We start from the raw sequence: 576,716 nt of genomic DNA, 5'->3' as shown, positions 1-576,716 counted from the left end.
TTCAATTCTGTTAGACTCAGGAACACTTATGAATGAAACAAGGTTTGTTGAGGTCTTCCTACAAAGTTGTGAATAGAGGCCAGAGTGAGGCATTATAATGTAAATGAGCCACTTCACGGAGGCATCTGTCTACTCGCAACTTTGTAGAAAAGACCTCAACAAATCTTGTTTCAGTCATAATTGTTTTTGTCCTATCTTTTCTTCTGTTTTGTTTTTATTTAACTACATTTTCATGTCATTAAAATGCTTATGTGGTGATTTCCACATTGAAAGTTTCAGAATTTCTATGCAATTTGATTTCTTTATTATGAAGGTAGTTTATGAGCCAATGTCTCCATTGCATTTTCCTCATCACTAACCAATACCAAAAGAATGGTACCAACCTTAAAATATACTGTACCAGGTTTTTCACAAACATCACTGCTAACAAAATTCTCATTGGTAAAAGTGAAAATAAAATAAAATGTACTAAATCTGAAAGCTTTAGATAAGAAACAGCCAGATAAAGAGGTAAACAAATGCATTGGAGACATTTCATCCATAACAATATGTCCTGAGGTTTACCCTCTTCTGAGTCCAATGGCCTCACCGATTTTAGCAGAGAAAAACTTTAAAGACAAACAGTTCCCCAAAACAAGAACTACTCACCAAAACCCTAAGTCATTACTCCTAAGCAATTATTCTTAGAGCATCCAATACAGTTTTCAGTTACCTTTAGCTACCAAAACAAAACCAATAGAGATTATTTCAAAAGTCCAGTAAATTCAGATCAACGCTTAAAAGCAAATTTTTGATCACCTACTACGTGTTTGACCCCCTGGCTTCTGTAAATACAAAAATGGATATGGCATTTGCACACTGATAGTAGAGCAGGAATTCTTAACCTTTTTTGTTCCACAGACCCCTTTGCCAGTCAGGTGAAAATCATGGCCCCCTTACTAAGTCCACACTATACAGTGTATTATTTAATAAATATATCACACTGCACCTTCACGACCCCACAAGAATGTTTTTTTTTGAATTTCACTGCAAGCCCATGGACCCCTTGTTACAAATCCCTACACTAGAGTAAGCACATTTAATCATATTCTGATGCCAAGTCTAAATAAATTGTTATCTAAAGAATATTCCCAAAGAGATCCATTAACATTACGATTCAGTAAAATGTGCTTAAGTAATAATTAACAATCATTTGTTAAGCTCCCATAGCACTCTAGACACTGAAATCAACCTAAATACATAAAATTCTGACTTGATCCCAGGGTGTTTTTAGGAACAAAGAGCCTATTGTACTAGGGTCTCTCATCCCTAATTACTCCTTTATCTGTAATAAAGCACCATGCACATTGAAATGCTTTATTTCATTATATTAAGTGGATAGTTTATGCATGGAGACTGCACAGTACTCTGTACATATGCTACATTATTTGTCCTTAAGTCTGGGGATTTCCTTTACTTGGCATGAATTATAGGAGAGGTACCTAACACCCAGACTGAGTGAGTTATTCTAGCTTATGATGGTGTTGGAGAGAAAAGCACATAAACCAGAGGATGTCATTAGACCAGTGACAATGGAGGAGAAAATATCCAGTGCTGACAGCCTCGCTCACTTGCAAGCTGATTGGTGTCAACGTGCAGAGCAGTACAGACAGAATGGCTTAGGAAAGGGTTTGCTGCAGCTGGCGAGAAAGGAAGTGTAACAGCAAAAAAAAGAACAAAATATTGTATGTCTGTGTTTGCTCCACCTAGGAAAAGCAGACACAATGAATCTACAGTATGTATAGAGAAGGGACTAACCACATGTATTAATGCAGTCTTTGTACCTCAGCTGTAAAACAGGTTCTGGGCTTGTAGTTAAAGTGACTGCACAGATGGGGCCTTTTCCCCTTTCTCTGAAATATTCCATATTCTAATTATGACTTGCACTATTGCTGGCACAAAAGCAACACCACTGATGTGGCCCCAAGAGCAGGCATGATAAAAAGCTGGGCCCAGGAACTCCTGTGGCTGCTCTTATCCACTACTCTTCTCCATCCTCAGCTAATTCAGCCTGAGGGGTTTTGATGGTTTATTTTATTTTTATTTTTATTTTTTTTTACTGCATTTGGAATTCTTCAAGCTGTCTGGTTGCTTTTTACTCAATGAAAGAAAGAAGATCAGGCCTTCAGAAGAAGCTCTGTAGTTACTGGCAAGAGAGGCAGCACAGACTAATGAACAATACAGTACAAAAACACTGCAAGTATATACGGTCAAGCCCTAATAACTTATTAGTTTTTTTTAAAAAGATAGTATAAGAGCTAGAGGATTGTCTAGGATTTTATGTGAATTCAAAGATCAAAATCTACATATTCAGGCACAGGTCTCTCCACCTCAAATGATACCTCATTTTGGTTCTAATGTTAGATTATTCATTGTAGTCCATAAAGGAATAGCACCATAAAATGAATGAAAATCACAAAAAAATATATTCTAAATCATCTTGTTATGTTTGTGTTATTGCTAATGGAGCCTTCTTTTGAAGAATAAAAGTCCTTCACAATAACTGATTCTCGTGTAAGCTGTGGCAGTTTGATATTATTTATGAATTCCAAAAACATATTGAATTATGTTTGTAAACTGGTCTGTTCCTCTGGGCATATTAGATTGTATTAGATTCAGAGGTTCTACTTTTACTTGATTAAATTAAGATTGGGCCTTGATTTGGTCATGTCAATAGGATGTTGAATCCCCACCCCGTTGGAGGGCAGACACTCACACAGAGGTAAATGCATGGGGAAGGAGAACACAGAAGAGAGACAGCTCCTTAGACAGTATCTTGTGGCCTGGAAAGGGAAATGAGCCTGATAGTCTACAGCTGACCTTCTGAAGAGAGCAGAGCAGTTGAGCTAGGAAAGAAACAAACCCTAGGGAGAAAGACAAGCCTTACGCCAGCCTACAGCTGAGATTGGAAGAAGCTGGGACCATGGAGCCTTAAGAGCAAGGAGGAAGGCTGAACCTCTTACAGACATGGCCCACCATCTTGCATCAACACATGGCAACAGACTTTGGGTGAGAAAGTACCTCTTATGGTACCTTGAGTTGGACTCTTTAGGGCCTTGTGAGTATAAGCTTCTACCCCAAATAAATACCCTTTATAAAAGCTAACAGAGTTCTGGTACTTTGCATCAGCACCCCTTCAGCTGACTAATACATAAGCTACATATCTGTAAATCTAGAAAAGAATCTTATAAAATTGTACATGTATTTTAGTACTAAGAATATACTAATTTTTTTTTTATTTAAAGGGAATTTTTCTCTGTCTCTTTCTTTCTTGTAGTCTTTTTTTCCCATGAGATCTCAGTAATAGCTTTGGCCATTTGATAATCAGGAAACTTGTTAAATTCATCTATTCATTCATTTCTCATTTAAGAAATGTTTATTTAATCACACTTATGTTCCAGGCATTATTCTAGGCAGTGCAGAATGAAGCACATATTCTTCCAAAAGGAAATAAGTAATTGATCAAATAAAAATACAATATATAGTAAACTAAATATTGATAGGTTTTATGGAGAAAAATAAAGAGTAAAAGAAAATGGAATTTTAAATATGTGGCCAGAAAATGCTTCACTCAGGAGAATACATAAATACATCTATAAAGAAAGGCATGAAGCCAGTCCTATGGATTTATGGTGGAAAATGTTCTGTAGAGGAAACAACAAGTACAGAAGCTTTGAAGGCAGATTGTGTGTAGATTGTGAGAGGAACTGCACAGTGGCCAATATAAGCAGAATGGAGTGACAAGTGGGAGATGACCACAGAGACCTAACCAGGACCAGATTATGTAAGCCAATCTAGGACTTGAGCACTTACCCTGAGTGATATAAGAAGTAATTGGAGGGTTTATGTAGAAGAGTGATTGATGTGTATGAAATAAAGCTTTACAAGTCTGCTCTATCAATAGTACATGGTTAAGGCAGCAAGAACAGAAATAGGGATACTAGTTAGAAGGTTAGAACAATTATTCAGGGAGAAAATGATAATGGACTGAATTAATGGCAGTAAAAGGAGTTTAGGTTGGTTGGATTTTAGGCAGATGTTAAAGGCAGAGCGAGAAGTACTTGTCGACAGATTGGAAGTAGAGTTGTGAGAGAAGGAGAGAGATTACACATTGACCCCAGAGATTTGGGCCCAAGAAAATACAAATGTAGAGTTGCCATTACTGATATGTGGTTGACTGTGCAAGAAACAGGTTGGAGAGAATAGCAGGGGTGTGACTTTGGACTTGCTAAATTTGAGATGCCAATTAGATATCTTAGTGAAAAAGTCTGAAGTTGAAAGGAGATGTCTGACATGGAGATCTCCAAGTGGGAGTTGCCAGCTTAGAAATAGTTTTTGAAGCCATGAAATAGAAGAGATCACCAAAATACGTAGAGTAAGCAGGAAAGAGAAGAGTTGAGGACCAGGTCCTGGGGCACACCAGTGATTTGTGGTCAGAGAGATTAGGAAAACACTCAAAGGAAATCAAGAAGGAGCAGCCAGATGAAGAACAACCTGGAAAGTGTGGTGTCTTGGAAGCCTCATGAGGAAATTTTCAAGTAGGATGGAGCAATCAATTTTATCAAATGCTGATGATGAGTCAAGTAAGATCATAAACAAGAAGAGACCTTTGGATTTTGTGATATGGGGGTCTCTGACAATTTTGATAAGGGCGATTTCATTAATGTGTTGGTTTCAAAAGCTTGACTGGAGAAGATTTAAGAGAAAAAGGTAGGAAAATAATTAGAGACAGTAAATTTAGAAAGGTTTTTCATTTGCTAAAAGGGAACGAGAAATTTTATGGTAGCTGAATGGAAGAATGGGGTCAATAAAATTCTTTTATTCAGATGGGAGAAGTAAGAGCATGCTTGTAAGTTGATACAAATGATCCAGTAGAAAGTTGAGGAAAAAAGCACAGGAAAGAGAATAATGTATTAAGAAGGAGAAAAAGCAAACAGTATCATGACTTCTGATAGGAATACAGATAAGTCATCCCTTGTCAAATGTGCAAATGCAAGTCGGTGGTTAGTTATTACGGTAGGAGCTTTTTCTATTCTGATTGTTTCTGTTTTCTCTGCAAGCGAGGTCATCAGCTGGGAGTCAGGAAGCATCAGAAGTTTGAGGAGAGAGGAAAAAGTAGGAAATATTTTTCAGGGAGAGTGGGAGAATGAATGGACTAAGGAAATATAATATGATTACCAGGCAGCATTAAGAGCCCACTTGAGATTAGAGGCCATAAATTTAAGGAAGACAATCATTATGACTGTGTTTTTCTGCTGCCATGTTTAGCTGTACAGGAGCAGATGTGGAGTAGGCAGAAAGATGGATTTAAACCATGGATTAACCATTAATGAAATTATGCTAGATATAAAGAAATGAGGAAGAATTATTATAATGATGGGCCAGGAAATGTTAGGTGGGCAAATAAAAAATGGAGTTCATACAGGTGGAATTTCTTTTTAAGTGTGATAAAAGTGTGATGAAGGTGTGTGGCTGAAAGGATTTATAAAAGAAGTGGGGATTGCCTAGAAGTGTCAGTGAGGCGCAAGCCCATCCGCTCTGTCTCCAGGCTCAAGGGTAGGAGAGTGTGGGAAGGAAAAAAGAGCCACTAATTAAGAAACAATGTCCTCACTGAAGAACCAGTTTTGGTTAGAAAAGTGGTTCCCAACCTTGAAGGCTCATCTCAGCCAGCTAGCTAGCTAGCTAGCCAAAAGTAGATCAATAGATCCACAGGTAAGTCAATAAAGAGATTTTTAAAAATGTATTTTAAGTTTTCCACAAATTTCTCAAATTCTCACAGAAGACCTGCCATAAGCTTTAAACTACACAATTTCCCAGTCAACTGAATTACCAGAGTGACATTATTTATATCCTCCGTTACAAAGTGATAGAACTATCCAGTCATTCACATAATCAGTTTATATTACCCCAGAAGAATTAATGAAACATATTAGGCAGGAAATAATCTTAAATGTTCTTTTGGTACTATGGAAGAATTCTCCAACAATGTTAAAGATCAGTCCTTCTCCATATGTTACAAACAGAACCTGTGGAATCTATTGTGCCAGTGAGTACAATCCTGAGATGGCCAGTGATAAACTGCAGGTAGGCCATGCAGCCATGTGGAACAAAATGCTTATGCTGCATCCATGATCTCAGGCTTACAGGCAGACGCTATTCCCAAGACCTAAAAGAACATTGTTAGTAGTCTACAGTGTTAGTGAGGAATGCAGCATTTGTTTTTTGTTTTTGTTCTTGTTTTCTTACAAGGAGTTGTGGTATATGGTTAATTGTGAATAAATGCACTAAAAGGGGCCAGAGAAAAAGCTCAAGTATGTTACTATAAGAGATCAAAGAGACACTCCAAAACTGTTTTTTAAGGCAGAATATTCTTATGAAGAATATGTTTTATTCTGCAGAGAAGGCAAGTTATAGTTATGTGTCCGTATCAACATAAGGAGCAGGAATTGTCATTTGAATATATCCTCCTAAAATTATTTCCTTGTGAAAACTGAAGATACATAGGGGTTTTACAAAATTGGGAATGAGGAATCACTAACTCAAAGAAAACCAGTTTCTAAGTAAATCTCTTGTGATTTGGTAAATTAAAAATAAATGTTTGTCACCTCTGACATGTGCAATAGGCAGTTAAAATCAACTCACATGTCTTGTTTTTTAATATGAATACTAAGAACACAGATGCGATTAAATAAGAACAAGAGAGACTTGAGGGTTAAAAAAAAAAAATGCATTTGTCCATAATTCCTCTGAGAGGGAGAGCCAAGACAAAATAAAGCTGTGTTGCAGAAAGAAATGAAAATCCCCAAAGCACCCAGCAGAGGAAGAAGAGGTTCTCTTAAAGTATAAATGGGTCTTTGTTGAATTTTAACAAGCCCTCAAAGGACAGATTCCTGGAGATGTCTGAAGTTCTTCATTTAATGTGAAAATACTTTACACTTTCCCTTAAACAAAGAAATCCCCTGACTGGCCAGGAGCCAGAACTTGCACATTTTTGAGGCACCACAGGAAAAGAGAAAAGAAGAGAGAGGCCAAGCGTTTCCACGTTCGTTCTTGGGCAAGAATGTGGTGCCCCACTTCAAGGAGTCCTCATCAGTGGCAGTTCTGGATTCTGATTAATGAGTCCTCGGATGTTCCTGGCCTTGCTGCCCCCACTGCTGTTCTATAGTTTCAATTTTCACCCCAAATGTGAAAGTGCTTCCTCAGTGAAGAAAGCTGTGGGATGATGTGGAGGGAATAAAGGGGAAATGCAGATATTAGTGCTACCTGACCAGCAGGAAATTTGAACTGTATCAACTGAGATGGCCCAAAGAGCTGTTGAAATGTAAGATAAAGTTCAGAACGGGATTACTATGTCATGATGTGATGGGAAGGGGGGTGGAAGGAGTTGGAGAGAATCAGGGGGAAGGGAGGAGATTTGCAGAGTTTGAGTTTAAAGTTTATGAGTCAATGTGGCATGCCATCACTTTTTCATTGTGCCTTGTCCTCCTGGACTGGGACTTTTCTGAGTCACAGCTGCAGTGATACTGTTTATTTAATCTCCTGGAAAGGGTCTTGCCTGCCATTTAGGTGGCTGAACTTAGAAACATGTAATAACAAAACCAACATTAATACATGCATACAATTATATGCTATCTGCGAGGAATAATTGTAAGTATCAACTCATTAATCTTCTACAACACGGGTATATGGTACAGAAACTGAAGCCAAGGAAAGGTATGGGATTCACCCATGGTTGCACAGCTTGAAATTGGTGGTCCTGGTATATGAGGAGTGATTTAGACTTTGTGCTCTCAACCACTAAATCATGTGCCTTTTCTTTGGAATGGAAATCCTATGTGGGCACTGATAATTTTTAAATACACACGTATCCTCCTTTTAAGTGAAAATAAGGTTTTATAAAAGTAGAAAGGAAAGAGTATCTACTAAAGCAACATAGAATAATGCTTAGGTGGGAGAACCAAAATTAGATCCCAAGACTTCTGCCTGTTTCCACACTGTCTGGAATTAGCAACCTCTTTAAGATTCAGTTTTCTCATCTGTAGAACTGGAATAATAATAGATTTACTGTAAAGAATAAATGAGACAATGCATATCATATAACACACACCTAGCATGAAAAAATTATATGCTAGCACTAACAAATCTTTCAGATACATTGTTCCTCCAACAATCTTATTAATAATTAATTCAAGCCAACAAAACCTAAACTTTCCATTTATTTTATTCTCAGAATATTTATTAAAATATTGTTTTATGCAGACCACCAAAGGTTTGAAAATGGAAGAAATATTTCTGGCTATAAGAAGGAAATATGAAAATTGCTTTTAGTACATTCAAAGTTCTGGCAACAAGTTGATAATATGAAGGAAATAATTAAATTGAGAAGAAACTGGAAAGTGGCTAAGACAAATCAGAACAAGAAATGCCTCTTTCTTAGTTTGCTCCCAAACATGTCCCTCAGTCTTAGGTTTCTTCTGGACCATTAAGTTTGCAGTCACTGAAGCCCTGGAGGGGCAGTTGCTTATAGCTCAGCATTGTGGCTTCTAGCACCAAAGGAAGCTCTGTGACCAGATCATCCTAAGTCACTCTGATGTTTCAAATTTCCAAAGAGTTTGTGGTTAAGAAGAATTGTGGAAGGCTTCTATAATTTAAGACCAGGGATTTTTTTTCCCCCACTGGAATGATTCAATGTGCATTGTGTGTGCACATGTGTTCCAATACAGATGGAGACTCAAATGACTATCAGACTCTTTGGTGTGAGTTCAAATTTCCTGAAGGTGTTGGAATGTCTGTAAAACATCAGATGCCCTTTTGCTTGCATTTTCAAAAATTAATATAGTTTAATTCTCTGTCGATTTGACATTTTGCTTTATTTAGGGAAAGAATCGATAGGGTCTTTGAAAAAATTGTTAATGAAAAGAAATTTCTTGAGTGTCTGGCAGGTAATTGTATTAAACTATATCTGATCTGTCTATTATCAAAGACCAGTTATGCTTGTGTGTGTTCCCTCCCAAAAGAAATCTAAAATCTTTATTCTTGTTCCAATACTTTAAGTCATTTTTTACAGAATTATTGGTGAACCACTGTCATCACCCTTACAATGCATTTTGCCTTTTTAAACTTCAGAAAGTTTTTCAGTAACTATTAGGGCATGTTATTAATATAAGTGCTAGGATTTTATTTCTAAGTGTTTTAATAATTGCAAAGTAGTTTCCTCTGACATTCATTTTATACTAAATGCATCTGTCACAGTGAGAGGAAAGAAGCCCTTCTCCAGTCATGTGCTGTTAAGTAGTGGGTGCTGTATTCAATGGCTCCCATCAACTGCTGAGTTTTCAGGTGGAGTCTGAGAATCAAAATTCTAGAAAATGTTTTGAGAAGAAGGTTGGGGAAAGGTAAAAGCTTTATTTGGCATTCTGTATTTTCATTCTCAATCAAAAACCAAAAACGGAAAAATACCCATCAGCAGCAGAAACGACACTGTAGGTTGGTTGAATCCATAGTTGTTTATTTAACATACTTTGAGGAGCATATAAGGTTTCTATGTGTCCACTTATTCCCCAGGATAGGGACTCCTTCTCCCTTTACCATGGCAGAAATTCCACCATGAGAGTCACTACCATGGATTCCAAATGAAAGATTAAAGCCATATCTCTAGAAATCCACATTGACAATGTATGTGACCGTATCAGTCAGGATCGGTAACAGCCTCCAAGTCGCAGTGACTTAAAACAACAAAAGCCTTTGCTCATTATTTTGGTTTTTTTTCCTTGCCTATATCACATGTCTGTCACTGCATGGGGGGCTTATGTTCATCCCAGTCACTCAGGTACTTTCCTCCGCATTATTCCAGAAGGAAAAAAAGAAAAAAGACTCCTGAGAGGGTCTTGTAGTATAATGATGTGCTCAGACTCCCAGAATGACACCCTTCACTGCTGCTCACAAAACATTGACCAGCACTAGTCACATGGCTCATAATCACAAAGGGGCTGGTGAGCGCATCACATATGTGCCTGAAGTGGAGGCACCTGAAAGCATTTAACAAAAGTGCCAATGACTATGAATAGTTACCTCAAGGATGAGTTCTGATTTTGGAGAGAGATTTTGCTCTCTTGTCCAAGAAATTCTGAAGGGCATGTGCCGGGGTGAGCAGAGGGAAAGTAAAGCAAATCTCATTAGGTTGAGAGGTTTCGTGGGGTGGAAACCAGAGGGAGAGGGTCTTGTTTGTTGAAAGCAAAGAGTGGATGTTAAAAAGTCAAAAATAAAAAGGAGGAAAAAAAAAACAGAGGGAAATTATATAACTTTATTCATCGCCATTTTGCTTAAAACTATATTGTTGAAATAATGATATTTTTCTTGAATGTTAAAAGGACATACTTTAAAATCACCCAAAATAATCAATACCGTGATGAGATTATCATCATAAACATCATATAGAATTACATTCATGGGACACTATAAAAAATGAAGCTTAGTCAATTGTCATTTGCCATTTGTCATTTGCTTAGCATCCAAAGAAAATAGCTGAAATTTGAAATGTACATAAAGTTTATGTGTACAAGTTCCTAAGTTTGTTTAGGCAGGGGTATTATAAGAGATATTCTCAGGATTCCTAATATGGATAACTTGCCATAACGTCAAGTTTTTCCTTTCATAGCTATATTTAGTTTGGTTGCTTCATGTTTAGATGTCAGTCTCTTAAAAACTAATTGCACTTTTATTTGTGGCCACTGCATCTGACAATGAAGCCATCCATGAATTCTAGATTACTCAATTGCATCTCAATAGTTCACTCTTCCGTATTGCTGAAAAGTGCTAAATAATATCTATACACTCCAATTGATTATCCATTCAGCTGTTGGTGGACATTTGGGTTGTTTTGAGATTTTGGCTACTACAAATAAAGATCCTTTGAATGTTTAGGCAAATGTCATTACATGGGCATACAGATGTTTCAAGAAACTCATCTAAAATGAGGCTAAAAATATTTAAAAATAGAAAATAGAAAAATAGTAAAAGCAGATATCAGAAGAAAAAAAAAGTAGTATTAATATCTAAGTAAGTGAGCTGATTTAATGGACCCCAGAAAATTATGCTCTTAAGCTAACCCATTTCTGTGTGTGTAAGCTTATTGTTTGTAGGACCTTTTGGTGAGATTCAGTTAAGAGGCCTTTTGATTGCTTAGATCACTTTTGATTATAGTGCTTTAGTTATGTTCTACTGATGAGATTTCAGGACCTTGGGTGGGTCTTAATCCACTTACTGGAGTCCTTTATAAAGGGAGGAGTAAAAGCAGCAGATACACAGAAGGAAGCAACAGAGAATTTTTGTGTTTTATGTTTTGTTTTGTTTGTTTTTCGTTTTTCTCAAAAATCTTTATTTTATTAACTTTGAAGAAGAGAGAAGAACAGCCACTTTAGAAACTAGTGACACTCAAACAGTGATCTATTCATTAGTTTTTACACAGCTGAAGAACTTTAAATCAAATGCTTTAGTGGACAAAAAATAATACAAAAAACCTATATACAGAAAGCTAGAGAGAAATCCATCTCCTGGAATATTCCTTTCTCCCACCCACTCAAGCTGGAAACAGGGCAAATGAACTCATTTGACCTCACTGAATATAGGAGAGTCAACAGGAAGCAAATGAAGCCATGAGCTAGGGCACGAAGGTAAGAACTAGTCTCTATGTAGCCAAAAGAAAGTTCTTTTTCCTCCTTCTCCCTGAAGCTGGAATCAACAGAACACAGAGGCTGAGAGGAATCCACTTTACCCCAAAGCTTGAAGAGATGAGGTAGGGAGGAGGAGGGAGAGATGAGCCATGTGCCTGATTATCCACAGTTGAGTTCAGGGTGAAAGTGAGCCTGGAGAAAGCAGAGACAGGCTGCCACTCTGCCTTGCCACATGTCAGGAGTCCCGAACTTCTGTGACCACTTCTATCCTTATCAGTGGCACTGGGAATCTGTTTCTTTTCGTTGCATCATCTTGTTGTGTCAGCTCTCCGTGTGTGCGGCACCATTCCTGGGCAGGCTGCACTTTCTTTTGCGCTGGGCGGCTCTCCTTACGGGGTGCACTCCTTGCACGTGGGGCTCCCCTAAGCAGGAGACACCCCTGCATGGTGTGGCACTTCTTGCGTGCATTAGCACTACACATGGGCCAGCTGCACACAGGTCAAGGAGGCCTGGGGTTTGAACTGCAGACCTCCCATATGGTAGACGGACACCCTATCCGTTGGGACAAATCTGCTTCCTGAACTGTAAGCTTTTAACCTAATAAATTCCCATTGTAAAAGCCAACCTATTTCTGGTATATTGCTCCCAGCAACTTTTACCAAACTGAGACAGACAGTAAAGCAAAAAGCACACTACCTTTACTGAAAAATAGTTTTAAATTTCTAACAGTAATTTAAATCTACACACACCCCAGGGCCAGTTAAGGCATGTTCATGGATTGGGAAATTCAATATTGGCAAGTTATCATTTCTCTTCAAATTGATTTATAGATTCAGTGCAATCCCAATAAAATTCCAACAGTTCTGTCTTTTCTGGAATGCTTCAGATTGATTCTAAAATTTATATAGAATAGCCATGATAAACTTGAAGAACATGGTAGACAAATTCATCCTATCAAATATTAAGATTTACTATAATGCAAAGATATTGACAGCAGTGTGCAACTAGCTCAAAGACAGACTGTTAGACCCATGAAACTCAATGAAGAGTCTGAAACTTACATATTCAAATATGAATAATTAATTCACAGTATGGTAACCCTGAGGAATAGTTTGAAAACATAATCTTTTCAATGACTCATGTTAGGTCAATTGACTATTCATGTAAAAAATAAGGAAGAAGAAAGAAAGAATTATCTTTCCTATCTCACACTATACTCAAAATTTATTCCAGGTGGAATGTTAATCTAATGTAAAGGATACAATACTCAATTTTTTAAAATAAAATATAGGAAAATACCTTCATAACCTCAGGCTAAGGAAAGTTTTTTAAAAAGAGTGCACATGCATGCAAACCCAAACACACACATGAGAAAAATATTGAGAAATTGGACTTAATTAAAATGAAGAACTTTAAGACATTATTCAAAGAATTATAAAGGCAAACCATTCAGTAAGAGAAGATATGCCACTCATAAATGGGAGAAGGGTCTACAAAAAGAAATATGTAAATAAATCCTGCAATTCAGTTTCAAAGAAAACCACCAAATAAGCTAATGAGCAAAAAGTACAAGATTTTTCACAATAGCGTTTTTTTATAAACTAACATCTGGAAATATATTGAATACCCAACAGAGTAGAATGGATAAATAAAATGCATAATATATAAAATATAAAATATACATTTTATAAACATATTAAAGAAATAATAAGTATTCATAGTTTTATAACATATAAATAATACAATAAATAATGAAATATAAAATGATATAAACATAAAAACAGCAATAAAAATAAACTATAGCTACATGGAAAAATATGTCAATTGCACAAACATAATGTTGACTGAAATATGTATATTTTATGATTCCATTAATATACATTTCAAAAATACATAAAATTAATACCTGTTAGAATTATTAATAAGATCTTTGATGAAAGATGCAGAGAGTTGTGAAAGGTTGTGAAGAGGATTTTTTTTAAAAGACATTTGCAGTGCACATAGTTGGCAAAGTATTATTATTTATCATATAGAAATTTCTCCTACAAATTGATTTTTGGATACATGAACAAATAGTTCAATAGAAACTGGAAAGGGAATATGAAAAGGCAATTCTCAGAAAATGTAAATGACCAATAATTTTATGAAAATATACTCAGCTATATTTCCAATCAGAGAAATGAAAATTTAAAATTTTAATACCATTCTATTCATACCTTTCAGAGTAATAAAAATTTAAAATTCTCTTTGTACTATGATTTGGCAATGATACAAGGAAACAGGACTGCTAGAGGGAGTATAATTTGTAATTTAAACACTTACTAAAGCTGAAGATCCCTAAAACCATCTTAACCAAGATTTCTATTCCTAAATTAGGGAAGAACACTTGATGAAAATTCTTGCATATGTGCATAAGGAGATATGTACATGTTTCTGACAGTCATGTTTTAATAGCAAAACTTGGAAACTTAAATATCTTTCAATAGCAGAAAGGATAAAAATGGCATATTCTTGTAATTCATTTAAAATAAATGAATTATTTACATATATCAGGGAATCTTGAAAATAGGAAGAAAAGAAAAAACAAATAGATCTATGAATAATGATACAGTTTTGCATAATATATGAAAGTATACATCACCATGCTAAATATCATTTACAGATATATGAATAAGTAGCAAAGTATCAAAACATAGACAAAGTAAGAATAAAAAAATGTCAAGATAGGGGTTAACTTTGGATAGGCAAAGCAATATGATGGACAGAGGAGTAAAAGAAATCTCAATTTTAAACTATTTGCTTCTGTTTAATCATCAAAAGCAAATATGGTTAAATAGTAACATTTGTCAAATAGGGATCATGAATGATCATTATATTCTTTTGTTTAGGTTTTAAAAAATTTTATTGTAGTGAAATATGTACAACAAAAAATTTCCCATTTTAACTCCTTCAAATATAGAACTTAGTGTGTTATTTACATGCACCAGCAAATATCACTGTTTCATTACCATTATTATTATTCATATATTTCTTTACATATGAAGAATAACCACTGTTTTTTAAAAAATCACCACCATCAATACCAAGATCATGTCACCCAGAGGGTACCCAGAGAAGCAGAATGCTACAATAATTAAAAGTCAGTGAAGGGTACTTCCAGGAAAATGGCATCAATGTAGGTAAGCATTGCTTAATTCTTTCACAAAAAATGACAGAGAAAGGGCAAATACTTACCAGAGGGAGCTGCATTGGTGATCTACAGAACAGGACACTATTGAGCATCACCCGGGATGGGGCAGGGCAAAGAGACAAAGAGGGCAAGGGATAACCATGAGTTACTCACCCCTGTGGCTGGAGACAGCAGGCACATAAGCCCCACCCTCAAGGCAAATAGCCTCCATGGAGGCCCTGGTTCTCTCCAGCCAACTGAGTGGTAGGGAGCATTTCCTAGGAAGAAGAGTGTTCTGATTGAGGATGGAGAGTGATTTCATTTTGGAGGGTTTGGCCACCTGAGTCCCCTTTGAATCTCAGGGAAGACCCCAGCCAGCACTGAGGTGGCTCCAGGTAGGAGGGAGAGGGGTGATCTGCTCAAGCAGGCTGTCATACCCAGTTGTCCTTGGAGAGAGAAACTAGGTCAGGGAAGGGGTGGAGACAGACAACTAGCCTAGTCCCTGAGGGAATGGGGGCAGGAAGAGCCAGATTAGCTTTCAGAAGCCTATTTAACCCAAAGAGCCATTTTAGCCAAGTGTAGTTAAGTGGGGGAACACATGCCTTGCATGGAGAAGGTTCCTGATTTGAGTCTTGGTACTTCCTAAGAGAAAGGATCCAGGGAGTGATCCACTGAGTTATCAGGCACACAGTTAGCACCTTATGATAGGGAACATATAGACTGAGGTTCTGTTTTTAGTTTTATGTTTTTTTGGATTTGTTATTCTTTGTTTTTATTGGTACTTTAAAAAAATTTTATTTGCTAAAATTGGATATATCACCTGGGTAGGGCAGGCTGCATGGTGTAATTGATGAGCACCAGAAGCCTGAGAAGGTCCCTAGGGGCCTGACAGGGAAGGCTGTTTTTCCTGGATTGTTTCTTTGTTACTGTTTTGTTTCTTGTTTGTTGCCTTTTTGCTTTGCTTCCTTTTTTTTTTTTTTACATATTTTTTCAATCTACTTTATTTCTTTTCTTTCCTTCATTTTTCTACATGCTGACTTCTTTTGCTTTTCTATAATTGCATCTCTTCTTGTATGGCCTTCATTTTTTCTTACTCTTGCTTTCTCATTTTATTTCCCTGTTTATTTTATTCTCTTCTCATCTCTCTGAGCTTTTAATTCATTCTATTTTTTTTCTTGTTTTAGATTTTTTAATTCCACCTCGACTTTATTTTTATTCCTTTGTATTTTTATGAATTTTTACTCATATTACCTAGTTTCCTAGTTATTGTATGGTTCTTCCTCTTGTTTTATTATTACTACTCATCTTTTTCTTTTCTTCTCACTTTCCTTTTCTCTGATCCTAAATATTTATTTTCAAGGGAACACAGACAACTGCAAGGATATAGAATAAGAGAAACCAAGTATCAAATGTAACCTTACCACACACAAAGAAACAACAAAATAAAGCCCTAGAGTAGAAAGAGAAGCTAAGCAACCAATTAGGCCCATCAAGATAAACAGATGCCTCGACATGGACAAAAAATTACAAGCAAAAGAAACAGGAAGACATGGCCCACTCCAATAAATAAACTAAGAAACAGGAAAAGATGAAGAATGTGGAACAACTAATCAGGGATGTTCAAACAAATATCATGAATCACCCTGATGAAGTGAAGGAAGAGATAAAAGGTATTAAGAAGACACAGGGAGAATATACTGAAGAAACTGTAAACATACACAAAAAGATAATGGACCTCATGTTGATGAATGGCACAATGCAAGAAATAAAAAATATACTGGAAGCACATAACAGCAGAATTGAACAAGAAGAGGAAAGAATCAATGATGTTGAAGACAGTACATCTGAAATTAGACATAGTAGAACAGATAGATAAAAATATTTTTTAAATTTCAGCAAGGACTTAGGGATTTGAATGACAACACAAAATGCACAAACACACATATATAGGCATTGCTGAGAGAGAAGACAAGGGAAAGGGGGCAAAAGGAGTGTTAAAGAAAATAATGGCTGAAAATTTCCCAATTCTTTTGAGGGGACATAGTGTACCTGTACAGGAAGTACAGCATACCCCAAACAGTATATATCCTAACAGGCCTACTCTGAGACATATACTTATCAAATTTCCAATGCTTAAGACAAAAAGAAAATACCGAAATGAGCTAGAGAAAGGAGACCCATCACATACAAGGGAATCTCAATAAAATGAAATGCTGATTTTTTATCTGAAACCATGGAGGCAAGAAGGCAGTGGTACAACATAGTTAAGGTGCTAAAAGAAAAAAACTGTCAGCCAAGAATTCTGTATCCATCAAAGTGCCAGCTTTCAAAAATGAAGGAAAGGTCAAAATATTCACAGATAAACAGAAATTAAGAGAGTTTATCAACAAGACACCTTTCAACAACACATCAAATGAATTATACATCATGACCAAGTGTGTTTCGTCCCTAGTGTGCAAGGATGTTTCAACATAAGAAAAGCAATCAACGTAATACATCAAATTAACAGAACACAAGAAAAAAAAATCTCATGATTATCTCTATTGATGCAGAAAAAGCATTCAGCAAAATATAGGACACTTCCCTTATAAAAACACTTCAAAAGGTAGGAATAGAAGGAAACTTCCTCACATGATAGAGGATATATATGAAAAACCCACAGCTAACATCATTTTCAATGGTGAAGTGCTAAAAGCTTTCCCTCTAAAATCTGAAAAAAAGACAGGATGCCCACTGTCACTGCTCTTATTTAACATTGTATTAGAAGTTCTTGCTCAAGCACTTAGGCATAAAAAATATATGAAATGCATCCAAAATTGAAAAGGAAGAAGTAAAAATTTCACTATTTTCAGATGACATGGTTCTCTACATAGAAAGTCCTGAGAAATCTACAACAAAGCTTCTAAAGCTGGTAAATGTGTTCAGTTTAGTGGCAGGATATAAGATCAGCATGCAAAAATCAGTACTTTTACCCCAATAATGAGGAATCTGAGGAGGAAATTTTTAAAAATTTTCCATTTACAATAGCAACCTAAAGAATCAAATACCAAGTAATAAACTTAACTAAAGATGTAAAGGTGTTGTATGCAAAAGCTACACAACATTCTTAAAGGAAATCAAAGAAGACCTAAATAAATGGAGAATATTCCCTGTTCATGGATTGGAAGACTAAACATCATTAAGATGTCTGTCTTACCCAAATTGATTTACAGATTTAACACAATCCCAATACAAATTACAACAGTATTTTTTACTCAATTGGAAAAGCTAACTATGAAATTTCTTTGGAAGGGCAAGGGGCCCTAAGATCAAAAGGCATATTGAAAATAATAAATGAAATTAGAGGAAACATACTACCTGACTTTAAAAGATACTACAAATTTACAGTGGTCAAAACTGCATGGTATTAGCACAAGGATAGATATATTGTCCAATGGAACCAAACTGAGAGTACTGATATAGATTTTTTTTAAGATTTTTTTTTTTAATTTCTCTCCCCTTCCCCACCCCCCATGTCTGCTCTCTGTGTCCATTCACTGTGAGTTCTTCTGTGACTGCTTCTATTCTTACAGGTGGCACCAGGAATCTGTGTTTTCTTTTTGTTGCGTCATCTTGCTGTGTCAGCTCTCTGTCTGTGCAGCACCATTCTTGGATAGGCTGCACTTTCTTTTGTGCTGGGCGGTTCTCCTTATGGACGCACTCCTTGTGTGGGGGGCTCCCCTACGTGGGGTATACCCCTGCATGTCATGGCACTCCTTGCATGCATCAGCACTGAGCATGGGCCAGCTCCACATGGGCCAAGGAGACCTGGGGTTTGAACCACGGACCTCCCATGTGGTAGGTGGATGCCCTATCCATTGGGCCAACTCTGCTTCCCTGATATATATCCTTGCATATACAGTCAACTGATATTTGACAATACCACCAACCCCACTCAATTGGGAGAGAAAGTCCTCGCCAACAACTGGTGCTTGTAGAACTGGATGTCCATATCCCAAAGACAGAGAGGAGCACCATCTCACTCCTTATACAGAAATTAACTCAAGATGGATCAAAGATCTAAATATTAAAGCCAAGACCATAAGGATCTTGGAAAATAAGGTGTGGAAGCACCTACAGGATCTTGTATTAGGAAATGGTTTCATGAACTTTACATCCAAAGCAGGAGCAACAAAAGAAAGAATAGATAAATGGGACCTGCTTAAAATTAAAAACTTTTGCACCTACAAGGAATTTGTCAAGAAAGTGAAAAGGCAGCCTACTCAATGGGAGAAAGTATTTGGTAGCCAGATATCTGATCGGGGCTAATATCCAGCATATATAAAGAAATCCTACACCTCAAAAATTAAAAGACAAACAACCCATTTAAAAAATGGACAAGAGATTTGAATAGGCACTTCTCCAAAGAAGAAATATAAATGACTTAAAAAACACATGAGAAGATATTCAACATCACTAGCTATTAGGGAAATGCAAATCAGAACTACAATGAGATACCGTCTTACACTTATTTGGCTGGCAGCTATTAAAAAAGCAGAGGATGACAAGTTTTGGAGAGGATGCGGAGGAAAGGGAACACTTATCCAGTCCTGGTGGGAATGTAGAACAGTACAGCCATTGTGGAGAATGGTTTGGCAGTTCTTCAAGAAGCTAAACTATAGAACTGCCATATGATCCAGCAATGATTGCTGGGCATTTACCCAGAAGAAAGCAGGAACAAAAACAGATACATGCACACCAATGTTCATAGTGGCATTATTCATTATTGCCAAAAGTTGAAAGCAACCGAAATGTCCATCAACAGATGAATGGATAAGCAGACTGTGTTATATACATATAATGGGATATTACTCAGCTGTAAGATGGAATGCAATATTAACACATGGGATAAACCATGTATGAATCTTGAAGACCTTATGTTTAGTGAAATAAGCCAGAAACTGAAGGACAAATATTACATGGCCTCACTGATATGAATGAAGCAAATTGAGCATACTCACAGAGCTAGTTTCTAGAAGATAGGTTTACAAGAGACAGAAAGGGAGGAGAGGGTGGTGAACCAATGCTCAAAAGGCCAAAATGTATGATAAGGTGGAACAGTGTGGTTGGGCAGTGGGTGGGCATGACAGTGGTAAAGTGGCATGATTGGGTTTGGCAGTGCTGGTCTGTGAGGGGGAGTATGGTGTGGGGTTGGGTCGGACTATCCATGGAACTAGGGGAGGGTCGGGGCAAAGAGCAGATGAATTCCAGGGATTTGTAGGTCTGTGGTTAAATCTATAATGTTGGAAATGTTCTTTTGGTAAATATAGCAGAGGAGGGTTACTGGTGTAGGGTGTTGCTGTAGGGGCTAATCAGGATAGGGTGCACCCAGGGAAGACTTCTATGGCATATCTAAGTGTTCATCTTGTCATAGTGTGTTATGTCAGTGGGTGGAAACACACTATAAACAAGAAAACATTAAACTCCCATCCTGGAGAATCCTGCTGTGTTCTCAATTAGAGGGACAAGAATCCCTCGAGAATATAGGCAGTGCCTAATAAAAGAAAACAGACCAATATGTCAAGCCCTCAATATTATTGCAATTAGCTATGAATCTTATTCTTCAAAATTGAGACATATTGATTATTTTAAGTTCCAAGGAGAGGGGGCGAGAAGAATAGAATAGATGGAACATAGGTTTATAGGTTTGTCAAAACCTATAAAAGTGTATGATCCAAAATGTAAACTATAATATAAACTATTGATCATGGTTAGTAGCAATGCTTCATCTATTGTAACAAATGTGCCATCTGAATGTAAAATGTTATTTAAAAGGAAGAGGCGTAAAGAGAGAGGGCATTGGGTATATGGGAATCACCTGTATTCTCTATGTGACTTTTCTGTATCCTAAAGCTTCTTTGAAGATAAAATGAAAAAAAAAAAAAAAAGACAGTGGGGGAATATATGGAAGAAAATGTTACCATACATACGAGACAACAGATCTTACAGCACTGTGAGACACAATGTCTAAATTTAAAAAAATTTTAACTTCAAATCATTTTAATTTTTAATGTATTTTATTGGTTATTTTTAATTATTATTTCATTTTCTTATTAATTTTATTAGGTTACTTTATGGCTTCATTTTTGGAGAGGTTTTGGATCACAGAAGGGTCACAGCAGAGGAGGATCACTGGTATGGGTTATCAGTGATGTGGGGATGCATAGAAAAGGGTTCACCTGGAGCATGCCTCTAAGACATATGAGTATGTTCAAGTGTTCATGGGACATTGTCTCTGTGGGTGGAGATTCACACAATAACTGAAAGAATACTAAAATCCTATCATGGGGAGTTCTGCTACATTCTCTAATTGGACAGTAAGAATCCCCTTAGTGCAAGGGCAATGTCTAGTGAAGGAATACAGAGAATATAGACCATTTTGCCAGGCCCTTGACATTGATGATTGTACTTACGAAACTTTTCTTGTGAAATTGAAACTTAGCCTGGTATTATATACTGCCTGAAAGTTACCTCCTGAAAGTCTCCTTGGTGCTCAAATGTGGCCTGTTTCTAAGCCAAACTCAGCATATAAATGTACTACCTCCCCCGCCTTGCCCTGGAATGAGACATGACTCCCACAGATGAGCCTCCCTGGCACTGAGGGATTATTACCAAGAACCAACTAGCAATGTTCTGGACCAAAAGGGAGAACTGATAAATACAAATGAGTTTTTCTGGCTGAGTGATTTCAAAAGTGAGTCAGGAGGTCATTCCAGAGGTTACATTTATGCAAGTCTCAGCAGGATCTCACTGACTGCCATGGTAAACAGTGCCTCAATAGTGGGGCTCCTAAAGGTTCCAGAGATATCCAGAAACTACAAGTAGGGCAGACAGCTAAGGAATTCAGCACCCTGTCAGTGATCCTTACTTTTGGAATTTATGCTCCCCAATGTAACAGAGTTAGACTCATTTATAGGTTCTCTACATTTGGTTCCTCTGCCCCTTTTATTTGAACCCATAATTAGCACTATACTTGATAAATATATGTCCACGAGACTTAAATCTTTGGTCTGTTCATGTGTGGCAGTTGAACCCTGAATTTCAGCAAAGTTGCAATACCTACTCTCCAGTTCATTGGACTCACCCAGGACAACTAACAAGGAAATGATGACAGACAACCCCCATCCCAAGGAACAGAGTGTCTGCAATCAAAAGCAAGATAGCTCCATCCATCTGCTGCAGTGGATCTAAGTCCCCTCTCAGTTAAAAGCAGAGTAGGCATCATCATCCCCAAATCCTCAAGAATGAGGAATGAACAATGTAATAAAGTAGACTTATTATTATTCTAATAGACTTCTTATTATTCTAGCAATGAAAGAACTCTTATCATTGATGTAAAGGCAGTGGCCACCAGAGGTTCTAAGGCATGGGAGAGGGAAGACTAGGTGTAATATTGGGGCATTTTCAGGACATTGGATTTGTCCTGCATGACATTGCAATGACAGATACAGGCCGTTATACATTTTGTCATAACTTTCAAAATTATGTGGGACAAAGTATAAACTATAATGCAAACTATAGTCTATGGTTAGTAGCAATGCTTCAATATGGATTCATCAGTTGTAACAGATGTACCACACTAATGAAAGATATTGTTAATGGGAGCAAGTGTGGGAGGGGAAGGAAGTGGGGCATATGGGAATCCCTTATGTTTCTTATGTAACATTTATGTAATCTAAAACTTTAAAAATAAAAAAATTATTTAAAAATGTCAGTGAGGACTATCATCACAATAAACCATTACACAGTTATTACATACTGGAAAGTTGAAGGCAGGAACTGCCTGGATATCCCTGCATATGAAGAACCTGCCATATGCTGGCACTTAATGTTTGCTTACATATGAAGAGTACTTAAAGAAATAGAAATTATAAAGCTACCTGAAGAATAAACTCTATAAACCCATGTTCTGAAATTCCATAGTAAAGAAAACTATGACTACAACAAAAAAATATTTATTGTCATATAACAAATTTTCCCACTTTGGATGTTTATAAAAGTAGCATGGACCTTATGGTCTAAGAAAGACCGTTTCCTAAAATATCCTCTTTCCCCAAATTAACCAATTCTGGCCTCTATGACTTTGGTTAAACCCTTTCCTTTACTCTCGCCCTTTTTTTTAAATCTTTTTTCAATTTATTTTTTTAAAGAAGGTTTAGAATGTTCAAAAATATAGGGAATTCCTGTATGCCCCAACCCCTTCCCCTCCCACACTTTCCCACATTTACAACATCTTTCATTAGTGTGGTACATTTGTTACAATTGATGAACACACACTGAAGCATTGCTAGACTAACCATGGACTATGACTTACATTATAGTTTACTCTTTGCCCCACACAATTTTATAAGTTTTGACAAAATGTATAATAGACTGTATCTGTCATTGCAATGTCATACAGAACAATTCCAGTGTCCCTGAACTGCCCATGTTACACCTATTCTTTCCTCTCCTGAACCCTCTTTTGAAGGCCCGTCTCATAATCCAAGATCTGGATTCTACCACACTAAACAGGGCCATATGATTGCTTCCTTCTTTGCCCTCTTTTGAGCTATAAGTCCCAAAGAGGTAATTACTTCTATTTTGTATCAGTCCGAAGAAATGTACTTGAACTTCTGCAGGACAGAACACATGACACAAAGCTCATGTGTTTGATCAGCTGTCATTGTATGGAACCTCATTGAGATCATGGGCCTGAATAGAATTTCTAGGAATGAAGGTATCAGGATAAACCTAAAAAAGGAAGTGTAGCTCCAAGTAAGAATTTTATATACTGTACTTTCGAGTATTTTTTTTTCAAACATCATCTGTATTTATACATTCACTAACTTTCTAAACGTGTTAATTCAAATTGGTCTCCTAAGTATTCCCTCCTGTTGGTAGCTTTTGGCTTTATAGTAAAATGAGCAGCTGCCCTAGAGCATTTGCTAAAACTTCTTTCCTCAAAAGGAGATTTGTACAAATTTAAGTTTATGTTAATCCCCACCTGAGGCGTGATGGTCACTGTTGGTCTTTGGTGAATTCAGATAATTGCTATGAAAATAGTTTGTTCTTAATAATACAGATTATAGCAACAATATTTGCACTGTACTATTAACCTGTTTTGCAATAATGTTGTTTACTTATGGCCTTGTACATATGGTATCTATTAAGCAACATCTCCAAGAATGGAAGCTTACTTACTAATAAAATGGAAACCAAAATATCACAGATAAACTGGGGAAGAGTAAGTAATAGCAAATGTTGACAGTCATGAGGCTTGCTAAAGTTATAAAAAATAAGATTACTTAGACATTAATACAAATAAATAATAATAACAGTGTTTCAGGCTTGACTTGGGTTATTTAGGGCAAGATTTCAAATCATTTCACACATGACACATTCCAATTTTCTCAATGTATTTAAAACTTTCAATTATAATGCAATACAAATTTTATTAATTATTTAGCAATGCTATAGAGTTTTTAAAAAGCAGTGAAAGATATACAAAACAGGGACATAGATTCTATGAGGCTTTCTTGAATTTAACATGAAAATATTAATAAAAACATTTATTTTTCATATAGGAAAAATTACCACCTTTTATGGTATTATTTTTATTGATATTGAGTAGATAACATATTTAAACTCTCTTTTAAAAAGAATTGAGAGGGCCTAGCATAAACACAATGCAAAACACATTGATAACATTTTTTAAAAAATACAAATGATTAGGAACCATTTGGAAGAGGAAGTGAGAATATTGAGCACTTGTTCTATGTTAAAAGTGGTATCTCTCCCAGTGCTTTCTTCTCAGAAAGAGTATTGCTGTTGCCTGGAATCTCATGGGAATTGAGCAACAGAAACATTCATCTGTTCTTCTCAAAGACAAATTTTTTGGAAAAATTTCCTATAGAAATGGTCCTGCATAGTTCAAATGTCTCATTCATAGATGGGATAATGATGGGACCTGACACATTATCAAAAAAGTGTTGGACCAGTTCATACTCACAATGATAGTGATTATTTTAAAATGGAAAATAACAAGTATTGAAAAGGATGCAGAGAAATTAGAGGTCTAGTTCACCATTAGTGGGAATATAAAATGGTTCAGCCACTATGACAAGCAATTTGGTTGCTCCCCAAAAAAGTTAAATATAGAATTAACATGTGACCTGGCACTTCCACTTCTCAGAATATACCTAGATAGAGTGAAAACAGGGTCTCAAAGAGATATTTGTACAGCAATGTTTAAAGTAACATTATTGACCATAGTCAAATGTGAAAACAATGCAAGTTTCAATCAACAAATGATTGGATAAACAAAATGTGGTACATACACACAATGGAGTATTATTTAGTCATAAGAAAGAATGAAGTTATGAGACATGTTATAACATGGAAAAACCTTGAAACATTATGCTCAGTGAAATAAGCAAGGCATATAAGGACAGAATTGTATGATATCATTTATAAGAAATGATTAGAGGTGATAAGGTAGTGGAATAGGAAGCTCCAGGCATGTCTCTCCATCAGAATAACTGTCACCAATTTCCCACTTTCTTAGCAGATGGCAGTGGGGTCCATTCCCTGGCATAGTTTGCTGTGCCAGAAAGGGACATAAAAATCTAACTTAACAAGTTTGAAGGCAAGGGGCATGGTCCAGCTGCCAATTATTGCTTTTTATTAGCTACTTCAGATTGCTGAGGGCCCAGCTCTGAGGGTTGTCATTGTTTCAACCCATCCTGAACAAAGGTGGTGAAGGATACTTTAAAGACTCACTCAAAGTTGTGGAGGACATTGAAGGGCTGCATTTGTTGGGCAAGTGCTGAGTCAAAGAAGCACAACTTTGGGGAGCCATGGGAGAAATTTCTGCCACCCTTCCTGGCCCCTCACTCATCCTCTCCCCTGGGCAGTTTGGAGCCAAATGGCTCTCCCTTTGTGGATCTCAGGCTTTGTTCCAGCTGGGAAAGACTGGCTTGGGAAATGCCTCCTTGGCATGTCCCCCTCTCAGAATTTGCCCTTGAGGCAAAAGCAGCTTGAGATAACCAAAGCACTGTAAGAAATAATTGAGGCAGATGACCTTGGGTAAAGGCTTATCTACTTTAAATGCTGCAGTGGATCACCTGGGAGAGGGAGAAGTTCTGTTTCCTCAGAGGTAGAGGGGGCATTCAAACTCCTGTAAACAGGAGAACTCCTAAGGCCATTGGCAAACACAAGCACTGGACAAGACACAGGCCCAGAAAAGGAAGGGAGGACCCTGCACTTTGCTTTCATCTTTGGTTGAACTTCCTGATAGGAAAACTGAACTCTAATGAAGAGCAACAGCCAAGACAAAGCCAATTTGAAAGGACAGTGAATGGTGTTTTTGTTTGGTTTTGGGAGCTCTGGACACTCAGGAAAATTTCTGTTATATTACTAGCTGAATACAAACTCAAGAAATAGTGATTCAATGATTTGCATTTCCTACAATGAGATATCATTAGAATGACTACTGTTAGAAAAGGAAAATTACAAGTGTTGGAGAGGAGACAGGGACATAGGAACACCCTTTTATTGCTGTCAAGAATGTGAAGTGGTGCAATTACTATGGAAGACAGTTTGGCAGTTCCTCAGAAATTTAAGCACACCAATGTTCATAGCAGCATTATTCACAATTGCCAAAAGATGGAAGCAACCCAAGTATACATCAACAGATGAACGAATAAACAAAATGTGACATATACATAATATATGGCCATCAAAAGGAATGACATTCTGATAAATGTGACAACCAGATTGAATCTTAAGACATCATGTCAAGTGAAATGAGGCAGATACATGGAGACTAATTTTATATGATCTCTCTCACAGATATAAATAATTAGAATAAGAAAATCATAGTCAGTGTTAGAGGATTCTCCCTTACAAGGTTTATGATGATTAATTGATCACAAAGTTTACAATGGTTAACAGCGACTTGCAATCCCGTGACACAGAACAGCCCCCATCCAGAGCCTACATGCACAGATACAGCTCATTTCCTCACAAGAATAGACAAAGGAGCCACATGGCACCACCAACCCCTCCCACATGCCAAGAATGCATCACTTTCTAGCCCATGACCTCAGTAAATACACAAGGGAAAGAATTTGTTTTTTCAACTCCTCATTGGCCCCAGGCTATACTCAGTCCTTAACCCCCTCCCCACAAACTAAAGATTTCCCTACCTTTTGGAATACTGTATAAATTCCTAGCCACCCCTTCTAAGGGCAGACTGAAGTCTCTTCATACCCCTGCCATGCCAATGGAAGGGCTGAAGTCTATTCTTCAGACCCTTCCATTGGGAGAGCTTCACAATAAACTTTCTGCCTGCAGTCATCAATCTCCATGTCCCAGTGAGTGCCGTTTTTCTCCTACGGTCAGAATCTAGAATAAAGCTTACCAGGGGATGGTGTGAGGATAGGGAATAGAGAGTTAATGCTTAAAATGCACAGAGTTTTTTGGGGGGACAACGGAAATGTTTGGTAATGGATGGTGATGATGGTAGCAAAACATTGTGAATGCAATTAATAGCACTGAATTATATATTTGAATGTGGTTAAAGGGGAAATTTTAGGTTATATCTATGTTACTAGAAAAAAAATTTTTAATCAGTGGAAGTGTATACACACACACACAACACAAAGACGTAAATAGAAATAGCAAATTTTCAGAGATAGAAAACGGATTAGAGGTGACCAGGGCATCAAGAGGAGTGGGAAAGTGGTAGTGTTTATTTGTAAAAACAAAGCAAAACAAAAACAATACTTAATTGCACCCAAAAAGAATTTGGTACCATTTGTAAGTAAATACTTTCAAACTATACTACCACTTGGTCCTTAATTTAGCAGAGCATTGTAACACTAATTCCAAGCATGAGAGAAATTTGGAGAAGTCTGCTACATCTAGCTATGGATGGGTAGGGGAAAAAACTGATAAAAAATAAAAAAGCTAAAACTTTGCATCTTTAATTCCCCAACTCACCAGTTTTCACTGATAAATCATAGTACAATTTTGTGCAAGAAATATTGTACTTATTTTTTTGTTTACATAAACTAATTTCAATAATGAGTGTGGATATGGAACCCTTTGATTAGATCACTTCAGTTGAGGACCTTTGATTGTATTGTGGGACACAGGTGGGTCTTGGGCCACTTGCTGGAGTCTTTTATAAATGGATGACTGAAAGCAGAGACACAGAGAAAAGCAGCAGAGACAGAGAAATCCCTAGAGGCTGGAATCAGAAGAACACAGGGGCATGGAAAAAGGCCCTGGAGAGGCTAAAAGACAGGAGGCCTAAAGAGGAAAGAGGTAAGCCTTATGCCTGATCACCCACAGCTAACCTCAGGGAGAAAGTGAGCCTGGAGGGGAAGGCAGAGATCTTGGCAAAGACAAGCCACCATTGTGCCTTGCCATGTGTCAGAAGTTGAGGATCACCAGCAGCCAAACTTTGGTGAGACAGCATCTCTGATGATGCCTTGAACATTTTCACAGCCTCAGAACTGTAAGCTTTTAATATAATAAATTCCTATTATAAAAACCAACCCAACCCATTTCTGGTGTTTTTGCATTGGCAGACTTAGGCAAACTAAAACATTAAGGATCTTCAGAAAAACAGGAAATCCAGAAGCCAACTTCCCAGCCAAGTTCCAGAGGCTTTTGTGATGTATGAGTCCTTGTTCTTTCTTGGATCACAGAAAAATCTCTATAATTTTCTGCTTTTCAAAAGCACAACCCTCTCCTCTGCCCACACAGGACCCCGACATTGTCCCTTGGCTCATTGTAAAAAGAGTCTACATCATGCAACTTCTATTTTATGCCTTCAAAACCCCCCAAGGAAAGGAACAACAAAGCTCAGCTTAGAAAGAAGAGAAGGGTAAATATGTAGGAAGTACAAATACTCTTTAATATTGAAACAAAATTTTGGCACAAAACTGAGTAAAATCTGATGAAAAGTTTGCCAGGATATCAATCTATTTTAACAGTATCTGAACTGAAATGTGTAAGAAGATACTTTGTCCAATGCCATCAATGCAACAAGTCATAGAACACATGATATGATTTTTTTCTCAGCTATTTTTATGCAATTTGCTTTAAACTCAAATTAAAATGAACTTTATCATTCACTAGATCTCCCTCCCCAACCAACCCCCATCCCATAATTTCTTATCTTTCATCTTTTCTGCATTGGCGATTGCATTGCCAAGTCTAAGTCCTGAAAACTTGTACATCTTGTAATTATTGGCTCCAATGCTTTAGAAATATTTGTAGATGTAAGCTGGATTCTTTCATTGGCACATTTCTTGACCAGTCAACTGATCATGTTTCCTTTCCTATAGACTCAGATATCAATTCTTACTGATTCTCCATTTGTTCACTAGCTACTTTGTACTGGCATTTATAGTTTTCTGTTTGTCCCACAGCATTTCACCTTTCTCTTGAGTAATTTGCCTACTTACATACACTTCTCTTCATTTCATTCTGCAAAACATTGTGTAAATCTTTCAAAAATACTGTTTCAACTTTGTGTGTCCTGTCCAACAGCTTTCATTCTTTCCCCTTGCCAGGACTATAAAATACATGTTTTTTGGCTTTGTACTTCCAGTGTACTAAAATCTGAACTCTACTTTCTTTTCCTACCCTTATTTTCTTCTAACATCATAAAAATAAAAATATACAATTTCAGGGACTTCTTGAAAGATGGTGTCAGAGTAGTTAGGCAGGCTCAATTCTCTCACATCACAATGGAGAAAAATAGCTTTTAGTCTCTTAACCCAAACTCCTGGGAGAAATCTGTACCCCATTAGTGAGTCCTGGACTGATTTTGATAACTGAAGCTGAACAATTTTAAAGACTATAATAAGTTGAGTCAAACATCACAGAAGAGCTGAGGGAAAAAATAAAAACAATAACAAGAGAGAGAAATTGACCATCAGAATAAATCCAGATGTCTAGACATCAGAAAAAAAATTACAAGACATACTAGAAAACTGGAAGGGATGGCCCAGTCAAAGGAACAAACCAAATACCCTGAAGAGATACAGGATTTAAGGCAACTAATCAATAATAAGCACACAACTCTCCTAAATCAATTCAAAGAATTGAAAGAAAATATGACTAAAGAGATGAACACTATTAAGACACCATATGAGCATAAAGAACAATTTGAAAGCCTGCAAAGAAAAATAACAGACCTTATGGGAATGAAAGACATGATGGATGAGATAAAAAATACATTAGAGGGACATAGGAGCCAATTTGAGTTACTTAAAACAGAACTAGTGATTGTGAAGCCAGAACATGTGAAATGGAAAAACCAGGAGAAAAGAAGGAGAAATGGAAGAAATGGAACAGGGTCTCAGGGAACGGAATGACAACATAAAATGCACAAACACAGACATTATCAGTGTCCAAGAAGATGATAATGGGAAAAGGACAGAAAGAATAATTGAAGATATAATGACAGGAAAATTCTCAACCCTTATAAAAGACATAAATACCAGTATCTAAGAAGGACAACATACCACAAAACAGTATAAATCTGAATAGACTTACCCTGAGACACATACTGTTCAGAATAACAAATATTAGCGATAAAGAGAGGATTTTGAAAGCAGCAAGAGAAAAGGAAAGCATCACACACAAGAGAATCTTGAAAAGATTAAGTGCTGACCTCTTACCAGAAACCATGAAGGCAAGAAGAAAGTGGTATGATGTATTTAAAGTACTGAAAGAGGAAAACTGCCAGACAAGAATTCTATATCTGGCAAAACTGTCCTTAAAAAATGAGGGTGCTGAGTTCAATCCCTGGTATAAAAACAAATATACAAACAAACAAACAAATGAAAAAAAAACAACTCCTATTGGGGATCAGATTTAACTCAGTGGTTAAGGATCTGTTTCCCATGTACAAAGTCTTGGGTTCAATCCTCAGTACCTCCTTAAAAAAAAATGGGGGTGAGTTCAAAATCCTCATAGACAAACAAAAACCGATGGAATATGTTACCAAAAGACCAGAATTACAAGAGACACTACAGGGAATACTGGAGTTGAAATGAAAATCAAGGATGAGAGAATTGGAGAAAAGTGTAAAAATGAAGGTTAAGAAAGGCAAATTAAAGGGTAAAAAGACAGACAATAGTAAGATATGACAACAGAAAACCAAAGGATAAAATGGATGAGGTAAGTAATGCCTTCATAGTAATATTATAACATTGAATGTTAATGGCTTGAATTCCCCCAAAAAAAGACATGCTCTGAGAATGGTTTGGAAAAATAAGGGCCATATATGTACTGTCTACAAGAAACTCACCTCAGACACAAGGACACAACAAGGTTAAAAGTGAAAGGTTGGAAAAGATATTCCATGCAAATAGTAACCGAAAAATGGTGGATAAGCGATACCACTATTAGACAAAACAGATTTTAAATGCAAAAGTGTTATAAAGAATGAATAACGCCATTATATATTTCAAAAGGAGGCAATTCACCAAGAAGAAATAAGTATACTAAATTTTTATGTATCTAACCTGAGTGCCCCAAGACACATGATGCACAAACTGGCAAAACTGACAGGAGAAAGAGATGTCTCTACAATAATAGATGGAGACTTCAATACACCACTCTCTGTACTGGATAGAACATCTGGACTGAGGGTAAATAAAGAAACAGAGAGGTTGAAAAATATGATAAATGAACTAGACATAAAAGACATCTATAGAGCATTGCATCCAAAAACAGCAAGATACATATTCTTTTCAAGCACTCATGGATCCTTCTCCAGGATAGACCATATACTGAATCATGAAATAAGACTCAATAAATTTAAAAAGATTGAAATTATGCAAAACACTTTCTCTGACCATATGGAATGAAGCTGGAAATGATTAATGGATGGAAAAAGGGAAAATTCATAAATATATGGACATTAAACAACACACTCTTAAATAATCAGATGGTCAAAGAAGAAATTGCAAGAGAATTCAGCAAATATCTTGATTTGAATGAAAATGAGAACACAACAAAGCAAAATCTATTGGACACTGCATAGGCAATGCTGAGAGGGGAATATATAACCTTCAATGATGCAATTAAAAAAGATTAAAGTGCTAAAATTGAAGATCTAACTGCACATGAACCAAAAAACCCACAGCAAACTAATCCCAAACCAAGTTGAAGAAAAGAAATAGCAAAGCTTAGAGCAAAAATAAATGAAATTGAGAACAAAAAGAATAGAAAGAATCAGCAAAACCAAAATTGGTTCTTTGAGAAGATCAGTAAAATGGACAAACCCTTAGCTAGACTAACAAAGAAAAAAAGAGAGAAGATGCAATAAAATCAGAAATGAGAGAGGGGACTAACTACTGACCCCATAGAAAAAAGAGAGAGTATAAGAGGATACTATGAGCAATTATATGCCAAAAAACAGACAATGTAGACGAGATAGACAAATTCCTAGGAACACACTGACCACCTACACTGACTCTAGAAGAAATGGAAGACCTCAACAAACCAATCACAAGTGAACAGATTGAAACAGTCCTCAAAAATCTCCCAAAGATGAAAAGGCCAGGACCAAATGGCTTCACAGATGAATTCTACCAATTATTTAAAGTGCATCTAATACCAATCTTGCTCAATCTCTTCTAAAAAATTGAACAGGAAAGAAACACTACCAAGCTCATTCTATGAAGCCAACATCACCCTAACATCAAAACAAGATAAAGATACCATGAAAAAAGGAAATTATAGACCAATATTCTTAATGAATATAGATACAAAAATCCCCAACAAAATATTTGCTAATTGAATCCAAAAGCATATTGAAAGAATTGTACACCAAGATCACGTGGGTTTTATTCCAGGTATGCAGGGGTGGTTCAACACAAGAAAATCAATTAGTATAAAAAACCACATTGATAAATTGAAGAAGAAAAATCACTTGATCCTTTTGATTGATGGAGAAAAGGCATTTGACAAAATACAGCACCCTTTCTTCATAAAAACACTCCAAAATATAAGAATAGAAGGAAACTTTCTCAATATGATAAAGTGCATATATGAAAAACATACATACAGCTAGCATTATATTCAATGGTGAAAGACTGAAAGCTTTCCCACCAAAATCAGGAGCAAGAAAGGATGTCCACTGACACCAGTGTTTTACAGTATTGTGCTAGAAGTTCTAGCTAGAGCAATTAGGCTAGATAAAAAAAAAAAAATCACCCAAATAGGTAAGAAAGAAGAAAAACTTTCACTGTTCACTGATGAAATGATCTTATATCTAGAAAATCCTAAAAAAACTACAACAAAGTTGATAGACAAGTTCATCAAGGTGTGCAGATATATAATTAATACACAAAATTCAATAGCATTTCTATATACTAGTGATGTACAATCCAAGAAGGAAATTAGAAAAAAATTCAGCCTATCATAGTGACTACAAAACCAAATATTTAGGAATAAGCTTAACCAAGGACATAAAGAACCTGTATTAAGGTAACTATAAAACGTTGCTAAAAGAAACTGAAAAAAAAAATTTTAATAAATGGAAGGATATTCTGGGGTCATGAATTGGAAGATTAATATCATTAAAATGTCATTTCTACCCAAACTGATTTGCAGATTCAATGCAATCCCAACAAAATTCCTGACAACTTTTTTCCAGAAATGAAAAAGTCAATTATCAAATTTATTTGGAAAGGTAAGGAAACTTTAGTAGCCAAAAATGACTTTAAAAAAATAAAAAGAAGGAAGCTCTTCCTGAAGTGCTTCTTGACTTTAAAGCATATTACTTAGCTACAGTAGTAAAAACAGCAATGGAACCAAATTGAGGACTCAGAAATAGGTCCTCATATCTACAATCAAGTGATTTTTGACAAGGTCGTAAAGGCCTCACAGGTGAGCCAAACAGTCTATTCAACAAATGGTACTGGGAGGACTGGATAGTCATATCCAAAGGAAAAAAAGAGGACCCCTATCTCACACCTTATACAAAAATTAACTCAGAATGGATCAAGGACCTAAATATAAACGTGACAACCATAAACTCATAGAAGAAAATGTGAGAAAACATATTCAGGATGTTGTGGTAAGTGGTAGTTACTTAAACCTTATAAGCAAGGCACAAGAAAGAAAAGAAAGAAAAAAAAGATAAATGGGACCTTCTCAAAAGTAAACAGTTATTGCACCTCAAAGGACTTTGTCAAAAGGGTAAAAGGCAGCTAACTCAATAGGAAAAAGTATTTGGCAATCATATATCTGGTAAGGATTTAATAGTCATGATATGTAAAGACATCATATAACTCAACAATTAAAAGGCAAACTATCCGATCAAAAAATGGACAAAAGACTTGAAAAGACAGTTGTCCAAAGAAGAAATACAAATGGTGAAGAAACATGAAAAAAAAAATGTTCAACATAACTAACAATTAGGGAAATGCAAATCAAAACTACAATGAGATATTATTTCATACCTATTAGACTGGCCACTATTAAAATGCCGGAAAACTGCAAATGTTGAAGAGGATGTGGAGGAATAGGAATGCTTATTCACTGTTGGTAGGAATGTAGAATGGTACAGCCACTGTGAAGGACTGTTTTGGCAGCTTCCAAAGAAGTTGAATATAGACTTGCCATGGACCCGGCAATACCATTACTAGGTATATACCAAGAAGAACTGAAAGCAGTGACACAAATAGACATCTGCACTCCAATGTTCACTGCAGTATTATTCACAATTGCCAAAAGTTGGAAACAACCCAGGTGTCCATCAACTGAAGAATGGATAAAAAATTGTGGTGTATTCCCATGATGGAATATTTTGCAGTGTTAAGAAGAAATGAAGTTGTAAAGCATAATCCATGTTGTCATATGCTTTATGTTGAGTGAAGCGAACCAGACACAAAAGAGCAAATACTGAATGACTGCACTATTATGAACTACATATATTATGTAAACTCATGGAATTAATAATAAAATACAGGTCACCAGAAAACAGAATGAGGGTAGAGAATGGAAAGCTGAGGGTTAATCTGTGCAGAACTGGTGAAAAGGTGATTTGTAAGACTTTCTAAATGAGTAGAAAGGGTGAAAGCACACCATAGTGTTTGTAACTAACAGAGCTGTTCTATGGGAATGACACTGTTTGCAAAGGTAAGTCTAAGGTCATATGTATTACTAGAAGGAAAGCTAAAAAATGCAACATGGGACTGTGTAACATAGTGAAACCTTGTGTAAAATACAAATATGGGTGATATTATATACATAAGACTATTTTTACAAAATATAAATACAAATATAGAGAAGGAAACAGAAAAGAAGCTATGTACAGTGGGAAACAGACATTGTGAGGTGATGAGTTTTGGTGTTTGTTATTGTTTTGTATTACTATTGGAATAATGAAAATGCTCAAAAAATATTTGAAGTGATTGCACAATTATGTTTTTATACCGATTATCACTGATTGTACACTTTTGATGGATGTATGCTTTATTAATATGTATCAATAGAATTGATTTGTTAAAAAAATAAAAACAAAACCAGAACAAAAAAGAAACTCCAGTAAACTAGGCAAACTATTATGGTGTGTTCTATATAAACTACAGATCCTCACTTCTCTGTCTTTGTGGAAATTAATTTTAAATGTAGCCCTCTCCTTCTATATCTAGGGAAATCCCCAAACTTCTCTAAGTCCAGACCAAGGCCTGCCTTCTCCAAAAAAAAGTCCCCCAACTCTTTTTTTTAAAAGACAGTGGCTATTCTTTGTAAAACTCTCTGCTTTGTTTTTCTGTAACCATTCATTGTTCCCTTGAGTATATACTTGTTTGAGGCTTCTCTTGTAATTACTTTTCTTGTATTTTTTAATTATCATATTATTAATGAAGTTTTACCTTTTGTCTGTCTATATCCTCAACTAGACTGAGAGCTTTGAGTGTGAGGCTACGATTCTTCTGTGCAGGCCTCCAAACAGAGCTCTGTACAGCTCGAGAAACACTCATTCTGCCATTAAGATGACTGTAATGAAAGAAGAGCCATGCCTGACATTGGAGTTTATGACAGAATTTAGAAGAGAAATGTTTTCAGTGTAAATTAACATCATAGAATAAATTGGATCACTGTCTAAAGATAGCCATTTCAGGAAGAGATGAGAGGTGGAGGCGTCTTTGGGACATGGAGCTGCCCTGGATGGTGCTTCAGAGGTAATCACCGGACATTGTAAATCCTCACAGGGCCCACTGGATGGAATGGAGGAGAGTATGGGCCATGATGTGGACCATTGTCTATGAGGTGCAGAGGTGCCCAAAGATGTACTTACCAAATCCAATGGATGTGTCATGATGATGGGAACGAGTGTTGTTGGGGGGGGGAGAGGGGGGGAGGGGGGGGAGGGGGGGAGGGGTTGAATGGGACCTCACATATATATTTTTAATGTAATATTATTACAAAGTCAATAAAAAAAAATAAAGATAGCCATTTGATTTCTTTATATATATAAGTAGCTTCTAATATACATATATTCTAATATATATAGTATAGTATATATATAAGTAGCTTCTAATATATATAGTATAGTATATATATAAGTAGCTTCTAATATATATAGTATATTATACAGTAGCTTCTGCTTTCTGATAAAGTTGGAGAGAGGGATCCCACAGTCATCTGCAGGAAAGAAAAAGGGAATCTAACTAGTGTAGGATATGTTCTTCCTCCAAGAAAAAGGAAAAACTTACCCCCTGTGACTGAAATTCAATCCAACCTTTAAAAAGTATTTTGTATGCATGTAATATAGATTTGCATTATCCATTCATCAAAACATTAAAACTCAAAAAATATTTCTATTCTACAGAATGGCACCGTTGCACATTTCTGCTTCAGAAATAATGCATGTGGCTGTATCTGGCAGCTAAACATAAAAGTGTGGGTGTTGAGTGGCTGGCAGCTGGTCCAGCATTTAACCTTGCTGTTTTAGAATGTCATAAAATAAGCATAATTTAATATTTTCAAATCATTAGGATCATTAGATGTGATTTCTATAGAAAATAAATTCAAAAAGACAAGCATTTTTGTTGATGCTTGGTTAAGCAGCCTGGAGCACCAGGCTAAATTCCCTGACAGCAGAGACATACTCAAGTTGATATAATTTAGAGTTAATGCCATCTGATAAAAGGCCATAATGTATATATAGATACTGCTTGTTACAATATATCAAGGCAGAGGTTTTGATATGCGGAACACAAATCAGTGTGTAAAATGGTGCTGTTTACTTCTGACCTGGAAGAAAACATTTCTTTTATGTTCCTTACAAACAAACTGGGCTATTCACCACTGCCCATGAGTTCATGTTACCTCGACCTATTTCTTTCCACACAAAGAGGATGCCGAGAATATCACCCTAACCTCTGTCTATTGAGAGGGTTTTAATTCACCACTGCTTTTCAGAGAAGCTCCTTGTATTAGGCAGGGTTCTACTAATCTGAAATATAATTGACAGTATATATACATACACGTAGAGAGAGATTTATTATAGGAATTGGCTCACATGACCACAAAGGTTGGCAAGTCCAAATCCTGTAGAGCAGGATGCAAGTTGAATTCCCTAGGAGAACCTGGCTAGCTGAAGTAGAAATGGAAATTCTTTCTGACTGCTGAAATCCTCAGTTCTCCCTTTAAGGACTCCAACTGACTGGATGAGGAGACTCTTCTCATTGCTGAAGGCAATCTCCTTTGTTGATTGTAGATGTTATTAGCCACAGATGCAATCAACTGACTAATGATCTAAATCAATCTACAGGGAAGCAGCTGTGGCTCAAGCAATTGCACTCCTATTTGCCATATGGAGGAACCTGGTTCGATCCCTGGGACCTCCTGGTAAAAAAAAGAAAAAATGGCATCCTAGACCTGCAAGGAGAGGCACTGGCCCACATGGCACAGAGAGGCACAGGCACCCATGCAGCAAAGCGATGCACCAAAAAGATGATGACACAATCAGATAGAAAAAAAATTAATCTACAAAATACCCTTACAGTAATAATTTGACCACTTGACCAAACAACTGGACACTATAACCTAGCCCAGTTGGCATGTGAAATTAACCATCACACCCCTGATCAGGGCTGTAGCAAAGCATCATTATTTTTAATTCACATCAACATCCCATGCCAACCCATTAATGCATCCATTAGTAAGGGGCATTCTTCTCCAGCAGCAGGTTATTAAGGACCCCAATACTATCAAAGGCGTGATTTTGAACATAGGTGCTGGTATAATAGTGGTAGATAGCCTGGAGATAGAGGTACCCTGCTTGTGCAGTATATGTTTTCCCTCTGTCCTTGCTCATGCCTAATTCTGGATGGACCACTTCCAATTTATGATGAATTACTGCTAGATCCACCTACATATAATGTAAGGGGTCTTAGAGGACTCAGTTCAATTCATGAAGGGCAGTTCTGGCTGCAAAGTCACTTGATATTACAGGGTCAGAAGCTCTACCCCTAACAGATCAATAGCACACCAGGAGCCTGATTTTCAGTAGATGTGTACTTTGAAACAAATGGCATGGATGGCTTTGCTTCAGAGCTGGTAATTCTGTCGGTTACCTCTGACCTCATAGTATGAGAATGGTTCGATTCTCCTATCACAGGTGCTTCTGGTACTATAGTACAATATGGTTCAAGCAGCAGGGTTGCTTGCACCACATACTCGACTTGCTGTAGAGCCCATTCCTGCTTTGAGACCCACTAAAAACTGGCAGCCTTCTGAGTTACCCAGTAAATGGGTTGGAATATTATTCCTAAGTGCTAAAGATAATGGCTATGGGATCTAAAAAGGTCTACTGTGTTTCGTGCTTCTTTCTTAGTTTTTTCCTATCCACTGTTTTCTTCCCTTCAGTTCATAGACACGTTCAAGTCTCCAGAATGCACAAACTTTGCCCTGGGCCAAGTACAATATGAACTTGGATAGGAAAAGTTTTACCTCTTTATCTAGCATTTTCTTCATTTATGTTCCACAGTCATATTAGCAATACCTGTGACTTTGTCACCACTTGCAATCATGGATATTTTCATATCACATTACAGTTATTACATATATCGTGAAATATTGTTTTCACACATCATTACTCAATATTATGAGTTATTAGAACCACCTGGTAGCTCTTGATTTTTAATAATTTAATAAAAAAGCACATATATTACTTTGTCACAAATGCATGTGGTATTTATTTTACATATTTTGATAAAGTACTTCAATATAATTGATTTACTATGTATTTTCTATTATGATTTCACAAACATTTTTCTGAGATGTGGTCCATAGGCTTCTACAGAATGCCACAGAGGTCCAGTTTATGGCATAAAAACATTCAGGACCCCTGCCTAGACGATTCTTCTCTCTCTTGCTCCTTTGTGACATCAAGCTTCAGCTTAAATGGCAAATCCTCAGAAGCCTTCCCTGACCACCCACTCTAAAGCAGTTGCTGGGCACTTTCTACCACAACACTTTGTTTTTCTTTTGTCATAGTATTTAAAAATCCCTTTTATTTCCATATTTAGATGTCTGCTTATTGGCATTATCTATCCCACTTGGTCTGGTTGACATCTCCTTTTTAAATGCCTTACTCAAATATGTCAGGCTCGGTCCTCTGGCTGTCCTTCAATGGATACATTTCCTCTGCCTCTCTTGTAAATGTTTCTTTTCCTTATTTATTGTTCACTGACTCTTCTTTCTGCTCTAATTCCTTGTCCTCTTTGAACAATATCATGCAATCCCCACTAGTCCAAACATCATCAAACGATATTACTCCCCAGGGTATACAGGTCCACAATTTGTCCGTCTGAAATCCAAACATGTTTCTTTATTTCTGTGTAAATGATTGGCAGTAAAACCTCACCTGAAATGACAAAACAGCTTTTATTTATCTCATGTCATGTGAACATATACACTTCACCACAGAAATCATATTTGGATTTATTAAAGGTTATTGCCCCAGTTCCGGCTAAGAATACTATCTTTTCTAGAGTGTGAGTAGCATGTTACATTTTAAAGTCTGATAAACTATGAAATCAGAAGTATACCTAGCCCAGGGGTTCTGGGTAAGAGAGCCTATGCTTATTTCTAGCTCTGGTCTAGAGAAGGATCCATGCGTCTTCCAAGCATTCCACAACGCAACTCGATTTTCTAGCTTCTCCTGTTTACCAGCCTCATGTCCACTCACTTCCCCAAGGACATCCAGTGTGTGGCCATGCTCCATGCCTCTGCAACTAAAGGATAAGGCTTCACATGCTGTTTCTATAATGCCTCCTCGTCTCTGAGAATTCTTCCCTGGACTAACAAAGCAGAATAAAGGAATGCCAGCTTCTGGATCCAATAATTGCTGTTGAAAACCCTAACCACCCTGAATTACAAAAATGTGCCTTCCTGTCTCTCAGCTGCTCTCACTGATTGGAGGAGCCATGTCATATTCCTAAACCCAACGTGGGGCCTGGCTCTGTTCTCAACAAATATTTGCCAAATAAGTGGCTTCATGATCTTTTCCAAGCCCACTGCTCTTATTGCATTCACTCTTTTGTTCATTGCATTATGGGGTATCCACTCAAAAAGAGTTCCTTCATCCTCTTTTCTCAACTTTCTCTTTAATCTTCAAGACATTCAGTTATTCATCCCTTCTGATAGAGCCCACATGACTTTTGAGTCCATCCTCTCTTTAGCTTCTGTGTCACTGCTAGCACCCTCATCTCTCACCCAAACCTTTGAAACACCTTCCTAATTCTCCACCTGTAAACTCATTTCCATGTGGTCTGCTGTTATTTTAAATGAATTATTTAATTGTGTTACATTCAAATAAAAAAAATAAGTTCTGAATGACTTTATACTGCCTGTATATGTTCACAACTGTTAACATGGCAGAAATGTCCATCAGGACTTGGCCCCAGCCTGATATTCCAGCATTACATTGTGTTATCCAATCCCAAAGTTGTTTTACTTCCCAGCAATTTTTCAAAAATACTCTTTTATACCTTTATGACTTTGAATCCCTTTGCTCTTTCTGAATTATAAGCCTCCACCTTGGCCTCATGGTAAGCTCTTACTCATCTTAAATATCAGTATAAATATCCAACTTAAAGAAAATAGTCTCCAGAAAGAGTTAGTTTCTCTCACATTCACGCTATGCTTGATATTAATACTTATTACATGTTGATATGTAATAGAATATGATCTACAATGGGTTAAGAATTGTAAATGTCACTTTGAGTTAATAAGTGACCAGGGATCTGGATCCTAAGAACAATTTACGCTTACAACTCTTCGCTGAATATTAACACAGGGACACCTCGACATGAATCCCTGCTCTGTAGTTTCTGCTTGTTCAAGGAGTCATAGCAACTGTCTAAGATGATGAATATTGATATTGGAAATATGTGTTCCTATAGCTTTGAGTTGCCGATCCATGTACAGAGCACTTTGGGGCATGATGTCCCTCCTTGGGGGAACTGGAGATGGGCATTGTTTTTCCAGAGGGAGCTGACAAATCATAGGTTGCATGACCACCCTGAGATCATAGATTTGGTGTCTTATAAATGGGGTTCCCTTTTGGCTGCTGGTTGAAGTCTCACCCAGGAGGGGACCCTCTGCTTGGGATCGTTTATCCATTTGGGACTCTGGCCGCCAAAGGGACTTCCCAGTCTTGTAAAAGATCAGATGTTGTGTTTTCCCCCAATTTGGTGAGTGTTTATATATACTTTCATTTTTCCTATATCTCTGGTTAATTATTTTCTACTGTGATTACCCAATTATTACAATTGTTTGATATAACCTAAAATGCATTTAATTGAATAAAACTGTTTTTATATAGCATTTAGAGTTTCTGCCTTTTCCTTAGCAAAACCCATGTACATTGTACATTCCCTGAAGATAAACACCTGACTTATTATATAGCTACAAACACAGTCTAGAGTTTGCTATACAGATTTCACTTGATAAATATCTTTTTTTTTTAGATTGTGAGCAATGTAAAGGTCCAGCAATATGAAGTTAATAGGAGACATAAGTTATAATACAATCAAGTAATAGTACCATTAATTCAATAAATTGATAAGGGAAACAACAATTTAAAGACACAGGAAAATATTAATGACATATTGTTAAGTAAAGAATAAATCAGATCGTAAAACAATATTTAGGCAGCGGACTTGGCCCAGTGGTTAGAGCGTCCGTCTACCACATGGGAGGTCCGCGGTTCAAACCCCGGGCCTCCTTGACCCGTGTGGAGCTGGCCCATGCGCAGTGCTGATGCGCTCAAGGAGTGCCCTGCCACGCAGGGGTGTGTGTCCCCGCGTAGAGGAGCCCCACGCGCAAGGAGTGCACCACTAAGGAGAGCCGCCCAGCGTGAAAGAAAGTTCAGCCTGCCCAGGAATGGCACCACCCACACGGAGAGCTGACACAAAGATGACGCAACAAAAAGAAACACAGATTCCCATGCCACTGACAACAACAGAAGCAAAAAAAGAACACACAGCAAAATAGACACAGAGAACAGACAACCAGGGTGGGGGGAATGGGAGAAAAATAAATAAATAAATAAATAAATAAAATCTAAAAAAAAAGAAGAAGAAATTTAAAAAAAACAATTATCAGATAAAACCAAATTTGTGACATAAATTATGTCAGAAATGTTAGCATAGGTTATACTTAGGTAGCTGGATAATCAATAACTTAAATATTTTCTTCGTGGTGTTATATATGTTGCAAATTTATATTCACTATTGAAAATGATTTTGCTAAAATAAAGTGTTTTAAATGATATTTTTAGAAAGAATTGTTGCAAAGATATTTTATATAAATCAAGGATGATCATGTTTTCCAAATTGCTTAATTAAATGTTTTTTCCTTGGCATGAGCAAGAGTTAAGGTTATAATATTTGACAAGAACAAACATGTTGAAATTGTTTCTTGCAGGCAATGGGACCAACACTTCTACATTTTTCCTTCAAAATTCAAATCAAGAAGAGAGAAATGTCTTTTAGCTGAGTAACAATGTATCTACCTAAAAGTAGCTTTGTTTACAAAAGATGAATATTGAGAGGCACCTAGAAAAACAAGAATGAAAATAAATCTATTAGCATTTAATTAAAATAATTTTAAAGGACTTTTGAAATAAACCTAAGGAAATATTTGATACTAAAAAAGTAGAGTTATAATAGAAAATAGAATTGAACGCAAAAAAAATCTGGTTCTTTTGGGATACAGGACACAATAAAATAGGTAAAACACTAACTTAATAAAAGAATCAAGGAAAAGAGTGAAATACAATAACACAGAAGTAAAACTAAAGAGGAGAAAATATTCACAGACACAGAAGAAATTTTTTTTAAATTCTAATAGAAAATTTGGTGTAACAAAAATTATTTTGAAACCCGGTATCAGTGGATTTTTACAGAAAATATAAATTACTAAGATGATGGAAGAAGGAGAGAATCAAATGAGATAATAACTATAAAAAATTGAAAAGTTTATTAAAGAACTAATTAACAAGAAGGCCAGGAACAATTTCATTGGTAAATTTGTGGAAATTTTTGCAAACAGCAACAAAAAAATTTTTGCCACGTAAATGTTTCAGATCACAAAAGCAGATTTCATTGTGATTTTTAAAAAATAGCATACAAAAATAAAATTATATTCTAATTTAACTTACAATATGAAAATACTAACTAGTCTAATGCACATAAGACCAACAGTATATTAAAATATCTTGAGAGCTATTTTAGAGGCAAGAACTTTGCTAATATAATTCAATATATTAATCAACTAAAAGATGAAAATTTCACTCCATTTCTATGTAAATGGATAATCACCTAATAAAATGTAATATCCATTACTAAGTCAGAAATATATGATTAATTTTTAACAATTTTTAAAACTTGTTACAAATAATAAATATACCATAGGTTAAAACATTGAGTGCAATTAGCAATAAAGTTAAGAATAAGATGAGGGCATCAGTTATCACAACTATTTTTAAATCATTTTATAAGTAGTATACCATCCATTAAATGCATAAGAAAAAGTAACAAGAAAAGAATGAAGTGAAAAAGCAATTTTATGTAAATTATATGATAATTTCCATAGAAAAAGTTACTTTTAGGTATATTACTAGAAATCATAAAATTTCAGTAAGATTGCCACTTGCAAAATAAATAATCTTCTTCTGTCAATAGTAATCACAAATAAAATACACATTCCATTTAAATAAGAGCATATAATGCCTATAAATAAAACTTAAAAGAAGTATGTAATACCCCCCTGAGTATTATTATTAAACTCTACAGAAAGACATTAAAAAGATCTTGAATGAAGACATATATTATATTTCCAGATTATAAACTTTAATATTTAGAAATAGCACATCTTCCTAATTTAATGTGAAAAATCAATGCATTTTCAAGTGAAAATAAGATATTTGTTTCTGTTGTCTCAAACCAAACATGAGTAAAGGTAAGAACATTATCTGAAATATGAGCAATGGGAGATCTAGCCCTACATACTACTAAGTGTATTATAAAGTTAAAGTGATTGTGAAGTTTGGTATTGATTCAGACAAACATATCAATACTACAAAAAAAAAAGCATACCTTGAAAATAATGAATGTAAAAGTTGGCATTTCTAAATAGCACAGATCATTCATAAAATTGTTTTGGGCCAACTGGCTTACAATTTGGAAAAATTAATAAACCTGGAAAATAAACATAGGCATCTACTTCAATTCTCCCACCAAAATAAATCCCAGATGGGTTTGAAATATACATGTAAGAAACAATAAACATCCTATACGATATTATGTATAACTATACTTCATCTCTAAGGTAGGGAAATTCAGAACATGAAAATGAAAAGAATGAATACATTTTGAAACATAAAAACTTGAAACACACAAGCAAGCGAAAACCTCTTTAGGTTAAAAGACAAAAATGTGACAGCCAAATGGCTAATAATTATAACAGAGAAAAAAGGTCCTATAAATGATAATATAAGCAATAACAATACAAAATAAATTTTAGCATATTGTTTGAATTGGAAAGTCAAAGTCAAAGTTATCAGATGACCTAAAAAACATATGATCATATTTTTCACATCAACAATACAAAAACTTATGAGTAGAAATAATCAAATACTGTAACTATAAGGTAAAGGTAAGCAAGTGTATTAAATGATTAATAAGGCAATTTGGCAATATTTATCAAACTTTCAGTTGTGCATATGCTTAGGCACCAATTCCAGTTTTAAAATTCTATTCTTCAGGACGTACATAGGTGACACAGATTTCTGTGTGGAGTTAAGTAATTTCTGTAGTAGTGAAAACCTGAAAATAGCCTAAATATTATTCAAGAGGGGAAAGATTAAATCACTTGACATACTACATTGTAATATGCAGGCATTAAAAAATAACACAGAAAGATATACATGATATATTTGCAAAGGAAGAAAAGGATGTTCCAGAACAAAATAAGAATAAGAATCCATTTATGACTAAAAAGTAATAATTACACCACATTATCAAAACATTATATCATCATCAAATGCCCAAAGAGAACTTTTTGTAAATGCTCAGCAGTAATAGTGTTAGGAGGAGTAAGATCAGTAGGGGGCAAGAAATATGAAAATTGACCTTTAAATTTTATTATATATACATAGTGTTACATAGTTTAATTTTCATTATTAGAGTTATATATTTTATTATATAGTTCTGTATTTTTAGAAAATTTGCATGTGTAGTCTACTACATGCACTATTTTAAAAATATAAATCAAAGAATTTTTATTTTTAAGGTAAATTATGATAATACTCATGTTTATAAAGGAGTAATTAAGCATCTGGCAATTTTCTTGATAATGTAAATTGCTACAGTTCGCAAAGCATTCAGCAGCATCTTGATAATTGAATAACATGCATACACACTGAGCCAATATTTGCAAAAATTTATACCTTAGCTATGTAAGGTGAAGTAATGAAAACTGAAGTAATGAAAAATTGTTCCTAATATTTAAAAGTTGAAACTTTATAAATATTTTATCAATAAAAACTGTTTAAATAATTATTTTTTTTTTTAATTAAGGAAACCCAGTGCAGTTTTATAAATACTGGAGAATAGCAGATGAAGTGGCCCCATGAATTATTAAGTACAAATAAGGAATTGCAGGGCAGGACCTAAGACTTCATTGAATTTTTGTAAAATAATAAACATTTTTATTTATATAATAATATGAAATATATTATATATGAAATATATAATAATTATATAATATGTTATATTATATATAATTATATAATTATATAATATGTTATAATAATTATATAATATGTTATATATATATTACATAATAATTATATAATATGTTATATATATTATATAATAATTATATAATATGTTATAATAATTATATAATATGAAGTATTATATAATATATAATACATAGTATACATACTATATATAATATATGCTATATATACCAATGCATAGGAAAAATTGGAAATAATGTGTATATGAATTTTTTAAATGTATTTTTACTTTTTTTAAAAGATACATAGATTACATAAAATGTTACATAAAAAAATATAGGAGATCCCTATATGCCCTGCTCCCCATACCTTGCCCTTTTCCCACATTAAAAACTTCTTTCATGAGTGTGGTACATTCACTGCAATTGGTGAACACATTTTAGAGCATTGCCAATAGCATGGATTATAGTTTACATGGTAGTTTACACTCTCTCCCACTCCTTTAGGTTATGGCAGAATATATAATGTCCTGTATCCGTCTTTGCAATGTCATTTGGGACAATTCTAAGTCCCAAAAATGCCCCCATATTACATGTCTTTTTCTCCTCTCCCTGCCTTCAGGAACTCCAGTGGCCATTGGCTCCACATCAGTGATATAATTTCTTCCATTACTAGAATCACAATAAGTCTATAGGAGAATACCAGTAAGTCCACTCTACTTCATATTTTATTCCCCATTCCTGAGGATTCTGGCATGGTGATGCCCACTCCACCTCTAACTGAGAGGGCGCTTTGCTCCCATTGGCTGTTGGATAAAAGCCCTTGCTTGCAGTTGTAGACCCTCTCAGTTCCTTGGTGTAGTGGTTTTCCATCCTCACCTCCTTGTTAGTTGTACTGGTGAGTCCAATGAACTGGAGAGTAGGTGCTGAAACATCACTGAGGCTCAGGGCCCACCTGGCACATGGCTAGCCCAGAGATACAAGTCTCTTGGACATACACCTACCAACTCCAGCACCAACTATAGGTTCAATAAAAGGGACAGAAGAGGTATATGTAGAGAAGTCACATCTGAGTCTAACTCTGTCACACTCAGAAGCACAAACTCCAAAGTAGGGCCCACTGGCAAGGCACCAAATTCTTGTGCTATCTGCCATGACTGTAGGACCTGGGTGTCTCCAAAGCCTTCAGAAACCCCACTATTTAGGGGTAGTATCTGCTCTGGTGGTCTAGGAGATCCTGTTGAGATATACATAAGTGTTACCTCCCTGATGACCTCCCAACTCATTTGAAGTCTCTTAGCCATATAAACTCACCTTTGAAAGGTGAGATTAAGGGATTTCCTAAATTTTTACCCTCAGTTGGTAAATACTTTCTAATGAGCATTTATTACTCTTAAAATTACTGTTATTATTGATAATTCAAAACTCCCTAATTTTAGCTTAATTGTCTGCAAAAATCTTATTATTTCATTATCAATATAAAGGATATCTTGGTTGGTGAAATAAAATATGTTGCCCCCTTCGCAAAATAGCAAATAAAGTTAATCTAATATAGGTGAATGTCTACTAACTTGCTGACATTCTTGTTAAAATGTAAACATCCAAGAACTCAGGTAGTGTCTATTTGTATACATCACAGCACTCACACACTCAGGTGATGTGAAAGAGTTGGGGCACCCCTAAAATTATTTTCAGAGAAGTGAGTTTAACTCTCTGTAGCCCTATGCTCTATAAACATAGTTTCATCAATGTCCATGTTTTAAAATTGGTTTGTTTTCACATTTAATAATATAAAATAGTTCTCAGTGATCAGGTTTATCAACCTCAGTTTCCATGGAATATGGCTGAGAATTTTCACTTTCACAGAATTCCAAATGTGGAAATGGATGTGTCACATGATTTTCAACCAACTTGGCTTATACCATTGTGTTATTTGTACATTGTTGACTACAATTACAGCTTGCAAGAAACTTTATTCCTATAAGATATTATGACATCAAATATTGTAATTCTTTTTTTAAAGGATTTATTTAATTATGAATATTGTAATTCTTGATGATAATACTGAAAAAGAGAATTACATTTCCAGAAGATTTTATTTTCTTTCAGACTTAGGTCATAATTAAAATCTCTAATCACTTTTAATTAAAGTGATTTAAAGAAAAAATTAAACATGAAAATTCTTAGTTTGTTAAGGTACATCTTAAATTTAAAAATCAGAATAAAATTATGAACAGAACCTAATTTAGATTGAATTGAAAATGTGCACTAAAAGCATGATTAACATGATCTCTTTGAAAATGGATTCAGTAAAATGAATACCTGTATGATAATAATCCACTTTTTATGGTTTAAATTGGAGTTCGTTCTGGAAATTTTAGGTTTCCTAGACACAGTATTTGTTCATCTTACATAAAGTCACAGGAAGGCAAAAGCTCTAAAAATTCAAATCTCTCAAATCCACGTTGGTAATGAAAATAAATACTAGAATATACTTGCGCATAATTTGGAGGCTCTGTGTTACAAAGTCAAAGGTTACAAACTAAGATGTATGGATTATCATGCTTTTTGTATTTATTATTTAATAATATATGTCATTTATATTATAGACATATGTATACACATACATACCACAATTCTACATATATGCATAAACATATACGTGTTCACACACACACCCCCAATACTGTATTTCCCAGTCTCCAGAACTATAGTCACCCTCACTTAATGGTTTAAAGTCAAGGTCACTCTATCCTTTGTTGAGGCTGCTTTTTAATTTTGAATCATTTCCTCTAGAATACCATGGCAAAGTACATTTTAAAATATATTATATGAAAATACTGAATGGCCTTATTAGCTGCAAGCTATAAATGCCACAAAACAGATTTGGAAATTGGAATATACCCAACATAAATGGTTACCAATGGTGAATAGGACAGCATACGAAGCAGGGCAGTAAAGCCACCACACAATAAGAGGAAAATCATTAAACGATCTGGAAAAGCATCAAGATGGCTGGCCTCTTTGTAGTTCCAGCACAAAGACTGAGCCTTATTTCTAAATATTTTCCCTGGTGGGGAATAACAGCTTGAAAATAATCCCAGATGTATTCGTTTGTGCAACCATTTGCTTCTTGTAGCATATAGGCATGGAAAAATTATTGAAGGCTTCAGTTCTGGACGTGTATTTTTTAAATGTCAGGCTTTTGAAAAATAGGACCATTTTTCTTTAAAACTGTTCATTTACCCGGAATGTTGGCCAGCAGGCCTATAATAAGGACTTGGTTTGGTAAGACTGAAAAAAATGCCCAATGGCAAAAGAGGAATGGGCAATTTCAGTGGATAAAACTAAATGTGAACCAAAACTCAGCTGAGCAAATGTCCTAGCAGCGTATAAAACAGTGTTTTTACAAGTCTAAGCTGTCTGAGGAATTCTAGATCCTATTATAGAACAGAATTACATAAAAGAAAGTAATCTAGAGATTTTCTTTAAAGATACTGCTTGGTTATTTAAAATAAAGTTCAAGGCAGTAACCAACACTAAACTCAGGCATTTTTCTTTCTTGAACACATTCACTAATTTTGAGATGTCTCTAGATATTGAAATGAGTTCCAAAAGCTAAAAATCATTTTTAAATTCAATTTTAAAACATATAAATGGATTAACTATTTTGTTGTTCTGTATCAGTTGTTAACAGATTCATTTAAACTTAACTTTTGAAAAGTTCTAAGTGATCACATCATTTTAAATTCAAAACAATTGTTCTTAAACATAAATAAACTTAAAATGTGGCCAGAGTTCTGCAGATGATCTGTTCAGCATTAATTCTAATTTCTACATTTTATTATACATTACATTTTTAAAGCCAAGTCTCTATGATGTGTGTGCATACAGAGAAAGCAACAGAGAGATAAGATATGCCTAGAGATTATAGTATCTTCTTTTCTTCACTTGATCAGATTTCTTATTGCAGTCTTTTAAAGGATACTAGGAAATTAAATAAATGAGTTTCAGTGCTGGTAATGGAAACCTCGGCACATTATTTCTCAGTAATACTTCTTCAGAAAAACAATTAGACTCATATTGCTGATTATCTTAGAAAGTCAACCTGAGACAAGAAATAATTAGGAAAGTGATTTTCATTTATTGAACTCTAGATATTTTATAACATTACATCAATCCCCACAAAATTTATGTAAATGATTTGTCACCTGCATATGTATAACTGATATCCCACACCTTAAGGAAAAAAATTTGAAAACAGATCTCTTGACTCCAAGGTTCTCCTACTCTGAGACATACAATTAGCCATATGACAATGACACCAGGAGGAATGAATTGGATTAATCTCAAGCAAAACCAAGGAACTGGATCTAAACTATGTAAAGTTCCCCTCACTCTGATTTATTGCTTTCTTCAGACCATTGAAGCTGAAAATAAAATTTATGAGTGAAGAACAATAAATTAAGTTTGAATAAAGGAATAATTTTAGTCCTCGAGTTGCTTGTACAGTTAGATTTTAACACATAAAATCGGGAGCATAATACTAACAAGTTAATAAAATCAGCCGAGTGCTGACATGTAAAAACATTTTTTTAACAATTGGTTGGCCCGATCTGTTAGCCTTGTTGACAACTTAAAATTTTGAAAATCTACCTTACTTTATTCACTGAACATTAAACATGTAGAAAAGTTCATAAATGCATGTAACAGAAGTTCATTGGTCTTGGAATATAGTGAGGGGGGTGAGGAAGTTATCTTTAAAGTTAAAACTGTAAAATTACCACATAATAAAAGCCTGTGCTTTGAACACTAATTGCCCATTTATTTAAAAAAAAAAGAAAAAACTCCTTTCCCATTTTCCTGCAGTTATGAAGGTGCGATGTATAAACTTTCTTTGGTTTTACTGAGACATGTTTTATGTATTTTTGGTTCTACTGCTCTTCCACATTTATTCTTTTACTTATAAATGACTTTTTTTTTTTACTAATATGCATCAAGGCATTATGTCTACAAAGATTCCTACAGTGTTTTAATTGAGAGTAAATTGCTTTCAATAAATTGGGCCTCCTACTGGCCTAGAAGGCGGGCCCACCCTAGTGGCTGGGCACAAATGTGGTTTTAAGAGTTAAACCTAGGCACGATAGCCCACTTTGTCAGCTGCCTAGAGGGAAGTCGTCAAGTCTGGGACCCTGCTGCTTTATTCCTATAACTGTGTTTTAGAAACACCTCACAAGTGGAATTGTGGTTGCCTCATCCAGAAAATGTGGAAAGGATTAATGTGGCATGTAAAACAAATCACTCCTGAGCTCAGCTGAGAAAGTGGGTATTAAAAGCACTCCAGTCAAAAGAGCTTTAGTGAGAGGGTCACAGTGATATACAGTCAGCACATGTTGGGCTGGTAATGCTGCAGGGTGTTTGGAAATGGTAATGGTCCATGGGTGTAAAGTCTTTCAAGACCTCTTAAAGGCACATGTGTTTCTTGAGCGTGTTCTCCAAACAAGGACCTGTTATGGGTTAGATTCACTGAAGCTTTTAAACTTTATTGATTGGTTTGTGGGATTCCAGGTTCACTTACTGCTTAAAAAAAAATACTGATAAACACAGGCAAGAATCCCACTTTAATCTTAACCTTATGAATCAATAAACAATGTGGGATGTTGCCTCCTCATCGATTATAGTATACACTATTTTTATTATGGAAGTGTTTGCTAGTTTTCAGAGTTAATGGCCAATATATCTATGTTATTCTTCCAAATCCAGGTGCTTTGTAGATTTATTCTGAGGGAGAAGAGAAGGGAGAGACCTGAAGATTTCTTGCTATTTGAAATATGAACCATAGCCCTAATAAAAACTTGTGGGTTCCGAGTTGAGAGAGAACAAATAAACCTGCTAAGTGTAATTTCATAAACTGAAACGATTTTCCTTGGTATTTCCACTTCAGGAAGGAATTCATTCAACTCTCACATTATAATGCAAATATATAATTATAGCCAGAGTTGAATGAACTCTAAAAGAAAAGAAATATGATGCATTAGTTTTGCGCATATAAACGGTTTCTGCCTATTTTCCTTCGTTTGGTTTATATTTGCACTTTTTAATGAGATGACTGTATTTTTTTCCTGAAAAGCTATACCTCATCAATTCATTCATTTTTCTAAATAACCTTCACTAAAGGATATCACAATATCTTTGGAAAGATGAAAGCAAAGGCAAAGTATGCAATAAATAAGGAGTAATACATTAAAGTAGATGTCAGCACATGTCCTCAAAGTAAGTATGTGTTTTTAGGTAATACCCAAATAAAATATCATAACAGGTTAGCAGGAAGTACCAGTTAACTAGCCAAAAAATATCATCAGTAAAACCAAACAAATATATATATATATTATGTGAGCCTGGAAAAAGTCAGGGTTCTTTTGGGTTTGAGTTCAGTGCTTCCGAGTTTGGCCCAACTTACAACCACGACTGCAAATATTTTTTTGCCAACTTCAAACATGACATTATTTGTTACCTTTGCTTTACTGCAGACCTGGTAAAAGTCAAGATCAATAATTTCTCAGGAACAATTCCACCCTACAGTGAAATTACAACCAGCCTGAGGACAGAGCAGATATAAAATTTCCTGCTATCTCTGTAAAACTCATAAAGCATCACCACTGCCTTGTTTTTAAATTGAACTTCCTGTCTTAGGCTCCTTCACTTCACTGCTCTATGTTTAACACATTTGCCTGGGAGGAAAGAGTATCTTTAAGTGCTTTTTGTCACTGTATTGAATATGAAATAGTTATGTATAGAAAGAGGATGAAAATGTTACAATAAAATAGCAAGATGGTGAGGAAGTGAAGCTGTCAATATTGTTTTATTTTACTAGGCAAGTATGTAATATTATGGCTGTGTGTTCTGCATATTCATAAATGCAACAGATACTGCTGCTTTCCAGGTGCCCAATTGTGGCTGAAAAGGACACACAGAATTTTCTGTGCAAAATACTCTGTATATATGTGTCACTATTCTTGGATAGATTTTTTTTTCCTTTTGTCCTTCAAATGCACTTATTTCACATGGATAGATTTCATCATACACAAACATGCATGAGTCACAACTATATCTGCCATTTCATTTGTAATTGCTCTTCTGGAAATTCCATCACAATAAAGCATTTCTGAATTATATATAAATGGGTACAACTTTATGCTAGCTATTAGAAACCAGCTCTAAAAAACTTGTCATACAATTAAAATTTTCTATTATAGATTTCTAATTTTTCAAATAATTTCCTGAATATGTTAAACACTCATAAGGTCAAAGTGCAGTTTTGTCTGATCTTATATTATGGATGGCAGTATTTTCTTTTTATGCTGGAATGATGACAGAAAATAGAGAATTTTGACAACAGTATTTATTTTAACGCTAGGTATGTGTGAAATCTATGCGTGTGTGAAACTTTTTTGCCACTTTTTAGACAGAAAATTATTCTGGGATAGATTCTGGGGTATCTGATCTGTACTGAGTTAGATTCTAATAACCAGAAATCACTGACCACTTGATACCTGTGCTCAGCGCTACTCACTTTGAATGCTTCTCCAAACACACTAATTGGGGACCTGGAATATGTTGACTTTTGTAGGTTTCCACATCTCCCAGACAAACAGCACAAGAGGGCAGACTAAAACACCAAGATGTGCTGCACACCTGTACAACAGATGACCAATTTTAAATGTGTAAAGTAAAACCTCCACAAAATAATAGGATGTTTCTTTCACATGGCGTACATACAATTCCGACAGCTAAGGGGCTAAATCATGCCATTTAGCTGTAAGTTTACATTGCTCAAGACATTTTATAGGGCTTAAATTTTATATAGTCCAGTATCAAACAGTACTCTTAATTGCATAACTTCAAAGTAGACATGTGATCACTACTTTCATATTATTTTAGTGGCAGGCAATCGCTGCCCTTCCAATTGTTCCTATGAGGTCCTATATTAACATTATTATTGGGGTTTTATTTAACTTAAATTTTAGTGAAAATTGAACTTCCTTCTTTGAATGGGAGTTTGAACACTGAGATTAAATTGATAGAGAATATCAAGTCTGTATTGGTTTATAGCCCAGAGGTACATTGTGAATCCCATAAAGCATTGTTTCAGGAACCTGGTTAGTGTTCTGTACACCTGCTTAATGTTTTTTTCATCATCACAAATGTCAAAGTGCTCAGTAAGTCACTGGGGTTTGAATGACAGCCATGCGCTAGGTGAGCAGTTATGTTTTTTCACTACCAAATTGGACCATAAATGATGAAAAAGAGGTCAAAAAGGAAGTATGGAACCATACAAATTTGAAAGGGGAAACTGCTAATAGCCATAAACCCAGTGCAATCAAAGGCTTGGCAAGTCATTGCAAATTACCTTCTCTGTGAATTACTGATCACACTGCATTATGATATAGAACTTTCTAACTCCTTTCATCTGTAGTAACAGGGCTTCTAATAGCTCACAGATCAAAAGCAAAACTCTGCCAGTGGAACTTTGATACAAATGTACCAAGGTTGCACAAGCACAATGCATGTGAACAAAATACTAATATATATCTAATGTTTCTTTTGGTCAACTGATTGTTTAATATGGTGTATGTTTTTTACAGTTCAAATTTGCCAATATACTATTTATAGAAAGGGAAGATTGGCAAGGCATGCATGTCTAATTTAAAAGTAAGAGTACAGTGTTGCATGACACTTTAATTCTGCTTTCACGTAGATTGGTATATTTTAAACAAGAGCTTGGAAATCTTTCAGATGTAGGATGCCTAGTTGCTAAATCCTTTACTTCTAGTTCGAGGTTCAGATGTGTAGGAGCCAGGGGTTCTCAAAAATATTCCTCCTAATATTTTTCCAATTAGAGAAAATATATAGATTAATGAATTTCTCTTGAAAAATGCAAAATGCCCATGGAAGAGTTGTCTTTTGGTCATTCTTCTATCACTTTAATCAGATTGCTTTCCTCTGTCCCTTTCCTAGGGAATATGTGTCATAATAGAATGGACATTTTTATTCTAGGTAAAGGAGACCTGGGGTAAGGAACACTGGAGCTTGAGACATTTTATAGCAAAGATTTGGCTGACTTGCTGACAAACTAGATTTTGCCTCAACACTAAAATAGCCCCTGGTTCCTGGGATGTTAAGAAGAGAAGCAAATGAGGTAGTTTCCAAAGACAAATTTTCTGGTATATTAGAATACTTTATACTTGAAAATAACTGATATGCTTGAATTGAAAATCATTTCCTGATTGGTTCTTGGATCTAGGTTCTTATGTAATCCTCTGTAAATCTTTTCTAAGAATAATTCACTTTTCTTTTGAAAGAATTATTTATTAATTAATGTTACTCATTGCTCTGATGTTGCAAATATAGTGCAGACATGAGAGACATAACTTCACTATTTTTATGGGAGAACACACATAAATACACACATGCACACAAGAAAGTAAGTAAGTAAGTAAATAAATATTGCAATAAGTGCCATAAAGAACATGAAATAATACTGAGAGGGATTTGGGGTAGGTATGCTATTTGCAGTAGGATGGTCTGGAAAGGCTTTCAGGTGAGGTGATATTTGAGCTGGAATGCAATCAATATATAAAAGCCAGACTTGCAAAGATCTGGGAGATGATCTGATAACTGGAAAGCATAACAAGTACAAAGGTCCTAGTCTGTGAGGAGCTAAGAGTGATGGAGGAGTAGCAAGAAGCACAATGTGGCTGGACCATAGTGAACAGAAAGGGGAATAGAAGGTGAGGAGGGAAGATAAGGTAATACTCTGGGAGAAGAGTAGTGTGATGTAACTGATGGAGAGCAGATACATTTAACTGTACATTGACCCCGCCCCTGAGATCCCCACCACCCACCACCACCACCAAACCCACCTTCTCCTGAGTTAAAGACCACAGCACCCACATAGCTCAAGACTGCCATTCAGTGTCATCGTTAATGGATTTCTTGGAAAGCTGAGTGGAGTCCAGGTGGATGGGCTGAGTGACACTGGGCCCTTATGGATGCTTTTAATCAGCTCTGGTTCTCATTCACAATCCCACTCAATCTCATCAAGCCAGGGATAAAATTGAGCCACATTCTCTATCCCTTCCCTGGAAGTCGGCCTCTATCTCCTCAATTGCTAGTGAGGCTCTCTCAGCCTCTGCTCAGCTGATAATAGTGAAGATGGAGAGAAATGAAGACAGTCTGCTGCACCTATCAAGATCCCAGAGAAATTCTGAAAGGCCATCAGCCCTCCAGACCTTCTGATAGTGGCCCAAACTTCTGGTTAAAGGGTTCCAACGAAAGACACTCTATAATAAGAAAATGTGTTTCTCCTTCCAGTATTCCCTTGAAATTGGTGAAGCATAGCAGTTGCTGTTGCTGTTGCTTTGTAAATCTACTTGAACTAGATGTAGAACTGAGTGAAGATAAGCATGAATTCATCCTTTGATGTTTATTTCAGGAGTTGTTTCAAACTCCTTTGCTGCACAAGAGCATTATATATTCATTTGTTCATAAACTGCAGTTGATAAAATTTGAGCAGTTGAAGTGAAAGTCTATTATCAGTGAGATAAGAGAAGGGGAAGGAAGGGGGAAGGGGAGGGGAGGAAAGGTTCCTTGGAGCAAGTGGATTTTATAAAAAGGGACTCTGAATTCCCTTCTACACATTCTCCTTGCTTACTTTTACAAATTGCATGCATTCATGGACACTGCATTTGTATAAATTAATATATCTATTTTTAAGTTCTTTTAAAGCATTTGAGTGTCTGAAGACTTTCTTCAAGCAGTACTTGATTAAAAACGGAAGGCACAACATGAGTTCAGAGGTTGTTGAAGGACTATCTGTAACACTGGCAGGAAAGCCAGTGTATATGCTCCAGGCTGCTTCTAGCTTCAGAGTTCTGTGAGGAGTGGTTGGTGGATAATATCAGATAGTGCACCTGTATAGCACTTATAATTGCTGTTAATATGAAACTACTTTATGAATCTCATATAGTTCATTATAGAGTGCAGAATCAATATCTACCAACTTCTTTGTTATATTTATAACTTTCCGTGGTGGGAGAAAGCATTCATTCATCAGTAGAGGAGGTCTATATGTTATCAGTAGCTAATATTTAAAAAAGAAAGGCAAGTAACCAATGAAACTTGCAGAAGAACTTTCTCATGCTTTTTTTGTCATGGCATACAGAGAAAATGATAATATTTGTATTGCTCACTGGAGAAACAGGGAGGGATTTAGGGGAGGCTATAAAGGTCATTGTAGAAAAAAGCATTACACTTTCTTAACATTATATAATTGTGAAGAAACAAAGAATTAGGGATAATATTGGAAGTTGAATTTATATTACACTTCCAAATAAATTTGTCTCAAGTTTTTAGTGGAAAAACTTGAGTTGGCTTTCATGTGCAAACTACTTATACCAGGTTTTAAGCTTGAAGAGCTCTTCCCTATCTTCATCGAAAAATGTTATGATGGAATTTCTGAGGGCAAAATAATTTTTAGTGCAATTGAACTTTTTCATATGAGGTATTTCAAACTAGGATCAAGATATGCATACATTATTACAGCAATCAACAGGAAACAAGCTGAAATATCACTAAAAGTGCATAAATATCGAAAACAGGCATGTGTCCTGCATGTATGAAGACAGATAGGGGCTGGCACTCATGTTAGGACCTCTAGGAGTCCTTGCAAAGCTCTCCTGCCCCACAAAACTTGTGCCATGATCTTTAGGTCTCTGGGAACTGAACTCCTCTACAATCTTCTAGGGTCCTACTACCAACCTATTACCAGCACATTCTAGACCTGACACCTGAATAGGTGTCCATAAATAAAGCCGTTTGTTAGCCATGGAGAAAGACCTCCGATTGCTAGATGACTCTAGGGATCATGGGCCTTCTCTCAGACCAGGTGCTTTGGGACCATCATCAGTGGAGCATCTGACTGTTGTTTATAGCCAGAGGATACTGACTCAGGATGTCACCCCCAGGTCCCACCTGGCCCCTCCAGAACTAAGAGACTATCTTGCTCTAAATCTGCAACCCATTGCTGAGGTACACTGTTGGAAAGTTCTACTTTATAGAATGGTGGTTGAACCAGGGCCTATGCCTCCTTCAAAACATATGATTCATCTGCACTAAACATTTGGTAACTAGGTTTTCCACTCTAAGTTTTACTACAGTAAAATGCCAAAAAAAAAAAAATATTTCCATTTTCACATTACACTTTCCCTTAAAGAGGGACTTTGAGAGCCAGATAGATTAAAAGGGGTATGTGGAATATTCTCTTTTATATAATCATGCATAGTATAGAGGGCTGCATGTAAACCCTGACTTCTGAGTGTTAGCTTTAAAGATTAAAATTTTCAGGTGTGATTGATAGGGTGAAAAGAAAAATGACCAAGCTAACCTTTAAGGCAATACTGTCTAATACCAATATAATGTATGCATATATATATATATATATATATATATATATATATATATATATATATATAAAATTTTAAATTTTCTAATAGGCATATGAAAAAAGTAAAAAGGTGAATTTAATATTAAGAAAACATTTTATTTAACCCAACACATCAAAAATATCATTTTAATATGTAGGCAATATTTTTTAAAATTAATGAAAGATTTTACATTTTTTTCATACGAAGTATTTGAAATCTCAATCTACAGGACATGTCTAATCACATTTTAAGTGGTCTCTCAGCTAGTGGCTACTGCAGGCATAGTGCAACTCAAGGAAGAACCCAAGCAAAAGTCCACCAAAACTATTAGCTTCCTGATGAAGAACATCACCTCGACCAGATTGCCATTGAATTTCCAAGACATGCGTCCAGGCCAGAGGTGAAGTACAGGACAATAATGATAACCAGCTGCCTCATTACATGCACAACTGACTTCAGACCTTATTAGATTCAGTCAGATTCCAAAGGAGGGGTAAGTTGGAAATCCTTATGCCCAATAGGCCAGAGGGAATGAGGGAAATGTGGATGCAAGGAGAAAGGCTGCATGAATGGTTTTCCCTAAGGAATGAATTTTCTCCCCATTAGCATTTATTTCTGGGCTAATCTTTAATTATTAAATCTGCTCACCTCTTTCTAAAGTATACAAAAATACCCCCAAATTCTTTATTTCTTTTCCATCCTGCACTGGTGGGGAAAAAAAAGAGAAAAAAGATTACAGACACTGTAGGTTTGTTGTCTGCCTCAAGAGATAGTAGGAAATGTACAGTGGTGGAGAGGTGGGAATATGAATTGAAGTGATGAGGAAAGGAAAATTAATGGTCACTTCTCAGTTTTAACCTCACCATTTGAAATATTTATCTTCAAAACACTGGTAGCTGATCTGCCTCAGATAGTCAATTTGCATATTTTAAAATATTCTTGAATCATTATATTATGGTTGGGTTTCTTTTTGTTTTTGTTTTCTTTGTTTGTTTTTTCAGAAGGTACCAGGAATTGATTGCAGGACCTCGTATATGCGAAGCAGGTGCACAGCCACTGAGCTACACCCATTCCCCTCCTGTTTGAGTTTCAATATTGAGTTTGAATTTTGGACTCACTGATCATCAGTCCTTTGTCTGCCAAGAGTGCTCATTGCTCAACTTCTTGTTTCATATTGGTAAAATTTATTTAATGTTTCCCTTAACATAAGCCCCATACATATACAGAGTTATCACTAAAAGTAATGTATCAAAGCCCAGAGTATATTTTTGCATATATATATATATGTGGTGCACTATTTTTGAACCACAATCTCTATATTTCCAGTGTTTGCTCACAATCTATGTTTTCCTCTGAAAAAGAGAATTTGAAAAGAATTGCCAAATCTGCCTTAGAACTTCCAGTTTAAATTCAAAACAGACCCCCAAATGTCTACTGGGATATATCTCTAGCATGACTCAAAATGTGCACCTGTGATTACCTAAACCAGCCAAAGAATGGCACCATTGCTTCATATAAATGCAGTCACAGATATTTTTTATTTGGTTATAGAATTTTATCATAAATCCCATGGCTCAGTGTAGAATTCTATCTGTCCTACAGGTCCACTTTTCTGCCTTTAGATAACGTTTTACAGTAGAAGTCTGAAGTATTGCTTCTGTCACCCTTTAACCACTAAAGGAACTTAGAACAGCACAGTGGGTGAATAAGAAGGAGACAAAGAGAATTCGCTGTCATCCTGCCTGAGTCCATGCATATGGTCATAATTTTCCAACTTTATGATAAGAATGGAAATGTATTTATCACTCCTCTGCTCCTTCTTAAGTTTATACTCAAATGTTAAGTCCAGCAGTTGGCCATAGATATTATAAAGTTGTTATATAATATGGAGGGTAATGACTGAGTTAATTTCATAAGGAAATAATGAATGGTTGAGAAAGAGTGGCAGGTTTGAAGGACAGGTTCAAAGAAGCATTAACCAAATCAGTCATCTTAAGATTTCTGAGAGGTAAACTGAAAATTAAGCATGCCTTGACAGATCCCAGGCTAATTTTTACTGTCCTGTGCTGCTCCAGATGGAGCAGATGTATATCAGCCCTGGAGTAATTGTAAGAAATATCACATATTTTTTCTTCTTTACAATTGTAGGCCACACTTAATAGTGCTTTGGCCTGCTTTATCTATCATTGCCAGTACAATATAGATAGTTTTCTTTTTTATTTTATTTATTTTTAGAAGCTTTAGATTACATAAATGTTGCATCAAAAATATAGGGGATTCAGGGAAGTGGATGTGGCTCAACTGATAAGAGTGTCTGCCTACCGTATAGGAGGTCCAGGGTTAGAACCCAAGGCCTCCTGGACCATGTGGTGAGCTGGCCCACATGCAGTCCTGCCACATGCAAAGAGTGCCATGCCATGCAGGGATGTCCCCTATTAGGGGAGCCGTACGTGCTAGGAGTGCACCCCACAAGGAGAGCAACCCAAAGCGAAAAAGTGCAGCTTGCCCAGAAGTGGCACCGCACACATGGAGAGCTGATGGAGCAAGATGAGCCAACAAAAAAAAAGAGATACAGATTCCTGGTGCCGCCAGGAATGCACACAGAGAGCAGACAAGGGGGGGAGAGGGGGGAGAAATAAATAAATCTTAATAAAATATATAAATAAATAAATAAATAATATATATATATATATATGGAATTCCAATATACCCTACTACCTCCCCCATCCCACATTGTTTTCATTAACAACATCTTTTATTATTGTGGTACATTTGTTACCATTGATGAACACATATCAAAGCATTGATACTAACCATCGTCCATAGTTTACTTTATGATTGCACCACACAATTTTATATGTTTTGACAAAATGTATAATGGCCTGTATCTGTCATTGCAATGTCATGCAGAACAATTTCAGCATCTTAAAATGGTCCATGTTACACCTATTTTTTTCCTTTTCCTCCCCTCAAAACCTCTGGTGACCACTGCCTTTATATAAATAACATGAGTTGTTCCATTGCTAGAATAATAATAAGTCCACTTTAGTCCACAGTCACATTCCACCACTACTATGTTTGTTCATTTCTCAATCTTGAGGATTTGAGGATGGTGATGCCCATAGTTTCTCCCTGAGAGGGGGCTTAGATCCCATGGGCAGATAGATGGAACTGTCTTGCTTGCAGTTGTAGATAATGTTTTTTGAGATGGGCATTTCCATCACCATCCTTTTGTTAGTTGTCCTGGGTGAGTCTGATGAACCAGAGATAGGTGTGTGCTGTAACTCTACTGAGATTCAGGACTCAACTGGCATATGAGCAGACCAAATATTTAAGTCTCTGGGACATACATTTAATGAATATAGTATTAATTATAAATTCAAATAAAATGGTTCAAAGAGCCTTGAGTAGGGAAATTATAAATCAGTCTAACCCTGTTACATTGGGACAAGGTAAGGCCCACTGACAGGTTGCCAAGTTCCTGAGATTGTCTGCCCTGCCTATGGGTGTCTAGATGTCTCTAGAGTCCTCAGGAGCACCCATGCTTGAGGCACTGTTTACTGTGGCAGTCGGTAAGATCTTCCTGAGACGTGCATAAGCATCCTCTGGAATGACATGCTGACTCATTTTTTTGAAATCTCTTAGCCAGAAAAACTCACTTGTAGTTAATATTCCCCCTTTCGGTCAAGATCTTTTTCCAAATACATCACTATTTGGTGCTTAGTAATAATCCCTGGGAGCATGTCCCATGCTGGACAGGAGGTAATGCATTTATATGCTGAGTTTGGCTTAAAAAGAGGCAACATCTGAGCAACAAGGAGGTTTTCAGGAGGAACTCTTAGGCAATATATAATAGTAGTAGGCTATGTTTCAATTTCTTAAGGACAAGGTTCATAGGTACAGCCATCAATGTCAAGGGCCTGGCATATTGATCTGTCCTCCTTCTCTAGGCACTGCTCATGTACTCTAGGTATTATTGCCACTCTATTGGGGAATGTAGCAGGATTTCCCAGGATGGCACTTCAATAGTCCATCGATTATTGTGTGCTTCTCCACCCACCAAGACAACATTCCATGACCACTCGAATACATTCATATTCCATAGAGGCATGCCCCAGGTGCATGATTTCATTTGAATTCAACATTTCTCAGTTTTAAAAATCAGACAAGGAAAAAGAAAAGCAACCCAAATTTTAAAAAATGGGCAAAATATTTGAACCAATATTATAAAGAAAGAAATTCTAGTAGCCAATAAGCATATGAAAGGAGTTTGATGTCATTTGTCACCAGGAAATATAATGAAATGTAAATTAAAACCACAGTAGACACCATTACACAGTCACCAGAAAAACTAAAACTAAAGGGCAGAAGATACCAAATGTAGATTGTGAAGCTACCAAAATGTTCATACATTGTTGAGGAAAGTCTAAAAGGGTACAACACCTTTGGAAAAGATCTTACGGTTCCTTTGTTAAAATAAGTAAACACCTACTCTATGACACATGAATTTAATTCTTAGGTATTTACTCAAGAGAAATGAAAACATATATACATGGAAAAGACTTGTACAAGAATATTCATAGCATCTCTATTGTTAAAAAGCCATAAATTGAAAATTCACCCAAGTTTTCATCCATAGAAGAATGGATAGACAAATTATGGTATGTTTATAAATAGGATGTTACTCAGAAATAAAAAGGAACAAACCACTAATACACAGTAACATAGATAAAATCTCAAAAAATATTTTGCTGAGTGAAATAAACCTCGCACAAATGAATGCATAATGTGTGATTCTGTTGAATCATCATGAAGTTCTAAAATAGGCAAAATTAATCTATGGTGAAAAGCTGAAATAGCAATTGACTTTGTGGGTGAGTGGAGAGAGGTAGGAATAAAATGGGATTTGGCATGGCAAATTTCTGTTCCTTAAAAAAGGTTAACTTATACAGATGTATAGTATATACTTATCATGAATTACCAAAAGTATACAAGATTTGTGCATTTCACCTTATGCAAATTTTACCTAAAAAATATTGGCCTCTAATTGATGATATGCATACTATTTATAGGTAAAGAGTGTTGATATCTGCAACTTATTTGAAATGTATCAGAAAAATAAGATCTATTGATGAATAGAAGGATAAGTTGATGGATTGATAGATGAAAAATTAAAATTAGCAAAATTATAGAATCTAGGTGGTGGGTCTATTAGTATTCCCTATAAAAATATTTTCAATTTTCAATGTTTGGGAATTCCTATAATATGTTGGAAAATATCAGATAACTGGACTTCTTTGGATTGCTTCTAAAAAAATAAAAGTAAAAACAAAAAAAGCGAGGTAAATATTGAATATAGGTATCTAATTTAAATAGAAGGCTTAGATGTTCTGCTTGCTATTCTGTTTAAATTCGCTTCTTCAGGATTATTTAATGCCAAAGTAAACAATTTCCTTATCCAGAAAGACTCTGCCACCATAGTGAAGGGCATAGAAACTCATACATAAAGTGGGTTTATCAGGGAAGGCATGATGCTCCTGGTATGTAGAATGCCTGTTCACAGACCTACAAGGAGCCAACAAACAAGGAGAGAAAGTTTTCCTCTATAGGTAGGGGGCAGGAAGACACAGTGCTTACCAAAAGACTTTGGCATCGGGGAGGGGCACCTCAGTTTGAATTCGGGCTCTGTCTTTGTTATAGCTGTTTCCCTATAAACATTACTGAAACTTTCTGAGTCTTGGTTTCCTAGTATACCAAATGGACAAATTAATGGCATCCAAGAGAACAAAAGACATAAAGGTAGAAAGATAGGAAGACAGAAAGAAAAAAAAGAAAAAAAAGAAAGAAAAACAAAGACAAAAGGAAGGAAAGAAAGAAGAAAGAGAGGAAGGGAGGAAGGGAGGAAGGAAGATTCAGAGAAGAGAAAATAGAAAAGAAAGTAGGCTTGAAGGAAATTTAAATTTTGGGGGCAAATGATATAATGATAAAGTAAGGAACTGGAAAGAGAAAAAAAGATCCAAGTATGGAACTCCTGGTTTTTACTTTATTACTATTTTTTTTTCTCTTGCCCTATGTGGGTTGCAAAAGTAAGTTTAAGTGGTTACAACAATGATAATTCCTAAGCGGGTCTGAATGAAAATCCACCCTATGGAATATTTCACTTTCCCTGCAAATCTTCTCACAATCTTTTCATAAATAAATGGGGCTAGAGTCAAGGAAACTGGGCTAAATCCCTCCCTTACCGTTTGGACTGTTCCCAAACCATTCATCACATACCCAGGAGGATAAGAGCTTCTCTTTAGCATATATCTTAGGGAGGTCTGGCTGAGTTAAGGAAAAGAGACAAAGGAGTCTATGCTCAAGTATTGAGGGTACATTTGCCAATCTACTATTTTTAAAAATGCATGCAGAGCATATTTTGCCAATAAATCTTCTATGTGCTTACATTGTACATGCTGAAAAACATTTGGTTAGTTCAGAATTGTATCTGAGGGACTTTTTGCAGAATAGTCCTTTGAGGAGTGAAGATGAGAATTTCTATCTCCAGACCCTAAAGTTGGTGATTTCTGAGAATTGACAATGGTTCTCATTGAACCAGAATGCACTATATCTTCAAATCTGAGGGTTGTCTATTTCAATTATACCATTATTCCTGGGCAAGGAGAATGATCTTGTGCATGGGGACTGGGTCAATTTAAGAGCAAAAATATCCTGGTCCCAGGGAAATTATGCTTGGTGTGTAAGTGTAAAATGCATGATAGATTACTCTGTACAATTGCTCTTAAGTTTTCCCAGGATTCCATGTCCTACTTTTCCATCTTTGAAATGAAATTTCATGCCATAAGTTTCTCAATGACAGGAAAATGTAAAGGAAAAACAAAGAAGAAAGCTAAAGCAAGACCAAAATACTTTATGGTTTGAATACCTCTTCAAATTATTTTCCTTTCAGTCAAAGAAAAAGTAGTTGTTGTTTTTTAAAAAAATTTAGAACTATTTTATTTGGGGAATTCAAAACTATTTATGGGGTTAGAGAATAGAAGGCCACTGTGCCTTATCTTCTTTTATTTTTTGGCTTCTATGTTTGAAAAAATTTATCTAATTGTGGTTGTGACAGGAACATTTTAAGTGAAAAAGTACATTTTATAATTTAAATATTAAAATATGATCAAAAGTACCCTTATAAAATTTGAATGAGCATTTTCCTAGTCATACATTACAGTCTGTATTCTTATGACATGGCCGTTGGCTCAATGTCTCCTGTTCCCTGTGTGCAAATAGTTTCTTCTACAATGGACAACCAAAATTTTCCATTCTTTGAAACCTAGTGTTTTACTAGACACAGATGAAACACACCTGTTTCTGATATGCAACCACTTTCAATTCTTGTTAAATGTGAAATATTCATGAAATGGAAAGAGCTATGTTCCCCATTCTAATTTTAAATATAATTTGGAGCTTCACATTGTTGACTAAAAGGGAAAAAAGTGAGCACATACTGTGTGCACGGAAGGCATTGTAAAATTAAAAATACCTGAAAATGTTTATTGATGCCCCAATCTGGGCTAGGCCCTCTTGCAGGCACTAAAATATAGGCTCTAAAAAAAATAGATATAACAAGCAAGTAAGGAAGGGGACTAGAGAGAGCTGGGGGTAGGTTGATTTTAAAATATGATATTCAGGGAACATTTGTAGAAATTGGATAAGCGGAAATCAGAGCAAAGGTGGAAGGAGTTGAGGAAGCAGGCAGTGTAGGTCTTTCAAGGGGGAAATCTTCCCTAACAGAGCAGAAAGTGCAAAGGCCTTAGGTGGGGGTGTGATGGGAAGTTTGGAAGAAAAGAAAAGAGGCCAGTGGAGCTGTAAGTGAACAAGTGCGGTGGGAAGTAATAAAAGATAGGTCTGAAGAGGTAACAGTGACCGTTATGAGGGCTTTGGCTTTGACTATGAGTAAGATGGGAGCTATTAGAGGGGTTGAACAAGACAGTATCTGACTTATGTTTTAATATAATGATTAGATCACCATTGTTGCTCTGTTGAATGTAGACTGGAAGGTGTGAATGTGGAAGCAGGCTATTAAGTAATCCAGGTAAGAGGATTATGGCTTGTACCATGGTCATAGAAGTGGAATCATGAGAAGTGTTAAGATCCCAAATATATTTTGAAGATAGAACCAGCAGAAATTGCAGATAAATAGGATGTGAGATATGACAGAAAGAAAGGAATCAAGATATTTGATGCCATTTACTAAGAAAGGGAACAATGGAAGTAAAGTAGATTTGATGGGAATAAATTGGGAGTTCTCTGGACATGTTTCATTTGAGATGCCTTAAAGATTCAAGTAAAGATGTTTTGGCAGGCAAGTGGAGATAAGTATCTGCAGTTGAGCAGAGAGGTTCAGGCTGGACATATATATTTAGAGTCATCAGTTTATAGATAGTATTTAAAAGCCATCAAATTTGATGAGATCATGAAGGGACTGACTACTGATTGAGCAAGTCCAAGACCTAATCTTCCCTCTAAAGGTAAGAGATTGAGTAGGTAAGCCAACATCGGAAAAAGAGACCAAGAAAAAGTGCCCATTGAGGGAAGAGGAAAATCAAGAAAGCATGATGGCCTAGAAGCCATGTGAATAAAGTAAAATAAATAAGATGCAGATTATACTTTGAGATATTATTCCAAGTGTAGAAGATAATACAATATAAGATATTCCAAATTTAGTATAGTAAGTGTTAAGTGCAACTAAAGATCTGCACTCTCAAGTGCTGAACGAGGCACAGTTCAGCATTATGACTTGCTGCCACCTGGTTCCTGAGAGTTTTGCATGGAATAGGTAGTATTTAAGCCTGATGTTGAGAGATGGGTGGAATTATGCCTGGTAGAGGGAGAGAAAGAAAAGACAGCTATATTTCAAGAAGTTCAGAGAAGGTAAAGCACAAGATATATTTGAAGAGCAGTGAGTAATATAAGCTAGCCTAGATTTTTGGCATGTATAGCCTGCTGTCTGTACACCTCTGAGGCAGGATTCCTGAGTTGAAAGATGTTCAGATTTTGTCATGGTGGGGGTGGGGGTGGGTTTTGGTTTTGGTTTTTAACTAAATTTCCAGCAGCCATGGGAATAAGAAGTTTTAACACAATGTTGAAGCTTGCTTTTTTTCCCAAATACTTTCTCCCCAATCTAACTCTCACCACCAAATCTTGTATTTTCAGCTGTAGGTATAGTAATAGCCCTGAAAAACATCTATCTCTATCCATTTAGCATCTATTGGGTTCTTATTCTAAGTAAATTATTGTGGGAAGAATAATTAACATAAATATGGTGAAATATTTATTGTGATACAAGCACCTATTGTGTGCCAATTTTGGAGTGGGGGGAGAAGGTGGAGAGAGGAAAATATGAGTAACACAAGGCTCACTCTATGAACAGTTGCACAAGTTTGTTAGGACAATCCACCTTAATAGTTAGAAAATAGAAATCCCTTACAAAATATTTGAAGTTTGGTACAGCATAATTTGATGTACGTTCAGTTCTGTGGAGATAGTGCTATATTGCCTACAATCACATATAAAATTCCTTAATAATAAAAGTCATCTCTGGAGTCTGATCAACTCATGACATTAAAGAACAAAAGAGCTCAAAAGAAATACAATGAATCACAAGAGATGTTTATATTTTTCAGTAATAGGAAATATCTTAATAGTTTCCATTTCACAAAATAGCAAATTTTCATACAGATTTTTTTAATGTGAATTTTAATTTTAGCCCAAATTTCACTGGTTAGTTTTCCATCTTGGTAGTGCTGATGGCATAGTGCAATGAACTGAGAGTCAGAGGACCTGTTACCAATCCAGTCTTGGCCAACAATTTGGCCCCTTAGCCTGTTCAGTTTTCATGGCCTCTCAATTGTAAAATTAAGAGAGAAGAATCTTGATATGAAACAGAGGGGAAGACACCCACCACTTTGGAGTTTTACAGATTTTGTGACTATATGGTGTTCCCCAGCTACCAAAACTTTCTGAATTTCAGTTCGTAAATTGTGAATTAGAGAGGGTAACAGCTCTTACAATGTGTTGTTAGCAGGATTAAAAGACATCATGTATGGAAAATTTCTAGCACATAGTAGACAATAAATGTTCATTTCCTTCCTTCTTTTATTTAAGCTTTTCAATTCCAATAGTACATCAAGCCTCTGGCTCCTTAATTTTGGTAAGAACCACTTAAGAAATATATTACAGAGAATTTTATCAGCACTGGATGTTTTGCAACATTTTCTTTAATTGCCATTCAGTCTGTTTCAGGGTATAAGACTGCCTCTATCTTTAGGCTAAAAATAAAGAACTGACAGAGAACATGTACCACATGAAACAGTAAAGAGAAAACTGGTGCTTCCCTTGAGAGCAATTTTGAAATTATTTTTAAGAATATAGAGGAAGGGAGGAAGTAAGTTGATAAATGAATATAAAGACCATAAATTAAAAAGGATCCAAATAGGAGTGAGGTATTTGCTATGATTCCTTCCCATTAAGGTATTTAGTCATACAGTTGGCATGTCACAGTCATCTCTCTCCCAAATCGGAAAAAGACAAACAAAACCCTTCATGAAGGTTAAGAGAGTTTCTGGTAGGAATTTCAGCTCAGTGAATGATTCTATCCTCTATGTAAGAGGAAATCTATACTAGTTTGACCCTTTGATTTTTTTTTTCACATTTTGCCTCGCTACACATTGCAACAATTTCTTTAAGTCTGCAATTGAAGTCTAATTTGCTGCTTTCTTTATAAAATCAAAGCTTCACTCCTATAAGTGAAAATTTTAAAGCCCTCTTTTTAGCTGTAGTTTCATCCAATTCGGTATTTGAAACATATAAAATGCCCCAAATATGAGGAAAATACAATAAACAGTCATCCATCCGTAAGCACCATCCATTTACCAATGTTTCGATTCGTCACACAGCATAAAACATAAATGAAGAAAAAAAGGATGGGAGAGGTAGCAGTAATTTATGCCTGTCTAGAAAGTTTGGACTGCAGCTCTAAGTATAGGGAGCCATTTACAGGGGACGAAACGTAACCAGAGACTATGTAAGTATGGAAGATGAGATCATCTACCAGCAGCAATCTTTCAATTCATAGACACTTCTGGATTCATGAGGTGAGAATGAGCTGCACAGAGGACTGTAAAATTCATTTGTAGTATTTGAATTTGTTAACACGCATTCTAAAGCTGTCTTTGTCATGAGATAGTGCTCCACAATCAAAGTGAAAAAAATCAGTGTGGAAGATACCCCTTCAATTGAAATAAAGATGGTCTTAAATATCAGAGACAAAGGGTAATATGGAACCCTAAAGTGTTATTTAAAGGAGAAAAAAAATTGTAAATTTAGGAGAACCTTAGAATCATCATTCATTCTCTACTATTTACCTAATTATTCATTGTATTAAATAATGTTTCAATTTATTTGAATTTACTGTGGTCAAAATTTGTTTTTAAGTGGTTTTTTTTTTACTTTTTCTTCAAGATATAATTAAATTCTTTCTTTTCATAAAAAGAAAAATATTTTATAGAACCATGAAATGATCCATACTTCTCCTATATTTCTGCAGGAAAAACCAGCATAGATATTATTTCAACTTCAAAATCAGGAGAGGGAAACAGGAAATATGTCTTGGTACTTTTTTCAGAAATAGGCATATCAGAATCAGGGAATCAGATGATGGAAGTAGTAAAGTGTTTATGGGTGGGGAGGGAAGGAGGAGGTAATATGAGCCTTGTCTAATTGGGGCCTACTTTATAACATAAAACATAAAAATAACATGTATCAGTAAAGTATCACTTATTCTGAAGGACCTGTAGAGCCAGATATTTAAAAGGGAAATATTTGTAACGACTGGAATGTACATGATATCATGATAGGCATGACAGACATGATTAAAATTAGGGGGGATAATAAGAGAGCCTGCAATGATATGTAAAGGCCTTAGTTGTGTAGACCAGAGCTTTTCAGGTTTTAAAGTGTACACAAATTACCTGGGATCTTATTAAAAGGCAGATTCTAGCACAGTAGATCTTGGGTGGGATCATTTCTAATAAGCTCCCAGGGAATGTCCATGCTGGTGATTCACCAAGCACACACTAAGCAGCAAAGCTCAAGATCATAACAAAGGTAAAATTAGGTTTACGCTAGAAATCACATCTAGAAAAATCTGAATATTGAATGTTCTTTCTCACCCCCAACCCCTGCCATTCTTTTATTTTCACTGGGATCAACTCTAGAAAACAAAAATAAAAGTGGCTAACATTTTCTAATCACAATGTGACAGACTAAGATGAATAAATGAATTATCTAATTTAATCCTCAAAGCAGCCCGTGAAGTAAATAATTGTACTATCCCCACTTTACAGAAAAAGAAACTGAGGCTTAGAGAGGTAAACAAATCAAGACTCATACACACGTTTTAGAGACAGGATTCTGAAACTGGCTATCAGTCTCTAGAGGCTAAACATTTCAGACAATGCTACCACAATTATCAAGACAGCTCTATTGCATTCTTAGTTATATTGCAAACAAAAAAACACATGCAAAAGATACTTTAAGGGATATATTTATATTAAAGAGCATTGGGCATATCATCTTCATTGTTAGCTTCCAGAACGGGAGTATCTTGACATTCAAGATTCTAACTGCATTAGGAGAATTAGGAGCCTCAAGGCACTAATAATGTCCCAAGAGAAAGGATAATTTAAAGATGAAAAAATCTCATACTTACTGAACCAGCTCCCTAGACTAAAGAAGGGACTCACAGATTGTAGATAAAGACGTACTGGATGCTCCATAGCCTTGAACATATGGGATATAACCTTTAAAACTTCACGTCTGAAAAAAAAAAAAGCCCTTAAACTTTAGAATCCCTGAAGGACTTTTACTATTGAATGGCACACTATTAAATATTTTATGCATTCTGTTACTTTTAAAAGGTGTAATCCCTCCTAGGGTGTGTTGGGCCCAGGGCCTTTGAACCAATCTAGACCTGAATTAGCTAGGAGTCATCATTTTCATTATAAACATGGTATAATTATGTTTGCTTCTTTCACACTGTTTAATATACTCCCTCCTGTTAAACTGCATCACAAGGCTTTCAGCACCTGTTGCTTATTTCTGCCAGACTGAAAAGATCCCTTTTTTCTTTATTATTCATGTGCAAGGATTAGATGAACTCGCCAAAAGTTGTCATTCTTGAATGTACCTGTCAGATACTTTAATAGTTGAAATGCTTATAGCATATCTGTGGTTGTTTTAGCTACCAACTTCCAGCACCCAGTATTTCACAAGGGATTGAATATATAAATGGTGACAAAGTCATCCTATGATATGTGCATATGCAACAATTTGCCCATGGATATAAACCATGTTTCTATAATACATCCCCAGGCTAACTGTGACTGAGAATAGATAGTAATTTACGACCTTATACCTTCAACTTCTTATAAAAAGAAGAAAAAAATTCTTATATTGTACTTACTGATTTGTTGGCTATTGCTTACATAAATGATGGCATCAAGCTGTGTACTAAATAAAATCAAATTTGGATTGTGGCTTCAAGATAGAACCTGGCTTCCTCCCTTTTTGATGAATTCTTCACTTTACCTTTATGAGGATGCCTAACACTTTTTCTACTTATCTGTTAGATCTTTAATTCGGAAAAAAAAGTGATGAAGTCTAAGCTACAGTACTTAGATTTGAGCTAAACTCATATAAACAGCAAGAGTGAAATTTCTCAACTGCTGGGTCTTAGCCAGTTGACTCGAAGACCTTGAAAACCAATTTCCCATTCTCATGCAAGGGACCAGAGCCAACATCCTAAAGAAAGGCTTTCTCCTAGACATAGAGGAATACTGCAGCCAATAAAGAGGTGTTTGTTTTTGAATGCTAGGCTAGGTACCCAGCAGGTTAAAGCTAGGAAAGGAATACATGTCACCAATCTACCCCACCCATTTCATCAGTTATTATCAGTAGAGTGAAGTGGAGGAAAAGAAAAATAGAGAAGATTTTCTCTAACGCTGGCATGTGCTAATGGCAAGACAGGCTTATGAGTGAGGGAGATCCGTTTCTGCTTTCATTGCTTTATCACATTTCCAGGACAAATGAAGCCTCCCCAGTTTTTTCAGTTCCTGGGCAGCCCACACAATTCAGTATGCTTTCCTTTCCCATGAGTGTTTAAATAGTCGGCAGAACATTGATGCCTTTCCTTGACAAATATCAAAAATCTAAATAGACAGTCTGCCTGAAGGAGCCTGCACCAAATCTCGGTGTGTATTTCCATCTTTCTCTTCCATTTCTCAGCAAGTGCTGTTCTTTCCCCCCATTTCCCAATAAGTTCTTCTACTGGCCTAACTAAAAAAAAAAAAAACCCAGATAAAGCTCTATTGCAATCCAGTGAAACTGACCGCTGTAGCACTTTTACTTCAGAATGCCCTTCCTTAAGCAACCTCAGCTGGATGACAATTTCCCCCTTTTGGAAGGGTGCTGAAAGACATTCTCTGTCTCTCTCTCTCTCTCTCTCTCTCTCTTTCACACACACACACACACACACACACACGCCAATTAACATCTCAGCTGCTTGATCATTGAATGAATTTCATGTTTTTGCTATTAGAAGGTACATAATTCAGTAATTCATTAACAGCAAGATTTCATAAGTCAAGTGGTCACCAGAATGGATCCAGGGGAATTTTGTCAGAAGAATATCCAATGATTTTTTTGAAAAATAAATAAGTTCAGTAAACTCTACTTTGGCAATTCATTACAGTTCCTGGGCTGAGAGGTCTTATTGTGGGGTCATGATCAAAGTGGATTTTCCTCATCCTGACTGACTGACTGTGTCTTGGTAACTAAACCTCTTGGATGTGATTCATTTGCAAGTAAGATTTTCTCAGAGGTTCTTGGCATACCTAATTTCTCACTGATGTCACTGATGACAAGAAACCAAGATTGGGATAAACTTGAAGACATACAGCATCTTCAAATATATTCAGATGAGCCCATTTTGCCCAACAAAGGAACAGAACATCTGAGAATAAATACTCTCTGCTCCTATGGGCTCAAGTGTACTGCCTAACTGATATCATTATGGATAATTAGCAAAGAAAACAATACTAGGCAAGGATCAGAGCGGATGGCTTTCAGCAGATTCTGAAAAACACATAGGGGCCAGAGTTGGAACTCTTTCCTTAGGGCCTAGGGCACTAATCAGAGAATTCCAAAGAGAATACTGTGCACAGTCATCACTAAAAATTAAAAGATTAGAGAACTATTTCCAACTAGAATAATCTGAAAGCTCTGACATGCACCATTATATTGTTTGATGAACATTTATGGAAGAATGAGATGTCTGTTTTGACCTTGGCAGTGTGAGAAACACATGTCGAAAAGGGGGACGGTAGGCTTATTTTTTTACAGATAGCAGAAAGCTGTTCTTCTTAAGAGAGTATGGCAGACTGCTTTTGTCTTTCTTTTTCCTTTGTAATTTGAAAGTCCTCCCAGATAAACCTTTGTGGTATACAACTTGGTTTTGACAACCTGGCTATATGTCTCTAACTGTTTATAAGTCATGCGAGGAAGTCATCTATCTTGACCAATATGGCTCAGACATATTTTCCATGTTAATTACACATGTTTGGACTGACATTGCAGTGATACTATTTCATTTGTTTAAAACAACAAAATGGATGGCTCTTTAATGCAAAAAAAATGTAGGTAAAAACTCTTCCCAGACTAAATGTAGCAAGTCTGGAAATTATAAAGGCACAGGCACTGGTGGCTGAAGCCCCAGAGACGAAGAGGCTGATATTCTGCTAGGATCACTTATTTAGATTAAAAGCATGCTGGAAAAGTACGACATAATTATCCAAAAAGTTATAATTATAATAATCGATGTGTTAGACACTCCAACAAGATTGGCCACCTAAAAATAATCATCAGTTTAAAAGGAAGCAGAGGTAGTTTTTACTTTGACCCAATGGAAATGTTCAAATTTTGGCTGTGTTTTTGAGCAGGACCTCAGCAGTTTTTTACACTTACCAGAACACCAGCAGTTAACCCCATAATGGCCAACTGTTAGTTATTAGCCTACATTTGGCTCACAGCTGCATGACTTTGCTCACTTTATTGTCGTTTCAGCCTTCAACCCACGAGCTGCCTGGTGCCGCTTGCATGCAGAGGGGCCTTTGGTTAACTAAATCCCCATCAGGATCACAGCTGTTGTAAAATATGCAGCGACAAAAATATCCATGTGCAGTGCATTGTAGATAAATCTATAAACCAATTTAAGCCAACTGGAAAAGCAAATGAAAGGACTAGTTGAATTCAATATTCTAGACTACATTTTCTTCATTTTTAGGAATATTCTGTACAATTCCAGGGTTCCCCTCCTCTTGAATTGGATGATTGGGGCTAAATTTAAAAGTGATGGGCTCAATTCACCAAAAAAAAAAAGTTTTTTCCAGCTTCCTTCACTCATTAGTAATGAATGCATGTCATGTTCAATAAATTCAAATGAATTCCTGATTTGGTCATGACATTAAACTCAACATGGGATATTTATTCAACAATATCTGCTTCAACTTAAATACCGAACCATTGTCTCAATTTCTCCTAGTCAGGAGGTTTAGCTCAATGATTATATATATGTAAACTTATCACACAACAACTGTTTACAGCAGTTTAAAAGGAAGCAGAGGCAGTTTTCACTTTGACCATCTGACAAAGTACCCTATAAATAATTATGGTTGTATGGATTTTGTTTCTTTTTGCTATCTGACAACATTTAAAAACAGGAAGAAGCGCAAGAAACAATTTCCTAAACTAGAAAGATGGGATGGAGAGGTTATACCACTGAATGCCACTTTGTCATGATCCAGAATCAAGTGATGAGCTTGATCTGAAACTCCCTTAGATCCACCTAAATTTAAATTCACTAAGGGGGAGTTCTAACTAATCTAAACATTTGGTGTGTGCTGCCTGTGTTGGCTGATTAGGATCCCTACTACCAAGAGATTCTGTTCTGTTCATTACATTGTGAAGGGTGCTCATTAGGCCATGATTGAAATTTTGAAACCACTCATAAATTCATTCAAAAAAGCCTTAAACACCTACTGTCAGGTATTGAGGGTAAAATATCAATATGTCACAGTTTCTGCATGTAAGGAATCTACAGTTTAGAAGTACCTAATCTACAATGTGTAAGATAGTAAAGATTCCACTTTTTCCTCCCATTCATCCCCCAGCCCTAAAACACCAAAAATTAGGCAAAATGAAAGAAACAGTACCAATAATTCTTGGTAGCTATTTTCCATGCTTGGTGAAGACAGGAGGAGACTCCTGAGTTCTATATATTAACTGTGCAGTGATGGTATATTAATAGGCTTCTCAGTAAATGTTCATTGAGAAAAAAATTAAAATTATCAGGGAAGCGGATGTGGCTTAAGTGATAGGGCTTTTGCCGGCCATGTGGGAGGACCCGGGTTCGATCCATAGGGCCTCTTGGTGAAAAAGAAGAAGACAGAGCATACCTGTGTGACGAGCCAGTGACTGCATGGTGAGCTGAGTGCCTGCACAGTGAGCCAAGTGCCCAAGCAAGGGCCCACATGGTGAGCTGGGGGTCCACGTGGCAAGCCAACTGTCCACACAAGTGCCCAGGTGATGAGCCAGTGCCCATGTGGCAAGTCCAGTGCCCACACAGTGAGCCAGTGCTCGTGCAAGTGAGTCACGCAGCAAGATGATGATGCAACAAAATAGAGATGAAGGGGAGAATCAAGGTGAAGCGCAGAAGAAACCAGGAACTGAGGGGGTGCTGCTGACAGGGATACTCTCTACACATCAGAGGACCCCAGGATTGAATCCCAGTGAATTCTAAAGGAGAAAAAAATGAGATGAGAAGACAAAAAGAGAAATAGATACAGAAGATCAAACAGCAAATGGACACAGACACAAAAACAGCAGGGTGGGAGGAGGCAGGAAGAGGCAGGGGGAGGCAAGGGGTGGCAGGGGGCAGGGCAAGGCAGGGGGAGGGAGAGGGGAAAATTAAAATAATCAGACAGGTACTTGGAGCATTGCAGTTTATAAGTGAGTGTACAATAACTGACATGGAAAATAATTATGAGTTTTATATATATATGAAAGCTCTTTGGGCTAGAAATGTCAAGGAAGTTTTCATTAATTTAGATTTCTATCATCTCACAACATATTTCTCTACTGCATGATAGTTTTTATGTAGAATCCCTCCATCCACAATATAAAGTACAAGAAGGCTGTGTGGAATTTAGGGGTAGAGAAAGCATAACTCCACTGCTAAATGGAGCCAGTAAAATTACCTAATATTTTATTTAGAACAGTAAATTCTAAAGTCTTCTTTTGCCTCTCTGTTTCCCTTTTGGGTTTCTTATTTTTCTCCCCACATTTTAGGTCCTTCTTTTTTCTCCTCTTTTCTATTGTTTAATGTTGTGCCCCTATTTCAAGGCAGTTTGTGGTTCATAAAATAGGGGTTTACTATAAAATTAATGAAGATTCAGACCAAAAAAAAGGACTTTCTGGATTTGAATGTGAACTATCTGACCATGGAGAGTTATAAAATATATTCCTTTACACTGAAAATATGAACTTATAGCTAAGGATTGGAAGTTCTTCCCTTCATTGTAATGCTAAAGTAAAAATGTAAAAATTTCTTTTCATTTAAAATCTATTTAAAATTACTGCCGTTACTTCTTGTATTTCTTACAATAGATGAGATGTGAATATGTGGTATCAGTTCATATCAAAAATCATTTTTTGGGCACCAAAAATTTTGTTAGGTGGTCTGTGAGATGTACATACAAAAATAATAACACATGATCTCCTACATCAAATTACTTCCAATTACTGGAGAAATAAAAAAAAATGAGCCAATAACTTCGTCATGATATAGATAGGTTGCAATAAGAAGGAAACATATGATTAAGAAAGAAAAAAAAAAAGATATGATGGGCACCTGGTCTGGATCAAAAAGTCTTCAAGAAGAAGCTAAACTAATCCTTAAAAGAGAAGCAAAATTAAGGCAATCAAGGAAAGAAGAATGACTTTTACACCCGAGGAAATTCCTTGTGAAAAACATACAGATATAACACATGTGAATTTTAGAAACTACAAGTAACTCTGAATATAAAATTCAAGAGATAGAGTGATGGAAGGAGAAATTAGGAGATCAAGATGGACAAATCTAGATGACTTTATATACCAGATTATAGAATTTAGAATTTATTATAGATATGGAGATTTATTAACATTTTTATGATAAGGAATATCATGATGGCATAATAGGATCTATAGCAGAGCACTGGTCACCAAGAATAGGAAAAAAAAACCACATTGAATATATTGAGGAAACAAGAGCAATAGGATTTCATGTGGGAAAGTGGAGGAAAAGATGGTGTCAAATAAGATTCCTACCACTTTATCTTGTGTGATTAGGAGGTTGTTGGTTTTATCATCTGAGGTAAGAAACAAAGAAGAAAGTACAAATTTTGAAGGGAGATAATCTTGGTTTTGCATATGTTAATTAGGTTTAATAACATCCACAAGATATCCATAAGTACAGGGGGAAGCATAAAAGTGTGAGTGGGTATGATTGTACTGTGAAGTCTTCTCCCATCCTAAAATGGCTAAATAACTCTTCTCAGATAAACAGTCCTGCAGATAACTATAAACTCTGCACAAAATATTAAAAACAAAACGATAGAAGGCAGTAGGCAGTGACTAAAAGCAATAAGATACTAGATATGGGTAAACACTAGAAAAGGAGACATGCATTTGAATGAGTTTCCCACTGCTTGCAGTTTATAGTATAAGGGTCGGCTCCCAGTCTATCCCATAATAGGTAGCTAAAATAAGATAGAAAACCCACAGATTTACTGACTTGAAGAGAAAAGGTTTTAGGGCAACCACAGTAACTGGAAAATGAAAGGGCGAATCCCACAAAGGAAAAAGCCAGAGAGGAGAAGGCCTAAATTTTGTGAATGATTTCTACCCAAATCTCTTACTGACCACTGCCTCATGCATAAACAGGGAACCTTCCAAGCAACCCCACTAACTTTAAAAGATCTTAATTGAGATTTCAAGATGCCCTCCACCACAGGAGAAGCAGTTTAATTTCAGCCAAGTTATCTCCATCTTAAACAAAAAACAATTAATATTCTTCAGAGGAGCATAACTGAACCAAACCATTTATATATTGGCATTCATGATGTCTAGATAAAATCTAAAATTACTGAAACTTTCAAAAAAAATTAAGGAAAATAAAAGAAAATGCTCTCTCATACTCGAGAAAGCAATCATTGGAGACTGTAAGATGACCCAGATGTTAAGATTAGCAGTCAAGGCTTTTAAAGCAGCCATTATAACAATGCTTTAAAGTGTAAAGGAAAATATGCTCACAATGAATTTTAAAATTAACTAATCTCAGGGAAGAAATAGAAACTATAAGAAAGAACCAAGTAGAAATTCTAGAACTAAAACTTCAATACCTTATATTAAAAAAAAAATTCACTGGATAGATATAACAACAGTTTAGACTGGATGGAAGAGCCAGTGATGTTGAAGATAAATTGATAAAAATGATCCAATCTGAAGAACTGAGAGAAAAATATACTTAAAATATAAAAAGAGTCTCAGAGTCCTGTGGGGTACTATAAAAAGTTTGAACTATGTGCAATTGGAGTACAGAAAGAGATGAGATAGAAAAAAGAGTGTTTAAATATTTGAAGAAATAGTGGACACAATTTTCCCAAATTTGATGAAAGACTTAAATTTAGAGATTTAGATTTCTCAAAAAGCCCAATAGAATAAGTACAAAGAAGGCATATCATTATCAAACTGTTAAAATACAAATATAAAGAGAAATCTTGAAAATGGATAGGAAAAAAAATAAGATATTGCATACAAAGGAACAATTATTAAACTTCCACTGACTTCTCATCAGAAGTAATTGAGCCCAGAAGACAATGGAACAAGATCTTTAAAGTGCTAGAAGAAGAAAAAGGAGAAGCAGCAGTGGCAGCAAAAAGGAAGAGGAAAAATAATAAAAATAAAAGATTGCATTGGGAGAGTAGGCAGAGTGAGAACTAAATGCCAAAAGTAGAATTCAGACAACAGCAAATTTGAAGCAAAGAAAAAATTGTCATAAAGGGCCTACAAAGAAACAGAGAGGTCTACGGAGATACAGAAAAGTGTGTCTCAAAGAAGACAAGTAGGATATAGAGTTATTTGAAAAATGGAATAGTAATCAAGAGTTAAAGCAGCAGGGTGGTCAGGTAAGACAAGGACTGAAAACAACTCATTAAATTTTTATAAGGTGGTGACCTGTTCTGGAGCAATTTAAGTAGAATGTGAGGTGAAGAATCTAGACTATGATGGATTGAACTGATTAGGTGAGGAGTAAAAAGACCAGAAGCTTGTACGCAAAGAAAAGGTGAGAAAGAAATAATACTTCAGAGAAGGTGGCAGATGCCTGATCAAGACTAATTTCATTGAAGATGGGAAGGGTTTGATTATTTTCATATGCTAAACACAAAAAACCACTCAGTAGGAGAGACAAAGAAATAGGACAAAACTAAGAATCTAAGGGGCTCAAGAACGTAAGGGGAAACTTAAGCCTTAAACTGATGGTAGGGGATTTCACTCTCTGAAACTACAGAGGAAATAAAAAGTAAAATTTTAAATAAATTCACCCAATGTTCAATTTTCTTGGAATAGCAATTTAGAATCTGCTAGGCATTGTCTATCTAAAAGAAAGATACCCCCAAAAAAGATTAAATTAGAGTACACTCAAAAGTCAACACACCTAAATGAAAGAATCCATATTCTGAGAATCCATATGAAAGAGTGAAAGCTAAAAACAATATTTCCTGACTTCAGAAAAAACATTCACAATTAATTCTAAAAAGTTTTTTTAAAAAAGATCTATATTTTTTAGTTTGAGAAAATGTCATATTTGTACCATTACCTGAAACAGATTTTTCCTATAACATTTAGTGAAAATTATGTCCTATAAATCTTATAAAATAAATATTGTAAAACATATTTTATGAGGTATTATCTAATTTTTAATAAGAAGAAAATTTATCGGCAATTCACGATTTAGGTAGATAGCTGATATCTACCTAAACATCCATGAGCATTTAATTTATATTGCAAATTAAAATAATTGATATTACTATTTTTGCCTATCAGATTGGCCAAGTTGAAATGGTGAGAAAACAGAGAAAAAAGCATTTTTAAATAGTGCCATGGATGTAAAGAGAATAAAGATTTGAAACTTTTAAATTTTGCACACTATCATAAAACACTTTACTTAGTAATAAATTATAGGTGTATTCACAGATTGGGCTTCAAATATGTTCATTCCCTTGTTGTTTAAGTAATACCAAGTGAAGTGGTAGTTCGTATTACTGTGTTTTGAATTTCAAAGAAAACATCAACCCAATATATAGAAAGCACAAAAATATTTTAAAGTTTTACTGATATTTCTAAAAAAGACATTTGAATAGGTAAGTCTAGTCAAAACATGCAACAGAACTTCTAAAAATCCTCTTTACCCATTTATCTTCAATAAATTCCTACTCATTATACCTAGCAGCTGCTACAAATATCTCTGATTCTCCACTAAACCTCTCCAAACATCTCCTAAAATTGTGCTCTGGATTTTTTTTTTTCCTCTTGTCTCTTTTCTCTGTCTTTTCAGTTCAATCCTTTTTTTCCCTTATATTTCTCTTGCTCACATGAATTAATATAGCCTCTCCAATTTATACAGTCCTCTACTTCATCAAAATGGATCAACATGGCAAAAGTCTATGCTTGGAACCTACCCAACCAATAAAATAGCCTTCCTTTTTGGAAGGAAGAAGATGAGAGAAGGCTGAGACTACTTATTGTTATTTTATTTTTAATGTCTCTGTCAAGGCCACCAAACCCATTCAACTGGGACTGAATGGCCATTTCAAAAAAAAAAAATGGTGCTGGGGGAATGGGGTATCCATATCCAAAAGATAAAAGAGCGTCACCATTTCATGTCCTATCCAAAAATTAACTCAAGATGGATCAAAGACCTAAATATCAGAACTAAGACCATAAAACTCCTAGAAGATAATGTAGGAAGCATCTAAGAGCTCTTGTAGTAGCAAATGGTTTCATAAAATTTACACCCAAAACATGAGCAACGAAAGAAAAAATATATAAATGGGATCTATCCAAAATTAAAAACTTTTATGCTTCAAAAGAGTTTGTCAAGAAAGTGAAAATGCAGATTAATCAATGGAAGAAAATATTTGGGAAGTACTTATCTGATAAGGGTCTAATATTCAGCGTATAAAAGAATCCCACATCTTGAAAATAAAAAGACAAACCATTTAAAAAATGGGTAAGAGATTTGAATAGACACTTTTCCAAAGAAGAAATACAAATAACTAAAAAGCACAAGAAAAGATTATTGACATCACTAGCTATTAGGGAAATTAAAATCAAAACTACAATGACATATCATCTTATACATACTAGACTGGCAGCTATCAAAAAAGAAAAACAAAACTATGTGTGTTGGAGAGGATGTGGAGGAAAGTGAACACTTATCCACTGTTGATGAGAATGTAGAATGGTGCAGCCATTGGGCAGGACAGTTTGGTGATTCCTCAGGAAGCTAACTATAGAATTACCATATGATCCAGCAATCGCAGTACTAGCTGTATACTCAGAAGAAATGAAAGTGGGGACACAAACAAATGTATGCACATAAATGTTCATAGAGGCATTCTTCACTAAGGCCAAAAGTTGGAAGCAACCCAAGTGTCCATCAACAGAAGAATGGATAAGCAAAATGTGTATAGACATAAAAAGGAATATTACTCAATTGTAGGAAGGAATGAAGTCTTGACACATGTGACAACATGAATGAATCTTATGTTGAGTGAAGTAAGCCATTCACTAAAGGACAAATATTGCATGACCTCACTAATATGACCTAAGCAAATTGAGCAGATTCACGGAGCTAGAGTCTGGAAGATAGGTTATCAGGAGACAGAAGGGCAGCGGACTGTGGTGAGCTGATGCTCAATATGGGCAAAACCCATGGTAAGGTGGAAAAGGCCAGTTTGGTGGTGTATGGGGGTGATGGTGGTGTGGGGATATGAGTGAGGTCAATGGTGTGGGTAAGTGAGGATGAGTTGGGTGGGTTGGACTATTCATGGAAACAAGGGGAAGGATGGAGGAAGGAACAGGTGAACTCTGGGGATTTGTAGGTCTATGGCTAAAACTACACTGCTGAGAATGTTCTTTTGGCAGATATGGCAGGGGAGGGTCACTGGTGCAGAGCATCAGTGGTGGGGGGATATGTGGGAAAGGGTGCACATGGAGCATGCCTCTTTGGAATATGACTGTGTTCATCTTGTCATAGGGTGTCATCTCAGTGGAGGGAGAACTACCCAATTGATGTACTGTAAGAAAATTATTAAGAATTGTGAATTCATAAGCTTTCTAATCAATAGTGTCTTCAGTTTTAACCTAGAAGTGTGAATAATTAACTTGTCCATTGTCCTTTGGAATGTGTAATGCTGCTATGCAGGCAACCCCCTCACCTAGTAACAAAAAACAAATTGCACATGGCATTTGCACAATCTGTTTGTATCCCCTGTAAAACTAAAGGCTAAAACCTTCATGTTCCTGTGCAGCATACCATGTATAGAATAGAACAGTTTGGAGCATGTTGTCCCTTCTTGGGGGAACTGGCCATTCCCCTGGAGATGGGCATTGTTGTTCCAGAGGGAGCTGACAAATCGTGAGTTGCATGACCACCTTGAGATCATAGATTTAGTCTCTTATAAAAGGGATCCCTTTTTGGCTACTAGCTGAAGGCTCACCCAGGAGGGGACTCTCTACCTGGGACCATTTTTCCAATTGAGACTCTGATTAGCTACCAAAGGGACTTCCTGACCACATAAAACTTCAGATGTTGTGTTTCCCCACAATTTGGTGAGTGTTTGTATATACTTTCATTCTTTCTTATATCTCAAATTATTTTCTACTATAATTACCCAATTATTATAGTCACTTGATATAACCTAAAATGCATTTAATTAAATAAAGCTGCTTTTATACAGCATTTAGAGTTTCTGCCTTTTCCTTAGCAAAACATCAATCAACAAAAAAATATTAAACTCCCATCTTGGGAAGTCCTGCTGTGTTCTCAAACAGTGGGCAAGAATCTCTTGAGTACATAGACAGTGTCTAATAAAAGGAAACAAACAAGTATGCCAAGCTGTCAATATTAATGCATGTAACTATGAACTTTATTCTTGAAAAATTAAAACTTAGTGGTTACCATATTATTTTAAAATATAAATATAAGTAAGGAATGGGTTAAGAATTTTGAACCAAAAGTAAAGACTATGCAGTTGCCAGGACTCTGCTTCCCACAGACACCAAGGAATGTTACCTGGGGTTCTTCTTGGTGGGAGGATGTACTTGAAGACTGTGCCTGCAGGCACACAGACAGCTATGTCAAAATTTCCCTTGCACAAGCTGCAAGATGGGCAAGAGTTCTGAGATTCGGAATCCTTTAAAAGGGCAGCCCCAAAACTGCCAGTGAAAGTCTCACTTAGAAGAGGATGCTCTGCCTGGTGTTATGTTTTACCCAGGTTGGTGTTGTATTGTGCTCTGGGAGGGGCTGTTGCTAGTATGCGCTACCCAGGTATTGTTCCAATTGGGCTGTTGAATGGGACTTCCCAGCCTCGTGAAAAACCAGATGTCGGTTTGCCCCCCAGTTTGATGAGTTTGTACAGACAAATGTCATTACTTACTTTCTTATTAACTATCTGGTGGCTTGTGAATTTCCACAACAGTTGGTCTCATTTGTTGCTTGCAGACCACGCATTTTATTAGTTACTAAGAAGCAGCTATTTCTATGTACTATTTTGACTTAAATATCTATTAATTGTTTTAGTGAGTGACTGCACATACACTTTTATTTTTCCTTTATGTTATCTAATTGATGTGTTTTGTTTAGCTAAATAAAGCTCTCTTTTAGTTAGTATCCTGAGTTTCTGCCTCTTCTTTAGCAGAACACTCTAGGTTACAAGGGGAGAGGGAGGAAAGAACAGGTGCAACATAGGGCATTTTTGAGGCATGGGACTTGTTCTACAAGATTTTGCACTGACAGATACAGGACATTATGCATTTTTTTCAGAGCCTATGTAAGTGTACAGTACAAAATATAAATAATAATGTAAAACATTGACCAGAGTTAGTAGCAATGCATTGATATTTGTTCATCAATTGTAACAAATGTACCATACTCTTGTAGGATGTTAATGGTAGGAGAGGATGTCAGGGGGTAGGTGGTGGCATATGGGAATCTATGATAGTATATGGAATTTCTATGTGACTTTCTATAACCTAAAGCTTCTTGGCAATTAAAACAAAAAAAATTACACTGGGGAACATATGAAAGAAATTGTCAATATATGTAAAGGATAACAGATCTTACAGTGATGAAAGGCACAATACAAAAAATTTTGTTATTAATTTTATTTTTTATTTTATTTTATTATTGTTATTGGGGAGGTTTTGGATTACAGAAGGGTTGCAACTGTGGCGGGGGAGGATTACTGGTGTGGAGTGTCCATGGTGGGGGGATGTGTGGGGAGGAGTGCACCTGGGCCATGCCTCTGTGGAATATGAATGCATTCATGTGGTCATGAGATGTTGTCTCCATGGGTGGAGATCCATACAATAACCAAAATAATAATGAATTCCCATCCTGAGTAGTCCTGCTACATTCTCTATGTGTCAAGAAACCCTAGAGTACATGAGAAAAGACTAGCAAAGGAGGGTAGATCAATATGCCAGGCCCTTCATAATGATGACTGTATTTATGAGCCTTGCTCTTGTGAAATTGAAACCTATCCTAGTAATACACACTGCCTAAGAGTTACTTCCTGAAAGCCTCCTTGATGTTCAAATGTGGCCTTTCTCTAAGCCAAACTCAGCATATAAACTCACTATATTCCATCCTGGCATGGGACATGACTCCCAGGGATGAGTATCCCTGGCACTAAGAGATTATTACCAAGTGCCAACTAGTTATGCATCTGGAAAAAGACCCAAACCAAAAGGAGAAACATTAAATACAAATGAGTTTTTAAGGCTAAGAGATTTCAAAGTGAGTTGGGAGGTTATTCCAGAGGTGATGATTATACACATCCCAGGAGGATCTCACTGACTGCCACAGTAAACAGATGTCTCAAACAGTGGGACTCCTGAGGGCTCTAGAGACATCTAGACACTATGGGCCGGGCAGACAACCCCAGGAAATTGGCACCCCATTGGTGGGCCTTACCTCAGAGTATATGATAACATATCTCCCCAATGTATCATAGTTAGACTCATTTATAATTTTCCTACACATGGTTCTTCTGCCTGTTTTATTTGAATCTATAATTAGCACTATACCCATATGTCCCAGAGACTTAAATCTTCCAACTATTCACATGCCAGTTGAGCCCTGAATCTCAGCAGGATTGCAGCCAGCACCTACTCTCCAGTTCATTGGACTTGCCCAGGACAACTAACAAAAGGATGATGATGGACAACGCCCATCTCAAAAAACAGAAATTATCTACAACTGCAAGGAAGACAGTTCTATCCATCTGCCCCACAGGATCTAAGTCCCCCCTCAATCAGAAACAGAGTGGGCATCACCATCCCCAAATCCTCAAGACTGAGGAATGAACAAACATAAGGTGGGAATGCAACTGTGGACTAAAGTAGACATTATTATGATAGTATTGGAAGAACTTGTAACACTGATATAAAGTCAGCGGTCATCAGAGGTTCTGGGGGGTGAGAGAGGGAAGAATAGGTGTGGCATAGGGCATTTTGGGGACATTGGAATTGTTCTGCATGATATTGCAGTGATGGATACAAACTATTACACATTTTGTAAAAACCTATAAAATTGTGCGCTTCAAATGCAAACCATAATGTAAACCATAGGCCATGGTTAATAGTAATGCTTCATTATGTGTCCATCAATTGTAACAAATTACCACACTAATGAAAGATGTTGTTAATGGGAGGAAATGTGGGAGGGGAAGTGGGTGGGGTTTATGGGGAAAAACCAAAAAAGTAAATAAACAGCAGGAGCAATTGCTTTTCAAAAACAAAAAGTCTCTGTCCAATTTATAATAGAGAATAATAGAGAACATTTGAAAACCCAATTATCCAACAATAGTGGATTGGTTAAATTATTTATGCTAAATTCATGCAAAGAAGTCTGTGCCATAATTTTAACAATATTGTGTATATATATATATATATACACACACATACATTAAGTATATTTAGTAATATAGAAAGATATTTTCCATATATTAAATTTAAAAGTCCAATATACAGAATAGTGTGTACACTGTACAGTGGAGCTATTTTTTTCAATTGGTATATTGAAATATTCTCAGTAATGATCTTTACATAGCAGGATAAGAAATTATGTTTTACTTTTTCTTCTTGTCTTCCCATGATTTCCAAATGTTTTGTAATGAAAATTTGTGATAAGATTAAAACTGAAAGTTATTTTTAAAAAGTGAAAATCTTTACTGTTTTAATAAATTTAATTTCATTCATACTGAATTTTTTTAAATTTCTAGTTTCTAGTTGACATTCATATAAATTCATATAACTTTGTATTTCTAAAAACAGATGGATAATTGAGTTATTTTTCACAGTGACATTCTAAAGGATAGAACTATTTTCCAACTAAAACAATGAAAGCCTTTATATCATTTAAATTCCTTAAGGTAGATATCAAAATAGTGACAGAAAGATACATGTCATATAGTAGTACTGTTATGTATTTTATAATATTCTAATTCTTGGAAAACTTGGCTATCTACATAATAACTTTATTACTGAAGAAGTACAACTAATTAAAGACTCCTTTTTCCATTAATACTGGATAATGGAAAGAGAATGAATGCTTTTCCTTCATTCTTAATCTAGCTGTGCCATTCTAGAGTGCTATATAAGCAATTGTGCTAAAAGATACGTTTACTGGGACCATGTAACTGTAAAAGAAATAGCAAAGTCCAGGGAATGCTTCAAATAATTAGGAGCCCTAACAAATGTTTCACATCAATGCAAAGAGTTGATGGAGGGGTGATGTATGAGACCCCTGTGTGACGTTATGTATGTTTATTTTGTAAGTTCACAATCTTTACTATACACTTTTTGTTTATGTGTGTTCATGTATGAATGATATATTTCAATATAAATAAATAAATAAATAATTAGGAGCCCTATTTCATACTTATTGTTTGTTTTCTACTTTGTATTACATTTCATTGACTAAAGTCCCATTCATAATTAATCCATTAAAACAAAAGCCGAGCTTAGAAAGAGAATATAAATCAATTCATATTTCAAAAAGTATCTAGATTACATAGACTAAGACATCCTACAACTAGCTATCTTTTTTAAAGCGTGGGTAATCAGTTAGTCTGAAATTAATTGCATCTTTTCTACACCTCCCCTTGTAAACAGCAGTGTGAAATTATCTGTAGACAAAGAGTAAATCTGAGATTCAGTCATAAATAAAAGAACCAGCAATTATTCAGCATTCACAGCATGATAGGCTCATTGATACTCTACATATGTTCTTATATACAGTCCAAAGCAAACCAAAGTGCTAATAACTGAGATCAAAAATTTTTCCAGAGACATGGATACATTTTTCAATATGTGAAAATTCAGTTACATATGAGGACTTTTCTTATTCTTTTTGTGGCATCTCCACAAATAATGATTTCATTAACCCAATTATGTTCCTTAAACTTTCAACAAATTTTTTACTCCAGTTATTTCTGATTATAACACTTAAAAATTAGAGGTTCTAGGAAATAAATAACCCCATGAATAAATTGGAGATAACATGTCATCATACTCTACAAAACTGGGGTAATTCTTGTGAGCAGAGTTTGTTAACTCTAAGTAGGCATATAAACCTAAAGGGGGAAGTGAGGAAGAGCTGATGGCATGTTGTTCACACGTATCCTCACCTTCTTGAGCACTAAGGAGCACAGGAGGAGCACACAGCGGACAGCCAGGATAGGTGCCCTGAGCTGCTGCCAGGATAGGTGCCCTGAGGCCTGTATATTCTAGCTCAGTATTCAAAACTGTACCTTCAGCTGACTGTTGTTTTTCCTCTAGGGGCTTAATCAAGACTAACCATATTGTACCTCACATCCCTATTTATTTTGGTCAATGCTGAATTCTCACAAAGTATCTATTATCTGAAGGACCACTGAGAGGCAACATAGCCTGGTAGTTAGGAGTATAGATTCTAGAAGCATGTTACTACTTACTGTCACCTAGGGAAAGTCACTTAAATTTTTCATGACTTTCCCAAGGTGTAAAATCGGGAAATAATAGGCACCTCTTAGGGAAGTTAGGAGGATTAATGATAACATTTGTGAAACAATTAGAACAACATCTGGCACATAGTAGCTCCATGTAAGTATGTAATAAATGAAGAAATAAATATAAATAAAAGAGAAATGGATAAACAAATAAATACATGGACAGATGCAGTCTAAAAACCCAATCTTGTTTTCATTTGCCAGACTGCCTAAATGCTATATACCAGAAATTGGTTGGTTTTTACAATGGGTATTTATTTGCTTGCAGGTTTACAGTTCTACGGTGGTGAAAATATCTATATCAAGTCATCATCGGATCATGCTCTCCCTGAAGGCTGCTGGTAATCCTGGACTCCTCTGTCACAAGGCAAGGCACATGGTGACATAGCTCCTGGTCTCTTCCTTCTCTTCTAGATTGCTTTCAAATTCTGGCTCTCTCTCTCTCTCTCTCTCTCTCTCTCTCTCTCTCTCTCTCTCTCTCTCTCTCTCTCTCTCTCTCTCTCTCTCTCTCAGCTTCTTGGTTTCTTTCTCTGTATTCATCCTATTTATAAAGGACTCCAGTAAGATGATTAAGACCCACCCTGGACCAGGCCTTACTGAAGTAATCTAATCAAAAGCACCCACCCTCACAGGTTTACATCCAGGAGTAGATTAACTGAAAGAGCATATTTTCAGTCCATCCAGCTTCAAACTGTAACACTGGTCCACTCTCCCAAATCTTTCTTCGCAGGCCGATGAAACGCCAGGCTAGATAGGGCCAGCCTCATGGGCATGTCATGTAGGACCCCACACTTGATTTAATGCTCTGCTGTTGACATCTTGAAATTTTTGTTCAATCAAAGGAGTAAGCTGTAGTATTGTGTCCTGCATAGAGAGTAATAGTGTCTTCTTAGACATAGTCCCTCAGTGTGGTTTGGACATTGTCTCTTCCAAATTTCTTTCCTACAACATCCAACTAATCAGATGTTATTTAATTCTCAACCAAAAACCCTGTCTTAGTTTGTGAGGACTTCTATAACAAATATGTAGACTGGATGGCTTGAACAGCAGGAATTTATTGTCATAGTTTTGGATGTTAGAGGTCTAAAATCTAGGTATCGATAGGATCAGGCTTTCTCTGAAGTCTGCAGTGTTCTGGTAGTGGGTTGCTAGCAACCCATAACTCAGTCCTGGGCTCTGTCACATGCCCAGCGTCTCCTTCAGTTTCCTATTGCTAACTGTGTCCAAATTTCCTTTGCTCATAAGGAGGCACATCACATTGATTTAAGGCCACCCTGATTCAGTTTGGCCTTACCTTCACTGTTAACATCTTCAAAGATCCTAATTACAAATGGTTTCACATCCACAGACGTGAGTGGTTAGGACTTGAGCATGTCTTTGTGGGGGCATGATTCAATCTGTAACAGACCCTACCTCATTAGGTATCTATGTGCTTACATAAGTTATGATTTTTATCAAACAGATCTTTTTTATCTCTTCTGCATTTCTGGTATTGGTTAAGAAGTTCCCCCTCAAAGTTTAAAGTGTTCATTTGTTGTTCTTCTAAGTTTTTATATTTAAAAATTTTAAATTAAAAATATATGCATATCCAAAAGAATAGTCTGCAATAATAGAAATATTCTATAATTTGCACTGCCGATACAGAAGCCACTAGCCATATTTGTCTATTAAGCGCTTAAAATGTACCTAATGCAACCGAGGAACAGAATTTTTGTTTATTTAATTTTAATTTTAATGGCACTTGTGGCTAGTGTCTACTATGTTGGCCATGCAGGCATAGCAAAATTGGGTCTGACTTTGTTTTCTTCTGGATGAATATCTAGTTGTTAGCATTTTAGTTTCCTACCTACTAAAACAAATACCACACAATCGGTTGAATTAACAACAGGGAGTTATTGTCTCAGGGTTTCAAGACTAAAATGCTTGCTTCCTCCCGTGATTGGTGTCTTCTGGCTGGCCAGAAATTTTTGAGGTTCCTTGATTTTTACATCACATGACAATCCATATGGTGATGTCTTCTCCTTTCTCCTCCAGGTTCTGTTGACTTCTGGCTTCTGGCTGCTTCCTTTGCCATCTTACTCTGATTTTTCATTCTGTCTATAAAGGACTCTAAAAATCCAGATTAAGGTCCGACATGATTCAATTAACTGAAGAAACATCTTGAAGAGATCTTATTTACAATGTATCCACACCCACCAGAATGGGGACCAAGACCAAGAACATGTCCAAACTGGGGCACACATTTCATCTACCACAATTAGCCCAATTTAATGTCATTCCTTTCTGTTGAATTAAAATTCTAATGTCATATATTACATTTTAATATATACAGACATAAATTTCTAGATTCTCTACTTGTTTCATGGATCCATATGATTAAAACCATATTGATTTGATTATGGTATCTTTATAGTCTGCACAATAATGTGTAAAGCAAGTTCCCAGTTTCTCATTTCCTTCATCAAACTGTTCTCAGCTATTCGCAGACATTTTTTCTTCCAAGTGACCTTTAATACTGCAACCAACTCCAAAATCAACATGTGATGAAGTTGTATTTAGAAGTGGTTCAAATTTACAAAATAATTTTGAAGAATTGGAATTTTTACTTTATTGATTCTTTCCATCTAAGATCATAGTGTTTTTTCATAGTTCAGATATTGTTTAATGTCCCTCAATAAGCTTTCATAGGTATTTTTAAAACAGATTCTGTGTTTGTTTTCTTTTTAAAATCAAAAGACTATTATGGTTTTATTAAAAAAATAATTTTCCAATTTCATAATTTCATTGCCTTTTTCTTACAGATAATATAGACAATAGCTGTTGGTTTTTAAGTATTTATCTTGTTTCTTTCTTAACAAATATTCTTGTTAAAGTTTTATTTATTTTTTGGTTGTTTTGTGGTGTTTCTTGGCATACACTGTTATCACAGGGAAAAAAACAGTATTTCAGTTTTTAAACTGAGCTTAATATTTCTTTATTATTACATTCATGAGAATCATCATAACAATGATGGCAGTAGAAATTTCCACCTAATTTTTCATATTAATTGAAATGAGAGTTTTGTAATTTAGAATGACAGTTTTGGTTTGGGGGAAATCACTTCTGTCATATTGGGTAGTTTACTTTTATTCCTACATAATATAGAGTTTTTGTTTAAAATGTTCATTAAATTTCATGGAACACTCATCAGAATTTATTGATATTACCATCTGATTTTGTTTCTTATGGATAGATGTAAATAATTACATTGACAGATTCTGATTAAACATCTCTTGTATTTTACAAAGTTTTTTGCATCATATTTACATATGAATTTGGGATACATTTTGTTTTTTATACTAAATTTATAAGGTTTTATATTAAAGATTTTGTCCAATGAAGTTTAGTAGCTTTAGTAACATGGAAATTACCTATTTTTTTTTTAAGGTTGGACAAAATGCAGCTGTGAAAATATATGGTCATAGTGACTTTCACTATATCTTTAATCCAATAAACCACTTTTATGGTTATTGCTTTATTTAAGTATTTTATCTTCACTTGGGATAATTTTAAAAATTTAAATTTTGTTAGAAAAGCATCTATTTCATCTAGGTTTTCAGATCTGTTGCTATTTGTTATCTGTAGAAATTCCTTATTACTGTAATCTCATAAGTAACGTCTCCTCTGTCACTCCCATTATTGAATATTTTACTTCTTTCTTTTTCCTTAAAAGGAATTTTTTCTTGCTTCTCAAATCTCAACTCTGACTTTATGTATGATCCCTGAAGTCCAAATAGATAAGATTTGTATGAAAATCTTTTTATAAGATATTTTTAACTTAATTAGGTTATTATTTAGCATTTGGCTTTTAAATTCTCCATACTTTTTTAACTTATTAAAGTTTTTGTGGCCAAGCATACAAGCAACTTTTGTAAATAAAATATATTTCTTTTTACTTTTACAAGTCCAAATTCAGATCAAGAGTCTAAAATAATCCATTGCATCTTTAGAGTTATAAATTATGAATTTCCAGTAGATTTTACTTTTTTTAGACATCTATGTGTATTTGATGTATACAGGTGCAGTCAGTATATTATAGAAGCAGAGTTTATGTAGTTTGATCATAAAGCAAATTTATTTTGATGCTCAGTTCCCCTCCACATTTATTCAGTAAGGGAAGTGCTTCCTCTGTCCTGGACAAAAGTTCTGGCAGTCTTATGACTTTTCTAGACATTTATGAGTAATAAAAATCTTGTTGCTATGTTGAGTCTCCAAATATAGAGTCTGCTTCCATTCAGTGATCAAAATCCTAAATTTGATTTAAAGTTTAATCTTCTTCTTTCCCCAGTTAAAGCCTACTATAGGAAGGAATGGGGCAGGGGGTAGAAACTGTACTTAGTAAAGCAGATGTGGTCAACTCTTCGTTCTTCTCTCCCTCAATTTTTTATAACTTCTTTCAGACCCCTGCAAGGTTTGGTGGGGGTGGTTGGGAGTGGAAAGAAGCAAAGATAGCACGAAAAGTTTTGACTGGCACTGCTGTGAGCTGGCATCATAATCTGAGTCTTGCAGATAATTGAAGTCAACTCTTCTTTCTTAGATTATTTTTTCTTGTAGATTATTTCTTCACCTCTAGGGAAACAGCTCTAATTTGGCTGTCAATCATTCCTTCCATATTCATTGAAAATCCTTCAGGATCTTGGTCTCTTCAGCTTCTCTCTATTGAGAGCCCATCTCCCCTTCAGGCAGAAAATGAAATGGTCCCATGCAGGCTCTCTCTCCTACTTGGCCCATACATTGTGCCCTTTGCTTTGACAATCTCTGAGGACAAGAGCTATTCTCACCCTCCCCATTCCTTTGGCCCATCCATTGGCTGCCCTCCAGCCACTGGTCTTGCCCTCTGTATTTAACATATATTTAACACATTGAAGTCAGATACTAGATTACTGCATCTTCCCCAAATCTGCCCAGGACTCACATTAACTTATCAATAGTCTCTTTAAAGCCTTTCACTTAACATCTGAAGTGAAGAAGGAAGCAATCCTTCCCTCTGCCTTTACAGTATGGACTAACAGCACAAACGTTTCCAAAGAATTCCGTTCCCCAATTATAACAGTGGCTCAGTCTCTGCCACAATTAGGATGCTTCAATCACCACTCTGTACCAAGTTCTATTGTAGTTCTTGTGAATAAAACAGTGAACAAAACAAAGAAAAAATTATTTCAGTAATGAAGCTTTATTTTGGGGGGTCAGGTGGAGATAGGGAGACAATAAGCACAGTAAATGCATAAATATAACATATTTTATTTATTTACTTATTTTTTGTTGCTATTAGTTGCTGGTTATTGCTAAGGAGGCACATAAGGAAGGAAGGTTTACAATTTTAAATGGGTTAAAGGAGGAAAGGAATCAAGCATGGTAATATCTGGGGGTAGGAAGAAAAATAACTGGCATGTTTAAGAAACTAGGAAACTAGGAAAATGGGAAGGAAACTTGGCCCAATTGATAGGGCATCCGTCTATCACATGGGAGGTCCGCGGTTCAACCCCAGGGCCTCCTTGACCCGTGTGGAGCTGACCCATGCGCAGTGCTGATGCGTGCAAGGAGTGCCCTGCCATGCAGGGTGTCCTCCGCATAGGGGAGCCCCACGCGCAAGGAATGCACCCCGTAAGGACAGCCGCCCAGTGCGAAAGAAAGGGCAGCCTGCCCAGGAATGGTGCCGCACACACGGTGAGCTGACACACAAGATGACGCAACAAAAAGAAACACAGATTCCCAAGCCGCTGACAACAACAGAAGCGAACAAAGAACATGCGGCAAACAGACACAGAGAACAGACAACTGGGGTGGGGAGGGGGGAGAGAAAATAAATAAATAAATCTTTAAAAAATAAAAAAGGAACCAGGAAGTTGATGGTGTTAAAGCAAAGTGAGCAAAGAATTGAGTCATGGTAAAGTGCAGATAAGAGGTGATGGGTGAGGGTGAGGCTGAGGGTGAGGCTGAGGGTGAGGACAGGCAGCAGGGACAGATCGTATGAGGCTTCATGGGCCACAGTAAGGACTCTGGTTTTTACTCTGAGTGGGATGGTGAGCCATGGAGGGATTTATACAATGTACTTATATAATCCAACTTATTCTTTAACACAATTTCTCTATTGAAAAGAAGCGATAAAATCAGGGAGACTTTTGGGAGACTACTGAAATTCTCTGAATAAGAAATGAAGGTTATTTGGATCAGAATGTCAGTAGTTGGCAGCACATCAGTTTCAGAATAGGTATATTCAGCTGACATAATTTTTTGATAAATCAGACATAGAATGTGAGAAAAAGAGGAATCAAGGATAACATCAATATTTGATTTGAGAAACTTGAAGGATGAAACTTCCATTAGACAAGATGTGGAAGGATGGGAAAGCAGATTTGAGCAGGAAATATTAGAAGCTCAATTTTGGACTTATGTTTAAAATACCTGTTACACATCTAAGCTGAGATGTTAAATAAGAATTAGATGCATAAATCTGGAATTTTATGGACAGGTCAAATGCAGACTCTCTAATAGGATATGAAAACAAGGTGCCATCTCGGTTCCTAGGAAAATCTACTCCTTCACTACCTCCCCACTTTCCATCAAGTATTCTATTTTTTCTCATATTTTTATTTTCTCACATTTTCATCTATTCATATTTTTGTTCTGGGCTTTCTTCAACCTGACTTTCCATATCTTAACAAGGATCATCCTTGCTTTCCTTCATTTACAAATTTTACGTTTAAAATCATATTTGTAATACCAGGAAAAAGTGTATGTGTATATGAGCACGCATTGTATTTGAATCTCTTGAAATGCTAGTACTACTATTATTATTATTATTATTACTATTACCATCTTAATTTAAGCAGTACCTGCCCCCCAGATGTTCTGTCTTACAGGGTCTGTTCTGAGTGCTAGGCTTTACCTTCCTTTTTTGCCTACTGGCCTGTCTGTTCCCAGGTCTCTCTGTGGTTCAGGATCCTAAGGACTCAGCCTATCTCTCTAACTCCTCCTTCTCTCCTTGTCAACTGTAAAAAACAAGATCCTTCACTGGGGCCTCTAAGGACTGTTGCCCCAAGAGATACAGGGGGCACCAGGATCTTCCATTTCCTGATCCTCACCCTGGGCTTCTGTGATGTGGATTCCATGCCAAGAGCAGAAAGCCTGAATTTGATCCTTCCTAATATGGAATTAAAGATCAAAAGAATTGTCAGCATGGCTCACAGCCACACATCATCTTCTCAGAATTTTGGTACAAGGAGAAGCCCCAGGTAGCTCTGGGAGACCTTCAAGTAAGAAATGGAGAAATTTATTTAGCTGGCATTTATTTAGCACTGAGAATGTGCCAAGAACTTTGTTAAGCACTTTACATTTTATCTAATCCTTATAACCATCATTCAAGGTAGATAACATTCACCTCATTTAAGTGTGAAGAACACAGTTCAGGAAGAAGGTAAGAAAATACACATGATCATTCAGTGTCAGCCCAAGCCTATCTGACCTAAATTCCATGGTTTTGCCACTGAATTCTGTTTTCAATGCTTGGAATTTTACTTTTCCCAGTACACTGACACATATAAATATGTCTGAACATTTTTTTTAATATCTCTTGATATATTTTGTCTGTACCACCCCTTGGGATGAGTTCCATATTTTTTCCCACAGTGGAATGTCATGCATCTTCTTGCTTTGCCTATAATTATCTAACTTAAATTTCAAAGAATTCATCCTAACTCAACTACGTCATGATATAGTGGTTACATCTGCATTTATATTATATATTTTATAACTGATTTATAGATTTCAAACATGGTTCCTTTCAAACTTTTATATTAAAAGTATGTACCTCTTCCAGAAAAAGAGCAAGATGAAATGGGACATAAAAGCTAACATTTTATGAGAGTCTACAATTTGTCAAACATTGACCTAAGTTGGCCCTTAACAATAAAATAGTATAGATATAGATAAGAGTTAAAGCAAGTTGCTCCACTTCTCTCAGCAATTCTCTCTGACAGTAAATGGTGGAGTAGGAATTAGAACTCACAATTGCTTATCTCCAAAGCACAAGCTCTTTCCTTGACACTACATTATTTTTTGTAATAAAATACAATTTTTATGTTGGCCACAGCACAGTTCCCTTTTATTAATATATGTATTCTTAAAGGTTGACATTATTTAAAGAATCAACTGGACTTAAATAAATTAAAGCAAATTTGCATATTCATAGCCATAAGACAATTTCCTGGAAAGATCTGACCTCCTGACTTAAGAGAGCTCAGTTAGAACTCATCTGGCAACATGGTACCTTGAGTTAGGCCTTGGAAATGGTAACCAAGATCAGCAGCATTGAGTCAGTCTCGTGTGTTTGGCATGACCTGCACATCCTCCCTGAACTACCGTAGTTTTTTTCAGTTTAATCTAATGAGATGCTCAGGAGGAATCACTCTTAATAGTTGGACTCTTATCCAAGCCAAGATTCCTAGACACTCTGAATCTCCTATGATAGCCTCAGACCAAAACATTAATAACAGCTAAAGACCACCCAGGAGTACCCTTAAACTAGATTTAGGCATATATTTATTCCCAGGACTGCTTCAGGCTAAACTGTGTCACTCAGGACCACCCAGCAACAGGAAAGGAGATCTGATGGAGTTTGGTTTGGAATCAATTTCCAGAGAAAGTAAGATATCTTCTCCAGCATTGAGAAGAAACCAAGCCAGTAAGGCCAGGGCCTATACACTTATGGAAACAGCTTGGATGCAATATAGCATCCCAATTTCAGTGATGTGTAAGCATCAGCTGTCTTTATCTGAGAAACACAGACTATGAATTCTAAACTTTTAACTTTCCAGGAATATTGCAAAAGCCATCTTTGCAATCTAGCCTACCCAATAGATTGATTCTCTATCTACTAAGGTCTACATCTTTAATTTTGTTTATTCTTAATTTTATTTGTCTAATTCTTGATAAGTTCAGAATGTTTTACTTTGGATTGTATGTAAAACATTAACTATGTAGTGCAATGATATTTTTAATAAATTGTGTTATGTATATGGAAATACCAGCATTGTTTGTCATTCAGTTCACTCCTTACCATGAATTTTGAGAACAAAACAATCAGAAACACATGTAACAAAAAGATTATGTCAGAGTGAATCCCGTAAATTGGTAATGGTAGGTTGGAATTAGGTACATTTTTATATGGTCTGATAGGGTGCGTACAGTTGTTTAACTTACAGTTTAGTTGCATGCCTTTGTTTTACACTAATGAGAGTGCAATGTTATGAACAATACATTAAGCCACGTGCTGAGCTGAGAAATTCTGACCTTCTGAATATATATATCATTGCCACATTCCAAGCCTTTCTATTAAATCCCTTGAGCAACCCCAGATTGATTTTGTTACTTAAAAGAAATTTTTCTTGTGTAAAGATGTAAAAAGATACAAGTATAGTTATACTGCAAATCACCATAAAATCTGACCTAAGCATAAGCATACTTCTGAAAAACCCAGGATGCTGCTTTGCCTCCAATCATCTATCAACCCAGTGGCACAGAATGTAGAAAAATTCCATTTATAATATTCTGCCTTTCCCCAAACTAAGAACAGAAGATTTCATCAGTTTGTGAGATATTTAATATTTCATCTCAAATAGAAAAATTGATGTCCAGGTGATAGGTCTAGTGATAAAAGAGAAAATTTTGCCAGGTTTGTCTATATTTTTTAATAGAAGTAGGGGTTAACCTAAAAGTCATTTGTCAACAACCATGTGGAATCACTTATGACAGGCTGAATCATGAGTTAAATTAGGAAGTGTCACCCTTATATTTTATAGATAATGGGAAAAAACCTTATTCAAATGATAAAGAGAAACAGCAAGATTGTACCTAGTTGATCCAATCCCTTGAGTTCCTCCAATTCTATTACTGTAAATTATCTTTCATCACCTTCTGGATTTTCACTTCCACTTGCACTGCAATACCAGCATCCAATTACACATCCACACCACTGGTTAGCAGACAGATTAAGATATCTCTCCAGTTTAGTCATGTGTGTCAACAAGCGGGAAGCTCTACTTCTCTCATTACTAGAAAACTTACTTTTGCAGCATTGGACTGATGGTCAGACATTTACAAGTCATTTTCTTTGGCTGACAATTTTGTGTTTAAACTCTTAATGGAGCATCTGCAACTACTGCTTTATTGAACAAATTTCAAATGCAGTCATGTTTCCAGTAATATGACAGTTTTAAAAGTTTGAGGAAACCAGGAGTTGGAGACAACATATAGCAGATGTGTTTCATTGAGATTTGTTAGCATTTTGCTAACTATATTATAGAGATCTTTTAGGAGCCAAACATCAGGTCAAGCAATGAAAACTCCTCTTTAAAAATACATAATTCCATGTCAAGTAATGCAATAAGAAGAAAACACAAGCCATCAAGCTCCTACCCCAATACAAAAACTATATGCCACAGAAGTCTATAAAATATAATGTGGGTGATTAAAAAGTAAGTTCTGAAAATGCCACTGATTTCAAGGAGTTTACACCTTGAAGGGTTGGGGGGGGACAGACAAAAATGATAATAAGTAAGTTGCAAAGCATATAGTAAGGTGATAAATTAAATGAAAAGATGAACATATGTGGCAGGGGAAAGGAATTCTAAAGTGCTGAGGTCGGGAAGGGTAAAAAGCCACAATATTAGAATAGTATATTGGTTGACAAGGTGAGATTTGACCAAAAACTTGAAGGAGGTGAAGGAGTTAGCAATTTTAAATTAAATATGCAGGTCTAAAATATTGACTTGATAAATTACATATTAATCTAATACACAAGCTAAAATTAATCCCTAAAAGTATCACAGAATAAGAGTGATAACAAAAGTATATTTTCCTTTTCAAGTTCATTTTATTTTGCTCTGAGTCCCAACTGCTTCATTTCCACAGCTCCTTTCTCCCTTATTTCCTGCTTTGTGTTTTAGTTCTTTCCTTGGCCAAATTCACCTGCTTCTTTTCCCTCTATACAGGTATTTTTTCTTTATATGAATAGTTAGAAGTACTTCCAATAATGCATTATTTTCACAGGAAACTAACACACACACTTACCTTATCTCATGCTAGAAACCCTTGTTTCCTTTACTCATGCTGTGACTAAGACAATCATAGTAAAGTCTATGTATCACTTAATGATTTTAATTTTGTTCCTGAATCACTTTCTCTGAAATAAAAAAGCATGAATTTTAAAAAGCAAAATAAAATTCATTCATTTAAAATGGAAATTATGATGCAAATTATCTCAATTTAAAATATCCAATTTTCATAGACTGGAAAATATATCAGATGAAAGATAGCAGGTTTTTATAAGTGATAAGCAATAACATGAAAGTAAAATAGTTTGAACATAAAACATAACATAATGAAATTTATTATATTTACCAATAAAAGAAGAGCTTGGCTAACAAGTGGTTATTGATGCCTCTTTTTCAAAAGTGCATTGATATCAGATTCAGGTATTCTGGATAAAAATTTTCTTTTCTTTGAGATTATGACAAAATAAAGGTTCAAGGTGAGAGAGAGTAGTTCAAAACATGCAGAAAACCCATGTGCAAAATAGACTCAAGACTCAGAAGATGCCACCTCTTCATTCCTCTTTCCTAGCATACCAAGACAGAGCAAAAAAAGTTTCATCTATGCATGATGCTCAATGCAAGTTTATTTCACATGATATTCTTTGATTACAAACAATTGAGCTCGCATGTGGATAAGTGTATCTTTTCCTGAAACTATATTGCTGAAATACTATTTATTTAGTGTATTATATTCAGTGTATTTTGGGGGAAGAGTTGTAATTTTTAGAAAAGTGAGCTGTTATGGTGAAAAGTGACTAAATGAATAGTCACAATGTGAGGTAATTCTATAAACAGGGCAATCCAAGCATTATCCAGGGAAGGAGGGGAGGGACAGAGGGAGGGAGGGAAGGAGGAAGAAGAGGGAGGGAGGGATGACCTAATACCTGAAAGTAACTTATTTGTTCCCTGTTGTTAGGATACAAAGAAAATAATTATATGTAAATAAGATAGTAATGAAATGCAACCTCTCTTCATGCCAAACTCTGTTTCTTTTGATCAAGAATATCCTGTTGAAGTAATCAAGTGTGAGAACCAGCTTCAACCCATTGGCTGGGTCTGCACAGAAGAAGCCTCTGGCTGTCCTCACTTCAGCCTGCTTAATTAACATAGTAAAATCCCCGCCCCTGGGTGGAGTTACCTGTCCCTTTTTCGATCATGCAGTGTCTGTGCAAGCACGATTTCCTAACCATTCTAATCTTACAATTACATGACTAGCTACATATGTTCATCCATATGCATAAAAGCTAATGCTTAATCAAAGCAGATGCTAAATTGAAACTTAGGCATTTAAGCAAGAGTGAAACTGCAGCTCAGGGATTCAGGTCTGTGTCACCTTAGACTGACCTCGGCTCCTTGCCTCTGTAGCTGTAATAAATGTAAGTTCTGCTTAACTCTCATGTTAAAGGTTTTTTCTCTACATCTCTGGTTATTCTCTAAGGCCCAGCTTTGGGCCTAACAGGAGGAGAAAGGAAGAAAGAAAGGAAAAGGAAAAGAGAAGGGGAGGGGACGGGAGGGGAGGGAAAGGGAGGGAAAGGGAGGGGAGAAGAGAGAAAAATAAACAAAAGGAAAATACAAAGCAGGCCCTGGATGATAAACAAGTCTCCAACCTCTCCTCCCCACATCAACAGATGCAGAGACACAAAGTATATACATCACCTGTATTGCTAACACATAGCCATTTTCACTTTGTTATTAAGGGAGAGATAATTATTATTTGAGGAAGGAGTCTAGAGAAAGGAGGTTGAAGATGAAGTATGGAATAGAATTGACTTTATTCCCTATAGAACCCCCTTTAACCCTTAGGGATAAAAAGGGGAGGGGAAGCCAGTAGCTAATAGATTACTTCATGAGAAAATTTGTTAGATGTTAGCTGACAACCTCAGGCACAGATTTGGGGAGGAGGCTATGCTTCAGAACCTCACCCCAGCCTGGAAGTCTAAAGGTACTTTCGGGCCCTTTGCCTGGGCTGCAATGGTTATTCACTGATTCACTGAGACCTCTCCAAGTTCTACACTGGAGTGGAAAATGTGGGAGTTGTATAAAGGAAGAATTTGAGGGAGACTCTGTAATTTGTCCTTTTCTTAATAGTCACTTCTTTGGAGCCCAAAGAAATGTCCAGGGCGAGGTTGTATGAAGGGGCAAGGTGGGAAATACTCTATATGATACATACTACAGAACCTCTTACCTGGTGGGCTGCCAGACAACTTTCTTTTACTTTCTAGTGCTATGTATTAGATAATAAATGAAGTCATTACTTACTTTTAACAATTCCCATTTCCTTTCTTCAATCAAAGAAAAAGGAAAGGAAATAGAACTCATAAATCTAGGCAACATTGCTTAAGATTAAGTTTCCATGACAATTAAGATCATAAAGTTTAAAAACACATTTTCAAGATGGTTTTTAAACAAGTAAACTTTTAAGAGATATTTCTCTTGCTTTGCAAAGTTAACAGAGCTTATTAAAAAACCGTACATTTTCCCAGCAATTTCCTTCTGCCAATTACATTATTTCATTTAAGAACTATTAGCTCAATTCAATTTCTTGAATTATTTGGCACTGTTTCTTTGAAGGTGTTATCCTCCATGTGAAAAATCAAGTTGCCCATGATGAACATGGGATGTTTCTGCTACTTCTTGGCTCAGAAAACCTGTGTCAGTCATGGGTACAAAGAGAAATATTTTAAATTGGCTGCTTTTTTAGTTTCCTGGCCGCTAAAATAAATACCAAACAATGGGTTGGCTTAAAGAACAGGAATTTATTGGCTCAATACTTTTAGGCTAGTAGTCCAAAATCAAGGCATCCACAAGGCTGTTCTTTCTCCCTGAAGATTCTGGTACTCTGGAGTTGTCTGCTGGTAATCCTTGGTCCTTGACTTTTTGTCACATGGCAATGCACATTGCACATATTCTTTCTCTTTCAGGTTTCACTGACTTCTGGCTTCATGCTTCCCACCTGAGGCTTTCTCTCTGTGTGTCCAATTTTCCTTGCTTATCATGACTTGAGTCACATTGGATTAAGGCACCCTTATTCAGTTTGGGCTCACCTTAACTAATAAATCTTCAAAGGTTCTATAGTGGAGTAGAACAATGTACCCCAGAAAAACATATTCTTAAAATTAATCCATTCTTGTGGATGTGAACCTATTATAATTAAGACCTTTTGATGAGGTTACTTCAGCTATGATGTGGTCCAATTCAACTAGGATGGGTCTTAACACTATAAATGGAATGGAATTCAAGAAGATAGAGAGGAGAGATGTGGGAAGCAAGAAATTGATGGTCAGTGGAACCCAGAAGAAAAGGGAGAGCCCAGGAGACACCACCGTGTACACTATGTGACAGAGGAGCCAAGGGCCAAAGCTCACCAGCAGCCAGCCCAATAACATCAGTCCCTGGGATGAAAGCATTGCCTTCATGAGACCTTGATGTGAACTTCTCCTAGACTCAAAACTATGAGCCAATAAATTACCAATGTTTAAGCCAAACACTTGCATGGTATTTGCTTGAGCAGCCAGAGAAATTAAAACACATCCTATTTACAAATGGGTTCACACTGGCAGGACCAGGGGTTGGAATGCCTTTTTTGGGGGACATGATTCATTCCCCAACAGTTACCATCCCAGAAAAATCAGCCAAAACATTTTAGTGATAGGTCTCCTCAGGCCTATAAGTCACTTATTGACAATACTAAGCAACAACAGATTTTTTTGAAGAAATATACCACACTCCTTGGTGAAAAGAACAAATGTCCTAAGTGGTTCTAGCATTTTCATCCTTCTTTCTTCTTAGCTGCAGATTTTTAGTTTGGGGATTTGGATTCTACTACTGTCTAAGCAACTACATTTTCCTTTTCATCTACCATTCTCTTTTATTTTCATAGCGATTATCTTTCCAAATCCTGTTTCTAAATGCCAGTATTCTGGAGTTTTTTGACAATTACTTTGAACATAAATGTAATATCCCAAATGTGTATGGTATTTTAAAATATAATGAGATTTCACATTCATTATTTTTTTTAACCAGGTAAGTATGTAGGAGGTATCACAATGTAGCAATTAAGAAGATTGAGGATCAGAACAATCATTTATACCTCACCCAAGAAAAGCCATTCTTAAAAATTTAACAACTGGCAGATCTTTCCAAGGATATCATTTATCTGAATTATATGTTTACCTTGGGGAATTTTATGATGCTAGATATAGACTGTCATAACAATTTCAGCTTGAATCAGAGGACTTTCCTCTTAGATTTATAAGATACTTGGCTTGTACTCTTCCCCTAATCTCAACAGTTATTTATAAGGAGACCTATATTTCCAGTGTTGGAAAACAGTCTGAAGGGTTAGTGAATGGAGATTGGTGGCAAAAATCCAGCTCTTCTCTTTTGTTCTTCCAACTCCCACCTACTTTTAGCTCCATCCATTGCCATGAGAATCAGCCTAACACAACCATGAAAATAAGATTGAGTAAGCACACCCAAAGCCTAAAGAAATAAAAGAAAACTTCATAGGGTAAGGGGTGCAAATAGCTGTAAGCGTAAAGAAAAAATCAAGTATGCCTATTTTTCTCTCTTCATTATTTTAGCCTGTTTTCTTTAGTTATGTCTGTGGGAGAGAAGTAATATACATTCAGAGCATATACATTCAGAGCAGCAATGTTAGGCCTTCTCTTCCAATCAAAAAATATTTTTCTCATTCAGTTATCTATGCAATAAATATTTATTAAAGCTTATTCTGAGACAGACACTGAAAAGTACTGGGGGTAAACAAGTATGAAGTTGCAGTCTGATGAGAGATGTATAAAATAACATATATCTACAAATAGTGTATATAACATATGTTTTACATTCATATATATATAATATAGTAAGTGCTACAATGGTTAGAATGTAGAATTCTATGAGAAAATTTAGGGCAAAATATTCCTGTGGGCATACTGAAGATTAAACATCATTCCTTGTATATTAGGCTTAACTCAAACTTTTTTCTTTCTTCCTTAAGGAAGCTTTAAGATGAGGATCAGATGTAGTTCAAGTGACTGAGTGCCTGGTTCCCATGTATAAGGTACTGGGTTCAATCTCTGGAACCTGCTAAAAAAACAAAAATAAAAACCTTTAAGGAATAAAAGTTAATAAGAATAGTTTTATTATAAGGAAACTATTGACCTGCTATAATGTACAGAAAAACATAAATTATTCTTAAATTGTAGTACATTACAGAATTTTTATAATGTACTTATTATAATGTGGTTTGTTGCAAAATTATGTTTGTGATATCATCTTTCTAAACCAGAAGATATTTTTTTTGAACATTATTTCAGACTAAAATTTTTAAACATATTCTTTTTCGCTAATCTAAGTTTTGTAGTAGAGGAACTCTACCTTCCTTGGCTTATGTCTTAAATAGTAAGGGTGTAAGGGTGTAACTCCATGAGGAAATCAAACCAAACACAGCCCATTAACATGATGGTAATGGCAGCTAATGTCCAATTATATAAAAAATTATGAAGAAATTATATTATTCTATGAGATGCTAGGTGCTTTATCTTGGTCATACAACAGTGTATTTTCAAATTACTTACCTAAATTCATGCTAAGAAACTATAATGATAGCCTGATATTGACTCTATTCATCAAAAATAATAATGAAATAGAGTAATTATAAGCTACTTTCCATAACTCACCAAATATTCAGTTTTACTAAGAGACATGACCAAGAAACTCTTGAAAAGATTCTATATTGTCATTTCAAGGAAATACATACAGAATACATTTCTGTACTTTTATCAGTTGGTTTATGAATTTTTTCCACGGCGACTTTATTAAAGTCATTATGACAACAAACAATCGGTATAGATGATTACAGATGCCCAAATCAATCAACTGTATTTGAAAGGGTTTTCATAATTTGAAATGCCATTCATTTTTAATAGTAAGGGTCAAGTCTACTGAAGTTAAGTCTCAAGTCACACCAGAGTTATTTTGGTACTAATTTAGAAAAAAGAAAAATATTTTGTGGAAGACATCTCTTGTTTGTCTTTCTTTTAGTGCTAAATAGTATATGTTCCCTTAATCATCAATTAAAATCTAACTGAAGTGACCTATGAAACTGACAGTCTCCAGAACTATAGAATTTGAGAAAATGTTTGCCAAACTCAGAATGACATTAGTTCATAAGAAATAACCCCTAGTATCTTCCTCTAGTCTTATCTCTTAAAGGTCTACCATCTCTGGCAGCTGCCCTCACTACAGCTATAGCCAAGACCATTCTAAAGTAGAAAATGCCAAAAACACTTTTTCTGATGTTCAAAATTCCCAAGAGAGTAGTTGTCAACTGGCCAGAGAATGTGTCTATGAGGGCCAAACCACAAAGAATTATTCTTATCTAATGTGTATTTATTTTACTATTTGGCATATCATAAGTATAGTGAAATATTTCCCTTTTTTCATGACATTTTCATGCATGTGTTCTGATCAGGGGCAGAAAATCTCTTCTATATCAAATCCTTTAAAAGAATAGCAGTGCAACTCATATGAGAATGCCTGCACTCCTGCCTGAGTGTGGACCTTTGCTTTACATTAAATCCTCTTGCTACTAAAAAAAAAAGAATAGGAAAACAAAGTATTGCATATCATATCTAGACATTTTGATGAAACACGTTTTTAAAAATCTACATTTGTTACTAGCCTCATATAAGCTTTAAAATATAATATTCAAAAGTAGATGAACATTCTTATTTTTAAGTATATTTCAAAGGAAAATATTCCAATTCTTGAGTTATTTTTTTGTGTGAACATTTTTATCTGAGATATGTCATTTAATATATGCTCAAAACTAATGTTCAATTTATTGAAAGGATAAATTAGGTATATAATTATATTAAAGCATCTAATCACATTAACATAATGTCAACTGAGATTAACTAAATGTTCACATATCCAGTCCAGTTTAAAATCATTTTTTCACTAACCCATTTATAGCCTTTCAAAGAATGAATAATAAATAATATTACATATTTATGTTTTAGATCTGTTAGTGTCTTATATTCTGGAAATTAAATTTTTAGTTACTGAAATATGATTCTGTAGGATTGGTATCTTAAGGAATTTGCCTGAATCCACACATTGGCCTTCCTTTCCTCCAGCAACCCATTTAAAAGGACAGTACCAGTGACAAAAAAGAAAATAAATAAATAAATAAATTCATAGCATTGAAAAGAAAGGAAAGAGAGTCAGTAAAAGACCAGAAAATGTCACAACAAAAGTTCTTTTCTAGTTGTTTGGCACTCTGACTGGCCCTGAACCTGAAAATAGCTAAAACTGCTACATGTAATGTAGATAGTATTAATTAAATTTGTGGATCTGTTTTAAAAGGGTAATGCTTATTGGAGTTCAGAAACTGAGTGAAAAAAAGAAAGCAATAAGGTTGCTTTCACCTTGAAAATATTTGCCAAACCCGGGTAATCTTGAGCTTTGGTTTTTGTAGTTTCACAGTTCACAGGGCTGTGAGACAAACCATAGAGGTGATCCAACATAGAAAGCCTTATAGATGATGCCATAAACCAGAGAAGACACAGTGGCATCTTATTCATTAGTAGAAACGTGAACTTGGTCCTTACAACCCCCAACTTCCCACCCTCAACCCACTCCCACTCCTCCACCACACTTTTACCAACCACTCCTATTCTTCCTAACAAGAAAAATTTATGTTTTAAATTTTGGTACAGGTAGAGGACATTTATCTCTCTCTCTCTCTCTCTTTCTCTCTCTCTCTCTCTCTCTATATATATATATCCAGAGCATGTATAACTACAAATAGGTTCTCACCTATTAAGTTTCACAAACCAATGGTATATTACTTGGAATAGCTGAAGAATTTTAAGCCATAAATTTATTTTGGAGTGGTACTAGCTTATTAATAACTATAGGCACCTGGCAGAAACAACTTATCCTTTCTAAGGGGGCATAACTTAAATTAAGGCCTTAAAAAATGAAACAGATCAACTTTTAAGAAATATGAACTCCTACTCAGAAGTCACAAAATGTAGGAAATCAAGCATCACGAGGGATAATTACCATAAATAACAAACAGAAGACTCAGACCCTGAATAGGTAAATAGGGAATATAAAATAAATATATTTTATTTAACTAAAATAAAATAAAAGGATTGAGTATATAAGCAAAGGGCAAAGGACTCTAAAAGCAAAGCAGATTGGAAGTCAACTTCAACTTCTTTAATAAAAATTAAAAACTCAATACCTGACTTTTGATAATGGTATATTAGAGTATCAGGAACCAGCTTTATCATCCCACCGTAAACAAAGAGAAAACTAACAAAATACATCAAATCGTAGTTTTTAGACATAATACAATAGGAGGTCCAGATCTCCTGAAGAGAAAGGGAACTAACAGAGGAGTTGACTGCCCTTTCCAGACAACAGCAGGGGGAGGGAACCCAGGGCCCACTGACATCACTGCATTGAAGAGGCGCAGGCTGGAATTTGGGGAGGCTGATGAAGCCAACATTTTGGGGGGAGAACACTGAAAAGGAGGTTGCTGCACAAAGAGAAAGCCTCTGAAAGCAAGTATTTTGCTGAGTGCTGGTCTAATTAGGCTGAGAGCAGAAATAACAATTGGAAACTATGAAGCCAGTTAATTCCTGGAGCTTACAAAGCCTGGGAATAGCATTCCAGGCAGTCAGAGCAAAAAGACCTCTTACACATGGGGCATAGGAAAGAGCCCCTGAAAAGCCATCCTCTAAAGAGTGAGGATAAATTTGTCCTGAACTGAAGTCTGCCCTGGACTTGGCCCAAGAAAGCTTAAAAGCAAGACTCAAAAGGATTAAGTGAACATGGTAAATTAACCATGTACCACAACCAAGTCTGGATCAAAGTTCTCCAGAGAAACAGAACCAATAGGAGATGATGATGATGATGATGACAGATAGATAGATAGGTAGATAGATAGATAGATAGATAGATAGATAGATAGATAGATAGATGATATAAATAAATAGTAGATACAGGTAAAGATATGTATCAATGCATATGTACGTGTATAGATATAAAAGCATGTGGATATTTGTGTGTATATGTATGTATGTATATTTGGAAATTTATTTTTAAGGAATTATCTCTGCAAGTCTGAACTATAATATCCAGGATATGTCGGCAGATGGGAAACTCAAGCAGGAATTGATGTTGCAGTATTGAGGTAGAATTTCTTCTCTGGGAAACCCCAGCTTTTCCTCTCAAGGTCTTCAACTGACCAGATGAGGGCCATCCACATTTTCAAGGGTAATCTTTTCCTTAAAGTCAACTGATTGTAGATTTTAGCCATATCTACAAAACACCATTACAACAACACCTAGATTAGTATTTGATTAAATAATTGGTTGCTATAGCCTATTCATGTTGACACATCAACCTAAATATCACAGTCCAACACTTATAAACTTTGCACCCTATGCATTTCCTTAAACCATACTTAATTTTCAAATAAAGTAAATAACAAAGACATAATTGTGCTTAAGATAACACAACTAACCCGTGTACACCCAAAGACCTTTTCCCCAGAAAAAGATGCAATGGGTGATATCCACTCTTCATCTGGATATCCTGTAACTTAAATACTGTGATGTGAAGTTAATTATTATTAATACACCATATGTTATAAGATTATAAGCAAGGGAAGAAAACAAAGATATTTGCTACATATGTTTGTGTGCATATATATAAATACATACATTTGCACACATACATACTCATAACAAAATAAGGCAGAAGCATTCATAACAATTATAGTCCTCATTGTGCAACTGGTCACATGGTCATAGCTTATATATACAATTATCTTTTCCCATTATCTATTCCTTAGGCCTCAGCAAGCACCACAGCTTGTCATGGTTCCTTTGCCCGGTGGGGTGACCTAAACCCTAATTCCTGAAGAGTCTAGACCATTGATAGTCCTGTATGGATTAAGTAGTTGTAGTTTTCCATCAACTTTATTCTCAGGCATTGTAGTACTAAGAGACACCCTAAGAAAACCCTTGTATTGGTTTAATTTGTGACTTTTTTTTGGTAAGAAATTTTTTCTGCTATATTCTTTACCTCCACTATTTGGAGCAGTCCAATTTCCCTTTGGTAATCAGGATAAATCACACCAGCCAGTACAGACTCTCTATTCTTTGTCTGTTGAATGAGAGGCATGAGGAGCCCAAAGTGGCCAGGTAACAGTTTTCAATTCCAGTTCAATGAGATCATTTTTGTGTCTCCTGGCAGAAGCATTCTCCTTCCCCCAGTAGAGCATAAGCAGTGAAGAAGGGAAGCAAAATTTTGCTAGTGTACTAGTGAGTGTAAATGTAATAGTGAGTGATGCCACTTCCACTTCCATCCATTGACTCCTGAACCCACAAATCCTGACTATGTGAGAAACAATCACCATATAATTGATACCTAGTTAGAGTTTATACAGCCTCCTGAAGAATATTGCCTATGGGAAACGGATTTGGCCCAGTGGTTAGGGCATCCATCTACCACATGGGAGGTCTGTGGTTCAAACTCTGGGCCTCCTTGACCCGTGTGGAGCTGGCCCATGCGCAGTAGTGACGCGCGCAAGGAGTGCCGTGCCACACAGGGTGTCCCTCGCATAGGGGAGCCCCACTCGCAAGGAGTGCACCGGTAAGGAGAGCCGCCCAGCGCGAAAGAAAGTGCAGCGTGCCCTGGAATGGCACCGCCCACACTTCCGCGCTGATGACGACAACAGAAGCGGACAAAGAAACAAGACACAGCAAAAAGACACAGAGAACAGACAACCAGGGGAGGGGGGGAATTAAATAAATAAATAAAATCTTTAAAAAAAAAAAAGAATATCGCCTAGTCTCTCAAGGTAATGCCAACCAGCAGGTGCTCTAACTGAGTCTTCAAGAAGCCACTCCACCATTCTATCAAGCCAACTGCTTCAGGGGATGATAAGGAAAATGGTAAGGCCAGTGAATCCATGAACATGACTTCCTTGCCACACCTCATTTACTCCTGAGAGATTCTCAATCAGAAACAATGCTATGTGGAATACCATGGTGGTGGATAATGCATTCCCTAAATCCACTGATGGTATTTTAGCAGACATATTGCATGCAGGGAAAGCAAATTCATATTCATCTTACTGTATTCCAGTAAGAAAAAAATTGCTGATCTACCATAAAGGAATTGGACCAATGTAATCAACCTGCCACCAGGTAGTCATATCTGCGACTGACTGTTGATGTCTGCTACTGGCTGTTGCAAGATCAGCATTAGTGATATACAAATGTACCTCATCCATGTCTCCTTCAGAGCAAAATGAACAGCTAGGTGCACTGCTTGAAGTTCTACCCACTAGGAGAATTTCCATTCAGAACTGTCTTTCAGGATGTCCCACTAAAGGACAAAAGTGTTGTAGCTGTCCTCCTAAGCACAAAACAATCTGTAAATCAGGTCCCCTGTTTTCTTTTCCTGGGTCAACTGATTGTCAGAAACTCCCGTGAGGAATGGGGTGGGAGAGAGAAGGCAATGTAGCAGGAATAGGAGCCCTGGGTGTTTGGGCCTCTTCCTTTGTAACTTACTTGTGCCTTAGGCCTGCCCAAGCCTGATCTCATATTTAGCAATTCTCTTTGATGATGGAGTGTTATTGTGCATAATCAACTTTATGGCTTGGAGGGTCAGACAACACCCAGTTCAAGTTACATGCTAAAGTTTTGGCCCATGCTTAAGTGTTTAATTTCTATTTAGGCCCAGGAACAAGCTGAAAGTTGTTTGTCAAAAGGTGATTACTTATCTGCAGAGGATGTCAGAGCTTTGCTCCAAAATCCTAAAGCTCTGTTTTGTGACTCAGTATAGAGATCCGCCAAAGGATCTAAACAACATCACTATCTACTACTGACATTTCAAGCACCAATTGAATTTGCTAGTCAAATAGCCCAAACGGCAGGACAGCTTGCATGACAATCTGGGCCTGTTGCAGAGCATTCTTTTTCTGGGCCCCATTCAAAACTGGCAACTTTTCGGTCACTTGGTAAATGGATCAGAGTATCACACCCAAATGAAGACTATGTTGTCTGCAAAATACAAAGAAACTTACTAGGTGTTTTGTTTCTATTTTGGTTGCAGGACTGACCAGATGCAACAACTTATCCTTCACCTTAGAAGGGATTTATTGACATTTCCCAAAGCACTGGACATCTAGAAATTTCACTGAGGTGGAAAGACTCTGAATTTTCATTGCATTCATTTCCCACTCTTTGACATGTAAATGCCTTACTAATAAGTCTAGATTAGTTGTTTTTTCTTGCTTACTAGATCGAATTGTCATGCTGTCATCAATGCTATGGACTACTATGATGTCATATGAAAGGGAAAGATGATCAGGATTCCTGCAAACTAAATTGTGCTTAGGGCTGGAGAGTTGATATACCCCTGAGGTAGGACAGTGAAAGTGTATTGCTAGCACCCCAGCAGCTGACAGCAAACTCCTCCTGCTGGACTTTACTAATAATATCAAGAGAAAAAAAAAACAAACATTTGTCATATCAATGACAAATGAATTGTTAACTTGCTCAGGCAATAGAATTACTTCTGGATTAGCAACTGCAATTGGAGAAACTGCCTAGTTAAATTTATGATAATCCAAAGTCATTATCCAAGACCCATCTATTTTATGCACAGGCCAATATGAGAATTGAATGGGGATGTGGTGGGAATCATCCGTTCTATATCTTTCAAGTCCTTGATTGTGGCATTAATCTCTGCAGTTCCTCCAGGAATGTGTTATTGTTTTCTGTTTACTATTTTCCTAGTTAGAGCAGTTCTAGTGGTTTTCACTGGGACTTTCCTACCCTAATAGCCCTCATTTCACAGTTAGAAGGGAACCGATATAGGAATTTTGCCCATTTATAAGTATGTCTATTCCAAATATGTTGCTTAGACAAAAATGTATAGCATTAAATGTTTATACTAGAAAAGAAGAAAGATCTCAAATTAATAATCTACACCAGAGGCTAGCAAATTTTCTTTGTAAAAGGCCAGGTAATAAAAGTTTGAGGCTTTGCAGGACAATGTTCTCTATCATTACTTCCTAACCCAGGTATTGTAATGCAAATAAGTCATAGACAATACATAAATCAGTGGGGTTGTGTTCCAGTAAAAGTTTATTTACAAAACCAGGCAATAGTACAGATTTGGTTTAAGTGACTCAGACTGCCAAACTCTGATTTACACATCTACATTAAGAACTAGATTAGAGAGCAAATTGACACTGAAGTAACCAGAAAGGAGGGAATAAGAATAGTAGAAATCAATTAAATATAAAACCTAAGAAAAATAGAAAAGACCAACAAAACTAAGAGCTGGGCTTTGAAGAGATGAGTAAAATTAATATACTGCTAGGTAGATTCATTAGGGGAGAGAGAGAGAAGACCCAAAATACCGATGTCATGAATAATGAGACAACACTACAAATGCTACATACATTAAAAGAAAATATTATTAACAAATATATACTAATTATTTTGACAATTTATATGCTGAGACAAATTCTCTATAAGACACAAGATATCAAAGCTCATTCAGATGATCTAAATAGTCCTATGCATATTAAGAAATTGAATGTGTAGTCAAAATCCTTCTCACAGAAGAAACTTGAAGCCCAGATGGCTTCATGGATGAATTCTACCAAACACTTAAGGAAACAAAATTCTAACTTAATGCAAACTTTTGTAGAAAATGAAAGAGGACAAAAATGCCCCAAATGATTTCACGAGGCCAGCATTGTTTGTAGTGCTGTACATTGATACGTAATTCAAATAAAGACATTACAAGAAAAGAAAGTTACAGACGAATATCCATCACAAGCAAAGAAGCAAAACTCCTAAATAAATTTAAACTAATAAAATCCAGCAGAAGAATACACCATGACAAATAACATTTATCATAAGAATCAAAGATTAGGTGAACATCCAAAACTGAAATAATCACCCACAAATATTATATAAAATGAAACATAGGATCATCTTAATTGATGATGCAACATAAATTAATGAGGCAAAGTATTTAACAAATGCAACACCTACTAATGGTAAAAACTCTCTGCTAACTAGAAACAGAGGAGAACTTCCTGACCCTGATAGAAAGCATCTAAAGCAAAACCTCTACCTAACATCATACTTAATAATAAATGACTGAGTACCTTCCCACTAAGGCTGAGAAAAAGATAAAATATACTTTTAGACAAGTTTATTTAACATTTTACTGGCAGTTCTAGCCAGTGCAATAAGGCAAAAGTTAATAAGTAGATGATGGTGATAGATGATAGATAGATAGATAGATAGATAGATAGATAGATAGATAGATAGATAGATAGAGAATTAGGAAGGTAGATATGAAGGTATGAAGGTAGAAAGGACAGAAGGGAGGGAAGGAGGGAAGGAGGGATGGAGGGAGGGAGATGCACATTAAAAATTCACTAAAACTGTCTTTATTTACAGGTCATATTGTTATTTATGTAGAAAATACTAAGGAACCTACCAAAAAAATATCCTACAAGAAATAATATGTATGACAGAAAGATTGTAGAATACAATATCAATATATAATATAAATATCTATTGCATTTATATATCTTAGCAACAAGCAATTGGATATTGAAATTTAAAATAATACCATTTATAATACAATCAAGTAAAATGAAATAGTTAGGAATACAATTAACAACATATGTGCACAACTTATACATTGAAAACTATAAAATATTGCATTAAAAAATAAAGTCCTAGATGCATTGAAAGCACTAATACCCCAAAAGACTCAATATTGTAAAGACATGAGTCCTCTATATTTGATATACAAATTCAACTCAACCAAAATAAATTCTAGTCTTTTTAATAAAAATTAACAAGCTGGTTCTAAATTTTAATGGAAATGCAAAGGTCTTATACTAATCAATTTTTAAAAATGAAGAACAAAGTTTGAGGATTTATTCTACCTGCTTTCAGGACTTACTCTAAAGCTACAATAATCAAGGCAGTGTAGTATTAGTATAAGATCAATGGAAGAGAAGAATCCAAAAATGAACCCATACATATGCGGTTAATAGATTTTTGGCAAAATGCCAAAATAATTTAATAAAGAAAGGGTTGTTTTTTTAACAAAATATACTAGGACAATTGAATATACAAATGGAACTTAACTCTAACCTAACTTAATGCCATACACAAATTTTAATCTGAAATGCAAGGTAGAAATAAAAGTTAAAATTTTTAAAATCTGGGTAACAGACATGTTGGTGATAGTAGCACGATATTGTGAATGTAATTAATATCCCTAAATTTTACACTTGTAAGTAGTTAAAATAGGAAATTTTGAGTTGCATATATGTTACTAAGATAAAAAGTTAATAAAACAAATAACTTGAAATATAACATATTTTGAAATATTATAAAAGGAACTACTGATACATGAAACAATGTGGTTGAAACTTTTTTTTCCAGATTCAAAATTTATTGTACACATTGAGTATCATGACAAATTGACATTAGGTTCCTGCAGGCATCATATTTGGTACTTGGAAGAGGTGCAGTTTAGAATCTATGCTGTTTTCACTGCTGGAGTTTTTTAGACTTTAACTTGAAGTATAGGACAAGCAAAGCAATGCCCCCATATTTGGCTAGTACACAATTCATTCTACCTGTAAGAGTATAAGAGTTGAAATGTTTTTTAATACCAGTGAGTTGGAATTGGACATCAGCTTCTGGACCTGCCATGCTTTCAATCTTGCCAAAGCCACAAATTCCAGAGTCGGCATCCTTCAACGCACACAACCACCCCTCTGCTCCTGCCAGAAGCAGCCCTGAATCTTAAAAGCATTACGATAAGAGAAAGAAGCCGATACAAAAGACGGCAGACTTTTGATTCCATTTAAATGAAATTTAAGCATAGATAAAAGTACAGTGACAGAAAACAGGTCAACAGATGGCCAGGGGTTGAAACGAGAAAGGAGTTGACAAGGAAGAAACAGGAAACAAGGAAGTTTCAGAGTGATAGAAATTGTCTGTATCTTACTGTGCTAACAGTTATATGAATCTATACCTGTTTCAAAACTCACCATTTTGTGCTCTTAAAGTTGACAAAAGTTACTCTTACACACTTACTTCAATAAAGTCAATTTTTAAAAAGCACTGGATGGAGAGGTTTTGTATTGCAGAAGCATCACAATAGTGGCAGGGGAGGATCACTAGTGCACGGGGTCAGTGGTGGGAGGATGTGTGGGGAGGGGTGCAAGTGTTTCTATAGACCATGGTTAGCAGCAATATTCCAATACGAGTTCATGAATTGAAAAAATGTACCACATAAGTGAAAGATTTCCTGAATGAGAAAAAGTGGGGGAGGGTATATGAGAATTTCCTATATTTTTTCTGCAATATTTATGTAATCTAAAGCTTCTTTTTTTATATACTTTAAAAAATTTTTTAAAGATACTTAGATTATATAAATGTTACATCAAAAATATAGGGGATTCCCATATGCCACACTCCTTACCTCTTCCACATTTTCCTATATTAACGACATCTTTCACTACAGTGGGGCATTTGTTACAATTGATGAACACATTTTGGAGCATTGCCACTGAGCTTGGATTATAGTTTACATAGTAGTTTATACTCTCTTCCACACAATTTTGTAAGTTATGACATAATACATAATGGCCTGTATCTATCATTGCAATGTCACTCAGGACAATTCCCAAGTACTGAAGATGCCCCAATACTATACCTGTTTTTCCCTCCCCCTTCTCTCAGAACCTCTAGTGGCCACTGCCTTCACATCAATGATAAAAGTTCTTCCATTGCTAGAATCACAATAAGTCTATAGTAGAATATCAGTAAGTCTACTCTACAGTATCACTCATTCCCCAATCCTGAGGATTCTGGAATCTGTCACACTGGGAAACATAAATTCCAAAGTATGGCCTACTGGCAGGGCACCACACTCCTGAGCTGTCTGCCTTGCCTATAGTGTCTGGATATCCCCAGAGCCCTCAGGAGCCCCACTATTTGAGGCAAATTTTACTTTGGCAGTCAATGAGATCCTGCTGAGACATGTATAAACATAACCTCTGGAATGACATCCCAAGTCACTTTGAAGTCTCTTAACCATATAAACTTACTTGGCTTTATTCTTTACCCCGTTTGGTCAAGGTCTTTTTTCCAGCTGTATTTCAAGTTGGTGCTTGGTAGTAATCCCTTGGTTCCAGGGAGATTCATCCACAGAAGTCATATCTTATGCTGGGAGAAAGGTAATGCATTTATATGCTGAATTTGGCTTAAAAAGAAGCCACATTTGAGCAAAAAGGAGGTACCTCTTAGGCACCATAGAATACTAGGCTAAGTTTTAATTTCAAAAGCAGCAGTTCGTAAGTGCAATCATCTACATCAGGGGCCCATCAATGGTCCATTCTCTTTCACTACTCACTGCCACTGTACTTAGGGAATTCTTGCTGTCCCATTAGAGAATGTGCAGAGCTCCCCAGGATAGGAATTCAATATTCTTTTGGCTATTGTGTGGGTCTCCACCCACCATGACAATGTCACATGAACTCTTGAACACATTCATATGCCCTGAAGGTATGCCCCAGGTGAACCTCCTCCCATGCATCCCCATCACTGATACACCACACCAACGATCCTCCTCTGCCACAGTTGTAACCCTTCTGTGATCCAAAACTTCTTCAAAAATGAAGTCAACAAAATAACCAAATACAATTAATAAGAAAATGAAATAATAATGATAGTTTTAAAAATAAATAAAATGTAAATGTTTTTATATTTTTTAAAAGAATAAAAAAGAATACAAAATTAAAATGTTTTTGACATTATGTCTTTCATCACTGTAAGATGTTGTCCTGTACACACAGTGACATTTTCATACATTTATTTCCCCCACTGTCTTATTTTTTTCATATTGTCTTCAAGGAAGCATTAGGTTACAAAAAAGTGATATAGAGAATATAGGAGATTCCCATATAACCAACATATTCCCCCTTTTCCCTATTAATAACATTTTACATGTGGATGGTACATTTATTACAATTGATGTACAAATATTGAAACATTGCTACTAACCATGGTCAGTGATTAATAAATGGTTTACATTTTGGACCCAAAAATGCAAACCATTTTTAATTTTATTTTAAAATTTAAATTTAAAAGAAAATTTAAATTTAAAATTTGGTTTTAAATTTTAATTTTTAAAAAATGGTTTACATTTTGGACCACATGCTTTTATAAATTTTGATGAAATTTAACAAAGCTAATATCCGTCATTGCAAGATAATGTAGAACAATTCCATTGCCCCCAAAATGCCCCCATGTTCCATCTATACTTTTCCACCCTCCCCCTACCCTTGGGACCTGGGGCAACCACCAAGCTTCATTCCTTGAAGAACAGGATTCAAAATTACTTGCAACACTGAGGGCTTGACATACTGGCCTATCCTCCCCTATTGGGCTTTACCTTTGCTCTCAAGAGAGTCCTTTATTAGAGAACATAACAGGGCACACCAGATGGAAGTCCAAGAACTTCTGCTCATTATGTGGGTCTCTACCCACAGATATAGCACACTATGACAAGATGAACACTCACACACTCCCTAGAAGGGTACCCCAGGTGTGCCCTGTCACACTTGTCCCCCCAATCAAGCACCCGAAACCAGTAATCCTCCCTACCATATTTGCCAAAAGAACATTTCCAACATTGTAGTTTCAACTGCATACCCACAAATCCACAGAGTTCACCTGTTCCCTCCCTCAACCCTCACCAGTTCCATGGACAGTCCAACCCACTGTCCCCACCCTACCCCCCTCACAAACCAGCACCACCCAAGCCAATACCATCAGTGCATCACTGTCATGCCAATCCCCTGTACAACTACACCCTTGCACCTTGTCATAGATTTTGCCCATATGAGCATTGGCTCACAACTTTCTTCTCCTTTTATGTCTCCTGCAAACTTATCTTCCAGTCTCTAGCTCAGTGAGTCTGCTCAATTTGCTTCATTCATATTAGTGAGGTCATGTAATATTTGTCCTTCAATGCCTGGCATGCTTCACTCAACATAAGGTCTTCAAGATTCATCCATGTTATCCTCTATGTTAATACGTTTTCCTTCTCACAGCTGAGTAATATTTCATTGTACGTAGATATAATTTGTTTATCCATTCATCTGTTGATGGACATTTGGATTGTTTCCAACTTTTGTCAATAGTGAATATTGCTGCTATGAACATTGGTGTGCATATATCTCTTCATGTCCCAGCTTTCAATTCTTCTGGGTATATACCCAGCAGTGGAATTGCTGGTCATATGGCAGTTCTATAGTTAGCTTCCTGAGCAATCACCAAACTGTCCTCCACAATGGGTGCACCTTTCTACATTCCCACCAGCAGTGCATCGGAGTTCCCATTCCTCCAAATCCTCTCCAACACTTGTAGTCCTCTGTTTTTTAAATAGCCACCAGTCTAATGGGTATAAGATGCTACCTCATTGTAGTTTGGATTTGCAATTCCCCAATAGCTAGTATCTTTTCATGCACTTTTTAGCTATTTGTATTTCTTCTTTGGAGAAGTGTCTATTCAAATCACTTGTCCATTTTTGAGGTGTAGGATTTCTTTATATATGCTGGACATTAGGCCCATATAAGATATATGGCTACCAAATATTTTCTCTCATGGAGTATGCTCCCTTTTCACTTTCTTGACAAACTGTTTTAAGGTGCAAATGTTTTTAATTTTGAGGAGGTCCCATTTATCTATTCTTTCTTTTGTTGCTCCTGCTTTGGATGTAAAGTTTATGAAACCATTTCCTAACACAGGATCCTCTGGATGTTTGCCTACATTATTTTCCAAGATCTTTATGGTCTTGTCTCCAATATTTACATCTTTAACCATCTTGAGTTAATTTTTGTATAGGATGTGAGACAGTGTTCCTCTCTCAGTCTTTTGGATATGGATATCCAGTTCTCCAAGCACCAATTGTTGAAGAGGCCATTCTCTCCCAGTTGAGTGGAGTTGGTGGCTTTGTTGAATATCAGGTGACTGTATATGCTAGGATCTATGTCAGAACTCTCAGTTGAGTTCCATTGGTCGGTATGTCTATCCTTGTGCCAATACCATGCAGTTTTGACCACTGTAAATTTGTAGTGTCTTTTAAAGTCAGGTAGTATAATTCCTCCAATTTCATTTTCTTTTACAATGTGACTTTGGCTATTCAGGGCCCCTTGCCCTTGCAAATAAATTTCATAGTTTGCTTTTCCAATGCAGTAAAATATGCTGTGGTAATTTTTACTGGGATTGCATAAAGTCTGTAAATCAGTTTGGGCAAGATAGACATCTTGATGATGTTCAGTCTTCCTAACCATAAACAGGGACATTTCTTCCATTTATTTAGGTCTTCTTTGATTTCCTTTAACAATGTTGTATAGTTTTCTGAGTACAAGTCATTTACATCTTTAGTGAAATTTATTCCTAAATATTTAATTATTTTAGTTGCTATTGTAAATGGAATTTTTTTCTTGATTTCCTCCTCAGCTTGCTTGTTACTGGTGTACAGATTTTTGCACATTGATCTTATAACCTGCCACTTTACTCAACTCATTTATGAGTTCCAGAAGCTTTGGTGTAGGTTTCTCAGGGCTTTCTATGTATAGGATTTTGTCATCTGCAAATAGTGAAATTTTTACTTCTTCCTTTCCCATTTAAATGTCTTTTATATCTTTTTCTTGCCTAAGTGCTCAAGCAAGTGTTTCTAACACAATGTTAAATAAGAATGGTGAAAGTAGGCATCCTTGCCTTGTTTCAGATGTTAGAGAGAAAGCTTTTAGCATTTGAATATGATGTTATCTTGAGTTTTTCATATATACCCTCTATCATGTTGAGGAATTTTCCTTCTATTCCTATCTTTTGAAGTATTTTTATCAGTAAAGTGTGCAGTATTTTGTTTAATGATATTTCTGCATCTATAGAGATAATCATGTCATTTTATTTCTTTTGATCTGTTCATGTAGTGTATTATGTTGATTGATTTTCTAATGTTGAACCATCCTTGCACACTAGGGATGAAACCCACATGGTCATGGTGTATAATTGCTTTGATGTATTGTTGTACATGATTAGCAAATATTTTGTGAGGATTTTAGCATCTAGGTTTATTAGAGAGATTGGTCTATGGTTTTCCTTTCTTGTTGCGTCTTTGTTTGGTTTTGGTATTAGGGTAATCTTGGCATCATAGAATGAGTTAGGCAATATTCCCTGCACTTCTATTTTTTGGAAAAGTTTAAGCAGGATTGATGTTAGTTCTTTCCAGAATGGTTGGTAGAATTCATCTGTGAAGCCATCTGTTCCTGGGCTCTTATTTGTAGGGAGATTTTTGATGACTAATTCTATCTCGTTACTTTTGCTGGTTTGTTGAGTTTATTGATTTCTTCTTTTGTCAACGTAGGCTGCTTGTCTGTTTCCAGGATTTGTCCATTTCCTCTCAATTATCCATCTTGTTGGCATGCAGTTTTTCAAAGTATCCTCTTATGATACTCTTTATTTCTGTGGGGTCAGTGGTGATATCCTCCACCTTATTTCTGATTTTATGTATTTCCATCTTCTCTCTTTTCTTCTTTGTTAGTTTAGCTAAGATTTGTCAATTTTTTAAATCTTTACAATGAACCAGCTTTTGGTTTTTGTTTTTTTTTTCCTAGTGCTTTCTTATTTTCAATTTCCTTTAGCTCTGCCCCAATCTTTATTATTTCCTTCTTTCTACTTGTTTTGGGGTTAGTTTGTTGTGCTTTTTCTAATTCCTCCAGGTATGCAGTTAGGTCTTTGATTTTAGCTCTTTCTTATTTTTTAATGTAGGCATTTATAGCTGTGAATTTCCTTCTCAGCATTGCTTTTGCTACATCCCATAGGTTTTAATACATTGTGTTGTCATTTTCATTCGTTTCAAAGAAGGTACTGGTTTTTTTTGCAATTTCCTCCTTGATCCACTGATTTTCTTAGAGTGTGTTGTTTAACTCTCATATCTTTGTGCCTAATCTGCTTCATTGCCCCTTACTGCTTTCCAGCTTCATTACATTGTGGTCAGAGAAATTACTTTGTGTAATTTCAATCTTTTTGAATTTATTGAGTGTTGTCCTGTGGCCTAGCATGTGGTCTATCCTGAAGAATGATTCATGTGCACTTGAAAATAATGTATATCCCTTTGTATTGGGGGTAATGTTCTGTATATATCTATTAGGTCCAGATACTTTATGTGTTATTCAAGGTCTCTGTTTCTTTATTGACCCTCTGTGGAGATGTTCTGTCTAATGGTGAAAATGGTGTATTAAAGTCCCCCACTATAATTGTAGAGGCATCTATTTTTCCACTTAGTTTTTCCAATGTTTGCCTAATGTATTTTGAGGTGCCCTGGTTAGGTGCATAAATGTTTATAATTGTTCTTTCTTCTTGATAAATTAGCCCTTTTATTAATATACACTGTCATTTTTTGTCTTTACAATAGTTTTGCATTTAAAGTCTATTTTGTCCAATATTAGCATAGCTACCCACCCTCTCTTAGTTATTGTTTGTATGTAAAATTGTCTTCCAACCTTTCAGCCTCCTTGCATCCATGGGTGTATAGTGAATTTCTCGTAGACAGCATATAGATGGGTCATATATCCTTATACATTCTGTGAATCTGTGTCTCTTGATTGGAGAGTTTAATCCATTAACATTCTATATCCTTGCAGTTGTCTGTGTTCCTTTGAAAAAAAAATTAGAACCAGAGAAAAGGAAATAGATAAGAAAAGAAAAAGAATAATAACAACACAAAAAGGTAGACAAAGAACCATAAAAGAACTAGGAAACTATGTAATATGATTTTTTAAAAATCATAAAAAACACAAAAATGATCCAAAAAATCATAAAACAAAATAATAGAAACTCAGTCAATAAGTTCCCTGTCATAAGGTGCTAGCTATGTGCCTAACCTGAATCCCCTCTCTTGGGAGGTACAGGGACTCAAACCAGGGACCAAGGCAGTAATTTCTCCCACTGTGCTACAACAGCTCTATAGACTAAATGGGCTTTTGAAAGCTTATCTGGCTCTTTCTAACAGTTTTCAGGGACCAGGCTAGTTACATGTCTATCTCTGCCCCCTCCCTGACCAAGGTCTTGTCTCTCAGGATGTGGTAGCCTGCCTGAGAGCAGAATCCCCCTTCCCCTGTTCCTGGGGCCACCTCAGTGATGGCTGGTATCCTCCTGAAATTCAAAGGGGGTTCAGGTGGTCAAACTCAGGGAAAGGAAGTCACTGTCCACCCTTTGCCAGACCTCTCTTCCTCCAAGGAATGCTTCCTCCCCTCAGAAGGCCCATGAGAGTCAGGGGTTCAACAGTGGCTATTTGACTTGAGAGTGAGGGTTACTCACCTGCAGTTTCAAGCCTCAGGGGCAAGCAACTCATGATTTTCCCTGGGGCTCTTTATCTCTCTGTCCAGCTTTCTCCTGAATGATACTCTACAGCCTCCTGCTCTATGGACTCCAAAAACAGTTCACTTAGATAGATGTTTGCCCCTTCTTTACTTTTACAAAAGAGCTGAACAGTGTTCACCTACACCAATGCCATTTTCCAGCTTTATGTGTTTTGAGGCTATATTCTAAAATTTTATTAAAAAGAAAAGAAAAGGGGAGTTGTGGGAATCACAATTCTGTGTGGATCAGAATAGGCAGGCCAGACTCAACTCTTTCACAAAAACTATGGAGAAAATGTCAAAAGCTGTCCAATGCACCTGCTTTAGGGATAAGCAGACCAGGACAGTGCTACACAACTGCCAGGACAGTGAGGGACAGAGAGATGGAGAACCTGAAACAACAAACATGAGTGACCAAACCCCCACAGTGGCTGGGAAGGAATCCCCTCCTCCACCTCCAAGATATTAAGCTGGGGTAAAACCCCTGGCTCACTATCATTGAATGAAAGGGGAACAGACATCTTCCTCCCTGTCAGCTGTTACAAGGGAAGTGGTAGGGAGTGTGTGTGTGTATGTGTGTGCGTGGGGGGGGGGGTTTCTTTCAGTGAATTCAGCCAGCAAAGCCTGCTTTGAATCTCAGTTCTGGTGAGACCAAAACATTGCAAAGCAGAGATGGATACACCTCCATGGAAAAGTGCTCATGAAAGAATCACCTGCTGGTCAGTCTGGAAATTGCATGGTCAAAAACTGTTTTTGGTTGTTTCTGTACCCTAATTCCTGAGAGAAAATCTACACCCCATTAGTGAGTCCTTTGCCCAATTTTGATAACTCAAACTGGGCAATTTTAAAAATTTAGAATGAGTTGAACTAAATATCAAAGAGCTCTGGAAAAAAAAAAAAGAGGCAACAGAGAGAAACTGGCCATTAGAGTAAATTCACCACATATTCAGATGCCTGGACATAAGCAAAAAAAATTACACACCATACTAGGAAACAGAAAGAGATGGCTCAGTCAAAGGAATGTATCTCCTGAAGAGATACAGGATTTAAGACAATTAACCAATGATAATACACAACTCTCTTAAGTCAATTCAAAGAAGGAAAAGAAAATATGACTAAAGAGATAAAAAATATTAAGAAGACACTTTGTGAGCATAAAGAACAATTTGAAAGCCTGCAAAGAAAAGTAACAAACCTTATGGGAATGAAAGACATGATAAATGAGATTAAAAATACATTAACGGTACATAAGGAAAGATGTGAATTGCTCAAAGACAGAATTATTGTTTTGAAGACAAAACATCTGAACTGGAAAAGCCAAGAGAACAGAAAGAGAAGAGAATGGATAAAATGGAACAGGGTTTCAGGGAATGGAATGCCAATGCAAAATGCACAAACATTTATATTTACATTATCAGGGTCCCAGAATAAGAGAATGGAAAAGGGGCAGCAAGAATATTTAAGGAAATACTGACTGAAAATGCGCCAACCCTTATGGAAGACATAAAAAACAATATCCAAGAAGGACATAAAAAACAATATCCAAACAGAATAAATCCAAATAGACCTACCCCAAGACAGTTACTATTCAATATGACAAATATCAGAGATAATGAAAGGATTCTGAAAGCAGCAAGAGTAAAGCAGGTTGTTCCTGCAGGACCTGCTGCTGGGGAGGCACCGCCATGCCTCTGGACCAAGTTGGCATGCAAGGATGTGAACTTAGCCAGCCATAAGAAAATAGAGTAAGAAGAACAAAGTGACAAAGAGAAGACATAACACTTATGCACAAACAACAACTAATTAATCCCCAAGAATAGACAAAGAAGCTAAGGAATTGATTATACCTGTCAAGATAAAATGATGACCAGATAGCAACAAAAAACTACAAACCAAATCAATAATCAGGAAAACATGGCCGAATCCAATGAACAAACTGAAAACCGGGAAGAGAAGCAGAACACAGGACAAGTAATTAAAGATCTCAAAACATATGAGACCAACTTAATGAAGTAAAGGAAGAGATTAAAAATATGAAGAAAACACTTGGAGAGGAAACTGCAAACATATGCAAAAAGATAACAGATATGATGGTGATGAACACCACAGTTCAAGAAATCAAAAATACCCCTCAGCAAATAGCAGCAGATTGGAAGAGGCAGAGGAGAGAATTAGCAACATGGAAGACAGTACATCTGAAATCAAACAGATAGTAGAACTGATCAATAAAAAGAGAGAAAAAATCCAGCTGGGACTTAGGGACCTGAATGACAATGCAAAATGCACAAACATATGTGTTATAGGCATCCCAGAAGAAGATGAGGGAAAGGGGACAGAAGGGGTGTTGGAGGAAATAATGGCTGAAAACTTCCCAAATCTACTGAGAGAGATGGATGTACATGTCCAGGAAGCACAACACACCCCAAACACCATAAATCCCAACAGGCCCACCCCAAGACATATACTTATCAAATTATCCAATGCTCAAGACAAAGAGAAAATTCTAAAAGCAGCAAGAGAAAAGAGAACCATCACATACAAGGGAGGCTCCATAAGATTAAGTGCTGATTTCTCATCTGAAACCATGGAGGCAAGAAGACAGTGGTATGACATAGTCAAGGTACTAAAAGAAAAAAATTTCCAACCAAGAATACTCTATCCAGCTAAACTAGGATTCAAAAATGATGGAGAGTTCAAAATATTCAGAGATAAACAGAAATTGAAAGAGTATGCCAACAAGAACCCTGCCCTTCAAGAAATACTAAAGGGAGTTCTGCAGGAAGAAAGAAAAAAAAAACAGGAGAGGCAGAGTTGGAAGAGAGTGTAAGAGCAACAAAAAAAGACAAAAAGGAAAGGAAAAAACAAACAAACAAAATATGACAAACACAAGTCCAAACAAAATATGGCTAACATAAATAATTCCTTGAAAATAATAACACTGAATGTCAATGGATTAAACTCACCTGTCAAAAGATCCAGACTGGAAAATTAGATAAGGAAATATGACCCATTTATATGCTGTCTACAAGAAACACATCTTAGATCCAGGGATTCATGAAGGTTGAAAGTGAATGGCTGAAAAACAATCATACAAGCAAACAATAACCAAAAAAAGGCAGAAGTAGCTATATTAATATCAGACAAAATAGACTTTAAATGTGAAACAATTGTGAGAGACAAACATAGATACTACATATTAGCGAAAGGGATAATCTTTCAAGAAGAACGAACAATCATAAATATTTATGCTCCTAATAAGGGTGCCTCCAAATATATGAGGCAAACACTGGAAAAACTAAGTGAAAGAATAGATGCCTCTACAAATAAAGTGGGAGATTTTAATACACCACTATCAACTTTGGACAGAACATCTCAAAAGAGAATCAATAAAGAAACAATAACTTTGAACAGTATAGTAGAGGAGCTGGATCTAATAGACATGTACAGATCATTACACTCAAATACAGCAGGATATACATTTTTCTCAAGTGCACATGGATCATTCTCCAAGATAGACCATATGCTAGGCCACAAAGAAAGGCTCAATGAATTCAGAAAGATCGAAATCATACAAAATAATATCTCTGACCACAGTAGAGTGAAGCTGGAAATCTGCAAGGGCCAGTGGCCCAGATTTCACACCAAGATATGGAAATTAAACAGCACACTCTTAGAAAAACAGTGGGTCAAAGAGGAAATCTCAAAAGAAATTAATAACTACCTTGAAACTAATGAAAATGATAACACAACTTACCAAAATTTATGGGATGAGGCAAAAGCAGTACTGACAGGGAAATTTATAACCATAAATTCATACATCAAAAAAGAAGAAAGAGAAGAAAGAGCAAAAATTGAAGAACTAGCTGCACATTTGGAGGAATTAGTGAAAAAAGAACAAAGTAACCCCACAGGAAGAAGAAAGAAATAACAAAGATAAGAGCAGAACTAAATGAAATAGAAAATAAGAAAGTACTTGAAAAGATGTACTTGAAAAGATGTACTTGAAGAGCTGGTTCTTTGAGAAGATCAATAAAATTGACAAACCCTTAGGTAGACTAACAAATAAAAAAAGAGAGAAGATGCAAATACACAAAATAAGAAATGAGATAAAATGAGAAAGGAGATATCACCACCGACCCCACAGAAATAAAGACTATCATAAGAGGATACTTTGAAAAACTGTATTCCAACAAAAATGACAATTCAGAGGAAATGGAAAAATTCCTAGAAACACATAAGCAGCCAATATTGATGAAAGAAGAAACTGATGATCTCAACAAACCAATCACAAGTAAAGAGATAGAATCAGTCTTTAAAAACTTCCCAACTAAGAAGGGCCCAGGGCCAGATGGCTTCACAGGTGAATTCTACAAAACATTCTGGAAAGAACTAACACCAATCCTAATCCCGCTGAAATTCTTCCAAAAAATCAAAACAGAAGGAACATTACCTAACTCATTCTATGATGCCAACATTACTCTAGTACCAAAGCCAAACAAAGACACCACAAGAAAGGAAAATTATAGACCAATTTCTCAAATGAACCTAGATGCAAAAATCCTCAACAAAATACTTCCTAACCATATCCAACAACACATTAAAAGAATTATACACCATGACCAAGTGGGATTCATTCCGGGTAAGCAAGGATGGTTCAACATAAGAAAATCAACCAGTGTAATACACCATATAAACAGATTGAAGGGAAAAAATCACATGATTATATCTATAGCTGCAGAGAAAGCATTTGACAAAATACAGCACCCTTTCTTGATAAAAAACACTAAAAGATCGTAATACAAGGAAATTTTCTGAATATGATATACAGTATATATGAAAAACCCACAGCCAACATTGTTTACAATGGTGAAATCATAAAATCTTTCCCTCTAAGATCAGGAAAAAGACAAGGATGTCCACTATCACCTCTTCTATTTAACATTGTCTTAGAAGTACTTGCTCGAGCACTGAAGCAAGAACCAGATATAAAAGGCATTCATATTGGAAAGGAAGAAGTCAAAATTTCATTATTTGCAGATGACATGATACCATACATAGAAAACCCTGAGAGGTCTACAACAAAGCTTCTAGAATTCATAAATGAGTTTAGTAAAGTCACAGGTTATAAGATCAATGTGCAAAAATCAGTAGCATTCTGTACACCAATAATGAGCAAGCTCAGGAGGAAATCAAGAAACAAATGCCATTTACAATAGTCAATAAAAAAATCAAATGCCTAGGAATAAATTTAACTAAAGATGTAAAAAACTTATACACAGAGAACTACACAACACTGTTCAAGGAAATCAAAAAAGACTAAATAAATGGAAGAATATTCCCTGTTCATGGATAAGAATGCGGCTGGGGCGGCTTGCACCCTGATGCTGACGGGGGGGTTTGGAGGGGTCAGACTAGACTGCAGTGGCGTCTGATGCTACGGCAGAGAGCATCAGAGGGGCTCTCAGGAGTGGAGGACGCACGGCAAGGGGAGGAAGAAAGCTGCGGAGACCAGGTCTGTGCGCAAGTCCGGTTTATTGCGGAAGGGGACTTTATAGGGTTAGGGACTGCGTAGAGGGATTTGATAGGTGCGGGCAGGTACTGCTTCCAGATAGGTGATTGTAAGCGGTTGCTAGGCAGAGGGCTGGCTGAGAGGTTTGGAATAGGGGAGGGGAAAGGGGGAGTGAGAGCTGGCCGGATGTTGGGCTAGGCGGGAGATAAAAAGGGGGAGGGCAGCACCGGCCAGCTGTTAGCAGCAAAGGCCTAGTCAGGCGTGGTTACCTTATCTAGGCCCAGTGGGCAGAGGCGGTATCACTTCTTGCCGCACCGTTTGCTACTGTGGCAAGCCGGGCGCCCTTCCTCCCACATAGGAAGACTAAATATTATCAAGATGTCTATCCTACCAAAACTGATCTACAGATTCAATGCAATCCCAATAAAAATCAACACAGCATTCTTTGAGGAACCAAAAAACTAGCTATGAAATTTATTTGGAAAGGAAAGAGGCCCTGAATAGCCAAAGACATATTGAAAAAGGAAAACAAAATTGGAGGAATCACACTGACTTCAAAACATACTGCAAAGCTACAGTTGTGAATACAGCTTGGTACTGGCACAAGGAGAGACACACAGACCAATGGAACCAAACTGAGAGTTCTGATGTAGATCCTCATATATATAGTCATATAATATTCGATAAAGCCACCAAACCCTCTCAACTGGGAGAGAATGGCCTATTCAACAAATGGTGTCTGGAGAACTGGATATCCATATGTAAAAGAATGAAAGAGGTTTACCATCTCACACCTTATACAAAAATCAACTCAAGATGGATCAAAGACCTAAATATAAGAGCCAAGACCATAGACTTTGGAAAGCAGTGTAGGGAAGCATATACAAGACCTTGTAATAGGAAATGGCTTCATGAACTTCACACCAAAAGCACGAGCAGCAAAAGAGCAAATAGATAAATGGAACTTCCTCAAAATTAAAGCCTTCCTCACCTCAAAGGAGTTTCTCAAGAAAGTGAAAAGAGAGCCTACACAATGGAAGAAAATATTTGGTAACCATATATCTGATAGGAGACTTATAACCTGCATATATAAATAACTCCTATATCTTAAAAATAAAAAGACAAACATCCCATTTAAAAAAATGGGAAAAAGATTTAAACAGACACTTCTCCAAAGAAGAAATACAAATGGCTAAAAAGCACATGAAAAAAATGCTCCAAATCTCTAGCTATCAGGGAAATGCAAATCAAAACTACAATGAGATACCATCTTACTCCCATAAAATTGGCAGCTATGAAAAAAAGAGAAGAGTACAAATGCTGGAGAGGGTGTGGAGGAATGGGAACACTCATCCACTGCTGGTGGGAATGTAGAAGGATCCAGCCATTCTGGAGGACAGTTTGGCGGTTTCTCAAAAAACTAGCTATAGATTTGCCATATGACCCAGCAATTCCACTGCTGGGTATATACCCAGTAGAACTGAAAACAAGGACACAAACCAATATATGCACACCAACGTTCATAGCAGCATTGTTCACTATTGCCAAAAGTTGGAATCAACCCAAATGCCCATCAACAGATGAATGGATAAATAAAATGTGGTATATACATAAAATGGAATACTACTCAGCTTTAAGAATGAATACACTACAAACACTCGTGATAACATGGCTGAATCTTGAGAAACTTATGTTGAGTGAAGCAATCCAGGCATTGAAGGACAAATACTACATGACCTCAATGATATGAAATAAGTAAACCAAGCTGTCTCAGAGAGCTAGAGACTGGATGATAGGCTTAAAGGAAAATGGGGGGTAGAGGAAGGATGTGAGTTGACACCTACATGGGTGAAATCTATGATAAGCTGGAGGTAAGTATTTGTACAAGGAAGGGATAAAATAAGGGACTAGGGTTACCTTTGGGTGGAGCTTTGCGGGTTTGAGGGGGCTAGGGATGGGAGGATGGGTAATATTGCCCAAGAAATTGGGGAGAGGGTGGGGCAAAATACGAACATAGGAGATTGTCAGGTATTTGGTTGAGAGTATAATGCTGAGAAAACTTTTTCAAAAATATAATAAAGAAGGTTACCTGTTTAAGATGCTTAAAGTGGATAATCCAACACAGGACAGGCTCCTAGGGAGTATGTGAATGCTCATTTTGCCATAGTGGGTTATATCATTGGATAAAGACCCATATAATGAGAGTGAAGGTATACCCACATTCTGGGGAGGACGGATGTTCTCAATAGAGGGAATTGTATCTCTTGAGAGAAATGGTGGCTCCCAGTGCATTAGGGCAGTGGAGCATGTCAAGCCCTCAACACTGTTGCAAGTATCTCTGAACATGGCCCTTCAAGCAATGATGACTGACTGTCACTGTGGACCTTAAGGGGAGGGGGAAAGAGGTATTGAATAGATGGAACCAATGTAACTGTGTGGGCAATAGACGTGTTCCACAAGATTACACAAGGATGGATATAAGACATGTTAAATTACACCAAAAATATATAGGGGCTGATAGGCTAAAATGTAAATCATAATGTAAAACATAAGATAACAAAAATTTAGAAAATTGTATAGTCTAAAATAGAAACCACAATGTAAACACAAATGTTACCTTATTTGAAAGCTATTGTCTCAATATCTGTACATCAGTTTCAGTAAATATAGTATGAATATGTAAAATGATTATTGCTGTGAAAGGGAAAAGGGTTTTATGTTGAATATGTGGGAGTACTGTATATTGTATATATGAATTACTGTGGTCTAAAACTTTTGTGAAGATAAGCTTAATAATTAGGGGGGAAAAAGGAAAAAGCTAGGACATAGACACTGAGGAAAAGATGGAAGTAGTTGCCTTGCCAATTTGCATATAGGGCAACACTTATGCAGTGGTGGAAGGCAAAATATCAAAAATAAAGCTTTTGCATTTTTAAATTTTTTGATACCCCAATTTATTTTTACCTTAATTTTTCTAAATTAATATGTATTCTATATCTAAACTTTAAACTCATCACTATATTCCATTTTACTATTAATGGAACCTGGCAACATATTGGGCTTCACTTTTGAAGAAGTTTTGGATCACAGAGAGGTTCAACAATAGCAGGGGAGGAATAATGGTGTGGGATGTTATTGACAGGGGACACACGGTTGGCAGGGAGTTTTACAGGGCATATATCCAGGATACACAAAAATATTTGGATATTTTCATAGTGGTTACAATTAAAAATAACAACTGAGGGAGTGCTGAGTTCCTAGCCAGGGGAGCTCTATTACAGTCCCTAAAGGAACAGCAATAATCCTCCAAGTGCAATGGCAAAGACCATAAAAGAAGGAAGGTCCAACAATGAGTCCTTAGTACTAATGACTATGCTTGTGAGCCTGTGCACCTGAAATAAGAAGAAGGCCTAGAGCTGCAGGGTGCCTAAGAGTTACCTCCTGAGAACCTCCATGTTGCTCAAATGTGGCCAGTCTCGAAGCCAAACTCAGCATGTAAATGTATTGCCTTCCCCCAGAGTGGGACAAGACTTCCAGGGATGAGCCTCCCTGGTGCCGAGGAATTACTACCAAGTACCAGCTGATGATGTAACTAGAAAGTGACCTTGAATAAAAGGGTCAACTCTGACCAGCAGAATATCTCAATCTACATATAATACCAGCAGTTAAAAATGCTTTTCGACCTGAAGAAAAGGGGGAAATGGAAAGAACAAATGAGTTTATATGACTATGAGTCTCCAAAAAGAGCCAGGAGGTTATCAGAAGGGTTGCCCTTATGTACACCTGAGCAGAGTCCCAGAGACAGGTAAAGTAGATACAACCCCAGGTATTGGTTCTTCTAAGGTCTACAGAGACCCACAGGTCCTATGGTGATGGCAGATGGAGTTCAGTGCCATGTCAGTTGGCCCTACTTTGGAGTTTGTGTTTCTGTGTGATGGAGCTGGACTCGGTTGTGATCTTTGTTCACAAGCCTCTCCTGTTACTTTTACCTCATCTGTAGTTGGTGCTGGGGTGTAGTGTATACCCAGGGGACCTGACTCTCTGGACTGACCATGTGATAGCCAGGCCCTGAGCCTCAACAGACTTGCAACTCCTACACTCTGGGTTATTGGACTTACCCCACTCAGCTCACATGGAGGTAAAGAAGGTCAACCACCACACCAGGGAGCCAAGAGTGCCTACAACTGAAAGCAGGAGAATTGCATCCAGCATCCATGTGAAATCTAAGCCCCCTCTTGATATAGATGTGGAGTGGAAACAACCATTCTAAGGTCCACAGGATGGAGGAATAAAGTATGGATTAGAGTGGACTTACTGATATTATATTCATGAACTATTGTGATTAGTAATTGAAGAATATGTGGCATTGGTGTGGAGAAAGTGGGCATGGTGGCTGCTGGGGGTAGGGAGTGGGAGGAGGAGATGTGAAGTGGGGGCTTTTACTGGACTTGGAGTTGTCCTGGGTGGTGCTGCAGGGACAGTTACCAGACATTGTATGTCCTCCCATGGCCCACTGGGTGGACTGTGGGAGAGTGTGGGCCATGATGTGGACCATTGACCATGAGGTGCAGCAGTGCTCAAAGATGTATTCACCAAATGCAATGAATGCCTCATGATGTTTGAGGTGGTTGTTGTTATGGGGGGAGGAGTGATGTGAGGAGGGTGGGGGGTATATGGGGACCTCATATTTTTTTAATGTAACATTAAAAAAAAAGACAAAAAAAAAAGAGAAAAGCAAAGCATCACATACAAGGAAAACATGACAAAATTAAATTCCAACTTCTCATCAGAAACCATGGAGGAAAGAAGAAAATGCAATGATGTATGTAAGTTACTGAAAGACAAAAACTACCAGCCAAGAAGTCTATATCCTGAAAAACTGTTCATCAGAAATGAACATGAGTTGGAAGTCTTCACAGACAAAAAAGGAAACAAAAACTGATAGATTATGTTACCAAAGGATCAGAACTACAAGAGTTACTAAGGGGAGAGCTATAGCCTGAAAGGAAAAAAACAAGGGTGAGAGACTTGAAAAAGAATATAGAAATGAAGATTATTAGGATGGATAAGTAATGCCTTTACAGTAATAACATTGATTGTTAATGGCTTAAACTCCCCAATCAAAAGACATAGACTGATAGAATAGATTAAAAATTATGAGTCATATATATACTGTCTATAAGAGACTCACCTCAGGTGTAAGGACACAACCAGGTTAAAAGTGAAAGGTTGGGAAAAGATATTCCATGCAAATAGTCAACAAAAAAGAGCTTGAGTAGCAATAATAATATTGGACAAAAAAGACTTTAAATGCAAAATGTTATAAGTGATGAAAAAGTTCATTATATATTAATAAAGCAGACAATTCTCCAAGAAGAAATAACTATAAAAAATATTTATGGATGTAACATGAGTGCTCCAAGTCACATGAGGGACACACTGGCAAAACTGAAGGAAGGAATGGGTATTTCTGCTATAATAGTTTCTTAGCTAGATTGACAAAGAAAAAAAGAGAGAAGACACAAATAAATAAAATCAGAAATGAGAGAGGGAGACATTGTCACTGACCCCACAGAAATAAGAGAGAAATAAGGGGATACTTTGAACAACTATATGCCAAAAAACTAGAAAATGTATATGAGATGGACAAATTCCTGGAAACACATGGACCACCTACACTGACCCTAGAAGTAATAGAAGACCTCAACAAATCAATCACAAGTCAACAGATTGAAACAGTCCTCAAAAACCTTCCAAAAATGAAAAGCACAGGACCAGATGGACAATCTAATACCAGGCTTGCTCAAGCTCTTCCAAAAAACTGAACAGGAAAGAACACTGCTGAATGCATTCTATAAAGCCAACATCACTCTAATACCAAAATAAGGTAAAGAGAATATGAAAAAAGAAAATTACAGACCAATATCTCTAATGAATATAGGTGCAAAAATCCTCAACAAAATACTTGCAAACTAAATCCAAAAGCACATTAAAGAATTATACACCATGATCAAGTAGTTTTTATCCCAGGCATGCAAGGGTGGTTCAACACAAGAAAACCAATTAGTGTTATAAACCACATTGATAAATTGAGAGAGGTGATACGAATAGACATCTGCACACCAATGTTCATAGTGGCATTATTCAAGATTGCCAAAAGGTGGAAACAACCCAGGTGTCTATCAACTGACAAACGGATAAACACATTGTGGTGTATACATACCATGGAATATTTTGCAGCAGTAGGAAGAAATGAAGTCGTGAAGCATGTGATAACATGGATGAACCTGGAAGACATTTTGTTGAGTGAAGTAAGCCAGACACAAAAGGACAAATATTGTATGACTAAATTATAATGAACTAAATATATTATGTAAACTCATGAAATTAATAATTAGAAAATAAGTCACCAGAAAACAGAATGAGGGGGAAGCAGATGTGGCTCAAGCAATTGGGCTTCCGTCTACCATATAGGAGGTCCAGGGTTCAATACCCAGGGCCTCCCGGTGAAAGTAACCTAGCCTGTGTGGTGAGTTGGCCCATGTGGAGTGCTGCCCTGTGCAAGGAGTGCTGCCCCATGCAGGAGTGCTGCCCTGCGCAGGAGTGCTAGCCCACACAGAGAGCTGATGCAGTAAGATGATGTGAAAAAAAGAAACACAGATTCCCAGTGCTGCTGATAAGAATAGAAGTGGTCATGGAAGAATACACAGCGAACAGACACAGAAAGCAGACAATGGGGGGCGGGCAGGTTGGAGGGGAAAGGGGAGAGAAATAAATTTAAAAATTAAAAAAAAAAGAAACACAGAGGAGAGGCAATAAGAGATACAGCAGACCAGGGAGCTGAGGTGGCACAAGATAATGATCACCTCTCTCCCACTCCAGAAGCTCCAGGATCTGTTCCTGGAGCTGCCTAGTGAGAATACAGGTAGGCAGAGAAGAACACACAGCAAATGGGATACAGTTTGCAGACAATGGAAGGAGGGGGGAGAAATAAATTAAAATATAAATAAGTTAATCTTTTTTTAAAAAAGAGAATAACAGTAGAGAATGGAAAGCTGAGGATTAATCTGTGCAGAATGGGTAAAAAGATTGTAAATCTTTGGAAATGAATGGAAATGGTTAAGAGTACATCAGCAGAGCTATTATAGGGTATGACAGTGGTTGAAAGGGAAAGTCTAAGGACATGTACATTATTAAAGGAAAGCTAAAAATTGTGACATGGGACTGTATAATAGTGAAACCTCACATAAAATATGAATATGGACGATATTGCACATATAAGACATTTTACAAAATAAATATAAACTAGAGAGAAAGAAAAAGAATAGCATCTATGTATGGCAAGGGAAGCATAGAGAGATTTAGAGGTGATGAGCTTTGTTTGGTGTTTGTTTACATTATTATTACTGGAATAATGAAAATCCTCTAAAAATGATTGAAGTGATGAATGCACAACTATGTGATTATACCAAATACCACTGATTGCACACTCTGGATGGGTTTATGCTTTATTAATATGTAGCAATAAATCTGATTTGTTAAAAAATAGAAAATTAAATTAAAACTTTTAAAAAAGCACTAGAAAACATAATCAGACAAATGCAAACCAAACCCTCTCTATGATCCCATTTCGAACCCATTCAAATGAAGAAAATTAAATCATTTAATACAAAGCATTAGAGAAGATATGGTTCACTGTAATCTTTTGTACATTAGAAGTATTTTTTCTACCACACTTTAAGCCATTTTTGCATTATCATTTGAAGTTGAATAATCACATATCCTATAGCCTAGCAATCTCAACATAAGTATATTCAAAGTAACTCATATGTTTGAGCCATGAAACATGTACAAGAATATTAATTTAAACACTTTTTGTAATAGAAAAATGATGTAACTATTAAATGTATATCATCAGGATTACAAATTATAGTATATTCAGACAACGGAGAATTACAATGTAGTAAAAATAAGTTAACCAAAGCCACATGTGCCAAGATAGAAGGAAGCTTAGGAACGTAATATTAAGAAAAAGAGTAAGTCTCAAAAGATTGCTTACAGTATGATACACTGTTTATAAAGCTCAATGACAGATAAAACTTAACCTTCTAATTCTTGAGTTTCATTATGGGGGTTCATTATAGTGTAAATAAATAAATAAATAAATACCTATGGTGACAGAGTATCATAAACCAAGAATTATGATTAATCCATTTCTGTGTTCCTAGAAACTGTTTAAAATATACATAGTAAATACCTGGAAAGAAAAATGAACAAGCAGTTGAAAGATGCTAATAATATGGCATAAAATATCTTTTGTCTCTCAATAGAAAAAAGAAATATTAGTTGAATCTTCATTGAGAATAAAAAATTATACAGAAAAATAATGAACTCACTAAAATGGAGCATTGTTATGAGCTAAAATTAAAGAAAAGATAATCCTTTTAATACTATTTGAGAGATGTTTTCCTTTGAAGTACCATAGTGGTGTGGTATTTGACCCTTTTAGAATTAAATGAAAGAATACAGCCCTAGCATAAATTTTGGCTTTGCATAACTGTTATTTATATAATCAAATATACAATTATTTCAACTTTCAGAATTATGCTATCAGTCATGCCCAAGAGACAAAATGATGGTTCTACCACAGGAAGTAAATGTTATAAACCTTGAAAATGTATAAGTAAAGGTCTAAACTTTGGAGAATTTGGGGATGGTGATGCCCACTCTGCTTCTGTTTGAGAGGGGGCTTAGACAGGTGGAACTGTCTTGCTGGCAGTTGTAGATACTTTCTGTTTCTGGACCTTTACTTGTACATTTTCAAGGGCAAAGGTAGGAGATGGAAGGAGGGAAATGCAGGAGAGAGAAAGTTTTCAGCAATAACATTCTCATTTTTTATAATTCAAGTGACCAAATAATGACTGCATTTGATGAAACTAGAAAAGCTGGTTCAAGTGTATTATTTTAACCACTAATATAGCAACGTAAAGAGAGAAAAATAATACCATATTGTCCAAGTTGAGTGCAGGAGGGGAGAGAGATGTTCATGGCTGTGTGAGAGAGCTACAGCACCATCCATCAGATTGGAAACACTATGGCTAATGTCTGAATATGATAAAACGAAAATGGAGTTAAGAGAAGAACAAGTAACAGAACAAAATATGAAAAATTAGAAGTGTTGGTCTCTTGGGAACAAGACTATGAGTGAGAAGATGAAAGATAAGTCGGCCAGAGATGTGTTGTTTTAATTTTAAATCCTCCTATACTAGGTACTCTTTTCCTTATGTGAATGAATGACTTTCATCTAAATAAGTGAATTAATAAATAATGAAATAAAATAAAGCCAATATGTGTATGACAGAGCTTTTATCACTTGAACCAATAATGACTGCCCACAGCCTTCTCTTACATCCTCCTCTCAATATTTCTGTACTTACTACTCTGCATTCAATATCATGAAGCATAATGATACTTATCTTCATTGTTTTGCATGAAGACAGCCCCCAGAGATGAATTGCAGGAAATTTTTTCAATGGCTTGTAAAATATTTTATATTTTATAAGTGAGCTGAGTTGTCAGTGTCAATAATGGAGGAGGAACAGAAAAGGGCAACAGAGTCCCTGAAATCTTTCAAGCTAATTTATAGCCAAAGCACAGTTGGAATTTAGAGGTCTCTCAGGGCTGCACAGATTGCTGCTTGGTCCTCTGAATAACATTGCCCCTTAATCGGAACACACCCAAGGAGACACAATGATGCTACAGGCCTAAGGTTCACCCAATGAACCTTGTGAGGACACATGACAAGCTGGCAGGGAATCTGACTCACCTCATGAATCAGTCCCATTCATCCCTAGTTAACCTCACACAAAATTCACTTGGTTTGTCTTCTTTTTTTCAGACTTAAAAACTGAAGAACATCTTAGTAGGCAAAAGACTGTCTTTTCCTGCCTCCACAAAGGAACGGAAGTGACAAGATGCTAACCTGTCTCTTGGGGGACGGGGGTGTGGCTGATACACACTCGTTCACTGAGTGGTTTGCTACCTATGCTGTCAAAAGAACACAGCTCTCCAGACATTGTGTTGTCAAAGAGAGTGCATAACCTTGTCAAGGGGCCAAAATGTGTTCTCTTCCTCCTAAAATTAGAGGAAAATAGGAGATGAGCGTTCTAATCTTATCTTCCTGTTGCTAGTTTTAATTCAGCCCTTCCTCCAACTTTCTATTCAGGATATTTCACCCAACACCTTGCCTCCCAGGAACATGGAAACCAAATATCAGACCTTTATAAAACTATCCCATGTTGGCAAACAAGGCAAAATGTTTTGGGGAATTGTGATAAAGAGGTGATGAATATCCAAATTGTCATTTCCTGTATCTTGCTTACTGACTCATCACTTATCCCTATGATCTGTCTTTGCTATGCATTTTCTACAGCTTTACTTTATCAGAGCTGAATAAATCTTGTGCATGGTATCACCTCCAAAGCTATGTAAAGAGGCATGAGGAAATAATTTAACAGACCGCACTTACCAAAAAAGAAAGGATCAATAAGAAATCATTGCAACATTATGATAAGATTTGTTCATAGGTAATATACAAACACTAGCATAATATAATCACTTCAGTGATTGATAAAATAACCACAAACACATCCGTCCATGCTATCACCTGACAGTGGCTGACTTAGACCAGTGACTTCAGAATCATCTTTCCAATTTGTCAAAAGTTGCCATTCTTATGCAAGTAACAGATTTTCAAATCCTGAATTGTGAATTGTATCCCTTCATGTTCAGTGACATTTTGAGGCGACTGTATGGACAGGGTGAGGTGTGCTTGCTCATATATGTGTGCACGTGATGTTAATATACCCACAGACATACTTGCTACTGACTCACGCTGGCTTTCATGCTGTCCTCATACACCTTACCTACCCCCCATGGCTCTTTTACTTACTGTTCCTCTGCCTGAATTGCTCTCCTGAAGACAGCAATGTGGTTCACTCCTCTCATAACAGTAAACTTTGTTCAAATGTCATCTTAGGAAGGTGTCACCAGATTACCAAATTAAAAATGATAATTTCTCCATCCCTGCTCTCTGGATCCCCTTCCTTGTATAAATTCCTGCATAGCACTTAACACCCTCTACTACATTGTATCACTTTCTTCTTTCTTTGGTTGCTTGAGGTCCAGGAGGGTGGGGATTTTATCTTTATTCACTCACAACTCCCTAACACCAAACAATATGTGTGGCACATCAAAATACTTACTGAGCATTTTCTGAATGAATTAAATTAAATATCATGAAAATTATGCCAGCATGGATATGACTGGATATGACTTTTTCAAAGTGTCAACATTCTGATATAAACATGCATTTTCTTTCACATGTCAATAACTCTAAATGCTCTGCCTCCAATATCCAATCGCTGTTACCCCACCCCTCCAGGGACTCCTCACCATCCCCCACTTCCATTTGCTAATATCCCACTGTCCTTCTAGGCTGTCTTCACCAAGTGTTTATTTGTCATTTCCTAGTTCACTTAGGACTAACTCCACAAAGAGGGATTTTCCAAGCAGAAAAATTCCCAAAAAGAATAAAAAATCAACCCTGCTACAGGGAAGCAGATAATTTGTTGCAAGAGATCTAGTAGGCAAAGCAAAAAATATCTGGGAAGTATAGGCAGTGATCTACTCGGAGGGAGAAAGAAGTTGTGTTGCCCAAGGAATCCCTTATTCCCCTTCCTCAGATGAGAAGTCTCTGGCAGGGGTCCCATCTACCCCTACTCAAGGGGCAATAATTTTCCAGAAGAACCATTTGGACACATGATTACTTTCAGGTCATTTGAGAAGTTCTTCAGCAAGTGTGTACCGAGAAGATGTCTATAGTCTAGGTATGATTTCAGAAGATGGAGCTGCCTGAATGATTTCTTGCTTGGACTTGGCTGGGACTTTTTCCATCTACACTTATTTTTTTCAGTCTAGATTTTTATGAGTATTGAATAATAAGAGTATTTAGATGGCTCTAGTAGCTGAGATGGAATCTCAGACAAAAGACCTCTAAGACTGAAATATAAATAGAGAAGAGTTCAGGATGACATCATGTTGTATGCACACCAGAAGTGACCACAAATAACCTACAATAACCTTTAAAATTAGTTTTTTCCTGACTTCATAAAACAATATTTTATTTGGCAGGCATGTATTGGCAAGCTCTTTCAAAAGCTCTATTTGTTTTCTGTATCCAGGAAGACACAACCAGTGTTTTCACATAGGTTTCCTTCTATGCTGTGGTTTTGCCATTTTCTGCTTCTTTATGAGTGGCTGCTGCAGAATATTTTTCTTTGAGATGTTTATTAAGAGCAAGAAGGATATGAATGAAAAACCATCCTTATAACAATACTGGGTGGGTTTCTTCTTCCATATGTAATGCTGACCAAATCCAAAGGACGGAGGCAGAATATATGAACAGCGGTATGGTTGCTTTATTCTGAGGTTATATAATAAACTGCAACTAGATAAAAATATATTATTATAGGACATTGAAGAAAATCAGCCCATGTGTCTTTTGAGTCATTAATGAAATCCAAGATTAGAAAGAGAATGTAACTTAATGCAGCTTAAAAAATGTATCAAATTATTCAAGCCAAATTGAAATATAGCAGAGGGCAGGAAAACATAATTTCAAAGTTATCATTTAATAGGTTAGCCCATTGTTCTTGCTTTAAAAATTTTCTCCCATCATAAAATAAAAGTGAGATATTTTTCCTAAAGACTTTAACATATAAAATCTTTTCTGAATCCAGTTAATTTCACATTGCTTGGGTTTTCAAACTGTTCTTATACTGTTTCCTGGAGGACAAAGATGAATAAGAGTACAATCTTTTCACAAGTAATAAAAGCAAAATAAATATTTACCAAATAAATAACACTCCTAGAATAAGTCTATATTTCATTTTCTTCTTGTGGTTCCTGTTAATCTTGTACTCTCACACAAGCACATAGGAAGGTTCCAATAATTAACCTTGTGCTGTTGACCTAACCAAAATTAACTGGCTATGCAACAATTTAGTTGTCCATATAAAAACAGGAAGAGAGATTTCCCCAAGTAACCCTTACTCGCCATGAGAAAAACAGCTGGTGCTCTCTCTTTCCATGTAAGGTTGGGGCATGGATGAAAGGATGTATACTTCTGATATCCTCTCTTGTAAATGCGTGGTTTTTTCAGTGGAAGTGTGCCAGCACTCAGTTCCTCAGAGGCAGGGGCCCAAAAAAGTCTGGTCAAAATATTGAGAAGTCATATCTTTATAAGATGAGGTCTGTTAAAATGAACAAAGCTTCCTCACCAGTGTAACATGACTTATCGCTGCAAAATAATAAAGAAAGCCCATGCCTTTCCTCCTAAGAAAGGAGGGAAAGATTAATAAGAAACATTGCCTTTGCAACAACAAAAATCAAAGTTTTAGTACCAGAGTTCTTTGTGTCCCTGTTTTCCAGTAGTTCTGCTACATTTCCCACAGTACACTGCTGGGATTTTTTATTTTTTATTTCGCTATGCATGCTCACACATCTGTTGCACATGTGTGATCAACCGACTAGATTTTCGAGCCAAATGTCCTGTTAAATGGACAGAGTGGGCAGAGCATTCCTTTGAGAGTTAGATTCTGCCTCTGGTGGATTGCCGCCAAATGCAATGGTGTAATAAAGAAAAGAAATCTGCTCATTTGAATTGCATTGAAATGAACTGTGTTCTCTCCTAAAATACCATATGGTAATGATCCCTGGAGGTATGGTGCATAACACCTAGGTCTGGCAGATTCCATTGGAAGGCTGTAAATGTCCCTGTGTAGTCAGACTGTGAAAGGCAAGATAGTTGACAAGAAGCATGAAGGCTGAAACAAGAATCCTATCTGATGTCCCTCAATCAACTCGAATGAAAGAAAATAGATTGAACAAAGAAATCCTAGCAAGTCATCTTGGAGAAATCCTTCTTCTCCCATTAAAAAGCAGTTCTTGGATCTCACCTCCAGTAAAATGAAACCGTATGGAAACAAAGCTGTTTCACCTGAGCAGTAGCCAGAATTTCTTTGCAGCAAATTATCTCAATAAGACTCAAGTGTATGTCTGCAGAGCAAAATGCAGTCTTCATAATCAAACCTCCACCAGAGCTGAGAGCAGATGGACCAAGTAACCGGACCCACTAACAATCCTGCCTCTGCTTTGGCTCGCACTCTCCGTGAACCTGATCCTACTGCAGGTAGTAGCTAGTGATCTCCATGTCATTCTGTGAAGTCTCTGAAGGGAAACACGTGCTCCCGCGTGCGCGCATATAGACACCCGTCTTTTTAGCAGGGAAAATTTCAGGTAATTAGAGAATTGGTGGTGAGACACTGAAATATCTGTATGCCAAAAGTAGAAAAGAATGACACATTTTTCCCCCGACACACATCCCTCTCCCTAACACCACATGTTACTGCTATAGAAATTTAGAGTATGGGGTTTAACCACAAAACACAAACAAAACCTAACAGTCATTTGTAGTTATAAATTTTTTTACATTTATATCAACAGTGCAAATTTGATCAAGTCTTTCATCTTTCCTGAAAAGGTACAAATTTTTTTTACTAATTTAGTCCAAAATTAAAATACATTTTAAGATAGAAATAATATGTGGATTCATCTCTAGAAAAGAATTTCTTCTTGTCTATATTGTTTCTATTTTGATAATTTGATCAAAATGGCAAATCTGTTTATGGGGTGCAAGAATTCCTAAACCTATAGTTGCTTAACCTAACTTTTCTTTTACCAGAAGCTTAGATAACTAAAGAAAAGTCCAAATAACTGACTGTAAAATACTGAATTTACACCATGATTGTTCTTAACTTTCCTGGAAATTGAAAGGGTTTTTTTTTTTTTCATGTCAAATGTGATTTGGTGTTTTGATTCCTATAGTACCTTTATGATAACTGAAGGACACCTAATTACAAAAACATAGATATTGCACGAAGGAATAATAATAGCCAATATGTATCAGAGAGATTTATCTAATATTGGACTAATAGTAATTCATTTCATCTTCACCATTAGCCAATATTATTATTCCAAAAATTTATTGGTGAAAAACCAGATTGATCGGTATTTTGTGCTTGGTCCAAGGTCAAAAGTGAAGTATATGTGAAGTGTAAACCTCTACCTTCTTTTTCCAGAGCCTATGCTCTAAATAGTCTATTAAAACAAGGTTCTAAAATGACATTATTTCTCTTACTAGAACAATTGTAGATTTACAAAAAAATGGAGAAAGTATAGCACTCCACAAACCAGCCCCTATTTTTAACACTCCATATTACTGTGGTCCCTTTGTTAAAGTTGATGAAAGAATATTATAATTATATTATTTACTATAGGCCATAGAATACATTAGAATCCACTGTTAGTATTGTACATACCTATGTTCCTTTTTTTTTTTTAATTTTATTATTGACTTTGTAATAATATTACATTAAAAATATATATGTGAGGTCCCATTCATCCCCACCCCCCCTCTCTCTCCCCCCCCAACAACACTCGTTCCCATCATCATGACATATCCATCGGATTTGGTAAGTACATCTTTGGGCACCTCTGCACCTCATAGACAATGGTCCACATCATGGTCCATCCTATGTTCCTTTTTAACTTTTACTTGAATAACTTATATATGACAAAATTTCCCCATTTAATCACATTCAAATATGTAATTCCATGCTATTAATTACTTTCACAGTGTTGTGCTACCATCACTGCCATCAATTACCAAACTTTTCTATCACCCTAAATGGAAAATTTGCACCAATTAAACCTTAACTCCCCATTCCCTACTCACATCCCAGGCCCTGGAAACCTGTATTTCAGTTTCAGATTATTATTTTGCTTATTCTAATTATTTTATCAGTGAGATCATATTAGTCCTTTTGTGTCTGGCTTATTTCATTTACTATGGTATCGTCAAGGTTAATCCATGTTGTTGCATGTACCAGAACTTCATTCCTTTTTATGACTGAATAATATTCCATGCATACACACACACACACACACACCACATTTTGTTTATCCTATTATTGGTTGGTGGACATGGGTTGCTTCCATCTTTTGGCACTTATGAATGATGCCAGTATGAACCTTGGTGTGCAAATATTTGTTTGAGTCCTTACTTTTAACACTTTTGGGTATATACATACCCAAAAAGATTGGCAGGTCATATGGTAATTCTATACTTAACTCTCTGAGAAACCATCAAACTGTTTTCCACAGCAGCTGTACCATCCTACATTCCTACCAAAATAGGCAAGTGTTCCCTTATCTCCAACACTTGTTATTTTTCATTTCTCGATTAGTAGCCATTCCAGTGGGTATAAAATGGTATTCAAGGTGGTTCTGATTTGCATTTCTCTACTAGCAAATAATGTTGAGCATCTTTTCTTTTGCTTAGTGGCCCTTTGTATATCTTCTTTGGAGAAACCTCTATTCAAGTCTTTCACCCATTTTTAAATTAGGTTGTTTATCTTTTTGTTGTTGAGTTATAGGATTTCTTCCTATATTCTGGATACTAAACTTTCATTGGATATGTGGTTACAAATATTTTTTCCATTCCACATGTTGTTATTTATTTTCATGATGAAGTCCTTTGATGTGCAAGTTTTAAATTTTGATTAAGTCTCAAATGTCTATTTTTTCTTTGGTAGCTTATAGTTTTGGTGTAAAATCTGAGAAAACTTTGCCTTACACAAAGTCCTGAAGATGCTACCCTATGCTTCCTTCTAGGAGTTTTATAGTTTTGGTTCTTATATTTAGGGTTTTTAAAAAGATTTTATTTATTTACTTAATTATAATCCTCCACCCCCACCCTGAGATGGCTCTGTCGGCTTATTGGCTGCTCACTGTGTCTGCTCGTCTTCTCTAGGAGGCACTGGAAACTGAACCCAGGACCTCCCACATGGGAGGCAAGTGCCCAACCTCCTGAATCACATCTGCTCCCTGCTGGCTGCATTGTCTTCTAGCTGCATCATAGGCTGGTTGTGTCATTTGCTCTTTGCAGTGTCTGCTTGTTGCAGCAATTGCAGCATCTGCAGGTTGCAGTATCTGCTGGTTGCAGCAGTTGCAGTGGTTGCAGTGTCTGCTGGTTGCAGCATCTGCTGGTTGTAGCATCTGTTCACCTTCTTTAGGAGGCACTAAGAAACAAACCCAGGACATCAAGGTGGGAGGTAGGTACCCAACTGCTTGAGCCACATCAACTACTATATTTAGGTTTTGTATTGTTTTTAAAGATTTATTTAGTTATTTCTCCCCCCTCCCTCCATTGTCTGCTCTCTGTGTCCATTCACAGTGTGTTCTTTTGTGTTTGTTTGTATTCTCATTAGGTGGCTCCAGGAGCCAATCCTGGACCTTCCAGAGTGGAAGAGAGGTGACCATTCTCTTGCACCACCTCAACTCCCTAATATGCTGCATCTCTTATTATCTCTCCTCTGTGTCTCCTTTTGTTATATCATCTTGCTGCACCAGCTCTCCACATAGGTCAGCACTCCTGCCTGGGGCAGCACTCTGCATGGGCCAGCTTGCCACACGGGCCAGCTTGCCTTCACCAGGAGGGCCTGGGTATCAAACCCTGGACCTCCCATATGGCAGATGGGAGCCCAATTACTTGAGCCACATCTGCTTCCCTATATTTAGGTTTTGATCCATTTTGTACTGACATTTGTATATGGTGTGAGGTAAGGATCCCATTCACTAATTCTGCATACAGATATCCAGTTTTCCCAGCACCATTTGTTGAAGAGAATATTATTTCCTCATTCAGCTACCTTGGTACCCTTGTCAAAAATCAATTGGCTGTAGATGCGAAAGTTTGCTTCTGAACGCTCAATTCAAATCCATTGGTCTATGTGTCTGTCTCTGTGCCAGTATCATGCTGTTTTGAATGCTATAGCTTTGGAATATGTTTTAAAATCAGGATGCGTGTATCTTTCAATGCCATTCTTCCTTTTCAGATGGCCATTTAGGGCCCCTTACCCTTCCATATGTATTTGATGTATTTCAGTTTCTAAAAAGAAGGCTGTTGGAACTTTGATTGAGATTGCATTGAATTGCTTTGCATGGAATTGACATCTTAACCATATTTTAATCTTCTAGTAAATGAACATGGAATATCTGTTTATCTATTTATGTTTTATTTTATTTCTTTCAGTAATGTGCTATAGTTTTCCATGTATAAATTCTTTACATCCTTGGTTAAATTTATTTCTAGATATTTGAGCCTCTTAGTTGCTATTATAAATGGATTTTTTTCTTGAATTCCTCTTAAGATTGGTCATCACTAATATATAGAATATGGATTTTTCATGTTGATTTGTACCCAGACATTTTATTTAGTTTGGTTATTAACTTTAGTAGGTTTTTTGTGGATTTTCTCAGGATTTTCTATATGTAGGATCATGTCATCTGCATATATGGAAAGTTTTACTTCTTCCTCTCCAATTTCATTGGATTTTATCTCTTTCTCTTGCTTAATTGCTCTGGCTAGAATTTCCAGTACATTGTTGAATAGCAGTGGTGACAGTAGACATCCTTGTCTTGTTCCCAGTCTTAGCTGGAAAGCTTAGGATGCTAGCTGTGGGGTGTTTTGTTTTGTTTTTCACACATATGCCTTTTATCATGCTGAGGAAGTTTCCTTCTATTCCTCTTTTTCAAAATGTTTTTATTAAGAAGAGGTGTTGGATTTTGTCAAATGCCTTTTCTGCATCAATTTGGAAGATCATGTGTGTATGTTTTCCCTTCATTCTATTAGTGTATTAAATTATTTACCTTTTTTGTTGAACTACCCTTGCATACCTTGGATGAATTCCAACTTGATCACAGTGTGTAATTCTCTTAATGTGCTGTTGGATTTGGCTTGCTATTATTTTGGTGAGGATTTTGTACCTATTTTCACCAGGGATAATGGTATATAATTTTCTTTACTTCTGGTATCTGTATCATGGTTTTCATATTAGTGTGATGTTGGCCTCATAAATTGAATTAGGGAGTATCCCCTTCTTTTCAATTTTTTGCAAGAGTTTGAACAGAACTGGTATTAATTCTTCTTGTAATGTTTGGTAAAATTCACCAGAAATGTCATCTGGTCCTGGACTTTTCTTTGTTGGTAAGTTTTTGATTACTGATTCATTCTCTTTGCTTGTAATCGGTCTGCTGAGATCTTCTGTTTCTTCTTGAGTCAATATAGATAGTTTATGTGTTTTTAGGAATGTGTACATTTTAGATAAGTTATCTAATTAGTTGTTTTATAGCTGTTCATGCTTATCTTCTTATAGCCTTTTTTTCTGTGGGGTAGGTAGTAATGACCCCCAATTCATTTCATATTTTAGTTAATTATGGCTGCTCTCTTTTTTTTGTCTACCTAACTAAAGATTTGTTGATTTTATTGATCTTCCTAAACCACCTTTTAGGTTGCCTCTATTGTTTTAGTCTCTATTGCATTTATTTCTTCTTTAATCTTTTTTTCATTTCCTTCCTTCTACTTCCTTTGGGTTTAGTTTACTCTTCTTATAGATCCTTCAGTTGTGAAGTTGTTCTTGATGAGTTTTTTCATTTTAATATAAGCATTTAGAGCTATAAATTTTCTTCTCAATACTGTCTTTGCTGCCTTCCATAACTTTTGGTATTTTGTGTTTTTGTTTTCATTTGCCTTAAAATATTTCCTAATTTTCCTTGTGAATTTTTCTTTGACCTATTAAGATTGCATTGTTTTATTGCCACATATTTGTGAATTTTGCAGTTCTCTCTCTGTTCCGATTTCTAGTGTCTTTCCACTGTAGTATGAGAAGATACTTTGTATGATTTCAATATTTTTTAATTTATTGAGACTTTTTTTTTTGATCTAACACATGATCTATCCTGGAGAATGATCCATGTGCACTAGAGAAGAATGTGTATTTGCTGCCATTGGATGAAGTGTTCTATATATGTGTTAGGTCTAGTTGGTTTATAGTACTACTCAACTCCTTTATTTCCCTTTTTATTCTTCTGTCTGTACATTTTGTCTATTATTGAAAGTGGTGAATTGAAGTCTCCTACTATTAATATAGGACCATAATTCCCCCCTTCATATCTAACCATTTTTGCTTCATATATTTTGGGGACTGTCAGTAAGTACATATAATTTATAAATGTTACGTCTTCTTGTTGAATTGATCCCTTTATCAGTATATAGTGACTATCTTTTGTCTCTCATAGCAGTTTTTCACTTAATATCTATTTTATCTGATATCAGTATAGCTACTCCAGCTCTCATTCAGTTATTATTTGCACGGTATATTCTTTTCCATTCTTTCACTTTCAACCTATCTGTATCTTTCCATTTAAGGTAAATCTCTTGTATACAGCATATAGTTAGGTTGTGCTTTTTATCCATTCACCAGTCTTTGCCTTTTGAATGGAGAGTTTAATCTACTTATATTTTTTTAAAGTTTGCTACTGATTATGCAGGCCTTTCTTCTACCATTTTGCTATTTGATCTTTGTAATTCTTATACCTCTTCTGACTAATCCTCAATTTCACTGGTAATACCTTTCAAATTTATTTGATGTTTTCTATTGTACCATTTTGAGTCCCTTCTCATTTCTTCTTGTATATAATTTTCGTATATTTTTTTTGTGGTTACCATAGGACTTGAATTTAACAACCTAAACCCATAATATTCACATTAGATTTGAAACCAACTTACTTTCAGTAACATGCACATATACTCTTCCTCTACCTCCAGCCCTCAACCTTTTTGTTGTTACTTGTCACAGATTATATCTTTTTTTTTTAAAGATTTATTTATTTATTTATTTCTCTCCCCCCCCATCAACCCCGGTTCTCTGTTCTCTGTGTCTATTTGCTGCGTCTTGTTTCTTTGTCCGCTTCTGTTGTTGTCAGTGACACGGGAATCTGTGTTTCTTTTTGTTGCATCATCTTGTTGTGTCAGCTCTCCGTGTGTGCGGCACCATTCCTGGGCAGGCTGCACTTTCTTTCGTGCTGGGCAGCTCTCCTTATGGGGCTCTCTCCTTGCGCATGGGGCTCCCCTATGTGGGGGACACCCCTGAGTGGCACAGCATTCCTTGCATGCATCAGCACTGTGCATGGGCCAGCTCCACATGGGTCAAGGAGGCCTGGGGTTTGAACCACAGACCTCCCATGTGGTAGACGGATGCCCTAACCACCGGGCCAAGTCTGTTTCCCCAGATTATATTTTAATATATTGTATATCACAAACCATAGGCTTATCATTGCTTCTTATGCATTTGCCTTTTAGAACCTGTAAGAAGTAAAAAGTGGAGTGATGTACCAAAAATACAGTGCCATTGCACTGGTATTTATGATTATCGGTATGGTTACTTTTACCAAAGGCTTTTATTTATGCCACTTCTATCCCCTCTTTAGTATCTTTTACTCTCAGCCTGAAGAATTCCTTTAGCATTGCTTATAGGGTAGGACTAATGGTGACAAATTCCCTCAGCTTTTGTTTCTCTGGGAATGTCTGAATCTCTCCCTCATATTCGAAAGGCAATCTTGCCAGATATAAAATTCTTCATTGGCGATTGCTTTTTATCAACACATTAAATACTTTGTCCCACTGCCCTCTTAACCTTAATGGTTTCTGATGAAATCAGTGCTTAATCTTATTGGGACTCCCTTATACCTAACACATTGCTTTTGTCTTGCAGCTTTCAGAACTCTCTGCTCATCATTGCCTTGGTATAGTTTGGCTAATTTATATCTAGGTGTGGTTCTCTTCAAGTTTATCCTGTTCGGGGTTCATTGGATTTCTTCAGTGTGCATTTTCATTTCTTTCATTAAATTTGGGAAGATTTCTGCTATTTTATATTTGAACATTCCTTCTGCCTCTTTTTTTCATCTCCTTCTGGAATTCCCATAATGCATATATTGGTACACTTGATTATCTCCCACAGGTCTCGGGCTCTGTTTATCTTTTTCATTCTTTTTCCTTTCTGCTCCACAGTCTGAATCATTTCATTTGTCTAGTTTAATGTTCACTGATTGTTTCTTCTGCCACCAGCTCCAATCTGCTGTTGAAAGCTTCCAAGCAATTTTTCATTTCAGCTATTATGTATTTTTATATTCAGTTATTATATAGTCTCTGACTCCAGTATTTCTACTTAGTCCTTTATAAGATTTCTTCTCCTTTCTGAGTTTCTCAAATTGTGTAGTCATTGTTTTCCTGATATCCTTCAGTCCTTTCTCCATGTTTTCCTTTATTTCCGTGAGCATATTGAGGATCTTTTTTTTAAAGTCTTTATCCAGTATGTCCCAAGTTTTATCTTTTTTGAAGGTTTCTGGATTATTATCTTGTCCTTTGAATGTGCCATAATTTCATGTTTCTCTGTCTTGTAATCTTTTGTTACACATTGTACATTTTAATATTTTCAAGCACTAACTCTGGAATTTAGTTCCTGAGCTGTCTGTTCCTTAAGTTTGTATCCAAATAGTGATAGGACTGAGATCCCCTTAAGAACCTGGAGTTAACAAAAGCCAAGGACCAAGGTAAACATACAAACAAAACACCTTTCACACCTTTAGAGTTTAACCCTCCTGTAAAGAAGAACAGCTTGAGGTGAAAATGAAGTGGAAGGTCCTCTCCATCTTTTCTGAGGCTATATTTTGTTCTGAACTTGTGCTTGCTCATGGCCTAAGGAATTTCCCCATTTACAGAAATTTGAATGCCCTCCTTTCTCCATATGAAATAGACTTCCTCCTTCTCCTGGTTGTTGGATAGTATGACTTAAAGAAGGTCATCTATTGTGTAATGCTGCTTTGTTTCTTATACTGCTTTAGTTATCTATGAGCTGCTTCTGCCTGCAGGAAAAGTTCTGGAAGGACAAGCCAGAGGTATATTTCCCAATTCAGTCTTTCAGGCTATCACCCAAAAGACTGGCGCTGACATACAGTCACCACAATATGCACATAGAGGTTACTCTGCTCCCTCCAGAACAGAGTCAGGGACCCACGATGGGAGTGCAGGCTGGCTCCACACCATGCTGGGCAGGAGCTAGCAATAGTGCCATGAGCTTCTTCTACCATATTTTAAATTTGTGTTTTCTTGACTTGTAACTTTCCCAGTTACTGCAACCCTTTATCTTTTTTCTAGAGTTCTTAGGAAGATGGATCTGCCAGTTTTTGCTAGTTATGCAAAGATTCTATGGGGGGAATGGCACCCTAGATCATCCTACACTGCCATCTCCATCAACTGGAAGCCAGGCTAGGGTCAGATTTCTTTTAATCCTATCACAGAAGTCATCATTTTTTTCCCCCAAGGCAATGTATTTTGCCAAAAGTATAGTCCTATGAATAAAAATGGTATAAATAAATGGATTTTGTTTTTAAAAGAAATTTTTTATTTTGAAAGAAATTTTCTTAATTGCTGCCTATTCATATTTATAAGTTCTCTTCTACTTCTTTTTTAAGAATCATTTTTACTTGAGGGTTTCTGTGAATATTGGGAGTAAAAAATGGTTATCAGAAATCAAGTAGCAGGCAGCAGACATTGCCTCTAGTATCCATATTCCAGAATAATCCTTATAATATCAACACAGATGTTTCTTTTTCCCATGATCTATAATATCTTCAAATTTAAAAACTGAAGCGCCAAATAAATTCAGCCCCTTTTTGTTGTTGATAAAAAGAACATTGGGTTCTGAAGCCATCTTCAAACTCATATATTAAAATCCTGTTTATTATTTCAACAGATGAGCTCTGAGTGCAAAGTGTGTGGGAAGAATTTATCTTATTTTTACAGATTAGAAAGCTGATGCATAGAGATTACATTATATATATGAGGTCAATGAAGATATCAACAGAACTGTGATGAGCCAAAAGTGCATTCCACAAAAAGTCTAAAAATAAATTAGATTTCCAAATGATATGTAACTAGCATTTTAAAACATCTTGTAAAATTAATATATTCATATAATCATGTCTTTCATTTCAGCTATAATTTAGGCTATCATCATTTTACCAGATTCACAGGAAATTCCCAGCACAGTTTGCCAGTTAATCTTAGAACAAAAAGTCCAAAGAAGTCACATAGACACGCATATGTATTTTTTTAATTTGAAGAGCTTATATCTATAAAATACAAAATATCATCTGTGGTAAGTCAACCTAAAAGAACTAAAGTTGCTCTTAGATGGGGACAAGACTGCAAAAATAAAAATATTCACACATTTCAGCTTAGTTCTGACAGATATTTGTTGGCAATTTCAAGGTTGCTGCTAATTGTCCTGAGTGGAAAATCTAGGTTAAGCTATTTTGAATATTTGGTGTCTTTCTTTTAATCATTAAGATCCAAAATTTTTCCAATAGTGGCTTGATTTGTTCTTTGGAGCACCCATATCAACCATTCCTATCTTTTGCTGAATTTTAGTAAAATTCTTAAATATGTTTTAGTGAAAGTGAAAAGCAACCTCTACCATTGGCATCTCCAAGGCTTTGAGAAACAGCCTCCTCATCATCAAATTCTAACCTGAAAATTCACCTTTAGATTATAATTAAGAAATTAACGTCTATAGCAACATACTTCTGTGTGAATGTGTGTGTGTGTATGTGTGTGTGTTAGAGAGAGAGAGAAAGCGAGAGGGATAGAGAGAGAGGAAGGGAGGGAGGGAGATAGGGAGAGAAACTTGCAAATAAACCAAGCAAAAGGGGAAAATAAGGATTTTGCAGAACAGCTTCACATGGAAGCCGGAGAGACTTTTTAGACCAACTGGCTTTTCTTCAGCTTGCATGCTATGTGCTGTGTGTGAAAACACTCACATATAAACAGGAATTTGAGCTCAGCAACACTTCTGCTTGCTTTCTCTTCCTCTCCCTTCGCCTCCACAGGTCCCTTTACTTCCTAATCTGCCAAATCAAATGCAAAAGCAGGAGCAATGGCCTACAATTAGCTTTTTCAATTAAAGTGTAGAGTTCAAAGTTGACTCCAGAGTGAGTAATTGTTTTTGAAAACCACAACCTGCAAGCAGCTGCCAGATTATTATAACGGTTTATTTAACCTCCAAACATCTGATCAATTTTATTATCTAGGCAGAAGGGAGATGAACTGTAGAGCAAGATTTAAAATATACTACTCATCCTAGACGTCTGAAAGAACATGAAAATTCTTCAGCACCATAAATATCCTTTTGCCATCACCTTGCTGAGAAAACAAGTTCAAAATCACACATCTTATTGGAAAGTCAGCAGAAACAAAGAAACTGAATGCAAAACCATCCAGACATTCAGGTGGGATAGGGGTGTGGGGAAGGGGTCAGGAGTAATTTACAAAATTACAGGGTTTAAAAACATTCAAATATCCAGTTTAGGATGTCTGGGGTTTGTATTCATCCAGAAAGGGGATAGAGAGGGCTGCCAACCTCACCAAAACAAAGAATATCACATTTCAAGAATCATGATTTGGCTGCCTCCACACTGCCAACTTTAATATTCTGTTATCTGCATCGAAGCCTTTGTATTATATAAATGGGCGGAATTCATCCATCTCCTTCCTGATCTTACCATCACCATCTTGCCAGACCTTCCCTGCAGCTTCTCTCCCTTGCTGCCTTTGCAAATTAAAAGGATTTGTTGATTATCTCTCTACCCATTCAAGAAGGCAATAATAGGTAAGAATATAGACTCTGTAGCCAGTGTTTCTGGATTTCCTTCTCAGTTCCACTATTTACCATGACCACGGGAAAATTGCTTCATTTCTCTGTGGCTGTTTCCTTACCCATAACTCACAGCTTGGTTGTGAAGACTGAACTGTGATCATACATAAGGCACTTAGAACTGTACCTGGTACATAGTAAGTGCTATGTGAGTTGTAGCTGTTTATCATGTTTATCATTCACTCTGGATGCAATTTTTAGTTCCCCTTGGCTCTGTCTTCTGCCTGTTAGACAATTCTACCCACTCTGTGGTTCAGCTCCAGTTCTTGGAACATCTTTCAAGGTTGCTGGGAATGAGGGTTCAAAACAGCCAGCTCCTTGTGCTGTTTTTCTGCCCTTGCTTTGAGGTGGTGTTATTAGAAGAATACAGGTAATTCCCAACTATAGTGGTCTCCAAAATTTACCAATCACTCATAGTCACAGAGGGGAAGACAGCTACTAATTTTCATCACTGCTTCTGAGGAATTGGTATTGAATCTTTTCTGTCCATTCCAGCAATGTTGATTTGAAAGAATAAAAATTATAGAAAGAAAAAGACAATTTATAATGTGAAATAGGAAATGAACCATTCATTTCTACAAAAAGGACACTTTATTACAGCAAAAATAACACCATCTAAATTCTGATTTTTTTACTTTTATTTTCTGCTGATTCTTTTCTATCTATTCTCCAATCCCATTTCACTTTCCCCTATACAACTATGCTAATATATATGATATCTTTGAATTCCCATGAATCTTTCATAATATATATTGCTTTTATATATCTTTTAAATGCAAAATTGATTTATTTTTAACCTAATAATCAATAAAGTTTACTGATTTATAAAGATTTTGATTCACTGTGTTTATATTTTTAAATATTCTGCAAAGAATATTTAAGATACATTAACATTATTTTGTTAATGTATTTCTTTGCTTCTAATTACTGCCGAATATTCCAAAGTACGTGTCTAATACATTTTCACCTGAACACTCAAGGCTTGCCACTTTATTAACAACATATTAACATCTAATGATTTACCTCATATTTGAACAATCATAATGAGTCTGGTAATTAACTGGAAATTTTTTTTTCCCATCCAATCTTATACATAAGATTTTTCCACCTAAATTATTGAGACAGTTGATTCTCTCTTTCACTTTCTAGTAAACATTCACTCAGAGAAACTAACATTTTGTTTTGAAATCTAATAGCTAGAAACTAACATGTTTTGTGGCTAAAAGTATCTTTCAGACATACTAAACAACATAAAACATAGCCATTTTAGAATCGTCATGGAAATAGGCCATGAACAAAGAGTACATAATAACAAGCTAACCATGTTTTCAGCATCTGTAACATTTTAATTATAAAGATGCAGGACATGCACAAACACTGAAATAACTTAGATGTCTATCAATAGGAGACTGGGATCTAAATCAATATGGAATTTATGTAACCATATAAAATGAAGTAATTCTGTAAGTACTGACACAGAAATAGCTTCAAAATACAGTGTTAATGGGAAAGGCAAGTCACGGAAGAGTATTTGTCATATGATTCCAGTTTTGCTAAAAAAGCAAAGGACATATGCATGTATAATAGTGTATATCCAGAACTGTATGTGCTAGCAAATATGAGGGCAGATTCAGATTGCAGAGAGGGACAGCATTGCCTAGGGAAGAGGACAAAATTTTACCTTTTAATTTTTGTCCGTCATTACCATTTACATTTTTTGGATTGTGTACAAGTGTGTATTGATTTCATAATTAATTTTCCTGTACATAAATAAAACAAAAATATAGCAAATAATCCTGGCCTGTGAGGTAGGTGGGAGTCATAGTTTTATTTACAAATGGAGAAATGGTAGAGCTTATCTAATCACAGCATCATTCAGGCCAGCAGAGGCAGCAGTAAGAAAGAAACAAAAGAGCAGATCAAGAATATCCCCCTACCCCAAATCACAGGCAATGTAACATCAAAGTAACTGAACCATTTCACGTTTTGACCATCACTTGCAAACTTATGCTTTCGGTTTTTTGTCTGTTTGCTTGTTTGTTTGTAAATTGCAGTGGAAAAGAAATTTAAGATATTCCCATTTAAATAGAGTAACCATTTTCAGTGAACTGGAGGAATTGGAGGAATTAGAGAAAACTGTTTTGTAGCCATTGATGCTGACAGTAAAGTAACTGAAAATATTTTTCAAGTATTTAAGATGTTAAGAAATTAAATTTTGTCATAAAGTATATTTGAAATAACCACACATGCTTCTATATCCTTCATGAAAATTATGCATTTTAAAAATATATTTTAGAATATATTTACCATATAAATATCTAAAATCAAATTTTCACGAAGATTTTACTTTTGGATGTTTAAAAATCGCTGTTTCTGCTCAATGTTTCATTCATTATTTTTAGTTTTTCTTCAAAAACTGAAACATAAAAAGTTCAGGCCAAAATAGAACTTGGGACTTAAGTAAGAATTTGTCCATGTTTCTAAATTATATAGAGAATCTAGGGAAAACAGGAGACTTTTTAAATGGAAATATGAAAAAGTTTAAAAGCACAGAACTAGCCATCCTATTGTAAAAAGTGCTCTTACCTTTAAGAAATACTCATTTTTATTTTTCCTCAGGCAGGTAACAATTTTAAAAAAATTGCAAATTAAGCATTTGATTTTGCTACTATATAACCAAACCCATTGTCCAGTGAAATAATTTATCTTAAATGTCTATAACAGAAAGTTGCAGACTAACTACCAGCTAAATACATGACTTTTCTTCATGGCAAATAAAACATACTAACAATAGATCTAACAATTTTGTGACCCATACTCAAGTTCCCAGATGCTTTACATTGTTAGCCACAAAATATATAACTGATCTGGATTCTATTTTCACACAATGCTTTTTTGCCTTATTCTGAACTTTTCACATGTAAAAATAAAAACATTAATGTTATATACACTATATATATATTGTATACTATATACTACACTAATTTTTCTTAGCACAATTTTCCTTTGCTTATCAAAATATTTAATAATATTTGAATTAGAATAATAGTAAGAATATCAAACGAATTCTAGGTTTTTGCAATTGAATCTTACTTTCCAGCTATCTTACCAGAAGCAAGGCAACAAATGAAATATTTATGATATTATACTTCCCCTAGTGGGCATTTTAAGAACGGACTGTTCTGCCACCTATTTGCACACTCCGACGCATTCAGAGTTTCAAGATTCTTAAGATCCTGAATGGGAAGGGCCTTTGACTGTTGTCTAGTTAACAGTTTCTGTGATGTAATCAGCTAGCCAGCTCATGCTTCACCTAGGTCTCACTCCTTCAAGAAAGCTATGTTTCTGTCTCGAGGTGCCTAATTATACTTTAAGAAGACATGTTTCTTAATTCCAAAAACCTCTTCTTGTAACATTCATTTCTTGGACCTCCTTCTTGAAGAAGCTGGGAAGAATTTAATCTCAATTTCATTTTTCCCATTATTAAAGTATATTTAGAAAATATCTCCACATAAGACTTTTACTGTTAAGCAAGTGAAAAACAATAGCATTGAAAAGCCATTAAAAAAAAAATTCTCTTTCAAGCAAGGGTAACAAAATAAGAATGTGGTATTAATAATCCATTATATTACAAACATAAAATGATTACTCTCTTTGCCTTCCTATAATGTCATTGGCCATTACATCTAAGTAAAATTATCCAATAGTAAAATTGGCCATTACATCTAAGTAAAATTATCCAATAGTAAAATTTATTCAGATAAATATGATCAACAAATACTTGTTAATTTTATCTAGTTTTTCTTTCACTCTGTAGGAAACTACAGAAATAATTTCTATTGTATGGAGGACCTAGTGAAACGGAATGCTTCCCTCCCCCACAGTGGTAGGGGAGCCCTATGCGGAACCTAAAAGACCTCAAGTTACAGCCCAACAGATGAAGCAAAAATATGTCTCCCAACTAGCAGAGCTCAGTCACAGGGAACCAAGGGCTACCAGATACTCAAAATTCCTTTTCCCAATTCGCAGGCTTCTTACTGAAGCCCCCTGCCCGCATCATGCTCTACTTCCCTTGAGGGAAGGAAAAGCCTCCTGCTCCTTTGCCCTACAAGCTAGCACAGAATCTAAACTAAGCAGATGTGTAAACTAGGTGTATTGTTGATGAAGATGAAGTCGCAGATCCTAACGCTTGGCTTTACCACCATTTATTAATCATTTATACCCTATCAGGGGATAATTTGCCTTTCTGTGAGAATCTGCTGCCGATAGCTGTGTTTTGGTGGGGAAAGGGAGTGAGGAAAGAGGTAGCCATCAGGGAGACTTAGGACAGGTCTTTGGGTTTGTGACTGTGGAAAAACCATGGCAGCAAGAATGGGAGAGAAGACATCTGAGAGAAAGAGAGGCCAGTCAAAGGCATGTTCCACAGACTTGTCTAGGACTACCCAGATTGCTGTACCACAGAAAAGAAAGTTCAGCCTTTCTCAAAAGCAAAGGCCTCCAGAAATATGGATTCAGACCCACCCACATTCCGCTGGGCCACACCTTAGTAAACCAACAACACCTTCCAGAGGTCCTGTGTACAATGCATTCACACCCTCAGGAATGTACACCCACAGGAATGTGGGCAGAGATGAAGACCTCTAAATTAGGGTACATAATTCCATCTACCACAAATTGGTATCCCTAGTCTTCTCCCTATAAACCTGGCCTGTGATTCTTAGAAGTCTACTATGAGGTCTGCTTACATGAATATCTGGGTCTGGGGGTTGGTTCTCTTCTGTGTAGCATCGTCATTGTCCCACATATCCCTGACAGCCAATGTTCCCATTAATGATACCGCATAAGCTGCAAAAGGATCTTACTGTGCCATAACCTCATGGAAAAAAGTTTTTAAGCATCAGTTTCTTAGTGTGTTGCAGAGTGGTTCATCAGATTTCTGGTTCAAAAGCAACAGAAAAAAAAACAATCTAACAAACAGCATGCATGTCAGAGAAGAAATAGCAAGAGGGTGAATCAAGTATCATAATTAAAACAGACTGCATTCTCAAGAAAATCAACTGCAGGCGCATGAAAGGGCTTCATGAATTCATGCTTTTATTTACTAAGCACTATGTCAATGATAAAGTATTGATGAAGATATCTTTTTGTCATCACAAGAGCATTTTCAAATTGGAGATTTAATTACATTAAAAAAACTACTTGACATCTACTTAGATTCAGTTATATTTATAAATTTTCAATAGTTTGATATCTAAGTTTTTCACATCTAAGTCTTAATTGCCCACCGCAGATGGACTATGTCTTCACACTTTCCACTTACTTCATTCTCAAATATGTACTATGAACCTGAACAAAGGCATCCTTAAGTCTATAATACAATGGTTGTGGCCTGTGAATAAAGTCAACTTTATTATTTGTCCAATTATCATTTGTCCATATTTAATGTGTCCAAATGTGATTTTTAGTCTAAATATTCCATGCAGAGACTATGGGAATCTTGGAAAAAAAAGTTTATCTCTTGGTGCCTCTTACCATTATTAGCTCCTTTTACCATATGCCTCCAAACCCCAACTCCTAACTCCCCGCATTGTCCCACTGCTGGGACATGGTTTCTTAACCATGACCTTCTCTCTGTGCTACACAGGAGTAGGAATGGGTTAGAGTAGTAATTCTCCAGGGAAGGGAGAGAATAGGCAAAGGGAGAAGTAAGAAGCTTGCATCACCCTAAAAAGTTTGTTTAGTAATGTATTTTATATCTTAAAAAATATTGTTTCTATAACAAAAACTTCACAGAGCAAATTTAAGCTAAAACTTCTTTGCTTGCATGTTTAATTGCTGTTGTAACAGATTACCATAAATTTGTGACTTAAAACAATAGAAATTTATTATCTTATAGTACTGCAGGATGGAATTCTGACACAGATCTCAAAGGGTTGGCAGGGCTGAATTCTTTTTGTGGAGGTTCTAGGGGCAAAGTTCTTTCTTTCCTCTTTACAGCTTCTCCAGACTGCCCACCACGTCCGTGGTGCACGCCCCCGTCCTCCATTTTCAAAGCCATTGATGTTGCGTCTCTCTGCGCCTTTCTTCCATAGTCACACTCCCCACTTTGACCTTCCTCTTCCACCCTTGAGGATTTTGTGACTACAGGATAATCCAGGATAATCCCCTTTATTTTAAGGTCAGGGGATTAACAACTTTAATTCCTTCTTCAACCTTAATTCTCTTCTGCAGTGTAAGGTAGTGTGTTCACAGGTTGTAGGGATTCAGGCGTGGTTATCTTTGGAGGATTATCATTCTGCCTACCACAGTTGGTGAGGAGACTCATAATATGGTAATTATTAATCATGGACTGGATGCCCCCTTAAAGGGAGATAAAAATGCAAATTTTAAACAGTAAGGGAGAATGAAAAGGAAGAAGCATTATCATAAGGGAGAGTGGGTTAGGAAACTTGAGCAACATTAGTTCGGTGATAAAATTAATTCAGGAGGTGGTTTGATAGGGTGAAGAAGGCAAATGCATTTATGTGGGAGTCTACATTTTTTTAGCTTTAACTCTTAAACTGATGAACTTTGTGACCTTGTTCAAGTCACTCTGTCTGGAGTCCAGTTTCCTCTGTGAAATAAGCTGTTGGACTTGAGAATGCAACTAAAATGATCTCAAGGTGAAAAGAAATAATATGACTTCAGATGTTTCCTGGCCCAGAGGTCTGTATTTTAAAGGAAACCAAACCTTTAAAATCTGCATCAGCCTGTAGTTAGGAAAGATATCCCTTAGGTATCTTACCACATTGAAGAACATCTATTTCACTACTGGTGCAATGTGCAAAATTATAGAGAAAGCAATTCTGTACCTTTTGTTTGGGATTTTCCTTTATACTTTCGATGATTAATGACAAGTCTCATCAAACTCTTCCTCTACTGAGTTATGAATTTCTCAGAGAAAGGCACCACAAATTAACAACAAAGGTCGTAAATGCTAATGCCTACCAACACCAGGCAGTAAATAAAGGCGGCAGAGAGTGGTACGTTAGGGAATAGTGGGACCTAGAGAAAACTAGAGTGTGTGCCCATTTAAAAAGAAATAGCTACTTCTTAGGTTGAAATCACTTGTACTGTAAGCAAAGGGCCCCATATTGCTGACAACTATATTTTATAATGAAAATTCTAAATTTTCAAATGCAGGCAACTATTTTATATTTTTAACACAAATATGAAAGAAAATACCTGGGGCTAAATGCAGCTGCAGGGTCTTCTGGTTTGTAAACTCTGGCTAGTTGTCTAGACTTTATAAAGCTAAATGTCACCGAATGTCACTCAACATATGGGGTATACATAACAATGCTGTCACATGTTTATGCAAAAGAAAGAACATACTTGTATATTGAGTAAAAGAATGGACTAGAGAGTATTAGACCATGAGTTGATATTTTAAAATGTTTCTTCATTCTGTTTATTGATTTTATAGTACATTAAGGAAACCCCTAAATAAACTTCCTTTACTATCAAAGCATACATTAAGTCCTTTCAGAAAACAATCTTTACATTAGTTGAGGGTGGGAGATTTGGTTTGTCGTTATCACAATAAGATGATTCTGGTCATCACTAAGAGCTTGAACAACAGGAAACATTTGTAATATTTAGATCTTGAATGTTGTGTTTTAAATGTCAATGTCAGTAAAATAAATCACATATTCCCCAACTTTTATGAAAGACAAAACCCTGCAAAACTCACAGACATACATGTGCAATGTATACTTTTGTGTGTGCACATTGATAGATGATAGAGATTTTATTTTCTTTCTGAATGAATCTTAATGCCTATGTGGAAGTCCAAACAAGAAAATCAAATCCTACCACCAGGTGGAGCTTAGCTTCCATTAAAGCAGCAGATAATTTTCAAAGCTTTTAAGTGCTTGTTTGAATTCTTTGTATACCTCAGGAAAGGACTGAAGAAAAAAGGTAAATTTCAAAGTAGATTGAAAGTATTTTAAAAGCCTGTTATAAATTCCAGTTACCACAGAACTTTAAGTATTCATGAGTATTCATTTGATCAGGTGCTAAGTGGCCATTCCTAAATGATTTGACAATGGACTTCCTTCCTTTCTGTTATTTTCCCTTTCCTTGTATGAGAATGTAGTTAAATTCCTATATATTCAAGCACCCAACTTTAAATAAAAACCACAGGTCATCACTAGAACAGGACCTAAGAAGTAAAATTATCAAAACAACTAGTTCACTTTACAGAAAGATTGAACACCTTATATTACACACCAGAGCATGCATTCTCAAATAGATGAAATGAAACACAGTGTGTAAAGCACCTAGCACAGTGCCTGAAGTAGAGTCAGCTGGTAGTAAAAGTTACTTCCACCATATTCTCCAAGGAGACAACCCTCTAATTATTAGTACCTACCAAATCAATGTTCCACTTGTCTAAAAAATCCTCATTGTGTGTTCAAAGTAGTGCTAGTCTTGGAGGGCATACGATTTTAAACCAAGAAGTGATGCTTGTCCTTAAGTTAGGCAGAAAAGATGAAATACAAATTAGTGTACCTGTCAACTGGGCGTCAAGCTAAGCTATCAAGTAGTGATTTTATGGTCTGTAAGTAAAATAAGAATCAAGAGAGATCAAGGAAGGTATACCAATAGAGCAGAAACAGGAATGAGTACTCCAGAAAGAGTGGGGATTGAATAAATAGAGGGCAGGTGAAGTGTTGGTAAACAAGAACAAAAGTCAAAGCACAGCTCTAGGAAGGGGGTGAGTAGGTTTGTGGTCAAAAAACAACATGTCTGATTCCACTGTTGGTGTGTTTTGGCCTAAAGGATGAAACTAGACTGCAAATAGCAAGATGGACTAAGATGATGGAGGGTGGTAAGGGGCAAATGGTGAGCTTACTTGCTAGTGAAGAAAGTAGAGAGTTATAGAAGACTGTGGGTCAGGAATGTAGAATGAAGAGAGCATTATTCACATGGCATATAAAGGGAGAGAAGATGGACTCAGAATGGTCATTTGGGAGGCTCGGTCAGTCATGAGCCAGCCTGCCTACCTGCTGTCTTTCCTTCCAGTCAAGAGCATTTATTATTTTGGATTCTAAGGACATAAAGATGTATAAAACATGCCCTCTGCTCTTACGTTGCCTACTGATAAAATACTGTATGTTTTATAATAGAGGCACAGCACTGCATACATACAGATGAAGAAGAAACAAATTAAATGTGCGGGAAAAGATACAAAGGCAGATCTGGCAGCAGCAAGCCTGGCAAAGGAATAAGGTAAGATAGAATATTGTGATCAGGAAATGGTAAGTGATTTACTTGAATGTGTAGCAGGTAGGGCAGGAGTGACTTCACTGATGTGGGAATAAACTTACGTGGTGGCAGGAGAAATTAAGAAGAAAGCTGAGATTTAATGACTAGGTCAAGGAAAAATAGTCTGGTTGCATAGAGAGGAGGGAAAAAGAAAAGGATTCAAGATTCCAAAGGAGAGAGAGCAGTAAGTAGTGGTAACATTGTCAATGGCCTGAATGTGGGGAACAAATCAAGCTTGGGGAGAAAATATGAGCTCAGATTTCTATTAATGTACAGTTACAGAAAAATTTTGTTAAGTAGACAATTGGAGATCCGTGACTGAAGTTTCATGTGATATTCATTGGGAGGTGGAGAGAAGGCACGGAGAGACAAGAAAACGGCACTGAAAATAGTGGCACTGATTATCTGCTTTACTCCTTTAAAACTTAATATACATAAGGCAGGACTACTTGCGTTGTTTGTGTTTTGTTCTCTGGGATCTTTCCATTCCTTATATTTAAAGCTAGTAGCCTGGCTTTATGGTTCCTTGCCTCATGGGTTTTGGCAGGGAGGACAGCAGGAAAAGCCCGAAGATACAGGCACTGCTGGGTCTGGTGTAAAAATCTATTTTGTACTAACAGTCCCTGGATAAGAGAGGAAGGGTCTTTGAGGCGAGAGAGAACTGGAGATCTGGAAGACGTTGATGCACCCCAAGAATACAGGGGCCAGGTGGGCAGGTTGCCCCTGAGCACTGGACCTGCAAAGGTAGTCAGTGGTCAACAGTGCGGCTGCCTGGCTGCGACGGGAGGGCCAGTGCTGATGCTCTATTGCTCCCCAACATCCAGGGACTTCACAGATCCCTGATGCGAGGGGAGTCTGAGGATGATAGTCTTCCAACCCCACAGGATCAGAGATTAAAATCAGAGCTAAGATGATTTAAAGAAAAGAATAGTAGATATTTTTGGACACGAATTTATGAACTAAATACTCCATATGCTTAAATTGAATCTTAGCTATCACTTGATTTACAGAGTCTGTCTCCCTTGCTAGTCAAGGCTGTAAGGGCTTATATCCCAAAAGATAAAGGCTCAATAAAAGATTATTTATAGTGCTGCTAGACTGAAATTTGATGTTATGCCTGAAGGGACTTTAATGGACTACTGTTAAGTTTAATGAAAGATGGAGTTAACCAGATAGGTAAAACATAACGCTTAGGCTCAACGAGATTACACCTTAGAAGGGACAGATATGTAGAGAGAATACTTCACTATAATATGTAATCTGTAAGCAAAGTTATCCATTGGTGCTATGTGAATACTGGAGCAGAAGAGTGTGCTGTCCTTTGGAACATTTAGGGAAAGCGTCCAGTAGGAGTCCACGCCAAATCCTGAAGACTCAGGCAATAACTAGACACAGTATTCTCCGTACTTCAAGTGCCAAGCAGCTTTCTCCTCTGAACTCCTATCACTACCTAGCAACGCCATTCACATCACTGATACCATCTAACACTTCTTTGTCATAATTTTCATTTTTTCTCACCTCCACAAAAAGTGTCCGGGAGAACAGGAATCCTGCCTTTTATCTCCTTTTAGAATTTCTACAGGATCAACAGGTCTTTATCATAAGCCTAAAACAATCTTAATTAGGGAACAGGATTTTGTCTACTACACAATCTTGATTTAATAAACAGGAGACACATAACTGCTGCTAATGACTAACTCTGCAAGTTGGCCTGAATCTCATAGAAGAATGGGGATAAAAACGAAAAACTGGAAGACAATTGAAAAAGTAGACTATTTTTTAAATCACTCATTGTTAAATCAAATAGACTATTTTTTAAATCACTCATTTCTCATTTTTATTTATGTTCACATTTAGGTCTTAGTTGATGAGAAACAGTGTGAGGGAATACAAAGAACATGTGGTTGGGTACTGGCTCTATCACTTAACAAGCTGTGGGATCACTGCAAGCCTCACTTGCCTGTATGAGTCTTAGGCTTTTCTGTAAAATAAGGATAATTGTGAGCTCCCTAGAGAGTTAAATCATATATGTGAAAATTACTTGAGAGGGAGTAAAACACAATTTAAAAGGTTATTATTAGATAATTAGTTTTTCTCCAAGATACTCATTACTCTAATGAAGATCACTAAGACTTAAATATAGAAAAAGGCAGAGTCTCTATTTTATATACTTTGCACACACTTGTATTATTTTATAAGATGGTATTCTTTATTCAGGCCTCATAAAATAGTTTTCCCAATTATTAACACATTGAGATATTTTAGTAAAAAATTATCTTTGTCTTTTTTTTACTAGTCTTACAAGTTGACTGTGGTTAAGACCATAAAATCTAGACTTTGGGAAATGTATCAATATCATGCCATTTTGTGTTTAACTTGCTGGACACATGAGCATAATATTCTTGAAGGGGATGGGTAAGAGTGCTATTATGCATTCTGGGGCGTGTTTAATCTTGATTGAGGGAATAAGGCAAGTCCTTGGGAGGGGGCTAGAGCTGGGAGGAGGCACTGCGTAGTCTCCCTAGTCTAGGGGTAGTTGGACCCAAATATCCAGGTATCTAAAGTGGTTCTGATAATGAGCCAAGTGGAGACAGGCCTGACGTGAAAAAGCAAATCTGTGTTTGCTTTTCTCTGGCTGCAACACCTATCTTTATAGCAGTAGAGATTATTTCAGTTTCAGGGAGAGTCTAACCTATAAATCCTTCAACTGTATGTGTCTGAGATCAAGTTCTCTGAGTGAGTTGGGAGAGCACCCCCGATTGATGATATCCAGGATGCAAGAACAGTCCCTCTTCTGGGGATGGTGTGGGGCATGTCAGGGACATTTAAGCTTGGAGATGGAGGTGCCCAGCAGAGTGCTTATGAGGGTCATCAGCAACAGTGGTGGCAGCAAGGTGGCAATATAAAAAAGGAAAGTATGAGAAACTGAGAGACTTATGCTAGACATGCATGAAATTACTGAGAAGGGTACTGTGAGAAGGGTTGGATTCTGGAAGAAATCATGCAGATTCATTTTATAAGAATTATACAAACTTGGGTTTAAAAAAAAAAGAGGAAGTGTAATCTCAATTTTATATCACAGACTAGAGAAGCCACCAATGTAAGAGCTATACAATCACTTAAAAAATAAATAACACCTAACCAATATTCAAAAGGAACTGACCTAGAAACAGATTAACTTCAAGTGTTGAATCTGCATTGCCAATGAATATTGGTATGTATGAACATGTATCAGAAATATTTATTTTCTCTATTTTCCCATTTATTTTCAGGATAAACTTTGATACCTAATTTCTACATGTTCTTCTTGTAACGTAGCCCAAAGTCAAAATATATTTGCCTTAGAACTCTTTTAAGAAAATGTTCACATGAAAAAACACACATCATTTTTCTCTACTTCTACACATTCACTCCCTCCCTCTCCACATACATGTTCACACAGCTTTCTTAGAAATATGAAATTTTGGGAGATTCAGAATTGTTAACTTTGGGGTTGTCTTTCTTAAGAGGGAATTTTAAGTCTAGGTCAAAGGTAACCAAACGAATGTAGAATGCCACATTACTTATTTCTTCCAATATGATTTTCAGTTCATATACTGATATTACAGTTGTAGAAAGAAAATGGGCATTGCAAAAGCTCTAGGTGAAAAGTCTCCGATCTATAAAATTGTCCTTTAGTGTAGTCACTGATTTAGGCAGTTATGTAAAAAGAATCATTAAATCTTTATTAATCATAAAGATGTAGTAATTTACAGGTTATATTTAGTGTTAAGAGAATATCCAAGTGTTTTAAGAGTTGAAGGGTAAGCTGATATTAAGCAACAATTAAAATTAACAAAGTAAACAACTTACATAGGTTTGGGAAGGAGTAATGTTACATGTCGCTCCATGATTAACCCAAATCCTTTAATAACATTAAAATTCCCAAATCAGAGCCAAGAATATTTGTTCTATAGTTGCTTCTCCCTGCTAAATTATTATAGCATATTTTTCTTAAATTTCTGATTTATGTTATAATTTATGGATAGTCCCACTGGGATCCTTGAAGCTCTTAATTTGTTTACATATTTTGGCTCCTTTCCAAATTTATGTGAATAGTAACTGATCCAAGAAAACAAACAAGAGGAAATGTGTTTGAATAGCATTCTTTTATTATCAGGTCATACATAGCTCCATTCAGTAAAACAGGCAACTGAATTCTTGAACTGAGCAGTTTAAGAATACAGTTTTTGAAATTCAGGTGGGATTAAGGAGAACGATTTTCTATTCAAACTAGAAAAAGGAACTATGAACTTAACAGGGCCTTAAAATCATGCAGGATGGGAAAAATTCCTCTAAACTGTTGAAAAAAAAAAACAGCAACAGATTTTATCATCTATTTCCTCCTCCTCAAAGGGATGTTTTGTTATCCACTTAGACGGAAGAGCTTGCTTTCAACCAAATTAAGGCCTCTGATATAAAGGATTGGAAAGGGGGTTTAAAAACCCTCACATACCAATAAACCAAACAATTTCAATAGCCCATTTTATAATGAGGTAGAACAAAGAACATAATGCGTAGCTCCAAAATGGCAAAGCTCCAAAAGCCTCATTCAGTTAATCTACTGGATGCTTTGCCAAACCTTATCCAAATAACCCAATTATTACAGTCTACAGAGTAGTGGAAATTCTTACAAAATTGGCTTCTATGTGGAATTGCAAATCATGTCTCTATTCGGGTCACAACAATCACCAGGATTGCCTTGTTGAAGCTTTGCCTCTGGGCTCAACTGCAATTGTGCAAAATGAAAAATAAGGGGACGCATCCAGGTAAAATTCTGGAGATAGATTTAAACCAGATTTTTTGAAACCTGAAGTAAGAATAGTCCCTCCTATTTGTGATCCAATTCTCTGAAAAACTGTTAAGTTTTAGAGTAGAGGTAAGGAATTCTGGATTCCAAAATGAGTTTAGCTTCCAGTATGCTGGATGATCATGAGCCTTTAATCTTTGCATCAGTTTTTTGCAACTGTCATATCAGGAGATTGTAGAGACCTACCTCAGAGAGACCCTGCAAGGATTAATTAAGGTTAAACTGGAAGAAAAAAATTGCATTTGACAAGCCAGACTTCATCTATGTTGCTACATAGACCCAGATGTTTTAACAACTGTTCAGATTATTTGGTAGCATCCTTACTAAGTAGAGAATTAATTTGTATAATGCATTTAAGCTGCAAAGACTTATTTAAAAGAAATAAAGTATTAAAATGTTTCAGATGGGAAGGGAAAAATAATGTAGTTCCTCTAAGGTCTAGCTTGTCATTCTGGGCACCATTCGCCCATGAATTTTCCTACAGAGAAAATGTCAGTGGACATATGTGCATAGCAGAGTCTCAAGATGAGGAAAGACTTTGTATTTCCTCATGACTGGGCATTAATCTAGACCCTCCATTCTCTTGTAAAGAATGGTGAATGGATTTCAACTTCTCTTTATGTCTTGCTATGGTGCCGGGGCACATATGGTTATCTGCAACTCTGGTTCAAGAACTCTGCTTCTACTTTTCGATCTTCCATTCTCTGTATCCATGTGTGCCTAATCATTCATTGACTGAGGAAATCCCAACAACTTTGAAGCTCACAGGAATGGTATTTGCTTTAGTCTGCTAGGCTGCCAAAAGCAATATACCAGAAATGGGTTGGCTTTTACAGTAGGGATTTATTAGCTTACAAGTTTACAGTTCCGAGGCTGCAAAAAAGTTCAAATCAAGGCATCATCAATGCTTTTTCTCTGAAGACTGGCTGCTGGCAATTTCAGACTGTTCTGTCATATGACAGAGCACATGGTGGCATCTGCTGGTCTCTCCCTTCTCTTCTGGGTTTTGCTTTCCGCTTCTTGCTTCTGTGGTTTCTTCTTTTCTCTGACTTATATTCTCTTAAAAAGGACTCCAGCAAAAGGATTTAAGACCCACTCTGGGTCATGCCTTAACTGAAGTAACCTAATCAAAACCCCTACTTTTAATAGATTTATGCCCACAGTAATGGATTTGTTTCCAGAACTTATTTTCTGGGGTCCATACAGCTTCAAACCATCACAGTATTGTTAATTACCATAAATCAGGGATCAGTTGATTTCACTGGCACATGCAGATTCAAGGATGCTACAAAATACGTTAGAGTTGGGAGGGGTAAAGGAAGCACAGATAAACACTGAAAAGTAATAGACTTATCCATTTTCCTTCTATTGCTATTCAAGAAAAAATATTTGAGATTCCCATTTTTGAGAGTCATTCTTTAGGGAATCTTAAGATACTGGTTTGTGATATTATATAGCATAATGGTTAGGAATATAGGCTTTGGAGTTAGATGCCTAATTTGAATCCCAATTCTCCCACTTACTGCTTCAGAGACTCTGAACAAGTTATTGTAAACATCTGTGCCTTGGTTTCCTCATCAGTTAAATGGTGACAGGTATACTACCTATCACACTAGGTTACTGTTAAGAATAAGAAGAATTAAGTACATGCAAAGCACTAAGAACAGTATCTGGTACTTAGTGAGCATGCAATAGATGTTCAGCTACTTTAATTACATATTTTTTTAAATACCCATACTTTAACTAAATATCACTTCATACTCAAGAAAGCTTCACCTTTTTTGAAAACTTTTCTAAATATTTTTCTCCTTTAGTAACTACTGAATAGGGAACAAGTCATTCTCAAAATATTTGAGTGCCCTTGGGATCACTGCTCTGACCAACAATTCTCCTTAAAAGTTTTCTGCTCAGCAAGATTTGTGTCTCCAGACACATTTTAGACTTGTGAGGACAGATAAGTGACACACTGCCACAGATCATCTTTCCTTGGTTGACAACTGGTGTGTAGTACAAACCACCAAAACTCACTGCAAAAAATGATGTACATTTATTTAGCCAACTTGTCTGCTGAAGATCAGCTGCACTGGGCTTGCTGTCTCTTTTGATTGCAACTGTGTTTGTTCATGTGCTTGTGGTTAGCTAGTGATAAACTAATCTAGTCTCTTGACTTCCTTCTGGAGGCAGGAGACAAGTCTAAGCACAGTCTTCTCATGGCAGTGGCAGAAGCAGAAGAGAGCAAGCGGTAATATGCAAGAGCTCTTAAGGCTTAATCTTAGACCTAGCGCACGCCATTTCTGACTCACCCTATTGGTCAGAGCAGGTCACAAGATGAATCCCAAAGTCAAGGGTAGACATATCTTCCTCCCATGGAAGCAAGGAGATGGGAAAGAATATTCCTGAACAAAAATACAACACACCATACCAGCACAGACATTAAGTGATGATCACAAGAATCTTTTCCACTGTGCCTGATTATAGCTCTTTAATTCTACAATGCCTCTATAGTTGCCTGGAAACCTACTAAACATGAAGGGGAAAAAGAAAAACATGAGACTTCTGGTTCTGCAAATTTTTAATATTGTTTATAGAATATAAAGGTCTGGACCTTGAATTTTATTTTTCTATAATAGAAAACATCACATTGTTATTTTTTGGAATGAACTTATATTTAGCTATTCAATTGTAACTGAGTTAGTTGAAATAAACTAACTGAAGACAAGCTGGGCCTTGCATTTAAACATTTACATATATGTCTCAAACATTAACTCATATATGTACATATACATTAAATATCAAATGAAAATCGACAAATTTTCAAATACCAATAATTTATCCATTATTTATATTATGCTTTATAAATAGAACATAGACTATAATAGTTTGTTACTTTTCACTTAAAAGCATCTACATATTTAATCTTTCAGTTTTGAAACTAAAAATGGACAAGGGCACATATATAAATATGATGATATTCTACTAGCCACGTGTAGTCCACTTACTTGAAATTATACTAACAAAACCTAAACATGATTTATCTTTTTTCATCCTGTTTTTTGAAATTAAAAAGTTAAAATAACTTCAGTCTTTCCTCTTCCAAATGGTTTTCTTCAAACGACTTTAACAATATTATAATTTATTAAAATGAGTGAGATTTGGAGAATTTAACATAAAACATTTTATTGCAATTTGATTTTTATAAAATATCACTGCATGCATATAGAGAAAAAAAATTATAGTTATACCTATAATATGCTAATATGAAGAAAGAGCTTTCATGTGAAACTGATGCAACATTATTGAAGTTACCACACTGAGTGGAATAAAGTGACCTGATTCTTAACTGTAGATGAGTTCATTTGCAACAATTCATCTTTCACATTTTTATGAAAAATATACATCTTAAGCTATTGATCACAATGAGTCAATTCCTAAAAGTTTAAATTGTTTTTATTTAAATGACATAAAATTAAAACTAAAACTTAGTGTTCTCATAGGTAGAAAGCAATTTCAGCAACTCTGAGGCAAAAGTGCTATTATTTTTGAAGGAACTTTGAAAATAAAGTGAGAATGGACAGTTCTCACTATAGAAATTAAATTTACAAGAATAGCGATAAAAATGTAAGTGTAAAATTGCCTCAGGTTCTCTTAACAGTGAAAGTTAGTTTTATTTGGTCATTGGGTCTGATCTGTCCCTCCTGCCCTGTCCATCCCTTCACTGCTAACTCAAAGCCTCTGGTTTATTCCCCACAGCCTCTTTGTGTGGATCCCTAGACACGAGCCATTGTTATACGGGGAGATACTGTTATGATTGTGCTATTTGTACTAAACATGCTTTGTAAATTCAGAGAGTTACTAATCAGAAGATAGGTCACGAGAAAGCAGGAGGAGGGTAAGAATGGAAAGCTGAGGGTTAATCTCTGCAGAACTGGTAAAGGTAATGAATAGAAATGGTGAAAGTAAACAATGGTGTTTGTAACTAGTAGAGCTATTAAATGGGTATGAAGAGTTGAAAAGGAAACTCCTAGGTCATGTATATTACTAGAAGGAAACCTAAAAATTTTACCATGACATTGTTTAAGATAGTAAAACCTCATGTAAAACACGATTATGGGTGATATTGCACATATAAGACCTTCTTTGCAAAATATAAATACAAATACACTAGAGAAAAGGAAAACGAATAGCAGCTATGTATGGAAAGGAGAGCATACAGAGAGGTGATGAGTTTTGTTTTTTCTTTGTTATTATTATTGGAATAATGAAGGTGCTCTAAGAATGACTGAAGTGATGAATGCACAAATATGTGATTACACCAAATACCACTGATTATACATTTTGGGAGGATTTATGCTTTATTAATAAGTATAAATAAAATTGATTTGTTTAAAAAAACAAAAACACCTTATTGTCAGTATTCCTAAGTTCCCTGCTTCCTAGTTAGAGACACTCATCCTCTCTTTAAAGACATAAGATTTCTTCTTCTGCCTTTATAAGTACCTTTATAGTCCTAAAATAAAGTCACCTAAAGACTTGAGCAGAAATGTCATATGGACTTTACTTTTTTACTACACGGATGACTATCTTTAACAGGGACATATATTTCCCATATGTGTTCACCTTCAAGAATTTGAATTAACTGGTTTATTGTGTATTTCTTAATATTGAGAAAGAGAGGAAGTGGTTAAGTACAGAAATTTAGATTCAAGCTTACATCCAATCAATGCATTTCATTTAGGAGAATAAATTGCAATAATTATTTCATGCCCATTTTATTCTATTCACTATTAGCTAAATATAAAATATAAAATGTCCTACTATAATAAAATAGATGCTTGAGAAAATTGGGGAAAATCACCCAACATGCTAAAAAGAAATCCCACCAAGGTAGATTTTTCAAAATCTATCTGTAGTAGTTTGATATTATTGATGAATTCCAAAAAGAAATATTGGATTATGTTTGTAAACTGGTCTTTTCCTCTGGGCATATGAGATTATATTGGATTGATTACTTAATCAGGTAAACGTCTTGTGTCAGTAGGCCAATGGTGTGGGGACTCGCAGATAAAAGACATGGCAAAAGACAGAGTTGGAGGGTTTTTGATGTTGGAGTTTTGATGTTGGAGTTTGACACTGAAGCCTTAAGCTGGAGCCCCAGGAAGTAAGCTCACAGAGGAGAGAGAAGCAAGACCCTAGGAGGAACCAGGAAGCCTGAACCCTTGCAGATATCGGCAGCCATCTTGCTCTAACACATGGAAATAGACTTTGGTGAGGGAAGTAACTTACGCTTTATGGCCTGGTATCTGTAAACTCCTACTCCAAATAAATACCCTTTATAAAAAACAACCAATTCTGGTATTTTGCATCAGCACTCCTTTGGCTGACTAATACACTATCTTTAACTGAAAACATTTCATGCAACTTTCACAGTTTCCAAGAGCAGCCTTAGCCCTAGGCCAATCTGATCCAAATTTTTTTTTATAAAATGCAATACATAAAACGAGTAAAAGCATTGTTAATGTCTGGATGCACATCACTGCAAAATTAAATATAAGGGAAAATCATTAATAACAAGGATACATGTACCACTGGAAATTTGAAACAAGACCTTGATTTTTAAAGGCAGCGATTTCTGTATCTAAAGAATAATTCATTTAACTTGATGTTGAATGGACACTCTACCTTTTAGAAGTCTAACATGGGCTTGAACAAAATAACTTAATTTTTATGAATAGCTTTCCAATCTTCTTTCATATTTATTTAGAAAAATAAGAGACCCTTTTAAATTATATCAAAGTTAAATTTCACCAACCTAGGAAATCATACAATTTAGAAACAATGTAAAAGCAGGAGATTAAATCTTCCTTAGGGATTTAGTGTAATGTGAAGCCAATGGTGGAGAAATTTGTGCCAAAGAATTCCATTTCTTATAATCAATTTTTAAAGGTATAGACAAAATATGTAACCTTTAAAATGTTACAAGACAAAATATGACACAGTGAGAGGACAAATTTGGAATTAAGAATAATTCTCAATCTTATTCATTGGCTTTATTTTGGTGTGATTTATTAACTAACAGATTATAGCTGAAGATTTCAAAATTCTCATTTCTTAGGAGAAACAGCTCACTCATTAGTATTCTACTTGACTTTTCATGCCTTTATGTGAAAGCTATTATTTTTTAGTTATCTATTCTTTTCTGGTTCAGGCATTTATATTTGATAGACACAAAAGGTAAATCTTTATTTCAGATATAAATATTGGTCTACTTTTATAATTTAAATTTCACATTCTATAAATTATAAGACATAAAAGACAATCTTAATATTTTACCACATACAATGGGGGGAAGGGAAGCACAATAGAGCTACTGAGGAAAATGTTTTTAAAAAACTCAAAAATACAGTAGTTAAAAAAAAAATAAAAACAGTAGTTAATTTTCTCTGTGTTCTTTATGCTACCAGCAGCTGACCAACAAGTCCAGGCTTTCGCTCTTTTATTAAGGTGGCAATAATGGTGGCACCTTGCCTTAAACTCTCCTGTAGTTTCACCTCATCCTGAAAAGTTGAAACAATAATTATTTTAGAAAGAAAATATATCACAAATTAAATGTGACTAGGAGCCACTTTTTTTCTATTTTTTTTTTAATGTAACATTCAAAAAATATAAGAGTTCTCCATATACTCCCCACCCCAGGAGCCACTTTTATAATCCATTGCTCTGGGTTGAGCATTCTATGGAACTTAGACCACAGACAGTGGAATGGACTCAGTCTGCAAAATAAAGGGGAAAATGGTTCTCCAAGCATTTTTTTTTTTTTTTACAGACAAGAAATATCTGCTGAAGATGCAAAGAAAAAGACATACAATTGAAATGCTAACAATATGAAAGAAAACTTTTTCCATTCATCCAATTTCTGGCTAGCTCTGGCTCTTCACTGAAGTGTGAATATTTCATCGATGACGCTATATTTTCAGCTTGTTTCTGAATATTTTCTTATACTAGGATTTGTTATGGACTGTTTATGACCATGCAGGAAAAACCCTGCTTGTTGTTTGTGAAGCAAGGATGAGGCAAATTTGTGAAGCTATCTCAAAAGTTGCTAAAATGTACCTTTTCCTTTGAAATCATATTGCCTATGAAAATCTGTTCTAATTATTTTTGCTTATTGATGGTATGAGGAGATAACTGTATGAAGGAAAGGAAAAGTAGAAACAGTGTTAGTAACTTTAAGGTCATTGGGTTATGAACTGTGCTATGTTTAAAAGAAGGATATAGTGACCAATCTACAAATTTTGGAATCATCCTTAATGCATTAACTCAATAGCCAATATATCAACAGGACTTTCTTTTTCTACCTTCTTACTGTTTCTTGAACACACGCAGTTACCGGCAGCATAACAACTCTCCTGAGTTACTGAAACAATCTCATAGCTTCTCTAAATTCAAGTCTTGCCCAGAAAGGGGTGAATGGTGGCTATTCTGCATCTTATGAGTGGGTTATATATGACATTTCAATATTGGGTTTCAAATGCTATACTGGTTTGCAGAATATCACAAGACCTAAATCAAACATAAACAAATCATTCTAAAGCCAAATATGTGTGGACTTAAGATGTGATTCACTTATATAGAGTAGATATCATCAATGCCACATCAATCATAAACATAGAAATAACTGAAACTGAGCAAAATCCAAACCATCTACTGATATGCATTTGTCATTCTTAATGATCAGTTCATTAAATTGTTGCCAGGTCTATAATTTATGTCTACTCCCAAGCCTAATTTATTAAACTGAGACATAGCACAGATGATAATTAAGGCTTTCCTCTTCAAAAATAAACAGAAAAAGGCTGTCAGTGAAACCAGCTTGTACTTGTAATAATGAAGGGAGCATAGTGACATATATCTTTATTTTTTACAGGTTTGCACTTTCACTAATGTGTATTAAAATTTGTATTTTATTTGTTTACATGTTCACTTGTGTTAGAGAAAACAAGAAAATAAATGGACCTAACCTTGGAAATAAGTGGGTGGAGTTTCTTAGAATTTATGATTTGGAAACTTTCTAGGAAAGAAAGTAAGAACTGGCAGAGAAATAATAAAATGAAAGGAAAAAAACTGTTAAATATTTTAGGTCAAGGAAAGTCACATTTCTATATTTTAGAATAAATCTTTTCTGCTAATATTTGATAGCTCCGTGTGTGTGTGTGTGTTTTACATAATAAGGAATTTAAGCAAGACTTTCTTTTAAGGATTAAATGACTATTTTAATCCTTAAAAAATTAAAATTCAGTGAGAAAAAACTATATTATTCTATTACACATTTGTTTTCCCTCTATGCCTGAGGTAACTTAATCATTTCTCCTCTGAAAAAGATGGAAATTTTTAAAAATGCTTAAACAAGAATGTGACTCACATACATACTCAGAAAAGTCTAGTATGTACAAAGATCAGGTTTTCAAACAATTTATGGATATAAAACTCACTTCAAAATTTCATACACCTACAAAAGTATTGATAACAAAGGTAACAAAATGCAAACTCCACTAGATTTTTAAAGGCTATCCTTGCTGCCAGTGGCTATGCAAAACAAAATATGACAAAACAAAAAACCCCACAAAACAGTTTTTAATCCTTTAGGGGGTGAGCAGCAGAGACAAAGTATAGGTAGTGATGTTATCATTCACATATATATGTAAATGTATAGAAATATATGCATGTATGAGTATATGTGTGTATACATGACATCTACTACTTTGTGTGGTACTATAATAAATCTTTTTAATATAAAAAGGTCGACATGAAAGGTGATAAATCATGTTGATAGTGTGTACACTTGGTATGATGTGATGAAAGTGGCATTTCATCTACGTGGTTTTCTTTCTTAAAACCCATAGCTCTAGTCTAGTTACAGGAAAAAGATCAAACAAATTCCATCAGAGGGACATCCTACAAAATACCTGACCAGTACTCCTCAAACTGCCAAGGTTATCAAAAATATTTTTAGCAATCTTAGATTTTTCTTTGTTTTGATTTACATTTATAAGAATAGTGTAATAAAGGAATTTGAACAAGGAAAAAACAAAATAAACAAAATAAGGAAAGTCTTAGAAACTGCCATAGCTATGAGAAGCCTAAAGGAAACATGACAACTAAATGTAATGTTGTGTGCTGGGTGGAATTCTGGAATTAAAAAAAGACAGAAAAAAATAAGGAAATTTTGAATAAACTCTGAACTTGGGTTAAGTATATCAATATTATTTCATTAATTATAACAAATGTACCATACTAAAAGAAGATGATAATGTTACTAATAGAGGAAACTGGTAGAGGAATACAGGAACACTTTTTCAATCTTTCTGTAAATCTAAAACTGTTTGAAAAAATAAAACCTATTATTTTAAAAAAGTAAGCATGTCTTGAGATACAAAGGTACTTTATTTGTGTGCATATATTCCTATAATAAATTATAGTTTTCCTTTAACAAATTATGCAATTAATTAAAGCACAGGCTCTAGAGTCAGATTGCTGGGATTCAAATCCTGGCTCTGACAATTTTCAAGTGATCTTTGGGCAAATTAATGATGTTTTATGGACCTTTGTTTTCTCATCTGAAAATGGGGTAACAGAATTACCTACCTCACAGATTGTTTGGGGGACTAAATCACATAAGACATGTAAAACACTGATACCTAGTAAATTTTCAATAATAAAAAGCTGTTAGAATTATTCTTTATATGGTGTGTATCATTTTCAGCCTTAAAAGAGCACTTGATATCACCTTCTTGCCATAAATAGCCATGAAGTCTGGAAACCTATGTGATAAACAATTGTTTGCTGGCTATGGACAATGACTAAAACATGTCAAAAATCCTTAAAAGGAGAGCCTATTAGCCTAAATTCACTCCAGTTTTCTTGTTTGAAGAGTTTTTCAAAATTGCAAAGAGAAGCAGTTCCCAAGCAGAAAATGGCAGTCTTTTGGGATAGAAAAGACACAGATCACAAATTTATAGCTGTTAAGGTGGATCAGATTGTGGGGGCAAGGTCCCTGAGAGAGAAAAAAGGTAGAGAAATCCCAAAACTCTGCTAAATATCCCCCTTGGGTCCTTGAACAACTTCTAAGCTGTGGATGTGAAGGCAGTGACTCAATAAGGTCTAGCAGAGAATAATTGCTGGGAAGCTTGAGAGTTGAGGCAGAGATTTCAGAGGTCGCACTGTACAAGGAAGTTAGATTTGAGTCCAGCTAGAATGATGAGACCTCGGTGAATACCCCTGGCTTTCAGTTGAGATAGCAGAAAGGTCAAGCCCATAGCCTGAAAATAAAGTCAAAGTGAACTAGAGCTGCCCCATTATAAACATGCGAGCTCTAGGAGATCAAGTTGATCTACCAGCAAAACAACTGCTTGTCAGAACAAATCTTAATATTCTTTGGAGGAAGATAAAATAATCTAGAGATTTTATAATATTTTATAGCTTAAGTATGGCATACAATAAAAATATTACTGCACAAAGAAGCAGAAAAGAAACCCCATAATCCATAAAAAGTTACATAAGCAGACCCTGAAATTATTCATATATTAGAATTAACGAACAGTGATTTCAAAATGACTACTATATTAAAGAAAATAGAGGAAGAGATGGAGACATTGAAAAAAAGATGGAGAATTTCATCATAGAATTGGAATCTATAATAAAGAAAATATTTCAGAATTTAAATCATAACATTTGAAATTAAGAATTCATTGGATGGGCTTATTAAGAGCTGGACAGAAGAGAAGACAGGATTAATGATCTTGAAGACAGGTTAAAAACAAACTGAAGCATAGAGAGGGGGGAAAAAAAGAATTATACTGAGACCATCTCAATTTATGATATTACCACACCATTTTCCTTTCCTTCCTTATCCATTGCCACCACCACCAAGAAATCTGTTTGGGGCATTTAGAAAATAATATATGGTTTATCCCAGCAACACAGCACATGGGAATATCTATGCCATGAAGCATAAAAAAAAAAAAATGTCAACCCCATTCCCAGAAAGGTAATATAATATACATAAACATGTATAAGACAAGACAGTAAGTAATATTGCTGTATCTTAGCATAAAAGGACAGGGGAATTCAGAAGATGGGGGAAGTGAACGTGGCTCAACTGACAGAGCATCCATCTACCATATGGAGTGTCCAGGGTTCGATCGCCAGGGCCTCCTGACCTGTGTGGTAAGCTGGCCCAAGCACGGTGCTGCTGCGCGCAAGGAATACTGTGCCACGCAGGGGCAACCCCTCATAGGGGTGCCCTACGCGCAAGGTGTGCACCTGCAAAGAGAGCTGCCCCGCATGAAAAAAGCGCAGCCCACCCAGGAGTAGTGCCATGCAAATGGAGAGCTGACACAGCAAGATGATGCAACAAAAGAGAGATGCAGTTTCCCAGTGCTGCCTGATAATGCAAGCAGATGCAGAAGAACACACAGCAAATGGACACAGCAGACAACAGGGGTGGGGAGGGGGCAGGGGAAGGGGAGAGAAATAAATAAAATAAATCTTAAAAAAACAAAAAGATGGTAAGATCACATAATGCTGGAATGGTTCATGAAGAAGGTGAAACCAAAGGATAAGAGAAAGAGGAGGCAAAAGAAGATATATTTCAGGAAAAGTGAGAGATGATTGATTCCTTTAGTAGTATGTATAATAATGTGGTCAATTGAAACTGGCAAAAGGTATTGGAAGAAAAGTAGATGCCCAAATTTCCACAGTAAAAAGTAAAGAAAAAGTTACTGATATTAGAGCTATCAGCAGTTAATTTACTATCTGTAACTCTAGCAACACAAATTCTGAGACTTAAGTTTAACTTTGATTTCAACTCAACAGCTATAAAGCATAAATTGTAAACACATGTTTACATACTCCCACATAAAAATCAAAAGTGTAGTATTTTCTGAATTCAAAGAAAAACAGGGAAATATTTATTGATATAAAATATATTAACATTTTCATTTAAGTTAAAATCATTGTCATAACTACCATCACTTGTTTTACCTTATCTTCCTGTTCACACAATAATGTAAAATTTTACATTTTAGAAAAAAATTTTTAATTGCAAACTCTGTGAATATAAAATAAAAAAGGTGTAACTTCTACTGAAAAATACAGCACGCCTTCTTCTTCATGGTTACCCCTATATTATGGTAATAGAAACCAGCCAGAGGGAAAAGGAATATTTAAAGTAGCCAGGTTTGTTAAAATACTGGGAGGGAAAATATCAAACTGTTAACAAAAGTTATTTTTGGATGAGGATATATGGCAATATTTTTCTTCTTTGGGCTTTGCTATATTTTCAAAATTTCCATGATGAACACATTTCATTCTTTTGAGAAGAAAAACAAGTTACTTTTAAATTTAGTTTCAAGACAATTCAAATGTAGGGAACTACATTTAATTTATCAAATAAAAGTCTATGTGCATTGATAATATAGAACATAGCCCAAATTTCTAAAGAAGATTCTTCTCAATAAAAAAATCTTCAAAATGTGTACAAGGAAAACACTTTTGACTGAATATTCTAGTCTTCAATAAGAGGTCCAAAAAAGAATCCTATTAATAATTCACAAAGTCAGCTTTCTACTGACTTAGAGGTTAAGAAAAATATATTGGAAGTCAAACTAAAAATAACAACAAAAATTTTGTACTAACTTAATTTTATCCAGCATGAGAGATCTGGAGGGGTTATAGCAGCTGAATTTTAAGAATATTAGGAAGAATATAGAACAAAATAATAACATTTAATAGCTGTTTTTAACTTTCTAAATCCTCAAACAATTATTCAGGATTAGAATTCATATGAATTTTATCTAGAAAGTTTTCATATTTGGCTATTTTCCTATTACCTTCCATTTCAAGATTTGAATGAAATGTACTATGTTTAGATAAAAGACCTCTCAACGAAAGCTTTAATTACCATTATCTTTTTTGTTGTTATTGTTATATTCAAAACAAAGGACTTTATTTTCATTTACCATAATCTTTTTTTAACATACAGTTATTTTTTTTTTAAAGATACTTAGATTACATAAAATTTTACATTAAAAAAATACATAAGGGATTCCCATGTGCTTCACTCCCCACACCTCTCACTTTTCCTCACATTACAACTTCTTTCATTAGTGTGGTACATTCATTGAAATTGATGAATACATTTTGGAGCATTGCCACTAAACATGGATTATAGTTAACATTGTAGTTTATACTCTCTCCTACTCAATTCTGTAGGTTATGGCAGGACATATAATGGCTGTCGTTGCAATGTCAGGACAATTCCAAGTCCCGAAAATGCCCTCATATTTCACCTCTTTTTCCCTCTCCTTGCCTTTAGCACCTCCAGTGGCCACTGTCTCCACATGAATGATATAATTTCTTCCATTGCTAGAATCACAGTAAGTCTATACTAGAATATCAGTAAGTCCACTCTAGTCCATATTTTATTCCCTAATCCGAGGATTCTGGGATGGTGATGCCTACTCTACCTCTAATTGAGAAGTGGCCTCGATCCCATATGGCTGATGGATGGGACTCTCTTGCATGCAATTGTAGACTCACTTGGCTCCTTGGTATGGTGCTTGTCCATCCTCACCTCCTTGTTAGTAGTACTGGGTGAGTCCAATGACTGGTGAGTATTTACTATACTCTTTTGATCATACAAGGCAGTCCTAAATTTATTACACAGTAATTAGTCTTGCCAAAGGAATCCTATACTTTAGCCATTTTTTGTGTATCTTATTTTAAGGGAGAAAGGATGATTGTTCCTTATGACAGTCATATCTACTGTCTTTAGTAGAGTAATGAAGTCACAATGCAAAAGTTCTTTTGGAACATCTAAGTTCTTGGCAAGCTTATGGGAAAATAGGAAAAAAATAGGAGAATTTTTTTATTTTCACAGAAGATCAGAGATGACAATGGCACTTCCATAATTCATAATTCAGAGCAGCTCTTCTTTTCATTTCCTCCTATTCCCACCTCAGAATTTGGACACCAGGTAAAACTTGCCATGCCAGATATAAATTACTAATAAGTAGCACCTTGAATGCATACAATTGGTTTATTTTCTATAATGCCTCATATCTTCAAAATTTCTTACTTACTATCCCTTTCAATTTTCTCAATGGACAACTTTTGGAGAAACTACTCACAGTGTAAACAGTGTACTACCAGCCCTCAGTTTGGGAATGAAATGTAAACAAATTTATGTAAACTCTTAGAATCAAGTTTATGTGAATTTTGTAGAATACTGTTTCAAAGAATAGCAGGAAAAGCTACAACATCATTGTTTTCCAAATCTTTATAGTCAACCTGAAAGGAAATCTTTTAAAGATATTCATCCTCCATACAGACTGTGCCTAAAGAACACAATGTACTCTGTTAAAAAAAAGAACTATAAAATGAAAACATATATATATTTAGGCTTTAGATGTCTCAGGAGATTACACAGCCCTTCTTAAAGTATAAACATTACATTGTCTCAGCAAATTCCATAACCAAAGCCTAATTCAACTTCTATAAGTCATATAAAAGTCCTGAAATTCAAGATGCATATAGTTGAGGCTAATCATATATCACCATCTACTAGATGTTCTTTATTGTCCTGCCAGCCCTTTGCCATCCTTGTTTTAGTAAACTAACACAAAATATTTTCTAAATGATACAAAATTTCAGACATCCTAAATATGTAAAAATTGCAAAGTAACACATACACACACATATACATATATCTCCATACCCTATACATCATTCATAACATATGATTTATAAGTTGTAAACTGTAGAAATATGTTAATAGGCTTCTTACATTTATAAGACAGTTAATACCATTATTAATTTCAAATTAAAATAATTTGAGGTTAACTTTTCTTTCTGGAAATTTGCTGATGGGGAAGAAAAAGTTAATGATGACATACTGTCCCCTAGTGGAGATGAAAATAAATTATTTGTTTTCAAAATTGCCTGTAGGGAAAAGTAGTCACTTATTGATAGGGTTTGAGAAAAACGAAAAGGACCTCTCCAAATGAAAAGCATTTCCTTCCTGTTCCTTTGATTGAAATGACTATCTCTAGAAAACCTAGATAATAAAATTCTGTATCAACATTATCATCGCACAATGGTTTTATCCTTTAGTCTCTGTGCCTGGAATAGGGCCTTGAACACTATCATTGCTGAATAATTATTTATAGAATGAGGTAACTGAGAAAAAAGAATTTGTCAGAAAGACCCTGGAAGGAAGCACTATTACTTTGCTAAGTAGGAACAGAGAGTAGAGATGGGAAAGACTCAAACTATGCAGTGCTCAGAGCCAGACTGTGGTAGAGTAAAATGTGGGCAGCCAAAAGGCACCAGACGTCTGGCCTGAGGAACAAGCAGTTCATTATTGTGTCATGTATTTCTAGATCTGGGTCTTATCACTCTGTCATACTTTCATTTCTTAGGATATCATTCACAATGCTGATTCTACAACTTAATAAAGTTGCAAAAATGGTCTTATACACAATGCCCCTTTTAATTAGCAGAACTTTTTTCATCCCATACAACTCACCCCAAAGTTGCCAAGTCCCATTATTCTACTGTGGCATGACTTAACCACATGCTTTAACTGAACAAATGAATTTAACCAACATACCCAAGTTGGTGGATAAGGACAGAGGATGAAGCAGGCATTCTCTTAGATAGAGTAGATGCAATAAGCAGAAAAGCACACACTAGATATTGCTGGATGGTGGGTACTGTTTCCAGAACACGTGGTAAATGTTATGAGGGACAGAAAAGCTTATTCAGAGGAGTTTCTTCTTGAGTGGATGGCCCAGGTGTAGTAGGTTACTTTAATATTGAAGACTCATTTGGAATACAAAGATTAAATTTTTTCCATAAAATTTAATTTCAAACTTTTAATAACAAAATTACTGTCAGAAAAGAGAACCATTTCAAAGATTATTTCTTCATAGGAAAATTGCAGAGTGGAGTGGGAGAGGATGTGAGGAAGGAGAGAAAGGAGAAAATTATTGTTAGAATATTTTAGAACAGTTAGAAAATAGAACAAGACACCTGAATGAGGACTATTATACTCTTGATGTTAGTTAAATGGGTGGTTGGTTAGTATCCAAATTCCTAATCTCAAAGATTTATGGAAAAATTGTTTTGCATTTTATTAGAAATTCTATGTTCTTCCAAGAAGGAGGCTATGAACTGCAATCTGCAAAAGAATTCTCTCCTGACAAGACTAGTGTCAGTTTTCCTTTATCAGTCTTAGCTAATAAATACCTAGCCTGGCAAAGCTTCTTCCAGAATGCAGAAGAGAAACAGTCCCTTCTCATGGAGAGGGCTATGATACTAGAATAACTGCCTTACAGAATTTCTTCCCAATAAGGGGGCAGAGAAAAATCAGCAAATAGGTAAAACAACTCTAGAGGTCAGAAAAAACTTCCTGAAATCATCAGATTTAAACAGCTCTCTCTAAAATAAAAAAGAGCATCAGAGCAACATAGATATTTTCTGATTTTTAGTCTCAGGAAGATTGAAGAAGATGTTTCAACCATAGAAGTAGGCACAAAATAGGAACAGTCAGAAGAGATTTCATATATATGTTAAATAAATGTGTGTTGAATTAAAAAGCTCAAGGGTAGTGTACAACCTTCTTTTTTACTATAGAAAATTGAATTTAAAAAAATAGAGGACAGACTTGAAAAATGTCTAGAACTCAGAGGAAAAGAATGAAGAGGTAAAGATAATGAGAGAAAAGTTAAGTAAAGAACTAAATTACATAAGGGAAACCTGGGGGCAAAACACAAAAACTATTGCAGAAGAAAAAAAAAATTAAGTTGTATATAAAAATTCCCTGGTCTGGACAAAGATCAGGGTCTGCAGATAGACGGGTCATTTAGCATACGGCAATATTAGTGAAAGAAGACCAAAAAGTAGCCATATTCAGATGGTCTTTTCAAATTTCAGGATAAAAATTAAACAGCCTCAAGCACAATACAGATTAGTTTCAATAGATGAGAATGGCTGATGTGAACTTCTCTCCCTGGAACTCTAAGTACCACAAACAATGAGAGATCTGAGGAAAAGATTGTTATTTAAGAATCCTGGCTAACCATCAGGAGAACAAAAAAAGGAGTCTGTGGGATATGCAACAGCTGTGAAATTATACCAATTTATACAGCCTTCTTTAAAAAAAGAGGAATATTAAAAAACTGACATTGTCCAATGTTAAGATAAGTGAAATGGTGAAAAAAGAATGGGAACTCCTTTATTCATTTAATGAATATATTTTAGGGACCTATCTGGTGCCAAGTACTAATCTATGTATTTAGATATTAATAGAATAGAGTTGGGCATGTCAGATAAATACATAAACACATATATGTGTTCATATTACAAGTTATGAGTGAAATAACAACCCAATTTAGAATCAAAGGGAAATCAGCATTATGATTTTCAGGCACAAATTATAAGAAAACTATGTAAACATGTTTAAATAAATTAATAATCACAAAAATTATGAGACAAGGTTTTCAGATTGCAGATTTTAAAAAGATATAACTTTAAAAATTAGAAAATTAAAAAAAAATTAAATAAAAACCTCAAGGGGTAGGTCAAATAACTGATTAGGTAAAGCTGAAGAGAGAATTATTGAAATTGATACCAGAGCTGCAGAAATTACCCAGAAAGCACTTCAGAGAAGACAAGGCAATGGGAAATGAGAAAGAAGGTAAAGACATTTATCAGATATGACAGGAATGTCCAATATGTACTTAATAATCAAGACTCCCAGACAGGGAGACAAGAGATAATAAGAAAAAATAATAAAGAAATTATGGCTGAAAAATTTCTATAAGTTATGGAAGAAATGAGTTCACTCATAAAAGAAACTCAAGTTAGATTTTAAAAAGTCTACAATAAGAGAAATTGTAGGGAAACTACAGATACTGAATACAAAGAGATATTAAAAACAGCTATAGGAAGCAGATGTGGCTCAGTGGTTAAACACTGGCTTCCCACATAGGAGGTCCTGGGCTTGCTTGTACCACAACAAACAAATAAAACTATAGAGAACAGACCAACAGAAGACCAACAATTAGACAGATAGCAGTCTTTCTCACAGCAACAATGATTGCAAGAACACAGTGATACAGTATTTTCAAAGGGCTGAAACCAAAACGCAAAATACAAAGAAACAAACAAAAAATCCATACTAAAATATCAATCTAGAATGTTTATATCCACAAACAAACTACTTTTCAAGAATGAAGATCAAAAAAGATCTAAATTGAGAGGAATTTTATAATAATTAAGGGTAGTATTTATTAAAAGCATCAAGGTCATGAAGGACAAAAACTGAGGATGTGTCCCAGATTGAAGCAGATTCAGAAGACATGACCAACAAAACAAAACATGAACAACAACAAAAAACATCCTTGTTTTCCTGGACTGGATCATGGACCAGTAAAAGGACATAAGTGAGACAAGTGGCAAATGTGAATACGATTTGTAGGTTAGATAGTAGTATTAATGTTAATTTTCTGATTTTGATAGTATGATAATGTAAGATATTATTTGAAAACTTGTGGTCAAATGTATACAGGAGTGAGTTATTTTACTATTTTTGAAACTTTTTGTAAGTCTGAAGTTAGTTCAAGATGAAGAATTAAAAATAATAAAAATAGTCACCAAAAAACAAAATTTAAAAAGAACTTCATTAAATGTTTAAAGAAAAAAAAAAAACCACACACACACACAAAAGAGAAAGTAAAAAAATAAGGTGGCAGAAACAAGTTCAAATATTTTTCTAATTTCAATAAATATAAATGGACTGAGCTCACTGGAGATGTCAGATGGATTAAAAACTAAATGCAGTGATTACAACTGAAAGTGGGAGGATTGCATCCAGCATCCATGTGGAATCTGAGCCTCCTCTTGACATAGAGGTGCAATGGACACAACCAATCCAATGTCCACATAGAAGAGGTGGCATTGGATTGGGAAAAGTGGACATGGTGGCTGATGGGTATGGGGTAAGGCAGGAAGAGATGAGAGGTGGAGGCGTCTTTGGGACATGGAGCTGCCCTGGATGGTGCTTCAGAGGCAATCACCGGACATTGTAAATCCTCACAGGGCCCACTGGATGGAATGGAGGAGGGTATGGGCCATGATGTGGGCCATTGACTATGAGGTGCAGAGGTGCCCAAAGATGTACTTACCAAATCCAATGGATGTGTCATGATGATGGGAACGAGTGTTGTTGGGGGGGGGGAGAGGTGGAGTGGGGGGGTGGGGTTGAATGGGACCTCACATATATATTTTTAATGTAATATTATCACAAAGTCAATAAAAAAAAAAAAAACTAAATGCAGCAATATGACCTTTGTAATAGCCACACCTAAAACACAAGGACACAAAAGGTTGAACGTTCAGGGATTAAAAATGATATACAAATTCTGACCTAAAGAAAGCTTGGTTCACTTCATTCCTAGCAGAAAAATACAGACTTCTTTTTTTAAAAAAGCACTAATACAGATAGAGAGAGTCACTCAAAGTTAAATTAAATATGCATATAAAACTCAAAAATAATCATCAGTAGTGTGAAATAGGATATTTTATAAAATCACTAATAAAAATTGAAGAAAATATTACAAATATAATTTCATTACTTAGAAACTTAAACCAAAGGAGGTTGAACAACTTGTCCAAAGTCACATAGATAAGGGCTGAAAATCCCAAAATCAACCCAGAATCAGAATTTATAGACACTAGGCACTTAACAACTATGTTAAGGATATTCTTACCCAAGAAAGTATGATTTTAATGCCTGCTTAAGGTTTAGTGCCCCCCCCCCTTTTTTTGGTTCAGCTTAATATCAAATTTTTAAAAATTCCTTTTGAGATTTTTAAAAGACTCAGTAGTAGCATTTAAATGAAATTTTGCGATATGGTGTAACACATTCACACCTTCATGCATCTTACCTCCTCAACTGCAAAAAAACATTACCAAGTTACTTTATGTTTTATGATGTGAATACAAACTGATGAGAAAATTAAATCTCTTGTGTCAATACTAGCATATTGGGATACTATTTCTAGAATTTATAGAATCCAGACAAAAGGTAGGAGCAAGCATTTTCCAGTGATTATAGCTAAAAGGGACAAAAAAGGAGGTTGTAAAACAGATGTAGTAGACATAAAGCAAATACTTATTAAATCAAAATGTAGAGTTTATATCACCATATATACACATTGCAAAAGTAGGAAGGGGGCCTTGTCAATTTCATGAACTATTCTGCTATAAAATGATAAACCATAGGGAACCACAAATACTAGGGTCAAGTTGCTAAAGCAAAGGCAAAAATAAAAATTTTAAACCAAAACATGCATTGATTTCACTGTCATGGTTGGATGGGTTTGGCATGATCCCTGGCAGGATCTGTTTTATATTGAGAAATTATGAACATTTGCTTTCTCTGCTGACATGTTTTCAGTGAGGTGCAGGGCACAGGAAAGGCTGAGCAACATTTAATTATTGCTCCAACATTATAATAAACTGAAAGAGATCTGGAGAGAACGCAAATAAGCAGCACATTAAAAATCTCCTGTGGCACCCTGGAAACCCTACAAAGGAAATGTTAACATGTTTTCCATTCACTCAGCCTAAAGCATAATTTTCCAGTTTCCTGGATATACTAATTTCATAAAGAACAATTTAAGTGTTATATAGAACACACACAATCAAAAGGAAAAGAAAAGCTACAAAACCTTTCTTCCTTTTAATTGTTTATTCATTCTGATTGGGATTGGACGGCCTTTAAAAGACAAATAAATGTCTGAGGGCTATAAATAATTAAAATACTACCAAAGAACAATAATAATTACAAGAAAGAAAATGTCCCTCTTGATTATATACATTTCTAATGAAAAAAGCAAGACACTACTGAATATTGAACACTAAATTATAATACAAAAATGATAGAAAATCTTTATAGTAATATATTAAAAGAGAACGAAAAGTAAATACCAGTTTAAAGATAAGTTCTTATTAGTATTTATATACATAATAAAATATTACATATGTAAATATAATAAAAAATATATTCTCACAGAATGAAATATTTCTCTGACTCGAAAAATGGAAAGGAAATCTGCACTGAGAAACACAGCCTGCTCAGATGTGTTTTGCTTTGATTCAAGCACTGTTTTGGAAATTAGTTTTCATTATAACAGGGACAAAAAAAAATACATTCACACACATTACCTATGAAAATTGTAGCTTACAATGACATTGTTCTAGTTATTACATTGCTCATTTTAAAAATAAGCCTTGGAAAGTTTAGGAAATGAAGGGTGAGGTAGGTTTGTCTAACTATTATGGAAGAAGGTATTCTCAATAATCAATGCTGGAGGAACATCCTGATTTACAATAATTATTTTCATTGTGTGGTGATAGTTTTGTTGTACATCCTTTTATAGTTTCTACCTTTATGCCATTAATTATTTGGTATATAGAAGGAATAAAGTGGTCTCCTAAAAGGAGAAACAAAATAGATTTATTTAAAAGAATAAAAAATTCCTTGTTTTTGATGAGGCACATTTAACTAATATAATTTTAAGACAACACAAGACAGTGCAAAGAGTGTTCAATATTTTATAACATTATTTAATTGCTTATAATTTTATTAATCAAAAAGAGGAGTGCAGGATATGGGACAATAGTATTATAATCAATAAATGCTACGCATTAATGTGCTTGACATTTAAATGTCCTAAGAAGTGACATTAAGTGACATTCAAAACAAAAGAGTGAAACATTTCCTGCAGCCTAATAAGTTGCTGATTTCTAGGATGTATAAAATGGCAGGAAATCAGCTTAAGTTTAGAAGAGGAATATCAAATATAGATGAGCCATAAGGGACTCAAATTTCAGATAAGACCAAAGGCACGCTATGCTAGACTCTGAAGAACTTGCCTTGTTTGTCAAGAAACAAGATTCAGGGAAATGGATGTGGCTTAACCAATTGGGCTCCTGTCTACCACATAGGCGGTCCAGAATTCGATGCCCAGGGCCTCCTGGTCAGGGCAAGCTGACCCAAGTGGTGAGTTGGACCATGCGTAGTGCCAGCCCACTCTGAAATGCCACCCATGCAGGAGTGTCTCCTGCATAGGAATGTTATCCAGTGCATGAAAGCCACCCCACACAGGAGTGCTGGCTGTGCTGAGAGCTGGCACAGCAAGATGACTCAACGAGAGACACAGAGGAGAGAAAATAAGAAGACATAGCAGAACTGGGAGCTGAGGTGGCACAAGAGAGTAAACGCCTCTCACCCACTTCGGAAGGTCCCAGAATTGGTTTCCGGAGCCGCCTAATGAGAATACAAGCAGACACAGAAGAACACACAGCAATGGACACAGAGAATGGACAATGAGAGGGAAAGGGCGGGGGGAGGGTGAGAGATAAATAAATCTTAAAAAAAAAAAAAAGAAACAAGATACAAGCACCCCAGTTTCTCAGAGCTCTATCCAGCAGCATCCACCTCCATTATCAAGCACAGAGGCTATTAACTGTTGTACAGCTTTTAGCAAAAAACATCCAATATGCTAGCCAATCCAATAAATAGCATACTTGTGATAGCAAACTCTAAAACATGGATATGTCAAGCTGTAAGGTGCTTCAGAGGCACAGAAGGCATCACCGAGTCACAGTAAAATCTATGGAAATCCACGGCCTGGGGATTTAAAAAAGATCCTTAATTTAGGGATCCTGCTTTTCCTTACAATTCTATACTTTTGAGAAAAATATCCTAGCAAATTAAGAGACAAATATGTAAAGATTTTGTGCAGGATCAAAAAATTTACAAAGTGAGATTTTAATTAAATAAGAATAAACAAAACAAAAATGTGAATTAAATTTGACTTCAACAATAAACAATCATCCAGCTTTTAACTGCTAATCACTTCTTTTCAAAAGCCACTCAGAAACTGAATACCTGAAAAGATACTTAAAACATAATCTCTTATTCTCATGAGGGAGGAGAAAACCATAAAAGCAAGAGTAGTTCTTTTTTTGAACCTAAAACTAAAATATGATACTTTATACTGTGAATAAATATAAAACAGAACTTTTGTTGCTCTAAATTTAGTGACTAGTCAATTATTTTTCTCACTTCTACAAAACAGTACCAAGCACAAACTTCACTATTTATTCAGAGGTCATGTATATAATATACAATATATCTAAAAATCGTTCATTTCTTTCATGCAGCCCAGTGGAATAATTTAGAAACTCAATAAAAATAAACACAGTACATCAATACAGAGAGTAATCAACCACAGATTTGAAGATACTGTGACAAAGGTAATAACCAAGACAGGATGAGTTTTAAATGACTGGACTACAAGTATTGAGAATTTTAAAACTAGATTCCTTGGCAAGAAAAGTGTTATACATTCTAAATGCACCTTAAAGAAGAAATCAATCAATTTGTTTCCAAATTTATATAGCAAGTTGTCTAACAAGTGGTAAAATATGAATATAAGGACAAAATTTAATTATCTTAAAGATTGCTTATTTTAAGAAATCATGGAGAAGCTGATAATAACGGTAGCCCAAGGACACATGCCTTCCTCAAGTTAAATCCTTACAAATGTGCATGTATTGGGGGGGAGGGAGCAGGTAGTTGCATTATGAAACTAAATATACACACACACTCACACAAATGTGCTAGCACTCAGAAAAGGGAATGTTATCATATGAGTAGGAAATTTGGAGAATTTCTGAGAAAAAGATAGGATTAGAAAACAAAAACACAGACAAAAACATAGACATGGAAGGGCTCTGCAAAAGACAGTTATGGCTTGATTAAAACTCAGGGATGAATTCTAAGAGCAGAAGATGATCCTGAACCAATCAACAGGGTGGTTATTTATAGAACTATATTCTAAGCAGCTACAGGTTGGCCCATCTCTCATCCCCAACCTGCACTGAAATATTGGCAATGAAGATATTTACCCACAGCCTAAAGCAGAAAATGTGGGTATTTGGTCCAGAGAAATAACACTGTCTTAGTTTGTCAGAGAACCCCAATATATATAGGGAAAACAAGCTATTAGTAGGCCCAGCCTAAAATCCTCTCATATTCTTCTGCCTCATAATTACTAAAGTGGATTTTGGTTAAACTCGAAGATGAACAATAATCAAATGTTTGAGGAAGACCAAAATCATTAAAGTCACCAAACTTAATAAACAGAAGAACTAACACTTAAAGATATAAAGTTAATGGTACAAAGAAAAGAAGAATGTTTCTGATAGATGGCTGATATCCTCATAAGGATTAAAAATTTGTAATGCCTTAAATATCAAGAATTGCATATGGAGACAGGAAAACTAAAAATACGATCCTTGAAGTAAAATTTCAATAGACTATATAGCAGAACGAATACAGATAAGGATTAAATCAATGAGATGGACAATCAAGCATAAGAATTCTTCCAAATAAAAACAAAAAATTAATGGGATGTTATATGATTCAACAATAAATGATATTTATATAATAATAATGATGTGAGCACATGAATATTTTGGTAAATAAAAATTGTGACGATATTCAGACAATGTTCTCTGACCTTAAAACATTGTGAAAATGAAGAGATTATGTTAGGATTTCGAGTCTGAGTCAACAGTTAAAATATCAATCATTGTTTTTGAATACAGTAAGAAATTAAAGAAACACAAAAGGAACTGTTAACTGATGCCCAAAAGCATTTGATACTATCCAACACCCTTCCCTAATTAAGAAAACAAAAAAGAAACAAAAGGGAGGAGAAGAATCACTGCTTCTTTAATTCAAGATTTTCTCTAAGTTAGAGAAAGCACAAGGATAACTGGCATCACTATTAAAATATACCATCGTGTATGGGTTCATTGTATATGTAACAAGACAAGAGAAACAAAGAGGTTACATATTGGAAACACATAAATCTCCCTTATTTTTTAAATATAAAAAGGGAATTGGTTGCAAATATGATAGAGTTCAGTAAATAGTCCAATTCAAGATAACCTATAAAAAGTATTAGTTTTCCTATATTCTAACAATAACCAATTATACAATTTAAAAATTGTTAAAGGTTCTAATACCAAATTTGGCAGCTTTCTAAACACTACCAATTATCAATTATGAAATATAATAAAACAAGCACAGTCACAATAGCAAAACAAAAAGAAAACATACAGAAACCCAAAATTAAATATGGAAAGGTAAGTAAATAATATATTAAAAATAAGATATATACTTTTTTTTTTTAATTTTTTTATTTTTTATTGACTTTGTAATAATATTACATTAAAAATATATATGTGAGGTCCCATTCAACCCCACCCCCCCACCCCCCCTCTCCGCCCCCCCAACAACACTCGTTCCCATCATCATGACACATCCATTGGATTTGGTAAGTACATCTTTGGGCACCTCTGCACCTCATATACATTGGTTCACATCATGGCCCATACTCTCCTCTATTCCATCATGTAGGCCCTGTGAGGATTTACAATGTCCGGTGATTACCTCTGAAGCACCATCCAGGGCAAGGATATATACTTTTTAGTTCAGCACATATGAAGCTTGAAGAACTGCGAAGATGTACAATATTCTTAGATGGAAAGACTAAAAAATGTGTGCATGACAATTTCCCCTCCAATTTAATGTAAAATAATTGTGCAATATCAATCAAAATCCCAACAGAATTTTATGGAACGTAAGATAATTTTCAAGGCCATGTTGGAGAGAAATGTAGAAGAATTAGCCAAGAAATTTTTTAAAAACTATTGTAATGGAGAAAATGACCTATTATACTATGAAGCCATAACAATAAAAATAATGTAACTTTAATAAAAAAGGAAAAACAGACCAATAGAATATCATTAAAAAAAAAACCCAAAACCATCTCCATATCTGGAAATTTGTTTTATAAAAATAATTGGAAAAAGGATGAACTAATGGTGACTTGAAGAAAAACGTCTATCCATTCTTTTTGATGACTTCCTGTTGACATAATTCTTATATCAGTTGGAAGTTACGTCAAGAACTGATTAGCAATAATTTCCAACAAAAGTACTTTCTACTATTCTTATAAAGAGTGGAAGACAGAATGATTTAATCCAATTTGTGCTTACATCCTCTTAATTTGTCTTTAGATAGAACAGATTCTAGCTGAATAAAACTCTCATATATGACTTTGAAGTATACACTGCTTATGCTTTTCTCATATCATACAAAGTGGATTAACAGAGCAGACTTGCCTTACCTGATGATTATAAGTAAATGCTGTAAAGTAAGAATTAATAGCTAAAAGCAGTCACTATGCAAAAATTCTTCAGTTAAAGCCCTGACACGTTCAGATTAAAATACACAATCGACAATAGAAAATCAGTAGTTGAAACTCCAAACAAGTAATTTGACACTGCATTTGCAGGATTGTTTCAAATAATAGTCACCATCTTCTTACTCATCTAGTGGTTTTATAGTTAATTTTATTAATATTCTTAATTTTCCTGACTGATGAAATAGATATGTTCATTTGCATAAAAATTTCCAGAAGAAATGCATTTATGCAATTTTTGAGGCTGCCATATTTTTAACTACAGCTACAAAGGAGTTAGTTTCGTTGTTCTGAGGTATTATGTAGCAAAAAGAGGATTATTGGTAGAAGTTTATTAAAATTCAATCTCCTCCAACAATAGCCGTTAACCAAGAATGTGATCTTCTCTTCTTTGTCCAAAATGATATATAGAACTCTAAAAAGCAAGTCTAAGGTTAGAAGATAGGCAGGTTTACATTTCAAATCTAAAATCTTGTGTTAGAACATAAACATAGGCGGGAAACTTGCGAAAACAAAGGATTTTTAATTTAAAGAAGAGAAGCCAGAAGTCAACACAAAGTCAAAGGAATAACTTGTCAAGAAAAATGCATTTTGGCCAGACTATAGGAATTGATAGTTCTTAGTGACAGAAAAAGATATCAGTAAAAGAAAAGGTGAATTTATACCAGGTTCTGAGTTTTAGGTTAGAAGGAAAAATTAGGCCCAAATGACACAATACCTTAGGATTCTTAAATGGACAAAATTAAGAAATGAAACACAAAAATTTATGCATTTATAAAATAATATGATACTTATAGACATAAAAGCAAGCTTCTATGATTGAGAATAAGATAAAGAGAAGCAAAAAGAGTATATGAACAGTAGCAAGTAATTCAGACAACAGAAAATATTTTTACTTCATGATTGAATGTATACTATTCCAATTATTTTCAATCTTACAGAACAGTGTTAAACAAGAAGCAATAGCATATATTTATTTAATTATTACGGCAAAAACATAAGAGTAAAAGCATAAAAGGGAAAGAGGCAAAGTTTTAGTAATAAATCCAATTTTAATCTGTATGACTAAAAACATTAATTTTTGTCTTTTTTCAAATGTTACATTAAAAAAATATGAGGTCCCCATATACCCTCCACCCCCCTCACCCCACTCCTCCCCCATAACAACAACCTCCTCCATCATCATGAGACATTCATTGCACTTGGTGACTACATCTCTGAGCACCACTGCACCTCATGGTCAATGGTCCACACCACAGCCCACACTCTCCCACAGCCCACACTCTCCCACGGCCCACCCAGTGGACCATAGGAGGACATACAATGTCTGGTAACTGTCCCCGCAGCACCACCCAGGACAACTCCAAGTCCAGAAAAAGCCCCCACTTCACATCTCTTCCTCCCACTCCCTACCCCCAGCAGCCACCATGCCCACTTTCTCCACACCAATGCTACATTTTCTTCGATGACTAATCACAATAGTTCATGAGCAGAATATCAGTAAGTCCACTCTAATCCATACTCTATTCCTCCATCCTGTGGACCCTGGAATGGTTGTGTCCACTCCACATCTATATCAAGAGGGGGCTTAGATTCCACATGGATGCTGGATGCAATTCTCCTGCTTTCAGTTGTAGGCACTCTTGGCTCCTTGGTGTGGTGGTTGACCTTCACCTCCATGTTAGCTGAGTGGGGTAAGTCCAATAAACCAGAGTGTAGAAGTTGCAAATCTGTTGAGGCTCAGGGCCTGGCTATCACATGGTCAGTCCAGAGATTCAGGTCCCCTGGGTATACGTTAAACCCCAGCACCAAACTACAGTTCCGGTAAAAGTAACAGGAGAGACGTGTGGACAAAGATCACATCTGAGTCCAGCTTTATCACACAGAAACACAGACTCCAAAGTAGGGCCAACTGAGATGGCACTGAACTCCATCTGCCATGAACATAGAACCTGTAGGTCTCTGTAGCCCTTAGAAGAACCATTATTTTTTAGTGAAACATGACATCGATCCCTCTGACCTTACCACACGTTACACTTCCTCTTTCTCTCTCTAATCTAACATTATTAACCTCTTTTCAGCTCTTTGAATTTGTCAAGTTCCCTAATTTTTCAAGGGCTTCAAAAAAAGCTATTCCTTCTCTCTAGAAATGTTCTTTCTACTCTCTTAACTATTCTTTTTCAGATCTCCGCTTGGATGGAAAATTTTCCTTTTCATTTTCATCTCCCTTCCTCAAGAAAGTCTTTCCTGACCTTCTTCACTAGGTTGAATCCACCCCCTTCGTAGGTTCTCACTGTACTTCTTTCTCCTTTTTAGCTCTTATTCATTCATGCATGCATGCATTATAAAGAATTGGCTCATGAGACCGTGGGAGCTAGCAAGTTTGAACTCAGTATGGCTGGCTAAAAGCTGGAAACATAAAGAAGTTGAAGTCTTTAGTCTGGAAATTCTGGCAAAAGCCAATGCTTCAGTTGAGGCAGAAACTACTCTTTCCTCCAAAAACCTCAGTTCTGACCTTTAAGACCTTCAAATGATTAGATGAGGAGACCCCCTCCTCCATATTTCTGAGAGCAACCTCCTTTCCTTATTATGAATGCAATCAACTGATATTGATGAAATACCCTCAACAAGTAACAGTACAGTGCTTGACCAAACAACTAGACACCATAACTTAGTCAAATTTACACATGAAATAAACCATCACAGAGTGATTCTCTTCTGTCCAGAAGTTTCTTGCTATTATTCCATGTAACAGCATCTCTTTGTGCTCAGCATTGATTCCTGACTGTCTGTCATAAACCAAAGTAAATGTTCACTGCATCTTTAGAATGAATGTGTGAGGAATGAAATTCAGGGTTCTAATACAACTTGTTGCTGAATCTCTCGAATTCTTCTAGGATGTAACGTTATCTCGTTCCCTATTCTAAGTTTATATTTTATCTCACCTCTCCCCTTCCCATTACTTACTGATCTAAATTGGGGAAATGATTTTCAAAGGCAAGTCACGTCTTCCCAACACTGACCCATCATGCCAAGTTGCAGTAATTGGGAGGCTCTCTAGAACCTTCTTCCTCCTTTAACTGAGATCACATTTAATTATGGAAGATAAGTAATTAATCTCTGTATTTTAAAAATTAGATCCAAACTGCATAAAGGAGTTTGGGCTTTAAATTGAGGATTTTCTTATTTCCAGGACAGGAAGCTGTTGTCTCTGTTTTTAGTTCTTTCATTTCATTAAGTGAGATTTTAGAGAAAGGACATATTTCACTTAGGTATTCAGCCATTTTATACTATAGACCTTCTGCCGAGAGTAAGATTCTGTCTTCTGTTTACTTTGTTTCTGTAAAACTTTTTATGACTTAGCCATGTTACTCCACTCACACAGTTACTAAAAATCTATTGTGTGTGTGCACGTGTATATACACACACAATAGTGTATATATATGTATACACACACACAATAGATAGTGCACACACACAATAGATAGTGTATATATATGTATACACACAATATATAGTGCTATGTAGAGAAACTCTGAAGGGCACAAAAGTATTAACAGGTAGTTTTCATCCTAAAGAGATAATTTCTAAGGATTTTTATGGCAAAAATATAACCCAAATTTAAAGAATAATACAAGTGTTAACAGTCTCATGTTCTCTGACAATGCCTTAAAGACTACTTTTGGACACAAGCAAAAAGGCAAGGAAACTGATGCTGCTCATTCAACTTTTCAAGCTGTTTTATATAATAGAGAATCCACTCCAGTATATTGTGTGTGTATATGTATTGTGCACCCAAAGGGGTGCTGATGCAAGTACCAGAAATCTGTTGGCTTCTATAAAGGGTATTTATTTGGGGTAGAAGCTTACAGTCACAAGGTCCTAAAGAATCGAACACACGATTACTTAAGAGGTACTTTCTCATCTGAAGTCTGTTACCACATGTTGACAGAAGATGGCGGGCGATGTCTGTGAGGGTCTACTTCCTTCCTCTTAAGGCTTCATAGTCCCAGTTTCTGATCTCAGCTGTAGGCTGGCATAAGGCTTGGCACTCTGCTTGAGGCTCATTTCTTTCTGGGCTCAGCTGCTCTGGTGTCTCCACTAGGTCAGCTGTAGACCATCAGGCCCATGTCTCTTCCTGGGTCGTGTCTATAGAGCACTCTCTCTTCCTGTGATTCTGCTTCTATGTTCTCATTCTCTGCATATTCACTCCCCTGTTTTTGATTGAACATCCATTTATACAGACCACAGCTGTAGGCTAGCTGTAGGTGTGGATGCAAACTGAGTCACCCTAATGACATGGTCAAATAAAAGCCCTAATCTTGATTTAATAATATAAAAATGAAACCTCTAATACAATCTAATATGCCCAGAGGAATAGATCAGTTTACAAACACAATTAGTATTTCTTTTTGGAATCCATCAATAATATCAAACTGCCACAACTCCATACTAAATATTTTTGCAAACTGGGCTTCATTGCTAAAAATAATTAGAGAACAAACAAGGCAACAGAATGAGAAAAATCTATTTGTCTATAGATTACAGATGATGACAAATTCATGGAAGAATATTATCTTACAATGGACAACTGAAACTTCTGGGACTTGAGGAAGGACTTCAGAATGAAAAGGAACAGGATACCCTGGATCCACAGAAGGGGGATACAGTAAATGCACTGGGCTCTAAAATAAGTGCCACATTCCAATGACTGCATACAACACCCTGAATAACAAAGGTTGCAGAAGACCTGGCTGCAACAGTGTTGAGTTATATTAGTTGTGCAAGTTCAGAAAACCAGACAAGGAACTTAGATTATATTTTTAAGATAATGCCCCTGAAGATGCCCTGTAGATTATTTAAACAGCAAAATAGTATTCTGAAAAGAATAATCTGGGGGAGAAATGGTTCAAGAGAGATTAAAGCAGGGGTTCTCAATCTCAGGATTAGCATCACTTTGGGGTGGATAATTCTTTGACATAGGGGCTGTCCTTTGCATTGTGTGGTATTTATCATCTCTGGCCTCTACTCCCTAGATGTCAGCAGCACCTCCTCTCTAGTTGTGAAAACTCAAAATGTCTCCAGATATTACTAAATGATCCCTGGGGGCAAAATATTCTCTAGATGAGAACCAATGGGTTAGAGGTAGAAAGAGAAATTATTTTTAGAGGTAAAGTGAGGGGGACCTTGACTAGAATGATGAGAACAGGTCTGAAGCAGATTAATCTTACAAACATAATAATGAAAGCTTGAGGGAGAAGACTTAAGAATGACAAGTCTCTGGTCTTAGAAGGGGAAAAATACTAATTTTAAAAAGGAAATTATAGAAGGGAGTATATGTTTTAATGATATTAGGGGAAGGGTGAAAAATGTTGAGTAGGTGATTTTTTCAAAGACCCTAAGTCTATGAAGATAATTACTTCAAGAACCCTTACTGAAGTTTTAATAGATTGATAAAAACAAAAATATAAATAAACAATATAAAAATAGTCTGAGAATATATGGAATCTTGATATTTCTAAGACTTGCTTTTTAAATTATAATAGCATTACAGCCAGATTGTATGCAAATATACCTCTTACCAAATATTAGAAATGTTCCTAAAATGTTGCACACAATTAAATTTATCGTAAAGAAAAGGTATTATGACAAGCTTCATGTTTAAGTGATACTGTTTAAATGAACACTGTATCAAAATTTTTTGAAACATGAAGAATAGTTTAATAGTATGATCACTCACTAAGATACCTGATTTCAAGTCTGGGTGTTTATATTAGAGTTCCATAAAGTGGAATACCCTAAAGATAAAATAGCATTGAGTGCCCTTGACCAAGATTTCAAAATCATATTATTTCAATACACCTAAGCAAGTACTGGGCAAAGATGGAAGATTTTTTTACCTTTTGGATTATCATGTTTTTATCATTTTTGTTATGAACTCTGATTTGCATACAACAAAACAGAAAAACCTGCAAAAAGTTTTTAAGCAGGCATAATTTCAAATGCACAACAGAAGGTTTTAATAAATCTAAACAAGTATGGTGTCAAGCAAAAAGTTAATGTATACCTCTGTGAAGACCTCAGTTTGACTGGCCCTAGAATGTTTTGTGGTTAGGTAAGACTTTATTTTATAAACTATACATTGTAATTATGGTGTTATTTGTGAAAATTCCTTCAACGTATTTGGAATTTTACTTCCTTAGCTGGCAGCAATTACAGACTCAAAGACCATCAGAAATAATTCTTAAGCCCCTTTTGGGAGCTTGTTTGAACACTTAAGCAAGCATACAGGAACATTACACTTGGATAATAAACAAGGCCAATGGAAAGGTTATTCTTTTCCATTAAAAAAAATCTTGCCTCATAAATGATTCAAAAGCCAAAAGAGAAATGATAATTCTACCAACATATGCAGCTTTATCTGAAATCAGAACCACCCTTTTCAGATTTTGAACTTTGAAAGTAACAGCTTACACAAATTACTAACTACTTCTTGCCCAGTCAGTACATTCATCTAACAAAGCAATTTCCATATGAGCAACCACAAACATTTCTGGCTTCAGTTGTTAATCTCCCATGAAAAACTATTTCCATACTATTTTTAACTTATATATGGTAATGATTATCTCTTTATCTCCAAAACATGAAAACTCGTACAGTGTTTATTATAAAATACATTATATACATTATATTTTATTATTTATGTACATTTTCCCTTCTATGTCCTTAGCAGATGGAAGCACTCACATCTTCCCAGGAACAACAGTTGAGAAGCATATTGCTTTCTTTCCAATTCGCTCCTTTTCTGTCTCCCAAATTCTCACACTATTTGGCTTACTTCTGAATAGCTTTTCAAAATTACCTTCATAGATAAAATAGCAACTGTGTAATACTTGAAACCAATTAATGTGGAAGATTAAATGACAAATGAAATTCATAATGCACCTTGTGCACACAGTATAAATTAAGTATTAAATCTTTTATTATAAATTAGATATTGATACTAGAAAAGTATAAGAATTCATTCAAGATATTTAGATATAGATCTGAACTAAGGTTTCTTGCACAACTTTGTAACGTGCTTTAAATGGATACATTTAATATACTTAATAACCATGTTGTGAATATTAATTTAGTTTTACATAGAGGAAAATAAGACTTTAGAAAGATTAAGTGTCTATCCAAGTTTACAGAGCAAATAGGTGATGGCCCTGAGTACTAAATCACATTCCACTGAATTTTAAAATAATCTTCTTTCTGCAACTCTTTGCTCTGTCCTTTCTGAAGTAAAAAAAGACCCAATTACCAGCTTGTCTGACTTCAAATACGTAGATCCTGAAACAGGGTTACAAATTAATACAAATGATTGCTAAGCAACAAATGGGTTTTATTCTTAAGGAACTCATATTTAGTGTTGAAGACAAATCTTTTTATTTCTCTGGTCTCTTTTAGAGCTGTGACCATTGTATTAAATACATGGAATATCCACCTTTCACAGATTCAGTTTCATGGAGGAAAGAAGCTATCCAATGTGTGTTGGGGTGGAGTGAGTAGAAGGTAACGGAATTTTGGGCGCGGGGGGGGGAATAAATATATATATATACACACACACATAACATACATGTGTATACATATTGGAAAAAAATTTGGTGTTGTTCAAACCTAAAAATGAAATTATCATGCAGGAAACTTTACTAATCAGCACACCAATGCCTTACTAGTTAGCACTTTTTGTATTTCATGAGGAGTGATAAGAACTGAACAGTGGGCATATTGGGGATGTTTTATAACAAATAAGAACAGATAGGGCGCCTTCTGGGGAGTACTGTGTTCCTCCCTGGGAAGCTGACCACTCCTCAGGAATTGACTCAGTATTCCCAAGTTGGCATCCATAGTATCAAGTTCATTGATTATGAGCTCAAAAAAAGGGACAGTCTCTGGTCAGGCCAGTTAAAGTCCCACATGGGAGAGGGTGCTCTGGGCAGGTGTTGTTTTCAAGCAAGGCTTTGGTATCGGCTGCTGATTCAGGGCTTCCCAGCCATAAGCTAGATGTTGGTGAGTTTTTATGTAAAACTGTATTTTTTTTTCTATTATTTTGGGTCTCCAATTGATATTGATTTAATCTTTTCACTGGTTATGTTATTCTTGTTTCTCACTCTAATTGTCAGGACAGACTTATTAAATGAGATATACATATATATCGGGACTCTGGCTGGAGGTGGGCCAAGTATGTCAGTGTGTCCCTGGTTTGGTGAGGTTGTGAATGTATGTATGCATATCGTGAGGGATTGGGATATAGCAATTGGACCCCGTTTATATATAATCCTTCATTTATTTTGTATTCTATCAATTAACAAAGGTTCACTAATACATATATATATATAGCTTGCATCCAATTGGGACTCTGGCTGGAGGTGGGCCAGGTATGTCGGTGTGTCTGATGGTTTGCTGAGCTTATATCTATAGTATATATATCATAAAGGATTATGATGCAGCAGTTGGGCCCCTATTTGTAGAAAATCCTTTGCTTATTTTATATTCTCCCAATTATTAACAGAAGGTTAATAAAATAAATATGTCTGTGTATTGCTTTCTTATGCTTGAGTTAGTTGAGTTATATCAATCTCTTTCTCTCTATATATATATAGCAAAGCATTAGCAAAGAATTTTATCTAGCAGAACAGTATATATGCACATTCATGTATACATGAATCAGATATACACACACATACATATATATTATTTTAAAATTTATGTATAGATTATGATTGTAAAAAGTATTCCCTATATCTAAGAACTCTATTCTTTAGAATATGGGCAGAGTTTGAATGCCCTAAGATAATTTCTTGAAACACTGTATGAAGATAACAAGATCAGGATACAGCTTCAGAAAGGAGAATTGAGATCCTCAACTCTAGTGATCTGAATTTCATCTATGGTGATAGATTAACCATTGGGAAAGGAAAGGAATGAGCAAGTGAAAGTGGAATTTTACTCTCTATCAGTATACTTATGTATTCTTAAAATACTTTAGAAAAACAGGATTCATGTATTAGGTTTGTTTTTTATATGGCAATAATGCTGAAAACAATAGCATTCGAAAGTAAACACCCAAAGGGGGACTGAATTTCAGAGATAGCTACACTAAATCTCCCTTTATTAACATATGATTAAGGATACTATATAATATCCAACAAGACCTTTAATTTTCCTTTCCAACTAGACTGACCACATACCTGAGTTTTTCATTAGAATAGCCACTGCTTTGGTGGCTCTACTTTTCTTTCTATGAGCATTTCATACAGAAAAGTATCTTGAAAATAAGCCTGAAAAGTAATTCTGAGCCAGATTTAAAGACAGCCATGACCTTTGCTTTTTCATTACTGTATTTTCTGCAGTTTATGAGCAACTCATGATGAATTATATACTGACTGCTTGCATAACAAACTTGTATAAAATATGAGCATTGAGTGCAGATTAATCTAGTAATATTTTATTAATAGCTTAGGAAAATACCGGTAGGAAAAAATATTTTTATAACAAACTTTATTCATTTTTGAAGTGACAAAATACAGATACATAAATATTAAGACAACAATAAAACCAGCATGCTGGGAAAATCAGCAAAGTGAATAAAAATAAACTATGCTAATCATTCATATATACTTGTCATATTTCTCTAACTAAACCCTTTATAGCTGAAGATATTTATGTGAAAATAAGATCATGATTTCTAGAGAATGTCTTGCTGTTTATTTACAATTTTCATAATAATCTTTCAGATAGAACAGTTATTTATGATTTAAATTTCTAGAATGTCTCCAAAAAGGGATTTGACTATGACAAGGCAGATCTGGCAAAGGTAACCCATGTTGGAGTAGAGGCGAGAAGTTGAAACTCCCTTAGAATACAGTCTGAGAAATACAGGAAATAAGTTGGAAGTCCCTTTAAAATCCCATCTATCAGCCCTCTGGGATCTAAGCTCCCTCTCAATTTAGAGGTGGAGTGGACATCGCCATCCCAGGGTCCTCAGGATGGAGGAATAAAATATGAATTAGAGTGGACTTACTGGTATTCTACTATAGAATTATTGTGACTCTAGGAATGGAAGAAACTATCACTGATGTGGAGACAGTGGCCATGGGAGTTGCTGAGGGCAGGAAGAGGGAAAAGAGGTATAACATGGGGGCATTTTCGGGACTTGGAGTTGTCCTGAATGATATTGCAGGGACAGATGCTGGACATTATATATCCTGCCATAACCCACTGAATGGACTGGGAGAGGGTGTAAACTACAATGTAAACTATAATCCATGCTGTGTAGCAGTGTTCCAAATGTATTCATCAAATGTAATGAATGTGCTACACTGATGAAAGAGGTTGTTGATATGGGAGGAGTGGGGGGAGGTGGAGAGTGGGTGTATATGGGGACCTCTTATATATTTTAATGTAACATTTTGTGTGATCTATGTATCTTAAAAAAAAAGATAACAAAAAAAGAGAAAGAAAAAAAGAAAAAAATAAGAAACAGGAAAGATTGGAGAAGATAAACGTTAATAGAAAATAGAAAAATAGAGAGAATCAATGAAACCAAAGGTTGGTTCATTTCAAAGTTCAACAAAATTAACAAACAAATACTTCCAATGGGCAAGATATAAAGAGGGAAGGCACAAATTACTAAAATGATGAATGGAAGAGGGGATGTTACTACTGATCTTTCATAAATAAAAAAGAGTATAAGTTAAAAAAAGATAACTACGAACTTTTTTAGTCATTCGAGTGCTTTTAAATAAATATCATAAGAGTATCCAAATTATACTCAAACCTGTATTTATCTGCATTAACCTATGCTCCCTGTTTTATCTACCACCAGTGAAATGTATGCTTATTGTGACTAAAATCCTACAGAAACTCCAAAACATGAACATGAGGAAAAATAGAAGTCTACTAAACTATTTTAGTTACATAAAAATGTCCACATATTATGCAACTATTAGAAAAAATAAATAGTACACTACTTTTAGAAATTATCTTGTACTTTGACCAAAGGACAAAGAATCATTAAAGTATCTATTAACCATTTTAAAGGGCCTATTTACGCTCATGATGCGTAGCTCACTTCACATGAAAGAGCCATGATGTCACCAACTGAGGAAAAGGCAGTGTAGAGCGCAGGAAAGTATGCAAGGATGAGAAAATGGGCATTCCATTCCAGTTGGCGGTCTGCTACTTAAGAACATTACGCTCTTGGGTAACTCATTTAGCTTCTACAGTTCTAATTTTCTTTTTTTCACCTGAGAAATAGAAACAACAAGATCTGACCTGTCTACTCCTGAACCTGCCTGGTCCACACTAGAATTTTTCTGAAGTTTAATGAGAAGTCTGAGAAATTCCTGATAAAAAGTAACATTTTATGAAGTCAATTACATACTTTTTATCACTGATTTTACTTTATACTACTTCACATTACTGGGGAAAAAGTTAAATTAAAACCCTCTATATAATGATGTTTTTCCGTAAGTAGTATTAATATTAAATATTTAAAGTAAAATGTTGATATGGAAGTTAAATATTAATCAGATTTTTTTTTTGTTATTGCAACTAGACTATATTTTTCTTCAGATCCCTGGTGCCTGGCATACAAGAGGAACTCAGTAAAAACAGATCAATAATATAGGCAGGAAGGAATGGGAAATCATCTCTTTTGTTATATAGACTGGGCATCTGACCTATGGTTTAAAGAGTAAACATAACTTAAAATATTCCTAACTTAGACACGTGGCATGATTTTCTCTTTTGGCTTTTCAAGGTTGACCATCTAGAGTTTTATTGCTTTTCCAGGGCAGATAACTTGCTACAAATGCAGAGCAGGGCTATCGTTAACAGTCTCATGGTGCAGGCAGTAATGATTCCCACAAATATAACTGAGTTTAGGAGTCCTATAATTTTGCCATTATTATAATTATTTATTAAAATAAAGGGAAATATAAATGTTTTGCTAAAGTATGCTCCAAGATTACTATACAGGCTAGAATTAAAAAATGAAAAATGTATCATGTATATGTTATTCATCAATTTACTATTACATTATTGATTTTTTTAAACAAGTTTCTTTTCATATACTTTATTCAGTTAACTTACTAAGCCAATATATAAAAATAAACCAGATAGTTGAATTGTCTCAGTTAAGGAACCAGGGTACAGGGGCAGCAGTAAAACTTTCTCTCTGGTTCATTGTCCATCCACAGAAACCCCAAAGGCAATCTGTCAAATTTTCCTGTAGAGCATAGTTTGAAAACCACATCTTCCATGTATTTATTTCAAGCTTATATAGAACACTCTTTCTAAGTCACTATGAAACTTTTAAGAGCTTTGAATCCTTTGGAAATGGCAAGTTCAATGGGTATCAAAATTTCCCTGCTTCTTCTATATATTTGTTTCAAAAATCCAAAATAATTTATCAATACAATTCTGCCTCTTTTTATAAACAAAATGGGTCTTAAAATTTGGGAGGTCATGAACTGCTGAGAAATCATTAATTTACTTTTTAAACAGATACTGCTTAAATACCTCCTATGTCCCAGGCACAAAGGGGAGGTGAAGATCCTTTCCCAAGAAAAATGAACCAATAAACATCATTTTACACATGAATGTCTACAACTGGCACATGAGATTAAGAACCTTTCCTTAGCTGGTCCTCCCTACTTCTCCAAAAAGCATCCCATTTTTTGCATTTCCCCTGTTATCCTAGACCAAAGATTGGCAAACTACAGTCCTCAGACTAAATCCAAGCTGCCTCCAGTTTTTGTAATAAATAATCATTGGAAATAAAGCCTATTCAATTACAGTTTGACTATGGCTACTTTTTGTTACAACAGCAGAGGGCCTATAAAACCTTTTTATCTTCCTTCACCCTTACAAGAAAACCAATTTACAATAACATAAACAAATAAAACATTTTTATTCCTAGACCTTAGTGATACTTTTAAAAAATATTTAAAAAGTACTGGATACCTGATTGTTATACAAAATAGTAAGAACTAACTTTTTCATATTTTTCTTTTCTAATTTATATAAATGAGTTAATAAATTAGACCCTGTATTAGTCCGCTAAAGGGGTGCTGAGGTAAAGTACCAGAACTCTGTTGGCTTTTATAAAGGGTATTTATTTGGGGTAGAAGCTTACAGTCACAAGGTCATAAAGCATAAGTTACTTCCCTCACCAAAGTCTGTTGCCATGTGTTGGAGCAAGATGGCTGCTGATCGCTATGAGGGTTCAGTCTTCCTCCTCCTCCTAAGGCTCTGTGGTCCCAGCTTTTTTGATCTCAGCTGTAGGCTGGCATAAGGCTTTGTATCTCTCCCCAAGGCTTGATTCTTTCCAGACTCAGTTGCTCTGTCAGCAATAGACTATTAGGTTCCCTCTCTTCCCCAGGCCTCTGCTGTGTCTAATGAGCAGTCTCTCTGCCTCTGTGTATTTATTTCCCAGGGCTCCAGCATGGAAACTCAAACTCTTTCGTCTTCGCTGTCATTTTCACTGTGAAACTCACCCACCAAAGGGTGGGCCTCTAGTGATATGGTCAAATCAAAGCCCTGATCATAATTTTAAAAAATTTTTTTTCCATTTTTTTAAAAAGATATATAAATCACACAAAATGTTACATTAAAAAATATAAGAGGCTCCCAAATACCCCACTCCCCACAACCCCCACTCCTCCCATATCAACAACTTCTTTCATTTGTGTGGTACATTCATTGCATTTGATGAATAAATTTGGAATGCTATAACACAGCATGGATTATAGTTCATGTAATTTACACTCTTTCCCAGTCTATTCAGTGAGTTACAGCAGGATAAATAATGTCCTGCATCTGTCCCTGCAATATCATTCAGGACAACTCCAAGTCCCAAAAATTCCCCCATTTCACACCTTTTTTTACCTCTCCCTGCCCTCAGCAACTCCCATGGCCACTGTCTCCACATCAATGATATAATTTCTTCCATTCTAGAGTCACAATAATTCTATAGTAGAATACCAGAAAGTCCACTCTAATTCATATTTTATTCCTCCATTCTGAGGACCCTGGGATGGCAACGCCCACTTCACCTCTAAATTGAGAGAGGGCTTAGATCCCACATGGCTGATGGATGTGATTCTCCTGCTTGCAGTTGTAGGCACTCTCAGTTCCTTGGTGTGGTGGTTGACTATCCTCATCTCCTTGTTAGTTGACCTGGGTAAGTCCAACAAACTGTAGAGCAGGTGTCGCAACTCTGCTGAGGTTCATGGCCCCACTGGCACATGGACAGTCCAGAGATTAAAGTCTCCTGGACATACACCAATGCCAGTGCCAACCACAGGTTTACTAAAAGTGACAGAAGAGGCATGTGTAGAGAAGTTACACCTGAGTCCAACTCCATCAAACTCAGGAGCACAAATTCCAAAGTAGGGCCCACTGACAAGGCACTGAAATCCAGAGCAATCTGCCATGGCTGTAGGACCTGGGTGTTGCCATAGCCCTCAGGAACACGACTACCCAGGGTTGTATCTACTTTGGCTGTCTCTGAGATCCTGCTGAGATATGCATATGTGTAACCCCTCTGATAACTTGCCTAATCATTTTGAAGTCTCTTAGCCATATAAACTCATTTGTCTTTACCATTTCCCCCTTTTATTCAAGGTCTTTTTCTAGGTGCATCACCAGCTTGTCCTTGGTAGTAATCTCTTGGTGCCAGGGAGGCTCATCCCTGGGAGTCATGTCACACACTGGGGGGAAGGTAATGCGTTTATATGCTGAGTTTGGCTTAGAGAGTGGCCACATTTGAGCAACATGGAGGATCTCAGAAGATAAGTCTTAGGTATCCTGCAGCTCTAGGCCAAGTTGAAATTTCAAGCACACAGGCTCATAAGCATAGTCACCCTGATCATAATTTAGCCAAGTCAAACTGAAACCTCTGAACTTAATACAATCTAATATGTCCAAGGAACAGACCAGTTTACAAATACAATCCAATATCTATTTTTGGAATTCATAAACAATACGAAACTGCTACAGACCCTAATAGTTGCATAAAACTTTTGATTTAGTTTTCTACAGAGACTAGCCAATCTGAACTATTAAACAAAAGAGATTTAAGTGAGCTATGTAAATATAAATATTAAAACATTTCCTTATAAGGGGCATACCAAAATGACTATATATATGCTACCATTAAGTATAATTATTAGCCTTTTCAGGCTGGTAATTATTAGAGAATTACGAAGATTATTTAACTAAATTTGAAATAGCATGATAAGAAAAGTGCCAGTGACACATTTGTATGAGTGATTTTAGGTAAATCTGGATTGCTACTGAGTACAAAATCTACATGTACTAATCTACTAAATTTGAATACCAACTTGAACATGAATTTCAATGTGTAAAGATTTCTAACTTCAAGAATAAAATCATATACATTAAAGAGATTGTACAGTGATTTAAAATGTAAAATTCAATGTAAAATTCTGATAAAACATCTGTATTTTGAACAAAACAGTCTCTTTATTTCTTGAAGAAGAGAAAGATATGATACAAGTTTTCCTAGGTTTGAATTTACGCACTAATATTTTCAATTTCTTTGGCTACCTTCTCAGCCTATGTATAATGCAACACTTACATTTTAAGTTTAGATTTGTATAAACCTTCTCAACAATTATAATTAAAAATTCTATCCTGTGTTAAATTCTAATAAGGTTTTAAGCACTTCTAGATTTTTAGCACATTAATGCATCAGAAAATTACCAGAAAATAATGAATCTCAACCTAGCTCACGTATACCTTGGTTTACTTGTGTACAAATAAGAATTTGTTAATACAATTTCATCATGGTGATTTAAGGATAAATGCCTGAAGTATATCAAGAAAAAACAATTATAGTAAATATCTGTAACCAGGTAAGCTTGGCAGTTTTACACTATATTTGAAGTTCACAGTTGGGAAATAATTTTGGGAAAAGGAAAAGATACTCTACGTTTTATAATTTGCTGAGTTAACATGTATAAAGCACTAAGAATAGTGCCTGGCACATGGAAAACAGTACATATCATGATCATTACCATCACCACCACCACCACCACCATTATCATCATCCCCAAACAACAAACAAACAAACAACTCACTGCAGATGATTTTCCTCTCTGGGAGTGATGTACTTTAAAGTAAAGAAGACTGAAATGTATGCTTCCAGGTATTTAGAAGATGAAAATTTCTGTCATTCAGTAAAGATTCTATCATAATACACTGAGGGAACTAAACACTTGCATTTCACAGCAATCTCAAGACTAGAGTCTGTAGAAATACGGGCCAGAAAAGTATGGTAGAAAAAAAATCCTATAGATTATGAGAGCCATTTAACCTAGTTATAAGTGTTTGTCCACAGAAACCAGGTCATAATTACCTGAAGAGAGGCAACAACAAGATCACTGTATGTGCAACTGCTGCTTAATCCCAAAGGAATCCTCTAATGCTGGTCACTTATCTGACTGAAATAATATTAAGAGTCTATTTTTCCCCAATGGTGGCATGGTTAGCTATGGCTTGCATAACCATGTGTAAAGCACCACAAGTATCTAGCATCATTCTCTCTTCGTGTTAGCACAACCTGGTGGCAATGTCAGGGCAACAGAATCATGAAATTTGGTATGATATTTTAGCTGTGGGATCTAGGACTCTGCAGAAAAGACACTGCTGCAGGGACCACCTAGGAAACTACCCCAGTTATTCTGCCAAGAGGCAGGCAGCACCTGAACTATGGTACTTACAACAGGAACAAAGAAAGGAAGTGAGAAATGCCAGAAAAATAGAGCTAGAATTAAGAACATTTAGTTACTGGTTGCACACAAGAGGGAATTATCAGGGATGTTTTTGGAGGGACCTAAGTAGCCAGGAGAACAGTGGTTCCCCTACCAAATAGAGGAGTCTGGAGAAGCTAGTACATCAGGTTCCTTATCTATTAAACTGGAATAACTCCCATATGCATTTATTATGGGGATCAAGTGAGATTAAGCCTGAAGACTAAGCACTGTACCAAGCAAAAGTGGGCCTTCAATGTGCTGACCTCTAATGTCCAAATGGAATTGATGGTTCCTGGGAACGTCATTGTGGTACTATTTGGTACAATGGAAACTGATCAATTAATTAATTGATAATTAATCATGTATGGTAGACATTAAAGAACTGAATTAAATTAAAATATATATAATTGTGTGAACTTTTGAACCTCATCTGAACTATATTATGATTTTGAACTTAAATATGGCTCTGTAAAATTTTTAGGATGCATTCCTAAAATTAGCGATCTCAGGCATTCTTTTCACTAGAGTTAACACATTTTGAAAATAGGTTTGCCAAAATCTAATAGTATATAATGGTAAATAAGAAAGAAAAAGGAAACTATGCAAGTAAAGATACAAAGAATTGTCTCTTAAATCTCAGAATATCATAAAAATTTTACTATATCTCTGTGGTTCTTTGCCTATGAAATGTGAAAAAAGAAATAAAGGAATTGAGATTTTGTTGAGTATAAAAGTACAGGGACCTTCTTTCCTATCTCCACAGCACAGACTCTCCAAGCTTCAGTTTCCTCATATAAATTTCAGAATGAGAGCATTTTCCAAATAATGCTACATGAGATGTATTGGATGTTCTGTGATAAAAAGGCTTCGTGGTCAATCAGGTGTTGGGTTAAACAGGTTTCTTTCTTGCCTGACTTCCCAAAGTCTTTAATAAGCCAATATAAATTGTAATTCTCCAACAATGAGATACAGTATACATCATTTTGCAAATAAATGCCACCACGCATTTGCTTCTTGGGGAAAAAAGAATACTTTGGGAATCTATGCCTTAGGTTATTTCATGTGAGTTTTCAAAATATTTTCTAATTTGAGCCTCACAACAACCAGGGAGGGAGGGAGAATAAGTAAGGATCCATTTAGTGGTAAGGAAATTTAAATTTATAGAGACAATACAAGCAGCAAACAGTAAATTTAATTTCAAAATTTCAAAATCCCAATCTAGCAATATTTAGCAAATAAGGCACAACTCTGATCCCAAGGAAAATATCACCTACAAGTGGGCAAAATCAATGTCTTTCCCAAATATCACATCCTATTCTACTCTATAAAATAGCTACAATAAAGTTTGTTTTCTACAGTATTAAAGTTAACTGGTTTGACCTATAGAGAACTACATATCATAGGTTAAGTCTAAATGTGTGGCATTCAGTGTCATCAAAGCATGTGCCTAGTAAAGAGTAAAGAGTTGATGGACACCCTAATAATTTAGTGTCATACATAGATTCCAGATCGAGAGCCGATTTGATGGCTAGAAGGCAAAGGAAGACAAAGCCTTTCAAAATAAGTAAACTTTCGAGGTTTTTATATATAACTATATATATTTCTACTACAAAGAGCAACAAAATAGTAATTTTAAATTGAAATTAAATTCTAATAATTTTCACATTCTGTTCTACGGAATTACTGTTCTAGAAGTCCCTGTTTAATACACAGTATTTGTTTCAAATACCTTCTAACAAGAACCTATAATGACCCTTACCACCATTGTATGTTTACTCTTTGCTGCTGTAACAAACTACTACAAAGTCAGGGGTCGAAAATAGCACAAAGTTATTATTTTAAAGTTCTGTAGGTCAGCAATCTTCTGCCTCCTTCTTCCACTTTTCAAGGATGCTTGTGATTACAGTGGACCCACCCATATAATCTATGATGATCTCCCAATCTTAGAGTCAACTAATTAGCAACCTTAGTTCCATCTAAAACCCTAATTCCCCTTTGCCATGTAAGGGGACATATTCACAGCTTCCAGGGAATAAGATGTGGTCATCTTTGGGTCTCTATTTTGTCTACTACAGTTGGCCACATGCTTACTGTATATGTTGTCATCAGTATCTCTGTTTATCACCAAAGGCATTTCTACTGAGAAATGTTTCATAGTAAGGCCTTGAAATAACAGCTAAAATAGTTAATGGTTTGTTTATAGGAAACTGAGGGAAAAAGTCTTATAAATCTTAGAATTATAAAATCTTTTAGCATAACTTACTATTATAGAAATTTTAATAGAACTCAGTGAAGTTTATCATCATCATATTTGAAATCATAAAACTCAGATGACCACACAAGCCTCATTTCCTCCCTACCTTTCAAGGAGGCAAAGCCCCTGGGTCCAGAAAAGCATTTCCCACAACATGCTGCATGCCTTACCTCTGTGACTTTTTATAAACACCCAACAATTCGTCTTTTCAAAGAAACCTTCCATCAGCCTGATATTAATTTGTACTTAACAACTTGTACATATTCTTCTATGCATGGCCTTCATGGTATCAGTGCCATCTATTCAGTAGTTTCTCAAAAGTCTGTGTTCAAGAATCAGTTAAGGGAAGCGGACTTGGCCCAGTGGTTAGGGTGTCCGCCTATCACACGGGAGGTCCGCGGTTCAAACCCTGGGCCTCCTGGACCCGTGTGCAGCTGGACCATGCACAGCGCTGATGCATGCAAAGAGTGCTGTGCCAACCAGGGGTGTCCCCCGTGTAGGGGAGCCCCACGCACAAGGAGTGCACCCCGTAAGGAGAGACACCCAGCGCGAAAGTGCAGCCTGCCCAGGAATGGTGCCGCACACACAGAGAGTGACACAACAAGATGATGCAACAAAAAGAAACACAGATTCCCGTGCCGCTGACAACAACAGAAGCAGACAAAGAAGAAGACACAGCAAATAGACACAGAGAACAGACAACTAGGGTGGGGGGGGGCGGGGGGAGGAGGGGAGAGAAATAAATAAATAAATAAATCTTTAAAAAAGAAAAGAATCAGTTAAATAACAGAAATTCCCTCTTGAGAAAAAGAAAATATGGATTTTTCATACCTAGAATAAGTTGTACTCTAAGCTCTTTGAGAGTAGAAACATACCTGCCTTATTCCCAGTGCCTTCACAGGTCCTAGTACATAGTACAGATTGTTTTGTTACATGCCTAACAAAATCTCCTACTACTCTCATTAAATAAATTTTGCTTTAGATAAAATTCAGCATTCCATCATATTTCACAAATATTTATCAAGTGCTGATTATCTGTCAGCCTCTTTATAATCTTGAACAGTAATATAAAGATGACTTAGTTCCTGCCCTCATTCATATAATTTGTGCTCTCTCAGATTTTCAATCTTCATGCATTTGAATCTATTATCAAGTGCATGGAGTTTATTCAATCATCCCAAGCACAAATAATCTATATCTCTCCTAGTTCTCAATCTTGTCAGCTCCACTCACTTTTTATGCATTGTCTCACAGAGCAATTATTTATATAAACAACTCATCTGACCAAAATAAATTTCTTATATAATACCTTTTAAGTTATGATATGTATTTCATACTTTCAATATATTTAGACATAAAATGTTTTTTTCTCCTTAAAATAAGATCTCTACTAACACAAAGAATCTATTTTCTACTCTGAAACTATAATTTTCATTTTCATTGAACTTAATTCTTTTCTACCGACAGTGCAATATTTATAAATATTGGTCATTGGAAAATATTTTGACTGTGATTAAAAAGTAAAAGTAGCATATTATGGGTAAATATATAGTAATTATTATTCTGTTGATAATGTTCATTTCAATCACTCCTGCATCTCAAAAAAGTTAAAATGCACATGGCTTTCCTTCAAAGACAAACCATTACAAACTGTCTTAGCTGTGACTGACATTTGCAGCAATCATTAAAATACCAATGGATTAAATTCCCATCACAAGGGACGTGAGCCAACAACAGGACAAGACAGAGTAATAAGGAGAGGGAAAATCTTATATGCAAATCTGTAAGTTTCTTTGTAAAACATACAGAGGTTTTTTTCCTGTAATATTTTACGGTGTTAATACAAAAGGAGCACAAAAATTTTTTATGTGCATGGTAGTGATGGGTGGCCCTTAGAATAACAGTATGTTTGAGTCTAGAAAAACTTAAATCCCATGATAATAGATTTGTGACCCACGTTAAGCAGATTACACCCAAGAGAAAGAGAGTGGTAAGCAACCAACCTAGGACTTGTCTGGAACTAGTTGCCAACTCTTATTTCTAAATTTTTCTAACATGTATCATGTGGCCTAGGAGAGGGTACTCTGATGCAGACCTGTGGAGTAAGAAGTGATTTTCTTCTTGTCAACTAATATTTTTTAAACGCCCTTCAAGATTCTCTTAAATAAACAATACTGCCAACTACAATAAAAAACTAGTTGATACGCTACACAGTCAAGTCAGTAAGTGATAAACTATTCATGAGGTCTAGGGCAAAATGTTTCATTTCATGGACAGAGGAAACAAGATAAAGTAGTAAACAACTACATAATTATTTCAGTTAAGTGAAACAACTTCATGCACCCTCTAGGCTGAAACAACTTACATCCAGAAAAATGAATATTGTATATTAAGGATTGGTGTGGTCTAAAATTTAGTTTTAAAGTAACTCTTCACAAGTTTTAAATATTTCCCTCCATTTTACTTCATTTCTACTTAATCTTCAGGAAGGATGAAAACTCTTAACCTCCACAAAGCCTCTTTATTGTTACAAGTGGCATTTTTTAAGGGTCATTGCAATTGTAAAGTAAGCTAACATAGGGAAATTAATAGTAGACTCAAATGCTAATGACACATTTTTATAATGAAAACAGATTCTGGAAGAACAAACATGGAATTTTAATATTTAGGATTACATATGGTTTGTTTCATAAGTCACTAAGAACCAAGTCTCTGATGCTCCAGAAAGAACTGAGTTGACTCAGATTCACCTGGAATGAAACTTGGGAAGCTATCTAGCTATCTAGTTGTCTGTCTGTCTATCTATCTATTTTTTACTGTTTAATTTTATTATTTTAAAAATAGTTTCTATTAGAGAAGTTGTTAGCTTACAAGACAATTATGCAGACCATGCAGAATTCCCACATGTCACACCTCCACCAACACCTTGCATTTTGTGGAACATTTGTTACAAATTATGAAAGAACACATATTTTTAAATGTTTTCTAAAGAAACTATGAGTAAGCAGACTGAGCACATTTGGTCAAGGACATACATAGGATTTTAATACAAAAGATTTTAATAGTGAAAAAATTGTAATATTTGTACTCTACTCTGACACAGCATGAAAAGACAGACCAAGTCTATTACAGTATTATGGAATACAATATCTAGAGGAGTATTCTGCAAGGAATGCACAGGAAACACGCATTTCATAATATCTCATTAGGGTCTGTAGTAGATTGAATTGTGTCCCCCAAAAAGATGTTCCAGTCCTAATCCCTGGTATCTGTGAATGGCACCTTATTTGGAAATAGGGTCTTTGTAGACAGAATCAAGGTACCATAATGTCATACTGGATTAGGGTTGGTCCTAAATCCAATGCCTGGTGTTTATAAAAGAAAGGAGAGGGAGATTTGGACACAGAGACACAGAGGCATACAGAAGGAAGATATTCCATATTACAACGGAAGCAGAGAAGGCAGTGATGCAGCTGCAAGCAAGCAGAGGAACTCGAAAGGATGTCCGGCAATCACCAGAAGCTAGCGGAGAGGCAAGGGATGATTCTTCTCTATAACCTTCACGGGAAACATGCTCCTGCCTCTTAATTTTGGACTTCTAGCCTCCAGATATGTGAGAGAATAAATTTCTGTTTCAAGCCACTAAATTAGTGGTGCTTTTGTTGCAGCAATCCTAGGAAACTAATACAGGGCCTTAGAAACTCTGATAAAGACTATTGCATAACTACGTGCAAAAGTAGCATGTTCAGTATTGAGCCCTTATCTCATATTCTCCACTTCTTCAAAGTTTAAAAAAGCCTGTTGGTTACATTCAAGCAAAACACTTTCTTTATATAGATGATATATAGCATCTATAAACTGAAACAGTTCCCTGAGTAATCAACAAAATGAATCCATAAAAACCACATTTAAGTTCTAACTACATTTATATAATCCCTAGAAACTATAATTTAGTTTCTTATATATAGAAACATCAAGTAGTACTAGAAGCTCATTTTATCTCAATTGACATTCTACATACAATAAAACTGGTGCTTTCTATTTGAAATATAGTGTTTTTGAACCACAATTACTTAAAATCTTTTATTTTATATTTGAACAAAGATTTTAAAGAGCAAAATTATTTTTTTAATGACAGAGATTTATCAAAATCTCTGTACCACACAATTTCAACTGAATATTTAGGAACTGGGATTTATTTAATAGTTTTATTTCCCTTCAATTTAGGAGTAATCAGCAACTACCTTTTTTCTTTAGAATTTTCAAAATCTATTTTAACTATTAAAACAACCCTCCATCCCTCCTACCTCTAATCTTACTCTCTTATTAAAAAGAATCATAACTTAAAAGGTAATATATAAGAAATTTATTTCGGTCAGATGAGATATTTATATAAATAATTGTATTAATCCTACAGATTAATAAGATGGCTGTTCAGTGGATGGTGTTAAAGTGATTTCAGTCACAAATTACCATTGTTACAGATGCTAAATGTTGGAATTGAATCTGAATAAATATCAAGACCTACTTGTAAAGTATGAATCATGACTTAAAAAAATTTTATTAGAGAATTCATAAGCTTACAAAATAATTGTCCATAATGTGCAGAATTCCCATACATTACCCCTCCACTAACACCTTGTGCTGTTGTGGAACGTGTGTTACAGACTATGAAAGAACATCATCAAAATATTACTGCTAACAATGGTCCTTAGCTTACATTTGCTACACTTTTTTCCATAACCCCCCATTATTAACAAATGTATTACAACTGTATATTTGCTATAATTCATGAAAGAACACTGTTGTATTGTACTGTTAACCACAGTTCATCATCTACCACATTGAGCCATGACTCCCCCCCGTGCCATGGCTCCATCATCTGTTTTGCTCATTGTTTTTGCTCATTGTTTGTTTTCTGTCTATCTCTTTTTTCCTTTGGGAGTCATGAGGAACTGAACCCAGGACCTCCCATGTGGGAGCAGGCATGCCACTGCTTGAGCCACATCTGCTCCCTGCTCATTTGTGGTTTTTGTGCTCACTGTCTGCTCATTGTTTACTTGTTGCCTTGCTCACTGTTTTTTCTCAGGGTCTACTCATAGACTGCTCATTGTTTGTCTTCTCTAGGAGGCATTGGGAACAGAACCTGGGACCTCCCATATGGGAGGCAGGCACTCAACTGCTTGAACCACACCTGCTTTCTGAATCATGACTTTTTTTAAAATTTATTTTTTAATTGTCTTTTTTTAAAGATACATAGATCACAAAAAAATATTACATTAAAAAATATAAGAGGTTCCCATATACATCCCACCCCACCCCCACTCTTCCCACATCAACAACCTCTTTCATCATTGTAGCACATTCATCACATTTGGTGACTAGGTTTTGGAGCACTGCCGCACCTTATGGATTATAGTTTACACTGTAGTTTACACTCCCCCAGTCCATTCAGTGGGTTATGGCAGGATATATAATGTTCATCATCTAACCCTGCAAATTTAGGACAACTCCAAGTCCAGAAAATGCCCGCACATTACATCTCTTCTTCCCCCTCCCTGCCTTAAGCAACTATGGTGGCCATATCTCTACATCAATGATACAATTTTCTTCCATTGCTAGAGTTACAATAGTTCTATAGTAGAATACTAAGTGTACCTAATCCATATTTTATTCCTCAATCCTGTGGACCCCAGGATGATGATGTCCACTTAGACTCTAAATCAAGAAGAGGCTTAGATCCCACATGGCTGATGGATGTGATTCTCCTGTTTGCAGTTGTAGGCACTCTCGGTTCCCTGGTGTGGTGGTTGATCTTCACCTCCCTGTTAGCTGATCTGGGTAAGTCTAACGAACCGGAGAGTAAGATTTGCAACTCTGCTGAGGCTCAGGGCCCAGCTGGCACATGAACAGTCCAGAGATTCACGTTTCCTGAGTATACACCAACCCCAGCACCAACCACAGGTTTGGTAAAAGTGACAGAAAAGACAATGTGTAGAAAGGTCACATCTGAGTCCAACTTAGTCACACTCAGGAGCACAAATTCCAAAGCAGAGCCCACTGACAAGGCACTGAACTCCAGAGCCATCTGCCATGACTGTAGAACCTATAGTGTCTCCGTAGCCCTCAGGAGTACCAGCACCTGGGGTTGTATCTAACTTTGGTTGTCTCTGGGATCCTGCTGAGACACATGTAACTGTGACCCCTCTGAAGACTTCCCGACTCATTTTGACTTCTCTTAGCCATACAAACTCATTTGTCTTTACCATTTCCCCCTTTTGTTCAAGGTCTTTTTCTAGTTGCATCACCAGCTGGTGATGTAAACCATGACTTTTTAATGACTCTTTTCAACTCACATTAAAAACCTGGTATAGAAAAGGAAGCATATTCTACTTTGTTGATTTCAGAATTAAAAGAATAATAACACAAAAGAAAAATATATGAATGAGTTAAGGCAGTCAGTAATCAACATTTACTACATGAGCACTATATTCCATGAGGAGATACTAAGGATGCTTGTTATCCATATACTAATTTTTAAAAATTGAAAAATAGTTGCCTTCTTAGAATTCTGTTAAAATACCCAGGATGGTTCACTGGTAGGACAGTGCAAATGGGACAATGGAAGTGAGAACGGTGTTGTGATTTAATGCCAGACCAAGCCAAAGACAGTAAAGTCAAATATTTGTTAACTTTCTGCCTCTACCAAGACAGGTAACATTTTGGTTAACAACAAATATTAAAAGGAGCTTCATAAAACTAGAAATCATTGCCTAAAACCACCAGGTTACCAAAAGCATTTGGTTAAACTGAGAAAGGAATCCTCCTTGAAAAAGACTGGCTTTCTATTAGTCTTAGGTTCAATAATATTTAAATAATCATGGAAATTTGGTCTAGGATGAGATGTTAACTGAAGCAGCAGTAAATCTGAAAACAAAGGCACATTGTTCATAAAGGAGCAGAAATATATTATCTTGGCTATTCTATGTTATATTCAGTGGATAATGTTTTACTATTTTAATTATACACAGTAATATAATCGTAAATATTTTTCTGATTTAAAAAAAATATGAATTTATGACAGGCAGCAGATGTGGCTCAAGCAGTTGGGCATCCACCTACCACATGGGAGGTCCTAGGTTCAGTTCCTGGCACCTCCTAAAGAAGATAAGCAAGACAGTGAGCTGATATGACAGGCTGCCGCGGCGAGCTGACACAACTAGATGATGCAACTAGGTGACGCACCTAGACACAACAAGCAGGGAGCAGATGTGGCTCAATCAAGTGGGTGTCTCCTCCCACATGTGAGGTCCTGGGTTCAGTTCCCGGTGCCTCTTAAAAGAAGACGAGCAGACACAGAGAGCATACAGTGAACAGAGAGGAAACAACAAGGGTGGAGGAGAAATAAATAAAATAAATCTTTAAAAATAATATATGTGTTTATGATAGAAAGCTAGGAAAATGTTTTAAAGGTATTAAAACACAAAATAATCAATAAAATCTCTTATTTCCTTGCCAAGACATTTTGAAGTATGTTTGTCCCATTAGTTGTCTATTTATAAATTCATATGCATATACATACAATCTTTACAAATTGGAAGAACTATTGTATATATTTTATTATCACGTCTTTCCCTTAATAATATATTGTGATTGCTTTATGACTAATAAAAAAACTTCATTTTATCAGTGACATAAGAGACAAAACATTTTTCAACGTAACCTTTTTCTACACAAATGAGAGTAAAGAATATTGTGGAGAATTGTCACATATATTCTATGACATCTTTAAAAGTGGGTTAAAAGTATGTTTAACATATAGCTCATATTACATTACTCTTGACAGGAAAACATTATCATATAATAATAAATGGAAATATTTTGTTTCATGCTTATCATGAATTAAAAGTGGCATTACCATAGTTACAAGGCTTGTGTTAATTATTTTTAAACGCATTCAATATATATTTATAAAATGAATTGGCATTATTAGGATTGAAACGCAGTGACACTAGGATTAGAACACAACAGAAAGTACTTTAGCAGTTATTTTTCTTTCCATTTTCCAAGTAAAGTAATTACCAATTCATATCATTGATTCTGTCCTCAGTATATCAAATGAAAGACATGGTCATGGTTTACAGTTATAACTTTGATTTTAATATGGTCTCTGAAGTTTTTAGGTAGTATACAATTTAAGATGATTTTCTACATATTGATTTAAAATCTACATGAAATATTTGTAGACCATTAAGAAAAGAAGAAGACTAACCTCTCCTGAATCAGGTTAAATATACACACCATAGTGGAAGCCCAGGATAATTAATCACAATTTTAGCGTCCATGTGTTATTTATGTTTGTGCAGCCTCAATACTACAAACTCAATAAAAATCTTACTACAGAATTTTCTTTCAAACAGCTGCAGAAATATGGGCAAGGTTCATCTTTTATTTTAAATGAGTTTTCAGTTTTAAACTAATATCTGCTTCCTAGGAAATCTGATACATTTTTTTCAGAAACACCACCAACTTTCTTTAGCCTAAATTCTGAACATAAATTCTGTATATATTATGTTATGTTTAATTGGAATTCCATTATAAAAAATAACTTTGTATTTTATACATTCAGAATGTTAAGTAACTTTAGAGTAGAGGAGCATCTTGCTGGTAGTTGCTTGAGTTTGATTTATACTTAGCTTTAAGTAAATTTGACAACGCATTTTGGTTTTTCTAATAGATTAAACATTAAAGATCTATCAGAAAGATTCTTCCATAATTTGTTTTCATCATTTCATTATATATACAACCTGAGCTATTTAAACTATTATTTTCTATAGTAATATAAGTCAAGAGTCAGCAAACTATGATCTGAGGGCCAAATCTTCCCTTTTGACCAGTTTTTATACAGTTTGTGAACTAAGAATGGTTTTTATATTTTTTAAGCATTGGAAAAAGAAAAAGTAAATGTGACAGAGACTGTATGTGGCCTTGAAGTCTACACTACTTATGATCTGTACCTGTAGGAAAAAAAGTTTTCTAATTCCTGTTATATAGTATTTACTATATTTGTAATTCAGAAACTTCATTTAGACAACTTTAAGAATTATCAATTGCTTAAGCAAAGCAAACTGGAGGTAAACAGAATGCACAGACATAAATATCTACCAAGTCATACTCCCAAACCTTTTCTCATTCAAAGGAACCTAGTTTGTTCAACAAATTATAGGTAGCAGGAAGGTAATATGCAAGATTAACCTAACCTCACAATAACTTATTGTATCCTCAAGTAGTCTCTTGCTTTTGAAATTTTAATGCCCATTTTATAGAGGAAGAACCTCTGAGAGATTTTCTTTAGAAAACTAAATGGTATTTACTATATAGTAATGATTATTTTTATTCTAAGTAACATTATCATCCCCTAATAATGAACTTTCCAACTTCCACCATCACACTAAATTTTAGGCAGAATAAGGAGGAACCACTAGAATTACACATAAAGCAAAAATGTGAATACTTCAAGAGTTGTACATTTTAACATTTTATTAAAATAATGCCAATTTTTTAAATTTGTGTTTTATGCAGCACAGAATAGATGCTTAGTCACTCAAACAAAGATTATAATTATAGACTCTTATTTAAAACCATTACATCTGGAAATCCTTTCATTAAGTAAATTATTTGAAATTTAATGGATTGTTGCTTCTAGGTCATTTAGTATTTTTAAGTAGGCTAGCAATAAACAAGGTGATGTTAGGAGGGGCAATGGACTGCCTCCCACTACTGGCAATGGGGTGAACCACAACCAAACAATAGAAGAATACAGGTTTTTATTTCAAGAATTTTTTATATAAATGAATTTATGGAACAAGTTTTATGGGTTTGATTTCCTACATAACTTATATGATGAATGTGAAGGAATGCTTACAAAGAGTGTATCATGACTAAATACTTAATAGTAACAAAATTAAACCTTTGGTACAAAACTAAAGAATAAAAATGCATGCCTGGTTATTAAATACATAAGTAATCACTTATAAATTAATTTCTTCTTAGACATTCCCCAAATTAAAACTGGAGATTATGTTGGTTATTTTCTTATTATTGAGAATGTATGATAAAATATGTCTTCATATTGTTCTCCTTGAATAGTGCTTTTTATATATTATTAGTGAATATTTTACCAGTGATTCTTATTTTTAAAATGTCATATATAATGACACTATCCATAATGAGTCTTTATTACACTTGCATATTAATGTCCTGCTGCTTTTTGGGTCTAATTCTATTGATCTCTTTAACCAAAGCGATGAGCCAGCTATCATCATCATATGTATTCTAATGATGAAATTTCTGCAAATGATGTTGCTGTAATATCGAAGTGTTAAGTCGATTCACTTCACTAAACAGGCAATAGATCAGTTCAGATGTTTTTAAAATCATATGGTGAGCACATGTACAAGCTGCTTACTAGGCATGCACTTTAGAAGCCACTGACAGATTGAGGGAATGACAAAACAAAACAAACAAAAATGTGTGCATGTATCTTTTAACCCCAGTTAGCCTGAAAAACAATGTTTTCTAGGACATAGTGGGGAACAGGAGAAGTGGAGGAGGAAAGGGCAGCAAAAATGAATGTGATAAAGGCCTACAGAAATACTGAATATATTCCTTAAGGACTAAACAATTTTTTAAAAATTAACAAGGCAAACACAAATGAAGCTGATCCTGAATATTCTTACTGAGTTACTGAAAAGCAAAAAGTAATTATTATATAATTATGCTATCTAAAAGTTTAAAAAGAAGTGATTTGGATTAGTTTATTATAGCATTGGCCAAGTTTCAGACTTGAAAGTAGCTCTTGAGTCAACACTCATTCTCATTTTATCTCACTTGCTTTATCTAAGTATCTGTCATTGTTTCTATCTGAATGAGACAAGATTTTGGCCAGTTTTGTCTACACTTGTACTTTGCAGCCAATTTTTGTGTCTAGTACAGACATTGGCAGCTTTTTCAAGGGGCTGTGCCAAGGGTTTAATCTCCTTTCTTGAGGCTAGCATGAGTGAGGGAAAGAGAAGCTAAATATGCTCCTAGTCTTGAGAGTCAGGTGGCAGAAGTTTTGACCACACACAACCGTCATTAGTGACCCTTGAAACAAACTTGATTTTCCCCACTCCACCCTCTCCCTCAGAAACCAAATGCTGGGATTTTATCGATGACATCTTATCAGGTCATAGAGACACAAAAAGACATGGCATGATTTATGTACAAATTCATAAAAAAGATAGGTCTATGTCTAAGAAAACCCCATTTAATGTCATGTTGCATAGTTTCATCCCCATCAAAATATGGAAGCTTATGACCAGAAATCCCGTTCTCATGCCAAATGATATGCCAGTGTTTCTTTAAACGAACAAATAAACAAACTTGTTTTGGGTCTCAGAGCTCTGAGAATTTGGTAAAAGCCATTGATCTTGTACAAAAGCACATGCATAGTTAGATGCAAAATTTTCCATAAAATTTTAGGAAGCTCATGGATTACCCGAAATCAGGCCAGTAATCCCAATTTAAGAAACTCTGATCTCATCTGATCCTTTAATTTTACAAAACAGGGAGAGGCAGCTTTAGTGTGGCGATATCTTTTGCCTAATGCAGCACAGTAAGTCAGGAGGAAAAATGTACAATTTTTTACACTCCAACCTAGTGTCCTGAAGATACTCAAATGAATTCCTTTGTTAACAAATGCTTCAAAGTGTTAGTGGAATGCTCTGTGTTCTGGGCTTCTAGGTTCTTGACTACGGTGCACAAAAGAATTTAAGGACATACCATAGGGTGGGCAAGGGAGTAGAGTTTTTTTTCCTAAAGAGCCAAGAAGTTAAATTAATTCATAAACTTATTCTTGTTATTCTGACTTGGAGAGATCAAAATGAAGAAGATAAGCAACTAGAGTTAAAGTACCTGAAAGGACATATGTGAGTTGGGAGAAGAGTCTCACAGGCAATAATACGATTCTGTGACAAATCTGTATTTATTAGGAAAAATCAAGACATTCTGAACATTATTGTAATTATACTACTAAAGTCATGATATTAAATAAATTTCCAAAACAAAACATGTTTCAGTTCTCCTTTTTAACTGCTTCCTGTCTTCTAGTTAATGCCATCACCACTGACCCTGACAGCATGTCTGAAATCTGAATCATACTACACTCTTCCCTCTCCTTTGGCCTCTCACTCTCTAAGACCTGTCAATTCTACCTCTAAGTGACCCCTGAATTCATTCTGTAGCAGCACCCCTGCTGAGTCTTTAGCTCAAGTCACCTCTAGCCTGGGCCTTCTTGCTTCCTTTCTATTCATGCTCTCCCTCTACTCCCATTCCCCTCCAATTCATCCACTGAGCTGCTCTACGACGGATCTTCTATAAAGCAAATCTAAACACATTACTCTCTGGTTTGACTCCCTTCAGTGGCTACGTATTACCTACAACCTTATTTTGAAAACTTTATTGGATCTCTGAACATTGTCAGAGCAGTTTAGCCCTTTACCCTAATACAGTATTAGTTATTAGAAAACTGAAAATCTTAGTATTAATATATTCTTATACAAATCATGACTTCATTCAATTTGGATAAATCCTCAAAGTAGATATTTAAAAGCTAGTGGATATTAATATTTACAAAGAGAAACAACTTCTGAACTATGTAAGCTTTTGGATACCAAACTTTATATAAAACCTGATATAAAAAAGTTAACTGTGTGTCTACATTTATAAGTGATTTGCTGACAAAGATAAATAAACTTTTATGCAGAATGGACATGATAAAATTTCCTGTTATGAGGCCCCACAGAAAGAGGAATGCAAAGATACTAAAAACGAACCATCTGTTACAAATCCCACCAGGTTGATACTTTCCATAAATTGTTGGGTTACATTAAATTTTTCTGAAATTTTAGTATAACTTCTATATCATTAAACAAAACAAAGAAGAATGCCAGTTTGTTTTGTTAAACATGGAACATTTAGTTATTAAAGAAATTCTAGCTCCTTAGAAAAGAGAACAAAGTACAAGTACAAGGTAGAATTATTTAAAATCTAGTTTCTGCTAATTTTCAACTTGATTACATTAGCATAGAAAGTTCTGGTTTTTCTCAATCATACATATTTTATAACTCAGTATAGAAATAAACACTATAAAGTTCTCTCCTATTTTTATTGTCAAAGGGGCCCTCGTGAAAAAAAAAGTCTAAGAAAAATTGTTTTTCTTTAAGAAAACTTAAGAAGAGGGGGATCTTTGATATTAGAAATGAACAGGTGAAGAAACAACTACATTCTGAATCATTTTATTCCTAACATTTGCAAATCTTGTTTATTCAGTGAAAAAAAGAGTTGAGAGCTTGACACCATCATCTCTTATTTTTCTAAAGGCTCTCAATAATCTGGTCGCCTTTTCTAAAGGAGACTTTTGCTTCCTTCGGATAATTATCTATACTGCCATGCTAAAGTCACATTACAAAAAGTCCTGAGCACTTACAGGTTTACATTAGAGTGATAAAAAGATTCTGGGTTTTCTTTTTTTTTAAATACAGTTTTTTAATTTTTTTTAAAAAGATACTTAGATTACATAAATATTACATAAAAAATATAGGGGATTCCCATATGCCCCTCTCCCAACCCCTCCAACATTTTCCCACATTAACAACATCTTTCATTAGAGTGGTACATTTGTTAGAATTGGTGAACACATTTTGGAGCATTGCCACTAAGCATGGATTATAGTTTCCATTGTAGTTTATATTCTCTCCCACACAATTTTGTAAGTTATGACAGGATATATAACGGTTTGTGTCTGTCATTGCAATGTCATTCAGGATAATTCCTAAGTCCCAAAAATGTCCCCATATTACACTTGTTTTTCCCTCTCTCTCCCCTCAGAACCTTCAATGGCCACTGTCTCCACATCGATAAAAGTTCTTCCATTGCTAGAATCACAGTAAGTCTATAGTAGTAATATCAGTAAGTCTACTCTAGTTCATCATTCATTCCCCAATCCTGAGGATCCTAGGAATCTCTAATTGAGAGGGGGCTTAGATCCCATGGGGCAGTTGGATGGGACTATCTTGCTTGCAGTTGCAGCTACCCTCTGTTCCTTGGGATGGTTGCTGTCCATCATCATCTCCTTGTTAGCTATCCTGGGTGAGTCCAGTGAACTGGAGAGTGGGCGTTGCAATTCAGTTGAGATTCAGGGCCCAGATGTCACGTGGGCAGGCCAAAGATTTAAGTCTCTTGTATATACACCTATCAACTCTAGCATCTGTTGTTTTTTAAATAAGTGAAACGACTTACTTTTTTACTTAAGTAAGCAAAAAAACCTTAATGGGTTCTATCACTCTGAAATTTTACTCCAAAGTATTTAGGGGCACAATGCATCCTATGTGGAGAATGATTTTTAAAATATTATTTTCCTTAAAATTTCCATCTTTTTATTTAAAAGAAAGAATGCTAGCCATCAGATAGGAGCTCCCTCAATTTCTTGCCGCCAAAGTTACAGTGTAGTTGCATATGCACCTATCCTTTCTCCTTGCATTCTGTTACAACCCAGTGGTGTCCCTCCTCTTCGTGAAGGCCCACCACTTCACTATACTCTGTAGCCTATTGCTTTAGATGTCCTTACACCACTGAGTAGCTCCTCTCTCTTTCATATTGCTACCTTCTCCTTAAAGTTTTTTCCCCATCTTAAAGCAGCAAAAATAACTTCTACCCTAAAGTCTTCTTTAGGCTCATACCTCTCACACTTCCCACAGGTATCATCACTCTGTTCTCAAATTTCTCACCTTTGACTCTGAGGTTTCTCCCTAACACTTACACTCCAACAGTTCTTGTTAAGGTCACCATTTTCCTACTTTTCTACAACTTTCCAATTTAAGCAAATGCATATTTAAAAATAATTATCTTACTTGATATCTTTTGAGAATCTGAACATCTTTTTCATGAACAACTTTCCGTATGCCATTCACTTTGTAATGTAAGAACATGGAAAGGGGGCTCTGTTTACATAGATTACAATCTATGGCGCTACTTGAGGGGTGAAATGTAGCGAACCGGTTTTTTTTTGTTCTTTATTTTGGTATTTGGTAAAGTGAGCCAATTTTTCTTGAAATGCCCTTTTTCCTTGGTTTCCACAATATTACACTTGCTTGTTTTTCCTCCTACCTCTCTGGTTACATCTTTTCAAAAAGCTTCCTTTCCTCTGTCCATCCCTTAAATGCTATCTTCCTCATGACACTGTCCTAAGCTCTCATCTCTTCTCCCCTTACACTGCCTGCCTGGAATACCATATCAAATCTCATGGCTTCAATTATAAGAATAATTCCTACATTCATATCTTCATAATAATAATACTGATAATAGATACTATCTCTAGAACTCTTGTCCTTTACCAGGGGAACTTTGAAACATTTCACATATGTTAACACGTTTAATCCTCACAACAAACCTATCAAAGTACTGTTAGTATTATTCCCATTTCAAAGACATGGAAAGCAAAGTACAGAGAGATTTAAGTGTCTTATCCATGGTCACAATGCTAGCTGGTGGCAGAGCCAGGATTTGAACCAGATAATATGGTCTCCAAGCTTCTGCAGGAATGGTTATCAATATCTCTACACTAAAGTTTCATTACCGCATAGCTCCAAGTCTAGCTTCAAGCACACTGTTAAGTCTTATTCATACTCCTTCCTGGCCTGTCATCTCACTACTGGATATCTCCACCTACACACAGGTGACTTTACAGTCATGCCAACCACATGACTGGCTAGGGCCTACGTGTGTAAAAGCCCTTGGTCAGCAGGAAGCCTCAAGGGAGACCAGTTCAATAAGCTCCTGGCCAAATATGTTCAAGAGTAAAGTGATCAAGCTGTAGAGAAATATTTCTAATTCATTTACACAAATATGGTTTAAATAAAATACAAAATTAAAATAAATGCAGTTTTAACCTTTTCAAGGGAAAAAATTGTATTTGGGGAAACTGAATGCATGACAGTAGCACAAACTCATTTATTTAGAGGAAATAAATTATTTAAAAATGCAAAATACATATAATATTCATTTAAGTTAAAAAACGTGAATTGTCCAGAACTGTTTGCACCATTCAAGCCACTCATAAATTCAATCAACCAGACCACTACAAGGCTCAGACCATAGACTGGTCACAAGTGGAGATATGTGCTTGTTCCATATCAGGAAGAAAGGGTAGTATTTATAATGCATACTTAAATATCATAGGCAATTGAAAAAGCAGGGAAACGGACTTGGTCCAGTGGTTAGGGCATCCGTCTACCACATGGGAGGTCCACGGTTCAAACACCGGGCCTCCTTGATCCGTGTGGAGCTGGCCCATGCACAGTGCTGATGCGCGCAAGGAGTGCCATGCCATGAAGGGGTATCCCCCGCATAGGGGAGCCCCACACGCAAGGCGTGTGCCCCATAAGGAGAGCCACCCAGTGTGAAAGAAAGTGCATTCTGCCCAAGAATGGTGCTGCACAAATGGAGAGTTGATGCAGCAAGATGATGCAACAACAAAGAGACCCAAATTCCCATGCCACTGACAACAACAGAAGCGGACAAGAACATGCAGCAAATGGACACAGAGAACAGACAACTGGGGGTGGGGGGAAGGGAAGAGAAATAAATAAAATAAATCTTAAAAAAAAAAAAAGAAAAAGCAACTTAGCCAGGGTAGCTGGGAAAATGAGAGAGATTTCTTCCATGATAAGTGTAAAATATAACAAAGGCAGGAATTGTAATACTTTATGCTGAAAGAGACCAGTGACAGTCTGTACCTTGCCTGTGACTTTCAAATTGGCTCTGTTGCTCTAAAGTCACTTCCATTTCAAATCCATTGCCTCCTTGTGTGAGGACTGTAGTAAAGAATCCCATCATCTACCAGTGGACCAGTTAGAAACATGGTGAAGTGGTTTACAGTTTATGTACCCAGAAAAATGTATTCTTAAACTTAATCCATTCCTGTAGGTGTGGACCCATTGTAAGTAGGACCTGTGGATGAGGTCACCAAGCAACATGCAATAATTTGATATGAAAAATACAAAAGTTATATGTTCTTTAAATAAGGAAAGTGCAAAGAACAAACATGAGTCCATATCTCCTTTGTGTGAATAGACTAAACAAAGGATCAGGGTAACTGCCTACTTGCTCACTTTGATACTAATACATACTTCTAACAACTTGGCTCACCATAGACAATTTTGTTTTTTGTTCTTTGTTTTTTTAACTAGTCAATGTGAAATTGTCTAAAACTAAGTGACTGGAAAGAAGCACTAAATGATGAGATTTGAGTAGATAAATCTGGACATTCTTTGTATACAAGTCATTAGTAATACGTATTAAAGGAAGATGGCAGAGTAGAAGGACACAGGACTCTCTTCTCTCCCAGAAAAATAGATAGAAAACAGGTGGAAATGGCCTGGAAAAATATTTTCTAGGGTTTAGAACACCAGGGGAAGGCTGCCCAGAAGAAGGACAAAGGAGGGGAATCATGAGATCAAAACTGTGAGTTGAAACCAGTGGGTGCTGCTCCCAGCATGCTCCCCTACACTAAAGACATTTTAGAATTACCAGGTCTCTGAGCTGGCTACAGAAAAGGGGGCTCCAGGGATCCTGCCACCCCAGGAAAGGGAAAAGAAAGGGACACAGACTAAGGCTGACTCAGCTTCTGACCCACAGATTTGATCAGCTGTGTTCCATGAGCCCAGGAGCCAGCAAGGGAATAAAGAATTCTGACACTAAAGAGATCTGACCCTCCTAATCTCCTCTACTAACCAGGCCTGACTCTTGAGGATACTACCTGGGAAAAAGGAGGGGGCTTCCAGAGAAGGCGGGAGAACTGTCTCTGAGAAAGTCTGAGTTACAAGGTTCTTAGCTTCCAAGCAGGAACCTCTATCACATTGATCCAGTCTGTACTGCAGCAAACACACTCTGACCAGGCATTTAACTGAGAGGGCTGTCAAAGAGTGCCATCTTCTGGCAGGCCAAGGAAGTACATGTGAGAAAATTAAAAATAAATAAGTTAAGGCTTTTTTGGGTCATTATAGCTTCCCTCCCCAAGTCCCTAGGAAGCAGGTCGGCAACCCATAACTGTGTCTAACAGGGACAATCCTAATGATCCAGGTCAAAACAAGAATCAAAGAGCAGCAGTAGCACACAGCCTCCCACCACTAAGTCCCTACAAAAAAGAAAAAAATTGAGCATCTGTGTAAACTACCATGCCAATCAGATGCCGAGTCTTCAGCAAAAAATTACAAGCCATGCTAAGGAAGTGGAAGATATGGCCCAAGAAAAGGAATATATCAAAGCCCCAGAGGAGATGCAGGATTTGAGAGAATTAATGAGCACATAAATTTCCAAAATCAAATTAATGAGTTTAAAAACAATATGACTAAAGAGATGAACAACATCAAGGAGACACTGAGCAAGCACAAAGAAGAATTTGAAAACTTGAAAAGTAACAGTGTTTTGGGAATGAAAGACACAACAGGTGAGATAAAAAACAGATTAGAAGTATACAACAGCAGACTCGGAATGATAAAAGAAAGAATAATTGATATCAAAGACAGAAATTGAAGAGAGAAAAGAATGGAAAAAATTGAGCAAGGTCTTAGGGAGTTGAATGACAACAAGAAATGCAACAACATATGTGCAATGGGAGTTCCATAAAGTAGAGAAGGAAAAGGCGAAAGAAGAATATTGGAGGAACCAATAGCTGAAAATTTCCCAACTCTCATGAAAGAAATGAACTTACACGTCCAAGAAGCACACTGTACACCAATCAGAATAAATCTGAATAGAACTACTCCAAGCCACATACTACTCAGAATATCAAAGGTCAAAGATAAAGAGAAAATTCTGAGAGCAGCAAGGGAGAAGCAAACATACAATGGAAGCCCAATAAGACTTAGTACAGATTTCTCATTAGAAACCATGGAGGTGAGAAGACAACTGTATGGAACACAATTAGAATACTGAAAGAGAAAAACCACCAGCAACCATCAGTTGCTGAGAATTCTTTATCCAGCAACATTGCCCTTCAAACATGAAGGTGAATATAAAATATTCACAAACAAACAGAAACTAAGAGAATTTGTTAAAAAGAATTGACCTTTGTTGGAAATATTAAAGGAAGCCTTAGAGCCTGAAAGGAAAAGACAGGAGAGAAAGGTTTGGAGGAAAGTATAGAAGAAAGAGTAGCAGAAGGGATAGCAAAGAGTAAAAAGACAAACAAAATAAGATATGACATATGAAAACCAAAGAATAAAATGATGAAAGTTACAGTGATATCATTGAATATGAATTGATTAAATCCCCCAATCAAAAGAGACAGGCTGACAGAATGGATAAAAAATATGAGCTATCCATGTGTTGCTTACAAGAGACTCACCTTAGACTCAGGGAAACAAACCAGCTGAAAGTGAAAGGTTGGAAAAAGATACTCCATGCAAGTTGTAACCAAAAAAGAGCAGGGATAGCTATACTAATATCAGACAAAACAGAATTTAAATGCAAAAAAGTTATAAAAGTTACAGAAGGCCATTACATATTAATAAAAAGGACAATCCACCAGGAAGATAAAATAGTCATAAATATCAATGCACCTAACCAGGGGTGTCCCAAATACATGAGACAAACTCTGGCAAAACTGAAGGGAGAAATAGACATCTCTACAATAATCGTTGGAGACTTCAAAACACCAGTCACAACCTTAAATAGAACAACCATACAGATGGGCAACAAGGAAATAGAGAACTTGAACATATGATAAACGAGTCAGCCCTAACAGACATATACAGAATGTTGCATCCAAAGTCAGAGGGTTATACATTCTTCTCAAGTGTCCAAGGATCTTTCCCCCGAGGATAGACCACATGTTAGGGCACAATGCAGCTCTCAATAAATATTAAAAGACTGAAATTATACAAAGTACCTTCTCAGAACATAATGGAAAGACTCTGGAAATATAATAGACAAGGAAAAAAGTAAATTCGCAAATGTGTGGAGGCTAAACAACATACTTCTAAATAATCAGCAGGTCAAAGAAGAAATTGCAAGGGCAATTAGTAAATATATTGAGATGAATGAAAATGAGAACACAACTTATCAAAACATATGGGATACAGTGAAGGCATTCTTGTGAGGGAAATTTATAGCCATAAATGCCTATATGAAAAAAGAAGAAAGACAAAACTCAAAGATTTAACGGAACAATTAGAAAAAATAGAAAAAGAACAGCAAAACAATCCAAAGCAAGCAGTAGGAAAGAAATAATAAATATTAGAGCAGAAAAGAAATTGAGAGCAAAAAGACAATAGAGAAAATCAATAAAATTGATCAATAAAATTTACAAACCCCTAGCTAGAACAACAAAGGAAAAAAGAGAGAAGATGCAAATAAATACAATCAGAAATGAAAGGGGAGCAGTTATGACTGACCCCAGAGAAATAAAAAGGGTCATAAGAGGGTATTATAAGAAATTGTATGCCAAGAAACTAGACAAACTAGATGAAATGGACAAATTCCTAGGAAAGCACAAACAACCCTACACTGCCACTACAAGATATATAAGAACTTAACAAACCAATCACATTTAAAGAGATCGAATCCATCATAAAAAATCTCCTACCAAAGGAAAGTCCAGGATCAGATGATTCACAGGTGAATCCTACCAAGCATTTTGAAAAGAATTAACACAAATCCTATTTAAACTCTTCCAAAAAATTGAAGAGGTGGGAAAATTAGCCAACACATTTTATAAAGCCAACATCACCCTAATACCAAAGCCAGATAAAAGATACTATAAGAAAAGAAAATTAGACTAATCTCTCTAATGAACATAAATGCAAAAGTTTTCAACAAAATACTTGCAAATCAAATCCAACAACATATCAAAGGACTTATACATCATGACCAAATGGGATTTATTTCTGGTATGCAAGGCTGGTTCAACATTTAAAACAATACCAAACAGCGTAATACATCACATTAGCAAATTGAGAAAAAAAAAACGATAGTCTCAATCAACACAGAAAAGACATTCAATAAAATCCAGCATCCATTCTTAATAAAAACACTTCAAAAGATAGGAATCGAAGGAAAATTCCTCAATATGATAAAAGGCATATATGAAAAACCCATAGCTAACATTGTACTCAACAGAAAAGGTTGAAGTTTTCCTTCTAAGATCTGGAACAAGACAAGGATGCCTACTGTCACCACTGTTACTCAATATTGTACTAGAAGTCCAAACCAGAGTGATTAGAAAAGAAAAAAATTAAAGATACCCAAATAGGAAAAGAGGAAGTAAAACTCTATTTGTGGATGACATGACCCTATAATTAGAAAATTCTGAAATGTATATGACAAAGCTACCTGAGCTAATAAATGAGTTCAGCAAAGTGGCAGGATACAAGATCAACACATAAAAATCAGTAGTGTATTTGTATACTAGCACTGAACAATCTGAGGAGAAAATCAGGGGGAAAAAAGCATTTGCAATAGCAACAAAAAGACTCAACAATCTAGGAACCAATTTTTTAAAAAGATTTATTTATTTCTCTCCCCTTCCCTCCCCCGCCCTCTGTCTGCTCTCTCTGTGTGTCCATTTGCTGTGTGTTCTGTGGCCACTTGCATTGTCAGGTGGCACTGGGAAACTGTGTCTCTTTTTTGTTGTGTCATCTTGCTGTGTCAGTTCTCTCTGTGTGTGGCGTCACTCCTGGGCAGGCTGTGCTTTTTTTTTCACCCAGCGTGGCTCTCCTTGCAGGGCACTCTCCTTGTGTGGGGGGCACCCCTACACAGGGGCGCCCCTGCATGGCATGGCATTCCTTGCGTGCGGCAGCACTGCACATGGGCCAGTTTACCAGAAAGGTCAGGAGACCCTGGGTATTGAATTCCGGATCCTCCATATGGTAGTTGCAGATGCTCTATCGGTTGAGCTACATCTGCTTCCCTAGGAATCATTTTAACCAAAGAAGTACAAGACACATACGCAGAAAACTGTAAAACGATGCTAAAAGGAATCAATGAACACCTAAATACATGGAGAGACATTCCATGTTCATGGATTAGAAGACTGAATATCATGAAGATGTCAATCCTACCCAAACTGATTTATAGATCCAATGCAATACCAATCAAATTCCAACTGTCTACTTTACAGAAATAGAAAAGGCAATTACCAAATTCCTTTGGAAAGGAAAGTGCACCTACACAGCCAAAAGCAATCTAAAAAAGAAGAGTGACATGGGAGAAATTTCACTATCTGACCTTAAAACTTATTACAAAGCTATAGTGGTCAAAACAGAGTGGTACTGGCATAAAAACAGACACATTGAACAGTGGAATAGAATTGAGAGTCCAGAAATAAACTCTCACCTCTACAGCCAACTGGTTTTTGACAAACCTACCAAGTCCATGGTAAGAGAGCAAAACACTCTCTTCAACAAATGGTGCCAGGAGAATTGGATATCTATAACCAAAAGAAGAAAGAGGACCCCCTATTTCACTCCCTATAAAAAAATCAACTCAAAATCTATCAAAGACCTAAATATAAAAGCCGGAACCATAAAACCTCTAGAAGAAAATGTAGGGAAACATCTTAAAGTCCTTGTGGTAGGTGGTGGTTTCTTGGACCTTATATACAAAGCACACATAATAAAAGGAAAAACAGATAAAGGGGACCTCCTCAAAATTAAACACTTTTGCACCTCACAGAACTTTGTCAAAATGGTGAAAAGGCAGCTGACTCAATGGGAGAAAATATTTGGAAATCACATGTCTGATAAGGGTTTAACATCCATGATATACAAAGAGATGTTACAACTCAACAATAAAATGACAACCCAATTAAAAACTGGGCAAAAGACTTGAATATACATTTGTCCAAAGAAGAAATACAAATGGCAAAAAAATACATGAAAAAAATATTCAACATCACTAATATTAGGGGAATGCAAATCAAAACTGCAATTCGATATCATTTCACACCTATTAGTTGGAGAGAATATGGAGTGATAGGAACACTTATTCACTGTTGTGGGAATGCAGAATGGTACAGTCACTGGGGAGGACTGTTTGGCAGTTCCTAAAGAAGGTAAATATAGATTTTCCATGTGACCTTGCAATACTATTACTGGGTATATACCCAGAAGAATTGAGAGCAGTGACACAAATAGACATCTGAACATCGATGTTCATAGTGGAGTTATTCATGATTGCCAAAAGTTATAAATAACCCTGGTGTCTATCAACTGATGAATGGCTAAACAAACTTGGAGTATTCACATGATGGAATATGATGCAGTTGTAAGGAGAAATGAAGTTGTAAAGCATATGACAACATGGATGAACCTGATGACACTATATTGAGCGAAGTATACTGTATGATTGTGCTACTATGAATTAAATACATTGTATAATATATTATTCCATTTACATAAAATATAAATCAATTTATAAAGAAGAAAAAATATATATGTATTACAATGGAATAGATTTCTATGATGGAGAATATGAAAGATTAACTTGATATTCATTAATGTTTCATATCTAGCATGTTTGTTTTCAATCTCATTAAACCTGTATAATTAAGAATCCAGACTGATACAAATCCTCATGAATGAAATAGAATATTTTAAAAAATCACTGATATAACAAATTAGAAATTTCCATTATAAAGCTCAATATATTTGTTGTCAATACAGAAAAATTCTAACTCCATAGTCAGAATATTACATTCTCTAAAATTCTTTAAAAAATAAATGGCTGTACAAATAAATTTTCCAGTTCAGTTTTAGTCAGACTGGAGTTTAAGGTTAATCAGTATAATCTAAAGAGGATGGGAAGGGAAGAAATGAATACTATGCAGAGCTAATTACACAACAGTCAATGAAAGTAAAATTTCTCATCAAAAGAGTAGTGATAATTACTCAAGCTGTTACAATTAGATTTGGCTGATAGTACCCCGCAGAACAATTGTCGCTGAGGCGGCTTCTCAGATAAAATTACCATATACAAAACAAATTAATGATTTAATATGTATCGATAAATTAGGTTTGTTAAAAAACACTATGTAGCCATCTAAATAAATGAATTTATGATTTCTTTAAAAAAAAGTTAAGGAACTGTAGTCAATGCCAATCTATATAGTAAATTTCATTAGAAACGTTTCAGGTATGTGTGATATAAAACATTGAAATTCAACTTTCAGAAACATAATTTTCTTTCCTCCATGCCTGGCTGAATTGTATCATTATGCTTGTCTTAGACAAATAAAAAAGAGCATGAAAATTACGTCCATTTCTACTACAATACCTGGCTTATATCTTCCCTAACTTATAAAAGGTAAGATAATCATTCAAATACAGAAAATACTACACAGGCACTTTAAAAAGTATTTGTACTAATTTATATTTTACTTTTTTTATTTTTAGGAGGTGCCAGGGATTGAACCCAAGACCTCATACATGGGAAGCAGGCGCTCACCCACTTGAGCTATATCTGCTCCCCTTTGTATTATTTTAATAAAAAAGGAAAGGAAATAAATGAAATTGTGTGAGATAGAAAAAGCGTCAATCTATACTCATTTGAAGAAATAAGAATTTTGTGGAAACATAAACAAGCATCAGTCATACACTTGCTTAATAATGCATTCTGTCTAATACAGTTTCATAATTAAACATCAGTAACCACAGTCTAAACCTGAGTTCCAGGAAGTTGAATTATATTTAAATTGATTATTTCTCATAACCTGGTAAAATGATCACCTTGTTTTATCATTTTGCAATGTATTAAACCCTCACAGGGAAGCACTATATACTCAGAGAGGAAGAGAGACAGTTTTCAGGATGAAATACTAAGGATTTGTAAACCAAGAAAGAAAATTTAATGAGACAATGACCAACTAACCCCCAGGGTGATTCATTTGACTATGAATAACTGGACCTGAACCAAAGGTCTTTCTGCCCTGTCTTGTATTACCATTTAACTAGTGCCTCCCTTAAGGATTATATTAGGAAAGGAAATTAGAGAAATCATGCTTCTTCTGAACTATTGGTTAAAACAGGGTCATTCTCAACAATAGTCCTTTTTTGTCTCCTTAGGAACAGAAAATGCTCCTTAGATCCAGAAAAATCAGACACATTGTATTGAGAGAAAAGGAAGACAACTGCTAACATTAAAGTAAATATAAGCAAATAATTTAGACTTGCCTGGTAGACATTATTATATATGGGCTTTAGGAAGCTCTAAATTTCCCTCTGACGTGTGGGTAGTGCTCCTAATTATACTATATATTAAAGGAAATTTTTAGACCCTAAATAAATTAAAATAGGCTATTATAAATAAATACATGACAAAAATCATAAATTGCAAGTAACCCATAAAGTACAATATGATTGCTTCTGTTAATTTATGGAATACATTCTTTGTCTTATTTCCCTGAGAGCATTTTCATTCCATATTCTCTCCTGTTTTCTTTGCAATGGCAAAAAGCAAACAATTAAAACTTAAATATTCAATGAACAAATATTTAAGAAATTGGCTGCTAGAAGAGAAACACTGGAATGCAAGATCTTTAAACAACGTATACAGAATATAATTTTAATTGAAAGACATTTAAAATGTCTCACTACTGCAGATCAAGAGGACCGGTACAGCATTGGCAAATGTTTAAAATATTACTTCAACCTTTTATGTAACTCAGCATTGGCCACAGAGTACTTTGTGATTAAGAAAATTTGTACTAAAATTTATATAATGAAATATAAATATTTTTATACTACCTGTTTCTCTTATAAAATGTTTGCTTAAAGGATTTCTTGTTGATTTTTAACCTTACAGGTACTCTTCCAACTCACTAATTGAGTCTAATCTGTTTCCCAAAAAGCTGTTGATAACAAAGGGTGCATTTTCCCTTAGAAATAATGCTTTCTATCAACGGGTATCATACTTTTTCCCTTGCCAAAATCTTAAGGGTCATCACACATTCATATTAGGAATATTCACTCATTGTCATGCACATCTCCCCTCACCCAAAGCCTTTTGATAATCATTGTATGTTTTTAAGTAGTTTATTTAAACACATAAAAAAGTTTAACTAGGATACTATAGTTTTTTCCCTAACCTACTGAAATGCCATTTTATTCTGAACTCATTCAACTCAGGTTACAAAACAGTGCTTTCTCCACCTCCCTCTCCAAACTGGCAGAATGTGGCTGCTTTTCTACCTCCTACCTACCGTTACCTTGGTAACTAAAAGGAAGTCTTTCCTAAATCCTCTTCCACCAAACACAAGGTAGTAGGGATGCTGGGGAATTTCCCCTTGGTAACCACATAAGGAGATGTGGGCAGGGTGATACTCTAGTGAGCTTGGAGCTTGTTTTCTGGAATTAAGTCTGTTGCTCATGGGGCAAGATAGCTGCAGAGATTTGCTCCATCAGAGACTCAGGACAGTCAGAAGCAGTGTGGCATATGCCATTAGAAAAGGGTGGTTAGGGATTAAAAACTACTTACAGTGAGCCAAATCTTCCAGACAACAACTTAGTAGTTGCCAGGGAATGAGGATGGAAGAGGGACAAGACTGCAAAGAGACACACAGGAATTTTGTGGTTGATAGAAATGTTTGATAACTTGCTTGTAGTGGTGGTTCCATAATGACACAGTAGTCAAAACTCATTTGGTCCATGGGAAGTAGTTTGTCAACCTTTGTTAAAGTATTTGCTACAACCAAAAGCCAATTAATGCATTAGAATTATCTGTTTTTTATGTATAATCACAGTGAAAAAGTATTAAGTGAGGGGGATGAAAGTATTAAGTGAGATATTCTTGAGTAATTTCATCATTAATCCTCACAGTTTAAAAAAACTAATTTTCTGTCAGATTGGGTTCTATAAATGGCAATCTAGAATCCAGAAGAAATCTATTTAGCCCAATCTTTTCATTTTAAATATAGAGCATCTGAAGCTCAAAATGCTACGGAATGAAAAGAAAAATTGTCAGTATCTAATTTTAACATAAGATACCCAAATAGCCAAAAAATACTTAAGTGGCATAACTTCAGTTTTAAAATGTAAAGCATGGAGATTTATATGAAATTCTTTAAAGGAAAGCCAATGGACTTTACTTAGAATTATACCTTTACATTGAACACATATCAAACGGGGCCTCAAAGTAATCCTTATATCATTCAGCAAAAAGCACTAATTAAGATCAAAATAATCCATAACAATTTTCATCTTACTTTTTGGAGGTAAAGCAATTAAACTGTTAAACATTTCCAAAAACTTTTTTCTCTGATTAGAAAGTACACCTAAGATTTCCAACGAAGAAAATAGGTAATTTTTTTTCAAGCAATACCTGTAAATTCTTCATAGTTACACACTCATATGGCTCAGTGGAAATGCACTGCATTTTTAGGCAGTCCATGGAAACCAGGGAAAAAATGTTTCTTGGAAGCAAAGGCTCAACATGAAAGTTAATGAATTGAATTTGTATGTATACATAAAGGAAAGTTTAAAAACTGGAATAATTTTTAAAACTTGCTGTTTAGAAGCCTTAAACTGATTTTAAGCATAATACAACCCCAAATTACAAAACTTTCAAAAATATTTTAAAATTAGAAAAACATTAACAGTGGGAAAAAATGCCACCATTTCCTGATATACTATTTGTTTCAATTAAAGTGTTTCCACTTTTAATTATGCTTTCACAAATACTACTTGTTTTAAAAAGATATGAAATTGCAAGGGAATGCCCAGCTATTCTTTAGTACCTACAGTGTACTAATTTCATCTTCATCTGTACTAAAAATAAAAATACCAGATACAAGGATTTATACCTTCCTGCATCTTGTCCCTCTGTGCCTACAACCACCAAAGGACTAATGAAGTGTGAGAAAAATTTGTTTCAGCATAGAATTTCAACACCTAATTCCATAGGTTTCTTAAATTTTTTAAAATGGTAGTAGTCCACTCTTTTTCTATATTATTTTACTCTTTCTAAATAAAAATTTTAAAAAAGTAATTGCATTCCCTATTCCCTACATCAGTCCACAAAGTGGCAATAATAAGAAAACAATGTTTTAAAATATTATTTTAAATTTTTGCATCTATTTTAACATATGAAGTAAAAAAAAAAGGAAAGCTTGCAACAGATTCCTTTGGAATTCAGAGGCAAAATTATTTTGGAATTTCTTTTAGTTCTCTCCTTAAGCTTTTACTGAAAATAGCTGGAAAACTGTCTTTCCCATTGAAGGTGTAGATGACTGTGCATTTCAGAAAATGGTGTAGTAGTTTAGGAGACATATCTAAAGAAAGTCTTCAAAGATTTATTTTGGGGATTAACTTCTCACTTATTGTGGGAATGATGGAGCCCTAAATTGTCAACCATTTTATCTTATTACGAATTGTGACTAGAGGTAGTGAGGGTTATGCAGTGTATGTATCCTGAAGATATTAGGTTCTATACCCTACTTTCACAATGAATAACCTCCAGTATTGCCCCTCAAAGCTTCACAGTATTGAGAAAAAGATTCCAACTATGTTCTTTGGGAAGAAAAATATATACTCTGAAATAATAAAATATTTAAATAGGAAAGACAAGACAGAATGCCAGTTTAATTACCAGAGAAAATTGTTTTTCCCATGAGTAATTGTGGACATAAAACTTTTGAACATTTTCTGATCAGTCCCAATGCCTGTGAACTCTGACAAGATCCAAAGCAATATTATGACTCAAATCTAAAATACAGTCCAAAACCAGATTTTGGCTTAACAGAGGCATGGTTACCATTTTTTCTCATTATTCTTATTATTTTCATATTGACAACATGCATTCACCAATTGGGGAAGGGGGTATCTCATAAAATTTTTAAAAATCTCATGGAGTCATTATTGAACAGATATATCATCAAGTTTTTGGTTATAATAGAGACAGAGAAAAATTTCATTTGATGTTTCTTATAATGATTTCTTCAAATTTACCCAAAACTTAACAATTGCAATTCCAAATCTATAGCCTTCTAGTGCTATAAATTCATGCACGAGGTCCCTGGGAGCTAGAGAGTAGACAGGAAATCATGGAGAAGATAAAGCAGAAGGAAAGGGAGCCCATAAATCCATGTATGGCAACCCAGGTTCAACTTTGAACAGCACATGTATAGAATTGCCCTAATCAATACTGCAAAGAATCTGAAAACTAAACTTTGATATAGACCACTGCCCATATCCCAGACTGGTCCTGGTTGCACACATGTAGTGCAGCTCAAATATCACTGCAGAGGCTTGACAATCTAAACTGGCATCAAAACCACAACTTGCAAGAACCAGGAGGGTATTTGTAATCTGAACATAACTGGGTGGATTACCTGTTAAAACAAAACATATTCTTGAGAGGGTTCAACAGGATTTAGAATCTCACATATTCAAAATTTCCAGGATGAAAACAAAAAATCATTTGGCATACAAAAAAACAGGAAAATCTCAACTTTCAAGTGAAAAAAAAAAACAATCAATACACACCAACCTTGAGATGACCTACATGGTAGAATTATCAAAGACTTTCAAGCAGATATAACAATCATATCACAGGAAGCAACAGTGAAACCCTTGAAATGAACAGAACAATAGACATTCTTAGCAAAAGAAATATAAATTATTAAAAAATCAGGAGAAATTTTAGAACTTAAAAATATAAGAACTGAGATATAGGCTGGATAGCTCAATAGGAGAATAAAGCAAGAGAGGAAAAAGTGACTATCAAATTAGACCAATAAAAGCCATCAAATCTAGATAAAAGAAAGAAAATGACTGAAAACAACTGAATAATCCTCAGTGGCCTGAGACAATTAAAAAAAAAAAATCATACATCCTTGTCCTTAAGAGACTCAGAAAAAAATTGGGGGAGAAAGACATCTTTTAGGAAATAATATCTTCCCAAATTTGGTGAGAAGAATAAATTAGCCAATTTAAGAAGTCCAACAAACCCAGAACAGGATAAACTCAAAGAAAATCATGGCCATACAGATCATTAATGAAAGACTTGTGTAGCAGTTTGATATTATTGATGAATTCCAAAAAGAAATATTGGATTATGTTTGTAAACTGATCTTTTCCTCTGGGCATTATTAGATTATAGGTTTACTTGATTAAGTAATTACATAAACCTCTTGAGCCAGTAGGGCATTGAGTCCCCACCGTTTGGTGGGTGGGAACTCACAGATAAAAGGCATGGCAAAGGACAGAGTTAAGTGTTTTTAATGTTGGAGTTTTGATGTTGGAGTTTGATGCTGGTCCTAAACTGGAGGCCCGGGGAGAGAGACAGAGCCATTCATCTGATAGTCTACAGCTGATCTTATGGAGAGAGGCAAAGCCTAGAGAGCCTCATAGTCTACAGCTGACCTTGTGGAGAAAACAGAGGAGCTGAGCCCAGAGGAACCCAAGAAACCTGAACCCCTGCAGATGTCGGCAGCCATCTTGCTCCAACATGTGGAAAGAGACTTTGGTAAGGTAAATAACTTATGCTTTATGGCCTGGTATCTGTTAAGTTCCTACCCCAAATAAATATCCTTTATAAAAACCACCCAATTTCTGGTATTTGGCTTCAGCACCCCTTTGGCTGACTAATACAAGTTGAAAGGAAGAAAATATCTTGAAAGCAGCCAGGGGAAATGACACATTACATACAGGAGGTTAACGGTTTGAATGACTTCAGACTTCTTAATAGAAACCATGGAAATCAGACTACAGTACAACAACATTCTTAAAATACTGATAGACAAAAACTGTCAACCTAGAATTTTATAACCAGTAAGAATATCCTCCAGGAATGAGGGCAAAATAACAAATTTCTCAGATGTGTGAAAACTAAGAGAATTATTTGCCAGCAGACCTGCTATAAAAGAAATTTTATACATAAAAAAAGGAAATTCTTCGGGAAGATGAGAAATGATATAGGAGGAGAACTTGGGAGTTCAGGAATGGAGGCAGAACAACAGAATTAGTAAATATCAGGTAAATATAGATTATTTTTCTCCTAAGTTTGTTAAAATATGAATTACTATGAAAAACAAAACTTAAAATATTGTTGGTGGAATTTCAGGGTACATAGATGTAATACATAGGACAACTATGATAGAAAGGGGGAATAGTAAAGGGACCTATAAGGGTAAGTTTTCTCTATTTTATTTTTAAGTAATAAAATGATAAATTTGAATAGACTGTGAAAGTTTAGATATGTACATTGTGAGAAAGTAACCAATGAAAAACAAACATTTAAAAAATATATAAAAAAGAGGAAGATTATCCCGAATTATCTTTGTGTAGGTGGGTCCAATGTAATCACAGGGCTTTTTTTTTTTTTAATGGAGGCAGGACTATTAGAGATATGATAACAGAGGCAGAGATTGGAATGATGTGCTTTAAATATTGAGGCAGAGACCATGAGCCAAGAAATGCAGGCTGCCTCTAGAATTTGGAGAAGGCAAGGAAATGGATCCTGTCCTAGAACCTTAGAAAAAAACCAGTCCAGTCATCATATTGATTCTAGGTCTTCTGCCCTTCACAACTATAAGATAATTAAGTTATGTTGTTTTTAGCTATTCATTTTGTGGTAATTTGCTACAGCAGCAATAGGAAACTAATAACATCTGTTGCTGTTTGCTGAAAGATTTTTCAGCTATGGTCAGTCAGTTCTTGATGTTCCTCTATATCAAGAGATAACTTACCAAAAACCAAAGAGTGAGCAGCAATAGTTAACATATTTTATATTGTTTGCTCTGATGTGTTTTTATGAAGAAATCTATACTTTCTGAATATCAACAATAAAAAAATTAAATCATAAGACAAAGGAAAGGTTTTTTAATTTTCTAGAAATCTGTAAGCCACAAAGGAATATAAGGTTTTAATCAAATGAAATATTATGATAATAATTTGCACCAAATAGACTAGAGGTCCTTAACTCAGATTGCACCTGAGAATCACCTAAGGAGTTCTGAAAATTCATTTCATTGCCCAAATCAACCCAGAAATATTCTGATATATTCTGGTATGAGATGGGGTCCTTCAGTTGATTTTAATAATAAAACCAGTAATGGGAATCATTAATATAGATACAATCTTTTTCCCTCTAAAATACCATTTTCCATAACCCTTAATTAGTAACAAAACTTTTTTAGGGAAAGTAAAAAGCATTCATAGTTATAATATATAGCAACATAAGCAGGCAACAAAAATAGATTATATAAGATTGTATTTGCTATACTTTCTATTACATTGAAAGATTAAATCCTTCTGAAATAATGATGATGCTAATTGGAATCTTATTTATCTAGCCATACATGGCTGTCTAACTCCTCTAATTGCATGATATGCACATGTGGCAACAATTATGTTACTCGTCTATTTCAAAACCATGTAATAGAACATATTTTTCTATTCTCTATTACTTTACTCTTAAGTTGGATGAAGTTTCAAATATTGTAAGCTTCTTGTCAAGAAAAAATGAAAGCTGCAAATTGTATGCAAAATATTTAAGGAAAGGACTCCCTCATAAAATGTTGACATAATTTATGGAGTTTTATTTAAACATGTTATCTCATAAAAGATGAAAACAAAATATTTATAAAACTGGTATTTTCCCTGGAAAATATCCAAACTGTACATGATTAAGAAGGTTGGACTTATGTGCTCAAACTGCCACAGATGTAATTTCTGTAGTTTGATATAAAAAGGAAAATCTTTTGTAATTTTGTGATTGTTAAGAATTGGAAAAGATATTAAACAAATTAATAGAATAGCTTCAGTGTAACTGTGAGTACAATTTTGTAAAAAACATAATACAAAATTGAAACTTTTAATTTGCTAAGTAAATTGTTTCCTTACTGTTTTGATCTTCACTAAAGTCAATATACAGAAATTCTAATTAATTCTATGAAAAGTAAAAAAAATATGCTTATATGATTGAATACTTTTTTATTTTATATTTTATATATATTACAAGGTTGAAGTATAGGGAAATTATTTTTAAGAATATATTATGTTTAAATTTAAAATTAACTTTTTCTTTGAAAAGTAAAACACTGTATTCTTATAGACCTTTATAAACATACTTACCTTCCACATGAATTTAAAATATATTCATAACCATAATCATTGTCCATTAAAATGTTGTAATAAAATAGGCTGTCTTATTCCATAGTTCTTACCACATCAAATTTTACAGGTGGAAGACTACATACATGATGCTAAACAGGACAAATTGTTGAATTTGTTACTCTCTATCTGACTTATTTGTCAGATTTTCAGTTTCTGGGTATAAACAAAACATATAAGCAGTATTAAATGCACCAAAACAAACAAAAACAACACAAAACTAATGACATGAAATTGATGTTCTCACTGCTAGTAATCCAACTCTTAGTATCAGAGTACATTTTTTCAAAATGACATTCACTTTGTTTAAAAAGGAACACTTTTTTCAACAACAACAAAGTATCATAAATAAATAAATGCAAGGATGTGATACCTGGTATTCTACAACCTATGTGTAATTATTTTCCTCCACACATGCAACAGCCTTTAAGACACTTCTATAATAAGAAGTAGAAATATTTAGAAATATTATAACTAGTAACCTGTCACTTGGCGAAACAACAACAACAACAAAACACTGACTATATCTTTAAATCAAATCTTCCTGTTTTTATAGCAATGTACACAGACTTTTAGTTTTTTTCATATACAATTCATATATCTACACATAAAATTCGAGTTAACCTCTAACAAACAATAGAACTAGTATAACTGGTGTGATGGTTAGGCTATTGTGTCAAGTCGGCCGGGTAATTGTGCCCAGTTTTTCGGTCAAGCAAGCACTAGGCTAACTAATACAAGGGCATTTATGGACTTTAGTCACCACTGACTTTACTGCAGTGGTAAGTCATAGATAGCTGGTTATAATTACATCAGTCACAGAGATTGCCATCAGCAATGAGTGACACTCAACTCAATCAGTTGAATGCCTTAAAAGAGGAAGTGAGTCTAGCATTGAGGGAGAATTTCCCAGCTCGTCTTTGGACAGCCAACATCTCCCAGAACTCATCAAGAATCTTCACTGGACTTTCATCAAAGTTCCTGGTTCCAGCCTGCCTGCAGAACCTGGACTTGTGCATGCCCACCACTGCATGAGAGACTCTGATAAATCTCTTACTATCAACAGATATCCCTTTTTGATTCTGTTTCCCTAGAGAACCCTGACTACTACAACTGGGGTTATCATAAATATTTACTTCCTAAACTGAAACCTAATGTTCAATTTTTGTAAAGGATAGTAAACATTTACCATTCAACAATATGCAAAAACATATGCAATCCATGCTCATTATTTGTTTCATGAAATATCTCTTGGCATTTCAGGGAAATATCAAGGACCAGACTGGGTCTCATCATAAAGGGCTGCAATTCAGAAATATTAGTTATATGGTAAGTTTGCTCTATCAATCATACAAGATCTAGGAAGGACTTTTAATATTCTAATTTTAGCCTATATTTTATTATAGATATCTTCCCACATGCAAAAACACAAAAAGAAAGTATTTTAAAGGAAGTGAGTTCTTCTTTCTCTAATATTTTCATAATTATCAGAAAAGGTTTTAAAGTAATCATTTAGATAGGATACCATAGCCAGTCAAATAAAAATATTTCCCTTTTCAATTTCCTAATGACAGCCAAATTAAAAACAAAATATCATATAATTTGAATTTTTATCAACTACTACAGTCTAGATGGTAAAGTTAGGACTTTCTTTGCTCAGGTATTACCCTCATGCTACCTAATTTACAACTTATATATATTCTATGCAGGTTGCTTTCTGTCCTATTTGTGTACATTTAATTATTCATGGTACAGTAAAATACATACTCAGTCTTTGGATAAATTTCTAAGGGATTTTATGTTCCTGTAACTTGAACATCAATATAATATTTCTGGAATGGGGCTTAATGACGGCATTTATAGTTTTCTATTTATTTTGTACAGAAAAACATTTTATTAGCATTTCAATAATCTATTCTAAATATTGAAATAGAGGAAACCTAGGAAATGAAGTATTTTCCTCAGCTCTTTTCAAGTCTAATTTCTGCTTATTGAAGGTATTTTTTAATAGTCTATGTACTTAATTTTTCTGTTATCCTTAGAGGTTCCAAAGTCATCATCCAACAAACAGCAAGTATCAATGATGTGTACAGCACAATTAAAGATGTCATGCTCTAGAGACATCTAGATTCTATAGAAAGGGCAGACAACCCCAGGAAATCAACACCCCATCTGTGGGCCTTACCTTGGAATATATGATAATCTATTTCCCCAATGTATCAGAGTTAGACTCATTTATAATTTTCCCATGCATCATTTTTCTGCCCCTTTTATTTGAACCTAAAGTTAGCACTATACCTACTAAACACATGTCCCAGAGACTTAAATCTTCTGGCTGTTCATTTGCCAGTTGATCCCTGAATCTCAACAGAGTTGCAGCTAACACTTACTCTCCAGTTCATCAGACTTACCCATGACAACTAACAAAAGGATAATGATGGACAATTCCCATCCTAAAAAACAGAGGTTATCTACCATTGTAAGCAAGATAGTTCCATTCATCTGCCCCACAGATTCTAAGCCCCCTCTCAAATGGAAGCAGAGTGGGCATCACCATACCCAAATCCTCAAGATTGAGAAAGGAGCAAACGTAAGGCAGGAATGCAAATATGGACTAAACTAGACTTATTCTAGTAATGGAAGAACTTGTAACACTGATATAAAGACAGTGATCAACAGAGGTTATGAGGGAGGGAGAGAGAAGTATATGTGTAACATGGGGCATTTTGGGGATGCTGACATTTTCTGCATGATATTGCAATGACAGATACAAGTCATTATGCATTTTGCCAAAACCTATAAAATTGTGTGGTGCAAACTGTAAGTCATAATGTAAAACCATAGATCAATACTTCAATATGTGTGTAATCAATTGTAAAAAAATGTGCAACACTAATGAAAGATGTTGTTAATGGGGGAAAGTGTGGGAAAAGGAGGGTGTGGGATATACCAGAATCCCCTTCATTTTCTATGTAACATTTATGTAAGCTAAAACTTCTTCCTAAATAAAGAAAAAATAACCCAATAATAAAAATATAAACAAAAATTAAGAAAAACATTTAAGGTTTAACATAAAGAGAAATGAGTGAAACTTGATAAACCCATGCATGATTCCGTAGTTTTGAGGAGATGTGGGATGGATAGGAATTAAATAATTCCTTAGGAAGGGGGGACCTGAAGGAAGAAGAGACATGACCTTGATAAGATGGAGAGGAAAATCTCCTTTACAGAAACAAAAGCTGGAAGAGAATAAGGATGAGTCTGGAGGTTGATTTGGTGGAAAAAAAATAGTTATACTGGTAATTAATGAGCTATCCTTAAATGCTGGGAAGTACTTGAGGTGGTTTGGAGCTGTAAGTACCCCAGAAAGCACGTTCTTAAACTTAATCCATTCCTGTGTATATGAACTCATTGTAAGTAGGACCTATTAAGGTATAACCCACCTCAATCAGGATGGGTCTTAATCCTATTACTGGAGTTCCCTTTAATAAGCAGAATGAAATTCAGAGAGAGAGAGAAAAGTCACAGAAGGAGCAGCCAGAAGCTGAACATTAATGGAACCTGAAAGAGAAGGGAAAGACTAGGAGATGCTGCCATGTGTCTTGCCATGTGACAAGCTAAGGACCAAGGATCACCAGCAGCCAAGCCCAAAATGACACAGTGTTGGGAGAGAAAGCATTACCTTGATTTGGATTTTCTTTTAGTTGCAAACCATAAGCCATTAAATTCCCATTGTTTAAAGCCAAACCATTGCATGGCATTTGCTTTGGCAGCCAAGGAAACCAAAATAGCACTAATAGTAAAGAAGAATATTTTAGGTATTTTAGGCTATAAAACGACCTAGTTTGGGGTCTTAGACAAATGAGGATCTGAATCAGCGTTAGGACTAGATGTATGAATTTGGCCAAAATCATTATTTCAATCTCTAAGCAGTCTACTTAGTTTTGTGCTATTTTGTGCTATTTTACAGGCAGGACAACTATATGGTATAAGACAAAGAGATGACAAGGCAAGGGACTACTGTTAATAGAGTAGTATTAAAGTGAATCGTTCAGTGATAAAGATAGCAGTGTGGTTTCAAAATCATAGTCACTGATTAAAATAGTTATATATTATTTGAAAAGAACACACACAAATATATTTCAGTCAATGTACCACATGGTATTGTAGCTGTTAATAATAATACAGGTTTACATAGCAGATAGACTGGGGTTTGTATTCTGCCTCTGTATCTGCATGTGATCTTGGGCAAGTTATAGAAACTATTGGGAAGCAGGCTTGGCCCAGTGGTTAGGGCATCCGTCTACCACATGGGAGGTCCGAGGTTCAAACCCCGGGCCTCCTTGACCAGTGTGGAGCTGGCCCATGTGCAGTGCTGATGCGCACAAGGAGTGCCCTGCCTACGCAGGGGTGTCCCCCGCGTAGGGGAGCCCCAACACACAAGGAGTGCGCCCTGTAAGGAAAGCCACCCAGTGCGAAAGTGCAGCCTGCCCAGGAATGGTGCTGCCCACATGGAGAGCTGACACAACAAGATGACACAACATAAAGAAACACAGAATCCCGTGCCACTGACAATAAAAGAAGCGGACAAAGAAGACGCAGCAAATAGACACAGAGAACAGACAATGTGGGGGGAAGGGGGAGAAGTAAATAAATAAATAAATCTTAAAAAAAAAAAAAAGAAACTATGTGTGCTTCAGTCTTAATCATTTGTAAAATGGTGACAAACCCTCTGATAGCGTAATTTTAGATAATGAACCCAAAGACTTGAGTGTCAGAATACAGTAGGACCTCATAAGTAATAATAATTTTCATCATGTAACCATCATCTGCCCATCTTTTCAAAAACAGAATAATCTATATTAAACTGTATTTAATTTATGTAAAGTCCTTTTAAAAGAAATTGACACATTTTATAAAAATATGAAGACTATCATTGTAATTATGTCATCTTTCTAATTTGAATGTACTTTTTAAGTAATAATTAACATACAGCCTGTCTTTACATTCTTCACAAGTTCACTTACAAGTTTCAAGATGTAAAGGACAATTATTTCTACTCTTTGAACAAAAATAACCAAAAATAAAAGTAAAGAAACAAAGGAAAAAGAAAGGAGATAATTCAAATGCAGGTTGAGTGACTGACCCCCATGCAAACCCCAGCATATTACAATATCATTTAGCTCTTTAGAGGCCCTGGTTGATTTTTCAATTACATTAAAAAATCTTAGGTAGATTTCAACATTTTCAGTTTCTTCTCTTTGGCTGATATAGGTCATAAAGACTAGAGTAAATCTTACCAAGAGTGTGGCTAAGACAATCTCCCTAATCTCACTAGCAACCAGTAAATTGAGGGAAGATATGTCCTAATGGTGAATAAAGCCACGAGAAATGTAGAAACCTCAGGCCTCTCAGAACTGAGTTACACACAGGAAAGCCATTTTGCTATGTTCTGATGTTATTTAATATTTTCAGAGCTAAGAAGTAAACAAGGAAAATTCAGAATGTACATTAACTTATACCCAGACTACAATATTTTCTGTAAAATTGCAGCTGCATATTTACCATCTGGCAAGTGGGAAGCGTTAGCAAACAAGCATCTAGATATCTGAGCAAAAAGTTACCACATACCCACATGCATGGAAAATGTGAATCAGCAACAAAGCCAAAGGCATAAATCCTGAGAAAAGATGAATATTCATCCTGTTGCCAGTACCACACAGGTTGAATTAAACATGAATGCAAACAACCGTAACAATTCATATTGATATTCTGCCTGACAGCAACATCAAAGATCAAATATAACATCTTCTAAGCTAAATCAAGAATATGTAGTTAGTGTAAAGAAACCAGCCTAAGACTAGCAGTCATCACAGAGGAATAGCTCTTCAGAATGGAAGGAACATTGTACAAGAACAGAACACAATGTATTATATAGAAACCCAAGTGAAACTGTCCAAGATTAAGAGCAAATTTGGAAAACCCTTTGCAAAAAATTATAATTGCTTTAGCTTGTCAAATCTGAATATGTTGATTTCCATCTTTCTCTTTCTTGATTATCTTATAAAGTATATGTATCTACTTTAAAACCATTCCATATTAAATATCAGGAGACCTTCTACAGATGGTAAATATGTATTTCAAAATCTCTCATAAATGATTCTTTGGTTCACTTTAGTCAATCAAAACCTAATTAAAAACCAAGTAAATTCAAAATGGAAGGTTAGCCTTTCAAACATGAAGCTAAAATGAAAAAGTTCACAGAAAGGTATAAATGTCAAAGCAGCTTGCAGACACATATACCAGATGCTTATCTGCTAGCAAGTGCATAGATCCTCACCATGTCTGTTTAATTGTGCCAATGTTTCATATCAAATTGTCTAGGCAGGGCTAAGCTAGAATCCTATTTTAAATTGTTGACTTTTAATGAAAAACACCTCTCACTTGGAATAGTGCTTTAAATAAGGTATTATGCAGAACAATTGAGACTTGAAGCTATTTGAGACAATGGGAAAAAAGAACTAAGTTCACTGCAGCTTGGATTACTGTTTACAAAATGAATCAACTAACTATAATTAAACAATAAGCATGCCTCAGATTTTTCTATTTGGCTTTTATTTGGATTTTTCTATTTGGATAACTGGCAATAAAAAGGTATCTTCCAAAAAACAAGGCCTGATCATGCTGTTCCCCTACATAAAAACTTGCAAAGGCCTTCTCTTTCTTTAGAAATGGCAAATTTTACCATGGCTTTTACAGCCAATTTCATCTGGCAATCTCATAGCCTAGAACAGAGGTTTTACCAAAACTTTCAAGATTAAGGACCCTTTTTAACTTCAGAATTGTTCATGGACTATACCACCCAGCATGATTATAGTTGAATTTTCAATATGTATCAGTTGAACAATTCATAATAATTATTAATTTAGTAAAGTCTTTATTCTATCAATTATAATATCCACATATATTGAAAATAAGATTTATAATTACTAATTGTCTATAGAAAATGCTAAGAGAAAAACAGATTTAAAAACCCTTGTAATGGTTTTGTGGCTCATGGTTTAAGAAACACTCCTATTGTGAAAAGAGTAAGGAGTTAGGGATTTTCTGGGGACCACCTATATTTTTGCTATTTTATCCCCACTGCCCAGCACTGCTTGGCAAAGAGAATGTGGTCAATACTTACTTGCTCAAAGGATGAAGAACTAGCTAAAACCAGGGTTCCAGTACTAGTTCCCAGGCCTTAAGGTTTTGAATTGGTTGCATCCTCTGTGTTCCTTGCCCCACTCCCCACCCCCAAGGTATGTACAAGACTCCCTCTCTCTTCAACCCTCTGCCTAAATGCCACTTTCTCAATGAGGTAAACTCCCAGCTGTGATTTTCAACTCCCCCTTACTTTGATCCACTTAATTTTCCCCATTAGTACTTGACACTTTCTATCATTCTCAAACTCACTATACAATTTCTTTTATATTAGTTTTACTGTCTCCCACCCACTAGAATGCAAGCTCCATAGTAAAGAGATTTTGTGCAACTTGTTCACAGATGGATTTCAAGTTTCTACAACAAGGTCCACATAGTAAATATATTTTTTTTAACATAATAAACTTTATTTTTAAAGAGTTTTAGATTATAGAAAGCTTACTTCAAAAGTATAAGTGGGAAGCAGATGTGACTCGAGTGATTAGGCTCCCATCTATCATATGGGAGGTCCGAGGTTCAATCCCGGGGCCTCCTGGTGAAAGTAAGCTGGCGCAAGTGGAGAGCTGCCACATCAAGATGACACAACAAAAAGAGACACAGAGAAGATACAATAATGGACACAGCAAACCAGGCAGCTGAGGTGGCACAAGAAATTGAGCACCTCTCTCCCACTCCAGAAGGTCCCAGGATCGGTTCCCAGTGCCACCTAAAGAGAAGACAAGCACACAGAGAAGACCACACAGCAAATGGACACAGAGAGCAGACAATAGTGGCGGGGAGGGAGGGGGGGAGAAGAGGCTATAAATAAATCTTTAAAAAAAAAAGTATAAGGAATTCCCACATACTCCACTCCTTCTCTTTACCCTATCTTCCCCAATTAATAACATCTTACAATTTTTTACAATTGATAAGTAAATACTGAAGCATTGCTACTAACCAAGGTCTATAGTTTACATTGTGGTTTATGTTTAATTCCAATGCCCTATGTTCCTCCCTTAAGAATCTCGGGTAACCACTATCTTTAAAACAATGTTACATATTTTCCCATTATTACAATATTAATAAGTTTACTTTGTCCATGGTTGCATTGATTTTCATTGGCATTTTACTGAATTATAGCTCAATTGGTGGTTAACTGTCATTTTGTCAATATCTCCATTTATTTAGGTGTGAATTCCTCTCAGTAATATTTTATAGTTCTAAGGTTAGAGATCTTCAACATTTCTTTAAATTTTATATTCTTAAGTATTTGTTTTATCATACTACTGTAAAAGTGATTTTTAAACTTTCATTTCCAATTTTTTGTTGTTAAAATATAAAAATAAAATTGATTTTTCAACATAGACCTTACATTTAAAGAAATATAAAATTCTTCCAAAGTAATTTAACTATGGGACTTTTTAATTAAATATTTATTAAAAATTTGTGGAACTAATATTCTACATAGTACATGTAGAAGCAGTTGCTTCACTTCTAAAGTAAATCTGCTTCAACTGAACAACTCTACATTTATCATTTGTGATACATTAATGTACTCAACCACACAGTACCCCACAGATTAAAAACTACAAACTTAATAATAATAATTCCACTATATTTTAATTTGCTGCTCATATAAGCTTAGGAAGAAATTGAATAAGCATGCAAGTATAAATGCCATAAACACAAAAGGGGTTAAATATCAGTCTTGTTTTTAAAAAAAAAACAGCCTTCATAAATCAGATGAAACCACACAGCTTTTGTACAGGCAGAACAAAATACCTCAGGGCACCTCTGTAAGAGACAGGGATCAGTTTAGTTTTCACATGAAGTTAACATAAAGCAGGGAGGAAAAAATATTAATTAATGTAACCTGGCAGCCTACTGCCTCAGTCTCCCACTCCTGGGTTAAGCAGGAACAAAGAAAACCAGCTTAAGCCAGTCCTACAGCTGGTAAAAAGGATGCACAAGAAAGAGCTAAGTCAATAAATTCAGCACGAAATTCCATTCCTTATTTGGCAAAAGGAGCAGGTAAAAGCCAAAATGGTTGGAATATGATGAGGGAAACTGTTAATCAAAAACCGGGAACTTGCGCTGGAAAGTTAGACCTCTTGGATAGGCTGTGAACTCTGAAGTATCTGATCTATGGAGAAACAAAGAAAGGGCTTGTGTGCTAGGCTTAGGGGTATAAATTGTGTCATTTTCCTTTATTCAGGTGCCAGCCATGTTTTCTGGCTAAAAAAAATTCTTTTCCACAATCAGGTGAGCCTTATTTCCTTTAGAAGAAGATTTCTTTCTTACAAGCTCTGCATTGTGTGTTCATCTACTATGTGTGTCACTTCAGCAAGATTCTCTCTCCCATCTCTCTTCAGGAATCCAGAACTTTCTTTACTCCTTCACCCACCACCTCTTCTCCTTCAACCAAATTGTGGGTGATGCCTGATTTCACTGAAATTGAAAAATAACAAGTGAAATATATTTATGAATCTATGATAACATTTTACCAGGATCAGCATTTTACCCCTCAATTTGGTTAAAAATCTTTTAACCATGTCATGTCAGTAACATGTCATAAAGCTGCAATCTATCAACACAATGGGTACTACATGTATCAGAAAAGAGAAAACTTACAGAAAATATTTCTCTACTGAAAAAATCTTTATGACAAAGAAAGCTAATTTAGGATTTACTTCCTGTACCATTTTTTATTTTGCTGGGTTGTTTCCATGACTAATTTATAAAATTAAATCAATTAGTTGCACGAGTATAAAGGATACTTTGAGTTAAGGATCAAGGTAAAGATTATCTAAAATAAAGATGTCCAGACTGAATAGTAGTTAGTAAGTTAATAGTCTGATCTACCATAATAGTCTGAAACTTGTAAAACTCTGAAATTATGCTCTGGTGAATTTTAAAAGTTTTTTTTTTCTTGGTATTAACATACATAAAGATTACCAAAGGATGTTGTTGGGGAGATGGCACCTCAGAACCAGTCGGATGAGGGGGTGGAATGGTGACTTTTCAGGTAATTTTGATAGGTTCCAGTACCACCACCATTATTGCTTCACCTCTGATAAGAATCATGGAGGTGTTTTTGTTTTTTTTTTAAGCATGCAAAACACTATTTACAATAGTCTTTATAATATGCTATTAGGAACCCAGCCCAAAACAAAGTAAGCTACACAATGACGCCTGGAAGCAGAGATAATTAAGATAAGCAGATAATTAAGGAGAGCAGTATTAGAGAAATGGTATTGTATCTCCCTAGGACCCTCTGGAATGTATCCCATCAAGCCATTTCTGGCAGTGAAACAGAACAAGTAGCTAAGAAATATTCTTCCTTGAACCAAAGTATTAACATAGAGATTTTGTTTTCTAACAGGGTAAACATTTAAACTAATTTAAGCTTTTACTCTACCTCTCTCTAAGGAGAGCCTGTCTCTTTCCAGTCTCATCCGCAGCTTATGAAGGTAACCAGGCCAGGAAACAATCTCTCTAGGTCTTGATGATGCCACAGACAGTGCCAGTTCTAATTACACTGAGAGGGGCACCTCCCAGAGGAATAGGGAAGGGTCACAGACTCCTACCTTTAGAATGGTGCTGAGCAAATGCTGTGGCATGCTCAGCATCAAATTAGCCAGGAAGGGTTTGATGAAGTATAGGAACTGGTCAAGCAACCTTAATATCTTCCTTCCCACCAATCTGGGGCCAGCCATAGATTCCGCATTATAAAAAACTTCTTCCCTTTGATATGAATTTTATCAGGGAATCTCTGCAGCTTCTGCTCTCCAAGCCCTCTCCCCTTCAACCCCCAACCAAATCCCCACCCATGCACAGTAATTCTTGCCAGTCTACAGATCAGACTTTTTCCTTCAACTACATTTCTTACCCTTCATCCATCTGGAGGAACTAAACATAAATACTGTTTCTTGGTTTACAAAGCCATCCATGCCCAGAATTCCTGTGAATCATCTGTGTCCCACATCCCAAGCCAAGTAGCATCCCATCCCCAACTAGCCTAAGTGAGGAAACTAGACCATAAAATAATAAACTGCCAGTCAGAAAAACTGAATAAAAAGTAATGAGAATAATATTTATGCTTGGAAGAACACATCAAATAAAAGGGTAGTGATGAGTGAGCAAGAAAAGAATATCTTCTGAAAAGACACTTATTTTCCAACAAACTCTCTCAATCTTTTCCTTGTGTTCTATAATAGAATAATACTTAACACTATTTAACCTGGGGTTTAGAGCAGGGAGAGAGACAGAGTCATTTGACGATAGTCTACAGCTGGCCTTGTGGAGAGAGGCAAAGCCTAAAGAGCCTCACAGTCTACAGCTGACCTTGTGGAGAAGCCAGAGAGAGGAGCTGAGCCCAGAGGAACCCAGGAAGCCTGAACCCTGGCAGACGTCGGCAGCCATCTTGCTCCAACATGTGGCAAAAGACTGGTGAGGGAAGTAACTTATGCTTTAAGGCCTGGTAAGCTTCTACCCCAAATAAATACCCTTCATAAAAACCAACCAATTTCTGGTATTTTGCATCAGCACCCCTTGGCTGACTGGTACACTTGGCCAGGCTATAGTCTCTAGTTATTTAATCAAACAGTAATCTAAGTGCTGCTGTGAAGCAATTCTGTAGTTATTATCTACAATCAGCTGACTTGAGGCAAAGGAGATCACTCTCATAAATGTGAGTCAGCCTCTTCCAATCAGTTGAAAGCCTTAAGAACAAAAACTGAGGTTCCTAGAGAAGAAGAAATTACATTTCCAGACTTCAGCATGAAAATTCTTCCTGAGTTTCCAACCTACCAACATTCCCTACAAATTTTGGACTTGCCAGCCCTAGGACCACATAAGCCAATACCTTAAAATAAATTTCTTAATATGCACACACATATATCCTATTGGTCCTGTTTCTCTGGAGAAAACTGATTGAAAAAGTGACAAGTACTATTTCTCAAAATGTTATATAAGAACAAAAAAAATTTTCAAGTTCTCTTTAAAAAAAAGTAGGGCACATTTTTTAGGTATTCTGAACCAATTAACATGAAAACATAAAAAGTTATTTTCATGTCTGTCAAGGACAGTGAAGGGTCTGAGACTTTACCCTACCAGCAAGTTGACAAGTTAGCCTATCACAATTTCATGGATGCTGGCCGAATATATGGAATTTCTGGGTCAGAAACAAAAGAATTCACTACTTACAGCACGGCAGGCAGCATGGGCTTCATTTTCTCATCTGTTCCCCTTGTTTCCAAATCTCATGTGGGTGACACTAAGAAGTTCTAGATGGTACGGTACATGCGGTAGGTTTGTGTTATATTTAAGTATCTGCAAGAGTATGAAACCTCAATCTTTTAAAAGAGGCTGCAAGGAATCCTGCCTAACCTTTGCTCTGGAGGGAAACATTATCTTTATTTTATTAGATAGCAAATAAATATACCTTCTTATCCAGAGAAAGACACTATATCTTTCAAGATTGTTCTTTATACAAATATCTATGAAGTAATAGTCCATAACAAAGGCAGTCAACAGAGCTCACATAAGATGTGCAGAAATATGAGAATCATCTCACAAAAATGACATATCAATTCTATAACAATGAACCTATTTTTTTTTTTAGGCACCAGGGATTGAACCCAGGACCTTGTACATGGGAACCAGGCATTCAGCCAACTGAGCTAAACCCATTTGCCTCAGTGAACCTATTTTAACAATATTTACTAATCTGATTATCTCATTTGCTTCTACAAAAATAGTTATTATATTCCATTTAAAGGTGGTATTATGCATTTCCAGACTCTATTTTAAGAGTCTTCCATGTTGCCAACTGATGTTAAATGAAAAGTAATATAAACTAATTGGATTTTTAGAATAAATCAGCACACTGAAGTAAAAGTTCACTAAATGTAACACTGCTTTCATATTTTGTATATGTGTGAATATATGTATATTTATACCTGTGTATGCACATATATGTATATATACATATATGTAATACATATGTAAAATATATTTTTTAACTGAAGAAAGTGCTTCTACTTTAGACTCACTGAGAATGTCAGGTGATCATGGTGGTCCATTTAAAATTTAAATACATCTCGGACATTTATTAATTTATGTATGGGAAATTACATAAGTTTCTGGGCATAGATTCCTCACCGTATATGGTAGAGTTATCACTACCCACTTCATAGGACTGTTTTGAAGTTTTGATGAGAGAGCATATGAAAGCGTGTGGCACAGAACTGCTACGAATTGATTTTAACAAATGCTCTTCATTTAGCAGCTTCACTTAACTAGGTATGTGCAAAAGAAGAAAATATGATATACCTCAGAGTTAATGGGTTATCTTAAGCTAGGACGACAGAAGAAATGCTGTAGATGCTGACACAAGTGCATTCATGGCAAACATAGTAGTGTTTTCCAAATAGTGTAGCTGACTGAATTTCTGAGATTTAGAGTCACAAACTTGAGTGTTTCTGCAGTGACTCTGGTTTCAGGCTCCAGAACTCCAGAATTCAGTCATAGCCAAAATGAGGTGGCAAGGTCTATTCCCATCATATAAAACTTTTTGTCTCACAGAAGCAGTAATCATTGTTTCATTTTCCTTGAAGAGCAAAGAGAGCAAAGCCACCTAAATTACTTTTAGGGATTTGCTCCTATTTCCATAGCAATACATCTTCTTATAACCTATAATGACATATATTGTTTTAATGAACAGAATAAGCACGTCTTGTTGATTACGCAAATGCTGACAATCATGTTTTAGTGAAATATAACAGGCACTTTGTTCATCTGACAACGTAGTTGGGAAACCCCTTTGAAAAAGTAAAAACCTACCCAACCCAGGTCAAACATAAGGTAAACATGATGTGACACACCTACATCATGAATAAGCTATTGTGAATTTGAAGAAAGCTTGAGGGCACAGAAAGGAAAATCTAGTTATGAAACTAAATCACACACCTGGGAATAACAGAGGCTACTACTGTTGGGGTGTGGGTATTGGTAGGGACTAGGCTGCTTGGTGGTAGAAGCCTAACCAATGTGTATATGCTTTCATTTAAAAATCATGTGAATACACTGTCTCTCAAAAAACTAAATAAAAAAGGGAAACACACCGACATCCCTAGCATTATCTAATATGAAAAAAAAAATCAAGTTACAATTCAGGAAAGCTTATCTCCTTCACTCTTTTAGACATCAGGTTAAGAATATTCTATTTGCTATTAAAAAGTTAGCATTTTTCAATAGATTTTTTACTAATGTACAGTATTTCCTTTCATAATGTCCGAAGACTTTATGCTTTTTCAATCCAAAAGAGCATCACAGTATAAAAAATGTCCCAATAAAATGCAATTAAAAAGTATAGCATTTAACTGATGCTCTTAGGTCTTCTAGTGATTTTATCAACAATCACAAAAGTCATTTTTATGATTATTAAAAAATTCTCCTGTATCACATTTTCATGTAGAAATGCATCAAACCATAAATTAGCTTCTTTTAAAACTCAGTAAAGATTTGTCTCTCACTTGATGAAGTGTTTTTGCAGTGCGTAGAGAAATCAGTATAGCAGATTCACTAATGGTGTGTTTAGTTCCAGAATTATGTGAATTTCATTGATGCAAGCCATTGATTTATCTGACATTCAACTTAATTTTTTCAAAGACCATCATCTTAAGATCTGTAAATTTCCAAAGGCAGTAGTAGCAACTAGCTTTTCTTCTATAGACATTTTCTGTTTCTAATACTTCACATGAGGACATATGCAAGGAATAAATTGACTAGGTTTGCATACTCACTAAGAGACTTCTTAAAGTGATTCAAATTCATACTTCAGCAAAATTATAAATTGTTAAATATTATGGATCTTGAACAGCATTCTCTTACACTAGAAATTGGCAATAATAAATCTAAAAAACTCAAATTCAGATAGTATTTAAAATGTTATTTTTTACATCAAGGACATTATTTCATAACAATAATAGCTACCATTTACAATGAAAAGCTAGAAATACTATATTCATGATCTAAATTAAATATTTTCTGCAGTGCATCCAAATTCCTACAAATTCTAAACATTAGGCAAATGTAAAAAGATTCTACATGTAGAAATTAAATGAAAAATGTAAGGTGCTGCCTAATTTGAGTTCTAGGCACCACAGAATTAATCAATTGATAGCCACCTTAGGTTATTTTAAGATATTTTATCAGTCAATAAAATTGTTTGGCAAAAAATTCAAAATAAAATTGCAAGATTTTTTTTGAAAATGTATGTAGCATGAACATTTAAATGCCTAGTATTGTGAAAGACTAATAAATTGGCATATCATCAATCCCCTTAAGCAACAATGCAAGCCACAAAGACAATGAATGTTTGCAAGATAATGTGAAAAAGCATGTAGAAACCTGAAACTGAAACATCCAGTACCCACATATCAAATAATGTTTTTGCTTAACATTCGTCAAGGCAAGGTTAGTGCTGAAAATCCAAAAAGAGTCTTATTCTTGGTGATTCATTTCTGCTCTTTTATTCCTACATGCTTTTCTAGCAATAGTCTTGTACAAATTATATCCAATAATGCAGACAAATAATTTCAACACACATATAAATACATTTAGACATCAAGTTTGTTGCAAGGTTAATGAATTAAAATGATCATTTTACATATTTAAGCTGAAAAAAGAGGAGTTTGAAACACACATTCTACATTCATGTAGAATGAGTGCCCCCAAAAGAAGAATTTCTAATAACAAAGGAAACAAATCAATTTTCCCTGCAAAAAGAAATGTTAAAATCAAATATGAATGACCCAAAATAAAAGTGAGTAAAACCTAGATTGCTTGAATTTCTTTTTTAAAAATAAAGAAAATTTCAAGATCCTAGACTATACTGCTTAGAGGAAAACTTTACAATAGGAATAAGCTGAATCATTAATATGCAAAATAGAAAAAGAGAATACAGTTATTGTTGCTGCCTCCCTTCACCCCTCCTCCTAGCCTTTGTTATCTCCCTTTTCCAGCCGTTGCTATCCTTCACCGCCTACCTCATAGCTGCCTGCACAGCTCCGCCTATCCACTACCGCCTGGTAGTTAATCCGCCCTAGTTCCTACCCCTCCCTTGACCCGACCTTATATAATCAAGTGTATTTCCGCAATAAAGTGGACTAGCTCACTCTCACAGGCTGTCTCCGTGGTTTTTACCGCGCGTCCCCCACACCTGGAGAACCTAGGCCTACCCGCTGGCCTAGGGGCTCACCGCCGAGCCGTGGAAGCCCGCCCGGTCCTCGTGGATTGCTAACTTAAAATAGCAAGCCCACAGCAAGTTATGTAGATGGATATAATAGCTCATATCCTTCTAAGAGATAACTTAAGGAGGAAGTAAAGTCCTTCTCTGTAAGAAATAAGACATTAAAGGAATAAGATACCATAGGGAATTAAAGTAAATCAACAAATATTCTAAAAAGCACTGATTGAATGTTGTTGTTGTTCTTTTAGGGAATGAAAATTTAACGTTAATGGAAGGTGAGATGTTTAGAGTGTGGGCTCAGACAAAAGGATGTGTAGCCCAGGCAGCTCGGATCCAGGTAACCGTAAATATCATGGTGGCTGATGGTACCATCTTTGAGTTTATAAAGCCAGGACTGGCATCCAGGAAGTGGGTGCGTGGGTAGTCAGTCAGCGCTATCCGTACCAGTCCATTCACCTCTCCGTTCTTCTCCCCAAGCAGGTTGGGGTGTTGGCCCTGGGAGAGCAGGTCCAGGAAAATGTCCCGAGCCCGCCACTGGTTTGCCAATTGTATGGCCTTGATGCTGCTAGTCACCTGCTTTGCTGTGGGCCCATGTTTGTTGGTGCCCATTCAGACTACCACAATCTTGGGCTAGATGTGTTCCACTCTTCATTCTCCAGCTGCCACAGCACGTGCTGCATGCTGTCATTGCCAATACAAAAGTTAAGTGCCTGTAGAGGACAGTAGAGGTCCCGCCAGATCTCATACATTGCATTAGCTGGACCAAGGAGTCCCCAGTTAAGATGACTTAGAGTTGCTTCTTTGCTGGCAGCCACGAACCGATGGTATAAGGACATCTAATGCCCATCACCCTGCAGGTTCTGCACTGGTATGGGCTTCCTGGCTGGGTTCTCCTCTCCGCTCATCTTCACACCCCAGCTCTCATCAGCAGTAGCAGAAGTTTGTGCATACTGGCACTCTTTTTTTTTTTTTCAACCCTACTGACTTGTTAATATGCTTATCTTAGGATTTAAATCTAGTCAGTGAAGGTGGGAGGTTATGCTAATATGCCTCTTTCTCCTTCATTTTAAAATAACACCAAAGTACCCAGAAGAACTGGCAACAACGGTATCCTAAACTCTACATATTAGAAATCTCTGTAATTTGCGCTTCATTTTAAGAAGTCATACACATGTAGAGAGAGAGGAAAAGAACAGTCAGGACTAATATTAGAGGAAAATTATTTATTCTTAAGAGATACTTTCTTGTTAAGATTTCTCATCCTGTACTCAATCCTGGGTTCCTAGTCTGCTTTAAGGAACACTGGGTGAACTGAACGGGCTAACCAACACCTCTGAGCCTCTTGCTTCATCTATAAAAGCACCATACTAATTACTCAAAATAATGTTCAAATTAAGATGATGCGGGTGAGGAAATTTTGTATTATAATAATTCTTACAATATTCAGATATTAAATGCTCAACTGCATATTTCTTTCTAGCTTTCTTTCTAGAGAATGTATAAGTACAAGAAAATACTTAAGTTCAAATCAACAACAACACAACTAAACACACACATACAACACCCCCCCAAAAAAAAAACTACAGACTAAACCAGGTATGAAACAGATACATAAATTTTAATTTAACAAAAATCTAGTAAATAACTCAATAGTATTTTAAAAGAATAAGCACCCAAAACCAGAAAAGAAATACACTCAGGAATTAGAGTTACTGCAAAATTAGGAAATGCTATAAAATAATCATACCAATACTTCTGATTTTAAAAAAAAACATATAAAGGAAGTCTTATATATTACAAAACACAATAAAGTCCAATTAAAGCATTGTAATGAAGCAAGAAAAAAAATATGTACATAAATAAAAAAAAGCGAAGTCTACACACAAACAAAAATATATGAAGGCATTCATTATATGATAAAAGGGCTACCTCAAATCAATGTAGAAAAGTCCAATTATCATGTACAGAGGTACTAGGAGGATTGGCTAACTACTGAGAATATACATGATCTTATACTGGGAAAATTCCAAATTGACCCAAGTCATAAATGTAAAAAGTGACACATTAAATGGTTAGAATAATATGCAAGAATTCTTGAAGAGAAAGGAGGCTTTCAAATTATGACACAAAATCCAAAGTTCCATAAAAAGACAGTTTGACAAATTTGAATTTATAAATATTAAAATATTTGCATGGCTAAAAACACCATAAGCACAGTAAAAAAGAAAAATAATCAGAAAAAAATACCAACTATATTGAATATAAAGGATGAATTTATTTATATATATATATATATATATATAATCTTATAAATTGTTAAGAGAAAAATCAACCACTTGATAGAAGGTAAAGAACATCAATAAAAGTTGAAAATGAAATGCAAATTGCCATTAGATACATGAAAACATGCTCTACCTCACACACAACAGGAAAGCAAATTAAAGGCTAAGAGACACCATTGTATCCCTTTTAACTGGCAAATATCTGATAGTTTCAGAACACACTATGTGGACAAGGAAGGGGAAACCGTCACTCTTAGATATGGCAGATGGGATGTAATTTGGTATAATTTCTATGGAGTGCAATTTGACAACAGCTACCAAGCAATTCCACTTCATTTCCCCTCAGATATACTCCAAAAATGTGAAAAGAGAAAGTTTATTTATTGCAGCAGTGTTTATAGAAGAAAATATTAGAAACAACTAACATCTCTTATTTTAAGGGACTATTAAGTACAATCTTGACCCATACATAAATGGAATACTATGTAGTAATAAAAAAGTGAGAGACTCTAGGTACTAATATTTTAAAATCCCCAAAATACGTTAAAAGTAAAAAGTATGATGCAGAGTGTAAATAATATGCCATAGTTTGCATTTAAAAAAATGTAAAATTAAGATATTGATGTACTTGGATGTATACATGTAGTATACATGTAAAACAGTTTAGGAAAACACATGAGACTAATAGTATTGGATGCCTGTGGATCTTTTTATACTATTTGTATTTTTAGTCATGTGAATGCATTACATATCCAAAAACTTAAACAAAAGTAAAGAAAAAAACAGAAAGCATTTAGTTGTGATTTAGATTTACTTGACTAAAAAAGTGTGTTAGTGAAGAGAATTCATATTCTCCTGATGTTAGAGGCAAAGCTTTCTGTTCTCTTAGCTTAGTTTATGAGAAAAACAGAAACCACAATACCAGGGGCATGACTTTAGAAAATATAAATAAGGTTTTCTGAAATTATATTGGCTGAGCCATTGATGGAAAATTATTAAACACCCCTCTCCAAATTGTGGTACATAGCTGCTTAAACTGGTAAATTTTAGGCTAAATGCAGTGCCTACATTATTGAAACTGCTATCAAGGTTCAGAAAGATCTATTATTGAAGGGGATTTTTGTTTGTTTGGTTTTTGGTTTGTTTTTTTGAGGTACCAGGGCCAGAGATTGAACCCAGAACCTCACATGTGAGAAGCCGGCGCTCAACCACTGAGCTACATTGGCTGCTCTGTTACCGAAGTTTTAGTCTTTGCTCTATGATTAGGTTATTTTGGAAAACTTATGTAACATTTGCATCTGAAACAGATTTAGGGATCAAGTCGTTTTTCTCTCCAGCTCTCTTCCAGAACTGAGAAGTTTGTAACTTAGATTTGTATCAACCTCTTAACTAAGACCTTAGTATATTTATTTATGAGCATCAGAAAAATAGTAATTGGTCTGTACTAATGCTGGACTTTTTTAAATTAAAAAGAAAGAAAAAGACCACCCTCCCTGAAGAGCCTAACTCCTTTAATTCCATCAAAACATCTTAAATATGAAGTCAGAAGATTAATAAAGGGATAAAAGGATCAGGTTAGTAGAGGATAAGGCACAATTAAATTTAAATCCTATTATATTTAGTAAAACTTATTAATCTTAAAATTCAAAACTAAACAGCCAATCTGAATCTAAGATACTTTAACCAGTAGAAAAGCGAGAAAGGACCTGATTTTTCACTAGAAAGGAACCAGAAATATATAGTATAATGCAGGTGCATTATATAATAAAACCCTAAATGCATACATTCATATATTAAATAACAGAATTCTGCATGTAGCTCTGCATTTGGTAACTGGTATCTTTTCACAACAGCATATCCTCAGTAGAGAAATAAAATGCTATTTTTGTTATATAACTATATAATAGTAAGGATGAAAAGTAAAGTTGTCTCAAACCTGCAAACTGATATACTAGGAAGTAGTATATGGATTAGCTTAGTGGTGCCTAAGTTATTTCATTCACCCAATTTCAGCTTGCAAGTCTGTGAATAAAGAGTTAAACTTCCTTTCTTTAGACCTTAATTCTAATAAAAAATGTCTTTCTGATAAACTAAAAAATTAAAACGTACAAAAGCATCTATCTTCTTGTGTTCCTGAGCCCCTCTTTTGAAAAATGTGTTCATATATATAAAGACCTGTGGCCCAGTTGCTAATATTATTATTTTGAAGCCCTGAGGCCATAAACACACATTTGGATCTATAATTTTTAAAATAAAACAGTAAAATATCAAAAGCTTATAGTAAAAAAATTGTACCTGAAAAAAATGCCATAATTCTCTGTGATACTACTTTCTTTTTTTTTTCCAATATCTACTCAATTTATTCATATTTTTAAAAGATATTACATTAAAAAAACATGAGGTCTCCATTCACCCCTCTGTGATACTCCTTTCAATTCTAGTTCTTATATTCTTCCTAATATAGGGCTACTGCATGATTGATTAGAAACATAAAAAATATAAACAATGACAGAAATATAATAAGAATCATTAATGGTGTTTTTGTAAGACAGCTGTGTTTTTCTGCCCATTAAAACCTATGATTCTTAAAGAAGTTACTGAGAGTATGTTTGTTGTTAAACCAATTCATTTTCTAATAGTATTAATTTATAACTGCTACTCCACACTCAGAAAGAGAACACTGAAGCTTAATCAAAGTATATTTTCTTACCAGTTGTCAAAATTGAGTAATGAGGTGAACGTAAAACTAATAAACCTCAAGGAGGAATAAACTTCACTGTTTTCTATATATAAACATATTATACATGCCAAACAATACTCATCTCTTTCTGATTCTCAATGGAGATGGCACATTTATATTGTGATCATAATCAGAAATGCTGATAGGATTCTGAAGTGAAACAATGAACACATGCTCTAATTTTAAAACCTATTATCTTTTCTAAGTACTAAATATTGGGAGCAATATATTAGGAAAAGGGCCCTTAAATAGCTGGTGATTTTGAAAATCAGTTATCATTGATTTAAATGACATGTAATATCCAATTACAGGCACTCAATTTTTCAAACTTACTATCAATGACTTAGAATTAAAAATCTTAAAACATTATTAGGTTTCACATTTCTGTTATATAGTTCACTTCCTAGCTCACAAGATCCTTTCAAATCCTCCAGTAGGCACATAATGTTTTCTACTTGGTTTGGTTAAACCCTACAATTTTAGAGTTCTTTGTACAGCTTCTTCTGCAGTTTGGATAATTACTGTTCCATAAAATGAAATAAAGAGAGAAAGATATTCCCTCCCTCAAATGTTATTTAAAGAAAGTCTATATAAAACTGCTACAAGCAGTATACACACAACACATTTTATTTCAAAGAGCTGAAATGATGCCACATATAATAGAAAAACCCTCAATTTTCCAGGGACTAATTATTCAGTTTGGTCCATCAACCTACCTATTATGGCTATATTTTGACTATTTCATTAATTAAAATAGCAGAAATTTAACAAAAGTTGAAATTAAACTCTAGTTTCATTTTTTCATTTATATTAGCAATAGAGCAGGAATTTTACTGGTGAAAGAGTTTAATGGAAATCAGATGACTCAGTGAAATTTCTCCATGTTTTCTCCCAAGTTCACGAAATATCTTCCTTCAAGATTACCAATAGAATCCCAGTTGTCAAATACACTGAGTTCTAGTTAGTTCTCATCCTCTTGACTTCCTACAGCATACGGCTGTTAACAGCAACTTAGTCTTCTGTAAACTCTTCACAAACCGTCTGGGTTATATGAATTTAACACAATGGGTCTCAACCTTCTCAAAAGCAATACTACCATTTCATAACAATTATTTTGTAATACTGCATTTACTATCCTGAGTTGGAATAATATAACAGACCTATAAGCATTTGTCTCCACCATGTTAATATAATTCTTAATGATAAGAAAAAGGAGAATTAAAATAGTGTCTAAGTAATGCCTTATGACATGGTTGGGATAGTGACAAAGTCTTACAGAAACAAAACAAAACAAAGACAAAAAACTATTTCCTATCTTGACACTCAACTCATGTGAAAGTATACATTCAGCCTTTAGTTCTGAAATATATTAGAATATTACATCCTTCTACAGACATTGGGGAGAAAGGGTATATTGGAAAAGAAAGTAAAACAGGAGACAATTGATAAAGAATGTGGTAGATTTCTAGAGTCTGGAAATGATTTCTGATTTTAAATCAGCAAATGATTTAAAATCAACTGACAAACCCCAAATAAAGAAATGTATTTTGTACTGTTAATGACCTATATTTCTTATTATTGTGCTACTTCATTGAAAATACATAGAAAAGGAATATTAAATATGTTTAAGTAACTCATTTTTTATTATTGAGGTATCTTCAGTTTTGTCCATATCTATTTGATATTTGTCTAAGTTATTAAAAGAATCCCCAATATCCTCTATTATTTAAAACACTGAAACACACTGAAATTCAACTACATATATAATGCTATGATGCATTTGGTAGACAAAATGTGCTAGTGCATAATTCAATAATTTCAAGATAATACACTAATATTCCCACTTTGTGATAACCTTCTATATTCTGGTATTTTCTTAAAACTTCTTATAAAAACTCTTCAGGATAGTATTATAAAATAATACTACTATAGCTCTCTATAGAACCGTTCCCTGTGCCACACAGAAACTGCCCTTCACCAGATGATACAGATTGGCAAGTGGAGTTAACATAAATCCTCTTTCCTCTGAACTTTTCCAACAGCTATTTTCTAAATGCCTCTAACAAAAAAAGCCATCTATGGCTAATTCATCTTGAAAATTTGATAGAACAAGACAGAGAATGAGTACATATAACCCAATATTGATAACTATATTTATAATATATGCTAAGCTGCTAAAATATGTCATCAAGCTATAAATTCCATGAGGAATGAAAACTTGTTTAAAGTTTGCACTCTCCCTTAGGGTCCAATGCAATTGCAGCACAGATTAAGCTTCTGACACTCAGAAAATAATTTGGATGAATAATCTTGGAAATAAATGGAAAGATTTGAAAGCAAGTTTAAAATGCAAACTTTTACACTGAACCATATGAAATAAAAACACTGTATAATGAACTATAACTTTTGAGAATGTATTTTTAAAATGAATGATTTTAAAAGGTTGGTATCTAAACAGATATGGACATTTTACAATTAAGTATAGAAAAACATACATTTAAGTGACTTGATGATGGCCACAGTTACTGGAATATTAAAAACCAAAAATTATGGTTGAGGATGCTCAATTAAATATTCTGTCCACATATTTTAACTCATACTTAACTCCCTTCTCAATAAATCACAGATTCAGAAAATATGACACCAATTGTACTATACTAATGTGTTTGATATGGATGTGACCCAAATTAAACTCTTTAAAACAGATAATGTAACCATAAGTTTCCTTTTCTTTTGACTCTACACCTAGCTGCTATACTAGTTTTGTAGCTTCTCTACTTACATGCCAAGAAAAAATATATATGTATTTGTGCATGTGTGTGTGTGTGTGTATAATATATATATAATCTTCTCAGTGTAATATTTTTCACTTCTGACCCTATTTATGTTATAAAACTCTCAACTGGTATGGGGGTGAGTAGTAAGAAATCTAATACTTAGTCTACAATGTAATGGTTTTGTTGTGGTAGGCAGCATCTGACATGGCTCCTAATGATCCCCACACATCCTGGTAGTCATGCTCTTATATAATGGCTTTCCTTGAGAACAGGTGGAAGCTAGCCACATGCTTCTAATGACTATAATAAAATAAAGGTAACTGGAGGTCACTTGGTGATTATGACTTCTGTCTTGAGGCTCTCTCTCTTGCTGGCATTCTCTCTTGCCTCCTTGCTTGTTTGCTCTAATGATGTGAGATATCTTTGGAGAAGCCCCTATGGCAAGGAACAGAGACAAGCCTCTAGCCAACAGCTCATGAAGAACTAAGACTGCAGAGCAACAGCCCAGGAGGAACTGAATCCTGCCTACTACCAGCTGCAGACCAAGGAAGCAGATCCTCCCCAGTAGAGGCTTGAGATGATGGCTGACTTCTAAGAGACCCAGAGTAGAGTCCCCACCTAAATCACATCTGTTTTTCTGAGCCACAGAGACTGTGAGGCAATAAATGTAGTTGTAAGCCACCAGGTTTTGTGGTAATTTGTTATACAGTACTATATTGTTTGAATTAATACATTATTCAAAAGGAACTGGTTAAGAATTTTTCCATAGCAGTGCTTCCTTAAATTAGAATATGCTTGTCTTTGTTATACATATAAAGTTGCTTCTTTCATTAAAAAAAAGTAAGTGAAGGAGATGGGTAGCAGAAGTATATATCTAATATTCCATTTCATTTAGATATGTCTAAGTATAAAGAGCTTATTGCCATTTTCTCATGAGTCTGCAAAGTATGGTAACCAAAGCCATTACAATAGTTTTGTTTTCCCAACTTAAACAATCTTAAAAAAAGACACTATCATTTATGACCTTTATATTTTCCCAAAGAATGACTAAGTCTAAACAATTAAAGGCAAAACAATATTGAAAGTAAAAAATATTTAATCTCATAAATACTTCTACATCAAAAAAACCAGATGAGTCTGAACTGGGTATTATGCGCGTCTGTAAACAGATTTGGTGTTGTGTGTTTGCTGTGTATGCCATATGATTCAGTACCATGGGAAGTGCTGTGTGTTTACTAAATAATGTTCAGCTAAATTCCAAATAATTGTTAATGCAGGAAGTAGAGTTTCTAAATCTAAACTCCTCCAAAATAGTTTTTTAAAAAAATTGTGCTCTACTACTTGATAGCATATATTCATTTGGTCTCCAACTGAAAAAATACACATGAAGAAAGACATGTCTAGAGGACTAGAGGACACAGAGCAAATAAGGTATATTTAAGATTGAAAGACTAATGTTGGTTTTAGCTTATTCTTTTAGGACTTTTGGCACAAAAGCATTCAAGAGCAGTTGGACTTGTTCGTTTTTTATTTTTTATTTTAGGAGGTATCGGAGATTGAACCCAGGACCTCATATGGGTGCTTAACCACTGAGCTACACCCACTCAGCTGTTGACATAATTTTTAAACACTTCATTATAAGTTTACCTAAGGTAATTAAAAGGAGATTCATAGGCAAGAGTGTTTACTAGAGGTCCTTTAAAGAACACACAAAACCTTAACACCACAGATAACAGAAAAGACTATTATATTGATCTCATTAATTAGAGAGATCTGGTTTACAATTTGTGATGGAGGATCAATTTATACAGCTTTACCCAATTTAATGTTCTGCCACCAACACAACAACAACAACAAGAACACTGATTTCATCATGCCATAAACTATCTTGCAGATCTACATGAGTCTCATAATTTGTTTTACAAATGATTACTTTTTAAAAAATATACAGACTTTTTTGGTAACTTTCTTACTTTTTGAATGCCTTCCAATTCTGCAGCTGTGTGAACAAAAAAGAAAGCAACACTCAGGGACAGAGGAGCTCTACCCCCTGGCCACTCCAGGTCTTGGGTGTTTTTTTTCTTGCAGTCCTTTCCACTAACCCCATGCTGTGAAAATACTCACGAGCCAAACTTTGTTTTTCAAAGTCATATTTCTCACTCTGTCAAAGCCATTGGAATGACAGTTCAGTAGAGAAGAAAGGAGAAAGAGAAAATGATAGAGTAAAAAATGTACATATTTCCTGCTATGCTGAAAGGTTTAATGTTTTCCTTAGCCTTTCTGTGATGGGTCCTAATTCCCATTTTGTCTTCCACTTTATTAAGGCATCTGAGAAAAGAACAGCTCCCTCTCTGAACTATAGCTTTTCTTTTCTCAATAAAATAAAAGAAATAATAGTACAGGCAAAATTTGTGGTCACATATACAGAGGAAAGAAAAAAAAAAAGGCTCAGTTCTGAGGTTTCCATGTGTAAAAAAATGAAAGATACATGAAAGAATCACTTGATATAGCTTGGACACCTTCTATTTCAATCCCACAGAGGTTTTAATGTAGAACTGATTTCCACATTTCACAATGGAGAATCTGGGGTCAGGAAACTTATATCACTTGGCCAAGGTCATACAGCTAGTTCTTCAATTTAGAAAGGACTAGCCACCAATGCAATTGGAAGAAACAAGCAATTATAATTTTAACAGGAAATATTTTACCCTGAAGCTCTGTGCTTGCACCTCTAAAGTTCTGAACAAATAAAATGCATAGGTTCAACAGAAAACTTCTATAGGACCTAAAGGGCATATAAAGCAAAAGAACAGGATTTTCTATCTCATCCTCAAGATGCTGGGAGAGTTTTCCCCTTCAGGCCTTTCTACCAATCCTCAAACCCACTGACTTTCAAGATATACTCACAGAAAATCAAGATTCTCCTCCTCCAATGATGATCAATTTGAAGGAACTTAATATAGCATAAGGCAACCTTGCTCTCAATATGAAAATAGTTTTCATTATTGAATAAGGTATCCTGATTAGGTCTGATCTTTTAAAATGAAACTAACATTCCTACTGCATGTTTCTGAGAATACATACAAAAATATACACAAAGTGGTGTTCAAAGTCTCTGTTGGTTATTGCTCCCAGTCATCCTCTGTTTGCCAGCTTTGCAACCCTCGATTATTTCCCACTCTGGTTTTGCACCTCAGAAGGTTTTCTACCCTCTATTACTTCTGAATAAGCCCACTCCAGAGTTAAAAAGCTGTAATAACTTGTATTTAAAGATTTATGCCTTAGGGTTTCAAAATATTTTTATTTGCCTGTAAATTACCTAGAAAAGGCAAATATCTAAATTTAAGATAAATTTCAATGAGGAAGAAACTGAAAAGAAAGTATTTGCCAGTACAAAGTTAGAGGTGAGTCAAGAAAGGGTAATACAACTAAAGTAGGAGGGCACTGGAAAAAAATTACAAATGAGGGTCACCAGATAAATGCTAATTCTTTACAGACCTTACAAACGCTGTCATAAAAGTTCATATGTAAACTTTTATTTTAAACTATATACGTGCAAGTATATGAACTAAAAGAAAGTTAATCATAAAATATTTTAGACTTCAACAAAATAAAGAATGCCTACTCTAAACTATCAGCTTGAACCATTCGTATCAAAAAAATTAGGTCTCCATATGTATACTGCTTTATCATTAGATATGGTTATTCAGATAATTAGAATACAGTCCCCAACACAAGTTTTTATATCATGGACTTCAGGCAATGACCTGCACAGCAAAGTTGAACTAACGAAAAATGAAAAGTTATATTTTACACATAGAATTATTTAAAATAATACTTAAAAAGAGACTGCTTAGATCCTTTATGTGGATTAAACTATAAAACTTGGTGTACTCATTTCCTACAGCTGCCATAACAAATTACCAGAGACTGGGTAGGGTGAAATAACAGAATTTATTCTCTCACAGTTCTGGAGGTTAGAATCTGCAATTAAGGTGTTGGCAAGACCATGCTTTCCAGAAGCCTCTAAGGAAAATCTTTCTTTCCTCACCTCTTAAAGCTTCTTTTATCCCCAGGCATTCCTTGGCTTGTGGCAGTAAAACTCAAAACTCCAATCTTACCTCTAGCTTCACAGGGCTGTCTTCCCTTTGTCTGTGTGTCTGTACAAATTTCCTTCTTTTCCTAAAGACACCAGTCAGTCCACCATAATCAGGTATCTACTCATTCTAACTAATTACATCTATAAAGATTCTATTTTCAAATAAGATCACATTCTGCGGTTCAGGGTGGACATCAAGATTAGGGGGAAACTACTCAACCCAGTACACTTAGTTTTTATTATCCATGGTTATGCTTGTATGGTTCTTTTAAAAAGAAGGACAGCACCTGATTTGAATTTATTCAACAAATTATGAAGGCAAACTTTATTTATGATGCACTTTTAGTCAAGAGCATAAGTTTCAAGTCTTTCCTAATACATTTACAACATAAGAAACTGAGCATTGGAAAAAAACTTTATACTACATATAAATGGTCAAACCAGTACCATGCTTCATGATTCTAATTTTTTAGAGAATTTGTTAGTTTACAGAAAAATCATGATTATAATACAGAATTCTCATAAATCACCCTAATATTAACATGAGTTTAAGCTACCCCCAAAAAGGTTATTTTAAATGATTATTTTTCTTTTTAAAGCCACTAGACTATTTTCAAATCATTTGGGGAAAAGAATTCAGTATTTTCCCACATTGATATTGTAAACAAACAAGCATATTCAATAGTTTAACAAATTATATCTCTGTGATCTGAAAAAAAGTGTACATAGATAGGGTATATCTGGAAATCAGCAGAGCATTTAGCAAAATCTTTTATAACATCATTTAAGAAAATATGGAGAAACTGAGCTCAAATTGAATTATCAAGGACTGACAACTAATTCATCACCAACAATACTGTACAATATTTATTAATGCTAGACAGTCTTTTCCAAATAAAATTTTCCCAAAGGTATATACAAAATATGGAGAATAACAAACTGATAAATTATATGAAGGTAGAAATTAGGGCTAATTAATTTCAGGCCAAAATCTAAATTTCAACAAAACAAAACAAAAAAATTGTGAAACAAAAGGAAAAGAAATTAAGTTTAAGTTCACCAAACACAGTTAGAAGGTTCTACACTTGTGCCTAAAAGAACTCTATATGAACAAATAAGAACTTAAAAGCACAATGTATTAAATTTTAAAAGCTTAATCAGGGGATCTTACAAGGGGTCATGAGCTTGAATTGAAATTCAAAAAAACCTTATCCCTATGGGGACATGTTGGTGTGGGTGTGATATATTTATTAAATAATACACAGTACTATTTGTAGTGTGGACTTAGTAAGGGGTTCGTGATTTTCACCTGACTGACAAAGGGTCTGTGGAACAAAAAATGTGAAGAACCTCTGGTTAAGTAATTCTATTTAATTATAAACCTCATTTAAGTCAACGCTGTGAAGGCACACACAAAAAAATCTGAGACCATTTCTCTTAATAGAAATCTCATACTCAGAATAAGGCAGACCGTTAAGCCAGAAAGACCACAGGTGTAGCACATATTGATGGCAGTCAATACATGGTCTTCCAAGTAGGGGTTATAAAGAAACTGAAAATCTACCCTTGGAAGAAGCCCTTGATACTATGTCTTATGAAGAATGGTTAAAAATCTGGAAAGGCGTCACAATGATTAGAGATTTAAAAGGATACACAATAAGTAGTATCTCACAGGACCATGGAAAGCACAAATGCATACTCTTTTCTTGTGTCAGTCTTTTGCACTAGACAGTGAATAGAAGCACCACTTCCTGCATCATACATGTACTTAGTGCTGCCAGAATTCATGGCAAGAAGGCACTCAATATTGGAGATAATGATTTATCTAAATGGAAAAATTTGTACTAAATATACTAAAATATAAAAAGACTGCCTCCAAAAGTTAGTAGTTTTTCTATTTGTGAGAAGTGTTTTCCAAAGTTTCTTCTTGGGCCAATTAGTTTCATAAGTTGCCTGTGGTTAAAGAGTTACAGGTGAAAAACGGAAATGGCATATCCCTTCCCACAAACGGAGATGCAAAATGCTCATTAGTAGGATAAGGATTTGTGAGAAGTCCTTCATTAAAGTAGTCTGTTAAATTCTATTCATTGATGTTCCCAAATGTTCTAATCATCACACCCTTTTTAATAGCATACCTGATGAACATCTCACAGTCCTTTGAAAATGCTCTTTTCGGCAGAATAATGGATGGGACAGAATGTTAGAGTTAGTATAAGTCAACTCATACCTGTCACAGGCCAAAAGTAAGCCCCTCTATTTGAAACATTCTCACAGATTTAAAACATCTTTGCTATTATATTTTTAAGAAGAGACAAGGAACACTAATGAGGTTATAGTTTTCTTCCTAAAATGATAAGAGACTGCAGGATCACTCACTTCCTAAAATGATGAGAGACATATCTTAAGGCATGCAGGCTCAGCTCCTCATTTTGGTAGCTTAGCAGAACTGTTAGCTCAACCTAAGAATGGTCTGCCACTAGTCAGGGGGTTTCTAAAGGCTATGCTACCAATCAGGAAACTTTCCCATGTACAGACTGAGTCACATAGATATATACTGTAGCTCATTCCATATATAAGTAGACCATTCTGTATGTGGGAACTTTTTCTGCTAGGATTACCAGATTGAGCACATAAAACCACAGGACATCCAGTTAAATGTGAATTTCAGATGAACAAATAATTTGTATTATAAATATGTTCCATGCAATACTTGGGATATACATATATTTTTTAAATTGTTCATATTTAACTCAAATTCTAAAGTTACCTGGACATCCTGTATTTTATCTAACACCTTAATAGAATGTTTATTGGACTGTTAGGTACAATACATGCAAACTATCTTTGCTTAACCCAAGTCACAGGACAATGAACATTCCAGTAATTGTGTATGCTTGTAACATTTCTATGTTAGAGAGATTTCCCTCAATAAAATCACTTTTATATCTGCATAATGTGGTGCCAGGTATAGCCCCTGACTCCTTTGCATGGCACAAGAACTGAGGTTTTTTCCCTACCATAATAGTCTGGAGTACAACCACACACAAAAAAGACATTCTACTGAAGAGGAAAGATTCCTGACCTAAGGATACAGACCTGAATTCTTGCTTTTACTTGGACTGTTATCTGTCCTAGGGCAGGTATACATACCTCTTTGGGTCTTGAAAGTACTGACTTTTATACTAACATTTTACAATTCCATGATGTAAAGAAACTAAAAGCTGCCTTGTTTAAATGACTAATCCAAGATCATGCTTGCACATTAAACATTTCATAAACAATAGCTTTGATTCATAACTCATATATAACTTTTATTACCTGCCATGCCCTAGACAGTCAGTACCAAATTACTTTATTCCTGACCATTAGAAAAGCAGGTGACTGCATAACTTGCTTGGCTCCTCGTGGTACCTCTGCAAGCCTGATAAAAGCTATCTGTGCATAAAGGGCAAACCTGTCTTCTCTGGCAGTTTTCTCCAAATGGTTAATTTTCAATAGCATTTCTCTTGACGAAGAATTTATAATGCTAACTCATTTTGTCACCAGCCTAACTAACTGGCTTCTATTGAAGAAAATATCAATAACTGTTTTCTCGAGTTATATACCATGCCGTTTTCTTATCTGAATGGCAGGCACTACTTTCAAATGATTAAATAACATATTAGGAAAAAAAGATATTTGACTACCAACATCTTTAACCTAACAACTGAAGCAAGCAATTTCAAATTTCACAAGTGATCAAGAGAACTATAGGCTTAGGGTTGCCAGTTAAAAGTACAGGACACCTAGTTATATTTCAATTTCAAATTTAAATATGAAATTTGAGATATATTCTTGTTAAAAAAAAAACCTGTTGTTTATCCCAAATTCAAATTTAACTGAATCCTGGCCTTTATTTGCTAATGTGACAACCTTACATGGGCTTACAAAATGTATCTAGTATGTAGATTTACCAATTTCATCTTTTTTTCCCTAACCAAAACACTTGTTTCCCCAGTCCAAGTCAAGAAGTTCTATCTTCTACAGCCCATGAACAGGTAAGTAATTTTCTAGCCAAAATTTTCCTTAACATTAATATACATTGCTTTCAACAAAATCAGTTTCCTACCACTAATATTGTAATCCATAAAACATACTACTGAAGAGACCAACATATTACATACCTGTGGAAAATATACGAGAAGGCCATATAATAAAATATTTCTTTTTTTTACTTCCATTGCAAATTCCCTAATCCGCATTTGGTTTTCCATTTTCTGACCAAATGACACTGATTTATAATCAAGAAAATGCACCTGTAAAATAATATAAAGAAGACAATTAAAATACCATTACCTTTAACTTTCATTTTAAAAAATAGTATTAAAGAAGCTCAAAACACATATATTTACAATATTGCAATTTTTACAAACTTGTACAGATTTTTAGTTATGCTCTTCAGATGATAAATATTTAGTAAGATCAGTGAATCTTCTTTTATAAACATAGATGTAGTAAAAACTCAGCACACAATGCTGAAAAATATAAAGTGCTGATATTCTGCATAAAGAATAAATAATTTTACCAATTTATTAAACTTAATTCATAGCTTGCAAAATACAATGAGGATTCACAGAAATATATAAATATATTTAAAAGTTAAGAATTTAATAACATATACAAAATACAAGGGAAATAATTACCTAAATAAGTAAAACATTTTTAGAAGAATCTTTGCCAAAATAAGTAATAATTGGCACTATAACAAAATAACCCAGAAGCCATTTATATAGAATGATTTAAAAATGTTAGTGTTTTTCCTCAAAAATAATGAAATGACTAATTTTTAAACATTATTTTTTACTTTAATTTAAATAGCTGAAGGTTTTCTTTCCTCATTTCTCCAAATTACTGAGGTTTTAGCACACTGGTTTTTTTTTCTTTGATGGGATATTTAAGACTTAAATCACAAACATAGTCTCAAAAGAAACCACTTAAAATATAAATGCACTCAGAAAGTTAAACCCAGAATTATCACATGATCCAGCAATTCCACTTCTAGGTATTAATAAATACCCAAAAGAATTGAAAACAGGGACTCAAACACATAGTTGTACACCAATGTTCATAGCAGCATCACTCACAATAGCTAAAAGGTATAAGCAACTCAAGAGTCCATCAACAGACATTAGATGAACAAAATGGAGTATATAAACACAATGGAATATTATTCAGACATAAAAAGAACGAAATTGTGAGACATGCTGCAATGTGGAATAACTTTCAAAAAGTTATGTTCAGGGTACAGATGTAGCTCAAGTGGTTGGGCACCTGCTTCCCATATATGAGGTACCAGGTTCGTTTCCTAACACCTTCTAAAAACAAAGGAAAAAACCAACTCTCATTAGCTCAGTGGGTGAGTGCCTGCTTCCCATGTATGAGGACCTGGGTTCAATCCCTGGCACCTCCCAAGGGAAAAAAAAAAAAACATAATATGCTCGTGAAATAAAGAAGGCATGTAAGAACAAATATGATTTCATTCATATGGAATACCTAGAATAATCAAATTCATTGAGACAGAAAGTAGGTTACACGTCACCAGGGACTGAGTCAGCTGAGAGTGAGAGAGAAGGTAGGTAGGAAAGAGGAGATATTGCTTAATAGGTATAGAGTTTTTCATTTTGGAGTTATAAAACGTTTTAGTAATGGATGGTGGTGATAGTAACATAATATTGTGAATGTAATTAATAACACATGTATCACATATTTCATGTACACATGTAAGTGGTTAAAATAGGAAATTCCATGTTGAATATGTTATAATAAAACTAGATACATTTTTAATAAAATTGATTATAAAATTTATGAAATCTAAATGCATAGTATATGAATACTCAGAAATGTGGATTCTTCAACAATACCAAATATAAAAACAAATCCCAAAGAATTATAAATTGCCAAATTATATGTACTTATTAACTAGAAACATTAAAAAATACATCCCATCCTCATATTCTGACACCAATCTCTGTCCTTCACCGATCATCAGTATAGATATTCTCTCCAAATAAAACACAAATTTAAAAAAAAACATTATGTTCTTTTTGTTATATATAGAAATGAGGTGGTATTTTTTACTCATCACCCTGAAATTTTTTTTTCCTGCGAAAAATACATAACATTCATTTTAAGGCGGACTATATGATGATTTGCAGTGCATATTAATTTATTAAATAGACAACTATTTCTTGAAATTTTCCATTAAATAAGGTTGACTGAAGATACACATATAGCTGTTTCTTATCGAAATCGAAGATGACAGTAAGTTTTTTTCTTTAAAAATGCTAAATCCATAAAGAAAGTGGAAGAAAAGCCAAAAACGTTCTGAAGCTGAAAAGCAGATTTTTTAAAAAGTTTCATGTTTTTCCATCTGATAAAGACCTAAAGAATAGATGCTATTACTTTGTGTTCACCATCTCCTAGCTCTGTGTCCCTGAAAACCTGATAGGGGTAAAATTTCAAGTGTTTTACCAGACAACATCGCTTATGGGAAAAATAACTTCTGATTGATGACTACAGCAAGACTGGAAGATCTGTAAATGAACTATAAATACTGGGCCTTCCTTCAGTATATTTGTAACCAGGTGTTTTCACGGCTGGGACCTGGAAGGTAAGTGACCATGAGCTGTCGCAAGAGATAATGTTTATTTGGAGCTTTAGCTTTCTATTAAAGAATTGGTCATTCCTCACTGGATATGGCCTTCTTCCCTTAACCCTGAGCTGTCATGGGGCTGGAGGGTGTCCAAAAAATGCCCTGTACCTAGCTCAATGAAAAACTGCCGGTGTTCTATCAAACACAGTGGGCTTGCAGATGGCAACAAGAAAAAGACTAATTCTCTCAACTCCAGAAAATTTCAAATTTGGATTCATGATGTGGGGATGAAGCCAGGTGACTGGTTGAGGGTCTAAGGAACATTGCACCACAGATCTTTACCTGAGCTCATGCTGCCTGATGATTGCATACCTCCGCACCTGCTGGACTGGGCAACAACGCTGCTGTTGGGAGCTGAAAGTGTCATGTACTACTTAATTTTTTAAACTATGTAATTAACTAAGTTACCTAGAGATCCTGAACACCAGGGACCACTATTCCTATCACAGTTTATGTGACTGGAAGGTCCTGGAGTTTTACAATGTACAGCCTGTGAAGTCTTACTGCAGACCCTAATTAAGTACATACATAGACAGACATTTTTTTTTGTTTAATATAATATAAGCTTTCCTGACAAATTTTAAGTGCTGCAAAATCTCCCATTAACAATAAAGGGAGAGGGGAGCAGATGTAGCTTAGTGGTTGAGGGCCTGCCTTCCACATACAAGGTCCAGGTTAAATCCCTAGTACCTCCTTAAAAAAAAAAGGAGAGATGGAAACAACCCGTGTCTATCAACCAAAGAATGGATAAACAAAATGTGATATATATACATGATGGAATTTTATGGTGCTGTAAGAAGAAATAAAATTGGGACACATAGGACAACATGGATGAACCTTGAAGACATTATGCTAAGTGAAATAAGCCAGACACAAAAGGACAAATATTATATGGTCTCACTAATATGAACCAAATATGAAGAATAAACACCTGGAGTTAAAATATAGACTACAGGTTACTATGAGATAGGATGAGAACTGAGAAGGGGTACTGATCCTTAATGTATGTACAATTTTTAATTAGCTTGACTATAAAAGTGTGGAAATGGATACAGTTGATGGTAACACATTATAATTACTATAACAAAAGAGAGACAGAGAGAGAGAGAAGACAGGATTTATAGAAAAAATAACACAAAGAGCAGATCATACAAGTCCTCTTTAATTTGTAATTAGAACCTTCAGAGATAATGTAAAACAAAACAGCAGACTGGAAATGCCAGTAACCCTCTAACTGGAAAAGGAATGATGGATACTGAGACAACTGGAAATGGAGTCCTGCACTGTGAAGCTGCCATTAAGGCTTACACAGGAGGAAGCACAACCTTCCAAAAGCTGGGCAGGGAGGTCGGCATTGGGTGCAGGTGCTCTTTTATAGTTTTCCTAAAACAATGCCATAAGCCTCCTCCTTCCAGCGTAGCAGCCCAGTTGAAGTCTTTTACCTTTCCTTCTTAAGCTTCTAAGTCTATTCCTGTTTTTCTAACTATTATTATCTAGGAAAGGTTGTATATGACCTCATGCCACTTCCATATTATATGGACTTTCAATATTTTATTGACCAATAATGTAGGAACTAATTTTTCTTACAGAAACGTGTGTTGTAGCAAAATTCTAGGTTGAACTGAAGGACAAGGCACATAATTTTCTAGAGGTTTCACAAAGTCATGAGATTTCACAAAGTCATGAAAAATTTTTCACTCCAGTCATAAGTCTAGAAGATATAATGCATCACACTTCCCTGGAAAAAAAATACTAGCACCAAAAACATTCAGTATGCAAATGCTGTTCACTACCGACTCCATGAAATAAGGACATGTGTAAAAGTGAGTTCTAGGCAACCTGTTTACATATCTACAAACTGCCTTGTTTCTCCAAAATATGCTATCTCCCAAACCAATAAATACTTTAATTAAAGGGAGATTTTAAGAAATGAAGTAGCAGGAGATAGGAGAAATATTACAGGTCTTTTTCCTGAATACGTACTATGTGCTAAGCATTGTCCGTTGATAAATTAATCCTTAAAATACAGATATGTATCTTGACCTTATTTAACATATAATGTGACAGAAAAAAAATTAAGCCTGAAAAAGTAGGATTTTTCTCAAAATTCTCTTTTACCAGTTGTGAAGGGCTGATGACATGGAAAATGAAGACCATCTCCAGCAGATGTTCTTTCTAATACCAGGAAACTTAAGCATATACTTTACATAGCACTACTAATTTTAAACTTCTAAAACGCAAATACTTACAAATTCCAGGAAAAAGGGAAGTCGGTACAAAAACACAATCAATTACTTTTTGCAAAACAGGACAGGATTATACAACCATAGCAGAGGGTTGCAAAATGGTCATGATAACTCGGGAGAAATGTATATGCTTTTGCCTCAATAAAACAAACACAGCCTAGCCAGCCTGGCATACATTGAAATGCAGCAAAAGATTTCATCTAGCTTGAGTTCTGCAGATTTGTTTATATCTATATGAAACAGATATTCTTTGATAGTGTTCACAAATTTGCTACATAGAAATTGCAGTAAAAATAGTATTTCCCATTTAGCATGCCACTTGTAATAGTTTCCCTCATGGATAAATATAAAAAGATGACATTCTCCTACTCACCCATTCTTAAATGCCTGACTTCATTTTAATAAAAGGTAGCATATTTACTCTGATAAAATGGTAAATTGCTTAAACATTTAACATGTAGTTAGTTAGCTTCATTGCTTTGTGAGTGGGCAAGGGTCCTGAACCCTGAGGTTGGAAAAGTCTCCTCTGTGCCTCCAGGGTCTCTACATTCAGTTCCACACATGCTTTACATTTGACTAGAGACCATACATTATGCATATTAGTCCCAGCTGAATTCTAATTAACTGTTTTATATTTTACAGCGTGATTTACACTTGTCTCTGAGGACAGGTACTTTAACTAAAGGACAATAATTAAATACAGGGCAAAAAATTCTTTAGAACAAAAGGAACATTCCCTAACCACACAATTAACACTTCCATCCTATTCCAGAGTTCATGTTCACAGGAAGGCTTGAGAAAGGAGGCACAATTTATGGCAAGAGGAGAAATAGACTCTCTGCTTATTTGAATAAGAAGAAAGCCCATTTAGGAAGCTTAAGCAATTACCCAAAAAATGAAATGCTTAATGCCCACCAAAGTGGAAGAAATGATGGTCAAAATAAAAGTTCTGATAATGGTCAAATAACTGAGTTAAAAAATAATCTGTAGACAAACTAGAAGTTCTCGGAAGCCAACACAATAGTTACTGCAAAATCATTCACATAGGTAATTAGAAAAGCAAACTGTCAGTTCAGGGCCACCATCTTCAAAATGCCACTTTTCACAAAAATGAGGGAAATTTATTAACTGGTGAAACTGGCCAGTACTAAGCTAATCAAAATAATTATCATATTAAGGACAAAAAAAAAGAATAAAAACTTTCATCTCACTTCAATTATGTATGAATTATACTGATTACATTAATAAAAGTTGCTTTAAATTAGTGAATTGTATTTTTCAAAAGAAAGAAACTTCAAATATTGAACTAATTTATTGTAGAACAAATTTAAATCAATGGCATCATGAACATCAACTCATAATTCTGATTAATAGAAGCTAATTAAAAGTTATAAGCTATCATGGAAATTCAGAGCAAATGCTAATGACTCATTTATAAAGCTTCACAAAATAAAATACCAGCCAAAAAAGTAGGTTGAAAATAATATCTTGAAAACAGCATTTAACAAAACAAAAGGTATTAAATAAAATAAATGGTATTTATCCTTAAAACATTAACTACATAAAACATTTAAATGTTTCTAATGATTCAAATAATTAAAAAGAAAAAGTATATCATAATACCAGTACAATTGCTAATTTTGCATATTTTGTTTCAACTCCTTATTTAAAAGATCAAAGCAGTAATGAAACCAGAACTTTCAATTTTAAATAATCAATCAAAAATTCTAACATTCTAAAAGAATATTAAAAAATCATAAAGTGAGCATTTTTTCAGATTATTTCACAAGGTGGTCTTTCCTAGAAGAACATTACTTTGTCACAGTAGTATTAAGACACAATTATCTTGAAGATTACATATATCTGCAATTAACATCTGTACCATCTGTAACAAATTTTAGAATCAAAAGTTGAAAGCAATCCCAATGATTAATATGATGTACTGATTTGTTTACCTAACAATATTAAAACAAATAACTCTACCTTAATTTATTTATTTATTTCTCTTTTAGAAACACTGTCAGAAAATATAAATCACCAAAGTAAGAAGTTACACAAAAGTAGGTATGTGATTCGTCAAAGCTTCATGGGGTTTATATCATCTTTTATATATTTCAGTGATAGATCAAATTTCATTTTACATGACAACATTTATCACCGATTAAGGAACTATTATAATTACTATTAAGGTTATCCCCAGGCAGTTACGTAGGTCAGCATTACATGATATTTTAAAGTACAAATAAATAGTGAATAATTTTGGAATTCACATCATAAAGAGGTTTATGCATTTAGGTCAATCATCACAATGTTTATTATACTACTTTGAATTCAAAGCAATTAATTCTGTTTTTATGTTACATTTGTACATGAAGTTTTAAAAAAACAATATGTTTTAATATGTTTCAAAAGCCAAGACAAGTAAAGAAAAGGTATTTCGAATTTAGAGAGAAAACAAAAAGTATTCAAAGACATGACCAAGATGACTGACCTGCTAATATACACTGTATATAAGTCATATTAGAATAGCTTCTCACAGATGAATTCTGTGTCTTCACTTACGTATGGCAAAAATAATTGAATAATCAGTTGATTAATAATTTCAGAAGTTAATAATTTCATAATATTTAATAATATAAGGTTCCTTTGACCACAGGAAATTAATAAACTAATAAACAAAAGTAATATGTACATAAAATTAATCTTATGCACATACCTTCTGAATTATTTAATAATACTAAACATATAATTATACAATATATGAAAAACTGTGCTAGCTTAAGGGAATGTTGAAACAATTATCTTAGAGAAAAATACAGTATCAAATATTCCAATGAGATTGCTTCCAATAAACTGGAGGATCAACTTTTATTTTTTGATTAAAATAAAATGCTAACTTAACACTTTATTACTAAGAGAAAAAACATGTTTTCCTTTTCTTTTCATGAACTTGCATCATGAAATAGAACTGACCCATATAATGGATAGCACATAAAAATACAATCTACAACCACACTGTTCACCAGAGTAGGTATTTAAATTTAACCACCAGCCACATGTAACTATTTAAATGTAAATTCAAATTTATTAAAAGTAAAGATAAGCAAAATTCAGTTTCTCTATTAGAGCAGCTATACTTCAAGTGCTCAAAACCACAGGTAGCTAGTAGCTACTACATTTGAGAGCACAGAAATATAACATTTCATCATTGTAGAAAGTTCTAACGTACAGTGCTAATCTAGAAGAAAGTTTACATAATATAATTGCTGCTCAGACAGCACACCGGTTTTTACTGGTCATTAACTTGTGTTTCTAGATTACAAATAATTTTCTTTCCTGATAAAAGTTACCACTTAAAATCCAGCTGCAATAGGCTAAATTACATTGGGTCTGAGCTAAAATGGTTTTCCAGACTATAGACTTTCCTTACTTACTTATAAAATATATTCCTGAAAAAGTAGATACATATTGAATATGTGAAAACAAAACACATTTAAAATTGAGAGGGGTTCAGCTTCTGTTTCTGCCCAAGAGAGAGTAACGAGCAGTTACCCTTACACCTGGAACAACTACATTCCTACAAGTAACCTGCTTTCAATATAAAGATACAAATAACTTAAAAGAACAAACACTGTGCTAAGATTCATCAAATTTAACAGAGCATTCCTTCTCAAAAAGCTAAATCATGTAAAATACTTATCCTTCATCATTGTGTTTATGGCATTTCATACAAAGTCTAGGCTTTGTTCTCTTCCTTCACAAGCATACAATTGAAAATACAGATTTATAATGTACTCGAATTTGCTCAACTCTACTCAATTTTTACAACTTATATCATCAGTAATCTGCACCCTGTTTTTTCTCTTTTCCTTCTGTTTATAAAATAAGAGCAAACATAATAAAATTATTTTTTAACTGTGTCATGATGACAAAGATGGCAAAGCAAAGGACACTAAATGGTTGGCTGGTATGCCACTTATATTCTATTGGACAATTCTTAGCCTGTCAGCTGAATCCAAGTCTGAATTCAACATAATAAACGTCACTGAGAGTATGCCAGTGTATAGCATATAAAAATATAGTTAGTTTCAAAAATGAACAAGTAAATATCTGTAATTCTAACAAGTGGAACCCCCACAGCCTATATTAGAAGTTCCCAGTGGCAGGCCACTGGCAAAATGTCAAAGGAAGCAAAGTACATGTCCAACTTTACTTTCTCATTCTCTATCCCACCCTTCTCTCCGGAGCCTCCTAAATCTGAGTACTTTCTACCTGCTTTCTAATCAAAGTTTCCATATCAGAGGCAAATTCTTCCACTCTAAAATTTCCTGCACCGCAATTCAAACTCCCATATCTTGAGTTTTGCTAACTACTAAAATATTGACGATTATGCCATTTTCATGGCCACAATTTAGAGTTTTAACAATAGAAATACTCCTAAGAATCTCCAAAATATGTGACTGCCATTTTATTCTTAATATATTTTTATTATGAGAGTGACAAAAAGTACTTTATTATTAATTCCAAGGTATTAGAGCTAATCAGTGCATTAACATTAATGTGGCATTGTGAACATAAAGTTTAACTGTAAATATTTCATTGATTAGATTGTACTTCTGCACTGACTTTTTTTTTTTTTTTTAATTCAGGCCTGTATATGTTAGCACAAATAAAATGGTATAATGGAGTACACGATCATGGCACATGTGAGCTGACCTCAAATTAAATGGCCAGGCAAATCTAAGGAACATCTGTTTGGCATGTGTTTTCGTTATATTGTAACAAAGTAAGTTAAGCAACAGCAAATGAATGAGTAAAATGCATTCTGTTGATATACCAAAATTTTGGCATATTGGGAGTTTAAAGGTAACTTCTTGTTTTATATTTATCACAAGGGTATCATTCAGTTACTATTACTAGGATTATTAATAATTATATTTTGGAAGGAAATAACTACTCATTTTTCAGGCTTCTGGACCATTTAATTGATGATGATAGAGTGCAAAAAATACTATTTTATAACTTAATATTAAAAGTATTTAATATTAATAGGTCAATCAGTTTACTGCATAATCCAAAAAAATGCAAAAATTAACTGGGAAACACTCCAACTATCACCATATACTTTGATTTCAAATGTCTGTCTTCATCACAATAACCAAATATATTTTACAATTGAACATATAAGGAAGTACAATAATATAAACAGAAAAATTAAATTAATGCTCATAAATACAATTTTTATTTGCTTAACAAAGCAGTAGTGTTCCATTTAGAATTTATTTTGGGGACAAAAAAAGGACTCCTTCTCCAAAAAAATGTTGAATATCACCCTCTAAATTCAATTTATAAGAGAAAATACAGTCACTTTTAGGATTGAGGATTGTTTCTCAATCCTAAAGTTTGAAAAGTGATGCTTTTGGGCATAAGTACAGAAATAATTTAAAATAAGATATAAGCAGTCATTTATTGACATAATAAGATATGCTTCCTATTAAGTACAAAAATTTTTTCTTTATGCTTAATTTATATAATAATTTATATAATAAGTTTAAAATAGACTTCTATAAATTAGTTATGTTTATAAAATAAATATAAAATTTATTTTACTAAAAATAAAATGGAAAATTAAAATTTAGCTACACTAAAAAGGAGAATCACATAAAATCAAGATAATTTAAAGTTTATATTTATATACAATAAATAATTGCCTAAAAATTCAGGTAGAACGGTATAGTCTCCTTAAAGAACATAGCTGTTACTTAAGATGCAATTTCTATTTATGTCCTCATCTCCAATCATCTTTATTTCTATAAGTTATCACATAATATCTAGTTGCAGTGGGGGGCACTGGAACAAGATAGGATAGGAGACAACATGACCAGGAGTGTCAGGGGAAGCTCTAGTCAATAAAATTTCTGAATGGCTCTACATGCTGAAATGAGATAGGACTAGGAGCACAAGGATAAAAGGGGAGGATATCAGGAGGAAACATTGGGGAAGATAAAGGATTAGAGACACAGAACTCACTTCTCTCCCAGAAAAAAATAGCCAGAAGCCATGCAGAAACAGCCTTGAAAAAAAAAATTGTTTTAAGACTTAGAACACCAGGGGAAAGACAAGACACAGCCCAGAAGAGAAATGGGCAAAGAAAAAGAAAAAGAATCTTGGTGGGAAAACTGCGAGTAAAAAGTACAGCTGCAGCTGCCAGAACACATTGGGCATTCAGGATGTCTTTACATGGAAATTATACCTTATATTTTGGTGTTTATTTTTTAATGTACATGATAGGTTAATAAGTAAAATTATTTTTTCAGAGATATAGATAGTAGGATATTTGAAAGTATTAATTCTCGACAGTTGCCTAGAATTATTATGCATAATCTTTGATTTAATTTAATGATCTGTTTTCTCTTACTACTACCACCTCTTAAAATGGCTTCATGTTATCTGAATGTCTGTATATGTGTTACCAGAGTAAGCATTTTTAAAAACCATAAAACTTTTCTATTTAAGTTTTCTTAATTTCAGGTTTTTATGCATTTATTTCTTTTAATTACTTAAGTTGTAGTTTTACAGAAAAATCATGCACAGAATAGAGTTCCCAGATAACCTCTCTCACACATGCAGTTTTCCCCATTAGTAACACTTTGCACTAGTGTGGTACTTTTGATGAAACAAGATTATTATAATTATACTATTAACTATAATCTGTAGTTTATATTATGGTTAAATGTTTGTAAAATGAGAGCATTCTATTAAATTATTTCTAAGATCCTTTTCTCCTCTAATAATCTAGGTTTCTATTACTCAAAAAGGTCTAGTATTAAATTAGTCATTAATGAGTAACTTTTTATGGTAAAGTCACATGAAAACTAGGTTTACCCTTGAACTGGGGATAATAGCATCCATATTAACTCTCAGGATAGTTCTGAAGATTAAATGGAATCATTTATGTAGAGGAAAACAATGGTGACTCTATTTCAAGCATCTAATAAGTGCCTATTATTAACATTAACATAATTATACTAGTAATATGATTAGCAGGTCACATTTGTTTTGAAGAGGGAATGGTAAGTTCTGAAAATTATAAAGGTAGTAGGAGTTCCATCTCTAATAAATGGGAAGAATAAGAAACGGGTCCAAGCTAACAGAGGCACAGATGGATTCTCATTGGTTAAACAGAAAACTCAGAACCTAGTCATTACCCAAAACATATTAAACAAATTATAAAGTTAGAAATTTGCTTCTCAATAGATTCTAGAACTGGAAATAATACTCAAAGTAAACACAGGCAACTTCAACCATTTCCAAATAAGAGTTCTCCAAGCTAATAACACTGAGACTATCTTGGCAACACTTGCTGCATTCCACCTCATCAGTAATCAGGAAATCAAGCATCCTAGAATTCAAGTAGAATGCACATAAGCTTCAGAGTTCCATAAAATAAAACCTGCTGCCTTGAAAAATCATCTTATACCTTTCAAAAGCATCACATATAAACTTGTTGCAAACCTGGTGCAAGCCAAAGCATTTTTGGATCAAGAAGTTTTTTTGCACTGATTCCATCATCTTTCTATACTTTCAATAAAAGAGCAATTCATACTTCCCAGAGAACTGCAAAAGTAATCTATATTAGATAGCTATAGACCTGGTGATATTTTTACCATCTTGTTCTCTGCTAATGATTCAACCAATGAACAAGTTGCTTCCCCCACCCACCCCCAGAATATGAAGTGTAACTACAGAAGAGATCGCATAAGAAACATGATCCCCCCGAAAGAAAGAAAGAAAAGAAAGAAAGAAAGTAAGTACGAAAGAAAGAAAGATGATCTATTTTACAGTGAAAGTCACAATATGACTTGGCAAAGACACAATATTATGGAAGATTCCTTTCTCATGTTTCCTATATCTGGAATTCTATTAAAATTAAAATATTAAGGAAGTCTCGGAGGAGTAAACTTGCCTTTCCAAGTGTGCTTTAGGATAAAAGTTTCTCTGTACATACACACAAAATACATCCAAAACACACAGAGAAATGAAGGGAAAGTTTTTGATTACGAATGAAATCCTTCTAATCATAATCTGCCAAAAAATGTAGACCTGCCCAGTCTACCTTCAAAAACAAACAAACCAAAAAGATTCTCCCCGCCATGTTCCTTATCACTATCATTTACCCAGTTTCATAAGATATAAAAGTAGTTGTATTTCCTTCCTTTCATTTAATCAAGTACCAATATTTAGTGCTTCATTCTCAAATATGTCTTGATTTCAGACATTTAATTCCATTCCCACTAAAACTACCACCATTATTCCTTGGATTACTTTAATGGTCTGATTAAACCAAACGCATAAAGGAATCTCCCTGATCACTTTAATGTGTTCTCTATGTCTAATCGGGAAGGATGTGTAAAATGTAAATCTGATCACATTAATTTCAAACTAAGAGTTCAAACTTAGAAGATTTGCCTTGACCTCAGACTGGACTGGCCCTCAGCCTCAATCCACCCAATATGTAGTTCACTCTCGATACACACTGAGACACACTGGCTCTACTAGTCTATCACTCCCTGTATTACTCTATCCATGCAGAAATGCTCTTCTGTCTATTCCCTCATGGTCCTCATTAGACTCTGCTCAGTCTTCCAAACCTCATCTTCCTCTCACTTTGTTAAGTTGATCCCTTTTAATCTTCCAGTCAAAGCTAAATTGCCCCTTTTACAAAAAGACCAGGCTAAACTTGTTACCTTGGGGTGCAGGGTAGTGGATAAGGAAAGAAGCAGTAGAGAAAATGACCAGGGATCCCAGAAACTCCCAGCCATTGGATCACTCCCCAGGCGAACTCTGGTTATTTAATTAAGCTTATTTTAATGGGAATCCTCATTTTAGAAGCCCAAAATAGACAAAACAATCATTTTCTTGTTAAGTAGTTAAGCTAAAATAATCTGTAAAATTAGCTTATTGATAAAACTCCCCACTCTTTGAAGGTAAGATATAGCTACAAAGATACTACATTCTTAAATAAGCTACATGTTTGTCACAGTACTTGTCACACAGATGTTCAATATATGTTATATAAATCTATATTAAGCAACCAAGTAGCTAATACAAATAATAGGATAGGACAATGTATAGTGCTAACTAGAAGTACCTAAAGTAGGCTTAAAACAAGTTGGAAGAAGAAACATTGGTGTTATCTTTAATTATTAAGGAGAGATTCCTACAAGGTAAGGCCTTGGCTAGACATGGATAAAGAGATTCTTTGGGGATTAAAAAAAGAAAGAAAAACATTAATCTTGTAATGTTGCAAATGTCATTAAAAGCAGAGATGGATAAAAGAAGAATGAAATGCAAAAAGTAAAGATCTAGACTTAATTTAATAAAAACTGGATTACATAAAAAAAGACTAATGTAAACAAGAAGGGGACAAATATAAGAGAAAACATTTTTAAGACATGAATCTTGGGATAAAGATGAAAGTATAGAAAGGTCTCAAAATAAGAATACCACTTAATCCCTATTTAACATGACTGCATCTGAACCACAATATATTATTACTCTATGATATCCATATACAAATACATGCAGAATAGATCATACAAAAGCAAAATGACTTCACAATATGTTCTAATGTAGAAAATATTTTTATAAACTGAAGCCAGATAGATGTTATCAAAGGCAACCCACTCTTTTACAGATAAAGAACTTAAAATTCAGAAATATCATGTAGCTTGACAAGGTTAACAGACACTTACCTGCACACCCAGTACTTGTACCCTAAACCCTGACCCAAGTTCAGCATCCTTCTCCTGTCATCTTCACAAAAAAAGGCAGGTTTGGACATTTGTATTCCATCGATTCATTATTAATTATGTGATATCATTCTACATTTAATTTTCAATAATAAATGAAATGACATTGAAAATATATGTGGTTCCTCTCTTTATAAAGAAATGTCACATATTTAGGCTAAATGCTATTTATGTTATTTGAAAATAGAATTCAATAGCACAAAAAATCCAATGAGAGAAATTTTCAGGCATTTTTTGAAAAGCAGAATGACCATTATTCAACTCCTTATCTCAGGCTAAAGTAATAAGGTAAACTGCCTAGTAAAGATGCTACTTTCATTTATTGTGCCTCTTATATATTTCATAGCTAAATTTAATAAGCTGATTGAGTAGGTTGGCAATGGCAAATAAATTCACCACAAATAGCCTTGCTGATCTGACCAAAGTGAGGAAACGACTTAAGATAAAAAACACATAGCAATTCCAAACTCTGTTCATAACTGAGAAAAATTTCTTCATCAAACTTTGAAATAGTCCTCTGGAATTATTTCTATTTCCATATTTCATTAGAGTAGCTTTCTATTTGATAATAGCCTTTCCTCAAAAGAATGAGTATGAGGGAAGTATTTCCTATGAAAATCATTTCTTTGTACATCATCAGTTATACCACCAACACAATTAATCTTAAGGAATTTCTATATCCCACAACACAAACTTTCCATTAACCATTTAGCCATAAGCAAAGATTTCCTAAATCTTGTAACAACACAGTAAATTCTTTTTATTCAACACCTCCTATAAGAACAATTTCATCATTCCTCATCTTTGTATTATAAATGAATCCCTTCATAACTGCTATTGCAAAATGGCTCTAAAGGTGTTTTTAACCAGTATTTAAGTTTTACTATTCATACAGCAGGAAATACTGGAGACTTACTATATTAGCAAAAGGCAAGGTGAAAAAATATTAAGTAAAAGAGATAGGCATTCCTGTCACTGAAGCTATATAAAGCTATAACTACAAAGAGAAATTGTCATGCACTTTTTGTAAAAACACAAAAATGCAACATGTAATGAAGTTATAATTTTCTGAAGGAAAAAAATAAAAATATCCATGAGCTTATAATAGCAATAATTGTCATGCACTTTCTGTAAAAACACAAAAATGCAACATGTAATGAAGTTACAATTTTCTGAAGGAAAAAAATAAAAATATCCATGAGCTTATAATAACAATAATAAGGTTAAAACTATGCCCTAGGTCATCCATTGGCTATTACACACACACAGAAACCAGTTGAAAATAAGTATAAAGTAGGGTCCTGAAACACAGAGTACAAAAACTAAATTCAATATGGATGCAGTCAGAATTTAAATACTTGTGGTGGCTTCAAACTATATGTATCCCAGAAAATCATATTCTTAAAGTCAATCCATTTCTATGGGTGTAAACCTATTGTAAATAGGACCTTTTGAATAGATTACTTCAATTAAGGTGTGGCCCAGGGTGGGTCTTAACCTACTTAACTGGAGTCCTTTATAAATGGGATAAAGAGAGAGCAAGAGAGTCAAGTAAGCAAGAAGCTGAAATCAATGAAACCCAGAAGAGAAAGCAGAGACCAGCACATGCCACCATGTGCCTTGCCATGTGGCACAGGAGCCAAGGATCGCCTGCAGACAGTCTTCAGAAAAAAAGCATTGCCTTGATGGTACCTTGATCTGGACAGTCTCATGCCCTCAAAACTATAAGCTTGTAAGCTAATAAATTTTCATTGCTAAAGCCAATCCATTTTGTGGTATCTGCTTTGAGCACCTTAGCAAAACAAAACCATACTTATGCACACACTACCCACATGTATATGGGTATGTGTGTGTATATATATTTTTCCTCTTAATAAAGTGCAAAATGAATCCCAGATTGGCAGAATGGATAAGGAAATAGGACCCATCTATATGCTGTCTACAAGAAACCTACCTTAGACTCAGGGATTCAAGGAAGTTGAAAATGAATGGCTGGAAAACAACCTTATAAGCAAATAATAACCAAAATGAATCCCAGATATCTAGAATCAAATTTGTTCCTTCACTTTATTTTGATAGCATTATAACATTTTTCACAGATCTATTAATTTGGGGAATAGTTGAGTAATTTTATCAAATTTTCAGTCACAGGAAAACTAAACTGAAGACATTATTTACTTTTAGGCCATGTTCAGAAAAACTGGTTTCAGAATGAGTAAGGACAAAGCACAGTCAACCATGTTCACATTTACATGTCAATTAAACAATTTAGAGAATATTCACTTGCCTCTCCGTCTAAGAAGTCACCATTGCTATAATTTGCTCCATCCTAAGGATGTAGATTCTAGATAATTTTTAGTGACATTTTCATATTACGCTCTCCATATGCAATGAGAAAATAATAATTGTATGAATATTAAATTATTAAATATGGAGCAGTAAGTTTCCAATTTAAAATAAATATTTTATAATATAGGCTTACAATACTATTCTCAAAGTAGTTTATGGGGAGATGTTTCTGGTCTAAATAGAAGACTGTCCATCTTTCATGTTAGTTTGATGTAGAACACTAGATGGCAAAAAAAAAAGCTGGCAAAGTTACTAAGACATGAAATAGAACTCAACAGAAGCCAAGAGAATACTAAATTCCAAATATTTATACAAGCAGTACATGGGTCTGGGGTTGAGATACAACAGTGCAATAAAAATAACTAACAATTTAAAAACTAATTGGTAAAGATATGTTTGTATGCATGTGTTCTGGTTAGAAACAAAAGAAGAAATGTAGAAGGAAAAACCAAAGACGACACAGACTCCAGTCTGGGTCTGCCATAACTGTGTCATCAATAGAAGTCAACTCGGGGAATGCGCTTTTGTGACAAGTCTAATATCCTTATTTAAAGAAGACAGAGAGATACCATTTGAGTTATTCCTTGTAGAATGTTAGAAAACAGAGGACTAAAGCTCACAAATCAGATTAGGTCAAGGAAAGTAAACTTTGAATCATCTCAGCCACAGTAGAAAGAAGGGGAGCTAGACTAAGGAAAAAAAACTAACACTGCAAGCCTACCAAGAACCCAGGTCTGTGCTATACACTTTACGTTCACACATTTTAATCCTTGCAACAACTTTAAGAAGCAGCATTATTTGCCTCGTTTCTAAAATGAGGAAACTGAACCTCTGAGAAGTTAGGTAACTTGGTCAAGGAACCAAGGTCTTCTGATTTCAAAAGCCCTTGTTTTTCACTATTGTACTGCACTGCTTCTTCAGAATAATATGTGGAAACATGGGATTAATGAGATTTCCTAATCAATAAATATGGAGAGAGTTGTAGAGCCAAACGCAGAACTATGAACTTGCCTCTATTCTACTGTCTAAGAGCTTTCCCAGCATCTGACCTTCCATAATGTTTCTAAAGAACTCAGTGAAAGCTTCCACATTTCTGTCAGAATATGGGTCTTGGGTTTCTTATACCAGCTGTTCCCATGGGATCCATCCTTACCATAAAAGCAAATACAGTAGGCCAATAAAATAATTAAAGCTCCCTCAGTTGCTAATTTGTTTCTCTTTGTACTGCTCAGTTTAGAGTTACTAGATTTAGCTCCTTTCCTGGCTTTGTACTCTGATATTTCGTTCCAATACATATTTTGAAAGGCCAATCAAGTAAATTAATTACCAAACACTTATTTTTATTCATTAACATAAAAGAGCTCTCCAAACTTTTCATGAACCATTTTTCTAGGCGTTCTCTTTAATCTGTTGCTCACCCTACTTTTGCTGTCCCTGGAACAGAGAAGATGAAACAAGAATAAACTTCCTTGTATCAGATTTTTTTCTCACATGGTTTTTAACTTCGATATTTCTTATCTAATGGCATCCTGATAACATGCTAAATAAAACTATTTTCACGTTACCCAAATAATTACTCAACTTGCCACATAGGTGATTTCAACAAAAGACAAGAAGTGAAAAATTGTTGCTAAGATGAATTAAATTGTTTTCCAAACCTGTCAGTTTAGCCAAATGACTGCAGTAACAAGAGTAGGCAATCACAACCATGATAGGAAGACACTAGGCTCAAGAACCTACAAAGTAAAGAGTTTCTTCTTTTGAATTTGAGTCAATGTCCTCAAATGGATGCAATTTTGTGAAATAGAAATCATAAGTTATAAGAAAAAAAGCGTAAGTCTGATTAGAAAAATCTGTATTAATTTACTTACCGAAACAACAACAATAGGATATAAAATGGAAAGATTATTCTGTTCAAGTATACTTAATAACTTCAGCGTTCCTTGAAAATCAAAGTTCATAACCTAAATGTCAAGAAAAAAAAATAAAAGGAAGTAGAAAGTAGTTCTTAACTGATTTAAAAGTTAATTCAAGGGAAAAAATGGAAAGATTTTACATAAAAGTAAAAACATGCTTAATTTTTAACTTTTTAAACAATTTTAAAGGTTACCTTATGGTTTTAATATTAAAAATGTAAACTATTAATTCAAACCTATTGTCTTATTATCTGCTTTATACAAGGTTCAAAACAGAAAATTGAAAATATTATATAAAGAAATTCTCATTATGGAAATTACCTTGTTAGAAAATGCTACTTCCCTATTTCAAAAGGTAAAAAGATTAAACTTTCCAAATATGCTTTTAAAAACAAACCTCATCTATCAAACTCTCGAATTCAAATATTTAAAACTCAAGAAAAATTACTTCTCTTCCACATTATATCAATCCTCATGTGCTTTCAATCATTTGTATTTTCTACTTACACTCATACAAACAAAATTGTAGCACTGCTCTGAGATGATTTGTTGAATATCTCTGCCAGCATGACACAGAGCCCCAGATGTGACTGTGACACCCTAAGAGAAAAAAAAATAAACAGGATAAAGAGTTTACAAATTAGATAGAAAGACCAAACATGAACATAAACACCTTTGTTACAAAGGAATATGTAATTGCTATAAGAAAGCCATAGAAAGCTCGGGACCACATATAAAAATAAATTATTTCAGGTTGAAATTTATCAGAATACCAAGAAAATGACATTTGAATTAGGTATCATGCGGTCTCACTATTATTTTAACAAGCAGAGATAGAAGAAACCATTTCAGATAGAAGAAAACAATGTAGAAAGGATACAGGATATTTTGAGACAGGTATGTGGTCTGGTGTCTCTTGTACAAAGAATGTATCATGGAAAATGGTGGAGCTAAAATTAAAAAGGTAGGTTATACAGGGATTGTTGGAGGATTTTGGAAATACTTTAAATGCTATAGTAAAACAGTAGATTTTATGAAGCCTAGATGGTTAGAACCAGGGAAAGCAATAAGGAATTATTACAGTAATGTAAGTGAGAGAGAAAGGCTTGATCTGGGACAATTATAATAAGACAAAAGAAGAGATGAAAGACACACTGCCTAAGTAGATTATTATGATGTAGTTCCAGATTTGATTAGATAGAATGGTATATATTACAAACTCTCTTAATAAGGTTTTTATTCCATGTATTTTAATATTTTAATGAACTTAGTTTCCTTTTTCTATTATAACATGAACAAAAACTGAACTAAAACACAGTCTGCCATAATGATATCTCTGTTATCATAATTGCACAGGGACTCATATTTCAGTGGTTAATATTGGCGTTGCATTTAGAATACTTTAGAATTCACAATTCTAAAATGCAATGCTTGTTTCTAAGTAACATTCAAATTACCTAAAGAGCAGATGTGGCTCAGGTGGTTGAGCCCCTGCTTTCCACATGAGAGTCCCAGGTTCAGTTCCCAGCGCCTCCTAACAAACAAACAAGCAAACAAAATGAAAAAACCAACTCAGGGAAGGCGAGGTGGCTCAGTGGTCAGTGCTGAGCACCACCTTTCCACATATGAGGTCCCAGGTTCAATCCCCAGCCCCATACCAAAAAAATAAAAATAAATAAAATTTTTTAAAAATTCAAATTCTCTACCTCTGAGAGTATTATCTAGTCAGCAGCTTAATTTTATATAATTTTGACAAATTACTGGAGAATGAGGTTTGAAGATCTTAGTTTTGCTATACAAAATAGTTCTCTTATGGAATTTATTTCAGTTTAAAATTCTTATTAAGCACAAAGTTCAAAGAGAATACAATTTAAAAATAAAAACTTTCCATACTCAGTAGCCATGAACTGATACTAAAGAAGAAAGCAGCTCTCAGCTGTGCAATATTAAGCTTGTTGAAGGAGTCACACTGTCTAGATATCGTAAAGAGAGAACTCTTCATGAGTCTCTCATGTCACCACACATTTTCAAAGGCATTAACAGCTAATTTGTTCCAGACTGTCTTTTCAAGGATGTTCATATGACAGGCAGTCTTGGAAAAGAGAGATATGCCCCTTCCTGGAAATGATCTGCTTATATGCCAGATAGGAGCAAGAGAGACATCTCTCTCCTGAGAGCAGATTTGCACTATATTCCAAAGTAAAACTATCTTTCTTCTGAAGGGAGGATGGGTAGGTTTGTCCTGAATAAGCCCAGGGCTCCCTAATAGGACTCCTCTCCTTTAACGCACCTCACTGCCTGACATATCTGACCTTGACTGCATCACCCTATGGGAACTATGTCTCAGAGAACAAGTGTTACCTTGTTATTCTGACTACCGCTATTGTCATGAGTAACAAACTGTCTTTGGTCTCTAACCCAGGAGTCTCATATTTTCTGCCAGTGTTTGTGAAACTATATTGGGGTAATTTGTTTGCCTGAAAGTAAGGTAAAATCTCAGGACCTGGCCAAGTTCTGACTTAACAGGTTGAAATAAAGCAACCATATCAGCCTATCTTAACTTCAATAAATGTTTATGAATAATTTATGAAGTAACGAAAATTATTCTAAAATTTCCCTTGCATCAATATAAAGATCCAGAATGAGAAAATGAGAGATATCCTTACTGATCTTTAAGTTTTATAAAAAAGAATAAAATTATTGAAGAAAAGCTATAGGATCCTGAGAACGGAATAGTAACAAGTTTATCTATTACCAGTTAATATTTAACAAATAGACTTTTTTTTTTTTTTAAGGGAGGTACCAGGGAATTAATCCAGAACCTGGTAGATGGGAAGCAGGCACTTGGCCACTAAGTTACATCCCCTCGCCAATGAGAGTTGGTTTTTTCGTTGGTTTGTTTGTTTTTAGGAAGTACCAGAGATTGAACTCAGGACCTCGTATATGGGAAGCAGACCCTCAATCATTTGAGCTACATCCACTCCCCTAACAAACAGACTTTTGAATTATTGACAACAGTTATTTTTCAAGAAAAAAACACATTGTTTAAAGAAAAATTGTATATATTCTTTAAATTAAAATAATGTAGAAAGGTTTAAAATATTTTTTTTAAACTATCACCCCAAAATACCATAACTTAGGAAGAATTACCCTGATCATTTGATAAGCGTCATTCCAGTTAACTGTCAATGAATAATACATGCATTTAGCTATCAGGACGGAAGGATAGAGAAACGAAAGCATAAATAAGTTTTATTAAAATGGGGTCATCATACATGTTATTTTTAATTAAAGTATTTAATTTTCACAAGAGAAAAAGAAATGTAGTGAAATAGAAAGCATTCAGATAATTCTTCACCTGCAGAGACCTTAATTAGTTGCTAAATGTTGGTCTAGGTTAAGAAAAGATATCATGAACAAGATAAAGACACTGAACTTTTAATGACATCCCTTTTCATTTTTAGTCAGTTATCAACTGACTTTATGTGAGAAAAGGAAATGAGCAAATTTTAACTTCCTCCCATAGGCTAGTTCTCAACAATCATTAATTTTATTGTGACAAGGCTGACAAGAGTCACATTTTATTCTGGAGCCATAATTCACACAATTTTCTTAATAAATCTATATTCAAGGAAAGTGACTTTTTACCACAATTTTTTCTTTTTATAGTCTAAATCTTGATACATTTCTTTATTAGTTGAACTTCATCAGCAAGTAGTTTCTTAAAAAGGCTTAACATCTATGTTCTCTGAGATTTTCCTCTTATGCTCAAAGGACAATTTATCTGAGGATAAACACACAGACTAGCAGCCATTGCTCCACAGTTTTCAGACACTGTAACTATCCTGCTGCATCTTGTGCCAGAGTTTCTGAAGTCATCATTAGGGGCAGATTCTACATCAATCAGTTTTTCCAAGAAGTACTCATATATATTACACTCCTTGAATTCTCTCATATTTGAATGTCTTCCAGTGTCTTTACAACTAAATGATAATTTGGCTGGTGGTAATATTCTTGGATTCCACTTTATTTTACCCAGCAGTTAGTTGACTCTGCTTCATTATTTTTAGGCAGTGAATATTGTAGAGATGCAAGAGGCTAGCCAGAATATCCCTCTTTTTCTAAGTTTGTTAGTGTTTGTATGTGTGTTTGTGTGTATTAGTTTAGATTTTTGTTCCTAGGTCCTTGCCTGAAGAATTCTTTATAAGAAAACACAAAAGCTTAATCAAAATATGCTTCACTGTCATTGCTCTTTCTCAAATTTTTCTAAAAGCTTAAGATCTATAGAATCGTTTCAAAGAAATTTTCTTCTATCCTTCTGAAATATTTCAGAAAATACTGGTTTGTCTTTGACATGTAAAAATTATCCCTATGTTGGTTGCCTTTATCACTTATATCTATTATCATCTCTTCATTATTTAACTTTTATGGAATGCAATGTGATTATCTTGATTTTCCCGTCTCTTACAGTAACCTGACTTTTGTTGTAGTCTTTTTCTATTTATAATGTATTAATTAGTTGTATGAAGGTGCTGATCTTAATTTGATTCCCTGAGTTCCTCAGTCCTACTTTTTTCATCTCCTATAAAGTCACCTTTGAGATTTTACCTTCCTGACTTCAGATTCTTACTGACTTCTTCTATAGAACAAAAAAGAATGAGGGGGGAGGGATAGAATCTTTAAGATGTTTTTTCCGCATTTATTTAAACTGCTTTGTGTATGCTATGCTTATTTATTTTTGATAAACACTGTTTTTTCTAAGAGTTGTAGAGTTAAAAATGGTACTCACAATTCATTTTTCCTGCCTTTGCTGAAATGCCAAGAGAACTATGGTGATTTCTATTCTTGAGAGATTTTCTCTGGGCTTCTTTCAGACCCTCAGTCTTCTCTCTCAACTGAAAATGTGAGAATGGTCTGGATTTTATCAATCACCTCTTTCACATCATTATACTGTCTGGGGACCCAGGGGTGGAGTTTAAAAACATGATAAGTCAGATAATCAAATAAGTTTCTATCTTGACAGTTACTTCTTTGAAAAATATACATGAAGTTGGGTCCTTTTCCTTTGTTTGGTTGCTCTTAGTAATTTTATTTGCTTGATTTATTATTTTTAATTCATTTTTTTAAGCACCAGAAGAGAGAGATTTTATAAATGGTCTTTACTGAATTTTATTTTCCTGGCTATCACCATTATTTCAGGGGATTATTTTACCTTACTTAAGCATTATATTTCAAAAGGAAAAAAAAAAAAGAGCATACACTAAGAATTATGGGTATTTTAAGATTATTATTCCTAAAAGCAGACCATCATTTCATTTTTCTATTATAATTAAACATGCAATTATGTTATATAATTAATGTGAAATACACACACACACACATATTTTACATGTATTGTACATTCATGTATGTGATTCCTGTTAGATTAAACCAAAATCTGTCAATTGGGTATTTAAAATCTCCCACAATCTTTTTTTTTTTTTACTTTTTTTATGGAAAGTTATCATTTATATTCTACTAATTTACTAATTCAAACCCTAGCCCTTCAGCTTCACTTCTCAATTCAAATATCTTTATTTCTAAGGTAATTTTTCTTTATTTTCACAAACACTAGGTTCATTCTTGCCCATTTCAGATGACTTCAGCCAATATCTACTTCAATATATTTTGGCTTCTTTATTAAAATTGTTATATATTTCTTAAACTTAAATTATTAACAGTAAATGGATGAAGATAACATAAGCTCTTGATATATAAGGTATGTGTATGTGTGTAAAGCATCCTGCCTTCATACATAGTGTTATTAATGTTGTTTTGTTATTAAAACATATCTGCTCACCTATTAATTTAAAAACTCCAATATGAATATGAAATCATTTGTTAGTGAATGCCCACAGACTAAGGTAGCAATGCACCCAATATTTCATAAAAAGCAGTAAATATTAGCCTTTTTGTACCCCTATAAAAGCACAAAAACTACAATTCTTTTCTCCTTGAAATTGAGACTCCTTTAAAATTGTTTCCACTTAAATCTAATTCTTTTCATTCAGTCATATTGCTTTTCTCTCAACCAGAAAACAAATAATATTTTCTATGCTTGAATAAAGAAACTTGGATTTTAACTAAATATAGCAAAGAATTCCTTGACACCTTTAATAAACAAAGACCACATTAGACAATCCTATTAGGTTGTTTATGAGAATGCTCCATGGCATCATCTTATGCTGTCATTCCCAATGTTTCCTCACTCAAGCACAACAAATGAAACAATCTGCTGGCTGGAAGAACTTCTTGTTCTGTAAATATTTTGGTTCAGAGAACATTTAAACAAAATTTAAAACAAGCTTCCAATGTCTTCAGTAAAATTAAAGAAATATACCAATATATATATATACATAGAGAGAGAAAGAGAGAAATATTTTCCTCACATCACAACAAATAAGAATATAGGAAAGATTTACTATTATCTAAGTGCAGTCATCATATATTCAAAATAAAGAAAGGAGATGGACTATCAAAAGAAGCAAAACCTTAACTCTTCAATGTCAAGAAGAGTTAAAGTTTTACTAAAGTTGAAAATTTCTGCTTCAAGTCCCATGAGTCAGAATTCAAAAATGAGTTCCTGAAAATCCAACTATCTTTTTAAGGAACATGTTGGCTGGATCATCTTTGAATCTGAATCAGGCAAATTTTTCATCTCCCTCCCATTCAAATGATGCTACTAACAGGGATATAAACAAGAGGATCAGAAAGATGTGCACTTTCTTTCCATTCTGTAGACACACTATAAAGTAAAATTCTTTCTGTCCTTCAAATTCAGATTTCTAAAGAAAGGATTCTTCTGTGACCATAACAGCTGCTGCCTAAAGGCCTGGGCAGGTGCGGCAGAGCATTAGTCACTGACTATATCTGTTGGGGACAATTGGTGCGGGCATACGCTGAGATCAGCAATACCAATGGCATGGCCGCCAGAGCGGAGCCCATTTCCTGGTTCTTCTCCCTCCCTGCTCCTTTGTTCTCTGTTCCCGCCACTGCCCAGGCTAACACAGTAATGCGCAGGCGCAAAATTGAAGTCTGCATTCCACCCCAGCAACAGCAGCCACCAATCCCTAAACCCTGCCATTTCCCCCAGCAACAGCAATAGCCAATTCCTAAACCCTGCCACTTCCCCCAGCAACAGCAATAGCCAATCCCTAACCGCCATCCTTCCCACTACCCCTCCCCTTCCCAAGAGTATAAATGCTTTGTTCTCGCAATAAAATTTTGCAGCTTGATCCTCACCCTGTCTCACTGTCATTTCTCGCGTCTCCTGTCTCACCATTCTCCTCCGAGCGACCACGAGCCCCCATTCGCAGCCCTGCAGGTCGGGGCTCATCTACTTTAACATATATCAATGGAGTCGCCTCTAGTCCACAGACCCCTTTGCCAGTCAGGTGAAATGCATACTACTGTAATTTATTTCATACATTAAAAAGTGAAGGAAAGGCTAGATTTCACTTAGAGGTCAGAGAAAAGAAAGCTAATAAGTTTTTGGTTTTTTTTTCAATTCAAAGTCATGGACCCCCTGAAAACTCTCCACAGAACCCTTAGGGGTCTGTTGATCTCTTGTTAAGAACCCGGAACTAGAGGGTGATATACTCTAGAGCTTTCCATCTTCCTTTTCAGTAATCATCATTTGGCATGTTCCTTTAAGAACGATTCCTATTTTCAAACTATGAATAGCCAATTACCATTTACTTCATGATTATTTTTAGACTTTTGTGGAGACTTTGTCTACCTAGCACTGAAGGCTTACTGTAATCTATTTGATTTTTTGAATCAGCTTTTAAGCTCTTTTTTGTAGTTAAGATGATGGAGTCTGGAGTCACCCTCCCTGAGTTTGAATCCAGGGCTGGATCATATTTGCTTTGTGACTTTGGATGTTACTTAACTCTGGTGACTCAGTTTACTCTTCAGTAAAATGAGTACCTCGTAGAAGAAATAGAAGAATTAACCAAGTTAATTGTAATAGGTAAGGGCTAACTTTTCCAAGCCTTCTTCTCTATAGGTTGGTCTCCTGACAGCCTACAAGGAAGCTTTTAGGCACTCAATCTTGGTAGAGTGTAGACATGAAAAATGAATCAGGTTACCAGCCTGCCATGTTATATAAGCTATGAGCTCTCAACCATAAATGCTGAGCTGGTGAATCATACCAATGTCTACCCACTTTATAAACTGTCACCACAAGACTCAGACCCTAACCTGCAGATATCATAGCAAATGAGAGCATGATAATCTTCCAAACATGAATATTAAGCACGTGGCAGAATACTCGAACCAAAGCTTTCCATGTTACAATGCTTTGGATCCCAGAACCTTATCACGACAGGAGAAAATCTGGTGTTTTCCTAAGTATGGAGCTTAAGAGACCCACAGCACCAAGACTGGAGTCTAACATCCAGTTCTAAAGATTCATTTGCCCTGTTACATAATGAAGTAGGCAGTCCCTGTTCCTGTAACCAAGAGCTTCCTCAACAAACACTGTTCTAGAAAGTCTAACGCATGTGTTACCCACTCTCTGTTTGTTTGAATATGTATGAGGCATCTTCACACATGCTAAGTGCCATATTAAATACTTAGTGTTTTATTCCTCTCACTCCCCATTTAACTTCCACTTTTAAATGAAGCTAACACATCATCATATCTCCACTATGAGGGTTTGCCAGTTGCCAGAATCTATGCATAGCACTTTAGACACAATGAAATCACACAGTAACTCTGTATATGTAAGAATTACTATCATGATCCTCATGTTATGAATAAGAAAATTGAGGCATGAAACTTTTAAGTAACCTTTCCAAGATCAAACAGCCTGTAAGGAATCAAAGCTAGTACTCACACTCACATCTGTCAGATCCCCAGGTCCACACACTTAACCTCTAAAACACATTGTACATCAGTCTTACTCAGGTGATGATTATTTTATCAAGAAGTCACAAGACCCTTAGTGGAGAGCGGTATTACAGGTCCTAAAGACAACTCAGGAGAAACACTGAATCACGATAAAGTCATTTGATTAGTAAAAACCATAATTTGCTGGTACAATCTCCTAACTCTGATCATTTTGGAGGTCCCAGATAAGGAGGAAAGTATCTAGAAAGTGCCCTGCAATTCAGGTCCTCATATTTGACCCTGGAGAAGAGTCACATACTTCTAGACCATGACAATGAACCAATGCTGAGGAGTTGTGGTGGTAGAACTATTGTGGTAATATTGCTGTGGTATTATGGTAGTAACACTCCCTTAATAACAGTCCTCTTCTGTAAATCCCTCTCCCTTACAATTAAAATTCTCTTCCAAGGCCAGCTATTATTTTTTTTTTTTTTTTTTTTTTTTTGGTTTTTATAAAGGATATTTATTTGGGGTAGGAGCTTACAGATACCAGGCCATAAAGCATAAGTTACTTCCCTCACCAAAGTCTATTTGGAGCAAGATGTCTGCCAATGTCTGCGAGGGTTCAGGCTTTCTGGGTTCCTACATTTTGATGCAAAACTACAAGGACTCTGAATGGAAAACAGAGGCCCTAATCCTAACACATTTGAGCACCTGTCACAAAGAATTCAAGGCTCCCATTTTATGATACAGAGTGTACATATAAATCTAGATGATAAATCTAAAAATAAATAAATAATATTACCAAGTACAATACAAATCTGCTCAAGTTCATCATTGTGTTGAGTATAATACAGATTATTATATGGTAGTATGATTAATAGACAGTTTTGTAATAATGGGAAATGACTAGTATTAGTTCATAAAAATCATGTTTGGCAGGCATAGTTTGGAGATGTTACCCAACTGATGACAAAAGATATGTTAAAAAGGTAAAGTAATATTACCTACTTTTTGTAATGATGCATAAAACATTTCTAGGTTGAGAGTTGGCATAAACAAATTCTGGCTGTCTTAATTTAAATGTTAAAAAGTCACAAGAAGTATCCTATCTATAGATGGATTAATACAGGGTATCATTCATTCAAGCAAATATTTATTGAGACCTATGAGCCAGACATTGGATTTGTGATTGAGAGCACAGCAACAAACTAGACAAAGATTCTGTCCTCATGGAGCTTATATCATACTAGAGTGATGAAATAAAGTTTAGACCAGTGTTTCTCTAAATTAAATGTGCATAAGAATCCTTGAGAATCTTATTAAAAATGCAATTTTGATTCCATTAGATCTGGGGCAGGCCTAAGAACCAGCATTTCTAACAAGAATCCAGTTGATGAAAACATAACCTGTCCATGATTACACTTTGAAGTAGAAAGGAGTCAGGCAATTTGAAACCATGTTAATCCAAAGGCCCACTTGCACTCTGAGTTATATTTTACGGCAGAGTGTACCTGCATCTAGCAATCATAAGACAACTTTACCCTGACTGTACCAACACTATTACCTTTCTATATCATCTCAGATAAATTTCCTATATCTTTTTTGCATGTATCAATATGGCTGTAAACATAAGTTACTGTTTTTTTTCTGAAATTCTTGTCAACTTTACTGCATAATTTATTTGATTTTCATTTACAAAATTTTATTTTTGCTAAGAAATACAGACATTGTCCAGATACACAGAAGTATAATTAGAGCCTGTTTTCCATATAAATAAGAGAAAGTATGTATAACAAATTTTATTCTGGTCAAAATGTCATTCATTTTAAATCACTAATAACAATCCACCCCAATAGTATTGTTTCCAAACATTTTACATACTATTTAAAAGTCCCCTAAAGCCTACAAATAGCTGTACATTCATTAGAAATTACAAATATGATACATACATAGCTATACCACAAGCTATATATAAATTTTAGTGTACATGAAGCAAACAGGTTATATAAGTAGTTCTTAACTGGGGAAAATTTGAAAATGTCAAGAATCATTTTTGATTCTCACAAGTGGAAGGAGGAGGGGTGTTACTGGCGCCTAGTGGTAGAGGACAGGGAAGCTACTAAATATCCTACAATGCACAGGTCAGCCCCCACAAAAAAGAATAGTTGTCCCAAATGCCAATAGTGCTATTATAAAATCCTGTGTTAGAAAGTTCTAGTTTTTGGTTTTCATCATTTATCATTTATGAAATCATTTATGTAAAATAAACTATTTTTTCCACCTATTTTTTATAGCCTCTAATTTCAAATTAGAAAATAAACAAGAAAAAAAATCAGCTAGAAACATATATAAGCATACGAAGAGCTCTTTCATATGTAAACACAAGAAAAATATCCATTGGGTAAATTTTTTAAGATTTTTAAAAGTACCACCTCAATATTTGTACAATCTGAATACTGCCATTATAATTTTCAAATCCTACATGGTGCTTGAGGGGGGCTAGGGTTAGGAGAATGGGTCAGATGGTCCATGGAATTGGGGGGAAGGTTAGGGGGTAGCAAGTGAACACGGGAGATTGTCAGGTACGTGGTTGAAACTATATGTTGAGAAAACTCTTTAGAAATATAATAAGGAAGGGTTACTGGTTTAAGGTGTTTGATGGGGGTATCTGACACAGGGTGCACCTGGGGCAGGTTTCTAGGGAGAGTGTGAGTGCTCATCTTGTCATAGTGTGTTATATAAATGGGTGGAGACCCATACAATGAGCATGAAGTTGCTGTACCCCCATCCAGGGAGGCCTGATGTTCTTAAACAGAGGGGAGGGTGTCTCTCAAGAGCATGGGTGACTTCCAATGCAGGAGGACAGACTAGTGTGTCAAGCTCTCAGCATTGTTGCAGGTATATGGATTCTTCAGGCAGTAAAGCGTGGTTGTCACTGTGGGCCTGGCAGAGGGGGCAGGGAGAAGAATAGAATAGTTGGAAGAGGGGGCAATGGAAGTGTTCCACAAGATTGTGCAAAGATGGAAAAAGGCCATGTTAAATTCCACCAAAAATTTGTAGAGGTGTATGGTTTAAAATGTAAACCATACTATAAACCACAATACAACCAAAAATTCAAAAGTGTAGTCTAAAATGTAAACCATAATGTAAACCATAATCTAACCATGGTTGGCAGCTATTTTTCAATATTTGTACATTAGTAGTAGCAAATGTAACATCCACATGTAAAAAGATCATTACTGGTGGGGGAGGAAGGGGAGGATGCTGGGTATGTGGGAGACTCCTGCATGCTATATGTGACTTTACTGTGATCTAAAACTTTTTTGAAGACATAATAAATAAATAAATAAATAAATAAAGATGTAAGACACTGAGGAAGAAATAGAAGCAATTGCCTTGCCACTGTACATACAGGGCAATACCTATTACAGTGATGAAAGGCAAAATGTCAAAAAAAGGCAGGGGACTTGGCCCAGTGGTTAGGGCATCTGTCTACCACATGGGAGGTCTGTGGTTCAAACCCCGGGCTTCCTTGACCCGTGTGGAGCTGGCCTATGTGCAGTGCTGATGTGCACAAGGAGTGCCGTGCCACTCAGGGGTGTCCCCCGCATAGGGGAGCACCACGCACAAGGAGTGCCCCCCGTAAGACCCGCCCAGCGTGAAACAAAGTGCAGCTTGCCCAGGAATGGTGCCACACACACAGAGAGTTGACAAAACAAGATGACACAACAAAAAAGAAACACAGATTCCCGTGCCGCTGACAACAACAGAAGTGGACAGAGAAGAACACGCAGCAAATAGACAGAGAGAACAGACAACCAGGGTGGAGGGGAGGGGAAAGAAATAAACAAATAAATCTTAAAAAAAAAAGTCAAAAAAATTTTATGATATTTTTCATTTTTTAATACCCCAATTTATTTTTTACATTATTTTAGTTTTTCTAAATTATTATGAATTTTATTTCTAATCTTTAAACCTATCATTACTATTTCATTTTCCTATTAATTGAATATATATTAGGCTTCATTTTTAAGGAAGTTTTAGATCATGGAGGGGTTCAACTATGGTATGGGAGGAGCACTGGTGTGGGGTGTCATTGATGGCGGATGCATGGGTGGGAGGGAGTTTTCCAGGGCATGCATATAGGGTGTAAGATATGTTGGGATGGTCATTGGGTATTGACATAGTGGGTAGAGTTTCACACGACAACTGAGGGAGTCCTGAGTTCCCCATCCTGGGAGCTCTGCTGCATTTCCCAATGGAACAGCAGCAATCCCCCAAGTGTAAGGGCAAAGACCAGTGAAGAAGGATGGTCCAATGATGGGCCCTTGATACGATGATTATGCTTATGAGATTGTGTGCTTAAATTTTCAACTAGGCCTAGAGCTGCAGGGTGCCTAAGACTTACCTCCTGTGGGCCTCCATGTTGCTCAAATATGGCCACTCTCTAAGCCAAACTCAGCATATAAATGCATTACTTTCCCCCAGCATGGGACATGACTCACAGAGATGAGACTCCCTAGCTCCAAAGAATTACATCCAAGCACCACTGGTAATGCAACTAGAAAAAGAACTTAAATAAAAGGGGGAAATAGTAAAGATAAATGAGTTTACTGGCTAAGAGACTTCAAAATGAGTCGGAAGGTCATCAGAGGGGTGGTGCTTATGCACTTCTCAGCAGGAATTCAGAAAGAGCCAAAGTAGATACAACCTCAGGTGTGGTGTTGGCCTCCGCTGCGGCACTGCAGGCGGGTCACTGCAGGCGAGTCGCTGCCGGGGATCGGGCCTACGCCACGGCCGGACCGGGGCGGCAGCGGGCGGCTCAAGGCTTGGGGGACGCGCGGTTCGATGGAGGAAAAACCACGGAGACGAGGTCTATGCGCAGGTCTGATTTTATTCGGGAAGTACATGGGGTTTTATAGTGTCATGGAGGCGGGGAGGTTGTGGGAGGGGCATGTCCGCAGGGCAGCTGAGGATTGGCTGCAGAGGCAAGGGCGGACCTGCGGTTTATGACGTAAGCCATTGATGGCAGAGGGGGTTGTTTCCGAGGTTGTGCCGGGGCGGATACGGGATGAGGGCGGTTGAAATGAGGCGGGGAGAACAGCGATCGGCTGGGAGGGGGAAGATAGCAGTGGCTGGGAGGAGGGGCGGAGGAAGGCAGCAGCACAAACTGCTGCTGAGAAGGGCCATAATACAGGGAGGTTATGAGGAACAGGCGGGCAAAGTGTAAGGAAGCGAAAGGCAGGGTGGGAGCAGGGGACAGTGTGGTACTCCTGAGGGCTACGGAGACACCCAAGTCCTATGGTCATGGCAGGTAGCTCTGGAGTTCATTGCCTTGCAAGTAGGCCCTACTTTGGAATTTGTGATCCTGAGTGTGATGGAGTTGGACTCAGATGTGACTTCTCTACACATGCCTCTTCTATCACTTTTACTGAACCTGTGATTTGTGCTGAGGTTGGTGTATGCTCTGGAGACTTGAATCTCTGGACTTCCATGTGCCAGCTGGGGTCTGATTCTCAGCAGAGTTGTAGTACCTACTCTCCAGTTCGTTGGACTTACCCAGGTCAGCTAACAAGGAGGTAAGGATGGTCATCCACCATACCAAGGAACTGAGAGAGTGTACAACTGCAAGCAGGAGAATCTCATTCATCAGCCATCTGGGATCTAAGCCCCCTCTCAATTTAGAGGTGGAGTGGGCATCGCCATCTGAGGATCCTCAAGATGGAGGAATAAAATATGGATTAGAGTAGACTTACTGGTATTCTACTATAGAATAATTGTGACTCTAGCAATGGAAGAAAGTATATCATTGATGTGGAGATATAATGGCCATGGGAGTTGCTGAAGGCAAGGAGAGGGAAAAAGGAGTTGTGATATGGGGGCATATTCGGGACTTGGAGTTGTCTTGAATGATATTTCAGGGACAGATGCTGGACATTATATACCCTACCATAACCCACTGAATGGACTGTGAGAGAGTGTAAACCACAATGTAAACTACAATACATGTGGTATAGCAGTGCTCCAAAATGTATTCATCAAATACAATGATTGCACCACACTAATGAAATGTGGGAGGAGTGCGGGGTGTGGGGAGTGGAGTGTATGGGAACCTTTTATATTTGTTAATGTAACATTTTGTGTGATATATATATATGTTTTTAAAAAAAGATAATAAATTTAAAAAATATTTTTTAAAACCCTACATGGTAAGTGAATTATTTTGTTAATGTATCTTTCTTGCAAATGAAAAATATACTTGCTATTTTTACATACAAAATTCCATCTCATACAACTTTCTTTTATGACTTACACATTAATAAATTACTGAAAATATATTGTTTAGCCTAAAAATCTGAAAGGTTTAGAAAATACCAAGGATGAATCACCTTTTGAGCAACAATAAAAACACCATCATGTGACTTGCTTCAGAAGTCTGTGAACATGTATATGCCTCATGATATCTTTAAAGCAGAACATTACTAAACAATAGAGAAAAGGAGATTCAGATCTCAAAACAGAATCTTATTACAGATTCTAAAGAATAAATTTTAAAATATTGCTATGGATCTTCTTCATCACACTGCTATTCCCCTCTGCAGGGCTCATCTCTCCACCACTGCCTATCTCCTTTCCTCACAGAAGCTGCTGGACACCAGCTTCATCAATGTTGCTGACTCCACTTCATCTAGTTTCTGCAGCATCTGCTATCTGCTTTTCTCTACATTTGTGAAAACAGTCCTTTCTTCTTAGTTGGGAAATCAATCATAACTTCTTGGGTGTATTCTGTGTTTTAAGCTCTCCTCAACTATTCACATGATTGATGGATGCTAGCGGCTCTCTCCATCTCTACAAATGTGCTTGGCTGATGTCCAGGTGAAGAGGTATTCTAGCTTGCTTGTTCATCATCCTATCACCCTTAACCACAACTATTTATTGAGTTCCCACCATATACACAGCAGTCTTCAAGGGATCAGTGATAAAAGATGGTGAAAGATATGTACAGGAGAATAAGTGAGCAGTAGGACATGCAGAATGACAATACTGTCAGTGAGTAATAAAGGAGGTCCAAGAACCAGAAAAACAGGGACAACTTCATGAAAAGAGGAATATTAAACTGAATCTTGAGTAAAACAAAATTTAAAAGTAGGGAAGGTACACAATAAATGAAAATGCTAAGTACAAAAAGGGAGGTAGAAAACTACCTATTGTCAAGGATGAGGAGGAAAATATGTTGGACCAAGACAGAGATAATATGAGACGGAATTGTTCAGTATAGACTGTGGAAGATCTTTAAAAAGATGTTAAGCTGTATAGACTCACATGCATTGAGTCATTAAAAGTATATAATGTCAATGCAAGAAAGAGACAAGTACTTAGTTATAGGCCTTGGAAAACAGGTTTTCAGGTAGCAAGATGCCATGGAGAACTTACTCTGACCATAGCTCAGAGGGATATATTTCGTTCAGATTATCTAGAACAACAAAAACTATAGGTCAATATTTAGTTAAAGCCACCAAAATAATAGAATAATCTGTGTTATGGTGTTGCAAAGTAGAATTATACTGCATGCAAAGCATTGAAATGCCTCCCAAAACCCAATAATTAGGGGAAACATAATAATAAGTATAAAATGATATTTTTAAAACATTATATATCCTATAATCTGAGCCAAAAAGAGAAAGAAAGAAAAAAGGGAAATGAGGTGAAATCACAATGAATAAGCTGTAAAACAATAGAAGGTTAGCATATACATATTCATTGAAATCAACTGTTGAAGATTGGTAAATATAATCTACATGCCAAATAGCAACTTCACAACTTTTTATAAGGATTTTCCTTCTAAGTACATTTATCATGCGTGAAAAATCAGTAATTTCCTGAATTAGAAGGTAAAAGGTGTGTATGTGTGTGTTTAAATACATGCCCAATACTAGATACTGCCAGTTCTGTTTTTGTTTCTGTTTTAACTCTGGTCTAGAACTTGTGAGCAACAACCTCATTCCTAAGTACACAAGGATGCAAAGAACCCGCCCCCCCCCCTTTTTTTTACACAAATTAAACATCTGGTTCCTTTAGGAAGAGTAATATTTCAACAGGTCCCTGGGTCTCTAGAATACAAAAGGTATATTTCTATATACAGAAAAAGGAGAGAAAGTTGCATTTAGGAAAGATTAACCTAGCTCCCTCTTTAATAACTATGTTTTAAAACCATGTGAACCATTATTATTTTAAACTGTTAACTTTATTAAATGCAGCCTGAACATCATTAATACCATCCTGAGCAACTAGGTGGTCCAATAATTGATATTCTTCTTTTACCACTGGTAAACTGACAGGAAATCTTTTAATATCCCAAATAAACTTAATGGAAAGATCCTCGGTTTCCAGCAGTAGTGTACACACACACACACACACACACCCTCTAACTGAATTCATTGTCATTGGCCGTGTTCAGAGTCAGACACCCAGGAGTAGAAATATCAGTGTTCATGAAAAATCCTATAGCTTCAAGCTAAAATAATGTTATAAACATACAAAACATGCATCAAAATAAGTATAAAACAACCTGACTTTGAATGGGTCTTAGGATGCTACTATGGCTTAATTTGCTCTGCTTCTTTTATTTCTTCATTCCCTCTTCCTTCATTTGCTATTTTGATGTTTTGTTTGATTAATGTGTCATACACTGCATTTAGTTATACTGGATACAACCTTGAGAGCATTAAGGAAAAATAAACTAGGTCCATTGAACAGCCTCAACAAAACCAAAGCATGCCTAACACCCAGGAAAACAAACAATTTTCAGTTATATCCTGCTTGGCATTTATGATTACACAAAACAATAATTAAATTATGTGCTCAAGGAAACAGGAAGAAGTGAATAAGTAAAATATATGAAAAGCCCCTACAGTCCCTGCTTCCTGTTCATTGTATTGATCAGCATTCTTTAGCTCTATTTATTTTATTATAGAACTGAAAATTGAGTTGAACATGCTTATGTGATTTTAGAAGTAGTATCATAAATGAAAACATTAAATACTACATTTCTTTTACAGAATTTTCCTATAAGAAGCAGTAGACAGCTTGATAGTTTTACAAAGGTAAATTGAATCATGTTGTCTCCAGCTAAAGGGTTTCTATTTCATTTTACTCTTCAGATAAAATATAAGGAGAAAAAAAAAGTAATAGTAATAATAATAGCTGTGGTAACAATGACTGCATCTGGGCCTGTCTCAATGTTTATCCTCACCTCTGTCCACTCCACTTTCACCCAATCACTTCACTACAACTTAAGAAGCCTTATTTCAGGACCTCTGACCAAAGCTCTTTTATGCATCTTTCACATACTATTCTTTCTGAATTGTTCTTTAAATAACTCCTGATTACCCTTTTAGGCTTAACTAAATGTCACATCTGCCAGTAGAGTCTAACTACCCTCTCCTCCCAATCTAATTATTTTCCATGATTCTTAGATAAAGTATGGTTCACTTCATCCTTGGAGTAACTATCACAATTTGTAATTATAAATTATAATTTTTATAATTCTGTTAGTTTACTGTTCTAACCCCAACCAGACATTATGTTCCTTAAGGACAGAGAATAATACTTCCTTAGTTCAACTTCTTATATCCAGTGACTATATGATAGGCATTTAACAATTATTTGGTAAATAAATTAGTGAAACAAGGAACTAATGAACAACTAATCACATCTTCCTATTTATAAATTCTTTAGCACTCAGAGCACAGTATTACAGTATAAACAATTTTCAGCATTTATTGAGAGTAGGGAAGAAACAAGACAGCTCTCTTCCGTCACTGTCTTTCACCCTGATGTATCTGTGTAAATCACTAGTCAGAAGTCGGTAGGTTCTGTGAAATAGTTCAAACTCCTTAATAACATACAGAGGAAATACAACAAACTTGATTCTAAAGCCTTGTAATTTAAGTATCAGTGAAATGTGCATTTGTTGGAATAGACAGGCATGGTAGGTGACACTTCACAGTGGTTAATTCTACAGGACAAATTACCCTAAAGTCTCCCAAAGTTAAAAAAAAAAAAAAAAAGTTACCAAAAAAAACGGTGATAAAGCTATAGATTAAAAAAAGACTAAAGAAACATACCAACTCATAGATACAGTTGGCATACAAAATGGGAAAAAAAACTATAGGAAAATTACAGAAAAGTGAACACTGCTGGACATTTGATGATATGAAGGAATCTGTTGATATTTCAGGATTTGATTGCAGTATTATGATTATATTTTAAAAGAAGAAACCTTTCTTAGAGATAAATTCTAATATATTTACAGTGAAATGATATATGAGATTTGCTTCAAAATAATCTGGGGGAAAATGAGTGGAGTTAGAGAGGAAACAAGATTGGCCATAAATTGATAATTATTAAAAGTGGTAATGGGAACATGAGAGTTCATAATAGCATTCTATCTTTTTTTATATATGGCTGCAAATTTCTACAATAAAAAGTTACAAAGAGAAAGAGAAAGAAGAGTGGAAAGAAAGCTATAGAAAAGAAACCTAGAAGACTCTCAGAAGATTTTTCAGAAGCTGGGGATAATATAGTAAGACGATAAGAAAGGCTCCCTTTAATATGCTCATTTCTTCTAAAATTCTGTATAAGTATTTTTATCAGATTATATATTACCTAGGATTATATTATGGACCTATTGACATAAAAATCTCAACAAATTAGTCATTAACTCTGTTCTCTCTTAGAATTTGAGATTTTGCTATGCTGAATTTATACTGAGTAGTACTGCATTTAATTCAGGAGAGTATAATCAAATCTTGGTGAGAGTGTGACTTCAGGTGTAGATTTGGGCTATTAGGTCTTCTTGTCTCTCTTAATTCTAAAACTATCAGATGTTTCTGATCAACTCTGGTGTTTATCATATAAAATTTCTGGTAGACTCAGGTAGTAGAATAGCTTCCCAGTAAAACAGATTGCACTTCTACTAATCTGGTTAAGGGATTAAAGTTTGGATAGATGATGATTCCAATGAGGGAATTTTAGATACAATAAGGTGAAATTCAGATATTCAGAAAAGACTTAGACTTTATACAGTACTGCCTCACTCACCACAGGAAGCAAACATAGTCATAGTAGTGGGTATTTTCTATTTCAGCTCAGTAACTTGGGACAAGTAGCCTCTAAAAATGGCCCCCATTGATTTCTACTTCTTTGTATGAACAACCTCATATAATCCCCTTCCCTTGAGTGTGGGCTGGACTTAGTGACTTGATTCAAATGGCCAGAACATGGCATAAGTGATGGGTTATCACTTCTAACATTAGGTTGCAAAAATATATATATACTATGGTTTCAATGTTGAATGCTATTTTCTCTTTCTCTCTGCTCATTCACTCAAAGGAATGTCAGTTACCATGGTGTTAGGCAGTCCTGTAAAAAGGCACATTGGCCAACAACCATGTGGGTAAGATTGGGAGCAGAATCAACTCCCCATCAAATCAGCAAGCCCAATCTATAGCTGACAGCTTGAATGCAAACACATGAAAGACCTTAAGTCAGACGCAACCAGCCAGGCTGAGCCTGTATTTCTGACCAGAAACTGCGAGTTAACAAATGTTTGTTACTTAAAGTCACTAAATTTGGGGATTATTTGTTACACAGCAAGACTGTTAAAATGTTCAACTTAGTAATAAAAAGTATCATGTGAAAAAGATAACAGATCTTAGGATGATGAAAGACAAAGAAAAAAATGTTTTATATTCTATTTTTTATTTTAGATTTATTTATTTATTTCTTACTTTATTCTTTATTGTTATTTTTTATTTATTTTTATTTATTGTTATTATTGTTTATTTGTTTATTTTTTTGAATTTGTTTTTGGGAAGGTTTTGGATTGCAGAAGGGTCATAACTGTGGCAAGGGTGTCAATGATGGGGGGATGTGTGGGTAGTGGTGAACCTGGGGCATGCCTCTATACCAAATAAATATATTCAAGTAGACATGGGGCATCATCTCAGTGGGTGAAGATCCACACAATAACTAAACGAATATTGAGTTCCCATCCTGGGAAGTTCTGCGACATTCTCTAATACAGCAGGAAGAATCCCCCAAGGACATGGGCAGTGCCTGATTGCCAGGCCCTTGATATTGATGGTGGTACATATGAACCTTTTCGTATGAAACTGAAATTAAGTGTGATGTTATATATTGCCTAAAGAGTTACCTCCTGAAAGTCTCCTTGTTGCACAAATGGCCTCTCTCTAAGCCAAACTCAACATATAAATGCACTACCTTTCCCCCAGGGTGGGATATGACTCCCTGGGATGAGCCTCCCTGGCACCGAGGGATTTATTACCAAGCACCAACTAGCAATACATTTAGAAAAAGACCTTGATCAATAGGGGGAACTATTCAATACAAATTAGTTTTTATGGCTAAGGGATTTCAAAGTAAGCCAGGAGGTCATTCCAGAGGTTACACTTATGCATAGTTCAGCAGGATCTCATTGACTGCTACAGTAAATAGTGCCTCCAACTGCAGGACTCCTGATGGCTCTAGAGGTATCTAGATACGATAGGTAGAGCAGACAATCTGAGGAAACTCAGCACCCTGTCAGTGGGCCTTACTTTGGAATATATGCTCCCCAATGTAACAGAATTAGACTCATTCATTCCTACACATGACTCTCTTTTGCCCCTTTTCTTTGAACCTATAATTAGCATTATATTCACCAAATATATGTCCCAGAGACTTAAATCTTCGGTCCACTCGTGTCAATTGAGTGGTCCATTCATGTGCCAACTGAGCCCTGAATCTCAAAAGAGTTGCAATACCTACTCTCCAGTTCATTGGACTCACCCAGGACAATTAACAAAAGGATGATGATGGGCAGCACCCATCTCCCAAAACAGAGAGTATCTACAACTGCAAGCAAGACAGTTCCACCTATCTGCCCCACGGGAAATAAGCCCCTTCTCAGTTAGAAATAGAGAGGACACCACCATCCCCAAATCCTCAAGATTAAGGAATGAGCAAATATAAGGGGTGAATGCAACCATGGACTAAAGCAGACTTATGATTATTTTAGCAATGGAAGAACTTGTAACACTGATATAAAGACACTGGCCACAGGAGGTTCTGAGGGGAGAGAGAGAGAAGGTATAATGTGGCATTTTGGGGATACTAAAATTGTCCTGCATGACAGTGCATGATGAGAGATACAGGACACTATATATTTTGTCAAAACCTATAAAATTATGCGGTACTAAGTTTAAAGTATAATGTAAACTGCAGACCCATGGTTAGTAGGAATTCTTCAGCATGTGTTCATCAATTGTAACAAATGTACAACACTAATAAAAGATGTTGTTAATGGGAAAGTGGGGAGGGGGAGGGGGTATACAGGAATCCCCTGTATTTTTGATGTAACATTTATGTAATCTAAAACTTCTTTTAAAAATAAATAAATAAATAAATAAAGTGGGGGAAAAAATTATATTGTCATTCATCCATTCATTCATTCAAGTCCTCCTTGTATCAAGACTGCACTAGGCTCTGAAAAGACTTCACAAACATTTGTACAGCATCCCACAAAACACATTAGAAGAATACATAAATCAGACTTTGGGAGAAAGGTGGGCAGTAGAAGCTTCCTGGAGAAAATGGCATCATGTCCAGAGGTCCTGGAAGTGGGAAAGTAATACCACATTTGAGAATATGAAAATGTATAGATGACACTAAGAGTTCATGAGAAGGAGAATGTAGGGATATTTAGCAAGGGTACTAGTTCAGAGGAGAGACTCTGGTATCACATGAATGAATTCATGTCTCCTTTCTACCACTGCACAGCAATATTAATAAGGATGATTTATCTGTGCCTCAGCTCTCTCCTCTGAAAAATAAAGATATTAATAGAACTATCTGAGATAGTTTTTAAGGACACACTTTACGGGGCATAGCACAAAATAAGTGCTTAAATATTGTTGGCTATTATTATTGTCATATTTGTTATTTTTATTAGTAGTATTAGTAACATGAGAGACCTTATAAGACATGGCAAGGAATTTGGATATTAATTTAGGAACAATTTAGAAGCCAAGGAACAGGTTTGAATGATGGAGTAATATGATAAGATATAAAATTTACAAAGACCATTTTAACAGCCACATAAAGAACAGATTTGAAAGAACAGAAAGAAAGACTGGAGGCTGGAAATCAATTAGACTGTTCCAGTAATCCAGACAAGACTTGGTGATGCTTAGGAGAGCAGCAGTGGTAATAAAGAGAAAAGGATATATTTGAGGGATATTTTGAGGTAGAATTCAAATGTGTGAGAATTTTACTTGTTTTAGGAGATTAAGAATGAGTATAAAATGATAGTAGGTTTAAGAAACTTGATAAGTGATATACATTCCCAGATATTGAAAACATAGGAGATGGAAAAGGACCACATGAACTAAGAGTTTGTGGGTGTAACATAGTGACAATCAAGTTGAATGTTTTCAAGCAACATCTAATTGAATATACAGAACTGAAACACAAGAGAGTGATCTGGGCTAGGAAATGATTTGTGTCTATAGTAAATAGATGATTTATGAACCCATCAGCAAGGATAACACCTCTCAGATATTTCAGAGAAATCCATTCACTTATGCACAGAATCCATAAATTATAAATGGAAACCTGCAAAAGAAATTGTGAAGAGGAAATCCAAAAGGAAAGAGGATGATCACAAGAGGAAAATGTTAATGGAATCTACACAGCATTCTTTCTAGAAGAAAGTATTAGACAAGAAAGTCAAGTTCTGCAAATCAAGTAAGGTAAGTATTGATAAATGTCCTGTGGAAGTCTCAACAGGAAGGTCACTGAGGACCTATGAAAGAGATCCTATGGAAGAGTTGGTAGAAGTCAGATTGCAATGGATTGGGAGTGAGAAGGTAGGTTATTCTAAAGTTTGGCTGCAGAGTAACTTTGGGTTAAGAAAGGGTTTTGGGTGGTTTTTTTGTTTGCTTTTATTTTAATGGAAAGAACATGAATATTCTGAAATGCTAATGGGAGTGAGAAGGAATGGGAGAAGAGGAGAGAAGGGAACCAGAGTTCAGGGGAGGGGACAGTTTTAATAAGAGAATGGCTATAGATGCAAGATTGTTTAAAGGTTTAGTGTCAGGAAGACAGGGAGTGTTCCTATATGGGACTATACAGTTTCTCTGTCAAGTTGGAGATAAGACTGCAAAAGAACAGAGGTAAAGGTGGTAGGGATAAACCAGTGGTTCTCAACTAGCCAGGGATTTTGCTCCATCCCATGTGACATTTAGCAATGTCTGGAGACATTTTTGGTTGCTACAGCTGCCCAGGGATGCCACTAAACATTCTACAGGCTATCCCACCACAACAAAGAATTTTCCAATCCAAACTGTCAATAGAAACCCTGAGTTAGATGTTTTATGACAGTGGGAGTTTTAAAATATCCACTGAGGAGAATGGGGAGCTGACTACAAAATCATGCCATAGTTGCTTTAAAACATTTGGTGCCCATTACAGAATGAAGACCAGCACTTTTTAATGGCAACAATATGTATTATTATGTATTATATATATTATTGCCAAGTGTTCCAACTTGAGTATAGGCTCAGAGAAGTGAAAAGTTAGACTGATTCATGGATGGAGTTTTACCAAGTGAGTGTACCGTAAGGACAGGGAGTTGAAGATACTAGTAGAAGAGTCATTGGAAGTGATGGATCATGAAATCTAAGCCAGATAAGGAAGGATATGCAGATAAAAGGAGGCTAACAAAGAGAGAGAGAGAGAGAGAGAGAGAGAAAGAGAGAAGATAGGGGGCCTGGAGTTCCCTGTAAGACCAAAATACATGCAGTAAATACGTGAATAAAAGATATGGACTGATAAAATACTTCAGCCAGAAGGTAAGAAATAGACTTAATATTTATTTTGCATCATCAAGATGATGGCAAGATCCAACTGGACCCAGTGGGTAGGTAGATGAAGAATACTGAAAATAAAGGTCACTGTAAATAAGCAGGACAAGAAATTGAAGGGCCAGGGTCATGAATAAATCACACATGTAAGCATTGCTCCTCTGAGGATAAAGGCAGAGTTGGGAACGTACCTTTGAGTATATCCCTAAATCCCACGTCATTTTGTCATTAAAAAGATACAAGAAAAGAAGCAACAGGAAGTGAATTGACCTAATAATTATGCCCAAAGAGACTCCATGCAGGATCTATCAAATTACGGGAAAATCAGTTAAGGAATTAGTCACACAGGATCCAACAGTTGAGTGCTCAGCAATAATAAACCTAGAATTGTTGAGAGCCAAAGTCCCGGGAACACTGCTCCAGTGTCCACTCTTATTGGCATCTGCAAGATAGAATAAAGCATAAGTAAGATGATCCAAGGTTAAAAGACTATTTCTGAGGCAGAGAGGTGGTCAGTCAGGCAGGGTAGTTGCCTACACTTAAATACGATGCAATATGCAACAGTGAAATTGGGACTGAGGACTTAGGGGGAGATTCTTAAAAGGTGTTATTTGAGATAGAAAGCAGAGAAAGTGTTAAAATTTCCAATGATGGAGGGAAATACCTGGTAAGTTGATGGATAAAAGAAATACAGAAAAGAAGATTGTAGTATAATTTTCAGCCTAGGAGACAGCTGACATGGACATGAGCTTCTTTCCAGCTTTGAACATTTGCTCCAAATGCTACTTGTGGAATTTGGTACTAATTGCTGTCAAAACAACCTGATGGAGCTTGTTAAAATCTTAGCTTCTAGGACCTCATCTCAGAGACTATGGTTCACTCTATTTTACATATTCCAGGAAACTGAATAAATGCTGGATGGGAGCCAAGCAGCCTGGGGCAGGACTTAGCCCATGCCACTTTCAGTGCTTTGCTCCCATCCCCTGAGTGGTGAGAAGCCTTCCAGCCCAGGACTTGTTTTTCAGAGGGTGCTGGGCCCAAGAGTGGCTACGGTACAGTCAAGTACTCCCTCCTCAGTGGCCTAGTTATAGGACCCTCACTTGAGAGGAGAGGAGCCATGCTCTATCTCCTTTACCATCCCTCTAGGTTTACTATTTTGTAATCTCAACACTTGCCTATAAAAACTGTCTACAATAGGGGAAAAGAATAAGTAAGTCAGGTTGATTCTAAATCTTAAAGGAGATAGAGAACTCGGACTGGAGATGGGGAAAAAAACAGAAGAAAAACAGAGAAGGGGATGAAGTATATTTCAATTCAGGATGTTTGCAAACCAAAAGATTTCATCAAGTCAAAATTATAAGATCCGATTTGAGGAATTTTTATGCCTTCTAAAGGAAGATATCTTTATACTATAAAAATTTGTGAGTTTATAAAACTCAAGTCTTTGAACACTTACATTTATTTCATTTGTTAGCATTTCTTCAAGAAGACCTGCAAGTTCTTCATTTTCTTTTGTGTCTGTAACTACACAAATCTGTTGTGAAATTCTTTCTGAAATGAAAAGAAAAAAAAGAATTTTAAGTTTCAAATACGACACAGAATAAAACCCTAGTATGCTAAAACCTGCAATCACCTGCTGTTCAAAACTGTTGAACAAGAATAGAACAGTGCCTTCAGGCCAAGTAGAGTCGTCTGGACTGCTCAGTGAGATGTCCTTGCCTCTTTTTAATACCCAAATCAATAAATCTATGTATTAAACACTTTGTGAGTAGGTAACCAGACCACTGAATAATAATAGAAATAAGAGATCTTAAGAAACGTTGGAAAGGAAATAACTGGAAGTGACCACTATTTGGTTCACTAATTCAACCTCCAGGCTGATTCTTTGTTGAGATAATTGGATGTCTCCTGTGGACAAACTGTGCTACCTTACGCTCTAGCTAAGTACAATATTTTCCTTGACATTCCTCTAGCTTTAATCAGTTCAATACAATTAAGTTTCTGCTTGTTTGCCTATTACCACAGTGAAAAGTCGAATGAATTTTCTTCAAATTCAGAAGGCTCATTTGAGACTGTTTGATTTTAATATATAACCTGTGTGGCATAGTGATATTCACTTCTGGAAACAATGGATGTACCCTCCTAAAACACATGCTGTTATTTGTTACAAAAGAAAAATCTAAGGTACTAAGAAATGTTCGTATGGGTGCCAAATAAGAAACATTTCATGGTTTTATGTCATAAATAAAGAAAGCAAAGCCTAATTTTAAATAGGAATCCTAAATCAAAAGTTAGTTTGATTAGTTTTTGACCCACCTGCTCTTCAGATGGGTAACTCTATGTAACATGCTCTATCTAACAACTGATTCAGCAATAATTAATGATTCTTCCAAGCAAAGCTGGCGAGGACAGATTATTTAAAATAACACCAATTAATACTGCAACCGTTACTAACTACCTCCCACTTAACAAGAATATTAGATGCCCTAAGAGCTATATGCTGAATTAATGCTAATCCTCGTGACAATTCTGAAAGAACAGTATTACTCTGAATCTATGGAACAAATTAAGGAACCAAGACTTCAGAGAAAGGTGTAACTTGCCCAATATCACAGAGTTATGAGTGGTGGAAAAGGAAATTAGGTTCATAAACACACAGTTTTACTACAGCACTACAATGAAAGGAAGAGACAGAAAAGACATCTACATCTCTTGAACCAGCATTTTCACATGAATGTTTCTAGTGATTTCATACTAATTATTCCATTTAATGCCTCAAAATAAATATGTATTTTTAAACTAAGTATTATCATTCTGCTTTTTACTTATATGAGATTTAAACCCAGGACTTTCTAAAGTTCATACTTTTTCTATTACACTGACTACCCTATAGCAATTGCTATAAAAGAATTTGACATTCTTCACTTTCTTGTTCATTTTAAATTCTTCAAGAGAAATAAATATATGTAAACAAAGTGGTTCAAATGGATTGAGAGGATGCTCTATTTTGGATATAGGTCTGCTACAGTTAACTTTATTATTATTTTTTTTATTTAACTTCTTTAGGACTCTCTTCACTCATCTGTAAGATTCTTTCCAACTCTAAAAAGTCTATAAAATTCTACATGTAATGTTATATAATTCTAAGAAAATGAAATATAATTTAGAACACAAAAGGCCCAGATCATCGATGCTATTGGAACATCATTGTGATGAGAGATATAAACTGGTTGTTAAAATCAGCTAAAATTTATTATTAAAAATGAGCTAGGAGTTAACTCTTTAAAAGTTGTGTGGGGACAGAGGGACATTTTAGAAGTAATTAAGGCTAAGACAAAAAACAAAATTTTTAAATGTACTGATATTGGAAAAGTATGGGCATGAATATAGTCTCATCAAGAGAAGAGACAATTACTTGAAAGCCATGAAATGATTCAGTAGTGCACAAATAAGCTGACACACTCAGTGGGTGAGATCATGGGTATCTCTGTCTTGCATACAAAAATGGTTTAGATCAGAGGATAACTATCATACAAGCACAGAGTGGAAGTAAATATTTAGAGAAATCTGGTCTTTTGTAAAATCCTTGCAAAACTTCAGTTAGTTTTCTAAATGTTTCTCACAAAAAGTTATAATAGTCAAAAATTTTATTATGTAAATACAATTTACTAAATACAACAATTAATGTGATAGGCACAAACATTTTGACCAATTTATAAAATAATACATATAATTAAAAACAATTTTTTGGGAAGTGGCAGTGCTCAATCAGTTGGGCTCCCATCTACCATATGGGAGGCTCTGGGTTTGCAACCCGGGGCCTCCTTGTGAAGGCAAAGCTGGCCCGTGCGCCGTGGAGAGCTGGCGCAGCAAGATGACACAACAAAAGGGAGACAAGCAGATACAAAGAAGAGACAACAAAAGAAAAGGAACAAGCCGCAAGTGGCGGGGCGGGGGCTCAAATGAACTGAACATACTCAATCCCAGTTACACTAACAACCCTGTAATGGACAATTTCATGTGTGAACTTGAGAAGGTTATGGTGTCCAGTTGTTTGGTCAACCAAGCAAAGGTCTGTTACTGCAAGGACATTTCATAGATGGATTTGCAGCTATAATCAGTAGATTACATCCACTGCTGGTTGCATCTACAATCAACAAAAGAGACTACCCTTAACATTGTGAGGAGTCTCCTCTCCAATCAGCTAGAGGTCTTAAAAGCCAAAACTGAGGATTTTAGAAGACAGGATCATTCTGGCCTTTATTCCAGCCAGTCTGTTTCCTCTAGGGAATTCAACTTCTACTTTGATTTATCAGAGTTTCTGAAAGCTTGCAGCCTTTCTTATGGAATTCAGACTTGCCAGTCCCCTTTACTTGCATTAGACAATTCCTATAATACATCTCATATATATCCTGTCTGTTCTGTTTCTTCTGCTTGTCTGGAGAACTCTGACTACTATATCTTCCCACCTATGGGGGGGGGGGGGGAGGAGGAGAATACACATATATTTAAAATTCCATACGATTGGTCCTGATCAGTTCTTCAAAGTAAACAAAGGATTTAGTAACTTCCTTGACGATAATGATGAAATCAAAACAAAAATAGAAGCTCTTAGAATTCTTAATTGACCACTGAAACTATTGAAGGACTTAGACATTTTTAGAGATTAAAATAAAAAACAGCACTGGAGGGAACCATAAATTATTTTACTTCCCAGAAGTGTAAAAACTCAAACACAAAATTCAGTCTTTGTTCTTGCCCAAAAAATATGTAAGGAAAAGTTAGAAAAATAATGGGATCAACTTTAAATAATACCTGACCTGCTGTTATATTAATATAGTATCTCTGAGATTTAGTTTTAACATAACCCAAATGTATTAGTCAGGGCTTTCCAGGAAAACAGAACCAACAGGGGCTATCTACAAATATTATGTGATTGTGTAAGTCTGTCTCACATGACTGTGGGAGTGCACAAGTACAAATTCCAGAGGGCAGGTTGCAAAGAATGTTTTGATGAATTCCCCAGGAGGAGCTGGCCAGTAGAGATAAAATTCTCTCTTCTGACTGCTGAAATCATCACTTCCCCTTTTCTTTTCTTTTTTTAAATTTATTGAAATATATCACTCATACATAAACATACATAAACAATAAATGTATAATAGCTGTGAACTTACAAAACGAATATATATAACATCAAACAAACATATATAACATCTCACCCTACCACCAATAATGTGCATTATTTTTAAACCTTTTTAACTAATGATTAAAGAGCATTCTGAAAATATTACTACTAAACAAAGTGTTTTCCCCTAATCAATCTGATTATCATTATCTATATATCACTTATATATGAACATACATAAACAATTAAGTGTATAGTAAAAGTTGTGAACTTACAAAGCAAACATGCATAACCTCATACAGGTGTCCCACACATCAACCCTCCACCAACACCTTGCATTGTCATGAGACATTTGTTACAAACTATAAAAGAATAGTGTCAAAATCTTACTACTAATCATAGTTCTTATCTTATACTTGGTGTTTTCCCCCAACCCACCCTATCAATATTTGTTAAATATATTTTTATGACAGAAGTTGTAAACTTATAAAACAATTATGCCCATGTGCAGAATTCCCAAACAACACCCCTCCATCAACACACCACAATGTGGTGTGTCATTTGCTACAGATAAAATAATATCATCTGATTATTGCCATGTCCATAGTGTACATTTGGTTCACATTTTCTATACTGCCTCAGTATCAACACAGTACATCTTTTGCATAGATGCAAGAATATTATATTATTACTACTAACCACAATTCATGGGTCACTCCAGCTGTATTTTTCCCACGCTTGTCCACATTCCCAACACCCTGCAGTAGTGATATACATTTGTTCTAGCTAACAAAGGACACTCTTCCATCTGTACCATCAACTACAATTCTCATCTACTTCCTGGTTTACTGTGCTATCCAGTTCCTAGATTATTCTCAAGCATTCTGTTAATTGGCGTTTACATAATTAGACTATCATTTTCAGTCACATCCCCATTTATAAACTAGCTATTACTCACCGTGTGTTACCATCTACTCTATACATTTCCAGAATTTTACAGTAAAGCTAATTAAAACTTCTACATACATTAAACATCAGCAGTCCACTCAGTTCTTCTCTTATCTCCTTTAAATCCACCACCAACCACCAGGTCTTGAAGATACTTTCCAATAATTTCTTGTAGAAGTTTTATGGTTCTTGCTTCTATTTTTAGTTTTTTAATCCATTTTGAGTTAGTTTTTGAATAAGGTGTGAGATAGGGGTCCTCGTTCCTTCTTTCAGCTATGGATGTCCAATTCTTTCAGCACCATTTGTTGAATGGATTGTTCTGCCTGAGCTGTGTGAGTTTGACAGGCTAGTCAAAAATCACTTCACCATACATGTGAGGGTCTGTTTCTGAACCATAAATATGGTTCCATTAGTCTACTGGTCTGTCTTTAGGTCAGTACCATGGTGTTTTTACCACTACAGGTAGGTATTATGATTTAAAGTCTGGAGATGAGAGTTCACTTTTCCTTTTTATAATGTTTCTGGCTATTCAAGACTCCTTACCCTTCCAAATAAATTTAATGATCGTGTTTTCAATGTTTTCTTTAATGCTGGTGGAATTTTTATCCATATTGCATTAAATCTGTATATCAATTTTAGCAGAATTGACATTTAATGACATTTAGTCTTCCAATCCATGAACATGGAATGTTCTTTCAGTTATTTAGGGCTTTTTTGATTTGTTTAACATTGAGTTGCAGTTTTCTGAATACATGTGCTTTATATCATTGGTTAAGTTTATTCCTGACTATTTGAGTTTTCCTGTCATATTTTATTTTCACCACTCTTTTGAGACTTTTAGTTACTTTTATTGATATAATCTTCATTTCTAGACTCTCTTCCATGCCCCTCTTTCCTGTCTTTGCTCTTCAGGCTCTAGCACACCCTTCAGTGTTTGCTGAAAATCTGGTCTCTTGCTTGGAAATTCACTCAGTTTCTGTTTATCTGTGAATATTCTAATCTCATCCTCATTTTTGAAAGACAGTCTTGCTGTATATAAGATTCTTAGTTGCAAGTTTTTCTCTTGTAGTATCTTAAATATATCAGACCACTGTCTTCTTACCTCCATGGTTTCTGGTGAGAAATCAGCACTTAATCTTACAGGATATCCCTTATATGTTATGCATTGCCTCAGAATTCTCTCTTTGTGTTCCGCCTTTGACATTCTGATGAGTATGTGTCTTGCAGTTGGTCTATTTGGATTTTTTCAGATGGGAGTATGTTGTGATTCTTGAAAAGGGATATCTATGTCCTTCAATAGGGTTGGGAAATTTTCTACCATTATTTCTTTAAATATTCCTTCTGCCTCTTTTCCCTTTTCTTCTCCTTCTGGGACACCCATGACACATATGTTTGCATGCTTTTTGCTGTCATTTAGATCCCTGAGACCTTGTTCAATTTTTTCTATTCTTTTCTTCATTTCTTCTCTTGTATGTTCACTTTCAGAGGCCATTTCTTCAAGCTCACCAATCCTTTCTTCTGCCTCCTCAAATCTGCTATTATATGATTCCAATGTTTTTTTAATTTCATTGATTCCACCTTTCATTCTCATAAGATCTGCTATTTTTCTATGTATGCTTTCAAATTCTTCTTTGTGCTCATCCAATGTCTTCTTAAAATCCTTAATCTCTTTAGCTATTTCACTGAATTTATTAAGGAGATTTGCTTGAACATCTATAATTATTTGTCTCAACTCCTTTATGTCATCTGTAGGCTTATCTTGTTCCTTTAACTGGGCCATAGCTTCCTATTTCTTGGTGTGGCTTGTAACTTTTTTGTTGGTGTCTTCACATCCGGCTTACTAGAGTGTGTTTTCTGGGTGTAGTTTTTCTCTCTAGTTTAGGGCTTCCTATTGTTTCTTCCTTGCTGGTTATACAGTAGGAACCAAACATGTAGTTGGTGCTATAAGCAGTGGAGGCTCAAGCTGCCCTCATTGCACTGGGGACCAATGAGGCTTCTTCCAACTTTCTCCTTTGCCATGGATAGGGACAGAGTCACAGCTATGTGGTATAAATCCACGTGTAGGCCTAGACTGTAGTTGCCCAGAGAGACTGATGAAGCTTCACATCCCTTTCTTCCCTACCTGGGACAAGGGTGGAGCTGCAGGTGTGAGCAACAATCTGTGCAGTGTGAGTCCTAAGATGACTGCAGTTGCCCTGGTAGAATTCTGATTTTCAGTCTGTGCCAGGCAAAGTTTCCTGCAGTTACCTCTATAGGCTGATGCAGGGTTCCTCAGCCTCGTCCCTGCCAGAGGAGGGGCTGAAGCCTAGGGGGGCTGCAGGCTGATCAGCATGAAAGAAACTGTCAGTCTGGCTTCCCCTCAGGCTGGGGGCAGAGTCAGAATGGTGGCTACTGGCCTCTTTCTGACTTGGGCTGATTCTTACCCCAGCTGTTCCCAGGGTTATCTCTCAGCCAGCCAAGTCTCCCAATCAGTAGCTGAAATCAGCAGCCAACCACCTCCTCCTCCCGTTTCTGGGAAATGGAGCTTCCAATTCCCATCACAGAGCAGTTCCTGGGGCAGCTTGTGCTGCCAGAGTAGGACAGTCACCAGCCTCTGCGACTTGGCCAGTAATTTCCCAGAGAGGCTAGCATGAGTTCCCTGCAGCTTCCTCCCTGCTGGAAATGGCACTGGGGCCTATGCTAGAGTTACAATATGATCTGGATGGGAAGAAGCCAGTCCCCACCAGCACTGGGATTTTCAGTCTGCCCCGCTTCCCCTCGTGCCAGGTGCGAAGTTAAGATGGCAGCTCCTGGCCTCTTTCTGACCTGGACAGGCCCAAACCTTAGCTATTCTCAGGATCATACTACAGATCAATGGATTTCCTCATCAAAGTTAAAATTGATGCCCAACCATCTCTTCCTCCCCCATTTTGGGGAAGTGGAGCTTTCAATTCCAGCCGTGGAACAGCTCCCAAGGCAGCTTGTGCCTCCCATGGAGGATGGGCACTGGCCTCCATAATGTAGAGCATTCTACTTACAAGTCTTCTCTGCAGACAGGCAGTCTCTTCCTTCCACTCCCCCAAGGATGTTGCAGGATGCTCTTCTGGCCTCGTGGAGCCCCCAAACAGGTGCTTCAGCTAGCTCCAGAGAGCTCTGGGTGTTTGCTAACCACCCTGTAGCAGGAGCTGACTCTAGGAGCTCCTTACTCCACCATCATCTTGCAGGTTCTCCCATCACTTTCCCTTTTAAGGACTTCAGGTGATTGGATGAGACTTCTCTCACTGCTAAAGGCAATCTCCTCAGTTGATTTTAGACATAATCAGCCATGGATACAATCAACTTACTAATGATTTAAGTCCACAAAATGTCCTAAGTAACAATTAGGCCAGTGCTTGCTTGACCAAACTATTGGGCTCTGTTATCTGGCCAAATTGACATATGAACATCACCATCACAGTCCACCCCTTGTTAACCTGGCAGGCATACACATAATCTAAACTATATTTAATCTCTAAATAAAAATGTAACAGATGTATTTTCCATCTAACAATACACAACTGTCCTGCAGAAATGCACAAAATCTCTCCACAATAATATTTACTCTTAAACTCAATATCCTATAATTTAAGTATTATGAAATGAAAGCAATACAACTTACATCATATGATAAAGGGATGAGATAGGGAAGAAAAAGATATTTCTTTGTATATATAAACATATTCATAACAAAACAGGAAAGTAATACTCATAACCACTGCAGTTCTTGTTTCTATAACTAGTCACTACCTTCTTCTAATAATTATTCACTACCTTCTTCCAATAATTATTCCATGTTCCCTTTACCCTCAGCATGTACTTCAGCTGGCTGTTGTCTGTTAATATCAGCAACTTAAAACTTATCTGCATGGCACAACAACTAGTACACAAAGGTTATAAATTTATATTTGATGAGAAATTGGTAACAGTATGGTCTATTCCAAGCTTCTGCTATTATAGTGGAAATATTGACTCAATTATGGTCTTCAAAGATATAAATACAAGAGAACCAAAGTTATTCTGAGCAATTCCAGATTTAGAATGTGTTATTCGTCCCAGAACAACACCATATTTCCTTTGAGGTCTTTGTCTATCTTGCTGACCCATTTTCCTGCCCTCTTCTTACCAGAACTTTCATGCATTACCATCTACAGTACTTTTTTAAATTGAGCATTTTGCTGCTGCTATGCTGCCTCTTGCCTTTTTTATTTTAAATTATCTAAATTTATTGTTTGTTAGGTGTTTATAGCAATGTTTTTCTATCAATTTTCTCCATCATTCCTTCCCTATCTTGGATTTATATGAGAAGACTTGAGAAATGTCTTAATATTCATACTGTTGCATGTACTCTTGCTTATTTACTGGTCTGGGAGAAACAGGATGTGTTTGCTTTTTTTAAAAAGCCAATTAGAGAAGACTACATTGAAATATTCTTCCTTTTGTATCATTGAGGCTTTTTATTTTTTTAAGTTTTAAGAAATTTCAGCAGCAAAGTTGTTATTCCGTGAGCATAAGGGACTGCAAATGTCTCGAGTTATGTATACCTGTCCTAGGTATAAACTTCAATGTTCTTTGTTGGATATTGTAAATGGATATAAATAAATTGATCTAGGGAGCAGATAAAACACAAGTGGCTGACCTCCTGTTTCCCATGTATGAGGTCCCATGTTAGATTCCACGTACCTCATAAATAAATAAATAAATAAATAAATAAATCTAAAAGGGGAAGAAAGTGTCTTGCAAGCCAATTACCTCAAGGCATGCCTTTGCAGTATCATCTGGTTAAACAGGATTAATCTCTTCAAGTGGAAATTGAAAGGCAGATTCCTTTAGGCAGATTGGAAATCAGGAAACTTTACTCATGGCAGACTAAGGTCTGAAGCAGTTTCCTAGGACACTCCATTACAGGTTTATCTTAGGATTTCAATGCCCCCACTGCTATTATTATCAATCCATATGTCTCTATTCCAATTTTCAGGATCCCATTCCTGTCCAATCGATGCCCTTATTTTAATAGCTGACACCCTCTAAGTTGAGATTTTAGTTTCCATTGTAACTCTGCTACTCAAAGAATGAGATACTGGGTCTTATTTTCAGAGATCACAAGTCTGCGAATACATAAATAAATATTTTCTTTCAGGAAACACATAGAAATTTTTACACCTTTCATGCTGCACTTAACTTGCAAATTTGAAGCCTTCAGAACATCCCTTTCTTTTATAATTGTATCCAGTGTATTTAGGAACAATTAGCCAACATCATCATACCTTTTAATTCCACAAAATTACTCTGTTAAGGTGTCAAAAACACTCTCACCCAGAGCCTTGCCTCTTAGAAGCATCTGAGTTCTATCTAGTGTTGATATTTCGCATATTTCTATTGTCTGTTCATGCCATAGACAATCACTGGCATCTCCATTATTGGAAAGAGAATCATTTGTGCCTTTGAATCTAGTCAGAGTAAAGAGTCAATTGCAAAAAGCCCAGAACTGATTCAGAAATCCCATTTTTAAGATTCTGTTTCCCAAAAACCACTCCTTGTACCAAGCTGTATTGGTCTGAGTTCTCTAGGGAATCATAATTGACAGGAAATATCTGTAAAAATTATGAGATTTTCTAAGATTGTCTCACATCACAGTGAGGGTGCACAAGTCCAAATTCTGTAGAGGGGCTATAAGCCAGAAGCTCCAAAGAATGTTTTTGACGAACTACCCAGGAGGAACTGGCTAGCTGAAGTAGAGATGAAAATTCTCTCATCTGACTGCTGAAATCATCACTTCTCCTTTTAAGGCCTTCAATTGATTGGCTGAAACTTTTCTCATTCCTGAAGGCAATCTCCTCAGTTGACTGTAGCCATAATCAGCCATAGATGCAATCAACTTACTAATGATTTAAGTTCACAAAGATGAGTTGGGAAATTCTCTCTGAATGCTCAGAGGTAAAAGGAACCCAAAGTGGCCAGGTGGCAGTTTTAGCTTCCAGTTCAATGGAATCATTATTGGGTTCCCTGGTAGCAGCACTCCTCCTTTTGGAATGAAACCTGAAGATCAGAACTTAAGGTTGCAGGGACAGGAAGCAAAAATTTTCCTTGTGAATCACCAGGGTTAATAGTGAGTAGTGGTGCCACTCCCATTTCCACCTCTTGATTCCTGGACCCATGAATCCTGGCTCTGGGAGAAACAGCATCATAGAGTGGAAGCTCATTTAGAGCATACACAGCCTCCTGGAGAACAATGCCCCAGCCCTGCAAGGTACTGCCACCTACTTGGTGCCATAATTGAGTCTTCACGAGGCCATTCCACTGTTCTATCAATCCAGCTGCTTCAGGATGATGGGGAATATGGTAAGACCAGTCAGTGAATTCCATGGGCATGTGCCCATTCCCACACATCATTTGCTGTGAAATGGGTTCCTTGATCAGAAGCAATGCTGTGTGGAATACCATGGGGGTAGAGAAGACATTCAGTAAGTCCACAGATGGTAGTTTTGATAGAAGCATTGTGTGCAGGAAATGCAAAACCATATGCAGAGCATATGTCTATTTCAGTTAAAACAAATTGCTGCCCCTTCCATGATGGAAGTGGTCCAATGTAATCAACATACAACCAGGTAGCAGGCTGATCACCTCAGGAAATGGTGCCATATTGGTGGCTGAGTGTGGGTTTCTGCTGCTGGCAGTTTGGGCACTCAGGAGTGGTTGTAGCCAAGTCAGCCTTGGTAAGGAGAAGTTCATGTTGCTGAGCCCATGCATAACCTCCATCCCTACCTCATGACTACTTTGTTCATGAGCTCATTGGACAATGACAGGAGTTGCTGGGGAAAGAGGCTGAGCATTAGCCACAGAATGGGTTACCTTATCCATATGATTATTAAAATCTTCCTCTGCTGAAGCATTCACATGGGACACAAATATTTTATTTTTTTGCCCACTCAGAAAGGCTATCCACATTCCTCCTCCCCAGACCTTTTTGTCACCAATTTTCCAATCATTTTCCTTCCAAGTAAGTCCTTAACCATCCAGCCAAGCATTGGCAACAGCCCATCAATCAGTGTACAAATGCACCTATAGCCATTTCTTCTCCCAAGCAAACTGAACAACCAGATGTACTACTCGAAATTCTGCTCACTGGGAGGATTTGCTCTCACCACTGTCCTCCAGGTATGTCCCAGGAAAGGCCTGCAGTTCTGCAACTGTCCACTTTTGGGTGGTACCTCCACATTGTGCAGAACCATCTGTGAATCAGGGGCTCTGAGGAAAGTCCAGTGAAAGTCCTTGATGAGTTTCTGCAAGCCATTGGCTGTCCAAAGACAAGCTGGGAAATTCTCTCTGAATGCTCAAATCACTTCCCCTTTTAAGGCATTCAAATGATTGGACAAAATTTCACGCATTGCTGATGGTGATCTCCCGTGTTGATCATAGCTGTAATCAGCCATCCATGCAGTAAACTCACTGATGACTAAAGCCCATTAATGTCCTTGTATTACAATTAGCCCAGTGTTTGCCTGATGGAATAATTGGGCACAATTACCTGGCTAAGTTGACACATTAGCCTAACCATCACAGTGTCCAAATGAGTTGGGTATCCCTACCAAAAAAGCATTTTAGCAAATCCTCTCTGATTTACACTGAATCTATAGTATCTAAATGTTACATAAATCAATGTGACTTGGAGAGAAAATTCAAAGTGGAACATGACTTGAAGTATACAAGTTTTGTATTAAAAGCTATAATCATTAAGTCCAAAATTATTACTTATCCCCATGCCTGAGAACTAAGTTATGTGCAAAATTTTAAATAATTAATAAATATGCAAATAAAAATAATGTGCAACTTTATTTTACTTCATTGAGCTCGTGCCTATGAGTATACTTCATACAGGATCCCAACTTCTTTTATGCTTTACATGGCAATTTATAATCACCCAACACTGGGCCTCACACCTTACTCTTCAGTCAGACCATACAACCTAAAGTTCCCTCAACACATCATAATTTTTGAGCTAATGTACATATTTCTCCCACGTGCAGTGTCATCATACTTCTTATCTAATTCTCCAATAAAGTCCACCTCAAACATCATCTACTTAAATGAATATAGGCCAGTGTTTTATACATATTTTAATGGGTATGAGGCAGAAGATTATGGAAGTGACAGAAGCCCCAGAGAAACATTTTTTTAAAATATAATACAGCCTATATCTGCAAACCTCTAATTCTGATACATGAAGAGTTCTCTCACACATGCATATGCATAAACCTAGTGTTCACTTTATATCCAGGCACTCTCACTACACTAATGAATCTGAATGTTCCTGGGGAAAGGCCCTACAGTGTAGTGTTTCAAAAAAAAGGAAAGGAAACTACATGTAATGCAAAATTAATAAGAAAATTCACCAAGACCGATATTCAGGCAAAAAGCACCAATTGAGCTATGCTAATTCCTTACAGCAATCAATCACTCTGATACTTAATGTATATGTTTTGATTATTTAGTTTGAAACCATAAGTCTCTTTAATACCATCTTTGCTGTCTTAACCCCCAAAATACAGAAAAATGAAGATAACCAACAAGATGCAAGACCTGATATAACAATACCTGATCAGGAAGAAGGAGGGTGAAGCAAAAGTAATGAAGTGTCTGACTGATCTGATATTAGGATAACCCCAATTTAGCCAAGATATATTTACTGAAAATCAGAGTAGGTCAACTTGAAAAGAGCAGGTGTAACTGAAGGGGTTTTACTCACTCAAATAGTTTTGTGTGGGGTTATGCAGAGATCCTTTGGATAATTTGAAGGGACTGAGTATTCTGAAAATTGGCATACCAGGGCCCTCCCTTCCAGGACTGAATCCCACCAAAGGAGAGACTGGAAGCTAAAGCAAAATTAAATAGAGCAGAGACAATAAAGGAAAAAGGAAAAAGGAAAAAAAAAAAGAGAAGAATCTTATATAAGCAGGAAGGGAAAGAGCCAGGCAATGTCAAAATCAAGCTGCCATTTTTGTAGATACTATAAGAAAAAAAACAGGAAAGGAGTACCCTGAAAACTGTTTCTTTCTTAAAGTTCAAGAAAATCTGTTTCAACTTAAAAAAAAAATGAGCAATGGAAAAAGCATCAATGCCAAATCCCACAAATATTTATTAGAAGGAAAAGAAGGATAAGGAGCAAAATATCTCCTCTACTCCCACAGGTTCTATGGTCATGGCAGATGGGGTTCACTGCCATGTCAGTTAGCCCTTTTTTGGAGCTGGTGTTTCTGCATGATAGAGCTGGACACAGATGGAATCTCTTTTCACAAGCCTTTCACGCTACTTTATGGAATTGTAGTTGGTGCTGGGGTTTAAGATATATCTAGGGGATTTGAATCTCTGGACTGACAATATAGCCAGGCCCTGAGCCTCAAAAGACTTCAGCTCCTACACTCTGATTTATTGGACTTACCCCACTCAGCTAACGTGGAGTTGAAGAATGTCAACCACCACATCATGGAGCCTAGAGTGCCTACAACTGAAAGCAGGAGGATTGCATCCAGTATCCATGTGGAATCTAAGCCCCCTCTTGACATAGATGTGGAATGGACACAACCAAGCCAAGGTCCACAGGAAGGAGGAATACAGTAAGGATTAGAGTGGACTTAATGATATCCTATTCATGAACTATGGTGGTTAATAATTGAGAAAATGTGGCATTGGTGTGGAAAAAGTGGCCATGGTGGCTGCTGGGTGCGGGGAATGGGAGGAAGAGATGAGATGTGGAGGCATTTTCGGGACTTGGAGTTGTCCTGGGTGGTGCCCCAGGGACAACTGCTGGACATTGTATGTCCTCCCATGGCCCACTGGATGGAACGTGGGAGAGTGTGGGCTATGGTGTGGACCACAGGCTATGGGGTGCAGCGATGCCCAGAGTGTACTCACCAGATGCAATGGATGTGTCATGATGATGGGGGAGAGTGTTACTGTGGGGGGAGTGGTGGGGTGGGGGCGGTGGGGGTGAATGGGAACCTCATATTTTTTAATGTAATATTTTTTAAAAAATGAATAAATTGAGTAGAATTTGGAAAAAATAAAAAGTAAAAAAAAGTAAAGTCCATGAAATTCAAAAAAAAAAATCTCCTCTACAAACAATCAAAGCATGACAGATGTGTTTATCAAACGGATCAATACTGCAACTAAGTATTTCAAAACAGGCTAAAAGACATTAAGGTAATGATATAACACATGAAAGAACAATATTAATTTGGAGTTAGAAAAATCAGAAATTAGGTACCAGAATTCAAGAAAGAATTAGAGATAAAAGAAAAAAAAAATGTTTAGAAATTCAGACTAAGCTAGAAGGGACAAAAGTACAAACATAATGTATAATACTCAAAAGTAAAAATAAAAATAAAGGAAATTTTTAAAATAAAAAATGAATAGAGATGAAAGTCAAAACAAAAATGTAGATAATAAAAAAAATACATAAGAATCTCTTTGGAAAAAAACTAGTACTAAAAATTGTAATTCAGGGCAACAGATGTGTTTCAAGGAGTTGAACACCCCCCTCCCACATGGGAGGTACTGGATTTGGTTCCTGATGTCTCCTGAAAAACAAACAAACAACAAGCAAAACAAAGGGGAAAAAAAGCCATTGTGGCTCAGTGGGTAAGTGCTGGCTTCCCACATATAAGGATCAGGTTCAATTCCCAGGCTCCGGTACTAAAAAAAATTGTAATTCAAAAATATTTTCATATATATATTATTATAAATATATAAAGAGAGAAAATTATCACATGCCAAAAAATATTTACCCATAAAAAATAAAACCAAGACATTTTTAGGTAAAATTACTAGAATTTAAAGAAAAAAGGAAAAATCATTCCTTTGATCACCTAGACAAAATGAAAATAAAATGAGATAATCACCAGACTTTATAGAAGAAGAAAATGGAGTAACATTAAAGATATTCAAGGGGAAAAAATGTAAGCCCAGGATTTTATTTCCAGCAGAAGTGACTTTCAAGCACTAGTTGCAGTTATAAATATATATTCAGAAAAAATGGTTCCCATGAAACTTTTCTGAAGAATGTACTAGAGCTCGAGCTTTGGAAAACCAAAAACTCTAAAGCCACACTGAAGGAACTAAATATAGTAAGTAGACTTATGGAATGGAATTATAAAGTATAGGGTGATGAGAGATGGAATACGGGTTGAGAAGGTGGAAATGATACTGAATATATGTAGAATGCTTAATAAGGTCAATTGTAAATATGTGTAATAGATGGACTTGATGATGCAGCATTATGGTGAGATGAGATGAGATGGTACCTCATCTACCACCAAAACAGAGATTCTGGTGGTAGATAAGGATTGTGGTATAATAATATAAATACAGGAATGTTCTTCAATAAGGGGTTAATATGTGGTGACACATGGGAAATATATAACTAATGTAATATATAGATACAATTAACAATAATATTATAATGTTCTTGTAGCAAAAGTAAAGAAGGTACTATACTAATGAAAAAGGTAAAAAAAAAAGGAATATAGGATTTAGTTTTGTGAGATGTGAATATGATTAAGCACTTTTTTCTCTTCATTTTTTTTCATAATAAGGAGACCTTGACTATGTCATTTAACTAATTTGTGTTCATCATCTGTGTATCTTTCTGAACACTGGAGGAACAAATGAGTTTGATGTTGAAATTACATGAGATAAAAGTGCCTATACAGAACTTTAGAGGAGTAATGTTTTCATAACTTGTTGAGCTGCCTTTTGCCTGTTATTTTGGTTTTCTAATTTGAAATAAAGTTTGAATAAAAAAACTGAGAGTATCGTAAGTAATAGTTATACAACCTGACAATACCAATACAGTATAAACATTAAAAAATAGGGGAAAGAGAGTAAATAGGAAGAGAAAATGTAGAAAAAGATTTTTAACTCTTTTGGGGAATAATATTGGTTGATAATATTAGTATTATTACTTTGAAACTCTAAAGTAAGTATTGTTAAATAAAGCAACAGGATAATTATGAGATATTTTAATTCTATCATCCCGTGTCTTTGAAAACCAGGATACTAAATGTGGAACAAATAATCTACAGATTGATATTGAGCTGGAAGTATCAGTATGAACTCATGAGGCATTTTACACTTATATATATATATAAAGTTTATATATATTTACAGGTGTATATATACATACATATGTGTTTATGTATGTATAACCTATTGTTCCATTGAAAAGACTTAAAAACAATGACCAACTCAAGAGCAATGAGCATCTCAAGTACCTGGACTGTGGTCTTAAAATACCAATCCCTAATAAAAAGAACCAGAGCTCTTTGGAGAAGTGTCAGGTCTACAGTGAGAAGTGTAGCTGTGTCTGGAACATCTTATACTACTAGTTAGCAAAAGGGCTATCAAAGACTAATGATCATGTGGCAAAATGACTCAGGACGACATGAAGAAGCTCCCCTGGCCCAAGATGAGAGCTTCACTGTCCAAATTGAGGGAAAAATTGAGCATAATTAAGAATAATTATTGTATTGAACTGAAATCTATCAAGTGTTTTAATCTATAAAAAAAATACAGTAATTGGTCTGGTCATTTCAGAAGATATCAGTTCATTTAGTTGAAAACTGGCAAAAAATAATGGCAACCTTATCCTTTCCTTTATGAATTGTACTGCTGGACAACAAAATAATAGAAGAGGGTAAGTGTTTTGTTATGAAAGTATCCCAACTAATATAAAAAAATCAGTTGATAGATTTAGTATATCTTGATTTTGCAAAGACTAGTGAATTAACATATCTGGATATAATAAAACAAAAGATAACCAGACATTAGGCATCTCCTGATAAAAAAGATATTTTAGTCTTGCAAAAATATTGAAACCTATTCTAATAAACTTCTGGACCCAGTTCCAAACATGTATGTAACGTGTACATATATATACATACAGAACAGTTAACATTGAGTACACACTTATAAATCCCAAAACAGGAGAAAATCTATGTTAAGTGGGCTGGGTTCTGTAACAGGGAAATTGTAGGAAAAATAAAGGGAAAGAGATAAGGAACCTGTAAATTAAATGACATTCAAAATATCATTTGAAAAATGATTATCACTAAACTATAGTGTCTAAAGATGCATGTCTGAGTGATAAAGTTCTCAAGAAATTTGAAGATGAGATTGCTATAAAATCAAAATATTACTAAAGAATAGGGAAGAGGTCATAATTGAGAAAAGATACAGCAAAGAATTTCTCAGGTGGGTGCAAAGTTCTATATATATATACCTTGATCTGAGTGCTGTTACACAGATATGTGCTGTATATTTGTTTTGTATGGTTTTCTCCATCTTTGGTTTATTTTACAATAAATAGCTTAAATAACATAAAACAAACGAAAAAATATCTGGAAGTATACAATTCATCTCATCCTTATTTCTTCTATCCAATCAGAAATTTATCTTCATCAAAGGATAAAATAAGGTCTCAAGTACATCACAAAAAGATATAAAAATCTGTAAAATAGCAGTAAAGCAATAGGGGAAACTTTTTTAAAGTTTAAATTTCAAGTTAAGAGAAAAACTACTAAAAACATGAAATAAGAGCAACAGTACTTTATTTACAAGGCTCTAAACTTTAAAAGCTCAAAGTACCTTATGGAGCCCTTTAAATTCTAATTAATGAATGCAATGTTGCTAATGCACAGTTAGGAAAATATTACTAGCCTCATTTAAGAAAAAAGGAATTGACCTATACAGCAACTTGACCAAATCATTGGGTGACTTGTTACTGGGTAATTAACAAATAATTATTATTCTTTAATATAACAATAAAAATATATTAACTCATTAAATCTAAACAAAATCTTATGAAGCAAGCACAATTATTATGTCCTTTTTACAGATGAGGGTTTAAATAATCTCCCCAGAATCACACAGCTAGTAAGTTGAAGAGCCATGATTCAAATATAGGAGGCTATTCTAGAGTCTAGGCCTTCAACCACCCAACATATTGCCAGAATCTAAAAACAATGTAGTCAGTTTTCCAATTCAGCATCCAATATAGGAGTTTTTAAACCTTTTTGATTGAAGTGAAATGATATTCTCACAAACTTAAGGTGTAATCAGGATTCTCTTTAGTTTCTGGTTCACCCTCTTCTCTTCCAAATGTGAAGGTATATTAGAAAATAAGAGAAAATGACATTACTAGGGGAAAGGAAAATAGCAAATGCCCTTTAATTTCTTCAATGTAATAATTGGCAAATGTCAGCACATAATTACCATAGTTCATTTATTAAAACACCCATGTTTCCTCTGTATAACAACTCTGAAATATGGCATCTTGCCATCACTTCCCACCAGTTTCTCTTTTTTTTTTTTGACAGTTCCCATGAATTTTAATACATATATTCATGTAAGCACCACATGATCAGATATAAAACAGTTCAATCATAAAAACAATTTTTTAAATCCCTTGTCACCTCTTCATGGTCATACCCTCTCTCATTCCCAAACTGTAGCAACATATAATCTATTTCTCATCACTAAGGTCTTGTCTCTTCAAAAAAAAATCATTTAAATAGAATCATAATATAAACTTCTGAGACCAGTTTTTACTACTTAGCATAATTCCTTTAGGATTCATTCAATTTGTGTGTGTGTTCATTCCTTTTTTTTTTTTTATTTCTGAGTAGCATTCCATTGTATGGACGTACCACACTTCATTAAGTCATTCATTGAAAGACATTTGGATTGTTTCCAGTTTTCACTGATAATGAATAGAGCTGCTAAAAACATCTACATACAGTTTTCTATATTAACATATATTTTCATTTCTCTAGACTATATACAAAGGAATGTGATTGCTGGATATGGTAAGTATATATTCAACTTTATAAGAAACTGCCAAACTGTGTTCCAGTATGGCAGTACCATTTTACATTCTCACCATTAACACTTGGCAGTTCCAGTTGCTCCACATTCAAGCACTTGATATTATCAGTTTTTTAAAACAAATCAGTTTTATTGGTACATATTAATAAAGCATACAATTCATCCAAAGTGCACAATCAATGGTACTTGGCACAATCGCACAATTGTGCACCCACCACAATCACCTTCAGAGTGTCATCACTACCTCAACAATAACAATAAACAAAAAACAAACAAGTAAACAAGAATTTTTTTAAACTGTTTTTATAGGTGTGTAGTGGTATTTCATTACAGTTTTAGTTTTATTTGCTAATATGTTCATTAGCAATATTGTTCTGTAGTTTTCTTTTCTTGTAAGGTCTTTTTGTGATTGGTGTCAAGGTAATGCTGACCTCATGAAACTGGTAGGTAAGTATCTGCTCCCCTCCTAATTTCTAGAAGTGATTATGTAGAATTGGTACTATTTCATCTCTAAATATTTAGTAGAATTCAGGAGTGAAACCATTTGGACCTGAAAATATCTTCTCCTGTAGTTTTTTTTTGTTTGTTTGTTTTTTTAACTATGAAATCAAGTTCTTCAGTAGTTAGGACTATGCATGTTATCTAATTCATGTTAGATGAAATTTGGTAATTTGTAGTTTGTAGTTTCCAAGGAATTGGTCCATTTCATCAAAGTTGCCAAAGTTATGTAGAGTTACCATATTCTCTTGTACTTTCAGTGTTTGAAGGATCTATAACGATACCAACTCTTTGATTCCTAATAATACTAAGACGTCTCTGCTTTTTTGTCAGTCTTGCTGTAGTTTATCAACTTTATTATAATAAAAGAATCAGATTTAGTTTTATTTTCACTAAGATTTTTTTAAATTTCATTGATTTCTGCTCTTACCTTTCCTTCTTTGGGTTTTTTCCCCTCTTTTTCTAATTTTTCAAAGTGGAAACTTACATTATTGATTTGAGACCTTTCTTCATTTCTAATATAAGCATTTAATGGTATAAATTTCTAATTACTTTTTAGCTGCATTCTACAAAGTTTGAAACAATAACAATTTGTATTTTATTTCACTGAAAAATAATTTCTAATTTCCCTTGAGATTAGTTTATTACCCTATAGGTGAGAGGAAGGTTTAATATTCAAATGTTTGAAGTATTATCTTCCTGTTAGTGATTTTTAGTTTATTTCAGTCAGAGAACACACATTGCATGATTTCAATTCTTTTAAATTTGCTAATGTTTATTATGCAGGATACTATTTGTGATAAAGAATGTTACAGGTGCACTAAAAAAATAATGTGTATTCTCTGTTGCTGGATGGAGTATTCTACAAATGTTAATTAGATCAAGTTGTTTGATGGCGATGTTCAGTTATATATCCTTGCTGACTTTCTGTCTACTAATTCTATTGAACACTAAGAGAGAAGTTGTTCTCTCTCTACCCATAATTATGGATTTCTCTATTTCTCCTTTCATTTCTTTCCATTTTTTGCTAAGTGTATTTTGAAGCTTTGTGGATAGATGTATAAATGCTTAGGATTGTTATGCCTTTTTGATGAATTGACCTTTTTATTATTAGGGAATATCTCTTTCATAGGTAATATTTCATGTTCTGAAGTCAACTTTGTCTGGTATCAACATAGACACTGTAGCTGTCTTTGGATTGGTGTGTGCATGGCATATAGGTTTTTATCTATTTTCTCTTAATCTACCCATATCATTATATTGGAATTCGGTTTTTTAAAAACAACATATAATTATATCATATTTTGTTATCCATTCTGACAGAATGGAGGCACCATTCTTGGTCAAATATAATTTTTTAAAGTTAAGATTATTAAGAGTCTATTCTAATTGCCCAAATATTTACTAATTCTGTTGTTCTTCCTTCATTTCCTATTGATGAAAGACTTTATCTATTATCATTTTCCCTTCTATCTAAAGAGCTTTCCTCAGCCATTCTTTCAAAATACATATGCTGGCAACAGCAGTAGAGGTGACTCCAGCCATTGGGCACCTCCCTCCCACATGAGAGGTCCCCGCTTCAGGTCCTGGTGCCTCCTAAAAAGAAGAAAAGCAAACAGACAGAGAGCAAACAACAAGCACAAACCAACGAGGGTTGGTGGGGTTAAAAATAAATTAAATATAAAATAAAATACATATACTGACAATGAATTTTCTTGGTTTCCTTTCGCCTGAAAATGAAATTATTTCCTTTTATTTCACATAATTTACAATCACACAGTGGATGTAGAATACTGGGTTAGTAGTTTTTGGGTTTCTTTCTTTCAGTACTTAAAAAATCTTGTTCAATTTTCTTCTGGCCTCTTTGGTGAAAAAACTGCAGTCGTTCAAGTTATTGTCCCATTGTAACTAAGGCATCATTTCTCTCTAGCTATGTTGTCCATATTTTCTGGATTTGATTATGAGGTATAAAAGTGCAGATTTCCTTGATTCATTTTGTTGGAGTTTACTAGGAATCTTGAATCTGCAGGTTTCAGTCATTTTTTTTATTTTTATTTTTTTTTTAATTTGGTACTTTACTCTTTTCTCCTCTTCTTATGGGACACACATGACCTAAAGCTAGACTTTTTGTTATTCCTCCACAGTCCTGAGGCTCTTGATTTGTTTCCAGTAACTTTTCATACTGTCGTCAAAACTGAAAATTTTCATTGATCCATTTTCAAGATCACTAACACTTTGTTGTCATCTACATTCTGTAATTAAGTCCATTTATTACGTTTATTTTCTCAATCCCCAAATTTCCATTTAGTACTTCTTTATATTTTTTACTTCTTTGTTGAGACTTTCTTTCATTTCAAGAGTGTTTTCCCTTACTTATTGTTTAGTATTTTTATTTTATTTTTTTTTATTTATTTTTTTTTATTGACTTTGTAATAATATTACATTAAAAATATATATGTGAGGTCCCATTCAACCCCACCCCCCCACCCCCCCCTCTCCCCCCCCAACAACACTCGTTCCCATCATCATGACACATCCATTGGATTTGGTAAGTACATCTTTGGGCACCTCTGCACCTCATATACAATGGTCCACATCATGGCCCATACTCTCCTCCATTCCATCCAGTGGGCCCTGTGAGGATCCACGATGTCCGGTGTTTAGTATTTTTATGATCATCGCTTTAATATCTTTGTCAGATACTCCAACATCTGTGTCATCTCAGCATATGTAGCTATTTATGTCTTTCCTATGTGAGTTTAAATTTCCCTGTTTCTCTTTAGTGTGCCAAGTAAAACTTCTAAATGAAAATAAAGTGTTTCATTATAGTTTAATTGGCAATATTTTCCCTATTTTATTGGTATAAACAAATAATATTGCTTTTTACAATCAATTGCACCACAGAGTCAATGGCACATCTGTTATATGCCTTTCTAATCACACAACACAACCACATTTTGGTGGACAGCTACATAATCTAACAAAACATTATCTATCTTATACCAAAATAGGAGGGACAATCTAATCTTTTAAAGTTCAAAATCAGCTCACACTTAAAAGCTCTCTCATTTACATATTTATCATAATCCAGTATAAGTAAATATTACTCTCTGAAAGAATCCTAAATAAGATGACTGGGTACTTAGGACTTAAATGTCTTGGCTTGCTCATTGGTCTATAACATAGTACAGAAAACAACAGCCTCCACATATCAAATCAAGCATTCTTGGAAACATATATGGATATTAATAAGAAGGAAACAACTCAGAAGATCAGCTGTCCTTAAATAGTTATTAAATAACTATTTAATAGTTATGTCCTATTAAATCCAAGTGAAGGAAATGAGAGAAAACATGAAGACTTCTTCCAAGCAGAGGATGCTGCCTTGACTCTGCCTTATTCCTTTGTTCTTCAAGGAATTGATGGTGACAGAAAAGCAAGAACAGTATCAGAATTCCAACCATCTTTCCTGGAGGATGCATCAAATAATGCCTACCATAATATTCTGAATGCAAAGTTTTAAAATTTATTGCTGCTCCGTCATGCGCCTTTGAAATTCTCTCATGTTTCAGTCAAATTTTAAGACAATGGAATTTATTCAGGGTTTTCAATTCCCTGGATGAATGTTCTTTGTCATGGAAAATTTAGCCATTGTTGGTTAGGATACATGGCTCAGCCACATGTAATCATATTCGATGTGTTTTTATACATTTTAAATCCTTCTATTACTCTAAATTAAGTCCTTCACAGGCAACAGCAGTTTACAAGGAACTTGTAATTACAATGCAGAAGAAACAAATAAATCTAAATACTAGGTTAGTTCCACAGGCAAGTGGACAAATAATCCAGTGATCAGCCTTCAATTTTCTTGGAAACATCCAGTACCATGAGATTCTTCCACTGGGTCTCACTATCCACTGTACTGACCTCTCGAGCCAGTTTTAGGGTTCTTAGGTAAATTATTTCCAAAGGATATTACCAACTCTAACCTGTTCAAAGTGTAGACATTCTCTTCCCTTCTCCCACTGAATTTCTTGAATCAAAAAACCTTGAGTCTATTTTTAATCTGACACAAAAAATTTTAAAGTGGTACTAAACACATTCACCACTGTTGAGCCTTGAAGTACCAGGTTTAGCATCAATAGAAAGATGGCTAAGGTTGCTATGAATGGCCTGAAAAAGTCAACTATCAGAATAGGGGAGGAAGTAAACACTGGCAGTAAATAAAGGAAAAGCAACCAACAAGTTATGATTGCAGGACAAGTGGACAACAGCAACTGCAAATGAAAACTTACAAGAAAACCAGATCCTAGAAATACATACCCACCTAAAAAAGGTCAAAGTGGTCTTCTGAGATGCTAACTATATTGCTAACTTGCACGTTTCAACTGGAGGGCAATTGTACATAGGCAGATTTTTTAAAGACGTTTTATTTTATATTATATTATCCGATCTTAACTGCATTTTTAAATGAGTCATTGAATACAGGATGAATTTTCCTACCTTACAGCTAGAAGGAAGGAGCAGACATGTAATATCTTGTCTTCTGTACATGCTTTTACGTGGATGAATATTGCTACTTTCCAAGTAAATGATGCTATCTTTTTGGGGGGGTAGGGGTTGTCTTTCAAAGTATATATTCTTTCTTGCTTAGTTAAGAGAGAAATAAATTTGAAGGAAAAGCAATTTTCAAAAGTTAGTGACTCATCGAGATATTTACAAAATGTATTATTGTATTATTGCTTTGGGCATAAAGGTCACATTTGTTTGGATTTTTTTCTACCTACATCGGAGTGAAGTATAACTGGCTGGCTTGTCTGTTATCAAGTCTTATTAAGCTAGTTGCTTAATACCTCACTGTGACCTTAGAAGATTTAAACATGACAGATTTACTTGCCTAAGCTTGAATTACTATTTTACTAATGACAAATGAAGGAAATTATAAAATTTTTAGACATGAACTCTGGTTTCTCTAATCTTGACCCAAATATTTAACTTGCCAATTTTCATTTTTTACAGTAAGATTCCAAGGAAGCCAAACTACTATTAAATCATGTTAATAACAACAGTCTTACTGTTATTAATTAAAGCTTGACACAAATGTGCTTACAAATGCAAGTAAGACACTGTCACAGTGCTATTTTCAAGCATGAAGAACAAAAACTATATTATGTATAACTAAGTTACTGTATTAATGTGAAAATAATTTAGAAAATGAAGTATCATAGTCAAAAGCCAAAATATCAAATATTAAGGTCTCTATGTAAATCTATATGTCACTGTGAACTGTCCAAAAAGCATGGTTAATAACATAAATGGCACCATTATATTAACAAGAAAAACCTGACAAACACATACCACAGATGCAGAACATTGTCCAGTTACAGAGAAACTCTGTTGTTTAAATTTTCAACTTGATTCAAAAAGAATTTGTACTTTAAATGCAATGATTTTAAATAAAAATATTAAAGGATCTGAGATATGAAGGCATTTTTTCTTCATATGCATGAAATAACACTTTGGCAAGAATTTTCTTAATTCCCAAGAATGATGAACCAATTTTATTCACATTTGATTTTATTTTGCTGCTTTGAGTCAGAGCCAACTTAAAAGCATATCTGCTACTCTCAATGTATAAGCCCTAAAGGACTCAACTGCTTTCCTCCTGGCATAATAACAACAACAAAAAAAAACTATATAGAAAAAAAAAAGTCATATGAGGATTTATTGCATGACTATTCATAACACTGAAAGAAATCTACCTGTATTGCTGATGTTCAAGAGAAATATATTTTCTAAATGAAATCTGAATGTATGGACAAATAATGGATATTACATTTCAGAGAAATCAAAATCAATTATTTTCCTTTAAAATGAATTAAATGTTTAACAAATGGAAAGCAATATTTAATGACTAGGAAAAGACATGTATATTTATATAACCATTACTACGGATTCTAAAGATGGTTAAAACAGAAATCCCTTAATTTTAAGTATTTTGATTTTCCATCTTTATGAGATAACATGCTATAACATGTTTTAATATGGTTTATAGCATTAGTTTATTGGGTTTGCACAATAATAACCAGGAAATACCAGGAAATAAAGTAAAATTCTATGAAATAGAATATATTACATTTGATGATGATAGAAAAGAAAATATACTTTAATTTAGAAATGCCAAAGGAACTTTAGATTCTTAGAAAATTTTAGAATATTGATCTTTCCTGCAAAGATGTAATCAGCATATTGGATCAACTGTGGTTTGGGACATTTTGTACGGGCTTATATAAATCTATATGAAGTATGTAACCACTTTAATAGTTTGGGTAGGTCTGAACATGCACAACAGACTTGGGTGGATTCAACCAGTTAGAGTGACAAAAGCACAATACTTCTTTGTTAAGTGGATGTTTGCAAACATGTCAGTCAGTCCAGTGTCTTGTCACTAATAAATCACACTATTCCGTCAGAAAAGTTTGTTTTAAATTTCCCTCACAGAAGAAACATTATAGAACAATAACCAAATCCAACTATATGTCTTAGAAAAAGAATTATTTAGAATGCTTTCTTTTATGTTAAATCAGTAAATTTGTGAGTAACTATAGTAACTATACATCTTTTAGTGAAGATGACTATGTAAAAAATGTGAGAATACTACTTTCTAAACACATTTCCTATTATCAAATAGTTCGCAATATATACCAGTGACAGCACTATCTAGGAGACTGTTGCACTTGATATTATTGGTGAATTCCAAAAAGAAAAATTGGATTATGTTTGTAAACTGATCTTTTCCTCTGGGCCTATTAGATTATATTGGACTCAGAGGTTTACTTGATTAAGTAATCAGGTAAACCTCTTGTGCCAGTAGGGGAATAAAAGACATGGAAAAGGACAGATTTGGAGGGTTTTCAATATTGGAGTTTTGATGTTGGAGTTTGATGCTAAAGCCTTAAGCTGGAGTCCCAGGAAGTAAGCACGCAGAAGAAAGAGAAGCAAGCCCCAGGAAGGGAGGAGCCCAGGAAGCCTGACCCCTCGCAGCCATCGGCAGCCATCTTGCTCCAACACAGTGAAAACAGACTTTGGTAAGGGAAATCATTTATGCTTTATGGCCTGGTATCTGTAAGCTCCTACCCCAAATAAATACCCTTTAAAAAAAACAACCGGTTTCTGGTATTTTGCATCAGCACCCCTTTGGCTAATTAATATAGAATTTGATACTGAGGAGTGGGGAAGTACTTTTGCAATTCCCAAAATGCTAAAACAGTTTTATAAACAGGTAAGGGGTATTTTTTGAAGGAATTGTGAAATGCTTGATAGAAAAGGCCTAAATTGATTTGCAGAGACTGTTGATAGCAATATGGAACCTAATATTATTTTTGATAAGGCCTTAGAAGGAAGTAATTGTGAGATGGATAATAAAGAGACTTTATGAGGCCTTAGAAGTTAATGATGAAAGTTATTGAAAACTGGAGGAAAGTCAATCTGTGTTTTAAAGTTGCAGAGAACTTAGCAATATTAACTGCTGGTATTTTATGGGAGGCAGAATTTGAAAATGGCGAGCCTGGGTATTTAACCAAAAAAATTTCCAAAGTAAACTCAGAGAATACAGCTTGGCTTCTCCTTGCAGCTTATAGCAAAATGCTAGATGAGTGAAATAAGTTGAGAACTGAACTGTTGGGCACAAAGAAAATAGAAACTGATTCTGGAAATTCCAAGCCTCTAGAAATCAAGCTCCCAGATGAAAGGGCCCCATTGGAGGACTTAACTAAACTTGGGACTTGTAAATCAAGATGGAAGATGCAGTTATGTCAGAAAGACTTGTAGAAAGTCTTACTGTCTGATGGCTTTGACCCTGCTTCCTGCATGCTAAACCAACAGACTTTTTGAGAGAGCTGTATGAACAAGACCACTGTCAGTCTGAAATAAAAGGGACATGGAAAGGAGAGATTGAAGGAGAAACAGCTTTAAGAGGAAAACCATGGAAGCTGAGATCTGGAATTAAGACATCACCTTGGGCCAAGAGGAACCTGACCCATGTGTACAGAGAGAGTGCGTTTGCCTCAGCAGTTGAAGAGGGTGGATGCTACTGCCAGATGTTCTATAAGAGTTTTGCTGCCCCAGGAGACAGAGAGGGTGGAGTACATTCCCCAAGGATTAGGGTGGTTAAGGTCAGCACCCCACAGCTCTGAGAGGAGTGGACCTGTCCCCCAAAGGTTACACAAGGCCAAGTGGTCAACTCGTTGCTCTGAGAGGGTTGAGCCTGTATGCCAAAAGTTAGGGGGATATTGTCTTCACATCACTGTACTAGGGGGGTTAAGACTCTAACTCAAAGATTGCGTAAGGTATGGCAATCACCCCAACACTCTTGGAGGGAGAGGTCTAGAGCTTGGTCAAAACCCAGATGCTTGATGAGGATGAAACCAAGAAAATGGCCATTGGGCAAGCCAGTGGAAAAGGTGGGTCTCCATATGGCCTCAAGGAGAAGATACCATCTTCTTAAGAATTACTCCCAGACTTTGAAATCAAATAGAGGATTCCCCGCAGGTCTGCTGAACTGTAGAGAAACCATGATTCATGTTTCCCTCCCAATTTCTCCTTATTGTAATGAAAATGCTTATCCTTTATCTGTCCATTTGTGTACTAGAAGTAGATGAATTGTTTTGTAAGTTTCAGAGGTCTATAGCAGACAGGACTTTGCCCCAAGACAAACTTAATTCTTTAAATTGATTGTGTTATGATTTAGGACATGCGTTGTAACTGATTTAAGGTGGGGTTTTTTGTTGTTGTTTTTTAATATTGTAAAATCTTTTTGGAATTCAGAGGGTGGAGTGCAGCAGTTTGATATTATTGATGAATTCCAAAAAGAAATATTGGATTATGTTTGTAAACTGATCTTTTCTTCTGGGTATATTAGATTATATTGGATTAAGAGGTTTACTTGATTAAGTAATCTGGTAAAGCTCTTGTGCCAGTAGGGCATTGAATCCCCACCCCTTGGTGGGTAGATAAAAGACATGGCAAAGGACAGATTTGGAGGGTTTTTGATGTTGGAGTTTTGATGTTGGAGTTTGGTGCTAAAGCCTTAAACTGGAGCCCCAGGAAGAAAGAGAAGCAAGCCCCAGGAAGGGAGGAACCCAGGAAGCCTGACCCCTCGCAGACGTTGGCAGCCATCTTGCTCCAACACTGAAAACAGACTTTGGTGAGGGAAATAGTTAATGTTTTATGGCCTGGTATCTGTAAGCTCCTACCCAAAATAAATATCCTTTATAAAAATCAACCAATTTCTGGTATTTTGCATCAGCATCCCTTTGGCTGACTAACATAGAAACCACACTGTATATATAGGAAAGCACTGGGAGATCAAATCTTCACTCAATTTTAAAACTGTTCTTCATCAGGCTAACTGAGCAAAGAGTTTCCAGCCCCACAGAACCAGAGCTGGGCGGGAGGAACTTTAGAAACCCTTTGATATATCCAGGAAAGGAGAGGGCTTGAACCCAGTGTTCACTTTAGTAGTAAGCATGGGCAGCAGTGTCATTCAGAGGTGCAAAACGGTTAGGGCCCAGAGCAGGGTCAGACTTAAGGATGAGGCAGACCTGGGTTTAAACTGTGGATGTTGCTCATACTAATTGTGTTACCTAGAGAAAGGTATCTAACCAAAGTCTCAAATTTCCCACTTGCAAAAGGGGAATAATAATTTCTACCTTACAGTGTATTACAAATAGTAAACAAGGTAACATATAAGCATTTGGCATGTACTACGTATTCCAAGTTCTGTCTTAAACCTTCAAAAAAGTGCATCCAAATGTTATACCATAACTATTTTAAAAAAGAAAAGAAAAAAAATACAAAATAGGGATAGATACACTGGACCCCAAGAAGCATTTATTAGAACCAGGAGAGTAAGAGGGAAGGGCCACTAATTCCCATAATTTAAGGCCCTTAGAATCTTCAGAAAATATGTAGATGGCTCCTTTAACATATCAGATGATTCTACTCAACCGAATGTTAGAGGCTATAACAGAAAACAAGGATAGACCATCTTCCTGCCTTCATTAAATCACCATCTAAAACAGGTCCATACCATTTTATGGACAATGTTGAAATCCAGAGTCTGAACCACCACCCCCTAACCCCCACCCAAAAAAAAAAAATCACACAGTTTTCATACATGTGGTATATGAAACCAAATTTGGTGGTAAAATTAGTCCTGACCTGAACTAGCTAGAGGTTGAGGTCTTTATTATTGCATTGAGCAAAAATGTTCATGCATTACAAAGTTTCTTACGTGGTAAGATCCCAAACTGTGCTGGTGGTATATAACATATGATGTACTACACTATCTTCTGAAAATGGAAAATACTTCAAATTCCAAAACACACGTACCCTGAGAGTTTCAGATAAGTACAAACTAAACAGCCAAGATTGTCATTGAAATATAGATAAAATATTCAGAAGATTTGGGGAATAGCCTGAGATTCTAATTCAAGCTCTCAGGTGGTCACAGGCCTGTTTGTCTAGGCCTCAAAATATAGTCTTTGATCAGCAGTATCAGAATCTCCTGGGATCTTGTAAGAAAGGCAAATCCTAATGGATAAGGATACTCATGGACATTGTTGATCTAAACCAGCTGTTTACTTCCAGCCACATAGATTATTTACCCTGAGAATAAGTTGCATTCTTGAGCATATGTTACCTAAACAAAAAATTAAAGGAAAAATAAGACAATTTATTTCTACAAACAATTTCTAAAACCATAACCCTTGCAATTACACTTAAAATGTACGTTTTCACAATATAGGATGTCTGCTTTTAAATGTAAGCACAATAATGAAATATGTAGACTTCTCAGTTGAACCACTTACCAAAATAGATCACTTTCATTTTAACTATGTAATATGGATATGACTTTGTAAAGAAAATGAACTGAGTTTTATATTTCCTTATGTTGAGAATTTAACCAACCACATAATTCAACCAACTTCTCTAGAGTTAATGTTTATACATTGCCTAACTGATATGTAAATATATGTCAACATTTTGATTTATAGCTATAGATGATCTGTTTACACACTCAGATACATAGATTACAGTACATTAATGGTTTGAAATGTGCTTGAAGGACAAAGAATTTAGGGGTAAACAAAAAACATAGACTATCATGACAAGAGAAAGGATTTGAGTTTTCCGAATGTGAAGCCAATTGACTGTTAAATTGGTTTTCCCAAAATGTTAAAATAAACTAATACATTCAGAAATCAGATTCAGCACTTTTTCAACTTCAATCAAATTTGGGAATTAGAAGTTCACCTCTCATCTGAAACCTGGACACAGAGTTCTGTCCTTAATCAATCTAATCTATCCTAACCTAAAGCACTACACTAAATTTGAGAGTGAAAACTTTTGATCTTTGCTTGGACTATCTATTTAAAGCAGCAATTTTGTCCCCTAGGGGATATTCAGCAATGTCAGGAGACATTTTGCATTGTCACCACTGAAGCAGGGCAGTGGTTCTAGCATCTAGTGAGTACAGACCAGGTATGTAACTAGATATTCTACATTGCACAAAACAGTCCCCCAAAACAAAGAATTATCCAGCCTAAAATGTCAACAGTGCCATGCTTAAGAAACCCCAATTTAAATGATAGCAGGTGCAACAACCCAGAATGTATGTCCCTTGTGCATCTTCATTAAAATCCTAGCACAGCGTTAAGCACAATAATGAATACCTGCTGATTTTAAACCACCTTTGGATATTTGGGACCATAAAGTCATAAAAATGAAAAACAACAGGAAATGGGTTACCACACATGTAATATCCAAGATTATAATCATTGACAGAACTGCAAAAGAATTTCAAAAATCCAAAAACACATTTCTCAGATGGAAGATATCATCTAATCAGGAATATTTGATATGACAACATTAAAAGGTGGAGGGCAGCCCTCTTAATAGCAAAAGTGAAATAATATAATACCTTTACAGACTTATTAAAATAGCAACTCTTACTGTTTCTCTTCTAATAGTGTCCATGTACCACACTTTTCTCAATATAATAAACTGTATAACCATTTCAGAGTATCTTCCTTCTAACAGTTAAATAAGTGATATAAATCATAATAAGTGATATTTCATGGGAAGTAAATGCAAAATAAAATGTAATTATCTTCAAAATCCCATCACAGACCTTGGTGGACTATAGGCATTTATATTTCTGAGATTGCTGAGATTTAAAATGTCATGAGAATTACTGAACTAGCTTAAATTTTTGAAACATAGAAACTGACAGTCACAGGACAAACATACCCTTAATAATCGATTCAGCCGCGTAGAGATCTCGTTTGTAGGTCACCTAAAGGGCAGAAAAACCTCATTAAACTTAGAGTGGGAAGGAATGTGAAAACAATAAAAATAATGCCCTCAAGGAAACTCTTGATTTTAGGAGAATTATAAACACATAATACTGACAATTTGTACATTTTGATAACATCACAATAATAATATTTAATAGAAAGGTTTTATGTGAAAGAAAGAAAGCAAAGGAAGGGAGGGAAGGAAAGAGGAGAAAGGTAGAAAATTAGGGGTAGTGGCAGAAGATGTAGAAGGTGGGAAGGAGGGAAGGAAGAAAAAAATCTGTAAAACAGAAATCTCCAAGTTTCTTTCTTAGCTAATAAAATACAATTCACAAATTCGCATTAAGAGGGACTTCCTTCTGAATTAAGTATATCTGCATTCAACCAGAAAATGAAAACCTTCACCTTATAAGATACAAAGAGCCTATGGGGTACCACCATGTACATAATAATAATGATAATCTGTTCTTTAGTACATACAGCACTCTTGTAATTGTAAACTACTCCATATAATGTAATCAGCTATGGTACTAGTTTGCCCTATGGCAGGTATACTTCCTGCATCCCATCCAGTGAACTCTGGTACTGAACATGTCCAGTACATTACAGAACGAATTCTACTATATCACAGAACTGAAAGAAGTAGTAAAAAATGAAATAGTATGAATAACTACTGTATGATCGTAGGACCTCACCATTTAAGCAACCAGATGATGATGATACAAATAGTCTAAAACACTCTTTAAGAAATCCTCACTTGGTTTAGTACATTTTTTCTGTGCCTATAAATTGGACATTTTTTCCACTCCAGATTAGACCATAATTGGATTTTGTACATTTGTTCCATTCGATTGGCCCAGTTTACTTCTACTCAAAATAGATTCCCCTATTAGATCATTATCCTGATAGGTAAATCCTGGTCCAGAACTACACTTACAAACCAGAATAAGAGTAGCACCTAACTTGCAAGAGAGATGGAAAGAGAAAGGAAAAGAATGAGTAAAGATTCTCAACCTATGAAGATTATATTTTAATAGAGAAATTTTTTTTGTAAGAACTGAATAAAATTAAATTTTCTTTTCCCTTGGAAATCCAAAATTAACTAGCTATCTGAAAGCAGGCTTCATTAATATTTGCACTGGGGTAATTTAAGCAAAAATTCATTTATCTATAATAATTGTCTGCCACTGGAATAAACTCAGAACAGAAACTAAGGGAAAGATATGAATTACCATAATTTATTTTTTATTCACTTTTTGAGGGGTAAAGCTGCATTCTAAATGAAATAGAGAATAATTATAAAGGTACATTATCCTTTTTTTCAAACAGATCTTAATAATGGCTTTTTAAAGTTATAAAAGTTATCTTTAAAAAATTAGTCTCAAACGCTAAAATAACATTTTAATGTGTACTTCCAAGACTTGAGTTGGAGTTAGTCTTATGAATAAATACATGTTTCTATTACCTATAAGTATTTTCTCCTCTAATATTAAATGATTAATTACATGAAAAAGAAAGGCTCTAAATTTTCTTTTCTCTGTCTACTTCATCCTATAGACTACTGGATTTCTACCAGCACAGATTAAGGCATCTTTAATTCTTATCAACTTCTACGCAAAGCCTTGTTGAGTACTTCAACTATTCTTGTCAACAAATACTAATTTAATAAACTCCAGAAAATATTTGACCAACTTTAAAAGAATTATGTTTAAAAAGTTTTATTTTTTCTAAATATCAGTTATATTTCAAAGGAACTATTACAGGAAAATGCGTAATTCTGAATTGTTGAGTTATTAATTTTTGTCAAAATTTTTATAGTAACATAAATTGCCCTTTCCCTCCTTCCATTTAAAAAAAAAATGCCAGTTTTGAAGTTGATTTTCTTCTGTCAGCATGATCTGTAATTTTCCTTTGACCCTGCACAATACCCTATTATGAAAAATAATTACTTTACAAAAAAAGAAACCCCAGCCCTGTTAGGATGGAAGAGAGCCTTGACCCTCTAAAACATTTGCTTGTTTTCAAACTGCTCCTTAGAGTCTCAGGGGCCACGTGAAGGTAGGTTGTGGTGTTCTGTGCTGCTGAGGCTCGAAGTCTCACATGTGGTACTCACACAGTTCAACTTAATTTTGTCTCTTTTGTTCAACTGAGCTTCTGAGCAATATTTCATCTGAGTAAAATGTCAAGCTAAAAAAATGTGCAACAAAGAGAAAACAAGCTCAGAATCATGGAGGTAGTCAAGTTTTTTTACTCCTAAGTCAGGACTCATTCAACTACCTTAAGGTATGTTCCAAATGAGACTATCACACCTACATTTTGTTACACTAGCTGTGTTGCGACATATCATAGTAAAACAGAGTTCCAGAACAGAGTTAAGTCCAATTGGCCACTATATTACATAAGTTAACTAAGACTACTCTGAAGGGGTCCCCATCTTTTACCACACAAGGTAATGAATATATAACTTTGATAATTAGATAAAAGCCCTTACAACTTAAATTTTAAATTTATAGAATGTTTATTAGATATAAATTTAGACATATTTTTGGAATATTTATATTTATTCCATTCCTTCAATAATGTAATACTAGAAAATATTCTTTTTTCCAGGTTAGATAAGCAGATGAAAACCTCTAAAAAGAAACAGCGTCACTACATTATACTTTTTTTTTAGCTTCCTTTTTAAATCCTCCCCCCTTGTGGCCTTTTTGCATGTTGTCTGCTCTCTGTGTCCATTCACTGTGCACTCCACAGTGTGTGGGCAAGCCTGCCTTTGCAAGGAGGTGCCAGGACACAAACCCATGGCCTCCCATATGGTAGATGGGAGCCCAACTGATTGAGCCACAGTCACTTCTCACTATATTGTACTTTTGAGGTTAAAAAACAAATAAAGATGGTTTCGTTTCTTCTGTTTTTGAACAAAGGAGTTAGAACACTTTGATCTAAATAAATGTTTTCCCATATTTTGGATCCCCAAAATTAAGTCATAACAATGATATCGTGATAAATCAAACACTTTCGTAACTTCTCCTGAAGAAGCATTTTCAAACAATGGGACACAGTTGTTGAACTCTTCAATAATTGGTTATAAATCTTTATGCCTTGGAAACAGTTCTAATACTGAGAAACAACAACTCTATTAAATTATATATGAACAGTATAGTTCAATATCAAGCTAAGCACTTAAAATATATTGGGCTAAAAATATGGCAACCCTATAAATTAAAAGAACTAAAGTTCTTACACAGACTAGATAAAATATCTCCAAAATAAGAGTTCATTTACTAACACCTGCCAAGGTATGACCTTTCAGGGGAGACACAAGAGCTGATCCCTACTCTCGGGAGCCACACCCATAGCCTTCTGTGGTTGGTCACTCTAGGGGGCTGTGGTCAATCCAGGGGAATGTTCTCTAGCCTATATGGCGAGGGAAAAAAACTCATGTTTCCTCTGGGTCCCATAAAAGCAAAAACAGGAAGGATGGATTCAATACTGAATGCTTATATTTTGCATTTACTTTTATTTTTAAAAATAGTATGTAAAAAAATACACAAGAAAAACCCTCCTGGGTTTTCCAGCAGCAGTTGAAATAGCAGTCCTATATGTGGTCATCAGCTATTTCTAGTTATTTCTCACATCACTGTGGGATGAGCTCCCTGACTTCTGAGGGGAAGGGAAAGATATTCTGCTCTATATTCCACAAATCTACTCATTGTACAGTTTTGTGGTAGTGAAATGCCTCTTGACAATGTCCAAACGTGTCTTTCACTAAGATTCATTTCTACATGACACTGGAGTTGCACGACCCTGTCTCCCAGGCCCAGTGCCAGTTTTAACATAACTGTACTAAATCTTTTTTTCAGATTAGAAGAAAATATGGCAGCATCTTTGGAATTAGTATAGAATTAGAATACTTATTTAAAGTATAGATTCCACAGCTTCAGTCTGACTCAAATTTAAATACTCTCTATACATACTGAATGAAAAGATCATGAAATTAATTAAATTTGATATCTATATTAAAGACAAATCACACAATGTCATCAAAAGGGAAAAAACAGCAGGTAGCAGAAGAAGGAAATAGAAAATCAGAAACAAATGCAATATATGCAGCACTCAAAATAATTTCAACCTCATCAGAAAACAGATGGTGCTTAACAAAATCCTATAATTGCCATCTGAAAGACTTTTTGCCCAGTCCACTGCATTAAGAAGTCCTTTTAAAGTCCAACATCCCTTTGAGGCACAACATTGTTCAAACCTCATTCATAAGTTTAAGGCCCCAGTTTTGGAAGTGACACTAAAATGTTGAGTTCTCTGGGCCTGAAAGAGTGTATCACCCCATGGCACATATGAAATGAATGACAAGGAACTGACAGAGGTATTGTGGTGAAGCCAATCACTACAACAGTGCTTCTACATTTGTTGCACATAAAAGGTAATCAGAGGTGCAGAGGTGGCTCAAGCCATTAGGCACCTCCCTCCCACATGGGAGGTCCTGGGTTCAGTTCCCAGGGCCTCCTAAAAAAAAAAAAAAAAAAAGACAAGCACACAGCAGACACAGAGAGCAGACAGCAAGTGGTGCAAACAACAAAGGGAGCGAGGGAGAAGAAATAAAGAAATAAAATAAATCTTTTAAAAAAAAGGAAATCAGAAAGCCAAGACATGTCTGAGTACTAAATGCTCTCTTGCTGAAGGAAGAAGTAAAATATGAACATTAATACCAAAAAAAATTTGAAATAAATTTGTGAAGACAGAACGGAAAATTCAAAGTACAGTTCATTGCTTTTACGCCTTTCATCTGAAGAACTCACAGAATTTTGCAAGGTTGAGGAAGGCTCAGAAGACCCACAAGAGGTGGAAACTCACACACTCAAAGACATTGAAAAATGAGGCCACAGAAGACTGACATGTTAGTAGCAACAAAATACCTCAAAGATTTCACTTTTTTACTCTAGCCTTCAAGGTAAGTCTATCAAGCAGGCAAAAGGAGTTCTACAAAGATATGGGTCAGGATCTTTAACAAAACATCAAATCAGTAATTTCTAGAATCCTCAAAATTCATAGGTGAATCACCATCTGAGTCACAATAAGCATCTGAATAAAATGTCAGCCAGCTAGGCTGATGGTATCCAGATATCTTCAAATGAGCAATACTACTGCAGGAATTTTCTTCACCAGACAATAATCCAGTCATGTCAATATTTTTGAATGTTAAACTTCAACAGATTATCTCACTATGTCTGAGATAATCTTAGCATGCAGCAAAGATCCTGCATTCTGTGCAAAATACTTATTCAAGTCATAGGGCTTTCTGTTTTGTTTTGAAATCAAATGGGAATATGCTATGGATTCATACAGGTAGAATGATTCTTTTTAATAAACTTTAGTTGTTGGTGGCAGACTTGGCCCAGTGGTTAGGGCATCTGTCTACCACATGGGAGGTCCGCAGTTCAAACCCTGGGCCTCCTTGACCCGTGTGGAGCTGGCCCATGTGCAGTGCTGATGTGCATGCAAGGAGTGCCGTGCCACGAAGGGCTGTCCCCCGCATAGGGGAGCCCCACGTGCAAGGAGTGCACCCCGTAAGGAGAGCCGCCCAGAGCTAAAGAAAGTGCAGCCTGCCCAGGAATGGTGCCGCACACACAGAGAGCTGACACAACAAGATGATGCAACAAAAAGAAACACAGAGTCCCGTGCTGCTGACAACAACAGAAGCGGACAAAGACGACGCAGCAAATAGACACAGAGAACAGACAACTGGAGTGGGGGGGGGGGGAGGGGCAAGAAATAAATAAATAAATCTTAAAAAAAAAAAAAAAAGCTTTAGTTGCATGCTTTATACAGATTTCAAGACACTATGACCAATATTTCAAAATCAGTAATACCTCCTTCCAAATTATGAAGGAGTCTCACAATTCTATTTTAGAATATACTGTTTAATTCTCTGCATTCTACCTAAGATTAGCAAAAGACAGTCACTCTCAACACTCCTGTCTCAATAGGAAGCTGTAGCATGACAGTGTCACTACTTTGCTTGACATAATATCTCCTTCTCCTCCAAAAGGAAGAAGTATACAATTAGAAGAGCTGGGCCTTGCCACAGGAATAAACCAATTCCTCATAGGGTGCAGGGGAGGGGACCCCAGTCCCCCACCCCATGGGGTCAGGCCCATGGCAGAAATTCTTTAAACCATGTGGCAGAAATTCTTTAAAACAAGTCAAGTTGAAGCTAAATCCCCAGGGTTTAGAAGGAAATGCTATTGTGGTAAGTAGTCACAGCCTCAATCCAGTTGAGTACAAAGCAATAGAGTAAAAGATATATACATAAAGTAGAACAGAAAAAAAATCATGTGGATAAAAGTTATGGGCTGAAATGCAATCTCTACGAACCAATTATCTCAAAGAAAAATTTTTGTCAGCTAAGCAATAAAAGCAACATCAAACTTTGATGGCTCAGTAAACCCAGTTTATTCCCTTTAAAAGTTCAAGTATTTATAATGTTTCAATACTTACGTACATGTACACATGTGTGAGCACACACATATTTTCCTGGAAATATTAACTGTTTCAATATTAAGCCAAAAATTTTCTCACTGCCTCTCCATTTTATAAAATATCTGAAAAGTCTTTGTGTAGGCAGAGTTATATCTTTAAAAATGGCATATAAACTCAGGCTGCAGCCAGAGCAAAGGAGCATCTCCCTTACCTTCCAGAGGTCAGGCGATCCTTCCACTAGTTTGGCTTTTGTCTGACAGTATTTTAGAGCCAATTGCAAGCACTCAGTTCCAAATTCCAAGTCATTGTCACTACACTGGTTGGTAAGGAAAAAAAAAAAGAGTTAACAAGCTTAAGTACCATTTTAATAAGAATAAACCTTTTCTTCCACAATCATCTGTAAATAGGAAAAAGGAAGGGCTTTGAAAATCCACAAAGTATTTAATAAGTTACTGGCTAATTAAGCCATAGAATAATCTTCCCTATGGCCTCAAAACAAAACAAAGCAAATAATAGAGATGTAACGATAATTGTAAGAGTTTGAGCTTACTCAACAGTATCAAGTGTCAGCTAAATATACTTTATTCCCTCTGCTCATAAACTACTTTTCCAAACATGTTTATAAAATGCCTGAAGGTAAGGCTAAGGATTACCTTGTCAGAACTCTTAAATGAACAAATATATGTTTCTATAAAACCCAAATCCCGTATTTTATTTATATCAAGACACTGTCAGGTCAAAGTCATCTTATTCATTTAATATTTAAAATATCAATATATCATTTAAAAAGATTTATATTTTGATTCTCAACATGGAAACCATTCAGTCTTTCATCGTAAGAAAAAATTGTAAAGGTCTCTCATAGATTTAGTAAAATATAAATAGCATTTTTAAGCATTTGAGGCGGGACCATCAAAACACCAATCAATAATATAACCTAATAATATAATCTAATACTAAGTGCTAATCATGTCTAAGCCCTGTATATAAAGATAAATAAGACATGTATTGTATCTTCAAGGAAATTAAGTATAGACGGGGTGGCTGATCTGTAACAGGTATTCTGCAACAGAAAATGATAAACAGTACTAAAATATTTCTAGAGGTAGTCTAGAGGACAGAACATTTAATTTTATGTGAGGCATGAGAAAATGCCTTTTAGAAGAAATAAGCTCTGAATTCTGTTTTAAAGACTTCATAAAATTGGGAAGAGAGAACTTGGAGGCAAAAAGTACCATGTAGTTACAGACATTTGAAAAGAAGAAGTAAACAGTAGATAATTAGGCTGAAGCCACATTTAGAGGTCAGATCCTAAAAGTACCTCTATGTCCATCAAGAGAACCAGACTCAGAGAAGAATCAGAGGCTGGAACTATCAGACAGGGAATTTTCAATAACTATGGTTAATATAGGCAGTGAAGAGATTTTGAGCAGTAGAGAGATTTGCATTTTAGAAAGATCATATTGATGTAAGAAGGATTGGAGGAAGGCAATGAAAAAGGCATTTTGCACTCTTTGTCAAAGCTGTTTCTTTTTACTGGTGGTTACAAAATCCTAACTACAATGGTTTGTAACATTAATGAAAGGAAAATGTAATCATCAAATATGCATACAGTCCCAAATGGACTAGAACTTCCCAATTTACATCTGCTATTCTGATATAACATGAAATATAACATTTTCCTGACATTTTCTTTTTTAATGTAATATTATCAATAGTAGTACATTTAAATAACCTGTTTCAGTAAACCTCTGCTTAGTACTTCCAGCACTGACCTCAGTATTATAGTGTGTGAGATAACATGCATAGTGAGTAGAGTTCTCACTTTAACACATGGTTAAATCCCAAAGACTACCAGCAATAACTCATTTTTCTTTTCCTGACTCTTTTTAGAGTCTAACACCTATCTGAAAAGCCTCAAAGGTGCTCACAAAGCCTGTAAGGACCACTCTCTTCTTCCCGTCTCAGGGGGTGATGTGAGATGTAGTTGATGCTGTGCTCCTGCCAGCCATGCAGTGTACTGCTAAGAGTGCAACAGCATACAAAATCCATGGAGCCTTTAAGATTCTAGTCCCTAGGGTCAATGGGAGACATGGAAAATTACAGGTCAGGTATATATGAAAGGTGAGCAAGAAATGGAAGCTGAACCTTCTTGGCATAGAGAATAGTCTGAACTTGTCATTCATTGTATAGACTAATATTACAACTATTTATGCATTTTTTAATTTATGTATTTTGGTAATTTTTTTGCAATAAAACCTTGCTTTGGTAGTGAGCTCAAAAACATACATTTAATGAAAAAAAGTTAAATTCTGATTTTCTGTTTCTCAAGAAAGGTGATGAAAGGGTTCCACTTTTCACTAGGACATAGAAAACTGGAAAAAGTGACAATCCCATTTTAACAAAAGAAAAAAACAAATAAACCACAACAGCACAACTTTTCTTGAGACCATTAGAGAGATTATAGGACAACCAAATAGCCTGGAATTTAAGAAAAGACAGATCCTGCCAAAGAAAGACAGGATGCAAGCACTGGCTCAGCTGTAGCAGAGCATGAAAGGAAGAGAAACTGGGTGCCATATAGGCAGGTAAGAAGAAATCAGCTAAAAATTTAAGCCAATGCTAAAGATCAAGTGGAAACTAGTGGGAGAGAATAGAGCCACAGTCACAAGCAGAGTTCACAGCCACTCAGAGGGTCCTCTCCAGTGATCTACTGGTGCTCATGAAAACAAAGAAAAGAAGTCTGAAAGCAGGGTAGGAGACCTAAGAAAGCCCTCTCAGTGGTGCAGGTCTGGAGGAGGGGAATGGGTGTCATGGTGGGAAATGCACAGAGCCCAACCTGGACCCACTTGGCTGATGGCTTTGGGAGTGGCAACACAACCCTGTCTCCCTGAGGGCACAAGTAAGATTCAATGCATCTGGGAGAAGGGCAAAAGGGGAATAAAACCTCTAACGTGGGAGACAGGCAGAAAACCATTCAGAGTCCAGACTTTTAGAGGTCTCCTACTATTGGAAAAGCAACAGCAAGCTTTCTGCCACACATGTAACTGCCAAAGGTACAAGGCAGAGTTTGGCTGCCACTGGGAAGAGGGAAAGGATCACTGACAAACCATAAGGTCCAGGGAAGCAAGGCCTGCCTAAGAATGTAACTGGTTCTCTAGACAATAGAAACCAACCCATCATCACCATCATTAGACTAGCAAGCACCAAATAACTAATATTAGTATAGTGCCTGGAGGCAGTTGGTGAGAGAATGGAAAGATACTGCCTCTGAGATGCAGGAGCACAGGGGATGTGGAAAGCTGAGGATGAATGAGAAACTTTGAAAAAAATTCCTCCAGTAATCCAGCCTCCACTCTAAGCACAAGGTGAAACTGGAGAAATCCGAAGCCAGGGATACAGTGAAGGTAACCCTCCAACAAATTTAACCCAACAACAAATTTAAAACTCAGCTGAACTCCAGTCTAGAACTATTCAACAATGTAAACTATGGCTTTACAAAAGAGGCCTGTCCATTTCTAGGCATCAAAATCATATACCACAGTTTCTACATTGTATATGTAAGGTCCAGCTTTCATGAAAAAATTCACAAGATGAAGAAGAAAGGGGAAAAAAAAAAAAATTCAAAAATACAGCAATCAACAGAACCAGATCAGAGACAACACAGATGTTAGAATTACCAGACAAAGAATTTAAAAATAATTATGGTTAATGTGTTAAAGTCACTAGTGGAAAAGGAAGACAACATGCAAAAGAGATATGCAAAAGATATGAAAGAATCAAATGAAAATGCTACAAGTAAAAAACAGTGACACAGTTGATGAATGCCTGTAAGGGGTACATCAGTAGATTTTGACAGTCAAAGAAAGAATCAGTAAAGTTGAACACAGTTCAATAGAAGTTACCCAAACTGAAACAAAACGAAAAAAAGTGAAACAAACAAAAAGCAGAACATCCAAAACAGTGGGACAATATTGAGTGATCTGATGTTTATGTGGAATCCCGAAGAAGATGAAAGAGGACAGAGGGATATTTAAAGAAATAATAGCAGGGCAGAGGATGTGACCCAGTGGTTAGGGCATCTGTCTACCACATGGGAGGTCTGTGGTTCAAACCCCGGGCTTCCTTGACCCGTGTGGAGCTGGCCCATGTACAGTGCTGATGTCCGCAAGGAGTGCCGTGCCATGCAGGCATGTCCCCCACATAGGGGAGCCCCACGTGCAAGGAGTGCGCCCCGTAAGGAGAGTCGTCCAGCACAAAACAAAGTGCAGCCTGCCCAGGAATGGCGCTGCACACACAGACAGCTGACACAGCAAGATGACACAACAAAAGGAAACACAGATTGCCGTGCCGCTGACAACAACAGAAGTGGACAAAGAAGACGCAGCAAATAAACACAGAGAACAGACAACCTGGGTGGGGGGAGGGGAAATAAATAAAAGAATGAATGAATGAATAAATAAATAAATAAAAAGAAATAATAGCAGAAAATTTTTGAAAAGTAATAATATACATCAAACTACAGATCCAAAGAGGTCACAGAACCCCAAACAGGGGTTCTCCCCTGCCCCCCTCCAAATCACCTGGACACTAGAGAACCAAACTTCTGAAAATCAAAATTAAAGATAAAATCCAGAAGGAAACCAGAGTGAAAAAGGAACAAAGATAAGAATCACAGACCTCTAGTCAGAAGCTATACAAGTCAGAATGATAAAATGCTGAGAAAAAAAACAACTGTCAATGCAAAATTCTACATCCAAAAAAAAAAAAAGCCTTTCAAAAATGAAGGAAAAATAAAGAATTTTCAGATAAATAAAAGCTGAAAGAATCCATCATCAGGAGGCCACCAATAAAAAATTAAAATTAAAGTTAAAAAGTTAGAAGAAGCTCTTCAGGCAGTCAGAGTATGATATCAAACAGAAGCCTGAATCTAAAGTAAAAAAAATGGAGAGTTCCAGAAATGGTTAACATGAAAGTAAACATAAAATACTTTTTTTTTCCTTTTTTAAATTACTCAATATAATTATGTAAAGCAAAATGGTAGCAATATATTGTGATATTATAGTATATGTAAAATAAAAACATAATACAACAATAGCACAAAAGTTAAAAGGAAGTGAAATTTGGGGTACATTCTTAAGATTCCTACACTATATATGAAGCTGTATAACACTGTTCAGAAATAGATTGTTATTAGATACATGTATTAATTTCAAGGAAATCACTAAACAATGTTTAAAGTCAATAGTGGAGATCAAATGCAATCATAAAAAAATGCTAACGTAATCCAAAGAAAGGCAGAAAAAGAGAAAAAAAAAGCAGCTGGAACTACCAAGATGGTAAATTTTAATCAAGAAAGTTATTAATGAACAGGTAATCATATAAAATGTTTCCTGGCATTTATTATCAACCACTGGGGTCACGGTAACATCACCAATAATGGGAGACACATACACTGATATTAACAACCCCCTGCTCTGCAAAACTTGGCCCCCCAAAAAAATATCAAACAGCCCTCTCCCCAGGCAGAAGCCCTAAGGACACTTCAGAGGTTCCCCCAAATAAACTTCCTAGCCTTCACTTATAGTGAAGTTCAATGTATAAGCCATACCTATAGAACTCACAATGCCCCAAGGCTTAAATATGAGCAAAAAACCCAGATTTAACAGACATCCAAAGAAAGGCTCTACTGTAAAATATAAAGGGGAAAAACAAACAAACAAACAAAAAAAAAAAAAAAAAAACCACTTTGGAGGAAAGAGAGACTATGCAGTTAAGAAAAAAAAGATATAATCACTGAAAAAAAATATTTTTCAATAACCAAACAAGATAGGATAATATTTACAAGGCTAAAAATGGGATAGAAAAAGATAAAATACATAGATGATTCCTCGACAAGGAGATTAGACCCAAATAAAAAGAGTTTAGAAGGTAAGAATAGAAAAAGGAGGAGAAAACAATCAAATAATTCAACAAAATACCAAAAATGACAGTCATAAATTTCTAGATTAAAAGGACTCATGTAATATAAAGCATAATGGATCAAAGTACACCAAACTCAATTTTTAGTATCAGGTATCTAAATGGGTTGGCAACAATGAAAATTAGAGGCAACGATGAAAATTAGACCACAGAACAGTTTCTTCACAATTCTTAAGGAAATTATTTTCAACCTAAAATTCTATTCCTAGAAAAACTATCTATCAATCAAGTATGAGCAAAGAATAAGGACTTTTCCAGACATTTAAGGAAGGTCTCAAAAGAATTTTATTTCCCATACAGTCTTTCTCAGGAAACTGTGGAAGATAGTGCTCCATAAAATGAGCGGGTAAGATGAAAAAAAAAAAAAGCAGATAAGAATGCAGAAAGCACAATATCAAACAGAGGAGAGAAGCAAAGGGAAATTGCTAAGATGATAGTCTCAAGATAGTTGCTATACTAGTGGTAGAATGACATATCAGGTAAGAGAGGAGACAATGATCCCTCTGGAAGGGTACCTACAATTGGAAAACAAAAGATTCACAGACATAAAGGGCAAAAATGAATAGAATCTCTCGAGAAGGTTTCAGGAAAACTGGTTGGACTAAGGGACAGGGGTGGCAAAACTTTATAATAACCTTTTGTCATGGTGCTCTGTCCTTGTATTGTCTATTTCTAAAAAAGTACTAGACTATTTAGAGAGTATAATGTAGTATATAATGTAAATATTATGTTCCAAAATATAGATTCTTAAAAGAGTTAAGGGTTTTGTTTCCAAATATATTTATTATTAAATACTTTCAACAAATCAAGCTGATGTTTTGGTGATAATTAAGTTACAGAACATTTAAGACACTAAACATCTGAATTTGCAAGTGCGTTTTGGAAATGATATATGTGTATTATTGCTATAGTATAAAATAATAAAGCCAGCTGCCATTATGATAAACATGGGATATTAATTTTCTCATATGACAATATAATCAACTTGCTCTTAGTTTTTTCATTTAATTGAAAAGTAAGTTTGTAAACTGTACATTAAAACTCAAAACCTGCTAATAAATGGGTTTTGCTTAATTAATAGAAGTATAAATATGCACTCTAATAGATGTGAGGCACTGTTGCCAAGTAGTTAAAAGCATGGACACTGGAGTCATACAGACTTGGGTTCCAACTATGGCAAAGTCACTTAATAAGCTGTCTGACAGTGAACAAGCAATTTTACTCTTCTTATATCAGTTTCTTCCATTTTCAGGAATGGAGAATAAAGAACAAACAGAATAGTCCATGTGGAGTATCTGGTGCACTGACCGGCTTATGGTAAGTGTTTGATAAAGTTTATATAATTGTTGCCTAAGAATCTAGAAACTAGGTTTTAAAAAGTAGCCAGGAGACGATTGTGGGAAGATGGTGAAGCAGGAAGCTCTAAAAATCAGTCCCTCCACCAGAACCACTATTAAACAGGCAGGAACTGTCTGAATCAACTATTTTGAAATGGCTAGTGGTGATGGCTATGGTAGTGCAACATTTTAAAATAATTAGCAGAACTGAAATATTAAAAAGGGAAATTTTGGGTTATATGTATGTTCTAAAGTAATTTTTTTTTAAATCCATAGGACTTTACAACGCAATGGTGAACCCTAAGATGAACCATGAACTATAGTTAATAGTACATTTATACAAATGCTCTTTCATCAATTGCAACAAAAGTACATAAATGCAAGATGTTTGGTTTTTTTTTAAGATTTATTTTTATTATTTTTATTTCTCTCCCCTTCCCCTCCACCCCAGTTGTCTGTTCTCTCTCTGTGTCCATTTGCTGTGTATTCTTCTTTTGTCCGCTTCTGTTGTTTTCAGCAGCATGGGAATCATGTCTTTTTTCTTTAAGGTTAAGCATTTTTACTTCATTTTGTTTGTTTTTAAGGATTTTATTTTTTCTTTCTTTCTTTCCCCTTCCCCTCACCCCCACCCCAGTTGTCTGCTCTGTGTGTCCATCTGCTGTTTTCCTTTTTGTCCGCTTCTGTTTTTGTCAGCAGCAAGGGAATCTGTGTCTCTTTTTGTTGCACCATCTTGTTGTGTCAGCTCTGCGTGTGTGCAGGGCCATTCCTGGGTAGGCTGAACTTTCTTTCGAGCTGGGCGGCTCTCCTTACGGGGTGCACTCCTTGTGCGTGGGTCTCCCCTACACGGGGGACAACCCTGCATGGCAGGGCACTCTTCGTGCGCATCAGCACTGTGCGTGGGCCAGCTCCACATGGGTTAAGGAGGCCGGGGGTTTGAACCAAGGAGCTCCCATGTGGTAGACCGACGCCCTAACCACTGGGCCAAGTCCGCTTCCCATAAGATGTTAATAATAGGATGGTATATGGGAATTCTGCATTTTATGCATATGTTTTCTATAAACCTACAGTTTCTCTAATTTTAAAAAAATGGTAGGGAGATTTTTCTAGATTGCAGGAACTAAAACAATACAGCAACCAGTGCAGTAGTTGATCCTTGATAGAAAATAATTGTTCTTAAAGATACATTTTGTATGCAACTTACAAAAGATTTTGCCAAAATTACTTTAAAGAGAGAGAGAGAGGGAGGGAGAGAAAGAGAGAACAGAACTTGGCAAAACATTACTTTTCAGTGAATTTAGGTAAAGAATAAATAAGATATTCATTGTACTATTCATTCAACTTTTCTATGCACTTGAAATTTTTCAAAGTAAATAGTTGGAGAAAAGAAAGGAAACCACAAAAAAGGACTCCAGACTCTAGAGTCAGACTGTCTGGAGCAGCATTTTTAGGCCTATTTTCTCATCTGGTAAAAGAAGATAATAGTGAACCTGTTTTAAGAGAAATTTTTCCTGAGGATTAAATATGAAAAGGCAGGTCAAGCAAACATCACAGATGTGTGGACTATAGTTAAGTGCTCAGTAACTGTTAATACTGGTTATTATCATTATCCTAAAAACTTGGGTAGCCTTTCATGGAATGAGATTTTCATTTAGCTAATAACTAAATGGGGGAAATTTAGAAGAGATAAATTTTTTATTTCCATTTCTTTTTTCTTTTAGCTTTATAAAAATAAATTTACAAGAATATTTGTACCTACATAGGAAAAAAAGTAACCATAAGCAAATGAGTAACATCTAATAGTTGTATAGAATTCTGTTTTCTCTAAAGGGATATCAGGGGTAGCTATGACAATGAACAGCATCTTCTCCTACTTTCCCTTATACTTCATTTCCTTTAGGAGAAAAAAATAGAAACATTATCTGTGAAACTGGAAAAATGAAGATGGCATATTAAAAAAAAATCTACAATGTGGCTAGAGAATGGAAAGCTGAGATTTAATCTATACAGACTCGGTAAAAAATTGTAAATGTTTGGAGATGAATAGAAATGGTGAAAGCACATCACAGGATTTGTAATTAGTTGCACTAATATACGGGTATGATAGTGTTTGTTTTTTGTTGTTTCCTTTTTTTGGAGTAATGAAAATGCTCTAATATTGATTGACATGATGAATGCACAACTCTGTGATTATACCATATGCTACTGATTATACACTTTAGGTAAGTTGTATGGAAATGTAAGATATGGGCTATAGTTACTAGTAATACTTTTTTTTTTAAAGATTTATTTATTTCTCTCCCCTCCCCCGCCATCCTGGTTGTCTGTTCTCTGTATCTTTTTGCTGCATCTTGTTTCTTTGTCCGCTTCTGCTGTTGTCAGAGGTACGGAAATCTGTTTCCTTTTGTTGCGTCATCTTGTTGTGTCAGCTCTCCGTGTGTGCGGCACCATTCCTGGGCAGACTGCACTTTCTTTCGGACTGGGCGGATCTCCTTACGGGGAGCACTCCTTACACGTGGGGCTCCCCTACGTGGGGGACACCCATGCATGGCAGGGCATTCCTTGCGCACATCAGCACTGCGCATAGGTCAGCTCCACACGGGTCACGGAGGTCTGGGGTTTGAACCGCGGACCTCCCATGTGGTAGACGGACGCCCTAACCACTGGGCCACGTCCGCACCTCTAACCACTGGGCCACGTCCGCCGCCAGTTACTAGTAATACTTTACTGATGTTCTTTCATAACTTGTTACAAATATTTCACAATAAGGCAAGGTGTTTGTGGTGGGGTGATGTATGGGAGGCCTTTATGATGTTATGCATGTTTGTTTTGTAAGTTCACAACTTTTACTATATACTTATTGTTTATGCATGTTCATGTATGAGTGATATAGTTCAATAAATGGTTTAAATGAAAACATCTACAAGTATAACTAATTATTAATATTTCTTAACTGCAACCATTAAAATAACTCTCTTCCCATTTAAAGTGTTTTGTAAATCACTTGAAGCCTTTTTATTATGTGTATATTGCTTTTTTAAAATACAGTATCAAAGCTAAGTGAATGCTTAATGTCAAATAAAATAAGTAATATGTAATATACTTCCCATAATGTTCAGCCCTTTTTCATGGATCACTACCCACTGCTAACTTCCCTCTCTGCCCATTCTACTGTAGCATCCTTTCTGTTTCACTGCAGTATGCAGAAACTCATTAGCTAATGGGTTCTCCTCTTCCTGTGTCTGAAGGGATACCAACTACCTTGCATCACTTGGAGTGGTACCTACTCCTTTTCCCAACCAGCTTTACTACAGGGCTCAAAGGCAGAGTTAGCAAACATTTCAGATGTCCACTGCTCTTCCTCTTCCATGTAAAACTCTTTATGTTTTTAAAATTCATGACATTTGGCAAAAAATATCCCACTTTTCATTAATGCTATCATTTAGGACTTCACAAACATTCTTTATAACTTAAAGACTGACATCATAGTCACTAATTTCAAGGTCTATGTGTACCACCTTTCAAATGCTCTAGCAGTCTCCCTGACAATTACTTTCACTTACACAATTTATTAATCAAACCAGGAAACTGGACTTCACTTCTACCTGTGATTCCGCTGAAATTCTTAATTTCAATAACCCAGTGTCTGACCAGAACCACAGTTTTACCTCACTGAGGCTTCCCACCCTCTGAAACCTCCCTTTTCTCTTGGTTAGAAAAATTCTATGTTTTTAGACTACCCTTACCAACCAGGAAACTACGTTTGATGGCATGAAGAATTTTATTACTAGCACCCCACTTTCTTGCCCCTTTGTCCATCCACTAGATCTCCTTTACAAATCCCAACCACAAAATCATACAACCTGCTTTCTTATTTTAAGTTTTATTTACTTTTTATCAGTTATACATGTCCATGATTTAAAGAGCTAAATATCCCTATAAGAATTGCTATGAGAAACAATTTACCTCATCCCTTCACCCCACTTTGTCTTCTGACTGATGATTCTAGTATTTATCTTCCTTTGCAGAACAGCAAAGAAGCACAAAAATCTCAGTGGCATGTAGCATTAACTTTTATTTCTCACTCACACTTTTGCAAAATGAGAGATGATTGTGTCAAGCTGTAGGGCTGTGGGTTGCCAGTAGCAATTCTCACCCATGTGTCACTCTCTGCCCATCCCACCACGCCAGGCTAGAGGAGCAGTAACCCAAGCAGGGCATGCTTTCCTTATGGCAATACTAGAAGCACAATAGAGCAAGCACAACAATACAAACACATTTTAACTCTCTGCCTTTATCACATCTGTGAAAATCCCATTGTCCAAAGCAAATCAGATAGCCAAATCCAGAGTCAAGGAGCAGGAAAATATACTCTACTCACCATGAGACCATGAAGTAGTATAATACTGCTTCAGAGGACTGAAGAACTGGGATCAATAATTTACCCTATCACACCATAGCTCTAAATAACATGCTAGTGATGCTGCCTCTTGATTTTTCTGTTTCATACATTATCTACAGAAGATGAGGAATTAGGTCCTTTCTCTTCCCTACCTCACCACAACATATGCTAACATTTCCCATTCCTCATCACTACGGTATCATAATTTTGGTTAGATCAATATTATGTTGACTATATAAACACTACTCATAGCTGAGTCACATACCATTATGTTTCCTTTTCCTGTACAACTCTGTTTTCCTTGGAGTTAGAACTTGTCTTTTGTTTTATGTGTTTAGTTTTTCTATATACTTATGACTCATTCAACACCAAACACTTTGTTATTTGTCTAAATCTACTCTCAAGATGTTCAGACACATAAGGCATTTCTCCATTTTTTTTTTTTTTTAATTCCTGAAATATGCACTTCTAGAGTTCTCTGACCTGTTCCAACATGGACTGGTTTTTCACTCCACCAGACAAATAGCTGTCATCCTAAGAATTGTCTACACCATCACCCTGGGGGTTCTCCCCATTCCTGTCATGGGTCTCCTATCTCCTATATCCCACTGGTCTTCTTTCTTAACTCCCTCATTTTTGAGCAACAAAGGCTTTCTGAGAAAGGGAATATAAAATGTAAAAAGTTATGCTGTTGTGGGTTTTTTGCATTATTTCTTTGATATTTCCTCCCCCCCCCCCCCCCCGTATTCCTTCTCTCTTTTTAAAGATATTTTTTACTTGAGTATTGACCCTCTTTGACTAGTCTACTAATTTTCTCTTCTTTCCTACATTCCATCTTTTTGTCATTTGGGGAAGATTTCCTCAAATTTATTTTTTAGCCCAAGATAATTTTTATGCTTTAAATATTTTTTTTTTTAGCATCCTATTCTTGTTTCAAGAGTATAATATCTACTAACTGTTATAACTTTTTTAAAAAAAGATTTATCCCCCTGTACCCATTTATGCCTGCACTTAGCTGTCTGCTGTCTGTGTCCATTTGCTGTGCGTTCTTCTGTGTATGCTTGTCTTCTCTTCTCTTCTTCTCTTCAGGATGCACCGGGACCCAATCCTGGAACCTTTAATGTGGGAGAGAGGCACTCAATCGCTTAAGCCACCTCAGCTTCCTGGTCTGCTGCATCTCTCACTGTCTCATCTCTGCATCTCCCTTTGTTGTATCATCTTGCTGCACCAGCTCTACAGCACTGGCCATCAGCTCTCTGTGGTGCAGGCTAGCTTATCTTCACCAGGCGGCCCAGGAATCAAACCTGGAGCCTCCTAAATGGCAGAACAGAGCCCAATCATATGAGCCAAACCCAGTTCCGTTATAACTTTTTAAAAAGTTTTCCTTTCCCTACAAAATCTCTGCTTCCTCCACATTGCTCATTTCTCATTTTTGTCTCTATCTTACATGGTAAAGCTTGTTGAAACTCATATTAAAGAATGGGAGATTAAAAGGCCAATAAACTATGAGTGTGTAGGTGGGGTTTGTCAACCATGAGCTTCACTCAAAGGTGACCAGGTCGGGATGTTGATTGTAGAACCTCCGAAATTAGTATTTTTACTTCTTTCTTCTTGGAATGGACAGATACCCTGAACAAAACTCTACCAATCTCTGGACTGGAGGGAAAGACAAGCAGTTGAGTGGGAGAAGTCATGGGGTTCCCCATTCAGCACTCAGTATGCATAAGATCTTTGTCCTTGTTTTAGGGAAAGCTCTCAGCCCCTCAACTTCACCTGCTGTTCTAGGCCGCAGAGGCCTTTATAACCCTCACCCCTACATATGACTCTCCTATAGTCATAGAGTAGAGAAAGAGACTTAGAGATCAGACTGCTTCTGAAGCAGCTTTCAACTAGCCTTCTTTATTTTGTCTCCTTTATCCAGTTCCAGTGATACCTGGTCCTGCCAGGTCCTGAACTTTTTGAGAATTCTACAGTGTAGGAAATTTTAATTCTTAGCTTTCCCCATAACTCTCTAAGAATTCAGTCTTCTTATATCTGCTAAGTTATTACTCATTCACCTGCTTTACAATTTCCTATTTTTTGTTCTTTCTTTACCCAGAAACAGGAGTATGTTTTTTCTAATTTGAGAAATTTGTTAAATTTCAAGTTGTCTATCATACAGGTGGTATTATTTTATATTCCCATAAACAATATATGAGAATTTGACAGAGTTGTTAACATGAGGTAAATGAATATACTTTGTGCATACTGTGATTATCTAAGAAGGCATTCCACAACTTTCAGAGGTTTTATAACATAAAAACATTAGGAATCATTGTTTTTGGTAATCATTAATGGTCCATGGCTGTAAATAATCTGATTATACCTTCTTCCAGCCTTAACATCATTCAAAATACAATTTTTGCAAGGCAAAATATTATTTTTGCAAGGCAACATTAGAGTAAAACTAAATTAAAGGCATGCATGCACAGGTTTCCTACTGTGCAGTTACAGATTCATAACCAGAATGTTTTCTTAAGTATAAACGAAATAGGCTATCTTACAATTAGGAAAACAATGAACACCTGCATTCAATTTATCATGCAGATATCACACTTGAAGGATTTTTGCATACATTTACATTGTTTGAATTATGTAATTTATTGTAGAATTGCATGAAAGATGGTTTTCCAAGCAGCTTTCTTCTTAATACATATCAGATCATTTTAAGAGTAAATAAACAACCCCAGACTAAATCCACAAGACATATAATACAGATGTGACCCTCACTTTTCAGGAAACAAAGTGCAATGATCTGGCTAAGGACAAGAATTCTTCTTTGGGTACCAATATATGCATGAGTTTAAACTGAATTGGGTTCACAGGAGGCTTTTACATATCTATCAGTTGGGAAAAAAATATTAATTTGTTCAAATTTTGTAAGCCCAATCTGAAATACATTATGAACTCACAGACAAACACCATCTATATCAGTCACTTAAACGTTAGCTAAAATACAATGTTTTTTTTTTCTGCATCCAAACAATTTTTTAAAAGTAACAAGGAAAAATGAATTACCAGCATTTTTAGCCATTCCTGTTGGACTTCACTATCAAATATTGTCAAGCACTATTAAGAACTAGGAATTTCACTGGAATATTTTACCTCCCGCTATTTCACACCTTAATAGTAAGTAATGTTAGTACCTTTTGCCCTCTATCCAGTTTTCTCATATTCTCAAATTTTTCTTGTACATCATTCACTTTGCAATCTGGTTCCCCCAGTATCAACTCTTTTATTATAACTTTTATTATAATTATAATTATAATAATTAGATAAGTTGTGAGCTTATAACACAGGCATCACATACAGGATTCCCAAATATCACCCACCTTCCCCCTACCAACATCCTGCATCATTGTGGAACATTTGTTACAACGATAAAAGAAGACCAGTATCGACAATTAAAGCATTATCTATGAAGTTCTGAGGCTTCTCAGCTTAATAAACATCTTTCTTGTTTTTCACAGCCTGAGTCCTTCAGCCATGACACAAGTTGTAACCAAAAGAGTGGGAATTAAATCTGGCTAAACACTAGCTTATCAAGGCAAACACTACCAAAAGAAGGCTGGTAAAACTATATGAATATGAGAGAAAATAGACTTTAAGACAAAAGCTTTATTAGAGAGAAAGAAGACAGCATATGGTAATAAAAGACTAAACTGGCAAGGAAAATAATAAACATATAAAAGCCTAATAATAGTTTCAAAATATATAATGGGGGGGAAATATACCATACTACAAGGAAAAACTAACAAATCTACTATCAGGTCAGGAAAATTTTTAACATATTGCTCTAAGAAATTGTCAGGGCAGAGACAATAAAAATTAGTGAGTTTATAAAACATGTGAGTAAGACATTAACAAGTTTAATCTAAGAGAAACATATACAACATTGATCTAACAACTACATAATAAAAATATTATTTGCTAATATATGGAATATTTTTGAATATTGATCACATTATAGGTCATAAAACACATCTCAACAAATTTTCAAGAATTGACACTATACAAAACACATTACCTGACCACTGTGTAAAATAGAAACCAGTAGCAAAAAGATTATTTTTAAAACACATAAGCCATTCAGAAGTTTAAAAACACACTTCTAACTGCATCATGGCCCATGGGGGAAAAAAAACAAGGAAACTTCAAAAGTAACCAATACCTAGAACTAAATGATTAATGAAAAAAGATTTAGTATTTGTGGGATGCCAGTACAGTATACTTAAAGGTATAAATTCCCCTTTCAATGATAATATTAAAAATGAAGAAAGTCTGAAATTAATGAAATAAGACCTTATCTTAAGCTTTTATCTCCAACAGAATAAGGTTGAGTAAAGAAAAAGAAAAATAATAAAGAGTAAAAATTTATAAATTAGAGAAATAAGAGAAGGGATCACCAAAGTTGGTTCTTCGAAAAGTCTGAAGAAACTGATAAAGATCTGAGACAGAGTTAGAGATGTAAAATCACAATAATGGAATATTATGGACAAAAATTTATGCCTTCAGTTCTGAAAACTAATTGAAATCATACAAATCCCAAAGAAACAATTTATCAAAACTTACTCAAAAAGAAACAGAAAATCTGTAGAGTTATTATAACCATTAAAGTATCCGTATCCCATACAAATCAGAAAGAGAGACATTCTACAAGAAAATTGGCCTCCACTTTGCAAAAAGTCAATGTAATAAAACAAGCAAGATGGATAAAGTCTATATTTTAAAAGAAACTAAAAAGACATAATAAATTAAATGACTGATGTTTGCTTAAATCATAGTTCCAGAAATAATAGCTATAAAAGACATTCTTAGGAAAACAGGTTAAATTTTCTTAAGGGACAGGATACTTCAGGTTGGTTAATTTGTGACAATTGTATCATATTTGTTTGCTTGTTTTTTGGAGAATGCCCTGATTCATAGGAGATGCATGCTAGAGCGAAATGTGGTGATATGTGCAGGTTACTTTCAAATGATTTGGCAAGATAAAATCATATACACATATATACACATACAAACATACACTCATAATACATAGATATTCATATATAATGAGAAAGCATGAGAGAAAGGTATTAAATATGGCAAAATAGCAATTGTTGAATCAAAGTGGAAAATATGTAAGTGCTGATTTTAAGTATTCTTTTAAACACTGTATATTTGAAGTTTTTCATAAGAAGGAAGAATAAAAAAGCTAAACCAATACAATTCCCTCAAAAACACTATCAGATACAGCTTTTACAGTGAGTTCTACAAAACATTCATTGAAGAAATAATTCCAACATTACATAATATTATTTAAGAGAAAGATAAGAGGGAATATGCTCCAGCTCAGTTTAAATACCAGCATATCTGTGAAATCAAATAATAATAATACATAAAACAAACAGACCAATTTGGTATTCTAAATACATGTGGTGAAAATAGTGGGGGCTGGGAGGGGGAACAAATTAGTTCCAGCAATGCATAAAGAAAGGCAGTACCTAATGATCTTCTAAGGATACAAGGTTGATTCAACAAAAAGAAATATGAGTGTAATTCACACTAGTAACAGATTAAACAACAGAAAATATATTATAAACAGGTTAAAAAATATATTCATGATAAAACTCAGCACTTGGCATAGAAGGCAACTTCCTCAAATTGGTAAAGAGAATCATTAAAGTGTGGAGCTGGCCCACGCACAGTACTGATGCGCGCAAGGAGTACCCTGCCACGCAGGGGTGCCCCCGCGTAGGGGAGCCCCACCCACAAGGAGTGCGCCCCATAAGGAGAGCCGCCCAGCACGAAAGAAAGGGCAGCCTGCCCAGGAATGGCGCCGCACACACGGAGAGCTGACACAACTAGATGATGCAACAAAAAGAAACACAGATTCCCGAGCTGCTGACAACAACAGAAGGGGACAAAGAAGAACACACAGCAAATAGACACAGAAAACAGAAAACAGGGGTGGGGGGAAGGGGAGAGAAATAAAAATAAATAAATAAATAAATCTTTTTTTAAAAAGTCAAACATCATACTCAATGGGAAAATGATGAAAATACCACTTTTAAAATTAGAAAAAAAGACAATTTATACTATATTATATTAGAAGGCCTAAGCTATTCCTTTTTCATTGATGTGATTTTCCACATAGAAAATCAAAAATAAACTACAAATTGTTAAACTTATAAGTTGGTTCTACAACATTGTTAGGAATGAGTTCAACATTTTTTAAATCTTTGTAATTTTATGTATACACCATCATCAACAAATTAGAGAGCAGAAATGTCTAAAAACATGTGCTAGAAAACATGCACACTCATATGCAAAAACAAAAAATGAATCTCAACTCTTTCCTTACACTATATAAAAAATTTAACTCAAAAGAGATGACAGACCTAAATGTAAGAACTAAAACTATAAAACTTACAGAAGAAAACAAAAAAAAAAATCTTTATGATCTTGGGTTAGAAAAAGATTTCTTAGATGAAACACAAAAAGCACATCTATGAATGATATAAATTAATAAACTGGACTTAATCAAAATTAAAAGCTTCAGGTAGTCTTAAGGCAAAAACAGAGGGAAAAAACGCAAGAGCAGACTCTCTACCAAAGAAGATATGGATTGCAAATAAGCACACAAAAGGTGTTCAACATCATTAGCCAATAAGGAAAAGCCATGAGATGCAACCATGTACCTATTAGAATGCCTTTAAAAAAACTGACAACACCAAGTTCTGGTCAGGATATGGAGCAAATGAAACTCTCATATATTTGTGGTGATAATGCAAAACTCAAAACATTTTGGGAATTTCTTAGGAAGTTAAGCATATACTTAGCCACATGACCCAGTAATACCATTCATACACTGACCCCAAAGAAATTAAAACATGTTTATACATAATTGCCAAAAACTAGAAACAATCCAAATATCCGTCAACTGGTGAAAGGATAAACTAAGGTGCATCAATACAATGGAATACTACTCATTAAAAATAAAACTAAGGACTAACACTCACAACAACATGGAAAAATCTCAAAATCATTGTGCTTTGGGGTAAAAACCCCAAAAGGCTAAATGTATACAATCAAGTTATATGGCATTCTAGAAAAGAGAGATTATAGACATAGAAAACAGATCAATGGCTACCAGGGGGTAGAGGTTGAGAAAAGGGAATTTACTGCAAAGGGACACAAGGGAAGTTTGAGGGTTAGGGAAATATCTTTTATATTCATTGTGGCAGCAGTTATACAACAGTATGCATTTGTCAACACTCTTCAAACACTAAAAAGGGTGAATTTAACTGCATGTAACATATCTCAGGAAATTGCACTATAAAATGCAAAACGAAATCAAAATAATTGAAATTGTAACAAAAAAGAACAAGTTACCTGGGTACAAGACATTTATGAAGAAATCTATAAAACTTTATTAAAAGGCATTAAAGAAAACCTAAATAGTGAGAAAGATATCATAGTCATTAAGATATAAATTCAATATTTTAACGATGCCAGTTATTCCCAAATTGGGCTACAGATCAACTGCAAATCAAATAAAATCCAAATATGCTTTTTACATGATGAACTGGTCCTAAAACTTAAATAAGGACAGAAAATTCAGGATTATTCTTGAAGAGGAAGAATCAGGCAAGAGGACATGTCTTATTAAATAACAATGTTAAATATTTTATATTACATCACATGGAACTGAGTTACCAGAAAAAAGTATATGTATTTACGAAGACCTGAAGAACTGCATATCTGAAATTACAGGTAAGTGGGAAATTAAGGAACTCTCCTACGAATGGTGCTGGTAAAAGTGGCTATTACTATGAAAATAAAAAGTGATCTGTACCTCAAACCATACACAAAAATATATGTGTATTTTTGTGATTTCAGAATAGGCAAGGATTTTTCAAACAGGAAAAGACTGATAAACATTAACTGTATTTAAATTTTAAAATTCTGTTTATCAAAAGACCCCAGAAAGTTTTTAAAAGACACAAAACTTAAAGAAAGTATCTGCACTACCTATAATCAGTAAATAATTTACATCTAGAATAAATAAGGAGCTCTAAGAAATTAATAAAATATAAAAATGGGCAGTGATGAAAAAATGCTTCACAGAAAACATCAACGAGCCAACGAGTTTGAGAAGATACTAAATAAATGAGATATATTAAAACAAATCCATATAACATCACTTCACTTTTACTAGATTGGGAAAAGACAAGTCTGACTATACCAAGTCCTGAGTGTTTGAAAAAAAATGGGTTCTCACATACAATTCTGAGAGTGTAAGATGACACCACTACTTTTGGCTTCCCTACTAAAATTAAACATGCACTTACTATATGACACAGCAATTTGTGTCCTTGCTATTTCTTAGGTATATATTTCATATAGGTATTAGGAAACATGCTGAAGACTTTTGTGGTAAATGGAATTTTGTCCCCAGTTTTTTATTTCTCCTTTAATTTATGGCTTTGGAAGTTTTCCACTAAACAAATGGAATATACTTGCCTGCCTTTGACTTTTGGTTTTGTTTATGACTTGTCTGACCAATACAATAAGGAGGAATAACAGTATGCCAGTTCCAAGCCTAGAATTTAGGGGTCCTCCCATACTTCCACTCACTCTCTTATGACTCTGATATTCTCCATGAGAAGATGTCTAGACTGGAAAGACACATGGAACAGAGCCTCCCCAGCCAACCCACACATCTGTAGAGAAAAACAAAGCTATCTTAGCAGATCCCTGAGAATATATGATTGTGGTCTTAAGCCACTGAGTTTGAGTGGTTTGTTACATAACATTTACAGCCAACAGGTATGGATACTACTACCTAGAAATCCTTTATACAAGAAACACACCTTCTAAAAAATTACAAATTATGTGATGTTGACTTTGGACAAGGGCACCAGAAGGCAAAGAAACTGGAAAAAAGGAAAAAAACTCTTTGTTTACTGGCACAAAATTGGAAGGATGTGAGGTAACTTGGAATTTAGAAAATTTACCTAATCAACTTACGAATTTGGGCAAAATGGTTTCCAGGGAGAACAGCTTCTTTAAATGATTATGCTAAATTACTGCACAAATGAGAAGCACTCAGAAAAGAACCAGGCAGCTTATAAACACAAATTAGAAAAAATAGAGAGAACCAGAATTTGACAGGTTGTTAAATAAAACTATAATCAGGAAGATGGAAGATTAGAGAGGCAGAGGGCTCACTTCTCTCACAGAAAAACAGCTAGAGGACAGGCAGAAATTGTCTGGAAAACTGTTCTAGGGTTTAGGACACCAGGGGAATGTCAGATACCACCCAAAGAGAGGGGTAAAGGAAAGGAGTCTCAGCTGGAAATATCCCATGAGTAAAGCTGCAGCAGCAGCTGCTGGCAACTAACCCCTTCACACCTCTGGAGCAAACAGCAAAGGGTCCTCCAGCCCCTGGCAGAGGGCTATGGACTGAGGAGGTTGCAGGGGTCCTCTTTCCAAGAGAGAGGAGAGGGAGGGACACAGGCTATAACAAATTCATATTTTGACCAGCAAACTTAGTCTGCTGTAGTGGAGGGGTTCCACATTTCCAGGCCAAGTGGGACCAGGACAGTTTGCCCTGAGAGCATGTAGCGAACTAAAGACAATCTGCCTTCTCAAACATCCTCCCTACTGCCCTGGGCTTGTTGCTGAGGAGAAGAGGGAGGGAGGGTGTTGCCAGCCAAGAGAGGAGAGCAGCTACTGAAAATGTTGGTTTGGAAGGTTAGGCCCACACTGGGGACATTGCTTCTGCCCTACCCATCTAGGCGGCATTACAGTGAATGTATTCCTCCCTAGCACCAGGACACTGAGCTGAGCAGTCTGCCAAAGAACGCCATCTGCTGGTGCATCAGGGAGTGCATGCAAAAGAAAGAAAAACAGTAAAAAAGAAAGAGGCAATCTAGTGCCTTTACTGCTACCCTCTCCAAGGTCCTTGAAAACTGCACCTCAGTGACCTGCACCTTATTCCTGGGTCCTTAGCCCTGGTTAGAGCAGTTAAACAGGCACAATCCTAAATACCTAGAACAATTTGAACAAGAATCAAAGAACAGTGGTAGCACACAGCTACTTCACAGGAAATCCCTAGGTAAGAGGGAGAAATTGAACATCGGAGTAAACTCAACATCATAATTAGATGCCTAGACATCAGCAAAAAATTACAAGTCATACTAAGAAAAAGGAAGATATGACTTATACAAGGGAACAAATCAAAGCTCCAGATGAGACACAGGACTTAAAAGATCTAATTAATGATGTTCATACAAATCTCCTAAATTAAATCATGGAGTTGAAGGACAACATGGCAAAAGAAATAAAAGACATTAAAAACAATGGGTTAGCACAAAGAAAAATTTGAAAATTTAAATAGAAAAATAACAGAATTAAGGACTCAGAGAGTTGAATGATAACATGAAACACACCAACATACATATTATGGGAGCTCCAGGGAAGAAGAAAAGTAAAAAGGGGCAGAAAAAGTATCTGAGGAAATAACAGCTGAAAATTTCCCAACTCTAATAAAAGATAAGAATATGTGCATCCAGGAAGCAAGTGTACTCCAATTAGAATAAATCCAAAAAGACCTATTCCAAGACATATAATATTCAGAATGCCAAATGCCAAAGATAAAGAGAAAATTCTGAAAGTAGCAAGAGAGAAGCAAAATATCACATATAAGAGACAGCAAATACAACTTAGTGTGGATTTCTCTTCAGAGATGGGAAGAGGTTGAAAGAGTTCCCTCTAATATCAGGAACAAAACAAGGATGCCCAACTTTCATCACTGTTATTAAATATTGTGCTAGAAGTTTTAGCTACATCCATTAGGCAAGGGAAAAAGGGGGGGGGGCATCCAAATTGGAAAAGAAGAAGTAAAACTCTCACTATTCTAGATGACATGATCTTATATTTAGAAAATTCCAAAATGTCTATAACAAAGCTATTAAAGCTAATAAATGAGTTCAGCAAAGTGGCAGGATACCAAGACCAACACTCAAAAATCAGTAGTGTTTCTATACACCAGTAATAAGTAAACTGAGGAGGAATCAAGAAAAAAATTCCATTTACAATAACAGCAAAAAGCCTCAAATATCTAGGAATTAATTTAACCAGGAATATAAAGGTTCTATATTCAGAAAACTACACAATGCTGCTAATAGAAATCAAAGAAAACCTAAACAAATGGAAGGACACTCTGTGTTCAAGGACTAGAAGACTAAACATCATGAACATGTCAGGTCTACCCAAATTGATTTATAGATTCAATGCAATCTCAATAAAAATTCCAATAGCCTACTTTACAAGAGTAAAAAAGTCAATTACCAAATTTATTTGGAAGGGAAAGGGCACCTGAATACCCAAAAACATCCTAAAAAAGAAGAGCAAAGTTAGAGGACCTGTGCTTCCTGTCCTTCCAGATATCCACACACCAATGTTCTAAGCACCATTATTCACAATTGCCAAAAGATGGAAACAACTCAGGTGTCCATCAACTGACAAATGGATAAGCACAATGTGGAATATACAGAACAATGGAATATTATTCAGCTATACGAAGAAATGAAGTCATGAAGCATTTGACCGCAGGGACAAACCTGGAGGACATTACATTGAGTGAAGCAAGCTAGACACAAAAGGACAAATATTGTATGATTTTCCTGTCATGAACTAAATATAATAAACAAACTCATGGGTTTAATAGCTAGAATATAAGTCACTAGAGAATAGAAAGGGGTTAGAGAATGAAAAGCTGAGGTTTAATCTATGCGGACTTGGTAAAAAGTTGTTTGTAAATGTTTAGAAACGAATAGATATGGTGAAGCATATCATAGGATTTGTAATTAGTAGTTCTAACATATGGGTATGTTAGCGCTTTGTTTTTTGTTGTTTTCTTTTTTTGAAGTAATGAAAATGCTCTAATATTGATTGAAGTAATGAACGCACAACTCTGTGATTATACAAATGGCCTGATTGTTTGATTTAAGTAAATTGTATTGTTTATGAATTTAAAAAGTAATAGAGTGGGTTAGGGGAAAATTATAGCAAATGTAAGACATGAAATATAGTTATTAGTTACAGAATATAGGTAGTATAATACTTTGATGATGCTCTTTCATAATTTGTAGGAAATGTTACAGAACAACGCAAGGTATTGGTGGTGGGATAATTTATAGGAGTCCTATATGATGTTATACATGTTTGTTCTGTCATTCACAACCTTTACTATATACTTGTTTTTATATGTCCATGTATGAATAATATACTTAAATACTTTTTTAAACTAAAAAAAACTTCTAATAACCCATCATCCCAGAAATAAAGATTCTCAAATTACAAAAACCTAAGAGGGGAGAGATGAAATCCAGAGCCTTGTGAGAGAGACAGCTTCAAGGTTAAGAACAAAACAAGGATACAGCAAAAACTCTGAGCAAAGTAATGTCTAATAGAATATGAACAAAAGACCTGCAGAAAACTGAACTGCATAGCACCAGAGCCATGTAATACACCAAAACTTGGAATTAAATCAAAGAGAGAGTAATGCATCAAAGAAATGTGAATGTGGCTTTTAGCTCATGAATTGGACAGGAATCAAACACATAGAAAACCTACAAAATTTTTGAGAGAGCTCTATTGAGAAAAATTCACCCAGCGTGGAATAAAAGGGAAAAGGGTTTGAGATATCTGAGATAGAAACAGACCTCTGTTACCTGATCTTTCTGCAAACAGGAAGTGTTCTGAAAATTGGTTCAAGAGTACAGTTTCCAATTTTCTTTCTAGAAATGGCCATGGATGATGCAACAGAAAAGACATCCTAAAGAGAAGAACACAATAGACTGGCAAGTCAATGCCAGGGAGAGGTAAGGAACAGTTCCCATCCTCAGAATAAGGGAGCCTGACAATATTTGCCCAGTAAGATTTCAAAATTTCTATGGACTACTGACTAGTATTTGCCTCCTATTCTACACTTTTCAAAGGGAAGTATTTATTGTGGTCATTTCATCCTAGATCAACAATCAGATATTGAGTGCTTAGGAACGAAAGAACTTGATTTTCAATTCACAATTATCTAGATAAAGAGGTATTATTTTAGTACCTAAGACAGATGATTACACCTTTGACCTTGAGCACAAAAATGGGATGAAGAGAATGGGGGAGTGAGGGGTTGATCCTGGGATGAATGTGAGCATATTTAAATATGAAAGGAATGTAAATAATTGTGGCTAAGAGGGTGAACTATAATATAAAGCATTTGGAGCTCCAACTTTTCCTCATATTCACTCCCTGTGTCATGTAACTTTACAGTTCCTCACATTAAAGAATGAAACCTATTTCCCCACCCCTTGATTTTAAATTTGGCTTCTTGATTTGCTTTGGCCAATAGAAAGGGACAGAAATGCCAGAGTGCCAGCCTCCCAATCCAAGCCTAAAGGAAACCGTGTGTGTTTTTACCTCTCACACCTCCATTATCTACATGAGAAGAACATGGCTGATAGCCTGCTGATAAAAGGTAGATGAAAAACACATAGAGTATAAAGGCCTGCAGTGCAAAGCAGAGGTGCCTAGTGAAACCCATCCTAGACCAGCTGAGTGCCAGGTAACCAACAAATCATGAGCATAAATTTTGATTTGTCATTACACTACTGTCTTTCTGGATTATTTGATATACATTACTTGTATATCAATAAAGAATTTATATAATTGTTGGAAAAAATTATTGGAAAACAGCTGAAAATTGGAAATAAAATTGCCGGTGCCCACACTGATGCCCAGGGAGATGGGACCACACCTACACCCACATCCACACCCACACCCACACCTAGCTGCTGACCATCTTGCGGCACTTCTGACAGAACCTGGGTAAACACCTGGATCCTGCATGCTTACAACCAGGGTGGTCAGGCCCTGGAGCTGAGCTCCGGAGACCTGGGGCTCCTGGGCAACCTCAGCCACGACGCCGTTGTCAGCTACCACTGCAAGGCCCTGCTCGCCTGGCTGCTGGCCACCTGGCGCCGCTGCGGACAACCTTCCTGGAACCCGCGCCTGAGGACATGCCCTTCTCCCAGGCCCTACAGCGGCGCCCGCCGAGCTGCAGTCCCCGCTGGTCAGCCTCCTGTCACGGCGCTGGCTGTGCTGGAGGCAGTGATGGAGATCCATGCTGCTACTGACAGGCCTGCTCTGGGGCCGGGGTCAGCCAGGCTGCACACGCTCCTGCTGGAGACCACCTGCACGTGGAAGGACCTGCCGGGCTGGCTGCTGAGCTGGACAAGCAGCCCACCAAGGCGCTGCTGCAGCCCTATGTCCAGGAGGCCCGGCATGCCACGGCCCCCCTGAGCATTCTCTGCCCTACCCCGAGCAGGCCTCCGGAACAGGAGGGAGGCAGGACCCTCAGGTGCTGATGGACTCTAGACCAGAAGCCCCAGGTAGCGGCCTTGAGAGACTGTGGCGCTGACCACGCCCTGGTAGTGGCCAAGGACCCAGAAGGGAGCAGGTGTCTCCACCAGAGCAGGCAGTAAAGGGGGCGGGTGAGGTTGGGGGCTCCCCTGGCACCTGGAGATCTCTCTGCCAAACCTGCACTTGGTTCATGGCACCCCAGAGGACGCCCCTACTCCTCTGCTACCACATGGCTCCCAAGCAGGTCAGCCCATACTATGTGAGAACTTCCTGAAGTTTACTCCCACTTTTTTTTAGAAGTTTTTTTAAATGCAGTACTTTTCTTGACACTAAGTATAGATACAACACGTCAATTTTAGTGACCTTCCTTAACTCTTTTGCAATTTTTCTTCCTCCAGAGAGCTATTTTTGCATCAGCTTTCCCTGGTAAAGTGTACTCTTGCCATCTGCCACCCTGGGGAAGGGGTGCGAGTCCCTTTGATGGGGCTAGGTCTCTGCCCGCCTATGAGGACTTCGCCTTGTAGGGTAGCTCCTGATTGAGAGCTGCACTGGCACTGAGAGCCCTGGTGCTGAGCACACGGCACCCATTAAACAGCACGTACAGCCTCAAATTAAAAAAAATCTATAGTTATTAATGAAATTCAATGAAAAGCAATTAACTACAAATAAATGCAATAATTTAGATGAATCTCAAAAACATTGTGAAATAATACAAGTCACAGGAGAACATTTCCAGTATGACTGCCATAAAAAATATTCAAAACCAAGCAAATCTAAATAATATTTTATGAACATCTACATATCTGATGTAACTATAGTGAACAGCAAGGAAAGGTTTTTACCACAAAATTTAGGATAACAATAGCAACAAAGGGATGCAATCAGGAACTAGAATGAAAATAGGAAGGGACAAGCAGAAGAGATGGAGTAAGGTTCTACCTTAAAAACGGGATGATGGACACATAAAATTGAACACATCATTCATCTTTCATTAATCAAATATATATCATACATGATAAGGAATGTTAAATCACACACATATGCACAAAATCCTTCTAAGTAGGGAACAGTTTAAGGTTTATGTATCCTTCCCTCACCATGAGAGACATAACCTGTGCTCTGTTAGTCAGGATGAACTCCATTGTACAGACAATTCCAGACTGGTAATAAATAAGGATTGTCTGGGGACACTGGGAGTTTAGCCAGGAACTGGACTGAAGCATTTCTTCTGTAATACGTAATATCCTCATGGTAGGATGAATTATGTACCCCAGAAAAAAAAGCGTGCTTAATTCTAAAACTATTTCTGTAACGTGTAAACCCAATCATAAATAGGGCCTTTTAAAGATGTTATTTTTAGTTAAGGCATAGCCAACTGAATCAGGATGGGTATTAATCCATTATTGCAAGCCTTATTAAAAAGAACACAGAAAAAGCCACAGAGAGGATCAAGAATCCAGTAGTGAATGGAACCCAGAAGAGAAAGGAGAGGACATCACCATTTGAAAAGAAAGCCAAGAAACCCCAAGGATTGCCAACCAGCCAGAAAGCTACCAACACCAGGAGAAAGCAGGCCTTCCAGTCTCCAAAACTGTAAGAAAAATTCCTGTTGTTCAAGGAAACCCATTGTGTGATATTTATCATGGCAGCCTGACAACAAACACACAATCCTATTCTGAGAAATGTAAGTTTCCTGAGCAACAAAGAGATGAGATTATTATATTTGTTTTCATCAACTATAAAACAAATGAACACAGAGCCCAGGAAGTGGGTGGTTTTTCAGCTCCTTTTCTGTACATTCTATGGATTCCTCAGTGGACAAGGAGAGCAAGCCATTTGCAATTGACACAATTCCTCTGTGGTGTTATATATGACTTCGGGCATTAGCCTTCAATCCACTTAGACCTCAGCAACAAGATCCATGTGTTCAAAGCACTATCTTGGCCATTGCCATCTTGAAGGCAGCTGCTGTCTAGCACAGATGGAAGCAAATAAGTCATGCATCCCTGTAAACAAGGCCTGGAATACAAGTATGCTCTTCTATGCCCACTCACTAAGCCTTATTATCCAATGTAAACTGTCCATGATATAACAGCATAATTTTAGAAAATACTGAGAATTTTATTCCATCTTTCATTTTTTATCCTAGAATGAATATGTCTGAAAAATCTGATTTTCAATTTTTGCCTAAATTTAACTGCTTTTGTTCCCATGATTAGGATATTATCAAATAAGATGAAATGTTGAAAAGTTGAGTATTCTACAGATACTGGGGGCTTGAGTTGACCTTTTCCTCTTTTTGTTTTTCTCCATTTTTTTTTAAATGTTACATTCAAAAAATATAAGAGGTCCCCATATACCCCTTACCCCCTTCACCCCACTCCTGCCACATCAACAACCTCTTTCATCATCATGGCACATTCACTGCATTTGGTGAATACATTTCGGAGCACTGCTGCACCACATGGATAATGGTTTACATTGTAGTTTACACTCTCCCCCAGTCCACCCAGTAGGCCATGGCAGGACATATGATGTCCAACATCTGTCCCTGCAGTACCACCCAGGACAACTCCAAGTCCTGAAAATGCCCCCATATCATATCTCTTCTTCCCTCTCCCTACCCTCAACAGTTACTGTAGCCACTTTCTCCACATCAATGCTACAATTTCTTCCATTACTAATCACAATAGTTCCATAGTAGAATATCAGTAAGTCCACTCTAGCCCATACTCTATTCCTCCATCCTGTAGACCCTAGGATGGTTATGTCCACTCTACCTCTATATCGAGAAGGGGCTTAGATTCCACATGGATGGTGGATGCAATTCTCCTGCTTGCAGCTGTAGGCACTTTTGGCTCCCTGGTGTGGTGGGTGACCTTCTTCACCTCCCTGTTAGCTGGCCAGTGTAAGTCTAATAAACCAGAGGGTAGGAGTTGCAAGTCTGCTGAGGTTCAGGGCCTGGCTGTCACAAGGACAGTCCAGAGATTCAGATCTCCTGAGTATACACCAACCCCAGTGCCAACCACAGGTTCAGTAAAAATGACAGAAGAGGCATATGCAGAAAGGTCACATCTGAGTCCAACGCCATCACACTTAGGAACACAAATTCCAAAGTAGGGCCAGCTGACATAGCATTGAACTCCAAAGCCATCTGCCATGACCATAGAACCTGTGAGTCTCTGTAGCCCTCAGGAGAACCAGTACCTGGAGCTGTATCTACTCTGGCTGTCTCTGGGACCCTACTGAGGCATGCATAAGTGTGACCCATCTGATGGCCTCCTGACTCTTTTTTGGAGACTCATAGCCATAAAAACTCATTTGTCCTTTCCATTCCCCCCTTTTATTCAAGGTCAAAAAGCAGTTTTTAACATCTGATATTACATGTATGCCAAGATATTCTGCTGATCTGAGTTGACCCTTTTATTCAAGGTCTTTTTCTAGTTACATCATCAGCTGGTGCTTGGTAGTAGTAATTCCTTGGCACCAGGGAGGCTCATCCCTGGGAATCATGTCCCATGCTGGGGGGAAGGTAATGCATTTACATGCTGAGTTTAGCGTAGAGAGTGGCCACATTTGAGCAACATGAAGGCTCTCAGGAGGTAACTCTTAGGCACCCTGCAGCTCTAGGCCTAGTTCATATTTCAGGCTCATAAGCAGTCATCAGTATCAAGGGCTCATTGTTGGACCATCCACAGTCTCTGCTAAAGAAGTATCTACCTTCTTTTATTTTCTGCCACTTCCTCCCTTGTACCCTAATTCCATAGATTGCTGATTGGACTGTGGATGGGTACCTAATTCCAATGCAGCCAATCCATAACATGGTCAATGGCTTATGATGTGTGTGAATTGGCTAAGAATATAAAACAGATTCTAGTTCCATATGCAAAGAATTTTAAATAGGACAATTGAAATAATTTGCCAAAAGGGAAGTCAATCCATAAAGGTCATGTACTCCCCTTAGAGATGGAGAGCTATGGCAAACTAAAGCTAAAGTTACAGGGAAACAGAAATCATAGACTAAGCAGATAGGTAGAGGGAAAAAAAAATTGATTTATATAAACAAAGTAGCAAACATCCTAGAAGTAACTCATATCTTGACAAATTGCCAGTTACCAACCAAGTATATTTTTCCAGTAGCCTGTAGGGTCTCTCCTGAAAAATTTAACAGAGTTTCTTCCTTGAAACCATAAGAGCTAGTCAGGGAAGTTTTAAGGACATTGAGAAGTTCAAGGAACAGTAAGAATTATCAACAGAGGCAATTATCACAAAATACTCCTGAAAGAGTGATGAATCGATAACTGTAACAGCACTGATGATGATGATTTGCAAATATGCCAAATGATCCCAAAACCTTTTCCAAACCCAAATTTAAAAAAATTTAACTAAACTCTACAAGAGTATTATTTAGATACCCCATTCACAGTACATTTAAAATCTCCAGAGTCTCAGCTCATCATCAGGCATGAGCACTGATGCTTCTACTTCTACTACACTTAATGTATATGTCCTGGGATCAAGATTGATTATGTGTCCTACAAAATCAGTCACTAAGATACTGTTCCTATAGGGAGTCTTCACATGAGCATACGATTTAGTAGCCATCAAGTCTATCATGAGCTGAAATTAACTTAATTTGTAGGCAGTGGGACCACAAAGAAGCTGAAGCAATATTTCTGGGGGGAAAGTAATTAATCAAAGTTAAATACATTTCAGTAAGTTCTATTTAAATTATGTTTTATGGTTAAAAAAGAAAGAGAGAGAAAGTTTTCGGTGCATGCCTGCTAGTTCTTGCCTAATCTTGTAGAGCTTGCTAAGCTGTGTGATTTTTTTTTCCAGGAAGTATAATGCTTGTGAAAGATCTCAGAGTGATTACACTGGAGACTAAAAGCTATCTCTTGCCCATTCAAATGTATAGCCAAAAGGGTAAAACAAACTTTCTCCCTCATAAACTTCCAAATTGGTTCAATTTGGGACCAATTATGTTTAGTCCCTAAAAATTCCCAAATCACAAAAACACTATTGCATGTAGCACCAGCTAGAATCATTTCTTCAGTCTTGCTAAAAGAAAAAAAATAGGAATTTGAATCTTGACATCTAACCATGTTAAATTAGAGCGGAAATCAGTGCCTGAAGTTATGACATTCTAGTTCTTATTTGTCACATTTTAATTCTGTTCCATTTTTTCCTAAAAGTGTAAAAATATAACACATCATCTTTTCTTTCACATAACTCAAAGAAATAGCACTTCTTTCACATTCTCCTTACCCAGGAATGAGTAGTTGCCTATCTCACTCCAGGTCAAACACTAATTACTTTCAAATATATAACAACCCTAGGGAAAGTGAGTGAAGGTGACTAGGACTCAAGGCTATGAATTACGAAACCAACACCCTTAATACCTTTGTTCCAGGTATTCTGTGCAGACTGGAAAATGGCAAAGGCACAGCCACAGAGAGAACCATACACCTCTCCCAAAAGATAAAATACTCTTTCATACATAAATTAAACTCATTTAAAATATTCCTAAATTAAACTATTGTTTTTAATTTAAAGTCTGTAAGTAAGGAAACTTCTTAAATAGCAATGTGTGTACAGAAGGGAGGGCTTCCTCAATGCAGTAAGCAAGGTGCAACACATACTCATTCCCTTTGTTCTGCACAAAGCAGAAATTCACCACATCTGGCCCAGCTAGGCACCCTATCACTACTTGCTACAAAATGCTAGACTATATTCCCCACTATATATTGTCTTTGCCTAAGGCTAAGGTAAACTTTGCAGAATTTTATTCTTTTGTTCTCTCAGTTCTCCATGAAATTCTGATTAGAAGAGATTTCCCATTTTAATGTCCCTCTCATTATAACAATATCTTTTGAAGCCACATCTGTACTGTACCCTAGAGGTCATATATATGTTACTAGAATAAAAATTAAAGGTTAAACTGTGCAACACAGTGTACCCTAGTGTAAATGATGGACAAAGCCCATCCCAAGGAACAGAGAATGTCTGCAACCACAAGCAAGAAAGGGCCATCCATTTGCCCCAGGGGATCTAAGCCCCCTCACAATTTGAAGCAGAGTAGGCATTACCATCCCAAAATCCACAAAATTGGGGAATGAACAATATATTTATAATCATTTATAATTGCTCAAATCATGGTTCTTCTACTTCTTATATTTGAACCTATAATTTTCAAAGTACCTGCTAAGTATATTTCTCATAAACTTAAATCTTTGGGCTGTTCAAATGCTGGTTGAGCCCTGAATCCCGGCAGAGTAAGGGACAACTCCTATGTTCCAGTTCTTCAGGCTTGCCATGGACAACAAATGATGATGATGGACAGGTCCCATCCCAGAAAAACACAGGATAATTCTTTCCATCTGCCCAGTGGTTTCTGTATCCCTTCTCAGCCTGGGGCTATCAGAGCAGATGCTGTCCCAGGTTCCTCAGCATTGGGAAATGAACAATTGTGTGGGGCGACTATGGACCAAAGTATATTAGTATTTATCTTGTGTTGACAGAAGAACTTTTAACACTGATATAAAAATAGTGATTGCCAGGGTTTCAGAAGGGAAAGGGGGATGACTGGGTGGAAGAGGGCATATTTGGGGCAGTGAGATTATTTCCTGTAATACTGAAATGACACATATGTGACATTAAGCATTTGTCAAGACCTATGGATCTGTGTAGCACAAGTATAAACCATAATGTTAACTATAGACTTTGGTTAGTAGTAGTGCTTCAATATTGGCTCATCAACTGTAACAAATGAAACACGCTAATCTAAGATGTCTATAATAGGGGAAACTCACATCAGCTAACAGGGAGGTGAAGATGGTCAACCACCACACCAGGGAACCAAGAGTGCCTACAATTGCAAGCAGGAGAATTGCACCCATTATCCAGGTGGGATCTAAGTCCCCTCTCAATATAAAGATAGAGTGGACATCACCATCCCAGGGTCCACAGGATGGAGGAATAAAATATGGATTAGAGTGGACTTATTGGTATCCTGCTTAGAACTACTGTGACTAGTAATGGAAGAAACTGTAGCATTGATGCGAAGAAAGTAGCCATGGTAGTTGCTGAGGGCAGAGAGAGGGAAGAGAGATGTGATGTGGGGGCATTTTTGGGACTTGGAGTTGCCCTAAATGATATGGCAGGAACAGATGCTGGACATTATATATACTGCCGTAACTCACTGAATGTGCTGGGGGAGAGTGTAAGCTACAATGTAAACTATTATCCATGTGGTGCAGCAGTGCTCCAAAATGTATTCACCAAATGCAATGAATGTGCCACGATGATGAAAGAGGTTGTTAATGTGGTAGGAGTGGGGGGGCTAGGGTATATGAGAACCTCTTATATTTTTTACTGTAACATTTTTTGTGATCTATGTATCTTCAAAAACCTACAATTTAAAAAAAAGAAAAAAAAGAATAGGAGAAACTGTGTGTGAGGTGGGGGGCAAGGGGGGCTATAGGGAATTCCCTATACTTTCCAGTGTAATTTTTTTGTAAATGTAAATCTAAAACTTCTCTAAAACTAAAGCTTAAAAAAAAAGAACCTATATATTCTGGATGTTTCTCTATGCAAATATGCTAATTAAGTGCAGAATAATCTAAGTACTAGACCTCTTTCAAAAGACCACCGGTCTTGCTTTAGATTTTCTGTAAATTAAATATACTTTAGGGAAGCGGACTTGGCCCAATGGATAGGGCGTCTGCCTACGACATGGGAGGTCTGCGGTTCAAACCCCACGCCTCCTTGACCTGTGTGGAGCTGGCCCATGTGCAGTGCTGATACGTGCAAGGAGTGCATGCCACACAGGGGTGTCCCCACGTAGGGGAGCCTCACGCGCAAGGAGTGCGCCCCGTAAGGAGAGCTGCTCAGCGCAAAAAAAAAGTACAGCCTGCCCAGAAATGGCACCACACACATGGAGAGCTGACACAACAAAAAGAAACACAGATTCCCAGTACCACTGATAAGGATAGAAGCGGTCACAGAAGAGCACACAGCAAATGGACAGAGAGAGCAGACAACTGGGGTGGGGGCGGGGGGAAAGAGAGAGAAATTTTTAAAAAATACTTTAAAGCACTAGAGTTCGATTAAATCACAATACTCTTGCAAATGGATGAATAAGTTGTTGCTTTGTTTATAAGAAATGAAAATAAATACGTCTAGTTTTTATAATAAAATACTTTAGTTACTACTGTATTTTAAGAGAGAGAACATATGGTGATTTAGGGTCATTTTTAAAATGACAACCTGCTAAACCACCAAATGAGAGGACATACTTCAGACCTAAGAGGAAAAGTGGACCCGTTAAAAGCGATTTTCTAGATAGCAGGTTAATAATATCTGGCCTTAAATCATTAAAATAATTAAAATACACTCAATCCCCCTTTAGCAAATTTCATAAAACTAGAAATCTAGCCAGAAATTTTGCTATTCACAAAAATATTTAAGATACAGCTTTAAAATTTAAATAAAAGTTTTTCATAAGCAGTCTTAATTACATAAAAGCAGTTGGTCAGTCTTCTTCAAGGTCTCATACTAAAATGACATTAGCACTAGCTGTAGTTAATACCTTGTAAGGGGAAGCAGACATGGCTTAACTGATAGAGCATCCACCTACCATATAGGAAGTCCAGGTTTCGAACCCAGGACCTCCTGGCCCGTGTGGTGAGCTGGTCCACGTGCAGTGCTGCCGCACACAAGAAGTGCTGTGCCACGGAGGTTTGTCCCCAGTGTAGGGGTGCCCCATGTGCAAGGAGTGTGCCCCATAAGGAGAACCATCCCACACAAAAAATACGCAGCCTGCCAGGGAGTGGCACCACATAAACAGAGAGCTGATGCAGCAAGATGATGCAAGAAAAAGAGACAGATTCCGGGTGCCACCGAGAATGCAAACGGACACAGAAGAACACACAGCGAATGGACACAAGAGAGCAAACAATGGGGGTGATAAATAAAAAAATAAATCTTTTAAAAATAATTAATTAATTAACTACTTTTTAAAAAGAGCTTGTAAGATTATTAATTTATTCCCTTACAAGTTGTTTTATTGATGGCATTCTACCTGTGACTGACAAGAATGTAAAGAAATTATAAAATAATCTCCCCCCCCCACCGCCTTTTAAGGAAATAGCACATTCTCAAATTATATTCCAGTTACATCAAAACAGATTCTTACCAAAATTTATTATAAATCCTATGGCTCTGAAACCTACAAAATATAGCCCCCCATAAATTATCTGCAAAAAGTTTATCTGAAGAAATATTAAAAATTTCAGAGTGCAACTAGCCCTTTCACTATCTTTAGACCATGTATACTCCAGTAATCTTTAAGAAAAACATTTGATATGTATTTCAGCATAGTGATCTGATTCTCTCAACTATATTTAGTTTGTGACCTATCCTTTTTTCCCATAAGAAACAAATTTCACTTCCCAATTTTTTTTAACAAAATAATAGTAAACTATGACAAATATAGTCTAGAACTACACACACTACTTTATAAGTACAGCAAATTTTAGCCAGCAGGCAAAATCAACTCAGAATGTTTACTTGTAGAATGAGTTAGGGAGTCTGAATTTGGTATATCAAATACAGTTGAGAGGTCTCAATGCCAAACATACAAGAGGCAAACTTGTAAAAGTGGATAGTTGACTAAAATCACTAAAATATGAATCTGATTTGTAAATAGTCTGTCTTCCTAAAGATATAAGAAAGGGAGATCAAGATAGGAAAAAAGAAAGCAAAAAGACTGGAAAACAAAACGAAAAGCTATCAATAGTTATCTCTAAGTAGTAGTAAGTTTTACAGCTAATATTAATTTTCTTCTGTTTTATTCTCATCTTACATAATGATATTCAATCATAAAATAAAATGTTAGTTTTCCAAAAGATATATGACCTTAGTATGTCTTAGTATTTCTCCCAAGTTGAAACTCAAAAATCTCTTTTGATGAAAAGGTTCAGTCTCTCTCCCTTGTTTTCTGCTGTAAAGCACAATCTAACAGTATTCTAGCAGAGTGATAATGGAAATACGACAATTCCGAAAATTTGCCAAAAGTAACTTTTCCTCATATTATAAGGTACCTGATTCACATCCTCTTGTAAAAGTCCCCTTGAATAATAAAATCAGACAAAAGCAAGTGTCAGAAATTTTTACAGGATTGTTCTTACATTCTTTTTGTGATTAGCCTTAAATAAGGAAAGCCAAAACATTGGAAAATTCCTCTAATTTACCCCCATTACAAAATAGGAAGTAATTATAGGATACTTAAGATTCACATAATCTTTTTTGTCTCAAATATATTCTGATACTAACTGTGCATTAAAGAGCACTTTACTTATAAAGCTCATCATTCTAGGCAAGGTAAAGCAGTTGAACTATTCAATCATTATTATTATTTACTTGTTGAATTATTAAGTAGACAGATTATTGAGGTATATTAGGTAGCTTATTAGGTAATATTAGGATATATTAGGTAGTTTATTAGGCAATATTAGGATAGATGATTATATTAGATCCAACTAATTTTTAGTTCAATTGTTAAATATCTCAATCAGATTAGTAGATATCAATTCTTCAAACTGGGTCTTAGGAGAAAATAAATGATAATCCCCAACTTTGGTTGCCAATTGACTGAAGTCTTCATACACTGAAGAAAGTTGGATGGATGAAAAGATGGCCAGATGACAGAGGTAGAGATTGAGCTATGGATTAGGAAGGAAAAAGGGACCAGTAAGTATCTGACCCAGCTCTGGCAGATGAGCCTTTGCTGGAGATCCTTTACCACAGACATTGGCTGCTGTTATGGACAGAAGACTTCATAAAACTCAAACCTACTTCTCCAGCTCATCCCCAGGACAGAAAAAATAGGGCCACACACACTGGGTTGTTTCTTTTTTAGTATATATATATTTTAAAGATACCTAGATTACATAAATGTTACATAAAAAATATGGGGGATTCCCATATGCCCCAGTCCCTATCCCTCACATATTTTCCCATAACAACAACATCATTCATTAGTGAGGTACATTTGTTACAACTGATGAACACATTTTGGAGCATTGCCACTAAGCATGGATTATAGTTTACATTGTAAAAGTTTATGCTCTCTCCACCACAATTTTGTAATTTATGACAAGATATATAATGGCCTGTATCTGTCATTGCAATGTCATTCAGGACAATTCCCAAGTCCTGAAAATTTCCCCATATTATACCTGTTTTTCCCTTCTTCCTCCCCTCAGATCCTTCAGTGGCCACTGTCTCCACATCAATGATAAGTTCTTCCATTGCTAGAATCACAACAAATCTATAGTGGAGTAACAATAAGTCTACTCTAGTTCATCATTTATTCCCCAATCCTGAGGATTCTTGGATGGTGATGCCCACTCTGCCTCTAAGTGAGAGGCGTCTTAGATCTCACATGGCAGATGGATGGGACTATCTCGCTTGCTGTTGCAGATTCTCTCTGTTCCTTGGGATGGTCGTTTTCCCTCATCATATCCTTGTTAGTTCTTCTGGGTGAGTCTAATGAACTGGAGAGTAGGTGTTGCAATTCTGTTGAGATTCAGGGCCCAGCTGGCACATGGACAGCCCAAAGAGTCAAGTCTCTTGGACATACACCTATAAACTCTAGCACTAACTATAGGTTCAAAAAGAAGGGGCAGCAGAGCCATCCATGTGTAGGAAAAACACAATTGAGTCCAACTCTGTCACATTAGGGAACATAAATTCCAAAGTAGTGCCCAGTGGCAGGATGCCAAACTCCTGAGCTGTCTGCCCTGCCTGTAGTATCTGAATGTCCCCAGAGCCCTCAAGAGCCCTGCTATTTGAGGCAAATGTTATTTTTGCAGTCAATGAGCTCCTGCTGAGACGAGATGTGCATAAGCATAACCTCTGGAATGACTTCCCAACTCACTTTGAAGTCTCTTTGCCATATAAACTCATTTGTATTTACCCTTTCCCCCTTTTGGTCAAGGTAATTTCCAGCTGCAGCACATTGGGCTTTGTACAATATAAGTAAATCATATCAACCACAGAGGAAAACTGCTTGGTTGCAGAAATATCTATCTGAGACTACAGGTAAAAGAATGGGGAAAGAAATAATTGGTATTACTCCCTCCTTTATTCTGAATACCCAAGTAGATAGATATCATTCCTCTTTTTCAAATGTCATTGATTTAACAAGTGCTGAGGCAAATTTTACAAGTAGAAAGAAAGAATTAACATACACTATCTTTAATTTACTCAAAGTAGCTCAAGCCATTCTAAAAGAATAATACTCAGCGTGATGCACAATATTGGCTTCTCCTTGGTGCTGGATGAATGATTACCAGATTGATAATTGTTGAAAAAGAGCATAAGTATCACAATTCTGTGACATTCAATAGTGTTAAAAAGTGGAATAACATGCTAGGCAAATGTCTCTTATTAACTAAGAGATAAGAGCTTTCTGTTTAACAGAAATCAGCAAAAAAGAGGGAAGGCCAGAAAGGTAACAGGATATAAATTATCTAATTGTCTTTCTAAACTAGTGTTGATATATAATCTCAGAAAGCTGAAAATCAGCAGAAAGGATTTTAACACTACAGTATGAAAGAAAGCATAGTAGGCACATTTTTTAGGGTAAATTTAATTTGCCATTCATATTTTTATGTCCAATAAACTAATACCTAAAACTATTATTAGTACACCAATGAGGCAACATTCTAGATATTTTCTTCTCAAGAATAAAGTTTCCAAAATATCTGATGCAATGGATAACTAGCCTTACCTATAACTAAATATATGAACAAAGAATTGCTCATAATTCAAAGAAGTGAATAAAAAAGCATGGCTAGTCACTAAATACAGGAATATAAACAATATAAGTATAAGAAATAATATGTTTCATGGAAGTTTACAGGAAGAAAGCATCTTCATGTACATTTACTTATCTCATAATTAAAGGTCACAAATTTGAAAGCCTATTGGGTTATAAATCAAATGTTTAGAAATAAGATAACAGGAAAAGGTAGAGCTATGGCAAAAGAGAAAGCACAGTCCCGCAAAGGGAACAATCACTATTCATATTCATTATCTTTTCCATGAAGAAATTGGGAACCCAATATTGCCAAGTCTTGTATTTTTTAAAAGCAGAAACTGGATTTTAATGCTAAAATAATTCCAATTTTAAAAAATTATAGGGAGCAGATGTGGCTCAAGTGGTTGAGCGCCTGCTTCCCACATAGTTCCAGATTCAGTTTCTGATGCCTCCTAAAAACAAAAATAACTAACAAGCAAACAAACGAAAAAACCAACTCAGGAAAGGAGATGTGGCCCAGTGACTGTACACCGGCTTCTCGCATAGGAGGTCCAGGGCTCAATCTCTGGCCCCTTTAAAAATATTTATATAGGGCATACCCTATAAAATTTATATTAGAGGTAGAATTATCCCATTTTTTAAATTAGAAATTCACTCTTTAAAAGTATAAGCACACTGCTGCTGGAGCCAGAACATATACTCAGGTTTTTTCCTCCAGAGCCCAAATGATTTCCTTCAATCTTCTACCTCATTGAAATATAAAAACTTTTGTTTAATCATTGCTAAAGTCAATTCCTTATCTAAACACTATTTTTCCAATAAAGTCCTTCAAAAGCATGGGTAAATATGCTAATGTGTTACTTAATAAATGCTTTCAATAAAATGCCACACCAGAAAGAGATAACCTAGAGAAGATAATCAGTTTTAACCCAAAATATAAACCCATTTCCCTGATTTCTCCCAAATTATTCATTCTTACAAGGAACAAAATGTGTAGTGGCCACTTACCGTTATCAAAACTCATTCTCTTTTTTTTTTTTTTACAAATATTTATTGAGTACTTATTGCATGACATGCACCTGTGCTTAGCACTGAGGATAATACTGTGAACAAGACAAAGAGTCTACCTTTTTGGAATGTATATTATATTAAAGGGGGGAAAAAGTAAACAAATAAATCAATTAGGTAATTACAGATATACACAAGTACTATGAAGGAAATATAAAAAAGGATTAGAAAAGAAATGAGAGAAAGATAGCTCAAAAAGCAAAGATAGAAAGGCTCCAAAGGAGGTAACATTTAGGCTGAAACTTAAAAGATGAAATTAAGCTAGAGTATAAGCAAAAGAGTTTGGTGCATTTGAGGAACAGAAATGTGGTCAGTTGGGTTGATAATGCTGCTAAAACCACAAGAATGTTACAGGTTTAGCACCTGTTTTGTTCCTGCCAGAAAGTTCATGGCAAGAAGAAAAGAGGAAAATAAAATAGAATTTTTAAAAAGAGAGGGAATTTAATAATAAAAGAATAAGGAACAGTTAATATATATTGACTACTGCAGTGGGCTGAATTACTGGTCATATTTTTTTAAATTTCCTTATAGTAGAATCCACATCCTTGCCATGGTCTCATAGACATCAAGTATACTTGCTCACTCCACTAATGTTGGCCTTGGTCACATGAGTTTTTATGGCTAATGGAATGTGAGTAGAAAGAATCACTTCTTTTCAGTTTTTCTACTGCATCTCTGCCACTGCTGTGAGAATTTTCACCAGGTACCTCTTCCCCGTTCAGCCTTGGATCCAGAAGAAATGCACACAGAGCAGACCTGAGCATCTGTGCTTGGCTTGCTGAGGAGCCAGATCTACAGCCATAAGGACATCCACCCAGTCAAGCCCAGATTAAACCCACAAACACTCAGCCAATCTGCAGATAGATGGGTAAGCAAGAATAAATGACTCTTTTTGCCACATGGTTTTGGAGAATATTTGTGCATAACAATAGCTGAAAAAGCCTCTAATATCAAGCACTGTACGAGGCACTTCATACAGGCTAGCTCCTCCAAACTTTCCACACTGATCCTATGAGATAGATACTACTTTTAGGCCTATTTAACAAATGAGGAAACAGATTGCTTAAAGTCATACAGTAAATGTGAGGAAAATCAAGAATCAAAGCCAACCACTCTAATTTCAAAAAGCTGTGGCTCTTAAGTCACTGTCATAGTCTCCCTTCTCTTAATTGGCTTACATCAGCCAACAATAGCATCAATAGTAACTCTTGTCCTGTTTCTAGTCTAGCACTTATGAATGTCAGTTTAATAAAAATAATCAGTAAGAGGTTCTAATTTGTTTCCAGACTTTTATTCCTCAGTCTGGATCTACTTTACCTGGGTACAAATTGGCTTGAATGCTATCAAGCCTTGATAGGCTTTAAATAATTTCAATGCTTTAAACTTCAAGAAAATACAGAGCTAAAAAGGAAAAAGCTGTACCATTAAAAAAGGAATAATTCTATTTACAATTTAAACTAGATTAAGATTTTTTATTTCTTTTTGAAGTACTGGGTCTGGGGATTGAACCAAGGACCTCATACGTGGGAGTACAGCATACAACCACTGAGCCACATCTGTTCCCCTGAGTTGGCTCCCTAGTCTGTTTGCTCATTTCTTTTTTTTTTTTTTTTAAGATTTACTTTTATTTTTTATTTCTTACCCCTTCCCCCCCACTCCCCCCCAACCTGGTTGTCTGTTCTCTGTGTCTATTTGCTGCATCTTCTTCTTTGTCCGCTTCTGTTGTTGTCAGCAGCACCGGGAATCTGTGTCTCTTTTTGTTGCATCATCTTGTGTGTCAGCTCTCCATGTGTGCAGTGCTATTCCTGGGCAGGCTGCACTATCTTTCACACTGGGTGGCTTTCCTTACGGGATGCACTCCTTGCCCGTGGGGCTCCCCTATGTGGGGGCACCCCTGCAAGGCACGGCACTCCTTGCACGCATCAGCACTGCACGTGGGTCAGCTCCACATAGGTCAAGGAGGCCCGGGGTTTGAACTGCGGACCTCCCATGTGGTAGACAGACGCCCTATCCACTGGGCCAAGTCCGCTTCCCGTGCTCATTTCTTTTGCTCATTGATATACTTGTTATTTATTTGTTATCTTTGGGAGGCACCAGGAACCAAACCCGGGTATGCTTGAGTCACACCCACTCCAATAATTTTTTAACACTAAAATCAATTTTTTCAGAAATGTCTTGCTGAAAATAACATATTACTGTCAGATTACATTAAAAGTATACAATTTGACAACATCCTCTTGGAAAAGAAAATACGATAGCAGTAACATTCCTTTTAGAAATCACACTGAATTTAATAAATTATTTGATCTGTATTAATAAAGCCATGGTATGAATAAACAACTAAAATTCATTTAAAATTAGTACCCATTGTATAGTTCAACTATTTTTCACATAATGTTATAGTGCTTTGTATACTACCAGAACATGATGTAACAGTATGATTTGTAATAGGGCTGAAAACAAAGGGCATTTACGCATTCACAATCCATTAGAAACAAGTTTGCAGTAAGTAGAATAGCCTACTTCTAACAAAAGGAAAAAGTCTATGTGACTTCTTGATACTCTTAATTCCATTTAAGATTTTGTGGTAGGAAACACACAGACTGCACCAAATGATGAAACGTATATCTGTTAGACAAAATATGCTTTGGATATTTATTCTTTTAATTTTTTTCTTTTTTTTTTTTTTTTTTAGTTTACAAAGACACTTGAGATTACCTAAAAGGAGAAGAAAAACAAAAAGTCTAGTCAAAGCAGCTTAGCATTTTTAACTATTCTTATAAATGGAGTATTAATACATAAAAATTTTCCTTGCAGTTTTCTTATTACCCTGAAAGACCATTATGGCAAAGAAAAAGGTGTGTTTCCAAGAAAGGAATTTTATGTCTTTAAACACATAATTTTAATAGGATATTTCCTGAACCTCCTTGTTGAATTAGAGCCATCAGAAAATAATGGGGTTAGTCATCCCATTTATTTCTTATATTTCAAATACATGTATTCCCCTAAGGCATGTATATCAAAAACATACTCAGCATTAGAACTAAATCACAAAGTTAAACCAGAAAGATGAAAATCACATAGATAAAAGGAGACAATATGTGAATATAAATGGGCTGCTGAATATACTCCCAACTAACTAGCTAAGGAATTAATTTTTAGTTTATTTATCCAGAATTATCTTACCATAAGGATAGCCAGCAAATAGTAATATTTACAGGTAAGTATTTTCAAAAATGTATTTAGAATAAAGCATGCCATTGTATCAATTTCAAGAAATGTAACCAGTACTATAATCAGACTTCAATTTTTATCTTGTTTTTGCCATCTAATAGATATTGACTCTGTGCAAATATCTTATTTAATAGCTGCAAAATGGGAATATCATCTATCAGTTAGTAGGATCACGGGCCTTCCAAAGAGTGGGTGTACAATGAATTAGTTTCCCTTTCCCCTCACAAGAAAGGGAAATTCCATGTTAATTTAGCAAAGGGCAGTCCAGAGAAGAGGGCATTTTAGATCGAAATTTCAAGAGACCTATTAGCCTTAAAAAGATGTGTACACTCCTCCCTTTCAATCCCTACTCTTTTTCCAACTCCCAGCTCCCACAGCAAGCAGGAAAAGATGAAAAGGCCTGCTCAGAGTTGAAGCTTACATACAATAGTTTCCCAAATTAGAATTACAATTAATGCAAAGGACAAGTAGCTCTAAAACATGTGATAGGGACTTATTCCCTTTGTTCAATGAATAAAACATTATAAAATGTAATTGCTATTTATAAATTATTTTAAAAGAAGAATGCAATATCAATCAGTAGAAATATAATGAGCTAAAGGATCAATTATTACTGGAACTTTGTACACAGAAAAACAGGATTTCTGCCATTGAAATAAATCTGGAGTTTTCTAACAGTAAGCCTGAAATCTCTTCAAAAACGATTGTCTATTCGTGAACACATTCAAAATATCCTTACATTGGGAACCGAACTTGGCCCAGTGAATAGGGTGTCCGTCTATCACATGGGAGGTCAGCGGTTCAAACCCCGGGCCTCCTTGACCCATGTGGACCTGGCCCACTTGCAGTGCTGATGGGCACAAGGAGTGCCCTGCCACACAGGGGTGCCCCCATGTAGGGGAGCCCCACGCGCAAGGAGTGCACCCCATAAGGAGAGCCACCCAGCACGAAAGAAAGCGCAGCCTGCCCAGGAATGGCACCGCATACACAGAGAGCTGACACAGCAAGATGACGCAACAAAAAGAAACACAGATACCTGTGCCACTGACAACCAAAGCGGACAAAAAGAACATGCAGCAAATGGACATAGAGGACAGACAACTGGAGCGGGGAGGGGGGAGAATTTTTTTTTTTTTAATCCTTACATATGAGTCATCTGACAAATGTCTTTACCACTATATAGATCTTAACTACACCATCCCATGAGTTCAGTATTTTTTGGTTGCATTACTATCTCAGGTCCCTTATGCTGATACAACCAAACTAATAGCAATTGGATGTCTTTCAATCTCTACGTAATGCCTTTCAGGTAACCATTGCCCAACCTCAATCTTTTATCTATTTCTGAAGTATAAAATCAGAGCTAGAAAGAATTTTAGAAATCATCTAGACCAAATTGTCCAAATCCCTCTTTTACAGGTGTGAAATATGTTCAGGAAATTAAATGCTGCGGCCACTCTTGTCCAAAATCACAGACCTAGAAATAATACTAAGCCATTTTAGATTCCTAATGCCCTCAGTGATTCCGGCCCCTACTCTAACTGGGAGAATAGGTTTAAGGGAGGGAGGTTTGGATGTTAGGATGGCAGGGTAGCAGGCAGGATGGCAGGGCAAGTTGGCCCAGCAAAGGGAATACTCACCAGAATACTCATTTGAGCAGGCTTGGGGCACCTGTACTGAGTTACAATATAGTGATCTGTGTAACCATGATGACCTCTAGAAACCCTAAAACTTCTGAGTACTTTTATAATAATTTTCAAAGATCAATGAGTCTACCACAGTCTTAGTGGTGATGATACCATAATGTTTTCACAACATATATACCTTATCCACACTAAAAACAAAGTATAATTGGAACCAGATAGGAGCAAAATTTATAGGAGAGAAAATTCTATGTTACTTCCAAATCTATTTCAATATCATGAAACTAAGAAAAATATTTGTTTATATAATTATCTAATATTTACATGTAAACACTTTGCTAGGCACTAAACAAACTGAACCAAAGAAAAAGAGATTTATAATATGTCACTTTACCTAATTTTCCACTGTATCCTAGGCCTACACATTTCCCTCTAAAAACCCAGGAAGGAATATTTTATTATCCCCTTTCATGGACACAAATATCAAGACTCAGAAGTGTAGCAAATTACTAAACCATTGTCAAGTAGCCAAAACTCAGAGCTATCTGATTCCAAATTACGTATTCTTTCAATATGATAATTGTAATGGATTAAAAATAGCCAACAACTGTTTGGGGGATAAGGAAACTTATTTTGCCTTTCCTTAAATACAAGCTGGTGTCTGACTGCTTTGAACAACAGAGTATAACAGCAATGATACTAGCAACTTCCACCTGGGTCTCTTGGAACCCAGCCTGTCCTCAAGTGCATTGGTCCATTCTTCACCTTCCTCATAATTACCATCAATCCATCCAAAATATTTTTTATCTAGCATATCATATTCTTCTGTTCTGAGATCTCCATTTGATTCTTTCTTATTCCTTTCATAATTGTCTTTCTTTTATTTTTTAAAGATTTATTTACTTATTTCTCCCCACCCCCACTGTCTGCTCTCTGTGTCCATTTGTCATGTGTTCTCTGTGTCTGCTTGTATTCCCATTAAGTGGCTCCGGGAACTGATCCTGGGACCTTCCAGAGTGGGAGAGAGATGATCATTCTCTTGTGCCACCTCAGCTCCCTGTTCTGATATATCTTCTTATTGTCTCTCCTCTGAGTCTCTACTTGAGTCATCTTGCTGAACCAGCTCTCCGTGTCAGCCGCCACAGCACAAGACAGCATTCCTGCACAGGATGGCACTCCCATGCAGGGTGGTACTCCACTTGAGCCAGCTTGTCACACGGGCAGCTTGCCTTCACCAGGAGGCCCTGGGCATTGAACCCTGGACCTCCTATATGGTAGATAGGAGCCCAACTGCTCCCATGTGATAGTGAAAAGACATTTGGTGAAAAGTCACTTCTGCTTCACTTTAGTCTTCCAAATCTCACTCATATTGCTCTTTTGGCCAGCCTAGCCTAGAAGCATAGTTCTCAGTTTAACTAAACTGACAGAGCAAAATCCACCACAAACAAATAGTGTACAATTCAAATACAGTGAAAAAATATTTATTATTTCATCTGCCTAACAGAAGAGGCATAGTACGTGAGAATGGTGTGAATAAAAGTCTTTTTCTTTTTTTTTTTCTTTTTTAAAGAGGTACCAGGGATTGAATCTGGGACCTCATACGTGTGAAGCAGGCACTCAACCACTGAGCTACATTTACTGCTCAGGCTTATTTTAATATCCATATTCTTTCATCATAAAGTATGTCCTCGAAGTATGTCACCATAGTTTTTCCATCATTCTACAATTTCTTGAAAGTAAAAGACCCAAATGTAATAGTTGAATTTCTTAGATCTGCCAAGTAAATGGGTGTAGTTTGATCATAAAGTGCTAAAATACCACCCACAAGCTAATGCATACACTATGCAAATTAACTTAAAAGACCACAGGACTAAATGTCATCAAAACTTAACCAATTTCCTCTTCTGATTATGGATGAAACCATACCTCAAAGGATTAAAGGGAATCAAAAGATTCTTCATTTTGAACTTTATTTCTTCCCCCAACAATGTCATCTCCTCACTATTGCACATCAAAGCTCAAGATTGCAATCACAAGTACTGCCATCACAGATATGCTTGGTCACCTACATCTGGAACTAGTGTCTGCCAGCTCTTACCACATAAAAAGCCTAGAGTTGGACTACTGTCAGTTATAATTCCTCAGTTTCCATCTGTGTAATTTATCAAAATTTCCTAAAAATTCCTGGTCTCTACTGATTGTCCTCCCAAAGTCAGTACCTAATTTAAGATTCAGTCTTGTGGTAAAAGATCAAGAAGAAGAGAAACTATGTCTCTCAGTTCATTTCTTCTAATTTAAAGAATCAGCTTTTCTTGCCAAATTCTGTAAAAATGAGATCAGGATTTTAAAAGATGAGTCAGAAAATAGCCCTTTACAACTCCAAGAGGCCCTGTTAGCTACTTATTACAGAATAACTGATTCTATTGTATGTCTCTTCCCATGCATTCCATTCCCCACCTATAAATTTCTTACCAGAAAAAACACAAACATAAAAAGAGGCTCACAGTAATCGCCCAGACTAAAAAAAAATTTTTCCCAGGATCGTATTTTTCCAATACAATGCCATGAACTCAGGACAAACCACAGAAAGGAAGTAACCACTCTTATTTTTAGTATCCCTCTCTCCAGTCTTTGATACTATGTCCTTTCTTTGCCTCTTTTGTGTGTCTTCTCTTAATTTTAGAGACATCTGTAATTGGACTTTATCAAAATTACATGTTTTTTTAAATTATCTAACAGAAGAAAGACAGATTTTTCTATCTTGTTAAGAGTTCCAAAGAGCATGAGGAAACTAGGTAAAGAGTATGAAAAAAACTATTAATATTATTTTCTGTAGTTTCTATAAAGTCCAGTTTACTACCCCACAGCATATAAAAAATAAATCCATAGGCTTCTGAGAGATTATACCACATTTTATATTATTAAAAGTCCATATAATAATGCTTTTAATTCTCACAATAACATGTATTAAATATCTATTACATTTCAGACAGTGTGCTACATAATGGAATTAGGAGGAATAAAAGAAATATGGTTACAGTCAATGACAATAAAGAATGCATAAGACTGAGAAAGGCATGAAAGTTTCCATATTCTGCTAGATATTTTAACATCATAGAAAAAATGAGAGACTACTTTGTCTAGACACCAGCAGTAAGAGAGAAATAGATTATTAAATAATAAAGGCTATATGACAATGAAAGTCTACATCTAAAAATTTATGGAATTAGAAAAATACTAAAAGAAATGCATAGCTTAGAGTACATTTACTAATAACTAAGAGAAACTGAAGACAAATATCCTATGTGTTCAACTTGAGATATATTTATTTTATTCTTCTTTTTGTCTTGATGAGTCTTGTTAGAGATTTGTCTACCTTATTAGTCTTTTGGGTTTTGTCCATTATTACTTCTCCTCCTCTCCCATCCCTTCTTTCCTTCTCCCCCTATAGGTACAGCATTTAATTAAAAATATAAGAATTACATATCACTAAATTTTGAAATATCAATGATACATAGAAATATTTTTTAAATATAAAGTATCAAAATTGGCAAAGGAGAAACTGAAAGCCTAGGTAAGGAAATAACCATTATAGAAATTGAAATATTAATTCAATCATAAAAATACAACTCCCCTAAACCCCTCCAAAAAACCTCAAGACATAAAAAAAACTTTAAAAAGTTCTATAAAAACTTCAAAATTAGATACTACTCTATCTTATAAAAATTGGTCCAGAAAATTGAAAAAGAGAAAGAATCAGCTCATTTCATAAGATTAATATCAGCTTGCTATGAAAATCAAATAAAGAAAGCACAAATAACAAAGGGAATAATTTCACTTATAAACATAGACGGAAAATAAAAAAAATACCATGTAACCAAATTCAAAAGTGTAAAAAACTGAATTAGCATCTAGTGGTTATGCTAGAATCACAAATGGCTCAACATCAGTAATTCTCCCACATAAATTCACCACAGTAGTATACTAAATAAAAAAGAGAAATCTGATGACAATATCATTATAGAATAAAGTGTTTCATAAAACATAATACCTACTTGTAATTTTTAAAAATAAACCTTTTTAGAAAAGGAAGAGTTAAAGGCAAAAGTTAAAGTTAAAAGCTTTTAGCATAATGAAAGTTTTCTATTAAAAAAATGCCTATAGCAACTGTTGTACTTAATAGAGAAATTAGATACAGTCCCCTTATAATGGACCAGCAATCCAGCTCTAGAGGGTGACTGCAGCAAGATGGCAGAGTACACAGCTCCAGGAATCAGTCCCTCTTCCTCAGAGTTGCAGGGGACAGATGATGGGCTGCATTAGCCAGGCAGGTCAAGAAAGCACAGTTTTGGGGAGCCCTGAAAGAAGCTCGTGGTGTCATTCCTGGTTTCTCCCTCAGTCCCTCTTCCAGGGCAGTTTGTAGGCAATAAGTGATCCCATTGTGGCTCTCTGGCCTTGCTTCAGCTAAGAAAGGCTGGCTTGGGAAACTCCTCTCTGGTATGCTCCCCTCCTAAAATTTGCTCTCCAAACAAAAGCAGTTTGAAACAACCAAAGCAATCAGAAAAAGAATTGAGGAGGATGGCCTGGTACAAAGAATTGCCTGCTTGCGTACAGCATTAGAACACCCTGAAGTGGCAAGTAGAGAGGGTACTTAAATTCCTGTAAACAGGGGAACTCCTAAGTCATGAGCAAGCACAAGCCCAGGACATGTTAGAGGCTGAGAAAAAAAAAAAAAAGAAACCTGAAGTTTTCATTCACCTTGTGATGATAGGAAGGCTTACATCCAAGAAAATCTCTGTCATTATCACCAGTTGGATACAAGCTCAAGAAAGACATCACAGGGAATAAATCCCAGAGTTAACATATGAAAATATTAGAATGTACAATGTGCAACAAAAGATTATAAGACAAAGCAATAGGAAATGATGGTCCATACAAGGAAGAGGACAATAATCCAGTCAATACCAAGAAAGGTAAAATTATGGACATACCAAAAAGACTTTTAAAAAATGATCTTCATTTTGCCCAAGGAGATGAAAAATACAGAGAAAAAAAACAAAAGGATATCAAGAAAACAATGAATGAACAATATGGGAATCTCAAAAATGAGTAGAAATTTTAAAAAGGAATCAAGCACATCTACTAGAGATAGAGACAATAACAATGGAAATGAAAAATTCCCAGGACAGTTTCAAAAGCAGACTGGATCTGGCAAAAGAAAGAAGGAGTGAACCCAATAAGAAGATTGAAATGAATCTGGCTAAAGAGCAGAAAGAAAAAAATAAAATAAAATGCAAAAACAGCATAAGAGGCCTCTGGGACATAATTAAGCCTAGCAATATATGCATTATGAAGTCCCAAAAGAACAAGTAAAAAAGAGAAAGGGGAAGAAGGAATACTCAAATAATGGCAGACTTCCCAAATGTAGAAAAAACGTGAATATGCACAGCTAAGAAACCCTGAGAAGACCAAACAGGATAAACTTAAAGATAAATATGCCCTGTCTCCTAATGATTAAACTGTCAAATGCACAAGACAAGAAGAGAACTCCAAAAAATGCAAGAGAAAAGCAATATGCTTTGTACATGGGAGTCCCAATTAGATTAAGTTCTAATTTCTCATCTGAAAGCACAGAGACAAGAATGTAGTGGATTGAAATACTTAAAGTGTGGAAAGAACACAACGCCAACCAAGAATATTATATCCAGCTAAACTTTCTTTCAGAAATGAGGGAGAAATTAAAACATTACCAGATAAACGAAGGTGGAATTTCACCACTACTAAACCTACCTCAAAGCAATAGTGAAAGGGAGTTCTTCAGCCTGAAAGGGAAGGACATGAGACAATGGTTCAAAGCTACATAAAGAAATAAAGACCTCTGGTAAACCTAACCATTTCTGTAACTATAAATGCCAGAACTATTGTATTTTTTGGTATGTAACTCCACTTCTTACTTCCTACAGCAGATAAAATGCAAATGCATAAAAAGTTAAGCTTAATCTATGGTTTTGGACAATGTACAAGGATATCATTTATAGCAAGTAAAAAAAGGTGGGGAGTTGAGGGATACAGGAAGAATGTATGTGTATGCTATTAAAATCAAGTTGGTATGAAATCAAATAAGACTGTTAAATATTTAGGATGTTGAATTTTAACTCCAATGTAAGCATAAGGAAAATATATGGAAAACACATATAGACAAAAATTAGAAGGCACTCAATATGGTACCAAAAAAGTCAAGTAAATATGAAAGTAGGCATTTATGAAATAATTGAGAGACAAAAAAAAAGTATAAGGCTTTAAAATATATATATTGCAAAATGGCAAAAGAAAGTCCTGCATTATAAGTAATGAATTTAAATATAAATGGATCAAACTCTCCAGTTAAAAGGCAGAAATCATAAAAAACACTACCAAACTCATGCTATTTTTAAGATACCTCTTAAATTCATACATCAGTAGGTTGAAAGTAAAAGGGTGGAAAAAGTAAACCATGCAAGTAGTAACCAAAAGAGAGTGAGGATAAGTATACTAATGTCAGATAGCATAGACTTTAAATCAAAAACAGTTAACAAGGAACAAAGATGGTCATTATATACTGATAAAGGGTTAAGTTCAACAAGAAAATAGAAAAATTATAAATAAATGTGTACCTAACAGCAAAGCTCCAAAACACATGAAGCAAATATTGTCAGATTTAAAGGGAGAAAATGATGGTTCTAGATGAATAACAGGAGACTTTAAAACACTGCTTTCAATAATACATAGAAATTCAGGACAGAAGAAAAATAATAAAAAAAAAAAAGACTTGAACGATAATCTAAAAAACTAGAATTAAGAGAAATATATAAAACATACTATCCAACAACAGAAGTCACATTCTTAATCACACATGGGTCATTCTCCAGGATAGACCCTATCTTGGGTTACTAAACAAGTCTAAATAAATTCAAAAATATTGAAATCATACAACGTATCTTCTCTGACTACAATTGAATGAAAGTAGAAATCAATAACAGAGGGAGAAAAGTAAAATTCATAAATATAAGGAAATTAAAAACAGTCCTAAACAACCAATGGGTTAAAGAAGAAATCACAGGTGCTCCTTCATAATTTGTTACAAATGTTTCACAAAAACAATGCAAGGTATTTGTGGTGGGGTGATCTATAGGAGCCCTGTATGCATGATGTTGTTATGCATGTTTGTATTATAAGTTCACAACTTTTACTATACATTTATTGTTTATGTATGTTCATGTATGAATGATATACTTCAATAAGGTTTTAAAATGGAAAAAAAAGGAATACAGGGGACAGAGAACATGTTAAATGATACCACAGAAATGCAATCAACAAAATCCAGATTGTGGAAAACCTTACAGGACAAACAACTAGTTTCTTCAACAAAAACATTACATAAAATAAAATTAGTTGGGAGGGGGAATTTAGAGATTAAAAGATATGTAAAAGTGGGGGGAAAAAAGAAAAAGAAATCACAGGGAAATTAGAAAATATCTAATAAATTAGATAACTTAGATGAAATAGACAAAATCCTAGAAACACAAAAACTACCTACACTGACTCAAGAAGAAAGAGCATCTCAACAAACAAATAACTAGTAAAAAGATTGAATCAGTAATCAAAAACTTCTCAACAAAGAAAACCCCAGGACCAGATGGCTTCACAGGGAAATTGTACCATTTATTCCAAGAAGAATTAATACCACTCCTGGTCTAAAGCATTAAAAAATTGAAGAGGGCACACTCTCTAATTCACTCTACAAGGCCAACATACTGAAGCCAGATGAAGATACCACAAAAAGAGAAAATTACAGACTAATGCCTCTTATGAAAATAAATGCAAAAATCTTCAAGAAATTATCAGCAAACTAAATCCAACAGCACATAAAAGAATTATATACCACGACCAAATGGGATTTGTCCCAGGTATGCAAGGGTGGCTTAACACAAGAAAATCAATTTATGTAATACACCACATTAATAGAATGAAGGAAAACCTGGTCAGCAGAAAAGACATTTGACAAAATCCAGGACCCCTACATAACAAAAAATAAATAAAACTTGGAAAACAAGGTGTTTTAGTCTAACAAAGGGCTGCCAATGCAAAGAACCAGAAACGGTTTGGCTTTTATAAAGGAGATTTATTTGGGGTAAAAGGTTACAGTTCCAAGGTGGTGAGAGATCCAAAACAAGCATCATCAGAGATGCTTTCTCACCAAATTTAGCTGCCACATGGCAAACATGACTGTCTATCTCTAAAGAAACAGGAACTTGGCTCACAATATAAGTACTCATGTGTTGGTTAAATGAGTGAATAAAATAATGGGAAAAGGAGATAGTTGGGTATCTACCTCTCCCACCCTCTAACATTATCAACATGATCTCTATGGTAAAGAGGAGATCAGGGTATTTTTTGCTGATCTTAAGCAACAAAAGGAAACCAATAAACAAATACCTAATTACATGGAAAAGTCCAAAACCAAATGAAAACAACAAATACTTAAGCATTTATATATTTTAAGTATCTAAAACAGATTTTTAATGTCTTTTCCATTAATATCCACAGATATAAGCAGTAATATTTCAGTTCTCACACATACATCAAATCTTTCTGCTTTGTCAATATACTTACATACTCACACATATTTAGATATATAATCATAAAAATACACTGTATAGTTAATAAAACATTCTGTCATTATGTTAAATCATTATTCATAAAAAATACCATTAATATTTTCATGCTTAATAGTCAATGAAAACATAATTTTTAGTGTTCCTTTAAAATTTTTTCTAATGAACTTTTTACCATTTAATTGATCCATTGAAATGCAAGCTGTATGGAATTTTTCTTCTATAAAAATGCTGCAAGCTGCTAAATTTATATACATATTTCTGTCCATACTTCTAATATTTTTCAGCTGAATTTCTCAAAAAGTTATAGTCAAGATTAATTGATATTTTAATGTATATATGTGATTAACTACCCTCTATTCACAATATGTGGTATTCCTCCAATGTAAATGCCCATATTCATATTACAATCATCCCATTTTCCAAATATTGGTGTATTTTCAACTATTTATCAACTGTCTAATATCAGCCAAGCATTAGGTTAGTTACTTTATCTTATCACATTTCATTGGGAAGTTTTTATCTAGCCCTATACCTGATATTTAATAACTCTTTACTAAAAAATATGTAAATTAATGACAGTAAAATTTATATAAACACAAAAATGCTTTTAAAGCATGAAAAATAAAGGTAATCCAGTAAACTAAGCATGAATGAATTATTCAATTTTTTTTTAAAGAAATGACTTGTCTTTAACTAAAATTTTAATTAACCTAATGTCTAAACAGCTATGCCAAAAAGTTAACATAGCAGGCCTGAGCCTGCTGTCCTTAAAAAGGTCTGCTTACAAGAACTACACTCAGCTAGAGTCTGGAACTTGGCACTTACTCCTTCTAGTTTATGCTTAACTAATAAAGGTGGTTCACTGATAAAAGTGACCAGATTGTGTATAATTAATATGGTTTATGCTGAACACCTGCCTGCCTTTTGAGAATCTGGAATATTTGAATGTGCTAGGCAAAGTATGACTATATGATCAATCCTGTGAAAGTTGGAATCATGTCCCCCACAAAAGGCATGTCAAGAACCCAACCCCTGGTCCTGTGGGTGTCAACACATTTTTAAATAGGACCTTTCAAGATGTTATTAGTTAAGAGTTAAGGTGCATGCACACACTGAATGAGGGTCAGCCTTAATCCAGTATGGCTGAAGTTCTCATAAGCAAAAGAAATTTTATAATGAAAAGACGACACAGGAGCAGCCAGAAGCTGAAAGTCAACAAAACCTGGAAGAGTAAAGAGAAGATGCCACTATATGCCTTACCATGTGACAAAAAAGCCAAGGAATCCCATAGATTGCCAGCCAGCCAAAAGTACCAAACCTGGGAGGAAGCAAGTATTCTAGCTCTGAAGCCCTGAGTAATAAATTCATGTTGTTCAGCCAACTCATTGTATGGTATTTGTCTTAGTAGTTAGGAAACAAAAATAGTTTTAGTACTAGAAGATGGGGAGCTGATATAACAAATAACTAAAAAATGGAAACACCTCTGCAAATGGGTATTGGGTAGAGGCTGGAAGAATTTTGAGAGCTTAAAAATGAGTGAGAGCTGGAGAGAAAGCTCCATTTTGTATTGTTTTAGAGAACAAAAACTCCATCATGCATAGAATGTGTATTTAAACATTAAAAGTACTTCTAGTGACATCTAAGAAGGAAATGATGAAGATGTCATTGAAATTGGAAGAAAAGCAACCCATAATACAAGTGGCCAAGAACTTGGCAAAATTTGTTCTGATAGTGGATGAAGACAGAATTTGAAAGCAATAAACTTGGATATTTAACTAAGATTTCCAAGCTAAGTGTGGAAGGTCCATCTCTTTGCAGCTTATAGTGAAATGAGAGTAGAAAGAGATAAAGAGATAAACTGAGAATTAAACTATTATGCACAAAGAAAGCAGCAATTGAGAGTCTGGAAAATTCTGAGCCTATCCAGATAATGTGCTCTGAGATTAGACCAAAAGCACTCTGAAAGTCAGTAATGAAAATGCAGTTATCCAGAATAGATCTGTGGAAGGTTCTATTGTCTAACAGGTTAGACCTGCTTGAACTGTCTACAGAATTTTTGCAAAATGTGTATGAGAAGAACCATTGCCAGGTTGGACAGAAAGTGACAGAAAAGGGACGAACTTAAGGAAGAATGATTTTCAAGAGCAGAACCATTGAAATAAAGTTCTTGACTGAAAAGATCTCCTGGAGCCAAGAGAATGGACCCACCCATGTATGTGAATAGGGCAGGTCTACTCTTCACTTGAAGGGGACAGGTCTTGCACTCGATTATTAAGGGAGAGTGCCACCACCCCATTGCTCAGAGATGGTCAGCCCTGTGTCCCAGCCTTCACAGAGAGCCTGACTGTCATCCCAATGCTCTGAGAGGATGGGACCTACACTCTGATGTTGGGAAGAGAATGGCTACTGTGCAATCACCTCAAAGGGGTAGAGCTCCTGCTGCACAGGCTCAGAGGACAGAGTACCAAGCCACAGATGGCTCTCAGATGTTGATATCTAATGAAGTGTTACCTCCTGAATTTTGGACTTGTTTGGGACCCATGATATCAGTTTTCCTTCTAATTTTTCCCTGTATATTGGAAGCAGATAACCTGTTTTCTAGGTTCCACAGACAGAAGGGAAGTCTGCCTCAGGACAGACCATACCCATAACCAATTTTGATGACACTTTGTGTACTTTGCATCATTACTGAAAAACCTTAAGGCTTTTGGTATGGTGTGATGGAACGAATGTATTTTGCATGTATACAAAAGGCAGACTATTGAGGAGTGAATTGTCCCCCCACAAAAGGGACGTTCAGGTCCCAACCCCTGGTCCTATGGGTGTCAACCCATTTGTAAACAGGACCTCGGAAGATGTTATTAGTTTAGGTATGTCCAAACTGAATGTGTGTGGGCCATAGTCCAATATGGCTGAAGTCCTCACAAGCAAAGGAAATTGGAGAAGGAAAAGAAGCCAAAGGAGTAGCCAGAAGCTGAAAATCAACAGAACCAGGAAGAGTAAAGAAAAGATGCCATCTACATTGCCATATGACAGAAAAGCCAAGGAACCCCAAGATTGCCAGACAGCCAAAATTTATGAACCCACAGAGGAAGCAAGCCTTCTAGTCTCTGACACAGTGAGTCAATAAATTCCTGTTAAGTCAACCACTTTATGGTATGTGTCTTAGCAGCTAGGAAACTAATATAAAACCCAATAAACACCTTGGATACTGAATTTCTAATGGGCTTCCATGGACAGAAATATCACATAAATGTTGCTGCATTTTCATTGTGGGAGAAGAGTGTGGTCTATGTGGCTCTTCCTCGGAGAGAAAGGGCAAACAGAAGTGGGCACATGAATTCCTCCAGATCCCCTGTGTCTTTTTTCCTTATGATCAAGCTGAGAATCCTTACCACTTCACTGTAATAGATATTGGAGTAAGTACAACTATATGCTGCCCCCCACAAGTAGCAAACCTCTAAATGTGGGGGCAGTCTTGGGAATCCCCAACACCGCAGCTTTTTTTAAAAAGCCTGGATACTTACCTGTTGATATGCTTTATAGATCACATCAAATAGAAAAGCCTGTGGCATTTCACTTGCTCTGTGTCTGGCACGTTCTAGTGAGTAGTCTAAGCAACCATCAGCTGATGGACTGATGACAGTGGATACAAGAGGTCGAATTGCACCTGCTGCCTAAAGAACAAACCAAAATAAGAGAGATGAATAACACATTTATTTACCTAGAGAGTACTTAAAAGTAAAACTATTATTTCATTTTTTGAAAGAAGATCTTACAGCTTCAATAAGCTACCACAAGAAAATATTTGAGGGAAGCAGATTTGCAAGCATTTGGGTGCCCACCTATCATATGGGGGACCCCAGGTTTGGTTCCCAATGCCTTCTAAAAAGAAGACAAGCAGATAGCCAGTGCAAACAACCAAGGCAGGAGAGAGAAATAAAATAAATCTTTAAAAAATATATACATGAACAAGTGTTTGTTGGGTTCACAAATCAAGTCATTATTTCATGTAAAAAAAAATCTCATAGTATTACAGTTATAGAGACTAAGAGGCAGAAATAATTCTTTTATTTTTTTAATCATAAGTTCAAAACTTTTCATCACAGGCCATTGAAGTCAAATACTAAAGAAAGATGCTATGATGCAATTGTGTATTCCCTGAAAAGGGAAAAAAGGAAAATAAAGACTATTATGAAAGAATCCTAAGGCATTATCATAATAAGATGTACTAATTAATGTGCCTTCAGGAGATTTAATTGACTCATGAATTAAGGAAACATAGTTCCTAAAATCCCCAAATGAGATTCAACGATGAGCCAAAAAACAATCAATTTATGTCTTGCTCTAATTGTTGTGAAAAAGAGTTCTCTTCAAACATAGCCCCAATGCAATACTCCCTCAGTTAAAACGTCCATTGTTTAGCTGACAGAGAGGTGAAGATGGTCAACCACCACAGGAGGGAACCAAGAGTGCCTACAACTGCAAGAAGGAGAATTGCATCCATCATCCATGTAGAATCTAAGCCCCCTCTCGATATAGAGGTGGAGTGGACATCACCACCCCAGGGTCCACAGGATGGAGGAATAAAATATGGATTACAGTGGACTTACTATAGCATTGATGTGGAGAAAGTGACCACAGTAGTTGCTGAGGGCAGGGAGAGGAAAGAAGCGATGTGATGTGGGGGCATTTTCAGAACTTGGAGTTGTCCTAAATGATACTGCAGGGACAGATGCTGGACATTATATATACTGCCATAACCCACTGAATGTACCTGGGGAGAGTGTAAACTACAATGTAAACTATTATCCATGTGGTGCAGAGTGCTCCAAAATGTATTCACCAAATGCAATGAATGTGCCTCAATGATGAAAAAGGTTGTTGATGTGGGAAGAGTGGGGTGGGTGGTGGGGTATATGGGAACCTCTTATATTTTTTAATGTAACTTTTTTTTTTGATCTATATATCTTCAAAAAAAATACAATTTAAAAAAATCACGGGGGTGGGAGTTGGGGAGTGGAATATATAGGAACTTCTTACTTTTTTTATATAACGTTTTGTATGATCTATTAACTTTAAAAAAGATAATTAAAAAATTAAATTAAAAAGTCTACTGATTTTGAATGCTGCAGTGAAAGTTCCATCTCATTAATAGATGCATCTAAACTTTTATAAAAAGAGATAACTTCATGCCTGACAATTTTCCCCTTTATCTTTAATGAAGTCTCATTGTAATACAGGCTTCAAGGTTATTATGGGCCAGCTGCTTTTGTGGGATTGCATTAAGATATGGGTCTTATGACAAGCAGTTAAACAAACCTTAACAAATTGACTCTAAAATGTCCTATCTTCTATATAATTTGTGCATTACAATTGTAGCACATGAGGCTAAAGACCAAATACAAGAGAGGCCTGGAGGAGATCAACATCTAAACAAGATAGGCAAACCATAAACTAGTTTATAAAGTCCAAGAGACAGGGTAAAAATCAAAGCTCATGCATGAGCCATGTAGACAGTTTACAAACTGTCACCATTTCCAATGGGTCAAGTAGAAATTGGGAGCCCATGCATAAAGTAAAAAATGAGGAGCCAGGTAGGGTGCCAAGAAGGGAGTGACATCAAATAGGTGAAAGGGTAGGGAAGGAGAAGGCCAAATAGTCAACCCCACCACCTGTCAATAGGGGTTAGGAGATAAGCTAGGAAAGAAACAAGCATACATACATACCGCTTTTTTTCCCCACAGAAATTAAAAACTTTTTAATCAAAGGAAACCCTATGAAGAAAATGAAAACCTACATAAAGGAAAAATCATTTCCCATCATATATCTGAGAAGGGCCTTATATCCAGACTGTATATATATTTTTAAATCCCTTACCTTTTAACATAAAAACAAATAATCTAAAAATGGGCAAATTATTTAAATAGACATTTTCTCAAGGAATACAGACAAATATATAAAAAAAACATATGAAATACTGCTTAATATATTTCTCAACACATTCTTTTATTAAAGTTAATAGATTACACAGAACATTACATTAAAAAAACCTAAGAGGTCCCCATCCCCCACCTCCATCATTTTTGTAAATTATGTTTTTTTGAAAATACATACATCACAAATAAAACATTACATTTAAAAAACACAAGAGGTTCCTGAATCATACTGTTTTTTAAAAAAGCAATTAAACTTCCATTACTAGGAATTATAGGCACTTTTGGAATTCTGTTCCAGACCATGAAGTAAATAAGTATTCAAAAAAACATGAAACTTCCCAACTGGCAGCTTGAAGGGCTCCGCAGACCCTCTTCACAGCAAAAAATCAAAACTGGTGAGAAATATTTAAAAAGCAATCACTTAAGTCTCTAGAAAACATCCTAAGAGCATTAATCAAATGAAGAAACAATTATTCAAGAAAATCTACTAAATTTCAGTAAGAACAGTGAGTATTTGTGGTTCTTGACCCCTCTTTAATTCCCCCCATCCAGCTCACCTCTACTCAGGGTGAATATATCCCAAGAGGATACAGCTCCATCTCCTCTGATCTCATAGTCAGGGGCTGCAATATCTCCCTGGGAGGGCCTGGCTACCAGCATTTCTCATTCCCACCCCACCCCAGTTCCTGTTTCAGAGGATAAATTCTAGGTGAGTGTGATCAAGAAAGGGACCCCATCCTCCACCCAGCCCCCATACATAGGGTAGAAGGTAAAACTTAAGTACAGCAAGTCAAGAATACTGGGGTGCTGATTATGGCTACCCCAGCCCATCATAAGGCAGAGAGGTTCCACACCAGAAGAGGCAAGCAAAGAACAGACGCCACTGCCCCCACCCAGAACCTTGCTCATAAACCAGGCTGTCATTTTAACATCATGGTGAGAAAAAGTAGGACATTGTCCCCAGCCACAATTCCTAAGGAATGGCACAGAGGGCTATAAGAATTAAGACAGGCTATAAGAACAGAAAGCTATGATGCTCCTCCCAAGTCAAGTCACTTATTTGAAACAAAATGTGGGAAAATTCAAACCTAAGTACCTAAGGGTACTTTTGAAAGAAATGAAATCATGGTGGTAAGCAGGTAAGAAGAGGCTGCTAATAGTAACTTCATGAAAATAAGAACCTAAACTACAGATCAGCAAGTTTACCAAAGACAACCAGGAAGAAAAGACGACTTAAAAATTAAAAGTAAAAAGCTCTTCTGAGATCAGAGAAAAAACTCACATGTTGACCTCAAAAATTACCCCTACAGAGGGGGAAGAATTTAATTAGATCAGACTGTGGAGTATTTATGCCTCAGAACATTTTCTGAAAAGTGAGCAACAAACTAGCAATTAGTAAAGTTTAACCACTGCATGTGATAAAAGAGGAAGACAGCATAACAGAAAATACAGTCAAAGAGATTCTTGTTAAAGCCACTGTCATCCCAGGGTGACTGTGCACATGCCCCAGAATGAGTCCTCTGAGGAACAGCATGAGGGGCTTCACTATACAGAAGAAAATTTACTAAAATAGACCAGCCAAGTCATAAACAAGCAAACAAGCAACCAACAATGAGCCCTGGGGAGGTGGGAGAGAATTTTTTTTTTTTTTTTTGAGATTTATTTATTTATTTAATTCCCCCCCTTCCCCCGGTGTCTGTTCTCTGTGTCTATTTGCTGCATCTTGTTTCTTTGTCTGCTTCTGTTGTCATCAGTGGCACGGGAAGTGTGGGCGGCGCCATTCCTGGGCAGGCTGCACTTTCTTTCGCTCTGGGCAGCTCTCCTTACGGGGCGCACTCCTTGCGCGTGGGGCTCCCCTACACGGGGGACACCCCTGCGTGGCAGGGCACTCCTTGCGTGCATCAGCACTGCGCATGGGCCAGCTCCACACGGGTCAAGGAGGCCCGGGGTTTGAACCGCGGACCTCCCATGTGGTAGACGGACGCCCTAACCACTGGGCCAAGTCCGTTTCCCAGGTGGGAGAGAATTAGTATCTAGAGTTGATAAAATATATTATCAAAAAGGCCCAGTTTAACCAAAAAAAAAAATATATGAAAAATGAAAACAAACAAGAAAATGAAATGCTAACAGGAAGAAAAAAAAATTTGCAAAAGAAAATGTCAGGGGGACGTGGATTTGGCTCAACAGATGGGGTATCCACCTACCACATGGGAGGTCCAAGGTTCAAACCCAGGGCCCCCTGACCCATGTGATGAGCTGGCCCACACGCAGTGCTGATGCCCGCAAGAAGTGCTGTGCCACACAAGGGTGTACCCCGTGTAGGAGTGTGCCCTGTAAGGAGAGCCACCCAGCACGAAGAAAGCACAGCCTGCCCAGGAGTGGTGCCGCATACACAGAGAGCTGCTGCAGCAAGATGACACAACAAAAAGAGACACAGATTCCCTGTGCCATTGACAAGAATACAAGCAGACAGAGAGGAATGTGCAGCAAATGGACACAGAAAGCAGACAACTGGGGTAGGGGGAGGGAAGGGGAGAGAAATAAATAAAAAATAAATCTTAAAAAAAAAATGCCAGGGAGCAGATGTGGCTCAAGTAGTTGAGTGCCTGCTTCCCACATACAAGTTCTCGAGTTCTATCCTAGGTACCTCCTAAAAAGAAAACAAACAAACAAATGAAAAAACCAAGCCAACCACACTACCTCAAAAAAAAAATTAAAAAAGTCTGTGAGGACCCACATACCAACCTTATCAAAGACTTCAAATGAGTGATTATCAATATTTTTAAAGAACTAAATTAAGCCATGCCTAAAGAAGTAAAATATGACAGTATTTCTTCAGAGTGAACATTAATAAAAATCCAGAAATTATACTTTTTTAAACTAAATAGAAACTCCAGAGTTAAAAAACAGAAATAATAAATGAAATATTCATTAAGGGAGTTCAACAAGTGATTTGCACTGGCATAAGAATAAATAAAGACAGATCAATAGATACTATACAACCTGAAGAGAAAAATTTTAAGAAATAAACAGAGATGCAGAAAAATGTAGGACACCATAAAGTGTGCCAACATTTTGTAATGTGAGAAACAGAAGGAAAGAAAAGAAATAAAAATTATTCACAGAAAATATATGTTTGAAAATTTCCCAAAGCTGATGAAAAACATAAGTCCACATGTACAAGAAACAAAGAATTACAAGTAGAATAAATGCAAAGAAATCCACCTCCAGGCATATAACAGTAAAAATGCTGAAAGCCAAAGACAAGGAAAAAATTTTAAAGCAACAAGGGAAAGTGATTTGTCATGTGTAGCAGTCTGATATGGTTATGATTTCCAAAAATAGATACTGGATTATGTTTGTAATCTGCTCTGTACCTGGGCGTGACTGAGTTATGATTAGCACTTTGATTGGACCACATCATTAGGGCATTGAGTCCTCACCCCCTGGTAGGTGAGGACTCACAGATAAAAGGTATGGCAAAGGATAGAGTTGAGGGTTCTTAATGCTGGAGTTTTGATGTTGCAGTTTAATGCTGAAGTCTTAAGCTGGAGCTCCAGCGTAAGAGACAGAGCCGTTCGCCTGATAGTCTACAGCTGACCTTGTGGAAAAAACAGAGGAGCTGAGCCCAGAGGAACCCAGGAAGCCTGAACCCTCCCAAACATCAGCAGCTATCTTGCTCTAACACATGAAAATAGAATTTGGTTAAGGAAGTAACTTATGCTTTATGGTCTGGTATCTGTAAGCTCCTACCCCAAATAAATACCCCTTATAAAAACCAACCAATTTCTGGTATTTTCCATCAGCACCCCTTTGACTAACTAATATATCATGTATAAGAGAACACAAATAAAATTTTTTTATTTATATTTATTTCTCTCCCCTACCCCTACCCCCCAGTTGATTGCTCTCTGTGTCCATTCACTGGGTGTTCTTCTGCATCTGCTTGTATTCTTGTCGGCAGTGGCCCCAGGAATCTGTGCCTCTTTTTTGTTACATCATCTTGCTGCATCAGCTCTCCATGTTTGCGGCACCACTCCTGGGCAGGTTGTGCTTTTTTTGTGTGGAGCAGGTCTCCTTACGGGGCACACTCCTTGTGCATGGGGCTCCCCTACATGGGGGACACCCCTCGTGGAATGGCATTCCTTGTGCACATCAGCACTGCACATGGGCCAGCTCACCATATGGGTCAGGGGGCCCTGGGTTTGAACCCTGGACCTCCCATGTGGTAGGCGGATGCTTGAGCCAAATCCGCTTCCCCCAATAAAATTAACAATACCAGAAAGTATAGATGTTAGAAGGCAGTGGAATGATGTAATCAAAAAAATGAAAGGAAAAAAACCTGTAAACCAAAACTCAATATTCAGCAAATCTACTTTTCAAAAATAAAAGCAAAATAGGATTTTGAGAAGATGGCAGAGTAGAAAGTTCCAGTCCCTCCACCATAATATCTACTAAATATAAATTGTCTGAATCAACTATTTTGAAACTCAGTCATCTATTAGACCACTGCAGCATCTAGAGAAAAGCAGAATGAAAAGGATGGTAAATTGTGAAAAATAGAAGTGAATTTCACTTTTGAAGTAGTGACTACAATCACCAATCCCAGCCTCATGTGGTCCTCATCCCTGACTCCTGGTGCCCTTTGCTGATGCCAAAGTAGTATATAAAGACCTAGTTTCCCAAGATCTGGAGGTATGCTATCAGCTACTTCACATTGCTGGGGGCATAGCTCTGAGAATGGCCTTTGTTTCAACCTACTCTGGAAAAATTGGCAGAGGAGACTTAAAGATAATACCATTCCTCAGAATTATGGAAACTATTTAAAGGGCTGAATTTACTGGACAAGTGCTGAATCAAGAGAAAGTATCTTCAAAGAACAATAGGAGAAGCTCCTAAAACCGTTCTGACCCATCCATCACCCCCTCCACAGAGCAGTGTGGAGCAAGCCAGTGTTGCCTTTATAGGTTACTGATCTCCTTCTAGCTAGCAAAAAGAGACACAGGAAAATTGTGTCCAGCTTGGTGCTGCTCCCAGAGTTTGCCCTCCAGGCAAAAGCATCTTGGGACATGGAAAGAATATAAGAAATAATTGAGTCAGTCAGCCTGGAGCAAAGGCTTACTGGCCTTAAATCCAAGGGTGGAACACCCAAGAGAAGGTAAAGGACTGTTTCTTAAGGAATAGAGGAGTCATTTAAATGCCTGTAACAGAGAGATTCTGAAGGCCACTAGAAGCACAAGCCCAGGGCAGGATGAGACAAAAGCAAAGAAAAGACAGGGCAGAATCTAAACTTTGCATTCACCTAAAGCTGACCTTCTTATAGGAGGACTGAATTCCGAAGGAGAGCACCAAAGAACACAAAGCCAATTTACAAAGACTGTGGAAGGTGTTTTTTACATTGGTTTATTTTGACTTTTTAGTTCCTGGCACTCAGAAAAATCTGTTAAATCAATACCTGGATACAAACTCAAGAAACAGACAGCTTAGGGGCTAAATCCCTGAGTTAACATTTTAAAACATTAATATGTACAGGGTGCAACAAGATTATGAGACAAAGAATAGGAAATGATGGTCCATCCAAAGGAAGAAGATAAATATCCAGAAAATATCAAAGAAGACATGAATGGACATACTGGATAAAGACTTCTAAAAAATGATCTTTAAGCTCCAGGAAGATGGCACTGTTGTAGGTAAGGCACTCCTTACTAACTAATCAGAGATGTCCAAAAAAATACCATGAATCAACTTAATGAATGAAGGATTGAGAATATTAAGAAAACAATAGAAAAACATACTGAAGAAATTGTAAAACATATGTAAAAATATTATGGAAATGATGGTGAGGAATGGCCTAATTTGAGAAATCGAAACTACACTGGAAGCACATAACAGCAGATTTCAACAGGCAGAGGAAAGAATCAGCGATGTCAGAGAAAGAAGATGAAATCAACTAGATAGTAGAACAGATAGATAAAAAGATAGGAAAAAAACATCAGGGACATAAGGATGCAAATGACAACATGAAATGCACAAACATATGCATTAAAAGAATCACAGAGGGAGAAGAGAAAGGAAAGAGGACAGAAGGTATGTTAGAGGAAATAATGGCTGAAAATTTCCCAACCCTATCGAGGGAAATGGATGTACATGTTCAGGAAGCACAGCACCACACAAACAGTATAAATGCTAACAGGCCTACTCCAAGATATATTCGCTCAAGACAAAGACAGAATACTGTAAGCAGCAAGAGAAAACAGATTCATCCATACACGGGAAGCTCAATAAGAATAAGGACTGATTCCTCATCTGAAATCACGGAGACAAGAAGGCAATGGTATGACACAGTCAAGGTATTAAAAGGAAAAACTTTCAGCCAAGAAATCTCTATCCAGCAAAGCAGGGAATCAAAAATGAGGGAGATCATGTGGAGCTGGCCTTGTGCAGTGCTGATGTGCACAAGGAGTGCCGTGCCATGCAGGGGTGTCCCCCACATAGGGGAGCCCCACACACAAGGAGTACACCCCATAAGGAGAGCTGCCTGGTGCAAAAGAAAGTGCAGTCTGCCCAGGAATGGTGCCGCACACACAGAGAGCTGACGCAACAAGATGACGCAACAAAAAGAACACAGATTCCTGTGCCACTGACAACAACAGAAGCAGACAAAGAAGACTGAGCAAATAGAAACAGAGAACAGATAATGGGGGGGGAGGGTGGGGAGAGAAATAAATAAATAAATAAATCTTTTTTTAAAAATGAGGGAGAGTTCAAAATATTCACAAATAAACAGAAAGTAAGAGAGATTGTCAATAAGAAACCTGCCCTTCAAGAAATACTAAAGGGAGTTCTGCAGATCAAAAGGAAAAAATAGGAAGAGAGCTGGAGGACAGTATAAGAACAACTAAAAAGATAAAAAGAGAAATAAAAACAACATATGACATACATAAACCTAAAGAAAATACGCCTAGTGAAAGTAATTCCTTGACAGAAATAACATTGAATATAAACGGATTAAACTCACCAGTCAAGAGACAGATAGAATGGATAAGGAAATATGATCCATCTATATGCTGTCTACAAGAAACTCACCTTATACCCAGGGACTCAAGGAGGCAGAGGGTGAATGGTTGGAAACAATTTTACATGCAATCAATAACCAAAAGAGGGCAGGAGTGGCTATACTAATATTGGGGAAAACAGACTTTAAAGGAAAACATTGTAAGAGACAAAAAAGGCCACTATATACTAATAAAAGGATAATCTCTAAGAAGAATGAACAATCATAAACATTTATGCACCTAACCAGGGCAACCCAAAATACATGAGTCAAACACTGGAAAAACTAAGTGGAAAAACAGATGACTCTATACATAAAGTGGGGGACTTTAATACACCATTATCACCATTAGAAAGAACATCTCAACAGAGAATCAATAAAGAAACAAAGACCTTGAATAATACATTAGAGGGATCTGGACATAATATACATATACAAAACATTACAACCAAATACAGCAGAATATATCTTTTTCTCAAGTGCACACAGCTAATTCTCCAGAATAGACCACATGCTAGCCCAGAGAACAACTCTCAAAGAATTCAGAAAGATTGAAATTTTACAAAGTAATTTCTCTGACCACAATGGAATGAAGCTGGAAATCAGTAAGGGAAACAGAGCCAGATTAGGCACAAAGACATGGAAGTTTAAACTATACACTCTTAGGCAATCAGTGGACCAAAGAGGAAATTGCAAAAGAAATCAGTTAACTACCTTGAAATGAATGAAAATGACAACACAACATATCAAAACCTATGGGATGCAGCAAAAGCAGTGCTGACAGAGAAATTATAACCATAAATTCCTATATTAAAAAAGAAGAATGAGCTAAATATCAAAGACCTAACTGAACAGCTAAAGGAATTAGAAAAAGAACAACAAACTAGAAGTGAAGGAAGTAGAAAAAAGGAAATAAAGATTAGAGCAGAGATAAATGAAATTAAAAATAAGAAAGCACTAGAAAAAATTAACAAAACCAAAAGCTGTTTTCTTTGAGAAGATTAATAAAATTGAAAAACCCTTACCTAGACTAACAAAGAAAAAAAGGGAGAAGCAGCAAATATATAAAAAACAAAATGAGGAAAGGGATATCACCAGCGACCCCACAGAAATAAAGAGTATCATAAGAGGATACTTTGAAAATTTGTATGCCAACAAGATGGATAATTGAAAAGAAATGGACAAATTCCTAGAAACACACAAACACCCTACATTGACAAAAGAAGAAACTGGTGAACTCAACAGACCAATCCCATGAATTGAGAATGAATTAGTCCTCAGAAAACTCCCAACTAAGAAAGGCCCAGGACAGTTGCCTTCACAAGTGAATTCTACCAAATATTCTGGAAAGAACTAACACCAATCCTGCTTAAACTCTTCCAAAAACACAGAACTGGAGGGAACGTTGCCTAACTCAATCTGTGAAATCTATGCTGACAACATCACCCTAATACCAGAGGCAAAAACAGATGTCAAGAGAAAGGAAAACTATAGATCAATCTAATGAACCAAGATGCTAAAATCCTCAACAAAAATTTGCTAATCGTATTCAACAAAACATCAAATAAATTGTACACCATGACCAAGTGGGTTTCATCCTGGTATGTAAGGATGGATCAAAATGGGAAAAGCAATCAATGTAATATACCACATAAACAGATTGAAAGAAAAAAAATCACTTGCTCATCTCTATAGATGCAGAAAAAGCATCCAACAAAATACAGCATCCTTTCCTGATAAAACACTTCAACGGATAGGGATAGAAGGAAACTTCCTCAACGTGATAAAGGGTATATATGAAAAACCCACAGCTAACATCATATTCAATGGCAAAATGCTAAAAGCTTTCCCTCTAAGATCTGGAACAAGACAGGGATTTCCACTCTCACTACTCTTATTTAACATTGTGTTACAAGTACTTGCTTAAGCACTTAGGCAAGAAAAGGCAGCCAAATTGGAAAGGAAGGGGAAAAATTTCACTATTTGCATATACTATACCTCAAAAACCCTGAGAAATCTACATCAAAGCTTGTAAATCTTATAAATAAGTTCAACAAAGTGGCAGATTATAGGATTAAAGTACAAAAATGAGCAGCATTTCTGTACACCAATAATAAGCAATCTGAGGAGGAAATCAAGAAAAAAATCCCATATTCATAACAACTACAAGAATCAAATACCTAGGAATAAATTTAACTAAAGATGTAAGTGACTTGTACTCAGAAAACTACCAACACTGTTAAAGGAAATCAGAGAAGACATAAATAAATGGAAGAATATTACCTGTTCATGGGAAGGAAGACTAAACATCATCAAGATGTCTATCCTACCCAGAATGACTTACAGATATAACACAATGCCAATAAAAATAACCACAGCATTTTTTTACTGAATTGGAAAAGCAAGCTATGAAACTTCTTTGGAAGGGAAAGAGGCCCCAAATAGCCAGACATATTGAAAAAGAAAAACAAAATCAAAGCAACCACACCTCAGGAGGCAGGGCAAGAGGGCGTCTGAGTGAGTGCACCTTATAATCTCTCCTGCAAAGAAGCAGCTGAGTAGGGTCGGAGTCCTGCTGGAGTGGGCTGTTTTGGAGGCTTGCAGGGCAGGAGGTGACTGGACATCGATTTGGTGAGACAGTGACAGAAGAGGTTCTTGCAAGAGGTCAAATTTTGGGCTTCTGACACAGAAGTCAGAAGTTGTGGGTGGGCTGGTGGCCACGGTGAGTCCTGAAAACTGTTGGTTGTGTGGTGGCATTCCCAAACCCTGTGTTTCCCGGATACGTGGCTCCCAGGTCCGTGTCCTCTAAATCCCCGTAGCACACGCTCCACAGACACGCATACTTTGAGTCCACAATATCCCTGACTTCCCATTCCTGAATCCAGTGCACACTGAGGTCTAAGGTCTGTGATTAACATAGCCCTCCATTTTGTTGTTGTTGTTGTTGTTGTTTTGAAGCTTGGAGGAGCATACCAGCTCGCTTGCGGGGAGCCTGGGAAGAAAGGAGAGGCAAATCTGCTGAGAAAGCCCAATTTATTTAAATGCCCAGGGATAGGAAACTTGGTCTGGGAGAAGGTAGAGTCAGAAAATCAATTAGTCCTCCCCAAGCACACCTAAGGGGGAGGGACTATAGGATGTGCTTTCCAAGCTTCCAATAGCATATTTGGGGTTTCTGGGTGAGGTGTAGGTGCTCTCTTGCTGAAAATAAAGAGTCATTGTCTTCTGTGTTGAGTTGGTTCACCGAGGACCCACTTGAATCTCCTACCGGGCCCCTCATAAAGCTTTCTGGCTGCTCTGGGAGAGAAGGAAGTGAGGAAGGGAGAAAGGGGGAATGTCAGATTGCTAAGCATTTTATTTAACTGCAAAGAAGATTTCTAGCTTGAAACTTTGGTGTTTTGTTGTTGTTGTTTTTGTTGTTGTTATTGCTGCATTGTCTTCTGGTTTTTTCTTCCTCTTTATCCCGCCAAGGTCCTTTCTCCTTTCTTTTCTTTTTTTATCTTTTTCTTCCTTCCTCTTCTTTTTTATTTTTATTTTTTGGTATATTTGATGCTACAGGGAGCGCTTCACATTTGCTATGTTTCCTCACCTTCCATTTCCTCTTTTCTGTGTGTATTGATTTTGGCCACCAAAACTATCCCCTTTCCTCTACATCTTTCTATCCTCCATCATCTTTTGTTTCTCTTACATTCCACCTCCCTTTGTTTGGTCCCCAAATTGTCTGACTTTTTATTTCTAACACCTTTCTGTTTCCAATCTTCTATTCACTCTTTATATTATTGTCTTCCTTTCTCTTTCCCTCTCTCATGAAAACACTGGCCTTTTAATTCGATACTATATTCTTCCCCATATTCAGTTGACTGTCTCGTTACAGGTACTCTACTTATTGTTATAACTCTACACAGCTTACATGAATCTAATATCCATTCTCCTAGATCTCACATGGTTCCTCTGTTAACATTTATTATCAATACTACTATTATATATTTTCTTTTCTGACTCATTTTGCTTTCCCTGGCCCTAATATTTTCCTTCAAATTGAACTTAGCCAGCAACAAGAAAACAGAATAAGAAGAACAAAGTGACAAAGAGAAGACATAACACATATGCAAAAACAAAAACTAATTAAAGCCCAAGACTAGACAAAGAAGGTAAGGAACTTATTAAACCCATCAAGATAAAATGATGACTAGACAGCAACAAAAAACTACAAACCAAATGAATAATCAGGAAAACATGGCCCAATCCAGTGAACAAACTAAAAACCAGGAAGAGGAGCAGAACATCAAACAATTAAGTAAAGTTCTCAAAACATATAAGCAACCAATTTGATGAAGTGAAGAAAGAGATTAAGAATATGAAGTAAACACTTGGAGGGAATACAAAAGAAATTGCAATCATACACAAAAAGATAATGGATATGATGGTGATGAACACAATTCAAGAAATAAAAAATACCGTCTCAGCAAATAACACCAGATTAGAAGAGGCAGAAGAGAGAAGTAGTGATGTGGAAGACAGTACATTTGAAATCAAACTGATAGTAGAAATGATTGATAAAAAGATAGAAAAAATTCAGCTGGGACTTAGGGATCTGAATGACAATGCAAAACACACAAACATACACATTGTAGGCATCCCAGAAGGAGAAGAGAAGGGAAAGGGGACAGAGGGGTGATGGAGGAAATAATGGCTGAAACATTCCCAAATCTTACTGAGGGAGATGAATGTACATGTCCAGGAAGCACAATGCACCCCCCAAAACAGCATAAATCCCAACAGGCCTACCCCAAGACTTACATTTGTAAAATTATCCAATGCCCAAGACAAAGAGAAAATTCTAAAAGCAGCTAGAGAAAAGAAAACCATCACATACAAAGGAGGATCCATAAGATTAAGGACTGATTTCTCATCTGAAACCATGGAAGCAAGAAGTCAGTGGCTGGACATAGTCAAGGTACTAAAAGAAAAAAATTTCCATCTAAGAATACTCTACCCAGCTAAGCTAGCATTCAAAAATGATGGAGAGTTCAAAATACTCACAGATAAGCAGAAACTTAGAGAGTATGCCAACAAGAACCCTGCCCTTCAAGAAATACTAAAGGGAGTCCTGCAGGAAGAAAGAAAAAAACAGGAGAGGCAGAGTTGGAGAAGAGTGTAAGAGCAACTAAAAAGACAAAAAGAGAAGAAGAAGAAAAAACAAAATATGACAAACACAAGTCCAAAGAAAATATGGCTAATATAAATAATTCCTTGAAAGTAATAACACTGAATGTAATGGATTAAACTCACCTGTCAAAAGATTCAGACTGAAGATTGGATAAGGAAATATGACACATCTATATGCTGTCTACAAGAAACACATCTTAGACACAGGGATTCTAGGAGATTGAAAGTGAATGGCTGGAAAACAATCTTACAAGCAAGCAATAACCAAAAAGGGGCAGGAGCAGCTATATTAATACCAGAGAAAATAGACTTTAAATACAAAACAATTGTAAGAGACAAAGATGGACACAACATATTGGTGAAAGGGATAATCTTTCAAGAAGAATGAACAATCATAAACATTTAGGCTCCTAACAAGGGTGCCTCCAAATATGTGAGGCAAACACTGGAAAAACTAAGTGAAAGAATAGATTCCTCTACAGTTATAGTGGGAGACTTTAATACACCACTATCAACTTTGGACAGAACATCTCAAAAGAGAATCAATAAAGAAACAAAAACTTTGAACAGTATATTAGAGGAGCTGGACCTAACAGACTTACATAGAACATTACACCCAAATACAGCAGGATATACATTTTTCTCAAGAGCACATGGATCATTCTCCAAGACAGACCATATGCAAGGCCACAAAGAAAGTCTCAATAAATTCAGAAAGATTGAAATCATACAAAATAATTTCTCTGACCACAGTGGAGTGAAGCTGGAAATCTGCAAGGGCCAGAGGCCCAGATTTCACACCAAGATATGGAAATTAAACAACACACTCTTAGAAAAAGAGTGGGTCAAAGAGGAAATCTCAAAGGAAATTAATAACTACCTTGAAACTAATGAAAATGATAACACAACATACCAAAACTTATGGGATGAAGCAAAAGCAGTGCTGAGAGGGAAATTTATAGCCATAAATTCAGACATCAAAAAAGAAAGAGCAAAAATTGAAGAACTAACTGCACACTTGGAGGAATTTGTAAGAAAACAATAAAGTAACCCCAAAAGAAGAAGAAAGAAAGAAATAACATATATAAGAGCAGAACTAAATGAAACAGAAAATAAGAAGCACTTGAAAAGATAAACAAAACCAAGAGCTGGTTCTTTGAGAAGATCAATAAAATTGACAAACCCTTAGCTACACTAACAAAGAAAAAAAGAGAGAAAATGCAAATATACAAAATAAGAAATGAGAAAGGAGATATCACCACTGACCCCACAGAAATAAAGACTATCATAAGAGGACACTGTGAAAAACTATATTCCAACAAGAAGGACAATTTAGAGGAAATGGACAAATACCTAGAAACACATAAGCAGCCTATATTGATGAAAGAAGAAATTGATGATCTCAACAAACCAATCACAAGTAAAGAGATAGAATCAGTCATTAAAAATCTCCCAACTAAGAGGAGCCCTGAGCCAGATGGCTTCACAGGTGAATTCTACCAAACACTCCAGAAAGAACTAATGTCAATCTTGCTGAAACTCTTCCAAAAAATTGAAACAGAAGGAACATTGCCTAACTCATTCTATGATGCCAACCATACTCTAGTACCAAAGTCAAACAAAGATACCACAAGAAAGGAAAATTACAGACCAATTTCTCTAATGAACCTAGCTGCAAAAATCCTCAACAAGATACTTGCTAATTGTATTCAACAACACATTAAAAGAATTATACTCCATGACTAAGTGGGATTCATTCTAGTTATGCAAGGATGGTTCAACATAAGAAAATCAATCAATGTAATACACCACATAAAGAGACTGAAGGAATCATATCTATAGATGCAGAAAAAACATTTGACAAAATACAGCACCCTTCTTGATAAAAACACTACAAAAAATCAGAATACAAGGAAATTTTCTGAACATGATAAAGGGTATATATGAAAAACCCACAGCTGACATCATTTACAAAGGTGAAATCCTAAAATCTTTCTCTCTAAGATAAGAAACAAGACAAGGATGCCCACTATCACCCCTTCTATTTAACACTGTCTTAGAAGTACTTGCTCAAGCACTGAGGCAAGAACCAGATATAAAAGGCACCCAAATTGGAAAGAAAGAAGTCGAAATTTCATAATTTGGAGATGACATGATCCTATACATAGAAAACCCTGAGAAATCTACAAGAAAGCTTCTAGAACTCATAAATGAGTTCAGTAAAGTCCCAAGTTCTAAGATCAATGTGCAAAAATCTGTAGCATTTCTGTACACCAATAATGAACAATCTCTGGAGGAAATCAAGAAACAAATACCATTTACAATAGTAAATTAAAAAATCAAATACCTAGGAATAAATTTAACAAAAGATGTAAAAAACTATATACAGGGAAGTATACAATACTGTTCAAGGAAATCAAAGAAGACCTAAATAAATGGAAGAATATTCCCTATTCATGTATAGGAAGACTAAATATTATTAACATGTCTACCTACCAAAACTGATCTACAGATTCAATGCAATCCCAATAAAAATCAACACACCATTCTTTAATGAACTAGAAAAACTAGCTATGAAATGTATTTGGAAAGGAAAGAGGCCCTGAATAGCCAAAGACATATTGAAAAAGAAAAATGAAATTGGAGGAATCACACTACCTGACTTCAAAACATACTACAAAGCCACAGTAGTGAAAAAAGCATGGTATTGGCACAAGGAGAGACCAATGGAACCAAATTGAGAGGTCTGATATAGATCCTCATATATACAGTCATATAATATGCGATAAGGCCACCAAACTCTCTCAACTGGGAGAGAATGGCCTCTTCAACAAATGGTGCCTGGAGAACTGGATATCCATATGTAAAAGAATGAAAGAGGATTACCAACTTACGCCTTATACAAAAATCAACTCAAGATGGATCAAAGACCTAAATATAAGAGCCACACCATAAAGACTTTGAAAAGCAATGTAGGGAACCATCTATAGGACCTTGTAATAGGAAATGGCTTCATGAATTTCACACCAAAAGCACGAACAGCAAAAGAACAAATAGATAGATGGGACTTCCTCAAAATTAAAACCTTCTGTACCTCAAAGGAGTTTCTCAAGAAAGTGAAAAGAGAGCCTACACAATGGGAGAAAATATTTGGTAACCATATATCTGATAGGAGACTTATATCCTGCATATATAAAGAACTCCTATATCTTGAAAATAAAAAGACAAACAACCCATTTAAAAAAATGGAAAAAAGATTTAAACAGACACTTTTCCAAAGAAGAAATACAAATGGCTAAAAACCACATGAAAAAATGCTCCAAATCTCTAGCTATTAGGGAAATGCAAATCAAAACTACAATGAGATACCATCTCACTCCCATAAGATTGGCAGCTATGAAAAAAACAGAAGACTACAGTGCTGGAGAGGATGTGGAGGAATGGGAACACTCATCCACTGCTGGCGGGAATGCAGAAGGATCCAGCCATTCTGGAGGACAGTTTGGCGGTTTCTCAAAAAACTAGCTATAGATTTGCTATATGACCCAGCAATCCCACTGCTGGGTATACCGAGTAGAGCTGAAAACAAGGACACAAACTAATATATGCACACCAATATTCATAGCAGCATTGTTCACTATTGCCAAAAGTTGGAATCAACCCAAATGTCCATCAACAGATGAATGGATAAATAAAATGTGGTATATATATATACAATAGAATACTACTTGCTTTAAGAATGAATACACTACAAACACACGTGATAACATGGATGAATCTTGAGAACCTTATGTTGAGTGAAGCAACCCAGGCATTGAAAGACAAATACTACTGACCTCAATGATATGAAATAAGTAAACCAAGCTGTCTCAGAGAGCTAGAAACTGGATGATAGGCTTAAAGGAAAATGGGGGATAGAGGAAGGATATAAGCTGACACCTACATGGGTGAAATCTATGATAAGCTGGAGTTAAGTATTTGTACAAGGAAGGGATAAAATGGGGGAATAGGGTTACCTTTGGGTGGTACTTTGTGGGCGTGAGGGGGCTAGCGATGGGAGGATGGGTAATATTGCCCAAGAAATTGGGGGGAGGGTGGGGCAACATATGAACATAGGAGATTGTCAGGTATGTGGTTGAGAGTATAATGCTGAGAAAACTTTTTCAAAAATATAATAAGGAAGGTTACCTGTTTAAGATGCTTAAAGAGGATAATCCAACACAGGACAGGCTCCTAGGGAGTATGTGAATGCTCATTTTGCCATAGTGGGTTATATCATTGGATAGAGACCCATATAATGAGAGTGAAGGTATACCCACATCCTGGAGAGGGCTGATGTTCTCAAATAGAAGGAATTGTATCTCTCAAGAGAAATGGTGGCTCCCAGTGCATTAGGGCAGTTGAGCATGTCAAGCCCTCAACACTGTTGCAAGTATCTCTGAACATGGCCCTTCAAGCAATGAAGACTGACTGTCACTGTGGACCCTAAGGGGAGGGGGAAAGAGGTATTGAATAGATGGAACCAATGTAACTGTGTGGGCAATAGAAGTATTCCACAAGATTATGCAAGGATGGATATAAGACATGTTAAATTACACCAAAAATATATAGGGGCTGATAGGCTAAAATGTAAATCACAATGTAAAACATAAGATAACTAAAAATTTAGAAAATTGTATAGTCCAAAATATAAACCACAATGTAAACCCAAATGTTACCTTGTTTGAAAGCTATTGTTTCAATATCTGTACATCAGTTTCAGTAAATATAGTATGAATATGTAAAATGATTATTGCTGTGGAAGGGAAAAGGGTTTTATGTTGAATATGTGGTAGTACTGTATATTGTATATATGAATTACTGCAATCTAAAACTTTTGTGAAGATAAGCTTAATAATTAGGGAAAAAAAAAGCTAGGACGTAGACACTGAGGAAAAGATAGAAGTAGTTGCCTTGCCAATTTGCATACAGGGCAACACTTATGCAGTGATGGAAGGCAAAATATCAAAAACAAAGCTTTTGCATTTTAAAATTTTTTGATACCCCAATTTATTTTTACCTTAATTTTTTCTAAATTATTATGTATTCTATATCTAACCTTTAAACCCATCACTATATTCCATTTTACTATTAATGGAAACTGGCAATATATTAGGCTTCATTTTTGGAGAAGTTTTGGACCACAGAAAGGTACAAAAATGGCAGGGAAGGAATACTGATGTGGGTGTTATTGATAGGGGGCACATGGTTGGGAGGGAGTTCTCCATGGCATATATATAGGGTACATAAAAATGTTTTGATATTTTCACAATGGTTACAGTTAAAAACGACAACTGAGGGAGTGCTGAGTTCCTAGCCAGGGGAGCTCTATCACATTCCCTAAAGGAACAGCAACAAACCCCCACGTGCAATAGCTAAGACCAATAAAGAGTGATGGTCCAACAATGAGCCCTTGATAATAATAACTATGCTTGTCAGCCTGTGCGCCTGAAATATGAACTAGGCCTAGATCTGCAGAGTGCCTAAGAGTTACCTTCTGAGAGCCTCCATGTTGTTCAAATGTGGCTAGTCTCGAAGCCAAACTCAGCATGTAAATGCACTGCCTTCCCCCAGCATGGGACATGACTCCCAGGGATGAGCCTCCCTGGTGCCAAGGGATTACTACCAAGTACCAGCTGATGATGTAACTAGAAAATGACCTTGAATAAAAGGGTCAACTCAGACCAGCAGAATATCTCGGCCTACATGTAATATCAGGAGATAAAAATGTTTTTTGACCTTGAATAAAAGGGGAAAATGGAAAGGACAAATGAGTTTATATGGCTATGAGTCTCCAAAAAAGAGCCAGGAGGTCATCAGAGGGGTCACCCTTATGCATACCTCAGCAGAATCCCAGAGACAGCTAAAGTAGATACAGCACCAGGTAGTGATTCTTCTGAGGGCTAAAGAGACCCACAGGTTCCATGATCATGGCAGATGGAGTTCAGTGCCATGTCAGTTGGCCCTACTTTGGAGTTTGTGTTCCTGAGTGTGATGGAGTTGGACTCAGATGTGACCTTTGTTCACAAGCCTCTCCTGTTACTTTTACCGGACCTGTGGTTGGCACTGGGGGTTAGTGTATACTCAGGGGACCTGAATCTCTGGGCTGTCCATATGATAGCCAGGCCCTGAGCCTCAACAGACTTACAACTCCTACCCTCTGGTTTATTGTACTTACCCCAGCCAGCTAACAGGGAGGTGAAGAAGGTCAACCACCACACCAGGAAGCCAAGAGTGCCTACAACTGCAAGCAGGAGAATTGTATCCATCATCCAAGTGGAATCTAAGCACCCTCTCGATATAGAGGTGGAGTGGACATAACCATCCCAGGGTCCAAAGAATGGAGGAATAGAGTATGGATTAGAGTGGATTTACTGATATTCTATTCTGGAACTATCGTGATTAGTAAGGAAGTAAATGTAGCATTTATGTGGAGAAAGTGGCCACGGTAGCTGCTGAGGGTAGGGAGTGGGAAGAAGAGATGTGATGTGGGGGCATTTTCAGGACTTGGAGTTGTCCTGTGTGGTACTACAGTGACAGTTACTGGACATTATATGTCCTCCCATGGTCCACTGGGTGGACTGGGGGAGAGTGTAAACTACAATGTGGACCACTGACCATGCGGTGCAGCAGTGCTCAGAGATGTATTCACCAAGTGCAATGAATGTCCCAAGATGATGGAGGAAGTTGTTGCTATGGGAGGAGTGGGGTGAGGGGGCTGGGGGGAATTGGGGGCCTCATATTTTTTTAATGTAACATTAAAAATAAATAAAGACAAAAATAAAAAGTAAAAAAATAAAACACACTACAAAGCTACAATGGTCAAAATTGCATTTTGGCAAAATTGGCACAAGGATAGACATACTGACAAATGAAGCTGAACATTCTGATATAGATCATCGCATACACAGTCAACTGATATTCAACAAGGTCACCAACTGGGAGAAAACAGCCTCTTAAAAAAATGGTGCTTGGAGAACTGGATATCCATATACAAAAGAATGAGAGAGGAACACGACCTCATACCCTATACAAAAATTAACTCAAGATGGGTCAAAGATCTAAATATAAGAGCCAAAACCATAAAAATCTTGTTAGATAATATAGGGAAGCATCTACAGGATCTTCTATTAGGAAATGGTTTTATGAACTTTACATCCAAAGCACAAGCGACAAAAGAAAAAAATAGATAAATGAGACCTCCTCAAAATTAAAAACTTTAACGCCTCAAAGGAGTTTGTCAAAAAGTGAAAAGGCAGCTTACTCAATGGGAGAAAATATTTGGTAACCATATATCTGATAGGAGCCTAATTTCCAGCATATATAAAGAAATGCTACACCTTGAAAATAAAAGACAACCCATTTAAAAAATGGGCTAATAATTTGAATAGACATTTCTCCAAAGAAGAAACACAAGTGGCTAAAAAGCACATGAAATAATGCTCAACATCACTAGCTTTTAAGGAAATGCAAATCAAAACTACAATTGAGATATCATCTTATACCCATTACTGGCAGCTATTAAAAAAATGAGGACTACTAGTGTTGGAGAGGATGTGGAAGGATGGGAACCCACATTCAATGCTGGTGGGAATGCAGAATGGTGCAGTCATTGTGGAGGACAGTTTGATGGTTCCTCAGAAAACTAACTATAGAACAGCCATATGATCCAGGAATTCCACTGATGGGTATATATCCAGAAGAACTGAAGAAAGTACTCAAACAGATATTTGCACACCAATGTTCATAGAAGCATTCATCATTGCTGAAAGTTGGAAAACAACCCAAGGGCCATCAAAAAATGCATAAACAAATTATGGTATATTCATACAATGGAATATTACTCAGCTGTAAGAAACAATGCAGTATTAACACATGAGATAACACAGGTAAATCTTGAAGATCTTAAGCTGAATGAAACAAGTCAGGCACTGAAGGACAATATTACATGACCTCACTCATATGAATTAAGCAAATTGAGCAAACTCACAGAGCTAGATTTTGGAAGATAGGATTACAGGAGATAGAAAAGGAGAAGAGGGAATCAGACGTGGCTCAACTGATAGAGCATCCATCTACCATATGGAGGGTCCAGGGTTCAATCCCCAGGGCCTCCTGACACATGTGGTAAGCTGGCCCACGCACAGTGCTGCTGCACACAAGGAGTGCCATGCCATGCAAGGGTGCCCCCATGTAGGGGTACAAGAAGTGCATACTGGAAGGAAAGCCACCCCATGTGAAAAAAGTGCAGCCCACCCAAGAGTGGCGCTGCACACATGGAGAGTTGGTGTAGCAAGATAATGCAACAAAAAAGAGACGCAATTTCCCAGTGCCGCTAGATAATGCAAGCGGACGCAAAGTAACACACAGTGAATGGACACAGAGAACAGACAATGGGGGGGACGGGGGGCGGGAAGGGAAAAGGGGAGAGACATAAATAAAACAAATCTATGCAAGAAAAAAAAGAGAGAAGAAGGTTGTGAGCTAATGCCCGTATGGGCAGTTGTGCAATGGAGGGGCATAAGAGTGGTGCAGTGACACTGTTAGGTTGGGCAGTGCTTGCCTGCCAGAGGACTAGGGTGGAGAGGATGGATAGGACAGTTTATGGAAATGGGGAGAGAATTGGAGGAAAAAGCAAGTGAACACTGGGGATGTGAGGATATGTGGTTGAAATTACAATGTTGGAAATGTTCTTTTGGCAATATGGCAAGGGACGGTTAATAGTTTAGGGTGTTGGATGTGAGGGGCATTCAGGACAGGGCACGCCTAGGCAGGCTTTTGGGGAGTGTGTGCATGATCATCTTGTCATAGTGTGTCATATCAGTGGGTGGAGACCCACATAATGAGTGGGAAGGTGTTGGAATCCCATCCTAGGGAGTCCTGCTACATACTCAAATAGATGGGTGGCAGTCTCTTGAGAGCACAGGCAGTGCCTAATAAGAGAGGACAGGGGGTATGCCAAGCTCTCAATGTTGTTACTAATAACTATAAAACTTGTTCTTCAAGGAGTGAAGCCTGGTCGTTGCCGTGGGCCCCAAAGGGAGGGAAAAGGAGAAATAGAATAGATGGAACATGGACGATGGAAGAGTTCTACGTTATCCTACAGTGATGGATACAAGCCATGTTAAATTTCATCAAAATTTATAAAACTGTATGGTCCAGAATGTAAACCATTATGTAAACCATTGACAATGGTTAGTAGCTATGTTTCAATATTTGTATATCAATTGTAACAAATGTTCCATCCATATATAAAATGTTACCAATAGGGGAAGCAAGAAAAGGAGGAGTATGTTGGGTATATGGGAATCTCCTATATTCTGTACATGACTTTTCTGTAACCTAAAATTTCTTTCAAGACAAAACAAAATAAAAAGTAGGCACTGGGGGGAAAAAAAAACAGAAGAAAATGTGACTGAACATACAGGACAAAAGAATTTACAGTGATGAAAGACAATGTCAAAAATTTTTTAAATATTTTTTCATTATTTATTATTCCAAATTTATTTATTTTTTATTTTTTTGTACTTCATTTCTTATTTTTAAAAATATTATTATTTCATTTTCCTTTTAATTGTATTTGGCTATGTTGTTGGCTTCATTTTTGAAAAAGTTTTGGATCACAGAAGGGTTGCAACTAAGACAGGGGAGGATCACTGGTGCAGGGTGTCAATGATGTAGAATACATGGGAGGAAGTTCTCCTGGGGCATACATATAAGGCATAAAAATGTGTTCAAGTATTCATGGGGTATTGTCATGATGGGTGGAGATTCACACAATAATGAAAAGAATACTGAATTCCCATCCTGGGGAGCTCTGCCACATTCTCTAATGGAACAGCAAGAATCCCTCAAGTACAGGGGCAAGGACTAGTGAAGGAAGATGATCCAGTGACAGGCTCTTGATAGTGATGACTATACTGATGAACCTTTACTTTAGAAATTGAATCTTAGCCTGGTATTATATATTACCTAAGAGTTACCTCCTGATAGCCTCCTTGTTCCTCAAATGTGGCCTCTCTCTAAGCCAAATTCAGCATATAAATGCATTACCTTCCCCACAGTGTGAGACATGACTCCCAGGGGTTAGCCTCCCTGGCACCAAAGTATTACTACCAAGCATCAACTAGCAATGCAATTGGAGAAAGACCTTGACCAAAAGGGGGAAAGGGAAAAGACAAATGAGTTTATATAACTAAGAGGCTTCAAAGTGAGTTGGGAGGTCATTCCAGACGTTACACTTATGCACTTCTCAGCAGGATCTCATTGACTGCCAAAGTAAATACTACCTCAAATAGCAGGGCTCCTGAGAACTCTGGAAACATCCAGACACTATAGTCAGGGCAGATAGCTCAGGAGTTTGGTGTCGTGCCAGTGGGCGCTACTTTGGAATTTATAGACTCAGCAGTGGTATTCTTATGCATGACTCTTCTGTCCTTCTATTTGAACTCAAAATTAGTACTACAGTTGATAGTTGTATAACCAAGAGACTTAAATCTTTGGGCTGTCCATGTACCAGCTGGGCCCTTAATCTCAACAGAGTTGCAACACCTATTCTCCAGTTTATTGAACTCACCTAGAATAACTAACAAGGAGATGATGATGGACAACAAGCATCCCTAGGAACTGAGAGAGTCTACAACTGCAAGCAAGAGAGTCCCATTCATCTGTCCTTTGGGATCAAAGCTCCCTCTCAATTAGAGGTGGAATGGGCAATACTATCCTGGAATCCTCAAGGCTGGCAAATAAATATGAACCAAAGTAGACTTACTGGTATTCCACTATGGACTTACTGTGACTCTCACAATGTAAGAAAGCATATCATTGATGTGGAGGCAATGGCTACTGAAGGCTACTGAAGGCAGGGAGAGGGAAGAACAGGTGAAATATGGTGACATTTTTGGGACTTGGGAATTGTCCTGAATGACATTTCAATGACAGATGCAGGCCATTGTATATCTTGCCATAACCTGCAAGATTGGGCAGGAGAGAGTGTAAACTACAATGTAAACTAAATCCAAGCTTAGTGGCAATGCTCTAGAATGCGTTCATCAATTTAACAATGTGCCACACTAATGAAGGATACTGATGATGTGGGAAAATGTGGGAGGTGTTGGGAGCAGGGTGTATGGGAATCCCCTTTATTTTTTAGGTAACATTTATGTAATCTAAGTATCTTTTTAAAAAAATTAAAAATAGATTTCAAAAAATGATCTTCATTTTGCTCAAGTAGATAAAGGAAAATACATTGCAAAAACTAAAGGATATCAGGAAAACAATGAATGAACAATATGAAGATCTCAAAAAAAAAAAAAAAAGAGAGTGAGAGTGAGAGAGAGAGAATATTTTAAATAGAAACACTGGAGTTGAAGATCCCAATAGTGGAAATGAAAATTTCCAAGTGGGTTTCAACAGCAGATTGAGGTTAGCAGAAGAAAGACTTAACAAACTCAAAGACAACATAATTGAAGTGAGTCAGGCTGAGTAGAAAGATAAAATAATTACAAAAAGTGAAAACAGCCTAAGAGACCTTTGGGACATTATCAAGTGTACCAATGTACAGATTATGGGAATACCAGAAGGAGAAGAGAGAGAAAGAGACAGAATATATATAATCAAAGAAATAATAATTTAAAAAACTTCCCAAACTCAGCAAAAGACATGAATATGCAGCATATGCAAGAAGCCCAATGAATATCAAAGTTGGAAGAGAAACATATACAGAAACATAATAGTCAAAGTGCAAATGCCAAGGACAAGGAGCAAGTTCTGAAACTTGCAAGAGAATAGCAATTTGTTATGTACTAGGGAGTCCCAATTAGGTTTAGTGTCAAATTATCAACTGTAAACCACCGAGGAAAGAAGGTGTAGGATGAAATACTTGAAACTGCTTAAAGAAAACCATGGCCAACCAAGAATTTTATATGTGGTGAGACTTTCTGTCAAACTGAGGGAGAGTTTAATACATTCCCATGTAAATAAAAGCTGAGGCAGTTCAATACTCTAGACTTGCCCTACAAATAATGCTAGAGGGAATACTTAAGGCTTAAAGGAAATGATACAAAACAAAACAATGGATAAGAATGAAATAAATACAGACCTCTGGAAAAGTTAACTATTGGGGTAATTATAAATGCCAGTTCTGTTGCAATGTACTTTTTGGTATGTAACTCCACTTCTTACTTCCTACAGGTGAATAAAAAGTAATGAGAACTCTATGGTTTTGGACACATAAGGTACAAAGATATAAATTGTACAAAGTATAAAAAATAGATGGGGGTACAAAGAAGTATGGGAACAGAGTATATGTATGTTATTGAAGCTAAGTTGGTTTCAAATTTTAAAATGACATGTATTTAGGATATTAAATTTTAACATCATGGTAAGAAAAAGCAAGCTTACAAATATATATCCAGAAAGAAATGGGAAAAACTCAATATGGTATAGTACAAAAAAATCAACTAAATATGAAAGCAGGCATTAAGGGAACAAGCGAGACACAAAAAAGTTTAAGACTTACTAAGATCAAATAGCAAATGGCAGAAGGAAGTCCTGCATTATTAATAATGACTTTAACTGTAAATGGATTAAACTCTCGAGCCAAAGGCAGAGAATGGATTAAAAAAAAAAAAAAAAAAGAATGAACCAACAAATGCTCTTTACAAGAGCCTCACCTTAAACTCAAACTCAAACACTGAGTAGGCTGAATATTCAAAGGATGGATAAAAATATGTATCATGCAAATAGTAAAATAGAGCTGGGATAGCTATACTAATGTCATGTAAAATAGACTTTAATCAAAAACTGTTACAGGGATAGTTACCTGTTAAAGGGGTTAATTTGATAAGGCATAACAATTATAAAAATTGATGCACCTGACAGAGCCCCAAATTATGAAGCAAATATTGATAGATTTGAAGGGAGAAATAGACACTCTTAAATTAATAATAGGAGACTTTAACACCACCTTCAACAACAGATAGAATATTTAGGCAGAAGATCAAGAAGGAAATAAGAAATCCGAACAATAGTCTAAACCAAACAGATCTAAGAGACATATGTAAACTTCTCCCAAAAGAAGCAGAATATACATTCTCCTGTACTATACAAGGATCATTCTCCAGGACAGACTACAGGGAAGGTCAAAAATATTGAAATCATGGAATATATCTTCTCCAATGAAAAAGGAGAAATGGAAAATTCACAAATATGTTGAAATTAATGTTATCTTAAACAATAAGTCAGGAAGAAATCATAAGGGAAATAAATATCTAAAGGCCAATGAAAATGAAAACACAACATACCAAGCCTTATGGGTGTAGCAAAGGCAGTGCTGAGAAGGAAATTCATAGCTCTAAAGGCTTACACTCAAAAAGAAGAGAGATCTCAAATCAGAAACCAAACCACAATACTTGAGGGTACAAAAAAAGAAAAATTAAACCTAATGAGAAAAAAAGGAAGGAAATAGAAGAGATAAATGAAATAGTGATTTTTTTTAAATATAGAAAATCAACAAAATCAAAAGTATGATCTTTAAGAAGGTAAATAAAACTGACAGAATGTTAGCTAGACTAACATGGAAAAAAAGAGAGAGGGGGCACAATTAACTAAAATCAGAAGTGAAAAGGGGGACATTACTACAGACCCCACAGAAATAAGGACAATAAATATACTATGAATTGTATGCTTACAAAATTGATAACCTAGATGAAAAGGGCAATTTCCTAGAAATGCATGAACAACTTACACTGAATAAAAAGAAACAGAAGATCTCAACAAACCAATAACTAGTAAAGAGACTGAATCAGTAATCAAAAACCTCCCAACAAAGAAAAGTCTAGGATCAGATGACTTCACTGGTGAGTCTCACCAAAAATTCCATGAGTTAACACCAAGCTTATTCAAACTCTGCAAAAAAATTCAAGAGGACAGAACATTCCCTAACACATTCTATGAGGCCAATATCACCTAATACCAATCCATGTAACGATACCACAAGAAGAAAAAATTTCTCACAAATATCCATTATGAATATAGATGCAAAAATCCTCAAGAAAATAGTAGAAAATCAAATATAACAACACATTAAAAGAAGGACACATGATGGTAAGTGGGAATGATCCCAGACATGCAAAGATGGTTCAACATAAGAAAATCCATTAATGTAATATACCACACTAATGGAATGAAGACAAAAACAAATAATCATTTCATTTGATGCAGAAAAGGCATTTGACAAAATCCAGGACCCTGCATAATAAAATAAATAAATAAATCATTTTTAAAAACTCACTTTGAAAACTAGGAAAAGAAGGAAATGACTCAATGAACAATCAGAAGAACTTTCTTTAATTCCATTTACAATAAGCAACTAAAGTAATCAAATATGTAGGAATAAATCTTATCAAGGATGTAAAGGACTTGTATTCAGAAAACTATAAAATTCGCTATGAGAAACTGAAGATGACTGAAACAAATGGAAGGGTGCTTTGTATCCATAAGTTGGAAGACAATTGTTAAGATGTCAATCTTACCCAAAGCAATTTACAGATTCAATGCAATCCCAATCAAAATTCCAAAAACCTGCTTTGCAGAAATGGAAAAGCCAATCATCGAATCTATACTGAAGGGTATGGGACACTAATAGCCAAAGCCATCTTGTAAAAGAACAGCAAAGTCAGAGGACTCATGATTCCCAATCTAAAATCTTAGAACAAAACCACAGTAATGAAAGATCATGGTAGAAGCACAAGGATAGACATATAGGCCAATGGAACAGAATTGAGAGCTCAGAAATCGGCTCTCATATTTATGGCCAACTGATTATTGACAAGGCAGCAAAAACCACTCAATTGGGAAAGAATAGTCTCTTCATCAAATAGTACTAGGAAAACTGGGTCTCTGCACAAAATGAAGAAGCACCCCCACCACCTACCCTATACAAAAATAAACTCAAAATAGATCAAAGCCCTAAATATAAGAGCCAGAACTATCAAACTCCTAGAAGAAAATGTAGGGAATCATCTTCAGGACCTGTTATTAGACAATGGTTTCTTGGACTTTATGCCCAAAGCACAAGCAACAAAAGAAAAAACAGATAAATGGGACTTCATCAAAATAAAATGCTTTTGTTCCTCAAAGGACTTTATTTTGAAAGTAAATGTCAACCTATACAATGGGAGAAAATATTTGGAAAGCAAATATCTGATAAAGGTTTACTATTCAAAATACATAAAGAAATCCTTCAACTTAAAAAAAGGACAAAAAAAAATTTTTTTAATGGGCAAAAGACTTGAAAAGACATCCTTCCAAAGAAGATATACAAGTGGCCAAAAAGCACATAAAAAAAGAGGCTCAACATCATTAGTCATTAGGGAAAGACAAAATAAAACCACAGCCATACCATTTCATACCAACTAGAATGACTACTGTTAAAAAAATGGAAAATTACAAGTGTTAGAGAGGATGTGGAGAAATAGAAACACTTACTTATTGCTGTTGAGGATGTAAAATGGTGTTGCCACTTTGGAAGACAGTGTGGCAGTTTCTCAAAAAGTGAAATATAGAATACCAGATGACCCAACAATCCTATTTCTAAGTAAAACCAAAGGAACTGAAAGCAAGGAATCAAACAGATATTTACACACTGATGTTTACAGCACCATTATTCACAATTTCCAAAAGATGTAAGCAATCCAAGTGTCCATCAACCAATGAAAAGATAAATAAAATGTGGTATATACACATAATGGAACATTATTCAGCCATAAAAATGAAGTTTTGATATGTGTGACAACATGGATGAACCTTGAAGAAATTATGTTGAGTGAAATAAGTCAGACACTGAAGAACAAATATTGTATGATATCACTTATATGAAATAATTAGAACTAAGAAAATCCAGAATCTAGAATATAAATTCATTCAGAATCTAGCATATAGGTTACTGAGGAACAGGATGGCCATAGGGAATAGGGAGTTAAGGCTTAAAATGTTAAGAAGTTCTCTATTTGGAACTATGGAAAAGTTTTAGTACTGGTGGTGTTGATGGAGACACAACATTGTGAACATAATTAATAGCACTGTAATATACATCAAAATTCAGCTATAAGAGGAAATGTTAGATTGTATATATGGTACTAGAATTTTTAAAAATATATGCATAAAACAGGACTACACAGTGATCACTAAGTTAAATCATGGACTGTAACTAATAGTAAAATTATAAAAATATGTCTTCATCAGTGGTAACAAATGTATCACCAATGTTAATAATAGGGCAGTATATAGAAATTCTGTATATTCTGTATAATAGTTCTGTAAACCCACAATTTCTTTAATAAAAAAAAGTTTTATGTAAAATAGATGTGATTATTATAATCCTATATTCACTTTACAGACCCTCAAAAACACATGACCAAAAACTAACAGCATTAAACAGAGAAATCAACAACTCAGCAATAACAGTTGAAGACTTTCAATGAGGGGCAGAAGATGGACAAGGAAAGGGATGACTAACAACACTATAAACCGAATAGTAGAATATACATTCTTCTCAAAGCATATGAAACATTCTCAGTATAGACCATATGCTAGGACATGAATCAAATCTTAATAAATGTAAAAAGATTAATGTTGTACAAAATATGTTCTCCAAATACAATGGAGTAAAATTTGAAATTAATAATTTTTGGAATAATAAATTTTGAAATGTCACCAATATATGAAAATTTAACACCGCACTGAAAAATAACCAATGAGCTAAAGAAGAAATCACAAGAGAAACTGAAAAATACCTTTAGGGGAAATTAAAAGATACAACATAGAAAAACTTATGGGATGCAGCTAAAACAGTACCTAGGTTGAAATTCATAGCTATAAATGCCGACATTAAAAAAGAAAAATCTGAACTAACCAAAAGAGCCATCTTAAGACACTAGAAAAATAAAACCAAATCTAAAATAAACAGAAAAAGAAAATAATAAAGATTTGCATTGAAATAAATAAAATGGGGATTTTTAAAAATAGAGAAAAATCAATGAAATCCTGAACTCAGTTCTAAGAAAACAACAACAGAATTGACCAACCTTTAGCTACCCTAACCAAGAGAGAAAAAAAAAATTACTAGAATCAGGATGAACATTTCTACCTGCCTTACAGAAATAAAAAAGAAATAATATTATAGAATATGATAATAAAATGCCAACAACTAGATAAATTATACAAAATGGATAAATTCCTAGAAAGACAAAAACTACTAAAACTGACAAGAGAAAAACTTAACAGTAAACAGACTGAATAATTTTTAAACTTCCCACAAAGAAAAATCTATGCTCAGATTGCTTCACAGGTGAATTCTATCAAACATCTGATGAATTAATTCCAATTACTCACAAACTCTTCCAAAAATAGAAGAGTCTACTTCCCAACTCATTCTAGGAAATCAGTATTACCCTAAAACCAAATCCAGAATAAGCCATCACAAGAAAACAAAACTACTGACCAATATGACTCATGAACACAGATGCAATACAGGCGAACTGAATCCAGCAATATATATAAAAAAGCTATGATCATTATATACAATGACCCAAGTGGGATTTATGCCAAGAACTCAAGGTGAGCTCAATATGAAACTCAATGAATGTAAAACACCTTATCAATAAAATAAATGACAAATAGCACACAATCACTCAATAGACACAAAAAAAATTTTTTTTACAAAATCCAATACTCCTTTCATAATAACAGAATAAAAAGGAAGTTCCTCATAAAGGGAATATATGAAAAACCCATAGCTCAAATCATACTTAATGGTGAAATACTGATTGCTTTTTCTTTAAGATCAGAAAACAAATTCTATTAGCACCTATTAATTTCTATTTAACATTTCCTGCAAGTTCTAGCCAGAGAAATTAGACAAGAAAATGAAGTAATAATCCAGAAGTAGTAAATCTATCTCTATTTGCAAATGACATGGTCTTCTATATAGAAAATCCTAAGCAATCCACTAAAAAAAAATTAAAACTAATACACAATTTAAAGATGCCAAATACATGATCAATACACAAAAATCAATTTTATTTCTATACACTAGCCATGAACAATCCAAAACTGAAATTAAGAAAATATTTAAAAAATTACATTTATACATTTATAATGGTATAGAAAGGATGAAATACTTAAACATATATTAAAAAAAAAAAAAAAGAAACACAAAACTTATACTCTGAAAACTACAAAATACTGTTGGCAAAATTTAAAGAAGAATAAACTGAAAAATGTTCCAGGTTCATGGACTGAAAGGCTTATTATTTTTATAAATGGCAATATTCCCCTCTTTGATTGACAGATGCAAAACAATGGCTATCAAAATTCCAACAGGTTTTTTTCAGAACTTGACAAACTGATCCTAAAATTCATATGGAAACACAAGGGACCAAGAATAACCAAACTTAAAAAAGAACAAAGTTGAAGATTTACACTTCCCAATTTCAAAACTTATTATAAAGCACCAGTTTTTAACAAGGGCTCTGTGAGCTTGAATTGAATTCAAAAAAACATTATTCTTATGGGTATGTGTTGGTCCAGGTGTGATATATTTATTAAGTAATATGCAGTACAGTGTAGACTTAGTAAGGGATCCATGATTTTCACTTGCCTGGCAAAAGGGTCCATGGAACAAAAAAGGTTAAGAACCCCTGCTATAAATCTATAGTAATCAAAATTATGGTATTGGAATAGGAAAGACATACAGATGATAAAGCCCAGAAGTAAATTCTTACATTACAGTCACATAATTTTCAACAAAGGTACTGAAACAACTCAGAATCTTTTCAACAAATGGTGGTGGATAACTATATACAGAAAGATGAAGGTGGACATTTTCTCACACTACCCAGAAAAAAGTTACTCAAAATGGATGATTGGCCTAAATGCAAAACCTAAAATTATAAAACTCTTAAAAGAAAACATAACAAAAATTGTCACACACTTGGTGTAGGCAAATCCTTAAATATAAAACCAAAAGCACAAGAAAGTACATAAATTGGACTTCATAAAAAATTAAAACTTTCGTGCTTCAAAGCACAACATCAATAAAGTGAAAAGAAAACTCATGAAATGGGACAAAATAATGCAAATCACAAAACTGAAAAGAACTCAATAACAAAAACATTTTTAAAAAATTTTTAATGGACAAAGGATCTGAAAAGGCATTTGTCCAACGTAAGTACACAAACGGGAAATAAGAACATAAAAAGGTACTCAAATCACTACCTATCAGGTAATGCAACTCAAAACCACAATGAGAAACCACTTCACACCTACTAGGATGCCTATAATAAAAATAAATAAAAAATAAATAAATAATTTAAAAAATATATATAATGGCAAGTGATATTGACGATGAAGAGCAATTAGAGTCCTTGTAAACTACTGGTGAGAGGTGTGTAATTTGTAGCCACATCAGAAAAACAGACTGGCAGTTCCCCAAAATTTAAAGAGTTACCATATAATCAAGCAAATTCTTGGGTGTACACCCAAGACAAATGAAAACATACTCCAAGTAAAACCTGTACACAAGGGCTTATAGCCACATTATTCATAATAGTCAAAAACATCCCAACTGTTCATCAATTCATGACTGGACTTAAAATGTGGCATATCTATACAATGGAATATTTGGCAATAAAAAGGAACTTGATACATGCTACAATATGTATGAATCCTGAAAGTGTTATGCTCAGTGAAAGAAACTAGTCACAAAAAGAACACATATTATATGATATGACTCAATTTATATAAAGTATCCAAGTCCATGGAGACTGTAAGTAAGGCAGTGGTTGTTCAGGGCTGGGGAAGTTGGAGGGAAAATGTAAAGTTAGTGTTAAAGGGTATGGAGTTTCTTTTGGGGATGATTAAAACATAATATTGATCATGGTGATGGTTGCAAAATAGTATTAATATACTAACACCACTGAACTGTGTACCTTAAATTCATAAATTGTATGCAATTATATATGCAAAGTATACCTCAATAAAGCTGTTAAAAAAAAAAAAAGAGAGGATCATACATCCTCCTCCAGCTAGTACAAAATTTCTTGACATAACTTTAAAGCAAAAACTCTTTGAAAGAATTATCTGTACTATTCCATATCTCCAATTCTTCTCTCCTCCCATGCTCTCTGGAGCCATTTCAATCAGTATTTCATATCCATGACTGCAAAGAAATGCATTTATCAAGATCACCAGTGACCCCATATTGCCAAATCCAATGGACAGTTCTTAGCCTTTGTGATGGTTAGGTTCATGTGTCAACTTGGCCAGGTGATAACGTCCACTTGTTTAGTAAGAAAGCCCTAGCCTGATTGTTACTGTGATGGCATTTTGTAGACTTAAATCATCAGTATGTTGATGGCATCTGTGGCTGATTATACCTACAATCAACTGAGTAGACTGTCTTCAGCAATGAGAGAATCCTCATCCAATTAGGTGAAGGCTTTGAAACGAGAAATGAAGATTTCAGCATTCAGAATAGAGAATTTCCAAGTCTACTTCAGTTAGCCAGCTTCTCCTGAAGAATTCACAGAGGACCTTCATCAGAGTTCCCAGCTTGCAGGCTGCCCTGTGGAAGTTTGACTTTGGCATCCCCAAAATTGCAATATCATTTTTATTAAAATCTTGTAATATTTACAGATATCTCCTGTCAGTTCTGTTTCCCTCAAGAACCCTGACTAATTGAGACTTCTTGAGAGTCATTTGTCACTTGGCTTCCAGAAACCACCCTCACCAAACAAAACCTCCTCTTCTCACACTCTAAGTTCTAGTTCCTTATTTTCTCAAACTCTAAACGATAAAATGTTCCAGAGCTCTGAACACAGATTTTTCCTTTATTTATAGTCATTCCATAGGTGACTTCTTCCGGCCCCATGATTTCAAATAACATCTATATGCAAACTTTCACATTTTATACTTAGCCCAAAATTTTCTCTTGAATTTTTACATTCAAATGACTATTTGACATCTCCATTCATTTTAATACACATAATTGCAAATTTTAAACCGTAACACACTGAAAATCAAAGGTTTGGTTTTAACCTACTCTGCATATCTCAAACCTGTTCCTCCAATAGTCTTCTTCATCTATGATAATGTCAACTCTATTCTTCCAGTTAATCTTGACAAAACTTTGTATCCTCTTTCCCTGTAATAATACACATCCAATCTATCAACAAGCTATAAGATATTTCTTCAAAATATCCCAAATCTGCCCACTACTCACTGTATCCTCTACCACAATCTGAATCCAAGTCACCTTCCTCCCTCTCCGAGATCACTTTGATGCCTCACATTTGGTCACTCCTCTTCACTCTTGTTTTTCAATGCAAGTTAGAACATGTCTCTCCTCTATTCTAAACCATCCAACGGCTTTTCATCTCAGAGGAATATTCAAGGTTCTTCCATAGCCTAAAAGACACATGTAAGGAAGCAGACTTGGCCCAGTGGATAGGGCATCCATCTACCACATGGGAGGTCCGTGGTTCAAACCCCGGGCCTCCTTGACCTGTGTGCAGCTGGCCCATGCGCAGTGCTGATGTGCGCAAGGAGTGTCCTCCCACATAGGTGCGTCCCCCCGCGTAGGGGAGCCCCCCACACAAGGAGTGCGCCCATAAGGAGAGCCGCCCAGTGCGAAAGTACAGCCTGCCCAAGAATGGCGCCACACGAAGAGTTGACACAGCAAGACAATGCAACAAAAAAAAAACAAACACAGATTTCCCGTGCCGCTGACAACAACAGAAGCGGACAAAAACAAGAACATGCAGCAATGGACACAGAGAACAGACAACTGGAGAATGGACACAGAGAACAGACAACTGGAGAGTGGGGGGAAGGAGAAATAAATAAAATAAATCTTAAAAAAAAAAACATTGTTCTTAAAAAAAAAAAGACATATGTCTGGCTATCTGGTAAGCTGGTGACCTCCATAAACCATGACTCTAGAGAAATCCTTGCACATGTGTGCCAGAAGACATGTATAATTATGTCTATAATAGCATGTCTGCACTGCATTGTAAAAAAAACTGGAAAACAAATGTCTACCACCTGTAAAACAGTTGAATTGTGATATGTACAGCAGTGATAATGAACCACAGCTGCACAGATTCACATGCACACATTTACCAAAACATACTGTACAAAAAATGTTGACAACAAAGTATATGTAAAACACAAGTTAGAAATCATACAAATGTAATCTTCTTTAGGAATATATGCTACAAAACTAAAAAGAAAAGAAGGAGAATGATAAAAAAACAAAGTTCAGGGTGATGTTTACCCATCTGGGTAGAGAAAATAAGACTGGAGAAATGTTGGAAATTGAATCATGTACCCCAAGAAAGGTATGTTTAGGTCTCAACCCCTATTACTATGGGCGTGAACCCATTTGTAAATAGTGCCTTTTCAAGATGTTATTAGTTAAGATGTACCCAAAATGAATGAAGGTAGATTTTTCATCCAATATTGCTGAAGTCCTCATAAGCAAAGGAAGCTGGACACAAAAGGAAGCAACGGGGATCAACCAGAAGCTGGAAGTCGACAGAAGGCAGAAAAGAAAGGAGAACACACCACCATGTGCAATGCCATGTGACAGAAAGCCAAGGAACCCTAAAGAATAATGGCCAGTCAGAAGATACCAACCCCAAGAAGAAGCCAGTCTTCCAACCTTTGAAATCATGAGTCATATTCCTGTTATTGAGACAACCCATTGTGTGGTATTTTTTCTAGCAGCTAGAAAAGTAAAAGAGGAGGGGAAAGAGTTTCAAAGTTGCTGGTAATGTTCTATTTTTTTACACCTGGTGATAACAGGGAAGTAGTCAATTTATTGTTTTTTTGTTTTTTTTTGTTTTTTGTTTTTTTTTTTTGTTTTTTATTTTTATTTTTATTTTTTTTTATTAATTTTTTTATTTTTTATTGACTTTGTAATAATATTACATTAAAAATATATATGTGAGGTCCCATTCAACCCCACCCCCCCACCCCCCCTCTCCGCCCCCCCAACAACACTCGTTCCCATCATCATGACACATCCATTGGATTTGGTAAGTACATCTTTGGGCACCTCTGCACCTCATATACATTGGTTCACATCATGGCCCATACTCTCCTCTATTCCATCATGTAGGCCCTGTGAGGATTTACAATGTCCGGTGATTACCTCTGAAGCACCATCCAGGGCAGCTCCATGTCCCGAAGACGCCTCCACCTCTCATCTCTTCCTGCCTTTCCCCATACCCTTTGTCCATTATGTCCACTTTTCCCAATCCAATGCCACCTCTTCTATGTGGACACTGGATTGGTTGTGTCCATTGCACCTTTATGTCAAGAGGAGGCTCAGATTCCACCTGGATGCTGGATGCAATCCTCCCATTTTCAGTTGTAATCACTCTAGGCTCCATGGTGTGGTGGTTGTCCTTCTTCACCTCCATCTTAGCTGAGTGTGGTAAGTCCAATAAATCAGATTGTAGGTGCTGGAGTCTGTTGAGGCTCAGGACCTGGCTATCACATTGTCAGTCCAGAGATTCAAATCCCCTAAATATATCTTAAACCCCAACATTAACTGCACCTCCAGCACATTAGCATGAAAGTCTTATGAAGGGAGATCCCATCTGAGTCCAGATTCATCACACATAAACACCATTTCCAAAGAGGGGCCATCTGCCCTGGTAGTTAACCCCATCGGCCATGACCATAACTCCCATGGGTCTCTTTAGCCCTCAAAGGAACCAATATCTGGGGGTTGTATCTGCTTTATCTGTCTCTCTGACTCTGCTCAGTTGTGCATGAGGGCAAACCTTCTGCCAGCCTCCAGACTCTTTTTTAGAAACTCGTAGCCATATAAACTCATTTCTCCTTTCCATTTCCCCCTTACTTTAGGTCAAACAGCATTTTAAAGTCATGGTATTTTATGTAGACATGGATATTCTGCTGATCCGCATTGAACCTTCCGTATAAGGTCATTTTCCAGTTGCATCATCAGTTGGTAGTTGATAGTGGTCCCTCGTTGCCAGGGAGGCTCATCCCCGGGTGTCATGTCCCACGCTGGGGGGAAGGCATTGCATTTACATGCTGAGTTTGGCTTCGAGACTGGCCACATTTGAGTAACATGAAGGCTGACAGAAGGAAATTCCCAGGCACAAAGTTGCTCTAGGCCTTGTTATTATTTTGGGTTTATCAGCTCACAAGCATAGTCATTAGTATCAGGGGCTCACTGTTGAACCCTCACTCCCTCCCGGTCCCCACCACTGTACCTGGGAGACTGTCGCTGCTCCCCTAGGGACCACGACAGAGCACCACTGGCCAGGAACCCAGTACCCCCCCTACTGTGGTTTTTAATTGTTGCCACTATGAGTATATCCAAACATTACCATGCACCCTGGACATATGTTCTGTACAGCTCCCTGTCAGTCATATATCACCTGTCATTGGTATCCCATACCAGTATCCCTCCATTGCCATTGTTGAAACACTCTGTGATCCAGAACTCCCCGAAATTTGAAGCCCAATATAATGTCATGGTCCCTTACTAGGGAATGGCATATAGCGATGAGTTTAAAGGATAGATAAAGAACTTGGATAAAGTTAGATAAAGAACTTAGATAAAGAATGTTGACTTGAAAAAATTCCACATCCTATTTTTTTCTTTTTTTCCCCCCCCCCCCCCCCCTAATTATTCAGCTTTTCTTCACAGGAGTCCTAGACCACAGCAATGTATATATATAATATACAGCACTCCCACACATCCACCAGAAAACCTTTTCCCTTCCACAGTGATACTCTTACGCCCTATTCATATCATATTTACTTAAAGTGATGTACAGAGTCTGAGACATTAGCTTTCTAACAAGGTGACATCTGTGTTTACATTATGGTGCATACTTTAGGATACACAGTTCTTTACATTTTTAGTTATCCTATGTTTTACATTATGGTTTACATTATCAGTCTGTCATCTCCTATATATTATGGTGTAATATTACATGTTTTATATCCATCCTTGTGTACTCTCAAGAAACTCCTCTCTTACCCCCCATTTACTTTGGTTCCACACATTTAACGTCCATTTTCCCTTCCACCTTGGTGCCCTCAGTGATAGCCAACCTCCGTTTCCTGAGGAGCCACTTCCAGAGATAGATGGAATAGTGTTCAGGGCCTAACTTGCTCAACTGCCCCAATGCCCTGGGAGCCACCCTTTCTCTCGAGGGATACAGTTCCCTCTATTGGATGGCATTAGTCCTCCCCAGGATGTGGGTCCACCCCCACTCTCACTACTTGGGTTTCTACCCCATGGTGTCACCCACTCTGGCAGAATGAGCATTTAGACATTCCCCAGGAGCCCGTCCTGCATCAGACCCTCCCCTCCGAGCATTCTAAACAGGTAACCCTCTTTATTATATTTTGATATGATTTTCTCGGCATTTTACTCTCCACCAACACCTGACCCTCTCCTGGTTCGTATGCTACCCCTCCCTCCCCCCACTTTTGGGCAACGTTACCCACCCGTCCCTCCCCAGCCACCCTCAAACCCGCAAAGCCCCAAGCAAAGGCAACCCCTTGCCCCCCTTTTATCTCTTCTTTGTGTTCATACTTACCACCATCTCGTCTTAAATTCCACCCCTGCAGACATCGGCTCATATCCTTCCTCCACCCTCCGATTTCCTGCAAGCCTATCGTTCAGTCTCTTGCTATCTAGGGCAGCTTGTTTATTTCATATCATTGAGGTCATGTAGTATTTGTCCTTCAATGTCTGGGTTGCTTCACTCAACATAAGGTTCTCAAGATTCATCCATGTTATCACATGTGTTTGTAGTGTGTTTGTTCTTACAGCCGAGTAGTATTCCATTGTGTGTATATACCACATTTTATTGATCCACTCGTCTGTTGATGGGCATTTGGGTTGATTCCAACTTTTGGCAATAGTGAACAATGCTGCTATGAACATTGGTGTACATATATTGGTTTGTGTTTTTGTTTTCAGTTCTGCTGGGTATATTCCCAGCAGTGGTATTGCTGGGTCATATGGCAAATCTATGGCTAGTTTTTTGAGAAACCGCCATACTGTTCTCCAGAATGGTTGGATCCTTCTGCATTCCCACCAGCAGTGGATGAGTGTTCCCCTTCCTTCACATCCTCTCCAGCACTTGTATTCTTCTGTTTTTTTCATAGCTGCCAATCTTATGGGTGTAAGATGGTATCTCATTGTGGTTTTGATTTGCATTTCCCTGATAGCTAGAGATTTGGAACATTTTTTCATGTGCTTTCTTGCCATTTGTATTTCTTCTTCGGAGAAGTGTCTGTTTAAGTCTTTTTCCCATTTTTTAAATGGATTGTTTATCTTTTTATTTTCAAGATGTAGGAGTTCTTTATATATGCAAGTTATAAGTTTCTTATCAGATATATGATTGCCAAATATTTTCTCCCACTGTGTGGGCTCCCTTTTTACTTTCTTGACAAACTCCTTTGAGGTGCAGAAGGCTTTAATTTTGAGGAAGTCCCATTTATCTATTAGTTCTTTTGCTGCTCGTGCTTTTGGTGAGATATTCATAAATCCATTACCTATTACAAGGTCCTGTAGATGTTTCCCTACACTGCTTTCTAAGGTTTTTATGGTCTTGGCTCTTATATTTAGGTCTTTGATCCATCTTGAGTTGATCTTTGTATAAGGTGTGAGATGGTAATCCTCTTTCATTCTTCTACATATGGCTATCCAGTTCTCCAGACACCATTTGTTGAATAGGCCACTCTCTCCCAGTTGAGAGGGTTTGGTGGCTTTATCGAATATTATGTGGTTGTATATGTGAGGTTCTATATCAGAGCTTTCAATTCGATTCCATTGGTCTATATGTCTCTCCTTATGCCAATACCATGCTGTTTTCACCACCATAGCTTTATAGTATGTTTTGAAGTCAGGTAGTGTGATTCCTCCAATTTCGTTTTTCTTTTTCAGTATGTCTTTGGCTATTCGGGGTCTCTTTCCTTTCCAAATAAATTTCATAGTTAGTTTTTCTAGTTCCTTAAAGAAGGCTGCATTGATTTTTATTGGGATTGCATTGAATGTGTAGATCAATTTTGGTAGGATAGACATCTTAATAATGTTCAGTCTTCCTATCCATGAACAAGGAATAGTCTTCCATTTATTTAGGTCTTCTTTGATTTCCTTGAACAATCTTGTATAGTTCTCAGTGTATAAGTTCTTTACCTCTTTAGTTAAATTTATTCCTAAGTATTTGATTTTTTTATTTACTATTGTGAATGGTATTTGTTTCTTGATTTCCTCCTGATCTTGCTCTTTATTGGTGTACAGAAATGCTACTGATTTTTGCGCATTGATCTTATAACCTGCGACTTTACTAAACTCATTTATGAGTTCTAGAATCTTCGTTGTAGATCTCTCAGGGTTTTCTATGTATAGGATCATGTCATCTGCAAATAATGAAATTTTGACTTCTTCCTTTCCAATTTGAATGCCTTTTATTTCTGGTTCTTGCCTCAGTGCTCGAGCAAGTACTTCTAAGACAATGTTAAATAGGAGCGGCGACAGTGGGCATCCTTGTCTTGTTCCTGAGTTTAGAGGGAAGGAGTCTAGGATTTCTCCATTGTAAACAATATTGGCTTTAGGTTTTTCATATATACTCTTTATCATGTTCAAAAAATTTCCTTGTATTCCAATCATTTGGAGTGTTTTTATCAAGAAAGGGTGCTGTATTTTGTCAAATGCTTTTTCTGCATCAATAGATATAATCATGTGATTTTTTTCCTTCAATCTGTTTATATGGTGTATTACGTTGATTGATTTTCTTATGTTGAACCATCCTTGCATACCTGGGATGAATCCCACTTGGTCGTGGTGTATAATTCGTTTAATGTGTTGTTGAATACGATTAGCAAGTATTTTGTTAAGTATTTTTGCGTCTAGGTTCATTAGAGAAATTGGTCTGTAATTTTCCTTTCTTGTAATGTCTTTGTTTGGCTTTGGTACTAAGGTAATGTTGGCATCATAGAAGGAGTTGGGTAATGTTCTTTCTGTTTCGATGGTTTGGAATAGTTTCAGCAGGATTGGTGTCAGTTCTTTCCGGAATGTTTTATAGAATTCACCTGTGAAGCCATCTGGCCCTGGGCTCTTCTTAGTTGGGAGATTTTTAATAACTGATTCTATCTCTCTGCTTGTGATTGGTTTGTTAAGATCATCAATTTCTTCTTTTGTCAATATGGGCTGTTTATGTGTTTCTAGGAATTTGTCCATTTCCTCTAGATTGTCATTTTTGTTGGAATATAGTTTTTCAAAATATCCTCTTATGATAGTCTTTATTTCTGTGGGGTCAGTGGTGATATCGCCTTTCTCATTTCTTATTTTGTGTATTTGCATCTTCTCTCTTTTTTTCTTTGTTAGTGTTGCTAAAGGTTTGTCAATTTTGTTAATCTTCTCAAAAAACCAGCTCTTGGTCTTGTTTATCTGTTCAAGTGCTTTCTTATTTTCTATTTCATTTAGTTCTGCTCTTATCTTTGTTATTTCCTTCCTTCTTCTTCCTGTTGGGTTACTTTGTTGTTGTTTTTCTAATTCCTTCAAATGTGCAGTTAGTTCTTCAATTTTTGCTCTTTCTTCTTTTTTGATATATGAATTTATGGCTATAAACTTCCCTCTCAGTACTGCTTTTGCTGCATCCCATAAATTTTGGTATGTTGTGTTATCATTATCATTTGTTTCAAGGTAGTCATTGATTTCTTTTGAGATTTCCTCTTTGACCCACTGTTTTTCTAAGAGTGTGTTGTTTAATTTCCAAATCGTGGTGTGAAATCTGGGCTTCTTTCCCTTGCAAATCTCCAGCTTGACTCCACTGTGGTCAGAGATAATGTTTTGTATGATTTCAATCTTTCTGAATTCGTTCAGCCTTTCTTTGTGGCCTAGCATATGATCTATCTTGGAGAATGATCCATGTGCGCTTGAGAAAAATGTATATCCTGCTGTGTTTGGGTGTAGCGATCTATATATGTCTATTAGATCGAGCTCCTCTAATATACTATTCAGATGTTTTGTTTCTTTGGTGATTCTCTTTTGAGATGTTCTGTCCAGAGTTGATAGTGGTGTATTAAAATCCCCCACTATAATTGTAGATGTATCTATTCTTTCACTTAGTTTTTCCAGCGTTTGCCTGACGTATTTAGAGGCACCCTTGTTAGGGGCATAGATATTTATGATTGTTCGATCTTCTTGACAGATTTTCCCTTTGACTAAAATGTAGTATCCTTCTTTGTCTCTCACAATTGTTTCACATTTAAAGTCTATTTTGTCTGATATTAATATAGCTACTCCTGCCTTTTTTTGGTTATTGTTAGCTTGTATGATTGTTTTCCAGCCTTTCACTTTCAATCTCCATGCGTCTCTGGGTCTAAGATGTGTCTCTTGTAGACAGCATATGGATGGGTCATATTTCCTTATCCAATGTCCCAGTCTGAATCTTTTGATAGGTGAGTTTAATCCATTGACATTCAGTGTTATTACTATCAAGGAATTATTTGTGTTAGCCATATTTTGATTGGATTTGTGTTTGTCATATTTTGTTTGTATATTTTTTTTTTGTCTTTTTTGTTGTTGTTGTTGGTCTTATACTCTCCTCCAACTTTGCCTTTCCTGTTTTTTCCTTTCTTCCTGCAGAACTCCCTTTAGAATTTCTTGAAGGGGAGGTTTCTTGTTGGTATACTCTTTCAGTTTCTGTTTGTCTGCGAATATTTTGAACTCTCCATCATGTTTGAATGCTAGTTTAGCTGGATAGAGTATTCTTGGTTGGAAATTTTTTTCCTTTAGTACCTTGACTATATCATACCACTGTCTTCTTGCCTCCATGGTTTCAGAAGAGAAATCAGCACTTAATCTAATTGAGCTTCCCTTGTATGTGATGGTTTTCTTTTCTCTTGCTGCTTTTAGGATTTTCTCTTTGTCTTGAGCATTGGATAATTTGACAAGTATATGTCTTGGGGTGGGCCTGTTGGGGTTTATGACTTGTGGAGTGCGCTGTGCTTCTTGGATATGTACATCTGTCTCTTTCAGTAGATTTGGGAAGTTTTCAGCCATTATTTCCTGCAACACTCTTTCTGACCCCTTTCCCTTCTCTTCACCTTCTGGAATGCCTATAATACGTATGTTTGAGCGTTTTGCATTGTCATTCAGGTCCCTAAATCCTAATTGGATTTTTTCTATCTTCTTATTGACCCCTTCTACTATCTGTTTGATTTCTGATGTACTGTCTTCCACATCACTAATTCTCTGCTCTGTCTCTTCTAGTCTGCTGATATTTGCTGCAAGTGTATTTTTGATTTCTTGAACTGTGGTGTTCATTCCCATCATATCTGTTATGTTTTTGCGTATGTCTGCAATTTCCCCTCCAAGTGATGTCTTCATGTTGTTAACCTCTTTCATTACTGCATCAAATTTGTCGGTGATAAATGTTCTGAGATCTTTCATTGCTTGTGCCAAGTTTTGCTCCCCTTCGTGATTATTGGTTTGTTGATTGGATTCAGCCATGTTTTCCTGATTATTGGTTTGGTTCGTAGATTTTTGTTGCTTTCTGGTCATCTCTTTATTTTGACGAATTTAATCAGTTCCTTAGCTTCTTTGTCTGCTCTTGGAGGTTAATTAGTTGTTATTTTTGCACAGGTGTTATATCTTCTCTTTGTCACTTTTTTCTTCTTATTCTAGTTACTTGTTGTTGGTTAAGTTCACTTTAGAGGAAAGTATTAGTGTTGGGGAAAGGCAATTGTGTAAGCAAGGGAAAAGTGTAAAGTTGTATTGGTGATGTATGTTAATAAAGCAGGAATATGAGATCTGGAAGGATGGAGGTTAGATTCATGTAGATTGTATAGAGTTATAGCTGTAGGTAGAGTACCTTTTATGAAGTTGATGACTGAATTTGGGAGGAATATGGTATGAACTACACAGCTATTGTTTTCATGAGAGAGGGAAAAAGAAAAGAAAGGTAATAGTTTCAAGAGTGGATAATAGACAGAAAACAGAACAAAGGTATTAGAAATTAAGAGTTAGACACTTTGTGGATCAAAGAACGGGAGGTGGGGGGTGGAATATAGGAGAGACAGTAGATGATAGTGGATATCAAGATGCAGGGGAAGGGGGATAGTGTAGGTAGCCTAAATCAGTTCACACAGAAATGAGGCAGTGGAGGATGGGAAAACCCAGCAAATGTGAGGTGTTCCCTGTAGCACCTATTGTATACTTGAATTAAAGTAAAAATAAGTGGAAGATGAGGGACAAGAGGGAAAGAGAAAACCGAAAAAAGGAAAAAAAAAAAAAACTAATTATAATAAAGAAAAAAGAAAGGCAAGAAGAAAGGAAGAAAGAAAAAGAGGATGGGCAAACGGTGGGGAACGGATAGGGAGAAGAGAGATACAGGTACACACGTGTCACAATTGCAACACTATCTAAAACAACAACTTCCCCCCGCTTTGCCCTAAAACCCCCCCGTCTGTCTGCCCAAATGGGTCTGCAAGCACCTCCCTTCCCACAAACCCCCAATAGGCCGCCCAGGGCCCACGAACTCCCCAGTACTGCAGATGCTCAAAAAAAAAAAAAAAAAAAAAAAAAATTAAGTAAAATTAAAAAAAAAACAAAAAAACAAAAACAAAAAACAAAAAAAAAAAAAAAAAAAAAAACAGAAACCCCTCCGCAGGCCCGGCTCCGCCCGCCGCGGTGGCTTGGACCGGCTCTGCCCGGCTCCTCACGCCGCCTTGGCCTGGCCTGGCTCCGCCCAGCTCCGCTCGCTACAGCGGCCCAGCCGGCTCCGGCGTCCACCTCCCGCCACCGCGGCCTGGACCGGCCCTGCCCGGCTCCGTACCCACCGCGGCCTGACCCGGCCCCGCCCGGCTCCAAACGCTACCGCGGCCCGCAGCCGGGGCCTCAACCGGCCCCGCCCGGCTCCAAACGCTACCGCGGCCCGCAGCCGGGGCCTGAACCGGCCCCGCCCGGCTCCAAGCGCTACCGCGGCCCGCAGCCGGGGCCTGCACCGGCCCCGCCCGGCTCCAAGCGCTACCGCGGCCCGCAGCCGGGGCCTGCACCGGCCCCGCCCGGCTCCAAGCGCTACCGCGGCCCGCAGCCGGGGCCTGCACCGGCCCCGCCCGGCTCCAAGCGCTACCGCGGCCCGCAGCCGGGGCCTCCACCGGCCCCGCCCGGCTCCAAGCGCTACCGCGGCCCGCAGCCGGGGCCTGCACCGGCCCCGCCCGGCTCCAAACGCTACCGCGGCCCGGCTCGGCCTGGCTCGGCCCCGCCCAGCCCCGCTCACCGCCGGCGCAGCGCGGCCCGGCCTGGCTCAGCCCCACCGAGCGGGGCTAGATGCCTCGTCTCCGCCTACCCAAGAAGGGAATCCTCTACAGGTAGCTGGGATCTCCGTGTATATTTCACAGACGAATCCTCTCTGTTACCTTCCCTCCAAATCGACGTCCAGACACCTCCGGACCAGCAAAAATCCCGAAACAATCCGGTCCCAAAGAGTCTCCAACGCCGCCCAGCCGATTCCCCGCAGAAGACTCTAACAGGGATGTTCACTCAGCCGCCATCTTGCCCCCTCTCCAATTTATTGTTATTCTTCATACCTTAGATGTATACACATTTCCCTGTATGTTTTCAATATGTATTGAAAAAAAATTCTTAAAACGTGTATTTAAGGGCTCTTATCTTGACTAGTGAAAATTACTTTTCAAGAGCAGAAACCATCATTATTAGAGATATCATTATGGTAGGATTTGTAAATATCCAAGAATTACAATATTGTATACGGAAGCCAAAGATCAATTGGAAAAGTGGTAGGTACATTATGGAGACTTGAAAGCACAAGGTGAAAATTAGCTACAGAGATCTTACTAAACAGCAGTCCCATGAAAAGGAATCACAAGTTAAATAACTTCTTCCCTCTCCCCTTCTTTTCTCAATCACTCACATAGTCATCTGTTGTAAGCAGACATAGAAAAAAGATTCTAATGCTGACAGACATGTAGCCCATTGCCGTTTCCACAGTAGGAAACAAAGGTATAATGAATCCTCCATTATATGATGTTTTCTGAAATTCGAAGTATCAAAATTATGACACGTTATCAACAAAGCTGGTTAGTGGCCTCCAAAATACTGTCTCCTTGGGTATTAGCCTAATAAGCCCTGAATAGAAGCTTAACAACTCAGCATCACAGTGATTACCTACCTGTCAGGCTAATCTATCAAATCAATACATAGAAGAAACATTAGGTACAAATCACAAAATGCAGAATAAAGAACTTCACCTCTACTATTTGCCTTTTTGTTTTTCTCTCCCCTACCCAGTCTCCCAGTTGTCTGCTCTCTGTGTCCATTTGCTGCGTGTTCTTCTGTGTCCACTTGTGTCAGCAACACCTGGAATCTGTGTCTCGTTTTATTGCGTCATCTTGCTGCGTCAGTTCTTCATGTGTGCAGCACCATTCCTGGGCAGGCTGCACTTTTTTTTGCACTGGGTGGCTCTCCTTACAGGATGCACTCCTTGCACATGGGGCTCCCCTACACGGGGGATACCTGACACCCCTGCGTGGCACGGCACTCCTTGCGCACATCAGCACTGCGCGTGGGCCAGCTCATCACACTGGTCAGGAGGCCCGGGGTTTGAATCCTGGACTTCCCATGTGGTAGGCAGACGCCCTATTCATTGGGTCAAATCCACTTGCCCTACTATTACTTTTAAGAGCAAAACTGAACAACACTTATGATCCATCCATAGAGCAAGTACTGGCATACATTCCTCCTCAGGCATCTGCATTCAAGCTAATTATGACAATGTAGAGCAAAAATATTCTGACCATGTAATTACAATTTCAGTTAGCTGAGTTGTCTTTATTGAAAGACTCCTTAGTAAACGTTTATAGAATAGTATCTTCAAAGCTAATAGCTAGCAATTATAAGATTTTAAATAGTTCATATTTTACAATACTTCCAATCTCCATTTTTGACAAATAAACTAGATGTAGAATATATTAATAAACAGTTCATCAATTACAGCAATATAGGTATTTTAGAAAAACCTCTGGTTAAATTCCATTATTACTGCAATGCACATTAAAAGTAGATATGAATGGGACCTCATATATATATATATATATATTTTTTTTTTTTTTAAAGATTTATTTATTTATTTAATTTCCCCCCCTCCCCTGGTTGTCTGTTCTTGGTGTCTATTCGCTGCGTCTTGTTTCTTTGTCCGCTTCTGTTGTCGTCAGCGGCACGGGAAGTGTGGGCGGCGCCATTCCTGGGCAGGCTGCTCTTTCTTTTCACGCTGGGCGGCTTTCCTCACGGGCGCACTCCTTGCGCGTGGGGCTCCCCCACGCGGGGGACACCCTTGCGTGGCACGGCACTCCTTGCGCGCATCAGCACTGCGCACGGCCAGCTCCACACGGGTCAAGGAGGCCCGGGGTTTGAACCGCGGACCTCCCATGTGGTAGACGGACGCCCTAACCACTGGGCCAAAGTCCGTTTCCCTATATATATTTTTTAATGTCATATTATTACAAAGTCAATAAAAAAAAAAAGTAGATATGTACCAAAATGAATAGGGAAGCTTCCTTTTTATATGTTAAATTTTAATTCCAGAAAATTGAGTAGTACTATTTTACTTTAATTCTAATATATCAGGAATATTATTCTTGAATATGAAATGAATTTTAACTAATTTTAATCCCAAAATATACTCATCTCCCCTTGACCTAACTCTTCGCCAACTTCATTTGAAAGATAATTTATGGAAAATAAATACAGAGAGAAGTGGTTTAAAGTAAAATAAGCAAGAGAAAAACTTTCAACACAGTACCATCTTCATCAGAAACAGAGCAAATTTCATCTCATTCGGTGGCAGCCCAGCAGCTGCAGTGGGTATTTAAATCCCTGCCAAAAATGGCCCACTAAATAATCAAAACTGTTTTACCATGAACAAAACTGCTTCTGAGAGCTAGAACTTAAGGCGGGACTAAAGTTTCTCACCAATAGAGAGAGATATGACATACCCAGATATGGTGTATACCCAGGAATAAACTCTGACCTCAATGCACTGATCAAAATCAAAACTGCCCAACACAGAAGAAATATAGGTGATTATTAACCATGGTCAATTCTATATAATGTCAAATTTCCAAACACAGAGATAAAAATCTGTCAAGTGATCTTCCATCTCCATTTTAAAACAAATATGCCCAGAATAGGTGGCATAAAATTATAAAACAGGGCAGCGGGAAAGTATACTCTCACTGCTGCATACATATTACCTTTAAAAACATTTTCAAAGTGGTAGTAGTAGTTGCTAAATACAGTCATGGTGCAAAATCCAAAGAGATTATACCTACATAACACACACTCACAACATGCCAAAGGACCTGGTCACTATTAAATTTCACTTAAGAGAAAGAGTGAAAATAAAAATTTTTTAACTAAAACTAGTAAAAAAATATATTTAATGAAGAACCATATTATTCCTCCAACCCAAAAAACAATGTCTATATAAACCTTCGATTTAAAAGTCTCTAGTAAAATTCTTCCACTACTAAAATTCCTTTTTAACTAGACTAGAAACAAAATAGCCAAAACCATTTTTAAAGTGATTTTAGAACTTATCATAGTTTAATATATCCAACTTCTCATTAAATTACAAGATAATAATTCATCTTGATTTTTAAAAAAAAAAGGAATAGGGAAGCAGACTTGGCCCAATGGATAGGGTGTCCACCTACCACATGGGAGGTCCACGGTTCAAACCTCGGGCCTCCCTGACTCCTTGGAGCTGGCTCATGAGCAGTGCTGATGCTCACAAGGAGTGCCATGCCACGTAAGGGTGTCCCCCGTGTAGGGAAGCCCCATTTGCAAGGAGTGCGCCTCATAAGGAAAGCCACCAAGTGCAAAAGAAAGTGCAGCCTGCCCAAGAATGGCACCGCACACACGGAGAGCTGACACAAGATGATGCAAGAAAAAGAAACACAGATTCCCGGTGCCGCTGATAAGGATAGAAGTGGTCACAGAAGAACACACAGCGAATGGACACAGAGAGCAGACAACTGGGACGGGGCGGGGGGGGGGGAGGAGGGGGAAGGGGAAAGAAATAAATAAAAAATAAATCCTTAAAAAAAAAAAAAGGAGTAAGAACAAATCCACATTTAATGTGTTACAATCAAATATGGTCTTTCTTACTTTGCAAGCTTATTATCCTGCTACATCAGTGGTTCTCAGCTGGGGTGACCAAGGATACTGCTAACCATTCTACAACATACAAGACAACCCCCCAACAACAAAGATTCATCTGGCCCATGATGTCAGTACTGCCATGAATTTTACTATATGTAAATTTTTTAATTAAAAAAATAAAAAACTAATGCATGTGTGATTTAGATTGCCCAGAGATACCTTATTCAGTAATAACAAAAGCCAATTAAGGAAACCACACATCAAGGATGGGAAGAGGTATCTGAAAAAGGAGCGGTCAAAAAGGTAAGAAGACAAAAATAGAGTCACAGAAGCCAAGGGAGAGTTCCAAGAAGGATAAGATGGTAATTACCCTGCCAAATTTAACAAGGACTGAACACGCACATTTAATCTGTGATTTAGGAAGTCAAAGGTGATCTTGGAAGGACTAATCAGAGTGGAAATACGTACTGAGGAGTAAATTGGAGCTGAGCAAGCAGAGGCAATAAACGTGACCTATTGTTATAAGAAGTTGAATAGGAAGAAGAGAATAACATCATTAGAGTTGTGGGAACAGAAGGCTAAGGAAAAACAGATGTGCAAGTGTCTACTCTGATCAAGATGGCAGAGTAAGATGCTTCAGGTCTCTGTATCCACAAAGAAGCTTTGAATGACCAGCAACAAATTTCTCAAAACTCCAGAGAACAGTTACAGGCTTGGAGAAAAAGGGTGAGTGCCAAATCAAGAAAAAGGCTACTTAAAAAAAAAAAAAAAAAAAGTGGTAGGATTTCCTGGTGCCCTAACTGGTCCCTCCATGACCCCTTACCAGCTCAGCACAGAGCTGGCCCACTCATCTAGTGCAGATCTGGTTCTGGAGGAAGCAGATTAACCCTTATGCACATGCTGATAGCATGTATGTCCAGCACAGTCTTACAGGTGGCAGTCTGACAGACTGACCAAGGATGCTAATCACAAGCTAGTAGTCCCAGAACTTACCCTGCATGCAGAAGGCAGCTCACAGAGCTCTCCACAGAGTGCTGTGGAAGAGCAGTCTAGAGCCTTCTGGCAACAAGGGAATGCTGGCTGTAGCATATACAATGCAGTGCAAGGTACCGTGAAAAAACTGTTTCCTAGGGCTAGAGGACATTTGTTGCCATGTAAATGGGGGAATTCCTATAGCCACACATACATACCCAAGAAGGACACATAAGCAGAAAGGAACAGGGGGCCCTTATAATTTGGCCTGGAACTATTCTCCAAACTCATTGTAAGGATAAGCCCTGAAGGAGAACACTGGCACAGGTAAATATGCAATGACAGGGAAGGGTGTTTTCTTTTTTTCCTTCTTTTTCTGCTCAGTTCCTAGCATTCAAGGAAAGCTCCCTCATATCACTAGCTGGATACAAGCTTAAGAATCAACAAAAGCTATGAATCTACACATCAAGGGACTTAATGAATTCCAAATAGAATGAACCCAAATAGACCCACACTGTATACTATACTCAAACTGTCAAATGCCAAAGATAAAGAGAGAATTCAAAAAGCCTCAAAAGAGAAGCAACATGTCACATACAAGGGACCCTCAATAAAATTACATGCTCATCAGAAACCATGGAGGCAAGAAGGCAATGGGATGATAAACTTCGGTGTTAAATGCAAGAGATTACCAATTAAAAATTCTATATCCTGCAAAACTGTCTTTCAAAATGAGGGAGAAATTAAGACATTCCCAGATAAATATATACTGTGGGAATTTGTCACCATTTGACTAGCCCCAGAAGAAATGCTAAAGAGGGTTTGACAGGTTGAAAGAAAAAGACAATAGACCAAAACCAAATGAAGAAATAAAGATCTCCCATTAGGATAACGATAAGGGTAAACATAAATGTCAGTAGTATTGTACTTTTGGTTTGTAAATCCATTGTTTACTTCCTTTGGAATCTAAAAAGCAAATGCATAAAATGTAATGATAAATCAGTGTTTAAGGATTCATAATGTAAAAACATGTAATTTGTGAAAAGAACTACATAAAGGTAGCAGAGACATAGGGGTATAGGAGCAGAGTTGGTAAATACTACTGAAAATTAAGTTTTTATCAAAGCAAACATATTGCTATAGATTTAGGATTTTAAATTTAAGTTCCATGATAACTACAAAGAAAATATTGGAGACTATGAAAGCTCACAGAGACAGAAATTAGAGTACAGGTTGTTAGGGACAGGTGACAGGGGGAATGGGGAGTCAGTGCATAATGAGTATAGGGTTCTGTTTGGGAGATGGGAAAGTTTTACTAATGGAACATAGTGAGGGTTCTACAACATTATGAATATGATTAATCCCACTGAATCAGTGAATGGTATGCTTGGATTGGTTGGGAAAGTTTAAAGTGTATATATGCCCCCAATGGGGGGGGGGGAGGGGCAGGAAGCAACTATAGAAACAATAGATAATGATAATTAAATATAATACATAATCCTGGATGGGTTCTAACATTGGAGGAGAAAAGTTTCAAAAGAACCTTACTGGACTACTAAAAAACAAACAACAGAAACTTACTCAAGCATAGAAGGATCCTGAAAGGATGATAAGAGAGCTGTTTATTTGCTACAAATTTGGCTATATCTTGCTCTGATTTTAAGCATTAAACGGAATTTATAATCAGTATCCCACCATGGCTGCATATCTTCGACTTGGCAGTATCCATAAATTTAATATTTCTTGCCTGTAAACATTTCTCAATGACCTTCTGCTTCAGCTAATCAATGTTTTATTCATTTTACCAACTATGATATCAATATTCACTTATATTTTTCTCACATTTTTACCATTGTGAATATTATAGTTATATAAATTATTTGTCAAAATGAAACCATACATAAAAGTAGAATAAGTCTATAAAAAATTAAAAGAACCTTGTTGGAACATATTTTAAATATATATATAGACCATAAGCTTTATATTAATGTTAAATTTCTTTAACTGGATAACTGCACTTAAGGTACTTACATAAGTGAATACCCTTTGTCTTAGGAAATGTACATAGTAGTATTACATGTTCAAGAAGCATGATGTTTACTCTTTACACTGAAGAGAAGGAAGAGAAGGAAGGGAAGGGAGGGCAGGAAGGGAGGGAAAGGAAGGATAAGTAACTCAGCAAATGTCTTTTCCCTAGGGGCACAATCTTAAGAGACTGCTTTGCTAATGCTCATTTTCATTTCAAGCTGGCAGTCCTTGGAGTATATATAATAGTTTATAAGTCCCTATAAAACTGATTCTTGCCCACATTTTTTTTTGAATTCTCAATGTTCCAACGTATTTTACTTTTTCCAGCATTTCCCTTATAGCAAACTCCTTGATGATACTTCATTTCTTGACTTATAATTATGCAGAAACAAAGTGTTTCATACTTAGTAAAGATGAAAGGACTTCTATTTTTAGAAATATAGCAGACAAGCTGTCTTTAAAAATCTCTGAAATATAAAAAAAATAAGAAAGAAAGAAATGCAGTAGAGATTTTTACAAACACCCTTTTAAAATATGGCTGGACTCACATGAAAATTCCCTGGGAATAACAAACAACATGATAGTTAGAAACCAAGGAAGCAAGATGGCTGAGATATTGTAGGCTACCAAGAGGTTTTAGTTTTAGCAGATGAGAGGAATGAGGACTAAGACCTTGAGTTTATGTTCCTCAGTGAGGTAGAACTAAGGCCCCTCATACACAGCCAAGACCCTGAAGGGCTATATCCTCATTTCTAGGGTGGACTAGACAAAATACACCTATCAGTAAGGGAAGATACAAGCAAAATTATCTTGGTTTGGGATCTGAGGGGAAAGGAGAGACTCCCATGAGAAGTCATAACCATCAGCTTGTCTTAATGTGGGTTTTGGATTTGATTTAACATTACCATAGAATCTACAAAACCTCAAACCAAGAATTAACAAAAAGTCATTCTAAGTTGGTAAACCCCTTGAGATCCCTGGCAAAAGGAACAAAAATCTGTGCTTCAGAAACACACACCCAAACCCAACTCTTTCCTGCTATCAAACACAGACTTACAACCCCAAATTACAAAACAAATAGAGGAAACAAATCATGATGAGCAAAAGTGAACAGAACAAACAAACAAAAAAAAGGGGGGGGAGGGAAATCTATGGAAATATGGGAGAATAGCTGTCTTGAAAAATCTTAATCTAATCAGAAAAGTCCACAGATTTCATTTAAATACAAAGTATTAGTTTTATATAAGATGCATAATGTAATTGAGTCTTATAAACTATATTCTCAAAATTAAGAAAATCAGTAATTCTAATAGGAATTCAATAAATCTATAGCAAACATTTAAACACTACATAACTGTAACACATTCTCCTATGTAGTGTTAAATCAATGTAAAACAATGGTATCCTTAGCATATTAATTGGAGGAAGAAAGCCTCTTTTGCTTTTCCAGACATACTTTTAAAAATATCACTTTATGTACAATCTTTTGAAAATACTCTCTCTCAAACATAGTACTCAACAAAAACAAAAATTCCTAGAATGTGTGATTACTATCGTGAACTTGAGTGATAGACTTTCCCAAAAGTTAACATGGGCAAATAGCACAATTTTTTTTGTATATTAAGTATTAGAATTCCCAAACATCTACTCAAATTACAAAGCCTTCTCTAGGAATTTTTTCAATTTTATAAAATTTTACTCAAGTTCCTAAAAGTTATCAAGCTTTTGCTCCTTATGCCTTCTCTCCATCCCTGTAACTGGTTGCTCTACCTCTACCATAAATGAGGAGCCAAGGGAAGAGAAAAGGGCCACAACAGTCACAGGAGAAGCACATGAGAAAGGTTTGGTGGTCACTAATGATGCCAGGAACACATTTCTCACCACCTCAAAAGACCATTTAGAAGTCATGTGCAAAGATAAGTGATCAAAGTGACAACTTCCTGACTATGAAAATCCAAAACCATATGGATAACTAAAGGAAAATCAAAGACTATCTTTCCCAAATAGGTATTTTATAACTTCCTGATAACCCAGATGGCAAGAAAGGCTCAGATGGCCCCTCCTATTGACTGAAAATCCTTGAAGGAAATTCTTTTACTTAGATGTTTTAAGTTATTTAATTAATATAATAGCACTTACTATACTTAACACTCTACTAATTAACATATATTTTCCTATGCAAAAAAAACCACCTTAGAAGGTAGTACTAGTATACATATTTTTACAAGTAAAGAAAATAGACTAAGAAAGACTTAGGAAATGGAAAACACCACACAATTAGTATTTATAAAAACTGAGATTTGGGGAACAGGGGCATGATGGCAGCAGAGTAAACAGCTCCAAGAGTCAACTCGTCTGGGTAGATCACCCAGTGCTACCTAAATCACCTGTCTAGGGAGCCAAAAGACCAGAAGGGCATTTTGCGACATCCTTGAAAGAAAAGAAGGAAGAGACTTCTCATCTGCAGTGAAGATTTGTGAATAGAGCTCACCACGCTGTGGAAGCCGCATCCTCCAGTGGCACCACAAGAGACCTCATGAGCTATTACATGACTTCAGTTGGAAGCTCTATTTCCCAAAAACCAGAGAAGAGGCACCAACTTCAGATACTGATTAGTAAATTCAGCTGACTAAAGTATCATCCTAAGAACAGTTAAAGTCTGAAACTGTCCAATTCAGAAAGTGGCCAGTAACTACCATTTTAACTCCATTCCTGGCATGAGAGAAAGCTGGGCTGATTGAAAAATCACAGTTAGAGTAGAGACTGGCTTCTTTCCATCCACATCAGTTTCCAGCCCTAGCCTAGATGCCAGCCTCACCTCTGGCAGGGAGGAAGCTGTGGGGACCTATGCCAGCCTATCCAGCAACTGTATAACTTTTGGCTGGGACAGACTGGATGGTCAGATACCTGGGGTTCCATCCCCACCCCCAGATAGGGGTGAACTGTGTTTCCTCGGCCTCTGTGGGCAAATGCAGGAGCTTTCAGCCCACACAGACTGGCTTGTTGAGCACCTTCAATTCCACCCCCATTCCCTCCCATAGGATAGGAGGGAGCTGGTATTTCTTTAGCCTCTCTGGGCACTTGCAGGTACTTTCAGCCCATACAGACTGGATACTCAGACACCTGTAGCTCCATCTCCATCCCCAATAGGATAGGAGGGGAGCTGTAGCTCCTCAGCTCTCTGGACAACTATAGGAGCTTTCCGCCCACATGAACTGGTCTGTTAAAAGCCTGGGGCTCCAGTCCACCACCCCCATAGGATAGGAGGGGCCTGGTGTTTCCTTAGCCTCTCTGGGCAACCACAGGAGCTTTTAGCCTGCACAAAGTTGACTGTTGAGCATCTGTGTCCATCCCCACCCCTAATATGACAAAAAGGGAGGTAACATTTCTGCAGTCTCTCTGGGTAATTGCAGATGATTTTGGCCCACACAGGCTAAATAGTTGGACACCTGTTGCCCCATCCCCACCCGCAATAGAATAGGAGGGGGCTGTTGTTTCCTCAGCCTCTCTGGGCAATTGCAGGCACTCTCAGCCTACATGAACTTGAACTGTTAGATGGCTATGATTACATCCCCATCCTCTAAAAGGCAGAAGGGACAGTAATTCCTCAGTCTCTCAGGGAAACTGCACACTCTTTTAGCCCATAAAGATTAGATGGTATTGCAGGGTCAGATGCTGGACTTTGTATATCCTGCCATAACCCACTGAATATACTTGGGGAGAGTGTGAACTACAGGGTAAACAATCATCCATGTGGTGCAGCAGTGCTCCAAAAGGTGTTCACTGAGTGTGATGAGTGTGCCACAATGACGGAGGAGTAGGGTGGGGGGGGTTGGGGGTAAATAGGAACCTCTTATATTTTTGAGTGTAACATTTTTTTTGTGACGTATATATCTTCAAAAAAATACAATTTACACAAATGATGGGATGGGGGTGGGGAGTGGGGTATATGGGAACCTCTTACATTTTTTATGTTTTTTTTAATGTTTTTTAATGTAACATTCTTTGTGATCTATTAACTTTAATTTTAAAAGTGTAAAAACTAAAACAAAAAAAAAGATTAGATGGTTGGATACTCCAGAGGATCCATCCACAGCCATAGCAATGGAGGAGGGGGTCCAGTGCTATGGGTTACCTGGACAACTGCAGTCAGTTTGGACCTGCACGGCTTAGATTGCTGCCCACATCTGCAGCTCCATCCCCACCCTAGGCAAAGGAGGACAGGGCATGAAGCTTCATCAGTCTCTCTGGGTAACTTCAGAGAGTCGTGGCCTGCATGGTTTGGATCACACCACATGGCTGAAACTTGTCCCTAGGCAGAGGAGAAAGGTAGAAGAAGCTTCATCGGTTCCTGGGGAAACATGGGCAGATTCAGCCTCCATGGCTTACAGTACCAACAATATCCTCAGCTCTCACTACAAAAACAGCAAGAGAGAAAGGGCAAGAAAGCCCTAAACTAAAGAGAAATATTGCATCCAGAATAAATACATCTAGTAAGCCAGATGCCAAGACACCAACAAAAAATTACAATTCATACCAAAAAACAGGAAGATATGGCCCAATCAAAGGAGCAAGATAAGCCTCCAAATGACATACAGGAGTTAAGACAAGTAATCATATATGTTCAAAAGAGTCTCCTTAATAAATTCAATGAGATGGCTAAAGAGATTAAGGATACTAAGAAGACACTGGGTGAGCACAAATAAGAACTTGAAAGCATACATAGAAAAAATAGCAGATCTTATGGGAATGAAAGGCACAATAAATGAATTTTTAAAATACACTAGAGGCATGTAAGAACAGATTTGAGAAAGCAGAAGGACTGGCAAGCTTAAAGACATGGCCTCCAAAAACATACATACAAAACGACAGATAAAGAAAATAATGGAAAAAATTGAACAAGGTCTCAGATAACTAAATGATAACAAGAGGAGTACAAACATACATGTTATTGGTGTCCCAAAAGGAGAAGGGAAAAGGGGCAAATGTAATATTTGAAGAAATAATGGTAGAAAATTTCCCAACCTTATTGAAGGACATAGATACCTATGTCCAAGACACAGCATACTCCAATCTAAATGAATCCGAACAGAACAACTCCAAGACACATATTAATCACAATGTCAAAAGACAAAGAGAATTCTGAGAGCAGCAAGAGAAGAGCAATGCCTCACATACAAGGGATACCCAATAAGTTTAAGAGCTGAATTCTCATCAAAAATCATGGAGGCAAGAAGGCAGTGGTATGATATATTTAAGATACTGCAAGAGAAAAACTGTCAGCCAAGATTCTTATATCCAGCAAGATGGTCTTTCAAAAATGAGGGAAAATTTAGAATATTCACAGATAAACAGAAACTGAGAGGGTCTGTAACCAAAAGACAGCTTTGCAGGAAATAGTAAAGGGAGTGCTATAGCTAGAAAAGACAGGAGAGAGAGGCTTGGAAGAGAATCTAGAAATGGAGATTATATCAGTAAAAGTCAGTGAAAGTATAAATAGAGTGGTGAAAATAAAACATGACAGATAAATCACAAAGGTCAAAATGGGTGAAGGAAGAACTGACTTTACGGTAATAACACTGAATGTTAATGGATTAAAATCCTCAATCAAATGACACAGACTGGTGGAATGGGTAAGAAAATATGAGCCATCTATATATTGCCTACAAGAAATAAGGAAGAATAGTCCTTGCTTATAGACTGTAAGACTAAACATAGTCAAGACGTCAATTCTACCCAAATTGATAAACAGATTCAATGCAATCCCAATAAAATTCCACCAGGTTTTGTTCTTGTTCTTGTTTTTGTTTTGTTTTGTTTTGTTTTGTTGGTTAACCTGCATTTTTAAAGAAATGGAAAACACAATTATCAAATTTATTTCGAAGTGTAGGGGCTCCAAAAAACCAGCATTTTTAAAGAAATGGAAAACACAATTATCAAATTTATTTGGAAGTGTAGGGGATCCAAAGAGCCAGAAAATTCTTAAAAAGGAAAAGCGAAGATAAAGGACTCTCACTTCTGAACTTCAAATCATATTACCTAGCTACAGTGGTAAAAACTGCATGGTACTGGCATAATAATAGACACATAGACCAATGGAACCTAACTGATGGCTCAGAAACAGACCCTCACACCTATGGTCAAGTGATTTTTGACAAGGCTGTCAAACCCACACCTGGGGCAAAAGAGTCTCATCAACAAATCCTACTGAAGAACTGGATATCCATACCCAAAAGAAAAGAAAGAGGACCCCTATCTCACACCTTATACAAAAAATAACTCAAAATGGATCAAAGACCTAAATATAAAAGCTAGAACCATAAATCTACTAAAAGAAATGTAGAAAAACATATACAAGACCTGGTGGTAGGTGGTGGATTCCTAAAGCTTACACTGAAAGCACTGGCAATGAATGAAAACATGAATAAATGGGACCTCTTCAAACGTAAACACTTCTGTGATTCAAAGGGCTTTGTCAAGAAGATGAAAAGGCATTCCATTCAAAGGGAAAAAATATTTGGAAACCACATATCTGATAAGGGTTTGATGTCCCTTCTATATAAAGAGATTATACAACTCAACAATAAAAGAGTAAGCAATCCAATTAACAAATGTGCAAAAGAATTAAAAAGACATTTCTCCAAAGAGGAAATACAAATGGCCATAAAAGCACATGAAACAATGTTCAGCATCACTAGCTATTAGGGAAATGCAAATCAAAACAATAGGTAACACTTCATAATGCATAGAATGACTATTATTTAAAAAACAGAAAACAGTAAGTGCTGGAGAGGATGTGGAAAAAATAGGAACACTCCTTCACTGTTTATGGGATTGTAAAATGGTGAAGCCTCTGTGGAAGACAGTTTGGCTGTTCCTCAGGAAGTTAAATATAGAACTGCATATGATCCAGCAATTCCTCTACTAGGAATATATTCAGAAGAACTGAAAACTGACACAAACAGACATTTGCACACCGATGTTCATAGCGGTGTTATTCACAATTGCCAAAAGATGGAAACAACCCAAGTGTCCATCAACTGATGAATGGATAAACAAAATGTGTTATATACATACATGGAATACTATAGTACAGTAAGAAGAAATGAAATTGGGACACATACGATAACATGGATGAACCTTGAAGACATTATGCTAAGTGAAATAAGCCAGACACAAAAGAAGACATGCAAATATTGCACGGTCTCACTAACATAAACTAAAAATGAAGAATAAATGTATGGATCTAAAACCTAGAGTGTAGGTTATTAGGAGATAAGAAGAGGGCTGAGAAGGGGTGCCGATGCTTAATGTATGTAGAATTTTTAATTAACTTGACTTTAAAAGTGTGGAAATGGATAGGCTGATGGTAACACATTATAGGGAGTAGAACTAATGCAATAGGTTTATAAATGGGATTGTGGCTAAAAAGTGAAGACGAGAGATATAAATGTCAACTGAAAGAAAGCTATAGAATAACCTAGAGACCAAATAACACAGGGAACCCAGAGGTGAATGGCAATTGTAGGTAAGATTACAAATGCAAGAATGGCGTTCTATGAACTACAACAAATGTACATCACTATTGCAAGGTGGTAAGAATGTGGAAAATTAAAAATACAATTAATATAATCTATGGACTATAATTAACAGTAATACTGTAATATTTTTGCATCAATGCCAAAGATGAACTATGTTAATGATAGGGGGTATGGAAAAAATATACCAAACATACACTATAGACATAGTTATTAATAACAGTCTGATGGTATTACCTCATAATCTATAACAAATGATCCACAACAATGTAGTGTGTTTGTGGAGGAGTATTGTATAGGAATTCCACACGTGTGCATGATTGATTTGTAAGCTCACAACTTCTCAAATTAAAATATGTATTTTTTAAATTTAACATTGAAAATAAAAATTGAGATTTGGGCCTTGGTCTGTCATCCCAGAACGTATTTCTATTACACTACACTATCTCTATAAAGTACGTTTTTCTCACCAAGTCTAAAATTTAGATTGCAAACTAAAGTTTAATACCTATTATTTATAGAATTTTACCTGTTAATATTTAAAAAAAAAAACATGTTCTAGAAATTACAGTAGGTGTTTTGCTATCCAGTGGGGTTTTATTTTGTTGAGTAGAGTTAAGACAGAATTCTCTGTCCTCTCAAAATGATTCACTTTAAGGGTGCCAAAATAATTTATGGCTGTTGGTGCTAATAAATAAACCACCTCACAGCACAAATTTTGACTTTTGATTTATTACTTAGACATAATTTATGTAACTGTATATTTAATTTCATTCATTAAAGTTCCATTCACATTCACACTCTAGTGGCATTATTACTGTATTCTTCTCCAAATAGCTCATATTACATTATGATGATAAATGACTAAAGCAAAAGAGAAATTCCATAAGAGTCTCAGAATCTGTAACACGAGAAACCTCCTAAAACAAATTACAATAATGTCTTTAGGTCATCATGCCTTTTTTAAATAATTTGACATTTAAATATAATTCCATAAAAATTCAGCAAATGAACCACCATTGTGTTTCTTTCTTTCATCTATTCTCAGAAGTATAAACACTTACCCCATGTTCTTTAGCTGCTGTGACAACTTTAAGGAGAACATCTTCTTCAACAAACGGTCTTACAGCATCATGGATAATCACGATGTCTGGCTTAGAGAGCTCAGAGTTGGGCTGATCCCCTGAAAGTGCTTTTAGTCCACTGAAAATGGACCTATGACGGGTCACTCCAGCTTCAACTAGTGAGATGCGTTCATGCTGGTACCTCTGGATAATACTCTCCATTGCTTCCATGTTCTCTCCAGTTACTGCCACGACAATGTTCTTTATCCAACGTACTCTAAAAGGAAAGTTTATATATTTCATTTTAGACAATAAGCTAAACTAATAAAAAACAGAATTACTAGTAAGTACCAGAATATATACATAGGGAGATAGAAACTGAAAAATAATAATTAAATCAGTTTTATCTTTATGGTTCCAATAATGAAGCAAATGAAAAAGTAAAGAATTAGTGTTTTACACTATATAAAGGTAGATATATTTCACACTATATGTATAGATTGAGCATTTCACTATGCACACTCATACACACACAAACACACACACACCCCAGATATTTCTGACTTAAAAGTTAATTTTAAACAATTAGAATACTAATTGCTAGATTGCAAGAATATAAGGTAATAGCAATATGATTCTAAAGTGATTTTGCCAAGGAATTTTCCTTAATGGAATAGGAATAATTCATAGCATTTTTTAATTCCCAAAGTTAATTTCTCTTTCAAGAAGTCCTTTGAGTTGGCAGCCAATCACTTGAATACCAACAAAGCTGGATAAGTAATCAAACACAAACCTTGATTATATCAAGGTGAAAATGTTAGTTTAAATGGGGGAAAACTATAGCAACTATATTTGTATAAATAAAAATTAGGCTTAAATAAAATGGGAAAACTCAAAACTGAATACTAAAACAAAGGAATGTTCTATTGAGTCATAAATAAAATATAAAGCAATATTTTTTTTCTGCTGTAAAATTTCTTCTTAAATACAGACCTATGGACCTGCTGGAGCAAACAGTCCACACTACTTAGTAACTACCACAGTAAAGAAGCCAGGCAGACTTCTCTTGAACAGCAGTGCTAACTGAGGACTGTCATTGCAGATTCAATGTTCTACAGCCAACACTCCCAAATGAGGAAAACTGTCTCTAATATATGGCATCAAGGAAGACAGAAGCCAATTCTCTGCATAAAGGTCACTTAAAAATTTTAATATTCTTAGTCTATGAATGTTAGAGGTTTCTCCCTTACAAGGTTTATATAATGATTAATTGGTCACTAGGTTTACAATGGTTAACAAATATTGACTTACATTCTCATGACATAGATCAGACCCCCATCCAGAGCCTACATGTCCAGATAAAGTTCATTTCCTCACAAGAATAGACAAAGGAGCCACATCGTACCACCAACCCCTCCCACATCCCTAGAATTCACTACCCCTAGCCCACCACCCCTAGCCATCCCTATTAGCCCTCAGGTCTTACCCAGTCTCCAATCCCCTCCCACCGACTAAGCATTTTTCAGCCTATTGATATATTGTATAAATTCATAACCGCCCCTGCCAGAGATAGGCTGAAGTCTCTCTTCAGACCCCCACCATGCTAGCATGGTAGGGGGAGGCTAAAGTCTTATCTTCAGACCCCCTCCATTGGGAGAGTTTCCCAATAAACTTCCTGCCTGAAACGATGTCAGTCTCCGTTTCCCAGTGAGCATCATTTTTCTCTAACAATGAGATCCTCTATGTTAGTAGTAGAACAGATAAAAGCCTTGAAAACATTTTTAAAGAGATGGAAGAGTGACCTGAAAAATAGTGAATAATTAAAAGTACTATCTACTTTACTGAAACATGAAAATTAACAATTGATTTCTTCATTCAATAATTAACAATCTCCCACCTTCTTTTTTAAACAAACCCTATTGCAACTCAACACCACACTGCACCTATAACTACAAAAATAGATTGGTGAACAAAACCAAGAGCTATTTTATAGGCATACTGTCTTTTGATTTTAAGGCCATTCCTTTAATAGTCATTGAGCATTCAATCAGCACTGAGAATATAATAGAAATAGTCATTGCCCACAGGGCTAACAGTCAGAAACGAAGCAAATAAAAACATAAACAATGGCAAGGTGTGATCAGGAGCTATGAGGAAGTCCAAAGTCCATGTAATGAAATACCCAAGCAGGCCAAGATGGCATTCCCTAAGAAAGTGGAGTTTACACTAAGATCCAAGAGGTGAGTGACAAGTAACCAGACAAAGTGGTTTAGAAAGAGGGAGAGAGAGGTGTTCCAAGCAGAAATCATGGCAATGTCCTCAGGGACTGGAAAAAGTGTAGCTGGAGCTCCATAAGCAAAGGGGAGAGATGCCCATGAAGAGAATGGAGGTCTAGGCAATCCAAGGGCCAGGTTATGCAGACTCCTAAGCATGGTAGTATAAGACTGTATGTACACCAGAAAACCACATTCTTTACTGGTCCATTCCTGTGGTGTGAACCTATTTTCATTAGGTTACGTCGGTTAAGGGCCTTTTGATTAGGTTGCTTCAGTTACAGTGTGGCTGAAGGTGGGTCTTAATCCTCTGACTGGAGTCTCTATAAAAGGATGAATACAGAGGGCGAAAGAGAGGAAGAAAGCCACAGGAGAGAAGAGAAAGCTGGAAATAAGGAGCTGAAGCAATGAGACCAAGAGAGAAAGGTGAAACCAGTAGCGCAGGGCGAGACCAGCAGCACAGGGCGAGACCAGCAGATGTCACCACGTGCCTTGCCATGTGGCAGAGGAGTCCAGGTTTATAGGCAGCTGATCTTCAGGGAGAAAGCATCATCTGATGATGCCTTGATTTGGACATTTTTCTCAGCCTCAAAATTGTAAGCTTGTAAGATAAAAAAAAAAAATCCCCATTTTAAAAGCCAACCCATTTCTGGTATGTTATTTTTGACAAACTAAAACAGTAGGGGTTTTAGCCTTTAATTCTAAAAACAACTGGAAGCAAAAGAAAAAACTTTAAGCAGGGAAGTATTATATATTTCCACTAACCTCCTCAGCCCCCATGTTCTAGGGACTGCTCTATGATAAGATGAAAGCTTTGGAAGGACAAAATAATGATCCCCAGAATATGCCCACATCCTAATTCCTAAAACCCATATGAATATGTTACCTTACATGGCAAAAAGGATTCTGCAGATATGATTAAGTTAAAGTTCTTGATGGGAAAAGTATCCAGGATTATCCTGGTGGATCCAACATAATCACAGTGGTCTTTTTTTATGAGAGGCAGGGCAGTCAGAGAAGGAAATGTGAGGTTGGAAACACAGGTCAGAATGATGCAGGTCCATGAGCCAAGGAACATGGACAGCCCCTGGAAGCTGGAAAAGGCAAGGAAATGGATTCTCCTTTAGAGCCTCCGGAAGAAATGCAACATATGATGTCAGCCCAGTGAAACCAATTCTAGACTTCTAAAACTGTAAAACTGTTTTAAAAAAAAATTATCTATTGTTTTAGGCCTCTAAGTTTGTGTTAACTTGTTACAGCAGCAGTGGGGAACTAACACAGGAGCATAAAGTTTACTGTGACTACAAGGTAGAGTATGGATGGGGTACTGGGAGAAAGGACACAGAGAAACCAGGTAGGACACTGCTGCATAGTCTGGGCAAAACAATGATGGTAACCTATTATTTTGGATTTAAGAGATCTATTAAAAGGTAAATAACTATGTGAGTCAATAGGAAAGAGTTGCAAAATAAATCAAGTTCTACATGATATAAAGCAACAATAGCTAACATTAATCAAGAACATATTATGCTCTAAGCACTCTTCATTTTCTAATTCATGTACTTCTCACAAACTATGAATTTGATTCTATTACCCCTTTTTACATATGGGGGAAATGAGGCAACAAATAGTTCAGAAACTTTCTCAAGATTACACAGCTTATAAATGACAGAGTTGGGATTTGAAGCCAGGCAGTTTGGCTCCGACATCCATGTTCTTACCCACCTGTAGACTGCTTTTTTATAACATAGTAAACAAATCAGAAAGATAGCTCAATGTATAAATACATTATACTTTATTTTGCTATATTACCATCCTATTCAGTAAAGGACATGAAGTTGAAATTGTATATTGTATATTGTAAATTGTATATTTTCCACTATGACAATCCATTGTTCCATTTATTTTATCTAAAATGTAGGCTCCAGGATAGCAAGGGCAATGTCTACTTTGTCTAGCTATACACCCAATACCTAGTTGGTGCTCAGTAACTATCTGTTGGATGCATAAATGACTGGGTCTCTCTCATCTACCAGGAACAGTATAACATCTCACAACAAATCCGAGTGTCAAGGAATATGAAAACAAATGAAACCGCTGTTAGCTACTCCTCACAAGAAAAAGAATCAAGAAAGAAAACAGCTTTCCCTATGCAGTGTGGTTTTGTTAGTTATTTTTTCTAGTTGTTTTGTCTCTTCACTCTGATTTCTAAATCCTATACCTTCTTGAAGGCCGAGATTACCTTTATTCAACCTCTGGGGGAGGGGGGGAGATTTTAATCACAAATAAACAAAAACAACACAATAATACAGAATTCCAAAGAACAAAAATATGTAGTAATCTGTACAGGGCAATAAAAAGGATTCTGAAATTAGATGGAATGTGAATTGCTCTGTTTTTTAGCCCACCATCCCCCAATCCTTTTCATTGCAAATTTAACAGTTGGTAGAATTTACAGCACTACATTTAGCAAAGGCCTTGGCAAGTAGCAGGTAGCAGTTTTTCAGGCCCTCCTCAATGTGGGGTTTACAAGGTTCTTTCGCCACTGCCATGGCAATAATCCAGACTAAGTCACCTCAGCCCTAAATTATTGTACCAGTCACTTAGCTGGTCTCCTGCTCTATATTATACCCCTACACAAACCATTTTCACTACTTTATGTTCTTCCTCCAAGGCAAACATGATGCTATTCCCTGCTGGCTCTTGGGCAAGCCCTTTCAAGACCCAACCTCACGTCTCATCCAAGGGTATCACTTTGTATATGGTGCTCCCTTTGTCTTTTAACACAGTCCCCGACCTTCTCCCTCCCACATCCCCACCCACTGCTGGCTAAGTACTACTTGTTCTTCAGCTCACAGTTCAGCTCTGACTTTCTCCAGGAAGCTTTCCCCAACTGCATTCTGTATACAGCATCCCTGCTCTATGCTCCCGTAGAACTGAGGAAGGATAGAACAAGGACCTGAGGAGGAGGGGCAGAAAACCCCAAGCACCAGTTTTCAGAACTCAGACATCCTTATCGGAATACAACTTGCAACATTTTCACACAGCAGAGAGATGGAAAAACAGGAAGAGCCCCCAACAGCCACCTACTTTCATGAACACTTCACACAGTGAACACGGTGAACACGCAGCAGGGCTCGTGGCCAGTGGCCAGAGGCCAATCACCATTAGTCAACGTGCCCTGGACAGCAACCAGAAGCCAACTACTACCACACAATACGCCCTAGAAACCAAACCACCCAATGATTTCCCCCCGCTTTGTCTTAAGTGCACCAATCAGTGCAGGCCCTAAGCCCCTATGAAAACCAATAAAACCAGAAAACCCTAGAGAAAGGATGCGCTTCTTCCTTGAGCACACCTGCACTCACGTCTTAAGTGTGTACGTTCTCCTTACTAAACTCTTTTCTATATTTCTTATAACTGTGGTGCTTCTCTGAAGACTTTAACACATGACCAAGAACCTGGAAATCAGCTCCAGCAATAATACTTGGTCTTATCAAGCATCACACTGCACACTGTTTAATTTTCTATTTCCCCTATTAGACTGCTAAAACACAGAAAGTAAAAACTACACTCCAGGATTTGGTATATAATAAACTTTCAGTAATAGCAGCAGAAACAAAAGTTAACATGTATGGAATGTATATTAGGTATCATGTACTGTGTGGAGCATTTTGCCTGCAATATCTCACTAACAGTCAAATTAACTCTCTAAGGAAAGTCACTGTTCCCATTAAAAATATTTCAACAGTATATTAACTTAATCTCATATTAGGTTTGCTTTTGTTTTTGAGATACCAGAGCTGGGGATTGAACCAGCTGTATGTGGAAAAACAGCACTCAACAACTGAGCGATAGCCGCTCCCTTCAAAGTAGGTATTTAATGAGAAGTTATAAGTACCGAGAAACTGAATAAAATAAAATATAAAATATTAAAAAATAAAATGACAATGGACAGCCACATATAAAAATAGAACTCTGACCCACTATCTACTGCAACCATCCATCCAGAAAGCCAACCCATTATCTACAACAACCAGTCCAGGAATCTAAACCACAATCCCTATAGCAACTTGCCAAAAATAGCCAGGGCTTAATGAATAACTGACAGCTCCCCTCAGTTTTTAACCCCTGCAACTTATGACCAGAGAGAGCCAAATATGATCCCCCAACCAATCACAAAGGATTCTCCCTTCAAGTTAGCCATCTTCATTTCTCCATGCCAACAGCCTCCAAAAGGGGCATACCAGAAGTCTTCCTTATTTTTCACTATAAACCTTTCCTTCTCCTCTGCCCACCTTGAGTCTCTACCAAACGCAAGTGATGGTGGCTGACTCCCTTGCCATAGCAAGCTCTGAATAAATACACTTTGCTTATTCTCATTTCAGTGTTCCACATTTATTTCCACAGTATATGCTCAATTAAATCAGCGATGGAATTTTTCCATAAGACAAGAGATTAACTTTTACTCTAAAGTATTCATCTATCCCTGTTAATAGTATATTTCATCAGGAAAAAAAAATCACTTAAAAGCAACTTTTAAAGTTATCATGTTGCTTTTTTTTTATGAAAAATACATTTGGTTAAATCTTAAAATACAGAAGATTATGAGGAAGAAAAATGATGGGCTATTACTTGACATAGAGTAGCTATTCAAATTTTTGTTAAATGAATTGCTGAATGAATGAATTCCCAAAGGTAAATCCTAGCTTTACTATAAAAAGTAATTCTCTATGTTCTGTCAAAAATGAGAAAGCAGTCTAGATAGATGAAAATAATTACAATTAAACATACCTGTGGCCTAAACTATTTTAAACAAATGAAAACCAAGATTTAAACTAGTGTTTCTCAAACTTCAAATTTCGGGGCCCATTAATGTGTCACTAAATTAGTTTAGTAAGTTTATACCAAGAGTTTTGAGTAAATGAAATAGAAATAAACTGAATACAAAAATTAGAATTCATAGCACAAAGTATGAATAGATTGTGGGAAGTAGATGTGCCTCAGGTCACTGAGCTCCTGACTACAACACAGGAGGTCTGGTTCAATTCCTGGTGCGTCCTAAAGAAGACAAGCAAGACAGCAAGCTGAAGCAACTGGGCTGTCCTAGCAAGCTGATGCAACAAGATGACACAGTGAGATGATGCAACCAAGAGACACAGCGAGGAAATACAATGAGAAATGCAACAGCACAGGGAGAGGAGGTAGCTCAGGTGACTAGGCGCCCTGCTCCCAATGGGAGGTCCCAGGTTCAGTTTCTGGTACTTTCTTAAAAAAAAAAAAAAAAACAGGAGGCCAGCACACAACAAACAGTGAATATAAACAACAAGGGGGTAGGGAGAAATAAATAAAATAAATCTTAAAAAAAAAAAAGATAAGTTGTTGTCATGAAATTTTCTTTCAAATATGTCTAAATTAGAGGTTACAATTTTTTAAAAATGTTTCAAAACTGTTTTAGACCACTCTTAAGAGATAACAGAAAGTATCCTAATTTGGTCAGTAACCCAACTCTTGCAAGCCTTTCTAAGTACTGTTTGTATTTCAAAGGATTTATTCACATTCTTCTCTAGTCATCAAATTAAAAGCTACTTACAGTATTAAAATTTAATAATGTAGAATCATGAACTGAAAAAGACCTTAACTACCTCACACAGTGCCCACTGAACAAATGTTTGCTGAATAAATTCATCTGGTCTACCTACCTCCTTAGCTGAAGGCAAGTCCACACCTAACCCCCTGCATCCCAACAGGATTCTATCAAGTTCTCTTGCGTATTTCCTTCCTAGCACATCCCATAGACAAATACAAACCTACCCCTAAGCTTCATCACATCTACAGATATTTTGAGGAGGAAATATATCTCAGACATTTTTTTCCAGAATAGTATAAATACTAACAGGAATACTCTATTCAAACAGTTTAATAAGATTTGTTGAAAATAGAACATTTAAACAAATGTTTTAAAAGACAGATGGAAAAGCAGGCCTTGTTAATACCTCTCAAGTATCCTAATCCAGGCTACAGAAGTTTGGCCTTGAAGGGCCTGTGGCAGCTGCTGCTCACTTCCATGACAGTTGTCATGGAAATTTGGCCTCTGAATAGTACCGTGGCCACGATTTGATTGGCATCTTTCCATACCCACCCTGATGTTTTAGCAAAACAATGGAGTTGGTCTGAAGGGGATGGCTCTTGATTTCCTTGCCACTATCTAGTCTCCTTACAAAAGCCCATGACGTTTTCCAGTCATCATGCCCCAGCCCTTTAAGCCTCCTGATCTTTTCTCTCTTAGAGGAGTCCCAAGGGAACTATAGGGAACTGAATACAAATTTCTGATCACTGAACTGTGGAATATAGTAGGCCTTCTCCTTCCCTTGACTAGAACATGACCTTTTTATTAATTAAAACCTTAAGACTAAACTATTTTTATGTCAAATTTATCTACTGACCTATCACTCAATGCAAAACATCCTAAACACTTTCTCTTTCTGAATCCCCATAGCCAATTAATCACTAAGGCCTTTCAATTCTACCTTTTAAATATTTCTGTGTCTTCCCTACACCATTCCCACTATCATTAACTTACTTCATGTAATCAACATTTCTCATCTGGACTGATATTTATATATTTATTTCTAGGCCATCCAGTTAAAAAAGAATTTGCAATGGTTTTCAGAAATAGAGTATGGCGGAACAACTTTTTTTAATTAGACAAAAACATGGCAATTGAAGACAAAGAGGAAAACAATGTACGAAAATTAAATAACCATAAATTAATATATAGAAACACACAGCATGGAGTTCTATGTAAAGATTTTTTTCAGATGGGCCTACATTTATTTCCTTGGCAAGAAGCCAAGAAAACAGCCCTATGTCAGTTACAGGGTCTGAGTGCCCATAATATAAGCACATACAAATCTACAAAACTGATTTTTTTTAATTCATCTGGAGTTAGATTCAAGAGACTAATTCACACTCACCTAATTAAACAGGGCCTGAAATATCAATTAGAATGCCATCATTTTGATATGTAAAAATATACTCTATCACAAGTATTGGAATGCTTATGTCAGTGGAACATACATTCCTTCCTGTAGAAGATTTACATGGAAGCCAAATCATAAGAAGGTTTTGCATGAAACCATATCATGGAATGAGTTATCTTAAGTACCTTCACCTAAGAGGACTTGAAGAAACCTGATTAGCTATGAGGAAGGCCCAGACAGACCTTGTTCAAATCTATATCCAGAAGAACACTCTTCCCCTACCACCACCATCAGCTTGAATAACCACGGTCAAAGTTGTCTCTTTCACTTTCTTTTGCTGTTTTTGTCACTTTAGTCTCTTTTTCAGATTTTCCAGGTTAACAACCCTCCTCGATGACATGTTCATTTCTTAGGTATTTTAAAACCATAAAGTAGCTTATTGGCACAAAGTTTTACTTTCTATTTCAGACCCAGAGAATACGTTGTTTTTTTTTTAGAGTAAAATTTAGACACCAGGGTTGCTTAATTATGAATTGGTTTTACAACTGAACTGTCAAATTTTATGCCCCTGTCAATAATACTGTTATCACATGATTTCTGCTCTTGGAACAACACTTCCTTTTAGAAACTCGAGTCATAATTATAGTTATGTAATAATAGACTAATACCCCTGATCTCAATTTACTATGCAGTAAAACATGAAAAATAAAGTTCTCTTCAAGTTCTAACCTGTAGTTCAATAACTTACATTTTTATTTCCTCTAAAGGCCAAAATGAAATATTCAAAATCCTAGAACATCATTTTTAATTAGCTTCTGAAAGAACCTTTTTCTCAGTACAGCCTAGAAATTAGTTTTTATATCTGATTCTTTCAGTTATATCCACAATGCACAAATCTTAACTACTAGTTACATAATCTTAAAAATAAGATATACTGATACATATATACATATACATCTATACAAATATACACAACAGATAATTATAACATACACACGAATATACCCAAATACAACGTAATGTTGATAGACTAAGACTGTTGCATCTTCATTTCTCTAGAGAGAGCCTTTAGCCACCATGTCTCAGATTTGTGAGAGTGCAGATATATTTGAATCTCATTTATTCAGATAATTATCTTCCTAGGAAATGTCTATAAAGCACAAGCAGATCTTGGCTAAATGAGAAAATTTTTGTAATTTTCCAATTTCACCAATAAATTAAAAAATAAAATAAAATAAAATAAAAAACTAACAATAAAAGACAAGCTAAAGTCCCAGTGAATTCCTGGAATGGGTTTTCCTTCAACATTTCCATCAATTTCTTGATAATAGAATAACTACTTTAATATGTAGCATGTTGTTTGGAGAGGAAAAAATTTCCTTGAGTCATCTACCTTAGGAATTAAGGATCTCACCACTCTAAAATGTACTCTTTCCTATAATGCCCCTGTTGCACAGAGTACCTCACTCTGGTCATTAACTGTGCTGGCTCCAAGCCAGTGAATAACCCTCCAGTGATCTACCAGGGATCTGAGATCTAACTTACTTTTGAAATCTTCTGTCTTTTCAGCTCCTCCATCTATTCCCACCTTCAGAGGTATGCTGTACCTCTAATCCCTGAACTCTTTCAAGGTTCTATGACTTTAATCAACTTGCTTCTTCTCATCTTTTCTAGTTAAAGCTCTTTTTTTTTTTTTTCCTAGTTCTTTCAGGTCTACAAAACCAATTACCACTCTAGCTCCTTCCTATCTTCCACAATTCTGTTGGTCTCTCTCATGTGCTACCCTCCTCTCTCCTTCATTTTTCCTTTAAAATGACTCTACAGTTTCAGTCCTTGACTGTGTAAATGAATGGAAATATGTGTTTAAATGGCAACACATACCTGGAAGCAATACTGATCAAGTTTCTTTATATTTCCCAATCCTGATTTAGGAATTTGGAGCTAAATTTGAGGGATAACCCCCTCCTCTTTCCTAGGTCCTAATTAATTTGTTCATTTTATAAGGAAATAGATTGTATCTTTCAAAATTCCAGAAGACAAAAATCAACCCAGAAGTGTTATTTTTTCAACAAGATTCTTTAGTTTCCTAATCAAGTTGATGATTAAAAATCAAAGATTCCCTGCACTGACTTCACAGCCCTCCATGAGATGGCAAAAACCTGAGCAAGGAAAATCCCAGATCTTATCAGGAACTAAGAAAATGAGCTTTGTTGAACTCAAATTCTGGACATTCTGACAGCTCCTACTGGGCCTAAAGAGTTGTCATCCTCTAGCACAGAGAGCAAAAACTAAGAATTTTACAAAAATTTTATACTTCTACTTCCTTTCCTTGTTTTAACTTACACAATTTAGGATGAAATGACTTAGGCTTTTGGCCCAATGTTCTAGGAAAACTATCAGCAGCCTATGGAATCCATACTTTACTAAAAGAAAGGGCAAAGAGCTTTCATCATTTGGCAAAAACCAAGAAGTATCCATATGCTATCCATATGCATACCAATAATTCAGGGTTTCCAAAGATTTCCTAGGACGTATCTGAAATATAATCACAATCCCTAAAGTTCCTCAGGCATTGTTGTAGTGAAGATAATAAGCTATGGCATATTTCAGAATGAAGGTTTTGATTACTATTGTTATTAGTTAGGATTTTATGATCGCTGTTACCAATTAAATGAAAATGGAAAACAAGTATTCCTTTGTCTTATTTTCTATAAACAAGTTCTTTTCAGAGCGCTCTTACTTTAAAAGTGGGATTTTTAAAAATATCCAACTATCTCAGGCTGCCTCAGAAGTTAAGAAGATGCAAAAATGCAAATTAACAGAGGCTTTTCATGGTGAGAGATTAAACATGAAAATGACTACAATCCCCTACAACTAATCACTCAGTAGAAGGCAAATGCCATTGTGTCCCATAGAATTACCTACATATGTGAGCTATGTTGTCACTATGTCTACAACATGGGAATACTGTAGGTCCATGTTTCACATTAAGATTTCAGGTTCCCCCACTATCCAGAGAAATAGAAGGAAAGAGAAGTGAGAGAAGGAGCAACTGGAACTTTTACAATGTTTGTATGAGTTTCAGATGTAACTAATGACCAGATGACAAGAATCAAGGGAGATTATGGCTGTTTAATTTCCATTTTCCAAAAGTTAATAACTAGAAGTAATACACCCATATAAGCAACTTGAGTCCTTCTTTTTCTGAGGTACTTGCAAGGGTATGAGGGGGTTCTGCTTTCTAGATAACATGCTACTGTCCTTGGACTACGCCCTCACTAGTGAGGTATTTATAAAATCTCAGGCAAAAGCTATGTTAAAGGATGTCATCTATTTTGAAATGCAAGCCGTTCATTTCAATCCAAAGTTTGACATCCTATCACAGTTCCTCACTGGCTTCAAAACGAAGTTTTAACACCTTAGCAACACCTGTGTGCACCTCTATAATCCCACTATCAAATTAATCGGTCCTAAAATCAAAAATAAAATAACATAACCCGTCCTTTACACCTCCTTAGCCTCTCACTACTGCCCCCTTAGTCCTCCTTACTCCATTCACACCCCTCTCCTTCACTTCCCAGCTAAGCAGTCCCTTTTCTTTCAAGACACGGGGCGTACAGACCTCAATTTCAGAATCCGAGAACGTTTATATCTGTTTCCATTCTGGAAGAGTTTGAATTAAATTCTCATTAAATTCTCATCATTGCTCAACCTCATATTTAGCACAGACTGTCTCATATGAAGTGTTCAGTATGCGTTTGTAGATGAATGGATGAAATGAATGATCCAACTCCGATAAAACATGATGTACAACTCATAACTCAAGAGAGAGCGATTCCCAGAAGAGCACCATAAGGCCCTGGAGGGGCCACAGTCTGAACTTAAATATCCCTTAGGCCTGAGCCATACACTCATTAATTCAGCTCCACTTCCGGATGCCCCCACGACTTTGTGGATTTGGGCACGTAAAGGGGTCTGTAGGTCACCTCCAGTTTCCATGCTCATCTTTTGAAGAACCAGCGCTGCCCAACTTTGAAATCTGGCGGGAATGGGGCTCAAATTTGCATAAATGCACCGGGTGGAGCCCGCCCCAGCCATCCAGGAAGATTAAGGCGTCAGCGCGAGAGGAGCCACAAAGGCACTTGTGCCGTGCTGGCCGACGCGGGCAGGGCTGGCGGCGGGAGACTGGGCCCCGGGGGTCGTGGGGGGCCCCGGGGGTCGTGGGGGGGGCGCCGGGCGCCGCGTTACCTCTCCAGAGCCTGCAGGGTGTAGCTGATGAGCGGCCTCTCCAGGATGGGATAGAACTGCTTCGGCGTGGGGACCCCCATCCTCTCCCCGCACCCCCCCGCCGGCAAAACGGCCGCTACGGCCACCAAGCCGCGTCCGGGATCAGCCTCGGCGGCCCGGCTCGGTGACGAGGCCGAGGCCGGGGCCGGAGCCGCCTGGCCGGAGCCGCGCGGACCGAGCAGACTAGGCCCCGGCTCCACGGGCCCGGAACTTCCGGGTAGCCCGGACTCCATGGCGGCCGGCGGCGCGCGGGCCTGCTCGCACCGGCTCAGAGCTCCCGGCAGCTGCTCCCGCCCTCAGCCGGGGTCTTGGGTGAGGAGGGAGCGAGGGGGAGGGTGCAGAGCGGGCAGGCTAAAAGCGCCCGTCCGTGCCCAGCTGGCGGCGCTTCCGTAGGACGATCCCGGCCGCAGCGGCCGCAGCTCAGGTTCCCGAGGTTCCCTCGCGGCGCGGCGCCCGCCTCGGCGCCCCAGGCCCAGCGCCCCCGGGAGGAGAACTTTCCCGGCTCTTCTCGTCTCCCAAGGCAGGCCAGCGGTCGCCGCAGGAGGAGGTATCAGCATTCCCTACGTATCTAAGGGTTTCATAAACTTAGCGCTGCAGAGGCCGCAGAGGTAGACTCCCTCCTATATCGCTCCTAACCACCCCCACCCCACCCCCGGTTTAAGATATTTGAAAGAGATAAAGAGATTTGGATTCAAGTCACAGGATGGAATCGGCGGTGGGATGGAGGGTGAACTGTGCACACCCCATTATCTGACTTTCATTAAGCTGCAGGTTTCTTGGATCCCACCTTTGGCAAACAAATGAACAGACAAGTGTTATTATGAAACGTCAATAAGCCAGTCGGCGACGGTTTGTTCCCAAGCCCTGCCTGCACATTGTAGCCATCTGAGGAGCTCAAAAAGTGCTGATGCCGGCGTCGCATCCGCACAAATTGGGATTTAATTGTTCTGATGTGTGGCCTGAGCTTGGGGAGTTTTTTAAGATCTCCAGGTGATTCTAATGAGCAGGCACTTTTCAGAACCAATGAGCGAAAACAATAATACTTAATAATTGCTGATGACTGGGCAGAACAATCTACACAACAATCCAACTATTACTGATTCCTTTACAGAGGAGGAAATGGAGTTAGAGAATTTAAGCAACTTTGTGTAAGAAACCACAGCTAATGAGCAGAGCTGCCTTAAGGCCCTTGGGCAGAGGTATAACCAAGGTTGAAGAATTCTAGGCTTGAGATACACCTTGTCCTTATGTACTATTACGTTGCAGACAGTGTTTACCATGAAAATATAGTGAAGTATTTATAGTACTAGAGCACTCTTGTATTGGGTCTCTGGAAGGTAGCCTCCGGTAGAAAGGGGCCTTGCCTTTTTTTGACTTAGGTTGTGTCTTCTCTTCCCCGCCCCCCGCTACAAGAGGCTCAATAAATACTTACTGAAAAAAGTTCTGATTGAATGGATTAATGTAACTAAAGTGCATATAACAAAACATTTGCTAAGTCATAGTTCTCAATATTCACCCATCAGTAGTTAATATATGATTGTTTTTTTTCCAAATCCATGAATACGAAAAGGACAAATCAAATGATTTTTTTCCTATTAATTGTGATCTTTTAAACTTTTTTATTTACAGGTGGAGTTAAAGCTATTTATAATCTTCATTTTTTCAGTGGAGCAAAGAACATAGTAATAAAGGTCTTGTTGTATTAATTGCTGTGTAACAATTTTATAGCCTTAAACTTTGACACATTGTAGCCATAATATAATTTATTTTATTGATTTGGTTTTGTTATTAGAGGAAATAACATTACTTTTGCTCTGTTCACTGTGAATCTTAGATCACACAACTGACTGATAGCGTCTAACAGACCAGCTTGAATTGAAAAATGACAGACTGCAACATCATTCACATAGAAGTATGAGAGCAACATTTTACTCTGTGTATTTTTCTTATAGATATAAATAATTAGTTCCATGTTATGCATCCTTTGGGTAAAAGATGTGGTTTCCATGTTGCTTTTTATACCAAGTTATAGTAGCCACATAATGAGAACATTTTCTCTGCAGCAGACATTCAAAAGTGCAGACCGTAGTAAGTAGATCCTCTGGGATCTTATAATTCTAAGAAATAAATTGAAGGGCTTAGAAACAATAAATTCCAATTGCATTATGATGCAGTGTATGCCCAGTAGGGAAGTTCTTGGTGTGGTTTTAGTCTGGGCTTCTGTGGTAATCAGAATAACAACCTCCCAGAGATGTCCGCATCCTAATCCCCAAAATCTGTGAATATGTTACCTTACATGGCTGAAGAAACTTTGCAGATATGAAAATTAGAGATTTTAGGTGAGGAGATTATCCTGGATTAACTGGGTGGGTCCAGTGTAATCACAAGGGTCCTTTTAAGACAGAAGCGGAGGCTCAGGGTCAGAGAAGGAGATGGAAAGAAGCAGAGGTCAGGGATGCACAAGCCAAGGAATGTGCTCAGCCTCTAGAAGTTGAAAAGGCAAGGAAATGGGCTTCCCTTAGAGCCTCTGGTAGGAATGCAGTACCGCCAACTCATTTTCAGATTTTGGACCTCCAAAATGGTTAAGATATTAAATTTGTGTTTTTTAAAGCCCCTAAATTTGTATAATTTATTAAAGCGGCAAAAGGAAACTAATACAGCTTCACTCTGGGGAAAAGTCTCAAATTTACCTTTTCACTGTTATCTACATTGATGTTATTTTAAAAAGCAAACATTGTTCATTCAACTTTTCTCATTTCCATTACCAGATTATACTATCTCCAATGCACCATGACTTTTTTCCCAATAAACCCTTTCATTATGTTGTGAATAACAAAATGTATTGCCTTGTATTGTGAATGTTTAATGCATAGCTTTGTTAAATATATACGGCAATTTTATAACCTCACTCTAGCTTGTCTTTAAATTTGTAACCTACATGGAGGTGTATGTTAAGTGAAAGTGGCAGTCATCTGAATATCTGAAAGGCCTAGAACTTTGCATTTGTTTTGTTTCCACATGTTGGTATTCCCTAGATGATTTATCTTAGATACTAATGGTAACTATTATTGTTATTATTAAGGAATTTTAGATCTACTTAGTTTAAAGGAGGAGAAATATTCCAGTGTTAATTCAAGTATAATTAGTACTGCTCATCATTCTTTCCTCCCAGCCACACTTAAGAACACTTCCAGAAGTTAGTTGTGGTGGTGGTCACAAAAGCTAATGAATGGCTAAATGGTTCAATTTTGTTGAAATTAGAGACAAATAAATTATTGCTCTACCGTAGACCAGCACCAGAATTTCTCAGCTTATGAATTCTAATTTCTGTTTTGCCACTGTGATCTTAGTCTTTTAAACTATGATATTTGACTCATTTTCATAAATAAAAGGTGACACTCAGAACTGAGATCTTTCTGTGGAGAATTCAAACTAAACATCACGTGGCAAGTTTAAAACCTTTCATTTTCTCCACATTTCTTGCAAAGTTAATTATCAACTTCCTCAACTCTCCACTTCGTTTTGATTTTCCTGTTTAGCTAAAAAGAGAATGGTGAATATTTAGCTTCAAAGCTGAATGAATAATTTGATGTAATTAGTGATTATGAAGTTTAATATTTCTTAAGAATCATCTGGGAGAACTATAGAATACATAGTATTTGTGTATATTTTTTTTTCCTGGCACCTTGTGACAAACTTTTGATTCAGTAGATTTGGAACAGGGCCCTGAAATTTACATTTGTAATAGGACTTATTAGATGATTCTAATGTAAGTATAGACAAGACTTTAATTATATCTCGATTCAGTATATTTAATTTCAGGTCCTAAAGCAAAATGCATGTGATATAAAAATTGCATAAGAAATCCTGTTTATTTCTGGATAAGATACCCTGTTTGATTTCCTTACTAATTCATAAGGAGGGAAACACAGGCAAGAGTGTAAGTACCAGAAAACAAAAAAATGGAAGGGAAAATGGAGAACCGTATTATCCTCCTGGTATTTCTGAAGACCTGTTGTCTAATAACACAGCAACCTTTCTGAGAGCCACTCAGGACAATATCCTTGACAACAGCTTAAACAGAATTTAAATTGTTGCCTGAAACTCTGCTATACACCTGGAACTAGTGTGTACACTTCAATTGAGGGATGCCACATAACTCCAGAAACTAAGAGAGGAATCATCCCTATGCATAAGGAGCAATATGGGAGAGGTGATACCTTTGAAAATTTGAGAAGCAACTGACTGATGTAGAATTGGTGTTGGTCAGTCTTCATCATTCACGGAAGAGTGAAACATGGAATTATCAAAGAGCAACAACTGGAAAAACTGTCATCGTAGGTAGGCATTGCTCAGCTCTCTCACAAAAAAAAAACTTAGGGCAAAAACCTACCCAAGGATGCTCCTTTGGGGATCTACAGAACAGGAGGCTGCCAGCGTTGTCCAGAAGGGCGCAGGACAAAGAGACAGAGAGGCCAAGTGAGAAACCATGATTTGCTCACCCCTGTAGCTGGAAACAGCTAGCACATAAACTCAACCCTCAAAGCAAATAGCCTCCGTGGAACCCTGGTTCTCTCCAGCCAGCTGAGTGGGACAGAGCACTCCCTGGCAGAAGAGGGATTTCTTCTCAGTGGGTTTAGCCATCTGAGCTCTCTCTTAATCTCAGGGAGGGCAACAGCCAGCTCTGAGGTGGCCCTGGGGGAGAGGAGAAAGGGGATCTGATCAGGCAAGCTGTCATACCCAGCCACCCTGGGGGAGAGAGAAACTAGGTCAAGGAGGAGATAGGTGCCTAACTAGCCTGGTCCCTGAAAATTGTTAGAAGTCCAACTCTCCTGAGGGAAATATAGGCAGGATAACCCAGTTAAGCATTTGGAACCCTATTTAATCTATACAGCCAGTGTAGCTCAAGGCAGGAATTACTGCCTTGCATATAGAAGGTACATGGTTTAAGTCCCAGCACCTCCTAAGAGAAGGTGGTGATCTACAGAGTTAGCAGGCACACACCTAGCACCTTATGATAGGGAAAGTGTAGACTGAGGTTCTGTTTTGTTTTAGGTTTTTTTGGATCTTGTGGTTTTTGTTTTTTTTTTCCCACTGTTTTTCTTTTTCCTTTATTCACTAAGACTGTGTACATCACCTGCCGAGGGCAGGCTGCAGAGTGATTAATTAATGAGCACCAGCAGCCTGAAAAGGTCTCTAGGGCCCTAAAAAGGATGACTGTTTTTCCTGGGGTTTTTTGTTGATGTTTTATTTCTTGTTTGTTGTCTTTTCCCTTTATTTCTTTTTTTCTTTTACTTATTTTTTCAACCTACTTTATTCTATGTCCTTCATTTTTCTATCTTCTGACTCCTCTTGCTTTTATTTCACCTCTTGTTAGGTCTTCATTTTTTCTTTTTCTCCTCTCTTGTTTTCCCCCATTTTATCCTCTACTAAACTGTCTGGACTTTTCATTCTATTTTTTTTTTCACTCTATTTCTTGTTTCATTTTTTATATTCCACCTTTTTTTATTCTTATTCCTTTGTATTTTTTATGATTTTTTAAATTTGAATTACTTATTTAGGTTCCTAACTCTTATACAGTTCCTCTTCTACTTTTTTATTATTATTATTATTATTACAGTTGTTCTCTTTCTGTCCTTATCTCTTCCCTTTTCTCTGGTCCTAATATATTTTTTCAAGGGAAAACAGACAACTGCAAGGACATAGACTAAGAGGAAGCAAGTATAAAAAGTAGCCTCACCACACACAAAGAAACAACAAAATAAAACCCTAGAGTAGAAAGACAAGCTAACCAATAAGTAAGCCCATCAAGATAAACAGATGCCTAGAAACTAACAAAATATTACAAGCCATATTAAGAAACAGGAAGACATGACTCAGTCTAATGAAGAAACTAAAAAACAGGACAAGATGCAAATTACGGAACTAATCAAGGATGTTCAAGCAAACATGAATCAACTTAATGAAGTGAAGGCAGAGATAAAGGATTTTAAGAAGACACTGGGGAACATACTGAAGAAATTGTAAACAATGTAAAAAGATAACAGACCTGATGGTGATAAATGGCACAACTCAAGAAATCAAAAATAGGGAAGCGGACTTGGCCCAGTGGTTAGGGCATCCGTCTACCACATGGGAGGCCCGCGGTTCAAACCCTGGGCCTCCTTGACCCATGTGGAGCTGGCCCACGTGTAGTGCTGATGCACGCAAGTAGTGCCCTGCCACGCAGGGGTGTCCCCACGTAGAGGAGCCCCACACAAAAGGAGTGTGCCCTGTAAGGAGAGCAGCCCAGTGTGAAAGAAAGTTCAGCCTGCCCAGGAATGGCACCACACACACACAGAGCTGACTCAACAAGTTGATGCAACAAAAAGAAACACAGATTCCCATGCCACTGACAACAACAGAAGCAGAGAAGAAGACACAGCAAATAGACACAGAGAACAGACAACTGGGGTGGGGCGGGGGGGAAGGAGAGAGAAATAAATAAATCAATCTTTAAAAAAAAAAAAGAAAAAATACACTGGAAACACATAACAGCAGATTTGAACAGGCAGAGGAAAGAATCAATGATCTTGAAAACAGTACATCTGAAATCAAATAGATAGTAGAACAGATAGATAAAAAGATAGAAAAAATTCAGCAGGGACACAGGGATTTGAAAGACAACATGAAACACACAAGCAATCAAAAATTTAGGCATCCCAGAGGGAGACAAGAAGGGAAAGGGGCAGGAGTTTTGAGGAAATAATGGCTGAAAATTTCCTAACTCTTTTGAGGGACATGGCTGTACTTGTCCAGGAAGTGCAGTGTACCCCAAACAGCATAAAACCTAACAGGCCTACCCCAAAATTTATATTTATCAAATTGTCTGATGTGCAAGACAGAGAATAATGAAAGTAGCAAGAGAAAAGAGATCCATCACATACAAGGGACATGCAATAATATTAAGTGCTGATTTCTCATCTGAAACCATGGAAGCAAGAAGGCATAGTTAAGGTGCTAAAGGAAAAAAAAAAAAAAAAAACTCTCAGCCAAGAATTCTGTATCCAGCAATGCTGGTATTCAAAATTGAGAGAATATTCACAGATAAACAGAAATTAAGGGAATTCGTCAACCAAAAAAACCTGCCCTTCAAGAAATAGTAAAGGGCGTTCTGCACGTTGAAAGGGAAAAACAGAAGAGAGAGAGTTGGAGGAGAATATCAGAAGGAAGATTATGGGTAAGAATAATAAAAAGATAAAAAGACAAATAAAAACATATGACATATATAAATCTAAAGAAAATATGGCTAATGTAAGTAATACCTTAACAGTAATAACATAGAATGTTAAGGGATTAAACTCTCCAATCTAGAGACACAGATTTACAGAATGGGTAAGGAAATATGACCCATCTATATGCTGTCTACAAGAAATTCATCTTAGACCTAGGGATGCACGGAGGTTCAAAGTGAATGGTTGGAAAACAATTTTACAGGGAAACAATAACCAAAAAAGGGCAGGAGTAGCTATACTAATATTGGACAAAATAGACTTTAAATGGAAAACTATTGTAAGAGACAAAGAAGAACACTATATATTAAGGAAATGTAATCTATCAAGAAGAAAGAACAATCATAAACATTTATGCATCTAACCAGTATGCCTCAAAATACATGAGGCAAACTTTGGAATAACTAAGTGTAGAAATAGATGCCTCTACAAATTATAGTGGGGGACTTTAATACACCTTTATCTCCATTAGAGCAACTTGGCAGAGGGCCAGTAAAGAAATAGAGAGCTTAAGTAATATGTTAGTGGATCTAGACCTAATAAACATATACAGAACATTACACCCAAATACAGCGAGATATACTTTTTTCTCAAGTGCACATGGATCATTCTCCAAGATAGACCACATACCAGGCCAGAGAATGAATCTTAATGAATTCAAAAAGATTGAAATTATACAAAGTAATTAACCACAATGGAATGAAGCTGGAAATCAATAAGGGGCAGAGAGTCAGATTACGCACAAAGACATGGATGATAAACAACACACTCTTAGACAATCAGAGGGTGAAGGAGAAAATTGCAAAAGAAAATGAGTAACTACCTTGAAATGAATGAAAATGACAACACAACATATCAAAACCTATGGGATGCAGCAAAAACTGTACTGAGAGGAAAATCCATTGCCATAAATGCCTATATTAAAAACAAAGATAGTGCTGAAATCAGAGATGTAACTGCACACCTGGAGGAATTTGGAAAAGAACAACAAACTAATCCCTAAGGAAGTAGAAAAAAGGAAATAACAAAGATAAGAGTAGAGCTAAATGAAATTGAAAATAAGAGGAAAATGGATGTGGCTTAACCAATTGGGCTCCTGTATACCATATAGGAGGTCCAGAGTTTGATGCCCAGGGCCTCCTGGTGAGAGCAAGCTGGCCTACACAGTGAACTGGTCCACACAGAGTGCCGGCCCATGCTGGAATGCTGCCCCGCACAGGAGTGCCCCCCTGTATGGGAATGCTGCCCAGTGCATGAAAGCCACCCTGACACTTGAGAGCTGGCAGAGCAAGATGACACAACAAGAGACACAGAGGAGAGAAAATAAGATGTAGCAGAGTAGGGAGTTGAGGTGGCACAAGAGAGTAGTCACCTCTGTCCCACTCCAGAAGGTCCCAGGATTGGTTCCTGGAGCCGCCAAATGAGAATACAAGCAAACACAGAAGAACACACAGTGAACAGATATAGAGAGCAGACAATGGGAGGAATGGGGGAAATGGGGCATGGGAAATAAATAAAATCTTTAAAAAAAAAAAGAAAGCACTAGAAAAAAATTAACAAAACCAAAAGCTGTTTCTTTGAGAAGATTGATAAAATTGAGAAACTCTTAGCTAGACTAATAAAGAAAAAAGAGAGAAGATGCAAATACATAAAATAAGAAATGAGGAGGGGGATATCACCACTGATCCCACAGAAATAAAGAGTATCATAAGAGGATACTCATAAATATCATAAGTGGAGGGAACATTGCCTAACTCATTCCATGATGCCAACATCATCCTAATACCAAAGACAAAGATGCCACAAGAAAGGAAAACCACAGACTAATCTCTCTAATGAACCTAGATGCTAAAATCCTCAACAAAATGCTTGCTAATCATGTACAACAACACATCAAAGTAATTATACACCATGACCAAGTGGGTTTCATCCCTGATAGGCAAGGATGGTTCAACATCAGAATATCGATCAACATAATACACCACATAAACAGGTTGAAAGAAAAAAAATCACATGATCATCTCTTTAGATTCAGAAAGATCATTCAACAAAATACAGCATCTTTTCCTGATAAAAACACTTCAAGAGATAGGAATAGAAGGAAACTTCTTCGAATTGATAAAGGGTATATATGAAAAACCCACAGGAAACATCATATTCAATGATGAAATGCTAAAAGCTTTCTCTCTAACATCTAGAATGAGAAAGGATGCCCGCTGTCACTGCTTTTATTTAACATTGTGTTAGAAGTACTCGCTCAAGCACTTAGGCAAGAAAAAGATATAAAAGGCAGCCAAATTGGAAAAGAAGTTAAAATTTCCTTTTTGCAAATGGTGTGATCCTCTACATAGAAAGCCCGGAGAAATCTACAACAAACCTTGCAGAACTTATAAGTGAGTTCAATAAAGTGGCAGGTTATAAGATCAATGTACAAAAATCAATAGCAGTTCTGTACACCAATAATGAGCAATCTGAGGAGGAAATCAAGAAAAAAAAATCCCACTTACAATAACAACTAGAAGTACCAAATACCTAGGAATAAATTTATCTAAAGATATAAATGACTTGTACCCAGAGAACTACACAACACTGTTCATGGAAATCAAAGAAGACCTAAACAAATGGTAGAATATTCCCTGTTCATGGAAAGGAAGATTAAACATCATTAAGATGTCTGTCCTACCCAAAATGATTTACAGATTTAACACAATCCCAACAAAAAATTACCACAGCATTTTTTACTGAATTGGAAAAGCTAGCTATGAAATTTATTTGGAAGGGCAAGGGACCCAAGTAGTCACAGATATATTGAAAAAGAAAAATGAAATTTTAGGAATCACACTCTCTGACTTTAAAACATGCTACAAAACTACATTTGTCAAAACTACATGGTATTGGCACAAGGATAGACATACTGACCAATGGAGCAAAGGTCAGCATTCTGATATCCTCACATATACAGTCAACTGATATTCGCCAAGGCCCCCAAACCCACTCAACTGGGAGAGAATGGCCTCTTCAGCAAATAGTGGTTGGAGAACTGGATATCCATATCTGAGAGACTGAGAAAGGAACACCATCTCACACCTTATACAAAAATTAACTCAAGATGGATCAAAGATCTTAATATAATAACCAAGACCATAAAGATCTTGGAAGAAAATGTAGGGAAGCATCTACAAGATCTTGTATTAGGAAATGATTTCATGAACTTTACACCCAAAGCATGAGCACTGAAAGAAAAAATAGTTAAATGGGACCTCCGCAAAATTAAAAACTATTGCACCTCAAAGGAGTTTGTCAAGAAAGTGAAAAGGCAGCCTATACTCAATGGGAGAAAATATTTGGTAGCTGTAAATCTAATAGGGGCCTAATATCCAGCATATATAAAGAAATCCAACATCTCAAAAATCCATTTTAAAAATGGGTGAGTGATTTGAGTAGACACTTCTCCCAAGAAGAAATACAATGGCTAAAAAGCACAGGAAAAGATGCTGAATATCACTAGGGAAATGCAGGTCAAACCACAGTGAGATATCATCTTACACCCATTAGATTGACAGCTATTTAAAAAACACAGGACTACACAAGTGTTGAAGAGGATGTGGAGGAATGGGAATCCTTATCCACTGCTGGTGGGAATGCAAAATGGTGCAGCCGCTGTGGAGATCAGTCTGGCATTTCCTCAGGAAGCTAACTATAGAACTGCCATATGATCCAGCAATCCACTGCTGGGTATATACCCAGAAGAACTGAAAGCAGGAACACAAGTAGATATATACACACAAATGTTCATAGTGGCATTATTCACTATTGCCAAAAGTTGGGAGCAACCCAAATGTCCATCCACAGATGAATGAATAAGCAAACTGTGGTATATCCATACAATGCAATATTAGTCAGCTGTAAGAGGGAATGCCTGTAGCATTGACGTGGAGAAAGTGGCCATGGTAGTTGCTGAGGGCAGGGAGAGGGAAGAAGAGATGTGATGTGGGGGCATTTTCGGGAATTGGAGTTGTCCTAAATGATGTTGCAGGGACAGATGCTGGACATTATATATCCTGCCATAACCCACTGAAAGTACTGGGGGAGAGTGTAAACTACAATGTAAACTATAATCCATGCAGTGCAGCAGTGCTCCAAAATGTATTCACCAAATGCAATGAATGTTGCCACAATGATGAAAGAAGTTGTTGATGCGGTAAGAGTGTGGGGTGGGGGGTGGGGTATATGGTAATCTCATATTTTTTAATGTAACATTTTTTGTGATCTATATGTCTTCAAAAAATTTTTTTTTAAAAAAAGAGGGAATGCATTGTTAATACATGGGATAACATGGATGAGTCTTGAAGACCTTATGTGTGACTGAAGTAAGCTAGGTACTGAAGGACAAATATTACATGACCTCACTAATATGAATTAAGCAAATTGAGCAGAGTTACAGAGCTAGAGTCTGGAAGATAGGTTTACAGGAGACAGAAAGGGAGTAGAGAGTGGTGAACTAATGCCCATAAGGGCAAAATCTGTGATTAGTGGAAGGGTGTGGTTCAGCAGTGGATGGGTGTGGTGGGACAGTGATGTGATTGGGTTCATTGATGCTGGTCTGTGAGGGGTAGTAGGGTGGGGTTGTTGGGTTGGACTATCCATGGGACTGGAGGGAGGGTTGATTCAAGGGAAGGAGCAGATGAACTCGGGATTTGCAGGTCTGTGATTAAACCTATAATGTTGGAAATGTTCTTTTGGCAGATATGGCAGGGGAGGGTTACTGTTGTAGGGTGTTGAGTGTGTGGGTGGTGTACAGGATAGGGTGCACCTGGGGTAGGCTTCAATGACATATCTAAGTGTTCATCTTGTCCTAGTGTACTATATTAATGGGTGGAGACCCACAAAATAAATGAGAAAATATTTAACTGGCATCCTGGGGAGTCCTGCTGTGTTCTCAATTAGAGGGACAAGAATCCCTCATAAACATGGGTAGTGCCTAATAAAAGAAAATAGACCAATATGTCAAGCCCTCAATATTATTGCAAGTAACTATGACTCTTATTCTTCAAAAATTGAAACTTAGTGATTACCATAGGTTCTGAGAAGAAGGGGAGGGAAGAATAGATAGATGGAACTTTGGGCATTTTTAGGGCATTAGAATTATTCAGCATGATCTTGCAATAATGGATATAGGCCTCTTCAAATTTTGTCAAAACCTATAAAAGTGTATGATCCAAAATGTAAACCATAATGTAAACCATTGCCCATAGTTAGTAGCAATCCTTCAATATGAGTTCTTCAATTGTAACAAATGTACCACACTAATGAAGGATGTTGTTAATGTGGGGAAGTGTGGTAAGGGAAGGGAGTGTGGCATATGGGAATCCCTTATATTTTTTATGTAACATTTATGTAATCTAAATCTTCTTTAAATATTAAAAAAAAAAACTACATAAAAAAAGAGGAACAGCTGGAAAAGGAAGATGGTTTGCTATTTCTAAAAGTAAAAATATTGGCCACAGGGGTGTGGATGTGGCTCAAGCAGTTGGGTACCTGCCTCCCACATGGGAGGTTCCAAGTTTGTTTCCCAGTGCCTCCTAAAGAAGACAAGCAGATGAGTGGACACAACAAGCAGAGACCATGAGCAGGCACAGCTAGCAGACAACAAGCAGTCAGACAAGGGAACATATATATATATATATATATAGGCACAGACATTCTTGTACATTTCAACCTTACTCAACTCCTTACTAAAACTAAGGTAAGAGGAAAAAAATAGGCTTCAAGAGGAAAATTCTCCTAGGAAATTCCAAGTCAAGAGCTATGGCGCAGTGGTGGCTTGGAGAGAGGACGGTACAATGGAGGAAGGAAGAGAAAATAAGAAAATGAGACACTGGTAATACAGTCTCTTCAGTTAAGTGCAAAGGATATGAACACACTTTCAATTTCTGTAAAAAGAATGTCTCATTATTCTCTACCATTGAGCACTTATTAAGCTAGTCAAAGGAAAAAGAAAAAAAGAATATATAGAGTTTGGGCACACATTGTATAATCTAGTTAGGAGAGCTATAAGCTAAATTGGTTTGGACAAAAAGCACTTAGTGGTGACAAAAAGACAATGTCCAATGTGGGAATAAATTGTGGCAGATTGCAAAGAAGAAATGAGGTGGTTGTTCATGCTATTGTACATGAATAGAAATAAGTGCTTCCATTTGTTACCATGACTACCATTAATTGGCTTAAAACATAAATGAAAGGATGAATAAATAAATGAAACAATGTTAAACTTACCTATGAATGAAACCTTAAATGCATGGAGACCAAATTACACTTTCTCTTCAGAAAAATTAGGATACTTGAAACTATTTCCAAAAGAAAAAGTTTATTCTGATTTTAAGTTTGCTCTGACCCTCCTCACCCCAACTTCTTATTTCATTCCACCTATCCAATGTTTATTCCTTAAAAGAATTCAAGATCTTGACAAGAGATTTAAAAGATAAAGATTTTTGTCAAATCTTTCTTTTGCAATTATCCTACCTTAATTGTATAAAAATATATGGTAACTTACTACTATCATATATTAATAATAACAAAAAATGTCAATACTTCTCCTAGGCAAAGTTTCAAATTTCATTATCCTTGTTTTGGGCACCGTTGGTCTCTTCCTTCCTAGGCCTTTTTCTTTTCTCTCACTGATTTTCTGAATTGGATGGCTCAACAACAGCTCTGCTGAAAAGGAGTCATTTATGGTTTTCACTGTTAACATAGCCTAGCCAGTCCTGACCAGGACAGGAAGCTCAATTAAGGAATGGGTCGTATTCCAAATCTTTCACACAGCCTAAAAGAACTGCCTTACCATTCATGGGATGTACCCAACTCCTGGTGGCCTTATTCACAAACTTTACCCCATTGATCCAGGCCATATGAGTGGCTCCCACTTGGAATTCCACATCTCTTTGGCATAGGGTGAGACAGAATTCCAGTTTGGTTACAGCTGAATCGCCAGAGGGCTGATCTCTGCTTAATTGGCTGGAAAACTGTTCTGAAAGCATTAATCATATAGAAACAGGATGTCACCACTTGTCTGGCTTTAAGTGTCACTCTTGTGAAGTCTGATGCCTGGTTCTCTCTGGGATGTTCTGTTGCCTGGCCAGGGCACATTTCCCATCCTCACCAGTGACTGCTGCTAAAATCTGAGCCTATTCAAATGATGACACTAATGTCCTCCTGCCCATACTAAAGCTGAGTGTCAAGGAAAACGTGATCATTTATTCTGAGGAATAACAACTGATATTAGTTCAATACGTTATGCCCGTTTGAGACATTTCCATTTCAGTAAATATCAGAACCATATTCTCAAGGAGTGATATTCTAACCCTGGAAATTCCCAAAGCTTGTGAATAATATCAGGAAGCCAAGAAATATACCCTTAAACATGAGGTCAATGAGAGACTAAACCCCAATCCACTTACAAAATAACAAAAGCAAAACAAAACCACTTACTATTCTTAATTTTTTAGTAGATGGCTACAGCTATGTGTGTTATGTAATTGCTAAATCAGATTAAGCTTCTATAGAACAAGAACTATATCATTCTTTAACTTTTTCAGTGGTCTATTGCTGCATAACAAACCACTCCAACACAATTTTATTGCTCCCAGTTCTGTGAATCAAGAATTTGGATAGGACTCAGCATCAACAGCTCATCTCTCTTTCACTTGGGGTCAGCTGGGACAATTCAACTGGAGCAGAGGATCTAGGATGAACTTATTCATAAGTCTGGGACCTTGGTGCTGGCATTGACTGGGATATCTCACTTCTCTTCCATGTGGCCCTTTTCTCCAGCAGGATAGCCTGGACTTCTTTACATAGCTGGTAGGTTCTGAAAGAGCAAAATTAGATTCTGCCAGGCCTCTTAAATTCTATGCCCAGCGTCACTTCCATTTCATTCTGTCAATCAAAGGAAATTACAAGGCCTGCCCAGATTCAAGAGGAAGGGAAGTAGCTCTTCATCTTGATGGAAGTGGCACACACAAGGAAAGGAGAATTGTTAATGGCCAACTCTGCAGACAATTATTGACAGCCTCTTAGCACCCATTTTGGGATTCACACATCTTTAGATGAAAATAACAACCTCTACTGAGGGGACACAGTTTCCATAGATGCCTGGTCACTAATAGGGCACAGTACTCAAAGGGTTATTCCCTTGGCTTCCGAAGAGAGGAAAAGGACAAGAAAATACAGGGTGGTCTCATTGACCCGATCTGCTTTTTGATATCGTTTATTAATATATGGCATTCACTTTAAACTATAACTGCCAAAACGCTTTTCTTCATAAAAGCCAAAATTGGGGTTGAAATATTAGCAAAATAAGAGAGTATATATTTAAGAAATTGTTTCTGTTACTGAAGACCATACTGTTAGATATCCTAAATGATATACCAAGAATTGATTCCCAAGATGTGACAGTCTTTTGGGTCTCACTTGTAGTGAAACCCTCCTCAGAACCATACTGTATAGGTTAGCACTTTTTTAAATGGAGAAATGGTGACAGCAAGAGTTTTTATCACTCAGGAATTTTTTTTCAAAATGTATTATGTTAATCATACATGTTAAATTTAACTTTAGAGTTCAAACTATTTCTCACGATGGTCTTTAAAGTTGAACAAAACTTAAAAAATGAGGAAATATTTGCAGTAACAGATGAAAAATGCAATTAAACCCTTTAAAAGTCGATGCACAATTTGGAAAGTAGCTTCTATTATTAAAAATCTGAAAAGTGTAAGCTCTGAGTATTACAAAATGTTGTGACTATTCTATAAAAGAGCCAAGTATACAAAATGATAAGGACTTTTTTTCTTCCACCTACCATTATAGACTGAGTCAACCAGGAATTTCTGAAACTCTATTTTGAAAAGGGAGCCAAATGGCCAAATATTTATGAATATATACTTGTTTCTACAGAATGACTACCTGGTTGTCAGCTTTTGACAAAACCCACTCGGGGGTATCACTAGGGAAGTAATAGTGTATTTTTTCTAATTCATCTGGACATGGAGTCCCACTTAAACCACCTTGTTTGTCTGAGTTAGACTTCTCGGTTGAAATCATGTATACCACATTTGAAGTGTTAATTAACTTCCCCATATTTGAGGATTAGAACTGGATTAAGAGTCCGATCTTGCAGGAGCCTTCTCCCCAGTTATAAATCCTCTGAAGAGCATAAGTAAATGCATTAGGCTGGAAAAACAGTGAAAGAAACCACTAACAGATGGGAGAAATCAGATGGAGTTGGGGGTGGGGTTCGCTTTGACTTTTGCCATTGTCTGGTATATTTCAGCATCTGATTCTTACCACCAACTATGTTCTATGGCATACATTTGGTATGTTTTTTCTATAACCCCTATTATTAACACAGCACATCTTTGACATTAATGCAAGAATATTACAGTATTACTATAGACTATAAACAATAGGTTACATTAATTGTATTTTTCCCATGCTTCTCCACATTCTTATTACCTTGAAATAGTGACATACATTTGTTCTAGTTCATTGGGGATGCAATGTTCACTATATGTCTGTTAGGTCTAGCTCAATTATATTATTCTAATGCTCTATTTCCTTTTTAATCCTCTGTCCAGATGTTCTAAATATTGATGAGAGTGGGATATTGAAGTATCCAACTATTATTATAGAGACGTATTTTTCTCCCATCAGTTTTGCCTGTGTTGGCCTCATGTTTTTTGAGGAACCCTGGTTAGGTGCATAAATATTTATTGTTATTTCTCCTTGGTAAATTGCCCCTTTCATTAATATATAATGTCCTTCTTCATCTCTTACAATACTTTTGCATCTAAAATCTATATTGTCCAATACTAGTGTAGCTACTCCAGCTCTTTTTTTTTTTTTTGGTTACTGTTTGTATGGAATCTTTTTCCAATCTTTTGCTTTCAACCTGATTGTGTTTTTATATCTAAGGTGAATCTTTGTAGACAGCATATGGATGGCTCATATTTTTTAAATTCATTTTGCCAGTCTGCATCTTTTGATTGGGGAGCCAATCCATTAACATTCAGTGTTATTACTGTAATTTAATTCCTTCAACCATTTTATACTTTGGCTCTCCTACATTATATCTTACTATTGTCTGTCTTTTTACCCTTTTACTTACTCTTACTCTTCTTCATTTTTACACTCTTCTCCAAACCTCTGCTTCTGTTTTTTCCTTTCAGGCCGCAGGACTCCTTTTAGTATTCCTTCTAAGGCTGAACTCTTGATGATAAACTCTCTCCATTTGTGTTTATCTGCGAAAATTTTATACTTACCATAATTTTTAAAGGACGGTTTTTCTGGATAAAAAAATCTTGGCTGGCATGTTTTCCTTTTAGTATCTTAAATATATCATACCGCCTTTTCACCTCCAAGGTTTATGAGGAGAAATTGGCACTTAGCCTTATTGAGTGTCCATTGTATGTAGTGAATTGTTTTTCTCTTGCTGCTTTGAGAATTCTCTTTTTATCTATGAGAGTTGGCATTCTGAATAGTATGTGTCTTGGAGTAGGTCTATTTGGATTTATTATGTTCTGAGTATATTGTCTTTCTTAGATATAAATATATATTTATTTCCTAAAGGTTGAGAAATTTTTGGTCATATTTCCTCAAATAGTCATTCTGCCCCTCTTCCAGGATACCCATAATACGTATATTTGTGTGTTTCCAGCTGTCATAGTCCATAGTTGCATTCCCAACTTATGTTTGTTCATTCCTCAACCTTGAGGATTTTAGGATGGTGATGCCCACTCTGTTTCTGATTGAGAGGGGGCTTCAATCCCATGCAGCAGACGGATGAAATTGTCTTGCTTGCAGTTGTAGATACTCCATTTTGGGGGATGAGCTTTGTCCGTTATCATTTTGTTAGTTGGTCTGGGCAAGTTTGATGAACTGGAGAGTAGGTGGTGCAACTCTGCTGAGATTCAGGGCTCAACCAGTGTATGAACCGACCAAAGACTTAAGGCTCTGGGACATATATTTAATGAGTATAGTGCAGATTATAGGTTCAAATAAAAGGGACAGAAAATCCATGGATAGGGAAATTATAAGTGAGTCTAATTCTGTTACATTGAGGAACATATATTCCAAGTTAAGGCCCACTGACAGAATGCTGAATTCCTGAGACTATTAGGCCAGCCTATAGTGTCCAGATGTCTCAAGAGTCCTCAGAAGCACCCTTGCTTGAGGCACTGTTTACTGTGGTAATCAATGAAATCCTGCTGAAACTTTCATAAGTGTAACCTCTGGAATGACCTCCCAACTCACTTTGAAATCTCTTAACCATTAAAACTCATTTGAATTGAATATTTCCCCCTTTTGGTCGAGATCTATTTCCAAATGCATCACTAATTGGCTCATGGTAACAATCCCTCAATGCCTGGGAGGCTCATCCCTGGGAGTCATGTCCCATGACTGGGCGGGGGGCGGGGGAAGATAGTGAGTTTATATGCTGAGTTTGGCTTAGAGACAGGCCACATTTGAGCAGCAAGGAAGCTTTCAGGAGATAACTCTTAAGCAATATATAATACTAAGCTAACTTTCAATTTCACAATAACAAGGTTCAAATATAGAACCTTCAGTGGAACCATTGAACCATTCTAATACTCCAAAAATGCCCTATGTTCCATCTATTCTATTAGTTCCTCCCCTACCCCTCATGAACTATGGTAATTACTAGGTTTCAAATTTTTAAGAATAAGTTTCATATTACATGCATTAATATTGAGGGTTTGACATATTGGTCTGTTTTCTTTTATTAGACACTGCCTATATTCTTGAGAGATTCTTGTTACTCTAATTGAGAACCTAGCAGGACTCCCTAGGATGGAAGTTTAATATTTTCTTGTTTACTGTGTGGGTCTCCAACCACTGAGATAACACACTATAACAAGATGAATATTTTCATATTTCATAAAAGTCTGCCCCAAGTGTGCCCTATCCCACATGTCCACCCCCATCCCCAATGGTCCTGCACCAGTAATCTTCCTTTGCCATACCTGCTAAAAGAGCATTCCCACCATTGTAGTTTTACACTTCAAATCCCAAGAGTTCACCTGTACTTTCCTCCAGCCCTCCCCCCAGTCCCATGGATAATACAACACAACCCCTCACCCTACTCCCCCTCACAGTCCAGCACCATTGACCCCACTCACATCCCTGCACTATTGCCCCCATCCACTGTCCACCACCCCTTCCACCTTATCATAAGTCTTGCCCATATTGATGATCAGCTCACCACACTCTACTCCCAAAATAGCCGGATACAGAATTCTCAGCTGGCAATATTTCTCTATCAGTAACTTAATTATATCATAACACTGCCTTCTTACCTCCATGGTTTCTAAAGAGAAATATGCCCTAAATTATTGGACACCCCTTGTATGTGATATTTTGCTTCTCCCTTCCTGCTTTCAGAGTTTTCTCTTTATCTTTGGCATTTGGCATTCAGCAGTCTGAATATTAAGTTTCTTGGGGTAGGTCTATTTGGATTTATTCTAATTGGAGTATGCTGTGCTTCCTGGGCACGTGTATTTATGCCTTTCATAAGAGTTGAGAAGTTTTTGGCCATTATTTCCTCAAATACTCTCTCTGCCCTTTTTCTCTTCTCATCTCCTTATGGAACTCACATAACACATATGTTGGTGCACTTCATGCTATCATTCAACTACCTGAGCCCTTGCTCAATTTTTTCCATTCTTTCTTTCTCTTTTCTATTTTCCATTTCAACTTTCCTTCTTCCATGATTTCATATTTGCTGTTTTGTGCCTCTGTTGTATTTTTAATCACTTATTATGGCTTTCATTCCCATAAGCTCTGTTGTTTTTCTCTCCAAGGTTTGAGATTTTTCTTTGTGCTCACCCAGTGTCATCTTAATGTCCTTTATTTGTTTAGCCATGTAGTCCTTCAACTCCATGATTTAATGTAGATTTGTGTTAACATCATTGATTGTTGTTTCAAGTCCTGTGCCTCATCTGGAACTTTGATTTGTTCCTTTTGCCTGTGTCATATCTTTCTTTATCTTAGTATGGCTTATAATTTTTTGCTGATGTCTAGGCATCTGATTATGATGCTGAGTTTAATCTGATATTCAGGTTCTCTCTCTTTCCTATGGATTTACTATTATGTTGCTGTGTTCTGCCATTTTCTTTGACTTGTGATTCAACTTGTTCTAGGTATTTAGGATTGTCTCTGTTCAAGTGCTCAAACCAGTGCTAAGGACCCAAGTAATGGGATGCATGCCAGTTTCCGTGGTCCTTGGGGATAGGGCAGTAAAGGCACCTCATTGCTTTATTGTTTTTTTCCCCTTTTCTGTTCTGCTATCAGATGGCTCTCTTTGGCAGACTTCTCAGCTCAGAACCCAGTTGCTAGCGGGGGGATTCATTTTCAGTATAACCCCATGGTGGGTGGTGCAAAAGCAGTGTCCTCAGGGTTGGTCAAGCCTCACAAACAAACTTTCTCAGAAGCTGTTCTCCTCCCTTTGCTGACCACACTCTTTCTCTATGAGCTTCCTCAGCAACCAGCCCAGAGCAGTGGGGGAGGTGTCTTTAGTTACCTGCCAGCTCTCAGTACAAACAATGTCATGGCCTGAACAAGCCTAGAAGTGTGCGACCCCCTCCAACACAGCAGACCAAGTTCATAGGCCAAAATCTGAATTTGCTGTAGACTGTGTCCCTTCCTTTCGCCTTTTTTTGGTAAAGAGGACCCCTGCAATTCCCTCAGTCCACAACCACTGCTGTCAGCAGGCTAGGGTTTACTCCAAGGTTGGGGGAATGGGTGCCAGCTGCTACTGCTGTAGTTTTACTCACAGGGTTTTTTCAGCTAGCAGAGACTCCTTTCCTTTACTCCTCTCTCTTCTGGGTGGTCTTCCTCTGGTATCCTGAGCCCCAGAGCAGCCCCCTAGACAGTCTCAGCCCATCCTTTAGCTATTTTCTCTGGCAGAGAAGTGATCTGTCTCTCTAATCCTCTATTTCCCAGAAGTCCAATTTATTTTTAATATGTTACACATATTAATATGAGTTTCAGCCCTTCAATGCATCTTTAGGCAAAATATTATGATAAACTATCTTCTTCAATTAACAGTGAGCAATGTCTCCTAGAGCAATTGTTCCTGGATGAAATGAGTTAAGGTAAGTGATAAAGGCTTTGAAACTCTAGTATACCTTGGATATTAAGAGTTTTTAAAATCTTGAGTGACAGGTCTTAGATTATCATCCTATATTATAAAGTAATTTTTCCCCAAATACTTCTATTCCCTCATTTTATTCCTTGACTTCAATATTCACTAGTTATGTTACTTAAAAATTTCTTACACAAGCCATCACAATTCTTCTTGAATAGAAATGGAATATAAATGAATAAATTGAAACTGAGCTCCCTATTCATGATGAAATATTCTCAAAAATTGCACAGTGACTCAATTTTTAATGATCTTTGTTATTGGACTTTGAGAAAGCTTTTTAAAAGTCTTAACTATGTCCAATTAGTTTCCAAAGGCCCATAATATAACAATGAAACATCATTACCTCTTACAAAAACCTATTTTCATTTCCTCAACAATTTGTCCTGACTTAATATTCAAGGACCAGTGCCATCATGTTGCAAAATTCTAGGAGGCACCATGTCCAGAGAATATACTGTGAATTTTGCCCCTTGAAGTTTGGTAACACAATTGTACTGAGGGAAACTTTTGTTTATTATTCCATTGCTTGTTGTTAACTACTTTTACAAGACTGGGGTTGGTTTTGTGTATATGTAAGTGTGTGTGTGCATGTATACATGCATGTGTTAGATTTGGGACTTTTTGTTAAATGATTATATAAACCTGATTATATGTTTTAGATTCCTCAGAGAAAATAGGATTACAATTTACTTACCTTTTTCTAATAAAAACTATTCATTGAGGTAACAAGTGTTCCACCACAGTGTGTTGTGTTGATGGAGAGGTGTTGTTTCGCAATTCTGCACATGTGCATGATTGTTTAATAAGTTTACAACTTCTGTCATAAAAAATATATTAAAAAAATAATAATAGGGTAGGTTGGGGGGGAAACACACCAAGTGGAAGATAAGGACTATGATTAGTAGTAAGATTTTGACAATATTCTTTCATAATTTGTAACAAATGTCTCATGACAACGCAAGGAAGATTGATGTATTGGACCCCTGTATGATGTTATGCATGCATTTTGCTTTGTAAGCTCACAACTTTCACTATAGACTTAATTGTTTATTTATGTTCGTATATAAATGATATAAAGATTATAGTAATAGGGTTGGTTGGGGGAAAAATACTTTGGTTAGTAGTAATATTTTGACAATGCTCTTTAATCATTAGTTAAAAAGTTTTACCAACAATGCAAGTTATTGGTGGTAGGGTGAGTTATGAGAGTCCTGTATGATGTTATATATGTTTGTTTTGTAAGTTCACAACTATTATTATACACTTACGTATGTTTATGTATGAGTGATTTACTTCAATAAATTAATTTTTAAAAAGTAAAAAAATGAAACAACAAAAAACTATTCATTGAGCTAACATCTAAAAATTGAATTTCAATATTTCCATAAATTGGAAAATGCTTTCTGTGAAAAGGGAGTTTGCACAAATTAGAAACAAGTAATTAAAATGGAGTTCAACCAAGTTGGTTGTAGGGGGTTAAATCATCTCTTCTCCATGGATGGAAACTAAATGTTTTCAAAGAGCAGTGTAATTATTGCAAAAGCAGCAAAATTTATATAATAGCTAGTTGGGAATTGAAATAAAATGTTACTATGCTTCAAGAGAGAAGGTAGAAATGTTCCCTTTTTAATTGAGTTTTGTATGATTTTCACATGAATGACATACAAGTCTAAATAGTTCTCCTTTTTGTGCATGCAGAACAGACATTCGTTTTCAAAATATTCTTGTTTACAATTATTTGCATTCAAGCTTTTCAATAATCAGTTTGTCAGAAAAGCTAACAAATGCTCTACCAGAAAAAACTGGTAAAGGTGAGTATGATAGAGACTTTCAAGACTAGAATCTGAAGCTGAGATTTTTCTAAATTGCTGATAGCTTAACAGACTCCCACAACTCCTGCAAGTATCACCACTATACCACCCACCAACATTGTCCAGCTTTTAATGCTTGTTTATTATTCATGGTCTATTACACCAGTGATTACCAAAGAAAAGTATGTGTACCCTCAAGCCTCAAGGGTATGTATTTAAATCCATTAGGGTAGAGGAAATAAATACTAGAACTTCTATCTGTATTTATTTTTCATTTCACATTTTTTAGTTTTGTGAAGTATTTAGCATATTAATATAGTTGCACATGAATAGCATTTAAAAAAAATTTTAATGTGTTTACCAGTGCATGCTCAAAACATACATGTCCAATTTGGACCCAATATTCTGCAGTTCTGTACTCACTTTAACAGTTAAATAATGACTGAATCTTCTTGTGCCCCTACTATCATCATGATTTTAAGTGAGTTATTAAATTCCTCTAAGTCTCTGTTTCCTAATCTGTAAAATATAACTAATAGTGATGCATTGCACAGAATTTAGTGATTGTATCATTCCTGTGAAAAGAATTTTATAAGCTATACAGTGCTACTCAAATGTGTGTGAACACCTTGAGTGCAGGCAATAGTTTATTTTTGTCCCCCCAAGCACTTTTCTCAGAGGCTGGCAAATACGTAATGTTCAATGAATGAATGAAAAAATGAAAATGTATTTATCATTAGCATTCTTATGGGAAATGTCAAAATGTGGGGGAAAGTGTAAATTTTCATAAGTGAGAATTAAATTCAGTCTTATTCCATTCCTGGCTGGATGATATTTTGGAAAAGTCATTCATTTTTGCTGAGCTCAGTTTCTTCCTCTAAAGAATTGAGCATAAAATCATCTTCTTGTCTTACTTCATATGGTTGCTTTCAGAATAAAATTTATGTGAAACACATATATGAACGTTTGTTATGAACTCTAAAGAAAACTCTATATTAATATTGATTATTATTCTTTTGTGCTTATACCTTCTGCTAAATCACACTCCTTCCTTGTGCTTTTGTTGCATTCCCTTCAGTGTCTAATACAATGCTTTGCTTATGAGTTCAGGGAAAAAAAAAACTTATTAAGGAATGGTAGCCTTCTATTTCAAGCCTGCCTTTGTTCTTCAGCAAAACGGTGGTGGTGTTTGAGGGGCTGTAACCAGTACCAACTTGTGTCCCCCCAAGCACTTTTTATGAGTAAAAAGGCAAAGCATGAACTGGAGAGAATGCGTGATTTATACTTGTCTAGGCAATCAACCTGCCACCCACAGAAGTGTTGAATGTTGGGCAGTTAGTCAGCAAAGCAATTTTTGTGCTCTATTAGCCATTGGTGATCCTTTGTGTTTGTTCCATAATGATGATCCTTTGTTAGGATTTGTTCCATAATGAAAGTTCTGTGTAGACTAGGACTTTGTCTCTCTGGATCTCCACAGCATTTCCAATACCAGCACAGTGCCTGATATGGCCTGGGTGTTCAATAAATACTTGTTGGATGAAGAAATGAAACTATCCAAGAATATGAAGAATATGTGTACTCATTTAAAGTGCTGAGGTATTTACTCAGTCATTAATTATGTAATCCTGCAAGTTTCGCTCAATTTTCTTCTATGTTGAAAAAGTTGAAAAGACTAGAGTTTGTGCTAAATACTTTTCCAGTGTTTTAAGCCCCTCTCCCCATTCAAATTATATTGCAGATTCTTTTCCATATCTCTATGTGTAGGCACATTTGTTTTAAATATATATAAATAATGAGAATCTTTTTTATTGAAATTCAGTACTTTCTAAATGCCTATTTTTCTGAGGACCTTAATTTCATGTTTGAGAAAAGAAAAAACAATCATTGTGTGTTTGAACACAAATATATCAATTCACAAAGATGTGCATTTTTTATACTAATGATTTTTCTTCCAAACATATAACACAAGAAATTATTGTACACACAAGCCAAAGAAGGAGTTAGAGAGCACATTGTAAAATTTAGCCATTCCAGATACCATTCTATTTACTTTCAGAAATTAAATTATGAATTTGAAGTTAGAAGATAATCCCATTTCTGTATTACTTAAATTTGCTTTACTAAGGCTCAAATGTTAAATGTTTTTTTCCTCATTGTCTTAAGTTGCACTTTTCTGAAGCAGTTGATTATATTGTCTTTATATAAGATTTATAAAATAAGAAAAATACTGACAGACCCAGAATTGTATCCATTTGCTCAAATGGCCCATTAAATTCCTTCTCTTCTTACCCCACCACCTCTTGGTGTGTCAATTAATGAAGACTGAATTTACAAAAAGGTAAGGAGGGAGGGATGAAGGCACAGGACTGGATAAAAAGAACTAGATAATTAGGCCCTGGCTAGTCAAGAGCTAATTTAAAATAGCTCTTTTTGAAGGCAAATTCAATTGACTATCTCCTTTCCAGGACTGAAGAATTCAGTTTGTCCAGATCAGTTGATTCTTTTGCAGGTGATGTAACCTGATAGCTAGTACCATGCAGTTGTCTAGTGAACTAGTCAAGGAATTTGGTAGGTCAGAATAAGTGGAGATGACTCTTTTACTAATCAATTGGGATTACATTTTTTGGAGGTTAGTTGGTCTACTGCCAGTTAACAGCATGTTTCAAACACATTTTGTGCTGTTTTTTATTATTTGTAATTATAAAAATGTTTTTTTATGCTCATTAATTATGGGAAGAAGTGGTGGTGAAGGCTCAGTTGTTGATTCATTTGTATATCCTTTGACATCAGGGATATTTCACGGACAGATTGGTATAGTTCCTTTTGATGGATGACTATATTGGCCCCAACTCATACTACATTTAGAGTTCAATCTTTAAAGATTCATTTTCTACAGCAGTGCAGCAGGGCTCTTTTTTTTCGTTTAATTGCATATTTGGCTCTCATAAATATGTACATGAGATTTCCCAGATGCCTTGACATATAAGCCCCCCAAAATGCTTTTGAAATTTGAAAAAATGATTAATTCAAATGTCCAGATCTCAACTACCATAAATTTATTAATTAATACATCAAAATGATATTTGTTTATAATGAAGCCAAGCTATCAGCTTCCAATATTCCTAATATTGGACTCACAGCTTCCATTGTGAGTCCCTGAATGCCAAGTGCCAAGTCAGCACCTCTTTGGCCAGGGTTGATAAAGAAATGAACCAGTTATAGCAGAAAGGGGTGGTTCAACCACAGGCATGGTTGGCAGAATAATTACAGTTCTTGAAGCAAGAATATTCAAAGAGCACTGTATAATTGTGCATTACTGTGAAATTCCTATGATAAACTGACCAGTAAACAACATCCTCCATTAGAGAAAAGGCACAACTTTTAGACAAGTATCCTCGGGACCAGAAGGCAAAGGGCATGATTAAATAGGCAAAGGTTCTGATCAACTGTGATTACCAAAAAGGGATTGTTGTGGTTTTTGTTAACCAGACTTTAGATTAATAATTGATATACTCTCTTCTCTTCATTGCTCTTATTGTCATTCATTTATTTTCTTATTTTTCTCCTCTAGAATTTTCTTTTTTAGAGAAGTTTGGGTTTACAGAACTGTCATGCATGAAATACAGGATTCCTATCTACCACTCACAACCGACACCTTGCACTGGTGTAGAACTTTTGTTATAATTGATTATAGATAAATTTTTTAATTATATTATTAATTAAAGTCCATGGTTTAACTTAGAGTTAACTATTAGTGTAGTGTAGTCCCATGAATTTCTTTAAAATTTTTTATTCTGTTACCATATACACAATCTAACATTTCCTCTTTTAATCATATTCAGATATATATTTCTGTACCATTAATTGTGTTCACAATGTTGTGCTACCATCATCACCATCCATTACTAAAACATTTCCATTATTCCAGATAGGAACCCTGTATATTTTAAGCCTTAACTTCCCATTCCCTATCCCCACCCCCTCCCCAGGTCACCTATATTCTATATTCTGGATTCTATGAGTTTACTTATTCTAATTGTTTCAAATCAGTGAGAACATACAATATATGTCCCTTGTGTCCACCTTACTTCACTCAATATGAAGTCTTCAAGGTTCAACCCTGTTATCACATATATCAGGACTTCATTCATTTTTATGGCTGAATAATACTCCATTGTGTGTATATACCATGTTTTATTTATCCATTCATCAGTTGATGGACAGTTGGATTACTTCTATCCTTTGGCAATTGTGAATAATGCTGCTATGAACATGGGTGTGCAAATGTCTTTTTGATTCTCTGCCTTCAATTCTTTTGGGCATAAACCTAGTATTGGCATTATTGGGTCCTATGGGTTCTGTATTTAGCTTTTTGAGGAACTGCCAAACTGTCTTTCACAGTGGTTACACCACCAGCAATGAATAAATGTCCCTATTTCACACGTCCTCTTCAACACTTATTTTCCTTTTTTTTTTTTTTAATAGCAGTCATTCTAATGGGTGTGAATGAAATGGTATGTCATTGTGGTTTTGATTTCCCTTTCCTTGACGGCTAAAGATGTTGAGCATCTTTTCATGTGCTTTCTGACCATTTGTATATCTTCTTTGGGGAAATGTCTGTTCAAGCCTTTTGACCATATTTTAATTGGGTTGTTTGCCTTTCTGTTGTTAAGTTTGAAGGACTTCTTAATATATACTGGATATGAATCCTTTATCGGGTATCGGGTTTCCAAGTATTTTCACTCATTGACTAGGCTGCCTTTTCACCTTTTTGACAAAGTCCTTTGAAGTACAAAAGCATTTACTTTTAAGAAGGTCCCATTTATCTGTTTTTCCTTGCTTGCTTATGCTTTAGATATAAGATGTAAGAAACCACCTCCTCCCACAAGATCTTGAAGATGCTTTCCTATACTTCTACTTCCACTTCTACTTCTGAACTCTCCATTCAAATCCATTGATCTATATGTCTATCTTTATGTCAATACCATGCTTCTTTGACTACTGTAACATTATATGCTTTAAAGTCAGAAATTATGAGTCCACTGACTTCTTTTTTTTTTTTTAATTTATTTATTTTCCCCCTTCCCCTCTTCTAGCCAGCTGTTCTTGCTGTCTGTGTCCATTCACTGTGTGATCTTCTGTATCTATTTCTCTTTTTGTTTTCTCTTCTCAGTTTTTCTCCTCTAGGATTCACCGGGATTTGATCCTGGGAACCTCTGATGTGGACAGAGGTTCCCTGTCAATTGTGCAACCTCAGTTCCCAGTCTCTGCTGTGCTTCACCTTGACTCTCCCCTTCATCTCTCTTTTGTTGCATCATCATCTTGCTGTGTGTGATTCATTTGTACAGGCAGTGGCTCACTGCATAGGCACTTGGTTTGCTGTGTGGCCACTTGCATGGGTGCTGGCTCACCATGTGGGCATGCTTTCTCTTCTTCTCTTTCACCAGGAGGCTGCAGGGATGGAACCCGGGTCCTCCCATATGGTGGGCAGAAGCCCTATTACTTGAGCTACATTAGCTTCCCTTTATTCTTTTTTTAATTAGATATTTTATTGGCTTTTTAAAAAAGATATAGATCACACAAAATGTTACATTAAAAAATATAAGAGGTTCCCATACACCCCGCTCTTATCCCCACTCCTCCCACATCAACAATCACTTTCATGAGTGTGGTATATTCATTGCATTTGATGAATACATTTTGGAGCACTGTTGCACCATATGGATTATAGTTTACATTTTACTTTATGCTATCCCCCAGTTCATTCAGTGGGTTATGGCAGGATATGTAATGTCCTGCATTTGTCCCTTCAGTATCATTCAGGACAACTCCAAGTCCCCAAAATGCCCCCATATCATACCTCTTCTTCCCTCTTCCTGCCCTCAGCAACTCCCGTGGCCACTGTCTCCACATCAATGATACAATTTCTTTCATTGCTAGAGTCACAGTAATTCTATAGTAGAATACCAATAAATCCACTCAAATCCACATTTTGTTTCTCCATCCTGTGGACCCTGGGATGGTGATGTCCACTCCACCTCTAAATTGAGAGGGGGCTTAGATCCCACATGGCTCATGGATGCAATTCTCCTGCTTGCAGTCGTAGACTCTCTTGGTTCCCTGGTGTGGTGGTTGACTGTCCTCACCTCCCATGCTAGCTGGCCTGGGTAAGTCTAATGAACTGGAAAGTAGGTGTTGCAACTCTGCTGAGGCTCAGGACCCAGCTGGCACATGGACAGTCCAACGATAAAGTCTCCCAAGTATACACCAACTGCAGCACCAGCCACAGGTTCAGTAAAAGTAACAGAAGAGACATGCATAGAAAGGTCACTTCTGAGTCCAACTCTATCACACTCAGGAGCACAAATTCCAAAGTAGGGCCCACTGGCAAGGCACTGAACTCCGAGCCATCTGCTATGACCATAGAACTTGTGTATTTCCATAGTGCTCAGAAGCACCACTACCTGGGGTTGTATCTACTTTGGCTGTCTCTGGGATCCTGCTGAGATGTGTGTAAACTGACCCCTCTGATGACCTCCCAACTCATTCTCTTTTTTTTTAAGATTTATTTTTATTTATTTCTCTCCCCTTTCTCCTCCCACCCCAGTTGTCTCTTCTTTGTGTCCATTTGCTGTATATTCTTCAGTGTCTGTTTCTAATCTTGTCAGCAGCACCAGATATCTGTGTCTCTTTTTGTTGCATCATCTTGCTGCGTCAGCTCTCCATGTGTACAGCGCCAATCCTGGGCAGCTGAACTTTCTCTCACACTGGGCGGCTCTTCTTATGGGGTACACTCCTTGCACATGTGGCTCCCCTATGTGGGGGACACCCCTGCATGGCAGGGCACTCCTTGCACGCATCAGCACTGTGCATGGGCCAGCTCCACACAGGTCAAGGAGGCCCGGGGTTTGAACCATGTACCTTCCATGTGGTAGGTGGACACTCTAATCTTTGAGCCAAGTCCGCTTCCCTCCTGACTCATTCTGAAGTCTTTTAGCCATATAAATTCATTTGTCTTTACCGTTTCCACCTTTTATTCAAAGTCTTTTTCTAGTTGCCTCACTAACTGGTGATTGGTAGTAATCCTTCAGCACCAGGGAGACTCATCCCTGGGAGGCATATCCCATGATGGGGGGAAGGTAATGCATTTATATGCTGAGTTTGGCTTAGAGAGTGACCACAGTTGAGCAACATGGAGGCTCTCAGGAGGTAATTCTTAGGCACACTGCAGCTCTATGCCTAGTTGAAATTCCAAGCACACAGACTCACAAGCATAGTCATCAATGTCAAGAGCCCATCATTAAACCATCCTTCTTCACTGCCTTGCACTTGGGAGATTGTTGCTGTTCCATTGGGGAATGCAACAGAGCTCCCCCAGATAGGAACTCAGCACTCCTTCAGTTGTTTTGTATAACTCTACCTACTATGACAATACCCAACAAATATCCGAACATATTTATATACCCTATATGCATACCCTGGAGAAATCTCACCCATCCATGCATCCCCTATCAGTGACACCCCACACAAGTGCTCCTCCCCTGCCATAGTTGAATCCCTCTGTGATGCAAAACTTCCTCAAAAATGAAGCCTAATATATTGCCAAATTCAATTAGTAGGAAAATTAAATAGTAATGATAGGTTTAAAGATTAGAAATAGAATACTTAACTTAGAAAAACTAAAATGAAGTAAAAAATAAATTGGAATATTAATAAATGAAAATATCATAAAACTTGGTTTTTGACGTTTTGCTTTTCATCATTGTAATAGGTGTTGCCCTACATGTACAGTGGCAAGGCCATTTCTTCCATTCCTTCCTCAGTGTCTACATCCTTTTTTTTAATTTAATTTTTTTATTGTGTCTTCAAAAATTTTTTAGATCACACTAAAGTCACATATACAATATAGGAGACTCCCATTTACCCAACATCAAACCCTTTTCCCCCTTCCCTAGCAATGTTTTTTTACATGTGGATGTTATATTTGTTTCAGCTGATGTATAGATATTGAAACAAAACTACTAACCATGGTTCCATTATGGTTTATATTTTAGACTGTACAGTTTTATAAATTTTGGTTAAATTATGATTTGCATTTTAGACTATAGTCTTTTTAAAATTTTTGGTGAAATTTAGCATAGCCTATATCCATCATTGCATGATCTTGTGGACTATTTCCATTGCCCCCAGTTATCCCCTCTTCCCTCTATTCTATTCCTCTCCCCTCCTTCCCTGTGGGCCCACAGTGACAATCAAGCGTTACTGCTTGAAGGACAAGGTTCACAGATACTTGCAACAATGCTGAGGGCTTGACACACTAGTCTGTCCTCCCCCATTGGGAGGTACCCATGCTCTAAAGAGACACCCTCCCCCCTGTTTAAGAACATCAGGCAAAATGGATGTTGCTCAAGTGGTAGAGCTTCTGCCTACCATATGGGAGAACCCGGGTTCAGTCCCTGAGTCCTCCTGGTGAAAAAGAAGAGAAAGTGTGCTCACATGGCGAGCTAGTGCCCACACGAGTGCCCACATGGTGAGCCAGTGTCTGTGGAAGTGCCCACTTGGTGAGCCAGTGCCCACACAAGAAAGTCACACAGCAAGATGATGACATCTCAAAAGAGAGACAAATGGAGAGTCAAGGTGAAGCACAGCAGAAACCAGGAACTGAGGTGGCACAATCGACAGGGAAAACTCTCTCCACATCAGAAGTCTGCAGAATCAAATCCTGGTGAATCCTAAAGAAGAGAAAATGAGAAGACAACACAGACAGCAAAAACAGCAGGGTGGGAGGAGGGAAAGGGGGAGAAATTTTTTAAAAAGCGTATCAGACCTCCCCAGGATGGGGGTACAACACCTTCCCACTCATTGTATGGGTCTCCACCCACTGATGTAACACACTATGACAAGATGAGCACTCACACCCTCCCTAGAAACCTGCCCAGGCGCACCCTGTGCCAGATGCTCCCCATCAAACACCTTAAACCAGTAACCCTTCCTTATTATATTGTCTAAAGAGTTTTCTCAACATTATAGTTTCAACCACATACCTGACAATCTCCCGTGTTCACCTGCTCCCCCCAAACTGTCCTCCAATTCCATGGACCATCATACCCATCCTCCCAACCCTAGCCCCCTCAAACCTGCAAAGCCCCACCCAATACGCCCCTGTCTTGTCCCTTCACTGTGCAACTACTTACTCCACTTTATCATTGATTTTGCCCATGTAGGCATCAGCTCACAACCTTCCTCTTTTTTTTTTTTTAAGTTATTTTTGGCTATTCAGGGTACCTTTTTTTTTCACATAAGTTTGGGAATTGACTTTTCCCTTTCTGCAAAGTACGCTGTTGCAATTGTTTGTTTTTAGGTACTGGGACAAGGGATTGAACGTGGAGCCTTGTCTGTGGGAAGCTGGCACTCAACCACTAAGCCATACGGACAACCCTTAGTTGGATTTTTCATTTGTTTGTTTGTTGTTTTGTTTTTAGGAGTCACTGGAAACCAAACTTGTGACCTCCCATGTGAGAAGCAGGTGCTCGACTGCTTGAGCCTCTTCTGCTCCCAGGCTGTTGGAATTTTGATTGGGATTGCATTGAACTTGTAAATCAATTTGGATAGAATTAACATCTTAACAATGTTTAGTCTTCCAAACCATGAAAATGGAATATCCTTTCATTTATTTAGGTCTTTAATTTCTTCAAGCAATGTTTTGTAATTCTGTGTACGAGTCCTTTAAATCCTTGGTTAGATTTATTCCTAGATATTTGATTCTTTTCATTGCTATTGTGAAAGGATTTTTTTTCTTGATTTCTTCTTCTGATTTGTCATTATTTGTGTAAAGAAACTACTGTTTTTTTGGTGTTGATCTTGTACTCCATCACTTTACTAATTTATTTATTAGCTCTAGGAGTTTATTGTTGATTTTTCAGGATATTCTGTATGAAGAGGTATGCCATCTGCAGATAGAAAAAGTTTTACTTCTTCCTTTCCAATTCAGATGTCTTTTATTTCTTTATCTTGCCTAATTGCTCTGGCAAGAACTTCCAGGACAGTGTGGAATAATGGTGATGGTGGGCCTTCTTGTCTTGTCCTGATAGAGGGAAAGATTTCACTCTTTCTCCATTAAGTAGGATGTTTGTTGTGGGCTTTCCATATATGCCTTTTATCTTGTTGAGGAAGTTTCCTTATATTCCTAGTCTTCTAAGTGTTTTTATCAAGGAATCATGATGTATTTTGTCATATGCCTTTGCTTCATTGGATGAGATGATCATGGTGGGTTTTTTACTACATTTTATTTATGTGGTGTATTACATTAATTGATTTTTTAATGTTAGACCACCCTTGAATACCGGCATAAATCCCACTTCATCATGGTGTATAATTCTTTTAATATGCTATTGTGTTTGATTTGCTATTATTTTGTTGAGGATTTTTGCATTTATATTCATATTGGCCTGTAGTTTTCTTTACTTATGGTACTGTGCTTTGGTAATAGGGTGATGTTGGCCTTATAGAATGACTTAGGGAGTGTTCCCTCCTCTTCAATTTACTAGAAGCATTTGAGAAAAATTGGAATTAACTTTTCTTGGAATGTTTGGTACACTTCCCCTGGGAAGCTATTTGGTTGTGGGCTTTTCTTTTTTGGAAGATTTATTTTCTTTTTCATTTTTTTTCTCTTTATTTTTTTTTTAATGTTACATTAAAAAAAATATGAGGTCCCCATATACCCCCACCCCCTCACCTCACTCCTCCCACATCAACAACCTCTTTCATCATCATGGGACGTTCATTGCATTTGGCGAATACATTTTGGAGTACTGCTGCACCACATGGATAATGGTTTACATTGTAGTTTACACTCTCCCTCAGTCCACACAGTGGGCCATGACAGATATGCAATGTCCAGCATCTGTCCCTCAGTACCACCCTGGACAACTCTAAGTTGCTGGGAGATTTTGACTACTGATTTAGTCTCTTCACTAACAATTGGTTTGTTGAGATTTTCTATTTCTTCTTCTTTTTTTAAAGATTTTATTTTATTTTATTTATTTCTCCCCTCACCTCCCTGTTGTCTGCTCTCTTGTGTCCATTCACTGTGTGTTCTTCTGTGACCTCTTGCATTCTCAGCAGCACCAAGAATCTGTGTCTCTTTTTGTGGTGCCCTCTTGCTGCGTCAGCTCTCCGTGTGTGTGGCGCCTCTCCTGGGCAGGCTGTGCTTTTTTCATGCGGGGCAGCTCAACGCAGGGTGCACTTCTTGCACATGGGGCTCCCATACACAGGGGACATCCCTGCATGGCACAGCACTCCTGTGCATGGCAGCACTGTGCACGGGCCAGCTCACTACATGAGTTAGGAGGCCCTGGGTTTGAACCCTGGACCTCCCATATGGTAGGCAGACACTCTATCAGTTGAGCTATGTCCAATTCCCCTATTTCTTCTTGAGACAATGTAGGTACTTCATGTGTTTCTAAGAATTTGTCCATTTCATCTAGGTTATCTAATTTATTGGCCAACAGTTGTTCATATATAAGTATCCACTTATAGTCCTTTTTCAGGAGGTTATTGGTAATATCCCCCTTCTCATTTTTTTTATTTTTGTTATTTGTATCCTCTTTTTTTTCTTTGTCAGTCTAGCTATAATTTTGTCAATTTTATGGAACTTTTCAAAGAATCAACTTTTGATTTTGTTGATTCTCTCTATTATTTTCTACTTTATGTATCTCTGCTCTAATCTTTATTAGATCCTTCCATCTGCTTGTTCACTTTAGGTTTAGCTTGCTCTTCTTTTTCTAGTTCTCCCAGTGTTGAGGTTGAGTCTCTGATTTGAAGTCTTCCTCATTTTTTAAAAATATATTGTGTTTATAGGACTAGATAATGCCTTTTATTTGTTTATTTTTATATTTTATGAGGTACTGGGGATTGAACCTGGGACCTCACACATCTGAAGCAGGCACTCAACTACTGAGCTACATCCACTCCTTTTCCTCTTTTATAATGTGAGCATTTAGAGCAATAAACTTCCTTCTTGGCACTGCCTTTGTTGCATCTCATAAGTTTTGGTATGTTGTATTTTCATTTTCATTTGCCCAAAGATGTCCTAATTCTGCTTGTGATTTCTTCTTTAATTAATTGTTGTTCAAGAGTATACTGTTTAATTTCCACTTATATGTGACTATTCCATTTCTCCCTCTGTTACTGATTTCTAGCATCATTCCTTTTGATAGGAGAATATATTTTGAATTATTTCAATATATATGAGTTTATTTAGACTTGTTTTGTGTCTCAAGATATAGTTTCTCCTGGAGAATGATCCATGTGCACTCGAGAAAAATGTATATTGTTTTTCTACTGTGAAATGTTCTATATATGTCTGTTAGGTCTAGTTGACTCAGAGTATCACTGAAGTCTTGTATTTCTTATTGATCTTCTGACTAGATGTTCTATCCATTATTGAAAGTTAACAGTCTCAATATTAATGTAGAATTGTTGATTTCTTCCTTCAAATCTGTATTTGCTTCAAACATTGGATGCTCTGCTGTTAGATACATATATGTTTATAGTTGTTACATCTTCTTGTAGAATTGTCCCCTTTACCATTACATAACGACTGCCTTTGTCCCTTTTAACTTGTTTGACTTAAAGTCTATTTTATATGATATTAGTATAGCTACCCCAGTCTGTTTTGATTACTACTTGCATGGTATATTTTTCCATCTTTGCACTTTCAACCTTACATCTTTGAATTTAAGGGAGTCTTTTGTACACAGCATATGGTTGGGTCATGCTTTTTTATCCATTCTGCCAGTCTCTGCCTTTTGACTAGAGAGTTTAATCCATTTATTTTTTAAAGTCCACTACTGATAATGCTTGACTTTTTCTGCAATTTTGCTATCTGGCCTTTGTATGTCTTTTTTGTCCCTCAGTTCCGTTAAAGCCTACTTTGCTTTCTTGTGTTGTATCATATTGAGTGCTTTCTCATTTCTATTTTGATATATTTTTCATCTGTTTTCCTTGTGGTTACCTTGGTTAAAACTTAACATCCTAAATATATATTGGTTTGCTACTTCAATAGCATGCCTATAAAATTGTCCTATGCCCCTCTGTCCCCCACCATTTATGTACTTGTTACCACTTATATCTTTATACATTGTATGTCCAAATATCTAGATTTATAATTACTTTTTGTGCATTTGTATTTTAGCACCTGTAGAAATTAAGAAGTGAAGTTACATACCAAATAGTACAATACAATAATAATGGCATTTATAATTACCCAAGTAGTTATTTTTACTGAATGTTTTTATTTCTTTATGCTTCTTTGAACCACTGTCTAATGTCCTTTCATTTCAGTCTGAAGAACTCCTTTTAGCAGGTCTAGTGTTGATGAACTCTCTCAGCTTTTGTTTATCTGAGAATGTCTTAATCTCTCCCTCATTTGGGAGGAAGTCTCACTGCTTATAGAATTCTGGGCTGGCATTTGTTTTCTTTCATCAGTTTAAACATTTCAACCCACTACCTTCTTTTTTCTTAAGATTTATTTTTATTTCTTTATTTCTCCCCCCTTCCCTCATTGTTTGGGCTAGCTGTCTGCTCTCTGTGTCTGTTCATTGTGCGCTCATCTTTTTCTCTAGGAGGTACCGTGTGGGAGGGAAGTGCCCAATGACTTGAGCCACCTCTTCTCCTGCTCATTGTTTCTCTCATTGTGTTTCTTCATTATGTCTCTTCATTGCATGGTCATCTTGTTGTGTCAGCTCATTGTGCCAGCCCACTCTTTTGCTCATCTTCTTTAGGAGGCACTGAGAACCAAAACTATGTGGTAGGCAGGCACCCAACTGCTTGAGCCACATCTGCTTCTCAAACCAATGCCTTCTTGCCTCCAGGGTTTCTGTTCAGAAATCAGCACTCAATCTAATTGGGACTCCCTTGTACATAACATGTTGCTTCTCTTTTGAAGCTTTCAGAACTCTCTCCTTGTCCTTTGTATTCTATAATATGATATATGATGGGGTGTATTTTTCTTACCCCCACCTCCCCACCACACTCCTCCCACACAAATAACCTCCCCCATCATTGTGGCACACTCATCACACTTGGAAAACATATTTTGGAGCACTGCTGCACCACATGGATAATAGTTTACCCTGTAGTTCATACTCTCCCCCAATACATTCAGTGGGTTATGGCAGGATATATAAAGTCCAGCATCTGATCCTGCAATATCATTTAGGACAACTCAAAGTCCCAAAAATGCCCCCACATCACATCTCTTCTTCCATCTACCTGCCCTCAACAACTACCATGGCCATTTTCTCCACCTCAATAATACAATTTCTTCCATTACTAGTCATAATAGTTTTATAGTAGAATATCAGTAAGTCCACTCTAACCCATATTTTATTCCTCCATTCCATGGACCCTGGGATGGTGATGTCCACTGCACCTCTAGATCAAGAGGGGGCTTAGATTCCACATGGATGATGAATGTAATTCCTGACCTGGATAAGTCCAATGAACCAGAGAGTAGGAGTTGCAACTCTCCTGAGGCTCAGGGCCCAGCTGGCACATGGGCAGTTCAGAGATTCAAGTCCCCTGAGTAGACACCATCCCTAGCACCAACCACGGGTTCAGTAAAAGTGACAAATGAGACATGTGTAGGAAGGTCACATCTGAGTCCAGCTCCATCACACTCAAGAGCACAAATTCCAAAGTAGGGCCCTCTGACATGGCACAAAACTCCATATCCATTCTGCCATGACCATATACTCTGCGGGTTTCCATAGCCTTCAGGAGAACCAGTACCTAGCATTGTATCTTCTTTGGCTTTTTCTGTGGTCCTGCTGAGGTGTGCATAAACGTGACCCCTCTGAGGACCTCCCGGCTCTTTTTTGAAAACTCTTAACCATTTAGACTCATTTGTCTTTGCCATTTCCCCTTTTATTCAAGGTTAGATAGCAGTTTTTAACACATGATCCTACAGGTAGGCTGAGATATTCTGCTGGTCTGAGTTGACCCTTTTATTCAAGGTCTCTTTCTAGTTGCATCACTAGCTAGTGATTGGTAGTAATCCCTCAGTGCCAGGGAGGCTCATCCCTGGGAGTCATGTCCCATACTGGTGGGGGGGGGGGGGAAGGTAATGCATTTACATACTGAGTTTGGCTTAAAGAGTGGCCCCATTTGAGCAACATGCAGCCTCTCAGCAGGTAACTTTTAGGCACCCTGCAGCTCTAGAGCTAGTGCATATTTCAGGCACACAGGCTCATAAAGCATTGTCATCAGTATCAAGGGCTCATTATTGGACCATCATTCCTTGTTGGTACAGTTCTTTAATGTAATTTATCAGATTATTCCTCCTGCTCTTCCCTGGATGTTGTACAGTGTTCTTCTGGTCCCTGGAGTTCCAAAATACTTATTTCAAATAGTGCCTACGTGTTCAATAGTTATTTTGGTAATAGGACTGAGTCCTAGGGCACCCTACTTCACCATCTTCTCTGAATTTGCTGATCACTTAGCTCCCCTTCTAGACTTTAAACTATACCTGGTCATTTTTCTTAGGGAGGGAGGTAATTCTTTAATTGAATTACAATATTTATGCAGGAATGTACACATATCATTAGTGTAAACTCCAATGGATTTGTACAACTTAGACACAACTATATAGCCAGAATCCAAATTAAGAAACAGAGGATAAGCAGCACCCCAGAAGACAGTGTTACCTTCTAATTGCTACTTTCAAAGGTAGCCACTTCCTGACTTCTAACAGTTAAGATTACTTTTGCCTGTTCTTGCACTTAATATGAATTAAATTTTGCAGGTTTACTCTTTCATATCTGAGTTCTTTTGATCAATGAAGTGTTTATGAGATTATTCCTATTGTGTATATTTGTAGATAATTCATTCTTTGCTTTATGGTATTCCTCTTTGTGAAAATATCACAGTTTAGTTATCAGTTTTATTGTTTATGAGTATACGGGTAGTTTCTAGTTGGAACTATTATAAATAATACTGCTATAAATATGCATTCATTAATGTATATGTCTTTTGGTCAATGTATGTATACATTTCTACGTGGTATTTACCAACCCATGGAATTGTTGGGTCATAGGGTATGAATATACAGAGTTTCAGTAGATATGCCAACCACTTTTCCAAAGTGGCTAAACAAATTTCTGCTTTGGCCATCAGTGTATGAGTGAGGAATTCCTGTCTGTTTCATTAACCAAAGCATTCCCTATACCTATTGCAGTGCCTGATACCTAGTAGGCACTCAAGAAATCTTGTCTGGATAAATGCATTGACATATGTCAAAAGTGTCCAAATACTACTGGCATTCCATTGATCTTTTATGTTATAAAAAGTCAAAACAGATATCTAGCCCACTTCATAATTTTGCCAAAAGTCATCCCTAAGATAGTAAGTCCCTGAGAAAAGACCTATTTACTAAATGCTCTGATCTCCAGCATAAAAAAACTCACTCTTAATGGACAATGTAATAAAAATTTGGATATGTTAGCACAGTAAGATATCTTAAACTCTACTGTACCAACCCCACATTATACACTTGATGGCACAGAGACCCAAGGAAATCAGGATACTTATTCCACATGTAAGATGCTATTCTTGGGATTCTTAAGTAGGCATATTCTTTGTTTTCTTCTTTAAAACATTAGGCTGAATGAGTATTTTATTTGTGTAAAATAATGTCTTTTTCCAAGAAAAGACTGAAGATTTTTTATTGATTCAACTTTCATATTTTTGTTTTGACCATCACATAGCACTTCTTTCTTTTCATTATTTAAATAGAACAAATTCTTATTACTATGTAAAATTTCTTAGGTTTTCTATTTGGGACATATTTGCTTTCTTTATTCCCTGGTCTTATTAGAATCAGTTATGAGTATCAGTAATTTTCTGAATGGTTTTTAAAATATTTTTCATTTTCTTTTTACCAAAAGCAAGGACAAATAAAACTATATTGTAGAACAATAAGTCTTCGAGTCTTTCATCTCTAGACTGAGTACTTTATAGTAAATCCAACGAAAATGGAGAGAAACCAGTTCAACATTTAAATATGCCTACTCAGTAAGCACAAAGAAAGTAAGAAATGTTGAGATATTGAAGTGTTCCAAGGTTTGGAACATTGATTGAACTTGGACAAAGATATGTGCAGTAGATTCCATTTAATGGCTCCAAATCTTTGCCCCTTCCTATGTATCCCTACCCTTAGTCATGGTACTTTGTAGTTTTTTTCCAAAAAAAGGGTATGTTTCCCCACTCCTTGATTTTTAGGTTAGTTATGTGATTTTTCTCAGCCAAGGTTAGGGAGCATACATGACCAAAAGATTTAAAGCAGTAGTGCTGCTAGGCTTTCTTTCATGAGCATATTCCATTGGTATGAGATACCCTAATTAGCCCACTGGTTGCAGGAGGAGGCTGAGAGACATGTAGAACAGAGTCCAGCTGCTCCAGATGCGCCTACTTGAAACAAGATAACCTCCATATGACCTCTAGATGCATGAATGAGCCCAGCAGAAATCAGCTGAGCTGACCCAAGCCCACCTAGATGAACTGACCACCAGTAGATCCTCAGATGTGTGACCTAGGTAAATGCTTATTCTTGTATGCCATTAAAATTTTAAGTTGTTTGTTGTGCAGCATTTTTGAAGGTATAGTTAACTGATAATTAATTTCAGGTTGGTAATGGTCATGTTTACCAGAGGACTGAAAGAGACAGGTGCCACAGCAAAGGTAACTTGTTAATTGGTAAGAGGCTTATCTAAGTTTTACATAGAGAATCCTGAGAGCAGGACTAACTGGAATGTCTACAGTCCCAGTGATAGAGCAATGCCATATTGGACTGCCAGCTAGTGATAGTTGGTGACTGCTCAAGTGTATCTCACCAGCCCCACATTAAGCTAGGTGGTGTCATACTTAGGCATATATTAGCAGATTGTTTCCTGGATCATTTTCTGATCTGGGGAGGGGCCAGAGAATTTGCATTTCTAACAAATTCTTAGGTGAGACTGAAGCTGCTGTTGAAAGATCACACTGGGAACCTTTGCTTCTGAACAAAGACTCCTTATGTCTGAGCAATGCACTTCCCTGGATGACATTTAAAGCTTGGGAGAACTTTGAGACTTCCTATACCTATGTTGTAAGGTGTATCTTCTGATCATCATGTGGTTTTAACTATGTTTTCCTTTTCCTGTATTATGCCTCCTTCTCCTTGAAGACCAGGTTCAGGATTCTTAGTCTTGATAATAAATAAATCTAAAGGCAAATACAATGGAATTCAAATAGAATACATCTCATGGGTTCACAGAGTCAATTAAACCACAGTTAAATATAAAACAGGCCCCAAAACATAATACCTGCATTACAGAAGCTAGTATCTTAGATAATATGTATCTCCCACATATTTCACTGTTTTATTTTAGCCAAAATGAAAAAAATGGAGGGAGAGCACTGAAATGACATTTATAAAGTCTTAGAATTCAGAGGTGGTGTAGGATAGAACTTTGGAATCCTTTCCACTCATATGATCTAATTACTAACACATTTTATGTGCCATATTTTGTCTTTCCAGAAATAAGCTAGTTCTGTGTCAGAGTCTTCTACTTATTTACTATAGGTCATTGTCAAGGTCCATTATTAAATCTCAGTTATATCCATAGTGGAAAAAGGCAACTTATTCAAGAAACAACAAATTACAATATGTCAGGGATAAAGTGAAGGGCTTGTCTAAGTTCTTTCAAGGTCCAAGTTATAGAATATGTCAATGTTGGCACCTTTTGGATATGACTTTAAAAACTTTTACTGTGAACATCCTTAAAAAGGGCTCAGGATCAAAAATGAAGGTTAAAAAAATGTCATAACTTTTCCTGGCCCAACTAGCCCTATAATCCTATTTTGATGTATGAAAACCTTATCAAAGGCAGCATGAAGCAATTAGACTTGCACAAAAACCTGCTTTGTTTCATTCACATTGTTAAGATTTTTCTGTTTTATCAGACAGCCCTTCTTTGTATGATGGGCAATATGTATATGTTGTAACTAGTCATCTTTCTGTGCTTCAAAAACCTTGGGGTGATGATTTTGCCTCCTTAAAGGACTGAAATACAGAATCAAGAAATATAGAATATAGAATTGAGAGTATGATGCTGAGTTGAGATAATGAGCCTGAAAACAAGCCTGAAAAAAATAAATAAATAAAAGGAAAGAACATTCAGGAAAGCACCATCCACATAAAACAGACTTTCCATAAATTCCTGACAATTCCTGACAATTGCTAACTCCAATCTTTCTGTTGAACTGCTCCTTTAATATACCCCATCAATATGGTTTTTTTTTTCTATTAATTAGTATACAACTCTCTATTAGCATTCATCTGGTATAGAGGTAACCCAGCCAGACGGGATGGAGGAATTGACTGCAAGGTCCACCAACCAACCAGCCATACCTCCTTGCCAAACTTGAAGAGCATTTCCCCTGGTGGGAAGAAGAAGCAGCAGTACTTCTGGCTAGTTGCTATCTGTTTCATAAGAACAATTTGCCCCTCCCCATCGTCCACCGGAGAATTCTAGGGTTTGAAAAAATAAGAGTAGCTCTTTCTCATGAAGAAGGTATTGACCTATTATGAAAACATGAAAAGCATGGTTCAGGGGTCCAACACTTCTCTAGGAAATTACAATCCAATTGGAGAAAAATAATGTATAAAAAAACAAGTGCGATTGAATATTTAACTATATAACTCACATTATATAGGCAATAGATGAGATAGGCATCTAATAGTATTGAATAGAAATACTTCTATTTCCCTTCCAAGAGAGTTTGATTATTAATCCTGCTGTTGCGATATAGAAACAAATTACTAATAAAAACTAGTTTGATATTTATGTGATAGTACCTTTGCTTATGGGCAATAAACACAAAACAAGAAAAAAGGTATTAATAACTACCATTTCAAATTTAAAACTTACCAGATAGCATCTTTTTTCTAGTATATAACAGTTAAAGAAATGAAATATTTCATTTATAGAAATGGATTCTAGTGTTCTTAGTGTACCTTCTTTTTCTATTATAAAAAAAGACACAAATGTAAAGTTAATATCCACATTGAGCAGGATGGCAGAAGAAGCAGCTCCAATGCACACCCTTATTCCCACAGAAGCATCTAAAAACAAGCAGAAACTTTTTGTAAGCAGCTTTCTCAGAACTCTGGAAAACAGTCAAAGGTAAATTATGATCAAACAAATGCCAAATCAAGAAAAAGGCCACCTACAACTGGTAGGAAAGCTGCAGGGTGTATTCGCTTGCCCTGGCCCACCCCCTCCTCCTATTCACTTGCCTCCATGGGACTGGGACATTCCTAGTGTGGTATCTGGGATCTGGTTATGGAGGGAGCAGAACACCCCAATACGCAAGTTTACTGTTTGTATGACTGTCCCAACCTAGTCCCTAAAAGACGGATTAAGGTGCTTGTCATTTCACCAGAACTGTTCAGGACAGAGAAGCAGTATGTTAAGTGGCACAAAACTGAGCAAACCACAGTTGTATCAGGCCAAAGTTTGGGGTTGTGATAAATACAGTGTTTGGGGACTAGGAGGAAAAGAAGCAGAGGAGAGAGTTTTTGGTGTATGTGTGTGTGTTGGGAGGGAGGGGGTGGATATTAGGATCATTCATGCATATTGGAGAAATTTTGAAAGCCACTATGCATGGCCAGGTAAGATGAATTCCCAGAAAGACCTGAAAGATTCTAACCTTTTACTTCAGGATGATCTGTAAGTTCAGTATAACAGAGTTAGGCAATTAGACTTGTAAAGGAAGAGTAAATCTATCTCTATTTGCAGATGACACAATCCTTTACATAGAAAGTTCTATAGAATCCACCAGAAAACTATTAGAACTAATAAATGAATTCAGCAAAGTTGCAGAGTATGAGATTAACACACAAAACGTGTTCTGTTTTCATATACCAGCAATGAACAATCCAAAATAGAAATTAGGAAAACAATTCTATTTATAATAGCACCCCAAAAAATAAAGTGTCCCCGTCTCCTTCCCGCCCAGTATTGGCAGCCGGCGCTGCCCCTCCTTCTCCCCTTCTCCGTCTTCCGCCTAGCCGTTATCTAGACAGCCCACACTTTCCCCTTCCCCTCCCTTGCTCCTAACCTCTTAGCCAGCTTACTGTCCAGTAACCGCCTACTGTCCAGTAACCGCCTACTGTCCAGTAACCACCTACGCAAGCAACAGCACCCGCCGGCACCAATCAAGTCCCTTTACGTATCCCTAGACCCTATAAAACCATGTCCCCTTCAACAATAAAGTAGACTTGTGCCTAGACCTTGTCTCCGTGGTGTTCTTGCTTGCACCGCGCGTCCCCCGTGCCTGAGCGGAGAGAGCGAGGGCCCAACGGCTTCGTGCCGAACCCCCTCCTCTCCTTCGACCGCGAGGCAGCCCCCATCCGGAGAGCCCGCCCGGCCAACCGCCGACCCTCCCGGAGGCCCGCCGCTGCCCGCATTTGGCGCCCAACGTGGGTGGGGCCCACTCTGATGCCTACCCCCCACGCTTCGCTTAAGGTAGGGACTCTTCGGCGTCTTCCATTCAAACCAGAATGGGTGCTTCGCTCTCCTCCCATCAGGTCCCGCAGGTTCGGGCCCTGGCTGCCCTCCTGGAAACTAACCAGGTTAGAGTTTCCGTCTGCCAGCTTCAGCGCTACTGGGACTTACTTCTCCCATTCAATCCCTGGCTCATCACCTGCCCACTCTGGAGTCCTCAGACTTATGCCCGGCTGATCGAACGAGTAGCCTCAGCCATGGAACATGAGGGCCGGGTCTTTCCCCCCAGCCTCCTCCCCGCTCTTGTGGCCATTCGCGCTTGTTTGCAAGGTGTGCCCGCTCCCGAGGCCAAGGCCTTCCCGTGCGATACCGTGGATGAGTCAGGGGAAGGGCGCGGCCGCCAAGACGGCGCTCCTGGTAACGACTCCGATGCCGAATCGCTCTCGGCTCAGTTGGAGGCCGCGCTTGAGCTTGACCCCCCTTGTGCCGCTGATTCTGACTCCGACCAAGATGGCGCACTTCCGCCTTCTTCCTCACGAAACAAAGGAAAGCCCACCCAAGAGGGTGTGCTCCCTCCTTCTTCCTCCCAAAAGAGGAAGAAGCCGCACTCCCCGCCCCTTCCTGCTTCTTCACGGAAGGACTATCCACCGTTGTACCCTCCCCTTCCTGCCTCGGCGCCATCTTGCCCCTACCCGGAACCGGCATCATCTTGCCCTTACCCGGAACCGGAAGCGCTTCATCCGCCATCTTCTGATGACGACGTAGATGATGTGTACGAGCGCCCGCCATCTTATGTGCCGCCGAATAGACACCCCCTCCCGCACTCTAATAATCTTCTCTTCGAGCCCCCCACTGCTCCAATCGCTGATATGTATCCGCTAAATCCCAATCGTTCTCGAGCGAACCCCCAAATATGGGTTCCCTTCTCCCCGAAAGACGTGCAAACCCTCCGCAGCGCTATCCGAGAGGATGGTCTCGCCAGCCCCCATGCTCAAGACCTCCTTGAACGTATGACCTTTGCCCGCTGTCTCCCCTACGACTGGATATCCCTCGCGAGAGGCATACTTCCCTCGGGGCAGTTTATTGACTGGCGCGCACATTTCGCTGCCGAGAACGTAAAACAAATTGCCGAGAACGCCCGCAACGGCACCCAATATCCTGCCAACGCGTTCCTCGGACTGGGGCACTACGCCATGCCACAGAGCTACGTTGCCCTCCCTCAAGGCTTCTTCCTCCAGCTAAAGCAGTGTGCCCTCTGTGCCTTCCGCAACTGCGCCGCCTCCGCGCCCGAGCCACTCACCAGACTTTTCCAGAAACCAGAGGAACCGTTCTCCGACTTCATGGCGCGTGTCCAGGCCGCGGCCGAGCGCAAGGTCGTTGGCACGCAGGCCCAGACGTCTTTCATCAAGGACATTGTTCAGGAGGGCGCAAACCCAACTTGCAAGGCGATCAGCAGGCTGCTGAGAGACAAGCCCCTCCACGACTGGGTCCTTGCCTGCTCCAGAGTCAACGCCCAGGCCTCCGCCGTGGCCCAGGCTGTCCTCGCTGCCGTCTCGGCCTCCAACGAATGCTTCCGCTGTGGCGAACTCGGCCACTTCGCTCGAGACTGCCCCAACAAGCCACGGCCGCCGCCGGACGTGCCCAACATAGGCCATCCACCACGGCCTCCTTCCACTCCGTGCCCGCGGTGCGGAAAAGGATACCACTGGGCCCGCGACTGCCGCGTCCCTAACACCAGCCGCAAGCCTTTAAACGGCCATGGGGGCAGGCCTCAGCCCCGCAACAAAGAGGCCGCAACGACTCAGTGCCCCCGCCCATGAAAGTACTCTGCTCTGTTCCCATTGCACCCTCCACCAGGCCTCTTCTCTCTATCCAAGTCTCCGGCCGCTGGCTCACAGGGCTACTCGACACAGGAGCAGAAATTTCCTGCATCCCACTCCACCAGGCCGGGCACCTCCCTCTGACCGATGGCCCCCTAGTGGTGGGAGCCACCGGCCAAGCGCCCTCCCAGCAAGTTGCCCAGGACGTCGTCTGGAGAGACGCAGAAGGTCGACAGGGAACCTTCCGCCCCCTCGTTCTGAAGGAAATCTCGCAAGTTCTTTGGGGCCGTGACATCCTGCATCAATCGGGGGCCGTTCTCACCGCATCACCACCACAGCTGCCCCCCCAATAGCTTCGGCCATTGTTCGCGTTCAACCTCCGGCACCCGTTCCTCTGCAGTGGGATACAGAGGAACCCATCTGGGTGGAACAATGGCCTTTCTCAGTCCCTAAGTTGGACATTCTCAAGGAACTGGTAAGTGAACAGCTGCGAGCTGGGCATATCGAGCCCCCCACCAGCCCCTACAATACACCAATATTCTTCATTCAAAAGAAAAGTGGCAAGCCTCGCCTGCTACAGGATTTGCGAGAGATCAACAAGCACATCAAACCAATGGGGTCGCCACAGCCTGGCCTGCCCCATCCCACAGCCGTCCCTCGGCATTGGTTTCATCGCTGTCTTGGACATCAAAGACTGTTTCTTCTCCATACCGCTCCACCCGGCCAATCGGCCGAAGTTTGCCTTTACGGTCCCTCAAACCAACCATCGGGAACCAGCTCAGCGATATCAGTGGTGCGTGTTACCTCAAGGCATGCGGAACAGCCCCGCCATCTCTCAGTTATACGTTCGGGAAGCCGTCCAGCCGCTCACGCAATACGCCAACATCATCCACTATATGGACGATCTGCTTGTCGCGCATCCCTCCGAATCGGGATTGCGCACCGTGATTGACCGCCTACTGAGCCACCTGGAAGACTTGAACCTCAAGGTCAATCCACAAAAACTGACCATCCACCCACCATATCAATTCTTGGGGTTCTCCATCACCTCCACCGTGGCACCACAAGCGCCCAGCATCAGGATCCCCGATGTGCTCACGCTCCACGAGCTACAGCAACTTTGCGGTCAAGTCAACTGGCTGCGCCCAGCGCTTCCTATCACCACCCAGCAGCTCCAGCCTCTGTTCCGGCTCCTGTGCTCCGGTGGTCCGCTCTCATCGGTCCCCAACAAAAGAATCCACCTCACCGAAGAGGCGAAGGGAGCTTTACTACAGCTCAACCAGGCCCTCGAGCGCTGCCAACTTCAGCGCTACGACCCCGATAAGACATTGCTAGGACTAGTTCTCCCCACACGGGGCACGCCCACGGGCCTGCTCTGGCAGGATGGGCCCCTCCTCTGGGTACATATGGCAAAGAGCAAGCTCAGAAAGATCTGCCCGCAAACCACCCTCTTCGTCCAGCTCGCTACCGCCCTGGTCGATCAGGCCACCCACCACTACGGCTACCCGCCGGACACTCTCGTGTGGCCACTGACTGTGCAACAAACTACCACCTTGCTGCGGGAGTCTTCAGATATGCAGGCGCTCATGGAACTCTACCGAGGGGACTTCGATAACCACTTTCCACAGCATCGGTTACTGCAGGGCCTTCCCCTGCTAGAAATCGCCGCCCCCGGCCATTTCCCTTTTCCGTCCAGCAAGCCTCTTCCAGACACCACCATCATCTTCACAGACGCCTCCGAGACTAAGTTTGCCGCCGTTGTCTTCGCACCCGGCGAGCACCAGCCACGTTCACATGTGCGCCTCCATCAATCCTCTGTGCAAGTGGCCGAACTGCGTGCTGTCATCTTAGCACTCCAAACCCATCCCCACTGTCCACTGAACATCTTTACAGACAGCCTCTACTGCCTACAAGTCTGCCAAGTCATCACCTTTTCTGCGTTTTTTCCGCCCGACAACTCAGCGAGTGAAAGCATCAACGTCGCTCTCCTGGACCTTCAAGAGCTCATAGAGAACCGCCGACAGCCTTGGTTCATCGCTCACATCCGCAGCCATTCTGGCCTTCCCGGGCCCCTGGCCCATGGCAACCACCTTGCTGATCAGGCCGTTCACCTGCTTCCAGCCGAGACCACCGTTGCAGTCAGAGACCTCATCAATCAGGCCAAGCTGCTGCACGCCAGATTTCACTTCTCAGCAGCTGGCCTTCACAAACTCTTTCCAGACCTCCCAATCCATACCTGCAAACACCTTGTGTGGTCATGCCAAACGTGCGCTCCATTGCTGCCCTTGGGGCAGCTCCAACTGCAGGGAGTTAACCCTCGTGGGCTCCGCCCCAATTCCAGATGGCAACTGGACGTCACTCACGTCCCCCAGTTTGGCCGATGGAAATACCTCCACGTAGCCATCGACACCTTCTCTCATCTCTGCTACGCAACCGCGCTCACCGGAGAAACGGCCAAGCACGCCATCCAAGCGCTCAGAGAATCTATTCTTTTCATGGGCGTTCCATGGGACATCAAGACAGACAATGGACCTGCCTACCGGAGCACCTCTTTTGCCGAATTCCTCAAGCTCTACGACATCACCCATCACTTCGGCATTCCCTACAATCTGCAGGGACAAGGCCTAGTAGAGCGTGCTCACCAGTCTCTCAAAACCCTCATTCTCAAGACATCTGCCGACCAGCCGCGTCGCACCCCTCGCGACGTCGTCACAGAGGCCCTGATCCGACACAACCTGATGACCTTCAATGCCCAAGGCTTTTCACCGGTCCACATGGACTGGGGGCCTACCTTCCGGCCCACCCCTGCACCGCTTGTCCTCTGGCGTGACCCGCAGACCACCCAATGGTATGGACCTGCCCCTCTCTTAGCCCAAGGACGGGGATTCGCCTGCGTTTTCCCTGAATCAGAGCCGCAGCCCATCTGGGTCCCAGGACGTCTCATCAAGCCCCACACCGCCGAGGCTTCCACTAACGCTGACACCAATGATCCTCCTAACGAGTTGCCTACCTAACTTGCCTCCTTCTCATCGCTGTTTCCTTTGTAGTTTTCTCTCTCTCTTTTGTCTCCACAGATGATTCGCCGCCACGCGGGTAGTTCCGTTCTTCCCATTGCTCTCATCGTCATGCTTCCCTTCATCTCCCCAGCCGTTGTCAACTCGGCCCATCAACGCTCCAATTGGACCCTCCAGCGCTGGCAAGAGGAAGCCTTCCTCATCATCAGAAAACTACTGCCCACGCCTGAATCCCCACCCCTCGCCATTGGCCCCAATAAAGTCCTCAATCCCCCCGCCTCCCCCCCCTTCCAGCGGCACCCCCTCCTCGTCCATCGCTCCCCAGCCATGGCCCCCCCTACCAAGTATTCCAGTCCCCTTCTCGTGTTAATCTATGCATCCTACTTCTCTCTAAATACTTCTCACCCCAACCTCACCAAGAACTGTTGGCTCTGCCTCTCCCCCTCCCTTCCTATCTATGAGCCTGTCGCCGTTAACTTCACATTCAACGAATCCACTTCAGTATACCCAGCCGAGTACAACTGGAACACTTCCTCCGTCCCCCTAACCTTTCAATCTGTTTCCTCCACAGGACGCTGTGTTCATTCTCGTCAAGGTTCCCACCCCTCCCTTAGTGCTTGCTCTAGCTACTCCTCTCCCAGCGCTTCCGCCAAGTTCTTAAGCCCCCTTAACACCTCCCAATGGCTTTGCACCTCCACCGGGCTAACCCCCTGCCTCAATGTCGCCACCCTCAACGCTACCCATGAGACTTGCCTGCTCATCCTTCTCGCTCCTTGAGTCGTTTACCATTCTGACCACGAATTTTTCTGCTGAGCAGACAAACCTCCCTCCACTTACAAAGGAGAGAGCCTGTCACCGCAGTCCTAACAGTCGCTACCCTTCTAGGTCTTGCAGGGGCGGGCACAGGGATTGCCGCCCTCGCCACACAGTCCTCTGCCCTCTCCTCTCTCAGACAGGCCATCGACGAAGATATCACCTACCTTCAAAATGCTGTAAAACATCTAAAAAATTCTCTCAATTCTCTCTCTGAGGTAGTCCTCCAGAACCGCCGCGGCCTCAACCTCCTCCTCCTTAACGAAGGGGGTCTCTGTGCCGCCCTTGGAGAGGAGTGCTGCGTATACGCCAACTCCACCGGCTTAGTCGAGGACAACCTGAGAAAGGTCCAGGAGGGATTGGATAAGCGCCGCAAAGAGCGAGAAAATGCGAACTATTTTTCCAGTGTTCTCCATACCCTCCTCCCATACCTCCTTCCATTTTTAGGCCCACTCATCATCATCTTAGCCCTCACTGTAGGACCCTGGGCCGTCAAAAAAATAGTCCGCCTCGCCAAAGACCAAGCCAACGCGGTATTCAGCTCCTTTGTGCAGGTTCATTATCAACGCCTCACCACTAAAGAGCCACCACCAAGCCATCCGCCGCGCTCCTCCCGCCCCCGCCGCAAACACCGAACCGCACGCCTGTAACCTCCTGTCTCCCTTTCCTCACTCATCTCCCTCCTTCTCCCCCAATCGGGCGAGGGGTTCAGGAACATCACGACCCCGTCTTGCTGGCAGAGCTTGGCGCCGGTGTGCACTGACCCCAGCAGCAGGCACATGCGTCCTGGCCAGACGCTGTGTCCTCTGCAGCTGAGAGCAGCTGGGAGGGCCCTCTGCTTCTCGCCGCCAGCTGGTCCTCGTGATCTCCCTCCTCCCCTCGTCTTACCCCAGTACCCCGTCCCATACTGCCCCTGCTGCCACCAGTTCACCTCCCTTGAAGCACATACTTTTAAACAAAAGGGAGCAATTGTCCCCGTCTCCTTCCCGCCCAGTATTGGCAGCCGGCGCTGCCCCTCCTTCTCCCCTTCTCCGTCTTCCACCTAGCCGTTATCTAGACAGCCCACACTTTCCCCTTCCCCTCCCTTGCTCCTAACCTCTTAGCCAACTTACTGTCCAGTAACCGCCTACTGTCCAATAACCGCCTACTGTCCAGTAACCGCCTATGCAAGCAATAGCACCCGCCGGCACCAATCAAGTCCCTTTACGTATCCCTAGACCCTATAAAACCATGTCCCCTTCAACAATAAAGTAGACTTGTGCCTAGACCTTGTCTCTGTGGTGTTCTTACTTGCACCGCGTGTCCCCCGTGCCTGAGCGGAGAGAGCGAGGGCCCAACGGCTTCGTGCCGAACCCCCTCCTCTCCTTCGACCGCGAAGCAGCCCCCGTCCGGAGAGCCCGCCCGGCCAACCGCCGACCCTCCCGGAGGCCCGCCGCTGCCCGCAATAAAGTATCTAGAAATAAATTTAACCAGTAAGGTAAAAGACATGTACATTGAAAACTACAAAGCAGTGCTGAGAGAAATTTTTAAAAACCTAAATAAATGGCAAGATATCCAAAGTTCATGGATTGGAAGACTTTATATAGTTAAGATGTCAATACTGCCCCAAGTGGTCTACTGATTTAATGAAATCCCAATCAAAATTCCAGCAATCTTTTTGCATAAATGGAAAAGCCACAGCTATTATTTTTTCAAAAAATGCAAAGGAAAGAAAAAGACAAGTGTTTGTGAGGATGTGGAGAATCTGGAACACTTACACATAGTTGGTGGGAATGTAAAATGGTGCAATCACTATGGAAAACAGTTTGGTGGTTCCTCAAAAAGTGAAACAAAGAGTGCCCATATGACCCAATAATTAACTCTTAGGTTTATACCCAAAGAATGGAAAGCAGAAAATCAGACAGATATTTGGACATCAGTACTGAGAGCAGCATTATTCACAATAGCCAAAAGGTAGAAACATCCCAACCTTCCACCTACAAATGAATGGGTAAACAAAATGTGGTATGTACATACAATGGAATAGTATTCAGCCATGGGGGAAAAAATGAAGTTCTTATACAATCTACAATATAGGTGAACTTAGAAAGCATTGTGTTAAGTGAAATAAGACAGTCCAAAAGGACAAATGTTGTATGATTCCACTCATATGTGATATCTAGAATGAGAAAATTAATAGAGACAGAATGTAATTAAAGTTACCAGGGGCCAGGGTGGGAGATGAAGGAAGAAGAGGAGTTATTGCTTAATATATACAATTTAAATTTAGGGTCATGAAAAAGTCTTGATAATGGATCGTGATGATGGTAGCACAACATTGCGAATCTGATTAATACCACTGATACGTGCACTTAAAAATGACCAAAACGGGAAATTTTGTGTTTCATATGTATATATATGTATATGTTACCCCCAAAACAGTTAATACCCATATTAAATGCAGACATTAAGTTGGAATATAATGTCTCCAAAGGATATAAAATAAATTTGCCAAGTATAAAAAGGGTTTCATCACTTTTTTTAATACCAGAAAACTATGCAGAAAGAATCTTTATCACTTTTTTAAATTATACTTTTTCCAAATATCCTCTTGCAAGACCAAGGATAAAATATGTCTTCAGATATAGCAAACAAGTTTCCCTGGAATTTTACCATTGCTATTTTTTTTTTTTTTTTTTTTTTTGGTACCAGGAGCCACGGATTGAACCCAGGACCTCATATGTGGGAAGCCGGCGCTCTACCACAGAGCCACGTCCTCATCCCTGAGTTGGTTTTTTCATTTGTTCTGCTTGTTGTTTGTTTGTTTGTTTTTTCACAAGGCACCAGGAACCAAACCTGGTACCTCCCAAGTGGAAGGAATGTGCTCAACTGCTTGAGCTACATCCTCTCCCTTGCCATTGCTTTTTAGAATGGTGTTGAATATTTTATTTCCACTCATATTATGGTCTTCTGGATTTTCTTCCATAAAACCATCTTGGGGTATTGATGAAAATATATTTGGCAAAGTAAATGGTAAATAAGGGAAAGATTAATCAGGTTGTGATATCAAAGGAGATGATACTCTAATGTGTGACTACTGATAACACAGAACAGTTTAGGGGACAGCAACAGGGAATTGAGAAACAAATGAAGAAAAGTTTAGAAATATAGCTCATATAAACAGTGTAAAATCTTGTAAAACTTTTCCAAAATTATATGGAATTGGTTGTTTTCAGAGAATATAGTCATCCACATATTCTTCGTTCTTTTTTCTTATTATTTTTAAGCTTTAAAAGAGTGTTCTTCAACCCAACACTTGGATATAATGATCTATTGGACACAGGAAGAAAATTTTTCTTCAAATTTATCTAATTTTAAGCAGTTTTTGTTTTCTAATGTGTGCTTATAATATACATATGTATTAGTGTGGTCATATATGTGAATGTACATAATTTATAAATAAATAAAATGTATATTGAAGAAAAGTGACCAAAATTCTTTTTTTATTCTAGAAAATAATCTAGGGAATATATAACATTGTGATTTAGATTGTGGTTTAAGATTGTGGTTTATAGTGTAAATATAAGAATGTTCTTTTACGAAGTGTTAAGAATATGTTGATACATTGGAAAATTACAACTAATGTACCTTAAGGGGGATAGTTAACAGTAATATTGTAATATTTTTGCAGCAATGGCAAAGAAGATATTATATCAATTCTAAGGGACAACAACAGGGGATATATAGGGTGGTATGATTTTTTTCCTTTTGGAGTAATGAAAACATTCTAAAATTGATTGAGGTGAGGACAGCACAATTCTGTGGTGAAAATGAAAGCCACTGAGTGTACAGTTTGAATGATTGTGCAAAGCGTGGGACTATATAACATGGTGAATGCTGTGTTAGAAGGTGGACTGTGGTTAACACAACAAATATGAGGATGTTCTCTCATCAACTATAACTAATATATAATACTAATACAGGGAAGCAGACTTGGCTCAGTGGTTAGGGCATCCGTCTACCACATGGGAGGTCCACGGTTCAAACCCCGGGCCTCCTTGACCCGTGTGGAGCTGGCTCACACGCAGTGCTGATCTGCTCAAGGAGTGCCCTGCCATGCAGGGGTATCCCCATGTAGGGGAGCCCCACACGCAAGGAGTGCACCCCGTAAGGAGAGCCGGTGAGCGCAAAAGAAAGTGCAACCTGCCCAGGAATGGCACCGCACACACGGAGAGCTGACACAGCAAGACGATGCAACAAAAAGAAACACAGATTCCCCTGCTCCTGACAACAACAGAAGTGGACAAAGAAGAACACGCAGCAAATAGACACAGAGAACAGACAACTGGGGGGCGGGGAAGGGGAGAGAAAAAAACATAGTACTAATACAGGGTGTTAATAATCAGGTGAACTGGGGGAATTACGCCAAATGTAAGATATGGGCTATAGTTAGTAGTAATATTTTGAGAATGGTCTTTGACAATTTTAACAAATGCTTCACAGCAATGCAAAGTGTTGGTGATCGGGTGATGTATGGGAGCCCTGTACGATGATATGAATATTTGTTCTACAAGTTCACAGCTTTTACTATACACTTATTATTTATGTTGTTCATGTTTGAATGATATATTTAAATGCAATTTTATTTTAAAATTCTTTTTTTAACTTGTGGAGCAAATTTAGGGACTGACTTTAGAGAGTGTTAAGCCAACTATTAACATGATTGTAAGAAAAAAAAATAGAATGAAACGGTTGTCTGAACATTTAGACTGACATTTTATTGACATTATGGAAAACCAAGAATGAAGTAAGTGGAAAAACTATTCTTATTCCTTTTACTGAAGAAATAAATTAATGACGATGAGCCTTGAAGTGATACATAGATGAAGTAAGGAAATATAATAGTAGTCAGGCTTTTTAACACTACCACAAGAAGCATTAATGGCAAAAGAAGTATGTGTAAAAATGCTTCCAAGATCAATTGTTTTGTCATATAAATATATGAAATGAATGGGAATGACAACATAGCCAAGGAAAAGCACCAAAAGGGGAAAGGATAAGCACATGGCCACACTAAAAGAGAGCTCTCTTTTTGGAACTATCAAAATACCAAAGCTTTCTATTTCTGGTTAAAATTAAGTGAGATTAGTACAGAATGTCTCCCAAAAATGTTTCTGCCCTACTGCTTTGCATTCTCCTCCCTTGTTAACTCTTCCTTCTTTTCTCTGCTTCTCTCTATTCCCCATTCTATTTTCTGAGCCAAGGGATTGGAGCAGATAAAGTAACTATCCAGGTCTGCATTTGTCCTCATTCATCTGTCTCAACTTAAGAAATATAATAATAACAACAACAATAATAATTACTAACACTATGACCACTTACATACAGGGAACCTTCTAAGGTAGAAAAAATTACCCCATTTGCAGATGAGAAAGCTGAGGTATTTTTGCTCAAAGTCAACTATTAAGTGATAAGGCCTGGATTCAGATCTAGGTGTTTTGGCTCCAGTACCTGTACTCTTAACTACTATGTACTGCTGCCTGGCAATATGACAAATAAAATGTAAGTGAAGCTTGAATGGCATTCCCCAAATTAATATTTGTGCTTCCATCCCTAAGATCCCAACATTCTAGAATCTTTGTTTATATCAAGCAATATTGCCATTAGTGGGTTAAACCCAACATATGGTCTTTCAAGTGTAAGGGAGTGGAATGAGAGGGAAAAGGAATGATTTCAGTTACAGATGTTTTTCCTATGTATTCTGGTGTAGGTAAAGAAGAAATTGCAGTTAGTAGTGCTCTGGGGGTAGGGAATGGGAGGAAGAGATGAGATGTGGGGGCATTTTTGGGACTTGGGGTTGTCCTGGGCGGTGCTGCAGGGACAGTTACCGGACATTGTATGTTCTTCCATGGCCCACTGGGTGGAATGTGGGACAGTGTGGGCTACGATGTGGACCATTGACCATGAGGTGCAGCGGTGCTCAGAGATGTAGTCACCAAATGCAGTGAATGTCTCATGATGATGGAGGAGATTGTTGTTATGGGGGGAGGAGTGGGGTGAGGGGGGTGGGGGGATATATGGGGACCTCATATTTTTTTAATTTAATATTAAAAAAATAAATAAAGACAAAAAAAAAGATTGTGCTTAGGAGTATAACCATTGAACAAACCCTGGCACAACTCTTCATCCTGTCTCATTGTCTTTTTTCTATGCAGTGCTTTCCCCTTAAAGTAAACCATGAAATCCTGACAGCTGTGTACTTCATTTCCCATCTTTCCTCACCTATACCAAGTTTCAAGATTGGCTTTGATGTGCACATAATATGGCTTGGCACCCGCTATCACCGTTCCCTGGATCTGTCACACCCTGTAAAACTGATATGATTATCAGTGTCCCAAACAAGGAGACCAGCTGCATAAGGAACCATGATGATGTTCTCTTACAATTTAATGTGGCTCCTATGTTATGCTGATGACTGCTGGAGTGCTACAGTGTGATGTGGGGAGAGTTAAACATTTTGAAATCATGTAGGAGTTATGTAGGTACCCTACCTCTAATCCATAGACCTTCACCTTTAGGGTTTTAATTCTGAAGTTTTATTCTCACCATTGATTATGATGGCAGCCAAGCTTAAAGGGCTGCCAGATTCAAATGTTTACTTTCTTCAGTTTAGCATAGCATATATTTATATTCTAAATAATGCCTTTCAGTGAACAAAGGTAGAGGTCATTGTTCTTGGTTAATTTTTAGTGAATTTGTAGACAATATGATCTCTTCTTCCAAACAATATTCCATTTCAAAGCTTGCATAAACTTTAATGAAACAAAACCCCAGACAAAAATGGTCATTTACCAATGACTGCATATTCTAATAGCATGGTTCTTCTTAAAACATTTAACAACCATAATAACAAAAACAAACACACACTCCAACCCTATCCTCTTCTCTATCCATAGAACATATATGTGATAATTTCTCAGAGGCTATAGGAGTCTCTTGTAAACATGCCCAGGCTTTTTGTACTACATGATGATATTGCTCAAAAAATGTTATCTTAGCTTTTGTGTCTTTTGACTTAATTGAGGTTGATCGTGAGATACATGACATTTGATCTTTGGGTGAGACATCCTAGTTTCTCAGAATTTTCTCCATTGTTTCAGTTTCTCACCTCAAGTATAAAATAAGGAAATATAGAAAGTTAATGCTGGAAGAGACCTTAGAGAGCATACTAATCTTATCTGGTGTCTAGGTTCTTGGCTTCATCATGAAAAAGAATTCAAGGATAAGTAAAAAATTAATCAGGCAAGCAAAGAATTTATTGGGGTATAAAGCAAGAGAAAGAAAGTGCACCTTCAGGATGAAGGAGGGCATTCTCAAGTTTTGCCCTGGGGTCCTCTATTTTATGGGGGTATGGGACAAGGTCTGCACTCATTGGCATATTAGAGACTAAGCAAGGGAAAAATCTGTTGGGTGGTTTGATTTGCTTAGGGGTACAGGGGTTGGTGTCTGGTTGCTGGTTGCTGTCCAAGAGCTCTGCAGGGTGTGTTGGTCGGTGCTGACTGACCTCTGGTGACTGTCCACTAGATGTGAGGTTACCTGAAAGTGGCTGGGGGTGCATGTGGTGGAGCCCCTCCTGCTCCTTCCCTCTTTCCTGCCATGGAACAATGTTGCTGGCTGCCTTCGGATAACGTAGCCCTTGGGTATGTGCTTGTAAGTTGCCCCTTCTAACTTGCTTGTGTGTGTCAGCAGGCTGATGCTAGTCAGCAGGTCATTGCCTCAGTTTCTGTTTGTGTGGCTTATTAGGTTTTCTGTCTCCTTCCTCCTTAGGTCCCTATTCTATCCTGCCTCACTAACATACACATTTTAAAAATTAAAATAAAAAAAGATTCTACATTGATTCAATGCCTACTAAATGCAATACACCATTCCACATGTTGCAAAGGAAGCTAAGCCCAGATTAGCTTGGCTCTTCATATCCACTCTCTACTTTTCTCCATCCTGTCCTCTGACCCCAGACTGACCTGCACTGATTACATTCACCATCTCCAGTATCTATGGCCTCTGGATAGGGTCAGCCAATGGACAGCCCTTGCAGGAGGTAAGGAAGAGGAAGGCGAGTGACAAAGATATTTTTATCTTGGTTTCCTGCTATGCAGGTTCTTCTGACTCCTCAGCTTGACCAAAACTCAATGCTTCTCTCAAAGTGTACCCTTGTCTTCCAGGCTCCAGTAACATCCTTTCCTCATTTCCTAGTGCATGGGATAGTGACAACTTTGCCACTGCTAGACCTGGGCTCCCATGTGATGCCTTGGGGTTCCCCTAAACTCCATCCACACTTTTTGTAATTAATTCCTTTGTAAATAAATTACCTTAAAAATATCCTGAACTTATCTTCTGTTACCTTTAGGCAGGCTAACTAATATAGAGATGCCAAGACCTCAGAAAATTTACAATTTAGTTGAATGTTCCAAGTTCATCCAGAAGTAGCAGATTTGGGATTGGCATTCAGTTCTCCTAACACGTGAGTGAGAGTTTGGCCCACAAACCAGTTTAAACTGACCTAGCAAATGGACAGATATGTTTAGTTTGGCATGTACAGGTTTTTAAAAAACTTACTGTTAACATGAAGACACTAGGGAAATTCATAAAAAATGTGGATATTTTGTGTGTGTGGAATTTGACTTCTGTGTGTAGGAGCAGATTTGAAGTTACCTTATTTTCTGCATGACTTTCCCCACAAACTCCATCATTCTCCTTTGCCTTACTTCCACCTTTGGTCCTAATTGGCACTGAGTTTTTAAACTTTTTTTAATATGTTACCCCTTCCAAAGATGTTTGAGAAGAATAAAAAATGTGGAATAATAGAAATCATCTCCTAATGGTAGCATATTAGGTATCAAGAAAGAGCTGGAGAGAGCTTCTGTTACCCGGGGAGGAAGGAGGGCAGCAGGGCTTCTGATGACCTTGAAATTGTACAGTGTTTGAAGTCTTGTGAGACTCTAACTTTTCAGAACTCATTCCAGAGCTATTCTATGATGTTAATTTTATGTCTTTATAAGCCTTTATTCTGTCATCAGCATTTTGCAGCTCTTCATTTCAGCTCAGAGTACAATTGCTCTGGTATTGTGGTCATCTTCCCATTGATCACTCTCATTTTATTTACAAATAAACCATAGTAGAAAATTCTTAACCCAGACCAACATCTGATTCAGTTTAATAAGATTACTGTATCACAAATGCCTTAACTCCCAAAGAACAAAACGATGGATGGATGGATGGAAGGAAGGAAGGAAGGAAGGAAGGGAGGGAGGGAGGGAGGGAGGAAGGAAGGGGCTTGTTCCAGCTCCAACATTTGCTGGAGGCATCCTCTTGCAATTTTTTCCATTTTATGGATTAAGGAATGGGGATATAATATACAGCTACAAAAATGCAATTCAAGTCTTTAAAGATATTATTACCCTCAAACATATCTTAATAACTGAGTACCAACTTAGTTTATGCAATACCATCATAGCTTGTATCATATTACTGCAGTCATCCTCTGTAATCCAAAAAATTTTCCATATTCTTAGAGGTTGTTTTCCTGGGACTTTATCTTGTGCAGCCAAGCAGATCATTCTATAATTACATCCTTTTCTAGAGCAAATTAAACACAGTGGAATTATTTCAAAAGTGTATAATTATTTTTAAATATCTTTCTAAATGTTGGATACTAGCAATATACAGGATCCCAGATGAACAAAACTATGTATTTTGTTCGCTGAAGTTATTTGTCTACAACTATTTCCTTTATACATATCATCAGCAATAAAATGGCTTCAACTAATATGTGGAAATTATGACAAAACAAGAATTTTTATGTTTAATAGGAATGTTTAGAAGATGATGGACTGCAAAAAGCAACTTATGAGTACAAGAATATTAAAATAAGCAGAAAAATCTCGATAAAAATTTCTAACAGTTTTATACAAGAAGATCCTTGTTAGGAAGTTAGTGCTAATAATATGTCTGGTTGAAAATAAAGGCTTCAGAAAGCTAAACAATGAAACATGGGACAGTATAGCACAGTGAACTCTCTTGTGAAAAATGAGTATGCTTAATAGTGCATATATAAGAATGTTTTTCTCTGAAACAGATCGAATATACATTAATGTTACAAGAGGTACCAGGGTGATATTTAGGCAAAAATACAGCCAAAACAAACTGTGGACAATTCTGTATAGTAATGTATCAATAATCTTCCATCAATGGTAAAAACAAAATAAAATAGAAACATGCTAAGTGAAACAAACTAGACAAAATGTATTACATATTGTTTGACTCCATTTATACAAAGTGTAAATACAAATAAATTATGGATATGGAAATAGATTAGCAGTTATGTATGGCAAGGAAAGGATAACAAGAGTGAGAGGTGACTGTAAAGGGGTAGGGGTTTTTGTGTTTGTTTTCATTATTTGTTGTTTTGTTTCTTTTTTTGGAATAATGAAAATTACTGAGGTGGTGAATGCACAACTCTGTGATTATTCCAAATGACATTGATTTTACACTTTAGATGGATTGCATTGTTTAGGGATACAAAAAGAAAACAGCTGAAGGAAAAAAAATCACTTTTCATCACCTTGGGCGTGTTGTTGCCTCCTTTGGGCACACATACTCTAGATCTAGTGCCAAAAAGAGCACCTGGAACACAGTAAGTGCTCAATAAATTTTTTCTTGAACTCATTTGACTCATCTAGGATATCATGCATTCATGAAAGCTGTTCAACCCACAATGAAATAACATGCTTGCAGTTTCCAAGAAATAAAATAATAAAATAAAATAGAATAGAATTTCAGCTCTATTTGGCAGTCTTTAAAATAATAAAAAAAGGTACTTTTTTCCAGTATGCTTTTATTGTTTGCTATACTTTACTTCAAATTTTAATGGAGATATTTGCATTACCTTCTGAAATATGTTCTTCCTGTTTTAAATCCAGATGGTAGAATTTAGGTAATGGATCATAACAATGAATGTCCTGTGAATCTTGCTGAAGAATGGGATTATATGTATTTATTATACTTTTGCATTTAGCAGCAAGATATTTGTTATTTCTTAATTGTATTGACATTTGTTCACCAATGGGTTCTTAGAACTAAAAACACAGACTAGGTTTTCAACACTTCTTAAATGAATGAATAGATTATTTCATGAATGAGTTCTAAGTATCACAAAATGTATTGACTAGAAATATCACTATACCACTTACATCACAATATGTATGATTTCAATTTCAAAGATTATTTCCAATAATAACATAATTACATTATTTTACAGTAAAACTCAATTCTCATTCACTTACGGGTTGGGTCAAAGCAACTTTTTCTTTTTTATTATTTTCTCTAGAAATGAGTAGGTAATATAGTGGTAATAGAGCTTTTTTTAATAGGGAAAAAATCCTAGTCAGTTTTGTGAAAATTCCCTTTCCTTTTCCTGGTCCTTAACATCTTCCTGATGTTTGATCATTTGGACAGAGGGAAATGCTTAATAACAAGCAGGGTTCTCCAATTTCATCTTCTATTGCCTGCTTTACAGAAGTATTGGTTTTAATGGAATACGTCAAGTTCTATAACAAATTTGACAAAAATCCTATTCTGAAAATTTATAATTGATTGAACTATATACTTAATTAAGGTTAGAATAGCATAAGTCAAATGCCTTTTCAGATATCAGTGTATCTGAAAATATGACCACATTGTTTTATAATATAATCCAAATTTTAAAACTGGAAGAAACTTTAGACATTATCTTCTTCAACTCCCTTACTTTAATAGTTGAAGTAACTGATCCTTAGGAAGCTCAAGAAAAAGTGTAAGTTCATCCAACAAATAAGTAGCAGCACAGTCCCACCTATATCCCAGGTCTCATTTCCAAGTTCACCTGTTCTTGAAAGTCTTTTGTATAAAATTGCTACATTAAAAATTAAAGATGAGTCAAATTGAAAACTATTATTGTTTGTTATTTTTTCAAAATGTAAAACTAAGTCAAAGATTAAATGTAATCCTCAATTAGTGTACATATAGACAAAATCCATCAACTCTTAGGAAAGATGATGTCAACCAAATCAGCAAAATGATAAGTCTTCATTTGATTACTAATTGCATTTGGCAATCTTTTGTCTCGGGTTTTCAAGAATTTGTGGCAAGAAAAGTTTTAAAAAATCTCTGTGTTTGAGCTTGGAAAAAAAATAAAAGATTTATTTCATAACTTATAAACCATAAATGTATAAGTAAGAGTGGAAAGAAGACAAACAAATATACAGAAAGTTTAGGTGAATAAAAATTGCCAACCGTTTACCATAAAGTATACTGCTGATTAAATATTATAAAAGATTGTTTAAAAGTCTTGGTTAAAAAGTCCTAAAACACTTGGATTTGATGTTGTATGTTGTTTGAATTCTAATTTTAGATTAATGCTGCAATGAATAAAAGTACCCAAATGATCCTTTTGTGGCAGATTCGTCAATATTGTAACAGATTTTTAAATTCGTGTGCATTTGGTGGTAGTAAATTTTTTTTTAATTATTTCTCCTGAAAAAATAACTGTGCTTATATTTTAATAGTAAGTTACCCTTAAGCCATATCAAACTCTTGATCAATTGTGATAACAATTAAACTTGGCTGAATATATCTGTGTCACTGAAGATGTTATTTATTTTTATGAACGTGACAGATCACTTATTGAAATTATTTATTTAGACATTCTGACTCAGATTCAGGTACCTAGTCGCACTGCTAAAAAATGAAATTGATAATACAAGGTAACGCTTTATTTCCAGTTATTAAAATGCAAAGGAAAATATTTAAGTTCCTTCATATGGAAACCTCCCATACTGTTTTTACTAATCATTTGTAACAGAAAATAAATCCTTCAGCAAGTCTGCACATGATACACTATCACTCAGTTTGAATTGCGCTGGAAATAATCATGCAGTCAGCTTCGCCTGGCTGGCATGAATTCACTTTTAATCAATTCTTGAACCTGGAAGTTATGATATCCTCCCACTGGGGTTCCTGCAGTAGTTGTTACCCTGTAGCTCTCCAAGACATTTTGCAACATATGCATACAAAGGAACCAAATGTGGTGTTAGCTATGAAGTCAGGAATGATGCATAGACCAAAAAGAGAGCAAGTGATACTAACCAGTAGAATAACTTTTGGCTTATCTATTCTAGCAGGTCTCTCTTTGTGGATGTAACTAAGATTTCTAGTGAACAAACGTCAATTTAATTCACAGCTCTAGACTCATTTCAATTCAACATAGAGCTGCATTTTAATATATGTCAATTATACCAAAATGGAAGTCATCTCTATTTGGCCTTTAGGGGAGAGAAACATATCCTAACAAGGGAATGCTACTCTTTAGCACTGAGGATCCCAAGTAATTTCTTACTGAACTCCTTGTGAGTTACTCAAGAATCTCAACCAAGTCTTGCAATACATTTCATTTTTTATTAGTGCTTTATAACCATAGGAATCTTTTAAATGCTGAATTTAGGGTATGCTGTGATTTTCCACCTTAGTGCTGAAAATAGTCTCAAAAATCAAATCTAATCCAAATGGTGTTTTATTTCCAAATATAACAAATTAGATTTTGATACCTAAAATTTCATGAAGATGACAGAAAAAAATTGAAACATACTAAGTTGAAACTTTCAAAGTTTTTAATTTTATTCAGGATTTGGAAATTTTCTATTTTTGCTGCTGATAAATATTATTCTCTCTACTCACAGTTGCCTAGTATGACCATTCCACTGAGTGTCTATTAAAGTAGATGTTGGGGGCGGGTGTTGAGCAATGGGGTATATGAGAACCTCTTATGTTTTTTAACGTAATGTTTTGTGTGATTTATTTAGTTTTCAAAAAAGACAATAAACTTTTTTTAATTAAAAAATAAAGCAAATGTCATGTTCAATATGTGGAGCACATTACATAATGCAAACAATATGTCATTAGCATAATAAATATTCAGTGGTGGTTTACAGGCTAAATGATACAGCAAAACCTTACTAATTTGATTTAGAGCTGGAATGAATTAAAGTTCATTCCTTTTTCTTTTTAAAAAACACTAAATTTTCTTTCTTTTCCAAAAATACACAGGAAAAGAAACATAGCTAAAAGGATATTACCACTTGATGATTATTTGTAACTAGCATGAATGAATACATATAAATGATTTGTAATTAAATTTTTAACTTTTTTGCAGGTAGTTATTTCTGAAATCTCCATGTCCATGTTTAGCTTAGGTCTAGCATACTATATATATTATTCACTTGTGTGTGTGCTATTCATTTTTCTTTTATTCTTGTTATTGATATATATCAATATATTATATATCTATGTGATATACATATCTATATATCAAAATGTCCACCCATCCATCTATCATTTGAAAAAGTCTATCCTTCTAAACATTTGAAAAAGTCCTGTAGCCATAATGGCTAAAATAAATTTGATAAGCAAATTCTTTATGGATAGATATTATGAATGTAAACTAGAGATCAGTCCCTGATAAAATTATCATAATTCACCATTTTGAAGTGATAGTTAATAAGGTGGCAATATAATGATGCAGAGTTTAATCAAATTGAATATACTAACTGAAAAAAAAGCAAAAGAAAACCCTGAAATATTAACAATTCAGATACAAGTGCTTTTAGCATTTTTGTATACTAACTTAGAAGGCTATTCTTCTGTTGACTTTTAATTTTTGCTTCACAGAGAGCCCAATTTTATCCTAGGTCTTTCCTATTGATCGCTGACCTTTTCCTGTCATTTGATGTAAAATACCATGCAATGAAAGCATCTCCATTGTAACACAGACTGAAATGGATCAGTAAATTGAATGTCACCATGAGCAATAGATCGAATCCTTGATTTAGCAGAGACGAGGAGTCTCATTTATAAGCTTCTTTTATTACATTTCATTTTTCCTTGTTCATTCATGAAGCAAATGCTAATGGTTTTAGTGTTTTATTATCATCAAAACATTTCTTTCAATGTTTTATTAGTAAAAGGAACAACATAGTCTTCTTGATTGCAAAACGCCATTGTTAGGGACTGGTCCTTTTTATGCCGCAAATATACAGGTTTTAGGACACACTCATTCTTGAGACCATCTCTAAGGCTATATTAGATATATATATCTATATATATATATATAGCATCTCTATATATAGCATCTCTGTAGAAGGTGCTATCTTATTGAGAAAGAAGAAATGACTGAAGTGTCTTGAGTTTTCTTGGTTATCTTAAATATCCCATATTGAGAATAAGTAAAATAGACAAATATATTTTTGGTACCTTCAAGCTATAATTATTATTAATGGCCCATGAATGAATATGATATACTATGAAGTAATTAATATCTTGGTTATTAAAACTAGAAAATAAATCAGTAATGAACTATTTTCTTTATCTGATGATACAATAGTAAGCATTATGAAATCTAGAAATGCTTTCTTATCTTTGTGTTAATAATTCCACCTCTCACAGGGAAGGTACACTATTAATGTCCTTTTTTAGCTTAGTGTTATGTATGCATAATAGGCATATGTAATTTGTGTACAATTTTTAGACTTGTAATTCCATATAGAACAACCTACTACCAAAATGTTCTAAGGACTCTCCCTACTAAAGATCCAGAAAAGGGAAAACCCGGTATATCTTACCAATACATAATCAAGCCTCTTTGGTTTTCTTATTTGGAGTAATGAGATCAATCAATTAATCAAATTAACATATCAGTTATTTAATTATATAGTCTAGTTTACAACAGTGATTATGTTATTTAATATGACATCATAGCAAAATTGAAAACATTGAAAATTTTTTTCTGTGCTGTTTTTATGTTGTTTTATATTTTGGTTGGGGGCCATTCAAAAGTATTCAAAGTACCCTAATGTAAGATATCATTTTTTTCACCACAATTCCTTCATTTCTTAAACTTAGTTGCACATTGGAATCACCTGGGAAACTTAAAAAATAGCATCTACCTGGGTTTCACCCCTAGAGATTCTGATGTAATTTATCTGAATTGTACCCTGGGTATTGGGTCTTATAAAGTCGCTCCAGGTAATTATAATATGCAGCAGACTTGGTAGATTTGAATCTGATGTTCCCATTACAACTCACTACTGGAACGCCACCCAGCTTTTTCAGTCATCCTATATACTGAAAGGATAGTCTTCTTGCTCTCTTACTACAGAAATGTCTGCCGAAACTTGAATGGGACTTTTGGAGAAAAACAATAATTCATGTTTATTCTGCTATTTTTGCAAACATGTCCCCTTTTATGTCAAGGCAAGGAAAATAACTTTTACTAGTATTTATTTTTGTTAAAAGAAACCAATGAAATTGAAGGTCAAGTCACCTTCTAATTGAACAGATCAAATAAGAAAGTATTACATATTTCAGCTTTACAAAGCATCTTATTGATTAAAAAAGATCCATAACAGTGATAAAATTTATGATGAAACATATATGTAATAAGGAGACTAAAATATTTATTTTACATATCTACAAAATGTATTCTCCTATTTTTAAATCAACCACAAATCATATAAGAAAATATGTAGGTATGTGAAAAAGCTTCAAAACATAAAAATTAACATTTTGAGAAAATCACAAGTGAAAGCTCATTAAATAATAACCTTGACAAATAAATAGTTAATCAGCTTTACTTATTAGCTGCTGCCATGCATTTCTGGCATTCCTTTACAAGTGAGGGTCAGCATGCAGGGTATAATTTCATACTATGAGACTGTAAAAATCTACAGGGCTTAATTTTGAAGTGAAGTGTCACAAGCACTTTAACTCTTTCAAAGGAAGATCACTCACTGCTGCCAAATTGTTCCATGAAAATTACCAATAAAAAAGTACCTTTCACAAATGTTGCTTGTAAAGATTCATGGCAACTTTTTTTTTTTAACTTTTTGTTTTTGAAGGAGGTTTGTATGTTGGGGTAGGGCATGGATTGGGAGGTAGAAGGTAACTGAGAGACCCTTTTCTGTTTAAAAAATGTAATGATTCAATGATTTAGTCCCAAAAGTCTTTTAAGAACCACAGGGGAATTAAAGCTACAGTATGCATGGAATTTAAGTGAAAACTGCACTCATGGATTGCATACATCTTAAAAAACTTGAAAAGGAAAAAAACTATGCCCCCAAAAGGTCCTGATACCTAGGACAGCTTTTGCGGGTTTGATCAAAGAAGAAAGCATATATTTTTAAGTGAGAAAACAGCAATGGCAGGCTTGAGTCTTCCAAGCAATCGAATCTGTAAAGCAGATGGTTACTGGTCAGTCCAGTTTTGAGAGTCTGAGCTCTAACTCATGCTGTGCTTGCTGGATTTGCGGGCTCTTTTCCGCTCTCTGTGATGCGGAGCTGGCTTGGCAGGCGACACGCTCTCGAAGTTGTGACTGGACTCGTTGTGCTGCCTGGTGTACCTCTTGCACTTGCAGGCGGTGACCACAGTGATTTTGTAGGTGCGGGTGCTGCCATCTTGGCACTGCAGCTGGATCCTCTGGGTGCGTGTTTTGTCATTGACACACCTCCACTCCTGGGAGTTCCTCCTGCTCCAGTACTTTGTTCCATAGCCTCCCCCGATCCAGTTGGGGAGCACTGGCAGGGGCAAGCACTCACCAGCACACACTAGCTCCTTCAGAGGGCTGATGCTGGTGCACTGGCCATCAGAGATGTATTTGGTGGAACGTAGTTCCCGGCAACCCACTTGAACGCGAGCTACAGGAAAGGGGAAAAAATGCATATCAGAGGCAGAAAGCAAATGAAAGCTTTGAAAAAACAATCTGCAATGACAAAAATAATAACCAAATGATAGCATATTGCCAAATAGAAAATAAACATCCATTTTATTTTCACATTGCAAAATCTGCCTGGGCAGTTGCAGAGACACTGATGAAAATCATCAGTTTACATGGCTTTGACTTTCTTCAGAGAAAAAAAAAATCTAAGCCTGATTTTTTCAGGTATAACATTAGTTATTTATTGGACTATTTGAAAATTCCATTTTCTTAGTCTCATTTCCCAGTAAGGGTCAACCAGCTCTTACATTTATATAAATATTCTTTTTTAGTGAGCTAAAAAGAGTATTTTTAGTGCTCTCTTTCTCATAGGCCATATTAGTTAATGCCTATGAGTGCTTTTAATTTGGTATTTAAAAAACTGTTGAGAAAATGTGGAAAGTACTTAAATATTGTGTACAATGCATATGCACTCTGTAATATTTTCTTTCAGTTATAGATTTAAGCTGCAGAGAATCATACATACAAAGTCTGAGATTTTGCCTATCAAACTTAATAACTACATTTTAAACATACATTCCCAAATTACCTTAAAGAAAATAAAAAAGGTAAGGTGTTTGAAATGCAAATGCTACTACAGCCCAAAATTTAAGAAAATAGAAGCCCCTAAATCAGGAACGTATGTTTGCCGTAAGAACTTGGCTACATTTCCATGAATTTTATGGCAGAAAAATGCCTAACATGTCTGATTTACAACTGCAAGAGGAACCATGGTGTTCATTTCCTGAATATTGTTCATGGCAAAATTTTTGTTTAGTTATTTGGATTTGATAAGTATATTCTCTAATTGGCTGTTTCTTGTTACATGCCTTGTGTAATTAAAGCCTATTACAAGCTTGAAAAGAAATCAAAGATTGTTAAGGAGGGAAAAGTTCAAAGGTATAGACTGCTGAAATTTAAAAAAATGGAAATTATAAGGGACATTGAGGAGTTCCTGCAGAGAAAACTGAAAGCAATTTCAAAGTAGACACTGAACACTGAATTAGGAGTTTAATTTCATCTCTCTGCCCCATTACTTCTGAGGTATGATACACACACACACACACACACACACACACAGACATCTGTCCGTATAGAAGAAGAGTTGTTAGGTTAAAAGTGCAGGGTGTATTAGCTGACTGGTCAGTGTGCTCTCCCTGTCTGATCCTGATTCTGGCTCACCTAACTACAGCGACCTCAAGAACGCCCCTGGAAACAGCCAGAGATGATTTTGACTTGTCTAGCTTTTTGTTCCTGTATGTGCAGAGATTTAGAATTTTTGCAGTGACAGTTCATTGACAATGAATACCCACTGCATTGCTCAGTAATCTAATAATAGTTATATCCTGTATACTTAAAAGCAACTATCTTCATGAAGGTTAAAACACCTTGGCTTTCTCAGAGAGACATTAACAGTCACCTTTGCTCTGACTTTTCAAAGGTGAAAACTACTTTTATTAGTTGAATGGAGTTGGGGAGGAGGGGCAAAATAGTCTGTGCAAGATGTGCACTGTATCACCCTGTCTTTCTTAAAATCTGGTAGTTAATATGTGAACATTCTAAATGAAAAACATGAAGTGAAAGCTAAGAAATTTGAAATCTCTCTGGCTAGTAGTCAATTTAACTGTCATTTAAGTAAACAGAAGAGAAAAAAAGAACAACAAAACTTCCAATACAAAATATTGTGTTGTTTTTTTTAAAATCTCTATAAAGTTATAAAAATTTCCAGTCTTCCACAAAATAGACAGTTACCTGAATTTTGATCTAGTTAATAAGGAATTATCTCAGAAAACATGATTTCCAACATTTTTAGTTTTACCTCTCTTTCATGTTTATCATCATCAAAACACCTTGATGTTCAAAACTTTCACCTATTCCGGTAATCAAATTTTAGAAATTCATGTGAGCAAAATTTTCTTCTTATCCACAGAAAGCTTCCTTTTTTAACCCCTTGTCCTTTCCTAGACAAACTTTTGGTTGATTACTTTTTTACATTTTTTTCCCCTAGAATTGTACAAACCCTGAAATAAGCTGAAAAGACAAGCTGAAACTTATCTAGAACAATAATTATTAAAATTCTCATTTTGCATGATTTTAAAGAAGCAACAGCTGAATTCCTGGAGACATTTTCTTTTTGAATGATTGCTAAAACTCAAGTCTGCTCACATTATCAAATCACTTTTTAAAGTTATGTTAACTTTAAAATCACTGCAGAAGGAAGAAGGCCAATCTGCACATGCAGCAGATTACTCCCAGATTGTTTAGCAAAATATATATAGCTCAGGTTAGTTAGCAATGAAACAATCCTCCAGGAATGTGAGTTAATGCTAAAAAAAAAAAAAAGAAAAGTAAAAAAATCTGTACAAGTTAAAAATACTTACTGTTCCGATCCAGTCCAGCGTTACTGAAATGCCTGCCTCCATTTCTGGCTTGATTCAATGTACTGTTGCTGCTGGGTTGTGCTGGAACAGGTTTAACCACATGTGAATAAAGGATTTCTGTGGCATCATTTTTAAAAGCCAAACAGCTTTTCAATAGGATGCATGCAAGGGGAATGAAATAGAAATGAATGGCAGGAGGAAACATGGTGAGTAGATGATTTGCTTGGCTGAAGCACTAGTTAATTCTTTTCCTTCTGCTTCTGCACTCTGTGAAATTTCTCCTTAAGCTTCCCTTTATATATCCACAGAGGTTTGGCATTCATTCAGGTGTAAAGTTGTATAGAGCTTCAGAGTGAAAACACAGAGAAGGGGTGGGATCCCTACTTGACCCTGCCAAAGAATTTTACCAATGGAGGAGCAGACTGCAGAAAAGGAGGAGCTTGGTATACAAATTGCCTGAAATTTCAGAGTTGGACTTCATCAGTTGCCTGTGAGCTGAAGCAGAGGCACTTTCTATAGCAACTGCAGGCTCTCTCCTCTGCCACTTCCTTTCCTGAGTATAGCTCACATTCGGGTTTGATTTAAATGAAAATATGCTGCTGTGTCTTTGAAGAGATTGGCTTTCCCACAGTTGTTTTGTACTCCCTTCAGGCTTCAGAGTATTGGGAGCGAGGAGGAAGTTCTTCCCAGATACAGGAGGAATTCATGTCAGTTTAAATATTGTAGGACTTGAACAAAACATTGAAACATATTTTGTCTCAAGAAGCAAACCTTTTTTTTTTCTTTAACATGTAAGGCACAGAGCTAAAATCTGCCCCCTGGACACACTTAAATAATGCAGCTTTGATCTGCGTGAACCACTGTGCTGCTAGGTAAATTATCGCCAGGGGTTCTGTGTAGAGAATAATAAGCATAGTTCTGCCTGCATTAAAGAAACAAATATCAATTTTCATTTTAAAAATCTGTCACAGGCATTAACATTCAGAGCATAATTTTACATGAAGAAAAGCTGTTTCTGACAGATGATTTCGAAAACACAAAATATCTATCCAGGTTTTTTCATTTGCTGCGGAACACATGTTCTACCTGTATTTACTAAACATTTTGTTAGTTCCTTTGACTCTGCTGCCGATATAAGAGACATTGTATTTTTCTGAATTACCTTACAACACCTGGAACAGATACCCCATTAATATTAGGCCACTGATCTACACCCCTTTAAACAAATTGTGAAATTTCACCAGATTTATGGGTCATATCAACTGGAATAATTATTTATTCTGAACCACATTTCATATTTGCCCTTTGTGTGGCTATTATAATGACGTTACAGCATGCTTATTTTTTCTCTCTTCTTATCATAAGCTTTTGACCCATTTTAACTGCAATACATACATCTTTCTCTATATTTATCTATCGCCTATGTATCTACCTCTCAGGGTTTTTCAAGAACAACATTATTGTCATTTGGGACCAAATAAGTCTTTGTTGTGAGGGGTTGTCCTGTGTGATCAGTAACATCCCTGCATTCTACCCACTTGACGCCAGAAGCAACTCCTCTAATAATAATCAAAAATTTCTCCAGACATTGCCAAATGTCCCTTGCTGGGCAGAATAACCCCTAGTTGAGAACCATTGATTATGTATCTTTCTTGTTATAGAAGGAAGGTAAAAATTAGCCTAAAAGACTAATTGCTTAATAATAAGGCGTTATTGTCCTTTCTTAGGAAAAAAATGGTAGTGTGGGATTTTGTTTTTAAAAAAGACTCCTCTTTTAGTGATATATACTAAAATATTCCTAGATGAAATGCTACAATGTCTGAAATAAGCTTCAAAAATAATATAGGAGGGAGTGAATAGGAGTGATGGTGTGGCAAGATTGGACGTGGTTGATGGGTGTTAGGGCTTGATGATGAGTATTCTACTCTACTCTTGAGTGTGCTCAAAATTCTCCATAATAGAGAGTTGAAAAAACTAGATTAAAAATCAACTTAATGTATACATACTGTTTAATAACAATCAAATCCTTCTCCTGAGGTTATATGTATTCATTTATTCTAACATTCTTCTTGGAAAATAATACATCAGTTCATTTTGAGCACATGAAGTTTATGTATCTGGCATCCTTCTAGAATACTAATGTGAAGTAATTCTTATCCTGCTTTTCAGGGGGACTTACATTAACTACACAAAGTATGTTAATAATATTAACTATTGATCTGTAGGCCCATTGCTTAAATGAAGTAAGAGGGTCAATCTCAGAGTGATCTAAAAAATGAAACCAACTGACTTATAGTAATTTTCCTATCATTCAACGTGTTCAATACATGCAGTAAAATTACCTGCAGTGTTAGAGAAGAAATCTCTGTGTTGGGGACTGACTGGAACAGATGACTCTAAATTTTGATTTTACATTCTAAGGTTTTTAATATAAGCCTAAACAAGATATGTATCACAAAACCTTACTAATGTTTTTTGTAGGAAGTAAGAAAGAGTTAAACATCCATCAGAAAAGATTTCATTCTACATTCTCATGCTTTAAGAGATGTTGATAATGTACAAAATGAAATGCTTTAAAATGTCTGTTTTTCTTATACTAAAAATAGCATGGTTAATTTTTTTTAAAACGAATCTCTTCCCTACTATCTTTTTTTTTTTTTTTTTTTTGGTCAAGAACAGGAGATATTTTAATTTGCAGTTAAATGATCAGGTTAAGCTAATCAGATTTACAAAATTAATTCAGAATCGTTAACTCTGATCCAGTACTTACTCTGTAGGCTCAACTTTAGAATATCACCTCAGACGGAAGCAAATCTGCATCAGCAGGCAAAGTAGTTGGTACATATAGGCAGCAAAAAATTCAGAAATCTTAGGCCCAATATATCCTGCAAGAAAAAGTTTAGAAAACTACTCTGATAAAATGTAAATAATCATAAATTTAATGTTTAACAGTTTATTCTGATCAGGTAAAAACTAATTTATTAAGAATAACAGCAAACTATAAGATTCTATTAAAGTTATGGGTATAGATTTATGATATCATAAATGAACAACCAGGTATTTTCCTGAACGAGCTATGTTCTTTCCTTCTCCAGGCCTTTGTATGTACATGTTTCTCCCTCTGCTTAGAGCATCCTTCTCTCACTCTATTCTTCCTTGGCTAATTCCTATTTCTCCTACAAATCTCAGCATGGATAAGACTGAGAAAATTTTCCATGGCTTTTACCCTACCATGCCTGGATTCAGATTCCCATTTACATGTACCAGAGCAGTTAGTTGGCTGATGACTTGGCAAGCCTTGTGATGGAAGAAACCATTTTTACCATGTAAATATTGTTAAATAAATCGATAAATTAATTCTTAAAAAAATATATCAAATATCCTTTAACCTATCAAAGATTGGCTAATAGTTGTGGTAGGCAGCCTCTAAGATGGTCCCTAATAGATTCTGGTTCATGATATTTATACCTTTGTAGCAATTCCTTCCTCTTGAGAGTGTGATGGACCCAGTGAGTAGTTTCTGACTAGCAATATACAGCAAAATTGGTGAGATGTAATTTCTGTGATTAGGTTACAAAAAGCCTGTGAGCTCTGTCTTGCTTACCTCCTATAGCTCTCTCGCTTGCATTAAAGGAAGTCAGCTACTATAAAGTGAGCTGCCCTATGGAGAGGCCCAAAGGCAAGGAACTGATATCTCTAGCCAAGAAGAAACTAAGACCCCTGACCAAATAGCCCGCATAGACCTCAAGTCCTTTTGAGTAAGCATAGAAGCAAATCCTCCCAGAAGTCAGTCCTTCAGATGAGGCCACAACCTTGGCCAACACCCTACCTGCATTCTCACAAGAGACTTTGAACCAGAGGCACTTAGCTAAGTTGTACTTAAGTTCCTGACCCACAGAAACTACAAGATAATAAATATTTGTTGTTTAAAACTGATACATTTGGGGGAAATTTATTATCAAGCATAGATAACTACTTTATTACTTGCATAAAATGAAGGTGTAGTAATTAAGCCATTAATTTTGTGAATATGTTAGGACCTTGAGAGCATCAGATGTGGAACCATTAAATATGGTTGACTGAGCAGACTTCACTCTTTGGAGGAGCCTTGAAACCTATTTTCCAGTGGTTCTAGCTGAATCATCAATATGATGTCATTCCTAATAATTAAGTAAGGATATTAGAAAGACTACTATTGGCCTAGTAGGTAAAAGCTGGAAAGTAATTATAGTGTTCTAAATAGTATTGTTTACCATATGGTTCCTGGAACTGGAATAAAAAAATCTGTATTTGCATCTTATTTCTACCACTTACAATCTTCATGAACTTGGATGTATTTCCTGAAATTCTCTAAGTCAGTTTCATCATCTGTAAATGTTGACAAACATATCTCCCTCACAGAAGAATAAAAATATGAAAACATCTTGCACGAACCCTAGCATAGAAGAAAGGTACAAAAAATAGTTGCTAAATGTGAGTCTTACAGTACTGTTTCTCATTTAGTCTTCAAATTGAAAAATGAGTTTGGAAAGATTAGATAAGTTTCAAATGAATATGATTACCGTAGTTAAGGTGAAGAGCAAAAGTTGAGAGAAAGGAGAGTGTTTAGCCTGCCAAAGTAAGAAGTAATGGGTAAATGTTATGTGGGTTTAAAAAATTAGCCTTACCAGTTTTTAAAAATCCTTTACAGAGGATGAGTCAGAATAAATATAAATGAAAATATTTATTGAGGGCTTTATGCAAGGACAAACTAAATCAGGTTCTCTATGGGTTTAAACTATTTTCAGAGTTCTAGTTAAATGATAGAACTTGTTAACAGGAAAAGTGTTTAACTGCTATAAGTTTGAAGGAAAAAAACGGACAAAAATTCTTAGAAAGAGGATGGATTAACATTTCATATCAACATATTGTGAACCCATACTTGTGAAAGACAAAGTAGTCTAGGGGCTTAAAAGCTAAATTAAACTTGGAGCCTGGCCCCTTTTCTCCTTTTCCCAAAAATCCCTCTTTAGAATTCTACTAAAAGAACTCCACTTAACCTAACTTCCTGTACAATTGTCCTTATCCACCTTTAAAAATGATCTATGTAGGCATTTATTTATTTGTTGTTTAAATGCCTTTTGCTTTTATTATAGAATGAATTCTCTTTTTTTTAAAGATATATTTTATTTATTTCTCTCCTCTTCTCCCCACCCCCAGTTGTCTGTTCTCTGTGTCTATTTACTGCGTGTTCTTCTTTGTCCACTTCTGTTGTTGTCAGTGGCATGGGAATCTGTGTTTCTTTTTGTTGCATCATATTGTTGTGTCAGCTCTCCATGTGTGCAGCACCATTCCTGGGCAGGCTGCACTTTCTTTCGCACTGGGCGGCTCTCCTTACAGGGCACATTGCTTGCGTGTGGGGCTCCCCTGCACGGGGATACCCTGCAGGGCAGGGCACTCCTTGCGCACATCAGCACTGCACATGGGCCAGCTCCACACGGGTCGAGGAGGCCCGGGGTTTGAACCGCGGACCTCCCATGTAGTAGGCGGACGCCCTAATCACTGGGCCAAGTCCACTTCCCTCTTTTTTAATCATAAGCTTTCTCAAGATAGATAGAAAAGTCCTACCCAATGGATATGTATCTAGACAGGATTTCTCAATTTTGGCATGCTGACTTTTGAGGCTCTATAATTCTTTGCTGTAGGGCTGGTCCTATCCATTGTAGGATGTACAGCAGATTCCCTGAGCTGTACATACTAGATACCAATAACACCATCCCCCAGCTGTGACAAATAAAAAATCTCTCCAGTCATTTCCAAATGTCCCCTGGAGGGCAAATCATCCTTAGTTGAGAACCACCAGTCTAGGCAAATTCTCAAACTTACTAAAAATGCCAGCAATCTGCTACTGAGGAAAATGTCATAGACAAGCTCTAGGGAGAAAGTTAGGACAGTAGAAACAAGGCTTCCATTTGGTTGTTCTAACTATGGACAGTAGTAAGTTGCCTTTATTACTGCCGTTTGCTACCTTTGCCATAGGAATTTAAGTTCTCACACTGTGCATGCAGCCCAAACAAAGTCCTTAAACTAAGTCTGACCAAGGCTGGCAGCATATTAACTACCCTGTCCCCAGTGGTGGGAGATCCTAGAATTAGTTTGTTCCACTAGCCTGGTAATTATTCTAAAACAAGGTTTTTCCAAGGTGTTTGTTAGACATACTATCTGGGCCTGACCTCAGATCTTCTGAATCAGTATCCCTCTGGGTTCAGCCTAGAAACCTGTGTTTTAATAGGCTTTTCAAGTGACTTCTATGCATGCTGAAGTTGGAGATGTACTGTTCTAGAAACACCCGAACCCTTGTAACTGTGACCTGTCTCCACAATCCCTGTTATAGTTGCCTGGTCTGTTAAACTGGGCCTCTCTGCTCCAGACTGTGCAATCAGATAGAACACCGCCCTCCTCCCCGCCCCCCCTGCCGGCCCCCCACCCCCCCATCAGTCCACTTGGCATAAACCTGAACCCACTTCCTTCAGCTGTATTTATTTCTCCCAAGACACTGGATACTCTCAGTGTTCCCCAGTAACAGACTAAAACTTTGTTCCACAGAAACAGCCACCTAGAACCATAGCAAGTACTGCCAACAGTGGTATAATCAATCAGAAATTTTACCAGGCATATGTGATCTGCTCAAATATCAGTGCTGACCCGTTTTAGGCAAAATACTTTGATCACTGTGGTTCGATTGCTGACTGCCATCCTCAGGGGCATCCCACTGCCAATTCAGGCTCTCAGCCCTAGCTCCATGCTGTCCTATGCCTCCTCCTTCCTGTGGAGTCTCTTATGCAAGTCCCAGCAGGCTTCATGGCAAAGCCCAAGTAAGAACTTACCTCAAGAGATTTGGCCCAAAGACTATTTCCTTCCTCCTCCCTAAAAGAACCACTGTCCTCATTTCTGACACCAGTTATTAGTTTTGCTTATTTTAGAGTTTGATATAAAATAAATTACTTTTTTCATTGTTGTATGGTAGTCCATTGTATGTGCATGCCACAATTTACTTATCCAGTCTACTAGATTTTGGCTATTATGAATAATGCTGCAATACACATTCTTGTACCTGTCTTTCGATGCATATCAGTTTAAGTTTTTCTTGAGCATATATCTAGTTGTGAAATAGATGAGATATCAAATATGCTCATGTTAAACTTTCGTTGATAATTCCAAATAGATTTCCAAAGTGATTTAATTCATTTAAATTCCCACTAGCACTGACAGATTTTAAACAGGGGGATAACAAGATCACCTAGGATTCAGGACACTGAATCCAGCTGGAATGTATAAGATTGTTTAGGTTTGGTTTTATCAGAACACAAAGAGGGGGAACATTATTGCCATAGCTCAGGTGAAAAGTGGTAAGATCCTGAATTTGAAGGAGAAAGGAAAGACTAGGGCAAATATTAGAGATACTGTGGAGATAAATGGCAGGTGATTCAAGAGGAATATAAAGATGAAAGTCAAGTTTTGGATCTGGGTGATTGAAGGGGAGGGGGCCTGTGGTATCAGAAGAACCAGGGCTGGCAGAAGCTGTAACGAGTTATGACTGAGTTAGGATGAGGTTAAAGTGCTGGTAGAAATCATAGGGGAAGGTGTCTAAGGGAGCTTGGGATAGCCAAGTTTCTCTAGGGAAATGAAAATGACAGGAGATATCTGTAAATTTTTTGAGATTTTTGTATGGATTGTCTCATGCAACCGTGGGGATGTACAATCCAAATTTCATAGAGCAGGCTTCAAGCTGGGAACTCAGATGAAGTAGCTGGCTTAAGTAGAGATGGAAATTCCCTTCTGACTGCTGAAATTGTTGCTTTTCCTTTTAGAGCCTTCAGCTGGTTGGATGAACCATCTCTCAATGTGAAAGGCAACCTCCTCAGTTGCTTGTAGATGTAATCAGCCATTGATGCAATCAACTTACTATGATTTAAGTCAATGAAATGTCCTCACAGTAACAATCAGGCCAGTGCTTGTTTGATGAAACCAAACCTGGTCAAGTTGACACATGCACTTAACCATCACAGAGCTTACAAAATCTGGCCAATTACAGACAGACCTTTCACTAGGATGCTTTCTTATTACATTACTACGACAGACACTAGGTTTAGAGAACGATTGTCAGACAAAGCTGGCTTAAAACTTTTATTCATATATCTACAGTCATCTAACCATGCCCTAGATTTTAAAAATATATATAGTTCCCTACTTTCAATAATTCTCAAATATGATGAACTATTGTATACTTGTACAAGCTTGTAAAAGGTATGTCCTTTGTTTTATGTGAAACCATAACTATAAAGTTATCTCAGATCTCATTTTATTACCTGCCTAGTCACTCATTTAGTTCAACTTTTCAACATTATTTGCCTGAACTGCTCTAATTACTTGATCTTTTGACTTCCATTCTCACCCTAAAACACACTCCTTATGACATCATTCAGA

At 36.5% G+C, this 576,716-nt stretch overlaps 2 protein-coding genes, 2 long non-coding RNA genes and 1 pseudogene across 14 annotated transcripts; 2 read left to right on the top strand and 3 right to left on the bottom strand.

Annotated features, from left to right (window-relative positions):
* Nucleotides 1-104,991: 104,991 nt before the first annotated feature.
* On the bottom strand, nt 104,992-498,030 carry CRPPA (CDP-L-ribitol pyrophosphorylase A). 10 transcript variants are annotated; one of them, XR_009185802.2, is made up of 14 exons: nt 497,518-497,813; nt 484,014-484,290; nt 421,494-421,643; nt 364,584-364,688; nt 357,831-357,876; nt 325,509-325,603; nt 299,760-299,852; nt 299,208-299,300; nt 280,402-280,533; nt 135,544-135,607; nt 126,775-126,886; nt 122,954-123,106; nt 117,488-117,605; nt 105,306-105,381 (listed from the first exon to the last, which is right to left on the bottom strand). XR_009185802.2 is itself a non-coding variant. In XM_058296921.2 (11 exons), the coding sequence occupies exons 1-11, from the start codon at nt 497,787-497,789 to the stop codon at nt 105,365-105,367; spliced, it is 1,344 nt and encodes a 447-aa protein (XP_058152904.1). In that variant the 5' UTR covers nt 497,790-497,813; the 3' UTR covers nt 104,992-105,364. The 10 variants fall into 10 exon arrangements, 6 of the variants coding, with proteins under 6 accessions (XP_058152904.1, XP_058152905.1, XP_004467995.2 ...); XR_011648802.1 differs by lacking the exons at nt 117,488-117,605; nt 126,775-126,886 and having other exon boundaries at nt 104,992-105,381; XM_058296921.2 differs by lacking the exons at nt 117,488-117,605; nt 122,954-123,106; nt 126,775-126,886 and having other exon boundaries at nt 104,992-105,381.
* Nucleotides 264,371-265,625, bottom strand: LOC105747055 (platelet-activating factor acetylhydrolase IB subunit alpha1 pseudogene; annotated as a pseudogene).
* Nucleotides 280,232-289,914, top strand: LOC131278490 (uncharacterized). Its single transcript, XR_009185805.1, has 3 exons — nt 280,232-280,275; nt 287,188-287,239; nt 289,825-289,914. It is a non-coding gene; the product is annotated as an uncharacterized lncRNA (long non-coding RNA).
* A 235-nt stretch (nt 498,031-498,265) lies between the features above and the next one.
* Nucleotides 498,266-550,988, top strand: LOC139439024 (uncharacterized). 2 transcript variants are annotated; one of them, XR_011648805.1, is made up of 3 exons: nt 498,266-499,468; nt 538,274-538,450; nt 550,743-550,988. It is a non-coding gene; the product is annotated as an uncharacterized lncRNA (long non-coding RNA). The 2 variants fall into 2 exon arrangements; XR_011648806.1 differs by lacking the exon at nt 550,743-550,988 and adding an exon at nt 547,299-549,318.
* Nucleotides 550,989-564,381: 13,393 nt separating this feature from the next.
* Nucleotides 564,382-568,612, bottom strand: SOSTDC1 (sclerostin domain containing 1). Its single transcript, XM_004467940.5, has 2 exons — nt 568,251-568,612; nt 564,382-565,810 (listed from the first exon to the last, which is right to left on the bottom strand). Exons 1-2 carry the CDS (start codon nt 568,453-568,455, stop codon nt 565,395-565,397), a joined length of 621 nt encoding a protein of 206 aa, XP_004467997.1. The 5' UTR covers nt 568,456-568,612; the 3' UTR covers nt 564,382-565,394.
* Between the last annotated feature and the right edge of the window lie 8,104 nt (nt 568,613-576,716).

Source organism: Dasypus novemcinctus, chromosome 5, assembly GCF_030445035.2.
Source record: "Dasypus novemcinctus isolate mDasNov1 chromosome 5, mDasNov1.1.hap2, whole genome shotgun sequence".
In the NCBI taxonomy this organism is placed as follows: Eukaryota; Metazoa; Chordata; class Mammalia; order Cingulata; family Dasypodidae; genus Dasypus; species Dasypus novemcinctus.
Note: the sequence above shows the minus strand (reverse complement) of the source record. Positions and strands in the feature narration are given on the sequence as shown.

Bases quoted from the DNA above. Each gene is read 5' to 3' on its own strand.
- CRPPA (XM_004467938.5), bottom strand. From the start codon at position 497,789: ATGGAGTCCGGGCTACCCGGAAGTTCCGGGCCCGTGGAGCCGGGGCCT. The intron at 421,644-484,013 runs GTAAGTGTTTAT...TTTGTTCTTTAG, and splicing joins CAGCAGCTAAAGAACATGGG to GCAGCAGGTGCAATTCGACC. The intron at 299,301-299,759 runs GTAAGTAGAAAA...CTTGACATTTAG, and splicing joins ACAATTTTGTTTGTATGAGT to GTTATGAACTTTGATTTTCA.
- SOSTDC1 (XM_004467940.5), bottom strand. From the start codon at position 568,455: ATGTTTCCTCCTGCCATTCATTTCTATTTCATTCCCCTTGCATGCATC. The intron at 565,811-568,250 runs GTAAGTATTTTT...CCTTTCCTGTAG, and splicing joins CGCTGGACTGGATCGGAACA to CTCGCGTTCAAGTGGGTTGC.